This window comes from Cavia porcellus, unplaced genomic scaffold (assembly GCF_034190915.1).
Source record: "Cavia porcellus strain 051 isolate PalLab524CR breed Dunkin Hartley unplaced genomic scaffold, mCavPor4.1 scaffold_6, whole genome shotgun sequence".
Lineage (NCBI taxonomy): Eukaryota > Metazoa > Chordata > Mammalia > Rodentia > Caviidae > Cavia > Cavia porcellus.
The window spans coordinates 75,678,747-76,149,736 of NW_026947489.1; the positions used below are offsets into that span (position 1 = coordinate 75,678,747).

Genomic DNA, 470,990 nt, shown 5'->3' on the forward strand with positions numbered 1-470,990 from the left:
CAATTTCCCCTGGACACAATTGTTCATTTTCCCTTCAGATGCCATGTTAGTGGTAAGTTCTTACAAAGGTGAACAATTAGTAGTTTGGAACAAAATCATAAAGCCTTCCTTGTTAGTCATATATATGTATTTCTTAATGTCATGTCTTGCCAGACAATCAGCAAAATTCACTTGAATTGATCCCTTGAGCAGGCTGTCTACCACCTTTCTTATGGAGCCTTGGTGTCTTTCTAAGACATTCTTGTACCTGTCTAGTAATTCAATATATATGTCTTCGTGTGGAGCTGATTATGGTGAAGCTTGTTTCTATTGGTTCTTTTAAATGGGTTGTTTTGTGTTGTTATTCCATTTGACGGAGTCAATTCATCACCTCATTACCAGGACATTCTTTGTCCTGTCTATTGGAGTTACCAGTTTATTCTGCCGTAACATCATTAGCAATAAGGAACCCCATGGAGTAATATCACCTCTTTCCAGCTGCTGTGTTGTTCCCTAGTTACTGGTAGCTTTCCACAGTCTCACATCCCACTTTCCCTCTGCCAGTTTGTTTTGGTTTGAAGAAAGTGGCTGTACCTGTATTTCAACTTAAATCTGATTTTCACTTCTTTCAGCCTCTCGTATTTCTTCTCACCAAATTTCTTCCATCTGTTTCCCACATGGTGTTCATCTTTTCTCCCAGTATTTGATAGCACAGGATACTCTTTTTGTTCTTGCAGTCATAATTCATTTTCATCTCTAATGACTTCTTTCCAAGCTCCATGTTTTGTGTATGCCTCTCTTTTCCATTCTTTCTAGTGATTCCTTTTCATTTTCCTGTACGATCCTCTTGCTTGAGGCAGGTATGTTCCCACATTTGTGATAATGATAACAATCCCCTTCAGTGAGGGACAAGTATCTCTACCTCCAGGACCCTTTCTGGTCCCCACCTCTCTCTCATTGGATCTGAGGTGACTCTAATAGGAGATAGACTCGTATGGAGAATGTAAACTGGATCATGGCTCAGTGGGTCCCAAAATGAAAGACCACCTGTGCTTGTTAAAATAGGAGTTCCTGGGCCCAATGGAAACAAGTTGAATTGTAATCTCTGGAGTAATTCCTGAAACCTGGAGTGATTCTATCTCTGGGTAATTTTTATTCACCTAAAGCTGAACTGCTAGAAACTGTTACCATTTGTATCTAGATGTCCTCCCAAAGCCCCATGCTGTCATAGGTGGGACTTTTCAGAGGTAACTGGATCTAGAGTGTGTGATGCTGGAAATAATGGTATAGGATTACTGAATTAGTCCACTGGTTGGTTTGGCACAGTCCTGAACAGGATTAGGGGTGCTCCACCCTGGGTGAAGGGGTACCCACCCTAGTGATGGACAGTCTAAATTCAATACAAAGGAACAGAATCTGTCACTTATTACTTGCTGCTTGCTGACTTCTCCCTAACCTGCTATGCCATGGGCTGTTCCTCCTCTGCAATGTCCTCTCCCATGCCACTCTGCCTGTGGCCAACGATGAACTGTGAACTCCAATAAACCCTTCCTCCATTAACTATGGGAGCTGGGTATTTTGTCTTGTCAATGAGAAAAATAACTCAGACAGCACCTGTTCTGAAATATGAGAGGACTGTTCTAAATTTAAACATGATTTTCTACTAGATTCCTCCAGACCTGGAGGCCTACAGCAGGTATCATGTCTACCTCAGGAAATAGAGGTGGAAAGTTTCCTTCCCTGGGACACTACCCTTATGTGCCATAACTCTGTCTTGGGCTTGCCCTCTGGAACTTAACTCTGGTTTCCATAGACGAGACCTGCCATAGGACACAGAAGGCACTATTAAATGACTGAGGAGAGATTTCTACATGGTCCATGGCAGAAACCCACCAACTCCACATTTTGAATTCAGAGACCATCAGAGTCACTAGAATCACCCATGCAGAGAGGCACCACTGCATCAGAACCTTAATAAAAACAGCACTTCATTCCTCATTCAATATATGAGAAGAACTGGATTCATAAAGGAGGGGCACATTGACTTGTGGTTAGGTTTTTTTAAAAGAGGACAAAACAAAACAGAACAAAGCAAATCTGAAGAAAAGAATGCAAGTGACACAAGATTTCAAAGCAAGACAACAGGAGATCTGCAGTGGCTACTATAATGTCTCTTGTTTTCTTCTAAGTAGTTGTCTATATCTTCACACACAATGAATTCAAACAAAACAAAATAGTATAAAACTGATCAAAACAGAAGAATGAAAGCATTAAGGCCTTCAAAACCAGAAAATAGGAAAATCAACAATGGCTACCATCATGTCCCTTGTTCACTTCAAAATAGCTGTGCATACTTTCATATATATTGTAATTAAATAATATAAAACAGACTAAAACCACTCTAAACAAAGAATAAAAACATTACCAGACTTCACAGCATGATGATAGGAAATCAGAAATGGCTACCATGATGTCTCTTTTTCTTCCAAGTAGTTGTTCATATTATCACACATAATATAATCGATTCTCATAAATTCTTTAGGAGAAGTTCTAGGCATGTATAAGCCTCTACATGTGCACCTATCCTTTCTGCACTAGAGGAAAAAACAAAACAAATTATTAGCAAAACACAAACCTAAAAATACAAATAAATAACAATAAAAAAGAGCCCAGAACAATGACAATATAGGCTTTCAAAACAAGGTGCTAGAAACATAACAAAGGTTGTTATTTTACATAGTAATCTTCAAAAGAGTTCCTCAGATTACCAGATGTAAACATGCAAAATTGATCCTATGAATCCTATGAATGTTAACTGTTTTGTTCTAAGGACTCATATAATTAGTAGCACAATCATCTTAGCTATCTTAAGTATGTATATAAAAATTTATACATTTTTTCTTTTCCTTTCCTTTTTTTTCTCCTTTTCCCTGAGTTATTTTTCCCCTTGGAGCAGATTCTTACCCTTTTGTAGTATTTATTGAGGATTTTGTATCTTATTCATTCTCACTGTTTCTTATACTAGGGAGACAATATGAATGGTATATACATGTGAGTTTGATTTATTTCACTTATGAATATGGTCTCAAGTTGCATCCATTTACTAAAAAAGCCTCAATGTGATCCCTATTCATAGCTCAGTGGTACTCCATTGTATAAACTACTACATCTTTTTTATCCATTCCTCAGTTGATGGACATTTAGGTTGTTTCCAAGATCTGGCTATTACAAATTGTGCTGCTATAAAAATGGGTGGTGCACATATACCACTGGGATATGATGTTTTCAGTTCTTCTGTGAATATTACCAAAAGTGAAATCCTAGCTTTTTGAGGAACCTCCACACTGATTTCCACAGTGGCTGCACCAGTTTAAACTCCTACTAACAGTGCAGGAGAGTTCCTTTTCCCCCACAGCCTCTCCAGCATTTGATGGTGTGGTTTCTTTATCCTATCCATTCTTTCTGGAGTGAAATGGAATCTCAGTGTTGTTTTAATTTGCATTTCTCTAATGACCAATGATGCTGAACATTTTTTCAGTTATTTATTTGCCATTTGTATGTCTTCATCTGAGAAGTGTGTATTCATCTCAGATGCCCATGTTTGGATTGGGTCTTTGAATTTCAAGGCTTTTTTAAAAATTCTTTATATGTTCTAGATAGAAGACTTTTGTCAGAGGGACAGTTGACTAAGATTTTTTCAAAATTCACGGGTTTCCTTTTTACTCTGTTGTAGATTTCTTTTGACATGCAAAAGATGAGATCCCAGTTATTGATTCTGGGAAGTATTTCCCATGAAGTTTTATTTTTGTTCATGAATTCTATGCCTACCTTTATGTCTTCATGATTTCTATCTAATTTGTCTTCCAACAGATCTAGTGTTTCTGTTTTAATATGTAGATCTTTGATCCATTTAGATTTTAGTTTAATATATAGTGATAGGCATGGGCCTAGTTTTAGTTTTTGGCATATGGAGAGCCAGTTTTTCCAGCACCTTTTATTAAAGAGACTGTTGTTCTTCCAGTGAACATGTTTGGTCCCTTTATCAATGATAAGGTGGCTAAGTATGTTTGTAGTTGTAGTTGTATCTTTTAATCTATTTCATTGATCTTCAGGTCTGTTTTTATTCCAGTACCATGATGATTTTATTACAGTAGCTTTGTAGTATAATTTCAAGTCAGGGATTGTGATGCCTCCTTGATTGCTTAGAATTGCCTTTGCTATTCTAGGTCTTCTCTGGTTCCAGATGAATTTTAGAAGTGATTTTCCTAGATCTGTGACATATGCTAGTGGTATTTTGATTGGGATTGCATTAAATCTGTATAACAGTTTTGGGAGAATGGCCATTTTCACAGTATTTGTTCTTACTATCCATGAACAAGGGATGTCTTTCCATTTTCTGAAGTCCTCTTCAATTTCTTTTTTCAGAGTATTATAAATATCCCTGAATAGATCTTTTACTTCTTTTGTTAGATTGATCCCTAAATATTTCATTTTTTGGATGTCATTGTGAAGGGTGTGGCTTCTTTTATTTCTCTCTCAGTGAGTTTGTTGTTTGTGTACAGGAATGCTATTGATTTTTTAGTGTGGATTTTCATCCAGCTACATTACTGAATTTAGTTATTATACCTAGAAGTCTTTCAGTGGGGTTTGGGGAGTCTTTAATGAGAGTATCATGTCATCTGCAAATAATGATAATTTAACTTCTTCTTTTCCTATCCTTATTCCATTTATTTCTCTTTCTTGTCTAATTGCTCTGCTTAGTATTTGCAGTAATATATTAAATAGGAGTGGTGATAATGGGCATCCTTATTCCTGATTTTAGAGTAAAAGCTTTCAGTTTTTGACCATTTAATATGATGCTGGCTGTTGATTTGTCAGGGATGGCTTTTTTTAACTTGAGGAAAAGACCACCTATTCTGATTTTCTGTAAGTTTTTATCATGAATGAGTGTTGGACCATATCAAAAGCTTTTTCTGCACATGGAATGATCATGTGATTCTTATCTTTGGCTATATTGATATGGTGAATTGTATTTATTGATTTGCATATGTTGAGCCATCCCTGCATTCCTGGGATGAATCTCACTTGGTCACGGTATATAATGTTCCTGACGATTTGCTGCATTCTGTTTGCCAGTATTTTATTGAGAATTTTTGCATCTATGTTCATTAGGAAGATTGGACTGTAGTTCTTTTTTTTTTGGTTGGGTCTTTCTCTGGTTTTAGTATTAGTGTAATACTTGATTCCAGGAATAAATTAGGGAGAATTCCTTCCCTTTCAATTTCATTGAAGAGTTTGAGGAGTGTTGGCATTAAGTCTTCTTTGTATTTCTTGCAGAATTCAACAGTGAATCCATCAGGACCTGGGCTTTTCTTTGTTAGTAATGTTTTAATTCCATTTCCAATTTCACTAATTGAAATTGGATTATTCAGCAGTTTTACATTTTCTTGACCTAGCTTTGGTAATTCATATGCTTCTAGGAATCTGTCCACTTCTTCTATGTTATCAAACCTATGAGAGTAGAAGTTTTCAAAGCAGATGTTAATAATCTTCTGGGTCTGTAGTGATTTTTCCCTTTTTATTCCTTATTGCATGAATTTGAGCTTTCTCTTTCCTTTTTTTAATACGGTTGGCTAGGGGCTTATCAATTTTATTTATTCTTTGAAAGAACCAACTTTTTGATTCATTAATTCTTCATACTATTGTTTTAGTCTCTAGTGCATTAATTTCTGGTCTGATTTTTGTAATTTCCTCCCTTCTTTTGGCTTTAGGCTTGACTTGCTCTTATTTTTCTAGATGTTTGAGGTGTAGCATTAGGTTTTTTATTTATGTTCATTCTGTTTTCCTTATGTGGGAATTTACCACAATAAATTTTCCTCTGAGGACTGCTTTTATTTTATCCCACAGGTTTTGGTGAGTTGTATTTGTATCTTCATTTGCTTATAGATATCATTTAGTTTCTTCTTTAATTTCCTCTGTGACCCACTGATTGCTTAGAAGTATATTATTTAGTTTTCATGTGTTTGTGGAGTTTTTTTCAGTTTCTTTGGCCATTGATTTCTCGTTTCATGGCACTATGATCAGATAATATGCATGGGATAATTTCAACTCTTTTACATTTACTTAAGCATGTTCTATGGGCTAGTATATAATTTATTTTAGAGAATGTGCCATGTACTGCTGAGATGAATGTATATTCTGATGTTATTGTGTGGAAAACTTTGTATACATCCACCAAGTCCATTTGTTCACAGGTATGACTGAGTTCTGTTATTTCTTTGCTGATTTTCTGTCTAGTTAATCTGTCTCTTTGTGTCAGTGGGGTGCTAAGGTCTCCCATTATAACTACATTTTTGTTTATTTGATTTTCCATTTCTGTTAATATTTATTTTATATAGTGGGTGCTCCTGAATTTGGTGCATAGACATTTAAGATCGTTATCTCTTCCTCTTGAAGTTTTCCCCTAACTAGTATGTAGTGACCTTCTTTATCTCTTTGGATCATTCTTGGTTTTGCATTAACATTGTATGCAAACAGAATACCCCTGCTTTTGGGGCGGGAGTCCTGTTGCATGAAATATTGTTTTCCATCCTTTGACTTTCAGTCTATGAATTTCCTTTTGGATGAGTTTCTTGTATACAGCATATGGTTAGATGTTGTTTCTTAATCCATTCTACCAGTTTATTTCTGTTAATTAGTGAATTGAGGCTATTTATATTACTAGTTATAACTGATATATATTTGTTTGTGTTTGTCATGTTCTTTCTGCTGTTGGTTCTTTACCTTTCTCTTCTGTTTAATTGTTTGCCTTGCGTAGTGGTTTTTGCCTGTTGGCATTCTTGAGGTTGTAATTATTTTTATGTCTATCTAGAACATCTTTCAGTATTCTTTGCAGAGTTGGTCATGAGGTTCTTTAGCTGTCCTTTGTTGTGGAAGTATCTTATTTTTCCGTCTACTTTGAAGGACAATTTTTCAGGGTACATCAGAAGTCATTTTCCTTTAGAATCTGAAATACTTCATTCCATGTTCTTCTTGATTTCATTATTTGTGTTGAGTCAGCTGTGATTCTGATGGGCTTTCCTTTATAGGTGATCTGTCTCTTCTTTCTAACAGCTTTTAACATTCTGCTCTTATGTTGAATTTCTGGGATGTTGATTATATATCTGGATGTATTTGGTTATGGCTATTTGGAGTTCTATATGCTTCATTTATCTGTATATCAGTTTCCATTCCCATGTTTGGGAATTTTTCAGCTATTACTTCTCTAAATAGTCTTTTGATATCATTTGTGTTGTCACCTTCTTTTTCGTTCACACCTATCAATCTTATGTTGGTCTTCTTTGCATCGTCTTGCAGCTGTTGAGTCATTATTTCCTGATTCCTTCTTATCTTTAGAAGATCACGCCTTTCCTGTTTACTAGCTGAAATCTTGTCTTCTAGGTCTGAAAGTCTATCTTCACTTTCATTAAGACAGTTTTGCCAACTTTCAATGAAATTTTTGATTTCCTGAATGTCTCTTTGAATCTGTTTCATGCATTCTTTCTTATATTGTTCCCATCTTTTTTCAGTGTTCCTCAAATTTTTTAACTATGTCTTTCTTAGATGTGTTCAGCATTTCTTTCATTATATTTATCATTTCTTGTTTTATCTGGGAGATTCAATCTAACTTCTCTTACAGCTTTCTAGAGTTGTTTCTTTACTTCAGTTTCTGTCATTTCAAGAGTTTCAGGTGTATGGCTTACATTTTTCTTCTATGTCCATGTCTCCCTAGGCTTGTTTGGAATGGGCTGAAGGCTTGAGATCACATTTTGCTCTTTTGTTTTATCATTTTCCTGTATTCCCCTGGGGAAGCTGCATGCAAGGTCTCAGTTTCTTGGGTTGAGAATATCTGTCTGTACTGCAGGGAGTTTCCCCAGTCAAGGGGGAGTCATTATCCAGGCCTTACCAAGCAGCTCCCAGCCACTCAGGGTCACTGGGTGGGGCCCAAACAGGCCCTGAAGGTCCTCTAGTGGTTGGGGATGCTGGATGGGACCCTACTTGATTCAGAGTGACATGGCGAGGCTGCGCAGCAGGATGGGGATTGATGTGCAGGCTTTTGGCTTACAACACAGAGCACAAGTGGCTCCTGTACACTCAGGGTTGCTGAGTCACTTAAGGTCACTAGACCTTCAGTGATTGGGGATGCTGGGCGGGGCCCAACCAGGTTCCAAGCCATGTTCTGAGGCTGCATGGCTGGATGCAGATCACTGTTGTGATGGTTAGATTTGTGTGTCAAGTTAATGGAGCTAAAGAATGACCAGAAAACTGGTAAAACATGGTTTCTAGGTATGTCTGTAAAGATGCTTCCAAAGAACATTAGCTTTTTAATCAGTAGACTGAGTAAAGATCACCCTTACCAATGCACATGAGTGTCATCCATTCCACTGAGGATCTGAAAAGAATGAAATGTAAGAGGGCAAATTCACTTTCTGCACAAACTGCATAATGTCCATCTTCTCCTGCCCTAAGACATGCCTGGTTCTCAGGTCTTCAGACTCAGATGAGGACTTAGACCATCAGCCCACAAGTTCTCCAACCATGAGTTTGGACTACAACTACACTGAAGCCTGGATTCCCATAGGCTGCACCCACCCAACGACTGAATGTGGTAGGGGTAGTAATTTTAGCATCACTCTTGGGATATGGATGACTCCTTTGTTGGATAACTTCAGCTACAAGACTCCCCTCACTGGCCTTGCTGAATTCTTCTTAGCACAATACAGCTACCTTAGATGCCTCTGCCCCACCTTCCTTCCTCCCTCCCTCCCTCTCTCCTTCACTCAGACCTGCAAGACAAATGACAGCTTTCCAGCCTTATCTAGCTTCTTCCTCACTCTTTCTCACAAACCTTTTCCCTAAAGAATGTATCGCTCATGTCTTGATGCCTGCTTCTCAAAGTACCCTGAGTAACCAGCAGTCTCAAAAGAAGAGGTCACTTTTATCTCTCTCCTCACCACTCCAAGACTTCTGTGGAAGTGCAGAAAAGACAGAGGGAAGAGTTACAGCTTGTATCTCGATGTCCATCCAAAGCTTCATGTACTCATAGGTGCAGCTTTTTGGAGATGGCTAGATCCACACAGTGTGAAGATAGATTAAGAGTGTGTGGTAACTAAATTAGTCGTTGGTTGGTTTGACATACTTGTGGGTGTAGATGACAAGGTTGAGCGCTAGGTGTGGATGGCAGCCACCAACAGGCTTGTAGCCTGGATGGAATACAAATAAGAAAGATGGAAGTTAGGCTTTGAACTGTTCCTCCTCTGCTGTGTCCCTCTCTACCATGCTGCTTTGCCTTACAGCCAGCTGACTATGGACTGAAACCACTATAAAAATAAAGCCTTCCTCCTATAACTTGTGGTTGTTAGGTATTTTGTCCCAGCAATAAGAAAGTAACAGACAGGCAGGAAGGCATAGCTTCCAGTTGTAAAGAAAACCTGCATCAGACAGAAGTAAACAGGCAAGGTAGAATTTATTCAAAAATATTGTGATGGGGGGCGCCTGTATCCGCCTCCCCGTGTGTCTGGAGGACTGTGGATATCTCAGCAAGCAGGGGAGCATCACAGATTCCAGAGGCCCTGCGGCCTGTGGTAAGTGCTCAGTGCATTCCCCACCCAAAGCCCAGACTGGTCGGGACCCTCCAGGCTTCTGGGTGCAGTGAAGTGAATAAGTGGGTTTGAGGCATCTATATCCGCCTCCCCATTCCAGCTTCACTTGGAGAACTGTGGAGTTTCCAGCAAGTAGGCTGGCACACACTATCCCTGGAGCCCAGCCTATTTGGGACTCCTGCACCTCACCACTGGTGTGCAGAGGAAGGGCTGTGGAGGATCTGGGGCGCCTGCATCTGCCTCCCCGTGTGTCTGGAGGACTGTGGATATCTCAGCAAGCAGGGGAGCATCACAGGTTCCAGAGGCCCCACGGCCTGTGGTAAGTGCTCAGTGCACTTTACCCAAAGCCCAGACTGGTCGGGACCCTCCAGGCTTCCAAGCGCAGTGAAGTGGATAAGCGGGTTTGAGGCATCTACATCCGCCTCCCCATTCTGGCTGCACTTGGAGAACTGAGGAGCTTCGAACAAGCAGGTGGGCGCACAGTGTCCCTGAAGCCCAGCTTATCTGGAACTACGGAGTTCTAAACAGGCAGAAGAGGGCCATTGGTTCTACAAGCCCAGTGGCTTGGGGTAACTGGGTGCCAGAGTGTCAGGAGCTGTGAACATAGAAGGGAATTTCCAACAGACCCTGAGAAAGCTTTCAAATAACACTTGAAACACAGAAATACAGGAAAATGACAAAATGAAAGACCAAATTAAAACCTCAAACCTCCAGCCCATCTCAAGAAACCCTAGGAGCGATGTATACAGAAGAAAATATATGCCATTCACCTCAAATATCGGACATAATAGCCACTGAAATTAACAAGCAACTCCAGGAAGCTTTAAAGGAATTCAAACTTGAAATAATCTCCCAGATAAAAGAAGAAATGATAAAATAAATGAAAGAGATTCTGAATATATCTAAAGAAAACACAATTAAAAAATTGGAGAAACTAAACAAAAAGATAGAATCCCTAGATGAGCAATATAAGAAGCAAACAGAATACATAATGCAGAAGCACAGAGATATACAGGAAATAAAAAACTCCACTGAAAGTTGTAAAAACCACCTCAATGAAAGTGAAGATAGAATTTCAGACTTTGAAGACAGGATTGCAGTTAGTGAACAGGAAAGGAAAGATCTTTTAATAATAACAAGGAATCAGGAAACAACAATTCAACAACTGCAAGATGATGCAAAGAAAAATAACATAAGAATGATAGGGATTAATGAAAAAGAAGGAGACAACATAAAGGATGTCAAGAGGATATTTAGAGAAGTAATAGCTGAAAATTTTCCAAGCATGAGATCAGAAACCAGCATCAGGATCAGTGAAGCATATAGAACTCCAAATAGTCATAACCAAAATAAAACTACACCCAGACATATAATAATCACCATCCCAGAAATCCAACACAAGAATAGATTATTAAAAGCTGTCAGAGAGAAAAGACAGATCACTTATAAAGGAAAACCTATCAGAATTAAAACAGACTTCTCAGCACAAACAATAAAGTCAAGAAGAGCATGGAGTGAAGTATTCCAGATCCTAAAGCAAAATGATTTCCAACCTAGACTGATGTACCCTGAAAAACTATCATTCAAAATTGATGGTGAAATACGATACTTCCATGACAAAGAACAGCTGAAGAACTTCATGAACACCAAACCAACCCTGCAAAAAATATTGAAAGACAGTTTAGATACACAAAAGAAAAAACCACTAAGCAAAGCAGATAATTAAACAGAACAGAAAGATAAAGATGCAACAGCAGAGAGATAACATGTCAACAATAGACCAGCATTTAACAATAATAACCATTAATGTAAATGGTCTCAATGTACCAATCAAAAGAAACAGACTAGCAGAATGGATCAAGAAACAAAATCCAACCATATGCTGTTTACAGGAAACCCATCTAACCCAGAAGGATACTCACAGACTGAAAGTCAAAGGATGGAAAACAATACTTCATGCAGCAGGAATCCAAAAAAAAGCAGAAGTAGCCATTCTGTTTGCAGACGACGTGAACTTTAAACCAACAATGACCATAAAGGACAAAGAAGGTCACTACATACTCATTAGGGGAAAACTCCAAGAGGAAGAGATAACTATCTTAAATATATATGCACCAAACTCCAGAGCACCCAGTTATATAAAACAACTATTAACAGAAATGAAAACTCAAATTATCAGTAACACAATTGTAACAGGAGACCTTAATACACCATTGACACCAAGGGACAGATCAACCAGACAGAAAATGAGCAAAGAAATAACAGAACTGAATCACACCTGTGAACAAATGGATTTGATAGACATATACAGAATGTTCCACCAAACAACATCAGAATACACAATCTTCTCAGCAGTACATGGATCATTCTCTAAAATAGACCATATATTAGTTCACAGAACATATTTAAACAAATGCAAAAGAGCTGAAATTATCCCTTGCATGTTACCAGATCATAGCGCTCTGAAATTAGAAATTAATGATAAAAGATACTGCAAAAATCCCGCAAACACATGGAAACTGAATAACACACTCTTGAGTAATCAGTGGGTCATGGAAGAAATTAAAGAAGAAATTAAACAATACCTAAAAGAAAATGAAAATGCAGATACAACTTACCGGAATTTGTGGGATACAATGAAAGCCGTCCTCAAAGGAAAATTTATTGCACTGAGTTCCCACATCAGGAAAACAGAATGAATACAAATAAATAACTTGATGCTACACCTCAAACAGCTAGAAAAAGAAGAGCAAGTCAAGCCCAAAGCCAAAAGAAGAGAGGAAATTATAAAAATCAGAGCAGAAATCAATGCAATAGAGACTAAGAAAACACTCCAAAGAATCAACTAATCAAAGAGTTGGTTCTTTGAAAGAATAAATAAAATCGATAAGCCCCTAGCCAACCTATTTTAAAAAGTGAAGAAAAAGCTCAAATTCATGCAATAAGAAATGAAAAAGGTGGGGCTGGGGGTTTAGCTCAGCGGCATAAGCACCTGCCTTGCAAGCAGGCGGTTGTGAGTTCGATCCCCGGTACCGATAAAAATGAAAAAAGACCAAAAAAAAAGGAAATGAAAAAGGTGAAATCACTACAGACCCAATATAAATACAGAAGATCATCAACACCTATTTCGAAAACCTCTATTCTCAAAGGTTTGCTAACACAGAAGAAATAGACAGATTCTTAGAAACATATGAAGTACCAAAGCTAGATCAAGAGGATATAAAACTGTTCAATGACCCAATCTCTGTTACTGAAATTGAAAATGTAATTAAGTCCTTACCCACCAAGAAGAGCCCAGGCCCAGATGGGTTCACTGTAGAATTCTACAAGAAATACAAAGAAGACCTAATGCCGACACTCCTCAAACTATTCAATGAAATTGAAAGGAAAGCAATCCTTCCTAAGTCATTCCTGGAAGCAAATATTGCTCTAGTACCAAAACCTGAGAAAGACCCAACTAAAAAAGAGAACTATAGACCGATCTCCCTAATGAACACAGATGCAAAAATCCTCAATAAAATATTGGCAAATAGGATGCAGCAAATTATCAAGAAGATTATGCACCATGACCTAGTGGGATTCATCCCAGGAATGCAGGGATGGTTCAACATACGTAAATCAATAAATGTAATGCACCATATCAATAAAGCCAAAAGTAAGAATCACATGATCATTTCTGTACATGCAGAAAAAGCCTTCGATAAGGTCCAACATTCATTCATGATAAGAACTTTACAGAAAATTGGAATAGATGGTCTTTACTTCAATGTAATAAAAGCCATTTATGACAAACCAACAGCCAGCATCATACTCAATGGCCAAAAATTGAAAGCCTTTACTTTAAAATCAGGCACAAGACAAGGATGTCCTTTATCACCACTCCTATTTAATATAATACTGGAAGTACTAGCCAGAGGAATTAGGCAAGAGAGAGAAATAAAAGGGGTAAAGATAGGAAAAGAAGAATTGAAATTAACATTGTTTGCAGATAACATGATACTCTACATAGAAGACCCCCTAAACTTCATTGAAAGACTCTTAGATATAATAAATAAATTCAGTAATGTAGCTGGATACAAAATCAATACTCAGAAATCAATAGCATTCCTATACACGAACAACAAAATCACAGAGAGGGAAATAAGAGAAACCACACTCTTCACATTAGCAAGCAAAAAAAATGAAATATTTAGGAATTACTCTTACAAAAGAAGTGAAAGACCTATACAGGGAAAATTACAATACACTGAAAAAGAAATTGAAGATGATCTCAGAAAATGGAAAGACATCCTTTGCTCATGGATAGGAAGAACAAACATTGTGAAAATGGCCATTCTCCCAAAACTGTTATATTCAATGCAATCCCAATAAAAATACCATCAACATACCTCATAGATCTAGAGAAATCACTCCAAAAATTCATCTGGAACCAGAAGAGACCTAGAATAGCAAAGGCAATTCTAAGCAGGAAAGGCAAGGCAGGAGGCATCACAATCCCTGACTTGAAGTTATACTACAAAGCAACAGTAGTAAAATCAACATGGTATTGGAATCAAAACAGAGCCGAAAATCAATGGAATAGATTAGAAGATACAACAATAACTACAAACACACTCAACCACCTTATCTTTGATAAAGGAGCCAAGCAGGTTCACTGGAAGAACGACAGTCTCTTTAATAAATGGTGCTGGAAAAACTGGCTCTCCATTTGCCAAAAACTAAAGCTAGACCCATGTCTATCACCACGTACTAAATTAAAATCTAAATGAGTCAAAGATCTGAATATTAAAACAGAAACACTAAATCTATTGGAAGACAAATTGGGTAGAAACCTTAGAGACATAGGAGTAGGTAGAGAATTCATGAACAGGACTCAAACCGCACAGGAAATACTTCCCAGAATCAATAACTGGGACCACTTCTTATTAAAAAGTTTCTGCATGTCAAAAGAAATCTCCAGCATAGTGAAAAGAAAACCCACAAACTGGGAAAAGATTTTAGTCAACTCTCTCTCAGACAAGGGCCTCTTGTCTAAAACATATAAAGAATTAAAAAAAACTCAGACCTCCAAAATTCAAAGATCCAATCCAAAAATGGGCATCTGAGATGAATACGCAATTCTCAGATGAAGAAATGCAAATGGCAAATAAATACATGAAAAAATGCTCATCATCATTGGTCATTAGAGAAATGCAAATTAAAACCACGCTGAGATACCATCTCACTCCTGAAAGAATGGCCAGGATCAAGAAAACCAACAACAAATGCTGGAGAGGTTGTGGGGGAAAAGGAACTCTCCTGCACTGCTGGTGGGAGTGTAGACTGGTACAGCCTTTGTGGAGGTCTGTCTGGAGATTTCTCAAAAAGTTGGGATTGGAAATCCCATTTATTCCAGCTATTCCACTTCTAGGCATTTTCACAGAAGAACTGAAAGCATCATACCACAGTGATATATGTGCACCTATGTTTATAGCAGCACAATTTGTAATCGCCAGATCTTGGAAACAACCCATGTGTCCATCAACTGAGGAATGGATAAAAAAGTTGTGGTATTTCTATACAATGGAGTATTATTCAGCTATAAAGAAGGATCACATTGAGATATTTATCAATAAATGGGCGCAGCTTGAGACCATACTCATAAGTGAAATAAATCAATCTTGCATGTGTGAATACCGAAGTTTCCCTAATGTAAGTAATGATTCAAATATATAAAAATATGTGGTAATCATGATTCCCCATTATGTGGCCTTGAAGCCTTATACAGTTTTCACTCATTAATTAGAAAAGCTTTATTCTGGGCTTCTTGATATGGAAATATTTGAAGCTATAGTATATGAAGTTTTATCCAAATATTTCAAGGAAAAAGACAGACACTATGGTAACTACTATTAAGTCGGGTTATTTGGTGGTGAAGCACTAGGTTGCTGAAACAGTCATGCTATGACCTCTATTGTTATATTGTTATGTCCTGTTTTATCTCAATCTCTCCCTTATTCTTTAAAAAATTATTTAGTTATTTCTTATGTTTGTTTTAATTAAGGGGAAAAATTTTAAAAATTAGGATATATAATAGTAACTCTTTTTGATTTTCTATTAACTTGTTTTGAAGTCCTGTAATACTCACACAATCTTGTTTTGACTGATTAGACTCTGTTCCATTCTGTATGATAGTATCAAGTTTGAGGGTATAGGCAACTACTTGGAAGGCAATAAGATTCACTAAGATGCCCATTCTGGTTTGACTATTGTCTCCTTTGGAAGTCCTGTAATGTTTACAATGCCTAAGTTTTATTGGTCTTGTTCTCTACTGTTTTGTCCAACTTTATAATACCTAATGAGATAGACAATTCTTTTTAAGGAAACAAGAGACAACGTTGATAACCATTGTTGATAACCTTGTACTCTGTTCTACATCATGTGCTATGTCTATCCTTGGTTTTGACTGACAGCTTTGTTTTGCCATATTTGACTTTATTCTCTCCCCCCCCCCAAAGTAATAAGAACTAAGGAGTAATAAAACCCAAAAGGTGTAAGTTTTGTTGTAAAAAAGAGAGGGGAAAAAAAGAGCTCTAACGGATATAACAGCAAGTGTATTTAGGGGTGTTAAATAGCTGACTATATTAATGTTTTTGGATCATTGAACACAGCTGTTTGCATTCTCTCTGTTTGAATGTCCACTTTGTATTCTTTGATACTATGATTTGAGCAACTATTTCCAAGATGATAATATGTAATCTATTAACAGGTGATTTCTTACTGTTATGGTTTTTTTTTGTAGTTCTGTATTACGTGTACCCTTACACCGCTTTGTTTTGTTTTGTGTTTTTCTCTTTTTCCTCTTAAATAAAATTTAAAAAAATAAAAATAAAAATAAAGAAACCCAGTGCTAATTCTGTAACATTGTGATATAAAATCTATAAAACTATTATTCACTGTCCAGAGTGATATTAGTCTAGTCTCTTATGTTCAATTTCAGCGTACATAAAGATAAGGACAGCTACTGTGAAGAGAATGAGAGACATTATGGCAGTCACTATTGACTTCCCCAATGTCAGGTCTTGAAGACCTAAAAAGCCTTCATCATCCTGTAATGATTTGATTAGTTCTATAATGCTCAGTATGCATTCAATGTGTCTGAAGATAGGGACAACTATTTGGAAGAAAACTAAAGACGATAAGACAGACTGTGAAGATCTCCAATGGACTTACTTTGAAATCAGTGTTTCTTATAATTGTTTCCTTATGATCTGTTTTGGTATGTTTAATCTTACGCTCTTTAAGATATGGGCAATTCTTTTGAAGATAGAAAGAGGCATTATAGTAGCCATTGTTGATCACTTTATATTTTATTTTTATATCATATATTATGTCTATTCTTGTTTTAACTGACTCCATTTTGCTTTGTCACATTTGGTTTTATTCTCTTCAAACAAAATAACAGGAACTGTAAGCGTAATAAAACCTAAAATGTAATTGTTATTATAAAAAAAGAGAGAAAAAGAAAGTGCTCTAAAGATATAACTGCATGTATGTTTAAGTTGTAACCATATTAACTAGGTTACTGTTGGATCATTGAACAGAACTGTTTGCAGTCTCACTGTTTAAATGTCCACTTTGTATGCTTTAATTTTGTAACTTGAACAGCAACTTCTAAGATGACAATATGTAATCTATCAACTAGTGATTTCTTACTATGTTTTTTTGAAATTCTGTATTACTTCTACCCCTTTTTGTTTTGCTTTTTTTCTCTTTAAATAACATCCTTTATTTAAAAAAAGAAAAAATAGAAAATTCTTTGGCTAAATTTTTCCTAAGCCAGATTATTTTCACCCAATTTCCTTCGGTCTGGTCTAGAATGAAAACTAATCTGCATTGAAAATTGCTTCCCTAATTGGGTTTGGATTGAATGCTCTGGAGGAGGTTTTGCTCTGAAAGTTTATTTCCCTTCCTCAGAGGACAGGACTATATTCTGACACTCCAAATACAATCAAGTCATTCATCAGTCTTTCAGTTATAACCACAGTTATTTCTGGAAACAAACGCTGCTTTGTCTTTTCAAGAAGGCAAACTGACCCAATTTCTCTCAGCAGACACCAGAGGGCGCTAAAGATTCCACATAGGAAAGACCACTAGAAGAGAGTTCCCAGAGAGCTAAAAGCGCCTCTTGGCCATCAAATACCACCTAAAGACAGGAGCGTGGGGAATGCAGTCTTGAGCACCAAAGAGCTGGATCAACTGTGTCCTAAGTTCTTCTTGGCATCAAGCATCTGAGGTTATTTCTCCCCAGTTCTCAGTAAGATGCTCTTCAGATAGCTAGCTCGTGTCCATTTTCTCTCCCAACTGAACCATCCTCGTTCATAGATATGGGAGCAGATGGAGCACTCTACCCTGATTCCTAAAGATCATGACTCCCCAGTCTACCCATCTCCTGAGATGTCTGGTAGGCTCTGGGGAGGTCCCCACAGAACAGTGCCACCCTAGCAAATTCCAACAAATGCAGAAACACCACTAGTGGTGACACTGAGGCTTCTCTCACACTGACCATCTTTTAAGATGACAAACACCTAGAAAGCATAAACTAATTCCTAATAAGAACATTCTAGAGCCAAAAGGCGCTTAACAGAGTGTTGACTCAGACTATCTGTGCTTTGCATCTGTGCTTTACATGAGGGAGAGTGGGCCTGGGATAATAAAGTGACCACCCAAATCTAGGCAGATAAAGTCAAGGCTCAGAATCCAGCACGCATCCTACTGTTCCCTAATGTTATGGTTCTGGCTATGGAAAAGAATATGCAGCAGAACCCTGTGTGGAAGCAGGGTGCAAGTGGGGGAAAAAAGGCTGAGCAGAGGACACAGAGTAGAAATGTAAGGCTTTCACCTTCTTCAGATGCTTGCAAGGGACTGGCCCAGGGTTTCTGACCTATCTATGTTACAACTTCTCCATCCCAGTCAACTTTCCTCCAAACACAAGTAAAGCACCCATGTTCACACCAAGCCCATAGAGAGTGATCATGGGTAGAGCCTCTGCAGGAGAGGGTTGGTGGTCCAAGGCCCTGGGAACTTTTAGTACATAACCTGAGAGTGTAACTGTTCATCCCAAAGCTTGTGGATTCTTTAACACTAACTCTGGCAGGGGGCTGAATCACATTAGAGTTGGAAGCTGGAGTGTGCACTGGAAGCAAGGGAGTAACTTCAGAACCCCACCTCTGAGTTTGGAGGGCTGAGATGTGACTGAAAATCTACCTAGGGGACTTCTGGAACATGGTGGACAGATAACAGCAGCTACACAGGCTCTCTCCCAGACCCAGCTTAGAATCCAGGAATGGTGCAGAGGGAGGAATCCTAACCAAGAGGAGATATACCCTGCTGACCCAAGAATGAACTGGGCTGAGAGATACCAACTGGGAATGCAATCCTGGTGCTATAACAGGAACAGATAAAGCCTGAGTGTGGAAGCTGGAGCCCGCGCCATTGAAAGCCGCGATTTGGGTCTCCTGCCACCGCGGCTGCATCCGAATCAGCTCAGCAGGGAGAGAGACTTGCAAAAGCGCTGAGAACAGGAATTGGTGAACGGAGTTAAGAGCTGGGCAGACAGGGAGCCGTGCATCAACCTCTGGTGAGTGAGGGAAACTGGGACTCTCCCACGGTCTAGGAGGCACCAACAGAGGACATTCTGGGACTGGGCAGACTTGCTGGAACAGGGAGCTGTAGTGACTTCAGTCACATATCCCCCTCTCAAGTGGGATTGGTGAACAGTGCCTAGCCTACATGATGCTGCTGGCTGAGACCCAGTAGGCTTGCACAACCCAGATCCCAGCGCCTGAAGGTGCACCCTAGTGGTGAGGCCTTTCGGTAGGTTGACCTGGAGAGGCGGGCCCCGCATAGACTTGCCTGGTCCATAACTCCCCGGTGCACTGCAGTGGGCGGAAACACATAGCTGGCGCAATTCAGTCAGACTGTGGCTGACAGGGAAGGAAGCTGGGCCTCCTGTATATGCTTGCATATATAAGGAGCAAAGAATATGGGAAGAGGGAGCAACAAGAAAGGCTCCTCAGCCCCCAATCCTGAGAAACAGGCAATAGCAAACACGCCACCAATAGACATAAAAGGCTATCTCCAGAGCCTCATAGACGAGTTCAGGAATGAAGTTATTAATGACCTGAAGCAAGACATAAGCAGAATAGTCAAAGAAATGCTAAGCACCACCCAAAAAAAAAGCAGATGGTGGAATGGAAGAACAGAAAAAGAGGGGAGAATTATTTGATGGAGAAAACAGAGAACACGTAGAATACATGAAGCAGGTTCAAAAAGATTACCAGGAAACTAAAAACTCTATTGAAAACTGGCATAACAGCTTGAAAGAAACTAAGGACAGACTATCTGAACTGGAGGGCAGACTTGTAATATGGGAGAATGAAATGAAAAACTTCTTAAAAATAACAAAGAAACAAACAGCAATAATACAAAGACTAGAAGATGATAAGAGCATCTATAACTTAAGGATTAAGAACATAAAAGAAGAAGTAGGGACACAAACAAGTGAACTACAAAAGCTACTCACAGAAATAATCCAGGAGAATTTTCCTAATTTAGCAAAAGGTAAAGATACTCAGATGTATGAGGCATACAGGACCCCAGCTACCTACAACCCAAACAGAGCAACACCCAGGCATATAATAATAAAAATTCCAGAAATTCAATACAAGAACAGAATATTAAAAGCTGTCAGAGACAAGAAACAGACCACTTACAAGGGAACACCCATCAGAATTACAGCAGATTTCTCTGCACAAACCATCAAATCACGAAGAGCGTGGGGGGAAATAATTCAAGCTTTGAAAGATAATAATCTCCAGCCAAGATTGAGATATCCTGCACAACTGTCCCTGGAAATTGATGGAAAAACAAGGTGCTTCCAGGATAAAGAGGAACTGGGGGAATTTGCAACCACCAATTCAACTCTACAGAGAATATTGCAGGATATTCTAAAAAAAGAAAAATACAAAGAATCCAGAGATAGTGGCGGGGAGGCCACAAGGAATGGAGCAGAGAACAAAATGAAAAAGACAAACTGACAGCTACTGACAGAAAAAGAGCTCAACAGAAATGAGGCGGAGAAGATTAGATGATAGGAACAGCTATTTTGGAGAAAATGACATCTTAATAGGTAATACTGATTTAGTATCATCGTGTTTTGAAGTCTCATCTAGCTTTTGTTCTTCTGTCTCCAATGGTCTAAATAGGTTGTATCTTATTGGATTTTATTATGTACGATAGTATAAGAAAAAACCTTTTAAAGACAAGGAGATTATACAGAAACCATTGTTCATTTTCTGTTAGTCGATTCTAAATACTCTGTAATGCTGTCATTCTCTTAAATGGTTTTACATTGTTTTGATATACTTAATGCTATAGTATACGAAGTTGTACTCAAGGACCTCAAGGAAAGAAACAATATGGTAACTACTTTTGGGTTGGGATTATCTGGTGGTGAAACACTATTCTGCTTAAATGGTTATGTTTTGATCTGCGCTGTTTCGCTGTTATGCCCTCTTTTATCTCAATCTCCACTCCATTATTTACTTTTTTATTTTTATCTGTTTAATTAAAGGAAAAAAATAGCAGGATATATTATAGTAACCCACTTTGACTTTCCATTATCTCGATTTGAAGCCCTGTATTACTCTCACCATCTTGTTTTTGACTGATGTTCCCCTATTCTGTTTTGATGGATAGTATCAGTTTCGAAAGTTTTGGCATCAGCTGAGAAGATAATGAGATTCATTATAACGCCCATTCTCGTTGACTTTTATCTACTTTTGAAGACCTATAATGTCTCCAATGTTTTGGTTTTGTCGGTTTTGTTCTTTACTGTTTTGTTCAATTGTGTTATAACTAATGATATAGGCAATTCTATTAGAGATAGCGGGAGGCATTATGGTAACCATTGTTGATCACCTTGTATTATGTTTTTACATTATCTATTATGTCCACCCTTTTGACTTGACCGATTCTGTTCTGTTATGTCACATTTGGTTTTACTCTCTTCCAAAAAAGTAATAAGAACTGTGGGAGCAATGAAACCCAAAATGTGTAATAGTCATTGTACAAAAGAGAGGAAAAGAAAGTGCTCTAAACTATATAACTGCATGTATATTTAAGTGTATAAGATAGAAAATGATATCACAGAGTTTTATTGGATCATTGAACAGAACTGTTTGCAGTATCATTGTTGGAATGTCCACTTTACAAGCTTTAATTTTGTGACTTGAACAAATATTTCTAAGATGACAATATGTAATCCATTAACTAGTGATTTCCTATTGTTCATTTTTTTTCTGTAAGTCTGTATAACTTGTACCCTTTCTCTGCTTTTTTTTCTTTTCTCCTTAAATAAAAAAAGAAAGAAAATCTACCTAGCCTGACAGTTGCATAACTGTGCTTTAATATACATGCATACTTGAAGAGCAAAAGTATATACTCATTAAAATGTGTGCAAGGCAACTTAAAAGCACTTACATCTCGCTTTGGGCCACACCTCTGGCAGTGTCACATAATGGAAAGCTCCTAAGTTAGATAGGACCCAAGGCTTTCCAAGGGGTTGAGTAGCATTAAGTTGAATCCATACTACTGGCTGCTGTTAACTCTGTACTAAGATGCCTGTGAAACTCTGGCTTCTGAGGCAGAGAAGGACATGGAAATTAAGTTCTAGTTTTTGTTGTCTCAATAACCAGCTCTGTGGCTTGGGTGAATTCTCCCAGCTGCTTAGCAAAGATAACTGCATGTGCTGTATGCCACCAAGGAGCCTAAAATCTAGTGAAACAAGAGGTTGAAAAACCCAAGCACCAACCACTACAATATGTGGTATCCATATAACACAACATGCAATGTCACAAAGCTAGTGAAGGGCTGGGGCTTCATTTATATCAGGGGAGATCATTGAGCCTCAGCTTTCTCACCTGTAAAGTGAAAGGCTGAGACAAGACCATCTCTGAGGATCCTGCCAGCCCTAAATGTATCTGTGATCCAACAGAAAGCGAAGGCAAGAAATTCTCAAAGCAGTCTTCCTTAGTGTTTATCAGAGCCTTGAGATTATGCAAATGCACTCTGTATTCCTTTAAAGTTCTCTTCTATGGGACTCCAGATCTATAAAAGGAAGAAAGAAAGGAAAGGAGGGAGGGAGAGAGGTCAAAAGGAAGGGAGACAGGCAGGGAGAGAAAGGAAGGAAAGAAGGAAGGTAGGAAGGAGGTTCACAGAAGGTAGACAGATGAAAGGGTTGAGGGAAAAACTTTTTTTCTGATTTTGGGAATCATAGCAAGGGCCTTGCACGTGTCAGGCAAGTGCTTTACCATTAAGCTACAAACCCCAGCACACTTGATATTCTTAAATCTCATCTTAAAGATATATTCATGGGGCGGGGATTTAGCTCAGTGGCATAAGTGCCTGCCTAGCAAGCACAAGGTCATGAGTTCAATCCCCGGTACCAAAAAAAATAAATAAATAAAAACTATATTCATAATGTCTCTGTACCTCCTGTAGAAAAAGAGCAAACTTGTTTCACAAATGTTAAGTACAGATTTGTACTGTATGACCCCCTTAACAATTCCCCCACTCTAGCTCCCACTGTGAAGTTTTGTGTTTTCTTTATACCACTGTTATGCTTGATACATTGTGTCAACTTGAGAAGTCTCCAAGCTTAACTAAGTGACTTAGAAGCTCTACATTCTGAGATGTAGAAACACAAGCCTTTACTGCTCTAGGATGTTGTTCAATTTATCAATTTGAGAAGGTCAGATATTTAACTAAGTGACTCAGCAGAGTGCCAGGGTCCTTACTTTGTAACATCCTCAGCCTGGCCAAGAGGACAGCACCCAGATGGTGTGAATGCTTCACCCACCCAAGGGTGTAGACTTATGTTTACAACATAAAGGAGGAAAACAGGCTGCTCTTCCCTCCTTTTTGCTGTTGTTAGTTTCCTGTCTTCTGCCACCTTCAACAGTTGCCCCTGTGCCATGCCACCTGCCTTGGAGCCAGCTGATTATGGACTGAAACCTCTACAGAGTATGATCTAAAGGAATCTTTTCTTCCTTAATTTTGGGCTTCAAGTATTTTATCTCAGCAACAAGAGAAAAGTAACCAGGACAGCATCCATGCTTTTATTAAACCATAGCTATCCACCTAACAGTCTACTTACCATCCTGAGGGCTGAGACAGAAGCCTAATAACGATGAGATCCCTGCATCAGTTGGGAGAAGAGATAGCTGTTGCTCATAAATTGTGTCCAGAAGGAGTGCACGATGATGAGATAACAGAGCTCATGGACACAGACAACCCAAATGCTGAACATACCAAGCCAGCTCTACGCTGAAAACCCATCCAGTGGTGATAAGAGAAAACGAAGCAGACCAGCCGATGGCACCCGGTGGAGTGGCACCAAGTCTAGCCCAAATGACAGAGGTTACCATGTACCACCATGGAATCTGGGAAAGCAATTCAGGCAACGCCAGGGGAACCTCTGGTGCCTGGTTATTGCGATTGTAGGATTCAGAAATAGATGGTGTTCTGTGTACTGGGTACCTCTCCTTTAGCCATGGCTGCAAAATAGCCACTAGTATGGACGGGGGACCCACTCCATGCTTGAATAAGCTTATGGCAACCATTCACCCTATAGGCCAATGTGAGGGATGTGCCCAAAACAGTAAGGAAATGGCAGTCATTCCTGTACAAGGTCAGGTCCTGTGGGAACTGTGTACACAGCAGGAAATGTTTAACTTTAACATCGAGGGGGCTGATGATGAACCCTGCACTTTAGGCAAGGAGACAGCAGACCCTCCACGCTGTGTCACGGACACCCCAGACAAAGATGGGAAGGGGCAACCAGGGATGCCCACAAAGGTCACACATACATCTGAGTGGACTGATCTACAGGGAGCAAGAGTCAGTCAGGCCAAGACTGACAAAGACCTGAAGTGCTACCTCACTCAGGTAACGTTACAGATGTTAAAGTTATAGATGGCTATTTGGTGCCATGGCATTAAGGTAGTGGCAAATTCTGCATATCCCCCAGGAATATAAAGTGTATGCCTCCACTACAGGAGTACCTCTCAGGAGGTGAGATACTCCACGGACTATGGCTCTAAATAACGACAGGGGAATTTTACTTGTGAGCATGTACTGTGAAGGCAACAGTAAAAGGTCACCCAAATCGCCCCCTCTTTAACACTGCTGGAACCCTGAAGGGTTACAGTTGTGAACTAGTACCACCCGCCAGGAGGACATGATGAAATCAGCTGGGTGATCCAGGAGCTGGAGAAGGAAGGAATTATCCATCTGGTGCACAGTCCTTAAATTTTTCCCGTATGGCTCCCAACAGCTCCTGGGTTAAAAAAAAATCTCAATGGCTCCTGGGAGCTAAATATGACCACTTCCTTGCTGTACACCACTGTACACTTCTATGAAGACCTGATGGATTGCTTTAGTCAGAAGGTGAGTACTTGTCACTTTGTAGATTTGGCTAATGCTTTATTTTCTAATGACACAATCCCTGACACCCAGGACCAGTTTGCTTTTATATGGAATGGCTTTTATATGGACTTTCCCAGTGCTCCCTCGGGAATATCTGCATCTCCCCACCTTGTGTCACAGCTTAGTGGAGTCAGATTTGGCTCTGTGACCAAAGCTACTATCTTTGCAAATGTATTACTGATGATATTCTGCTTATGTGTGACTCTCTTATAGACCTTGACGCAGCTGTACCAATGCTCCTCACAAAACATGTGGTTGTGTGGTCAACAAGGACAAGCCACAAGGGCCTGGACTGACAATCAAATTCTTGGGAGGTTCTCTGGTTATCTCTGATACAGTCAGCGATAAGATCCAAGTCTATCCTTTGCCTACTGTGGTGACGCAGTTACAGACATTTTCAGGGCTGTGGAGCCACTGGACAGCTTTCATGCCACACCTGGCCCAGGTGCTATATGCTTAACAAAGAAAGGCAGCTGTTGGGGCTGGTACCAAGAAGTGGAAGCAGTCTATAAGACTGCAAAAAAAGACTGTAAAGATGGCTTAAGCCTTCCATGTCTTTGACACAGCCCAGGTGGGTGAGCTAGATGTCCATGTGACTATAGACAGTTCTGAGTGGGTGCTGTGGCATAAGTTAGGACAGTTCTGACAACTGATAGGTTTCTAGTTCCAAATATAAAAAGGGACCAAGGAAGGATATTCACTGATTTGTTTTTTATTTTTGAGACAGGGTCTCAGTATGTAGTTCAGCCTGGCTTTGAACTCACTATGTAGTCCAGGCTGGAATCAAATTCACAGCAATCCTCCCACATCCTCCCTGAGTACTATGATTACGGGCACGCACCATCACATCTGACCACAGATACAGTCTTAAGTAGATGGAGTCTCTCTGAGATGTTCCAGACAAATGAGTGGTAAGCCCCTATTCCTGAAGATACCACATACACGGATGGCTCAAACCATGGGCAGTGAGCTGCTTAGACAGTTGTGGCAGTGCAGCCCTTTACTGACATCATATGGTTTGACAGCAATAAAAAAGAGCAGCCAATGGGCCAAACTGCAAGCTGTATGGTTGGTAGCAGCACATTAGCTGTTATGGCTTGTGTCTAAATTTTCTCTGAAAGCCTCATGCAGTCACAGATGGAACTTTGCAAAGGTGGCTGAATCCAGTGTGTGAGGCTGGGACAAAGTGTGTGATGCTGGGATTAAGACTGTGTGATTACTAAATTAATCCACTGACTAGTTTGGCAAAGTTGTGGGTATGGATAATGGGAAGGCCCACCTGGGTGTGAGTGCTGTCTCCCTTAAAAGGACGTAGTCTGGATAGAATGTAAGGCACGGAAAGAGAGATGCTGCCATTGCTTGCTGCTTGCTGCTTTCAGCGGCTCCTGCCTTCTGCCTTCCACACCATGAACGGTTTTCTTCTCCTCTGTGATTCCCCTGTGCCCTGCCACCCTGCTTTGGAGCCAGCAGATTATGGCTCCAAACCTCTACAAACTGTGAGCCAAAATAAGCCTTTTTCTCCTACAACATTGGGTGTTGGCTATTGTGTCTTTGCAATGAGAAAAGCAACTAAAAGGTTAGCCACCCCATTCATAATTTGTCAGCTGAGCAATATAGATGGGACCAACTCTCATGGATCACCACACGGTACTTGAATGACCAGTGTTGCATTCCTCTCTCCCTTGGGCAAAGAATACTGAAAACTTCACCTACTGCGCCCAGCAGCTAAGAGGCTTTCAGAGCAAGGCATGAGGAAAGCAGCACAACACAGTAGTATTATCTGCTAGCTGTCTGCCCCCACCCAGGGTGCTACCCTAGGTACTAAAGCCAAAGTTACTGCTCTTGTCTTGCATACTGCCCATTCTTTTAATTATACTCAATGGACCTGAGGACTGTTGAATGAAGCGCATCAGTTACACAAAACTGCTTTGCAGAACAGGATGGCTTTGGATATTCTCAGCCTCATGAGGTGGCACTTGTGCCTTAAGTAGATTCTAAATATTGTGTGTACACACCGGATAAACATGCCACGGTTAGTCAGGCATTGGGTTCTTGGTCAGAAAAACTATATGAACATTGATGGGAGATCTCATGCAAGAATGGTGGGTGTCCTCAACTTCATAATGATGGCATTATTCTCAGATACACTGCTGAAAGGTAGTTATTAGTATTCTGCTGCTGCAGCCTACACTGTTGTTGTGGATTATGGGTACAATCCTGCACACTTCTCATCAGGAAAATCACACAGAAGATTCACACAGAGCAAAAGCCCTTTGGGGGGAGGTGAAGTGTGTGGTCAGGATACCAGAGGTAGCCAGGTTCAGGCTTTCCACCAGGGCCTTCCGCTTGTTGGAGAGTCAACATATGTTATGTAACTGGTGTGTGCACGGTAAACATGTAAACAAGTAGTCTGTATCTGTGCTACAACTTTTTGACAACTTGCCAGCTTTTATAATACCATACTTAAGAGAGACTTATCAGTGTTACTCCCCTGCTGCGGTATTAAAGGCATGTCAGAGATTCACACAGCTCTGTGACTTTTCTTCAGGCTGTCCAAATTCCAAGTGAAACTCCCCAGCCTGGAACTGTGGCACAACATTATACTTTTGATGCATTCTAGGATTCTTGTCAGTCAAATACTGTGACTAGAATGTACATTTCTCCACTTCTATCCTGATAAAAGATTCCAAAACAAGCGGCAGGTTAGAGAGAGAAGTAAAGCAGCAGTTATGTAAGAGCATCCAAAGAATTTTGTTTTACAAATTAAAATAAATTCTAGCTGGGAGTGGTGGTGCAGATTTATAATCCCCGTACTTGGAAGTCTGAAGCAGGAGGCCTGCTGCGTGTTGGAGGACAGCCTGGGCCACACAGCATGAGGACTGCTACAAGTTCAAGGCTATCATGGAATAAAGACATTTTTTTTTTCAAAAAAAAATTTTTAATGAAGTTCTTGGCAAAGCTAGCAGACTCCCAAGAAAATGTTGTGTACTAAGACAGTCATCTTTGTTCCTGAGACCTTATCTTTAATCCTAGCTCTCCTGCCACTAAAATTTCACCAATTAGGTTTAATTCCCTACATCTATAGGTGACTGATTCTTTTGTGAATCAGGTAGAACGGATAAAACTGTTTTGGAAGAAAGAACAAAGTTTGGGGAAAGCCAGACCCAGACTCTCTACATAAGTCAGCACTATTCACAGACTGTGGAGGGAGAAAACTAGACCTCACAAGGAGGTGATCCCTCCTAGAAACCAAGGCCATGCACAGGCCACTGCCAGAGTGGGGACAGCCAGGCCCAAGCCTCTCTCCATGAGCCAGCACCATTCGTGAACTGCGGAGGGAGAGAACAAGGCCTCATCAGGAAGTGATCCTCTCCTGGAAACCACATCATTTTCATTATTTTGTTGGATTGGGTTTTATTCTCCTTTGTTTTGTTTGATTATAGGCATTATGGTAACCACGGTTGATTTCATAAGGTTTTTAAGTCCTGTATCACTTATACTGGTTTATTTGGAATGGTTTTGTTCTGTTTGATTTTATTTTCTTTTGCTTTATCCTCTTTAAAAAACATAAAAGAAAGAACAAAGTGTCCCATGAATGTAAAAATCACAATTTCGGGGAAAACATCACATGACCTTCCATTCCCAAAAATAGTATTCTAGAAAAACTTAAAATATGTATGAAAACACTATGAATATGACATTAGACAATTTCATGTGTAAGCTATTTTCTCAAGAAAAGTGATTTAAAGAAAGTGAATCAATGGAGAAATTTCAAAATATACTAATATACTTGGAGGTAATTTTTACCTCTAAAGGAAAGTTTTCTTCTTAATTTTTGTTTTTGTTTTGTCTTTTGGAGACAGGGTCTCACTATGCAGTTTAGGCTGGCCTTGAGCTCCTTTTGTAGCCTAGGCTGGTCTCGAACTTGCAATGATCCTCCTGCCTCAGCCTCCCAAGTGCTAGGATTACAGGGGTGAGCCACCACACCCAGCTCTAACATGAGTTTTCTTGAGCAGCCAAGAGATAAAAATATTCAAGATCTGGAGTTAACCGTTCATCTGTTAGGTCCTCAGAAGATTGTAATGAACACGATGATGGTATAGCCTGATCCTGTTAATAATGTAGGAAATCACATTTAAATTGCTGTTCGTTGTAAACCACTCCTTTACTGCTGGGTACAGTGTTAATCATGGCATTACAGAAGACTACCCAGCAAGCAGTCAGCTGAACACGGAGCTGGCTTTCCCAGCTCACTTGTGTGGGTGCCTCTGCCCACCTTCATGGTGAAGAGAGGCAATCGTAAACTGCTTGGAGTAGGTGTGGATGAATGACCATCCTGTGTCTCAGCCTCTCATTTGCACTAGGGGCGGGGATGAGACAATTTTTTGGTTTAAAATTTTAAGTGAGAAGATGGACCCCAGACAACTCAAGCTCGAGGACCCAATTTTCAACCACTGATGCCTCCAGGGCACAGATACAGTCCACATCCACACACTGACACTGGCCTGCACATGAGGAGTCTGAGCTGCTCTGACCTTGCATTCTTTCAGGTACGACAGTCTAAAGATAACTGAAGGAACATGAGTTTTAGAACAACAATGTAACCTCAAGAATAAAAACAAAACTGAAATATTAAAAAGTAACAGACATCTCTACTTTACCCTTTCTTTTTCTGCTTATTTTTCTATATTCAGTCCCAGTTGTGACAAGGACAACTGATTCCTTTCTCCCACCTTCAAGCATCCACATTCCCTTGAAGAGATTTTTATAGCTTCTTTCCCTGAATACTATGTGTTGTAGTCAGGGGTTGCGCAGAGAACAATTAGAATCAGGACATGGAGTTTATAATATTGCTTTATGATGGTCACCCAGAGTTAACACAAGAAAGTGCAGGAAATCTATCCGCAACACCAAAGACACAGAATATTTAGTCAAGGGCCTAAATCCCATAGCAATGTCCCACATGAGTTCAGATGAAAACCCAGAGCTCATGACAATGCCTCCCACGAGTCCAACTGGAGGTCCAGAGGCCACAAGAAGGACTCACGCCAGTCTCTTTTATGGATCCGTGCTGGAAAGCCAGAAAGTCCATGCCAGCGGGGTGAAGGAGCTGTGCTGGTGGGATTAGGGTTCTATGCTGGAGCTGAGAAGTCACACAACAAAGACCAGGGCTGTCCTGAAAGGTGCCACAGCAATCCTCAGTGACACGGAGGCCCCGAGCTCCTCCAACGACAAGCACAGTAGGGTACGTGCCAGGAAGCCAGCGTGATGAGTTCATCCTGGAGACCAAGCAGCACACGGCTTCTTCTCCGGAGCCAGGAAGCAATGCTCAATGTGAGGACCACAGCTTCTCCAGGAGACCTAATGGCTCAAACAGCAACTCGTAGGAGAACCCACAATGCCTCAACAACGCCTCAGCACAACAGCTTCTCCTTCTCCACATCTCTGTTTATGCTGACATCTTTCCTCAGGTGGAATATCTACACTCAGCAGCATGGTGATTTAATTCTGCTGGCATTAAGTTGACCACCAGTTTTCAATCCATAACACTATTTTTGGCACAAAATTCCTCTCCCTGTGCACTTAAGTACAGTCTTTCTGAGAGGGTTGGATAACATGATTAAGTGCAACACTGTACTGTGCTCAGAAGAGCTCATATTTTACTATTGTGTTTTTGCATCATATCATTCCAATCTCTATCTCTATTTATTAGATGACTATGGTCCCACAAACATCTAAATACTACAGATATTAGTCTCGTAATACATAAGAATGCCTGGGTTCTACTTTATTGGGCCTTGAGCTCTCCAGGCCATATAGCCTACACTATAAGATTTCTCCATGATAATGGATGTATCCAAATTTGCTTGAAAGGCCTCACTAGGCTCTGGTTGTGCTTCTTGTTCCTGGGGGGAAAGGTGCCCAATACTTAATGATTATAACACAGTCAGAGTCACAGACATTCAGTGATATTGGAACAGCACAAAAGGGACAAAAGGTAGTATGAAAAGGGAGCTGCATATCCATTCGCTCAAGACTGGCCACGCATTAGGTCCAGTGCACAGAGTAGAGACTGTTAATTTAGCCTGGACCCAAATTGCAGCCCTGGGTCATCTATCCTTCCCAGCCATCACTCAAGAGTGATGCTTGATGAGGAACAGATTCTAAAGACCAAATCAATCACACCAGATTTTCTGCCTAAGACAAGTGATTACTATAGATGTCTCTCTCTCTTTTTTTTTTTTTTTTTTTTTTTTTGGTGGGGGGAGGCTGAATGATATCCCCATTATCCTCAGAGCAAACTATCAGGTGAAAATGCACTCTTCAATTGTAACCTGTAAATCTGTAAACTGAGGATGGTAAATACAAACTGTCTCTGGATCCTCTCAAATAGACCCAGTGAATTTATTTCTAGCCTAGAACATAATGCCAAGAAACAAACAGCAGGCACTGATGGCCTGTTTCCACTCTTAGGTAAGAAAGGCTTGATTCTTTGCCAGGTTACACCCAGGACCATGACCAGGACATAAACTTTATCTTAGTTTCTTTGAATGCAAGTATTTTAAGTAATGGACAAATTTGTGAATCTCTGAAAACCTATGCACCTAAGAAGCACTACAGGGTATAAGGGAAATGCTGCTTCCCTTGGCATTCAAATTCCCAGAAAAGGTAGGAAAAGAGAATCAAGCAAAAGAAATATGCCATGAGGCAAAAGGGTCACTGAGAGTTGGAGGCGCCTGTGCTGCTCCACAGGGACATCGAGGCCAGCCTGAACCACACAGCAAGACACAATCTCAAAATTTAGCTCAGCGGCATAAGCGCCTGCCTTGCAAGTGTGCAGTCCTGAGTTTGATCCCTGATACCAAAAAAGACAAAAAAAAAAAAAAAAAAAAAAAAAAAGCTCATAAAGCTAAAGAAAATAAAAATAAATTTTAAAAAGGAAAGAAAGAAAAGAGATGCGAGAAAATTAACACATTTTTGGGAGCTGATATAACTTGTTAGCATTCACTCAACCCAATTTCCCCAGGTGAACTTACCAGCAAAGCTTTGTGGCCCAGGCTGTCTGCCACATTTCTCACCGTGACTGTCCTGACCATAGCTGTCCACTTTCGCCCAGCTGACATCATATCCTCCTGTCTCCTCCTTCTCCCTGTGAAACTCTACACCTTGCTGCCAGCCCATTGCTTCAGGGCCCCTAGCAGGGGGCCGCAACAAGGGACCAGACCTGCAGACAGCCTCACTCTCCAAAGTCAAACTGCTCTGAGGGTGCCAAGGAAGGACTGGGAGCTCCCCACTAGCTGCCTTCTCGGCCTTTTCTTTCACCTCCGCTGCACACAAGAGGAAACAACCTTGAATGGTTACTGTGAAACTGGAAACAAAGCTGTCACCCTATCACTGTGTGACCGATGTGTGACACAGTCTGCCTCACACTGTAATAACAGTTGCCTCTGCACAGCTGCATCTTCCTTAGCTTGCCCTGTTTGGCCTGATGGGGAGGGGAAGGGAGACCTGATGACAGAACAGGAAAGGCATTCCAGTTAGTTATCCCCTACAACAGCCTTTGCTGCTGCGTTCCCGATGAACTCAGCAGAAAACTTGCAGGTGCATGCTCTTGGTGACTGAACAACAACAACAAAAAAGAACACCTGAAATTCCCAAAACTAGTACTTACCAGAATGGGTTTGATTTGAATTTGCCTAGTCTTTCTAGACCACTGAGCTCGTACTTTGGGGGTATGTCCATATATGCCTGTTTTCATTTCAAATGTGCCACACTTCTGCTAAGATCACAGTCCCAAAAAAACAGATACTGTAGTTGGATGAGTAAGGAGATCTGTAATTTAGAACACAGCCTGGGCAATTTAGTTACTTTGCAAGACCTTGTCACAAAATAAACATTGACAAGGGCAGGAGATGTAGCTCAGGGCCAGTCCCTAGTACTACCACTGCCACCGCAGCAGACATTGTATCCTTTACTCTTTTTTTTTTTTTTTTTTTTTTTTGTCTTTTTCCTTTATCGGTACCAGGGATTGAACTCACAACTGCCTGCTTACAAGGCAGGCACTCATGCCGCTGAGCTAAATCCCCAGCCCCATATCCTTTACTCTTACAAGATAAAACAGATACCAAAGAGTAACATTCATACAATATGTGACAGTGACTGTACTTTAATAAACTTTATATATCAAATAACTATACTGTGTATTTTTTAAGTAGTTTTTGTTGTGTTATTCAGACTGATCTCAAACTCATGGGCTCATGATTCTCTAACTTGAGCCTACTGAGTAGTTATGGCTCCAGGCATGCACCACTGTGCCTGGCTGTATATTGTCTTATTGTGCCTGTTAGGTAATATATGCTTGCATACATGTGTTATGTATGTGCATATGTATAAAATATAAATATTTCCCATAAGGTCTGACAATGAAAAAAAGCATTTCCCTTATGTACTCTGCAGTCAGAAAAGCCTTGTTTTTAATATGGAATTATCTCAAAGGAAAAAGGTAGGAAGATATTGCTAAGGTGTTAAAGAGTGAAATACAATGAGCGCCTGCTTTGTAAGCAGGCAGTCGTGAGTTCGATCCCTGGTACCGATAAAAATGAAAAAGACAAAAAAAAAAAAAAAAAGAGTGAAATACAAGGCTGGGGATTCATCTCAGTGGCATAAGTGCCTGTCTGACAAGTGCAAGGTCGTGAGTTTGATCCCTGGTACCAAAAAAAAAAAATTTTTTTTTAAATTTTTCTAAAGAGTGAACTACATGATATTCACTTAGGGATATCCATCAGGGGCTGTGGGTATAGCTCAGTGGAAAAGCAGTTGGTCAGCATGCATGAGGCCCTCTCAGTTTGAGCCTTACCATCATAAGAGACACAGAAAGACAAACAGACTCTATGTGTATGTGGCAGCTAACAAATGCGCTCTAAATTTCATCTGGTCTAACAAACCCATTACTTCATACTCACTTTTCCAATATAAGTGTATCTCTCCACGTTTCCTGACTTCACATTTTAAAGAAGTCTCAGATATCCCACACTGATCCTAAATTCCACAGGTTTTTTAGGTAGAAGACTTAGAGCACGGTGGACTTAAATATGTAAGTTTGTTCAAATTCCTAACAGAACTCAAAGCCCTCCCAGAACCACGCCAGGACACTCTGACCCATTCTTGGGGCTGCACTGGCTCCTGTCTGCCACCAGAGGGGGCCACACTGCAAGGTTCCTTACCTGGCAGAGCCCTGTAGAGAATTAAGTAACCCAGAACACTGCACTCCTTGCTTCAGTGACTTTGGCCAATGTACTGGCTGAGACTGTGCAACCAAGACTGGGTTAGAAGATTTCTTAAGATTTTCAATGTTTCCAAGTTCAGATTTTATAATTACAATTTTTTCTTGGGAAATTTTCAGAAATAGAAGAATCTACAATTAAAATACAGCTTCACCAGATAGAGGAGTCTGATTCCCTCAGTTGTTGTCTCAGACACAGATGGTGGTTTAGGTAAACGTTCTGTTCCTTCTCTTCCATCGGACTTCTCTGGTAACAGGCCCACCTGCATATTAATGACAGTAACTAACATTTGTGCAGATAGTCATGAGGCACCAGAACTGTGAAGAATATTCTGAGACCTTACTGAGTCCTTGACCCTGACTTGCTGGGTTAGCTGTCTGATTTCGGCAGATCAATCTGTCTTGACCTGGTATTTTTAACCACATAACAAGTGAGTCTTTTCCTCTATATACCCTATAATTTTAACATACAAACTTAATTCTTCAAAACTGTGATGTGTGGTACAGATACAACCTCCCCATCATCAATAATGTACCACTCTCTCAGCAGGATTGGAAAGCAGTGAGGTCAGCTTAATCAGCTTCTTTAAAGAGCTCTTTGGCAACAACTATCAAGAATCTTTAGGCCTGGTACCAAAAGAAAATCTTTAAGGGCTGGGGTTGTAGCTTAGTGGTAGAGTGCTTGCCTAGCATGTGGAGGACCCTGAGTCCAAACCCCAGGATGATGATGAAGAAGGAGGAGGAGGAAGAGGAGGAAGAGAAGGAGGAGGAGGAGAAGGAGGAGAAGGAGAAGGACAAGGACAAGGAGAAGGAGAAGGACAAGGAGAAGGAGGAGGAGGAGGAGGAGGAGAAAGAGAAGGAGAAGGTGGTTTAAAGTAACCAAACCTTTGGACCTAGTAACTCTGCTTCTGGGCATCTATCTTAAGGAAGTAATTCAAAATGCAGGAAAAACATTAGGTATAAGTCATTGTAACCTTGTTCCTCACAGAATATAAAAAGAAACAAACTGAAATTCAACCATGGGGGAAACCTAACAATTTCAAAATAAGTTTACAAGCTAGATCTTAGAAACAACCCAAATGCCCATCAACCAAGGAATAGATTTTAAAAAGACATGATTGTTTTATACAATGGAGTACTTTTCAGCAAAAAAAAGGAAGATAAACTGGATATTTTTTAAAGGTAAATGGATGTGAAGCTGTGCAAGTGCGTGCACTTCAGGAAGAGAAAAGTCAGCATCTCTCGAAAATCCACCATACTAGGGTTTGGGGGACCAACCAAGAAATCAACCAGCCAGGCTTTTGGCTAAGCTTTGCCAGCCATGGGTATTCCAGGGAAAGAAAACACAGCACCTCGCGTGAGCCTACCAGCGCCTGCGCTGAGAGTCACACACTTTCCACCCTCCATTCCCACCCCCGTTAGCAACTGGATGGTTTCCAGGACAGCCTGAGTTGATAACAACTGAGGTACATAATGCAACTACATGATTGTACTCTTTAGTTGGTTTTGCAGGCCTGGGGCCAGTGGTCTCAGTGTTTCTTGAGTGGGTAACAGTATGCAATATAGCAAATATGGGGGATTTCCTTCTATCTTGTCTTTGAAGTCTAATATTTGCATTGTTTTGTTTTGATCTGATTAACTGTTTTGGTTTATTCAATATTTTTATTGTTTTTATAGTGTTTTGTTTTTGGTTTGATTTTGCTAGACCTGATGGAAAGGACAACTATTGTGAAGATAAGATATACTATCATTGTTTTCCTGGTATCCTGCTCTGAAGTTTTGTCCCAATTTTGCTGCATTGTCTTGATTAGCCTTGTTCTCTCTTGTTTTGTTAAGTTTACTACCTTTAAAGTTAAAAAAAAAAAGGTAAATGGATTCAATTCAAGACCACACTCATAAAATAAATCAGACTCACACATGGAAACATCTTATTGTCTCCCTAGTGTGAGAAACTGAAAGAGTAAATAAGATCCACAGTGTACAACAGATGGTGTGAAATGCCAAGAAACCATTCAAAAGGAAAGAGAAACTGGGATGGGGAAAAGAGAAAACAAGGAAGGGAAAAGCAAAAGAATAAAAATTGAAAAATATATATCACATTACCTTGTTTTGAAATTTTTACTTCTCTTTAAAATATAAATTTTTTCTCTTTAAAATAAAATTTAAAAACCAAGTTTATAGAGTTTTTAAAAATTACATGGAATAATTTGCATCTCTCAAACAACCAATGATGTTTATCATTTTTTCATATATTTACTTGCTATTTGTATTTCTTCAATCTAAGAAGTACATAGATACCCATTTTTAGATTAGACCTTTGAAATCTGAGGGCCTGACTTTTTTCAGTTCTTTATATGTTGCATAAGTCCTCTGTCTGAAGGTCAGTTGGCTAACATTTTCCCCCATTTTGTGAGCTGTCTTTTCACTCTGCTGGTGATGATTTTTTTTTTTTTGATGTGCAAAAGCTTTTAAATAAGATGAGATCCCTGTTGTTGATTCTTTGTAGTACTTCCTGTTCAGTTTGAGTTTTTTTTTTAATTTTATTTTGAAAGTGGTAAAATACAACAGAACAAGACAGAATAAAGCCAACTAAGATCATACAGTGATATTGGTACAGAACTTCACAGCAGGTTACCGGGATAACAGTCATAGGTATCACAGTATATTTCATTATCTTTATAATAGTTGTTCTTTCAACCATGTATATCAAAATGAGATGAAATACAGAACATTTTAGAACTTATCAAAACAGAATATTGAATAGAGCAGTACCATTAATCAGAATAGAGCAAAACAGTAATAAAAATATTTGCCTTCAAAGAGATGGTAGAAGGAAGTCCCCCTTATTTGCTATGGTCAACTTCCTAGGAGACGCTCAGATTTTGGTTCCCATTTGCTAACAGAGGGGACAGGAAAAGGTGGGTAGGGGAAGTGGGATATTTGACTCTAGGCTGTGCATCAGTAGGTTCACTATTGCTTAGCAGGGAGGCAGGCTGCTTGCTTGGTTTCACAGCATCCTAAGTTCCAACATGGCGTGGATCTCAGGAGCTGCTGCTGGTTCTCCCCCTGGAAGGGCCGCAGTCTCGAAATTTGAGTTTTGTTCATGAACTCTCTGCCTACACCTATGTCTTTAAAATTTAGGGCCAGGGATATAGCTCAGCAGCACAAGTGCCTGCCTGGAAAGCACCAGGTTACAAGTTTGATCCCTAGTACAAAAAAAAGGAAAAGAAAAGATGATTTCTACCTGATTTTTTTCCAATAGATTTAATGTTTCTGTTTTAATACTTAGCTCTCTGAAGCAGAAAAAATAAGTAGGATCCAAAATGTACAACAGGTCCTGTGAAATGGGAAGAAATTGTTCAAAAGGAAAATAAAATTGGGATGGGAGAAAGAAGAAAACAAAGAAAAGGAAAAATACATACATACATTCATACATACATACAAGACAGTTAAGATAACAATATTACTAATTCCTATTAGGTTATTGAAAGAAAGGTTTGTGCCTATATTGTTTGATCAATTTTTCATGCCTATATCTTGTAATATGGGCAACTACTTTGAAGATAACAATATGCAATGAATTAACCATTGTTACTCTCCTATCCTGTTTTGAAATTTTGCATTGTTTTTTCTCTTTAAAATAAAAATTTTTAATTTTTTAAAAACTAAAAAACTGGGGCTGGGGATTTAGCTCAGTGGCATAAGCACCTGCCTTGCAAGCAGGCAGTCGTGAGTTCGATCCCTGGTACCGATAAAAACGAAAAAGACATAAATAAATAAATAAATAAATAAATAAAAATAAAAACTAAAAAACTTTTAAAATAATAAATTGATAAAATAAAAATTTTATATTAAAAATTTTTTAAATTACATGGAATAGTACATTCTCAAGGAAAGTGGAAAATCAAGATATAAAATTGCCTATGCATATAATTACTGAAATTTTATTATTTATTTTGGGGGAGGACACAGGAATTAAACTCATGCTTGCCAGGCAGGGGCTGCCCACTCAACTAAATCCCCAACCCTGTAATTTTTTTTTTTTTTTTTTTTTTTTTTTGGTACCAGGGATCAAACTCATGACCTCATGCTTGCCAGGCAGGTGCTCGTGCCACTGAGCTAAATCCCTGGCTCCCTGTAATTTTTTAAAAGGATATTAAAAAGTATAAATAAGCAGGTGGCAAAATGCTAAACTTATTTGGTGTTTTCTGTTCTTGGGCAAAGAGCATGAAGATGGACAGTTACAGGTGTTTCTTTGTCATCCCAGACCTCCAATGTCACTCCCAGCTGCTTTGTCAATGGCCTGAGTACCAAACCTTCCAATGCCAGGTAACTGTTTCTTCGCAAATCCCCCAGTCAGAGTAAAATACACTGGTCTAAATCACTGAGAAAACTTTTGTCACTAGTCTTAGTGACCAATGTGGGGAGGGTCCAGAACTGGCTTCACAGCTGTGGATTAATGTTGCCATCTGTGAACAACAACAAAAAATTGATATACCTGTCTATCTTATAAAGCATTTTAAAAGGGTAACAAGTGTTTTCAAGGCGGTGGACACAAACAAATCCTTATAATCAGCAGGAATCTAAAGTGCTATTGCCATTAGGGAAAATAATATGAAGATTCCTCAAAAAATAACAATCATCATCGTAAGTGGGGCACGGTAGTATCTATCTCTAGTCTCAGCTACTTAGGAGGCTATGGCAGCAGGACCACTTGAAGTCAGGAGACAGAAACCAGGCTGGCAACATATCAAGAACCTGTCTCAAAAAAAAAATTAAAAGCAGAACTACTACTATGATCCAGGGTGCACGCAACAGGGTACACCTAACAAAAAGCTACTTTGAGGAGACAGCTGCTCTCCCATGTTGAGTGCATCACTTTTATTCAAGATATTCAAGATATAGAATCAACTTAGGTGTCCATCAAAAACTGAATAAAGGCTGGGGATGCAGCTCAGTGGCATAAGTGCCTGCCTGGTAAGCACAAGCTTCTCACAATGATTCCCAGTGCCACAAAACACCAAACAAAACTTAGCAAAATAATCAAACAATAAATAAATAAGTAAAAGAGCTATGGATAAAATATATTTTTAAATTTTAAAAACTGAATAAAGAAACTGTGAGATAGTTTATACACAGAGAGAGAGAGAGATACACACACTGGGATACTATTTAGACATAGAAAGAATAAAATATGGGACTTTGGGACAAGACAGGATGAGCTGAAGGAAATAAGTAAGTGAAATGGCCACACACTGAAAGAGAAATACTGCATGATCTTACTTATCTGTGGAGTCGAAGAACACTAATACTGTAAAGTCGCAGAATGGTGACTATGAGGTGATGCTGAGCAGATGTGAGGTAGTGAGGGGCTGCAGAGGGGAAGGCTGGTCAAACCGTGTATAACTACAGTTCCAAAGAGTTCAACAGCTCAACAGGAATAAACTCCAGAGGCCGACTTTCAGCAAGGTGACCAGTAGTCTTGAAAAATGAAGGGGACACTCTAGCACAAAATGTTAACTGTGTGAATAGTGTGACTTTTAATTACCTAGATTTAACTACTCCACAACAAATATGTACTTCACAACATCGTGTTTTACCCAGTAAACACATACAATGTTATGACAATTGGGGAGGCTTGTTTGTTTTTTTCAGACAGGGTCTCACTATGCAGTCCAGGGGCACCTTGAACTGCAAACTATCCTCCTGCCTCAGCATCCCTGGTGCTGGGATTAAAGGTGTGTGTCACCATGCCTGGCATTATGCCAATTTTTTTAAATGTTAAAACTAAACACATTTACTGCATCTTTTTAAATTTCATATATGTAAAAAAATGTATTTTATATAAATTTAAAACCCAGTGAACACAAATACTGTCCTCTCCAGGGATTTCTGCTAATGTCAATTCATTTCATTGAACTTTCTAGAAATCACATGTCCCAAAGATAATAATGGTATTTTTCAACTTTTTTGGAGTCAGCGATGCTTTAAACCCTATATGTCTCTATGTAGCCTGGGCTATATACAGTTTAAGGCCAGATGGAGCTACATAGCTAAAGGATGTGAAAAAAAATGAAAAAAAAATTTAGAAAGAAAAAGGAAGCATGGATGGATAGATGTATGGAAGAAAGAAAGAAAAAAAGAAAGAAAGAAAGAAAGAAAGAAAGAAAGAAAGAAAGAAAGAAAGAAAGAAAGAAGAAAGAAGCAAGCAATCACACTATAAATAAATTCATTGTTACTACTTAGCTCTGCATCCAAGCCAGGTATTTACAAAACCCAAAAGGCTTAACTTAGTAATTTAAGGATCTTGATTTTGCCCTGAATTATCCCCAATCTTCCCAGCATGTACAGTTTAAAGTAGATGATTAATTGTAGTTCATGTGATTCTCAAAATACACTAGTGTTAAAGTGATGCTTAGCCTGTGAGTCCAGGCCATACCTGATTCCTTTAGCTCTTTAATTTCCAAGTCTACACCCACCTTTCAATGTTCTGAAGTTAGTCCTAGATAGACACTGACACCAGGATAGGGTTCACATCTCTGCACCCTGGGGCTCTCCATTGGCTGGGTTCTCTTTGTTCCAGTGTTCTCCTGTGACACGGGAAATGTTGTCAAAGGCATATCTGCAATCTCCTGACTGTTCACTGGTAGAAACCAGCTACCTATCAGATAAGCTCCCACTTCTTGGTGGATACCCTGTAGTCCTTATTAGCTACTTCACTGCTATCCCAATACCGTGAAAGCAGTAATAGCCACCATTCACTGCATCCCCACTGTGTGTGCCTACAGCACACCTACCCACTATGTGCTAACGTCCTCAGCTCCACCCCTCTGTCCCTACTACTTACACTGTGTTAAGCAGTTAGGCTTCCTCAGCAACACACAAGTATAGTAAAATGAGAATTTCCAGGGCTTTCCATGGCTTGATCTCCAGATTCCTTTTGGTCACCACACAGTGCACTGGTGAAACATTTGCTGTAAAGACTAGCAAGCTGCCTGAGCTTCTGGAAACACAGAGACCCTGAGCTAACCCACACTGCCTCAGCACCATTCCAGCACCAAGAGTTGCTTACCATCCCTGCCAGTTCAGGGCCTTTCTGGCCCTGACTCTGCTGGCCACTCTCCCCTGCTCACTGGCTCCACCCAAGTCACAGGAGCCATCTCTCAGTTACTCCTGCAGGTCAAGCGCATCACCACCTCAACTCTCTGCACCAGCAGCTTCTTCTGCTGCCATTCTCTGCCCACGGATCCTAGCACAACTTCTTGTGTCACTTTTTTAGGGAAGCTTCCCTTGACCACCTACTCTAAAGGAATCCTGTATCAGGGGCTTCAGAACTCTTATTTTCCATATGAATTTCCTTCATTCATCTGGTGTATTAACTATCTCCCCTTGACGGCAGTCAGTTCTCTGAGAACAGGCACCTTATCTATTGTACCACTGTATTTCCAAGTTTACACCAGGACTGTGGGAAGCCCTGTAATTGGCTGCCACCTTATATCTGCAGGCCGCACCAACTTAACTCCCTCTAGGAGTTAAGTCTGGTAGTTAAGCAGCACCTTGCCCAGCTTGTTTGGCCTATTCAGGGATTATGCTTATGAGTCTGTGTGCGGGAAATCTGAAAATTTGATTTAACCTAGAACCCTCAGTCTTGCCACTGTTGCTAAGTTACCTGCTGACATCTCAGAACCTAACTCCCTTCTCCCCCAATACCCTATATATTTGTCACTTTTTTCTTGAATAAACGAGACTTGATCGGACTTCTGTCTTGTCTCCATTCTTTGCGTCTCTTGTCCCCTTTCATCCCCACTCCCCCTCTAGAGTCTCCGTGGACTTACCAACAGGACGGGACCCAGGACCTCAATGTTTACTGTTGAATCAGTCAATATAAGACTCTCTCCAAACGTCCCTCAAGTTCCATCTTCTGAATCAAAACCACCTGGGCCTCCTCCAAACCCTTGCCCTTCTGGAAATGGATCCTCTCAGTTTAGCACCCAAAGGTTCACTGACTGCCTGAATACCTCATTTTTCCAGATTCCCTAGAAGCTAAGTCAGTACATCTTCAAAGTCCCCTGGACCAATAAGAGTCCTCAGGTCAGGTCAGGTCAGGTCAGGTCAGTGTTGACATCTGTACATGACTTTCATGAGAATCAAACAGATCATGGGGGGCTGGGGATTTAGCTCAGTGGCATAAGCGCCTGCCTTGCAAGCACGCAGTCGTGAGTTCGATCCCCAGTACCGACAAAAAGGAAAAAGACAAAAAAAAAAAAAAAAAAAAAAGAAACCAGATCATGGGCCCAGAGTGGTGGTGCACACCTGTCATCCAAGGTACTAGGAATGATGAGACAAGAGGAGTTCAGTCTGGACAACTTAGCAAGACCCTACCGCACACACACAGCAAAAATCATAGTAAAAATAACAAAGGTTGTAGATATAGCCCAGAGATAGCCAGTTATAGCTAAGTTCAATCTCCATAATAAGAATAAATAAATAAGTGTTTAAAAAACAAGGGAACTACCTAACAGTAAGTCATTTGATGAACTGGCACCTGGCATAAGAATGTATTTTGGAGGCCAGGATGGGTTTCTCAGACTTTGAGCAAATTTCCCTGAATTGTTCTTTTCTATAGCTTTTGACAGACAGCAAGGAGATTTAGAAGCCATGAAGTAGTGAAGGTACGATGGTGCATATCTATAACGTCACCACTCGTGGAGGCTACAGCAAGAGGATACGATGCTCAAGGCCAACCTCAGCAAAACAGAGTCTGGGTGAGATGTTTCAAATTTTTAAAAATTAAAATAAAAAGAGCTAAGGATGCAGCTCAGTGAGGTGTTGCTTTCAGTTTCCAGTACCACACACAGAAGAGGCCATGAATCTGTTACTAAAGTTTCATTTCTATTGCCAAATAGCTAAGATGTGACCTTGTGCACTGAAAACAGAAGGGATCTACACGCAAATATTATTTAATGTTGACATTTACTGTATTTATTCTTTTTATAACTATACATTAAACCAATACAAATCATATTAGTTTCAAGAAAATATAACGATTGCTTTGCTTGTACTGCTGGGTTTCAACCCAGAGCCTTATAAATGTTAAGTGCCACATCCTGTGCAAACAATGCGGGCACTGACAGGACAGCACAAGATTAAGAGAAGACAAAACACACAGGAAAGCTGGGACTGGCCGAGACATGGCCCTCCAATGGAGAAGTAGCGATGCCATACCAGCATCCTCATTTATACACAGAAAAAAGGGAAGCATGTGACAGTGTCGAAAGTGCAAGGTCCTGGTAACAACACAAAAAAGGAAATATTTTCAGAGTCATCTGTGCTATAATTAACAGGAAGGGACAGCAAGGCTGGACACCTGCTGATACGCAGCTAAGCTAGAGGTCAACTTGTTCACATGTGGGGGGAATGCTTCTGGCATTCCATGTTCCTGGGACCAGCTTTGCTCTAGTCCAAAGGAGTTCACAGATCTCCACCTCAGCCACAGCTCAGCTGTTCCACACAGGTAAGTAGGTGCCCTATCACAGAGCTACATTTCCAGTCCCCAGAAACGGCAACTAAGTGTTTCAGGACAGGATGTGCTTCTCAGACTTCAAGCAACTTCCCTAAATACAGGATGTTTCTCAGAATTGAAATCCTTTCCTTCATTTTCTGTCACCTTCATCTCTTACAATCCTTCCTTCTTTCTGTTAAACCCAGCTGAGGGTAGGGGACTTCTTTTCTGGCTGTCACTAAGTGATATTCATCAACTCTGCCATTATTAAAATTACACTTGCCTGAAGCTAGAGGACACCACTTGCAAGATCCAGTCCAGGTCTGAAGACTCCGTGAAGCAGCAGAAAAGGAAAACCTGCTCCAGCACTTTTACATCAAGACATGGAATGCTACTCTTAACAACGACATTCAATAAACTCACGTGCCTAAGTAGACTGTTAACAAAAATCAATGCAGCTTTGAAAGCTGGTTTGGATTCTTGGATAATCAACTGATGTCATCAGCTTTCAAAGAAGAGTAGTGTCCGGGCTGAAAATGCTTGCTGACTCACATTTCTGCCTCAAGTTCCATCCTGAGTCAACGAGCCCAAATGAGGACTTGCACCTTCTCGCCATACCTGTGTGGCTCCCATCAATCCTGGTTCCCTTCTGTCCCCACGACTGACCAGCTGCTGGCCTCAGCTCAGCTCCTTGGTGCAGTTCACTTCTGGCCTTGTCACTCTGGCCTCTTGGCTCCACTCTGTAGCCTCCCAGAGATCCTCTTCTCATGCACAACCTCAAATCCACCCTGTTCCTAAAGCCCAGAGGGATCTTTCACCACCTGGCTTGAGCCCCACCTATGCCTCTAACCAAGCACGTAACTTCTCAGCCCTCTAGGCCGGCTTCCTCATCTATAAAAGGGTAAGAATAGGCTAAGGACATACCTCGGGGCCACAGTCCTTGCTTAGCATGGACAGAGCCCAGGATTGAGCCTCAGTACTGTGTGTGTGTGTGTGTGTGTGTGTGTCTGTGATCTCTAAAGTCCCATTTTACTCTAGGAACCAAACGTCTATAAGAGCAAAAGCCAAAGAAATTGTTATGCCTTCTTTTCAACAACAGATGTCACTCCAGCACTTACCAGTATCTTGGATCCTGTCAGCTTTCCTCAAGTCTGTGGTACTGAAAACAGAAAGTATAAACCCCTTAGCTTCCACTAATCTGGAACAAATACAGTGGTAAACCCTGCTCTATATACGATTTTAAACTGTCCCTCCACTTAGATGCATCCAATCATTCAACAAACACTGAGCACCTATTTGTAATAAATACAGGTTTATTTGCCTCCTCAGCTCCTCCCTTCTCTGCTTCCTGGTTACTGTGGGTTGACCACCTTTCCTCTGCCATACCCTTCTGCCATGAGTTTATGCTTTGGAGCCAGCCAACCGTGGACTGGATGCAGTAGAAACTGTGAGCCAAATAAACCTCTCCTCCTTTACATTGCAGTTGTTGAACATTTTGTACCAGCAACGGAAAAGTGACTCTTATACCATTATACACTATTATGTACAGCATGAAGGGACACACTCACTGTGTGCAGATATAAGCAGGGGTGTGTGTACAGCCATAGTTTCCTTAATCTGGCTGCACATCAGAATCAGCGGAGGAGTTTCCTTTCTTTGATTGAAAAACAAATGTACCGTAAGGCACAGAACTCCTATCTGCAATCCCTGCCCTCAGGATGCTGGGGCAGAATGACGACAATTTTGAGATCAGCCTCAGCTACCACAGCAAGTGTGACATCAGTGTGGGTGACACAGTAAGACACTGTTCCAAAAGCCAAAATGAACAAAAAATACATAAATACAGTAAGACACTGTTCCAAAAGCCAAAATGAACAAAAGATACATACAAAAATACAAAAATACAGAAAAGAAGTCCCCTACCCTCAGCTGGGTTTAACAGAAAGAAGGAAGGATTGTAAGAGATGAAGGTGACAGAAAATGAAGGAAAGGATTTCAATTCTGAGAAACATCATGTATTTAGGGAAGTTGCTTGAAAACAAATGACAAAAAAACATTTTAAAGGCCTCCAACACCAAATGCCTAGTTTTCTTGCTTCAAAGCAATTCTGTTATCAGGTTTTGGGTTTGCTTTGTTTTCTTTGGAGGTACTGTGATGGATTGAGTGCAGGACACTGCTTACCTTAAGCAAAAGCTCTACCAGTGAGTTACAGAGCCAGCCCCTCTCACAAGTTTTTGTATCCTGCTGCAACCCACAGGGCTCTTGAGGTTTTTAGGGTGAGAATAAGGAAAAATAAGGAAGGGACAAAAGCAAAGGCTCCTTCATTGCAGGGCCTTTTATTTATTCCTTTTTAGCAACATAATGTCCATATGACACCCTGTTCTCCTAGCAACCCACTATTTGGATTGCCTTGGGGCTTGGTGTTTTTTGGGCTGAAGCACCTTCAGCTTGACCTAGGTGCCCTTTGTTCTAGGAAGGACTATACCTAGAGTGCTCTCAACAATATCCGCCTGTTACCACATAATGGGAAGAAATAAAATCCAGACTCCTGTGCCCTGAGCAATGAATTGTAAAGTGGTAAGTGACAAAGTTCAATGCCTATTCCCTCCTCTGCAAAAAAAAAAAAAGAAAAGAAGAGAAAAAGAAACATCAAACTAAATCATATTTATTAAGGTCTTGGGGAAAGGCCACATTCTTCATAAACAGAAAAAAAAAAAAAAAGACATTTACCCACACTACAGCATTCTTCCTTTCATAACATAGAGGTAACTTGCCTGTGACATTTGTGGTAACAAGAACCCCACAGTCCTTTCTGTGTTAGTGAGCTATATATCCCTAACAAACCCCTTAAGTTACATAAGGAAACAAGAAGCATAGACAATTCTTCACACACAACTCACATAACCCTTCGCTTTCACCTCACTACTAACAGCTAACTACTCAAGGTCTAATTTCTTCAAACTGCCATTGAACAGAAACCACTCAGACTACATTCCTCCCCTCTTACTAACTCAAAAAAGACAGTAAGGGGGCTGGGGGCTTAGCTCCGCGGCATAAGCGCCTGCCTTGAAAGCAGGCAGTCGTGAGTTCGATCCCCGGTACCGATAAAAAGGAAAAAGACAAAAAAAAAAGACAGTAAGAACAATCATTAATAGCATTGACAGCTGCACACAAGGGACAGTAAGTCAGCTTTATGCTCAGAAATAAACACTACAGCTCCTCCTTGTGGTTCTCGGTGATCTAAACAGTCAGAGAAGTTTCTCAAGCAACATCTACACAAATGATTCCTCAGAGTATAACCTTGCCACTACAGCTGCCACCTTTGCTTCCTCCCTGAAATGCACACATACTACCCTGATGGTCCCTACCTGTGGGGACATTGGCGCAAATAAATGCACACTTCTTTTTTTTTCTTGTCTTTTTCGGTTTTTTTATCGGTACCAGGGATCGAACTCATGACTGCCTGCTTGCAAGGCAGGCGCTTATGCCGCTGAGCTAAATCCCCAGGCCCAAATGCACATTTCTAGCTTCCCTCCAAAACGCCTTTCCCTTACCAGACCTACAAAAAAATCCATTTTCAAGCTCTTGCCTTTTGGAAAACTTACTTCACCAGGGCAGCTTCATTAACATAGTATCGCCAAACACCCAATCCCGAGCCACTTACTTATAACCAACCCCGCCCCACTTCCGCCCCGCGGTTCCAGGTTCCTGTGCGCCATGCTGACGGCCAACCTGCGCGCCGCAGCGCCAGAAACCCTCCCTCCCCCGCACGCCTCTGGTGGGACCGCTGGGCCCAGCCAGGGAGGCCCCTTGAGAAAAAAACCAAATCCCAAAGTGACTAGTAAAAGCTACCGCACAAAGCCAAAGGCTATGATATCTGTACCGATCATCCTATCCTATGGTACCGATCATCCTATCCTTCCTTTCTTTCCTTCTTTCCTTCTTTCTTCCTTTCTTTCTTCCTTTTTATTGTGATACAAGGGCTCATTATGTATGATAGGATTTTCAGCGCGGTAAAAAAGAGAATATAAAATAAAAATAGCCTTTGTTCTAAGGACTCCCAGAGAAGTCCATCACTTCCGGGGCCTGGCTATCTCTGCTGGAAACGTGGTGTGTGGGACATACTATAGTTTCCGACTGGGGTGGTGCTTAAGGTAGTATTGCTGATGTGCGGGCAGCTGATTGGGACTCTTTTCGCGCCACAGGTTAAGTTGTCATAGGAGAGGGAAAAGTGACCTCAAGTAAACATCCCCAGGTCCTGTCTCCCACTGCCCTAATATCATATCTAGGGCAAAATCCTTTCAGTGTACCCTCAACTGGCCTCAGACTCGCAGTGATTCTCCTGCCTCAGCTTCCTAGGTGCTGGGATTACAGGCATGCCCACCACACCTGGCATCTCCTATTTTTAAATAGGACCCTTGGAACAAAAGGTCAGGAATATATTCTTTTGTCCCTTCCCCTCAAGAATTTTTGCTTTTACTTTTTCGAACAAGGCATTATTCCCCTCCTTTAAGCTTGGGTGGCTTCCGATTGCTTGGGTTAAAGACAAAGCTTTTCAACATCAGTACTGGGCCCCTGCGTGCTGGGGCTCACCCCCAACTCCCTTGAGCCCTGCTATATGCTCCATGCTCACACAGACTCCCTTCTGCCCCAAGTGGCTATTTCCAGCAGGGATTCTCTCCTCAATTTAGTTTCCCATCATCATTCAGACATCTGTCCAAGTATTTCCATCTCCCTGAAACTTTCTTTAAACTTCTTCACACCCTGTGCCTGATCCAATTGTCTCCCTTACACTGCAGCCTAAGAACTGCCAAGTGTATTTCCCTAGATTCGCTGGTAGGTCCACTCTGAAAGGTAAATGAGACCATAACCCACGCAAGGACGATGGAGACAATCTGCCACAAAGAAGCAGTTTATTTGGTGCAGGGACGAGTCGCTAGCAGACAGCGAACAACCCCGAGGGTAAGAAGTCATGGGCTTACATGCCTGAAAACCACAGTGGAGGGAATGGGCGCGCAGGCCAAAACGGCCCCTCAGGAAGGAATAAGGATACATTTAGAGGTGGAGTTGTGAGTCACAGGCACTCCATCAGTCTCTGTGGTTGCTGCAGTTCTCAGAAAAGTACGCACGTGTCTTTGTGGTTGGTGCTATCCTAGTAAAAATCTGCAGGGGTGGTTGGGTTGCACTCTTCAATCCCCTCCTCCCTGGGCCGTGGAGTTCACACTCACCTGAGCAAGCCCAAGTAGAGAAGAGCAGCAAAGAGCAGTGAGAGGTGACCCTTCTCCATGGATCCCTCCTGGTAATGGACCTACGTCAGGACAGGAAGGCACTACACCTAATTACTCTTTATTCTTGGTGAAGGTACTCCTACAATGACAGACCCTGTAAGGGTCATCCTTACAATGAATGCATGCATGCTTACTGTGTGCTATGATAAAGAGAACTCTGCAGCAAAAGGTACATGTCCAGACCAAAAGGATTTGTGCTCCCTAAACTCAGGTTTCCTCTAACTGCAAAGCAATACTCTGCATATTCAAAGATATCTGGCTCTCTTTGCCTGGCTTTGTGGGAACTGGGGTAAAAGAAAGTAGGTACAAAAATGTTGATATCCTGTTCACTGCTCTTGTTAGGGGTTTAAACAATCATTCATCTCTGACTCAGGAATTTGGTGTCTTCTACCAGCATCTACCAGCTGTAGCAGGCAAATTTGGAAAGTCAATGCCAAAAAGAACATACTGCTTCCTCACAACCCTCAGCCTTCAAAGAGGACCAATGTAGCTCGGCATGCTGGCACACATCTGTAATCCCAGCACAAGGGAGGCTGAGGCAGAAGGCTCACCCCAAGTTCAAGGTCAGCCTGGGCTACATGTTAAGACACTGTCTCAAACACAAAGAGGACCAACAGCAAATTTAGGACTCAGAATGAAATCTTGGCCACTGTAGATCTAGAAGGAGAAAACTAATGAAGAATTACATGATATGTGGCTAGAACAGAAGGAGAAAGTAACAAAATCTGGGAAGGGACAGTGCTTACAAGAAGATAGTTGATTAGATGTCGGGCAAATCCAGTCAAGCAAGTGTTTATAATCTGTCAAAATCATTACACCCACAGCACATGCAGAATCTGGGGTAACTACAGTTCCTGAACCATATATGTGGGACCAATCACAGTGTTTCCACCACTGGCCAGACCGTCACACCCCCTCACTGACCAGTAAGATGTTCACAGAAAAACTGACAAAGAAGGTCAGAAAGAAGAAAGCTGAAATACACTACCCTCCTACTCTCCCAAAGGAAGAGAACAATCACCGGTGGCAAACGGCACTTATAGCAAAGTAACATGAAGGGCCTGCTTCACACTCAGAACAAGCGGTGTGCCTTCCTCATCATGTCCACATCCTATAGTTCAAAACCTTCTCTAGTAACAAAGAGATACAGAGGGTCCTTTTGTTTTTTCCTTTTTTTTTTTTTTTTTTTTGTACTAGGGATAGAACTCATGACCTTGCATTTCCCAGGCAGGTGCTTGTGCCGCTGAGCTAAATCCCTGACCCATACATAGGGTTATTAATATTACAGTTCTAGCTGTGAGCTCTCAGCCTCTGATGGGTCTACTGTAGTCAAGCACTTTGCAGTGATTGAGAGTTTGAGTCATTTTGTTTTGTTTTGTTTCTGTGTAGTGCAAGAAAGAATACCAGATCATTTGCCTCTTTCACAGTTTATATCTGATAAAATGTTGGTCAACTGACAAAATTCAAACAACTTATTTTCCCTTCTAAAGCTTCCAAACTTTAAAGCAACTTAGTTGATTAACATAGAACTTCTCAGCAGCCAGTCACTTGCTTTGTTTTATGCAGGCTTTTGTCTCCTAAAGCTGGGGAGCTGTGTTTATTCTGCAGACCTCACAAAACACTGCTTCTGTCTGTGGGGAGCAGCTGAAGCTGAAGATCAATCACATGTGCCGGGCAAGAGTAAGCCCAGCCCCAAGAACATGGGATGCCGAAGGTGAGCCAGACAAATACAATGCTCCAGCCCCTAGAACACAAGGCACCTGAAGCAAGCTAGGTAAACGACTTGTTAGGCAGCAGGTTTCACTTGACATCAACCTGCTGCATGTACAAACATGCTGCAATCCCTGAGCAGCTCTTTTCTCTAAGAGAGAACTCCATTTCACCTCAGCTTTCTGCACTTTTGCCTTCGTTTCTTCAAGGTCTTCTTCCCCCCAGGAGTTTCTCCAGAGCTGCACTGGACACTGCTCAGTGCTGAGGTCAGCTGCAGGTCACCGCAGATGGCCTCTTACCTGAATAAAGAAATCAGTCAAGTTGAAGAGACCAGGTACCCTCTGCACTGAGAGACAGAGCAGGGAATAGTGGTACACACCTATAATACCAGCGCTTGGGACACAGGCAGGAAGTTATAGGCCAGCCTCAAGTGCTATGGCAAGACCACCAACTGAAAAAATTATGTACTTCATAGCAAACAAACACTAGATTGTCTCAAAAAAAAATCTAGAGTTCTGCTTCCAAGAAGTGCCAGTTACCATCTATGAGACCAAGTCCTACAGATAATAACTGTAGTTTCTGAATAAAATGTACAGAGTAATGTAAAACCACTGAAGAGCAATAAAAACAACAACCCAAAGACTGCTATGCAGGACTTGGAAGAAAAGAATAGCTCTGATTAAGCTTTCAATTTTTGTGGCTTTTGATTTACGACTATGACCAAAACTAAGATAGAAAACACTAAAAGCCATAATTCTGGGAAAACACAGTAGCTGAAAAGCAATGGAGGGAAACCCCAGAAGGAATAAACCCCAATCCACATAGACACTCCACCCAAATATCTGGTCAAAACTTTCCACATGCACCACTGACTCCAAGCAGCAAGCTGATTACTTTAAGTACAACACTTTTACTTAAATACAACAGAGAACTCAATGTACACCAACGCTAACACCCATGGCTCTAAAGGCTGAGCATACAATAAACCTGAACCTTTTCTTGAAAGGTTAAGCAAGAGAAAAGTGCAAATTCAGTCCCCTACTGCCACAAATTATACAGCTGAGTTACCCACATTTAAGCAACAATGCACGGATCTGCATATCCAGAGTGTAATGGATAAGCCTTGCTCTGGGAAAACCACCTTCCTGATAATGGTGTCTCCCCTGTAAGGTAAGAATGAATGGACAACCTCGCGCCACACCTCACCCTCCTCACACACTCCTCACCTTCTCATGGTCACTATGCTCACACCTCTTCCACGCCTCCCCCTCCCCACACACCACACCCTGCTTCCCACCACGACCCGCAGGCCTTGGATCGGGGACACGCCCGCGAAACGCGGCTGCAGGAACCACGCACTGCAACCGGCAGCCACCCCTTGACATCTACATGTCCCCGCCTCTTGAGGTGACGCCCCGCAACGGCCAGCCTTTCGCCAGCTGCCCTTCCGGAGGTTCTGGTTTACCGCACGCCACGGCGCTGCGGGGACAGGACGGGTGGCACCGGGGCGACGCGGCGGCGGCGGGCAGCAGAGTGGGTCGTGCCAGTGCTAAACTTTAGCGTGCCCAGCAGCCCAGATCGTCCGACCCCATCCAGACCCTCAGGCCCCGAACAGCAGCAGCTCAGGGCAGCCGGCTTCACCAGGATTCACACCGGTAGCTTGCGGCACCAAGAGAGCAGCCTCTGCCGCCTGTCTGCTAACAATCCGAGAACACGTACGTGTGTGTGTGTGTGTGTGTGTGTGTCCGTAAGTTTGTGAGCCTGTACGCTGCATTGGCTGTGTTGTGATGGGGTCTGGTTATGCAGGTCAAACTGGCCAGGAACTCACTATATAACCTATGCTGGCCTCGCTCATGGCAACCCTGTTCCCTCAGCTCTCAAATGCTGGCTTTAAGGCGTGTGTTACCCGGCCTGGCTTTTTAAAAAAAAAAAAAAAAAAAAAAAAAAAAAAACTTTGTAATTTTTAATTTTAATTACTATGTGTTTGCAAGAACTTAATGATTACATTCATTGGGGGAAATTAATACATGTACACAACATATCTCAATTCTGTTTTTCTATTTCCCTTCACTTCCTCTTAAAATGTTTTTTGCCAGCAACACATTTATTTGTAAGCCCTTATCAAGTTAATTACTATAAATTAGGATTAACAAACAGGCCATAAAAGTATCAAAACTATAAAGATAACTACACTAAGTCAAGGTATGGTTTTAGATCCATTGTCCATGCTGACTTACAGTGACCCCCTCTCCTCTTTTCTCTCTCACTATCGCTCTGTCTCTGCTATTATTTTTTATTTGTTCTTTCTTCCTTTTTAGAAATAGAGACATTTCACTTTTTGCCTTATTGACTAGGTGCTTTGCACAAAACAATTCCATTTCTAGCGACTATACTACCAAACGCTTTGGTCATATTTCCCTTTTGTTCTCCCTAATTGTCTTGAAAAACCTGTTTTGTTTGCTATGTTTGGAGAATAATTTTGTTTTTTACAATAGTTACAAAAGTCACTTTAGCTTTTGTGTATGTGTGTGATTCTTTTCTTTTTATTTTTTATTTTTTTTATTTTTTTGAGACAGGGTTTCATAATGTAGTGCAGACTGAACTTGAACTCAGTTATGTAGCCCAGGGTGGCCTTGAACTCACAGCAATTCTCTTGCCTAAGCTTCCCAAATGCTAGATCTACAGGAGTGCACCACTATACCCAGCTACTAAATTCACTTTGCAAAGGACAGAAAATGTTTGAAAATTTAAAAAGGAGACAGACCTACATCTCAACTACCTGGGATACTGGAGGAGACTGGTAAATTCAAGACAAGCCTGAAACAGTAAACAAAATCCTCTTGAAATAAAATACATTAAGGAGCAGGGCATGGCAGGCCATGCCTATAAAGGGGCACTCTGAGAGGCTGAAGCAGGGTGATTCAAAATTTAAGTCCAACTTGAGCAATCTGATGAAACCCTGGTTAAAATTTAAAGGGATGAGCCGAGTGTGGTGGTGCACTTCTGTAATCTCAATACTTGGGAGGCTGAGGCACGAGAATCTTTGTGAGTTCGAGACAAGCCTGAGCTACAAAGTGAGCCCAAGGCCACCCTGAACTGCATAGCAAGATCCTGTCTCAAAAATAAATAAATATGTAAAGAGCTGGGGGAGTAGGGCTGGGAACACATGTGGTTGTTAAGTTTAAAAATTAAAACCAGCCACCCCAACTATAAAATTGTTATTACACTTTGACAGTATATGCGGTAAAATCAGGTTCCTTACACCTAAGTATTTTTTTAAAGAAGTATATTTCCTATGGTGTTTTATAACTTTCATTTGTTGTGCCACATGATGGGACACAGATAATTTCACCAATATTGCACTCTGCTCCTTCTAATTTTTTTTTTTTGCTCCTTCTAATCAGTGACCCATATATAAATACAAGCAACGTATTTTTAGCTACATATTTGCAGTTAGTGATGGTTTGATAATTTTCTACTTGTATTTTTTGTTTATTTTGCAGTTTAGGGACCTTCCTGCTTCACAGTCCTCTAAGTAGCTGGGATTACAAAAGTATACAATCACTTGCCTGGTAAGTGTAAGGTCGTGAGTTCTGCCCCCAGTACAAAAAAAAAAGTGTGCCATCCCACTCCACACTAGTCATCTCATAGAAGAGGTGCCTAAATTACTTGAGAGAATAGTGGTAATATAATTATTTTGACATAATTATTTTAATTTTTTTGAGACAAGTTTTTGCTATGTAGTCCACACTAGCCTCAAACTCATGATAGTCCTGCCTTAGCCTCTTGAGTACTAGGATTACAGGAACGTACTACACCTCTAGTTTTTACAATTCTTTAAAACTGTTTTCCCCTGATTTGTTTCCTTTTTTCAGTCTTTCAAATTCAAGATCTTCAATGTCAGAGTTCACAGTCAAAAGAATTTAAACCAAGCACAGTGGCCCATGTCTCTAATACCAGCTACTTGAGGGGTTGAAACAGGAGAATCAAAAATTTGAGGCTAGCCTGAGCAATGTAGTGAGACAGTCTGAAAAATTAAAAACAAAAACTGGGTGTAGTGGTGCACTCCTGTAATCCCAGCACTGAGGAGGCTGAGGCAAGAGGATCGTTGCAAGCGAGGCCAGCCTAAACCACACAGTGAGAACCCAATCTCAAAAAGACAAAAAATTACAAAACTAAAGAAAGGGCTGGAGCTGTACTTCAGTGGAGATGTAGTCCAATTTGTTAAAATGAGAGAGGAAGGGGGACTATACGCATAAGACTCTGAGCTTCATCCCTAGAACAGGAGAGAAAGGAGAAAGGCGAGAGAAAGGAAGACCCATGCTGAATATAAAAATAGGCAACATGAAATGGAACAAAGACTGTGATCAAAACTCCTAGAAAGTTAAAGGTTAGCAGACTGAAGGAGCTATACCATGCTGGGTGTGGTAACACAAACCTCTAATCCCAACACTCAGGGATGCTGAGGCAGGACGGTGACACAAATTCAAGATCAACCCCAGCTTTATAGTAAGTTCAGGGCCAGCCTAAAACTAAACAGACATTCTTCATTTAATGATTGAGTTATGTTTCTACAAATAGCCATCAAATGAATGAGGAATTATATACATACAGTATGTACATTACAGTATTCACAACAAAACGCTCAAAGCAAACTCCAACTTGATGACTTTGCTTTTATTTGCATAACTCTTACACAAAATACTTCAATATGCAACAACCTAAAACTACAGTACTCTGCAGTACAATCAGCAAAAATTATGGTAGTTTAACAAAGTATACTGTACTCAAAAAAAAAGATATTGAGGCTTTATAAACAAGATGCATTGAACTGTACAAAAGGAAAGACAGATAGTAAGACCCAGCAGTGTGCCTTTTTAAGTTCAAACACTAATTCCCCAGATAGGTCATTAAAGGAGGAACATCTCATTATGAGACCTTGGGTTTGAAGGGGGGCTATTCATACAGATGCTGAGTTACATCCTGAGGACCATAAAGAAAAAAGAAAAGAAAGCAAAGGAACATAATTTTAGTGTCAATACAGGAGTCTGGACTGCTTTCCACCTAAATATTATGACACAGACTGCAGTACTCATACAGAAAAACCTTAATTGTAACTATATGCATATGGTGTCAAAAATGTTCACACCTGTTGATTCAGTAGTATTTTACTTTACCTAAAGGAATTTTTAAATTTTACCTAGACAAATGGAATTCCCTTTGTGTTCATCATAGACAAATGGCAAAAAAAAATCTAATCAAAACACAAAATCTCAAAACAATAGAGAAACTGAATATTAAAAACAAATTTAAACATCATATAATAATGATTACTAACATGAAAACATGTGGAAGGGTCTAGGAATGTAGATCAGTGTCACAGCACTTTGTCAAGATTCTGTGAGGCCCTGGGTTCATTCTCCAGTGTCACAAAATGGGTAGGGAGAGTACTGAAAAGTATTGCACAGAAATGGTAAGTATTTTCAGTAATATCACTGAACTGTTTTTGCTGCATAATAAAAAGACCAAATCTAAAATGTACAGTTAAAGTTTTGAACACAGCGTTTGGCATCACATAGATTTAAGTGCAAAGTATGACTTTTACTATATTTTAGCTTTCTGGACTGGGGATTTAGCTCAGTGGCATAAGCGTCTGCCTTGCAAGCACGAGGTCATGAGTTGGATCCCTGGTACCGATTTAGCTCTCTGTACTGGAATTTAGGAATAATAATTGTTAGTAATTACTACATCGAATACATTGACAAATATAATATATAAAACCAACACACACAAAAAAAGTGACCTGAGGCAAGGTTGAGAAACAGAGCTTTTTGGTACAGGAGTGCTCCCTCCTAGACAACCAGGAAGGGCAGCACCCTTCCCATGCCTCTCAGGTTCTGCTGCCCCTGCCACCTCAAGCATTCTATTCCAATGCACACCGTGCCCCTCAGTTTGTGAGTCTCACCTCCATCTCTGAATTTCCACCCATCTCTTAGTCTCACCAGCCTCACAGAAAGATTGGTTCTCAGAAATACAACAAGGGTGCCATGTGTATGTCGTGATTTTTTTTTTTTCGTTTTCTTTTTTAATTGGCCGTCCTGGGCAAAGTTTTCAGAGTCTTATGCACACTAGGCAAGCACTCTTGCACTAAGCCAGTACTCTAGACTGAGCTACTTTCCCAATCCAATTCTGAGTACATTTTAAGTCCTGAGTTTTGTTAACAGAAATTCATAAAGCAAGCCTGGAGTGGTGACACACACTTGTCATGCTGAGACTCTGGGAGGCTGAGGCAAGACTATCAATATTCAATCCTGCCTGGCCAATGAAAAGGGACAGAGATGTAGGTCAGGGTGAAGGCCCTGGATCCATAACAAATACAAATGGAAGAGAGAAAAAGAAAAGATCATACATGTAAAGATATGACAGGTTGGAAACCCCAAAATGTTGACAGAACTGAATAATCTCTGAATGTAAATGTCCTCTCCTAGGAGAGCATGAGTAACTCCAGGGCCTCTCTTTGGATAACTTGAATGACAGGGCACCAACTCTACTGCTGCCACACCCAGCACCACAGCCCTGCATCTCTCAGGCACATCACTGTGCAACAAAGAGTCACAACACAGCAACTCTGTAAACATCTGTTGGACACCTTCATCCACACTGCCCCCGCTCACCCTGGAGATAAAGTATCTATCATCTCATCACCTCACTACCTTCCCAAATGAGCTTAACACTTTCACAGTTACCATGGTGTTCACAAATTCCAGGCCGGCCAGAGCTCTGAGGTATCCACAGCTAGGAAGAACACATCCCCCTGGAAATAGTCCAGTATTCTTTCATGGCAGTGCATATTTCAACAAATCCAAGAGTTGCCCTATAAACACAGCAGAATTCTGTGAAAATTTTCCATTATTCTGGAAGTCAACTTCTAAAATGCCTTACTAGGTTTGTGTAATTTAGTACATTTTGGTTTAATTTTTTGAGTTTAACTTTTGTAACCATCAAAGCTGATTACAAAGGACAAGAATTATCTGAATAAACACAAAAGTCTGTTACAGTTTGGGTTAGGGTTATGGTTCCAGGACCATTAATTAAACAGTGCTGCCAGACAAGCTAGGAACTAGAGACTGGCAGAATTCCCTCTGAAGTATCTCTTACAATGATCAGGTAGCCCAAGTCGTTTAACTGCTCTCATTTGCCAGCAGTAGATTATATGGTATTTTATTGCTCAGGTAATAACTGGATTCATGCTAGTAATATTAAAATTTTTAAAGTTAGTTTTGTTTAAAAATCTTCCAGTAAGTGAAATGTAACCTAGTTTTTGTACCATATCCACCAGCTTGAATTCTGCAGAGTATAATAGGACAGAGTCTAAAGAGATATTTGGTTTAGTATGCCTAAAGGATACAGCAATAATTTATGCTCAAGTGGTACCACTTTAGTATGTAAAATTAACTTGAGTTCATTTTGAGTTTAAATAGAATTCATTGAAGCATTATAGAGACCTGGTTTGTTGGTTTGTTTGTTTGTTTGTTTGTTTTGTTTTGTATTTTTACAGGGATCAAACTCACCACCTCACACTTTCTGGACTGGCACTTATACCACTGAGCTAAATCCCAAGCCTTTAGTCATTTTTTTTTCCAGTGCACACAAATATTTAGCCTTATTTCCAATATTTATTAAGCACTTCTGTGCAGTTTTCTGAAGGTTATCAACTGCAGTGATAACTTCCGTGTGTCAAAATAAGTGTCCGATTGCATGGATTTACTATGTTTCATAGTTCGTTAACCTTCTGTCTTTTGCAGTGCTCACGGTGTGCAGGGTGCAAGGAAGGCTTTGCTGTAGTGAGTCCTTTCCAGAATAGCCACTTTACTGTTTTACTGTATTGGTTGTAAAGATAAAATCTTTTTTTTTTTTCCTGGCACCAGGGATTGAACTCACAACCACATACGCTTGCAAAGCAGGCTTATGCCTGCTGAGCTAAATCCCAACCCTAAAGATACAATCTTAAAAAAAAAAAAAAAAAACTCCCCTGCATCTGAAAGTGTACCACCATCCCTTGCTTACCACAGGAATAGACTCCACTGCCTGTCTCAGTATCTTCTCTCTATATGAAAGAGATTTTTTTCAATTTCTTTTCAATTCTACTACTGATACAAAGTTAACTGTCTCCATGACTTTTATCTAAAGGCTACTTAACAACTATTAGGCTAAGCCAAAGCACAACTGTGGCTAATAAAGTTGAAGTAATGTGCCAAAACTTTAGTGCAGGACAGGTGTTGTGGAGGTGTGTTTCCATGAAGCAGTTTAAATAAACAAAGAAAGTACTACCGATGGCAGCACAAAATTTTCCGTTGTTGAACCATGGCCTGCTAGTGAGTGACTGAGCACTAAATGATACAGAAGATACTGACAAACACAGCAATGTCTCACATGGTTTCTCCTGAAGTCAGCCCTTTCATTGCGTGGTGACACTTGTAGGACTCTTCATAAACACCATGCCAGTTTACCAGAAGCAGTCTCTCTCCCTTTTTCAGCAGTTTAAGTGAGACACCTAACATCACTTTCACTAACCAATATAAAAACACGTTGAAACAAACATAAGTCTATCTGAAAAAGACCAGTAAGATTATTTTTTACAAAAATACCTCTACCACAAGTCACAACATTTTATCAAATACCAAAAGTTACTTATTACACCTACCAACATTGAAGAAAATACACACACTGCCGCACAATTTTTAACTTTCAAAAAAAAAAAAAAAACGCTAACCACAAAGAACAAGTATCAAGTGGAAAGCAGCCCTACAGTCACTAATCAGGCAACTACAAGACACTTCCTGTTGCTAATCTAGCGCACACACGTACCTAAAACTAGTCAGGTAATCACAAAGCACTCTGTCAGTAAACAGATAATCAGGGGAAGCAATTCCCCACTACCACAAATTATGCAGTTGAGTTTCCCGCATTTGGGGAAATCTACCAAGTAATCTACCGAGTAGATGGCACTCCAGACCCACAAACATGCCTAGCTCAACAACATGGATTTTTTTTTTTTGGTCTTTTTCTTTCTTTGAGGGTCTCACTGTGTGGTTCAGGCTGCCCTCGAGCTCACATTGTAGCCCAGGCTGGTCTCAAACTTGCAACAATCCTCCTGCCTCAGCTTCCTGAGTGCTGGGATTATAGGCATGAACCACCACGCCTGGCTAACACCATGGATTCCGATGCTAGAAGGAACTGAGAGGAACACCTGGTTTACACTTAGTGTAATACAGGTCAGCTGGTGTTTGTGATGCTTAAAAAAACATAGACCTATGGTGAACAAGTATTCAAAAGAAGCCCAACTGAAAAGTAGTTAAAAAATTCCAGCTACCTAGGAAGTCGTGACCAGAGGATCAAGAGATTGAGGCCAGCCTGGGAAACTTAACAAGATCCCATTTCAAAATTAAACTTCAGAAAGCCCTGAGGATACAGCTCCGCGGGACAGTGCTGGTCCAACATTTGCAAGGGTCTAGGTTCAGTCCCCAGTACTACTACCACTATTACTACTACTACTACTACTACACACACACACACACACACACACACACACACACAGAGGTGGCAAAAGATACACATTCATGTTCATAGCAGTATTGTTTTTAATCTCGTGACAGACAGAAACAACCAAATGTCCACTCACAGACTACTGGATAAACAAAATGTAGATTTGTGCTTGGCCTGAAGGCCAGTCAAAAAGTCTTGATTTAGCATGGGTCAAGATCTGGATTGGAGCCTCAGCACCACAAAGACAAAAAACAAATGTGGAAATGAGTACAATTCAGTCAAAAAAGAAAGGAAATTCTGAAACTTGCTACAGCAGCCATGAATCTTGAGGAAATTAAACCAGGTGAAACACAACAGTCACAGAATACCACACACATGGCTTGGAGAGCTCAAGCCCATAGAACATAGAACAGAGCAGTGCTTGCCACGGCCCCAGAGAAGAGCTACACTACACGTCTCAACAGAGAAAGAATGATGAGGAAGATTATATTAGGGAGCAAGTCAAAGGTGACAAACCTTAATGAAACTTAGCTGGGTAGCTATGGAGTCGACTAGTTTCCTACCACTCCACTGCTCACAAAACAAAATTGGAAGTGAGATCGGCTCCACCGGGTTTGAACAAACCCAACAGCTTCTGCTGACTGGCCACATGTCGTCTCCTTAACCCCAGAACCTGGTGGCTTTATGTAAGTCCCACCCAGAAACTACACAAGACTCATACCGTACATGATCTTACGCAAAAGACCAAGAAGCAATTATCATACTGTTAAGTCAAGCAATGTAGGCACTGAAACCACAATTTGACCTGTCCTACAAGAGTTTGCCGACCTACCAAGCTGGGAAGAAACAGGTGGCCAGAAGTACTAAGAAAGCATACTAGGCTTTCTTGCTTGGTTCTATCTTTCTTTTGAGGTGTCTCTCCCTCTCAAAAAAAGACGACCTGGGGTTGAATGGTGGCTTCAGCTCAACTAAGGTCTGGGCTCTGGTGGCCCTGCGAGGAGCATCTGAAAGGAGTGGCAATTGGTACCTTGCCCAGCGCACATCGTGGCCATCCTCAGGACTCAAGGGGCTCTGATTTGCAACCGTTCGGTACTTTTCAGCTGGGAAGAACATGCGAGGCTAAGAACTAAGAACATTCACCCAAGGGTAGGGAGGGAGGGAGCCACTTCCCCAGAGCCATCACGCTGCCCAGGCCAGGAAGCACTGGAGACACCTTGCAAACCCCCTCCCAACTGCCAGCAAGCCAATCAGAACAGAACCCCCCCGCGGGCATTTGCGAATCACTGACCTGCAGGCTCCAAGGCGCCTTCCCCACTCTGCACCTCAACAGGAAGGAGTCCAACCCAGGTCTCTCAGGAGTCAGGGAACCCAGGGCAGCACCCTGCTGGGTGGTTCCTTGCTTATTTTGCCAGCTGCTTCTCCGGTGAGGCCTGCTGTGAAACACCTAGGGTCCCAGTGGCCTCCATGCTGAAGCCTGACCTCTGGAAGTTGTGCGTGGGTGCAGGGAATGGACATTAACAGCCCTCCTCTTGGCCTGGGGGAGGTGAGAATTGACCCATAATACCCCGCGAGAACGGAAAGGCGGGAAGGCGGGCAGGCTAGAGGGACTGCTGGCTAGAAGAGTCAAGAGAGTGGAACCTTGGAAGCAGGCGGTCGTGAGTTCGATCCCCGGTACCGATAAAAACGAAAAAGACAAAAAAAAAAAAAAAAAAAAAAAAAGAGAGAGGGTGGAACCTGAGTGCATTTTGCAGTACAGATCTGTAATGCCACCGTGGAGGCCCCAACAGGAGAGCGAATTGCGGGCCAACCCTGTCTATGTAATGAGTTTGATCCCAGGCCGGTCTACACACTGTGTTTGAAACCAGCTTCCATAAAGTAATGTGTTCGAGGCACTCTAGATCACCCGGACCACGTAGTAAGGCCTTGCCTCAGAGAGACAGAAGATGTGTGGTACAGTTCAAACTTTGTTTTTCTGGACATTTCACACCTAAAACTGTTACCTGTGCTGTGTTACTTTTGTTCCCACTACACTCACTAAGGGAGAGCATTCCTATCAATGGTTGAGAAAATGTGCAGGGCTCTTGGGCCTGACTCTCCATTCACCCTTTGGTCTCCATCTTTTTACTGTACAGATGCATCCCTTCTGAGGCAGAAAAAAAACACCTGCTCCCAGACAAAACCCCCATCCCCGTCTCCACACCTTCCATCACCCAGTGCACCTGCCACCATTCAGCATCCCTCTTCCTGGGCTTCAACAAACCTTTTGCTCTCTGTTCAGTTTTTGTTTTTGCCAAACTTATGTAACTTCTTGTCCTTGCTCTGCTGTATGCTAAAAAGGTGGAATTCCGTGTAACTTTCTGTCCAATCAACTCATGGCGAAAGCTGTGTTCTTGTACCTCCTACTTGGCCATAAATCCTATAAACATCCTGCTCCCTCAGATTTGGGTGCTTGGCTCTTTGGGGAAGAATCCCAGCCAAGCCTGCCAGTGTGAATAAAGCTGTACACCTGCCTCTAAAACTCTGGGTACTGCTCAGTTTGTTGGTCTCAGTTCGTTGCAATGCTTATTAACGGGTGGTGTAAAACCCTTCTAGAAGCTGTAAACACTAGTTTTATGCGCAGTAATGCTACTAAAACACTGCCACCCACCCCATCCCAAGTGCTACTGGGCATTGAAGGCAAGGTCTTGCACTACCCTAGAGGTTTTTATCTTTTTGTTTTCAGGGCCTCAAATTTGTGATTCTCCTGTTTTGGCTCCCAAATAGCTGGTGAAGGGAAAAGGGGTCTATGGGCCAAAGTATGGACTACACAGGGAGACCCTGTCTCAAAAAAAAGGAAAGAAAAAAGGAAAAGAAAAAAGATCTGTAATATAGTTCAATGATAGAGTACCCTGGTTTCTATTTCCAGTATCACAAAAAAATTGTCTGAGAAGAGCATGGTTCTGAAAGCATTTATTAACTGTCTACTGAATATTCTGAGGGTCATCTCCTTGATGCGCTAGAGAATTTTTTTTTTTTTTTTGTAGCGGGGATTGAACTTGTGACCTCAGACTTGCCAGGCAGGCAGGCACTTGCACCAGAACTCCCAGCCCCCTTTCTTGGATTATTACTTCCAATATATAGAAGTATATAGATTATTACTTCCAATATATAGAAGTACATAGAAGATGAATTATTACTTCCAATATTTGGATGGGTGAAACTATCTCTCATCTTGAGGTTAAGTAACGTTTCATGATAATGAGGTTAGGACATAGGTGGAATCATGATTGGAAACCATATTGTTTAATTTCCCTGTACCACGATCTAACGGGATGGGCATTAAAATCCAGAAATGAAAGATTTGCATAGAACTACATATACCAAAAGAGGGAGCAGAAGTCTGTCTTCTCCTTCTCATTCTGGCTCCTGCTCTCTCCCTCTTCCCTCTCTCATAAGGAATTGAAGCCAGGGGCTTTCAACCACTGAGCTACATCACCAGCTCTTTCCAATTTTTATTTTTTCTTTTGAGACAGGGTCTCTGTATGTTATTCAGGCTGGCCTCTAACACACCGGGCACAGCTCTTGAAACTCCAGAGAGGGGAATGGTGGAGGATAAAGAAAAACAGGAGTCAAGATGCAGAAAGCTGGGGTCAGGAGGAGCCACCTCTCCCAGTGGGAGGGAAAGAACTGCCAGATGACTGCAGCCTGTTTATTTATACACTCAGGAGGTTATTGTCAGTTGAAACTTCTCTGCCTAACAACTTGTTTGCCTGTCTCACCTGGGGCACCTTGCATTCTTGGAGCTGGAACAGCTTGTTCACATGGCTCGCCTTGGGTGCTCCAGGTTCTCTGCACTGACCTTGCTTTAGCCTCCCATATGTGATCAGTCTCCAGCTTCAGCCACTCTCCACAGGCCTCAAATTTGAAATCCTCCTGTCTCAGCCTCTGAAGAGGTGAACACCACTTTTACTGTGTAATACACTGAAAAATCAGAAATCTCATTTTCTAGAGGACTGCAGATTATCTGTTGGTGGGGCCTTTGTACCCTAAGGTATACAAAAGTGACACTAGCCGTGGTAACTGTTATTGTGCACATAAGTCTTATGGCATGCCCAGATGATTCATTTAAAATGATAAAAGAGGCTTTTAAGGCTTTTTTCCCTTTTATTGCTCTGGGGATGGAAACCAGGGCCTCCTACACGCCAGGCAAGAGCACTACCACTAAACTATATCGTTAGTCCTTAGCATCGCGCTGGTTATCTAAAAATTAAAAGTAATGACGACAAACTGTTTTGTGCTAGAATTTTAAATCTCTAAACGCAATGTTGTTGTTTCTTATTTTACTTTCAGAAATGGGGATATCTAGAGAGAAAGCCTTAGACATTGCACATTACAGGATAAGAATGTCTTACAAATAGACCAAGATTTGCTGATACATCTGGTACTTTAGGCAGGAAGTAAATAGCACTGGACATTTTCCAGCAAGCTCATACTCAAGACTTCATAGTTACCTTCTATTCACCACTACATAATATGGAAATGGAGTACCCTTAATGAAAACAATTGAAATTTGTGGTGCACTGGGAATTGGAAAAACACAATCATGGTATACTAAGATGTTCCTTTCTTCGAGGTCATGAGTTTGATTCCTAGTATCAAAAAAAAAACTGTTCCTGTTTTAAAGATGGGTTTAATAATAATACATTTGTAAATAATTTTGTGTTGTGAGTTTATAGTCATAAGACAAAAAAAGGCTTTGAATTGCTCTATGACTCAATCTTACTGCTCTGTGAGTCTTAATCATATGACTCTTAAACAAGCTTCTTAATACAAATGTTTATTTTGCAATGTTTCACTGTGCTCACTAGGATAAACCGGTAGTATCCTGCTTCATTAATTCACTTCCAAGAATATATTTTAAAGTCAAAATTTTGAAAGGTTTATATATGGTAAGAAAGGGTAACATTCCCAGAACCCTGAAATCTACAGAATTTCATTATCCACTATTGTGATCCCAAATACTGAGTAATCCCTTTTGCAGTCTTCCTCACAATCCAAAAAGTAGTATTTGTAAACCCACTGAGATATTATTGGAATCCTAGCAAGTTAATTCCAATCTATCACCTCCAATGCAACCCACAGTGAGAGTAAAATCACCAAGGCATATTGGAAGATAAGGACAGCATAGGGGTCCTAAGCCTGATTCCAGTGAGGGTATGTGGACAAAGGCCCCGATCCATGGCTTCTCCCAGAATTTATCATCTTGTGAAGAAGGGGAAGGCATGAGGATGAGGGACAGTGAGGATGTCAGGAACTACTGAGTAATTAGAGCTGGCTAACCAGGTAGGGAGAAAAGCATCTTGGCAAAATACAAGGAGAATGATACGCAGAAGGATCAAGCTGCATCATTCAATTAAGGTAGCAATTGAATTGTTTTTGGAGGCTGTTGCTTCAATTTTTGATACGTAAATTTGTGCCCTGGGGACTCATATCCTCTTTATTCAAGGCTCATACCCAGTTGACATTCCTGGAGCTGACTGGCTCTGCCATCCTGCCATGCTCATATCTTAGAATAGCCCCAAAGATTACATATCAGTACTTCAGCTGGCCTTATTTGCATTGCTTAGAGCCAACTGAAGGGACACAGGATAGCACAGATTGTTCTGTACATATCAGAATATGGAAAAAAGACTCAATTTAACTAATGTTCTGCTTCAAGGAAAGGTACCCATGTAGTCTTCTACAGTCCACTACTTTAATTGTAGTTTTCCTCTTTAGATACTTCCTTAAGCCCCAAGAGACCTAGCCATCTCTATTTCCTTAGGAGTATGTTTGTGTTAGTAAAACGTTTTCACTGGTACCTAGGTGGTCCTGCCCAGCCTCTCAAATACTGGGATTATAGTTGTGTGCCATCACGCGCCCAGCCTTTACTTATTTTCTTGACAGTGTGCAATTGGCAAAAGATGTCCAAAAACCCAAATATTTTAGAGGAGTGGCAGTTGAGCTGTTTTTCATTGATAGGGAAGTTTTATAGGTGATGGCATGGTAGACCTTGCTACTACCTACATTCAGCACATTCAGCTCATAGCAGGAACACATTTGGGAGAGGGTAAATGAACAAATGGTCCTTCCCCCACCCCATATAACAAAGAAAAAATAACAATGTATTAGTGTATTATTATTACCTCTGTTACAAAATGAGAAATGCCAAAATGATCATTGTCCTTCTCTTTTTATGATTCTCTCTTTTTACTGTAGTACTTTTGGGGCAAAACCTGTGTCTGTACTTCAGTGTAGGAGCCCAAATTACCATCAAATGACCCATCAGCAGAGTAAGGGCTTCACTTGACCCCAGTTTTGTCTCTTCTTTATTTTCTCATCCTCTCAGGGCCCTTTACCCCAACAACTTCAAGAGCCACATGGGTTGCAGCATGGGATTAAGTGCAATCATGCACCCTTAATGATAGAGATACATGCTGAGAAAGGTGTTAGCTAATTTTGTCATTGTGCAAACATAAGAGAGATTCAATGGCAGTAAGTTATGAAAGAGCTTTCCTGTTTAAAATGTTTCAAAACCCAAATCTGTCAATAGTCTGCAAGGTTCCTTACACTTCTGTAAACAGGTTTGTACTAGAGGCACAAGCTATATTCAGGCTCTTACTGTTTCCAGTTTGTTCCCATATTCATTAAGTTCCACTTGCTTACAAAAGACCCCCACCTAACCTGATAATAGTATAAAAGTAAGTTCTTATATTAGTTAGGGGCTCAGACTTTGGAGTCAAATCCGTATATAGAAATCATAATAGAAAAGCTTCCAATTGTGAAGAAAGATGTTAATATCTAGGTAAGATAGGCTTACAGAACACCAATTAACTACAATGAAAAATAGAAGTTCCTTAGATGTTCAACAAAAAGACAAAATTTTTTTAATGTCTATAATTCCTGTAACAACAGCATTCAGGAGGTTGAGGCAGGCAGATCACTGTGAGCTCAAGGCTAGCCTGAACTATATAGCAAGATGCAGTCTCAAAAAATCCCTAAAAACACAAAAACCAAATGAGAGCAGAAATTCATGAAACAATCAGTGAATCAAAGAACTTGATCTTTCAAGGAAGAAACAAAATAGATAAACGCTTAGCTAAACTAAGCTTAAGAAGGAGAAACTAACTTAACTTAAACTAACTTAAGAAGGAGAAACTAACTTAAGTTAACTTAAACTAACTTAAGAAGGAGAAAAAGGACTCACATCAGGACAAAGTTGGGTGTCCCATCCGATTCGCATGCTACCTCGCCATCTAGCCCAGCTAACCCTCAGCATGCTGACCCTGGCCCTGGTATCAGCTGGCCCTCTAGTATACTATGTCTGGCTCTTCCAGCTTCACGGCTGTGAAGAAAATGGTTCAGCAGCTCCGGTGGAAACCAGGCTCAGACATGTGAAGTTTTCCCAGGCAGCTGCAGATGTAAAACGGTTCTGGCTACAGAATGCTCAGCATGATCCTCTGTTCATGGAAGCACCCTCAAGAACAAATCCCTCCAGATTGCAGAAAGTCAGTTCCTTTTTGTAGTCAAATGAATTTCTGGGAGTTCCCAGACCACTTTTAACCAACCAATGACTATTCAGAAAAAAGAAAATTGAGGTCTGTACAAAAACTTCTCCTTTCTTAACATGTGCCATAACACACGAACTTCTACTTTTGTTAGTCCTTAACATCTATTCTCCGAATTTTCTTGAATTTCTATTTCACAAGGCTATTTTATATACACTAGTGCCAGCATACAATAAAATACTTAGGAAAAAAAAGGACTCACATCAATGCAATTAGAAATGGAAAAGGTAAAACATGTTAAGATGATTGTACTAAGTCAAGCTAGGTTCTTTGGCCCACTAGTCTGGTTGTTAATCTGTATACATGATAATTAACTTTATAAGGTTTTATAAATAAATGAATCTAATGTTGGGGAAAAGGGGAATAGAGGGAAGGGAAAAAGTAATTGAAATATGTTTATGTACATGTACCATTTCCCTACAGTGAATGTAATCATTATCACTGTAAATGTGTACTAATTAAAGTTTTAAAAAAAGAAAGAAATTAAAAAGGTGAAGTCACAGTGGAAATCCAGAAGATTGTTAGTAACTACTAAGAAAAACTGTTTCCTAACAAATTAGAAAATCTTCTTTTTTTTATTCCAGGGATTGAACTCATGACACTGCACTTATCAGGCAAGCCCTTGTGCCACTGAGCTAAATCCCAAATTGGACAATCTTATAAAGAATTTCTACACATATATGGACTAACAAAACTGAACCAAGACAAAAACCCTAATCAATCCAAATAACAAGCAGTGAAATTGAAGCAGTAATAAAAAACCTACCAAGCCGGGGGAAAAAAAAAAAGGCCTGATGGATTCACTGCTGAATTCTACAGGACCTTCAGGTAGGTCATGATACCTCAAACTCTTTAATGAAACTGAAAAGAACACAGCGCTTCCAAATTCACTACGGAATCCAATATCACTCTGTTTCGAAAAGCAAGACAAGGAACCAACTAAAAACAACAAACAAAGAAAACTATAAAAATTACAGGCTTTTTAGTACCAGAACCGACAAAAAAAAAGAGAAAAAAAAAAAATTACAGGCTAATTTCATTATTGAAACAGAAACAAAAGACCTCAATAAGATACTGGCAAATAGAATGCAACAGATCATAAAAAGGATCATGCATCATGACCAAGTAGGTTTCAATATAGAAATGCAGGGGTGTTTCAAATTAATAAATATAATACCGCATAAATGGAACAACAACAAATATCACATGATCATATTAATAGACACAGAGAAAGCTTTTGACAAAATTCAACAGGTATTCAATATGGTAAAATCCCTGAAGAAAATAAGTGGAGACTGATCTTACCTCCATTTAATAAAAGCCATTCGTGGCAGACCAACGGCCAACATATTAAATGGGGACAAGCTGAAAGTTTTCCTTCCAAAATCGGGAATAAGGATGTCCACTATCACCACTATTGTTCAGTACAGTCCTTGAAACATTGACCAGCACATCAAGGCAAGACAACAAAGTAAAAGGGATATGTAAAGGAAAAGAATAAATCAAATGATCACTATTTGCAGATGACATACCAGAAATTCCACCAAAACATCCAGAATTAAAAACCAAATTTGACAATATAGCAGGATATAAAATCAACATACAAAAATCAGTAGCAGTCCTGTACACCTATAATGAGCTCACTGAGGAAACGAGTCAGAAAAACAATAACAAAACAGGCATGGTAATACATGCCTATAATCCTAGCACTCGGGATGCTGAGGCAGGAGGATTGCTGTGGAGTTCCAGGTCATCCTGGGCTATTAAATAATGAGTTCAAGGCCAGCCTGAACTGCATAGTAAAACCCTATGTCAAACAAGACAAAAATAATTCTCAATAGTATTAAGGAAAAATAAATACTTAGAAATTAACCTAACTGTTCTTTAGTCCCAGCACTTGGTAGACTAACCCAGGAGGACAGCCATAAGTTTCAGGTCAGCCTAGGCCACACAGTGAGTTAAAAAGTAGCCTGGATTACATAGGGAGACCCTGTCTCAAATAATTCTTTTAAAATACATAAATAGACATCACCTGAACCAAGGGTGATATGAAAGACCTCTACAATGTAAACTATGGAACTTTGTAAAGGAGCTTGAATAGGACATGATAAATGGAAATATATCCTCTATTCCTGAATAGGCAGTCAAAATAGCCATCTCACAAGACTGAGATACAGATTTAATGCAAAATACTAACAGCACTCTTCACAGAACTAGAAAAAACAATCCTAAAAATCATGCGGAACCAGGAGAGATCCAGAACAGCAAAAGGAATCCTGGGTAATTAGAACATAGCAGGAGGGATCAAAGTTCAGGTTTGAAGTCATATTACAAATTTACAGTGATAAAAACAGCATGATACTGACACAAAAATAGTCATGCAGACCAATGGAACATAATAAAGGGTATCGAAAAATCTCCAAGCACATTTAGCTATTTGATCTTTGACAAAAGGAACAAAATCATATGCTGGAGTAAAGAGCCTCTTTAGTAAACGGTGCTGGGAAAATTGAATAAATCAAATTAGCACCATTTGCAGAAACTCCACCAAAACACCTAGAGTTAAAAACCAAATTTGGCAATGTAGCAGGATACAAAATCAACATACAAAAATCGGTAGCAGTCCTGTCCGCCTATAATGAACTCACTGAGGAAACTGCAAGGCAGAAGAATGAAGCTAGACCTATATCTTCTCTTACCATGTACTAAAACAGAGTCAAAATGGACCAAAGACCTAATTATTATTAACACAGAAATATTTAACCTGCTCGAGGATAAGGTAGGTAAAACTCTTGAAGTCACAGGTGTAAGCAAGAATTTTCTGCTTTTTTAAAAATGTTTTTTAACTTTTGTCCACACACTAGAAAGAATTTTCTTAACCCAAGCCCAACTGCATAAGAAATAACATTGAGTATCAACAAATGGGATTATATCAAATTAAAATGACTCTCCACAGCAAAGGGGAACAACCAAAAGAGTGAACAGATAAACTACAGAATGTTGTGAAACACTTTGCGGAGAATGGAAACCTAACAAATGCAAAGCAGACATTGATTTTTTAGAAGGTGTATCTCTTGGTCTTGTAAACAATCTTTCTGGAGGAAGGGGAATGGGGATGATGCATACATACTCTTTGCTTTTGTCTTGCTATAGGCCAGGTAAAGATGCATCATACTGGCCAACAGAGAAGGGGACATATTTGGATTGTTCTGATGCTCTTACATACATTTAGAAGAACCTTAAAAGAGATTAAGAGCATCAAGTTTAGAGACAGAGTGCTTAGATTCAAATCTCAACCCTCCCACTTACTCTGTGATTTTAGCCAAATTCCTTAACCTTCATCTCCCCCTCTGTTAACCAGGAAGACAATAAAGCAGGCAATCTCATAGGGTTGCTGTGAAGATTAATTGTGAAAAGTAATTCTAAATTAAAACTTGTAGCAGCTTTATGGCTTGTGTCTAGCTGTACCCGCAAAGCCTCAGGTAGTCATAGGCTTTTTCAGAGGCGGCTGGATCTAGAGCATGTGACACTGGGATTGATTCATGCTGTAATGCTAGGCTTGAGGGCAGCAGGATTAAAGATGTGAGTGCTACTCACACTAAGTAGCCAGGATAAGGTAGAAGGCTTAGCAAGAGCTGTGGTTCTCCCTTGCTCCCTTGCTTAGTCTATTACCATGAACTGTTTCTCCGCGCCCCTCTGCCCTGGAGCCGGTCAGTTATGGACTGAAACCTTTACAAACTGTGAGCTGAATGAACCTTCCCTCTTTTAACTTTGGGTGTCAGATATTTTGTCTTAGCAAGGAGGAAAGTAACTAAGACAAGCAGAATTTCTGTTATATACTTCACACCCAGAGAACTAATTCCACCCATCGTACAAACTGGCACCAGTCATCCTTGTTTTACACCAGAAATACCTCCCAACAGCTTAGCTTGAATTGTCTTATTCACATTCTTTAGAATTGGCTTAGTAGAAAAACAGCAAAAAAAAAAAATTTCTAGGCATTTAGAACTCTTCAGGGTGAGCAATACCATGCCCATATTTGGGGTTGTGCCCTCACATCAGTATGGAAAAATAAAATTACAGCAAGACTAACATTACCACATTTTTTTCTAATTCGGTGCTTGTGACTACTGGCCATATGACAAGAGCACCAGGGCCGGTTTCTGGACTATCGGATTTATACCCTTCATCATCTTTAATTTGGGATCTTCATATATGAGTAGAAATCTTTGTCTTGGAAACTACATGCTGCTGCTTATGCAGTACTACCGAGCTAACATTTTACGGTATCTTGGTAAGCAAAGAAAAGATCTTTTCTTTGTGAAAATAATTCCTGTTGAGGGTGGTTACTTTCATAATTCTTACGCTAGAAATATTACCTTGTATCTAACCTGCATGTCCCAGTATATAGGTAATTACGTTCCTCAGGGAATCTTCCTGAAATCCCTGAACCTTAGGTTAGTTTCAGACCCTCTATACAGATGAGTTTCAGAACCTGTATAAGACTCCTCCATAGGCTACTGCCTTCCTCGGCTCTTCTCCCATTCTTGCCCTGACAGGGATCCTAACCTTTTCATAGTGTATAACAACCTTACAAACCAGGAAAATGTTCTACTCCTGGTATTACAAACTATAAACTCCACAAGGCAAGGGATCATTTTTGCTTTGTTCGCTGACATATGTCCAGGTCCTGGCAGAAAATGCAATATATTAGCTACCCGGGAAACACATTAACTGAATGACTGTTTTCTTCTTTTTTTTTTTTTGCTTTTTTCGTTTTTACCGGTACCAGGGATCGAACTCACGACTGCTTGCTTGCAAGGCAGTTGCTTATGCCGCTGAGCTAAATCCCCAGCCCCTGAATGACTGTTTTCTATTCTATGGCAATAACCGTTTCTCTTCATTAATTTTAATTTTAAAGTGTTAAAAGGCTGAAGTCGCTCAGTAGAAGAGCTCTTGCCTAGCACGAGGAGGTCCTAGTTTCTATCTCCAGAAGTACAAAAGGAAAAATACAAAGCCATCAAATACTCTTCTGCCTTCCGCAGTGAACAGCAGAGGTCTGGGCCCGTCATAGGATTAACGTGCACAGTGAGCGTGATCATACCTACTGAGATTTTCACGTACCTCAGGGTGCAACAGTGCCGCCAACAGAGACACTGCAGTGCTCCACAAAATGAGGTTTTTCATCTTTCAGTGACTTTCATAAGAAAAATGTCCAGCTCCTTCAAGAGGCTGAGGTAGGATTACTGCAAGTTGGAGGACAGCCCGGACAATTTATGAAGGCCGTGTATGGAGAGAAAGAATAAAGGGGAGAGGGCTGGAGATGTACCTCAGCGGTAGACTGGCTTCAACCCCTAGGACTGCCAAGAGATAGACACAGAGAGACACTTCTACTCCTTTTTTAGTGTCTACATGAATCCTTGCTTTCTACATTTGAAAGCCCATCCCGTTGGCTCTTGGAACAGCAAAACATTAGACCATCTAGTTCTCTGTCACGGCTCCGTTATTTCCTAACCTTGTTATCATGCATGAGAAAAAGTTATTTAATCTCGTCGAGATGAGAGATAGCTTCACTCATCTAGACACTGGACATCACTGAAGAAAAGAATTCTTTGCACATAAAAGGAGATAATCTTCAGAGCATTCAGTAGGCAGTTGTAAATGTTTTAGCAACCACATCTGCGGATAACTTTTTTGGTTTGGGGCGTGGGCGATACCCGCGCAGGAAATGGAACCTAAGTTGCTATCCTTGAGCTATTTGTTATTTTTTGTTTTGAGACACGGTCTTGATACAATGTCCAGGATGGCCTTGAAGCCTCCCCTGCTCAGCTAGCTAGGATTACAGGGGTCCCTCACCACACGTCATCCAGAAAACCAGTGAGCTGTTTCTTTTTCCTTTTTATTGGTACCGGGGATGGAACTCACGACTGCCTGCTTGCAAGGCAGGCGCTTATGCCTCTGAGCTAAATCCCCAGCCCCCCAGTGAGCTGTTTCATGATGTCACCATGACCACTGGGGCCAGCACATGGCCCTGAAGCATGAAGCTGGGGAAACAAATGCCTAGGGCTGCCAGTGCTGGCCAGTGTGCCTTGGTGGGCCACTGCAAATCCTCACCTTTGCAGAGTTCAGAGGGTCATGTCCTGATTCCTCAAAATTCTGTCTGGGAATTTCCCATCAGATGTGCATCCAGACAGGTGTGATGGTGTATGCTTGTCACTCCGACTACTTGGGAGCCTGAGGCCTTGTCTGAAAATAAAAAACCGTATAGAGGGCTGGGGATGTAGCCCGTGCGATTCCATGGGTTCAATATCCCGTGCTGTGGGATGGCCGGAAATGTACACACATCCAGACAACAGAGAGATGGAGAGCAGAGGATGGAGTACCAGGCCCAGGAGGCCAGCTCCCCATCTTCTCGCCTCTGGCCCGTTGCCTGGAAGCCTGGGAGTTGTTCATAGGCATGGTCTCCCTGGGTAGATACAGCGAGAGTGAAAAGGAACACTGGCCAGTTACTAATTTATTGGTGTGAAATGTCCAGCAAGCCATCATATGAGAATTAAGATGCATCAATACATGAAAAACGTTCAATGTCACTAGTCATTCAAGATGTACAAATGAAAACAAGGCTGAGATTCCCCCAACCCAGAGAGAATGGCTATTATCAAGAAATCACCCAATAACAAATGCTGGCGGGGGGCTGTGAGGGAAAAGGAACGGTTCTCCACTGTTGGTGGGATGTAAGATTGGTGCCATCATTCAGAGAATCCTTAAAAGCTAGGATTGGTGGTCCCATTGGACCCGGCTATTCCCCTGCTGAGTATCTTCCCAGAAGAATTAAAAACACAGTACCACAGCGATATACGTGCACCCACGTTTATAGCAACACAATTTGTAACAGCTGGATCTTGGAAACGACCCAAATGTCCATCAACCGAAGAAGGGGTAAAAAAAAGACGCGGTGTTTTTTATACAACGGAGTACTTCTCAGCCACAAAGAAGGATAAACTCAGGGCTTTCGTAGGTAAATCGACGCAACTAGAGACCCATACTCATGAGTGAAATAAATCAGGCTGGCCCGTGTAAGCATCATATTGTCTTCCTTAGTGTGAGAAGCTCAAAGAAATATCTATATACGATTGTTAAAACACTTATACTAGTAATTTCTCTTAGTTCATTGAAAACAAAGGTTTGTGCTAATATTGTTTGGACAACTCAATGTCAACATGACTACAAGTAAATAAAGATAACAGTACTCAGTGTTCAAACCATGATTACCCTCTAATTATCTTGTGCAATTTGGTTTTATTATTTTCCCTTTAAAATAAAAAAATAAAAAGCACCCTTTTCCTCACTCATATTGCGTCTCCCCCCCCCCCGGCCCCCACCTTAGCCCCTCTTCTTTTGAGAGAGGGCCTCCTTTTGTTGTCCAGGTTGACCTCGAACTCACTACATAGCTCAGCTTGCCTGGAACTCTCTGCCTTGCTCAGTCTGACTTCGAACCTGCCCTTCTGCCTCAGGCCTCAGTGCTGGGATTTCAGAGGAGCGGCCCACGGCTGACGGGGGTTCCACTCTCTTGACTCTTCTAACCAGCCAACCTCCTCGCCCGTCCCCCCACCCAAATCCCCCCTCCACCACGCGTCCCCCCCACACGCTAGGGATTGTGGGATTGTGGGCGTCAACATCCATTCCTCACACCCACGCATGCCTTCCAGCTGCCAGGGTGCAGCATGGAGGCCGCTGGGACCCTAGGTGCTTCACAACAGGCCTCACCGGAGAAGCAGCTGGCAAAGTAAGCAAGGAACCACCCAGCAGGGTGCTGCCCTGGGTTCCCTGACTCCTGAGAGACCTGGGTTGGACTCTTTCCTGTTGAGGTGCAGAGTGGGGAAGGCGCCTTGGAGCCTGCAGGTCAGTGATTCACAAATGCCCGCGGGGGGGGGTTCTGTTCTGGTTGGCTTGCTGGCAGTTGGGAGGGGGTTTGCAAGGTGTCTCCAGTGCTTCCTGGCCTGGGCAGCGTGATGGCTCTGGGGAAGTGGTTCCCTCCCTCCTTACCCTTGGGTGAATGGTCTTAGTTCTTAGCCTCGCGTGTTCTTCCCAGCTGAAAAGTACCGAACGGTTGCAAATCAGAGCCCCTTGAGTCCTGAGGATAGCCACGATGTGCGCTGGGCAGGGTAGCAATTGCCTCTCCTTTCAGATGCTCCTCGCAGGGCCACCAGAGCCCAGACCTTAGTTGAGCTGAAGCCACCATTCAACCCCAGGTTGTCTTTTTTTGAGGGGGAGAGACACCTCAAAAGAAAGATGGAACCAAGCAAGAAAGCCTAGTATGCTTTCTTAGTACTTCTGGCCACCTGTTTCTTCCCAGCTTGGTAGGTCGGCAAACTCTTGTAGGACAGCAAACTCTTGTAGGACAGGTCAAATTGTGGTTTCAGTGCCTACATTGCTTGCCTTAACAGTATGATAATTGCTTCTTGGTCTTTTGCGTAAGATCATGTACGGTATGAGTCTCGTGTAGTTTCTGGGTGGGACTCACATAAAGCCACCAGGTTCTGGGGTTAAGGAGACGACATGTGGCCAGTCAGCAGAAGCTGTTGGGTTTGTTCAAACCCGGTGGAGCCGATCACACTTCGAATTTTGTTTTGTGAGCAGTGGAGTGGTAGGAAACTAGTCGACTCCGTAGCTACCCAGCTAAGTTTCATTAAGGTTTGTCACCTTTGACTTGCTCCCTAATATAATCTCCCTCATCATTCTTTCTCTGTTGAGACGTGTAGTGTAGCTCTTCTCTCGGGCTGCGGGAAGCACCGCTGTTCTATGTTCCATGGGCTTGAGCTCTCCAAGCCATGTGTGTGGTATTCTGTGACTGTTGTGTTTCACCTGGCTTAATTTCCTCAAGATTCATGGCTGTTGTAGCAAGTTTCAGAATTTCCTTTGTCCCCCCCCCCCCCCCCCGACCATGGATCGAACTCACAACTACCTGCTTGCAAGGCAGGCGCTAGAATTTCCTTTCTTTTTATCACTGAATTGTACTCCGTTGTACTCATTTCTACATTCGTTTTTTTGTCTTTGTGGTGCTGAGGCTCCAATCCAGATCTTGACCCATGCTGAGTCAAGAGATTTTTTGACTGGCCTTCAGGCCAAGCACCAGTCCACATTTTGTTTAGCCATTGTTCTGTGGATGGGCATTTGGTTGTTTCTATCAAGAGATTGCAAACAATACTGCTATGAGCATGACAGTGTATCTTTTGCCACCTCTGTGTGTGTGTGTGTATGTGTGTGTGTATGTAGTAGTACTAGTAGTAGTAATAGTGGTAGTAGTACTGGGGATTGAACCTAGACCCTTGCAAATGTTGGACCAGCACTGTCCCGCCGAGCTGTATCCTCAGGGCTTTCTGAAGTTTAATTTTGAAATGGGATCTTGTTAAGTTTCCCAGGCTTGCATCAATCTCTTGATCCTCTGGTCTCGATTTCCTAAGTAGCTGGAATTGTAGCGTGCATCATCTCACCCAGCTGTTTAACTACTTTTTAGTTGGGCTTCTCTTGAATACTTGTTCACCATAGGTCTATGTTTTTTTAAGCATCACAAACACCAGCTGACGTGTATTACGCTTAGTGTAGACCAGGTGTTCCTCTCAGTTCCTTCTAGCATCGGAATCCATGTTGTTAGCCAGGCGTGGCTGTTCATGCCTATAATCCCAGCACTCGGGAAGCTGAGGCAGGAGGATTGTTGCAAGTTTGAGACCAGCCTGGGCTACAAAGTGGGCTCGAGGGCAGCCTGAACCACACAGTGAGACCCTCAAACAAAGAAAAAGACCAAACAAAAAAAAAAAAATCCATGTTGTTGAGCTGGCAGGAAGAGGGCACCTTGAGCTGAGGAGTTGGAGGCAAGAGGACATCCTGCCTCAACAAAACGGAAACAAAATAAAACTAAACAAAATCATAGTCTTAGCCCTACTGCTGCCTTATATGTATTCGGTTATACAGGCTGTAGCCAAATCTGTGCATTACAAGTATGTTTCCACTTTGCCGAACTTTGCTTTATGAGGTTTTCTGCTTTGGGATGATTTTCTGTATATGACCTAGTCAAATTTTGTGTTTAATTCTGCTTGGGTAACGTGCATAGAGAGTCCTATCAAACATAATTTTTTATTCGCATTTTTCAGCACGTGACTTAGATTTACATCTGAATACGTTATCTGATTTAAAAAAAAGAAAAAGGATGATTTAACCTGAGCAAGGTCAATGCGTGCACACGCACACACTTAGAAAGGAAGTGTTTTTTCCTTCTTCCTACTGGAGAGCTAATTTAGGGATCCTCGTGGAGTGATCGATCCTTTTTTCCATCTATATGAAATCGTTTGTCTTTTGTATACTTTATGTACTTCGGTCCTGCGGATCTGATATAAAACCTCTTTGTGTGGCTGTGTCTCTTTTGTTTGTCTTGTGGTAGTGGGGCTTGAACCCAGGGCGTTTGCAATGAGCTGTCTCCAGCCCTTTTTTATTTTTATTTCTTAGTTTGAGATGAGTTCTCGCTAGGTGGCTGCGTTTCGTGTTCCGGGCGTGAACTCGATACTCTTGCTGGCCCAGCCACCGAGAGTGCTGGGATTACAGAGGTGGTCCACCACATCTGTTGTTCTTTCAATATCCTACTAGCTTCAGTTTATGAATATTTGAGATACTTAGCTAGAATGGTGCTGTGTGTTTGTTCATAAAGGAGAATGATCAGTGGGATCCTGCTTGTGGCAGTAGAGTTACTCCATGAATTAAAATACTTTTCCAGTTTTTCCTTGCTAAGTGTGTTAGTATTTAATAAATATGTTTCTCTGTCTGTCTCTGTCTCTGTATCTCTGTTTCTTCCTGCCTGGTTGTGTGTCTCTGTGCATGCGTGTCCGTGCATGTGTGGTATACTACCAGATGAACCCCGGGCCTTTGCACTGAGCTACATCCCAAGCCCTTTTTGATACTGTTTGTTTTTGTTGTTGTATTTAATTTTAAAACAACATTGGAAGTCTCATTGAGTGCCCAAGCTGTGCTCAAATTTGTGATCCTCCTGCCTCAGCCTCCAGAACCCTAGGATTATGGGCATGTGCCACCGTGTCCAGCTACTTGTGTTTTTCTAATCAGAGAGATGCTGTGGCACCCTTCAAGGATAGTAAGATCTGCAGGGCATCTCTGAGGATATCAGTTTTGTTAGTGTTTTGCAACAGGGTCTTGCTAATTCAGGCTGATTGTGAACTCATTCTGCAGCCCAGGCTGGCCTCCAACTCAGGGTTGGAGGCCTCGGGTTCCTGAGTGCTGAGATTAGAGGCATGCACTAGCGTGCCCGGCTATTTTGTTTTGCTTTTTGCTTTTTGGTTCGTTGGTTGGTTGGTTGGTTGGTTGGTTTTGAGACAGGGTGTCGCTGTGTAGCCTGGACTGGCCTTAAACTCACTGAGGAGCCGAAGCCATGCTCCACCTTGTGTTGATCCTCCTGCCTCAGCCTCCCAAGTCCTGAGATTATGGGCATGTGCCACCACACCGAGCCAGTAACGTTTTTTTGCTAACCTGTTACAAGTGACAAGAGGTGGAGGACAGTCACCCTTTTTTGCCCTAAAAGGCAGACCTGTTCCATCTGTGTTATTAGTAGTAAGAAACCACTGCGTGACAGAAAACTTCCAAAACTGACATTTGGCATTTGATAACTGTTTGGTGGTAACAGTGATAGGTAGATAGGTAGGTAGGTAGGTAGGTAGGTAGGTAGGTAGATAGTCTTTGTCATTTACATGAGTAGGTCTCAACCAGATTTCAAAGTGTCTAACACTTATTTCACACAAAACAATGTTTTCTTTATAGACTGACTGTATATATATGTATGTGTATAGGCGTGTGTGTAAGAGATAATAATTTATTTCAGGGAGAAAGTATATAACCAGCGGGCTGTCAGAAGATCAGGTCTGGAATCAGGCGTGGTGGGGCATGCCTGTAACCTAGCTACTTGTGAGGCTGGGGCAGATAGATCACGAGTTCAAGGACAGCCTAGGCAGCATAGGGGGCCCCTATCACAAAGTAAAATACATAAATTAATAACAATAATAATAATAACTAAAGGGCTGTGGCTGGAATGTAGTGCCAACTCCCTGCATTCAATTGGAAAAAATAGATAAATGGATACTGAAATTAAATAAATTAAAAGCCCAAGAATTTTATGACTCGTGTGTATGGCAGATGTGTGAAGTAGCCTCTACTGCCATCACAGAATCCCTTCCCTCTTGACCCGATTTTTTTTCTTTCCCTTCAGACACCTGTATGTTCTCAGATGTTGCTTGTTAATCTTTAATAAGCTGTTTGAAAACAGCATAATTTCTTTGTATCTTAAAGATTTAAAAACCCTGTCTAATTTATTTTGGTAGAGGAGAGACTACCAGGTGAGTCCTTCCATAAAAATGAAAGACTAGGGAAACAGCGGGGTGGCTGGGGTGTGATCTTGGAGAGAGCTTTGAAATACACTGTTAAATTGGAAAGTGTAACTTTATTAGCTTAGCGGAGAGGGTGTGCTTTTATTAGCGGTGTTCTGTTAATTATGTGGGTGCAGACTATGTCAACTACTGTGTTAGCCAGTGCCTGAGACTGTATTTGTGCTGTTTGTGCGGTCTATGAAGGGTCGAGGGGGCTGGATGTGGGAGTGCAGGCACTTGGAAGGCTGAGGCAGGAGGACTGCCTGGAGTTGGAGGCTAGCCTGCCCTACATGGTGAGGCCCTGTCTAAAAAAACAAAAACAAAGCAAGCCTACAGGGACCCAGGAGTGTCTTGCAGAATGGATTCTGAGGTGGCCCTGTCCTGGATTTTAGAAACACCTGTGAAAAGGCAGCTGGGTGACCCTGTGCTTGTGGTATTGCGTAGTGGTGGGTGTGAGGTAGGCCCTGCATACAGCCTACTCTTGTTTGGGAGGGGCGACTGCGATCATGAAGGGGGTTTCCAGTGGTGAGCGTCATGTATGGCACTCCGGGTGTGGAAATGGGGACCCTGTGAGGTGTTTTGTTTTGTTTTCATTTTGTGCTGCTTTGCTTCAGTTCCTAGTTAGGATTTGGGCCAGGTGGGGGTGGCACACACTTCTGATCCTGGCCCTTTCGTCGTCCTCAATCTGGAGAACAAGCACCAGTCTTCATGGCGACGTATGTTACCTGTGGGATTTTCGGAGATCCCGTGTAGGAAGCTGGTCTTACTTTGCTGTATTAGGTTTCTGGTTGCTGGCACAAAATACCGGACGCCCACAAGTCGAGGAGGAAGTAGTTTCTCTGGCCCAGGATTAGGCGGGATCCATCCGTGGTGGGCTGGCTCCGAGCCGAGCCGAGGCGGGCGCGTCCCGCCCGGCCAGCCCTGGGGCCACGGAGCGGAAAGCCGCTCGGCAGGCTGGTTTCGCGGCGGCGGGAAGCAGGGCCCGGGGCGTGAGCACCGGACGGGGAGGTCCCGGGGGCGGGAGGACCCCTGTGGCCCGCCCTCCCGGCGCAGGCCTGCGTTTCGGCGATGCTCCAGGCGTCCCCCGGGCCCCGCGAGATTCATCCCCGTAATCCTAATGTGGGTGTTGAATTTGGTTAACTGCTGTGGTCCCCCCCACCCGCCCGTCCCCGGTCCATTTCTTAGTAATCTGCTGATCTGCTGGGTTACACGGATTTGTTTTCTAATGTTAAACCAGCGTTTAACATTCCTGGGATGCGTCCCGCAGGGTCACGATGGATGTCTAACTCTTTCGTGCTGCCGCCGGATTAAGCCGCCTGGTTTGGTTTTGTTTTGGTACCGGGGACGGAGCTGGCCACCTCGCGCTTGCCGGCCGGCGCGGTGCCGCTGAGCGATGTCCCCGGCTGTGTTGGTTGTTTTAAAAATAATTTTGTGTCTATGTCTGTGAGGCGCAACGGCCTGTACTTTTTACTTGGTGCGTCTCTGGCTTAATCGTGAGAATAACGTTAGCTTCAAAGAATAAATAGGGAACGATTCCGTCTTCTGTTCCCTCCTAGTCTGGGTGAGGTTAGTGTGGAGGGCTTTGAGCAGGAAGGTGTCACCACCTGGCTGATGGTGTCGGGCTTGGCAGGCCCCCTCTGGCGGCTGGGCTGACAGACTGAGGGAACGAGGGCCAAAGTAGAGAGGGGGGCTTGGCAGTCTCGTGGGTAGGAGCCGCCCAGAAAGGCTTATTCACAGCGGTAGCACTGAAGGTGGCAAGAGGGGAGCGGGTTCCAAGTTTATTTTTAAGGAAATAACAAGACATGCTGGTGGGTTTGGATGTGGGATTTGAGAGGAAGGAAAGGAGAAGAAGATGACCTCTAAATCCGGTGTTTTCCTCCTTTCCTACTTTTTCACTTACCGAAAAATGGAATGCAAGGAGCTGTCTTCCCTCTTTGCTTCCTCCTCTGGGTTGACTCCCATTCACAGGTAGAGGGGTCGAAGGAGTATCAACCCATGAAAGGACTGTACTCAGAACAGTGAGGAGGGTAGGTGTGGTTTCCTTAACTTTTCTCTTTTTAAAATTACAGTACCAGAGATTTCTAGTGTAAGTAAAACAGCATAATTTTGGGTGTTCCCATTTGACCATTCCAGTTGCAGCAAAAATCAATTGCAGTAGACTTCTGTCTCTCCGTACCCACCCCACTTTTTGAAGCAAATTCCGTATTCCAGCTTGAGTATTCCTTATCGGAAATGCTTGGAATAAGAAGTGTTCAGATTTGAAGGGTTTGTTTTTTGTTTTGGGGGGTTCTTTTGTATTTTGGAATATTTGCATGCACTTTATTGGTTGAACGTCCTCAACCTGAAAATCCGAAGTGTTCCAAAGTCCAAATATTTTTGTGTTATGTCAGCTCTTACATTTCGTATCTGAAAAAAAAAAAAAGATTTGATTTTTGGATAGGGATATTTCATCCTTTTTTTTTTTTTTTTTTTTTTTTGGTGCCAGGGATCGAACTCACGATCTCGCCTTTGCCAAGCAGGCACTTATGCCACTGAGCTAAATCCCTGGCCTATTTCATCCATTATTAATTCAAAGTTTTCCTCTAAAGATAAGAGCTCTTCATGGGGAGGGGGCTCATTTTCACAGCTTTAGACAGGTATAATTTAGACAGCATAACATGTACCCACTGTGTAATCCCGATGTTTTTTGGTATATTTATCTGCCAAAATCCAGTTTGAGAATATTTTCATTACCATGAAAAATCCCCCCTTGCCCATGTGCAGTCACTCCAGTTCCCATGGCCCAATGTAGCCACAGGTAACAATTATTTGCTATGTGTGTGCATGTAGTGGTTCTAGGCAGGTGTCGTGGCACAAGCCAGGAACCCTAGCTACTTTGGAGACTGAGGCAGGAGGATCAACAGTTGAAGGTAAGCCTGGCCAACCCAGTGATATCACCCTCACCTCAGTCTCAAAAACAAAACAGAGCCTGGCGTGTTGGGGTGCACCCATCATCCCAGCACTTGGGAGGCTGAGGCAGGAGGGCTGCCCTGAGTTTGAGGCCTGGCTGCATGGTGAGTTCAAGACAGCTGAGACTTTCAGGTAAAACCTGTAATACAGTAACCAAACATCCCAACCACAAAAAAAGATGTACACTGCAGGATGTGGTGGTGTGTGCTTGTAATCCTAACACTGTGGGTGACTGAGGCAGGAGGCTTGCAAGTTTGGGTTCGGCTTGGGTAATTTAGGAACTCAGTGGGACCTCGTCACAAAATGAAAAGGGCTGAGGATGTAGGTCAGTGCGGAGGTCCTAAATTCAAACCAAAGTAAACCACACATGTGATAAAACTATATATAAAAATAGAACTATCATGTGACCTGGGTGTACTACTCCTTGGTATAAATGCCTGAAGGAATTAAAGTCAGCATTTTGTAGAGATACGATGTGTTTTTGTTTGTTTGTTTGTTTTTGCCATACTGTGGGATTAAAACAAGGTCCTTCCCACGTATCTATTGTAGCCCAATGCACAGCAGATGAGATAGGGAACAAATTTAGGTATCCGTATCAGCAAATAAATGGGTAAAGAAAATGTGGTATATACATACAATAGGGTATTATCGGTAAAGAAGAATGAAATCACATCATTTGTAGAAAGTTTGATGGGACTGAAAGAAAACTCAGAAAACAGAACTCAGAAAAACAAGTGTTATTTCTCAAATAAGTAGACTCTAAAAGAGATGACATGAAAGTACAAGGTCTCACTCAGACTGTTAAGACAAGAGGAAGGGACTATATAGGTTGGTGGGGGGGGAGTGTGATCAAAGTGCTGGTGTTTTAGACAGTGGTGGTTCACACCTGTAATTCCAAGCACTTGGGAGGCTGAGGCAGGAGAATCACTGTGAGTTCCGGGTCAGCCTGGGCTACATAGGGAGACCCGGGCTCGAAAACCAGAACAAAACAGACCCCTACCCCGACCCAAACCGCAAACCAACCGAAAAATAAAAACAAGGAAAACATTTTAGATGCATATGTGGAAAATACCATATTGAAATTCAGTATTTTCGTATAGTTGAGAGGCACTATTTTTTTTTTTTTTTTTTTTTAAAGAGGCACTGTTACAAATGTTACAATTGTTGAAGCTGTGGGGAGCCCTGAAACTGATCCCAGGAGGGGGGGGGGGGGTGGAAGTCGTGAAGCAAGGCCTAGGAGAAAAGCAAGCTGCTCCAGATTAGGGTTACTAGGCAAAGCGGTGTCAGGTGACACCAACCTAGGAAATCGCATAACTAAACAGGCTGCATTGCTTAGAGTTGTTCCTTTTCCTCTTAGCTGGAGAGAGGGCTCCACCTGACCTCAGCTTTCTGTATAGTCTCATCTTTATTTCTTCATCCTGTCGCCCTAACTTTGAGAGCTAGGCAAGGATGGGACAGAATCAGTGCCCACTCTGATTATAATATAGTATATTTACTTTCTTTTTTTCTATTTCAGTAGGGGACTGAATTTATAGGGCCTTATGCATGCCAACCAAGCACTCACTGAGCTGCGAGTGCAACCTCCTTTCTTTCACTCTCTTGGGTGTGTGTCTGTGTGTGAGTGTGTGAGGCTAGAGGTTAAACCCACCATCTTTGCAACCAAACTACGTGCCAGCCCTTTTTTATTTCTTATTTCGAGACAGGATTTCGCTAAATTGCTCAGTTGCTCAGGCTGGCTTTGCATTTGATAGCCTTGTTAACGTCAGAGCACTGGGATTACAAGCATAGGTCACAATGCCAGGTTTATATAGTTCTTTCTAAAGTGGTTTGTTAGAATGCCAGTGGCAGGGCTGGGGATGTAGGTTAGTGGTAGAGCACTTGGCCTAGTGTGCACAAAGCCTTAGGTTTGAACACGATGCATGTGCGCATGCATGCAAGATAGGACTCAGTGGCATAAGCACCTGCCTGGCAAGTGCCAGGTCCTGAATGCAATTCCCGGTACCAAAAATACATACATACATACATTTTAAGAAACATGTGAAAGGTGATTACTGTTGAAGAGAGAAAGGGGAGGGACAGCTATAATAGGGTGGAGGAGGCAAAAGCCAAGTGTGTGCTCCTGAAGCAGATTACTGAGTCCAAATTAGGGTGTCACTGCGACTTACTGGGTGAGTAAGCTTGAGCAGATTAACCCCAGTGTGCCAGTTAAAGGAAGAAAAGTATTATTCAGTGATATTTGTTAAGGCACATTAAGGCTTGATTTTATTCAGGACCAGGACCATAGTGCTGGGTTTAGAGACCACTGTAATGGGGGAGACAGTTTCTTTGTAGTTGTAAATACAGTGGGGGTAAGTCAGGAATTTATTGTCAGCCGTGGGAAAGCTAGTTAAACACACGGGACAAGGGGGCGGTGACCTTACACCCGAGATAGGTGGGGAAAGGCAGGGGTGGTGGTGGTTTGTTCTGGCTAACAGGGTTCTTTGCTTCAAATTGGAGTTCAGAAGGCAGTATACGGAGAAATCCAGGAAAAGCTTCTTAATTAAGGTTTGGTCAAGCAAACGTGAATTGCAGAGCGGATCTCGGGGCCTGGAACTGTCTGGCTTAGGGGCATGGGATCCTGAAGGTGGAAAGCAGCTCCTCTCCCCGCGCGCCTCCGCGGGTCCCGCTCTTCGGCAGCTGCCCAGCTTGCACGGCCCGGCCGCCCTCCTCCTCGCAACAGACGGGGATGGTGCGGGGCGGCCGCGGAAGGTCGGTCGGCGTGGCGGGAGTGCGAGAGGAGGTAGGTCTCCTGGCGACCGAAAACTCCTCACGGCCATTTCTGCGGAGGGGGGCTGTCTCTTGTCTCTGGAAGGAAGGTCTCGGGGCACGCACGCCCAGGACTGGAAACGGGACGGGTGTGGGGGAGGAAAACAGCCCGGTAGGTGCGGCTGGGGCGAGCGCGAGCCTGAGGAGCCCGGGGTGGGGAGCCGGGCTGGGGCGGAGGGCGGCTGGCGCGCGGGCGGCGCAAGGCGGGGGAGCGGGCGGCGTTATGCAGATGAACGGTCTCGGTGCATTGTGGAAGCGCGTTCCCTGGCAGGGATCGGGGTGTGTAGCAGGTGAAGTATGCCAGTAGGTGGTGAGCCGCGGGCCCTCTTGCTGTGTTTTGGCTGTGAGCGTGTGCGCACGGGTGAGTTGTAGCGGAGTGAGGAGCGACCGGAATGTAAGAGTGAGGCGTGTGAGTTGGGGTAGTGGGGCGGGTGGGGGCTCGAGTCATACTTACCTGGCAGGGGAGATACCATGATCACGAAGGTGGTTTTCCCAGGGTGAGGCTCATCCATTGCACTCCGGATGTGCTGACCCCTGCGATTTCCCCAAATGCGGGAAACTCGACTGCATAATTTGTGGTAGTGGGGGACTGCGTTCGCGCTTTCCCCTGGCGATTTGGTTCCAAAGTTAGGCTTTTCCGCACGGCTGTTGGTTGTTTCACTTCGTTTGTCTCTTTGGTTTGTATGGCGTACTTAGTTGGTTTAGCGGGGGGGTCATGCTGAAGTCGTGGTTGGTCAGGTGAGCCCGTATAGTGTGTGTGACTTCAGGAGAAAGAGGGCTGTTATTTCCTGACTCTTGTGTGTGTGTAGAGCTGGAAGCTTTTGACGTAACTCCCACGACGCATTCCACTCGCAGGAGCCAACCTCTTGCAGGTAGAGAAGTTACTGTATGTTGACGTTTTGAACTTCCTACCTTTGTCACTTGTTTCGCGCATACACAAGGCCCTGAGGTACCACCCTCCCGCCCTACTGAAACAAACCAGTAACAAAATCAAGTAGCTGAGATTATAGGCCGGTGCCGCCCCTGGCTTCATGTTGGAAAGTTGTCTGTCATTCGCCCATGATAGTGACCTTGTTGAGGAGAACAGAACAGCAGCAACAAACCCCACTGTCTCTCCAAACATATTAAACAAAGGTTTTCCCAAGAAAAACACAGAGAACAAAAAGCAAATAACGGCCAACGTCTGTGACAGTAAATAACGGTTGATGCTAAACGGAACCCGGAGCATTAGCCAGTGATGCAGAAAGGGAAACGCAGTGCGTCCTCTATTCCTAAGAAGAAAGGACAGGTCTTCGGATTGTTAGCAAACAGGCGACGGATGCGGTTCTCTTGGCATCAGAAGATGCCGGTGTGAAGCCGGCTGCCCTGCCCTGCCCGGGCCGCGGCTGCAGTTCGGGCCGGAGGGTCGGGGAGGGGCTGGCGGATCTGGGCTGCTGGGCACGCGTTCAGCCCTCACAGAAACCTCGGCCAGCCGGTGAGCTCGGGGCGTATTAATTCGCGCCGTACGTCTTGGGAAATGGAAACAGACGGAGGATTACCCGGGTGCGGCTGCGGAGGCGGCAGCGATTCAGAGCCAGGAAAACTCACTGTGCTGCCCGCCGCCGCGGCGTCACCTCCTTCCGGGAGGGCGACGCCGGCGGAAGGCTCGTCGCCGCGGAGGGCGTCACCACAAGAGGCGGGGACATGCAGATGTCACGCAGTGGCTGCCGGTTCCAGCGCGTGGTTCCCGCAGCCGCGTATCCCGGGCGTGTCCCCGGTGCAAGGAGTGCGGGGGTCGTGGTGGGAAGCAGCGTGTGGTTTGCGGGGGAAGGCGTGGGGGAGGTGTGAGGGTAGTGACCGTGAGTAGATGAGGAGTGTGCGAGGAGGGTGAGTGTGGCACGAGGTTGCCAACTCATACTTACCTGGCAGGGGAGATACCATGATCACGAAGGTGGTTTTCCCAGGGCGAGGCTTATCCATTGCACTCCGGATGTGCTGACCCCTGCGATTTCCCCAAATGTGGGAAACTCGACTGCATAATTTGTGGTAGTGGGGGACTGCGTTCGCGCTTTCCCCTGACCTGACGGTTGCCAAAAGTAGAGCTATTTCTATTCTCTCCTGTAACTTTCCTCTTTCGTTTTACTTCTTTTTACTTTTCTATAACTGACTGTTTCTGACTGTACGCATTTCTTTTTCTCGTGGAGCGTTTCTTGTCCTACTCGGGTGCTTAGTCGCGGGTACAGTGTGATCACTACGTGTAAAGTGTGTTTCCTTTGGGAGGACTGGGAGGGGTGCTAGGGCGTTCCAGGCCAGCCTGACTGAGGCCTGGTCTCAAAAACGGAAAAACAATAGCCTCGTGCATTAAATGTTAACTTGTAGTTAGAGAGTTTCTGTAAGCTTTCAGTATGGTTGGGTTCTGTGTTTAGTCATAGATCGCGGGTACGTCCTTGTCACTCGACCGACCGACCGACCGACCGACCTCACAGTGTTTTTTGGTTTTGGTGATGCGTGAGCACCTAGGACCTACCTACCTTGCACAAACGTTCTACCACCACTGACCTGCACTCCCAGGCCTTTTAAAAACAATTCTATTTTGAATCAGCATCTCACTCAATTCCACAAGCTAGCTTTGATCATTTTATCCTACTGTGTCAGCCTCCCTGGTAGCTGGGATTACAGATGAACGCCTCTTACTAAGAAAATTACATCTGAGCTCTCAGTGATAGTCATGCCTGTAATCCCAGTGCTTTGGGAGGCTGAGGCAGGAAGGAGTCCTGTTCTTTTTTTTTTTTTTTTTAAACAGGGTTTTGCACCGACTGAGGCAAGAAGATTGAGCTAAATAGAGAGACTTTGATTCAAAGATCAAAACAAAGCAAAACAAAGAGAGAGAGGATTGGGGTTGTGTCGCAGTATGATGTTCCTCCCTTCAATCCACAGTATTTGCTGCAAGGGAGGTTGGGGGAGGGAAGGAGGATTGGGTCAGTATTGAACATACCCAGGCTTCTTCCTTCTCCTTGTTCCTTAAACAATACAGTAGAACAACGTTTTCCATTTTATTTATCTTGTGTCCCTCATTTTCAGTAATCTCGAGATAACGTATACTGGGAGGAAAAACAAAACCAAAAAATGCACCCTGGCAGGATGTAAGTAGGTTAAAGCCAATACCATGCCATTTTATACTTACATTAAATAATCACACCAACAGGTGTTTGGGCTGCTGAAGAAGGTCGAGGGAAAGGTTCAGGGAGACAGAGACATTTTGCACTGATGTCTGAATGATGAAGCGAAGCTACCTTGAGGGGAGAATCCCTGCTGGAGAGAGCCATCTGTGGACAGGCCTTTGGCCAGGGTTGGGGGGAAAGGGGGGGTGTCTGGTACGGATGTAGAGAAGCTTCGACCTTAACCCAAGCAATGGGAAGCCACCTAACTTAAAGCAGGAGGATAAGATATTATATTGTGTTTAATCACAGCGTAAGAATTCCTTGATTGGGGCTGGCAAACCACAACAGGGTATGTTCCCGGTCTTTTGCTCCCAGGATAAAATTTTAAAATGGGGGCGGGGGGTTATAAATAAAAATAAAACTAGGGCATGCGGTGCAGACGTCAAAGCCTTTGGCTTTTTTGTGGCTTTGTGTGGGGGCTACCACTGTCCCAGGTTTCATTTTTGTTTGTTTCTTCCTTTGCCCAGCGGTCCCAACAGAGGCGTGCCGGGGAGGGAGGGTTTCCGGCGCTGCGGCGCGCCGGTTGGCCGTCAGCGTGACGCGTAGCGGCGTAGAACCGCGGGGCGGAAGTGGGGCGGGGTTGGTTAGAGGTAAGCGGCTCAGGATTGGGTGTTTGGCGATACTATGTTAATGAAGCTGCCAGCCCTGAAGTAAGTTTTCCAAAAGGCAGGAGCGTTGAAAGTGGTTTTTTTGTAGGTCTGGCAAGGGAAAGGCGTTCTGGAGGGAAGCTAAAAGTGTGCATTTATGTGAGCCGCTGTCCCCACAGGTAGGAGACCATCAGCGTAATATGTGTTCGTCTCAGGGAGGAAGCAAAGGTGGAGGCGGGTTGGTTAAGGCTATACTTTCAGGGATCATTTCTATAGTATGTTACTAGAGAAGCTTCTCTGACTGTGTAGAGCACCAGAAACCACGAGGAGGAGGCGTAGTGTTCCTTCCTGAGCGTGAAGCCGGCTCTCGGCGCTGCTTCAGTGCAGCTGCCGCTTGCCATTGATGATCGTTCCTGCTATTTCCTCGGAGATAGCAGGAGGGGAGGAACACAGTCTGAGTGGCTTCTGTTTTTAACTGAGGTTTTAAAAAGAGATGCAAAGCCTTTTCTTCTTAAGGGTTACTTGAGACTGCCAATAGGCTCTATTTTGGAGGACCTTCTGTGCAGCTGAGAAGGACATGGGTGGCCCTTTTGTCCGCTCGATGTATGTATGGGTTGAGTACAATTTTACTATGGCTTATTTGATTTTTCATGGCAATTAATAATTATTTTGTAATTCGGTGCAAATTGATGGTTCTTATCTCTTACTCTTGGGTTGTTTTCTTTCCCAGCATGTAGTTAGACCATTATCTTTCCTTAATCAGTCTTGCTTTCTACATAGAATAGCCTACCCTTGCTTTTTTTCTGGCGTCTTGTTGTATGGAGGATTGTTTTCCATCCTTTGACGTTCAGTTTGTGAATTTCTTTTTGAGTTAAATGTCCCTTGTATGCATCCTATTATTGGGTCTTGCTTCTGCCAACCTGTATCTTTTCACTGATGAATTCAGATCATTAACATTGATGGTTACAACTGATACATATTGACTTACTCTTAAAGAGTCAGGGTATTTTCCTTGTTGTTGGCTCCCATATGTTTTTCTCCTCCAACTGTTTACTTCTCCTGCTAGATTCCTTTTGTTGGGGCTCATGTAGCCTTATTATCATGTAGTCCTTATTATCTCTTTTTAGAATATCCTTCAGAACATTTTTGAGAGGTGATTTGGTGGTCATAAATTTCCTCAGATAATCTTTGTCATGGAAGTATCTTATTTGTCGCTCAATTTGTGTGGGGTTGGGGGGGTACAGGGGATCAAACTCACAACCTTGGCGCTTACCAAGCAAATGCTTGAACCACAATTTTGAAAGATAGTTTTGCAGGGTACATCAATCTGAGTTGAAATTTGTTGTCCTTTAGAACTTGGGAGTACTTCACACTCCGAGCTCTCCTTGACTTAAAGAGTTTGTGCCTAGAAGTCAGTTATAATTCTGATGAGCTTTCCTTATAGGTGATTTATTTCTTTTCTCTAACACAGCTTTTAGGAGTCTATTCTTGCATTGAATTTCTGGAATCTTGACTGTGAGATGCCTGGCTGTATTTTTTTTTATCATTGTTAATTGGAGTTCTCTGTGTGACTCATTTATCTGTATGTTAAATTCTTGGCACAGAAAAAAATTTTCTGTCATGATGTCTGTGAACATTTTTTGTCATTTGTGGTATGTTGTTTGTTCACTGACTCCAATTAATATTAAATTATTGTCTCATTTAGCAGTTTCTGGATTGATTTCTCATAGTCCCTTGATATTTCTAAGGAACTTCTTTTCTTGGTTGCTAACTGTAAAGCTGTCTTCAATATCTCAGATCCAAGTCTCATTGACCTAATCTGCTTTGAATATCTTCAATGGAGTTTTTCTTCTCCTGGCTATGAGCTTGAATCTGCTTTATAGATTCAATTTCTTTCCTGTGCTGAGCTTCCACAATTTTCTTAAGCTCGTCCAATTTTTCTGTCTGTGTCTGCTCTAACATTGCTAAGCACGGTGTGTATTTTGGTAATCTCTGTACTTACCTGAGAGATTATTTCTGATTTAATTTTTTCCAGAGCCTCATTCAATTGCTTTGTTGTTTCCACTTTAGAAAGACCTAGTGGGGGGCTTTTGAATTGTCCCACTTCATTGCCCTCTGGACATGTCTTTGATGAACTGGATGTCTGAGGTTGCATTTTGCTTGTGTCTTCTCATTTTATTCCCCCCCCCCTTTTTTTGTTTGATTCCTTGAGTGATGTTTGTAAATTGCCTATGGTGGGTTACTTTATTGGTAGTATTTAGGACCCTTAGGTGATTATTATTTCTCTGAGGTATCTTCCAGTATAGCTGGTTTTGGAGTTTCGAGTCTGTTGGAAGATCTTACCTCTTCAGTTCACAGGAGATGAGAAGTTGTTGCTTGTTTGGCTTAGTCCCTGGGTCTTGTGGCACTGTGCCACTGTATTTTCTTTGACCCTTAGTTAAGCTCAATCATGGATTATCAGGGCCAACAGCTGTTTAGAACAGTTTTGTCAGTTTTAGTTATAGTGGTAACAATAGCATTGAACACAGATAGAAAACAACAAACTGAGCTAACATAATTTGCAACTTTTAACCATATGAACGAGATCTGTAATTATATAACAAAATGTAAAACAAATCAGGTAATTATATGCAGTATGTTAAGTCAGTAATGTGTCAATTTTGCCCTTGGGGTTAAAAGAGAAAGAGAGTATAAGTAAGGTTGGACAGCAAAGGGGGAATCACACCAACATGAGTCAACTGGTGCAGAAGACTGAAGGAAAAGAGAGATGGAAGAGGCAAAAGGAAAGAACAGAACAGAACCACATCCACAGAGAGCTGAGGAGCCACTTTCACACTCATAGGTAAACAGTGAAGGAGAAGGAAAACAAAAACTAACAACAACAAGAATGAAAAAGAAAAAACAGTCCACTTCCAGGATTCGCTGGTTTCACTGGTAGGTAACCTGTGGAGACAGAGTTCCAAATTGTGCTGCTGCTCTATCCCAGCAAGCCAGCAGTTGCTTTATGGGGGAATAATCTCTGCAGTGGATAATCTCTGCAGGCCTGTCCTGAGACCAGACTCATTTGGCTCACCATAGTCCAAGCAGTTTCCCCAGGTCTGCTCCCAGGTAACAGCTGCTGAAGGAAGCTGGTAGTAGTTTTGGGTTTTGGATTTATCTGGTCCATCTCCAGAATGGCTCCCAGCTCAGCTACTTGCTCCTTCCCAACAGAAGGACTGAGTCCTCTGCACTCCCTACCAGCCAGTGCAGCCCTCCACGTCCACCACGCCCCTCCACGGCCATGGCTCTGTGCAGAGGCTCCAGAGTCACCAGCTGTCACTGGCACCGTGACTGTGCATCCCCACGTTTGAACATCTCTTCTCATAATGAATCCACCTCATGGGGGAAGGTGTTGTTAGCGATCACTGCTTTCTTTGTTAACATTTTTCTTTTTACCTCCTTTTGCTTCAGTTTGCACTTCAGTTCTTCCTGGGTCCAGGGCACCCACTTCCTTCCTTCTTGTCTTCCTCACAATGCCTTACAATGTCTTACTTTTCTCTCATTGCTGGGACAAAATACCAAAAACTCAAAATTAAGGAAGAAAAGGTTTATTTGGCTTACAGTGTTTGGAGGTTTCAGTCCATAGTCAGCTGGGTCCACGGCAGGGTGGAATGGCATATTTAGATCTTTGATCCATTTCAGTTCTAGTGTAGTGCATAGTGAATGTTGTAGCTTGACATAACTGATGCCATCTTGAGCCCCACGTTTAACTAGTGCCCTGTATTTGACCCAGGAAAATGGAAAGTTACTCAGGGTATAAGTTCCATGAGAAAAGCAGAATGAGCTGTACCCACAGGAGAAAACTTAACCTGCTCAACAAAGAAGCAGGATATATGTGTCAACCAAAACTAATGTAAGATTCTAGTTAAACTGTTTTCAACACGATGTCTTTTTGTGATTCTCTCTTTTAAAAGCTCTGTAAGTTTCCAGTTTGGTGCCACTTGTTTGGACTCTAAACCAGGGTGGGTGTGTGTGTGTGTGTGTGTGTGTGTGTGTGTGTGTGTGTGTCTGTCTGTCTGTCTGTCTGTCTCTCTGTATACGAGTGTAAATTTCAAATTTATCAATTTGGCTGCTTGGATTCCTATATTGTTGTTCACAAACCCACCTCAGCGAAAGGTATGGGTCTAGCTTTAATCTTTAGAACGTGGAAAGCCAGCAGCATTTGTTAAAGAGGCTACATCTTTCTTCCAGTGACAATGTTTAGCACCATTATCAAAGATAAATTGGCTAAGTACATCTAGAGTTGTTTATGTCTTCCAATCTGTTCCACTGATTCTAGGGGTTTTTGTTTTTTGCCAGTCTCATGCTGTTTTTATCACAGTAGTTTTGTAGTATAACTTCAAGCCAGCCCCCTGCTTTGCCTTTGTTGTCCAGAATTGCCTTTGCTATTCCAGGTCTCTTGTTCTGGTTCCAAATGAATTTTAGGATTTTTTTTCTCTAATTCTGTGAGATAGGCTGTTGGAATTTTGATCAAGGATTGCACTAAACCTCTGTACCAATTTTGGAAGTATGTGTTGGGGGCTAAAAATTCACAATGGCTAATTGTGCATACTTCCCTAAGAGATAAATGAAGGCTTGAGAATGTCAGTTTCACCCTTTTGAGATTTCCCATTAACTCTTTTTTTGAGAGTCTCCCTATGCAGTTCAGGCTGGCCTTCAGCTCACTTTGTAGCCCAGGCTGGTCTTGAACTCGCAAAGATCCTCCCACCTCAGCCTCAGTGCTGGGATTACAGGTGTGAGCCACCACGCCCGGCTGTTTTCTTAGTCTCTGTTGCATTAATTTCTTTCTTTCTTTTTTTTTTTTTTTAATTTTTTTCACTTTTTTTTTTCTTTTTTCTTTTTACCGGTACCAGGGATCGAACTCACGACCGCCTGCTTGCAAGGCAGGCGCTTATGCCACTGAGCTACATCCCCAGCCCCCTGTTGCATTAATTTCTACTCTGATTTTTATAATTTCCTCCCTTCTTTTGGCTTTGGGCTTGACTTGCTCTTTTTTAGATGTTTGAGGTATAGCATCAGGTTGTTTATTTGTATTCGTTCTGTTTTCCTGATGTGGGAACTCAGAACAATAAATTTTCCTCTGAGGGCCGCTTTCATTGCATCCCACAGATTGTATTTGTATTTTTATATTTGTAAGTTGTAATTGTATTTTTGTTTGCTTGAAGGTATTGTTTAATTTCTTCTTTAATTTCCCCTGTGGCCCACTGATTGCTCAAGAGTATATTATCCAATTTCCACGTGTTTGTGGGGTTTTTGCAGTTTCTTTTATCATTAATTTCTAGTTTCATGGCACTATATGATCTGGTAACATGCATGGGATAATTTCAACTGTTTTGCATCTTTACTTAAATATGTTCTGTGTGCTAGTATATGGTCTGTTTTAGAGAATGTCCCATGTACTGCTGAGAAGAATGTATATTCTGATGTTGCTGGATGGAACACTCTGTATATGTCGATCAAGTCCATTTGTTCACAGGTGTGATTCAGTTATTTCTTTGCTGATTTCTGTCTGGTTGACCTATCCCTTGGTGTCGATGGTGTGTTAAGGTGTCCTGTTATAATTGTGTTATTTGCTTATTTGATTTTTCATTTCTGTAAATACTTGCTTTGTATAGTTGGGTGATCTGGAATTTAATGCATATATATTTAAGATTGTTATTTTCCCCTAACTAGTATGTACTGACCTTCTTTATCTCTTAGGATCATTCTTGGTTTGAAGTTCACATTGTCTGTAAACAGAATAGCTACCCCTCACTTTCTGGGGGGGGGGTCCTGTTGCATGTAGTATCGTTTTCCATCCTTTTACTTTCAGTCTGTGTGGGAAGCCGCCTATGATGGCGCCCATTTCCTGCTTCCGGGTTCTTCCCGGCCTGAACAAGCCCGCCAAATTGTCATATCTGCCCAGTTACCCGTGACGCTAGCCTATCAGCTTGTTAGGCGCGCTTCTCTGTGATTGGATACTGCTTCCCCTTATAAGAGGTTGTTCCTGCCCCCAACGGGCGGAAGAGGAACCAACGTTGAGGGTGGCGGACCTTGTTAGGTCCGGTTCGCTGTACGCAATAAACTTTGAGAGCTGATCCTGCTCGAGTCTGGCCTCCTGTCTCCCGAGGCTCAGGTCAAGTCTGTGAGTTTCCTTTTGGCTTAGATGCGTTTCCTGTAGACAGCATATGGTTGGATGTTGTTTCTCGATCCATTCTGCCAGTCTGTGTCTTTTAATTGGCGAATTGAGACCATTTACATTAATGGTTATAACTGTTATATAGTGGTTTATTGTTGACATGTTATCTTTCTGCTGTTGTGTCTTTACCTTTCCATTCTGTTTAACTGTCTGCCTTGCTTAGTGGTTTTTTCCAATACGTATCTAGAATATCTTTCAGTATTCTTTGCAGGGTTGGTTTGGTAGTCATGAAGTTCTTCAGCTGTTCTTTGTCATGCAAGTACCTTATTTTTCCAGCTTTACAGTTAGCAACCAAGAAAAGAAGTTCCTTAGAAATATCAAGGGACTATGAGAAATCAATCCAGAAACTGCTAAATGAGACAATAATTTAATATTAATTGGAGTCAGTGAACAAACAACATACCACAAATGACAAAAAATGTTCACAGACATCATGACAGAAAATTTTTTTCTGTGCCAAGAATTTAACATACAGATAAATGAGTCACACAGAGAACTCCAATTAACAATGATAAAAAAAAATACAGCCAGGCATCTCACAGTCAAGATTCCAGAAATTCAATGCAAGAATAGACTCCTAAAAGCTGTGTTAGAGAAAAGAAATAAATCACCTATAAGGAAAGCTCATCAGAATTATAACTGACTTCTAGGCACAAACTCTTTAAGTCAAGGAGAGCTCGGAGTGTGAAGTACTCCCAAGTTCTAAAGGACAACAAATTTCAACTCAGATTGATGTACCCTGCAAAACTATCTTTCAAAATTGTGGTTCAAGCATTTGCTTGGTAAGCGCCAAGGTTGTGAGTTTGATCCCCTGTACCCCCCCAACCCCACACAAATTGAGCGACAAATAAGATACTTCCATGACAAAGATTATCTGAGGAAATTTATGACCACCAAATCACCTCTCAAAAATGTTCTGAAGGATATTCTAAAAAGAGATAATAAGGACTACATGATAATAAGGCTACATGAGCCCCAACAAAAGGAATCTAGCAGGAGAAGTAAACAGTTGGAGGAGAAAAACATATGGGAGCCAACAACAAGGAAAATACCCTGACTCTTTAAGAGTAAGTCAATATGTATCAGTTGTAACCATCAATGTTAATGATCTGAATTCATCAGTGAAAAGATACAGGTTGGCAGAAGCAAGACCCAATAATAGGATGCATACAAGGGACATTTAACTCAAAAAGAAATTCACAAACTGAACGTCAAAGGATGGAAAACAATCCTCCATACAACAAGACGCCAGAAAAAAAGCAAGGGTAGGCTATTCTATGTAGAAAGCAAGACTGATTAAGGAAAGATAATGGTCTAACTACATGCTGGGAAAGAAAACAACCCAAGAGTAAGAGATAAGAACCATCAATTTGCACCGAATTACAAAGTAATTATTAATTGCCATGAAAAATCAAATAAGCCATAGTAAAATTGTACTCAACCCATACATACATCGAGCGGACAAAAGGGCCACCCATGTCCTTCTCAGCTGCACAGAAGGTCCTCCAAAATAGAGCCTATTGGCAGTCTCAAGTAACCCTTAAGAAGAAAAGGCTTTGCATCTCTTTTTAAAACCTCAGTTAAAAACAGAAGCCACTCAGACTGTGTTCCTCCCCTCCTGCTATCTCCGAGGAAATAGCAGGAACGATCATCAATGGCAAGCGGCAGCTGCACTGAAGCAGCGCCGAGAGCCGGCTTCACGCTCAGGAAGGAACACTACGCCTCCTCCTCGTGGTTTCTGGTGCTCTACACAGTCAGAGAAGCTTCTCTAGTAACATACTATAGAAATGATCCCTGAAAGTATAGCCTTAACCAACCCGCCTCCACCTTTGCTTCCTCCCTGAGACGAACACATATTACGCTGATGGTCTCCTACCTGTGGGGACAGCGGCTCACATAAATGCACACTTTTAGCTTCCCTCCAGAACGCCTTTCCCTTGCCAGACCTACAAAAAAACCACTTTCAACGCTCCTGCCTTTTGGAAAACTTACTTCAGGGCTGGCAGCTTCATTAACATAGTATCGCCAAACACCCAATCCTGAGCCGCTTACCTCTAACCAACCCCGCCCCACTTCCGCCCCGCGGTTCTACGCCGCTACGCGTCACGCTGACGGCCAACCGGCGCGCCGCAGCGCCGGAAACCCTCCCTCCCCGGCACGCCTCTGTTGGGACCGCTGGGCAAAGGAAGAAACAAACAAAAATGAAACCTGGGACAGTGGTAGCCCCCACACAAAGCCACAAAAAAGCCAAAGGCTTTGACGTCTGCACCGCATGCCCTAGTTTTATTTTTATTTATAACCCCCCGCCCCCATTTTAAAATTTTATCCTGGGAGCAAAAGACCGGGAACATACCCTGTTGTGGTTTGCCAGCCCCAATCAAGGAATTCTTACGCTGTGATTAAACACAATATAATATCTTATCCTCCTGCTTTAAGTTAGGTGGCTTCCCATTGCTTGGGTTAAGGTCGAAGCTTCTCTACATCCGTACCAGACACCCCCCCTTTCCCCCCAACCCTGGCCAAAGGCCTGTCCACAGATGGCTCTCTCCAGCAGGGATTCTCCCCTCAAGGTAGCTTCGCTTCATCATTCAGACATCAGTGCAAAATGTCTCTGTCTCCCTGAACCTTTCCCTCGACCTTCTTCAGCAGCCCAAACACCTGTTGGTGTGATTATTTAATGTAAGTATAAAATGGCATGGTATTGGCTTTAACCTACTTACATCCTGCCAGGGTGCATTTTTTGGTTTTGTTTTTCCTCCCAGTATACGTTATCTCGAGATTACTGAAAATGAGGGACACAAGATAAATAAAATGGAAAACGTTGTTCTACTGTATTGTTTAAGGAACAAGGAGAAGGAAGAAGCCTGGGTATGTTCAATACTGACCCAATCCTCCTTCCCTCCCCCAACCTCCCTTGCAGCAAATACTGTGGATTGAAGGGAGGAACATCATACTGCGACACAACCCCAATCCTCTCTCTCTTTGTTTTGCTTTGTTTTGATCTTTGAATCAAAGTCTCTCTATTTAGCTCAATCTTCTTGCCTCAGTCGGTGCAAAACCCTGTTTAAAAAAAAAAAAAAAAAGAACAGGACTCCTTCCTGCCTCAGCCTCCCAAAGCACTGGGATTACAGGCATGACTATCACTGAGAGCTCAGATGTAATTTTCTTAGTAAGAGGCGTTCATCTGTAATCCCAGCTACCAGGGAGGCTGACACAGTAGGATAAAATGATCAAAGCTAGCTTGTGGAATTGAGTGAGATGCTGATTCAAAATAGAATTGTTTTTAAAAGGCCTGGGAGTGCAGGTCAGTGGTGGTAGAACGTTTGTGCAAGGTAGGTAGGTCCTAGGTGCTCACGCATCACCAAAACCAAAAAACACTGTGAGGTCGGTCGGTCGGTCGGTCGGTCGAGTGACAAGGACGTACCCGCGATCTATGACTAAACACAGAACCCAACCATACTGAAAGCTTACAGAAACTCTCTAACTACAAGTTAACATTTAATGCACGAGGCTATTGTTTTTCCGTTTTTGAGACCAGGCCTCAGTCAGGCTGGCCTGGAACGCCCTAGCACCCCTCCCAGTCCTCCCAAAGGAAACACACTTTACACGTAGTGATCACACTGTACCCGCGACTAAGCACCCGAGTAGGACAAGAAACGCTCCACGAGAAAAAGAAATGCGTACAGTCAGAAACAGTCAGTTATAGAAAAGTAAAAAGAAGTAAAACGAAAGAGGAAAGTTACAGGAGAGAATAGAAATAGCTCTACTTTTGGCAACCGTCAGGTCAGGGGAAAGCGCGAACGCAGTCCCCCACTACCACAAATTATGCAGTCGAGTTTCCCACATTTGGGGAAATCGCAGGGGTCAGCACATCCGGAGTGCAATGGATAAGCCTCGCCCTGGGAAAACCACCTTCGTGATCATGGTATCTCCCCTGCCAGGTAAGTATGAGTTGGCAACCTCGTGCCACACTCACCCTCCTCGCACACTCCTCATCTACTCACGGTCACTACCCTCACACCTCCCCCACGCCTTCCCCCGCAAACCACACGCTGCTTCCCACCACGACCCCCGCACTCCTTGCACCGGGGACACGCCCGGGATACGCGGCTGCGGGAACCACGCGCTGGAACCGGCAGCCACTGCGTGACATCTGCATGTCCCCGCCTCTTGTGGTGACGCCCTCCGCGGCGACGAGCCTTCCGCCGGCGTCGCCCTCCCGGAAGGAGGTGACGCCGCGGCGGCGGGCAGCACAGTGAGTTTTCCTGGCTCTGAATCGCTGCCGCCTCCGCAGCCGCACCCGGGTAATCCTCCGTCTGTTTCCATTTCCCAAGACGTACGGCGCGAATTAATACGCCCCGAGCTCACCGGCTGGCCGAGGTTTCTGTGAGGGCTGAACGCGTGCCCAGCAGCCCAGATCCGCCAGCCCCTCCCCGACCCTCCGGCCCGAACTGCAGCCGCGGCCCGGGCAGGGCAGGGCAGCCGGCTTCACACCGGCATCTTCTGATGCCAAGAGAACCGCATCCGTCGCCTGTTTGCTAACAATCCGAAGACCTGTCCTTTCTTCTTAGGAATAGAGGACGCACTGCGTTTCCCTTTCTGCATCACTGGCTAATGCTCCGGGTTCCGTTTAGCATCAACCGTTATTTACTGTCACAGACGTTGGCCGTTATTTGCTTTTTGTTCTCTGTGTTTTTCTTGGGAAAACCTTTGTTTAATATGTTTGGAGAGACAGTGGGGTTTGTTGCTGCTGTTCTGTTCTCCTCAACAAGGTCACTATCATGGGCGAATGACAGACAACTTTCCAACATGAAGCCAGGGGCGGCACCGGCCTATAATCTCAGCTACTTGATTTTGTTACTGGTTTGTTTCAGTAGGGCGGGAGGGTGGTACCTCAGGGCCTTGTGTATGCGCGAAACAAGTGACAAAGGTAGGAAGTTCAAAACGTCAACATACAGTAACTTCTCTACCTGCAAGAGGTTGGCTCCTGCGAGTGGAATGCGTCGTGGGAGTTACGTCAAAAGCTTCCAGCTCTACACACACACAAGAGTCAGGAAATAACAGCCCTCTTTCTCCTGAAGTCACACACACTATACGGGCTCACCTGACCAACCACGACTTCAGCATGACCCCCCCGCTAAACCAACTAAGTACGCCATACAAACCAAAGAGACAAACGAAGTGAAACAACCAACAGCCGTGCGGAAAAGCCTAACTTTGGAACCAAATCGCCAGGGGAAAGCGCGAACGCAGTCCCCCACTACCACAAATTATGCAGTCGAGTTTCCCGCATTTGGGGAAATCGCAGGGGTCAGCACATCCGGAGTGCAATGGATGAGCCTCACCCTGGGAAAACCACCTTCGTGATCATGGTATCTCCCCTGCCAGGTAAGTATGACTCGAGCCCCCACCCGCCCCACTACCCCAACTCACACGCCTCACTCTTACATTCCGGTCGCTCCTCACTCCGCTACAACTCACCCGTGCGCACACGCTCACAGCCAAAACACAGCAAGAGGGCCCGCGGCTCACCACCTACTGGCATACTTCACCTGCTACACACCCCGATCCCTGCCAGGGAACGCGCTTCCACAATGCACCGAGACCGTTCATCTGCATAACGCCGCCCGCTCCCCCGCCTTGCGCCGCCCGCGCGCCAGCCGCCCTCCGCCCCAGCCCGGCTCCCCACCCCGGGCTCCTCAGGCTCGCGCTCGCCCCAGCCGCACCTACCGGGCTGTTTTCCTCCCCCACACCCGTCCCGTTTCCAGTCCTGGGCGTGCGTGCCCCGAGACCTTCCTTCCAGAGACAAGAGACAGCCCCCCTCCGCAGAAATGGCCGTGAGGAGTTTTCGGTCGCCAGGAGACCTACCTCCTCTCGCACTCCCGCCACGCCGACCGACCTTCCGCGGCCGCCCCGCACCATCCCCGTCTGTTGCGAGGAGGAGGGCGGCCGGGCCGTGCAAGCTGGGCAGCTGCCGAAGAGCGGGACCCGCGGAGGCGCGCGGGGAGAGGAGCTGCTTTCCACCTTCAGGATCCCATGCCCCTAAGCCAGACAGTTCCAGGCCCCGAGATCCGCTCTGCAATTCACGTTTGCTTGACCAAACCTTAATTAAGAAGCTTTTCCTGGATTTCTCCGTATACTGCCTTCTGAACTCCAATTTGAAGCAAAGAACCCTGTTAGCCAGAACAAACCACCACCACCCCTGCCTTTCCCCACCTATCTCGGGTGTAAGGTCACCGCCCCCTTGTCCCGTGTGTTTAACTAGCTTTCCCACGGCTGACAATAAATTCCTGACTTACCCCCACTGTATTTACAACTACAAAGAAACTGTCTCCCCCATTACAGTGGTCTCTAAACCCAGCACTATGGTCCTGGTCCTGAATAAAATCAAGCCTTAATGTGCCTTAACAAATATCACTGAATAATACTTTTCTTCCTTTAACTGGCACACTGGGGTTAATCTGCTCAAGCTTACTCACCCAGTAAGTCGCAGTGACACCCTAATTTGGACTCAGTAATCTGCTTCAGGAGCACACACTTGGCTTTTGCCTCCTCCACCCTATTATAGCTGTCCCTCCCCTTTCTCTCTTCAACAGTAATCACCTTTCACATGTTTCTTAAAATGTATGTATGTATGTATTTTTGGTACCGGGAATTGCATTCAGGACCTGGCACTTGCCAGGCAGGTGCTTATGCCACTGAGTCCTATCTTGCATGCATGCGCACATGCATCGTGTTCAAACCTAAGGCTTTGTGCACACTAGGCCAAGTGCTCTACCACTAACCTACATCCCCAGCCCTGCCACTGGCATTCTAACAAACCACTTTAGAAAGAACTATATAAACCTGGCATTGTGACCTATGCTTGTAATCCCAGTGCTCTGACGTTAACAAGGCTATCAAATGCAAAGCCAGCCTGAGCAACTGAGCAATTTAGCGAAATCCTGTCTCGAAATAAGAAATAAAAAAGGGCTGGCACGTAGTTTGGTTGCAAAGATGGTGGGTTTAACCTCTAGCCTCACACACTCACACACAGACACACACCCAAGAGAGTGAAAGAAAGGAGGTTGCACTCGCAGCTCAGTGAGTGCTTGGTTGGCATGCATAAGGCCCTATAAATTCAGTCCCCTACTGAAATAGAAAAAAAGAAAGTAAATATACTATATTATAATCAGAGTGGGCACTGATTCTGTCCCATCCTTGCCTAGCTCTCAAAGTTAGGGCGACAGGATGAAGAAATAAAGATGAGACTATACAGAAAGCTGAGGTCAGGTGGAGCCCTCTCTCCAGCTAAGAGGAAAAGGAACAACTCTAAGCAATGCAGCCTGTTTAGTTATGCGATTTCCTAGGTTGGTGTCACCTGACACCGCTTTGCCTAGTAACCCTAATCTGGAGCAGCTTGCTTTTCTCCTAGGCCTTGCTTCACGACTTCCACCCCCCCCCCCCCTCCTGGGATCAGTTTCAGGGCTCCCCACAGCTTCAACAATTGTAACATTTGTAACAGTGCCTCTTTAAAAAAAAAAAAAAAAAAAAATAGTGCCTCTCAACTATACGAAAATACTGAATTTCAATATGGTATTTTCCACATATGCATCTAAAATGTTTTCCTTGTTTTTATTTTTCGGTTGGTTTGCGGTTTGGGTCGGGGTAGGGGTCTGTTTTGTTCTGGTTTTCGAGCCCGGGTCTCCCTATGTAGCCCAGGCTGACCCGGAACTCACAGTGATTCTCCTGCCTCAGCCTCCCAAGTGCTTGGAATTACAGGTGTGAACCACCACTGTCTAAAACACCAGCACTTTGATCACACTCCCCCCCCACCAACCTATATAGTCCCTTCCTCTTGTCTTAACAGTCTGAGTGAGACCTTGTACTTTCATGTCATCTCTTTTAGAGTCTACTTATTTGAGAAATAACACTTGTTTTTCTGAGTTCTGTTTTCTGAGTTTTCTTTCAGTCCCATCAAACTTTCTACAAATGATGTGATTTCATTCTTCTTTACCGATAATACCCTATTGTATGTATATACCACATTTTCTTTACCCATTTATTTGCTGATACGGATACCTAAATTTGTTCCCTATCTCATCTGCTGTGCATTGGGCTACAATAGATACGTGGGAAGGACCTTGTTTTAATCCCACAGTATGGCAAAAACAAACAAACAAACAAAAACACATCGTATCTCTACAAAATGCTGACTTTAATTCCTTCAGGCATTTATACCAAGGAGTAGTACACCCAGGTCACATGATAGTTCTATTTTTATATATAGTTTTATCACATGTGTGGTTTACTTTGGTTTGAATTTAGGACCTCCGCACTGACCTACATCCTCAGCCCTTTTCATTTTGTGACGAGGTCCCACTGAGTTCCTAAATTACCCAAGCCGAACCCAAACTTGCAAGCCTCCTGCCTCAGTCACCCACAGTGTTAGGATTACAAGCACACACCACCACATCCTGCAGTGTACATCTTTTTTTGTGGTTGGGATGTTTGGTTACTGTATTACAGGTTTTACCTGAAAGTCTCAGCTGTCTTGAACTCACCATGCAGCCAGGCCTCAAACTCAGGGCAGCCCTCCTGCCTCAGCCTCCCAAGTGCTGGGATGATGGGTGCACCCCAACACGCCAGGCTCTGTTTTGTTTTTGAGACTGAGGTGAGGGTGATATCACTGGGTTGGCCAGGCTTACCTTCAACTGTTGATCCTCCTGCCTCAGTCTCCAAAGTAGCTAGGGTTCCTGGCTTGTGCCACGACACCTGCCTAGAACCACTACATGCACACACATAGCAAATAATTGTTACCTGTGGCTACATTGGGCCATGGGAACTGGAGTGACTGCACATGGGCAAGGGGGGATTTTTCATGGTAATGAAAATATTCTCAAACTGGATTTTGGCAGATAAATATACCAAAAAACATCGGGATTACACAGTGGGTACATGTTATGCTGTCTAAATTATACCTGTCTAAAGCTGTGAAAATGAGCCCCCTCCCCATGAAGAGCTCTTATCTTTAGAGGAAAACTTTGAATTAATAATGGATGAAATAGGCCAGGGATTTAGCTCAGTGGCATAAGTGCCTGCTTGGCAAAGGCGAGATCGTGAGTTCGATCCCTGGCACCAAAAAAAAAAAAAAAAAAAAAAAGGATGAAATATCCCTATCCAAAAATCAAATCTTTTTTTTTTTTTCAGATACGAAATGTAAGAGCTGACATAACACAAAAATATTTGGACTTTGGAACACTTCGGATTTTCAGGTTGAGGACGTTCAACCAATAAAGTGCATGCAAATATTCCAAAATACAAAAGAACCCCCCAAAACAAAAAACAAACCCTTCAAATCTGAACACTTCTTATTCCAAGCATTTCCGATAAGGAATACTCAAGCTGGAATACGGAATTTGCTTCAAAAAGTGGGGTGGGTACGGAGAGACAGAAGTCTACTGCAATTGATTTTTGCTGCAACTGGAATGGTCAAATGGGAACACCCAAAATTATGCTGTTTTACTTACACTAGAAATCTCTGGTACTGTAATTTTAAAAAGAGAAAAGTTAAGGAAACCACACCTACCCTCCTCACTGTTCTGAGTACAGTCCTTTCATGGGTTGATACTCCTTCGACCCCTCTACCTGTGAATGGGAGTCAACCCAGAGGAGGAAGCAAAGAGGGAAGACAGCTCCTTGCATTCCATTTTTCGGTAAGTGAAAAAGTAGGAAAGGAGGAAAACACCGGATTTAGAGGTCATCTTCTTCTCCTTTCCTTCCTCTCAAATCCCACATCCAAACCCACCAGCATGTCTTGTTATTTCCTTAAAAATAAACTTGGAACCCGCTCCCCTCTTGCCACCTTCAGTGCTACCGCTGTGAATAAGCCTTTCTGGGCGGCTCCTACCCACGAGACTGCCAAGCCCCCCTCTCTACTTTGGCCCTCGTTCCCTCAGTCTGTCAGCCCAGCCGCCAGAGGGGGCCTGCCAAGCCCGACACCATCAGCCAGGTGGTGACACCTTCCTGCTCAAAGCCCTCCACACTAACCTCACCCAGACTAGGAGGGAACAGAAGACGGAATCGTTCCCTATTTATTCTTTGAAGCTAACGTTATTCTCACGATTAAGCCAGAGACGCACCAAGTAAAAAGTACAGGCCGTTGCGCCTCACAGACATAGACACAAAATTATTTTTAAAACAACCAACACAGCCGGGGACATCGCTCAGCGGCACCGCGCCGGCCGGCAAGCGCGAGGTGGCCAGCTCCGTCCCCGGTACCAAAACAAAACCAAACCAGGCGGCTTAATCCGGCGGCAGCACGAAAGAGTTAGACATCCATCGTGACCCTGCGGGACGCATCCCAGGAATGTTAAACGCTGGTTTAACATTAGAAAACAAATCCGTGTAACCCAGCAGATCAGCAGATTACTAAGAAATGGACTGGGGACGGGCGGGTGGGGGGGACCACAGCAGTTAACCAAATTCAACACCCACATTAGGATTACGGGGATGAATCTCGCGGGGCCCGGGGGACGCCTGGAGCATCGCCGAAACGCAGGCCTGCGCCGGGAGGGCGGGCCACAGGGGTCCTCCCGCCCCCGGGACCTCCCCGTCCGGTGCTCACGCCCCGGGCCCTGCTTCCCGCCGCCGCGAAACCAGCCTGCCGAGCGGCTTTCCGCTCCGTGGCCCCAGGGCTGGCCGGGCGGGACGCGCCCGCCTCGGCTCGGCTCGGAGCCAGCCCACCACGGATGGATCCCGCCTAATCCTGGGCCAGAGAAACTACTTCCTCCTCGACTTGTGGGCGTCCGGTATTTTGTGCCAGCAACCAGAAACCTAATACAGCAAAGTAAGACCAGCTTCCTACACGGGATCTCCGAAAATCCCACAGGTAACATACGTCGCCATGAAGACTGGTGCTTGTTCTCCAGATTGAGGACGACGAAAGGGCCAGGATCAGAAGTGTGTGCCACCCCCACCTGGCCCAAATCCTAACTAGGAACTGAAGCAAAGCAGCACAAAATGAAAACAAAACAAAACACCTCACAGGGTCCCCATTTCCACACCCGGAGTGCCATACATGACGCTCACCACTGGAAACCCCCTTCATGATCGCAGTCGCCCCTCCCAAACAAGAGTAGGCTGTATGCAGGGCCTACCTCACACCCACCACTACGCAATACCACAAGCACAGGGTCACCCAGCTGCCTTTTCACAGGTGTTTCTAAAATCCAGGACAGGGCCACCTCAGAATCCATTCTGCAAGACACTCCTGGGTCCCTGTAGGCTTGCTTTGTTTTTGTTTTTTTAGACAGGGCCTCACCATGTAGGGCAGGCTAGCCTCCAACTCCAGGCAGTCCTCCTGCCTCAGCCTTCCAAGTGCCTGCACTCCCACATCCAGCCCCCTCGACCCTTCATAGACCGCACAAACAGCACAAATACAGTCTCAGGCACTGGCTAACACAGTAGTTGACATAGTCTGCACCCACATAATTAACAGAACACCGCTAATAAAAGCACACCCTCTCCGCTAAGCTAATAAAGTTACACTTTCCAATTTAACAGTGTATTTCAAAGCTCTCTCCAAGATCACACCCCAGCCACCCCGCTGTTTCCCTAGTCTTTCATTTTTATGGAAGGACTCACCTGGTAGTCTCTCCTCTACCAAAATAAATTAGACAGGGTTTTTAAATCTTTAAGATACAAAGAAATTATGCTGTTTTCAAACAGCTTATTAAAGATTAACAAGCAACATCTGAGAACATACAGGTGTCTGAAGGGAAAGAAAAAAAATCGGGTCAAGAGGGAAGGGATTCTGTGATGGCAGTAGAGGCTACTTCACACATCTGCCATACACACGAGTCATAAAATTCTTGGGCTTTTAATTTATTTAATTTCAGTATCCATTTATCTATTTTTTCCAATTGAATGCAGGGAGTTGGCACTACATTCCAGCCACAGCCCTTTAGTTATTATTATTATTGTTATTAATTTATGTATTTTACTTTGTGATAGGGGCCCCCTATGCTGCCTAGGCTGTCCTTGAACTCGTGATCTATCTGCCCCAGCCTCACAAGTAGCTAGGTTACAGGCATGCCCCACCACGCCTGATTCCAGACCTGATCTTCTGACAGCCCGCTGGTTATATACTTTCTCCCTGAAATAAATTATTATCTCTTACACACACGCCTATACACATACATATATATACAGTCAGTCTATAAAGAAAACATTGTTTTGTGTGAAATAAGTGTTAGACACTTTGAAATCTGGTTGAGACCTACTCATGTAAATGACAAAGACTATCTACCTACCTACCTACCTACCTACCTACCTACCTATCTACCTATCACTGTTACCACCAAACAGTTATCAAATGCCAAATGTCAGTTTTGGAAGTTTTCTGTCACGCAGTGGTTTCTTACTACTAATAACACAGATGGAACAGGTCTGCCTTTTAGGGCAAAAAAGGGTGACTGTCCTCCACCTCTTGTCACTTGTAACAGGTTAGCAAAAAAACGTTACTGGCTCGGTGTGGTGGCACATGCCCATAATCTCAGGACTTGGGAGGCTGAGGCAGGAGGATCAACACAAGGTGGAGCATGGCTTCGGCTCCTCAGTGAGTTTAAGGCCAGTCCAGGCTACACAGCGACACCCTGTCTCAAAACCAACCAACCAACCAACCAACCAACGAACCAAAAAGCAAAAAGCAAAACAAAATAGCCGGGCACGCTAGTGCATGCCTCTAATCTCAGCACTCAGGAACCCGAGGCCTCCAACCCTGAGTTGGAGGCCAGCCTGGGCTGCAGAATGAGTTCACAATCAGCCTGAATTAGCAAGACCCTGTTGCAAAACACTAACAAAACTGATATCCTCAGAGATGCCCTGCAGATCTTACTATCCTTGAAGGGTGCCACAGCATCTCTCTGATTAGAAAAACACAAGTAGCTGGACACGGTGGCACATGCCCATAATCCTAGGGTTCTGGAGGCTGAGGCAGGAGGATCACAAATTTGAGCACAGCTTGGGCACTCAATGAGACTTCCAATGTTGTTTTAAAATTAAATACAACAACAAAAACAAACAGTATCAAAAAGGGCTTGGGATGTAGCTCAGTGCAAAGGCCCGGGGTTCATCTGGTAGTATACCACACATGCACGGACACGCATGCACAGAGACACACAACCAGGCAGGAAGAAACAGAGATACAGAGACAGAGACAGACAGAGAAACATATTTATTAAATACTAACACACTTAGCAAGGAAAAACTGGAAAAGTATTTTAATTCATGGAGTAACTCTACTGCCACAAGCAGGATCCCACTGATCATTCTCCTTTATGAACAAACACACAGCACCATTCTAGCTAAGTATCTCAAATATTCATAAACTGAAGCTAGTAGGATATTGAAAGAACAACAGATGTGGTGGACCACCTCTGTAATCCCAGCACTCTCGGTGGCTGGGCCAGCAAGAGTATCGAGTTCACGCCCGGAACACGAAACGCAGCCACCTAGCGAGAACTCATCTCAAACTAAGAAATAAAAATAAAAAAGGGCTGGAGACAGCTCATTGCAAACGCCCTGGGTTCAAGCCCCACTACCACAAGACAAACAAAAGAGACACAGCCACACAAAGAGGTTTTATATCAGATCCGCAGGACCGAAGTACATAAAGTATACAAAAGACAAACGATTTCATATAGATGGAAAAAAGGATCGATCACTCCACGAGGATCCCTAAATTAGCTCTCCAGTAGGAAGAAGGAAAAAACACTTCCTTTCTAAGTGTGTGCGTGTGCACGCATTGACCTTGCTCAGGTTAAATCATCCTTTTTCTTTTTTTTAAATCAGATAACGTATTCAGATGTAAATCTAAGTCACGTGCTGAAAAATGCGAATAAAAAATTATGTTTGATAGGACTCTCTATGCACGTTACCCAAGCAGAATTAAACACAAAATTTGACTAGGTCATATACAGAAAATCATCCCAAAGCAGAAAACCTCATAAAGCAAAGTTCGGCAAAGTGGAAACATACTTGTAATGCACAGATTTGGCTACAGCCTGTATAACCGAATACATATAAGGCAGCAGTAGGGCTAAGACTATGATTTTGTTTAGTTTTATTTTGTTTCCGTTTTGTTGAGGCAGGATGTCCTCTTGCCTCCAACTCCTCAGCTCAAGGTGCCCTCTTCCTGCCAGCTCAACAACATGGATTTTTTTTTTTTTGTTTGGTCTTTTTCTTTGTTTGAGGGTCTCACTGTGTGGTTCAGGCTGCCCTCGAGCCCACTTTGTAGCCCAGGCTGGTCTCAAACTTGCAACAATCCTCCTGCCTCAGCTTCCCGAGTGCTGGGATTATAGGCATGAACAGCCACGCCTGGCTAACAACATGGATTCCGATGCTAGAAGGAACTGAGAGGAACACCTGGTCTACACTAAGCGTAATACACGTCAGCTGGTGTTTGTGATGCTTAAAAAAACATAGACCTATGGTGAACAAGTATTCAAGAGAAGCCCAACTAAAAAGTAGTTAAACAGCTGGGTGAGATGATGCACGCTACAATTCCAGCTACTTAGGAAATCGAGACCAGAGGATCAAGAGATTGATGCAAGCCTGGGAAACTTAACAAGATCCCATTTCAAAATTAAACTTCAGAAAGCCCTGAGGATACAGCTCGGCGGGACAGTGCTGGTCCAACATTTGCAAGGGTCTAGGTTCAATCCCCAGTACTACTACCACTATTACTACTACTAGTACTACTACATACACACACACATACACACACACACACAGAGGTGGCAAAAGATACACTGTCATGCTCATAGCAGTATTGTTTGCAATCTCTTGATAGAAACAACCAAATGCCCATCCACAGAACAATGGCTAAACAAAATGTGGACTGGTGCTTGGCCTGAAGGCCAGTCAAAAAATCTCTTGACTCAGCATGGGTCAAGATCTGGATTGGAGCCTCAGCACCACAAAGACAAAAAAACGAATGTAGAAATGAGTACAACGGAGTACAATTCAGTGATAAAAAGAAAGGAAATTCTAGCGCCTGCCTTGCAAGCAGGTAGTTGTGAGTTCGATCCATGGTCGGGGGGGGGGGGGGGACAAAGGAAATTCTGAAACTTGCTACAACAGCCATGAATCTTGAGGAAATTAAGCCAGGTGAAACACAACAGTCACAGAATACCACACACATGGCTTGGAGAGCTCAAGCCCATGGAACATAGAACAGCGGTGCTTCCCGCAGCCCGAGAGAAGAGCTACACTACACGTCTCAACAGAGAAAGAATGATGAGGGAGATTATATTAGGGAGCAAGTCAAAGGTGACAAACCTTAATGAAACTTAGCTGGGTAGCTACGGAGTCGACTAGTTTCCTACCACTCCACTGCTCACAAAACAAAATTCGAAGTGTGATCGGCTCCACCGGGTTTGAACAAACCCAACAGCTTCTGCTGACTGGCCACATGTCGTCTCCTTAACCCCAGAACCTGGTGGCTTTATGTGAGTCCCACCCAGAAACTACACGAGACTCATACCGTACATGATCTTACGCAAAAGACCAAGAAGCAATTATCATACTGTTAAGGCAAGCAATGTAGGCACTGAAACCACAATTTGACCTGTCCTACAAGAGTTTGCTGTCCTACAAGAGTTTGCCGACCTACCAAGCTGGGAAGAAACAGGTGGCCAGAAGTACTAAGAAAGCATACTAGGCTTTCTTGCTTGGTTCCATCTTTCTTTTGAGGTGTCTCTCCCCCTCAAAAAAAGACAACCTGGGGTTGAATGGTGGCTTCAGCTCAACTAAGGTCTGGGCTCTGGTGGCCCTGCGAGGAGCATCTGAAAGGAGAGGCAATTGCTACCCTGCCCAGCGCACATCGTGGCTATCCTCAGGACTCAAGGGGCTCTGATTTGCAACCGTTCGGTACTTTTCAGCTGGGAAGAACACGCGAGGCTAAGAACTAAGACCATTCACCCAAGGGTAAGGAGGGAGGGAACCACTTCCCCAGAGCCATCACGCTGCCCAGGCCAGGAAGCACTGGAGACACCTTGCAAACCCCCTCCCAACTGCCAGCAAGCCAACCAGAACAGAACCCCCCCCCGCGGGCATTTGTGAATCACTGACCTGCAGGCTCCAAGGCGCCTTCCCCACTCTGCACCTCAACAGGAAAGAGTCCAACCCAGGTCTCTCAGGAGTCAGGGAACCCAGGGCAGCACCCTGCTGGGTGGTTCCTTGCTTACTTTGCCAGCTGCTTCTCCGGTGAGGCCTGTTGTGAAGCACCTAGGGTCCCAGCGGCCTCCATGCTGCACCCTGGCAGCTGGAAGGCATGCGTGGGTGTGAGGAATGGATGTTGACGCCCACAATCCCACAATCCCTAGCGTGTGGGGGGGACGCGTGGTGGAGGGGGGATTTGGGTGGGGGGACGGGCGAGGAGGTTGGCTGGTTAGAAGAGTCAAGAGAGTGGAACCCCCGTCAGCCGTGGGCCGCTCCTCTGAAATCCCAGCACTGAGGCCTGAGGCAGAAGGGCAGGTTCGAAGTCAGACTGAGCAAGGCAGAGAGTTCCAGGCAAGCTGAGCTATGTAGTGAGTTCGAGGTCAACCTGGACAACAAAAGGAGGCCCTCTCTCAAAAGAAGAGGGGCTAAGGTGGGGGCCGGGGGGGGGGGGAGACGCAATATGAGTGAGGAAAAGGGTGCTTTTTATTTTTTTATTTTAAAGGGAAAATAATAAAACCAAATTGCACAAGATAATTAGAGGGTAATCATGGTTTGAACACTGAGTACTGTTATCTTTATTTACTTGTAGTCATGTTGACATTGAGTTGTCCAAACAATATTAGCACAAACCTTTGTTTTCAATGAACTAAGAGAAATTACTAGTATAAGTGTTTTAACAATCGTATATAGATATTTCTTTGAGCTTCTCACACTAAGGAAGACAATATGATGCTTACACGGGCCAGCCTGATTTATTTCACTCATGAGTATGGGTCTCTAGTTGCGTCGATTTACCTACGAAAGCCCTGAGTTTATCCTTCTTTGTGGCTGAGAAGTACTCCGTTGTATAAAAAACACCGCGTCTTTTTTTTACCCCTTCTTCGGTTGATGGACATTTGGGTCGTTTCCAAGATCCAGCTGTTACAAATTGTGTTGCTATAAACGTGGGTGCACGTATATCGCTGTGGTACTGTGTTTTTAATTCTTCTGGGAAGATACTCAGCAGGGGAATAGCCGGGTCCAATGGGACCACCAATCCTAGCTTTTAAGGATTCTCTGAATGATGGCACCAATCTTACATCCCACCAACAGTGGAGAACCGTTCCTTTTCCCTCACAGCCCCCCGCCAGCATTTGTTATTGGGTGATTTCTTGATAATAGCCATTCTCTCTGGGTTGGGGGAATCTCAGCCTTGTTTTCATTTGTACATCTTGAATGACTAGTGACATTGAACGTTTTTCATGTATTGATGCATCTTAATTCTCATATGATGGCTTGCTGGACATTTCACACCAATAAATTAGTAACTGGCCAGTGTTCCTTTTCACTCTCGCTGTATCTACCCAGGGAGACCATGCCTATGAACAACTCCCAGGCTTCCAGGCAACGGGCCAGAGGCGAGAAGATGGGGCACAGGGCTCCTGGGCCCAGTACTCCATCCTCTGCTCTCCATCTCTCTGTTGTCCGGAAGTGTGTACATTTCCGGCCATCCCACAGCACGGGATATTGAACCCATGGAATCTCACAGGGCTACAATCCCCAGCCCTCTATAAGGTTTTTTATTTTCAGACAAGGCCTCAGGCTCCCAAGTAGTCGGAGTGACAAGCATACACCATCACACCTGTCTGGATGCACATCTGATGGGAAATTCCCAGACAGAATTTTGAGGAATCAGGACATGACCCTCTGAACTCTGCAAAGGTGAGGATTTGCAGTAGCCCACCAAGGCACACTGGCCAGCACTGGCAGCCCTAGGCATTTGTTTCCCCAGCTTCATGCTTCAGGGCCATGTGCTGGCCCCAGTGGTCATGGTGACATCATGAAACAGCTCACTGGGGGGCTGGGGATTTAGCTCAGAGGCATAAGCGCCTGCCTTGCAAGCAAGCAGTCGTGAGTTCCATCCCCGGTACCAATAAAAAGGAAAAAGAAACAGCTCACTGGTTTTCTGGATGACGTGTGGTGAGGGACCCCTGTAATCCTAGCTAGCTGAGCAGGGGAGGCTTCAAGGCCATCCTGGACATTGTATCAAGACCGTGTCTCAAAACAAAAAATAACAAATAGCTCAAGGATAGCAACTTAGGTTCCATTTCCTGCGCGGGTATCGCCCACGCCCCAAACCAAAAAAGTTATCCGCAGATGTGGTTGCTAAAACATTTACAACTGCCTACTGAATGCTCTGAAGATTATCTCCTTTTATGTGCAAAGAATTCTTTTCTTCAGTGATGTCCAGTGTCTAGATGAGTGAAGCTATCTCTCATCTCGACGAGATTAAATAACTTTTTCTCATGCATGATAACAAGGTTAGGAAATAACGGAGCCGTGACAGAGAACTAGATGGTCTAATGTTTTGCTGTTCCAAGAGCCAACGGGATGGGCTTTCAAATGTAGAAAGCAAGGATTCATGTAGACACTAAAAAAGGAGTAGAAGTGTCTCTCTGTGTCTATCTCTTGGCAGTCCTAGGGGTTGAAGCCAGTCTACCGCTGAGGTACATCTCCAGCCCTCTCCCCTTTATTCTTTCTCTCCATACACGGCCTTCATAAATTGTCCGGGCTGTCCTCCAACTTGCAGTAATCCTACCTCAGCCTCTTGAAGGAGCTGGACATTTTTCTTATGAAAGTCACTGAAAGATGAAAAACCTCATTTTGTGGAGCACTGCAGTGTCTCTGTTGGCGGCACTGTTGCACCCTGAGGTACGTGAAAATCTCAGTAGGTATGATCACGCTCACTGTGCACGTTAATCCTATGACGGGCCCAGACCTCTGCTGTTCACTGCGGAAGGCAGAAGAGTATTTGATGGCTTTGTATTTTTCCTTTTGTACTTCTGGAGATAGAAACTAGGACCTCCTCGTGCTAGGCAAGAGCTCTTCTACTGAGCGACTTCAGCCTTTTAACACTTTAAAATTAAAATTAATGAAGAGAAACGGTTATTGCCATAGAATAGAAAACAGTCATTCAGGGGCTGGGGATTTAGCTCAGCGGCATAAGCAACTGCCTTGCAAGCAAGCAGTCGTGAGTTCGATCCCTGGTACCGGTAAAAACGAAAAAAGCAAAAAGAAGAAAACAGTCATTCAGTTAATGTGTTTCCCGGGTAGCTAATATATTGCATTTTCTGCCAGGACCTGGACATATGTCAGCGAACAAAGCAAAAATGATCCCTTGCCTTGTGGAGTTTATAGTTTGTAATACCAGGAGTAGAACATTTTCCTGGTTTGTAAGGTTGTTATACACTATGAAAAGGTTAGGATCCCTGTCAGGGCAAGAATGGGAGAAGAGCCGAGGAAGGCAGTAGCCTATGGAGGAGTCTTATACAGGTTCTGAAACTCATCTGTATAGAGGGTCTGAAACTAACCTAAGGTTCAGGGATTTCAGGAAGATTCCCTGAGGAACGTAATTACCTATATACTGGGACATGCAGGTTAGATACAAGGTAATATTTCTAGCGTAAGAATTATGAAAGTAACCACCCTCAACAGGAATTATTTTCACAAAGAAAAGATCTTTTCTTTGCTTACCAAGATACCGTAAAATGTTAGCTCGGTAGTACTGCATAAGCAGCAGCATGTAGTTTCCAAGACAAAGATTTCTACTCATATATGAAGATCCCAAATTAAAGATGATGAAGGGTATAAATCCGATAGTCCAGAAACCGGCCCTGGTGCTCTTGTCATATGGCCAGTAGTCACAAGCACCGAATTAGAAAAAAATGTGGTAATGTTAGTCTTGCTGTAATTTTATTTTTCCATACTGATGTGAGGGCACAACCCCAAATACGGGCATGGTATTGCTCACCCTGAAGAGTTCTAAATGCCTAGAATTTTATTTATTTATTTTTTGCTGTTTTTCTACTAAGCCAATTCTAAAGAATGTGAATAAGACAATTCAAGCTAAGCTGTTGGGAGGTATTTCTGGTGTAAAACAAGGACGACTGGTGACAGTTTGTATGATGGGTGGAATTAGTTCTCTGGGTGTGAAGTATATAACAGAAATTCTGCTTGTCTTAGTTACTTTCCTCCTTGCTAAGACAAAATATCTGACACCCAAAGTTAAAAGAGGGAAGGTTCATTTAGCTCACAGTTTTTAAAGGTTTCAGTCCATAACTGACCGGCTCCAGGGCAGAGGGGTGCGGAGAAACAGTTCATGGTAATAGACCAAGCAAGGGAGCAAGGGAGAACCACAGCTCTTGCTGAGCCTTCTACCTTATCCTGGCTACTTAGTGTGAGTAGCACTCACATCTTTAATCCCACTGCCCTCAAGCCTAGCATTACAGCATGAATCAATCCCAGTGTCACATGCTCTAGATCCAGCCGCCTCTGAAAAAGCCTATGACTACCTGAGGCTTTGCGGGTACAGCTAGACACAAGCCATAAAGCTGCTACAAGTTTTAATTTAGAATTACTTTTCACAATTAATCTTCACAGCAACCCTATGAGATTGCCTGCTTTATTGTCTTCCTGGTTAACAGAGGAGGAGATGAAGTTTTCCTGGAATTTGGCTAAAATCACAGAGTAAGTGGGAGGATTGAGATTTGAATCTAAGCACTCTGTCTCTAAACTTGATGCTCTTAATCTCTTTTAAGGTTCTTCTAAATGTATGTAAGAGCATCAGAACAATCCAAATATGTCCCCTTCTCTGTTGGCCAGTGTGATGCATCTTTACCTGGCCTATAGCAAGACAAAGGCAAAGAGTATGTATGCATCATCCCCATTCCCCTTCCTCTAGAAAGATTGTTTACAAGACCAAGAGATACACCTTCTAAAAAATCAATGTCTGCTTTGCATTTGTTAGGTTTCCATTCTCCGCAAAGTGTTTCACAACATTCTGTAGTTTATCTGTTCACTCTCTTGGTTGTTCCCCTTTGCTGTGGAGAGTCATTTTAATTTGATATAATCCCATTTGTTGATACTCAATGTTATTTCTTATGCAGTTGGGCTTGGGTTAAGAAAATTCTTTCTAGTGTGTGGACAAAAGTTAAAAAACATTTTAAAAAAGCAGAAAATTCTTGCTTACACCTGTGACTTCAAGAGTTTTTACCTACCTTATCCTCCAGCAGGTTAAATATGTCTGTGTTAATAATAATTAGGCCTTTGGTCCATTTTGACTCTGTTTTAGTACATGGTAAGAGAAGATATAGGTCTAGCTTCATTCTTCTGCCTTGCAGTTTCCTCAGTGAGTTCATTATAGGCGGACAGGACTGCTACCGATTTTTGTATGTTGATTTTATATCCTGCTATATTGTCAAATTTGGTTTTTAATTCTGGATGTTTTGGTGGAATTTCTGGTATCGTGTCATCTGCAAATAGTGATCATTTGATTTATTCTTTTCCTTTACATATCCTTTTACTTTGTTGTCTTGCCTTGATGTGCTGGTCAATGTTTCAAGGACTGTACTGAACAATAGTGGTGATAGTGGACATCTGTATTCCCGATTTTGGAAGGAAAACTTTCAGCTTGGGGACAGCTTGTCCCCATTTAATATGTTGGCCGTTGGTTTGCCACAAATGGCTCTTATTAAATGGAGGTAAGATCAGTCTCCACTTATTTTCTTCAGGGATTTTACCATATTGAATACCTGTTGAATTTTGTCAAAAGCTTTCTCTGTGTCTATTAATATGATCATGTGATATTGTTGTTGTTCCATTTATGCGGTATTATATTTATTAATTTGAAACACCCCTGCATTTCTATGTTGAAACCTACTTGGTCATGATGCATGATCCTTTTTATGATCTGTTGCATTCTATTTGCCAGTATCTTATTGAGGTCTTTTGTTTCTATTTCAATAATGAAATTAGCCTGTAATTTTTATAGTTTTGTTTGTTTGTTGTTTTTAGTTGGTTCCTTGTCTTGCTTTTCGAAACAGAGTGATCCTGGATTTCGTAGTGAATTTGGAAGCGCTGTGTTCTTTTCAGTTTCATTAAAGAGTTTGAGGTATCATGACCTACCTGAAGGTCCTGTAGAATTCAGCAATGAATCCATCAGGCCCTTTTTTTTTTTTTTTTTTCCCAGCTTGGTAGGTTTTTTATTTCTGCTTGAATTTCATTGCTTGTTATTTGGATTGATCAGGGTTTTTGTCTTGGTTCAGTTTTGTTAGTCCATATATGTGTAGAAATTCTTTGTAAGATTGTCCAATTTGGGATTTAGCTCAGTGGCACAAGGGCTTGCCTGATAAGTGCAGTGTCATGAGTTCAATCCCTGGAATAAAGAAAAGAAGATTCTCTAATTTGTTAGAAAACAGTTTTTCTTAGTAGTTACTAACAATCTTCTGGATTTCCACTGTGACTTCACTTTTTTAATTTCTTTCTTTTTTTTTAACTTTAATTAGTACACATTTACAGTGATAATGATTACATTCACTGTAGGGAAATGGTACATGTACATAAACATATTTCAATTACTTTTTCCCTTCCCTCTATTCCCCTTTTCCCCAACATTAGATTCATTTATTTATAAAACCTTATAAAGTTAATTATCATGTATACAGATTAACAACCAGACTAGTGGGCCAAAGAACCTAGCTTGACTTAGTACAATCATCTTAACATGTTTTACCTTTTCCATTTCTAATTGCATTGATGTGAGTCCTTTTTTTTCCTAAGTATTTTATTGTATGCTGGCACTAGTGTATATAAAATAGCCTTGTGAAATAGAAATTCAAGAAAATTCGGAGAATAGATGTTAAGGACTAACAAAAGTAGAAGTTCGTGTGTTATGGCACATGTTAAGAAAGGAGAAGTTTTTGTACAGACCTCAATTTTCTTTTTTCTGAATAGTCATTGGTTGGTTAAAAGTGGTCTGGGAACTCCCAGAAATTCATTTGACTACAAAAAGGAACTGACTTTCTGCAGTCTGGAGGGATTTGTTCTTGAGGGTGCTTCCATGAACAGAAGATCATGCTGAGCATTCTGCAGGCAGAACCGTTTTACATCTGCAGCTGCCTGGGAAAACTTCACATGTCTGAGCCTGGTTTCCACCGGAGCTGCTGAACCATTTTCTTCACAGCCGTGAAGCTGGAAGAGCCAGACATAGTATACTAGAGGGCCAGCTGATACCAGGGCCAGGGTCAGCATGCTGAGGGTTAGCTGGGCTAGATGGCGAGGTAGCATGCGAATTGGATGGGACACCCAACTTTGTCCTGATGTGAGTCCTTTTTCTCCTTCTTAGGTTAGTTAAGTTAGTTTAAGTTAACTTAAGTTAGTTTCTCCTTCTTAAGCTTAGTTTAGCTAAGCGTTTATCTATTTTGTTTCTTCCTTGAAAGAACAAGTTCTTTGATTCACTGATTGTTTCATGAATTTCTGCTCTCATTTGGTTTTTGTGTTTTAAGGGATTTTTTGAGACAGCATCTTGCTACATAGTTCAGGCTAGCCTTGAACTCACAGTGATCTGCCTGCCTCAACCTCCTGAATGCTATTGTTACAGGAATTATAGACATTAAAAAAAATTTTGTCTTTTTGTTGAACATCTAAGGAACTTCTATTTTTCATTGTAGTTAATTGATGTTCTGTAAGCCTATCTTACCTAGATATTAATATCTTTCTTCAAAATTGGAAACTTTTCTATTATGATTTCTGTATACGGATTTGACTCCAAAGTCTGAGCCCCTAACTAATATAAGAACTTACTTTTATACTATTATCAGGTAGGGTGGGGGTCTTTTGTAAGCCAGTGGAACTTAATGAATATGGGAACAAACTGGAAACAGTAAGAGCCTGCATATAGCTTGTGCCTCTAGTACAAACCTGTTTACAGAAGTGTAAGGAACCTTGCAGACTATTGACATATTTGGGTTTTGAAACATTTTAAACAGGAAAGCTCTTTCATAACTTACTGCCATTGAATCTCTCTTATGTTTGCACAATGACAAAATTAGCTAACACCTTTCTCAGCATATATCTCCATCATTAAGGGTGCATGATTGCACTTAATGCCATGCTGCAACCCATGTGGCTCTTGAAGTTGTTGGGGTAAAGGGCCCTGAGAGGATGAGAAAATAAAGAAGAGACAAAGCTGGGGTCAAGTGAAGCCCTTACTCTGCTGATGGGTAATTTGATGGTAATTTGGGCTCCTACACTGAAGTACAGACACAGGTTTTGCCCCAAAAGTACTACAGTAAAAAGTGAGAATCATAAAAAGAGAAGGACAATGATCATTTTGGCATTTCTCATTTTGTAACAGAGGTAAAATAATAATACACTAATACGTTGTTATTTTTTCTTTGTTATATGGGGGGTGAAAAGGACCATTTGTTCATTTACCCTCTCCCAAATGTGTTCCTGGTGTCTCAAAAGAAAAAATAAAAATTGGAAAGGGCTGGTGATGTAGGTCAGTCGTTGAAAGCCCCTGGCTTCAATTCCTTATGAGAGATGGAAGAGGGAGAGAGCAGGAGCCAGAATAAGAAGGAGAAGACAGACTTCTGCTCCCTCTTTTGGTATCTGTAGTCCCATGCAAATCTTTCATTTCTGGATTTTAATGCCCATCCCGTTAGATCTTGGTACAGGAAAATTAAACAATATGGTTTCCAATCATGATTCCAACTATGTCCTAACCTCATTATCATGAAACGTTACTTAACCTCAAGATGAGAGACAGTTTCACCCATCCAAATATTGGAAGTAATAATTCATCTTCTGTGTACTTCTATATATTGGAAGTAATAATCTATATACTTCTATATATTGGAATAATCCAAGAAAGGGGGCTGGGAGTTCTGGCGCAAGTGCCTGCCTGCCTGGCAAGTCTGAGGTCACAAGTTCAATCCCCGCTACAAAAAAAAAAAAAAAAAATTGTCTTGCACATCAAGGAGATGACCCTCAGAATATTCAGTAGACAGTTAATAAATGCTTTCAGAACCATGCTCTTCTCAGACAATTTTTTTGTGATACTTGAAATAGAAACCAGGGTACTCTATCATTGAACTATGTTACAGATCTTCTTTCTTTTCCTTCTTTCTTTCCTTTTTTTTTTGAGACAGGGTCTCCCTGTGTATTCCATACTTTGGCCCATAGACCCCTTTTCCCTTCACCAGCTATTTGGGAGCCAAAACAGGAGAATCACAAATTTGAGGCCCTGAAAACAAAAAGATAAAAACCTTTAGGGTAGTGCAAGACCTTGCCTTCAATGCCCAGTAGCACTTGGGATGGGGTGGTGGCAGTGTTTTAGTAGCATTACTGTGCATAAAACTAGTGTTTACAGCTTCTAGAAGGGGTTTACACCACCCGTTAATAAGCATTGCAACAAACTGAGACCAACAAACTGAGCAGTACCCAGAGTCTTAGAGGCAGGTGTACAGCTTTATTCACACTGGCATGCTTGGCTGGGATTCTTCCCCAAAGAGCCAAGCACCCAAATCTGAGGGAGCAGGATGTTTATAGGATTTATGGCCAAGTAGGAGGTACAAGAACACAGCTTTCGCCATGAGTTGATTGGACAGAAAGTTACACGGAATTCCACCTTTTTAGCATACAGCAGAGCAAGGACAAGAAGTTACATAAGTTTGGCAAAAACAAAAACTGAACAGAGAGGAAAAGATTTGTTGAAGGCCAGAAAGAGGGATGCTGAATGGTGGCAGGTGCACTGGGTGATGGAAGGTGTGGGGACGGGGATGGGGGTTCTGTCTGGGAGCAGGTGTTTTTTTCTGCCTCAGAAGGGATGCATCTGTACAGTAAAAAGATGGAGACCAAAGGGTGAATGGAGAGTCAGGCCTAAGAGCCCTGCATATTTTCTCAACCATTGATAGGAATGCTCTCCCTTAGTGAGTGTAGTGGGAACAAAAGTAACACAGCACAGGTAAAAGTTTTAGGTGTGAAATGTCCAGAAAAACAAAGTTTGAACTGTACCACACACCTTCTGTCTCTCTGAGGCAAGGCCTTACTACGTGGTCCGGGTGATCTAGAGTGCCTCGAACACACTACTTTTTGGAAGCTGGTTTCAAACACAGTGTGTAGACCGGACTGGGATCAAACTCATTATGTAGACAGGGTTGGCCCGCAATTCGCTCTCCTGTTGGGGCCCCGCGGTGGCATTACAGATCTGTACTGCAAAGTGCACTCAGGTTCCACTCTCCTTTTTTTTTTTTTTTTTTTTTTTTTTTTTTGTCTTTTTCGTTTTTATCGGTACCGGGGATCGAACTCATGACTGCCTGCTTGCAAGACAGGGGCTTATGCCGCTGAGCGAAATCTCCAGCCCCGATCTTCCTTTTTTTTATGAGGCTGAATTGTGGCTTGGCAAGCTGATATCATAGGTTAATTGTTTACTTAGGGCTGCATTAGTTTCAACGGTGCCAAAAAGGCACTTGGCTGCCTGTACAAGGCGGTCGACAAAATCAGAGAATGGTTCTTCTGGCTTTTGTCTAATTTGGGTGAGGGAGAAGGTTACATCACCCCTGGAGGGAAGTTTCCTCCAAGCCCTCGTAGCGGCCGCGTTAACTTGTGCAAAGAGGCTGGGATCATATCTCATTTGGGCCTCTTTGGTGTTAAAATCCCCAGTTCCCGTTAATATGGGAAGGGTCCAGGGGTTTTGTCTAGCAGCATTATCTCTAGCAATATTTTCACATTGCTCCATTAATTCAGACTTCCAGAGTAAATAATTGCCCCCAGAGAGAATAGCTTTGGCTAAATCCCTCCATTCATCTGGAATGATCCAACCTTGGGTCATAGAATCTAAAACAGCAAGAGTGAAAGCAGCTGTAGGGCCTTTTTGGGCAACGGCTGTCTTTAATTCTTTTAAAGCTGCCACATGGGTCCTAATGACTTGTGGAGATAGCAGCGCAGCGCCATCTTGTACCTTGGAGAGGTACGTTTGGTGGAAGTGAGGCAGGCGCCATTTTAGAAGCTGGCACCATCTTAGGGGTGGCATCTAAATTGCTCATTTGTAAACTTTGGAGTTGCAGAATGAGTCTTTGTTTTTCTTGTTCTAATTGGTCCTGTTGTTGCAAGTCATGAATCTCTGACTCTAAGTCGAGAAGTGCAGTAGAGGGGCCAGACAGTTTGGGTGTCTTATCATAGTGAAGGGGTGGTTTTATGGAAACGGGGGCTATGATAGGGTCCAAATGATGTGCTAATTGTTTCCAATCGATCTCTTATAAAGGAGCGAGGTTGGGATATAAAGAGTTGTGGTGGGCCTCAGGTGGTAGGGGCTCAGATGGCGGCGGGCCACTATCTTGGGGCTTTTTTTAACATATCATTTGACTCATTGGGGGGGGGGCAAGGAGGTTTAGACTCGTCTCCTGAAGGGAGCGATGTTGGCGAAGTGGAAGCGCGTAAGGCGGCTTCACCTTGGGTGATTGTTTTATCAATTTGAGGGTCTCGCCAGCACTGTGTAAGTAGGTCTGAGATTAGGTTCCACTAGGCAAAGGCTGTAACCGGGACATTTTCAAGGCCAAAGACCTGATAGTAATCTTTTAATGCATCTCCTACTCTTTCCCATCTTTTTGCATCAATAGAGCCCTCTAAAGGAAACCAAGGGCAAACCTTAGGAATAAATTGAAAGTACTGCAATAAATCTTTTTCTTTAGCCTTTATCCCTCTTGTCTTTAAAGCTTTACTTAAACTTGACACAAAGCACTTATGATTACTTAATGCCTGACCCATGCCACAAAAAAAGGGAAAGGATAGCCATCCACTTACCATGACTCTAGTGGCACGGAAGGCTCCCGCGTAGCGTTGGTCACAAAACTTGTAGTTTCACTTTTACGCACGTGTCTCAGGACGGCTCCCTCATTGAGCCCTTCATACCAGGAGCCCCAAACGGGTGCCACTTGACCCGGCCCACGGGTCAATCTGGATCCGAGGGGCAGTTTCCTGGTGAAGGAACGGGGATTGACAGATGCAGGGTAGGAGACAGAGAGATGGAGACAAGTCGAGGAAGTCCAATCAAGCCTCATTTATTGATAAAGTGGTCGCTGCTTTTATAGGGCAGGGGGCGGGCTAGTGGGACAGGAAGAGGCTGTGGGGTGATCTCTGATGGGTCATTGTCACGTCTGTGTATGTGACGTAAATAGGAGAGGATTATGGTTAATGTAGGTGCATTATGTGCCCATATGGGGTAGAGGTGGGAAGACAGCAGTGGGGCACTCGCCCCACTCCCTACATATTTCCATGACCATTGTTTAGTGTACCAGCTGAATACAGAGCCGTGGTATTTATAAGCTTTGCCCCCTCCCGGTCGAAAAGACTGCTAAAAACATCACCCCTTATCCCCTCCCCCCTGCTGATGTCCTTTGTAGTACGTTAATACTCCCAGTCTCTACTGTCTCATTGCTTTCTGTGAGAGCTGTTGGAACTCTGGCTTCTTGGGTTGGGGGTGCCACGGCTTGGAGGCTGCACCACTCCAGGGGAAACCCGTGACCCCTCACCCTACCGGTGACTGCTGGGTGCAAGAGTAAGGGTTTACAATAGAAACAATTGTTTGACCTCAGTTAGTCACTATTATTTTTCTTTTACCATGATTGCATTAAGGAGTAAATTTCATTATAAACTCATATCCCACAACTGACTTTCAAGGAACAGGAACCAAAAACATAACCTGAAAAAATGTGCTTGAGGCACGTAAAGCTTCTACCCTGCTTGCGGTCAGCTGTGCAGCTGTGAGCTGAGCTCTGTTTTGTCCTGACAGGTCCTACCCTGAGGTCGGTGTCCGCGTCAACCCCTGATGTCTCCAAGTGGGCCTGCCCCACCAGTCAGGGACCTGTCACTACACTGTCTGCACACTTTTCTAAGGCTTCCCTCTGCAAACCTAAGCACACTAACTTTTAAAAGAGCTTTCTGAATCAATTTTACTGATTTGTTTCCTGACCTAAGAGCAAGCCTAGAAAATAACTTAAAGCTAATCAGATAGTGAGCTGATTCCAAACTTTGGCCATAAGATGCTCAAAGCCTTGCAATCATTTCTGGGCTATAAAAAATATACTAAAAAAGAAAAACAAAACCTAACATACTGCTTTTAGTTTTTGCTTCAGAGGCTTATTTTCGTGTCAAAAGGGAAGGGTGAGAATCTTTCCCATCTGATCTCTAATGACACTTTTTTTTTTTTGATACCGGGGACCGAACACAAGCTCCTGCTTGCCAGGCAGGAGCTTATACACTGAGCTAAATCCCTGGCCCAGGAGGTGTTTTTTGTAAACAAAAGAAGTTTATGTTTCTTTGCAACTCACAGTGAACCCTCCACCTGCACAGGGTGCTATTTTCTGTTGCTTTCCCCGTGGCACTTGATGGGGATGCCAGGTGTGGAGAACGAAGGTCTCCAATGTTTCTTCTGCTTTTGGTTTTTCTGAGTGTTTAAAAGGAGATCTAAGCTGGATGTGGTGGCACACACCTGTAATCCCAGCTCGGGAAGCTGAGGCAGGAGTGACTTCAAGGCCAGCCTACGCTATCTAAAAAGATATTTCTGATCCAAAACACTTGAGCACACTAGTATAAACCACCCATTTAAATGTTAAGGTTAGGCTCCAGGAGAAGCTGGGATTATACAAGGCCCCTTGAGCTACTGTGACACTCTCCTTTACCTTCCTTCAATTCAGGATGACCTTGGGGAGCCCATAGCCCGGCCTCGCAGCTCCCTCGGTGTGAGATGAACATACCCTGAGGCAACTTCTTGTGCTTCCTTATAGAAAATGCCAAACCAATGGATTACGTGGTGCCTTCTTGAGAACCTCCTTGGACCACCCTTGACTAAGGGTGGATTTGGACATCCTGTCACAAATAGCCTCTAACCCCTTCCCCATGCTCTGGGGAGGGCTCTTCCCCTACCTAGCACCCTTCCTGGGGCCCCTAGCTGCCTTGTTGCTTCTCCTCTCTGTGGGTCCTTGTAATTTTCAGAGGATTACGGTGCTCATTAATAACTGGATAGACACGTTTATGGCAAAGCCCATTCAGGTACACTATCACCAGCTGGAGATGGCAGATCAACAAACCTACCGGGAAAGAATTCCCACGAGTGGCCCATATGATGATGTGGCCTAACTGCCCTGAGACAATGGACAGACAGCCAGAGATGGGCAACTAGGACATACATGCCACACCACCGGTCGCCTAAGACAGGCACAGGGCCAACTGCTGTCCTGCAAGCCCATGATGGGTAAGGCCCGGTTGGGTTCATGTAAAGAGGTCCTTGACCTAAGAAAGGCGCTGTCCTCACAAGGCCTACCATACTCCTTATTAAAAGATATAGAACGGGAAGAGATGTAGGGAGTGGTGCCACTGCCCCGCTGCTATCTCCCCGCCTGTCCCTCAGATGACCCATCAGAGATCACCCCATAGCCTCTTCCTGTCCCACTGACCCGCCCCTGCCCTATGAAAGCAGCAACCACTTTATCAATAAATGAGGCTTGATCGAACTTCGACTTGTCTCCGTCTCTCTGTCTCCTACTCTGCATCTGTCAATCCCCGTTCCTTCACCAGGAAACTGCCCCCTGGTTCTGGATTGACCCATGGGCTGAGTCAGAAATATGTGTTCCTAAACTATTTCCAGGGGAAACAGTCATTTTTATGACATTCTGAATTATTTTATACATATCTATGCTATATTAACTAAAACACAGGGATCATTATTGCACATTTCAAAGTTGGAATGTCACTCTAGCTTAAGAGGCAATTTTTATAGAGGAAGATGAGACTTCTGTATTGTTTGGCTTGAAAATGTACACCGCTCAAGGCAGCTTAGTAATAAAATCCTTTTGAAATGAACTGGGCCTCCAAAACCAATAAAAACCTTGGGCCTCTGATTAGTGGGGCCATTATGCACTCTGCCTCAGAGCTTGGGCAGGTTCTCGGCTGCTTTGTGGCGAGGCTGGGGCCTCTTTGGGCTCCGAGAGCAGGGGCTCCCCTGCGGCAGGTGGCGGTGGGTAGTCCTGGGGCCCGGCGGGTGGTGGTGGCATTCGAGGAGCAGGAATGATCGGGCCTCGAGGCCTGAATGGCACAGGTCCCGGCAAGAACTCACGGGGGTGCAGCGGCAGGTCGCAGCGTCTGGGCAGGATGCCGGGCGCGTATTCCCTTAAGCCCAGTGGTGGGCCCATGCATGAGACTGGAAAGCAAGGGGGACACGCGGACATGTCCTGAGGAGCAGCCCAAGTCTGCTCAAAGCATTTCCCTTCCCCTGAGCCAGGAAGCTGAGTGATGCATTGGACTTTACAGATAAAGTTTTACGGCTCAACTACAGCCTGACCCTCCCTTCTCCCACTGCCACACGCCCATGGTGGCCCGGGTGACCACCCCGGTGGGACTGGCATTTCGGCTCTGCGGGAAGGACCCTTCTGGTCTGAGCAGCTGTCCAGAGGCTGCACTGGGCTCAGAGTGCTGGACCTCGTGCTGCGAGTCTGCAGGGCTGCAGCTGCCAATCAGGACAGGAGAGGAGAGGACAGGGCAGGCGGTGGTGCCAGTCCAAGTGTCCTACCGTACCGAATGTCAGCGGTCGCGGCGGAGGCATCGGCCGAGGCCTGAAAGTCCCACAGAGCCTTGGTTGTGGCGGAGGCCCATAGACCACCGGGCGCGGCATGGGGCGTCCCAGGAACGGGGGCCCTGGATAGGCTGGGAGCCCTTTCGCAGCCATGCTCACCTGCAAACAGAAGCAAGCCCAGTTCTGAGCTCAGCAGTGACACTGGGTGCCCATCCCGAGAGGAGTCAAGGGATCCCGGCCCCTGTCAGCCCCTATGTGAGCAGCACGCCACGCGGCGAGCACGCTGTCCCCACTCTCGTGTGGAGAGATGAGCTCCAGAGGGGCCAGTGGGCGCTGCACCAGCTCGCTCACTCCTGCCAGCATGAGCGCAGCCCTGGGCATGACAGGGGCAACGCAAGGGTTCCCAGGGTCCCGGGGGTCTCGGGAGAACAGGGAGCTGCCTCGGCCAGTGACACTGCACAGGGAGGGCCTGGTGGAGGCGCCTGTGCCTGCGCTGACCAGAAGGCAGGCCAGAGACCTCTGACCTTCACAGGTGGGCCCCGTTCGTTGGGAAGGCTGCTGAGGCGGCAGCGTCAGGACCAAGGCGGCACAGCAGCCTGGGCCGCCCGGGACCCGGTTCATGGGTCCCTGAACTAGTGTCCCACTCCCACCAGAGCACCAGAGCCGACACCCACCTCATTCTGATCATTCCAAGGGGTCTGCCTAGCACAGACCCCGAGGACCCTCACAGCTGCTCCCCAAGAAAACAAGAACAAGCGAGTGTGGACACACACACACCGGTCATCCTGGCACTCGGGAGGCTGAGGCGGGAGGACTGCTAGGGAACTGGAGGTCAGCTCTGGGTACTGTGAGGTCAAGGCTAGTTTGAGCTGCATAAGGAAACTCTGACTCAAAACAAGTAACAAGCAAAAGACACAAGGCACGGGCTGCCCAGGGTGTGAGGCGTGCTTTGCCCCAGCACTCAGCACGTGCCCCGGGCCCCAAGCCATAGCGAAGTCCCGAGTCAGATGGTGACAGCTGAGTCAGCCGGGGGTCTCTACGCCCAGGCCCGCTGAAGAACAGAGAGGAAACCGAGGGTGCGTGGAGTGCCTTGGGCGCGGCTCCCAGGCTCACCTTGCCGTCGTCCATGCCCTTTGCCAGGGAGGAGCCGCGGGAGTCGCTGTAGGCCACAGGCCCGGGGCCGGGATCTGGGGGCAGAGAAGGCACTCAGAGGACTCTCCCAGGACCAGGACGAGAAGGGGCCGTGTGCACTGTCAGAAGAGCCCCCGGGGACGCTCGGGGACGCGGCAGAGCCCTGTCCACTGGCCCTGGAGGGAGCTGAGGCTCGGCCGGCTCCGACCGGGCTGCTGCAAGGCCCGTGGGAGGCGCGAGGCCACAGATCCCTTGCAAGGGAGCCAGCCTCGCCCGGCTCACTGGGCAGGGGTCAAGGGGGCGGGGGGGGGGGGCTCGAAGGCGGCCTCTGCGCCTGCGCAGGATCAACCAGGCCAGCGCTTGGTGGACCTGGAGAGCTGGGAAGGCTGCGCCGCAGCAGCCCCAGCCAGAGGCGGAGACGGCTTTGGGTCCCAGGCTGTGGAGGAGGAAAACAGGGACGCGGAAGACCGAGCCCGCACCCAGCGGCCACGAGCTTTGGTAGCAGCGTGCGAAACAAGCAACACGCGGAACCGCTGAGCTCAGGAGCGGCCCCTGGCGGTCCGGTGAAGAAAGTGCACACACACGTTGAGCACTGTGCAGAGAGGGAGAGGGTGACACCGCGGGCCCCCACCATGCCGAGGCCGGAGGCGGCTGGGAGTGACGAGGCGGGCGCCGGCTCCCAAGACCCTGCTCTCCCACTGCAATCGGGGTGGGCCCGCACACGGCCCAGGGCTAAGTGAAAACCTCGAGCCCGGAGTACCCGGGCTCTGTACCAGAGCTCAGGGAACCGTGCCCAGGGCAGGTGGCACAGTGCCCCTGAGTCTGGGCCTTGAGGCCCCGGAGAGACTCATCTGAGTGGGCTCTCGGGATGTTGCGGCCTGCGAAGTTCAGGCTTGCAGAGGGCTGCCTTGTGGGAGGGAAGGAGGGAAGAGGAGAGTTTAAGGCCCGCCTAGGCTACAAAGTGAGTTCACAGCCAGCCTGAACTACATAACAAAACCCAGTCTCAAAAAGAAAAAACCAAAACAAAACAACACACAAAAAAAAAGTGTTTCTGGGGGAATAGAAAAATCTCATGTGCAGAATTTCTCAATATTTATGACAATCCAGGCTCAAGGTGTGACCCTAACCCACCGTTCTTTTAACTGCAGGTTGTGTGTCATGACTTCCTGCCAAAGAGCATGGTGCACAAAGGACTGAAAATGGGCAACTTACCAGCTCTGTGCTGAGCAAAGGACCAGGCCACACAGGAGGCGGGAAGCATGAACACTCTCCTCACTACATTTCCACTTAGCGGATTTTAAAACTATTCAAAAGGCACAGAGTCTACTGTGAAATAAAACCAGTTTACACAGACTCCTCAACTGGACCAGTTTCTTAGTGACTGTGTGTTCTGGAGGACTCAGCTATGAAATTATCCAAGTTTCAGGATCAAAACACTTCCCGTGCCTATAAAAAGGTCCTACTGGGTTAGTACTAAAAATCCCACAAAATGGGTACAGGCATGTTCACTTCTGTTATTCTGAATCTTAAGGAGTTAACAGCATGGAAACAATTCAGATAATTTATGAAATAGCTAAAAGTACAACTGTAGTAACACACAGCAGCAGAACTCACCAAATCCTGATTTTGCACATTTCGTTTCCTCTCAGATTTGAATATAACACCAAGAGTTTTGGCAATACCCGTCAGAAATTTATTTCTTTCTTCAAGTACCTCGATTTCAGCCTACAAGAAAAGATATTAAAAATAACAATACGCATTAATGCCTGCTTCTGTTTTTAGACTATAATCCCAAAAAGAGAAGGACTTTTACCTTGTATTTAATTGTTTGGTGAGAATTTTTTTCCTTGGTCTTCAGAATAAGCTTCTTCGATTCTGCGATCTATGTAAAAAACACATTCAGAATTAAGTAACAGAAGTCACTGTGCTACTAAAACAAACCTTGTTCCAAGGAAGCGAGCAGAGCGTTCACTTTACATGATGGTGTGTAAGATCTGGAGGGCTCAGGGGAAATGATCAAGCGAGAACATAGGCCTTCAAAATACCGTAATAACTGAGCTACACCACAGACATGCTAGAGGAGGGGCCGTGAAACAGGTTCTACCTTCTGTTTATAACTTGACACTTTTGGGACAAGTTTTGCATTGTCCTTTGTGGTATTCTTCACCTTCTCAGCCATCTGCTGTTCAGTGACTAAAAAGAGGAAAAGCCAGGTTATTAGGAGCACTAAATGGAACTGAGCAGCAAGGACTTGTGTGAGGCTCCGTGAGAGACAGAGCTTCGCACAGCTACCTGCCTTTCCAGAAAGACCAGCAACAGTGCACAGGACACTGTTAAACTATAGTAACACTTGTTTTGATGAAATAGCAATTTACTGCAAAGGCAGGAGATACAGTAAAATGTTACATAGTTGGAGAGGCTCACTTCACAAAAGGTACTTGTTCTCTGACAACGGAATCACTTCAAATGAATGTCATTTGCAAGGAGAAACAGCAACTTCAGGCTACTGATCTACACTGCTGTCTCTCAAGCTCCTGTGCTGATAAACCTATAGGGGCCGAGGTGTCCCTAGCACAGACACACTGTCCTCTCTCCACACCTGTGTGGTCCAGCCACGCTCGGTCTGCTCCATGTAAGCAGTCACCCCTCTGCCCCCACATCTCCTACCTCAGCCAGTACCATCATCCTCCCCGTTATACCATGGTTAGTAGCAACAGTAAAATGTGGAGCAGTTAGTAAGTCAAATCAGACACCAAAGTCACTGTCTCTCCTAGCCTGCCTAAAAAAGTCCTCCCAAACACCAACAGGAAGAGATTTACCTTGGTATATTCTCTCCTTCACCTAGAAGAGAGAGAATTAACTTTGATGTCAAACATTTGATTAAAAGAAATACATAGTTCCTAACACAAGTCAGGATCATAACCAAATGAAAATTTAGCAACTGTTTAGTTCAGGATAAATCCATACAATTAAAAATGTATTATAAATAGCCTCTGATACAGAGAACAGTAAGGAATGTGTCTTACTTCACAGCTACACACAGGTTTATGTGCCAGTACCAAGGGAACACCAAGCTTATGAGATGAGCCTTTGTCTTCAACAGTGAAATGCTTGTTTTTATAAGATGCACATTATTACTTACTCAGAATTACTTGACAATCCCGAACAGCAAGCATGCAGTCTAGAAATGGTGACCATATGGAAGACTGGTGAGCGAGATTACCAGCATAATCTTTGCACTAAGATACGCCTGTCACTCACTGGAAGATACCTCAGAAACCCTATTTCAAGTGATCTATTTGTGCAATTAAGAAATAATCTAATACACCTCATCATCTGATTTCCCCAGACCACAAAAACAGTAATAAATCTAAGCAGAAGGGAAGACATCAGAAGAACACAGAGAAATGACAGCTAACGGCTTCCAGGAAGAGCACAGACCCAGTTCTTCCTTCCAGTGACTTCTGGAGTCATAAATCCTAAACTGTAACTAATTAAATACCACAGCAGCGATCACTGCACTTCTCTGTAATACAGACTCTGTCTTCTCCTTCCGAGTGCTATAGGACAGCAGAGCACAGTGGCCACGGGGTTGTAGGGGGGACGACTGTCCTCTCCAGGATGAGGGGTAGTGCCTCAGAGCCACTGGACCTCAGGGAGTGGGAGGAAGTGAGCCCAGGTGCAGGGTGTGAAGCTGCAGGGCTGAGCCTGAGAGCCCTGCTGGGAAGCAGCTGCAGGGGAGCAAAAGGAGAGGAGCAGGGGAAACAGCACGTTTTCACCCACACACACTCCTGCTTACCCTTCCAGGTGTTCTTTCATGCAAGAAGCTGTTCAGTGAGATTCTAGAAGTCCTCACAGGAATCTTTAATAACGTGCTTTTTGGGGGTTGTTTTTGGTATCAGGGATAGGGCCTTCACAATGAACTACATTCTCAGCCTTCCCATTAATTCTTGAGACAGGCTCTTGGTAAGTGACCAAGTTGCCCAGGCTGGGCTTAAACTTGCGCTTCTCCTGCCTCAGCCTCCCGCTCCACCAGGGCTGCAGGAATACACGCACCACTATGCCTGATCTTGCCTCGACATTTCTACCATCTTACGGTATTTCTTGCCCTGTATGTTTCTACAACACAGTTTATCAACACCTCATGGTCCGTTTCCACTTTTCCCACTTCACATTAAATTGTGAACACCTTCTTTGCACCCTGCCTTTGAAATACACACAGCAGTCTAATTATTCTGTTCTGTGGATATAAATAAGATGAAACATGATATTGCCTAATATAGATCATTTAAGTCTTGCCAAGTTATTACTCTATTAAATAGTATTTCATCTAACACCTTTGTATAAAATCTTAACATATAATTTATTTCTTTAAGATCATGTACTGATATTATCATACCATATGAAAACAATTTATATTTCTTATCCTGTTTTGTATCCCATTTTAAAGGCTTGTGATATATAGAATTATTAAATGGCTTTTTAGGATGGCTGTATGAGTCCCCAACTCTACTAACAAGTGGATATGCTTAGCTTGCTCTTAAGTCCTTGCCAATACCAAGATTACATTAAATTATTTCAGAAAACTAGCTTGAATTATAACTACTGATTTGTTTATGTAAATAACCGAAAGGGCCAATGATAATAGAATGCTCGATGTATTCAGAAGTCAAAGACCAAGTCAATTCACTCACAGCAAGGACCGTCCTCCAGAAGAAAATGGCCAACAAAACGATTCCCAAACAGGCAGTAAACAACACAGGCTTCCGGGGGAGCCCATAAAAGTCAGGCCCGGGCTGAACATGCTCAGGCAAGGTAGCAACCAGCTGAAAAGGGCGGGCACAAATAATGGAAACCTTAACAGAACTGGCAGAGCAATCACAAAGGATCATCACAGATACTCTCAATCTCCTCTCAATAGTCTAAACCAACTTCCAGGTGCCCTGATGAAACTGCCGGAAAGGGGATACAGGCAGGCTCGCGTTCTTGTCCGGTATGTGGAGTCTCTAAAACTTAGGGAGTGAGCTGAGCCTATTTCCCAGTTGGCAACAGGCCCTCCTTCATCGCTAGCGGTGTCTCACACATGGCCAGAATGTGTCCGGATCATGGTTAGGTGAGCTGTTTTCTATTACTGCACACACGCGTGCGCGCAAACACACACACACACACACACACACACACACACACACACACACACACACGTTGTAAATACATGATAGAAACCATCGGTTTATGCCGCTGCAAACAAAACGACTATGACAATGATCGCCACAAATCAGGCATCACTCCTCCAGGACGCTGTGTCTCAATTCGCTGCACCCTTAGGCTGCACACACAGGTGGCAGCGTGAACGCGGCTCCCAAGGCGATCGCTGCCTTCGCCCCAGGCCGCTTCCTCGGGACAATCCGCCCCTCTGCCGTCCACACCGCGCTCCTGCCTGCTGGTAAAGTACGGTTCTTCCGAGGGGACCCGCAGCCCGGCTCCCACCGGCGGGCGACCCGCGCCCCTCGCCCGGCCCTGGTTCCCGGCCTCAGCCTCAGCAGCCGGTCTACCAGGGCCGCGTACAGCACCTGCAGAGGCTGCAGCAGCTTGGCAAAGCCCCGGGACACGGTGACCCCGAGCCCAGTGGCTGACACCGCGTCCATCGCAAAGGACCGCTCCCTGCGGACCGGCCGGAAGGGCCGGACCAGCAGTGGCAAGCACTGTCCTTTCCAGAGGCGGCAGGGGGCGGGACTGCACAGCTACACCCTCCCCTTCTAGCTGAGCTATGAGCCCTTAACACACGGTCTCCAGCGCAATGGGGCCGCGTGCCAGCAGAGAGGGGCGGGGCCAAACCTGGGCACCGCGTGGGGCCGGGGGAGCGCCCAATGAGCGAGGGAGGCCGGGGGCTGGAGCGCCCAATGAGCGAGGCCGGGGGCGGGGTCCCGTGGCCGCGGAGCAACGCCCGGCGGGTAGCCGCGATAAGGGCACGAGGCTCCCGCGCCTTTACCGCTGGACCTGGGCGCCTGGCCTCGCGCGCGCAGCTCTGTGGCTGCGGGCCTGGCTGGCACCTTCGCCGGGTTGGGCGGGGCCACGCGTCAAAGTTCAGGATACAGACCCCTGGCGCGAGGGGTCACCTCAGAGCTGGGCAGCTGCCGGGCTCCAGCGCACTGCTGCTGGTCGCGTGGCAGGTGGCGGGCATCATAGGTGACCGAGCCTCCCCGCGGTATTCACAGTGTGGATTAAAAGGATCAGCAACTGGGTACTGGGGATTTAGCTCAGTGGCATAAGCACCTGCCTTGCAAGCAGGCAGTCTGAGTTTGATCCCCGGTACCGATAAAAAGAAAAAAGACAAAAAAAAAAAAAAAAAAAAAAAAAAAAAGGATCAGCAACTGATGGCAGAAACAAACGCCTATGTCAAAAAAAGCGTTGGGTGATTTTTTTTTCTATGTACTCAACAGGTCTTTCCTGATTATGACTCAAAAGTCAAGAAGCAAAAAGGGAAAACACTGTAAATCTGACTACTTAACACAAAACAGAAAGAAAACGTGGAAACGAAATTTTGTAAATTTTGTAAGTAGAGGAGGCATTGAAGGGAAGTAGGGGAATGAGAAAGAAAACAGTACCATGTATAGGTACAAATCCTCACTAATGATCCGAAATGTACCAATAAAATCTAATTGAAGTGAAAAAAAAAAAAGCTCCTTCAGCCCCTGCCTACAGAAACAAAACACACAGAGAACAAGCTCGTGAGGCTCAGAAAAGATGTGTAAGTAGCTGGGCCACGTGAACACACGCTGCATGGCTCCTAACTGCACAAACCCGCGCTGAGATGGCCAAGCCCTGCACAATACTGGAGAGAGATGGGGTGGGGGCGCTCTCCCACCGTGCCTCGCTGTATGGAATGACAAGAGCCCTATATGACCGCTGCCAACCTTGCCTGGACCCGCCTCCAGATTTTCCTATGGACCCAATCTCTCTTTCTCCGTGGTGCTGGAGATAAAATCCAGCGCCTTGCACATGCGATGCAAGCTCTCTACCACCAAACCACACCTTGCGCCCAACAATCCCAACTTCTGAAAACGTATTTCAAAGACAGAATACAAAACACAGAAGTTGGAAAGATATATTCACGAAACTTTGTAATTCCACAATTATGTGTAACAACCAAAGACTGGAAACAAAATGTCTATTAATAGAACAGCTATTGAATAAGTATGCTATGAATAAAGAAGATAATTGTATATTCTGCTATGTATATAAAAAACAAAGTTACTACCTCTAACTTTCATTTAGATCTTCCCTGATTTTATTCATATATACTCATGTTGTCTCATTTAGATCTTCCCTGATTTTATTCATATATACTCATGTTGTCTGAAAATACAGATTAAAGTTTGCATCTTCCAATCTGGATAAATTTTCTTTCCTCGGTGCACCCCTCACCAGTGGTGAATTGCTGTAGTAAGAATGGACATCTTGTTTGGTTTTTGATCTTGGGGAAAAGCACCCAATCATTCACCACTAATCCTGAGGTTAGCTGTAAGATGGTATCAGAAGCTGGTTTATATTCCTTTCTATTCTTAGTTTGTTGAACGTTTTGTGTGGCAGTACTTGGGACTGAGCCTAGGGCTGTATACGCGCTAGGCAAGCCCTTTAGCACTGAGCTGGAACCCCAGGCCTTTTTTTGTTTGTTTGTTTTTTGTAGACAAAGTGCCTAGGTTGGCCTTGAATTTACAGTCCTCCTGCTTCAGCCTCCCCAGCTTCTTGGGTAGCTAAGATTACTGGCATGCACCACCATGCTTGACAAAAATGTGTTTGTTTGGTTTTGGTGTCTCCTGAGTTCAACATATAGATTATGTTTTTAAAGTTTACCAGGGTCTGGGGATATAGCTCAGTAGCATTGCACCTGCCTGGGAAGTACAATTCCCAGTTCCAAAACAAAACAAAAAATATAAAGTTTCAATTCCCAGTTCCAAAACAAAACAAAAAATATAAAGTTTATCAGTTTGGTGAGTTACCCATTAATTTTCAAATTTTAAAGGAACTTTGTTTTTTTTTTTTTTTCTTTCGTACCAGGGACCAAACTCATGACCTTGTACTTGCTAGGCCGGCACTTGCGCAGCTGAGCTAAATCCCTGGCCCTGAACTTTGCATTCTTGAGATAACTCCATCTATTGTGATAGGGACACCCAATTCCTGAGATTCCCCAAATGTTACAATGTGTCTCTTTTTGATGTACTGTTGGATTTAACTTGTTGAGTTTCATAGAAAAATTTTGTAACTATGTTTAAAGGATCGGTGAAAGGAGAACTTTCAGAAGCCAGGAAATGTGAAGAGTTTACCTGGAAATAAATAAAACACTCCATGTCCTCCCTGTTTGAATCAGTTTTAGGAAACACTGGGAACTTCAGACAGTAAATCAGTATTTCTACAGAAAGTGGCAGAGAATTTGTACAGAAATTCTACAGAAAGTGGCAGAATTTCTGAGAAAGTTCTACATTCAGGCCACCCTGAATGTAGAGAGCTGGCTATTTCAGGAAAAGCTGTACTAGCCTTGTTGTTATCGGGGTGGTGTCACCCTTTCACCTAGAGATAGTGTGTGAGCCTTAGAAGCCTTATTCTCATGTCACTGCTTATGAACATAACTAACATCCAAAAGATTAAAAAAAAAAAGATGAAAAGAAAAAGACAAGAGAACCAGGAAACTCCTTAAAAACTTCGAAGAGCATGCCATCGTGGTAGTGTTGATGTCTTATCTTTAATGCTGGTGTCTGCCCGCATCATGATATTGTCATGTACCACTTAATAAGAAATGAACCCTGGACAACTGTGCAGGGGGCACCTTGGAAGGGCGAGACCCTGGTGCACAGAGCTTTGCGGGAGCCACAGCCCCTAGGTCATGTGCAGGTATAGCATGGGATCGCCATGTACCACAGGTGGTCACAAACATCCTCACTCAGACAAGATGCAGGCAAATTGCACAGTGATGGTTTTCAGGTGCATGTAATCCTGGAGAGCACCACTGCTGTGTGTCCAAAGTGTCACTGAGTAGTGTGAACCTATAAATAATTCTGTTGCCATCAGTGAAGGCTGGAATTGACAAGGCGTTATGTAGCTCATGTCTTGATGTCCCTGCAGAGCCTCACGAGGTCACAGGTGGGGCTTTTCAGAGGTGGCTGGGACTACAGTGTGTGGTGCTGGGTCCAGTATGAGGACCAAAACAGGCTGAACCTGTGCTTTAAAGAGAGAGACTTTGTGCCCAGGGAAGACCACGTCACCAACCTGCAGGCGGCTATCTGGAGCAGCAGGAAGGTCGTGTGCCTCATGAGCAGGCACTTCCTCTGCGACGGGTGGTGCCTAGAGGCCTTCAGCTATGCCCAGGACAGGTGCATGTCAGACCTCCAGCGTGTGCTCATCGTGGTGGTGGTGGGGTCCCTGTCTGCATACGAGCTGATGAGACATGCAGCCATCTGAGGCTTTGTGCAGAAGCAGCAGTACTTGAAGTGGCCTCAGGACCTCCAGGATGTGGGCTGGTTTCTCAATAAACTCTCTCAGCGCGTACTAAAGACAGAGAAGGGAAAGCAGGAAGACGGTGACATTCAGCTGCAAACTGTGGCCTCCGTGTCATAGGGGAAAGGGCGGCTCCCAGCAAGCCCTGAGTGTGCCGAGTTGCCCCTTGGGAGTCCTTTCAGGGTCTCCTTTCTGCTGTGAAGAGCACATCTGCCTTTTGATTTTCCTGCCCCCAAATGGGAAAGAACATGCTGGAAAGCTGTGAACCACTAGCCATTGACTTCCTCTCAGGCCCGGTGTGGCCTTTCTGTCATGCTGTGTGGACAGCCAGCCTCCTGGTGTGGCAGGGATATCTTGAGAGAAGTGATAGATGGCACCATGCTCCCCTGGGGCTCTGTTCCAGAGTGGGCTGCACAGTGATTCCGAGTCCTTGTGCTCTGCAAACCAACCCTAAACAGGAAACAAATAGGAGAGGTGTGCTTCCTTCTCCGCCATAGGGACAATGGCCTGTGGCATCCTCACACTCTGTCTCAGGGATCACTGGGGTGCCTGGGCCATTACAGTGCCTAAAGCTGCTGCGGGACTCACCTGGGCCCAGGGCATTCAAGCCCCAATGGCCACACACACCAGAGCTTTCTGCACCATCGAGATTGGGGCTTTTTACTCCTAAAAGGGACCTATATGTATTTGCATTCCAATCCTTTTTTATGCTTGTTAATACAGGCTTTTTTTTTTTTCATTAAGAAAACATAAACCAAAGATGTGTTTGTGATTACCCTGCACCCGCATCCAGAGTCTCTTGCAGAGCTGGCAGCCTGGAGGAGAGAGCAGGCCAGCGGGGCCCATCGTCCCTATGGCGGGCGGGGTCAAGAGGCTATGTCATAGACGTGCACACACACAATGCACACTCAGCACAATTTGCATACAACACATTGCACACGTGTCACACCGGGCCACACACATCACACCACACACTCTACACACACCGCGCCCATTCCACACCACACTGCATACCACACACACTGCTCACAAAGCACACTACACACACACACACACACATCACACACATTCCTCAGTGCCCCACCCTTACACACACTTCCCACACACTGCTCTCATACATACCTGCACAGACGGAACACACTTAGACAAACAGCACACTCTATGCACATTCCACACAACATGGCACACACACATGCACAGCTTTACACAACCCACTCTGTGCATGCATCCCACACAGCCCCGTGAACACAGGCAACACCATCCCATACCCCAGACCTGCTATCCACCCACCCCGCATGCACACATGGTACACACCTACCACTCACCACACTCAGCCATGCCCATAGCGCGCCCTGTACACTCCCAACACCCCACAGATGGGGAGGCTGTACTGCGCTCTTATGGACCAGCCTTGTGGTCAACCCCAGGTGACAGTCCTGGGAAGGCCACTGCCCTTCCCAGCACCTGCAGCCCAGCAGCCTGTGCTACCCTAATGGCCTAGAGGCCTTTGCATTCCATTTCGAGGGCCAGAGCTGTACAGCAAGCTCCCCGCATGCACGCCAAGCCCTGCAGGGCTCTGCTGTCCTTGTGCCCATGGCCACATGAGCAGATGCAGCGGTCCCAGGAGCATGGGGCAGGGACAATGCCCTGTGTCTGGGGACAGTGGCACATGCAGGTTGAGAGGCGGTGGTGCTGTGTGTCTCTGGGGCATGTGAATCCTGCCCCGTCCACCCGAACCCATCATGGCCTCACACTCAGAACTAGAGTTGTGCACAAGGTCGCGGTGGGGCAGAGCCCACCTAGGCCTGAACAGGAAACCAGGATCCACCCTGCCTGTTCAGCACCCCAGGGCTTGCACAGATCGAGGGATGAGTACTGTCTGGACCTTGGGAAGGATGCCGTCTTCCAGCAGGGCCTGGGCAGGTGGGAGGGAGGGCAACCTGTGCAGCAAGGGTTCCTGGGAGTCGAGAATCCAGCCTCCCATGTGCACAAGTGCCTTCTGGCTGGCCCGCTGTGTGTGCCAGGTGTCCGGTACCCCTCTAGGGAGAGGGGACCGCTTTTTCAGAAGGGGCCTCTCCATGCTCAGAGTTCCTCCTTCATCCACACCACATGCCCACTACCCATGGCAGCTCCTCTGCTAGAGACACCGAGAGATGCTTCCAAGGGCTCCAGCACAGCACGCTTGGCCCCAGGCCATTGGTCACTAATAGAGAAACCAGTCAGTGACCCAAGAGATGGTATCCAGCCCTGCCTGAAAGGAGCTCCAGCACAGAACTGGGCCCGATCCATGGGGTCACTGTCCCACATCCCACCTGCCGTGAGCCAGCCACACAGCCTGGTGCTGGAGGGGGCCAGTGAATTCCCAGTGGGATGCTGGTGCGTGGACTCTGCCCCGACTGACCGTGCATACCGCTGGCTCTGGCAGTGGCTCCTGACTGTTGCCTTGCCACTCAGATCTGACTGCTGGCCTCCTCCCTCAGCCACACCATCACTTCAAGCCAGCAGCCCTATACACCATGCCTGGAAGGGCGGCTGCCTTGCTCACCTCGGCCACCTCAAGCGGCCATGAGGTCTCCTGGCTGGCTCCCAGGATGGAGCAGATTGAACAGTCTTTGCTTACCACCTACTTACTATGTGCTGTATGTTGGAGAGGAAGAATCAGCACTCCCTCCCGCACCTGCCAGGCGATATCTAGCACCAACGCTTGCCCCTCGAGAAGTGGGGCCTGAGGCTGAGCTCTGCCCACATAGCTCCTGGCACTGTCCCCAAGCTTCAGGGACCCCTGAGGGCCACATGCCCCACTGCCCAGGCCATCCAGACAGGAAACTCCTCCACCGTGTATAGGCTTCGGTCCCCACTGCTCGCTCCCCAGAAGCCGGGTTAAAGTGCACTGAGCCGGCCTTGCCGGGGTCTGACAGCAAGCTCCTTGTCCTGAGGCTGAGATCTGGGAAGGGGACCCTCACGGCCATCATGGGGGCCCCAGGGTCCTTCCTGCTAGGCACTGTGACCCGCCTCAGCCTGATGGCCACAGTGTGAAGGTGGAGCCGTGTCTCTCCCTGACACATTGGCCTGCCCTGCACCCTGCGGGCCTCCACAGCATGGAGCAGTCAGTGGCTGACTGAGAGCTTTAAGAAAATGCAGAAGGTTAATTAAGGGAGAACAGCTTTCAATGATGGAGATGGAGACTAGGGTAAGAGGATTCTGTTAATCAGCAGCACCGTCCTGGGCTCAGTAAGTGTTTTTAACTCAATTACTTCTAATTCTCTATTGATTAACTCAGCAGAGAATTTTATAATTAACTTGTTCCAAGAAGTAATTCCAGACAAAGCCTAAGCCAAAACACAAGGCAAATCTGAGGGGCAGTGCACAGATCCATGTGGCCAAGCCCAGGTGGGGCACAAAGGGGAGGGGCACAGCAGGGGAGGGTCACTGCCAAGAGGCTGTCCCCCAACCCCAGCCTGGTCCAGTTGAGCAGGAAATGCATCTGGGAGGAGGCATCAGAGAACAGGGCCAGTGCTGGGGACATGTAGGGACAGCTGGGAGGCCAGCAGGGTCTGCACAGTACAGGTCCAGGCTGTAGCTCTAGGTGCAAGGCCTGCTCCTACAGTGCGACCTGGGAGACCACCCAGGGCTCCAAGCAATTTCACCCAAGCTGGCCTCGCTGAGGTTGCAGGGGAATGGGTGGCCCAGGAGACCAACAGGGTGGGAAGAAGTGACCCACCCAGACCTTCAGCTGTGAGGACAGACGGAGGAAGGTCCCTGTCCGATCCAGAAAGGGACAGAGCACACAGCCATCTCTAGGCGTCCTCTGTGACTCTGCTCCACTTTTCTAGGCTCTGCCCTTGTGTGGTCAAGCTCTGGGGACCCCAGGCTAAGTCCTCCAACTTTCATGGGTGATGTGCAGTCTGTCCCATTGCCACGTGGTGCTAGGGACAAGCCCTACTGGACCTGATGGAGTGGACTGCTGCACAGCGCGTGGCCAGACACGGTGTCTCCATCCTCCCGGTGCGTCGGCAGGCCTGAGCTGTCCACCCCTTCTTGGGCACTGGCAGCACAGGGGACAGAGCTTTGGCACGACTGAGTGGTAGCTGACTCGGCACTCAAGGTCAGCTCAACCCCGGCCATCACAGAGAAGGAGGCGCGGGCTGGCAGGAGCCCCAGAACACGGAGTGGCTACAGGCTGGTCCCAGTCTGGCTCTGGCTTCCCCAGCTGTGATAAGGTCATTGGCCTTCCCTCCCTTTGTTCTCACTTTCTCTAGGACGCTAATGCCCGCCTGGCCAAGCCCTGTGCTACTGGGCTCTCCCAGGGTCATGGCTGCTTTGCCCCACACGAGAGAAACGCTGGCTCGCTGGGCACTGCCAGCCAGAGTTACCGAACGTGAGGCCAGTCATCTGCACTGCTGCCCACCCTGTGCCCGGGGCCGAGAGAAGGAGGCTGAGCGGCCGTAGTCATCGAGGCCTAGATTCCACAAAGGATTCATCACGTGACACCAAGTGACTGCACACAAAGTCAGCAGACAGAGGGCCCTGTGGGAAAGCAACCATCTCTACATGGGCAACAGAGCATTTTAAAAAAGGAAAAATATGTAAAGTTACTTACAGTATCACTGCAAACCATCAGATATCAGGAACAAGTCTGACAGAAATCCAAAGCCACTACTGGAGGAAACGGCAAGGCCTAAAAAATGACAGTGGTGTTGACTGTGTTTGTAAATTGAAAGGCTTAACACACCTAAGACGTCCTGAGCCCAGAGCCAGAGAGGCCATGAAATCAGTCAGAATTGGAGCAGGCTCTTCACACCTTTGAAAGCTGATTTTGTGGCTTACACAGCTAAACCATAAAGGATAAACCAGGAATATTTTGAAGATGGCACCAGCTACCAAATTCTAAGGCACAGCAGTCAGTGTCACCACCACAGAAGTTGGGAGAATTTGTTGCCCTTGCTGCTCCTGCTGCTGCTAGAGGAGTTGCAGTCGACATGCAGACCACAGCGTGGCATCTGGTGCAGAATTCAGTCACCCCATGAGAGGTGATGGGGGATCAGGGAGAGTGGGTGTCCAGTTTCCATCAGAGCAAGGTGGCCCAGAGCTGCTGAGGGAGGGACACTGAGGTAAAGGAGGCAGGGCTTGGGGCACAGCGTGGACAAGGACGTGTATGGCCCTGGAGGACGCCCAGTCCCAGCTGTGGGAAGTCATCTCCCCCAGCCGGGTTCCATTCAGCTCCACACAGCACCCTCTCCCTATCTCTGTCCCCATATCAGAAGGGAACTGGAAGACTGATGTCCTGGAGCCCACCCCATGTGCTAGGTCTAGAGCCGCCAGACTGTGCCTGCTCTCAGCCTGCTGTGGGGTGCAACTTGGCCTGCACTCCTGCAGCCTCACCTGTATCTTGCTCATCTCTGGACATGGAGGTGGCTCTGAGGTCTGCATCTGAGACACCCTCCTGCATGCCACAGGCCCCAGCCCTCTGCTCTGAGGGATCTGCTACAAGGGAAGGATGTCCTCAGGGCCTTACATCAGAGCCACTCCCCCCATATGGCAGCTCGCAGGGTCACAGTGTTTGTGAGCCCGGGGATGCGGTGCTGAGGGTGGGGCAGCTGCTTGGCCAGCAGCCCAGGGACAGCCAGGAGGGGCCCCAGTGCCAGCAGAGAGGGCAGGGAACTTTAGAGGGTTCCGGTGTAGGGGCGATTTTGATTTGAGATCTGGTGATAAATTTACCCTAACCACAGGCTCTGAGAAAGAGCCCGCAAGAGACAGCTCAGCCTCGAGAACTGAAATGAAGCTCTGTCGCCTGGTCCAGTGGACCTCTCCTGAGCCGGTCAGTCCATGTGCCTGTGTTTGTGTCTGTGTAGCTGTCTCCATCGTCTCTACTTGTGGCTCTCTGTCCTACTCTCTCTCTGTCTCCCCCAGATTCAGAGTTACTGCCCCGTGCCAGCCAGGACCACTGACCCAGACCCTGGACCAAAACCACCCTTGCTCTCGGTAAGCTTACCGAGTATCGGACATGACTGTCCCTTCTGCGTTAGAATATAAAAATCTCTCCAGGGTTCTAAAAAATGCCTAGCCTTGTGGCCATCTGACCTATGAAAACCCAGTTGGGCTAGAACCGCACAATTGGGAAATGCAGAAAGGACCCCAATTTAGGTCCAAGTGCGCCTCTGGCTCCAGGCAGAGTCTGCACATGCAAATAGGTGAGAGCACTGTAAAGGTATGTGCCAGTTCATCTGTGCACTGCCTGCCTCGGCCCAAACCACGAAACCCCGGGAGCGTTAATGTGGATGCAGTTTGCTCCTGGATCCCAGATGAAGGGGCCTGTTAACACGAGGGTGACTCCTAGCACATACACTGGGAAACCACGTCTCAGTTACCACAACTGAACCAAAACCAAGATAGCAAGGAAACAAGAGAAATGGAAAGTGGAAATTCCAGGGCCTTACAATGTTAAGTCTGGTTCCGTGCTGCAGGAGGGCAGAAAAAGAGGTGGAGTCGAAACGTAAACTTCTAGACTTTCTTAAACAGAAACACTCAGTGACTGTCCACTCCACTCAAGCAACGGGTGGCTCACAGCAAGTGGAAAGGGCCAGTAGGAGAGCGCCCATCCCTGTGCCTGGAGATTGCGCCCACTTAGAAGAACACACACTGCTCTAGCTGAAGACCGTGTGTATTAGAGTGTTCTTATTAACAAGCTCTCCCCATCCGGTTCTGAATATGCCACACCAGCAGGCATGGCAGCGGCGGGGCATGGTGGCTGGTGGTCCACGGAGCTGAGCCTCTCTCTCACAGCTCTGCCACAGCTCTGCAGACAGCCAGGGCCAGGCCGTGACCTGCCTCCCCCAGGAGATGGTTAAACTGAAGTTCTGGCTCGCTGTGATTGACATGCATCAAGCCTGGGATCATGCCAGCCTGTGACAAGCTCCGCGCTGCTCTTCTCTCCACACTGTCACTCTGATGCTGCAGATTGGAGACTCTGCTTCCGCTCCCAGAACCGCCCTCCCTGAGCCCCACTTCCCTGTCTCAGTGGAGACCCATTTGGTTACTCTCAGCATCGCAGTGTGCTGGCCTTTTAGAGCTAGCAGCCTTGTAGGCCAGTGGTGACTGCCTGGCCACCCAGGTGTTGGAGCCCAGTATGCCACCTGTGCTGGTCTTGCCTGGGTCCTCTGGGGCCTGCAAGCCCAGAGGAGGCTGCAGTTCTCCTAGGCGAGGAGTTCTGTGTTCCTGGTGGCTTTCTACAGCCCTGCAGGTAGGGACAGGTGTGGGGGTGCGGGTGTGGGCGGTGGTGCATGAAGCCCTCAGGGGCCGGCTGTGTGGCCTGCAGAGGCACCACCCCATTCTGGATCTGGGTGAAGCCACCTGTGGCAGGGACAATTGGCTGCAGGAGCAGTTGGCAGGAGCGTGAGCTGCAAGTGAGGAGTTTGTAGGTGTTCAGACAACGACACTGCTGGTTGAGGGAGAAGAAGGGGCATGTGGGGTGTGGCTCAGGGCAGGGTGGGAGCAGGGCGGCCCTGGAGTCAGCCCTGGAGCACAGGCCATGCTCCCCAGAGCAGGCTGTGTGCCGGGACACCCCCACCCCCCCACCCCCACTGGGCTGCCCAGCAGCTCAGCACAGAGGTAGGTCTCCTCTTGCATGGTCTTGTCTGAGGCCGCACAGCTGCAGGAGGCCAGTGGTTCCATCTCATAGAACTCACGTTCCTCTTCCAATTTCTGGACCTGGGGATCTAGAAGGTATGCATATGCAGGGTGGGCTTTGCTTAGGCCCTGGTCACCGGGCCCGGGAGCTTCTGAGGCAGAGGGATCTGCCCACAGGAGCCCTGCGCCCTGAGGCACCGGCACATACACTGGAAGAAGAAGGTGGCAAAGGCCCAGCTGACACACACGACAAGCATCATGAAGGTGCCCAGCTGCGTGTAGGCCAGCACAGTGGATGGCGTCATCATGGCCCCAGCCCCGCCCTTGGTCAGGGCGGCCAAGGCGATGGCTGAGCCCATGTGGCTCAGAGAAAAGATCACCTTTGCCCTCTTGGTCAGGGCCTGGAGCCAGGTGGTACGCAACCCCATAGTGGACGGCGAAGTCTACAGACAGCCCCACGGCCACAGAGATAGTGACAGTCTCCAGGACATTTAGTTCCCAGCCCAGCAGGACCAGGGAGCCCACGGTGACAAAGATGGTGCCTGCAATGGAGATGATGGTGTACAGACTGATGACAGCGTTCTGCATGGTCAGCAGCATCATGCTGAAGGCTACTGCCACAGACAGCCCCATGGCTATGAGTGTGCTCTCCGAGAGGCTGTCCTGGAGGTCGTAGAACTCGAGGTTGCTCACAAACCAGCCATTGCCGAGGCCCTCAGGTGCAGAGCGCAGCTCCCGGGAGATCCACGAGTCCACGTCGCTGTAGAACTGGTGCATCTTCTCATAGGCCAGCATGAAGAGGTGAGTGCTCGGGAACTCTAGCACCACAGCCCGATTGGTGTCGCTGACGTCAAAGCGCGGCCCTGGCATCCTGCCATCCAGGTGGTAGCCCGTGCTCCTCTCCAGCTCCATGATGGCCCTCTTGATGCACAGCTTGAAGACCTCCTACTTGTAGGGGAAGCTCCCGTGACTGCAGCATGGGTACAGGGCAGGCTCGTCGCAGTCCTAGTTCTCCATCTACTGCCTGAAGGTCTCGATAAAGCAGCTGGTGAAGTCCTGCTCGTCCGTCTGGTGGAAGAAGATCGGGCTCCTCAGCTTCTGGCAGAAGTGCAGGACCCAGGCCTGGGACGCAGGGCTGGCGATGTTGAAGCTGTTGTCCAGTGTCAGTCTGCCCTTGCTCTTGAGGTTCAGCGGGTTGCCATTGTCCTCAGGGGACACGCCCCAGACCACGCTGATGGGCATGTGGAGCTCCTCACCGTGGTGCACCCGCTCGAACATGAACAGCTTCCTGTACTAGGCGTCTTAGTGCTCAAAGGGGTGTGAGGCTCAGAAAGCCTGGAACTCAGACAGCTCCAGGGAGGGCCGCTTCATCTTGGGGTTCACACACATGATGTAGGCGCCACCTACCATCAGCGCGAGGAACCACAAGAGCCCCAGGTAGGGGAACTTAAAGACATTGTAGGCCAGCACTTTCTCAAAGAAAATCCGGGAGGCCTCGGAGATGGCCAGGAGCAGCCTGTGGCACATCCGGGAGGCCTCTGCCCAGCAGCTCTTGTCCTCGTACTGGGCTGCTGGAGCTTCCGGAAGCAGCTGAAGATGTTGAGCAGGTAGCGCTCGTGCAGTACCACCACAGCGTGGAGCCAGGTGACCATGAGGATGCAATTCACCAGGAAGGCGGTGCCCGCGTACACACCGAAGCACCTGAAGGCTGTGATCTTGCTGACGGCGGTGGTGAAGCTGGTGTTAAACACGAAGAGGGCAGCGTGCTGCAGGGTGGCGCTCACTGTCTCCACAGCCTCAGCACGGGGCTTGTCGCACTTGGTGTAGGCCCACATATCACAGAGCACGAATGCACCATCGGCCCAGATGCTGACCAGAATGGTAAGTACAGTGAGGTTCATGAAAGGAAAAAACTCGAAGCTGAGCATGACACGGTAGACAAAATAGGAGACGATCAAGGAGCTGCTGATGGCAAACATGGTCATCAGCATGATAAACATGGACTTGGTGTAGACACACATGACCAGCAGGACAAGCCCCATGCACAGTATTCATCAGAAGGTAGTCCTGAAACAAGCTATGTTTGATGCCCAGTGAGGAGGGCTCTAAGTTACTCCAGTCTGAACTACAAACCAGTGTGTGGAGTGAGACACAAGTGTGAAGCAGGGGCAGCCAGTGCAAGTTTGGAGGATAAAATTAACACCTGCGTGGCACAGAAGCCTTTTCAAGCCCTTGCGACAGGCAGTGAAGCCTATGTAGCACAGAAATAAGAAAGCAACTGTCCCAGTCCCTTTTGTTATCGGCATGAGCTTTTCAGTGGCCCAGGTACATTATCTCCACCAACACAGCCGGAGACAAAGGTGCTGCTCCCAGAAATGGCTGAGGGCTTTTTTCTGTTTCTGAAACCCAGGTTAAGCCCTGGGAAGGTTAAGCCCCCCTGGGGCAGTGATGAATGTCCTCTGAGGGAGCCAAAGGCCCCTGTTATCCTTTCACCATGCAAGGACACACAGGTGGTCCCCTCTGGAGGAAACAGCACCACAGACCCCACCCCACAGGCCCTGATATCAGATCTGCCAACACCCAAACTCACAGCGATACATTTGTTGGGTAAAAACCCCTGTGACTACAGCTCCATCCTAGATACACATTGACCCCAGGACTATCCAAAGCACCAATATCAGTACACACCAAGGTTGAGACTAAATTTTTCCCCTGAAATTTGGGTAGAAAGTGGAAAGATTTTTAAATTAAAACATTATTATCTGATTTTAAATGACATTACTAACAATAAATAGGTGCTTAATTATTTTTCTAAATTCTTAGAAAAGTTTTCAGGCTGGCTGAAAGCCCCTCTTGGAGCCCCCTGGTAACCAGGAGACAGTGCAATGGGACTCAGTTTGCACTGTACCCCACGGGAACACCCTCAGTGGAGAGGGTTTCCCTTCCTGGGCTGTTTTTGCCTGGAAAGTAAAACGTCATTTTTGGATCTTGCTGAATGACTAGAAGTTTGAATGCCCGCCCCAACTGCCGGGAAATAACAGGCCTGATGCAGCTTGAGCTAGGAGACACAGAAAAGGAAGGTGGGAACGCAGGGTGCACTATATTGGTGTTTGTCCCAAGAGGGCTGGCCTCAGCTCCCCAGGGCTCTCACCTGGGCAGACACCAGGCCAGCTGGGAAGCGATGGCCAAGCACATCACCTGATCTGTCTAAAGATTTCAGGTGTTTTACATACCCTGGAGTTTACACTGCACATGGATTTAATGGCAGGCAAATACCACAGTGTCTCCCCTCCTGTCGAGGTAAAGTATCGTTCACCTGTGATAACAAAAAAGAAAAGAAAAAGTTATCAGTCACTGATTCTTAAGACACAGACCTCAAGAACAATTGCAGTAGGACTACATGGCAATTCATTAGCAGTAGCAATTCTGCCTTTCATAAATTCCCGGAGAAACTTTACACAGAAGCAACACTATGCATCGCCTTAGCATGAAGCCTCTGTCTGTCGGGAACACCCAGAGCCACAGTACACACTCACAACTCCATCTCTGATCAAAGTTAAGGAGGAAGAAAGATGCATAACAATTTTCAACAGGAGATGAACTGAAATGCCTCCCTCTTAAACTCCCCAACATGTCCCACTATGTTGTACAAAACGGAAGAGTGACACACTAGGGCGATGAGGGCGAACCTTCCAGAGCTTTCAGTGATACAAACAGCCTGCTGCCACCCTCCAGGCCGGGTTCACCACCACTGCATGGTGTCTTGAGAACAGATGGTCAGCATGCGCTCCCTGGCCGAGAGGGAAGACGGGACGTGATCAACATGAAAGCAGTGAAGCTGGAGTCCGGCCGCGCACAGTGCTGGCCCGGCCAGTGTCACGGGTGCACTGTGTATGTTCTGAGTGTGTCTACACCCCTAGTGCAAGAGAACCTGAAGCTAATGCCCCAGAGCCCAGGCTGTTGCACTTGGTGGTGGGGCATGGGAAGCACCAGGAAGAGCGCGGTGTCTGGGCCCTGATGTGGCCGAGCCAGGCCCTGTTACTGCAGTCAACAGTCGGGTAGGAACATTCTAGGCAGTCAGACAGGGCTGAGCTCCTGTGAGTCAATGTAAAGATAAGACTCGTCACAACTGTGGCCAATGCACATCCGTGGAAGGCCAGGTCTCTGGACAAAGACCAGGCGTGCGGTAAGCGATGACACTCAGTCTAAGAAAGTCCAGATAGGCATCAGTCACTTCAGTGTGTGACAGCAGCCCAGACTCACTGCTTCCTAAAAATGTCTTTGTTGTTTCTCTGTTACGTGCTCTGTGACTTGTTCCACCACTGGATCAGTGTTACGTAGGTAGCTCCACTTATAATCTTACTGGTTGATCACAGCTGTACCCACTTGGTGCCCATTGATTGTGCTATGTAAAGCTTTCCCTGAGAATCGGGGCCCTCACCAACCCACTTGGGGTCCTCCTGCCTCTCCAGGCTGGCTGGGTCTCTCCCCCTGGATAAACATTTCCTACTCTTAACCTCCACTGTTGCTTAGAATTCATTCTTCAGTTTCGAAGACACAAGCTCAGTGTGTCAGATGTCTAGCAGGTTGGGAGGTACAGTATTCCCTCAGGTCATTTAGAGGCCTTGTGTCATTTCCTCCACACTGTCAGGATCTGGTGACTGAACACAACTGTAACTTCGTCGAGCTGCTTCTTCCTCTGTAAAAGGCTAACAGCAACAACCGTTTCGCCCAATATGAGAATCAGAGGACACGATGGAAAATGTGTGCTCAATAAGACTGCTCCTGCCTCAGTCATTAAAAAGGTAATATTCAGCAGGGGGAACAAAGTGACTGTATGTTACTATACTGTGCTAATCAAATAAGCTGGTAAAATCATGAGCAAAGTTTATCATGAAATGTTCCACTCACGATCATGACATTTTCTTTATTGAGCTCATCTTCGCCAAATCACTACCATCCTTGGCAGACCATGTGGAGAGCCAAGTCAGCCTGCTGGAAACAAATGCCTCTTTCACAGAGAACTGACCCCCGGCTGGGTCACAGAAGAACCTGTCACCTTGGGTCGAGGGTGGGTGCTGACTGCTGACACACACCAGGCTGTACTTCACCAACTTGCTAAGCTTCTTCCTGGTTGACAGAGCAGCCAACAGATGGTGGCAAAGCAAGAACAGAAAGTTCGGGCTACCTCAGGGCGACAAGTGTGGGGCAGTACAGCCACCAAGCCCCGAGCTGTTCAGCGACTGACAGCAACCTGGGAGGGTCAGTGTAAGCAGCCAACATCTGCCTCCTCACTTCAGAAAAGAAAAGACGCCCCCTTTCATCCTACAGCACAGCCTTAAAACACCAAGGTAAGCAATTTGGGGAAAATGACTTTCAGTGGCATATTTTATATTTGCCTTTTGTGTTCATGCAGCATTTAAAGAAGAATTCATTAAGCAATATTTATATCGATTATATAAAAATACACCATCATTACCTTCTGGCTTGCTCGTTAGCATATTTAAAAGGGTAATTTGCCAGCATTGCTTTGTATCCGGTGTTTCTGACCATGTTATTCCATGTGACCAGTCTCTGGCTTATTGTTGTCCCTCTTGGTTCGAAACCCTAGGCAGAATGTCACAGGTTCCCATCAGCACACTGCATTCCAGACTGAGTGCACTCACGGTGACATAAAGATCACCTGTTCACTGTGACAACACAGGCGAGGTGCAGGTCTCGGAGCAGGAAGAACACTTACTAGATGGTCACTTTCCTAGCTGCTGCCCTGCATTCAGGGGGCACTTATTTTTATCTCCTAAACACAGGTAGTGTCACAGTGTTTCACAAAGTGTAGCACGACTCTCGGCCACTTTTTCTCACACTTCCAACCCAGGGGACATTTACCTAAAAACAGACCACTGTTAGCAACAGTGAAATTCCTGCAGCTCCTTTTGGGAGGAAAACACATTCGGTCTCAGAGCTTTATGGAAATATTTTTATATGGTATGTGGGTTCTGCAGTATATATTGCTTTTTAGCTTAACCACAGGGACAGAGAAGCAAAATACCCAGAGTTTTGAGGGTGAGTAGGTTCCTTGACCTTTTTTCTTTAGTTACTGCAATATTTGTTTATAAAAGACTCTTATACCCCTTACCACTTAAGAAGCTGAGAATACACATTCACACGTCTTTATATTACAAAAAGAGCCCCATACTTACCCAAGGCTGGAGGCGGTTTCAAAAGAAATGGAATACTAAACAAGAGACTGTGACCTGCGTCACAATACTCTGCTCACGGTGGCAGCGGCAGCTAAAGAGAACACATCTGCTCTGCAGGCCGGGTCTCCTTACCAGCAGCGGATCCAAGAAGTCTGGCAGCTCTGGCACCAACACGCCCACCAGGGCGCAGACCACTATGAGCAGCGTGCACAGGCCCAGACTACCACCGGCCAGTCGGCTAGCAGGGCCGCGTAGCTGCAAGCAGAGAGCACAGGACGCCACTCAGGCAGTGTAGGGTTTGTGTCGCCCATGAGCACCACTTTTCATTCCTCACAAGCTAGACTTGGCACAGGTGCTCATCAGTGTATGAGTTGATGGAGTTCTGCACACACCCACGCAGGCACACACACACATGCACACGAGCACACCACAGGCACACACATAGGCACACACACATGGCTGATACACACGGGCACACATAACTGTTAAGGAAATTACAAGATCATTTTCATTTCTAGTGATAAAGCAGCAGTGATCATACATCACTGGCCATTGAGAGTCAGAATGTCCACACAAGGCTGAGTAATAGACTGAGTCCCACAAGGGTAGGGACGCTGGTCCACTCAAGTTAGCACGGTGACAGGGCCTTGCAGGAAGTACTCAGTAGATGTTTCCAAGGAAGTGACACTCGCGGGTACTGACCACCTGTCCACCGGGTGTTGCACTCTGGTCCAGCCTCTGTCTCACCTCCGGAACTTTGTCCACTGCCGAGCCTGCTGGGGTCCCTACCGCTCAATGCACCCCACACTTCCCGTGCCACCGTGCCCTGGCCATGCCTCCTCATCTGCACATTTCCAGGCCTTCACAGGAGCATGGTGCCCCTCGGAAGCAGACGAAGCCTCAAAATGCATTCGGCTCCTTGAATCTTTCTTTTTCTTTTACTTTTATTAGCACATGTTAGCAGCCTAAGGGTCACACCCCTCTGGGGAGAGGCACACACAGAGAACACAGTCCTCCTAGGCCACCTCTTAATTCCCTTCCCATTTGCAAAAAGAAACCCCAGTGAACCTTCTCTCAAATTCTCAGTGGAGCCAGCCCTGCTGGCTGCTGTGATGTCCATTTCTGGTTCATTTCAAGTAGGTTTCTTACTCAGAAATTTGTCAGTTACTTCTGCAAAACCATGCAGTTGCCTATAAAGCTGGTGGTTCTCAATGTGTGAAAAAGCCACTCTGTCTCTAAGAACAGACTGCTGGTTTGTTCACACTCTCTTCTCTTCGTGGGTCTTGCTTTGTGGGATATTTACTTCTAATTAAAGTTCTAATGAGGGAATGAAATAGAACAGAGTTGCGCTGGGGCTCCAGACTCTTTTCTCAGCTGTTCCTGCCCCGCAATATCACAGGCCATGTGGGCAACGTAGCTTACTCTCCCCAGAGTGCTGCTGCCCCCACCCACCCTGAGCTGGTCTGTGCTGTGTCCACTTCTGGGAGAGGGATAGGAGAAGGCTACAGTCCGGCTGTGCTCTCTAGGAGCCACAGCCTCCAGGAGCGAGGAACTCCGAAACATGTCTGCGCCCCCAGTTCGCAGTTAGAGACTCTTAGACCCACAAGCAGCGCATTTCTAGGCAAATCACACCCACAGAACCCTGAGCTGAACTCTGTTCACTTGACTGCAAATTCTGGATCTAAACTTGGGTAGGCAAGCTGGTTGTGGTGGAGTATGCCAGTAATCCCTGCAGCCTGGGAGCCTGAGGCAGGGGATTCCCAAACTCCTGCCCAGCCCAGCAACTGAGCAAGTTCAGACCTGGTCTCAAGATACAAAGTAAACAGGGCTGGGGGGTGGAGCTCAGTGCAAAAGACCTGGGTTCAATTCCTGGTATCACATACACACACAACCTCATTAAGGAGAAATTATTCCAGACATGTCAGAATCACTAACAGAGTGACCCACCGTGCTGAAAACATGACTCTCCGATGCTGCCTATGCTGTTGAGCTTGCAGAACTCACCGGTGGCTGTCTCCCCCTCCACCAAGCAGGAAGTAAGGCAAAGCAGCAGGCTTGGAAGCAATAAAAGCCTCTGCTTCAATAGTGCGTCTGAGACTTTGTGCCCATGGCTTCAGATTTTCAAGTCCTTTACATCTTAGACCTTTAAAATATCAGCCCAGGGAGACAGAGATGGCTTTGGGCTTATAAGATTAGTCATTACATGTTGCTGAAATGCACCCACTATCATTCAAATGAACCAGATTCATTTTTACCCACAAACCTCTTATCAACAGAGGGCGCTGGGTCCCCAATTGCTTAGTTTTCATAGTCTGGTTTAATTTACCCTTATCATGAGCTTTTTTTTTTGTGCACAGCAGCTCTGAACTCCTCTTTCAGTAACTGCCCCTCTTCCTCTTGAACATGTGTTCAATTTTGCAGCCCTGTTCTGCACCCTGTCCTGCATGCGCTAGCCTTCAGGGGGGCAAGCCTGCTGCTCATGCACGGCTGTGTCACTGCGGCAGGTGCTACAGGGTGCGGGGGAGCCAGCCCCCAGGCAGCCACTCACACAGCCCACCTAGGCACACATGCTGCCCTTCCCCTACCTACGCAGCCATCAGCCCAGCCAGGGAGCTACGGAGAGAACAGGCTCACGTCACTGTGAGATGCAGACAGTGGCCACAACATCAAGGTGAACAGCTCCTAAGAATGCCACGGCCTGTGCTCACGAGCATGTGAATCTGAGCTGAGGAAACCCCATGTGCATGCTGGCCCAGTCATGGCAGCTGTGTGGGGTGGGTGCTATGGGAGGTCCCTCAGACACACACAATTCTCAGCCACCTTCTCATTGGGTTTCTCTGGATATAGGTCAGAAATAACGGTTCAAGCAAACAAACTCAGGGTCTCGCAGGGCCAGCACACAGTCAAATGACATTAGAGGTGCCTGTCACAAACGGGCTGTTTTTGTCACAGGAACACCCCATAGCACTTTCTTAGCTTACATGCTCTCCCCTCACTCTCTGTCATATTTCTGAAAGCACTTCTCCCCTCCCCTCTGAGCAGAGCCAAGCTCGCAGATTGCGCATGCTCTGATCCTGCAGTGATGACCATTCTCCTGTCATCCCGACCCTAACCCTGGTAGCCTACCCTTTGTTCCCCAAGTCATCTGCAGGCAAGCAGCCTTAGCTTCCACCTTCTACTGGAGCAATACTTAGCTCCTGTAGTTATCCTTCCCTTCCTAAAAGCCCTTTGCCTTCATTTTAATCCTTCTGTTTCTCTCAGTACTCCTCCTGATTCCTTCTGTCCTTGAAGGGTAGGCATTTCAACATGCTATTAATCACAGTGTTTCCTGTGGCATCACGAACTCAAGAATAAAAGAATGACTAACGTTCAAGAAATTTCACACACAAAGAATAGGGTCCAGAACTCTCATTCCTTAATCTATTCATCCAGCAATTAGCGTGAAGTAACAAGGATGCAAGGCATTATGGGAATACAAAATGGCAGACACAGGCCCTGCCTACAAGGAACCCAGACTGTCACACAACTATCTATATAACAAGTCAAGACAGAGGTGCTCATAGAGTCAAAGACAAGATATTTTGTGACTAAGAGATTACTAATGGCTAAGATAGAAAAGGAAACCAACAGACTTTTTTGAAAAACTTACAGGTACATATACCAAAGAGAAGAAATTAGGAATTCTAAAAAATGCCAACCTAGAAACGAAGGGGAAAACAATTAAAAATCTTCAAAATGCAAAAATTTAGTCTATTGAGAAAGCCCTTATGTCTAAAGAACTGAAATTCCTTTACTTAATACTACATATTTACTTGTATTTTCCCTTTATCTTTTTTCACTTTCGACAAGAGTAGGAGGGAAATCTTAATAAATAAAATGTGGTAACAGTGCAGTGGAAGAAGGAAATTCAAATGGAAACCTTAAAGACATTAAGCTAAATGACACAAAGCATCACAAAAGGATAAAACTGCCACTCCTGCACAGGAAGGGCGAGAATTATGAAACGCGGTGGGACTGCAGTCACCAGGGCTGTGGGAGTGGGAATGGCAGTCACTGTATGGGTTCAGAGTTTCGGCTTCACCCGAGGCGAGGCCCTCTTCTGGGCAAACCAGCATCCTGCCAGTGACCACTGTACAGCCCAAGGCATGTGAGGCCACAGGGCCGCACACTTAGAAACACTTGACACGCAATTTGCAGGTGGTATTTTACCAAAATTTAACAATAAATGTTATTTTAAATGGAAGAAGCATTTATTAATGGAGTCTATTTTATTCTACCACAATTAAAAGAGAAGCATTATTTTTCATGGAAGACCTGTTTAAATGGAAGAAGAAACTTATGCAGCAATGTTGCTGTGAAAGGTAACTCTCTTGAGGCACACTCGGCACACCTGAGCTTCTTTGGCAACTAAATTTCAAGGGTCCCTTGGGCTTTCTGAAGTGTAAGGTCACTGCATCTGATCTGACTCACAATCGTGTAACTGTGCCTAATGAGACAATGCTCTTTGTTTTTTCAGGAAACTCTTATCCATTCAGTGCTTTCTCTACAGAAAGATAAACCTGGTCCCTTTCCACACCTCCCTCGTAGCAGGGATGCACCCACCACGTGGGCGGCCAGAGGAGGGACTGCGAGTCTCCTTGGCAGAACAGCACCTCTGCCCTCACACAGGGAGAGACCAACACAGCTGATGATGAGCCGCAAACAGCTTGGAGGCTAAACACCTACCCTGAGATCCACCACCACTTCTGGAGATCAGCGATTCTTCCAGCAGTTATCTCAGGACTATTTTCCCTTTATAGAAACAGGGACCAGGAAGGTGGAAAGAGCAGCAGCTGCGGGCGAGACACTAAAAGGGCACACACACGCCAGTGAGCTTACTCTGGTAAAGTGACCCAAAGTGCCTTACCTTTTGGTTAGCTTGAAAGGTCTGGGTGTGCTGGAAAAAAGCAAAGAGAAATGATCAGAAGCCAAGCGGGATGCCATTAGCAGAAGGTTCACATGTGGACTGAACATTTACTTCTCCATTCTCTTCTGCAGATCCTGGGAAGACTAAAGAGGCAGGTGATCTACTCACGCCGTGTTAAACACGTATGGCCTCGGCATTGGTCATGTACAACAGAAGGTGCTCACGTGGCCCTCCCAGCCTCCATCTCTCTGGGACCAGGGCTGCCAGAGACACTGCCATCTCCCTATACTTCCCATCCACGGTGCTCCTTACTTAGTAAAGGTCTCCCAACACGGTTTGCTCTTTAATTAAAAAGGACAGCAATACTTTCTGGTACCACAAACATCTATTCTCTCTGTCTCTGTCTTGTGGAGGATGAGGAGTCACTTTGAGGCTCTGGCCCCTTCGTGACCTGCAGTAAATAATAGCCCCCGGTATGTGGGACAGAGACGGGGCGGGAATGCCTGGTCCCAGTGGGGAAAATATTCCTTTCTCTGAACCCATGCTGTGTGACTTGGCTTTGTTTGCAGAGTCATGAGGAAGTGGCCGACCACCATTGTGACACTAAAGAACAAACAGAACTATAAACATTCTTGGGCTAATGGAGTTCCTCCTGGGTTAGTGGGGCAAGAAGAACTGGTTATGCTTGTTTGCTTAACTTAGATAGTTTAGATAAACATTGTAGTTTGTCACAAAGAATGCTTTTTCAAGATAATCGTCTGTGCTCTGTAGTTGATCTGGTTCACTATATAAGAGCCTAAAAATAAAGCACAGCGTGCAGTTGCAATTGCCGTGTCTCTCTGCTGTTTCTCTTCTTCGCGCTGCACCTCCCGTGTCCCGATTTGGTGTGTGTGTGCCTCTTCCCCGGGGTCCCGAGTGCACTAGACACTCGCGACACTGTCTCTGTCTCATTTTGTTTTATTTGGAGGCAGCGTCTCACTACGTAGTGCCGCCTGGCCTTGAACTTGCTCATGCAGTCCAGGCTGGCCTCAAACTGATGGGTATTCTCCTGCCTCAGACTCCAGAGTACTGAGATTACAAACTTGTGTTACCTACCATGCCTGGCTCTACTCTTTTTTTAAGATACCAGTGGATCTCCAAAGTAAGTTAGTTTCTTTCTTTCTTTCTTTCTTTCTTTCTTTCTTTCTTTCTTTCTTTCTTTCTTATTCTTTCTTTGAAACAGGGTCTTACTGTGTAGTTCAGGCTGGCCTTGAACTCACGCACAATATAGTCCAGGTAGGCTCGAATTCACAGTGATAATCCTCCAGGCTCAGCTTCTGAGTGCCAGAAGTACAGGCATTGCCACCATGCCTGGCTTCAAGCTTCAATTTCCTTCATATCCCATTTGAACAAGTGTGAGCTTGCATTTGAGTCTTGTTGTCCTTGTCTCCTGTCCTCCCTACCCTGCCACTCAGATACACAGGACAAGCTTGCTAAAGGGACTCCATGCTCAGTCACAGCTTCTAAACTCTGCATTCTCAACCAATCAGTTTCCTATTTACAGGGACGTGCTAAGCTTTCCATGAAAGTGGTGAGAAAACAAAATCCACTGCTCATCCTCATCAGGCCAGTTGGCATTGTCCTGGACTGGCCTGCAGAGCTGGGAGCTTTGGGCCCTTGCACGGCTGCAACCCTTCCTTTCCAGTTCTGGGATGGGCGTCAGTGTGCTGTGTGCAGCCTGCAGCTCTGCGGTCTTCTCCTAAGCCACACACCAAAGAGGGCTGCAGATGTAAAATGACACCCGCAAAAATTTTTTTTGAAAGTACACTTCTCTTTCACCGAAAGGTTATTTATCTTACGACATAATTGGCCTAGTTTTTAGTGAAAAATACAATTTCTCAGTTTTAATTCCCATCTGGTACTTATGAGCTACAAATGAAAACATAAACAAAAGATCTTTGGAAGGTTTCCACAATTTTTGAAAGTGCAAAGGGGTTGTGAGATGAAAAGGCTTAAGAACCTGTTCACTTCTGCAAACAGCAGACATACACAGGATGCCCGCACTGCGCACGCTCTCCCAACCCAGCCTCATCCAGGCGGTACCACACAGGGAGGAACACAGCAGGCACAAACACCTGTCCGCCACTCTTAATAGCTTGGGCTCAATGCTGACATTTCTGGAAGACCTGAAGTTCTTTCTTATTTTTCTTTTCCATTTACATCTCTCATGAAGCTACATACTGTATATTTACGATTTTTGTCTCCACATCTCCCAAAGCCTCATGTACTCGAAGGTGGGGCTCCAGGAGGGGACTGGATCACGGGTGCCATGCTCATCACCGCAGTGGCCCTGCCGAGTTTGCAGCTAAGTGTAATGCTGGGAGGTGGCGCTCGGTGGGAGGAGGTGGTCACTGTGGCATGGCCTGGAAGGCTCCATCTCCCTTGTCCCCGGCCCCTCTGATGTACCGCCTGCCCTGAGCTAGGGAACTATGGCTGAAGACTCTACAAACTGTGAATCAAAATAAGTTTCCTGCTTTAGTTTGTATGCACTGGGTATTGTGTCTCAGCAAAGTAACCATCACATTACTCATTCTTAAAAAATGTATCTGCCTGCTGGTACAGCTGTCAATGAGACACAGGGTCCTCGTCTTCTCTGAGGGTCCTCTGCACAGCGTGATGCGGTACACTGTAACACAGGTGCACAGTACTACACCTCAGCCTTTATTTACCTGCCCTCGGGATACACTCTGAGCTCTTGACAGCCCTGAGAACTGAGGAGGCAACCAAGCTAGAGTCTGTGAACCCGGAAGCGTGTGAGAGAACACAGCACAGGTATTCTCCACCCCAGCCCCACACTGAGCGCTGCCTTCGGGGTCACTGCAGAACAGGGCGGGCACTAGAGCCTGAGAGGCCAAGTTTGCCTCTCGACATCTGGATATGGCTGTGTGCAAAGCCAAGAGGAAGTGAACCTACAGGGACAGTCACAAAGTGGTCACCTCCTACACAGGACAGAAGCTGCTTCCTTTGGGGAGACACATACCTCAGTCTGGGTATCTGTAAGAAGAATGTGAAGGAACTTGTGCTTTCATATCAAGAAGGGTCTCAGCACCCCTACACAACACCCCCAGAATGCACTGTATGTATAGTATATGTCAAAACTTATCATTTTTAAAAAGGCACTAAATACACAAAGGGGAGCCATCCTTGTGTTCACACTTCCATAACTTAGCATAACACATGGTTCTTTGTAAAGGTCAATCTGTGTTTGTCGGATTAAAGTATCAAACAAAAGTAAATTTAGTTCTGTTCTCTGTCTCTGTCCTTTTACTGTTTGTCTCTTTCTCTCTCTCTCTCTGTCTCTCTTTCTCTCTCTGTCTGTCTGTCTCTCTCTCTCTCTCTCACACACACACACACACACACACACACACACACACACACACACACACTGTAACTTCAGCCCATTCCTGTCAAGCTAAAGTCCTTCATATTTTACTAAACTTTTCAATTTGTGTTATTGCTCACAAATTCTATAGTAGAAATTCTCTTCTCCAAGGCCACAGCACAAAGGTTACTCAGTAAGGTTAATGAGAGCAAGAACCTTTCTTGTGAAAAGAGCTCTCTGTCTTCCTCCCCTGTGGAGGGGGAACTCAAAGACCACTGGCCGCAGTCTTTTCTCAGGTCAGCAGGCACGCTGTGGCCTTAGCCTGTACTGGAGGACACCTGCCAGACCGGAAGAGCCCTGACCAGAGCCACCTGCACTCTCGGTCCCCCACCCCTTTCATGTGGGGCTCATTTCTCCTGTGTCTAATTTGACAGAGACTTTTGGGCAACAATTTACCATTGCCAAATTTTCCTAAGGCTGAGACTTTTTTTCATGAAACAGCTTTCTTCGAATACCTACGTAGGGGTAGATTATTGAAATATTTTAGCTGGACCATGGAAGCACACAGACGGGCAGGGGCAGAACCCACAGTCCTGGTTTGCACGGGGTGGATGGGGAGAGGGCAAGCAGATGCAGGTTGGGGTCTCCTGCCCTGGGGCCATGGGCCACAGCAGCACAGAGGGGCAGAACACACACTGCCCACACCATAAAAATGTCTATTCCTGAGCAAACCATGAAACACATTTGCTTTTTTGGATAAGTCCACCAAGATACCCCAAACACCTATATTCTCATATCAATTACATTGAGAGGGGGTCTTGCTCTGTAGACCAAGCTGGCCTTTAACTTTCTATCTGGCCCAGTCTGGCCTCTAACTCATGATTTTTCTGCCGCAGCCTCCTGAGAGCTGATACAGGTGTGCATACCATCCACAGTGATTTTTAAGAAAATAGTATTATTGAGATACAGTCCCATATCATACAACTCATCCATTTAAAGTGCACATTTAAATGGCTCTCAGTACTTTCACAGAGCTGTGTGACCAAGCACTAAATGACTTTGCTGTCTAAATTGGAGGATGAAGGTATTAGTGAGCTATAAGGAAAAAGTTTTCTGTCCAGCGAGGCAGAATAAGGCCTGGAACAAAAAAGCTGCTGGTTCACATATAACCTGACATTTTTCACTTCCTGATTTCCAGTTATGCAGCCGAAACAGCACCTCCTGGATTTCCAGGAAAAGTTAGGAGCTTTGCTATATTCAGATGTAAAATGCCTTCGGAGCTCCACTCTAGACTATCTAATTAGGTATTTGCAAAACACCGAGATTTTGTCATGTGTATTTTGGGCTGTAAGATATAGGAACCTTCTTCTCCCTCCTCCTCGCCAGACTTTCTAAAGCTGTAAACACCATGGCTCTGACCTGCTTCCCTCCCCAGAGACAGCAGGACTATGGACTCATCACATTCTTTCTGCCTGAGCACAGAATTCATCTTACATTACATTTGAGACTAACAGGAGAGACTGTTAACATGGGTTGGAAAAGAAAAACTGAGGTTACTACAAAGATACCTCCTGGGCAAATACCTGATCCCTTTGAAGTTTCCACACTCACAGACCTGACAGCAGAGGCTGCAGGTTAACACAGGAAGGCGCTGTGGTTTGTGGTGTAGCCTGCTTGCATCCCACCTCTGTGTCTCTTCCCAGAAAGCATCTTCGAGAGCGGTCAAGCAAGGGAATCACCCCTGTTCTCTTGCACAAGTGGTCCCCTCTGCATGCAAGACCCTTGGGATCCGTTCCTTTTCATATCTAACCGGAACTACTGCATGGTGACATTCACTCACTTCCGATTCTTGTGTAAACCAAGCAACCACCCTAACACCTGCTGGAGGGAGCTCTCTTTTTCCTGGGTTCACTCACCTTCAGTGCCACACAGCTGCCCAGCAACCACGTATCAGGCGAGCAGCATCCACCCGCGTGGAGCCCTTCCTATGGCCTGAGGGAAGACAGGGTTCATGCGTTTGGAGCCGGGCCCACACAGCTCCCCAGGTCCAGCAGCTGGTGCCCTGTTGCTCCTTCCCTCCCATATAACCAAGCATTTCTGTGTGTAAGTGGGTGACAGTGACATTATTTTAGGGTTAAGAATCATTTTAGGGCTAAGAATAAAACGCTTATAAACTCAAGTACTCAGGATTAGTGGCGGGAGTGCAGGGTGATGGTCAGGCGGGAGGAGATTGTGCCTCTTGGATGGAGAGAAGGCAGGGAAAGAGCAGAGGGACCAACATCACAGGCCAGAGCAGAGGCAAGGGGAAATTTTAAAAAGAGCAATAGAATAAAAGCAGTATAGGAGGAGAAAAGTTAACGAGAAACCTGGGGGAAAGGTGGGAAAACCACAAGTGGCCTGTGTCTTTCCTTCCCTCATTTTCTGGTCTCTTTTAAGAATTGCTGGGACAAGAAAAGGAGACTACAGGATGAAGGAAAGGAGAATAATGCGACATGAGCATCCCCACTGTCTGGAGCATCCCTCCTCAGCAGCCGCAGAACCAATAGTACAACTTACAGAGGGATCACATCACTCTGTAAATTCCAACTAGCTTTTCCTAACATCTAGCAAAATCAAACCCATGAAAACTGGCTCTGTATATTTGTGAACAACTAAAATGCTAGGACAGAAATGTACCTTGAGCTTTACGTTGGTAAACCTGAACTTGAGCACGCAATGCTTCACGGGGCCTGTCTTGGCCACAATGGCAGCACTGGCCATACCATACTGCCCCTTGCCACAGAGGAGGCCGCTCCAAAGGTAATGACTTCAGCTCAGGGTGGGTACTTTAGAAGGCAGTTTCCAAAAAAAAAAAAAAGAAGCACTCTTTGATGAGTGTGCTTTAAAATATGTCCAACAAAACAAAGCCATTCTTCTGCTGCTTCCATGAATCATTACTGGCACACTTCGGTTCCACGGTGAAGATGAAACAGATACCCTGAGATGAGGGAGGCTTGTCTCCGGTCTGTTCTTCACGCACCAGAGCGGGATGTTTATGGTCTGTGTCAAGTGAGCTGCAGGCTGACGATAACCACAGACACCTGTGCAATGTTTCCTGAATGCTTACAAGATGTGGCTCGAAAGTGTGGGTCACTCTGAGTCTAGGAACAACTGCACAGTCCTGCCTGTGATGTGAAGGGAACCAGGGGGCGGGAGAGCTGGCCCTGGGGCCTGAAGGTCAGACAGCGCCTGGTGAATACCAAGCACTTCACAAATGTTAAAAAGAAATGGAGCATGAGTCCAGTGAAAGCTGAGTGTGGAGAACTTGCTTTAGGCGTATTCTGAGTGTGCAGTGCAGCCTGAGTGCTGAGAGTGAGTTGATGCCGGTGCCACATACACTGCTGCACTCCCCAAAGACAAAGGCACTCCTGTTCTTCCTCTGGAATGGGCAACTGAGCACCACGTAAGAAGCAACTCAGAAGACTCTCGGGGGATACACTGCGCTGCTCCTTTGCTCTAAGCCCTGTGAGGATGCCACATCTACTCTACAAGATTCAAAGGGCACCTGCTGTTGGCTGAGCAGGGAATGAAATCTGATGAGGGCAGGGATGCAGCCAGCAGCAGGCCACTTGCTAGTGTGTGCAAGGCCCCGGGTTCAACTCAGTTCCAGGAGCCTCATCAGAGCAGAGGCTCAGAGCTACAGGGAACCCACAGTTGTCCCTGTACCCTTCCCTGAGCCAGGGGGAGACGGCCTAAATTTCAAAGCTATGCTTTTCCCTGAGCCAGGGGGAGACGGCCTAAGTTTCAAAGCTATGCTTTTCCCTGGCCACAGTGTGGCAGAGGGAAGCAGTGCAGTGATGCATGCCTTGGGCCTGTGACCCAGGAAGGACGGCTGGGCAGAGCTGGGAGCTTGTCCTGCATAGGAAACAGGCACAGGACACTCGCCCAGGTGCTATGAATAAGAGGACTCAGGGGCTGGGCTGCTTTCTCACCACTGTCCCCCACAGGAGGGAACACCTGGGATTAATGACAAAGTGAAAAAGAAGTAAATGCAAGTGTAGAAATGTCCTTTAAACCCCAGAGGAGGCGATGGTAAGTTGATAGACCTGTTTACTCCCGAAGGACTGATAGTTCTGGGAAAAGTAATCGAGAACAAGCTGAACTTTGTATGTTTAATTCTTCAAGGGTCTGTGTGCCCACATTAGTCACACAATAGAAGAAGGCAAGGAAGTTTTTAAATGGCAACTGTGTTATGTATTCATTCATGCATGTGTGACTGACGTATCTGAACACTTCCCTCAGTGATGCAGAACTGGGCCGGTGGGGGAGCTCCACAGCTCTTAACCCTAACCATGTGGAGATGAAGGGCGACAGTATACCATTAATGCATTGTCAGTGGACTTAAAGCAGAACACATGGAATACTGTGGAGTCCAGGTGATGCCAGGTAACCTGACCATTGCAGGGGTCTCCTGGGCAGCCTGCCCTCCTTCCCCGCCCCTCCCCCCCTTCTCCTCCCCAGGTCTGGGTTGAGCATCTTGGAACGGAGCCCACAGTCAGCCTGAGCCACTGGCTTGGATGGGCTGCCAAGAACTCGAGACAATAGATGACAGAGGAAGCATTCGCAACTCACAGGCACGAAGCAGACAAGCTGCTGGTGGGAGAGGCGGCCTTGAAGCACAGCCTTCCTTGACCTCAGAAGCAGAACTGGAGCCACAGCCTGGGAAAAAGCAGCTTTCAGATGGGTGGGCAACCAGGACGCAGGGAAGGAGGCAAATCCTGTGTCTCAGCCCAGGCACTGGAGAACAGACAAGAAGGGCCTGGGGGCATGGCAGGCGGTGAGGAGCAGGTATTCCCAGGGAGCAGGACACCCAACAAAGAGCTGCCAAGCAAGAGTGGCAGGAAGAAGACATCCTTTGGGAGGCCATGTGCAGGAGGAAGGAGGCGGGAACACGAAGAGAGAAAGCTCGGCTTGGCCATGGCAGCAGGGCCCTAGATGCCCAAGGAAGACGGAAAGCAGAGGGGACTCTGATCTCCTGTTAGTGACTTAGAAAGCCTCTGAGAACCTCACAGATACACGAATCAAAATTACAAGCATCTATTCTAAATATGTACACTTTTATAAATGAAAGCTTGATGACATTTTAGGTACACATTCCATGAATACAGCAGTTCCATATTCACTGCAGGATGATGTTTATAGGTAATGATACATTTTAAGGACAATTAGAAATGCCTAAAAGATGCTTGATGTAGCTAGGCTTCATGTATGAATTAGAAACAATATAGCTGCAACACCTCCTGAAGTGAAGTCACTGATGGCCTGGATTACAGCACAAAGAGGCTGTCGAAAACATTAGTTTTAGGGGCTGAGGATTTAGCTCAACGGCATAAGAGCCTGCTTTGCAAGCAGGCAGTTCGATCCCCAGTGAAAAGATTAGTCTGCAAGTGCAATTCACACTAACAACTCACAATATATTTCCTTATTTCATTAAGATAAGAAAAACTCACAAATGTTGCTTCCATTCAAAACTGTATGAATCGCATACATAAAAACTAAAGCCCTTTTGAATTTCCAATGCAAACTATACAAGTTATATAAATAAGAATTTTTGTTTTAATTATAAATCTCAGAGAAGGCATTTTTGAAAGTATGTTGAAATTATGTCTACAATCCAATCTCAAATATACTAATTTATTAATAGGAAGATCACAGTTAGGCCAAACATCAAAAGTATAAACACATCATAACTCCCAAATTTACCAATTATCTTCTAATGCAACACTTGCTTATTTCCAACTTTTAGGATGTCAACATTTGACTCAGCATAATAAATTTCACTGCTCAAAAGTATGAGAAATATATTTAATCTTATAATCCACAGTTTGGATTATTTTGCTCTTACAAAATTACCAAGAATTGTACAAGGCTGCATTTAGAAGGTTAAAAGTCACATCTTCTATTAAAAGAAAGAAATCTCCGGTGCAGAGTTTAAAGAATAGGGAGAATCCACTGTATCCACATGGATTCTGGCTGCAAAAGTGGTATCTGGTAGCTGTCCTGATGTCTTCATCCTGGGCGCAGCGGGCAGGCCCTCCTCCCTTGAGCTGGAAACTCCTGGGGAGCCTTCAGGACCCACAATGGCGTAGCAGACACCCCTCCCCTCTCGCTGAGCTCTCCCATATCACCCTGTAATTTGAACATTAAACTCGGGGTGCTGGGGCCAAGCCTGAGGTGTGAGTGTGTGCCAAAGCCTGAGCTCCCATCTTGGACGTTTTGTCATTTTCCTATATTTCTGTGTTTCAAGTGTTATTTGAAAGCTTCCTCAGGATCTGTTGAAAATCCCCTTCTATGTTTGCAGCTACTGAGACTCTGGCACCACACTACCCCAAGCCATTGGGCCTGCAGAACCAGTGGCCCTCCTCTGCCTGCTCAGAACTCCGCAGTTCCAGACAAGCTGGGCCTCAGGAACACTGTGCGCCCACCTGCCCCTTGGAAGCTCCACAGTTCTTCAATCGCAGCCGGGTTAGGGTACTCACCACAGGCCGCGGTGCCTCAGGAACCTGTGATCCCTCCCTGCTTGCAGAGATATCCACAGTCCTCCAGACACACGGAGAGGCCGATGCAGACTCCCCAGATCCGCCCAGCCCCTCCCCTGCACACCGATGGCTAGGCGCGGCAGCGAAACAGGCTGGGCTCCGGGGATAGTGTGGGCCCGCCCACCCATCGGAAAATTAGTAATTTATCAATAGAAATATTCTAAAGAATAAGCATGGGCATGGCTCATTCATGGTTACACACCTTTATGACAAAAAATGTGTTATGCTCCTTAAAAAAAAACTAATGAGAGAATCAAGATGATATAGAGGTCAGTGACAGCAAAGTTCAGACCCACAGAGATTCAGAATCCAGACACTGGAAAATAAAAACATGCAGAAAGAAAACAAGGGAGAAGTGCACTACCTGGAAAGAAGAAGGAATTAATGGGAGAATTAAAAACTACAGAGAAGTTTGACAAATGAATCACAATGCAGAGAAGAAAAGATGCTCATGGGGAGCACAGCCTGGCTCTGCAGAATCAAAGGAACACTGGGGGCTCCAGCGAGAAACAGCAGGAGTGAACTGGGTCTGTGAGGCCATGAAGAGCTGCGGGAACAGTGTGGGTTTACTGAGGGAGCTTCTCCACACAGCAGCCACAGCTGCACAGGTGCCTACTGTACTGCCAGAGTGCATGGTCAGGCACCATTCTGGGAAAGGACTGTGAATCTGAACGTGGGACTCAGAACTGCCAAGTGATGGCTTCACTTCACGGTTCCCAGTGTTGCCTTCCCACAGTGACTGGGTGAGTACGGCCACGAGAAGCAGCTGCAGACAGGGAGTAGTCTGGAAAGAGACCACCGGAGGGTTCTGAGCTCGGGCTAGAAAGGATATGAGCCCCACCGCCACACCAGGAGACCAAGCCTGGCCTCAGTTGTGCTGTGAAAGTGCTGGCATGGGATACTTGAGCCCTTGTCTAGTGGCCTGTACTCAGCATACATCTGGGGTCCAACTGGCTTCCTTATCTACTGGCTACAATTGGGACACTCTTGGCTTGGACACTGCAACAGCATAGGGGTAAACAAGGGCCCTGTGGGATAAGAGGCCCCTTACAAACCTTCAGACTAAAGGCTGGTGGGAGAAAACCCCGAATTGCTGGACCTCAAAACTGTGGATCTAGGAAAAAATCACTCACTAAAAAATAGAAGAGAAAAAACTTTTTTGGTTTTGAAGTGTCTTTCTTCCCTTTCCTCTTTTATCTTCACTGTTTTATTGGGATTTTGTCCTTTTTTCATGCTTTTTCCTTTATTTCTTTTAGTGTCTTCTTATATTTATTCTGCATATTCTTTCTTCCCTTCTTTTCTCCTTTGTCTTTTATCTTGTTTTCTCTTTTTTTTTTCTGTTGCCTTTCATTCTATAAATCTCCTTGTACTTCTTAACAGGATCTTTTGTCACACTACTCTCTCCTCCTCACTTCCCACTGGTTAATTTTCTTATGTTTCTTCTTGATTTCTTCAATTCCAAACTCTTATTCTTTAATAGTATTACCAGGAAGCCTCATTTATTCATTTAATTATTTATTTTTGGTGCTGGGAAGCAAACTCAGGCCAGACAGGTGCTGTACCCCTGAGTCATATCCCTGGCCCCCACTAAGCTTTATTAAACTTTAGATAGTTGACACTATGTTAGTATTGTTGGATTCTTTTCTATCAATAGTGAAGGTACAGTTGCTGCACTTATCACAGTACATATTTGCTATATGTCAACGTCTGGGTGTCTTACTAGTTTTACTATAAATGTGGGTTTCTTTTCTATTTCAGTTGAGAGTGGTACATTATTATTTCTTATGGCATGTCAATATCCAGTTTGTTTTGGACAGTATTACTGTGGCTGATCTGCTTGATATCACATAATTGTTGCTATTAATGGGTTTTCTCTGTACGTCAACACCTGCATCACCTCTGTGACAATAATACTGCCGTCCATTCCTGGTGAAGTGAATGTTGGGCCAACTGCACTGTATCCGCCCCTCTCAAATCAACAGAGGTCCCTGGATCTTGAAACAAAGGCAGAAGTCTGTAATTAGTCTGTAATTAGTCATAATTAGCCTGAATGTATACTGAAAAGCAGATAAACTACAGAGATATCCAAACTAGCAACAAAGCCTTTCCACTGTAAGTACCCACAAACCTACCACAAAATGAAACAAACAGAAAAACTATAGAAACATGAGAAGACAAGGCAACAAAATGCCTCCTCAAGCTTCCAACACCCCCAAAGCCAATCCTGGGGGCATCAAAGGGGAAAGAAAGTAAAAGCTACACATCTGAATTATTTGCAAGGGTAACGGAGGAGACTGAAAAATAGTACAGTAAAGTGTTCACTAGGATCACTGATGAGATAATGGAAGTACTAAAATAATCAGGGAGCTTATGAGACACTAATAAAAAGCTAACTGAGCTCAACAAAATGATACAAAACACGAATGGCCAGTTTACTAAAGAATCAGAGTCCACGAAAAGGTTCCAAACAGAAATCTAGGAGAGTAAAAGTTACATTGAAGGTGTGGGCTGCTGGAGTAACCACTGTGAAGGCAGAATTTCAGAATTACAATGTAGGGATGCTTTCAAAGACCAGTTACTCGGAGACACCTTCAAAAACAAGAGAACAGGAAAAATGGCTCCAATAGCTGTTAGATGACACCAAGAAGACTTGGATTAACTGGAATAAGGGAGGAAAAACAGGAGATGGCACACAGGCCTAAGAAACCTGTCCACAGAAATAATAGCAGAAACTTGCCAAATATAGGGAAAGAATTAAACAGATAGATAAGTGAGACATGAAGAATCCCAAATAGCTATGACCAAAAGAGAATCTCTCCACATCACATTAGTCAAAATACCTGACAGGGACAGAATCTTAAAGGCTGCTAGACAAAAGCAACAAAAGACTTACAAAGGTAAACACCTCAGAATTACAGCAGACTTCTCGACAGGAACATTAAAGGCCAAGAGAGCTTAGAATGAAGTGTTTCAGTCCCTAAAACATAACAGCTTCCAACACACATACTTACATGCCCTGAAAAGTTTTCCTTTGAAATTGATGGAGAAATAAAGTATTTCCATGAGAAAGAGCATCTCAATAAATTCACGGCCATAAATCTGACAGGAATGATATCCTAGAAAGAAACAATGAAACCAGCAATGCCAAAAACTTTTACACAATGAATATGCCAGGCAGGGTGAACAGCTAACATGCTCCTGCCATCTTCAAGGCCCAGTGGCACATGCATATTTGGGCAGCTTGAACCACCGGTGGGACATAGGCACGAGCATATCTTTGGGCAATTTGTACCAATGGTGTTACAAACGGACACAATCACTTTCATCAGTCTTTTTATTAATAAAAAGCATTTAAAATTAGCTTATCAATAATTCTCTAAATTTTAATGTGGAAATCTTACAAGTACACCATTGCTGATATATATAATAATATGCATTTAAAACTGTTGTACCAGAAATTAGCTGTATAATTTTTTATGATATTTTAATGTTTTCCTTAAGGAACTGTAATATGATGCATCTGGTCTGCTAAATCAATTCCTTTCTTTGCATTACTGTAATCAAGACCCCTTGAGAAGTGGTACAACCTGCCTGATGGGAAAGTCATGCATGTGCCACTGATAGTTTAACCCAGCAGGAATTACCACATTCAAGTCAGAGCTGCCTGGTAGGGAGACATATAAATTACAGCCCCAACATGAATATATGAAAGGATAGAGGGAAAGAATGAGAGGAGAGGGAGAGGGAGACAGAGACAGAGACAGAGAGAAAGCGAGTGTGCAACAGGAAAACGAAACAATGACAGGGATAACTCAGCACCTTTCAGTGATAATGCGCAACACGAATGGTCTCAATTCCCCAATCGAAAGACACAGATTGGCAGAATGGCTCAAGAAACAAAACTCCACCATATGCCATATACTATATTTAATGCAAAAAATTTTTCATAGGTGTAAAAAAAAAAGAAAGGATGGGAAACAATATTCCACACAAGAACACAAAACAAAGCAGAATACCTATCCTAATTTCAGACAATGTGGATTTCAGGTCAAAACTGATCAGAAGAGGCAAAGGTTACGACATATTAGTTAAGGGAACAACTCAACAGGAAGAGATAACAATTATAAACATATATGCACTAAATACTGCTTCTAAAACAAACACTACTTTACATAAGAAAATCAGTTAAACACAACAATAAGGGAGACCTCAATACCCCACAGATAGATCAACTGTATAAAAAAATCAACAAAGAAATACAAGATTTGAACAAACAGATTTGATAGGAATCTCCTCAAAACCACACAATACACATTCTTCTTAGGATCACATGAGACTTTCTCCAAAACAGACTCCATACTAACCCACAAAGCATGCTGAAATAAATGCAAAAGAATCAAAATTATCCTAGGTAAATTGTCAGACCACAGTGCAATGAAATGAAGTCAATAGCAAAAAAGAAACCACAGAAATGGTACAACTGCAAAGAAAAAAAAAAAGAAATTGTACAACTGCATGGAAAACAAACAATCTCTTAAGTAAACAAAGAGTCACAGAAGAAATCAAAGAAGAAATTAGTTCACAGAATTAAACAATAATGCCACAAACATACCAAACGTATGGGACATAGTGAAAGCAGTCCTAAGAGGGAAGTTTATACCTGTGAATGCACATAACAGAAAAACACAGCAAGCCCAAACCTGATAACCTGATATACCTCAAGATTCTAGAAAAACAATCCCAATACCAAGCTAGTACAAAACCAAAATTATAAATATCAGAGCAGAATTAATGAAATTAGACTAGAAAAAAACAGAAAGAATCAGTGGATCTAACAGCTGGTTCTTTAAAAGTATAAATAAAATAGACAAAATCCTGGCTAATCTTAGTCACCCCAAAATGTTTTTTTAAAAGAAAGCAAAAGACTCAAACAAATGCATTAGAAATGGAAAAAACTAACATCACAGCAGACTCTCTAAAATCCAAAAGATCACTAGTAACTACTTTGAGAACCTGTACTCTAGTAAAACAGAGAATTTGGAAGAAATAGATAGAATCCTAGGTATTTACAAACTACCAAAATTGAATCAAGAATGTATACAAATCCTGAATAACCCAATACCAGGCAATTGAGACTGGCAAAGTAACAAAAAAAAAAAAAATTACCACCTAAAAAAAGCCTAAGACCTGATCTTTAGAGAAGATGCAAAGCCGATACTCCTCAAACTCTTTTGTGATACTCCTCAAACTCTTTCGTGAAAGTGAAAGGGATGCAGCGTTCCTGAAGTCATTCCTGGAAGCTAGCATCATCCTGATTCTAAAACCAGACAAGGACCCAAAGAAAAATGGAGAATTATAGTCCAATCTGCTTAATGAATACTGACACACAAATCCTCAGCAAGATATTGGCAGTCAACGATTCAACAAAAAGATCACAGATCAAGGCCAAGAAGGAATACAGGGATGATTCAACATGTGAAAGTCCATAAATGTAAAACACCACATTAACAGAAGACAGGACAAAACCCACATGATCATTGCAGATGCAGAAAAGTCTCTGACAAAATCCAGTATCCATTCATGACAAAAACCCTGAAGAATATAGGTATAGAGAGCCCTTTTCTCCTTCTGATAAAAGTCATTTATGCAAACCAATTAATGGAGAGAAGTTGAAAGCTTTCCTTCTAAAGTCAGCAACAAGACAAAGATGTCGAATGTCACACTGCTGGTCAATACAGTTCTTGAAACATTTATCAGGGCAACCAGGCAAAAAAAGGGAATAAAAGGGACATGACATGTACAGAAAGAAAAAAGTCAAACAAACATTATCTGCAAATGACACAGTTCTCTACATAGGAGACCCAAAAGATTCTACTAAGGCTCTTAGAATTAATAACCAATTCAGTAGCATAACAGGATATAAAATCAACACACAAAAATCAATAGTGTTCTTATACAACAATAATAAACTCACTGAGAAAGAAATCAGAGCGAAATAGTATCTTTCATAAGAGCATCAAGAAAAACTAAATATTTAGGAACTAACCTAACCAAGGAGCTAAGAGACCTCTACTACAGCAACTACAGTTGAAAAAGATCAAAGAGGACATCAGGAAATGGGAAGATATCCTTTGTTCCTGGAGAGGCAGAACCAACAGAGAAACAAAATGGCCGTTTCCAAAACTGGCACAGATTTAATGCAATTCGACAGAGTTCGTAACCTGCCTTGGAGCCACCAGATAATGGACTAAATCTCTACAAACGGAGCTAAATAAACCCATCCTCCTTTAACCATGTGTCAGGTATTTTGTCTTAGCAATGAAAAAAGCAACTAAGACAAATCCCAAATCAAAATGCCAACAAAATTCCTCACAGAACTACAGAAAAGAATACTAAAATTCATATGGAACCAGAAGAGACCTAGGATAGCAAAAGAAGTCCTAGGCAACAAGAGCAAAGAGGAGGCACCACTGTCCTTGGCTTCAAGTTATACTGCAATGCTACAGTGATAAAAATAAAGGTGGTACTGCCAAAAAGCAGACATGGGATCAACGGAACAGAACAGAGTTTGCACAAAGAACTCGAGGCACACTCAGCCACCTGATCTTTGACAAGGGGCAAAATCTTATGCTGGTGGAAACACACAATCTTTAACAAATGGCCCTGGGAACATTGGTTATCCACATAAAGAAGACTGAACCTAGACCTGCATCTCTCACCATGCACTAAACTAAAATAAAAATGTATCAAAGATCTAAATACTACAACACAAACAATCTGACGGAAGATAAAACAGGTAAAGCTTGCAGACTCATGTGTAGGCAACAACAAATAATACCAAGAACCAACTAACAGGATTACATCACATCAGATTAAAAAGTTTCTGCACAGCAAAACAATCAGCAGAGCAAAGAGACAACCTACAGAACAGGGGAAAATACTGTGAGGTGTTCATCAGAACTTAACTCTCCACAGTATGTACATATTACAGTCCAAACAGGGTACTAATATCCAGAACACAGAAAAAACTAAAAAACTAGACTTCCCAAAGTAAAAGATCCAACAAAAATAGGCAACTGAAATGTATAGTTATTTCTCAGAAGTAAATGTCTAATAAACATATGAAAAAATGTTCAACATCACTGACCATTAGAACAGTGCAAGTTAAACCACGCAAATTTCATCTCACTCCAGAAAGAATGGCCATCATCAAGAAATCAGAGACTGTGGCCCTTCCAGGGGGAGAACCACCAGCAGCTCCTGAGATCTGCGCCATGTTGGAACTTAGGATCCTGGGAAACCAAGCAAGCACCTCACCTCCCTGGTAAGTGGCTGCAGTGGGGCAGACCATGGCCCCTCCAGGGGGAGAACCACCATTGTCTTCTGAGATCCACACCACATTGGAACTTATGAAGCTGGGAAACCAAGCAACCAGCCTGTCTCCCTGCTAAGCAATAGTGAACCTTCTGGTACACGGCCTAGAGTTAAACATCCCGCTTCTACCCTGACCAGCGCAACTCCCCAATGAGACAGGAGACGCTCTTGTGGGCGACAGTTAACTGCTGGTTTATTTACGCGGGCTCTGGTTTATATATTTGGCCGTGACCAATCACAGGCTGCCACGAGGAAGCAGGGCGGGAATGGGACGCAGGCTCTGGCTACTATATCCAGCTGTGGCCAATCAGGAGTTGCCACAGAGTACGGAGTGAGCACAAAGTACGCACGGGTTGGCTAATTTAAAGAGGGACGTAGCACATTGCAGAAGCTGGCGTGGTCCTTAGTCCCGGGTCGGGTATGGTATGTTGAGCGCCTGTGCCCAACATCTCCCCCTTTCTTTATAACTGACGCAGGGTCTCCAGAGGTCGGTGCCCCTCGTGAGGTGTCACGCTGCAGTCATGACAGTGCCTCACTACTCGTTGGTGCTCTTTTGGAGGGGGCGGGAGTATTGTTTTATGAGCCCAACCCGTGTGCTCATCGACTTGGAGACCGGGGTGTCTCCTGGCCAAGGACGACACCCCCTGCGATGCTTTGCTCCACACCTGCGTCACAGCATGGCGAGCCATGCTGCCGGGCTTTGACCAGATTCCATGATCAGCAATGCTTGTTTGATACTTTGTCCCTATTCCTTTGTCTGCAAATACGACAGACCAGAAGTAGACTGCCGAATGCGGCAAGTGTAGTCATAGTAGCCAGAGCCCCTGTTCCTGCCCATTCCTTTATGAAAGCCAATTGGAGAGTTGGCCCGAGCTGGATCACAGGAAACTCGTCTGAGTCCGCCATAACTGGAATCGGTACGAACTGGAGTACCTGCATAACAGCTGAAAGTGTACTGTTATCCCAACATTGTAACATATAACAGGTTGCGGTGGAGCAATTTAGAAAAGTCATATTTGTGGTGTTTATGGTGGCCAGGGAGAATCCCCATAATATCTCCTGGGAGTATCCATCCAGGGGGTCACAGGTGGTAAACTGGAGGACCCTTGCCCAGATAGGGGTGCAGAAGGATCCCTGGGGCCTCCGAGCTGGCGCGCCCTTAATCGCAGCGGGCTCGACTTGGGCCCCCTGCAAGATGCAGGTCAGGAGGTAGAGCCCTAGGTCTTATACGGGGCGGCCCTGGGATCCCGTACTCGCTTTCATTGACCCATTTACTCTGAGAAATCATGCGTTGCAGCTCATTTATGGCCTCAGAGTAGGGCCCTCTCGACTGCGTGTGTGTGACTTCCCCTCTTTCGGTGGTGTCTGCATCCGCCATTTTGTATACTTCTTCTTCCTCCCCCTCATTATCTGAGGAGTCCTCTGTTTCTGGGTTGGGTGGGGTCACCTCCCCTGCGGCACTGGGCTCGCGAGATTGCTCGCGGGAGGATTCTGCCTGATGGTAACCAAGCGCCATGGCGCCAGCCCTTACATGGTCACGACAAGAGGCGTCTGCGAGACAGCTTCTCACCACTGCCCAAAGGGGTCTGACTCCTGGCTCCAGGAGGCCATTTTCTGCTGCAAAGTCAAGATCTCTTCCTAATTTATCCCAGCTGGGGATGGTAATGGACCCCGTGGGACCAAACCAAGGTGCTACCTTATCGACCTGATCGAGGAAGTTTTGAATTTGTTCTCGTTTCATTTGTAATCCCTTTTCTCTCAGTAAGTCGCCCAAAGCGACCGACAGTGGCTGAGTAGCGGTGTTACCCATGTTAACCGGAATTTCAAGAGTTTCTTTTTATTTTTTTCTTTTTCCTTTTTTTTTGTTTTGTTTTGTTTTTTTTGTTTTAAACAGGGACAGCTTAGTCCCCGCGCCCCTTTACGGCGCCCCCAAAACCGGCCTCTTTACGGCCCCCAGAACTCTCTTTACGAGTTCCTGACCCTTGCGACGCGTCCGCCCAATAGCCCCCGCCATCCGGCCCTGTTGCGTAGCACCCGCTACCAACATTGAGCAGTTTACCTGTCAGCCCCTGCCCGCCGAGTAGCCCCCGCTATCGGTGCTTGACGGTTTTACCTGTTAACGTCTCTGTTCCGTCGGAGATTCGTTCCCCGTACTGTCAGAGAGAGGGTCTCAGCGCTCCGGGAGAGAGGGTCTCAGCGCTCGTCTCAGCGCTCCCCGTACAGGCCACCAGTTGACCGGCGCAGCTCCCCAATGACACAGGAGACGCTCTTGTGGGCGACAGTTAACTGCTGGTTTATTTACGCGGGCTCTGGTTTATATATTTGGCCGTGACCAATCACAGGCTGCCACAAGGAAGCAGGGCGGGAATGGGACGCAGGCTCTGGCTACTATATCCAGCTGTGGCCAATCAGGAGTTGCCACAGAGTACGGAGTGAGCACGAAGTGCGCACAGGTTGGCTAATTTAAAGAGGGACGTAGTGCATTGCAGAAGCTGGCGTGGTCCTTAGTCCCAGGTGGGGTATGGTATGTTGAGCACCTGCGCCCAACACTACCCCTTTTCACTTGTGCCCCCTCGTTAGAAAATGGGAACCAGAAATCTTGAGCATCTCCTGGGAGGATGACCACAGCAAATAAGGGGGATTTCCTTCTAACATCTCTTTGAAGGCAAATATTTTTATTACTGTTTTGCTCTATTCTGATTAATGGTACTGCTCTATTCAATATTCTGTTTTGACAAGTTCTATAATGTTTTGTATTTCATTTTATTTTGATATATGTGATTGAAAGAACAACTATTGTAAAGATAACGAAATATACTGTGATACCTATTACTATTTTAAAAAAAAGTAGTAAGGATAAGAAAAAAAGCCGGTATATCATCAAGTGAAAAAAAGCAGTGTAGGACTGATATGTAATATGATATCATCTGTGCTTAAATTTTATATGGTTCCAAACTATGGAAAAGATAAGCACCAAAATAGGAACATGACATTAAACAATTATGATTAGGTTAAGTGATAATTTTCCTCTTTTAGCTTTTCTTTAGCTTCCAAGTTTTCTATGAGTATGATTTTCTTTTATAACCAAGAATAAAACAGCAATTCCATTTGAACCAAATATAGCTTCATTGACTGTTGAGCCTCAATTTAGATCTCCTTAAGTTGACTTGCTGGTATGAAGTTCTATTTTAATATTAAGCAAAGGACACCTTTAGGCATATTCTGTCTCTGGGTGGCACAGGATGATGAATCAGATACTTAATGCAGGGTTCAAGAATTGTATATGTTTAGGAACAGAGTAACATTTTAATATGAAAACTAGAGAATCCATCTTTTCTGCACTAAATTCAGTAGTGCTTAGAGTAGACTCTGTATTTGCATGTCTCTACCACTGCAGTCCTAGGCAAAAGCTCCTGACAGCTACTGCATCATCACCACCACCGGCACCCCTATATATGGCCTCAGGCTAGAGAAACCACAAAAGGGAACCCTTAGCAGGGTCCCTGGGCAGGCACAGCCCCAGCTCCCACTCCTCATGTCTGCCGGGCTTTGGGCTTCGGGCTTCATGGATCTCCAACACTCAGCCTCTTCTCTCTCTCCTTTTACCTCACTCTGCTTCCTCCCCCAGTTAGCAGGCAGATGGAAAGGAAGAATATCTAGCCCCTCTGCATGCATGCACTCTAACCTTCAGGGCCTGTAAGACAGGTATTTCAATCCCCATTGTACAGACAGGAAAACGACACTCAAAAATGTTGGCATCTTGCTGAGGGGCATACAGCCAGCAGAGAAGCCCTCGCTCCTTAAAGAACAGTCTACCACCTTCCCTGCCCTGCTTTCCCCACGCTCCAGCCTCTCTGATCTTCAACAATCTCTTTTCCCAGGAGGTGCTGCCTTAATGGCTCCGGGAGGAATTAGTCCAGGGAAAGGGAACTAAAGACCAGGTTCATCTCTGGGTGGGTGAGATTGCCAAGGAGGAGGCCACCCCCTCTCAGAGAAGCCCTGTGGCTGTCCCCGCACAGGAAATACATAAGGTATTCAAGGGTGAGCTGGAGAACCAGAGTGGATGCCAAGACTGGGAGAGCAGAGGCCTCAGGGTCCTTGTGCAGAACTGTGCCCGCCCCCATGCACTCCCTGCCTGGGCCACTCCATGGCTGTGGCTCTTGCAGGCCATTAAGACAGGCATCTGCTCTGGGCTGGGGTCTCCTGGAACTCAGACTAGGAGGCATGGTGGGGTGCCAGGGAAGGCTTCCTGGAGGAGCACACATCTGGGAAGCGGAAGGCCTGGGCAGCAGTGGCTGGGCTTGGGGCTGACTGTTCCCCACGAGGCCTGTCCTGCTAAGCAAGGGACCATGGAGCGGCCTGAGTCCTCAGAGCTGGGCAGCAGGCTCGGGAACCTGTGTGAGAGCTGCCCTGAGGCTCCCTGTACACTACTAGAAGGAGTCTCAGGTCAGGCACTGCCACCAACACTCAGGGCGAAGCTCCTGTCCTAGTACTGAGTTTGGGGGTGCAAGGTTTCAAGGGAGGGGGCCTCCCCAAAGTGTGGGTGTCCCTAAGCCCCAAGGAGGCCATTAGGAGTGCCTCTTTTTTCTTTCTCCTGCTGCCCCAGTCTTCCCTCTCTTTGCCTTTCGGTGTCCCTGCGTTGGTCGCCCGCCCTAGCTGGCTCCACGCGTGCTGTGGAGAGGACGTTGGGGACCCGCGCGGCGGAGCGGTGCCGGTAGACTGTGCTTTTCGGAGCAGCAAGGAGCCTGGCAGAATGGAGTCGCGATGCACCGAGGAGTGAGTAGGAATCCGGGTCCTGACTCGCACAAGCTGTGTGGCCCGGAGTAAGTAATCCAGCCTTTGGGGCGGGGCTCAGCCTCCTCCTCGGAGTTGAATGTTAGCAACCTGGGAAGCCGCTGAGCGCTCCGAAAACGACAGGTGCTGACAAAGGGAGGACGGGGCCTCCAGGTGCTGGGACCGAGCCCCCAGGCCGGATGGCGGGAGCGGGCGCGGGCCCGGGTCTCCAAATCGCGACTCCTCCCGGGAGGGCGGGGCCTGGGGCGGCTCCGGATTTCGGGGCCCTCGCTGAGCTCGGCGGCGGCGCGGCGCCCCCGCTCCCGGCTCGGCGGGGAGAGGGGCGCGCGCGGTCACGCGGAGGGAAACTGAGTCCGCAGGGGGGCGGTCGTGCGCGGCGTGGGCGGCCCCACGCGGGAGGCGCGCGGCTCCTTTTGTCTCCGCGTCCCCGCCGCCGCCGCCCCTCCCCCGCCCCGGCGCCGCAGCTGACACCAAGCGGTCGCGCGTGGCACACCCGGGCGGCGGCGGCGGCGGGCGCGGCGATGGCGGTGGCGGCGCGGCGCGGGCGGCGGCGGACGCGGCGCGCGGCGCGGGGCTCGCGGTAGCTGCGGGCCCGGCGCGGATGGCGGGCGGCGCGGGCTGGGCGGGCGCCCCCGCGGCTCTGCTGCGCTCCGTGCGCCGCCTGCGCGAGGTGTTCGAGGTGTGCGGCCGCGACCCCGACGGCTTCCTGCGCATGGAGCGCATCGCGGCGCTCGGACTGCGCTTCGGCCGCGGCGAGGAGGTAAGGCGGCCGCGCCGCGTCCCCTCCCCCGCCACCCTTCCGGGAGGGATCGGCCCTGCGGACCCCGTCCCTCCCTGCCCCGAGGCCGTGGGCGATGAACTCCGGGTGTTCCCGCCCGCGCGTACCCGGCCTCTCCACGCCGTGCCCCGTGTGGCCCGCGTTATGCGTCCCTGCCCCCTGCGCTTCCTGGCGGTGCGGCGCCCTCCGAGCGGTCTGCAGATCCCCTCGAGGGCCGGGGCTGGGAGCTGTCAGATGGACCCAGTCACCACCGCACCCAGTAGAGACCAAGACGCAGGCGTGTTGTGTGTGCCCCGCTGGGGTTTTGTACCTCCTGTCACGTAACAAGTGGGAGGGGATGGTGACCCCTGCTGGTGCCCCTGAGCCAGACCGGGGGAATCCCTGAGGGCGGTAGGTGGAAGGGAGTGAGACAGTTGTCAGGTTTGAAGACTTGGGTCCCTGTCCTAGGAAGTGTGTGCTGCGGTTCCCCTTGGCTGCTTGCTCAGAGGCATTTGCTGCTACCACTTTAAAGAGCTGTCACAGCTGAGGGCAGCCAAAGGAGCCAGGAGACTAAATGTAACATGGTGTCCTGGGTGGGATCCTGGAGCAAGAAAAGGAGGAAATTAGTTTAAAATGCAAGAAATTCAAATCAAGTATGCACCTGAGTCAATTATATATACATATGGTTTTCCTCTAATTTAGTGACCTAGGAATCAAAAGGAGAAAGACAATACAGTGTGATGAGAATGTTCCTTGTAAGGAACGCAGAGCTTGGAAGGGACCCCACTGTCCTGACTCTGGGAGCTGTACCATGCCAAGGGCGTAAAGCGCCCTGAGCCACGCTGGCTTCTGACATCGGCTGTTTTTCTAACTGCTCTAGCTCTTTCCCTTCTCCTCCACAAAGTGGGGGGTAAGAATAGCCCCATTCCTTGGTGCTTGGCTGAGTTAAGCCTGGAAGGGCTTCACCGAATGGCTTCACAGACAGAACGCACAGAATTGCTCCTGCTCGTGCTGTTATTTCTGAAACACTCAGACAGCGTGTTTGGCAGGCTGCTCTGGGCTAGGGAGTTGCTGGGGATTAAGATTGAGAACTGGGACAATCCCTGGTGTTTGCAGCCTTCCCTCCTCGCCCACTCTGATCTGTCAGCCTCTCTTCTCCCTTTCAACTGTGGCAAAATGGAAGACACTAAAACAGCCAGAAAGGCTGGTGTGTTGCTCAGGGCTGGAACATGAGCTCAGCATGCCGCTGGCCCTGGGTTCAATCCCCAACCTCAGAAAATCAGTCAGTCAATCAATCTGTCAATCAGTTGGAGATACCTTGGTCCACTCCTCCTTGTTATATATTCATCTTCTCTTTCTGGGTTGAAGACCATCCTGCTTTCTAGAAAATAGGAAACCAAGTACTCGCAGGTCTCTGTCATGATTAACACAGTGCCCTTTCCCCTGAGTCACAAGGCTGTCTTTCCTACTCAGAATAGAGTGGTTCTGTGGCTTCCAAAATAGGGTGTCATTTAGGGGAGTAACCAGCTTCAGCTAACCTGAACCCGGCCCATAATTTCTCCCTCTTTTGCAGCTTTTCCTGGACATGGCTGGAAGCAACCAGGCAGTATGCTTCCTTGTTTACATGGAGAGCAGGTGACACAAGGTCTCCCCTTGGGCGCCCGAGCTCCTGCTCCTCAAGATTGCTGACAGCTATTAGGAAACACCGATGCCACTTGGCTGAAGCCTGGGTGTTTGGCCCAGCAAAGGGATGGGCTGCTGTAATGAACAGAGAGCCAGCCCAAGTCAGAAGCCAGCCCGGCAGCCTTCGGAGATACAGGAACTTCTGGAGAAGGAGAACCCAGAGGTACAGCTGGATTCTGCTCAGAAGGGGCAGAGATTGGATGCTAAAGAAGAGAGGACTGTGTCCCCCACATCTGTGGCCAGCGGAGAAAGCAGGGAAGGCAGAGGCCAGACCAGCTGCTCTCCTAGGGGGGAGAAGACCCAGGCAGCCACACCAAGTATGCAAATAGAGAAGGGGCTGGGAAGACACCTCAGGGCTGTGACACTTGGTAAGAGGAGGCTGATTCTGGCCACCAAGCCCATCCTGAGGCAGAGTGTAAGAAAGGTCTGTAGAGAACATGCCCTCTCCTTGTCTCCACCCTACAGAGACCCAGTACAGAATGGCGGTGCTGGCCAAACAGAAGGAAAGCCCAGGGCCTGGCAGAAAAGCAGATGTGCCCGTGACCTGCTGGGGAGAGTGGAGCAAAAATGGGCACACAGAGACGTTCTCATGCCTGCGTTTCCACCTCTCCGCATTCCTGTGCTCACGGGCTTGCAGGTCATCGTGGGGGCCCAGAAAAGGCAGCATTCTTTTGGGGCAGAGGGTGAGCCTGAGGCACCATGCTCTGGGGACCTGGATTGGGGGACAGGGCCAATCCTGGCTGGGAGCCCAGCGCTCCGGGGTCCCTCAGACCCGTGATGGGGGGGGAGGGGGACTTGTGTCTCCTCAGACAGCTTCCATGCAGCCTGAGGCCACCTGGCCAAACCTCACTAAATGACAGTGTATTCCCAAGGCCCTGGGGTCCAGAGCAGGAGGAGGTGCCAGGGTTGGGGGGACTGGGGGGGGTAGGGTGTGGACTGCCTTCTTTGTTGGGATTTGAATGGGGGACACACTGGCCCACTTTGGGGGAGTTCAGGCCTTCATCAAGAGGTACTCTCAGAGGGGGTTCCGTGGGTGGAGAACATTGAAGCATCCATGAGCTCTCTTGGAGTGTATGGCTTGTGGAATGACACTTTTTTTTCTTTTTCTTTTTTTCTGTGTGTGTGTGTGTGTGTGTGTGTGTGTGTGTGTGTGTGTGTACTAAGGACTGAATTCAGGATTTTCACATCCCCAGGCCCCTTATAAAGTTTTAATGTGAGACAGAGTCTCACTAAGTCCCTAAGTTGCCCAGGCTGGGCTCAGGCTGTGTTTCTCCTGCCTCGGCCTCCTGGAGTGCTGGAATACAGGTGTGAGCCTCCTATCCAGCTGCTCTCCCACCTTTCCGCATGAGTGCTGAAGGGCACAGGGTCACCGGGCTAGGCAGGCAGAGCAGCCTGCAGACCCAGCCCGGGTCAGAGGCCAGAAACTTTCACCAGCACCAGAAGGGAAATGGAAGAGGCCGCCAAGTAGAAGGAGCTGCACAGGGGGAGGAGCACTGGGCCTGGGCTGGTGGCAGGGGGTGCTGGCCATGATCCTGGGACCGGGGAGGGTGGTGCTGAGAAGCTCCTCCTCCTTCAGGTCAGAGCTCCACCATCCGAGGAGTTCCATGCCAGCTCGGAGGTGCAGAGTCAGGCCCCCGAGTGCTTGTGCCCCGCAGCTTGGTGCAGGCAGGAGTACAGGTGTTCTGGGGCCCATTCATGTGGATCTGCGGCCCTGGAGTGTGTGGGGAATTCCTCCCCTCCTCTGCTGAGCATCCCACCAGGCTGGGGGCACACGGGGCACTGGCACCTGGCTGGAGCTGAACAGAGGCAGACCTGGGGCTGGAGGGAGGGGACACATCCACTGGCCTGGAAGCAGTGTGATCGGGCTGAGCTCACCAGCCTCCTTGCTCAGCCCCGAATTTTTATAGACTGCTTTTATCATCGGCTCTCCAGCTGAACGTTTTTTATTCCATTTACCTTGTTTGTTCCCACTCTGTGCCAGCCCTTTTGCAGATACTGGGTGATGGGACCTGGAGCTTACATGCTGGTGAGGGCAGGAGGCTTGACAGGAAAAGAGTAAACCCGACGTAGTAAATGAGCATTGCCTGCTCAGGGTGATGTCGCGTGTGGTCATTTAAGCAGGACCCAGTGACTTTTTGGTATTGGTGGGGCTCCCCAGGACCCAGGAAGGAGTGAGGGCTACCCACCGGGCAGAGCAGAGCAGGCCAGCAGGCAGAGCCGCAGCAGGGAAGAAGCTGAGGGGGGTTCTGTAGGTGCTCCCAGAGGGTGTGGGCTCTTGGTCTGAGTAAGGTGGCCCCCAGGGAGCCACCAGCTGACTGAGGCCTGGCTGCTATGAGGCGACAGCAGGCCTGGGGGGAGAAGGAGACCATGGCAGGACTGATGCTGGTGGCATGCAGCAGGGGATGGCAGTGGGGCAGTGGCTGAGTTTTGCAAACAGAAGTGAATAGAAGCAGAAAAGAGGTCAGGAAAGAATCTGGAGACAGGTTTCTGTCTGCTGGTGGGGAAGACCGAACAGGGCTGGAATAAGGACCCAGCGATGCTGAGATGCCCACCTGACCTCCAAATGCAGATAAAGAGCCAGGGGAACAAAGTCCAAGGCCCAGGCCTCCACCCCACTCTTCCTCACTGACTTTTGCTCCTGCTCCTCTTTTTCTGCCCTAATGCTGTGTCTCACTGCCCATTAGAGAAGTTTACACAAGGAGAAGCCCTGAACCTGAATCAGGTGTCATTTAGCCCCTGCAGCGCTGAGGTTCAGGGACGCTGCCGGGTTGCCTTGGGCATCTTGCTTGGAGAATGTCGCCCTCGTCTTTCTGGGATGCTGCTGTCCACCTGCCAGCCATTGCCTGAGAGCCACCCTGCGCCTGCTCCCTGGGCGGCCCAGAGCCTGCTGAAGCTGTCATTGCTTGGATGTGCTGGTCTTCTGACCGCTGGCTGTCCCTAGTGGATCTTGTTGGGGTTTCATCCAGGGGCTGTTGGTACCCACCCACCCCTTTCTGTTTCCCACTTCCAACGTATTGTGATTCCCCCCAGGAACCACAGCTTAGAGTCACCAATTCCCTGCAACCTATCATGCTTAGGGACATAACTTTTGTGCTTTTGAGGACACAGGGAGCAGGGCATCCTAGAACCCAAAAGTTTGTATCCCAGTGAGCCCTCAGGGCAGCAGTCCTCCATGTAGCCATAGCCAAACTATAGATACAGAGACCCCTGGTCTTTACACCCAAGACTTCGATTCCAGCCCATCTCACTTGCTGACCACTTACAGGCACAGAGCTCAGAGAAGACCACCAGCTTCTCCCAGGAGCCTTTACCAATTGCATACAGGCCTTTGGGAGCACTGTCTTAGCCCAGGGCCAGCGGCTGGACAAGATAGACAGAGGCCTGGTTTGCACCAAAACAAAATCTGAAAGAGACCTTCCAGCCACTGCTTGTGTCATTTCAGAATAGCCCTGCAAGAGACAGGGACTTCCTGCACCCCCGGCAAGTGCATTCTACATTGATGAGGCTCTGGTGGAGCTCTCTTTCACATGAGGAGCTGAGGTCTGTCTGCTCAAGCTGCATCTGTTCATCCTGCCCACTCTCCCTCCCTACTTCCCAGCTGCCATGATGTGAGCAGCTCTTCCTCCGCCACACCCCTCTGAGCTGTTGATTCCTACCTTGGACCCAGTTAGACATGGACTAGAAATTCTCAACTGCAGACCAAATAAACCTCTCCTCCTTTAAGGTGTTGGTGTTGGGTATTTTGTCCCAGCATAGAGGAAAGCAGATGAGGCGGTGTCCGTTTATGTACCCATTTATCCATTCATCTAGATGCTTGCCATCCCTCTGCCCAGTCGTACGTCCAGCTCTCCACCTGCTTGTCTCTCCACCCAGCCACCCGGCCACCCACCTGCCTGTCCTCCCACCTGCCCACTGAGGATCTGCGCACCCATCCTCATCCATTTTCAGCCTCTTCCCCAGCCTGTGCCTCTGTCCCCTCAGCCACCCAACATCTGCCCTTCACTGCCTGCCATACATGAGGCACAGGCACAGACCCAAGGGCAGTGATGGCATTTTCACAGGGTGCTAAGTGGCTCTGTGCTGTGAAGGTATGGGAAGAGAAGGGCAAGTGAGCGCCCCGGCTGGAAACCACCCCCCCCCCCAGCACATGTCTGCCCTCTTTGAGATGAACTATTTTTATAATTTCACACTTCCCATATGGGCTGTTGGTTCCGGCAAGGACAGAGACCTTCCTGAAAGCAGTGACAGTGCAGATTATTTTTAAAGGTGCAGTTGTGAAGGATGGACTTCAGTTTGCTTAGCTATAAAATAGAAATCGTAACCTTTATCTCTGGGACTGCTTAGAGGACCGGAAATGAGATAGATATGCAAGACCGTGTCTGTTGCATTTTTTCCTTAGCTCCCCCACTCTGGGATCCTGCAGACATCCCTGCTGCCTCCAGTCCCAGGAGCATCCCCTGGGCCATCCTGTGGCTGGGACCTTCCAGGCACAGGGCCTTTCTGCTGCCCCTGGGGACATCTATGAACAGAAAGCAAGAGGGAAAGCGAGGAGCCGTCCCCTCCCTCACCTGCCGCTGCCTTCGTGTCCCCCACTTCCTTTCATCCTTTTCACCCCGGAGGGTCTGACAGGTGAGGCGGCTTGTGCTGGGGTCCCCCAGACAGTGGAGGAGCTATGATTTGAAACTGGCCTGTCTGGGTCAAAAGCTGTGTGCTAAGCTGCCTGCATTTGGGGAGCCCAGGCACTTTGAAAGTCAGAGAGGCAGAGAAAGCTCAAGACAGAGGCTTCTTCTGTCTCCCTGAGCCTTGGTGGTGCTGGGGAAACGGGCACCGCCTCCGCGGAAGGCACCAAGGGCCTGCAGGACCCGAGTGGAGCTGAGGGGGCGCCTGGGAGCTCACCTGCATTCTGCCTCTCTACTTCCTGTTCGGATAGTGGTTAAGTAGGCCCAGGAGTCGCTCGCAATTCTTGGCTGCTCTGTTCTGTAATCCTGGGCGGGCCAGGCTGTGTGGCGCTGGGGTCGAACACACTGATTATTCTCTGACAACCTGGCCTGTCCACCGGAGCTCTGACCACATCCTCCAGCTGCTGCACCTCCCCTGGCCCCACTGCCAGTCTTTCCAGCCACAGGCCCTGTGGCCACGGTGGGCACCAGCAACCTTTTACTGTCTGTGCCATGCTCCCCTCTGCCTTCTTCAACACCCCAGTTCAGGCCAGGCTGGCTGTCATGTTGGGAACTGGGGTTCTACCTCAGGTTCAGGTTTGAGACCCAGCCCCAGAATCTAATTTTCTGAAGTTACTGAGCATCTCTGTGCCTCAGTCCCCTCATCTGTAAAGTGGGGGTGATGCGGGTGGTATGTGTAAAGCCCTCACTGCCCCACCTGAAGCACAGGAAGTGCTATAAGCCAGTGTGACCACGAGCACAATCTGGCTTTCTGGATACGCTCACCATGCATCACAGATTTGCCATTTCCTTTTGGGGGAAAACACTGAAAATCCCTCCTTTAGCAAGTCTGAAGTATACACTACCTATTATTGCCTCCTGTCACCTTGCTGTGCAGGCAGTCACCAGGCCTGCGGGACAGGGACAGTCGGTGGCTTTGAGCAGCTCCCCCAGCTTCTGGGAAGCGCTTTCCACTCTGGGATGGAGATCAGCAACACACCTGTGGGCAGCGCAGGCCAGTCTCGTCCAGGTGTCCCTTGGAGCATGAGGACAGGGAGTCCCCTGTGCTCAGGGAAGGGCCGTCCTGGCCAGAGGTGACACTGGGGCTCAGGCTGGAATGGGGTCCTGCTCAAGCTGGAACGCTCTGCCATTGAGCTGCACCCCAGGCCCCTCGTCCCCTCACCCCTCACAGTGGACACACATTCTTATTTCTCCAGTGTGTTATAATCTATTTCATTATCTGTTCCAATGCTCAAAGGTATTTTGTTTTGTTTCAGTGGAATGTGGCAGGAGGGAAGGACGGGTGCCCTTGAGGACCTGCCCCCTGGCAGGAGGGACGGCAGGGAGGCAGGGAGAGACTGACCAGGCCAGAAGCAGGGCCAGCTAAGCAGAGGGGCCAGGCAGCTCTGGGGAGCTGGAAATGAGCCCATCAGCAAGAAGCCTGGAGGATGGGGCAGGACGGGTGGGGCAGCTTCCTGGCCTCTGCAGAATTTCACTGGAGCCCTGTGATTCTTGCCTAGGTAACTGGGTCAGGTCGTGGGCCCTTAGTTGGTACAGGGGTAACCACTGGCTCTAGATGTCCTCATGCATGGTGAGCCCACAGTTCAGAGGCCTGCCCTTACTCAGAAAGTCTCTATTTCAAAACAAAAACTGCCAAACATTATTGTCGATGTAGAAATTTCAGCTGGGCACAGTGGTGCATCCCTATAATCCCAGTACTCAGGAGGCTGAAGCAGGAGGATCACCTCAAGTTGGAGGCCAGCCTACATAGTGAGTTCAAGGCCAGCCTAAACTCCAATAGGAGACCTTGTCTCAAAAAAAAAAAAAAAAAAAAAAAAAGGAGGAAAAAAAGAAAAAAGATATTTAGATTCCTTGTAGGAAAAGAAAGCTAACTGGCCCTGAACGAGATTTCTGTGGCTTACCGTCCACATCTTGCCCTTGACAGTGTTCACCATGTGGCTATGATCAGTGAGAGCTGTTGGGCCTCTGTCCACCTACTACTGTTTCCGGTGTGAGAATCTCAGGCCCCAGGACTGTCCCCAACCCTCACCCCAGTCACTGCTCCCATTTAGGGTTCCCTCTGCCCACAAACTCAGCCCACCTGGCAGGGTCCTGGGGCAGGTGCTCAGTCCTGGCTCCCAGTGGATTCTGCAGGGCCCACTGCTGAGCTGGTGCATGCAGAGTGGACCCCATGGGAAGCCCCTGCTGGTGGAAAGGTGAGGGTGTGTGGAGCTGGAGTCAGAGGTGGAGAGAGGAGTCTGGACAGCCCCCGCCAGGCTGAACCTCGCTCAGGGCCCTCTCTCCCCTGGACCCACTCCCTGTCCCTTGGCCTCTGCTCCCAGCCTAGGTACCAGCAGAGCACTGGCCTCTGGTGTGTGTGTGTCTCAGAATCACTGACCTTTGGGGTCCAGCCCCCTTTTCTGGCATCATCTGGACTGTCCTCTGTGTCTCCCACCCTCCTGAGGCCTGAGCATGCCTGTTTCTCCTTATCCCTGGTCAATGTGAAGAGTACTCTGCATTCATTTAATAGGCCTGAGGTGGTATTTCAAACCATTTTTGTCTTCAAGGTACTGGGATTGAACCCAGGTCTTTTGCACTAAACCACATCCCCAGTCCTTTAATTTTTGAGACAGGACCTCAGTAAGTCACTAAATTACCCAGGCTGGGTTTAAACTTGTGATCCTCCTACCTCAGTTTCCCAGAGTGCTAGGTTTATAGGTTTGCATACCTGGCTTATGTATTTATTTTGCAGTGCTATGGAGACTACATTTTTTTTCTGTGTTGCTCTTTACTCCTTGTTGGTAGGTTGAGTTTTGGTCCTGGGGATCAACCGTGCATACTAACAATGTGCTCCGCCACTGAGCTACATGCCAGGCCCCTCATCCCCTCTCTGTGGACTCATGGATTCCTGTTTCTCCAGTGTGTCATAATCTATTTCATTATTTGTTTCCATGCTCAAGGGTATTTGTGTTTTGTTTCAATAACACCTTTCTCTATTTTCCCTATATTTTATTAGTTAATTTTAAAAGATACTGAGTTTTATATTGGCATTTGATTTTTTAAAAATTTGTTTAATTTTTGTTTTTTTGAGACAGGGTCTCACTGGGCAGTTCAGGCTGGCCTTGAGCTCACTTTAGAGCCCAGGCTGGTCTCAAACTTGTAAGGATACTCCTGCTTCAGCCTCCTGAGTGCTGGGATTACAAGTGTGCATCACCACGCCTGGCTAATATTTTTACAAATTTTAATGGTCTAAATTAATGTTTCATATTTAGTGTGTTTTGTTACTACTAAGGTTAAAGTACTTTTCCATTGATTTTTTTTTCCTAGCTACATGTCACTAAGAATATAAGAATCTAACTGAGTTTTGTAAATTGACCTCTGTCTCACTGCTGCCACAGTGGGGATCTTGTCAGGACACGCCCAAAAGGAGCACTAAGATCAAGGGTTTATTGAAAGCAAAAGAACCCTCCATAAGGAGAAGAGTTCACAGTCCTGAGGAGGTTTGATGTTGAAGAATTTAGACATTAGGGTAGAGTCAGGTATGGCAGTGCACCCCTATAGACACAGAACTCAGGAGGCTGAGCAGGAGGGTTGCTGTGAGTTTAAGGCCAGCCTGGGCTACATTGTGAGTCCAAGGCCTGTCTGAACTACATAGTAAAACACTGTCTCAAAAATCAGTAAACAAAGCGGGCATGGTGGCTCACACCTGTAATCCCAGCACTCAGGAGGCTGAGGCAGGAGGATCCTTGCGAGTTCGAGACCAGCCTGCACTACAAAGTGAGCTCAAGGCCTGCCCAAACTGCATAGAGACCCTGTCTTTTTTTTTTTTTTTTTTTTTTTTTTACCGGTACCGGGAATTGAACTCACAACCGCCTGCTTGCAAGGCAGGTGCTTATGCTACTGAGCTAAATCCCCAGCCCCCGAGACCCTGTCTTAAAAAAAAAAAAAGACAAAAAAAAATCAGTAAACAAAATAAACATGAGGATTTGAGGCAGAACTGAGAGATTGGTCTGGGACTTTACTCTTACTGATGAGCAGGGACTCTGTCAGTTATTTGGGTGATGCATTTTTTCACTAACCCTTGGAGTGGTGCCCAAAGCCCATGGTGGGGTGGGGATGGGGAGCTTGCAACTGCCTTGCTAATGTTAGGCATGGCAAGTGGGTCCAGGTTTGGCTAAAGGTGGCTGAAGACACTGTGTGCACCTCTATAGACTGTGTGTGAGCTGGGTTAGCTGGTGACTTTCTCTTTTTGTATTTAAACCTGAATATCTTGGATCTGGGTTAAAGTTTAACTCAGAGAGCGAATGCAGCCCACCAGCCTTTCCCTACCTGCCTTTACCTACCGTGAGAGACATAATCCTCATCAGTCACTCTGAGATGCCAGGGGACTGCAGGTCTCTTCTGAAACTGCTTCCGGCAGAGAGGGACACTGTTCCCGCCTACAGATTGTGGAACTCTCACCCTGACTGACCTAAGGGTTGGTGCACCAGTGTGTAGGATTTGATAATATGGGGTGTAGTTTGGGTAATAGGGAAGTAGCGGGGAGCCTTCTTAAGGTCCAAGGCGGAGAACCAACCAATGGAGTCTCCTGGAATCTGGGAAAGAATTGTGCAGTGTTTGGATCTGCCGCTAGAGGGTGGGGTAGAGTTACTGCCTCGGTGAGGAGCCGGAGGTCTTCCACACCCAGGCTTTGACCTCCGGGAGAATGCGGATGTTGCAGGGAGACTGAGAAAGTCCAAGAAGCCCACATTTAGGAAATCCGTCTGCGAGGCTGCAGACTTGTATGTGCTGTTCTTTGACAGGATATTATTGTCTTCAGGGGGGAAATCGGCTGGGATCTTCTAGCTTTAACTATGAGTGGTGCTGATTTTGCACTTCTGGGGATTCTGTGGTGCCAGGCAGCAGGATCTACGTGTGACTAAGCCATCTAGGGAGCTTTTACACAGTCTCAAAAGGCAGAACTCGCTTTCACCTCTGCCAGTATTGAAGAGCAGCCCCTACTTTTAATAAGTCTCCTCCCATAGGGGAGTAGGGTGTCATGGGACAATTAAGAATTCCTGGTTAAACGCTTGATCTTCCAGGTGGCAGGTCAAAGCAGGAGTAAAGAAACTGCCTGAGGTTTCCTTCCTCCACAATGACGGCTCCAGACTTACAGGAGAGTTTGGTTAAAACATGTAAGCTGCCCCCATAAATGAGGAAACAGGTTTGCTCACCTATGATGCCCATGGCTCCCCAGAGTTCATTGGAGGTGATGGAGATGTTTTCAGACTGGACACTGCAGACTGCCCCAGGCTCCCTCAGTGCTGTCCACACTGAGTTCCCTTTAGAGTTTTGGTTGGTTGCATCCCTCTCTGGGGACTGGAGCATTGATCCTCCAATTGCCTAAGTGAAAAGCAGCATCTCGACCTACTGGGTTAGGCCAGTGTGTTCCGATTGAACCGTCTCAAGCCCAGGGACCAGTCTTCTTATGTTTAAAGCCAGAGCCTTGAGCCGGGAATTTAACTCAGCAACATAAGTGCCTGGCAAGCACAAGGTCATGAATTCATGAGTTCAATCCCTGGTACCAAAAGAAAAAAAGAAAAAGCCAGAGCCTTGTTCTTGCCCCAAGTTTTATCTTTGGACAGCTTGGGCTTTGGGTCTGGCTAATTGCAACAAATACCAGTTTTGCCTGCCTCTGATTTTGGCTCCTCTCTCCCTTTTCCTCTTCTAGATCCCAGTTGTTGAAAACAGAAAAGGTCATAGCCAGCTCTTGGACCAATCTCTGGGTCCCATTTGTAACTTTGTAGCTTCTACTAAACATGGGGTGAAGTAACTTATGTAATGTTGTCCCTCATGTGAGAGCCCTTCCCTCCTATGAGGGAATCATGTTTTAAAAAGCGTCCTCTAGCCAGCTCTGAAGGATGGCTGGGTTTTTTTGTGGGGTTTTTTGTTTTTTGTGGTACCAGGGATCGAACTCATGACCACACACTTGCAAGGAAGGCGCTTATGCCGCTGAGCTAAATCCCCAGCCCCATGGCTGGGTTTTCTTTTTCTTGGACAACCTCTCTGATTCTTCTCATTTACTTGGTTTTGCGCTGCTCGTTCTTTGTGTCTGTGACAAGGGCTGGATGATTTTGGCCCTTTGCATCCTTCCTCCCACTGTATTGTAACCCCCGTTGGGCTCCAAGGCAGGCACTGTGCCCTTGCTTGGGCTGATTTCTCTCTGCACTGTTAGCAAATACTTCACTGTCGCGGCACTGGGCTGTTTCTAATAGTCTTTGTTTCTCAGTTGGGGTGCAGCAGGTGGCTGAAACAAATTTACATCATGCCAAAACAGAACAACAGCCGAGGATAAAGTCTGAAACTGTTCTGTGCACCTAGAAGAATCGTCAGAAAATTAGCCTGAGTGCTCCTTGTATTGTTGGGTATCTGCAGCTGAAAAGGAGACTGAGACAATTCCTTCCACTGCGGGATCTCTCCCAAAAGCAGGCCAGGTTGTGAACTGGGAGATAAGAGGCTACAGTCAGTGGGGTTTGAGGCTATCTTTGAAGGAGAAGGCTGAGGGCTTTAGGTTTCTCTGGGGAGCTGGCTGCAGATGAGGTTTCTGAGTGACTTGTGGAAAGTGGTACCAGTACACTGACCTTGAGACTATAAGGCAAAGTTGAGAGAGTCACCCTTGGTACCCTGAGAGACATGTGATGGACTAAGAGGAGATCCTCAGTAAAATCACTCTCTGGCTCAGGAATTATCTTACTTTTCTCTTGCTGGGACAACATACCCAACACCCAAAAGTCAAGAAGGAAAGAATTTGTCCCCTTACCTCCCGGGTCACTTCCCAATATAATGTTAGCAGATCCCAATACAATGTTAGTGAACAGAGAATTGATCGGGACACTGAAAAGGAACAGCAAGATCAAAGATTTCCTAAAAGCCAGAGTATACGCCCCGGGGTAGCAATGCCCACTGAGGAGACCTCCGGCCCTGAGGAGATCCAGGTTGAGGATGTGAATGCTACCCACCCTGGATAAAATTTAGGGGGTAGAAAGGACTCTAGTCATCCCTTGTTGGTTTCTTACCTTCTGTCTAGAACTGTTTCTCTTCTGCATTGCCTGTCTGCCATGCCATCTTGCCTTGGATGGACAGCCCATTATGGACTGAAATCTTTACAAACTATGAGCTAAATAAGTATCTCTTCCTCTAACTTTGGGTGTCAGGTATTTTATCTCAGCAACAAAAAAAGTAACTAAAACAGTACCTAACCTAATTCCCCTCCCCAAAAAAAACCCTATTATTGCACAATTTCACATGGCACTGTGTTTTAGGAACAGGTATGTTGTATTTCATAAAAAAACTGACCACACATATAAAAAAATTAGCGTATGGTCAAATTGCAACATCAGCTGCTACTATTGATATTATTATTATCTAACCTCTAGTGAAGAAGACTTGTCATTTTTGCAAAGCTCTTTGCCAATTATAAATTCATCTATATCCTCATGCTCTATGCGTGAATTATATTACATTATTATATTTACAAGAATGTAAACCATGAGAAGGTCCATAGTTTTCCCAAGATCACAAAACCCAGCCTTGACAGATACCTAAAAATCTATTTCTTGCCTTCAAACTTGTTAAGAAAAAATATATAGGTATTAATTCTGAATCTGCATCCAAACCGGGTACAACAACATGGATGAAAGACCAGGACCAGGAGAGTCAAAGCAGGAAGAGAGCGTATTTTAGTCATGAAAGAATTGAATTAGGAATGTGAGGAAGAAGGGGGTCAGAAAAAGAAAATTACAGAATGGAGACCAATTAGTGAATACAAAGAGTCTCACACTCATGTCTACAAAAGCTAAACAAGTAACAGGAAGGAGTAAAGTGCTTCAGAGGTGAATGAGAGGGAGTAGCAGGGACTGTGATATACTCAGGTCTCACCCAAAGGGACAGACTCCAGTGAGCTCAGTCCAACTCATGCTTGAGGAAATTTAGCATCTAATTATCTTTCTGAGCACAGAAAATTGAAGGGGGGGGGGGGGTTTTTTACCAGGGATTGAACTCTCGACCTTGTGCTTGCCAGGCAGGTGCTTATACCACTGAGCTAAATCCCCAGCCCAAAATTGAAATTTTTATGTGAAATTTCTAAGTGTTTTTTTTTTTCAAGTTGTGAGTTCTTTAAACATTGATGGTTTGTTATAAACTCTTTAAATGCTGCTCAAGCCAAGGTAGCAGTTGCAGGTCAGCTAATACGCAACCTTTAGTACACTGAAAGGTGATTCCCCCAACCTACAGCCCCATGCAAAGAAGTCTTAACACTGATGGACACAAAATATGTTATTTAATGTCAATTTCTGCAAAGACACATTTAAGCAACAAAATATACATTTGTCAACCTTTTAGAATTTGTTTTATACATTAACAAATACAGTGTGCTACCATAGCAATAAATTAAATATACACTATTTACATTACATAGGCAGTCAGGGTCTACGATTCACCTCCTCACTAAGAGGAAGAAGGAAAAGTCATCGTCACAGGGATCACTTCCAAGCTACACTTCTTGGGTTCTATCACACAGGAATCTCTTCACACAGAGACAGTAGCACTCCCCCAGCTGGAGTGTTAGAAGGTAACACCCACGACAAGGGAGAGTTGGCACACATGCTAACGAGGAGGAAGAGGAGTTTCACCCGTCTAAGCAGAAATGTCACAAAATCAAAAAGGATGGCAATGAGGTTCCAGCCTGTCAACCAAGCACCCTCTCCCCTGGGCTGGGAAGGCAAAGGACAGAGCTCTACCTGCCAGCCTCTCACCAGACAGGGCTCTGCTGTCCTCCACCCTCGGGGACTTGTCTTCTTCCCAAGGGAGCACTTGGCCCTCTGAAAGGAGAGGGATGTGAGGTTGGATGGAAAGGGACTAATGGCAAAGAGGCTTGGAAGAAAAATGCCCCTCAGTGCCTCTCACCAGACTACAAGAACAGCACAGCAAACTTCAGTGACCAATCCTTGCCTTTGACAAGGGGGCAGCTGGAGACTGGGGTAGGAACCATGAGGTCCTCAGTATGGCAGACGGGCCTGGTCCCTGCCATCCCTTTGAGCCATAAGATCTACTTGAGCCCCCTTCTACTCCCCAGCAACAGACCAGTCTCTATTGACTAAGATACACTGGAAAAGGTAGTGTTTGAGCTGGCACCTTCATGGGTCAGGATAAGGAAAGTGAAAAGGTTACATCCCACTTTGATTATCCACCTTCATTTTAGAATCAGGAAGAGGCTGGGGGTAAAGCTCTGTGGTAGAGGCCTTGCCTAGCATGCATGAGGCCCTGAGTTCCTTCCCCAGAACCAGAAAGGAGTGGAGGAGAATCAGGGTAAAATGAATAGTTTCTTTTTACCACCTTCCATTGTAATTTAGAACAAGGAGGCCAATCGTCTACCGCACCTTTGCCCTGACCTCTGCCCCTGAGGAACTAAGGGGTAATTTGTCAGAAATCCCTTCCCTCCCTGTTTTCTTTGTTTAAGTTGCAACCCAAATCCAGGACCTTTGGTGACCAATCTAAAAGAGCCCCCACCCTCTCTGGAAAACGGCACAGCCTGAGGTCCCACGACCACGAGGCCCCTGCTAATGAGGGAGGAACTCGGGCCCAGGAAATGAAGTCACTGGCTCTACCAACTAAGCAGCTGGTGCAGAAGAAAAAGCCTTGGGTTCCAGCCCAAGTCGTGCCACTAGCTAGCTGTGTGACCTCAAGCAAGTTCTTTTTTCTCACTGGAGCTAAGGTTTTATATCTAGACAACAACAGGCAAGAGGAGAGACACTAAAATAAGCCAGAAGGTCTGGGCATCAGGATGATGCTCACAAAACTGAATATGTTCCAGGAAACACTGCTTGACATTCATTACCAAGACGGAAACTCTGGCTAAGACCTGGCACCTCAAGCTTTTCTGAATCTGCTTTTAAACATCGATGGAGCTGGAGGCATCTGGGTGCCCCATTGTGCCTGGAAAGTGGCCTCAGGGGCAGAGACATGAACCTCTCGAGAAGGTCACATTGGAAATGCCCCAGATATAATTATGAGCACCATCTATGCAGGCCTGAGCCCTATGACTAAGTGCAGCAATCAAAGGAAAGATATTTTGGATCAGAGTATGGGGGTTGAAGCCCTCTAGGAATGTGAGATGCTGCCCACAGCCCAGAAGAATGAAGGGACAAAGGACCTCACCCTCATTCTCCTCCCTGTCAGCATGGGGACCCCAGGCAGGCTGGCAGTGCACACACGGAAACCACAGGATGGATTTGCTAGAGATGGTGAGGCATGACCCAGAGAAAGGGGGCATATCAGGTCCTGTCTTGAGCACCCCAACAGCAAACCAAGAGTGCAGACCACACCCCAGGTCTGCGCCTCTGTGGGGCACATTTGTGCCTCCCGGTTCCTCTGGACACACTCTGCCATCCTGCCCACTGGCCTAGAGGTGCTACCAGGAGGTGGGGGCCGCACAGAGAGCGGCCAGAGCAGCGGCAACAGGAAAATATGACACTCCCCAGCATGAGACAGCATGAGAACAACTGGGAAGGCCCAGAGGACACCAGACCTTTAACGCAACAGCACAAGCACCGACCATCTCTACACGCTGGCTTCTCAGAGCCACTAGTGAGCCAGAACCCGGTAAGAATTTTCAAAGAAAATACAGCTTGACCTTTTAAGTTACTTCAGAAACCCAGCCGACAGAACACTGCCAGAACAGCAGGCCCGAATCCAGCAACGGGTGCCACTACACTGACATTTAATAAAAGCTAAGCAGATATTATGTTGACCTTCTAACTAGATAAATCTGACCAAACTGGTACTCTATGTAAGCACATTTCTCAAACGGAGTGACAGGAGGGGTGCCCCCACCCCGGGCTGAAAGTAGGATCCAATATAAGAATGGCAAACAATCACAACAGTGTCCCATAGAGGAAAAAAAAAAAAAAAAGGCAAACAAAATATCAAGTTTGCCCTACTCGCAAAAGCAATGGAGAAATGGTTAGAATATAAGTCCAAAAAAACATGTCCCATTTCTAAGCTTTGGCTTGCTAGTCCAGACCCAGAACAGAGACAAGCATTTGACTGGGAATCTTGTCATCTGTTCATGGAAGCAGGGAGTCCGGCCTGCAGCACCCCAGAAGCCCTGCCCCAAAGATACCTATGTACTTGAGGCTGGAAAGCCTCCAGAGATCTGCTGGTAAGACTCTGTGTTTTACTTGGCAGACACCCCACCCTAAGCCAGGAACAGAAACGCCCTGCAGACTTGGACAGGCAACTGGCTCATCATCCCGGAGAAGGTGGCACTGGTAAGGGGTGCAGGTGGCGTGCAGGGTCTGAACCACAGCCAGATGGTGCCCGGCTTGCAAGAGTCCTACTGATGTGACAGCCGCCTACAGGCCTGCAGTTGGAGAGGGAAGTGAAGGGCCAGAGGATCATGCCCCAGACAGTCAAAGGGCACAGAAGTGAGTCGTGGCCCCCAAGGCAGCCCTGCCCACTTCCCAGCAAAGCGCAGACACTTGATAGGGGACATCATGTCCCTCCCCACATGCCTAAGTTCAACCCCAACACATTGGCCTGACTAGAACCTGCCAGGCCATCCCCCTTCGTTCCTTTTCCCTCTTCGATAAATGAGTGGTTTACCATTTATGTCTTCCCTGAACCTCTACAAACCTGAGACCCGGATCCGCGCAGCGCCCGGCTGAGCCCCTGGGCCCTGAGGTTATTGAGCAGTGACCCCTCCCAGCACTGGCTCATTCATTTTCCCTGAATTCCTTCTTGCTCCTGACTTCCCACTCCTTCACAGGAAACAATATCTGCCTGAAGGGGAGTGACTTCCCGGGGCTTCTCCACAGCTAGGATAACCAGAACCTGCCTGAAATTAACCAGGATGGAAAGTTCCAGTTAGTTGGGGAAGTGAGCAGCAATGGTCTCCGACACACCAGCTCTGTCTAGAGCCTCCATCTGTGAGAGTCTGGCTCCGGGTACGCAGACAGCGGAATGGAGCAGCCCACAGCCTGGGCCGACAGATGGGTCTAAAGTACTCAGCACAGAGCAGGAAGATGTTTCAGAGCTCCAGAGGAACAGGATCAAAGGAGCTGTTTCTATCAGGACAGCCTGGAGGACGCTACAGATTTTGGTTCTGGGGACGCAGCCCCTGCACCTCGGCTCCACACACGGGTGGTGGTAAACCTCCTTCCTACCCTGCCCAGGAGGGCACTGCATGTGAGCAAGGACCGATGGGGCCACCTTATTATCTGCTGTCACCTTTCCTCCCCACCCACCACTCTCTGCCTCTGAAGCAGACAAGCTCCCCCATCTCTGGCTGAGCCCCAGTACCTACAGCCCCCTGATCCCCAACTGTCTTTCCTGCAGACAAAACAAGTGGGCAGATGATCCACACAGACACCACGAGGGTCAGGAGCAGAATCGCCTCCGGGAAAAAGTCTTGTCCAGAGATGAAGGTATGTTGGCAAAGGACCCAGCAGGACTGTCACTAGGTTAGGACACAGGACAGACAGCTGGTCTGGTGGGCCTGTGACGATCAGAGTAGTGGACGGCACCCCCAAGCTGCTGGAATAAGAGCCTTCTGCCAGACAGAGTCGGGGCTTCCCTGGAAGAGAAGGGAAGGGGACAATGAGCAAAGAAAGGGGGAAACACACTCGAGACTAAGGGCTGGGCACACAGTGACTACACTCAGATGAGAACGCCAAACACAAGGAAGTCCAGCTTCACTCACATGGTCCCAGAAGTTGGGCATAAGCAACACCTGGGCAAACAGAGGCACACAAAGTCCATGACGGACGGTGGAGGTGAATGCAGACATCCCATTTTCTCTTGTTTTTTCATAACCCATTTCACATAAAGTGAGCTCAGCCATACCCTTCCCCTTGGACCTGACTGGGAGTCCCAGACCACTGGGAGTCCCAGACAGGGAGAGTTGGTGGGATGAGGGGGGAGTCAGACAGTCCTAACTTCATGAGCAGTTTTGGCCATAATAGCAAGTGGACTCGTCCTGTCCTGCTGGAACCACAAGCCCCCTGGGTGGAGGCCAGGAGCAGAGGCCTCCCTGGGGCTGCTCTTACAGTCCTGGGGGCAGGGGTACACTTTGGCATGTAGGAGGGCACAGTTCAGCCTACAGCCTTGATCAAAGACACAAGAAGGGAGGGAAAGAGAAGGAGGTGGGCCCTGGGCTGCCTCTCCTGCCTGCTGGAACCAGGGTCACCCAGTGAGGGGAGACCTATACATAACGAGCCTCCCCAATCCCACAGGAAATACTCTCTGTCACACCCACAGCATCAGCCCTTTTTTCCCCCACAGACCTGGGGAGGCTTCAGGGGACCCCTCCCCCAGTTGGCAGGGTCTCTCTGGCCATTCTCAGGTCAAAAGGCCCCTGATATCATGCTCTCCCTTGATGATCACCCCAGGACAAGCACTCACTCACCTTGGACAGGAGAAGAATTCTTCATTCACATTAATGACCCTGTTTCGGGAAATAGCTGTATGAGTTTTAAATGCTCAGACAATAATCTGCTTGATACTCAGCTTCCCTGCACTCAATTCTCAACAATCTGGTGACCTCAAGAAAGCTCAGGGAGCTACAAAATCATGACTCACAGGTGGGCACAGCTGTGCCCAATGGTGTAGCTGTGATGCACTCAGAGTGCCAAAGCCAGCAGGTCAGCCCCTGGCAGGTATCTCCACCACACAGGGACAGAAAGCATCACCCCCAGATCTGTCAGAGCTGTCTTCTCGCTGCCTCCTTCAGGGGACCCCCGTGTGATATCTGAGATGTGCTCCCCTTGCAGCCTTCAGGAAAGCATCTTGGCTCAGGAAGAGCCTGGAGTGAGGAGCTGCCCACACCTGGTGGTCCTTACCCCACTGGAACTGGCATGGCTGAGCTTGTCAAAGCGGAATTTCAGGTTTGATCTCGGGGAATTTCTGCTTTTGGCATCTAAAAAAAAGAAGAATGCCTGTGAAAAGGAGGTGAATCATCCTAGCTGAATAGAGTGGTGGCAAGAAGGGGATTCCACCTCTCCTCAAGGCATGTTAACCTAGATTAGCAATGTCTTACGACATTGGCTGCTAAACACAGGTCATTTTAAAAAATTAAACTTATAGGCTTATAAGTAGATAGGTTATATTCAAAGAAGATAATGAATACTCAAAATTCACTTTCTCATTATTTACTAAGTTTACTTTTGTGTGTGTGTGTGCTGTGCCAGGGATCAAACTCACGAGCTCCCACTTGCCAGGCAGGCACTTACACCACTGAGCTAAATCCTCAGCCCCAAGTTTACTATTATTATATGTTCTCTTCTGTTTGCAGTATCCATATGGCAAAAATACCCTATGAGAGTGGCTGTGTATCTGTTGCCAGGAGTGACATCAGCTACTATAGGAGTATTTATACCACAAAAACTGTCCAGTCCTACAAATCAGAGCTTGACTTATAATCTGTGTCTAGACTTAAGAAACTATGGAGAAAATAATAATGTGGGTTAAACTTTAAAATTACTGTGTAGCACCGTATGATGCTGTATACCTGTAATCCTAAGGAGGCTGGAGCAGAAGGATCACAAGTTCAAGCCCACTCTGGGCAATTCAGCACCTTTGCAAGACCTTAGGGGGTAGCTCAGAACAAAGAGTCTAGGTTTGATCCCCCTTACTACACAAAAATTAAAACAAAATTTAAAAAGTGTTGTAACTGCAGCCATTACATTGTGAACAACATCAAGAAACAGTAAATATTCCAGTATTTGCAAAACATCCTCCAACTCAGCAAAGAAGTTGCTCACGTCACCCACACAGGAATAAAGCTCTTAGTAGAAAATATTCACTTTTATAAGTTACATTAAGCAACATTCACATCAGAACCACATCATGACCTACAACCTTAAGCTGGCTATGGTACAAAAGTTAAGAGAAATATCAACGGAAGTGTCTTGTGAAAATCAACTGGATGTATGGGATTTACAATGAAGAATATTGTTTTTTATCATTAAGCTGCTTTAGATTCATTACATTAGTAAAATTTACAGTAAGTGTGTGTATACATGTGGGTATACAGCAGAGGGAGCCCTTTTTATCACAAGAAGTATTTTACTGATTTATTATATACTACCTTTGCAGTACATGAAGTTTACATATATCTTGGAGAATGGGTACATGCTCATAATATGGCTTATTTCTGTTTTTTAGAATCCCCTTCCCGCCCACCTCTCTCTCTCTCTATCCTCTTTCCTCATTTTCAATCATTATTATTTTTACTCATGTACATAAAACACAGTATTTACATTCATTGAGACTATTAGGTTCCTGTACACGGCATGACTTAATCTACTTACTTCCCCTTCCCCCCACCAGCACCCTCGTTCTCCTGGACTGCTCATTTGCAAAAGATCTACCCCACCTCCTACCCATCCCTTATTATGCTCTTTGTTTATACTTTGCCTTGCTCAAATGAAAGATACCATACAGTATTTAAGCTCGCGTATCTGGTTTATTTTACTCAACTCTGTATTTTCCAACAAAGCTTTGTAAATGGGGAGAGGAGGAAAGGTTTAAGGAGGGTAAAAGAATGCACAAAATAAAAAAGCTATATCAGTGTTTCTTTGATGAATATGATCATTGTGCATATCTAAAATGTATCAATAAAATCAAATCTTTAAAAAATTATATTTTACAGATGTTTTTGCTCCAGTACCATGCCATTTTTATCTCTGTTGCTTTGTAGTATAGCTTGAAGTCAGGCATTATGATGCTTTCTACTTTGCTCTTGTTGCCCAAGGTTACTTTTGCTATTTTAGATAGTTTTCTCTAGATCTGTGAAGCATGCTGTTCGTGTTCTGACTGAGACTGCATTGGATCTGTATAACATTCTGGAGGACATGGCCATTTGGACAATATTGGTTTCATCTATCCAGAAACAGGGAATATATTTCCATTTTCTGATGTCCTCTTCAGTAAAGGATCCCACTGTTAAGGCTTTACTACTGTACTCCTGGCAGGAGGGCCACTGGTCCTTTGAACTCCCATGGGTGAGGGAATCTATAGCTCAGTTCAGTCTTCCTTGAGACTACTGACGAATACCCTTGGTGCTTCAAACCACAAGGCTTTCCCCCAGCACAAGCACCTCCCTGAGTGACCCAGGAAGCTCAGATGTGAAATAATCAATGGTTGGGCCTCCAAGATTAGGGAAGCTTCTTATGTCAGGCCCTCCCAGGCCACCTGCCACTCCTCCCACTCCTCCATTTGCCTCTCCCCAGACTCAGCTTATCTCCCCAAACCCACCCTGACCCTGTGAGTACTTAGTGCGGCACACATGAGCCTAGAGGCAGAAAGCAACCCCCACAGCTAAATCCTACATGGAGGTAAGGGGTACATGAGAAGCCACATCACCAGGGGATGCACAGTGCACACTGGGAAAGAGTTACCAGATTTGTCCCAGGCTCTTTTCTGCCCTGAGTAACCTTAAGCAAGTCACAGACTTTACTTCTCCCTTTACTCAAAACTTTATCTTGTTACTCATTCAGCTCCACATAGGAGCTAGGTTTGGTTACAGATTCTTGCATTCATTTCATCAATATTTAGTTAAGCCTTGTTTTTAAGAATCAAGAAATGGTGCAACTATCCTATTTTGCAGATGAGGAAACTGAGGCTCAAAGAGGTGGGCTTTTCAGTGACATGACCAGGATTACAGTCTAGCTCCAGAGCTCCCCAGCCACAGGGAACTGACTGAGAGGGCTCCACTCTCTGGGAAGCCCCACCACAAAGGATCTTCTGCTTTTGATCATGCTCTTCCTCTATCCTCCCTCTGACACTGCTCACCCTGTTCACAAACATCCCTTCACTGTGAGATTCTCAGAAGCAATCTGGCTGAAAGCCTTCTAATGGCCCATTGGCCCTATGGGTACCATTCAGACTGGAGTTTCTCATCCTATCCCATTTGGGGCCAGATAATTTGTTGTGGATTAAAGGGTAGACATTGTTTAACAGCATCTTTAAACTCTTTACCCCTAGATACCAGGAGGAGCCCCCTTCTGCAATCATGAAAAATAAAACATGGCCAGAGGTGCCTGGAGAACAAGATTGTCCCAAAGCAGAACTGCTGATCATGCTATTGTTTAATTCCAATTATTTAGCACAGGTTAATAGTTGTGCATCTCATAAGGATAAGCTCAGTCAATCTTCATACAGCCAACCCTAGGAGGTGAAAACTATTAGTGCTCTCCCTTCATTTTTTGGCTGGGAGAAACTGAGGTGCAGAAAGGCTTGGTAATAAACTATGCATGAGCAGCTGGGGTGCATGCCTGTAATCCTGGCACTCTAGGAAGCTGAGGCAGGAGGATCACAAAATTTGAGCCCAGCCAGGGCAACTTAGCAAGAGCCTGTCTCAACATAAAAAATAAAAAGAGCTGAAGATGTAACTCAGTGCAAAGGCCCTGGGTTCAATCCATAGGAGAGGAGAGGGGAGGAGAGGAGAGAAGAGGAGAGGAGAGGAGAGGAGAGGAGAGGAGAGGAGAGGAGAGGAGAGGAGAGGAGAGGAGGAGAGGCGAGGAAAGGAGAGAGGGGAAGGGAAAAGGAGACAGTAGAAAGGGAAAGGGAAGGCTCCATAACTTGCCAGTGTCACACTGTGAGTGGCAGATCTAGGGTTAGGATGTGGACTCCAGAGTCCTGCACCTGTCCCTTGCTATGCCAGGTTCCTCAAGGGCACAGCCACAGCTTTGATTTCTCAGCACCTACAGTGCCGCTTCAAGGGATGGTGCTACCAATTCTGCCCAACTGTAAGAACCTCAGAACCCCAAAAGGCCCAGCCTCCTCAACACAACTACAAAGCCCAGTAGGGTCTTACTCCTTGACACCCTCTCCCATGATGCCAGCTACCCAGACCAAACCAGCTCCCGATGCTCTCCCTCCCTGCCAGTGCCCACTCACCCTTCCAAACCTAGCACACAGTGGCTGAAATGGGCTTGCTCACCTGCAGGGGGCACCTTTTTACTTCAGAATCTTCAAACCTAAAGACCCTCCTGTGAGGCTCCTACCACAGTTATCACAGGGGGCTCCTGGGACCCCGCCCCACGGCCCCTCCAGCCTCTCTTCCCGCACTGGCCAATCCTGAACCGTGGGAGGTCACGAGCACTCAACCCTTCCTTCCCTCCAGTCCTCCCACATGCTGTTCCTTTTTGTCCTTGTATTGTCAGGGACATCACCATGACAGAGGGGTCTGCACGGTTGATGGCAGGAAGTCAGCACAGAGCTTTCTAATGGCACAATTCCGATTTCCCCCCTACATGATCTCCATTACAGTTCTCTGTTGTCTGAGCCTCAGTCTGCCTGCGTGTAGGATAAAGACACAAACACAGGTCTCTTGCAGTTGATGGGTGAATCAAACCAGCTAACAGTGCCTCAGGGCCCGGTGTCTCTCAGGAGGAGTGGGAACTGGTCAGTTCAGCAGGCCAGGACACCTGCTCCATGAGCAAAACCCAAGGCCCATCCTCCCAACCGTAACTCACACACCGCCAGATGCCACCGACCTGTGGGGCTCCGGCTCATGATGATGGGGGTGGCGGCTGCCCCCATGCCCGGGCTCTCACTGCTCGAGGACTGGCTATAGAAAAACACATCCTGCTTGAAAGGCGAGGTTGTGGACGGCTGGCTGCTCTGGGGAGAGAGACCGGAGGAGTGAGGCCAGCACACTTTCAATGGCCCAAAGGCTTCCTGTGCCTAGGCAGGCTGAAAGTCCCCAAGCCAAGGGTGACCACCGTCCCCGCTCCCACACTCGGATCTGTGCCTTCCTTCCTGCTGCCTCAGCCCTGGCTTCAACCTCTGCCCCTCCAGGAAGGGACACCAGCTCCTTCCTTCCCCAGCCAGGATCCCAATGGCAAGGACACAGCCCAGCCTGGCCCTGATCCTCTACTGCTGCTGTTATGTCACTCCAGGGGGAGCCCTCATGCCTGCTCCCAGAGGGAGGTGACAGCTGCCTGGGCCACCTCTTGTTTCTGTGCCTCCCTTTCATCCCCACAGACAGAAGCCTTTGCCCACATTGCTATTTTAATGCTCGCAGTATAGCCAACTGGGTGCCAAGTGCACTGCCCGAGTGGGACAGGCACACTTACCCCACTGTCACAGTCCTCCATGGCCTCACCCTCCCCTGCAGTGCTGCTGAAGCTGCTGGTGCTGGAGGAGGAGCGGGAGATGTTGGCCCGGCCATTCTCCTTCAACTTTATGAAGGGCCTGCAGGGAAGGGGAAGAGGGGCAAGCCTGGGTCCCTCGCCACCGAGACCTCCCTCAGCTCCAGCCTCCCCAGACCAAGAGCAGGACAGCCCAGGCCAGACCTACGCCTGCCCACGGTGGCTCCCTGTGCCCTGCCAGCCAGCCTCTGTGCTCCAGAGAGTTTCAGAGGCAAGAGGCAGTCACTCTCAGCTCGTCTGGAGGCAGAACAAACATTCCAGGCTCCAAATGGCCGTAGCCAGTCCTTCCCTCCCCTTGCTTCCTGGCTGTCTTACTTTTCTTTGTTGGGACAGATTTCTGGAGAGCTGGGATTGGATGAGGTCTCAGACTTTATCTCCTGAGAAGAGTGTGCGCCATCCGGGGTTTTGGGGGTACTGGATGCACTGTCACTGAGGAAAGAAGAATAAGGAATGAGACTGTGGGGAGAGCCCCACACTCCTGGTCCATCTGCAGGCCTGAGACAGAGCTTTGACTATAGGACCCATGTACCCCCATCTGAGGCACAGCTGCTCAGACTTCTTTTCCCCACACCAGCTCCTGAAACTATAGTAGAGAACAGGACTTTGTGCTCCCTATAGCAAGGACCTGTCTAGGTTCAAGGGTGGAGAATTCAGAATTATCCACTGGAGCCCTGGAATGATGATATTTAGCCCAAGTTTCCCCTGCCTCCAAGTTGGCTGCCCCACCTGGGTCAAGAGAGGACCCCACAGAGAATGGCAAGTGTTCCCACAGGGAGCAGGTGGCTCTGCTCAGCAGATGGCCCAACACACAGAGATTCCTGTAAGGCTCCAGGAAGTCTGCCTGCACTGTGACTCTGGAGACACCCTACATATAAACTAGAATATGAGTCCCCTGGATCCATATGGCAAGGTGGCTCCAGCTGAGTCAAAGGCTGCTCTTAGCATGAAAGTCCAAGAGTTCCCTTCTCTTGCAGTTCACCAAAGACCATCTATCCTGTGCCCCTTGTTAGGGACATGGCAACTCTCTCTTCAGGGCACTTTTCTAAGTAATAGCATTGTTAAGATAAAATATATACACCACACATCTCACTCATTTAAAATGGGCAATTAGGTGGTTTCTAGTATATTTACAGAAGTGTGAAACCACCACCATAATCTAATTTTAGAACATTTTTAGACCTCCTAGAAAAAACTCTGGCCCCATCTGTAAATACTGCCCATCCCTCTTCCCCTTCACCCCCGGCAACCACTGACCTATTTTCTGTCTCTATGGATTTGCCTGTCTAGACATTTTACAGAAACGGAGTCACACACTGTCATGGTCTTTATATCTGGCTTCTTTCACTAGCATAATATTTTCAAAGTTCTCCTATGTTGCAGCGTACATTACTACTTTAGTCCTTTTTATTGCAAAGTAATATTTCATTTTATGGACAAACCGTATTTTATTGATCTAGTAATCAAGCAACAGACACTTGCATGTCCCAATTCAAGGCTTTTATGAGTGGTGATACAATGGATATGTGCATCAATTATGCTAAAGTCAGAGCTAATGGAACTTGTCCTCATAGCTTCAGAGACCCTGCCTTCTGCACCCTCTCCTTCTCTTTCCCTTCCCAACATCTTCACCAGTTCTCTGTCCTCTACTTGTGCTTGCCTGCGAGGCTCCACATGCCCTCTCTGGGGTGATCGTATTCATTGGTTCATCTCTCTTTAATTAGCACTTATACCCCGCTGCTGCCCAACTCCGTTTCTCCAGCCCAGAGCTCTGTTCAGAACTCAAGAGCTGGATATCTCTAGTGCTGGGTGGTCCATGAGACTGCCACACACTGGTTCCAACAGACCACTGGTCTTTCTCTATAATATATGGCCCACGTGCCCTAGCTGAGGGGATGGGACTACCACCCAGGGCCACAGGCAGACAACCTGCAAGACCATCCAGGTGTCTTCCTTCTCCCCACAGGACGGTAAGCTGGAGGGCTGGAGTGTGTTTGGAGCAGCTCTTGCTGAACACTAAGCAGCCGAGCATAGGACAGGCACTCCGTAAATGTTGTTTGCTGAATTAAACAGCAAATGGGCTATAAAATGGGCTCAACAATGAAAGATCAGAAAGACGCTTAGCAAGAATAAGTACATTATAATATGAGAATAAAGCACATTATGAGAGTTACTAAAAATATATGTATTTGTCTAGAATATTCTAGAAGTCCAGAAAATCAATTAACTCTGCTTGGTAGGGTCAGGGAAAGCTTCCATAGGATGGGTCTTTGAGATCTGAGGGCGCAGCTCAGTGGAATGGTTATTGCCTAACGTGCACAAAGACCTGGGTTCGATCCCCAGTACTGCAAAAAATAGACATCTGAGTGAGCATTTTAAAAGAAGACAAAGAAAGACAAGAACCTAACACCATTTCTAGCCTAGGTCAAAAGGTTGCAAGAACAGCTTTGGAGCTCCATGTAAAGAAGGGTCCAGACTGGGCTCAGAGATTAAAGAGCTGACGATCAGGTCATGCAGGTAAGATGCAGGTTAAAGGTCACCTCCTGAAAACAAGCCAAGCTCTCCCCAGGGGTAGCTACCTGACTCCTGTCAAGGTGCAGAGGGCCAACAGACTCCCAGCTGGGCTGGAGTAGGGGCCCAGGCATTTACCATCGTGTCCGGCTGTCCCCCTGGCCTTCAGAGCCTGTGTGCAGGCGGGGGAAGAGCCCGGACCGCCGCTTGATGGGGCTTCTTGACTGGTTCTTCACGGTTGCCACTGCCACTGGAGGCTGCCAATGAAACCACCAAAGTGAACGCACACACCCCGCACCCAGGCCTCCTTCCCTTCTCCCTCTACAGCCACGGATGGCCCCTTTCTACAGGAGACCTCAGAAAACACCAACACAGTTAAGAAGGGGGGGAGGGATCTATGCAACAGGAGGTGAGACTCTGAGACTCTAGCTACCGGCAGGCTCTTCTGACCTATTAAAGCCAAGTCCTTGGCCCTAGGTAATGATCCAACAATGGCCACATTCTTGGGGGCCCAGGGAGTCAGGGCCACCATGTGGGAGGCCCACATGTCATGAAGGTCACGATGATTCAGGGGTCACAGACTGGGAACCACAAAGCTAGAGAGACCTTGGGGTGGTCTGGTTCAACCTTTCATTTCACCAGTGAGGAAGCTGAGGCCCAGAGAGGGGAGGTGACTTTGTTAAGGTCAGTGAGCAAATCACTGACAGAACAAGGGTGAGAACCCAGGGCTCCTGACACTCCATCCACTGCTCACGAACAGTGAGCCCAGGCAGGACTCACAATTATGACATGGAGCAAGAGTCATACAGTTCAGGTCCACATGTACAATAGGCAGTGCACAGAAGCCAAGGTTTCTGCTTCGAACAGCTACCTGGCCTCACAGGTGCACAGCGGAGTGCAGAAAGTCTGAGGAAGAGGAGGTGAGAGCCTGAGCCAATCTGTAAGCCACCAGGATTCTAACATAAGCCCAGTTCCTGCCTGCCATTCATGTGCAGCACAACCATAAACAGATGGCAAAACTCTCTGGGCCTCAGTCTCCTCATCTGCAGAATGGAAATAAATGCCTTGCTCTGTTCATATTACGAATCTTACCAAGGTAATAGGTATAAAAATATTTGGCAAATTAAAGCAGTTGTTCAAGACCATTTATAACAAGAATCATTAGTATCACAGAAGTCTGCTCTGCTCTTTAAAAGAAGATGAAAAGGAATTCTAGTCTACACAAGTCCAGGGCCATTTCTTTGTCCATTTATAAATGGATCAGCTATGTGGTTCTCTCATCTGTCCAGGATCTAGTGTAAGTCAATCGGGCCAAATTCATAGGCCCACACGGCTTCTCTCTTTGGGAACTGTACACACAGTGATGAAGAAAACAAATTTCAAGCAGGCAGACCTACACGCAAATCCTAGCTATTCGGCTTAGCTGCGAGACATTTGGCAAGGTACTTAATGTCTCTAGCACTTGCCTCAGGCAGCTGGGACAGGGATTAGGCTGGTGAACTACAAACTGAGGTGGCTACTGCTATCATTACTAATAACAAAGAAAGGGCATCCTGCTCCCACTCACAAGTCTGAAAGCCCTGGGCAGGAGAATGCACCCCATACCATTTTGCAGGGTTGGAGACTGGGTTGTCAAGGAAGGTCACAGGACAAGTGCGTTTCTCTTGCAAGCGAACCCCAGGTACTACTTGAGACAGGTTCTAAAGACCATTATCAGAAGGCAGAAGATGGGCTGTCCTCAGGCCCCAACTTCTCACTTTGTCTGTCACCCCGCTGGCCCCTAAACAGGTTTGCTGGTGACCCTTCCCTGCCCCACGATAGCCCAGGCTCTGCGACACTCACCGAGAAGGTAGTTTTGGTGACTTCCATGCTGTTGTGAACAATGCCCCCGCTGAGGCTGCCAGGGATGCCCCCACCGTGCAGCTTCCTCTGGCCTCCCACCATGGTCTCCATGGAGTGGCTGCGCACACGGATGGCCCTCTGCAGAGAGAAGTGAGGGGTGCAGAGGCCCTGTGAGTCAGCGCCTGGTACCCAAGGAGGACCTTGTTTTTGGCATGTGTGCATTCATTCATGCACGTGTGCACACATTTACACACACATGTAACAAGCACACAGTCACACAGATCCATGCCACCATCATGGTTTATGCAATTTTCCCATATTCTACCCCATCCTCTGTTGCGGCCGTACAGCAGGGGGAGCTGAAGGGCTCACGCCCCAGTTGCCTGTAAGGTGGGCCGACCTATAGGTGAGGGAAGTGAGACCCACACTGGTCCAGCTCTCAGCTTCCTCCTCTGTAAAGGGGAGTCACACGTTCCACCAGGATCAAGGTAGGCATTAAATAATCAGGCTGTGGACTCCATGTTGACTCTCTTCCCAGAAAACCAAACTTCTCTTCAGACACCTCTCCTGGGCCTCTTCTGCTGGCATCCTGGAGTGCATTTAGTGCACCCAGGTCTAGCACTCGTGCATGGTGAAAACTGGGTGAGGAGTTCCTGCTCATCCATGCTTCAACTCTGCATCAAGCCCTCCCTGTGGTTGCAGGGGCTAAAGACACACTTCCATTCCAAGCTGTGGTCTGCATGGCTGCTAAAGAGGAAATGTGTGCTCAGACTGGGCGCAGGTGCAGTATCAGGCTACATGGAGCCATGCACCCACATCGGACCACCACAGAGTGAGGGGCAAGCTAGAAAACAGTGAAGTGCTCATGAGAGGACTACCAGAATGGGCAAATTAGCCACAGTGCATGAGAAGAAAGCTAAACCACAATATCACTGACCCCACAATGGGAACGGACCAGGGGTGACAGCCACACCCCAGACTGGTTTATAAGGTGACACAACTCTGCACAGGACCACGGGAGAGTGGCTTTGGTGCTGCAGAGCTCAGCTCCCCTAAGGGAGGGTCTCCTGCCACATGAAGTCTGGATCCCCACATGCATGATGTGCTCTGTTGAATTCTAGCATCCGAGGAGGAGGAGGAGGTTCTCTCCAGTGACTCCCAAATTCTATCACCACTCCTTAGTCATTTGGTTACTTAATAATAGAGTCAATGGCCATGTAACTTAGCAGTCAAATGCACAAAAGCCTTAGGGTTGCACTGCCAAGATTTAAACCTACCTAGGCTCTGGGTTTCTGTCACCCACTAGCTGGGTACTCTGGTAAGGGTACTTAGTTTCTCTGAGATGTATCTGTGAAATGGGATGGAGGATGTTTTCACCATGGGACTGTCGTGAGAATGCATATGATGCTTTTAGGAGAGAGACCAGTGCACTGCAAGATCTAATAAATTTGGGTCTTCTTCCTATTAATAACAAGCATTTGTTATGTGCTTCTCCTGTGTCCAGCTCCATACCAGGAACCAGAACTTCAGACCAGAGGCCAAAGGAGTATGAGATATGGTCCCACCTCCAAGGAGCACAGAAGATAACAGTCCTAAAATTGGAGCAATGATACAAGGCTCAGGGCCTCTGGGGGATGCTCTATCTGTGTTAATTACTTGTTCAGGGCTCCCAAGAGAAGGACTTCTAGACCCAAATATTACTAATGGATCCTCTGCCACAGGCTTTCCTTGCGGGCAGAACTAGCCTGGTCCCCTCCATGGGACACAGGAAGAAGTCACAAGCAGTCTAAAGTTGTCACTTAATATAGCCTCTGCTCAGTGGGACATGAGGGAATGTCTGCCGGGGCCTTTGGGAAAAAACACTTCCTCCATGACTCCCAAAACAGTTACACCTAAATCCTCAGTTACACCTAAATCCGGGCCACTCCAGGGGAGGATACTGACCAAGGGAGGGAAGGAGGGAAAAGAAGATGGAGCCCATGACCAACTGAACCACAGGATCCCTGTGTCTTCTCATCCCAGGAGCTATTGGGCTTTCCTTACTGTGGTGAGGGGAAGGATTCTCAAGACCCTGACATGAAGGACTGAGCCATGGACTGTGCCCTTCCTTCTGGACTTAGACCCTGCACACATCTGGTGTACCAGCTGACAGATATCTCAAAATAAAGAACAAAGCCCTTCCCTCCTTCAGCATCCAAGGCAGAGCTCAGTTTCTGGAAAATTGGCCCCAGCAAAACAACATAAACACTGCTCCTAACCCAAGTCTCCAGGGACCTTTCAGGGCCAGGAATGCTCCCACCTTGGAAACAAACAACCTGCCTGCCCTCCTCCCCTGACAAGAAAGGCAGAACTGGGAAGACCATCTGCAAAATGACAGTACCTGAAAGGAGATATGGAAAATGAGACATGAAGCCCACCTACCACATACCCTGATGTCACCTGGGCTCTCTTGTCTGAGTCAAATATTCCCCTAGAAGACATCATCTCTCTCCTTTCTTCATCACAGAAGAGACTAGGATCCATTTCCAATGCTGATTTTTATGCCCTATCTACTTATTCCACACAACACCTAGCAACAGAATTCCAATATCAACCCCATTCAATTCCTGCTACCTCCAAAGCATCCTAAAGTCACACACCCTCTGAAAAAGTGAGGGCCAGACAATGTGGCAATGCCCTGATGTGCCCTTGAACAGCTCCGTCAGGCTCAGCATCTTTATATTTCTTTGGTGTCTCATGTGTTGCCACCACCACTATCATCAGAAGTGACATTTCAAACGAATATTTGCTTTTTCTTGTTTGCAGTTCTAGGAATAGAACCCAGACCACTCAGTCACAGCCCAACCCCAAACCCATCACTTGTTTTTGACAAATCCCTCACTGTCTCTGTCCCAGAAAGGACTCAATGGGCATAATAAATCCTGAGAATTGGTATCTGGTCTGGTAAGCTTCACAGACTGATCTTATTAAACCCTTACAACGGTGAGGTAGAGAAGATAGATCAGTAAAGGTTTCAAAAGTTAAGTAAATAATGTTCAAAGGCCACAAAGCAGGTCAGAGATGGAGGGTGGCCTAGCAGCCAGGAGCCTGGGCTTCAGATGAAAGGGTTCCTGAATTCCCCAAAAATGGTTCAGATTGAAAATATAATTCAACCCTTGGGCGAATTAATGCTGACTGGAAATCAGGAAGCTACAAGGACTCTCCTGCAGAAACCTCGGAGGCTGATGTCAGGGAGGCCTCTCTTCAAACGCCCCTGGTTCTGCTGTTAGAGTCAGCAAGGTAAATGTGAGGAGACAGTGGGGAATTCTGGGAGTGAGCATGATGGCGGTCTGGGGTTGAGGAAAACAGGAAAAGGCTGAACCTAGTCCTCTTAGTGGTCGGCAGGTGAACCTCTGCAGTTTGTACAGTGTGGGGATGGTCCCTGGAGAAGGTGCATGAGGGTGACAGGACACAGTGTGTATCCAACACCTGGCACGAGACCTTCTCACTTAGGGTCAGTACTCCAACCCCAATCTTAGGGAGAGAGCTCTAAAACTCATACTTGATGTGGCTAAAACTGCCCGGTTTCACATCTCCATCTGATGGCGACATCAGAAGCACTGGCAGTTGTGCCAGGAACAAGAAGAGAATGAATAGTAATGGTGACATCAAAGAAAGACAGGAGAGAAGATTGGCTTCAGGGGTCTGCGGTGGCCACAGGAACCGTCCTCAGTCCCTGATCTCTCCCTGGAAATTCGCATCTGTCCTCATTCAGGGATAGAATGCTCAATGCCTTCAGGTGGCTGACAGGGGACTTTTTTCTGTGCACCAAGCTCAAATCTCTCTTAAATTTCTAGACCTCTTGAGCCAACCTAGTCTGTTATTCTGTATGACTGTCCCAGGCTGTCCTCAGACTCCACTTTCCTTTTAGCTTACTGTCTCTGGCCCCAGCGGCCTCCCTCCATCACCATCATCTCCCAGTCCTTAGCACACCCTCCTGCCTGCTTCTGAACAAGCGTTCTCTCGAGGGTGTGAGAGCAGGGAGATGGCACTGCTTTCCCATTACCTGCATACGTCGCTTCATCTCCCCCCCCCCCAAGTTTGAGCACAGTACCACAAAGGGAGTAATTCTCTTCCTATCCAACCACACTACTCATCTCCTTACAAGTGGGTCTCTGAGTTACCTCAATTTAACAAACTCAACTAACAGGAGAAAATTCAAGATGAACATCAAAGGGGACATGCCTATCGGAATCAGGCAAGGGAGGCAAGTGACAAAGATGTGAATCTGCTGCCTGCTGAGATGCTCCAACCTGGGAAAACTGCAGTCCAGCACTGTAACAGGACAAATACGAGACAGAGCTAAGGGGTGTCCTCACACACACACCATGGTTCTAAGCCATGAGCTGAGCAGCGCAAAATGCAAGGCCTGAACTATCAGTCCAACCCGAAAGGCAGTGGGGACATTCTAGAACCTCAACTTCCTGTCTTCGGAGAAAACAGGAAAAGAGGGAGCAAAGATGCCACATGTTAGGGATGCTGCCCAGTCTGCTGGGCTCGGTCCACCATCACAGGAACTCTCGGGCTGCCTCTACCTGCTAGGAGTGGCTGTGGCCTCACCCGCCACTAGGGGTCAGGTCAGGCCAACACATTAACTGTCATTGGCTCTCAAAGGCTGGGAAAAATTATCCAGCTTACTGTGGCCCATTTTGTCTTCCCTTGCCCTTGTCCTTGTCCTCCGTACTCACACCACATGGATATATCATGTATTGTCACTTCTTCATCAGAAACCAATAAAACCTCGGAGAACAGCTTGCACGGGCTGAGTACGGTCTTTCAGAACAATAGCCAAGGGTTCAGTAAGTTTCAAAGATGAGCGATTTACAACTCCTTCATAAAGAAAACCCTCAAGATGTCCATAGACCCCACACACATGCACACACACGCACACACACACCTACACACACGCACACACGCACACACCATGGGCTCCACCTGCAATGCTGACTTTGCGCTCTGTACACTTAGTCCATACAGACATCTTTTAATTGTGAGTCCTCATGACAAAAGTTTAGCCTTTTTCATTGGAAATCTCTATTTTTAAAATTATCATCTAAATGAAAATGTAAACTTTAAAGGTGTTGGCAGAACCAGCAGGTTCCTGAGAATCCCTCCAAGCGGCTCATTCTGAAACTCAGGTCTAGACACGGGCAAACCAACAGGTCCATGTCTTCTGCAGGAAAACCTCTGCACTCCTGTGGAACTGAAGTGAACGTGAGGAAGTGCACCAGACAGCACGAGGCGCCAGAGAGCACAAGTAAGGGCCACAGAGAGCCTGCTGCTTGGGATACAAAGGTTAACAAGCCTCTAGGAAGGGGAAGGGTAGTCTCGGAAGAAGAGAAGACCAGGATGGCTGTGATGGCTTTCAGCCCTGAGGATTTCTATGATATGGCCAGCTGCCTGGGAGACAAGGCCTTTGACAGGAAGGAGATTACAAACACAAGTCTTCTTCCTAGAATCCTATCAGGCACCACTCCAAGAGGAGTCCTGTGGTGTCTGGGTGAACTCTACGAGGAATGCCAGTAACTCTAACACCATAACAAGATGTCCATGAATGAAACACAAAACTAGAGGTGGCTTCCTTAGCCGAGCCAGGGGCCAGCCTGCCCCCAGCTCGGGCCTCTCCATGTAGGAGACATGAAAGCAGAATTGACAGAGACAAGGTAGAAGAATACACGTTCCCCAGCTGGGAGGAGAAAAGGCCAATCACAATCACTATAGCTCTGATGACTTACTCTGTGTGACTGACCATAACGGCCCCATCACCCCTCGAAGCATGACCTTGGAGGCTGGTGTGTCAGCCAAATGGAGGGACAGGTCTGTCTTCAACCCACAGTTGTGAGGATTTAGCGTTGAAAAGAAGAATTCCTTGGATTATTGGATTATTGAATTCCTTGGATGAGTCATGAGAAAGCCTCAAGCAACTCCTCTCTAGGAAATCCCTTTAGGAGTCAGATACTCCCAGTCAAACACAGATCAACTGCCACTCCTTCCAGAGACAGGGATGGGGCAAAATGCTTTTAGGCCACTGCCCTTTAGACCTGCCACTTATAGCTAGTGGCTGGATTATCTAATTCACTGGACATCATAGACAGCTAACAAGCTTCTCACAGTTATGAAATATTTGAAACCTGAAAAAACCATTGTTAATTCCAAAATACCAAATGAAACATGCAAAACTCAAAGCAATAAGTACCTTATTAAATGTGTACAAAGATCATTGCATTAGCTAGTCAGCTGTGGTTCAACTCTGGTAGCTTCATACAAATTACATTTGCTATGGGATGTGGGCATGTTGACATGCTTGATATGAGGTGGGGTGGAGCCTCCGGAAAAATCCAAAGCCTTGGAGCCCTCTAAGTGAACCTATTTACCTGCCTCCCCTAGACCCAAACCCTTTTCCTATTGCCGGGTCTCCTATTTACTTCTCTCCTACCTGGGCTATCCTCCCACTTCCTTTTTTCCATCATCCCTCTTGTATTTTGAGCCCCTAAAGATTTCTCTTATTTCACCCTGGTTGCCACTGTCCATAAGGCCTAGAACAGATGCCCCAAGAATCTCCCACCAGCCTGGACAAGCAGCTCCCCACTCTTAGCCTCGAAAGGAATCTTTAGCAGCTGGCTCCAAGGAGGCCAGCAGAGCCATGCCCTGCTCTCAGTCCTCACCCAAGCAATGAGGGACTGGCCCCAGCCTGCCTGGGCCCAGGCCAATGTGGTGGAATCTTAACTGGCTCGGAAACTGGGAGGGAGTATCACGTAGCTGTTAAGAGCACAAGCTCTGGAATCTGAGAGACCTGAATTCAACTCTATCTCCAGGGTGACTAGGGACAAATTATTTAGACTGTTTGAGTTTTAGTAGCCTCCCATGTAAAACTATGCCCATAATCATTAAAAGCAAGACTGAATTATTATGCCAACAGTAGTATACCCGTGATAACAGCCTTCCCTCTAGGGCACTGAGAGATTTAAAATAGGAAATGGGTAAGATCACACTTTATACAATAACAACTAACATTTTGGGGCATTCAGGGCCTTGCAGGCAATATGCACTTCTCAGGCATTGCTTCAGTGAATTCTCTGTGACAGAGGGCAAATTTATCATACCAGCGTCATTAGCAAAAATACTGTAGCTTAGAGACTTTAAAGACCTTGCCCAGGGCCATGCAGAGCTGGGATTTGAAAACAGGATATCTAATCCTAACTCTATTAGCAATGGGCCCACGTGGTAACTTGATTAACCACTCTGTGAAGGGCAATTCAGAGAACTTCGAGCTAAGAATCAGCAAACCTGGATTTGAAACAAGGCTCTACCTCTGAGGCATAAGGTCTTGAGAAGTCCTGTGGCCTCTTTCAGCCTGTTCCTGCATGTGTCAGTGGAAATAACAAGAAATAACCACCCAGCCAACTGCCAGATTCAAATCAGATGCTGCATGTATGTACCATGTGGACCAATAAGCACTCAGCCAGCACGTGACAAACATTCTCTGCCACGCCAGTTCTGTCATTGCCCATTCCTCTCATGAATCCTTCAGGGACAGGAAGCTCACTGCATTTTTCTTTTTGGTCCCTTTGCAAAGCCCAAAAGGACTTTCTGGTGACTCTATCCCATCCTCCCAGCCAGGTCTCCAGGAAACTGGGAGGGAGTATCACGGAGCTGTAAAGCTACTTTCCAGGTGGGACGGATTATTGCATCACTCCAGACGAGCTTCTGAGGACTCCCAAGCTGTGTCCCTGTCCCTGCCACCCAGCCAGGAGCTCCTCAGCAGAGAAGGAGGCAGGTGACATCAGTGACACATTGGTCCCTCTCTCGCTGGTGCCCGCCCCTGCTTGTAAGAGTTCTGGGCCAGAAGAAGGGAGGTAAAGGATGCTGTCAGCTGCCCACCCTCTTGTGCTTCTGACCACCCTGCCTCCACCGAACACCTGGGGTGTCCCCCCTAGTCCCGGCTCATATGATTGCCTTGAACCAGTGACCTGGGATCTCGGGAGCTCAGGACACCTCCTTTCTTTGTCCCACCTCTCTCTGCCACAGAAGCTCCCCGTCACCACCACATCCATACCTTAAAAGATTCCAGGAAGCCCCCGTGGCCCCCATTCTCAAACTTGTCCTCCTCAGGGCCCAGCCCTAGCATGGCCTGCGTGTGCATGTGCAGCTCATCATGGAGATTGTCCAGGAGGGCGGCCCTGGTACGGTCCTGGGGGAAGAGGGCACAGGGACAGGAGGTAATGCTGACAGCATGATGCATCTCCTCACAGCCTGAGGGCCGCTATTCCGCTACCATATCCCTGCCACAGTGCAGACCCGGAGCCAGCCCACACTTCATGTAGATGCTACTGTAAATGCAAATGCTCTATGCTCAGCCCTCTGCTCCCACTCCTCTGCTCCTCCTCCCTGAGCTGTCCCCCAACTCACACTTTTTTGCCCTGGGCAGGGACACCCTTTCCCCCCATTCTCTGCTCAAACTCCACCTTCTCAGCTTTTACAGCCAGATGTCTGCCCAAGGCCATGCATGCAACACCAGGGGGTGCTATTCACATGGACCAACAAGAGCCATTTACAGCATCCGGGCCTTGGCAGGTCCCAGAGAAGTAGGTGCTAACAGAATTGTCTCCCAGCCACCTCCAGGTCACCAGAGCCCAAGCCAAAGATCCAGGAGTGGTCCTGAAATTCCGCTTGTCCCCACCCTTATCCTCAAGAGCCCATCATATCTAAACCATGTCCTTGCGTAAGCCACCACCATTTCTCTCAGGCACCTGTTCGCTGCTTCCAACTGGCCACTCTTCCTGCAGTTTCCTCCCTTCCACCTGTCCTTTCCACCGCTGAGTAATCCCGCCAGCATGAAAATCAAACAGCCTTGCCCAAGAACTTTATAGCACCAATAACCTTCAACACACAGGCCTTCTTGATCTGCACCAACTGCCATCTGCAGCTGAGTCTCCACCGCTCCAGTCCCCTGTGAACTTCTATCGGGTCACCTCAGACCCTTAGGAGCTCCCTCATGGAGGCATGCTCTGATTCCAACCGGCCTCTACTCATGCTATTACCATGCCTGGAATAGGTGTCCCCAGTCTTTCTTCCTAAAAACTGCACTAGACATCAAGCTTCAGCAACTCAAAAGCCATCCCTCCCAAGAAGCCTTCCCTGAACACACTACCAGTCTCTCCCTCCCAGTAAAAGCAGACCCTACGCTCTGAGCAGTGCTGGCTCCATCACAGTTCAGAGCTGGAAAGCCTGCATTTACAGTGAGGCCCCCTCCACTGTCCTGGGAACTCTACTACCTCACTTATCCTTGTACCCTAGGGAACAGAACAAAGCCTGGCACACAGGGGTACTCAAAGAATTGTTGGTAAATCGTTAGCTAGACCTGGAGACTAGATGGGAGTTTCCATAAGCAGAGAGAATTCTCACTATTGACACAGGGAGAGTTTAGAGGGGCAAAGTCCTACCCTCAACAAATCCCAAGGTGAGACCCTGCCCAAGGGAGGCTGGGTAGACAGGCCTGGAAGAAGACCCAGAGCACCCACGCTCTCACCTCCAGCTTGGCAAACTTGTCTGACTTGCAGCAAGCATTCTCAGCGTTGGTGAGCTTGGTGAGCAGAAACTCCCTGAACTCCGGGCCCTGCAACAGACGAGATGGCCCAGAACTCTCACACCCTCCACTGCTGCCAGGAAGGCCTCAGTCACAGCAACAGGAGGGCAGAACAGGAGGTCTGGGCACAGCCTTTGCCATTTGGTTATTTCTAGCTCAGGCCAGGCCACTCTGCTAACGTGCCAGCATGGAACCAAGCTTCCCGAGTCCCGGGAAATCACTCCTTCATGGTGGCATCTCCATGACTGGAGAAAGTGCTTGCCCAAGGCTCCAGAGAGGGACATGGCATTTAACCCTTTCTCTAGCCAGAAGGCAATCCAGTGCCAAACACCCCTCCATGAGGCCCTCTGTTGGGCCAGCCTGGCAGCAGGAAGAGAAGTAGAGAGCCAGAGTAAAGAGATGCCCCTCCCCTAAATCTGCAAAAGGGCCACCCTCATGTTCCCAGCCCAAATATGGAAGCCTCCTGTCTTAGGAGAGGAGCAGAAGTCTCTTACCTTCTGGAAAACAGGGGGGTTGGGCAGCGGGGGACCAAAGGCAGGCACATCTTCTCTCGCAGTGACAGAGACCTGAACAAAACAGTCACATGCAGGTCAGAAGGAAAGAGCCACTCTTACAGCAAATCTATTCACCCCGACCTCCTTCCCAAAATACAAGTAAAATGCCCCCGTGAGCACTGCCAGCACAGGCCCTGCACACTACTCCCAGAAGTAAGGCTGGATGGTGGGGGGCCATCTGCATCCTCTGCTCTGCCTGTCTGGAGCCCAGAAGCATTTAGGCAAGATGGCAAGGAGCAGCCAGAACCTGATGATAACACAGTGCAAGTGCCCAGGGCAGAGTTACTTTATTACCTCATGCGATTGTTACTTCAATCCCATGAGAAGCCATGAGATTACGATCATCCCTTTCTTACTGATGTGGAAACAGATGCCCAGAGACAGGGACTGAGCCCCTCAAAGCCATGCAGGTAATTAGCCGAGAAGACCGGAGAGTGCTGACCTCTCCTATTGCAGCTGAGGTTCTTTCCCTGCTGACTCCTGAACCTGGCCACACATCAGACTTGATTCGATGTTTAAAAAGTAAATACTGACTGCAGGGGAAACTGGTGCCTCCGAGCTTCTGTACAGCCAGGGGACCATTGTTCAGGGGCCTTATCCCAGATACAGGTTGGCCAATCTGGCTCGGGTTTGACTTACAGAGATCCAGGTCTGGACTAGGGTTGAGGCCCGTGGGGGGCACCCAGGAGGGGGCCAGCATGACCAAACTGAGAGGTCACAGCCTCAAGTGCTCCACACAGGGGTCACCCAGGCCAGGAGCAGCCCCACACCTCACCTCCTCTCTGCATGGAGGTGCCCTGTTTCATCCACTCCCAGGCTAGGTGGCTGCAAGGTTCTCAGGAGGCTGCCGGCTCCCCGCTCCCAGCAGCTGCTGAGGTGATGGGCCCTGGCCTGCTGCCAGCCTCCCTGGCTTGTGAAGTGGGGCAATGCAGAGAGCCTGCCAGACCGGGTGAGCAGGCAGCCCCTCGGAGCAGAGCCAAAGAAGGCCCCGACAGGGTCCAGAGGGGAGGGTGCAGGGGAGTGGGTTAATACAGCCTTTCTCTCCCCAAGCTCAAGGCTGTCCACACGGTGCAAATTGCAGTGCCCCAACTCAGGAAATGGGGTGTGTTGGCTGATGTGATTTCTGGCTGAGCGCCAGCTGCTGAAAACAGTTCCCTACCACCACCCACTGTGCACTGAGGCCCATGGCAAGATTCCACCCATGGAGCCAGAACTGGGCACAGGGTAGGCTGCACAGAGCCAGTGACCGCAGGCACCTTGGGACACCTGGGACCAAGGAGCAAAATGCGCCCTGCTGTTTCCTACACCCTCTTCCTTCTGAGGCCTGTATTATAGTGATCTGTGTGACAGGGTGCAGGCGCACTCTGAAATCCACCTAGGTCTTCGGGCCAGACTAGGCCTCTGCAGCAGCTCATCAGAAATGCAAGGGCCCCCTGGCCAACTCCTCCCTGGTGACATTCATTCATCTTTTATCCACCTCCTCCCCTGCCCCACACTGTTCCAAAGAGGCAGCCAGACCTTTGTTCCTTCCTCTGGGGGATGCTCGGGTTGCTTCAGCAAGCAGAAGTTGCCTGAACACAGCCCCCTACCTTCCTGTTTCTAAATCCAGCAAGGGCCCTGAGGGAGTGCTGGCAGCAGGTGCTCTGAAGAAGAGCATCCCCATGGCTGGAAAGCAGAAGGAACTTGGACGTGGGGCCATGAGGATGCGCCCAGGATGTGGGAACCTGAATGCTAGAAACCCAACCAAGTTCCCAAGCCCAGGCATGGCCTATCATGTTAGAGGGCCAGGGAGGGCTGTCCAACCAAGTAAGTCCTGGTAGGAAGTGGGAGAGCCCTCCCCCTGAATCCTCCTCCTGAATCCTTGGCAGACCCTCAGGAACAGGGCAGGGTGACACCCCAAGATGGGGAAGGAGGAGTTCTAACAATGGACAAACTGGAATTTTCTTCTAATCAGGCCAGATGGGGACTAAATCCCTGAGAAAAAAATCTAAAGAACATCTCCTGCATGCCTGGGTTTGTGCAGATAGTCTCCTACCTGCTCTGATGGTACTACAGGAAGACCTGGGCAGAAATTCCAGTTCCACAGCCCCCAGCTCTGTGGCCTCAGTCCTTACATGACCTAAGCTTTCAACTCAGTGTTCTCCCTGTAACAGCAGGGCTCTCCAGGCTGTCTGGATTCAAGAAGATTGCGCTTGTAACACAGTGCCTGGCTCAAGCAAGGGTAAAACCCATTACCCAGTGCTTTTAACTTTCCCTGCTGCTCTGTACTTTAAAGGGCACCTAAGACGCAGCACGGCCCTCAAACCACTTCACAATCCACACCCACATACACACATGCTCTGTCTCAACTCTTCCTTCCCCCCAGCAAGATGTCAGGCTGGAAAGCACTCACGGGTAATCCAGGCCAGCTTCCTCATTTCACACAGACAGAAACTGGGGCCCTGAGAGGGAAGGAATTGGCCCAGGGTCACAGAAGGTCAGAGGTAGGCTAGGACCAGGCCGCCTAGGGCCCATTACTAGATTCCACCCCCATCCTTCTTTCCTGCTGTTCACTGACCTTGCTCAGCCCTGGGGAAATCCCAGCCTGAAGGGGTCAGCTAAGGTCCTATTTCACTAGGATCCCTGAGGGATTTGAGCAGATTCTTCTCAGTCTCCAAATCACCTAGGGTACTGCTGGGGTGAGGCATTTTGGGGATGCCTTTGAAGATTGATCTCCCACCCTGCCCTCTGCCTCTCTGACCTAATCTCCCTGGTGCTTGTCTGACAGGTGGCATGCAAGGCCAAGATCCAGTGTCCTGAGGACGCAGCCCTGCTCTGCTGCTCCTTGGCACTTCTTCAAGGACAGTGCTTTGCCCTAGGTTCCAGATTTTGGCTTGGTAGATTTTCAGCATCAAAATATAAGTGAGTAGTGTTTTTTGGAGCACCACTATTTCTCTAAATGGGTGCAGCCCTCTGCTATACTTCTGGGAAAGCGCAAAACCCAGGTAGGTAAGATCCATTTCATCTAAGGAACATAAAGCAAATACTAAACGTACACAAGAACCCTCATTCTATCGGCAAATGAGCCAAGCAGACAACTGCATGGCATGGTCTGAGAGTCCTGCTATCACCCCACTTTACTTCAGGGTTCTTTCTTGGTGGTAGAATACTCTTTCCTGTGGAGGGTGAGGGTTGAGGGAGCTTTTTTTGTTTTTGAGACAAGGTCTCACTATATAGTCCAGGCTGGCCTCAAACTCACGGCAATCCTCCTGCCTCAGCTTCCCAAGTGCTGGGATGACAGGCATGCACTGGCACTCTCAGCTCCTGTATATACTGTGAAAAGAATAAGGTAACTATTTGTGCTGCCCAGTGGCTGGCTCCTCTGTCCCTTGTCTAGGGTCAGCAAGGGTGTATAGGGTCAATTCCGCATGCCCACTTCCTTCTTGCCCAGCCTGAGGTATATATAGAACACGGGAGGCAATGAATAAAGAAACAGGCCACTTCCACAAACAAGTCAACCGAACAACCATGAATGGCCACTTCAGTCCAATTCAGTGACCCCTAAAACAGTTCAACGCCAGAGGGACACAAAGGTTTGTGTGCAAAGAAATCAGCTCACCTCAACAAGAGGGATTTGCTGGTATATTCTTTATTTTTCAAATCTCACATTTAAAACGATATGAATTTTGCACTGAAAACATGTAAGTTTGTACTTATGGAAGGGTAAGATAACCAAACAATACCAAAATGAGTATTAGAAAGCAGCCATGAAGTAGTATTGTTTAGAAAATGCCAGGAATCAGCCTAGACCCAAGTTATTACCCAAGAAGTATCTCCAGGCTTGTCTCTCATTAACAATAACAGGTTCATTTATCTTCTAAAATCATAGAGCAGTGGTCCCCAAAGTTTATGGACCAGGAAGCCCTTTGAGAATTTAACTCTGACCTCTCTACCCAGGAAACACAAAGAAATACAAAAATTCAGCATTTGGTACTTATCCGTAAGGGTCCAGAGACTACCTAGTACTTACCTTACAAATCCTGCCTTAGTTTATCTCCCTCGGCTCCCTGTCTCTAGAGCCACAGAGACATGGAAAAACTGCTGCCCCAGAGTGCAGGGCCACCCCTCGTGGAAAAGAGGACGGGACGGTTAGGGCACAGGCATCAGGAGCAGGCTAGGGGCACTGCAGGACAGGAGCTGCCCCGGCGCTGGCTCATGGAACTAACGAGGACTGGAGTCCACCTGCAGAGCACTTCCGTGCAAACTATCTAGCTCATCTACGCATACCCCCCACTTCCATTTCTTTCAAACAGAAGCACCTGTATTATTATACATGTTAATGGGGTTCTGCGGGCTACGTCCACACATGTGTACCACATGCCCTGAGTGAATCCAACCTCCTTTTATCCCACACTCTTCCCGGTCTTTACTAATCACTATTCTCCATTCTGATCAGTTTTTTCCCACATTATCTTAAGACGAAAAACTGAGCCTCACTGGTCAGGACGGTGACACAGGCCTTGCATTCCTGATCCACTGAGGTCTTCACATAGAGATTGTTCCTCTGTTCGGAACAGCTAGACCAGAGGGCTTGTCTGGGGCCAGGGTCTACCAGGCCTCCTTCCTCTCTTTGGACCATAATCACTCCCCTTTTTCTTCCCTTTGTTTCCTCCTACCTTTCTTCCTCTCTTCTTTTCCTGACTTTGCTCTCCATTCTCTCTTCTTTCTCTCCTACTAATGCCTTAGCCTAGCAAATGTCATTATCAGATTCCAATTTCAGTACTCAGAACTTCTAGACCCTCGAGCCAGATGCTACCAAGCCTGGAGGCAGCAAAACAGACAAGACGACCTTGGAAGACGCTTTTCACCAAGAGTTTAGCTCCAAATCCCAGGAACCTGACAACTCACCAGAATGCCAATTCTGTTAATTACTAGTGTTCTTTGCTACCTCACAAGGTGGGGACAGTATCTAGGTCTACAACTTCCTCCTACGTGACCTTCTCCTTACCTTGTAGGATGGAATCTCTGTGCCTGGGCTCTCAACCTGCACAACTATGTAGGCATGTAAGAAATTGGAGGCGATCATATCTGGGACAAATGGGGTGTTTTCTTCTTGGAAGATGATGGCCACAATGTCATTCCCGATGTGTCTCTTTCGCTGTAGCTGAACAAAAAGTATTCTATTATTACAAGCCAGTTAGGAACATCCTGGAAACAGAAAAGATCCACACAGGAAATCTATTATTTTACCTTTGAATATAAACCCTAGAACTCTGAGACCTAGGTCTCCAGAGAGCTGCTTATTGCAACCCTTAGAAGCCACCAAGAAGGGGAAAAATGGAGACGATTCCCCCAGCAGCTACTAGTGAGCACACATTACTGAGTTCAACAGTGGGAGAGCCCTGACTCAGGACCTGCGGAGGAGATTTAAAAGGTGAACTGGATCTTCCCCTGAGAGAGCCTCTAATCAGTCTGGGAGGAACACAAACACAAGCAGTCACCTGAGAGCACTGTCAAAGCTGCCAGCCAGCAAGTGCTAAGCCAGTGGCTATCCATGAACCACCCGGCAGCTCTGGGGACAGAAAAGGGGGGCAAAATCAGAGCAACTGAGAAGGCTTCCCGGAGGAGGCTACTGAAGTCTAATGAAAATATGGATGAGCAGGGGTGAGGTTAGGCAGTGGGTTATTCTATGAGGGGACAGGAGAGCCGAGCTTAGAAAGGATCATATCACTTGCCTGGAGAAGACAGTTTGAAGAGGGGAGTCCCACCTCAACTCACTATCCCAAGCAGTGCCAGGGGCTTTTGCACATAATTTCAGCCACCAAGCAACTACTGTGTGTAGGGAATCCCATGATTCTAGTCACAGCTATGATTTTAAACATTAAAGCCCTCTGGTACATCAGGTCCTGGTGGGTTCCTGCCTGTGCATTTGTTCCTTTACTAAGCACCTACTGCAAGCAGCCCTGGGTTTGGCCTTTTGGTGCTGAGTGTCTCATACACTGAGCATCTGCTGTGGAGTAAGCACCATGCTGGGCACTGTACGAGGATTCTCTGGCTTAATGCACACAAATCCCCCTGTTTCTTAGGAAGACAAAGCAAATGTTTATTCAGCCCCTGCCAAGAGCTGAGCTCTGTGCCAACGTATACTTCCCAATTAACACCAGGTCAGGCTGAAGTGGCCGCCCTGACAGAACAAGCCATGTGCTGGGGCAGCAGGTAAGGGGACAGCAAGATGACACAGACTAAAGATGAGACGCTGACAGAAAATTCACTTTGGACTACAAGAGGAATCCTGCTCCAGTTTGTTTCTAAGACATTCAAGAGTTATGTGAGAGCCAAGTTATAATCTTGTTTTTGCCAATCTTCTTTTATTCTAAGAAACCAGTCACTATATGTACAGGTTTTTGCCCCTGCTCCCTCTCCCATCTCCTGTTCAGAAACAAACAGGTCAGAGTTTGGGTAAAGGCCATCCGCCCCTCTTGTTTTCCCAGAGGTAAGAAAGGGGCAAAACACAGGGTGAGGCAGAGAGAGTTACAGCTACCAGGATCAGCTGTGCATTTCAGAAGGGCCTGGCCCTCCCCAGAGGTGCACATGATGTGAGCTGGAGAACAGCAAAAATGGGGAAAAGCAAAAATGCTGGAGATAAGGTCTTGCACGGGGTCCTCAGTCACAGACAGGCTCGACTCCTGCTGACAGCCAGGTACTGGGAGAGATGAGGCTGTGACCAACTGCCTGGGAAGGGGTGGATGGGATTCTCCTGCAGTAAGAGCATCACACCACTTGAGCAGTAGAGTAGGGCAAAATGACTAGTGGCCTGGCCAGGAAATAGCTAACATGTAAGAACCAGCCACATGTCATCCATCAATTGTGGAAGCTCTATATTCAGAAACTTGTGACAGGCATTGACACAAGTGCTGATAAACCCATGACACAGATAAGAAAAATGGTGCCACAAGGTAACCAGTTTGCCCGGAGTCACACAGCCCTAAATGGTCAGTGCCTGTAAGTGCCCATCCATAGGCCCCCCCATGTCCCCTGACCATCACCCTATGTGCTCATGACGCTCACATATGATCCCAGCTCAGCCCCAAGCTAACTGGGAAATGGCAAGGAGGCTTTTATTCTTTTGGTGTTGAGGATGGAACCAGAAGCTTCATGCATGCCAAGCAAGTATTCTACCACAGACCCTTCCCTAGCCCTCAAGGACATCTTTTAACTGCTCACTCTGGGCTGCAGCTTCCAGGAGTTAAGATGGGAATAAACCAGAGTCCTGCGCAGTTCCCACTCCATCCTGCAATGGGCTGCTGCACCTGCCACGCCCCAAGCTCCCGAAACACCCCCAACCAGGTTACCTGCTGGGCATCACCCTCAGTGAAGGGCAGCTTTGTGGAGACGTGAAACATGATCTCCCGGTCCCGAAATGTCGTGTACACTGACTCCACCCCTGTCTGTCCATGGGTCACATCAAGGCCTCCTCGGAAACTGGACAGGAGCAGGAAGAGAGAGAGTGAGGTGAAGTGGCCAACGTGGTCCCACCTTCTTTAAGGAGGTGCAGCAGGCAGGTGGAAGAGCTGAGAGAGGAGAATGCGAGTCCGCGAAATCAGGGAGATGAGCTCTGAGTAGTCCAGACCCAGTGCCCTGAAGCTGACATCTAAAAGTCAAAGGCAGAATCTCTACTTCAAGCCTCAGCTGTGTCCCCTGCATACTACCAGCCATGTCGCTTTCCAGACAGCTGCTAGTGACCTCCTAGGCTGGACACAGGCTTTTTACTCTCTGCAAGGCCATGTCCGAGTCATGAGTCCAGAGCCAGAGCAACCAGTCACCCTGCCAGACACCTGGGGAACCCCACAGTGGGATCTGGGAGCAGCAGGGACCTAGCTAGTCCCTGATGTGGAAACCTAACGGTAGCAGCACCGAGGTGGGGGTATCGAGGTAGGTGCCGTCTCACAGGCAGGAAATAAAAGCATGAAGGAACTGGACAAGGCCTCCAGGATCTGTCCTTTCTGCCTTTATAGAAACACAGCTCCAGACAACATTCTTCAGCAAGGCTGAGAGAAGGCAGGCGCAAATTCCTTCCAGAAAATGAAATAAATCAGCGTGGTGTCACACACCCATAATCCCAGCTATTTCAGGAAGCAAGAGCAGAAGCATGACAGGTTTGAGGCCAGTCTGTGCAACTTAGTGAGATCCTGTTTCAAAATCAAACATAAAAAGGGCTGGGGATACAGCACGGCATTAGAGCACTTGCCTAGCAAACACGAGGCCCTAGATCCAATCCCCAGTACTGCAAAAAAAAGAAATGATGTAAGATGGACCTTGGATGTCAGAATATTCAAAGTACACTCCGCCCAGCACGGCACAAAGGACACTGGATGGGCAGCCAGGCATTGTGGTTCTACACCTGCTCATGGCTCTGGGACCTTGGTTGTAGCCCTTAAGTTCTCTTGGCTTTGGTATCCTTTCTCTATAGTATACAAGGACAGGATTACATAAACTCTGGGTTGAATGTACAGTATTTTATCTATTCAAACATCCGCATTTTTCACATTTTAACATCACCCAATCAGAATGCATCTTAGAAATGATGGCATCTTGACGTCAATGGAAGACAATAAACTGAGAACAATCACAACGACAAAGACCAATGTGTGACACTAGCATAAATGCACTTCACACATTATCTATCTTAAATTTCTAGCAGTCTTTTTGGGTTCGGTGTTATCTTTTACCTCCTTTTTTTACAGATGAGAACATGGAGGCTGGCTGAGGTAAAGTCACCAGTCCAAAACTGTCAGTAAGCAGCAGGGCAGGGATTTTAACCCAGGTGCCACAAACTCTAGACAGCAGTGGGGATTTGGAAGAGTGGAGAGGATGGAGCAGGAGGGAAAAGAGGAAAGGACAAGGAAGCAGAAGAGAAGGAAGCAGATGGGTAACACGATTACCGCATGCCTACTGCAGACCAGGCAACTGGGGAAGATACTTTTATCTCTTTCATAGTACTGGACACTGAACCCGAAGCCTTCACACTGAGCTATTTCCCATATGCTCCAGCCTCTCTGGTACAAGGTCTCACTCACTAAGTCACCCAGGTTGGGCTCAAATTTTCCATCCTCTTGCCTTAGCCTTCTGGAGCACAGGGATTACAGGCATGTAGTATCATGCCCAGCTGGGTTGGGTACTTTTACACATAATGCTAACTCCTGTTATACGGGCTCCCAAAGTTGGGAAGGAGAGAGGGTGGGAGCTCCAGGGAGGGCATTACTTGATCTGAAGTTAAATCAAGAGCCAAGGTTTTACAAGCAATCACTCCAATATTCCCTCATTTTCTCCACTCTTTTTTTCCTCCAGTGCTGGAGCTCAAAATGGCCCCAATATTCTATCTTTCTGTCCACTTAAGGAAAAACAGACTGTTGCATGAATTCCTGCCAATGGGGTTATCATATTTACATGCGCTCTTAATTACCCATTCCTTGTATATTATCTAAATTAGGTCATTTCCTCCCAAACTACACAAGGCTGTCTTTTGCCTGGCAGGTAAGTGGTAGAGAAGGTAGATTCATTTCACTCTCAGTCTGAGCCAAATGTAATTAGGAAGGCAAATCTCAGGAGGAGAAATCTCATCATGAGTCTGGAGGCCAAATGTCAATGTCTTCCAGACAACCTGCCATGCAGGATTATCCCCTGGGCCACTGATTCTTCAGGAATGCTGGCCAGGAAGTGCTGATCAAACATTGAAAAATAGTCCCATATTCCATGTATGTGATTTTAACTTTCACAAGCCCTGCTTGAGGAATGAGCTGCCTGCCACTGGCCCTTGCTCTAGGGTCTCTGCCCCTTGACTAAAACTCACCCTTTAAAGTCCTGCAGTGTGATCGTGTCCCCCAACAGGTCCAAGAACTCCTTGAAAGCTGGGCTCTCCTCATTGTTCCAAAACAGCTCCTCCTCTAGGGTCTGAAAGAGAAACAGGAATGGTGCAGGAGTTAATACACACCTTCTTGGTGCCAGGGAAAGAAACTGGGTTGTCCAGATACGGTCCTTTTCTTCCTTTTTCCCTGTCTCCCAGTCCATTTACCATAGCTGTCCTCACCTGGAAGACTCAGATGAATCACTCAACACAGCGGGGTCCTAAGAGCTAGTGGAAGAGGTGTAATTGAGCAAAAGGCAGGGCAAAAGACACAGCTGAAGCAAAGTGGTCTCAAAGACTTAATGTCAGAAATGTAATCCACAAATGAAAAATTGACAGACTTCCAACAAATGAAAAGTTGATAATGTTGTAGTCAGAGCTTGCAAGGAGAATGAACCATACAAGACACATAATTTATTGTATTATTTATAGTGGTCACCCAAAGGGCAAATACAAAGAAAGTACAGGAAATCTGTCCACACACTAAAGACCTAGAGAATCCTGCTGAGGGCCTGGGCTTCATGGCAATATCCTGTATGAATTCAGCTGAAGACTTACAGCCCATCACAATGCCTCCCACGAGTCCAACTGGAGGCTGAGAGTCCACAAATCTGTTTCACAGATCTGCGCTGGGAAGGCCTAAGGTCAGTGGTAGAAGCTAAAAAGCCTGAGCCAGCAGGATGAAGGATCTGTGCCAGTAGGCTGAGGGTTCTGTACTGGAGCCATGAAGCAATGCTCAAAGTAAGAACCAGAGCTCCCCTCAAAACTACCACAACCATCCTCAGCAACAATGAGGTTTCAAAGCTCCTCCGACAGTGAGAACAAAGAAGCCAGAGTGACAAGATTTTTCTAGAGATTGAGCAGCACACCATCTTCCCCTCTGGAGCCAGGAAGCAATGCCCAAAACATAAGGAACAGAGCTCCTCTACAGTGAACCACATCCATTTTCAGCAACAATAGGTTCAGGGCTCTTTTAACAAGGAGAACAGCCCAGTTCATATCAGGAAAGAAGCTCAACAAGCTCCTCTAGGAGAACTCACAGCAACAGGAGAACCAACAGCACCACAAAGAACCAACAGACCACGGGGAACCTACTTCTTCCTCTCCAGTTCTTTTTATCCTGGCAACAGTCCTCAGGCAGTCATGCATATTCAGTACCACGCTGATTCAGTTCACTTGGATGCCACAAGCTGACCACCAATTACCAATCCACCACAGACAGTAAACATGAAACATCACTTCACACCCACTAGGACGGTCACAATAAAAAGAAAGACAATAGCAAGTGTTGGTGAGAAGGTGGAGAACCCTTATACATGGCTTATGGGTATATAAAAATGGTACAGCTACTTTGGAAAACAGTCTGTCAGTTCCTTAAAAGGCTAAAAAAGGGTTTCCACGGGACCCAGAAATTCTACATTTAGGTATATACCACGGAGAAATTAAAACAACTGCCCACACAAAAATCTGCACATGAATGTTATTAGCAGCACTACGCATAACAGCCGCAAAGCAAAGCCAAAATGTCTGTCAATTGGTGAACAGATTTTAAAAACGTGATATATTCACACAATGGGAATCTTGACCATGAATAAGGAATGAAATACTGATACATGCTACAACATGGATGAACTCCAAAAAGAGTTTGTTAACTAAAAGAAGCCCAAAACAGAAGATCCTATATCATATGATTGCATTCATAAGAGGAGAATAAGCAAAGCTATATAGAGAGAAAGCAGATGAGTAGTTACCGGAGCTAAAAAGAATGGGGTTGGAGAAACTGCTGCAGGGTTCTTTGGGGAGTGATGAAAATGTTGTGGAATTTCACAGTATTGTTGTACCTCTGTGTGATTTCACTACAAACCATTTTATGGATAAATAATTCACTTACTATTGAAAATCTCATGGTATGAGAACGACAGATACTTCAATAAAGCAATTATTTAAAAATTTACAACACAACAGCAAGGAAAAAATTTAATTAGGATATGGTCAAAAGACATGAACAGATATTTTACCTCACAGGATATACAGATGGCAAATAACCACAGGAAAAGATGTTCAACACCATCTTCCATTTAAAAAATGCAAATTAAAACCATAATGAGATATCACTACAGACCTAGCAGAATTGCTAAAATTAAAAAAGTAGTGGCAACCCCAAATCTGGCAAGGATGTGCAGAAACTGGGTCACTCTTAAACTGATGCTGGGAATAACCACTCAAGAAAAGATTTTGGTAATTTCTTACAAAACTAAACATATAATTACCATAGAACCAGCATCTGTATTCCTACACACTAATCCCAGAGAAATACACTTATGTCCAAGTAAAACCAAATCCTACATACAAATGCTCCTAATAGGTTTATTAATAATAGCTTAAAACTGGAAACAGCCCAGATGTCTTTCAATGAATAAATGGTTAAACAAACTGGCACAGCCACATCATGGAATACTACTCAGCAATAAAAAGTAACCAGAGATGCAAATACAGATGAATCCTTTAAGCAGAAAAAAAAAAACCTCAGAAGATTATATATTATGCAACAAGTCCATTTATGTAACATTCTGAAACAAAGTCTTCTGAAGCTGGAAAACAGATTAAAAGTTTGCTAGGGGCTGAGGCCTGGAGGGAAGAAGGGAGAACAGGCAGCAGATGGGGAGGTTATAAAAGGAAAATACAAGAGAGTCTTGTGGTGACGGAATTCTCCTTTCTTGATTATGGAACTTACACATGGCTAAAATGGCATCTATGAAATGTACACTGTAAACTGAGGAAATCCAGGTATCTGAGGATTGTATCTCAATATCCTGAGTGTGTTACAGTTTTGTAAGACACGGCCTTGGGGAAGGGAAGTAGGTAAAAGGTAACTGAACTCTCTCTATTATTCCTTACAGCCACAAATGAATCTACAAATATCTAGAACTAGCAAGTTTAACAATTGAAACAGAAAGGTAAGCTGAGGACAGTAGCAAGCTGTGCAAACAGTAGTAGACTTAAACACTGACCAGGCTGCCTGATCATCAAGCCCTGCCCACCGCAGCAGGATCTGTGATAGTTGAAGGCTCTACAAGCACAGGAATACTCTGCAAAGGTCCACAGACTGAAATGATTGGCTGCACACAGCAATATTCCAGTTTGTCCAATCACAAAAAAGGACCACATCTCCAATAAGAGACTCTTTAAAAGGCTCCTCACGCCTGCTTTTCTGTTTATTTATTTTTCCTTCCCGTGCTAGAGACTGAACCCACAGCCTCCCTTGTGCTAAAAGGACACTCTTCTGCGAAGATACATTCACAACCCCACTTATGACTGCTCTGTAACAAGACCTCAGCCTTGGAACCTTCCACAAGCAACAAAGTCTAGCAGAGTTCAGTAACTTTAGTTTGGTTTTTAATAAATTTTTCTAGTTTTAGAATTACCTTCATTTTGTGGTGAGTGATACAGCTGAAGCAGAGATTGAGAATTTCTTTTAAAAATAAATGCACTAGGGTCTATGGGAGGGAGGTCAGTGAGGAAGTACACACAAAGCCCTAGTTTCCATCACCAGTGAAGTAAACTAAACTAATTAGCTAAATAAACAATGTATCTTTTTAAAAACGTTTATAAATAAAGTACTCAGTAGTTAATAGTATAGGTGTGACAAAAAGTTGCTACCAGTGCCCTATGGTGGAGTGAGTATTATGACACAGATCTTGAAAGTTGAGTATGGATGTCTAAAATTCAGAAAACACTGCTTCTTGGGGTCTGCACCAAGTCTGGAGTGCTTGCTGTCTGTTTTTATACACATTTATTGGAGCTCAGCCAGGCCAACTTATTTACATATTGCCTGTGACTGCTTTTGCACTACAAGGTTATAACAATGCCCACAAAGTCTAAAAAAATCTACCATCTGGCCCTTTACAGAGGAAGTTCACTGACCCCTGATCCTCAGTGTGCCATGAAGTCCACAGCAAGTCATAGCCCGTTGGTAAATTTCACAAGCAATTCTAGCCAAGCACCCTGTTTGCCCCAGATCATGAGGGGTAAGTGTGGAACTGCTACAGCTAGCAAGCAATCTCTGTCTCCCCTCGGAAGACAATCCAGTGCACGTTCTGAAGTGTGCAGCTCTCTTCCAGGATTCACACTCTGCCTGAAATCATTGGCACTGTCGTTATTTTTATACAGCCTTAGATCTGACCATGCATTCGGGGAGAGGGTCTAGGTCATCACTATACCCCGCCACAGTGCTTCACCCAGTACACGACAAACTGGAGAGAGAGGCACAGTGAGGCTTATTTATATACAAAGTCCAGCATAGGACTTTTATGCAACAAATGTTCTTATTAAATGTCCTCCCAGCTGCAGGCTTGCAAAACAACAATTTGCTCAGTTTTTTAAAAGAAGAATTTTATCTTCCTGGCTTTTCCCCCCACAGCAACATTGGGTACACAAACAATACACAGATTCCTTCTTAGACGTGGATGGCTAATACTCCATAATTATAACTTTGCTGGAACACTAGATTGTAATCGCCTTATAAGATCTGTTTCGGTACATTTCACAAGCGAAGAACTTCAATTAGGAGGGGTTATATTAGCCGAGCTGTACAAAATCAAAATGCAATATGTGAAAATAATTAGAGTAACTACCTGAGTAATCTCCTTTAAATTATAAGATTCACCCAGTGTTGGCTTTAGATCCTAAACTCTTCACATAATTAGAGTGTTTTTCAGCGAACGCGTGTCCTTTATGGTCTAAGGAAAGCAGCAATTATCTAGCCAAGACAGACACTGTCATGCAGGAAGAAAACAGATAATTTTGCACAACACGATTGACCTGTCATTAGCAGAGTAAAGATTTCCATTCATTTGTTAATTCACGTTAACAACCGAGTGTATTTATACAAAGTCGCAAGGCAGGCTATTGGATGACACAAAAATGAAATGAGTGTGGAAAGTCTTCTCATAGCATCTGCGTGTGTTCAGCTGAGCACTCTGCTAGGATGTTAGTGCTCACAGGGGAAAAGAGCTCGGAAGACAAGTGCACAGGCAAACCAATACGGTAAACAGTGTGTCTAACCAGGTTATAAAGAGGTGGTCACTCTGGGATTCTTAAAAGCCTTGAAGAGGGTGCTATGTAACCAACACTTCCTCCCTAAGACATCTGCTCACAGAACATCTTGCCAGACAAATATCTCATAGAACTACACTTTAAAAAATATTGTTTTGGTTTTTTATATATTTTATTATTTTATTAGTACATGTTTGCAGTACATAATGTTTACATCGTTATTAGGAGCAGGTAAATGTACTTCACAAATCTTAATTCTTTTCGTTCCCCTTTCCTTCCCAACCTTGCAACTTCCCTCCATTTCTAGATCTCCTTCCCTGTTTTCTGTTGCCTATCTTTCACTGTGCTTTTTAAATTATTTGTACTTTGAGCTTTTCATATTAAGCGAAGTCATGTGATACTTAAGCTTGTGCGTAATTTATTTCACACATTATGGTCTCAAGACATTAGAGTCTATTTCCAGAAAAATGACTCAAATTAATCATTTTTAAGTGGTATTTTTTAAGTGCTCCACTGTGTATAAATACCACGTTTTCTTTGTCCATTCATTGTTGTTGGACATATGTGCCACTTCCAAGATTTAGCCATTAAAAGTTGTACTGCTATCACCATGTTCTCATGCATCACTGTGGTATGATGTCTCCTTTGGGAAGATAATAAGAAAGGAAACAGAAGGGTCGAATGGAATTTCTGATTTTCTTTCTTTCTTTTTTTTTGAGGAATCTCCATACTGATTTCCACAGTGGTTGTACAAGTTTACATTCCCACCAACGCAGAAGACTAATCAGCATTTGTGATTGCCTGACTTTTTTATGGCAACCATTCTTCCTGGAGTAAGATGTCCCATTTCTCTGCTGGCTAGAGATGTTGAGCATTTTTCATGCATTTATGGGTCACCTGTACTTCTAAGAAGTGTTTATTCATTTCAGTTGCCCATTTTTTGAATGGGTCTTTAATTTTATGTGGTCTGATTCTTTTGAATTCTTTGTATATTCTAGGTATTAGTCCTCTGTTACAAGAATAGCTAGTAAAAATTTTTGTCATTGTGTAAATTGTCTCTTCCTTCTATTGACTGTTTCCTTTGCTATGCAGAAGCTTTTTCATTTAATTCCGTTTGCTGATTCTTAATGCTATTTCTTGTGCAACTGGAGTTCTATTTAAAAAGTTCTTTCCTGTGCCTATGCCTTCAGGAGTTTTACCTATTTCCCAGAAAATTGTTTCTGTTTTAATATTTATGTCTTTAACCCATTTTATTTTGGTACATAGTGATAGAGATGGATATGGATCCAATCTTCTGCATGTGTGTCACCAGCTTCCCCAGCACTATCTGCTAAAGAGACTATCTTTACTGCAGCATATGCTTTTGCCTCTTTTGTCAACTCTAGATGACTTCACGTGCTGAGGGCTGTTTCTCCATCTTCTATCCAGATCCACTGATCCGGGTCTGTTTCTGTGCCAGTAACATGCTGTTTTCAATCACTGTCACTCTGCAGTACAACTGGAAATCTGGGATTGTGACCCTGCTTCCTGCTCTGTTTTTGTTGCCCACGGTTGCTTTTGCTGTTCTGCATCCCTTCTGATTTCATATAAATTTTAGCACAGTTTTTCTAGTTCTATGAGTATTGCTGTTATTTTCATTGGGATTGCATTAAACTACATCTCAGTTTTGGTCGTTTGGCCATCTTAATTTTGGTTCTGCCTATTCAGGCATAGGGGAGAGATTTTCATTTTCTAATGTCCTCTCTTTGATCTGTTTTTTTTTTTTCAGAGTTCTGTAGTTTTGTTATAGATGTCTTTCACTCCTTGGTTAGGTCAATTCCTATGTACTTCATTTTTCTTGATGCTACTGTGGATAGTACCGTTTTCCTAATTTCTTTCTCTGTGAGTTCATTATTGGTATACAGGAATGCTATTGATTTTTGTGAGGTTTTGATTTTATTGCTATTTTGCTGAATTTGTTCCTGATTCTACGAATCTTTTGGTAGAGTCTTCTGGGTCTTCCATATAAAGGATTGTGTCATCTACACATAATGATAATGTGGCTTCTTTCTTTCCTACACACATTATTTTGGCTGGCTAACTCCAAGGCTTAATTCTTAAGAGTACTACAAGAGATAGAGGAGGGAAGCTATGATGTGCTGGTAAATTCTTTAACAAATGGCTCTAACAACTGGCTCTATAAGGCAGGAAACAGAAGCTGGAGTTGGCCAATTTTCAGAGGATAAATACATCTATGCTGATTTCAAGCCACTACCATGATGTCAGTGAATGCCGAGTTAGGGAGATGCACCCAGCTGGCTCCAGCACCTTGCTCAAGTTTGGGGAGAAGAAGGTGACTCCTGTCTGGAGAATGAGAGAATTAAAAAGTAGCCTATCCTAATCTGATCCCTCGACTTCATTTGATTTTTCTACTGACTTATTTAGATAAATATAAAATGAGACAACCAGGAAGAACTAGATTTCACTAGGATAACCAGGAATAATCAGACTTTACAGTTTAAAAACTACACCACAATTTAAAGGATTTGCAGCCTCTTCTGTAAGAAGTAGCCTTTCCTGAAGATCAAACCACCCCAGTCCAATGCATGTTTCCATGCAACAGCAGTATTTAGATTGTTTTAAGAATACATTCAGACTCCTGCACTTAGGACAGAAGGATAAGGAGTCCTCAGGGAGAAACCACAGGAGCCAGTGACCAATATGGACCCATGGTGCTTACCTGCCTGGCTTTCTGATAGATGACCCCAAATTTGAATGTGTTGTTGACGTCATGCTCATCATAGGACACAATCATTTGGGAGGCCTAGAAAATATAAGGGAGAGAAACAATCAAGATTGCTATTCATCTGGAGGCAAGTAGACAAGCAAATGGAAAAGGAAGCACCCACTCGGACACAGAGTATGTTCCCCATTAGAGACTTCTACACATACGAGGGAAAGAAAGAGACCGGACACAACCCAAAGGTTAGCTAGCTGGCAACACTGGCGCTTCCTCCAACAGTAACCACATCCTGGCGTCATCCATTCTGTTCCCATCCAAATGTTCCAGCCACAGCTTGAGCACACACAGAGTCCGGCAGGACTCGGGAACTACCTTTACCCCAGTATTTTATCTATCATGTAAAAGGCAAAGCCAGGGCCCCAAAACCAGCCAGCAAGTCTAGCTCTGCTCTGGGTCTAACTCTTCTCAGAAGTGTAAATGTGAGTAGGTCACTGCTCCCATCCAGACTTAATGCCTTTATCCACAAAACAAACCAGTCTCTAAAGAGGGGCACACCTACCTAAGATAAGATAAGCAAAGAGAGATAAGAAACCTGACCGTTGTTTGTATCTAATTTTCCACTTCTGCCTCAAAGTTGATGTATGGGGTAGAAAAAAAATAAGTAAATTCTAGCTCTGAATTCTATGTGTGTTGAAAACCCAATGAGATCAGTCATGTAAAGTACCAAGCACAGAACAACTACCATCATCATTGCCATCATCATCATCATCATCATCATCATCATGATCGTCATCATGTCTGAACCTCCAGAAAGTCAGAGCTGACCAGCTTTAGGTGCTGCTAGGATCCTTCTGCAATAAGAAGGAGGGACCTAACCACGTGTTATGCTGGCAAAGAACAAACCAGGCGTAACTTGTTGGCTAGAATATGAGGCCCAGGTTAGCTCACTACTCACTGCAATAGTTCTGTCCTCAGCTGCCTGTGGGAATGGACACCTCTCAGCATCCCCAGCAGGAGCCCTTCACTCCTGCCTGGGATGAGTCCAAGGGGAAGATCAGCTGCCCTGCCAGGAAGAGGGACCGGGCCATGGAGACCATCCAAGTAACATCCTAAACTCTGCAAATTTCTAAAACACACACACACACACACACACACACACACACACACACACACACACCCCTCAGCCAGATTAACATCCCAAATGGCCTTCAACAGTTATAGATGTTTTCAGATAGAGAAAACATGAACATACAGTTGCTCTTCCATTACTAACAGGGCTGAAGGTTTTCCAAGTGACAGAACCACGTAGATGGTTCTCACAGTAAACAGGATCTGACGGCAACAACAAAAAAACACCAAACGTGTAGTTCAGTTAGGTCTTTATGCTGGGATTTTAATGTGCGGTTCAACTTCAGTAATTCAGCTTTAATTATAAAAAGAGGTCAGTCTGAGTGATAAGAAATACTCAGTGATGTGCAGCATATCATTGGTAGTGTCTCCAGCACTAAAATGGCTAAAACACAGCATCTGGGGGAAGGATTTTTCAGGAGATGCCTCTGCTACTTAGTGGAGGGACAGAGAGATGCTTTTGAGTGTCCAGTCATGGACATTTAAGGCATTTATTCCAAGGCCTCTGGATGTTTTACCAGGATGGGGGTCTCCCTTCCCTGCCAGACTCATGCCACATGGCTCCTGCCAGAGCCACGTTAGAGCTGAACTTGGGGGAGGGACACAGCCAGCCCCAGCAAGTCTCCACTGCCACAGCACTGGCCACAGCGGGCTCCCAGAGGCAAAGCCCCACTCCGGTCTTCTCCCTCTGGCCGCTGCTGGCTCAGGAAGCAGCACTCAGTTCACAGATCTTTTCCTATGGACAATTTCAAGTGATTTTCCGTCCCAGGAAATTTAAGTGCCGTCATGTCATGATCGTTCTTGAGGGTGTTTGTTGTTCTGTTTCACTACTATTGTGCTTCTTGCAACTCACACCTCTACATCAGAATTGGAGTCAAGATCAGGCCAATGCTAAGAAAATCTTAGCAGAGAACCAGCTGGTTTATTAACTAAGGCCAGCCAGGGTTTTTAAGGCCCCATAGCTGAGGTAACATGGGCAAAGGAGAGCAGAAATCCAGTCTTTTAGTTTTTAGTCTGTGTCCACCCTCAGTGTCCCATCCCTCCATGATGGCAGAGTGGACCTGCACCAACTCCCAGGGGCAGGGAGAATGGTGCTCCGCCCCAGCACAGGCCTCAGGGAAGTTCAGTTTTGGTGAGGTAAAAAAAGCTATCAAGCTGCTGCCCTCTGCTACCCTCACAGCAAGCTGGAGACCTACTCAGGTAAGGTGGAGACCCAGGCACGCTGAGGATGGATTCTCAGTGGACCATTTTGTGAAGGAAGGGCAGAGAGAGCCCAGGAAACCCCACTAGAATAGACAGAACTCCCCATAGAGCAAGCCATGGGAGTACAAATCCATGCCAAGCTGCAGAGCTGTGGATAAAAGGCAAAGCAACAAGAAGGTTCTCACCTTAGGGTAGAGTACAGGGTTGAATTTCAGCCCCACAGCATCATCACAGAAGGCCTAAGTGGGAGAGAAACACACAGTTCAGGGGCCAAACCTGTGGAACACATCGGATTCCTGTGCCCATCAGGGTAAGACAGGACTCCGGGACTGAATTCTAATGTGCGCCCATACTAGTTAACTAATCTTCCTAGAGCTCCCTGATAAAGTGAGGGTAGGGGCCTGAGGCTTATCTCCATTCTGATCATAAACAATACCCAAAGGTCACGCCCTCCCAACTCCCACCAAAGGTGTCTGCACAAATTCTGTTAGTATGCTCAATCCAGAGATCCAACTCAACTCAGCTGACCACCTCTCTTTGCTGATTCGGTTCCCAAGTTCTTTGTTCTCAAAGCAGAGACATGGGCCCTTCTGCCCAAAAGGCCCAGGACAACTCCTTACTCGAAGCATTGCTGGGTCTGGATCATCCCTCACCCTGTCCTCAGCTGTGAAAGCTCCCCTGGCCACTCCTTCCACCCTTCCTCTGAAATCCTTCGGCATTCAGCATGGCCAGCCCAGCTTCCAGCTTCTCTTTTGTCCAAAACTAGCTGTGAACTATCTGGGACTGCAACCAGGCAGCAAGGATGAGGTGAGGAGGGGAAGGGAAAGCAGAAACGGCTGCCAACAGCCCCCAGTCTCACCCACGAGGTCAACAGTGATAGAAAACAATGGCCTTCTCCAAGGGCAGGGCCTGCACCCCAGCCCAGAGACCAGCTCAGGTGACCAAAGAGGCCACCTTCTCTCAGGGGTGCAAGTTTACCTTGGCGATCTGAGGGACGCTGGGCAGCTTGCTCAGTCCAGCCAAGGGGATCCGCTCATGCACTGTTTTCAGTTTGGACCTAAGTGTGGACAAGGGTGAGACGAAGCGATCCGTAAGAAACAAAGTCAGTGAGGACGCAGGCTGAGGTCACGCCACACAGGGTTGTCCTGCTTCAAGTCTCCCCAGGAGCAGATCGGCCTGTATTCACCAAGCTCGTGTGTGAAGCACCACACTCAATCACACAAAACAGAATCCCCTGGGTACCCCAGAGTGGGTGGATATTTAAAGTAGAGGCCTGGAAGAGTCATCTGCCTCTGAAATCTGCGAAGTACAGGGAGCCACCTTCAAGGTCACTATTATTTTTTTATTGTTTGTGAATTCTGTTATATTCTTCCTGAAAACTGGGCCTACCTCATATATACTTATATATCTATATATATGGATTTGGACATGTAAATGAACTGTTACGAAAAGATAAATCTAATATTTGAAAATCAGGATTTACTCAAAATATAAATGGGATCAAGTCTGCTTTATAAAGATTTTCACCTAAATTTAGCCTGTTCCCCTGATTTACTTAGCACATTATGAAAACGTTGAATTTTCATGAATGCTTTTCTGTGTCTGCTGAGATAATCATACGGTTTTAAATCTGTTAACCTGGTAAGTTCCATTTCTGTTGAGCCATCTTTTCATTCTATGGGTAAAACCCCACTTGTTTATGTTATTTTTAATGTTCTGCTGGAAAACTAATAGTTCATTTATAGTTTCACATCTATGTCTAAAAGAAACACTGGCCTACTGGTTGGGTTTTTTTTTTTTTTTTTTTTGCCTTGTACTTCTCATGCCAGTTTTTGATAGTATGGTGTCATTCCAGCCATACAAAATTGTGGGATAGCTTCCTGTCCTCTAAAATAGTTTACACGACACAGGGATTTTCTATTCCTTAAACATTTACTAAACCTCATCTCTGACATCTCTGGGGCTGTCGTTTATTTTCTGTCTTGGTTTGTTTGACAGTTAGTACTGGCCCTGAATCCTGTTCTTCCCATTGAACTACCACAACTGTTTTGCACTTTGGGGCGGGGTCTCCCTAAACTCCAGGCTTGCCTTGAACTTGTGATCCTCTTGCCTCCGCCCCTTCAGCAGCTGTGATTTACCAGCATGGATGCCTGCTCCCAGTCCGCTGGTTTTTTGTTTTATGTTTTAATAGGAAGAAACTTTACAGTTCTTTAGTGGTGAATGTTTAAGTTTCCTACTTATTGAATCACTTTTGTTCATTTGTTTTTCGATAAAAATGATATCAAATGCATTCAATCGAAGTTGGTTTTGGTTTTCTCTCTGGATTCGTTCGTAGTGTGTCCTCTCCTTTACTGCTTAAAACTATTTGTGCCTTTTCAGTTTTCCTAAAAGAAAGGGAAAAGACTATATATGCATGTGTATGTAAATATATGCAAGATAGATAACTATACTAATAATCTGTTAGGTCACCAAAAGAACAGTTTGTATTCATTGTTTGATCATTTATTATGCCTAAATCTTGTAATCTGAACAACTACTTTGAAAATAACAATATGTAATATATTAACTAGTGCTTATTACTTACTGTTTTGCTTTGAAATTCTGTATCATTTTTATTGTTTAAATAAACGAAGTAGTAAAAAAAAACTACTCTCATCTTTTCAGTTTCCCTAATTACTTCTTAGCTAGAGGTTTGGTTATTTTATTAGCTGTTTCAAAGAGATAGCTTGTGGTTTTGCTGATCATCTCTACTCTTCTACTCTTTATTTTTACTTTCACTTGCTTTTTTCATTTTTTTTATAAATTTCCTTTCACTTCCTTCAGGTTTCTTTCTTCTGCTCTTTTTCTGTCTTCCCAGCTTGCATGCACATGCATTTAATCTTTCTTCTTTTTTACAAATGTATTTAGAACCATGCATCTCTCTGTAAGTACCACTTTTCCTGCATCCCACACACTTTGATGGGTAATGTTTTTACTGTCATTTAGTTCTAAATATTTTGTCAGTTCTTTTGTGGTCTTCTCTTTAGCCTGAGTTGTTTAGAAAGGGCTCTTAAATTCTAATATGAAGCTTTAATATGAAATTTGTTTCCTTCAATACTACAATTGTAGACTTGTAAGTTAGTTGGCTTATAATCTATATGATACTATTTGAAATTTGTTGACTTAATGCATGGACCTTTTATTTACTTACTTTTAATATTGCATATGTGGGCTTTTTTTTTTTTTGCTGAGAGTAGGAATATATTACAAGATCAAATTTATTTGTTGTACTGTTCAAATCTTCTCTATCCTTGCAATTTTTAGACTGCCTGACCCATTATTTTCTGAAAGACGTTAAAATTTTCTACTGTATCAGGAGATTGGTCTACTCCCCCACCCCACCACTGCTGCCGCTGCTGCTGCTGTTCTGAATATTAAACCCAGAGCACCACAAATGCTAGGCAAGTATTCCATCACTGGACCTCACCCCTGGGTCTTTTCTGTGTTTCATTTTGAGACAGAGTCTCGCTGAACTGCCCGGGCTATCTCGTAATCCTCCTGCCTCACACCGGCTAGGACTGTAGCTGGGATGACAGGTGTGTACCACCATGCCCAGTAGCTTCTCCCTCTATCTATGTCAGTTTTTGCTTTTCAAATTTAAGGTTGTGTTTCTACATGCCTGTCTGTGACTGTCAGGCCTCGGTGGACTGTCCTCTCTATCATCGAGGCTGAGGCTTTTGAGAGGGCTCAACAAAAGACATCTTTCTCTAGCAAGATCCAAACTAAACCATAACAAAGACTAAGGCAGCGGGAGTCAAAACGACCCTTCATTACTGATAAAGACTACATGAGAACACATCAGTTATTACAAATATGAAATAAGTCTTCCTCACTAAACTCCAGAATTTGAAATGTTACCCACCCAGTCACAGGCAGTGAAAGTCTTAGGCAGGTGCAAGACTATGCCTGCGGGGGCGAGCCAGGAGAAAGGTCCATGAGAAACAGGAGGACAGAATGTGGCTACATAGCACCTTCCCAAGTTAGGAGGGAGTGCTTCCTTTATCCCAAAAGCTTTTTTTCCTAGACTCCTACTTTGTTTAATTTTGCCTTCAGCATGGATCTCATAAGCAGAATATAGGTGCACTTTTAATTTAATTTGATAGTTTGACTTTTAGTAGGCTAATCTATAACTATTGCAACTACTAACATGCTTGAAATTATTTCTAATCTATCATTTTATATTTTACATTTTATATTCTCTGTGCGTTTTTCCCCCTTTTTTCCCTCCCCATCCCCTTTCCTGCCTTCAGCTGAATAAAGTTGTGGGGTTTTGGGATTATCTGTGTGTTTGTTTTTTGAAGAGGGTCTTGCTCTATAGTTCAGGGAGGCCTTGAACTCACTAAGTAGCCCAGGCTGGCCTCAAACTCATGGTGATCCTCCTGCCTCTGCCTTCCACGTACTAGGATTATAGGCGTGCCCCACCATATCCATCTAACTTTTTTAGGTATTTCTGGTTTTGTTTTATTATTCTCTTTTTATCTCTCTCCTAGTTTGGGAGCTACAGATTATATTTCTGAATCTTCCAATATACGTATATATATTTTTTTCAACAAACCTTAAAATCGTTCTCTCTGTCCTGGGGTGGGAAGATAAAACAATTAAGTATTGTTTACTTACTGAATTCTTCCCTTCTACTGTCCTTGCTACTTTTGTTTATAATTTTATTTCAGGCCTTCTTTAAAACATGCCAAAAGTTACTTATTTTTCTAGTCACTATATATTACTGTATTTCATCTATCTATGTATTATTGTATTTATCTCTCTCTTGCCACTCTTTAACCCCATCTTTTCCTGTGGATTCTCTTTTTTCCCTTTATAGTTCTTCCAGGGAAAGTGAAAGGGTGGCACATTCTCTTTATGTTTGAAAACAGGGTCTTTGCTGATAGTTTTCCCAGGTAACAAATCTTAGGAGTGTTTTCTTCTCCTTCTCCTTCTCCTTCTTTCTTCTTCTTCTTTCCTTTCTTTCTTTTTTGCCTGCTTTCAAAGTTTAAAGACCCCGCTGTCCCACTGACTCCTACCCTATTACAACATGGGTGCGTGTGCTCTCAGGCTTGTCACTGTCTCAGAGCTGGTCGGTCCTTTTCCTGGAGTAGCTTACTATGCTTTTAAATTTTGAGTTTTGATGCTCCACTACGACCTGTCTAGAAGTAGTGTTTTGTTTTGAAATTGGGTTCAACAGCAAGTTGTGTACCTTACTCATTTCTAAATTATTCTCAGCTATTTCCTCTGGGTATTTGTTCTCTAATCTCTCTCTCCTCCTCTTCTGGAACTCTAAGACAAATGCTGAGACTTCCCAGTCTATTATCCATGTATCTTATCTTCCTTTTCATACACTTAATCTCTTTATCTGTGTGTGTTCCGGATGAATTCCTTGGGACTGTCTTCTGATTTACAAATTCACTCTTTGCACAGACTAGACTTTACCCTACGTGTCACTTCAACCACTATTTTTTATTTCTAATAATTCTAATTGTTTGCCTTAAATATTCATGTGGTTTTGATTCACATCTCAGTATTACAATCTATCTCCCATTTCTTAAATGCTGCTCATTCTGAGTCTCCTTAGGATTTGAAGTATATTTAAGTCATTTTGAAAGCATAATATCATCAGCAGTTAATCTAACTCATTTGCTGACATTTGGGCTGTCTTTCTTAAGTCAGTATTCCCCAGGTGTTTGGAATATTCCACCCACTGTTCTCTATTCTCAGCAAGAGCCACTCTGGTTCCACTCTCCTGATCTGCACAGCTCTGGAGGTGCCATTCACTAAAGCATTTAGCTTCTGGTGGCCTGGATCGGCCCCTGCTCATCACAGCACCTCTAAGCCATTTTCCTCATTCTATCTGCTATCCTGCAGATCTGATCACAACTCTACTACAGACCTGCACACAGCTCCAATGCTCGTTCCACACTCAGCCTGTTTTGAACTTGTTTCCGTTTCCCCTCCCCAACAATGTTTTGTATTGCTCTCCCCAGCCTATGACGATCCACATCCACAAGATGGTAGATCTAACAAAAGGAATAGGAATATTCCTAAAGCATCCAGGCATGGTGCTGTACACCTGTAGTCTCAGCACGCAGGAGGCTGAGGTAGAAAGATCATTGCAAGTTTGAGACCTGTCTGGGCTACAAAGTGAGCTCAAGGCCAGCCTGAACTGCATAACAAGACCCTGTCTCAAAAAGATCAAAAACAAGTTATTAAATCTACTTGTTACCTATGAGATTTTTTTAAAACAGAAATTTCAAATAACAACCTAATTTAAAAAAGGAGCAAAGCTTATCAACAGACAGTTCACAACAAATCAATACAAGTGGTACTTAAATACATGAAGAAATGTATCCACACAGTGCATAGATTCTGTCTGGCAACTCTCATGGCACACACAAAGATTATAATGCTCTTCTCAGATTTTAGGCTGGAGATCTGGTTGTTACACCTTAGGGACATCAAGCAAATAACCCAGAAGTCTGTAGGAAGAAACTGGGACAACAGTTATGCCAACAAGTGAGTTTCTTCTCTAGATGAGTTCTTCTTTGTTTTTGGCAAAGTTGCTAAGCCGAAGAGCTATCTGTGATGTCTGGTTTCCAATCAGGCCTGGCAATCATTTCAAGCACACGATGTGACTAGCCAGCTTCCTAGCTGGTATATGGCCCGCCTCTCTCTGCCCCCTACCCACTGGCTTTCTTCGAAGCAGAGCCACATTTTAACCTGCCTTTGGGGTCCCCAAGATGCTTATTTCAAGGCTGTTGACTCAAAACAACAAAAGCAATTCTATATGAAAAGATCTGACCGTGCAGGGCTCCCTCTCACTCCTAAAGTGTGTGAGATCCTTCTGGAACCTCCAATTTCCCACTTCCCATTACTCTAATTTCTAAGGGAAAGGAACTGAAGTTCAGCACAGTTTCACCTGCATTTGGGTCCTAACTGTTTCATAGAGTACATGTTTAAAAAGCCACCAAAGTGTGTGTGTCATTTTCTCTCGCTTTCAATCTTCAGGCAGCATTTTAGTAGAACAGCATTAGGGAAGGAGCACAGACCCCTGCATTCACCTGTCACCCTGGTGCTCCCATGCAATCTTGGTCTCATTTTTATTAAGAAAGGAAGCGATTCTCTGCACAAGGGTCATCTAACCAGAACTCCTATTCAGAGACAAGATTCGGGCATTAACTCCTCAGACAACTGTCTCTAGTTATTTACTTGACTCTTCCATGCCTCGCAAATGCTGTCCACCTGGGTGAACCTCTCTAAAGACAGCTGCTTCCTTCTAGGTAAGCAGCCAACCACAGCAGGATGTGGCTGAGGGGCTGTTCAAACCACACTCCTCCTCCTACTCCTCCTACTACTCACAAAGCAAGGTTACACATTCTTATTCCTTCCCACAGTTATTAATTTCCACAAATATGGACTGGGATCTTGACAGGTTGACAGCAGGACCAGCCAGCCCTTAGCTTTCCTGCCTTCTTGCCCCCAACACCCCTCGGCAGGGACAGGAATAGACTCCTTTGGGATTCCATAGCACCCTGATCAGAAAACCAGTAATGTTCGTGATGAATATTACAATTCTGTTTGTCTCTCTTGCTAACTGTACTATAAGCCTTTAGGGAACAGGAACTGGACCTTGATCATTACTGTACCTCCGGACCCCCAATTCCTGAAACCAAGGAAGTTTTACAGAGTGTGTTAACTGAACCAAAGAGAATCAGTACCAGTTTCTGACCTTAAAGAGCTCATACTCCAGAGTGCAATGTCCTGGCTTCTGCCTCAAACAAGGGCTTCTGTGGTGAACAATGCTCCCACTTCAGGAACCCGTAATGCACAATGAACACCTTGGGGCTCACCACAGGAACCCTCCCCAGAACATGGACCTGTTGTCTCAGCTTGAGCCACCCCCGTTCTACCTTTCCATCACAGTCCCTCATAACAAAAAGAGGCAGGTAGGGGTCTGTTCTAGGTGACACTGAGAATCACACGTGGGTTTTCAAGCCTGGCAACTTTACCTGCAGCTCCAGGATTCCAGCAGGCTGGCCCCTCCAACTCAGCCAGACCAGACCAGTCAGACAGGGCATTTCTGGCCCTCCCCATGAAGTCCCACCTGGAAACGGCATGGCTTGGACCAGTGCAGCAGTCCCACCTGAGAATGATCCGCAGGTACTCAATCCCCTCCACTTCCTCGCACTTGATGGACAGGATCAAGTTTCCCAGGCTGCTGCCAGTACAGTAAAAATTTAGATGATCCTAGAAATAGAAATCAGATATGAATTGAGCCTCAAGGAATGTTCCCCCAAAGCACCACTTAACCAAGAGGGAGAAGCCCCACAGAAATGAGGGGCAAAGGATGTTACTGCTGCAGCAGCTATTTGATGATGATGATGATGATGATGATGATGATGATGATGATGATGATGACAATGTCAAGACATGTCAGGTACTGTGCTGTGGGCTTAATCCATTATCTTCTCTAATCCTAACCAAGACTACGTGGAATCAGAGTGGGGCCCTGGAATCCGCATGTTAGATTCCATGTAGTTCAGTGGTTTGGGTTGCAGCCTCCATGATACGAGACTATAAAAAGCACAAAGCTGACTTAGGCTAAAAGTTTTCAGAATCTGCCCTGAAGACCTGGGGGGATCCTAGCAATTCTGAAGAAGAGATCATAAGAGGCGTGATCAAAAACACAGTGAATGTAGTTTTTTTTGTCATTTGTGTGTTTTACAATAAAAGACACATTGCCATTCATCCCTCTCAGGATACTCCCTCTCCCTACGAATATACTCTTCCTATCATTTTTCCACTTCCTGAAGTAGTTCTGGAACTCGTCTTGTGTAAGTGCCTTTAGTTGTGCTCTTCGGGCTGCCTCCATGTCCTGAGTCAATTCACAATTTTCACTTTCACAGTCATTTTGAGTTTGGGGAAGAGCCCGAAGTTGCATGGTGCCACACCTGGTGAATAAGATGGATGAGGACTCATGGTCTATTTTTACAAATCTGTCTTTCCATCAGATGGCACAAGATAGCAGCATGCGCTGTATTTTAGATCACACCTTGTGCACATATTCAAGAAAAAGAACTTCCAGAACTGCTTTAGAAAGTTGTGAGGACAATGGAATTACTGTGCTCAAAGAGAAGGAAAGTATTTTGAGAAGTATTAATGGCAATGTGAGCCAGGCATGGTGGTGCACACCTGTAGTTCCAGCACTCCAGAGGCAGAGGCAGGAAAGTCACTGTGAGTTTGAGGCCAGTTTGGGCTACATAGTGAGAACCTGTCCTTAAAAAAAAAAAAAATAATGAATTATTTTAGAATTCAGCGGGCATTTTGACCACACCTCATATTTAAAGAAATGTAAACTTGTCTCTTTGAAGCAATCAGAGGCTCCAGTCCATGTGCTACTCAGGTGATCTATCTGGTGAGATCACGAGACACGGTTAGCCAATATACAGATTGAAATAGAGGTTTCCAAAGTATAAGGATATATTTTTCTTTAACAGTTAAAAGTTCACTCCAACCTCCTTCACTGCCAAACGCTCCCCTCCTGTCATCTTCCACAGCACCTGCTGGAGAGGTCCCCACAAGGGCCCTTCTCAGGGGCTCTATACTGCCTCTGCCCAGCCCCAGTACACTGCCAGTCCAACTTCTCCAAGTAAGAGGGGCAGGCAGCAAGGAAGTGGACAGCCCTGAGAAGGCAGAAATAACAGAGGGGGCACCATGGACAAGATCCCCTGGGACACTTCCCCTCCAGTGGCTCTTTTCTCCCTAGGGCCCTGGGCCTCACCTTCCCCAGGAAGTGTCTGCGGTAGGCTCTGGCCTCACCCTTGCACTCAAGCTTGTAGCCAAATGTGTTGGGGCTGAGCCCGTCCTCTTCCTCCTCCTCACAGATGCTGCTGCCCAGTGAGGTCGGTGTGCCCACGTTCTCTGGGTCCTCAATCCAGTAGCCACCAAACTGGGGAAGGATGATCAGAGGGTATGGGCCCCCCTTCTCCACAACCTGGAAGTATAGGAGGGGTCTTATGTTGCAGCTGCCTTGGGACCATAGGAAATAGAGGGAACTAGTGGTGTATCCACCCCTACTTTGCTCCTAGGAGAGGAGCCTGGTATCTGAGATCAAAGGTGGTGATGCGAATTTCTAATTTGAACCCTCCTCCCCGAACCTCCAGCTTCACTGGCTGACCCTGGGGCCCAGGGCTGCAAGGCCTGGATGGGCACCGCCAATTCAAACATAGACAATCTCAGGTCACGAAAGCCAAGATGGAAAGAGGCCTCAGGCCTGAGTCCCATGCCCAAGATTCTCCTCCATGCAGATCTGAGGAAAAACCATCATCTCCCCAGGGATGGGACACAGATCAGGCTGCAGTGCAGCAGAGGGCTCCTACCTCATCAATGCTCGGGTACGGAATATAGTCATCCTGTAAGACAAAGCAGACAGCACCACCATTAACCTCAGGGGTCCCATAAAGCCAGATTACTATCTCCAAGTCCCTCTTCTGGATCTGGGGAGGAATGTGTTTGGGGACCTGTATAAGCCTGTACAAAGACTTTGGGGGAGGCATACGAGCTTGAAGAACAGCCTAGAATTGTTCCAGGCTCTGACATGTGAGCTATACTGAGCTCCTCTCCAAACTGACAGAACTTGACTGCAAACCCAGGAGACGCAACCTATGAGGGTCCTGACCTTGTCTCCCCATGGTGAGACCAGCCTGTGCACTAGGGTGCTAAACAGGAAGCTGTAGTCTCACTCAGCAGCCCTCTCCAAGTAACTGAGCTACCCTCCAAGTGATAAGCTACACTCTGGGGCCCTGGAAATGGAACTTGGAGGTGAGCACTGATGGCATCTGGCAGCCCTGAGCCCAGCAGGTGCAGGTACAGAACGGAGTGGGGAGGAGCCGGCCAAGTCACCATCCTTGGGTCTCCCCAAAGACCTCCACCCCAGTCTACTCTGAAGCTACTCAAAGGTGCTGAGCCAGGGCCCACTTGCCATCCACCAGGCACAAGTCTAATGAGGGCACAGTCCTTGGGCTGAAGTTAGGCAGATGAGGCAGATGAGGCAGATGAGCCCAGCATGTTCACTGCTTCTTCCCCAACTCCTCCCATCCAGGTACCCTCCCCAGGTCCACCTGGTCACACCTCAGCCACCCAGCCCACCTTGTTCTTCTGGGGTCCTGGCCTCTGCTCTTCAAGCTTGATCCCCTGTGGAAACAAGATAAGAGGATCCATGGAAGCAAAGGTCTCAAAAGAGTGGGCCCCTAGTGGAGACCCTGAGCACCCGGCCCCTCTGGAGTTAGTGATGAGCCCAGCATGACAACTGGCAGATGCCAGGCCTTCACACTTCCCATGCCCTGTTGCTGCCAATCCTCACAGCAGCCCCAAATGAGGCATCAAGAAAGCTGGGTTAAGAACATAGACCAAGTTATTAACCTGAACTGTGCACTAGAACCACAGGAAAAGATCATCTCCTTTCTGAGATTACTAAACATGTAGGAAATCACTAAGTCTGGGGAGTATGAAGAAAGCATAGAATAGGAACCAAGAGATGAAAGGAGAGGTTCCTGCTAGGCATGGTGGCAAATGCATGTAATCCCAGGACTTGGGAAGCTGAGGCAGAAAGATCATTGCAAGTTTGAGAGCAGCCTGGGCTACATAGTGAATTCAAGGCTGGTCTGAATTACATGGCAAGACTCTGGTTCAAAGAGAGAGGGTAGGGGAGACTGAGACTCCTTACAAACAAAAACCAGAGGTTTGGTCTTCCTGTGAACCAGGGTCCACCTGGGGAACAGGAAGAGACTCAGCAAGAAGATGAACCACACCTTCCCATCAGCTAGCAGCCAGCCAAAACGTGGGCTGGGAAATCAGAAGAGCCCATAAACAACGGCTGATTCATGAGACTCAAGCAGAGATGACAGCAACTGAGGTGAAAGGAATAGCTTGACACTTGTATTGTTTGACCCACTTTGCAGGTCTGGGCATCTATTTGGAAGGTGGCCGTGTGCATTGTGGCAACTCTGGGGGATTCCCTTGTCTTGTTTTTGAAATCCCATGTTTTGTTCTGATGTACTATTTTATTTATTCCTTATCTGGTAACCTGAGCAACTATTTTGAAGATAACAATATGTAGTATAACAACCAATGTTAAATTTCTATCATCTTGTTTCCAAAACCTATAGCAGCTATTGTTGTTGTTGTTGTTGTTTTGCAGGTTTATTTGCTTCTTGATTTTTTTGTTTTTTCTTTTTTCTCGTTAAAATCAACAAGAACGGAAAGGCAGGAAAATGGTGCAGTGGCTGGCAACAACAACTCGGCCTCTCCAAGATTTGGAATCCAGACACTGGAAAATAATAACTTGGGGAAGAAAAAGAGAGTCAATTCCTGGGAATCAGGAAGGCTCTGACAGGAAAATTGAAGCACACAGAGGAACTGAGGAGACAGAACACAATGTGGAGATGAGAAGGGACCATCTCGCTTTCTCCCCAGCTTCCAGCGCACAGTTCTGGCAGGAGAGAGACCAAATCTACAGAGACAAAATGAAATCCGGGACTCCAGAAGGCTTCAGGAAGAGATGCGGTGGTGAAACACACTGGTGGGGGTTGGAAGCTGCAGGTAGAGCATGGGACTCTGCTCCCATGTGAGCCCTTTGACAGGCAACAGCTGATAAGCGAGCCCAACACAAGTTCCCACCATATCTCTGGAGAAAGTGCTTGGTTGGTCACCACTCCAGGGAAGGGTTGACTCTCTGAACCTACAGTTCAGAGTGGTAATGGGACACCTTCTTTAGGGCTCCCAGTGTGACATTCTCAGTGACTAAAAGAGTCACCAGAGACAGCCGTGGTCAGGGAGCAATGGCCACACAGGAAAAAACACTCTAAGGGGTTTGAGCTGGAGGACTCAGGCCTGCACTGACATTCAGAGACCAGACTCAGTTTGAGTCACTCTCAATTTGAAAGTCACGGCACTGGTTCCCTCATCCCTAATCATGCAACCTGCTGGTACCTGCACCAGCGTGGAGCTGGATTCTCACTGCCTCCCTTATCTACCAGGGCGAACAGAAACACAGCTTGTTTGGACACTGCCCCAGAACTGTAGATCCTGGAAGAAAATCACATGTTCAAAATCACAGTGAAATTTGTTTCATTTTCAGGAAATGTGTACCTGGTTTCCTGGCATCTTTTTGTTTTATGTTGTTTTGGCTTCTTTTTTTTTTTCCTTTACTTTTTTCTTCTTTCCTTTTCTCCTTTCTTCTTCGTAAGTTTATTGGAACTTAGAGAATTTTCCTTTGTCCTTCTGCCTTGCTTTTTGTCTCTTTTTCTTGCTTTTTTCCCCTTATTTTTCTCTTTTCCCTTTTTTTCTCTCTTATTTTTGCCTGCCATATAATTTCTTTCTTTCTTTTTGTTTTATCATTTATTTCTCATCAGTTTTTTCTCTTCCCTATCTGTGGATATCCTTCTGCTCCATGATGCACTCCTTCTACTGCTTCTCTTTCCTCCTCCACATTATAACCACAAGCTTTATTAATCTTTGGGTAGCTATTTGGCTCTATGAAGTTGTGGCTGAATTCTGTTCCACCACTGGCGGAACAACCTAGTGGCTATGTTTGACATATGTTAACTGTAAATCAATCCCTGGGTTGTCATGAAGTTGAGGATTTCTTCTCTAGGGTAAAGGTTCATGTGCATGGGTGTTTTTTTTTTTTTAACTCTACCCTTATATTTTATTAAAAGGGCAAACACCATGAATTAACCCAGCTGCTTACTTGAGTTAAAAAAGTAATACAACTCCATATGAAAATAAGAAACTGTCAATAACATCTCAATGGTAATAATGCAATATTCAAGGCATGCAAGCATCGTAAGAGCAACAAACACTTGTACAAAACCACAAATATCCTAATACCTTTAAAAGCCACATTTTTCTTCAGAATCATTCATGAAAAAGGTTCTCAAGTCCGAATTAACAGCTCCATTAGTCAAGCATCAGGAAGCTGTATTACAGTTACTTCACGTACGAAGAGACATCTTTTCACCAGTCATTTTCCTTTAATGTCTGTGTTTGGAATTGTACAGGCTCTTGCTTGTCTACACTATCCCTCATCATTCTTCAGATCATGAAAACTGAATCTTCCGAACACTAGAAATCCATTGATAGGATGTTGTATAAACAGTAACATTTTGTAGTCACCCATCTGCAGTCAAACCAGTTGGTAACTGGTTAGTGAGGGCCTCTTCCATGTGCTCCTCACTGAGTCCATCCATTACTGGGCCACTCCTCCAATTTCCTTCTCTCTTTCACAGCCTCTCTAAACTTCAGAAGAAGGTACGACTTCAGGGGTTCCTCATAGCTGCTGAAGCTTAGGGTGGACATGGCAAAGAGAATGCATTATCCTTTGATTGTCTTTCACTTCTCCTGGTAGCACCCCTCACTGGCCTCAGCTGTTACAAAGCCTGTGAACTCACATATTCCTGAGCATAATTTTTGGTAATTTTTGCAATCTTTCTTATTTGAAGTATAGCATTTTTCATTACCTTACACACTTGCAAGTGGATATTTGGTTCTCTGAAACTTTCTTTGAACCATTTGTGTCTTTATGATCATCCATGCTTCCCTCAGTATTATCATGAGGCTATATCATATCATGACTTCTTCCAGTGTGTCCTGCAAGAATTTCTAGTTGAAAAGTAGACTGTTGTTATCCACTGTCATGAAATACTGTCAGAATTGTGCTGTCAGTGGTGCTCAGAAACAACTGTCTAAATCAGGTGTGTTGGCACACTCCTGTAATCCCGGCACACTCCTGTAATCCTAGCACTCAGGAGGCTGAGATAGGAAGATCGTTGCACATTCAAGACCAACCTGGGCTATTACGTGAACCCAAGGCCAGCCTGAACTGCATAGTGAGACCCTTTCTCAAAAAGACAAAAAAAAAAAAAAAAAAAAAAAGCCTAAAAAGGTGTTCGATTTTGGCCCATTGTCATCCTTCAGCAAAGCCCTATGTTGTCTCCCATCCCCAAAATGCAGCAAACAGCTATGAAAGAACCAGGCCAAAACAAAGCCCCTCTTCCAGCACTCAGCCTCCCTTCCCTCTGCGACACACCACTCTCTTGGCATGACACCCTCCCTCTGCAACAGCCTCCCTCTGTGCATACATGCAGCACAGCCCCACTCCGGCCCCACCCAACACAGTGCAGCTTCCCCATGTGGCTGGTTTCTACGGTGTGTTGATATCCAGTGTGTCTTGGATGATACTACTGTAGTTGATTTGCTTACTATTGCCAGGGTTGCATAATTGTTGCTATTTGTCTACAAGCCAACACTCAGATTGCCTTTGTGACATTAGCATAATAGAATACATGTCCAAAGAACTGAGTGTCAGGCTGGTTACACTGTATTGGCCCCTCCCAAATTAACCTTGGTGGTAAGATCTTGGGGCTGAGGCAAAGGACTATACTTAGCCATGACCAAAGTACGTCACTGAAAAGTGATTAAAGAGGTTTCTACAACAAAATCTTTATAGTATGAGTATCCACAAGCCTCATCAAAAAATAAAAATAAAACAAGCAAAAACCATGAGAACACAAGGCAACAAAATGCTTCTGAAACCCTCAAAGCTCCCAAGCCAACTGGGAGATACCAAAGGGAAGAACAGCTTATGCCACACACCAGAATTACTCAAAAGGAAAATAGAAGAAATTAGAAAACAGATCAAAGAGAAACAAGGGGATCACAGAAAATATAACTAGACAGATAAAGAAAGTAATAACCAAAATGACCCAGGGGCTTTCAGAAGACACTAATAAAAAGCTAGCTGAGCTAAACAAAATGATACAAAACATAAATGATCAGCTTGCCAAAGAATTAATCTAAGAAAAGGTTTCAATCAGAAGTCCAGGAGATTAAAAATTATATCGAAAGTACAAGCAACAGAACTGACAGATGGGAAGTCAAATTTTCAGAACTAGAAGACGTCAAAGACCAACTATTTAGAGACAAGAGAATATGGAAAATGGAATAGCTGCAGGATGACACAAAGAAGACTAAGAGCAACTAGAATAAGTGAAAACTCAGAAAACACAAATGGCATAAAAAACCTCTTCACAGAAATAAGGCAGAAAAAGTCCCAAATACAAAGAAATAGATACACATATCGGTAAAGTATACAGAACCCCAATAGCCACAACTGAAAGAATTTCTCCACATCACATGATATTTGAAGTACTAGAAGGCCATCACAGGGACAAAATCTTAAAAGCTGTTAGCGAAAGGCGACAAATCACATATAAAGGCAAATCCATTAAGATTACAAAATAGTTCTTTACAAAAATCTTTACAAAAAAGGCCAGGAGGGCTTGTAGTGAAATGGTCCAAGCCCTGAAAGATAACAACTTCTACCCCTGACTTCTGTGTCCTGCAAAACTCTCCTTCAATGTTGATGGTGAAATAAGGTATTCCTACTATAAGGAGCAACCCAAGAAGTTCACAACCACCAAACCAGCATTACAAAAAATTCTCAAGAATATCCTACAAAGAGACAAGCCAACACCACCAATAAGTCAAAAAGAGTGAATACACTTGGCAATATCAGCAACTAAACAAAAGTAAAAAATAAGGAAATCAGCAACAGGAAAATAAAAGAGTAACAAGAATGCGTCAATATCTCTCAGTAATAATTCTTTCTCAGTGTGAATGGTCTCAATTCCTCAATCAAAAGACATGGATTGGCAGAATGAACAAAGAAATAAAACCCAACAACATGCAATATACAAGAAACATGTTTCATTCAAAAAGAAATTCTCAGATTAAAAATAAGAGTATAGAAAACAATATTCCATGCAATGGGAACCTAGAAAAAAGCAGGAGTAGCTATCCTAATTTCAGACAAAGTAGATTTCAAGCCAAAATTGATCAGAAGAGACAAAGATCACTACACATTGGTTAAGGGAATTATTCAATAGGAAGATATATTAGTTATATACACACCAAGTGTCAGTGTGCCCAACTTCATAAAACAAACACTGATAGAAATGAAAAATCAGGTAAACACAAATATAACCGTAATGGGTACCCTCAATACCCCACTGTCACAAATGGAAATGTCAACCAGACAGAAAATAGCTTTGAACCAAACCTTCAAAGAAATGAATGTAATAGGTATCTACAGAGTGTTGAATCCGACCACAACAGATACACACTCTTTTCCACAGCATATGGAATGTTCTCAAAAGGGGACAAAATACTATCCTGTAAGGCATGCTTATGTAAATGAGAAAGAACTAAAATGATACCGTGGATATTATCAGATCATAGTGCAATGAAGCTACAAATCAATGACAAAAAAAACTACACAGAAATTATACCAACACACAGAAATCAAATAATATCTTCTTGAATAATCAATGGGTCACAGATGAAATTAAGGAAGAAATTAGACAGCTCCCATAATCAAAGGATGCCAGTAAAACTTACTAGACCCTATAGGACACAATGAAAGCAGTCCTAAGAGAAATGTTATAGCAGAGAATTCCCACATCAGAAAAACAAAGCAAGTTCAATAACCTAGTAATGTACTTCAAGGTCCTAGAAAAACAAATAAATAAAAAGTCCAAATCTAAAGCTAGCATGAGAAAAAATTATCAAGATCAGACCACTATTAATGAAACTGAGACTAAAAAAAATACAGAAAATCAACACCCCAAACTAAAAAAAATACAGAGAATCAATGGCACCAAACTAAAAAAAAATATAGAGAATCAATGCACCAAAGAGTTGATTGTTGAAATAGACAAACCTTTATCAAAATGAGGGGGAAAAAGACCCAAATTCATGGAATTAGAAATGCAAAAGGCAAAAATCACAATGGATTTTGCTGAAATTCAGAAGATCTTTGGTAACTACTCTGAGAACCTGTACTTTAATAATGAAACTGAAAAGGTGATTTAACAAAAAAAATCAACTAAGAAAAGCCCAGATCCTGATGAATTCTACAAGAATTTTAGGGACAATCTGACACTGACACTTCTCACACTACACTCTTCAATGAAATAGAAAGGGAAGTAGTACTTCCAAAGTAATTATCCAAAATCAGAGAAAGACTCAATCTATTTAGTGAACTCTTTAATGAACATAGATGCAAAAACCTCTGTAACAAAAATATCTTAACAAACACTTAGCAGAAATCTTCAATAAGATACTGGCAAACAAAATTCAGCAAATCATTACAAGGATCACATACCATGACCAAGTAGGATTTATTCCAAGGATTCAGGGATAATTTGACATATGCAAATCAATAAATGTAGTATACCACATAAATAGAAGCAAAGACAAAAAAAACAAATGATCATCTCAATAGATGCAGAAAAAGCATTTGACAAATTTCAACATACAGTGCAGAAAAAAAACTTCAAAAATATGTGTAGATCTTTATCTGACAAAAACCATCTATAACAAATCAATGGCCAACATCAGACTAAATGGAGCGAAGCTAAAAGCTTTCCTTCTACAATCAGGAACAAGACAAGGACATCCACTGTCAATATTCCTGTTAATATAATTCTCGAAACATTAGCCAGAGCAATCAGGCAAAAGAAAGAAATAAAAGACATATATAAAGACAACAAAGAAATTAAATAATCATTATTTGTAGATAACATGATCCTCTACCCAAAAAATGCCACCAAAGACTCCAAGAATAACTAAATTCAGCTATGTAGCAAGATATAAAACGAAGACATACACACATATTATTCCTGTACTCACCTAATGAACTTACTGAGAAAGAATTTAGGAAACCAGTATCATTAACAGCACCAAAAAGAAAACTACTTAAGAATTAGCCTAACCAAAGAAGTGAAAAACCTCCACAATGAAAATTACAATACTTTTTTAAATGAGATAAAAGAAGACACCAGAAAATAGGAAGATATCCCCTATTCCTGGATAGGCAGAACCAGTATAGTCAAGATGGCTATACTTTCAAAACTGTTATCCAGATTTAACCCATCCCAATCAAAGTAACAACAGCACTGCTCACAGAACTAGAGAAGGCAATTCTAAAATTCATATAGAATCAGAAGAGATCTAGCGCAGCAAAACAGCAAAAGCAATTCTGGACAACAAGGGCAAGGCAAAGGGCATCACAATTCCCCACTTTAAGCTATACTACAAAGCTACCATGATAAAAAAAAAAAGCAGCATAGTATTAGCAAAAAACAGACTTATGGACCAAGGGAACAGAATATACGATACAGAAACAATTTCAGGGACACTCAGCTGTCTTATTTTTGACAAAGGAGCCAAATACTTTTGCTGGAAGAAAGGTAGCTCTTTAATAAATGGTTCTGGGAAAACTGGCTATCCATATGCCAGACATTAAACCTGTACCTCTTACCATGCTCTGAACCAAAATTAAAATGGATCAAAGAAATATATAATAAAATGGAAACACTAAATCCACTGGAAACAAAACAGGTAAAACTCTTGAAGATATAGATATGACAAAGACTTTCTGAACAGAACCCTGGTTGTTCAATAAATAATATTAAAAATCAACAAATGAATCACATGAAACTAAAAAGCTTCTGCATAGCAAAAGAAACCACCAGAGTGAAGAGATAACTTAATAGAAAAGGAAAAACATTTTGCCAGCTACTCCTCAAAGGACTAATATCTGTAATATATAAAGAACTCAAAAAATTAGGTCCCCAAAGTTTAAAGATTCAATCAAAAATGGGAATCTGAAATGAACAGATGAAGAAGTACATATGGCCAATAAACATATGAGAAAATGTTTAGTATCAGTAGCCATTAGAAAAATGCAAATTAAAACAACACTCAGATTCCATCTCACTCCAGCAAGAATGGCCAGAATCAAGATACCAAACAATAACAAATGCTAAAGAGGCTGCAGGAAAAAAGGAACCCTTCTTCACTGTTGGTGACAGTGTAATTTGGTACAACCACTATGGAAATCATTATGGAGACAAAACCTAAAAACAGAAATTCCATTTGACCCAGCCTCCTAGTTATCTTCCCAAAAGAGTTCAAGACATCAAATTACAGTGATAAATGCACATCCATGTTTATAGCAGCCCAATTCATAACACCTAAATTTTGCAAGCAGCTTATATATTCTCCAACAGATGAATGGATAAAGAAAATGTGATATTTATACACAATGGAGTTTTACTGTGCCATCCAGAAAGGCAGACTTAAGTAACTTATAAGAAAGTAGGTATCCTTGAGAACAAAACGTTAAGTGAAACAAAACAATCACACAAGCTTAAATATCACATGTTTTCTCTTATATGAGAAACCCAATATGTAAATAAAGTACAAAATAAAAGAGAACAGGAAAAAAAAAGAGAAAATTACTGTAGTCCAGTATGGCCAGTGTATCTAAAAGTGAATCTTGATCAGACATAACCACCATCATGTTTTATATGGTTTTTGGCCCATCAGTCTGACTGTTAATCTGTGTTTCTGATCGTTAACTTGATAAAGATATAAAGTAAATAAACCTGATGCTGGCAAAAAGAAAAAAACCTTCAAAAATGGGGTGAAAGGAAGGGTGAAAAAAGAATTGGGAGGTACTATGTACATGTACCGACTCCCCACAATGAAAGTATGTACGGTAAGCCTGTACTAATAAAAATTAATTTTTAAATATTTTTATAAAAAGCATGGACCAAAGCCAATCACACAGATTCAGATCCCAGCACCTCCATGTAAGACTGTTGACCCTGGGCAAGTCACAGAAACCTCCCTGAGAGTCTGTGTTCTCACCTTCACCACCGTGGTAAAGGTTAAAGGTTAATAGTGGGTTAAGCCTGCAGAACACTGGTAAACCTAAGGGTTATCATCCCAGCTCTGAGGTGTTACCATCTTAGAGCTTAAACACATTCCTCGGGCCATGGGGCCAGCAGTGGGCATGGAAATGGAAACCCACGGCTGCTGGTGTCAGAGGCAGCACTCTGGCACTTGTGCATGCAATCCGAGTCCCTCCTAGATGGCAGCCCTGTGGGTAACAGGCAGGAGGTCTGGTCTGCCCCTCATTGAGCTACAGGCTTGCTATTCACAACCCATGGAGTCTCTGCTACAGCATTTATAAAATAAGGATCAGACCAGCACCCTCATCTCACAGATGCAAGAAGTACTTCAAGAATTAAGTGCAAGGACTAGGACTGGATTGAAGGGGTTCACCTGCATGATCTGGAAAATTCACATTCAGGAGCAGTGTTTTGTCCAGCAGTCCTATGACTGGGTTCTGACCTAACTGGACTGTGTGAGAGGGGAATACCTACTGCCCCAAAAGTGAGTAAATCAAGTGAGGCTATATGCTGCTGCAGCAAACTAGGAGAAACAGTTCCCCGCCAGAGACCGGAGACTCCAGAAACAGTCTTTGCCTGATCAGAACGTAAGGGACTGGAAACCTCCAAAGTGAGCTCTTTCTGTGGCCTCCTTTGAAGTTCACAGCACCTTTCACCAACCAGGAAACTGAGGCTACAGTGGAAGTTGTGTACCTAAGGTCACACAGTTACTGAGTGACAGGGCCTGGATTTGAAGCCGGGTCACCTTCCTGTCCAGTGAATAAATACACCCCACCGTCCCTAGACACCAGGGCTCCGGCCAACTGGACAGATGTAGATGCAGCTCCCTCAGACTCCTCTGGGCTGAGTCACCCTGCAGCATTGTTCAGGAGGGTGTGGGAGGGCCCTTCCCACCAGACAGGTGCTCTACACACACAGCCAGAAAACACCTGGGTGGCCCTGCAGACCCTGTTCGGGTTGGCAAACAGGGCGGGTGGGGATGGGAGAGTGATGTCAAGAGTATGTTTTGTTTGTCCTGCATTAGTCATCCCTGTCTGGGAACAGTCCCTGGAACAGGAAAGCAAATCACCTGGGCCCCTGGTCACTCCACTGATTCCCCTACAACACAGCTACTGCCCCAAGCTAGGGACCCTCACCCCTCTGCATATTACCCTTTCTAATACATAATATTACTATTTCCAAAGTATGTTCACCCAGCCTCTTGGTTTCACAGTGGTTGTGGCCTTCTTCAAATTCTTAGATTCTCATGTGGGAAAGGGGTCCTGGATTCTCATTTCAGCTCATTGCAATTAGACAGTGACCTAATGGCTCTGTGGCTCAGTTTCCACACCTGCAAGGTACAGCAAAGCAGAGTCCATGGCCAGGACAGACCTGGCCATACTGTGCAGCACTCCATCACCATCTGTTCACCAGTATAAGTTTTATATCAATGGAATTGCTAGAAAGTATGGGCTCTCCAAGGATGGCACCCAGTGGGCACCTGATGGTCTTACACACTGCAAGCTTAGCTTCCAGTCCCAACTGGGAGGAAGCAGCAAACTACCGTGGATATTAGACATCACGGAGATCCAGAGTGAGAATAAAAAGGTATGCTCTAGGGAAGCAAAGAGCTAAAAAGACAAGCCAGCAGCCTTGAAAACAGACCAGCGTGAGGCCAGTTAAGCAGGGTTGAACTGTGCTCTCACACAGAAAACCCTTTGCAGGGAGGCAAGAGACTCAGCTGGGGGTGAACAGGGATGATGCATCATGGGAGCAACCAGGAAGAAGGCAGGGCGAGCTGCCAATCTGCCCACCAGTTTGCCAGGCTGGTGGGGTCCTAGGCTTAAGAGAAAATCCTAGGTTTGCTCCAAGAAGTTGAGTGCTTAATTAAACCCTGTCTCCCACCACTCACACAGTGTGGATGCCAGTCCCTTTTACAACTTGGCTATAAGTTCCCTAAACACATATAAAATCAGTTTGCAATCCACACTGCTGGGCACACAGAAGAATCTTAACAATTCACTCTGGTGATGTCACAACTTTTAACATCTTTCCCTCCAACAGTCTCTCTCACCCTGCCTCACCCTAGGAGACCTGGCAAGTCCACCTGCAGCTCAGGGTAGCACAGGGTACTATTCCTGCCCCTCTTCCAGGAGCCTGCAGACTCTATTAAAGAATCTTTCCCCTCCACTTAGGGTAAAAAGTTCTATAACACAACGACTAGAGCCTCTGGCTTGGACACCTCTTACTAGCACAGACCCTTGAGGGCTTCATTTAATAGCTCAGGCTTCAGTTTCCTCACCTACGATCTGGAGACAGTGACATAGTACAATTGTATCTGAGCACCTGGTCAGGATGAAAGAACGCCTGTCAATCTCTGAGTTCAAGGAGTGTCTGAACTGCGTGTCAGGATCAGCTTCATTCCACTTTCCTTACTCCTGTCAATGAAACCTGGACCTGTACTAATTTTCAAAGGAACAGTTCTCACTGGTGAGCCCTGACCTCAGTTGCACTGGTTCTAGGATCCCCAACAATTCAAAATCCACAAATACTCAGGTCCCTTTTATAAAATGGTGTATTACACAGAACTTACACACATCCTCCTATATACTGTAATTTAAATAATCTCTAGATTGCTAGTGATACTGTTATGGATTAAAAACTGGTGATCATCTTAACACCAGCTGAATTAAATCAGCATGGTACTGATCTTAGACATTCCACCTGAGGAAAGTTGCCAGCATAAATAGAGCCTTGGAGAAGAAGAGCGAGGCATTGTGGGTTTTTCCAAGTGTTGCTGCTTTGAACTGTTGGCTCTCCTGGAGGAGCTCGTCATAAGCAGCTTCCCCAATGTGAGTTCGACCATCGTTATCAGAGGTACTCAGGACCTTGTTGCTGAGAATGGCGGTGGTTCACTTTGGGGGAGCTCAGTCCTTACATGGAGCATCACTTCCTGGCTCCGGAGGGGAAGACGTGTGCCATCTAATCTCCAGAACAAACTCGTCATGTTACTTTCTGGCACATACTCAACTGTTCCTGTCATCTGAGGAGCTGGGGATCTCCGTGTCGCTAAGGATGGCTGTGGTACTTTTCAGCGCAGCTCTGGTTCTTATTTTGAGTGTGACTCCTTGGCTCCAGTGTAGAACCCTCAAACTACCAGCACAGCTCCTTCACCCCACAGGCATAGACTCTCTAGCTTCCACCACTGACTTTAGGGCCTTCCCTGCGCGGATCTGTAAAACAGACTGGCGTGAGTCCTTCTCATGGGCTCTAGATCTCCAATTGGACTCATGGAAGGCACTGTCACAGGCTCTAGGTTTTCATCTGGACTCATGCAGGACACTGCTGTGGGATCCAGGCCCTTGGCTAAATAATCTATGTCTTTAGTGTTGTGGACAGATTTCCTGCACTTTCTGTGTTTAACTCTGGGTGACCATCATAAAATAATATTATAAATTCTGTGTCTTGATTCTAATTGTCCTCTGCACAACCCCTGACTACAACAGATACCTAATACAATGTAAATGTCATGTAAATATTTGTTATACTGTATTGTTTAGGAAAGCATGACAAGAAAAAAATCTGCACATGATCAATACAGACACTGCTGTTCCCCTGAATTGTTTTCACCATGACTAGTTTAACATGAAGATTTAAAACCTGAAGATATAGACTACGATTGTTAAGGACCTGTAAATCCACACTCGGCGAGGTGCCTACCTTATGTGTTTTCTCATTTCATCCTAACCACCATGGCAGTGCGTCCTCCATTCTTAGTTATTTATACAGGTCTGGAAACTTGGGCTTTATGCAGGTAAGGAAGTTGGGCTAGTAAGTGTCCGGCACAGGATTTGAACTTGGGTCCACTTCCCATACTGCAGATTTGCCTCCCTGACACAAGAGCACTCTCCTCAGATGGGACTTGCTTTTTTAAGCTTTGTTTCCGACCAGTTCCAGGAACAATGGCCCTTTTCATGCCCTCCCCATAGGGGTGGCATTTCTGGCATCCCGAGCCAGTCCTTGTCCACCTCCCTCTACCCTCCTCCCCACCTCCTAGTCAGAAGCTTCCAAAGTGTTCTATTTCACTCAACAGCAACACGGCCTCAGAGTTTCCAGGATGAAAGGCCTCTCCCTTCAAAGCACCTGCGGCGTTGAGCCCCCATATTGAGCTGGGATGCTTCCCCACTCTGGGGGTACTCACCTGCATTTTCTCCAGCATCTCGAAGAACTCCGCAGACTGAAAGACACAAAGGGGGAAGGGAGAGAAACTGTGTCAGCCAGGAAGTCAGAGAAAGCCTCCAGCTCACTGTCTGGAAGCACAGCCAGGGCCTTCCCCAGGGATGAAATTCATTTGGGTCAAGAGAGGAGATAATCTGATTCTGCCTTCACAGAGCTGGAGGGCCAGAACACCCCATACAACAGAAGAAAAATAACACAAGCCTGGGCTGGCAAGGGGCCCAGGGGAGGGCAGCCACTCAGTCTTGGCAAGTAGGGGCATAGGGACCCAAAGAAAAGCCAAGGTTCCCCAAAACACTTGCTGAGACTCAGTCTTCAGCAGGATTCAAGTCTGGGATGTTTTCAACCTAGCAGGAGGAACAAGATGTCCAACACAAGTAGTTTTCTAATATCTGTGGCAGCATAGACTTCACTTAGTAGGGGACAGAGAAAGCCAAAAAGCACTGAGCTACTCTAACTAGGGCAGCCAAGGGGCCTCAAGCTCCAGCCCTCACCCCCAGGCACCTGGATGGATTATTTTTAAAATCTCAAACTGCATCTGTCCAAACCTTAACCTACTTTGGTGCCTCCCTTGTAAACTCTAGCTAGAGGGGAAAAAGGAAGTACAGTGGACAGCTGAGGATCAGACAGCTCTGCCCAAACGAAGGAGAGACAGCGATCCCACAAAAGACTCCACTTCCCACTCCATGAATGTATGGGCTCGACAGACTGGACCAGAAATAGGCTGGGAGGGGAACATAGTTGACCAGGAGTAGGCTTGGGGCACCAGCATGCTTGACTAGAAGGAGCCAAGTCCTTAGACCCCAAACCTATCCTTCCCACTTGCTGTAGGTACCAAAGCACCAGCCACACTGAATAGTATTAGCAACTCCAGGATCCAGCCATAAAGAGTTTATACAAATCAGTAAAGATAAAAAGAGGACATGGAGATGAAAGAATCAACATTATAAATACACAGACCTCTGATCCAGCAATTACCCTTCAAGCACTCTGTACTCTAACACATTTACATACGTATACAATAGAATTAAAATGTTTACTGCTGCATTCCAGTACTTGTAATAATAAAAAATGGCAACAAATGCAAATCTATAGCAAATTGGTTAGAGTAAGCTACACTGACAGAATAAAATACAAGTACAGGCGCCTCATTTCTCTGAGCACCCTCCACTCCTGACTGTGTTCTGTATAACCCTTCTCTAAAACTCCTTCTTGTGTCTCTTTGAAAAAAAAATACAAATACTGTAACAACTATAGATCAATAAATTAGATGAAATGGACAAATTCCTAGAAAATTATAAGTTATCAAAACTGACTCAGAAAGAAGTAGAAAAATATAAAAAGTCATGTAAAAAATAAAAGAGATTGAATTAGTGCAAAAAACTACCCACAAAGAAAAGTTCAGATTCAGATGCTTTCAACTGTAAATTGTCCCTAAATATTTTTTTTATTGGTACCAGTGATGGAACTGCCCTAATATTTAAAAGCTAATTAATACTAAATAATCCCTCATACTCTCCATTAAGATAGTGGAAAGTCAACACACAGATTAGGAAAAACTGTTTTCAAACCATGTATCTGAAAAGACTTGTATCTGTAATATATCTAGAACTCTAATCACTCGATTTTTAAAAGAAAACAATATTAAAGTAGGCAACAATGTGAATAAACATTTCCCCCAAAGACGACATGCAAATGACAATAAACACAGGAAAATACACCCATAGCGTTAAACATCAGGAAATACAAAGCAAAGTAACAGTGAGATTCCACACATAGCACTAAGATGACTATAATCAAAACACAGAAAAGTTAGCATGACAAGATGTAGAGAAATTGAAACATTGGTACATTACTGGTAGTAATAAAAAAAAAAAACCCAGTCACAGTAGAAAATGATTTTGCAGTTTCTCAAAAAGTTAAAGAGTTAACACATGATACAGAAATTCTATCCCTATGTATCCAAAAGAACTAAAAACAGACACTGAATACTTATGGCTGAATGTTCATAGCAGCATCGCTTGTATTTGTCAAAGGTGAAAACAATGCAAATGCCCCTCGGCTACTGATTGGATAAAGGACATGCAGTATATCCATACAATGGAGTAATATTCAGCCATAAAAAGAAATGGAACGCTGATACATGTGACAACACGGATGAGCTGCAAAAACATACTAAGTGAAAGAAAGCAGGCAGCGACTAAACAAATATTAACAAAGAAGCATCAGAGTTGAACCAAACTTTTAAACAAAGCGACTTAATATATATAGAATACATTCTTTTCAGCAGCACATGGTACTTTCTCTGAAATAGATAATATGCTAGCTAATAAAGCTTGCTTAAGTTAAGTACAAAAGTGAAATTTTACCACGCATATTATCATATCACTGTGAACTGAAACTAGGAATCCATAGTAAAAGAAACCACAGAAACTATGCAAATACACATTTAAATAATCAATGTGACACAGATGAAATTAAGAAGTTAGTTCCTACCTGAACCTATATAACACAATGAAAGCAGTTCTACGTGGAAAGTTTATAGCTGTGAATGGCTACACTAGAAAAACAGAATAAACCCAATTAAATCACTTAATAATGCATCTCAAGGGCCTAGAAAAACAAGAACAATGCAAATTCAGGGTTAGTATAAGAAAGGAAGTTATAAAGATCACAGCAGAAGTCAATGAAATGGAGATCTGAAAAACAATAAAAGACTCAATGCATCAAAGACCTTGTTATTTGAAAGTATAAACAAATTAGACAAACCATTAGTGAATCTTACCAAAAAAAGGAAAATAAAACCACAAATCAAGGCATTAGAAACAAAAAGGGTGATAGTACAATAGACACATCAAAGTTCAGAAAATTATTAGCAACTATTTCATAAATCTATATGCAAAAATTTGGAAAACTCAAAAACATGAAGAGGTTCCTATATATATGTGAACTACCAAAACTGAACCAAGAAGACGTAAAAATCTTGAACAATCCAATAATAGGCAATGAAATTGAAGCAGTAATTTAAAAAAGATGACTACCAACTAAGAAAAGCTCTGGACTTGATAGATTCACTGCTGAATTCTGTAAGAATTTCAGGAAGATCTAACACCAATATTACTCAAACTCTGGAATAAAATGGAAAGGAAAAGAATATTTCCAAAGTCATTACTGGAAGTTAGCATTATCCTGATCTCCAAACCAGACAAGGGATGCAACCAACAAAGAGAACTACAGGTTAATTTCTCTAATAAACATAGATGCAAAAGTCCTTAACAAGGTACTGGCAAACAGAATGCAACAAATCACCAAAAACATCATACACCATGATGAACCAAGCTTCATCCCAGGGGTACAAGGACAGTTCAACATACACAAATAAATGCAATTCATCACATAAACAGAAGCAAAGACAAAAATCATATGATCATCTCAAAGATGCAGTTAGATTTTTGACAAAATCCAACACCCATTTATAATTTTAAAAAAAAACTGAAGAAAATAGGTTCAGAAGGACCTTACCTCAAATCTGATAAAAGCCACTTATGGCAAAGCAACAATCTATTTCATATAAAATGGGGGAAAACTGAAAGCTTTCTTTCGAAAATCAAGAACAATGCAAAAATGTTCACTGTTACCACTTTTGTTCAACATAGCCCTCAAAACATTAGCCACAGCAATCAGACAAGAAAAAATAAAAGGGATATGTATAGAAAGGATAAAGCACCAGTATTGTCATTTGCAGATGACACAATCCTCTATTTACAAGACCCCAAAAAAACTCTACCAAAAGACTCCTAGACTTAAACAAATTCAGCAATGTACCAGGATACAAAATTAACACATAAAAATCCCACAGTGTTCCCATACATTAATAATGAACTCACTGAGAAAGAAATTAGGAAAACAAAACGATTCAAAGCAGTATCAAGAAAATTAAGTACTTAGGAATTAACCTAACCGAGGAAGAAAAAGCCCTCTACAATGAAAAATACATCACTCCAAAAAAGAAAGTTGAAGAGGACATCAGAAAATGGAATGGCATCCCCTGTTCCTCAACGGGCCAAACAGATATAATCAAATGGCTATACTTCCAAAACTGATGTACAGATTCAATACAAGTCCAATTAACGTACCAACAGCATTTCTCACAGATCTAAAGAAGGTAAGTCTATAATTCATATGGAACCTTAGGGGACTTTGAAAACAAAAGCAACTCTGAGTAATAAAATCAAAAAGAGAGACATCAAAATCCCAGATTTGAAGTTATACTACAAAACTACTGTGATTAAAACAGCATGTTTCTGGCCAAAAAAAAAAAAAAAGAAAAGAAAAGAAAAGAAAAAATGAAACGCGTGTGGATCAATGGAACATGATAAAGAAAGCAGAAATAATTCCAGGTACATTCAGCTATCTGATCTTTGACAAATGGCCCAAAAACATTCCTCTTTAATAAGGAAAACTAGATATTCATGCAGAAGTTTGAGTCTAGATCCATGTATCTCATCACATACTAAACTAAAATCAAAATGGATCCAAATGTAAATGTGAAAACAAAAACAATTACTGAATAACAAAACAGGTAAAATTGTTGAAGACACAGGTGTATGTCATAAGAAATAATAACAACAACAATCAACAAATGGAGCCATATCAAATTAAAAACCTTCTTCACAGCAAAGGAAACAACCAACAGCAAAAAGACATTCTACATAATGGGTATAAAAACTTCCAACTATTCTTCAGACACAGGACTAACATGTACAATATATAAAGATCTCAAAAAATTAGAAATAAAAGACCCAATCAAAAGATGGGCAACAGAAACAAATAGATACTTCTCCAAAGAACAAGTACAAATGGCCAACAAATACAGGAAAAAATGTTCAACATCACTGACCATTAGAGAACTTCAAATTAAAGCTACCTTGAGATACTCTTAACCCAGAAACAATGGCTATCATCAAAAAATCAAATAATAAGCACTAGCATTTCTATCTTTAGTTTTTGTACAATTTCCATGATAATTTTCATAAAAGAAATTCCGTTTGACTCAGTTGTCCTCCTTCTAGGTATCTTCCCAAAGAGTTAAATTCATCGTATTACAGGGATATATGTATACTCATGTTTATGGCAGCACAATTGGCAACAGATAGATCTTACGATGTATGTCCATCAACAGATAAATGGACAAAGAACATATGGTGGAATATACTCTATATACACAATGGAATATACTCTACTGCCATAAGTAATAAACAAGACATTCACAGACAAATAGATACAATTCGGGAACATAACATTAAGGGAAATAAGCTTAAATATCACATGGTTCCCCTAACATGAGAAACTGAATATGTGCCTATGTGTGTACAGGGTGGGGAGGACACAAAATAGAAGCCATATAAATAGGGAATAGGGAGAAGTTCAAATAATTCCCCCAAATTATCTATTTCATTGTTCCAAAAGTATTTTAAGACAAATGCTAATTTGTTTCATTTATAATATTTTCTTTGTTCACTGAAAAGAAAGTTTTGTCTACTTATTTATTTCATCATTGTAAAAGAGAGTCTTGTTTTTGGTTTTTAGGTTTTGGTTTTGGTGTCAGTTTTGGTTGGTTTTTTGAGACAGGGTTCACTATGCAGTTCATGTTGACTTTGAACTCACTTTGTAGCAGGTGTCACTGAGGTGACAATCATCCTCCCTCAGCCTCCCACGTGCTGGAATTACAGGCATGCACTACCACACCCAGAGTTATTTTTCATCTTGGATTTGCACTCTGAGGAACATTCTGGCCACTTTTCTAATATCATGATACACTCTAATTATTTTTTATGTTTTCCGAAAATAAAAAGAAAGCTTTGAATATCTGCTTTATTAATGTCTTGTATCACATCGAAATAAAAACATAACATGTCCAGAACTGGCAAATGCATAGAAAAGAAAGTGAGTGGGTACTTAGAGTTGAGTTGGGAAATTGGAGGATCACAGCTAAAAGGTACTGGGTTTCTTATTGAGCTGATGAAAATGTTCTAAAGTTGACCATGATGACAATCGCACAACTCTGGATATGCCAAAACTCTCTAATTTGTACATTTTTAAATAGGTGTTATTTTCATATGTGAATCACTGCAATAGAGGCTATTCAGAAAAACTATGCAGCCATTTAGAATGAAAGCAACAGACCTGTGTTGCCAGACAAGTGTATAAGAGGGGAGAAGCAAATCAGAAAACATCACACTGAGCATGAGTCTGCCTTTATGAAGGCAATCTTAAAAATGAAATGTAAAGTACCTACATGTATGCATATGAATGCAAATATAATGATCTGGAAAAATACACCTAAACCAGTAAAATGTTACATGTCAAGATGGGAGGATGGGAGAACATGGCAGACAGATAGCAGCAGCTACGGAGGCTCTCTGAAAGACCCAGCTTAGAATCCAGGAACGGTGTGAGGAATCCTAAGCAAGAGAGGAGATATGCCCTGCTGACCCAAGAATGAACGGAGCTGAGAGAAACCAACTGAGAATGCAATCCTGGTGCTATAACAGGAACAGATAAAGCCTCAGCATGGAAGCTGGAGCCCACGCCATTGGAAACCGGGATTTGAATTTCCTGCCACCATGGCTGCGTCTGAATTGGCTCGGCAGGGAGAGAGACGCACAAAAGCTCTGAGAATGGGAATCGGTGAACGGAGTTGACAGCGGAATGGGCGGGAAGCCGTGCATTGACCTGCGGTGAGTGAGAGAAACTGGGACTCTTCCACGGTCTAGGAGACTCCAACAGAGGACATTCTGGGACTGGGCAGACTGGCTGGAACGGGGTGCTGTATGGACTTCAGTCACATACCCCCCTCTCAAGCGGGATTGGTGAGCAGTGCCTAGCTTACGTGACGCTGCTGGCTGAGACCCAGTAGGCTAGCACAGCCTAGGTCCCAGCGCCTGAAGGTGACCTGGAGGGGCGGGCCCCACATAGGCTACCCAGTTCTTAACTCCCTGATGTGCTGTGGTGGGCGGGAACACCTAGCCAGCACAATTGAGTCAGACTGTGGCCAACAGGGAAGGAAGCTGGGCCTCCTATATATGCTTGCATATATAAGGAACAAAGAATATGGGAAGAGGCAGCAACAAGAAAGGCCCCTCAGCCCCCAATCCTGAGAAACAGGCAATAGCAGACACCGCACCAATAGACATAAAGCACTATCTCCAGAGCCTCATAGACGAGTTCAGCAATGAAGTTATTAATGACCTGAAGCTAGACATAAGCAGAATAGAGAAATGCTAAACATCACCCAAGAAAAAACAGGTGGTGGAATGGAAGAACAGAAAAAGAGGGGAGAATTGTTTGATGGAGAAAATAGAGAAAGCATAGAATATGTGAAGCAGGTTCAAAGAGATTACCAGGAAACTAAAAACTCTATCAAAAGCTGGCATAACAGCTTGAAAGAAAATAAAGATAGATTATCTGAACTGGAGGCCAGATTTGTAATGTGGGAGCATAAAATGAAAAACTTCTTAAAAATAACAAAGAAACAAACAGCAATAATACAAAGACTAGAAGATGATAAGAGGATCTATAACTTAAGAATTAAGAACATAAAAGAAGAAGTAGGGACACAAACAAATGAACTACAAAAGCTACTCACAGAAATAATCCAGGAGAATTTTCCTAAATTAGCAAAAGGTAAAGATACTCAGATGTATGAGGCATACAGGACCCCAGCCACCTACAACCCAAACAGAGCTACACCCAGGCATATAATAATCAAAATTCCAGAAATCCAATACAAGAACAGAATATTAAAAGCTGTCAGAGACAAGAAACAGATCACTTACAAGGGAAAACCCATCAGAATTACAGCAGATTTCTTGGCACAAACCATCAAATCACGAAGAGCGTGGGGGGAAATAATTCAAGCTTTGAAAGATAATAACCTCCAGCCAAGATTGATATATCCTGCACAACTATCCCTGGAAATTGATGGAAAAACAAGGTGCTTCCAGGATAAAGAGGAACTAGGAGAATATGCAACCACCAGTTCAGCTCTACAGAGAATACTGCAGGATATTCTAAAAAAGAAAAATACGAAGAATCCAGAAATAGTGGCAGAGAGGCCACAATGAATGGAGCAGAAAACAAAACAAAGAAGACAAACTGATAACTAATGACAGAAAAAGAGCTCATCAGAAATGAGGCAGAGAAGACTGGGTGATAGGAACAGCTATTTTGGAGAAAATGACGTCATAATAGGTAATGCTGATTTACTATCATCTTGTTTTGAAGACTCACCAAGCTTTTGCTCTTCTGTCTCCATTGGTCTTAGCATGTTGTATCTTATTGGAATTTATTATATGTGATAGTTTAAACAAAAACTTTTATAGACAAGGAGATTATACAGAAACCATTGTTCATTTTCTGTTAGTTGATTCTAAATACCCTGTAATACTGTCATTCTCTTGAATGGTTTTACATTGTTTTGATATATTTGATGCTACAGTAAATGAAGTTATACTCAAAGATTTCAAGGAAAGAGACGATATGGTAACTACTTTTACGTCGGGATTATCTTGTGGTGAAACACTATTTTGCTTAAATGGTTATGTTTTGATCTGCGCTGTTTTGTTGTTATGCCCTCTTCTATTTCAATTTCTATTTTATTATTTACTTTTTTATTTTTATCCTTTTAATTAAGGGAAAAATAAATAAAAAATAGTAGGATATATTATAGTAACCCACTTTGATTTATTATTAACTTGATTTGAAGCCCTGTATTGCTCTCACCATCTTGTTTTGACTGATGTTCCTCTATTCTGTTTTGCTTGATAGTACCAGGTTCGAAAGTATAGGCAACAGCTGTGAAGATAGTGGGATTCATTATGACGCCCATTCTGGTTGACTATTATCTACTTTTTAAGACCTGTAATGTCTCCAATGTTTTGGTTTTGTTCTTTACTGTTTTGTTCAATTTTATTATAACTGATGATATAGGCAATTCTATTAGAGATAGCGGGAGGCATTATGGTAACCATTGTTGATCACCTTGTATTCTGTTTTTACATTATTATGTCCACCCTTTTGATTTGACTGACTCTGTTCTGTTATGTCACATTTGGTTTTACTCTCTTCCAAAAAAAGTAATAAGAACTGTGGGAGCAATAAAACCCAAAATGTGTAATTGTCATTGTACAAAAGAGAGGAACGTGCTCTAAACAATATAACTGCATGTATATTTAAGTGTATAAGATAGACAATGATATTACGGAGTTTTGTTGGATCATTGAACAGAACTGTTTGGTCTCACTGTTTGAATGTCTACTATATAAGCTTTAATTTTGTCACTTGAACAAATATTTCCAAGATGACAATATGTAATCCATTAACTAGTGATTTTGTTTATTTTTTTTCTGAAATTCTGTATAACTTGTGCCCTTTTTCTGCTTTTTTTTCTTTTTCTCCTTAAATAAAATTAAAAAAAAAAGATGGGAGGATGAAAGTGATTGAGGGAAGTTGTGTGTGGGTTTTGTTTTTTGTTTTTTTTTGCCTTGAACTCACAGTGATACTCCTGCCTCATTCTCCCAAGTGCTGGAGTTATAGGCGTGTGCCACCATGCCTGGCTCATACTTTATATGTGACTTACTTTAAGACATGCAAATCAACATTATTCACATAATTATACTTTAAATAAGGTTTTTCAAAGAAAACAGGAAAATGTCAAAGGACATGAGCAAACTGTTAGAGGAGAAACATGAAATGACCAATAAGCACACAGAAACATGAACAACCTCCTCTTCATTAGGAAAATGACACAATAAATAATAAGATAAAATCCTTCATCTATCAAATTGCCCGATGCTGGAATAATGTAGGGGTCACAGAGGTAGGCTGATGCATACTTGCTACAACCTTTCTAAGAAACAATTTGGCATTATGTGTACAAAGTCTTGAAAATATTCACGTCTTTCTGTCCAATAAACCTGCTCCAGGGAATCTACCCTAAAAAGCAATATTTAAGCAACAGCACAAGAACACACATACATGATGTTTGTCCCAGCACTGTTTATGAGCAAAAAAATTGGAAATAGAGCACCCACCAATGAGGGAAGCAATCAACAAAGCATGAGAATATGTCTACAATGAAACACCACAGGAAGAAATCTGTGTTAATTACTCTAGCACAAAGATTCACAGTGTATCCTTAGTGAGAAAAATATGGCTGGGAACAAGATGATCCTATTTTTTCAATTAAACATGAAGAGATGATTGTGTATGTGTGTATGGGTCTGATTATGAGTATGCATACCACACTGCCAAAGAAAAACATCTTGAAAGATGGATATATGCCAAAATGAGATATCAGTTAAGGATATTTCTTTTTTGTTTTGCTTTTCAGCGTTTTTATAATCTGCTTTATGTATTTAATTCACATTTCGAAGACTTTCACAAACAACCGGAGACTCTGCAGCTCTTTCTTTGCTTTCCCCACCCCCAGCTCCAGGTCCTTCCCATAACTTCCTAACAGAGTGACCAGGGACATGGACACTGCCTGCAGAGTCAGCAGAAAGCCCCTGGATTCAGGCCAATTCATTCTCAGATGGCTCCTTGGCTCTGCGTGTGGCAGGCTAAGATACTCTCCTGAATCACCCCCAAACCCAGCTCAATCTGGTACACACAGACCAACTGCCATCAAAAAATTCTCTAGTTGTATTCTTTGACAGTCTCCTTCGACCAATCAATCAACTCAAATGATTAAGCACCTTTAAGGCATGGCCAGGATGCTGGTAGCACTAGGCAAGGGCAAATTTCCAAAATATTTGCTCTTAATTATGAGACAACACTGCCCAGGGTTATGTTACAGATTACAGACACCCATGCCACTGTCATTCAGAGGAGGCGTAGCTTGAATAATTTCTGTGGCAAGAATTCATGGGCAACTTAGTTGCACACCTCTGGCTCAGGGTTTCTCTGTGTGGCTGCAGTCAAAATTTTATCTGGCCTTTGACTGGTTTAGAGCCTCCACATCCAAATGGGCACACTCACATAGATATTGGCCAACCAAGACAGCCAACAACTTTCCACTGGCTGCTCCAGTATCCTCAAAACACGGCAGCTAACTTCCCCCAGAATCAGCAATCCCAGAGAGAAGGCACACAGGAAGCTATAGTACCTTTGATGAGCTAATCTGGAAGCACACACTCTCGTCTCCACTTTACCCTATTTATTAGAAGCAAATACCCAAATCCAGCCCAGCCTCAAAGGGAGGAGGAATGGTTTCCACCTCTTGAAAAGAGAACTACTGAAAACCAGGTGGATACTTCTTAAAGCCACATATCAAGAAGGCTTCTCAAAAGACACGCGATCTCAGGCAGACCTTCAAGGAAAAAGAAATCACTTGACAGAGAACAGAGAGGACACAGTACCCAAGCACTGGCAGCTGTGTAGGCAAAGGTGGAAAAGGAAAGTATTTGATTTTAATGATGCAACACTGACAAATGATGAGTGGACCGTCCAGCTAGACAGAGGCCTCTGAGTAAGACACCCACAAGATCAGTCAAGAAAAAACTGGGCTCCAGGCCCTGAGAGATCCTGAATGCCAGAACTCAGGCTTAATGTGCAAGGCAGAACGAAGCTACTTTAGCTTTCATGCAGTAGAAAAACACGAGGCTGTGGAGTCCAGGGTTAGAGCCCAGATCTAGGGAGTGAGCTGTCTGCTGCTGCCCAGCTGTGTGGTGTGAAACATGTTAATGATTTCTCTTATTTCTTTTCTCAATCTCCTCATCAAAAACTGAATCAAAGCACCCCTGAGGCTGGGGATTCTTATACGGATGAAATGAGAATGCCCACCTAGTGTCTGGTCCACAGCAAATATTCAGGAAACAGACGGCTACTAGAAGGAACTATTAGAAAGCTCACTCTGGAGGCACGTTGGGCCCTGAAGCTTTAGGATACTTCACTTCTCTTGACTTCATTGCTCTTCCCAGAGACAGTGTGTTCGGGTGACTTAAAAATGATGTCTGTTTCCAAACTGAAGATGTTCGGAGGCCTCGGGGGTGGCTTGGGAGGAAAGAATGGCTATGATTCACCTGGAGCAGAAATCAGCCAGCAGCAAGCGGCTTCAGCAGGCGTGGCCCACGTTTTGGTGACTCGCTGAACTTTCCAGTGGGATCATTCCAACCTTGGCAAAAGCACGTCTCCTTTTCCACCCTGAAGCAGGTGACTCAGGCCAGCCTGGAACGGCAGCTACAGCTATTCAGATCCACCCTTGTCCACACATCCTGAGAACTCTTCGAACACCGAGGGCCCTCAGCAGACACTCGGCCAACACTCACGATTCACTGGCAAAAGTGTGCTAAACCTTCGGGACAGACTGAACGCCCGGCCAGAGCATTCTTAGGAAGAGGATCTCCTTCCATCAGGAAGGCAGCCACCAGATTGTCCCAGAGGAATGTCATTAGGGCTCCTCAATAGCAGAGTCAGCTCAGCTGTCTAATTTATTATTAGTAACAGCCGTTGCCACCCAAACCAGAGTGGCGGCCAGCATTTCCCCTCTGGGCTCTGCCTTAACAACTACTCAAGTAGGCCGTGAAATAATCACAGAGCCAGCTCAGCCAAGGAAGGCACAGGCGGGGCCCTGGCATTTGGGAGGGGTTCAATCCCTGTCCTCTCCATCTCCCGATTTAGAAACCACCTGGTCTTCCCTCTGGAGGGCAAAGCGAGTCCTTGGGAAGAGAATGTGGAAGGGGCCAGAGGCAGTGAAAACAGCAGAACAGGCATGAACAGCAACTGCAGGGAGCTCCTTAGGTTTGGGAAATCTCTGGACCAGTCTTTCTGTTTGATGGCTTTGGTGTCAGTCTATTGTCCAGTCGGTGAGGTAAAAGCAATAGAAGACACATGGCATTTGTGCGAGACACCTGTCCCTTGGTCCTGGGACTAATCCCAGGACCCTCCACAGACACCAAATTCTGTAGATGTTCAAATCCTTTATATAAAATGATGTAATATTTGCATATAATCTACCTATATCTTCCCCAGTACTTTAAATCATCACTACATTATATACATTGCCTACTATGAAAATGTTTGTCATATTGTTTTGTTTAAGTCACAATGAGAAGAACACAGATCTGTATGTTTGTAATACAGACACAATTTTTTATTCAAATACTTTCAATCCAAGGTTGGTTGAGTCCACAGATGCAGCACCCATGAATGCAGAGGGAAGATGGTACAGGAGGGCCATGGTAGCCCATCTCACCACCGTGCTCTTCCCATGAGCAGAAGCACCCTTGCCTGCTTTCCTGGTTCACACAGATGTGGATTTTCCCTCCAACAACAGCCACCTGTTCTCTCCTTCTTACTGCATTCCAGCTCGTGGGACACCTTCCATCACACTCCCCTTTTCTCCTCCTTCTCTCTCACCACACTTGGATGCTGTCTAAGCATCCAGCACCTTGGAACAGGGCTGATCACAGCCCAGTACCAGGCTAGAGGTGCTGGAACCACATATGCTAGCATGTGTACATCCTGGCCACACATGCTCGATTTCCAGTAACAACTGCCTCATTCTCCCTGCCTACCTCAGTCCAATGCTCTGGGGGCTGAGACGCTTCAACAGAAACAAGAAAACTCACAAGGACAAAGAAGAAAGTGTTTTCTACCCACAGGGGTCTTGGGAAAATAAGGTAAAGGTACAGGTTGCACGGTGCTAAGGGAAGAAGAAAACCAGGGACATAGCAAGAATCTGGTCCTCACAGACCAGAAGACATAAACATAAAATAATAAAAAGACATTTGGAGAATTTTATAAAGAGGTTTATTCTAGAGAAGCCAGACTGCTAGAGCTCATACCCTGTTAGAAGCCATAGCAGATGCTCCCCACAACTGCCTGGCCATTGAGTCCACCACACTCCCAACTCTGCTAATGCTTAAAGAGCTCCCACTTGCAGGTTGGGCAAGATGACAAACAGGGCCACTGGCCCAGCTGCCCAGGCCTACAGGAAATGCCAGAGCCATCTGCACCAAGACCACACAAGGCAGTTCACCAAAGTAGAAGGTCCTAGAGCTAGGGCTCTTGACTTATGACATTCACTGCTGTCTTCCTGAGCCTAGAAGTGCCTGGCACACAGTAAGCACCAAAAAAATATTTCCTGCATGAGCGACTGGCTACATTACTAAGAAAGACTGAAGCACATAGTAGAAAGTGAGTGTTAGGCCTGGTAATGGCCAGGGCTGTTTCCTTGAGATAAGTAAAATCAGTGCTGGACAGTCCAGGGTTCTTGCTAGTAAGACCTATCTGCTCTCTGACCACAGGCTGCACCCTCAGTCTGGACAGCCAACCTTATCCCTGGCAGGTGGTTCCTTCAATGATAGGTTCCCTCTACCATCACCACCAAACCGCCTGCATACTTCTTTCCTTTCTTTCACCGTCCCTCCTACCAACTGGGCAGCTCCTCTGCTCACGTGGGGCCAGGAGCCTACAGTGACTCTCTATTTCCTATCACAGTGAAAAGGCAACAGAATCACCAGAAACACTTGCTTATCCACTGCTTTCTCGGCCCTGCCCCTAACACTTCTTATTCTTGGCCAGATAATTTACATTTCTAACAAGTTCCTTCCCATGTAACTACACTGAGAATAACAATTATGGAATTAATTGTGTTTAATGCAGATGGTTTGTGAAAGGGACCATCTCTGAGCACAGATCCTGGAGCAGAGATGAAGCAAGGTAGGGAAGAGTGGGAAAATGACTGAGGTTTTATAGGACACCTTAAAAATTAGGCAGATGCATCAAAATCTCTAAGATAAAATATGCAGATGCAATGACTGCAGGTGCCAGGCAGGCAATGAAAGATTAAAAAGATTAAAAAGTGTGCATAGTGGTGCACACTTGTATTCTGAGCACTTAGGGAGACTGAGGCAAAAGGATCTGAAATTTTTTTTTTGTCTTTTTTGTTTTTATTGGTACCAGGGATCAAACTCACGACTGCCTGCTTGCAAGGCAGGTGCTTATGCCGCTGAGCTAAATCCCCAGCCCCAGGATCTGAAATTTGACCTCAGTCTAAATAACTTAATGTGTTAGCAAGACCCTATCTCAAAAAAAATGATGCTACCTCAAGATTTAAAAAAATTCAAAGCACTCTGCAAAAACCCTGAATCAGGCCTTCATAGGCAAATGGAGACAACTTGAGACTATCCTCATCAGTGAAATAAATAAGAATTATATTTATAAATATCACATTATGTCTCTAGTGTAAAAAGTAATAATGTAGGAGTCACATAACCCAAAATGTGTAATTGCTATTGTAAAAAAGAGAAGAAAAGAAAGTGCTCTAAAGGACATAACTGCATATATGTTTAAGTGTGTAGGATTGATAATCGTATTACTAAGTTTTTATTGTATCATTGAACAGAATTGTTTGCAGTCTTGCTGTTTGAATGTCCACTTTGTATGCTTCACTTTTGTAACTTGAACAACTATTTCTAAAAGGACAATATGTAATTTATCAACTAGTGATTTCTTACTGTTTTTTTTTTTTTTTTTTTTTTTGGTACCAGAGATTGAACTCACAACCTCGGGCTTGCAAGGCAGGCACTTATGCCACTGAGCTAAATCCTCGGCCCTACTGTTTATTTTTTTGAAATTATGTATTATTTCTACTCTTTTTCTGTTTTGTTTTTTTCTTTTTTTCTCTTTAAATAAAAAAAGTAAATAAAATTTTTAAAGACCCTGAATCAATCCTCAGCATGTATTAAAAAAAAAAGAGTAAGGTCATTAGAAATAAAGAGATCAAATTAGTAATTAAGAGGCCCCAACCAAGAAAGACCAGGACCAAATGGCTTCACAGTGAATTCTATAAGGCATTTTAAAATATTTAATAAAGAATTAACATTCATTCCCGGGTTTCGGCACCAAAAAAAAAAAAAAAAAAAAAAAAAAAGAATTAACAACAATACTCTAAACCTTGCAAAAAATAGAAGAGGAAGGAACACTTTTAGCCAATTCTGTGAGGCCTACATTACCAAGCCATATAAAGGAACCACAAGAAAACTACAGACCAAAATCCCTTATGGGCCCAGAACTAAAAATCTTCATGGTACCAGCAAATCAACAGCATGTTATTATATACCACAACCAAGTAGGATTCAGCACAGGAATATAAGCTTGGTTCACCATGAGAAAATGACATAAAATATCACAATAATAGAACAAAGAGGAGGGGACCCACATGAGGATCTCAACTGACGCAGAAGCACATGCCAAAATCCAGTACCTTTTTGTGATAAAAGCATGAAACACTAGTATAAAAGAGAACTTCCTTGAAATGATAAGGGCATTGTTTAAAAGTCCATACCTAACAGTATCCTCAATGGTAAAAGTCTTTAAGCTTTCTAAAATTAGGAACAAAATAAAGATGTCTACAATCACCATCCTGTTCAATATGGTGAAAGTTACAGCCAGAGTAAAGAAATAAGAAACAGCCATAATGTAAAGAAAGAAGTAAAACTGTCTCTATTTTTCGATGATATAATCCTATATAAACTACCCTGAACTGAAAAGAAAAGACCAGCTACTAACACTAGTAAATGAAGAAAAAAAGTCACCAAAACAACAGAATATAAAAACCAGCTGTCAGCTGGGTAGTGGATTGGTAACTGGTGGTCAACTTAAATAGCAGCTGAACTGAATCAGGATAGTACTGAGCGTGGATGGCCCACCTGAGGACTGCTGCCAGCATAATGGAGACCTGGAGAGGGAGAGTGTTGTGGGTTCTCCTAAGTGTTGCTGATATGAATTCAGCTGTTATCATCAGAGGACCTTAGGACTTTGGTGCTGAGAATGGCTGTGGTTCACTTTGGAGGAGCTCTGGTTCTTTGATCATCGCTTCCTGGCTCTGGCGAAGAAGATTTGTGCTGTTCAGTTTCTAGGAGAAGCTTGTCACTCTGGCTTTCTGATATGAATTTGGCTATTCTCATTGTCAGAGGAGCCTGGGACCTCACTGTCACTGAGGATGGCTATGGTACTTTTGGGGGGAGCCCTGGTCCTTTATTTTGAGTGTTGCTTCTCGGCTCCAGTATAGAACCCTCAGCTGCTGGCACAGCTTCTTCACCCTGCTGGCAAAGACTTTCTAGCTTCCACCACTGACCTTAGGCCTTCCCAGCACAGATCCATGAGAAAGACTTGCATGAATCACTGTCATGGGCTCTAGGTTTTCAGCTGAACTCATGCAGGTTATTGCCATACGATCCAAGCAGTTGGGTTTTCTAGGTCTTTAGTGTTGTGGACAGATTTCCTGCACTTTCTCTATATTTGACTCCTGAATGACCATTTAAATAATACTATAAATTATATGTCCTGTATGTAATTATTCTCTTTGCAAGCCCTGATTACAACAAACTATATCTCTACACAAAAGCAGTGAATATTTCGAAAAAGAAAGCAAGAAAATAATTCTATTTATAATAGAACAAAAATACCAGGAACAAAATTAACCAAAAGACTTACACACTGAAAATTACAAAATATTACTAAAAGAAATCAAAGACAACATAAATGAAATGATTTCCCATGTGCATGGATGACTTAGTATTGTTAAGACAGTAACACCACACAAAGTGACATACATATTTAATACAATCCCTGTTAGAATATTAGCTAGATTTGTTTTGTAGCAATTGGAAGGCTAACTCTAAATTTTATGTGGCAATTCAAGTAACCCAAAATAACGAAACATTCTTGTAAACAAATAAAAACATTGAAGGACTTGTATGTTCCAATTGCAAAACTTACTACAAAACAACAGTAATCAAAACGTGGCCAAGGACAGACATATGAAATACAACCGAGAGCCAAAAATAAACCCACACACTAATAGTCGATTGATTTTTGACAAGCATCCTGTGACAGTCCATCAGTTGTTTCAGCAAACAGTACTAAAAAAACTGAGTATCTATGTCCAAAGAAATAAAGTAGGCTGTTTTGGTTTTATCTTTTTAATGTGTAAGTGACTTCAATATTGTTTCTCATCCTGGCTGTACAAAAGCATAATCATTTCATTTCTATAAAACATCAAAGACAGAAAACAAAGTAGTAGTTGCTAGGGGTGGAGGTGGAGGAGAGAGAGAGTGGGAAGCAACTGTTAATGAGGTTTCATTTGGGAATGATGAAAATAAAATATTTTGGAACTAGACAGAGGTAGTGGTTATACAACACTGTGAATCTACTACATAGCACTGAATTTTTACTGTAAAACAATTAGTTTTATGTTATATAAACTGCACTTCAATTAAAAATAAAAAGGGGAGGAGTAAGACAATGTTAAATGCCCAAAAGGTCCAGCCACTGCTTATCTCTATGTCACCAAGTAGAAGGCAAGCTCACTGGACCGGAGCTTTTAAGATAAACTAGAAATCCAGGTTTTAGGTGAGCTCTCTCAATTTTTATGTGTTGATAATCAAGTTACTGTTCATCAACTCAGTGTGAAAAATCTCTGCATGGACCAAACACAGTAAATCCATAAGCCAAATCAGCCCGTGAGGCACAAATGCCAAGCTCTGCTCTGGATACCAAGGAGCCACTGAATATTCCTGAGTTGGAACGAAGCCCTAAGGTACCCTCTTCTGTGGGACCCCACGATGTGCAGGCACTGGGCATTGAATCAGGTACTTTACAAATTCCACTCCCTGAACCTCAAAAGCACCCCAAGCAAGAAGATCAGACAGTGGACAGCTTAGAGTGCTTAAGCAGCTTGCCCAGAGTGAACACATTTAGTGAAGACACAACTAGATTCAAATCCAGGCCTATCGAGGTTTGCTAGCCTCTCACAGAATGCTCATTAATTCTTCCTCTCCCTCAAAATATCTTCCTCTACCGCAGCCAGCCTCATCAGCTCAGTGAACAGTACCATATCCATCCATCCCAAGCTCAGAACAAAGCTTTAAGAGTTCTCATCCATTTCTCCGTCCTCAACCCCCCACATTGAATCCTCCCGTAAGTCTACGTTGAGATGGATCCCAGGTGTGACTGTGTCACCCCTCCACACCTCCAGCATCTCATCTTCCATTGCAGAATCATTTAACAGCCTCCTCCCCCAGCTCCCTGCACTCCCACTGCCCCCTCTCTCATCAGCCCCCCACATAACAGCCACATAGTCTTTTCTGGAAGATCAATCTAGTAACGTCAGTCCCCAGTTTTTGTTTTTGTTTTGTTGTTGTTATTGTTTGTGGGGTTTTGTTAGTATCGGGAATCAAACTCAGGACCTTGTGCTTGCTGGGCAGGCACTTATGTTGCTGAGCTGTGTCCCTAGCTCAGTCCCCAGTTTGAAAGCCACTACTATGTGCCCCTCCCAAGGTCCAGACAGGTCAGGCCACCTCTGTGTGATAACAGAGTCCTCAGTCTCATGCTGCCCTACTTGGAGTCCACAGTGGCCCAGCCTTGGTACAGCCCCAAAACTAAGTGTCCGCTGTCACTCTCCATGTTCACCCCTAAAATCCCATCCTCAGTTCCTTGAAGCAAAGAGATAACACAGCCAAAGAGATGGAGAAAAGGCAAGAAGACAGCCAATCCTAGCCAGTGGCAGGAGGGCATGGGAATGAGGGTGCCCAGCAGTTCTAAGCACGCAATGGCAGTCGAGGCTCCAGGGCCTACCAGAGCCGGAACAGGGTGAATCCAGGGACAATCTGGCTGAACGCCACAAGACATGGCTCTGTCTCTCACTCCCCCAACTGCCACACTAACTACAATCTGTGACTCTGTGACAAGCAAGATACAGTTCCCTGCCAGGGCTACAACACAAAGAAGAGAAGCACTAGACCCACAGGGCCAACCTGCCAGCTCTGCGCGTCCAGGCCAAGTGACAGCCCGGCAGAACAGTCCCACTCCCTCACGCTCTCGGAAGTCCCTCCTGCAGTAGGACCTTCAGCTGGCAGTAGTCTCCTTGGGCCCTGGCATAGGGTCGTGAAGTTTATCAGAGGAACACACAGGTGAGTTCCGACCAGTTCTACACCAGGCGCCGCACCTCAAACCTGGCCAAGAGAGAAGGCCTGGTCCCGGAGTCTGTCCCCCGTCTTCCCAGTCCCCCACCACCCTACACACGGACTGCCCCTGTCCCTGAGCTCTACTCCTCCTTCCCCTGAGTGACAGGTGGCGTCCATGCCTCATGTAGGCAAACAACAACTCAGGGCTCCCTGCCAGGTCCCAGAGGGAGCGCTCCATGCCACAGTCCCTCCAGGTGGCAGGGCGTGGACAGGCACTCCTCCAAGCCTGGGGACACTCACCAAAATGTTCTTTAAGAAATCCATCATCTTCCACCAGTGTCTGCCCCTGGGAGTCAGGGGCCCTGTCCGCTTTAGCACTGCTGCCTCGGTGGCTGCTACCAGCAGTGGCAGCGGTGGCAGCGGTGGCCGCGGCTGCTGACGTTGGACAACTTCCTTAAGATCAAACAAGGAACTACAGGATTTGGGTGTCCGCCCGGAGCTGTTAGTCCACATTGACTAGTCCTGACCTTTGACCCCTCCTCTGCCAGGGTTGTTTTTCTGAGGAGTCAGGCAGGTACAGCTGCCATACATCGTGTGTCATAAGGACAAGGGGACCTCCCAAGGGAGAGGCACTGTGCCAGCAAGTGAGAGGAAACCCAGCTGAGGCCTTGGAAAGTCAAAGATGAGAGAGGGAGCCCTTTTTTCCTATCCCTGCTTTGAAAGAGCTCATCAGCATGCTCGTCTGGGAATCTAGGCCAAAAGCAGGGTAGAGACAAAGAGGTGCCAACGACGGTGCTAAGCCTTAGAGAAGGCTCATATGTGGTATGTTGTGGGGATCCAAGGCAGGCCCTACCTGGTTGGGGCCTCAATGTTCCCATCTGTGAAGTGGGAAGACCTATATGCAAGAGAAATAAAAACAAAGTAAAAGACCAGGTGCCTGCTTCTTTAAAGGCATCTGGCCCACCTAGAACCACCTACCAAGTCGAAGGTACGAAGACAAAGCTAGAGGGATGAAGATATAACAGTACGAAGACAATTCCTTCTTGCAAGGTGTTTGTGGAAAGGGAAGCAGAGGTACAAGGAACCGTTTCAAGAGTAACCTGTGTTTTTATTTTTACTCCACTGGTTGTATTACTATTCTATTTTGTTTGATTTGGGTTGTTTTGGCGGGGGGTGTTGTTTTGTTTTTCACCTTAGTGCTGAGACTGACTCCAGGACCTTTGCCCTGAGCTACATCCCCAGTCCATTTTATTTACTTCGAGTGAGGGTCTCATTAGGCCACTAAGTTGCTCAGGCTTGCCTCAAACTTGTAAAATTCCTGCCTCGGCCTCCAAGAGTACTGGGACTACAGCATATATTACCATGCCCATTTTACTGCTTTAAAAATAGATATTAATGTCTTTTAAAAAAGAGAGAGAGAAATCCTCATGCCCTTTGGTTTTCCCATGAGAAACGTTAAAAATAAATAAGGCAAATGGCTTGGAGAGACTCATACTGCATCTATGGCTCAGGGCCAGGGGTGCCCAAGTGCTATGCTGTGGGGAGGACCGGGCCCTCCTCAGAGACTCTTCCCACCGCTAATAAACACATCATCTTACATACCCATTCAGGGCCCTCTAGCCCCTGGCCCACGTGCAGAGGAAATCAACGTGCCCAGCTTGGAAGGAAAGGCATGAATTTTTAAATTCCTCAAGAAAGTAGTAGAAACAGCTTGGGATTTAGTGTGTGCCAGACAAGCCTTTAACTCATGCGTCTGCTGCCAACAGGCTATGTGAACTGGTTACTCAGCCTCAGCCTCGGCTTCGGACCTGGGAAACAGGGAAATATGGCCCACCTGCAAAGCACTGAGTTGCACAACAGAATGTGATGATGTACAGTCTATTCCAAGGTGAGTACAAAATGCCCTCCATAAGTGGAACGGTGATGATCACTGATCTTTCCAGCTCTGAGCATGCTCTTACACCCTCATTCCCAAGGCAGTGAGGAAAGAGCCCACCCATAAAACCAGTGTCTCTTTCCCTGCTCCTGCCCAACCAGCTGCCAAACACAGCCCACCTCCTCTCTCCAGCCCTGCCAGGCTGTGCCTGCTTCAAAAGCCCTGCTAGCATCCCATGGGAGAGTCAGGAAATGTCCCCAGGGGCTGAGGGAGGGCACAGCTCCATCCAGAAAGCCTTGGCACTGGTCCATCCCCAGGGCTTGAAACAACACTGGAGGTCAGAGGAGTGGGGAAGAAAGAGGCAGAGTGCTAGACAGGAGCTGTGCCTCTTTCTCATCTGGGAGAGAAAACCCTGGATGCAAGGAAGGCCAGCAGTGTCCCTTCCAGCTCCCAAAATTCTGGCATAAAAAGCATTGTAGGAGAAGCAATGAGGCAAAGCTCCCAGGCCTCCCTGTCATTACTGACCACAGGTACCCAGTATAGGACTCCGCATCCTTCATCCCCCCAGGCCCTATCACACTTGCTTCCAGCTGTCTCCATCCCAGTGCACAAGCCTTTCAGCAGAAGCCTCCCCTCCACCCTCCCTGCCAGGCCCACTCCTGCAGCCCCAGCCCCAGGAACGCAGCCAGACCCCCTCTGCAGGAAGGACACACTGCATCCACAACTCCGCGCATCCCCCTTGGCCGCAGCTACCCTGTGACCCAAGCCTCCTCCTCTGCACAAGAGAAAAGCATTGAAGAGGCAGTGAGGAAAGTGAGTGATGGAGAACTAACTTCCTGGCCTCCCACGTGCTAGGCGCGGTAAGAGCTTGGGATCCAGGGGAGACACCCTCAGTCCTCTCCTCCCAAGCCTGAATGAATGCCCAGAGGAGTGGGCACAGGCTGCAGTGCAAAAAAGGGGGCCAGGGAGAACTTCTGCGAGAGAGTTTTTGTCCCCATTTTGCAGTTAAAGTGGGTACAAAACATGCTTTCTCTTCAAAAATATTCAGGTCCAGGATGCATTCCCACTATGCCTCATTTGCCCCTCATGACAATCCAGCTTCAGCTCAGAGAAGTTAACTGGCCTGTTGATAGCACAGCCAAGGACTGTAGGTGAGAGATGGGTGAAGCTGAGGGATGGAAAGGAAGAGGGCAGAAAGGTAAGAGAGAAGGTATTTGTCTGTGTCCAACTCTGAGAGCAGGCAGGAGACTCCTGGCTGGCTGAGGCGGCCCTCAGCCCCTGCAGCATCCTGAGCAGAGGCCACAGCACGATCCCATTGAGAGTCCCTTCAGGGACAGGGGAACAGTAAGGGCAGCAAAACAAGTAAGAAACATAGGCCAGGGAGACAAGTGGCCACTCTGTGAGGCAAAACTGGCCACTGCCCATGGAGATGGAAGGAGACTGGGGTCTGAGAACACTTCCCCTCGTCGGGTTGGCTTCCTACAGCTCTGGATGGGGGCCCTCTTCCTTCTCTACCAGAAGCTGCATCATTGGTTGGTGATAAACACCCTTGTCCAGATGAGACCCGCAGCAGCGGCCTTTCGTCTCCTGCTGTAACCCAAGACAAAGAGCACCAGCCTGTGGGTCCAACACTGGCATGCAATCACAGCCTGGCCTCTGCCCGCTGTGTGACCTCAGGCTTCACCACTCCATTTGTGAAACTGCAATAATGCCCCAGGTGTTTCTGAAGATGAAATGAGATGACAGATGTGAATGTGCCTAACACGGGGAATGGCAGTTGATCAATCAGTGTCTGCCAGTTCTGTATCTGCTGAATTCATAGAATTCATTTCATGATGAGGACAGGGACTGACATTTATCGAGCCCTCATTATTGGTACCAGAACCTCTATGAAATACTGCATATGTGTTCCTGCATCTAAGCCTCGTGAGTATAGCTGGCACTCTTGGGCCCATTCTACAGCTGGAGAAACTGAGGCTAAGAGTTAAATAATTAGGCTAACAGGCAATGATGCAAATCACTGGTTGCCCTCCAGGCTCTAGGTTTTGAACCACCATCTAATGCTGGCTAGGTGGGCTGCTGGACCAGGCTGGTGACCCAGAACAGGAAGCTTGGGGCTGAATCCCACCCCTACCAAGCCTTTCTGAGGTCCGAGCCACCACTTGACTTCGTTTGGGAACACCATATATTTTATTTTATGATAACAGCTAGGGTACCTAATCTTCTAGCAGGCAGAAGTTACACATACCAAGACTTCATCAAATCTAAAACAACTCCATTGTGAAGCTCACATTATTTTATGTACCACGAATAAAGCAAAGCAATTTTACAAAACACAAATTGTGGCACAGAACTGCTTGTGAGATGCTCCTGATTTCAGAGCTGTTAAGACAGAACGTTGTAGAAGCAATGAACTATAGTATCAGAAACTCCATAAATTATATGCACTCAATAATTATTCAGATGCTCAGTAATTATTTCTTGGGGTAGTAGAAAGAACACCAAACTTGAAATCGTAAGACTGAGGCTGTGTCTTACCAGCTGGTAAAAGGGTGAGCTTCACTTATTTCTCTAAGCCTCAATTTCTTGTCTGTAAAGTGAGAAAATAATTCTCTTGCAGGGTGCTGTGAAAATCAGAAGAGTTCAAGACAGTGCTTTTTTTTGTAAGCAACTCTAAAGCACCATACTGACCTAAAGTGTAAACAGGAAGCAAATAAACAGAGACGATGGATGCTGTTTCAATTTGGATATGGTTTGTGTGTCTCCTGAGGGTTTGTGTGTTGAAATTTGATTCCACTGTGAGCTATTGAGAATGTGGAAACTTAATCTAACCACGGTGTTCAGAGTTGAACAGGATTAATAAGGTCATCATGGTGGAAGCCTCATGATTGAATACTGGTGGCTTTATAAGAAGGAAACCAGAAGAGATGTATGTGTTTCCTGTCTCTCACATATGACGCCCATTTTCACCTTGGTCTCTCCTGGCAAAGATGCACGCCCTTCACCTTGAGCTTCCAGAACCATGAGCCAAAGTAAACCTCTTTTTTTCCTTCAGTTACCTAGCCTCAGATATTTTGTTACGGTAATGAAAATCAGATTAGCATAGATACCATCATTCACCATGAGCAGGTGCTTGCAAGGGCACTGTACAAGCCAGGCTGCCTTGTGGCAATCAATGCCATTTTTCATGGCATTGAAACTGGGCCTCCAGCTTTCCAGCTGCCCAGCTGCCCAGTGTTGGCTCAGGTAGAAAGTCTACACCATGGAGTCTCCAAGCCAGGCTTTGTGGTGTCAGTCAGCAGGGCCCTTGGTCTTGATCCAGTCTATGGCTGAATCTTCCAGTCTTTCTGACAAGCTGGGATTCAGCTGCAGGCCTGAGCCTCCCAGTGGGAGAATGAGAAAAACAACTCTGCAAATCTCATCAGGTTATTTGAGACAAAACCTGCAGGCCTGGGACAGGGTGAACCAGGGGATTCCACAGCTAAACAAAGCTTGGCTGGGGAGGAGGGAGCTGGTTTGGCTCTGATCTCTCTAGTGACCATAGTTTCACCCGTCTTCTGTGACTGTGTCTCTCCCCTGAAGAAGGGGAAAAAGAGGCCCTGAGGTTTGAGCCAAGAATGGTACTGGTATCCCAGAAAAAAAAAAAAATCTCTGCTTCCTTTCTAGCTTCTTCACCTTGGGAAAAGATAAAGAGTCATGGACTTTGTCCAAGCTGGCCCTGATGGGTAGGTGCCTGGCTGTGTCAGGCATGACTCCCTCCCTCGTCACTCCATGGTTGTCTCTGCTCCCCAGGGCAAGTTCCTGCATAAACCAAGGCACCTTCCAACTTCTTCACCAGCTCACATTACTGTACTTCCTTCCTCTCTCCCTTTCCCCTCCCCACCCTCCTGCCCACTTTCTCGCTGGCTCTTTGAGAATGTAAGAGCAGCCACTGTGCTGTACACTTGGACTCCAGCTCTGGAACTGGGCAGCCAAGGCTTTATGAGCCCTGCCCTGGCCTCTCCCTTTTCCCCTCCACAGCCAATGTGGAAACCAACCACTATGGATTGTGGGGCCAATCAGGTGCCTTCTCCAGCCCCAGCCTGGGCTGTGTCTGTGGGAAGAAGGACCTTAAGATACTTTTGAATTTGTCCATCAGCAAACTCATCACAGGCCACATGTGGAGCCTGTAATGAAGCTTTAAGTCTCTGTCGCCCTTTCTGTCTTGGAAACTGTCCCCTGCTAGAACCACCACCCCCATTCTCCCATTTCTCCAAACAGAGTCCAGCAAATCTCAGGAAACTGTGAACTCAGCCAGGGAAGATGTCCAGGTCCTACCAGTAATTTGGCTGTGGCCCACAGCTCAGTTCACAGTCCACAACATGAAGATTCAACTCATTACCCAGGCTGCTTGGAGAAGGATGCTTCCTGAAGTAGGAAGCATCACATACTGTTATGGTTTGTGTTTAGGTGCCCCCTAATTCTCATACAGTCATGGAGGTGGCTCAATCTAACATTTATGATTGGTTCATTGTCCACCACTGGTACTGGCAGTGAGTGCTACACCAGCCCAGGAGCAAGGAGACAACATAAAACATAAGAGAGAAAAGAAGGCATGCTTTTTCCCTTTTTACCCTGATCATTCTTGCCTCTTGTGGCCACCATGAACGGTTGCCCCTGTGCCATGCCACCCTGCCTTGGAGCCAGCTGAGTATGGACTAAAACCTCCAAAAACTGTAAACTACATAAAACTTTCCTTCTCTACTTTAAGGTGTCAGGTATTTCGTCTCAGAAAAAAGAAACCAAGACAAAGTCTTGGTTTTGTCCAGGAGTGGGTATCAGGAATGGGTCAATGCTGTGACTATACCTGATCCTGATCATATGGTTTAAGAACCTTTGGGAATGGCTTGTGGAAAGAGTTTTTAGAAGTTCAGAGATGTCACTTAAAGACATAGAACTTTAACAGCTTAGGTTGTTCTGCATGGGAGATTCTGGCTAGAGCTCAGAAAACCAAAAAACCAGTAAAGACCAGGTTTGGGAGGTTTGTGCCAGGAAGGTCTGCATTGGTTGTTGGACTCCAGACAATGTGCATCATGGCTTGACAAAAAGTTTGACTACATTTCACTCATGCACAGAGACTTTGCCTGAGACTGAGATTAAGGATGACAGATTAATTAATCTGACATAAAAATTTCTAGGCAGTCAAATGTTGAGCCGGTGGCATGGCTATTGTTGGAGGCTGTTAGCCAGATTTATGTTGAAAATCAAGAACAAAGAGCCCAGTAGGATAACTTAAAACATTGAGAGTCTGGCCAGGAAGCTGTGGACTGTAAAGACAGAGCTGAGATCTTGACTGTTGAGAAGAAACAGAAAAATAAAAAAGATGTCCTAGGGGCATCACAAGAACAGGCAACAGGTCTCCACCCTTAAGGCAGCCTCAAAACTACAAAAGTAAAAGACTTTGCTTGGAGGAAAAAGCTACAGAGTGCCATGCTCCAAGTATGGCAGCAGAGGCCACTTGAGTTTCCAAAGTAGAGGCAGCCACACTAGGTTCCAAAATGGTGGCAACATAAAAAATATGTTCCTCACAAACAAATTCAGAGAGCTCAGTGATCCAGGCCCTCAACTGCTACAGCCAAGAGAGAGAAAAGCCTGGCTACTGCTCCAGCTGACAACAGACTGTGGCAGTATCCACATGGCACTGGTTTTAGGCACCAAAAAAATGCATGAGTTCTGAGGTTTAAAAGGCTCCCTCCCAGATTTCAGAAGGCTTGGGAGGTCAGGCAGTGTGCCCAAAAGAGAGCAGTATGTAAGCTGTGAGTGTCAAACCAAAGGTACGGACTTCCGGGAGAACGTGGCGGACAGACAGCAGCAGCTATGGAGGCTCTCTGAAAGACCGAGCTTAGAATTCAGGAATGGTGTTGAGTGAGGAATCATAAGCAAGTGGAGATATGCCCTGCTGACCCAAGAATAAACTGGGCTGAGAGAAAGCAATGGGGAATGCAATCCTGGTGCTCTAACAGGAACAGAAAAGCCTCAATGGAAAGCTGGAGCCCGCGCCATTGGAAGGTGCGATTTGGGTTTCCCGCCGCCACCGCTGCTGCGTCTACATCCGCTCGGCAGGGAGAGAGACGAGCGAAAGCTCTGAGAACGGGAATTGGTGAATGGAGTTGAAAGCAGGACGGGCAGGGAGCCATGCATTGACCTGCAGTGACTGAGAGAAACTGGGACTCTTCCACGGTCTAGGAGACTCCAACAGAGGACATTCTGGGACCAGGCAGACTTGCGGGAACAGGGCGCTGCAGTGACTTCAGTCACATATCCCCCTCTCAAGCGGGATTGGTGAGCAGTGCCTAGACTACGTGACGCTGCTGGCTGAGACCCAGTAGGCTAACACAACCCAGGTCCCAGCTCCTGAAGCTGGATTGACCTGGAGGGGCGGGCTGCCCATAGGCTGCCTGGTCTGCAACTTCCTGGTGCGCTGCAGTGGGCGGGAACACCTAGCCGGCACAATTCAATCAGACTGTGGCCAACAGGGAAGGAAGCTGGGCCTCCTATATATGCTTGCATATATAAGCAACAAAGAATATGGGAAGAGGCAGCAACAAGAAAGGCTCCTCGGCCCCCAATCCTGAGAAAGAGGCAATAGCAGACACCGCACCAATAGATATAAAACACTATCTCCAGAGCCTCATAGACAAGTTCAGGAATAAAGTTATTAATGACCTGAAGCTAGACATAAGCAGAATAGTTAGAGAAATGCTAAGCACCACCCAAGAAAAAACAGATGGTGGAATGGAAGAACAGAAAAAGAGGGGAGAATTGTTTGATGGAGAAAATAGAGAAAGCATAGAATACGTGAAGCAGGTTCAAAGAGATTACCAGGAAATTGAAAACTGGTATAACAGCTTAAAAGAAACTAAGGACAGATTATCTGAATTGGAGGCCAGATTTGTAATATGGGAGAATGAAATGAAAAACTTCTTAAAAATAACAAAGAAACAAACAGCAATAATACAAAGACTAGAAGATGATAAGAGGATCTGTAACTTAAAAATTAAGAACATAAAAGAAGAAGTAGGGACACAAACAAATGAACTACAAAAGCTACTCACAGAAATAATCCAGGAGAATTTTCCCAATTTAGCAAAAGGTAAAGATACTCAGTTGTATGAAGCATACAGGACCCCAGCCACCTACAACCCAAACAGAGCTACACCCAGGCATATAATAATTAAAATTCCAGAAATCCAATACAAGAACAGAATATTAAAAGCCATCAGAGACAAGAAACAGATCACTTACAAGGGAACACCCATCAGAATTACAGCAGATTTCTCAGCACAAACCATCAAATCACGAAGAGCGTGGGGGGAAATAATTCAAGCTTTGAAAGATAATAATCTCCAGCCAAGATTGATATATCCTGCACAACTATCCCTGGAAATTGATGGAAAAACAAGGTGCTTCCAGGATAAAGAGGAACTAGGGGAATATGCAACCACCAGTTCAACTCTACAGAGAATACTGCAGGATATTCTAAAAAAGAAAAATATGAAGAATCCAGAAATAGTGGCAGAGAGGCCACAATGAATGGAGCAGAAAACAAAATGAAGAAGACAAACTGACAATTAAGGACAAAAAAAGGGCTCAACAGAAATGAGGCAGAGAAGATTGGATGATGGGAACAGCTATTTTGGAGAAAATGATGTCTTAATAGGTAATGCTGATTTAGTATCATCTTGTTTTGAAGTCTCATCAAGCTTTTGTTCTTCTGTCTCCATTGGTCTAAACAGGTTGTATCTTATTGGATTTTATTATGTATGATAGTATAAGCAAAAATTTTTATAGACAAGGAGATTAAATAGAAACCATTGTTCATTTTCTGTTAGTTGATTCTAAATACCCTGTAATACTATCATTCTCTTAAATGGTTTTACATTGTTTTGATATATTTGATGCTACAGTATACAAAATTATACTCAAAGATTTCAAGGAAAGAGACGATATGGTAACTACTTTTATGTCGGGATTATCTTGTAGTGAAACACTATTTTGCTTAAATGGTTATGTTTTGATCTGCGCTGTTTTGCTGTTATGCCCTCTTTTATCTCAATAACCATTTTATTATTTATTTTTATTTTTATCCTTTTAATTAAGGGAAAAATAAATTTAAAATAGCAGGATATATTATAGTAACCCACTTTGACTTTCCATTATCTTGATTTAAAGCCCTGTATTGCTCTCACCATCTTGTTTTGACTGATGTCTCTCTATTCTGTTTTGCTTGATAGTACCTGGTTCAAAAGTTTAGGCAACAGCTGTGAAGATAGTGGGATTCATTATGACACCCATTCTCATTGACTATTATCTACTTTTGAAGACCTATAATGTCTCCAATGTTTTGGTTTTGTTGGTTTTGTTCTTTACTGTTTTGTTCAATTTTATTATAACTGATGATATAGGCAATTCTATTAGAGATAGCAGGAGGCATTATGGTAACCATTGTTGATCACCCTGTATTATGCTTTTACATTATCTATTATGTCCACCCTTTTGATTTGACTGTTTCTGTTCTGTTATGTCACATTTGGTTCTACTCTCTTCCAAAAAAGTAATAAGAACTGTGGGAGCAACAAAACCCAAAATGTGTAATTGTCATTGTACAAAAGAGAGGAAAAGAAAGTGCTCTAAACGATATAATGGCATATATATTTAAGTGTATAAGATAGATAATGATATTACTGAGTTTTGTTGGATCATTGAACAGAACTGTTTGCAGTCTCACTGTTGGAATGTCCACTTTATAAGCTTTAATTTTGTAACTTGAACAATTATTTCTAAGATGACAATATGTAATCCATTAACTAGTGATTTCCTACTGTTTATTTTTTTCTGTAAATCTGTATAACTTGTACCCTTTCTCTGCTTTTTTTCTTTTTCTCCTTAAATAAAATTAAAAACAAAACAAAACAAAACAAAAAAAACCAAAGGTACAATGGAAAACGCAGAAATTTGATAAAGCCAGGAGTGTGGCTCATCTTTAAAAAGCTACAAGGACTAAACAGAACAGGTCTAAGAGAAAAGCCATGAGAGCTAAAACCACCAAAAATTCCATGAGGGTATAGTCACCAAGCCCTTTGGAGCTCACAACCAGATTATTTCAGATGCCAAGCGTGGAACTCCCAGACTTAATGTTTGCCCTGCTAGATTTTGGACTTGTTTTGGTTGCAATCCTTTGTATCCCATTTGTACCTTTATAAATGGTAATGTTTATTTTGTACCATTATGTCAAAAGTGTTTGCCTTTGTTTTCATTTGTACAGGGGATTCCAGCTATGAGTTTGCCTTAGATCTCAGAGGACTCTTGGGGCCGTCTTTTTCAGCAACACTGAACCTGTTAGGACTATGGCAACTCTTAGAGATGGACTAAATATCTTTTACATAAAAGACATATGTAAGTCTTTGGACAGCCAGGGACAAAATGTTATGGTTTGTGTTTAAATGGCCTTTCAAGCCTCATACAGTCATGGAGGCAGCGGAATCTAACATTTGTGATTGGTTCACTGTCTACCACTGGGATTGGTGGTATGAATGCTACACTGCCCAGGAGCAAAGAGACAACACACAATATAAGAGAGAAAAGGAGGCATGCTTTTTCCCTTTTACCCTGTTCGTTCTTGCTTGTGGCCATCATGAACGGTTGCCCCTGTGCCATGCCACCCTGCCTTGGAGCCAGCTAAGTATGGACTAGAACCTCCAAAAACTGTAATCTAAATAAACCTTTCCTCTCCTAATTTTTGGCATCACGTATTTTGTCTCAACAATGACAAAAAATTAACCAAGACACATACCAAGGCATACCACATATACTCAGAAGCTTTCTGACTGGCCTCTCCTTTCTCTGTGCCTTGAGTCTCCATGCTCATTAAGGAATACACATCTGGCCACCTCTCTTACCCTCCATTAGGGCCAGACTTGTGCCCTGGCATTCATGTGCTCATCACCAGCCTGCTGCTGATGGCCCAGTATTTTGCTGCTCCCAGTACTCTTTTTGCCTTGAAGCCTTACACTCTCTGCTTCAAAGTAAAGGAGAAAAACAAAGTACTCCAGCCCCCTCCGGCCCACACCAGCAGCAAATGTAGGTTTAAAGATTAGCTAAACCAGAATTTAAGTGATCTGGGCTCATCTTACTAACACCTTCCTGCACCTGACCCCATAGATTACTAGGATTTCACTGGAGCTTGTGCCTTACCAAACACACAGTAGGTACTCATCAAATGTTCTGGGCCCAGGACTGAACAAATCAACATATACTTTGGTGCTATGGGGCTGGCTCCTCAAACAATGGTGATCCTGCAAAAGAGGTCATGAGAAACCGATAATTGGAAAGGTTCATGCTTCTGATAGGACTAAGAGAGATCTCACCTGAATCATCCCAGTCCTAACCTCCTGTAAAAGACTCCAATGTTTACCTCATCATGGGAGGATAAGAAGAAAGTTGAGGAGCTCCAGTGTCCCGAGTTGCTGACAGTGTCATCTCAGGTTAACCTCCAAGAAGGGAGAATGTATGCAAACTGCATGTGCCTTTCCTTCTCCATTCCCTAGTTAATGATTAGTTAAATAGGTGCTCAGTCCTTAGCCCCAACAGCCTAATTATAAATGTACAAGTGTACGGGGATTTTGATGCTAAATAGTTCTCTTTTCCACAAACCATATGCCAAATAACACAATTATCCCACCTCCTTTTGTCAGCTGGGGCTGATGAATGGGGCACAGAGCAAATGAAGACCCTGAAAAGGTTTACAGGAGGGACACTAGGCTGCCCACCCCAGCCCCAGCTGCCCTGGTTGAAGAAATTATTCAGCTGCAAATAACATTCACAACAAAGAGAGATTCCCACAATATGCACCCCCAAACAGACACCCAGAATACAGGGATTATACAACAAAAGACCACCCAAAAGTTGTGCACTCACGCTCACCTCCCACCGTCACACACAATAAATACCCACTGTCTGTTCCTCCTGAGGTTTATGGGGCCTGAAGGTGAGGGCTGTTAACCAGCTGCACACGCTCTCCTGCAACACACAGTGATCATTTGCTGTTGCCTCCAATTTGCCTGTCCAGACATCTGCTCTGCAAACGCAGGCAACAAGGAGAGCGCAAAGCTAAGAGACACAGCCCTTTTCCTCCTGATGCAATTCCTTTTCTATGAAAGAGATCAATGCACCAGTGCACATGATTGAAGCTGTGCTGGCACATGGCCCCTAGAGTCAGCACCGCCTTGTAGATCTGGGACTAAGGCTAACAGCTAGGTCAGGATGAGACTGCACACAGGCCTACAAAGTAGGGAGCACGGGACGGATGCACCACACAGGCCTCCCATTCTGATGACAATGCGTGGACCCCATTCAGGCCTAATCTGCAGGGGTCCTAGGTGGTGACACAGTGGTCTGGCCTGGTCCTGGAAGCCTGATCCCCTTGGTCTGCCCAACTGGCACAGTGGGACACTGATGGGCTTGCCACTCCTCCAGACTCCCCCAGCCATGGGCTACCACCTGGCATGGATGGTGTCTGCCACAAGAGGGCCTACTGAGCCAGGAGAAAGCACAGGACCCAGCTGGGGCAGCCGGAGCTCCGATCACCTCGAGGACATGCGGTGCCAAGCTGATTGCAAAGTACATCCATTCATAAAGACCTCTAGCCTCTTACAGTCCCACATACACATCTAGGGTCCTCCCAGCTCCCCCATGAGGTGACATGCCTGGACCCATGGTGCAGACCCATTTTCACTAAATCAGGGGGTCTTTTCGCCACATGGCTGTCCATAGGAATGGTGAGGTAGCACTCTGGGAATGACCAGCCTAAAAAGACCAGCAGGCAAATGAAATCATGGTCCTGCTCCCCCCAGGCCTGAAAGTCACCATGCATCTGCTGGAGAAGCAGTCATGATTTGGTGATTCTAGCAGAACCACGCCCACCAGGCTCTCACTCTCAGAAGCATCCCTCCTGGAACATCTGGCAGTCCGAGTTAACTCCCTCTGGGAAGCAGGCCGCCTGCATGTAAAGGGAGCCATCAATCATGGGCCATTCACTAGCATGAGAGAGCACGCCTGGCCTTGAAGGTGGGCAGCCCTATTCGGCTGATGCAAATGGAGTATCAGACTTTGGGAGCGTAGCCACCCCACTCACCTCTGTCCAGTGCTGCATACTCTGAGTGACAAGGTCTCTCTGCCTCCTTTAATAATCAATCTAGTCCCTGAGTTACCTGCTCAGTGATCACCTCCTCCATGCTACCAAACCCAAGAAGCACTTCGGCCCTCAACACCTCTCAACACCTCAACTCCTTCCTTCTCATGGTGATTTTCTGGGTTTTCACAACAGCCTGGCTCTCCTGGTATCCTTCAGCCCTCCCTGAAGCTCCACTTCCTCCGTGTGACCACTAAAGGCCAGAGATCCCCACACTCAACTGGGCCCTCCTCTCATCTCTGTCCACCATCTAATACCGTCTCTAAGCTAATTCCCCAAAAAGGATAACTCCAACCATGACCTCTCCCTGGATCACCAAATTAGCATCTCCCAATGGATATTTGATGTTTCTACTTATTTACCTCACGAGTATATCAATCTTGGTGTGTCTCCATCTCAGAAAAATGGGGGAAAATCCACCACTCAAGCCAAGTCCAGGATGAGCAGACATCTAGATGCCTCCCTCTCCCTCGATTCTCATATCCAATCCATCAGCTCACCCTGTAGCTTCATATTCCACAATATTCCCTTAATCGTCCACTTCCTGCAATCCTCCTTCAACAGCCAGGTCCGAGGCCCCTCCACTTCCTGCCCAGACTCCACATCTGCTCATCTGCTGCCCACCTGATGTGAATCACAGGAGTCGCCAATTAAAATCCCAACCCCCTGCTGAACTGCACATATCAGGTGCACTCTGCCTCTGTATCTTCCACTCACTCAGGCCACTGTGCGGCCATGCAGGGCTCCCTTCTGCTCTTCGCAGCACAGGCTCTTCCCTGCCCTGATACCTTGCACTTCTTTTCCAGGTCCAGGCCCACACCCCATCCATCACACAACCCTTCCTCCTCATCCGTCAGGCTTTAGCTTCCCTGTCCCCCGTGGAAGGCTATTTCTTCCTTCTGCAGACACTAATTTCCTGAATAGCACCCTTGAAAGTCATGAGCACCCTAACACCATGCTGAGTCTCACCTCACTCCATCATAAGCTGGAGTCATCTGACTGCTGCTCCTTCACAGTTCCTCTCTCTCACTAAAGATAAGCTCCATGAGGGCAGGAACTGTGTCTGCCAGGTACCCCAGTGTATCCCTAGACCCTCCACAGAGCCTAATCCAAATGGGGAACTCAGCAGGTAGAGACAAAGTGAGTGAAGAGACAGTCCTAGCACTCCTGGACTAAGATGCTCTGTGCAAGACAGCAAACCACACAAGCTCCCAAGAGAAGAGTACAGGGAAGGTTCTTCCACAGGGAGGCTTCCAAGTTGCGTCTTAAGTAAGATTTGGAAAGAATGAGGGATGCTATGAGTTAGGTGTGAGAGGAGAATCCTGTGCTACAAGAGTTGCAGGCATGAAGTCCATGAGGGACAGCAGCCAACAGGACCAGCTTGAGGCCATCCATGCTGTCTTAAGTGACCCCTCCCAGGAATGGCCTCACCAGGACACCTTCCCATCAAGTCCCCCAAGAGATGCCCCAGGTAGCCATGTGCCATCTCCAGCTAGGATAAGACTTCCCTGCCTTCCCACCCACCTCCCTCAGCTCCACCAGCTGCTAGGACCCCTGCTCTATGTCAGTAAGAAATGAGGCTGTCCGGGACCTAGCTACGCCATGCTCAGCATCCCACAGGAAGTCTTTGGGATTCAACCAGCTTTGTGAGTTTGCCTTTAGGAGGACAAGGGCTCGCCTATGAAGCACCGATCTGTGAATTAGAAAATGGGACTTCTCTAGAGGGATCAATTAGAAAAGGTGTCCTCAAGGGGCAGGCTTGGCTGGATTTTATGTCTCACTCCACCTGTGCCGGGTGCCCAGAGTTCACAGGGGCACACAGTTCACAGGGCTGGATAAGAATCTGGATGAGACACTTCTGAAGCCCCCTGCCCTTGAAGTTCCACCCAGCTGAGAGATCAGAGCAGCCCCAGGGTATCTCAGGAGTCTGCCTAGAGTATCTGGGTGACATTCCTCAGGGGACCAAGGCTGAGACTGACCAGCCCCATCTCACCCCTCAACAGCTGATGGCCAATTCCCAGAAGAAACCATCTGGGTCAGAGCCCCACGCACATAGATGGAGGAGAATTAGAGATTACCAGCGGGCTGGAAGGCCCTGCAGATGTTTGCTAGGCAGTGACATTGAATTTTAAACATGTGTGCCTGTTTACTCTCCCTGCCAGAGCCTACTCGTAGCCAGGCAACACTATCTGACCTGGGGGAACAAGAGGGGGACTTTCCATGCCAGGCAGGTCACCTGGGGAGGGTTATCTCAGTACAGCTATTCTGAGCAGAATAAAGTTCTGTCTCCGCTCCCATGTCTTCCCACCCTCACCCCTGATGACCTCAAACCTGCACTCTCCACCACAAATGCCCATTCTGATGGGAAGCAGCAGAGTGATCCAGGTCCTTGAGATGGAAATAGTGGACTCATGAGAACAAGACAGGAGCACACTGCAGGGATTAGGTGTCATGATAGACCTTGTGGGCAGCTTTGCTGCTTCCCTGCTGGCCAAACTGAGAGCCAGCAGACTGAAACTGCATCAGCAAAGATTTAGGTTAGATCAGAGAAGATGACAATTTGTGACTGGAGGCAAGCAATGACACTGTGTCATATTCCTTCAAAAACAGATTGGACAAGTCCAAATAGGGACCTGGCAAATAAAACTCAAATTATGTCTTGGTGAGTTTTTTGTTTTGTTTTTTCATTACCTTTCCACCAGAATGGAGGACCTACAAATTACTTGCTGACAGGTTCAAAAATCAAAGTTACGTCTCAACTCTATGTGTGGCTTTTTCTGCAGGAAAAAACTTAAGAACATTTAACAGGCCTCATAGCCCCCAGCCTTGAGAGCAGGGGGAAGACACTGGAAATCATATAATTAGCCACTGGCTCGCAAAGCAACATCAAAATGAGGCGGGTGGAGAATGAGTCACACAGCCACAGGATCCCACCGAAAGACCTACTGTGTGCTGGGCACTCTAGAATTTCCTCTAGGAAACAGGTTAAGATGACAATTTACAGATATGGAACCCAGGACTACTACACAAGGCCCAGGCTCTCCCACTGAACCATGAAGGAGACCTGACCTTTTGACAGTCTGAACAATGACCCACCTGTGCACAGGTGGGGTTATGTAACAAAGGGATTAAAGCTACAGAGAGAATTAATGTTAGAACAAGGTGAGCTGGGAATGGGAGCATAGCTGGGTCCAAAGTATTTAAGAGTTTATAATCAGAAGGATGACACAGATGTGAAACAGAGATGGCAGCACGGAAAGAACTTGGTCCAGTGGTGCTGGCTATAAAGATAGGAATGGAGCCAAGCAAGGCACACAGGTAGCTTCCTACAAGCTGGAAAAGGTAAGAAATCTATTCTCCCCTAGAACTGTTAAAGGAAACGCAGCTTTGCCAATACCTTGATTTTAAGCTAATGAGGTCCATTTCAGATTTCTGATCTCCAGAAACATAAGATGATGTATCTGTGTTGCCTTAAGCCCCATATTCATGGTCATTTGTTACAGCAGCCATAAAAACTAGCAGAAACCGCCTACAGGTACAAGTCCACTCTGGCCTCATGAGGCGGGAGAAACTGTACCACTCTGGCTTATGGCAATGAATTAGTAAGCCTCAACTCCTCAAAACTGAAACATCCTATGATATGTAGTCACGGTCTGTCTCTCCTTCAATTTGGGCTGAGGTATAGCTCAGTGGTAGAGCACTTTCCTAGCATGCATGACGCCCTTGGTTCAATAGCCAATACTACAAATGAATTTTTCTTAAAACATTTCTTTCAAGCTAGGCATTGTGACACACGCTTGCAATCCTAGCATTCAGGAGCCACGGCAGGTGGATCAGCAAAAGTTCAAGATCAGCCTAGGTTACACAGTAAGTTCGAGGCCAGCCTGAAGTGTGTAGTGAGACCTTGTCTTATATAAATGTTAATTAATAGCAGCTTTTCTTTACTCTTTTTTTTATAACTATCTTGAAGTTCTGAATTATTCCTTGAAAAACCAGGTATAAACTGCGGCCCTCCCCCATGCCGAGGATATAGGCAGAAAGGAGCCCTAACAGGTCCAGATCACACTGTGCCCACAGGACTTGGGACTTCCCACCAAGGGCTCAAGCTATTCTCTCTAAGCAAGCCAGGCTGTCAGTCCAGGCACCTGGATTTCTGGCTCCCACCTCTGCCACCAGCACGAACTTCAGGTGCCTTTGGGTTCTGGATATCTAAACCGACCTGGCTCTCCTGTGACAAGATTCCTAAACCTGACCCAGCCCCAGCACTTCCTGGACCCACTACAGGCTTTATAGACTAACCATTGTGTTCCTCAAAACTGCTCAAGGCTCCTGACCTCTTCCCTGCCTTGCTGTCCTGGTGTTTGAGGCGGCTTACGCTTAAGCTCTGAGGCCTGGAAGTTTCCCCCAGTAATCCCAGAATCAATCTCCTCTTGGAGAAACAACTGAAGGGACTAAGGACTTCCTGCGGTTTTAGTTTATCTGGGTCTCCTTGGGTTAAACATGCAAGCAGGCACCACTGGACCACACAGTCGGGTCTATTATCATCTTGTGTCACTTTCAGTGGGCAGCTACTGTGGTTCTTCCTCCTCACAGCCATTATACCTGCATATCATAGAGATTTTATCTTCCCAGTTTGACCAGAAGTCACCAAGCAGGAGGCCCAATATAAACCTTCCACAGCTGTCGCTTCCTGTCTCCCATGGCCCAGGTCTACTGGCCATGCATGTAGCACACACCGGAGGGGGTACCCTAGGACAGCTCTGAACCCCGTCTGGACATCCACAGTGAAATGATACCAGGCAGCCACGAGGGATCTGACCTGATTCTCAGGACCATTCTGATACGCCATCCTGGTTACCTTAGAGGATGGCCCCCAGCAGGGTCAGCCCCCAGGATATGACAGCTCGAGAAACAAGCAGCAGGCACCAGACTAAAGGGAGCCCATGCCCGTAGATAGAAAGATGGGCTTCTAAACACCATCGCGTCGGCCAAATAACACCTGTCTGGGGACAAATTCGCCTCAGGCCTACCAATCCATGCACACTGATGATGCAAATCTGACTCCTCCCTGTCACCTTTTTAATCCCTTTTCTCTCCTTCTCCACCACCCTGGCCTCTCCTCTTTTCCTCTACTTTCTTCCCCTTCTCATCTCTCCTTGCCTCTTCTGCTCCCCCTTCATCCAGCTCATTTCCTTTCTCCCTAATTCCTTCTCTGCCACCAGGCAGTTCAGCCCCTGCGTCTGCCTTCTCATGGATAGCCAGCCAGGCACCATAGGAACACCTGACATTTCAGAAACTTCTTGGTCTCACTGCCAAATCAAATCGGCTCTGCCTGCGTCATAGCTCACACACCCAGCTGGCTCCTGAGACTGGTTCAGCTTGGTTTGCATGTTACTGGGTCTGGCTCTGAAGACTCCTTCCATGTATTTGGACAGGCCGGCCCTTCTGAGAACAGCAACTCCCCTCCAGGAGTGCACCCTCCAAGCGCCAACGCTCAGCCAGCACCATCTTCCCTCCAAAACCACCCAGTTCTTGTACGTCAAAGCAGGGTCCAATCACAACATACAGAGTTGAAATATTTTCTTCTTAAATTACCTCTGCCCTTGATGATTTAATTCCTGATTATAATCATTTCTCTCACCTTTAAAAATTCATAGGGCAGGGATATAGCTCAGCAGCACAGCACTGGCCTGGCAAGTGTGAGGTCATGAGTTCAAGTCCCAGTACCCCCAAAAGAATTTTGTCTACAAAAAAACTCATAAAAATTAATACATCTTTTAGACAGGAAACATCTCTCTAAACTACAGCAGCAATTTCCTTCTGAGCTGTTTGGGATTTCCACTCCCTCCCCATTAGTTAAATGTAAGGAAAATCAAACTGAACTCTGTTATTACCAAAAAGCACAAACAGATGGTCCCATTTATGTATGCCTCTGTGTGTACAATGCCAAGATGCCTGTGTGCTAAGCAAATACTAAGAATGAATATTCTTGCATTTCAGGATTATTAGGGTTTGGGGGGGGTCTTGGGGGGATATTTTGTTTTGTGGTCCTGGAGATTGAAATCTCCCACTGATCTATACCCAGAGTCCATTTTTTATTTTTTTTATTTTAGACAAAGTTTCACTATGTTGCCCAACGTGGCTCCAACTTGCAATCCTCCTGCCTCAGCCTTCCAGACTGCTGGGATTACAGGTGTGTGCCACCATGCCTGGCTTAGTTGTTTAATAATGTACTTTTTTGCACTTTATAATGGCTTAAGCTTTTAATAATAAGCATATATAATTATTAAAACTAGCTTCTTAGGAGGGTTTTGTCTTGGGTTTTGGTTTTTGTTGACTTGTGAAAAAAAGAGACCTTATAAAAATTCTCTAAGAAAATCTGGGCATCCTTGTTCATCACCAGTTCTCAAGGTAGATCAATGGAAGAAGACTGTCAGTCACCTATGGTGAGCATTTATTAAGCATCTCCTGTGGACTCCTTGCACACGGGCTCCTGTGGTGATGAGGAGGGGAAAGACTTGCTCCAATCTGTCTACGTGAGCTGCAGCTTCACTGGGCTAGATTCTCCTGGCCCAGCAATGCCCTCCTCACACCACACCTTTGTAGTCAAATTTCACATTCAGCTAGACAAGGGTGGAGCAGGTGCAGGCAGGGTTCTGGGATTCAAGGGAGGGCATCCCAGACTTTGCAGAAGGTTAAATGTTAGCACCTGGGAGATATGTCCTATGAATGTGATCTTACCTGGAAAATAGGTCTTGGCACATGCCAGGGTTTGAATGCATGTGTCTTCCCAAATTCACCCATCAGAATTTAAACACTGAGGTAATAGTCCTGCAAGGTAAAAGCTTTGAGAGAAGGGAACTAATTAGGTCCCTTTGCTTGGCCACCACGTAAGCATACAACTACCAAGCACTAGGAAGCAGCTTCTGCAACTGTGAGAAATAAATTTCTAATGCTTATAAATTACTCAGGCTACAACATCTCATTATTGAAGCACCAGGAACTGAGATAGTAGATATAATTAAGATAAGAATCTGAAGATGAGATCATCATCTGGGCTTACCCAAGAGGGCTGTACAGCCAATGACCACTGTCCTTAGGAGAGACACATGAACTAGTGGCACCCAGGGAGACAAGAGGCCATGTAGAAATGGAGGCAGAGCACAGCCATGCGGGCCTGAGCCAAAGGCACACCTGGAAGCCTCAGAAGCTGGAAGAAGCAAGCCAGGACTCTCCTCTAGAGCTTTTGGTGAGAGCAAGGCACTTCAGACAACTGGATCTCAGCCCTCCAGCTTCCAGAACCATGGAAGAATAAATCTCTGTTGTTTTAAGCTACCAAGTTTGTGATAGCCTTAGAAACAAACACACAGCCCAAGGCTGGAACCCTCCTGTCACATTGCACCAAGAGCAAGGAGTCTGCCAGGGAGCCAGTGGAACAGTCAACAGGAGAGAGACCTACAGAAGGACTTACGGGGGCTCAGGACTCCACAAGTGACATACTTCAGGAGCAAACACAGAGCCCATCATCCACTGGTCGCCAACGCCCCAGATACTTGGTTTAAGAATCAGGTAAATGACATTTGTGTGCAGGGTTGGGGTTGGACAGAGAATCAGGCCATACCCCAAGATCATCTGGTCTCAGGGAAGTGTCTACAGTGGCTGGAAGAAAGAAGCAGGCTTGTCACTGAAGCCACTTCCTATTTTAGTCCTAATAATAACCACTAGCATTCATAGGCACCTACACAGACTACCTATATGGTGCCTAATCTTTGATGAACCCATGGCTCTTAAATCCTCACAAAACCCCTCTGCGGTGAGCTCAGTTCTATAAATGAAGCAGCTGAGGCTCAAAGAACATTAAGAACATTACTGAACTGCACAAGGTCTCACAGCTGGTTATTAAAAAGCAGGACCTGGCACAAGTCACCGGGGAAGGAGAATGTGAAATAAGCAGGAATGTCAGAGTACCAGGTGCTAAGTTCTGGGTGAGGACAGCTGGTCCGGCCTCCAAAGGCGATGGGTGTAACTAGCCCAGAAACATCATAAGGAGATGCTCTGAAGGCCACGTGCTCCATCAGCATCTTTTGAACATAAGTGAGGTAGCTGAGACCCAGCCTTGACTGACAGGTAGCAAGATGAGAAGGGCACCCTAAGAAAGAGGCCTGAGAGAAAAAGAGCCTGCACCGAAGCATCTTCACAGTCCTGCTGCTCAGGACTGCTTCACCAGTCCTGCCTCCTGCCTCCCAGTGTTCCCCACAAGGTCAAAGTCTACCCCAGACAGGGCTCATTTTAATATTACTTCTAGCCAAAAGGAATTAGGAAGGATGCTTTTGGTGACATCATAAAATATGTTCCAAGACCAACCTCAGAACTCTCAATGCCTTGAATTATCCAAGCCTCTCCACTGTCCAATCCCAGAAACCTTCAGGAGAATGCTAGCCTTGCAGGTTCCTGCTGTCATGGAGACCACCTGGTTTGTGATTCCCGTTTAGGTCAGGGCTGCTGGACTCAGCAAAACTTTGGAGCACAATCCAGAACAGGACTCTCCGCAAAGTCATCATCCCCCAGTTTCCTGGACCAAATCCTTGTTTGGGTTTTTTTTCTATCACTTTCGTTGTCATCCACATTGATCAGGCAGGGTTTGCATCTGACACACAGTCACATGTAGGACCACTCCCACAAAATGCAATTTAGTTCTTGTTCATTCCACATGGTCAGACCTCTCCACTGTGGGCAAAAGGCAAGGCAGAAACCCAGAAATTCTATGGAAAAACTACAATAACAACAGGAAAATTGTGATGTACTTCCAGACTTTCTAAGCATTGCTGTCTTAGAATGAAGTTTTTTAGAAGAATAATAATGACATATTCATGTAGCAAGTATTACATGCCTTTATCCTAGATAAAAGCACACTATCTCAAGTAACCTTCACTACAAGCACATGAGGGAGAAACTCTTATTATTCCTATTCTGCAAACAGGGAGGCACAGAGAAGTTACACAGCTAAGCGGTTAAGTTACACCGAGTAGCTAGTTACAGTGGCTACAGAAATCCTGTCCTTCTCTATACATCTTCATCTCTTTGAAGAAGCTCTTCACAGAGACCCAGCCCAGGACAAAGGACAGGAGTAGCCTTCAGGGCATGCAAGATCCTGTGGCCAGGATGAAGGAAAGAGAGATGAGCTGGAAAATCAAAGAAGAGAAGAAGGCTCAGAGGGAGAATTCTGGAGCCCAGTACCCTGTTCCTCCCACCCAGAGGAGAAAAAGAACAAGTCCCAGACAGCATGAATAGAAAGCCCAAGGACTACGGCATGAGCCTCCATTAGCAATTTCTAGGAAGGAGGGCTTCCCTCTGGGACATGAAATAGGACCCCAGAGACACTTGGGGACAGGTGAGGAACTCCTGTGAGCTGGCAGCTCTGGGTTCCCCAGAGAGCAGCTCTAACTATCCATTCTCAAGGACAAGGATCATGACCTTCAATCTCATCACAACCAGTTACAGAGGCCTCCTCTGTTAGACGCTCCTTGACTGACTTACCCTGTTACTCCCCAACTTCACTCTTCAGGTGGCCACTGCCCATCACACAGGTGGAAAGACTGGAAGCCAGCGAAACCAAACAGCTTGCTCAGAAGATCCATATAGAGTGGAGCAGTGGCTGCCACTCCACAGGCTTCAGAGCACACAGACAGAACCGAGTCCCAATCCTGGCTCTGCCACTCACTAGCTGTGGGACCTTGAGCAAACAACTTAACCTCTTGTGACAATTTCCCTCATACATGCCAAAAGTAATCAATCTCCAATGGCAATTCCACGTGACTGTCAGGAGGATGTCTATGGTGCTTTGTTGGACAGGAGGCTGAAACCAGGCCTAAGTTCTTAGGATCATTACTAATATCAGTCACAGGGGGGCATATGGTGGCATGATGGCACAAGGGTCACATATTTTCTGTTCCTAGTCCAAAGAAACACTACACAAATACATGGATGTACATCTATAGCCAGCAGGGTTTTTTACTAGAACACCAAATCAATTCAGTGCGGAAAGAAATAATGCTGGAACAACAGGATATCCATACAAGAATAAATGGACCTGTACCCTTGCACCATATCATACACAATTAAATTGAGATCATTCTCAATCAGTTCAACAGCATTAGTCATGAGAAAAACACAAATTAAAACTCCAGTGCGATACCAACACACACCCACTTGAGTGGTTAAAAGTAGAAAGATGAACAATGGTGGCAACGTGGAGCAGCCAGAGCTCTCATGCCATTATTGGTGAAAACATAAACTGGTACAAACATGAGCAAATAGTTGGACACTGTCATATAAAGTTAAACATTCACTTATTCTTTGATGGAGTAATTTTACTCCTAGAAAATGAAAACACATGTACAAACCAAACAAAACTTGTTCCAGAATGCTCACAGCTTTGGTTATTCCTTACAGCCCTAACTGGAAACAATCTGAATGTCTCTTGATAGGAAAACAAGCAAATTAGGTACAATTTCATACAATGAAATAATATTACTCTGCAGTAACTACTACTCCGAAAAACTACTGAGACATTCAGCTGCGTGTGCAAATATCACACATACTACCCTGCCCTGGACACAAGGGAGTACACTGTACATGATTCCATTGGAACTAAGTTCTAGAACAGGCAAACTAATTTATGGTAAAAGCAAATCAGAACACTGGTTGCTTCTAGAAGGGGTAGATGGCACCAACTAGGAAGGGACATGAAAGAACTTTCTTTTGTTTTTGTTTTTGTTTTTTTTTTTGTCTTTTTCTTTTTCATCGATACCAGGGATCGAACTCACGACTGCCTGCTTGCAAGGCAGGCACTTATGCCGCTGAGCTAAATCCCCAGCCCCGAAAGAACTTTCTTGAGTACTAGAAATTTCCTGTATCCTGGCTCGGTGTGGCGGCACACACCTGTTATCCCAGCACTCAGGAGGCTGAGGCAGGGAAACTGGTGCAAATCTGAAGCCAGCCTGGGCTACAAAATTGTCTCAAAAAGACCAAATATATATATGTGTGTGTGTGTGTGTGTGTGTGTGTGTGTGTGTGTGTGTGTGTGTCTTGTATCTTGATCAGGATGTAGAGAGCACTAATGTGTCCATTAATGAAAGTTTATAGTTTTAATTTAGATATTTACATGTATGTAAATTTTTTAAATCCAGTTGTACCTAAAGTAATTTTCAAAAAATACAAGGTAGTAATAGGTCTTAACATGTGAACAAAATCAGAAAAAATGTACCCACACGCGGTACACACCTGAGGAGGGAGGGTTACACAGGTAAGTACACACACATCCTCACCCTCAGGAGACAAATGAGTCCTTCCTCGTGTCTGCTGTGGTCCTACAAGAAATCAAAGGGCTTCTGGGAAGCGGCTCCTGAGGGAATAACATGTGTCTCAGCCACATCTGAAACAGGTGACATAAATGGCAGGAACTACACAACCCCAACAGCACATTCCTCCAAGAGAAGTGTGGGGAACAAATACCTATTCTCTCCAGACCCTTCCAGGGCTCACTTGAAGAGGGGACACCAGGTCTCTCTGCTGATATCCTGGGCCCTTCCACCCAGCCCAACAATCCCTCCCCAAATGTCTTTCAACACCCTTCCTACAAATGCACACCCATTTCTGTCCCCTGTCCAATATCTCCACGGGAGCCACTTCCCTGACACCCTTTGATTTCTCATAGGCCTATGGGTGGAGAGCCTAATATGGCTCCTTGATTTAAGGCAGACCGAAACAGGAACTTATTTAGCTACTGAGAGCAGGGACGCACCCTGGAGGCTCATCTTGTCCACATACAATTGGTAGCTATGTTGGGGGCTGACCCTCTCTTAATCAGTCCTGATGGACAGGGACAGAAGAGTGGGGATAGGAACTAGGATCAAGGAAAAGAGACAGATTTGATCCAGAGCTGTGCTACAAGCTGGAAAAGGAGAAACTGTGGGCAGGGAGGAGCACAGCACAGCTCTGCCACAGGGATGACGGAGGCAAAGAGGAGGTCTCTGGACCTCCACATCCTTCCCAGGCACATGAAGCTGGCACACGTGCTTCACTTTTCTCTGAGAGATTCTGGAGGCATCAGCTGGCCACGGTGGGCAAAGCACAGACTTTCTGCTCTTCCTTATGGGGGAACTCCAAGCCTCCATAGCCCTCTTCTGGAAAGGAGAAGGCCTGACAAGTTACCTTTGCAAAAAGAGAGAAAAAGTCACCTTCCAGTCAGCCCAGAATTGCTGGAGCTCCAGGGACATGTGTGATGGTTCAGATCAAGGGCAAACCCCAGTCCCAGCATGAAGTCAGCATCCATGAAGGGCCCACATTCAGGAGAATCCAGGGAGGCACGCGCAGCTCCTCTTCTCAGAGCCCAGAAGGGCTGGGTCTGTAGTCGTAAGGAGTTAGCCCAGTCCCCACACTTCCATGGGGCTCCCACTGACAGCCCCCCTAGCCTGCCTCCCTGCTCCTCTCCACCCACTGAGAAGCCACATTCACAGTGAGCCTCATCACATGCTGAACCATATGGTTTCCTGTGCTCAGTGAAGGCCCTCTGTAGACAGCAAGCTTTCTGAGGGTCAAGAACAGAGCTTGACTGGATGTCTCACAGGACCCAGCACCAGGCTGGGCACATGACTGCTCTCCTGAGTGCCTGCTCAATTATTTAGATGTGAAAACTGGTGCAATAAAATATGTGGTTCTGGAAACAATCCATCACATCCTGGGAAAACAGCCCCCAGCCCCTCTCTCAGCCCACCCTGCCCCATCCACAGTTTGAGATCTGCTGGGAACTGGGCTCCCATTCAGCCCATCTGCTCAGTATCATTTTGGTTGCTTTTTCTCAGCTTCTTATTAGGGAAAAAAAATCTCCTTGAAAACCACAAACAGCAAATAGGTGGGGGAGGGTATGCAAAGGTGGATTGCACTAGGCATGTTGGCAGGAGCAAGGGATGAGGAGATTCTCAGGTGCAGGCAGCACTGCTCCTGTGGACAGAAGCAACTGGAAGGGCTGTCCCTGAATGGAAGGAGTGGGATGAGATCTTAGCCTTTCACTTACTCTACTGATTACAGAAGAGTGCAACTAACTTCCCTGGGTCATTGAGTGAGCCATTTTCTACTTGTGGGACTCTGGTTTATCCGTAAGGGAAGTACCTTACCCATCTCCGACATTCTGACTCCCAAACTAACTAACAAAAGGTGTATCTACCACCCCACCCTGAGTCTGCATTGCCAAGGAAACCAATTCCCTCACTGCCCAGATGCTCAGGGGACAGAGAAGCAATTCATGAACAAGAGCTGGAGGAGAGAGGAAAAAAATAAGAGAGTGTATGTGTGGCTGACCTCCATCCCAGCGTGTCTCAGGCCTCAATGTACAAAAATAACCTGGACATTCTAGAGGGATCAACAAAACATAGGCCTGACCCCATTCTCGCAGACTGGGGAGACTGTGTCTGCTGGAATATAAGGGTCAGGCAAAACTAACCGTTTGGAGGATGAGCACCAGAACAAGCTCGCCCAGCCTGGATATCCTGTGCAGTACACAAACATCTCCCAGGCCCCCACCCCACACCAAGACCTGGTGCCTCAAAGACTGGGACCTGAGTTCTACGCAGGGAAAGAATCAGACAACCAGCAGAGAGGAGCTGCAATATTATTTGGCAAGTGTGGTCACAAAGTGCCACTCCTCTGTGGTGGGCAGGTGGATGCGAGGTGAGGAATGTGGTTTTAAATCCCTGATGAGCCGTTATTTTTTGCACAAAGGGAAAAAAATGCCCCAGCCACAGACAGACTCCTAACCACAGCTACAGGCTGTGGGGCCACAGAATAAACCCAAATGACAGCAACAGAGAGGCTCTTAATTCAGAAACAACTGACAGACTCACCCCAACACCAACCATGAAAGGGTTCAGACCCAGACAGAATCCTTAGGGACATTTGTCCTGTTCCCAGGTCCAACCTTGCCCTTGGGGCCTGGACAGAAATCTCACTGGCAAGGAAATTCCTGAGCTACATTCAGAGAATAAAAGGACAGCATATGTGGGGCAAAGGATGCCTTTTGAAACTTGTGCCTGCTGATCTACTCCAGGCTTGTCTAAGGCCGGCCAGCCCCAGATATGACTAGAGCAGACCACAGCAGACTACTTACTGGTCATCCCTACCCTGCGTCCTCTTGGACTCTCTGCTTCCTCCTTTCAATATGTCTGCACACTTAGGTCTCCCTGCCTCCCAAGGTCTGTCCACCCCACTCACTCCCACGCATGTGGCAGCCGCTGTCATCCTGTCCTTTCCGAGACTGGTCTCAATTACATCCCAGCAACTTCCAGCCCACTCTGCCAGCAGCTCCTGTGCCATCTATAACCTGCTTGGTCTCTCTGCAGCCACTCCTCCCGCTGCCCTTCCCTCTCTGTGAAATGCTAGATCCAGCTTCTTACGAAGAGGCCCCAGCACTGGCCTTTCCCCGAGAGAGCACCTCACAGGGCCAGCCCAGGAACCTCTGGGTTTTTCCTTCACCCTCTCCCTGGAGAACTTCAGTTCCCTTCTCCAGGAGAACCACTCCCAGAGCCCGACCCTCCCTCTGAGCTGCTCCCAAATACCCAGCTGCTCTCCACGTGCCTGCTCCTGTCTAGGGCATGTTCAACTTGGTGTTTACACTGAGACCCTCCTCCTCCCTCTGGAGCCACTCTTATCTCAGAAAATGGTTGTGCCGAGCCCTGTTGCTCCAAAACTGGGGCCACTCTTTCCTTTGTTCTCCTCAAATCCTCTTACATCACCAATCTACCACCCGTGAAATCTGGGATCAGACTACTGCCCAATAACCCTGTTGGCACACTGAGTAAGGCCCTATCCTCTCCCCCAAGTTCATGCAGTGGCCTCCGTGCATCTGCTAGGTTCTACTCTGTTCCTCCCATAGATTCTTCTCACAGCCTCTAGGGTGATTGTTCAAAAAGTCCCATCATCAGGCTAGGGATGTATTTCAGTGGTACGCGTGCTTGCTTTGCAAGTCAAGGTCATTAGTTCAATTCCCAATACCAAAGTCCCATCTCTTCATCTCTGGCAAAATCCTCAGTGATCTCAGTGCCCTTAATTAGGAAAAACTCCAGAATCTTTAGCAAAACTTCCAAGTGTCTGCTTGATCTGGTCCCTACCTACAGACCCAGCTTCTTGATCTCTAACTTAAGATGCTCTGGCTATTCTGATACCTTTTGCCCGCCACCTTTATACCACTGAGCTAAATCCCTGGCTCCTGTGCTTTTCTTTTCTGACTCCATCTTTGTCTAAGTCTTACGCAGCTCTCAGGACTCAGTTTAAATGCCACTCTCTCTCAAAGAAATCCCACCTGTCCTTCTCCAAGAGTAGGATAAAGCACCCTCAGGCCCCAGTGTTTTTTGTCACTGAGCTACACATGGCTTCTCCTTTGAACATGCACCAAACTAAACTGCATGCCTTGTTCTTGTTATATTTTCAACTTTTGGCTCCTAGGGAGACTATCAGCTCCAAGAGAGCAGGAAACCACAATATCTTGTTCTATCAGAGGCCACCAGCACCCAGCCCTGGGCCTATCACATCATTATCACCAGAAATAGAAAGTATTGCTCCTGCCTACCCTGTACTGCATCCTTTCTTCTCAAGAGTAGTAAGTGTTTCAACTTTCCCTAAAGTCTCCCCTACTCCCTTACTCTCATTTTTTATAATTTAGGTCATGAGACTCAGGCCTGGCCAATCACAACCTTTCATCTCTCTGGCCACAGTGATTAATTTAGAGATATACACACAACCAGTGATGCTCCTCCCAGGGACTTTCGTGAGAAGTACGGAGGAAAAGATTCTTTTCTATCTGTGGAGTTAACCAGTAGGAACAGCTGTCACCATCCTGCTACCACAGGGACAAAGAATAAAAGCCGCATAAAATATACAGGGGAAGAAGCAGATTTCCTGGATGCAACTCTGCCTGTCACCTAGACTTGCTGTTGGGAAGGCAAAGATTCTCGTAATGAAGGGCAAGCAGATCATTGAAGATTTTGTCAGATGGGACCCAGTAAGTTATGTTTCTGTCATGTGCAACTAAAAGTTCTGACTCATACAACATTCAAATAAATATTGGGTGCTGAATGAATTAAACCAGTGAGTAAAGCCTGCAAAGAGGACTGAGACTCCTCCGAGGTTTTCAAGCTCTCCCTTCAAATTCCCACCATCTATCAGCATCAACAAGCTTCTCGCACCCCGGTGGAGACCACAGGCCACAACTCAGCATGAAAACCTGCTCACAGCTTCACCCTGCACACATGAACAACCAACTGGGTCAGAGGTCAGCACTGGAGCCAGACTAGGGAAGGTGGCCTGGCTTTCAGGGCCTTCAGGTGCCCCACCAAGAGGACAGTAGAGCTGTCCTCCGTCAGCACTGCACCTTGTCCTGCCCTCTGGTCACTGCTGAACACCAAACCCAACCAGGGCAGGCTCTGCTGTCTTTGCAAATAATCCCTCTTGGCAAATGTCACATGGCTCTGAAAGGCGAGCATCCAACGTGGGGTGATTTCAACTTGACATAGATTCATCCACGGAAGAGAAAGAATAATATGCAGGATCAGGAAAAAGATGCCTAATTATTTCCCTCTGAGTCACCTCAAAGCAGAGCCCTGGGACAGAGATGAGGCTGGCCTACATGTCCCTTTAGATGACTCAGGAAGCAGGTGACTTCTTCAGGGCCAGTCCTCACCCAGCAAGGTATAAACAGGAGAAAGGATACATGGAAGCTCAGGCAGGAAAAATGGCTGACTGAAAGTCCCCTCTGAGAGCCAGAACAGGGCTATGTGGTCATCCTGCCCAGGGGACGGACAGGTGAAAGAGGACAGGTATGGTGGGGGAAATGACTGTCTCCTTTTGAGGAAGAGGAGCGTCCTATGCCCCCTGGGATAGGATCCCTAGGAAACAGGCTGAATAAAGCACTGATAGGAAAAGAACCACTGGTCCCCCCAGAGCCTCCAGGGTAACGCTCTCACAGGGATTGGGGTAGCAGGGCTGTCCCAGCCAGTCAGAGGCAGGCAGACCACCTTGAAAGTGATCATCAAGTTCCAGGAAGGCCCACCCCCAGCCCCAGGCAATCGTGGGCAGCAGCCCCTTGTCCTTTTCTGGTCTGGTCCTTTGCTCCCAAACCTCATTGCTCCTACCACTCCACTCAGCCACAGTCTGTCCCCAGTGCCACTCGACACAGACACTCCTGAGTCTCAATCACACTTTCCTCCTGCACTGGCAAACTTAATTAGCCCCTGCCTCTGGAGTGTCAGGCCTTTACATCCCCCACTGGGACAGAGGCAGCTGGGCCTGGAGCCAAAATGACAGCAAGGCCTCGAGACTTTCCCTCACATGCCCTCCCTCTCTCCCACAAATTGACCGTTGGCCTCTTACCTTCATGGTGGGGGGCGCAGTGAGAGGAGGGGACAGCGGCTGGTCTGGGAGGGTTACATCTGAGCTGTTGGCCAGCTCCTGCTTCCTGTGAAGAGACCAAAGAACAGAGAAACAGTGAGCAAGAGGCTGCCTGTGCCTTTCCTGTCTGCTCTAAGGGTAGATGGGCTTGGGAAAACAGCTTAATACACCATGCAAAAAGCTAGAGCAGACTACAATTCTTTACTGACATATACCAGCATCTACAACACTGCTATTCTAAGGGTAGTCCCTGGGCCACCAGCATCCTTTGGGAACTTTTCAGAAATGCAACTTCTTAGGTGCATGCCAGAATCTCTATAGAGGTGAAGCCCAAAAATCTGTTAGAAAGCACTACAGGAAACTCTAGTGCACCTGAAATCTCAGAACCGTGAGTCTAAAGAGACACAAGACTGGGTTAAGAAGGGAAGAGAAGGCGTTAGAGGTCAACATGTGGAATGTGTTTTCTCTTGGGCCTCTCTGACCACACACACACAGAGAGAGACAGACACACAGACACAGAGACACAGAGAGACTGATACTGAGATGCCAGAGGTACCTGCTATGTGAGCTGCAGGTAAAACTTATTTTAGTCCACATGGGCTAGGACCTGGGAGAGGGATCTAAACCAGAGTTGTGTCACCATGGCAACATGATTGTGACAAGTTTGTCACACTCACACTCCCCACTTCCCATCTGGTCCTTTCACTGGAGACCAGGGAGAGCTTGTTTGCTGTCCCATCATCAGGCAGACTGTTCCAAGTGGGAAAAGGCTCCAGAGTGAGTTATGCAGGAGGGCCAGCTGGCCAGAACCTGGGGAATCCCCAACACAGGGACACTGGGATGTGCCTGGATAAAGTCCAAGAGGGAACAGGAGGGCAGGGATAACGGTACTGAGAACCCACAAAGACCAGACTAAGCTGTTGAAGCTCCCTGGCTGTATAAGAGCCCCACCTGAAAGCAGCCAGGAGCGTCAGCCTGACACCTGTGTCCCACTTAACCGATCAAAGAACACCACCCCCCACTGCCACCTGGAGGGAATGCTTTTGTACCTATTTCCAGCTCACCTCCTGCAAGTGGGGGTGCCAATTCCAACCCAAGCCTTCTTTGTAAGAGAAGCCCACATTCCCTACAGAGCTCAGCCCCCCAGCTTCTCAAAGGCCTAGGCTTGGCCCCAAGGCCCAGACACCATCCTGTCCTGCTCCGCTCAGCCGTGGGGCAGGCCTTGTCTAACATCTCTTGAGGAACCAGGCTGTGCTACCCTGGTCCAGTAACCCTGCTGCCCTGACAGCCAGCTACTCTCTCTGCCCTCTAAGCAGCCAAACAAGGAGCTGGGGGCACATCTGGCTTAGCACAGAACCCAAACATCTCTGTAATCGCTACTCCGGACACCACCAGCTCCCGTCCTGCAACCCTCTCTGTCTTTATGCCCAATTCTTCCTGGACCTTGGTGACACAATGTGTGACAGCTGCAAGGAGGGGCTCCCTTAGGTGCTGATCCAGACTGTTAATGAGCACAGGAAGCAACAGGGCCAAGACTCAGTATGTGCACACATGCACACTCGCGTGCACACAAACAGGGATGGGCCTCCTTCCCCAACCTCTCAGCTAGGACCAGAGCAGATGTGATTACTGCCCACAGTCTGTGAGTTCTGGAAAAAGTGTTTCCTGGGCTAAGCCCCTCTCCCATGACAGCTTGTTTCCAGCATCCAGGTCTCATCCCTAGGGAGCAGAGAGAACCACTAAGTGGGCACACAAGGAAGTTTCCAGTCAGAACAATTTCCCAAATGATACCTAGGAGCAGAAACAAACCCCCCTAGCTAATAGACTCCTATTAGCCCCAGAACTGTGTTCAGGACTCGGGAGATGAAGTCCAGGTAGGCAGAAGGCACAGCTACTACCCTTAAAAAGATCAGAAATCAGTACACACACATTAGCCTCGGCTGCAAATCAGAAGTCACCTTGCCTTGGTATATACACAGCTTTGGGTAACAGCTAATATAGGGGCCCACGTTGCACCACCTACTGCCCCTCCCCCATTTAAGAACTGAGCACCTTATAAGAATAAAAGATGACCACGTAAAGACACAGATAAATGGGGAGCTCCATGTGGCCATGGAGGTAGAAGTTAGAGTGATGTCGCTGAAATCAGGACAGGACAGGAATGCCAAGGATTGCTAGAAGAGACAAGGAAGGATGTTTCCCAGAAGCTTCATTGAGCACACAGCCCCTCTTGATCTTGAACTTCTGGCCTCCAGGTCTGTGGCTTTAACCTCCGTCGTTTTAGCACTTGGTAATGGCAGCCCCAGGAAAGCCATACACAGCCCAGGCCTTGGCCTTGTGACTGGAGAATCAAAAACAAGATGAAATCCCTGATTCTGCATCCCCACTCTGATCCGCTGTTCTTGACCTTGTCCTGCCCCAGCCCTCACCAGAATGACATGTACATGTGAACCACCCTGTCCCCAGGACAACCAGATCTGGCCCAGCTACCACCTGGTACACAGATAAGAAAAAGAAAAAAAAAAAAAAAAGATAAAGATAGAATAAGCTGGAATGCTCTATGTAATTCCAGTCCTTTCTTTCCCACCCAGGCAAAATATCACATATGAGTAGGTCAAAGTAATGTGGTTACACCAAGGGATAACCTCCAGTCTGCTTTCATTTATCATAAGCAAAGTGACAACTTTCTTGTGAGTCACAGTAATCTTGCCATGTTCCATGGCCCAAAGTCAACAAAGCCATAAAGTGCTGTAAGACACAAGGCCCCAGACCCACCTAGAGGCCACAGGGACCCATAAGAAGAGGAGGTGTTGGTGTTGAAGACAACCTGGAAGGAAGGGAAAAGGAAGGAGAAGGCAGAGGAGAAAGAAAGACCACACACTCGGCAGGAAAAGGGAGGGCAGCTGAACGGGAAAGTCCAAAGAGCCTCGTCCACCTCGGTCTCAGACACGCTACCCACTCAGTATTTCTGCTGCCCAGAGCTGCAAATCACTGAGGTCTCCTAACTCTGAGAATCTGTCCCTTAAAGCATGAGGGATGCCAGGACAGAAGGGAGAGCCCCCAGGGAGTCCAGGTGTGCCCCAGCCAGCTTCGGCCAAATGCAGCCCTAGCAGGGAAAGGATCGAAGGACCTTGGAGTGGAAGACAGCTCACCTAGACAGGACTGGTTGACCAGACGGGGCTGGGCAGATCACGGGAGTGGTCCTGTGATAGCACCAGACCTCCAGGGTCACTGCCTCCACCTTCAGATGGCTCTACCCCAGGCTCTCCACTGTCTACCACCATTTGCAAATTCCTCTGCAGTACTGACACTAGGAACCACAAGATTCCTGGGTTTGGGGTCTGCTCCACCTGCCACTCTGCTGTGAGACCTTGGTTAAGTTACCTCATGTCTCTTTGTCTCAGTTCCTTCACCTGAAAAGAGGTGGACAACAATATTCTGAGGAATTAAAAGTAATGGCTGTGAAAAAAAACAAAGTCCTATGACACTGCAGACTGTGATAATCCTATGACATAAAATAGTGATGTGGTCTCCACGTGGAGACAGAAAAGTCAAGGCGCAGAGCTGTTTAAGGATCTTAGAAAACATTTCTGGCATCTCAAATAAGCACCGTTTCTAGCCCTGGGGATTTACTCTTAGGACCATAAAACCTCTAGTTAATCATCAACAGCAGAAAAAATACCCACCTAGCAGCAGATGGCTTTGGGGCAGATGGTGTAAAGCCTCTCTCTCAAAGAATTCTGGGAAACCTGCAAATTCCACTTTTCTGCATCTCTCACCACCCCACTGCCCCAACCACGCACAGCTCTCGCCACCCAAGCAGCCAAACTAGAAGCATAAAGACAGCTGAATGCTGTAAAGAGCTTCTCAGGGAAAAAGTGAGAAATGTGAGTCATAATAGCTGAAAGGTGGAAACAACACAAACACCCATCCACCTACAAAGGCAGTCATTCCTACAATGGAATATTACTCAGTCATAAAAAGAGATGAAGTCATCATACATGCTACAACACAGATGAACCTTGAAAACACACAAGTGAAAAACAATGGGCACAAAGGGCCACATATTATAGGATTTCATGTCTATGAAAAGTTCAAAATGAAAAGTCCAGAAATAAAATGTAACTTACTGGTTGCTAAGAGCCTGAGGGGGAAAGAGGGACTACCTGCTATTAGAGACAAGAGTTTCTTTTTGAGGTGATAAAAATATTCTGGAACTGGACTGTGCTGATGGTTGCACAACTCTGCAAGAATATTAAAACCTACTCAATTATATAAATATTCACTTTATATTTCATTATATTATAGAAGGATGGATTTTATGAGATACAAATTATATCTCAATTTTTGAAAAAGGAACAACAACACGTGGTCAAATGGACTCCACCTGTCATTCTTGCCCCAAGGGCCTGAGTGATGGACATTCTTGCTTGTGACCATGACAGTGAAGGCTCACAATGCTGAGCAGGGCTTCCTGTCCACCCCACCCAGAGGAAAGCCACACTTCTCTGCCCCACACCCAGCAGTGGAGGAGTGGTGGGGGCTGAGGGTTAGCGCCTAAGGAAGTCCTCCTGGCCATCTATGGAGTCCTAAGACCCAACAGTAGGATCATGTGGCCCACACACCAGCAGTTCCGGGGGCATCCTGATGGCTGAGAAACGACACTCAAGATCATCCGTCCACACTGGCAAGACAGTCAGGAGCAAGGGGCCAGCTCTGGCCCGGGGAGGCAGGCAATGCCTATAGTAGTTCAGAAGCATGGTTTTAGTGTCTAAGGACCAGACTTGAATTCCAGCATCACTCCAATCAGCTATGTGCTCAAGTTATCTCACCTCTCTGTTCTTCATCTGCAAAATGGAATAATACCACCCTCCTCGTCATTTTGAAAAAAGTGTTTTGAATAAGACTGCAAAACACCAAGCACAGTGCCTGGGTGTTACAGCAGAAATGCAATACATGGCTGCCGCTACTGTGGTGGTGGCCGTTGTTGCCAGGGCTTCAGTTAAACCAACTGGACAACACAGGTATGTTGAGGAAAAGCTGAAGCAGAAAGCCAACCAGAAGGCAGGAATGTATTCAACTCAGGGGTACTTGATGCCCCACACATTCTGAACCCTAAGTCTAGGAGGTGGAAACATGAAAGTTCACAGCTGCATGGGGCCACTCAGTCCTGGGTGTGTGGCATAATTCCAAGTCCCATGAGGAGAGACACAGAAGGCAGAGCGTTTATGTCAGCACTGCTCTGCCTAGGCTGAGAGTGGAGGGGGAGAAAGTTGTACCAGGCTGGCAGAACGGGGGGGCCAGGGATGTAGGGGGCTCAGTACTCCAGAGTGGAGGTTCTGGCAGGTAGAGTGAGTACTTTGATGGGCACTCGAGAAAGAGTGCTAGTCCCCTGTCGGTACTTGGTGTCCTGTCCCACTCTGTGCACTCTTAAAGGACCCCAGATATTTAAAACACAATGCTGGACCGTGAGGATTCAAAATTTCCCAAAATGGCAACTCCCACCCCAATTCAATCCCAGGGTTCATGGATGCTGAGCCAAACAGCTCCTGGGAGAAACCATTAGATGCTACCCAATCGCCTAATTATCCAGACAAGGACACTGAGGCCCAGAGAGTCACAGAAGTTGCCAGAAATTATGCCTTCCTCCTCTTCACCAGAGAAGTGGTTTCCAAATCACCCCAGCCAAGTGCACAGGAAGTGAGCACCGATGGGTCCGGAAGAATTCATCGGGAAACGTAACTCATTTATAGATAGACACTTGTAATGCAACTATTGAGTGCTGGGGCTACATGGGGAGGTTCAAGGGGTCTACAGGTCCTCTCAGGGAGGACACAGATGACAGACACCCGAGCCACAGAGCAAGAGGCCCCACGGCCATGCGGCAGGTGTGCCCAGTGCACCGCGTGGGGCTTTGCTGCAGTCCATGCCCAGAACAAGAAGACTCCACCACACATAGGGACGTAGGTAGGCCCAGACAAGGCGCTGCAGCTACAGCTGCATTCCCCTTGGGTACATTAGGTGCAGATGGCACCACGCTTTCCTCAAGGAATCTAGAGCCCTAGACCAGGGCAACACAAGGGCAAGCCACCACTCCTTTATTTGGAAAATAAGCCCCTGACAAACAAGCAATTTTTAAAGCTGACTAATGCTTCACAGTTCACATATGAGCAGCTGGTAACTGACTCCAGATGTTCGGGGTAGGCCCAGGGTCACAGTCAGAAAATGCAGGAAGCAGACCTCATTCCAGAGACCTCCCGCTCCAAATCCATTGCTCTTTCCCATCAGCATGAGAAAACCAGCTCAACCTGGTCCACTGTGGGGTGTGAGGACAGGACTTCAGCCACTGCCTTCTCTCTTCTACACTTGAGTTCTCGGAGACCCAGGGTGCGCTGTGTCTCAGCACAGGCACTGGCAACTGACTTACAGGCACTGGAGACTATGACCTTCTCCAGGCAAGACGGTGAAATGCAGAAACCCTCATCAAGGCACCACATACCATATGAAGGACCCATTTTCCAGACATTAATTGTGGGGTGCAGGCAAAAGAGAACAGAATAAAGTGCCATGGGACACAGGGAAGAGAAGCATGGGCCTCCATGGAGGTTGGTTCATGTATCCCAGAGGAAATACCAGCTGCTCTAGACCCAAAGGGAAAGGCCAGGAGAAGCTGCAAGGGAAAGCACAGAGGGCACACAGGGGCAAAGCAAATGGCATGGTGCTATAGAAAGACAGTATCTCTGAGACTCAAGAAGCAGGTACCCAGCGCATGTCAGGTCCTTAAAGGGCAAATGCCAGCGGACTGTCCCTAGGAGCTTCTTATGTCCAAGAGACTGCCTGAAGTGATGTACATACTCTCATTCACTTCTCACCATGCTCCTTTGCAGGAAATATTACTGACACTGTTTTACAGATGGGAAAATGAAGCTCAGAGACACTAAGTAATTTGTGCAAAGTCCTATAATGTCTCTTACGCAAAGTCTCTGCCTGGCTTAGACCCATCCAGTCTGGCTCCAAAAACATGACCTGGACTACTATGCCACACTACCTCTGAAGAACAAAAGGCATCCGATCGAGGGCCTTCCAGATCCCACCACTTCCGAGTGGGGTGTGTGGAGTACATCCCATTGGCACCCAAGGCAGTCGGGTCGTCTTGAAGCAGGAGACAAACAGGATTCCAAACAAAGCCACTCAGACACAGAGTAGGAGAAAAGGCCAACTTTAATCCATCAATGTCTCAGCAAGAGACTAACATCTCCATGAGAGCCCAGAACAAGCCTTTGTCTCTCCTTTTATATTGTTTCTTCTCTATGAGGCGATTTTTCATTGGGAATCAGCACAAAGCGAAGTTACAGAAGCAAGAGCTGTGGTTAAGGGGGTGGACAGTGGTCAAGGGAGAAGGGAGAGCCAGGAGTTGTGACAAACTTTCCACATCTGCTCCGTTCCAGTGACATGACCATGTAGATGCCCCTGTACAGCCAGGGTCATAACCATCAGTTTCCTCGGGGAGCTTAGCTACTCAGATATCCTACAGCAGCCCAGTTTCACCCCAGGAGGTAGCTCCCCTTTTATTTCCCTCTTCGAGGCTGTGTTGCAGAGCCTCCCCCTTTCTATCAGCGTTGCCGCTTGTACTCCGTCTGACCAATATCCATGTTTACATAGTCGTCCATAGACTGATATCCCTTACCCCACAAAATGCGGGAGGTTATTTTCTGATCTATAGTAGTTTCTATCATGGACTTCACAACCCACCTTGCCACTGGAAACAGACAAAGGATAATCAGGCAGATGCTCATGACAGCAATGAATCCTCCCACCATGGCTTTGAAGCCACCGAAAGTTGAAAACCATCCTTCAAACATTTCTCCCGGGCTCCATCCTTTCTGGATCTGGACTGGTTCTAGGGATAACTCCTGAATCCTCTTAGTGATTTCTTTTATAACCCGTCCTTGATCATCTATCTGAAGGCAACAACTGGTTAAATTGAACTTTCCACAAACTCCTCCTTCTTTAGCTAGTAGGTAATCTAGTGCTAATCGATTTTGATATACTGCATTTTGAATATTTGTCTGTTGGTTAGCTAAGGGATTCAGTGCATAAGCACTTTCATTGGCTGTGATTTCTAGTGCATCTTGCAGTCTAATTATTCTGTTTAACATATAAATGGAAGTTCGATATCCCCACACCCCATCCTCGGCCCAAGTGGCTGGGCCGTAGTATTGAGTTATTCTCTCTGGTGTCCATTCACCATCTTCCCAATTACCTCTAGTTACACTTCTTTTCTCACTGAAGTGAGCAGAGGTAGGATAGCCCAATAATTCCCCTTGGTACAAGGGCAGAAGGAAAAAAGATGGTTTGATAGTGCCCAAGATGCAACTTCCTGCCCAGTTTGCTGGGAGCTGAGCATAGGCTCTGTTCCCACATATCCAATACAGCCCCTTAGGAGCTGCCCAATGGACAGAGGCCGTTACGTTTCTCCATGCTGGCCTCAAGTCCGGAAATTGAACTAACGGGTTGACTTCAGGTTCTTCTCCCCACCATTCTGTTCTTCCTTTGGCCTCATTAAAGAATCTCTGTCCCAGGCAAGTCAGGTCTCCTACCTGGTCTTGGAATCTTTCCCCTTTTCGGGTGAGGCATCGTCTCCCAATGAGGTTAGTCTTGAGGATCCATGGGTTGCTTCCCTTTATAGATGGCTGTGTGCTCTTACCATGTATTTCCAATTGGAGGGCTTTCTGATCGGCTGGGTCCCATTCTCTGGCTTCCCAGGGCCATTGGTCTCCCACCAAGGTTCCCCCACACACATAGCACGAGGTGATATTCAGGGAATGTGCTATGCTCTCTGCTAGTTCCATAAAGAGGTTTTGGCTCACAGAGGGGATCTGTGGCAGGGGTTGAATCACTTCTGTATAAGAGGAATGAAAAACCTGGAGGCTAGAAGTAGCTGGAGTGTAAGTACGTCTTTTGATACGAACCACCGTCCCCGGGTCAAGACCCCGACCATCAATCCTAAGCCCGAAATCTTTGCCTTCTTCCCATTCTGGGTCCTGGGGGTCTGGAATATCAAAAGTGACTGGATTGCATGTCCCAAGGGTGCAGGAGGGTGGAGGTGTTAATCTTTTTAGGGAAGATCCTTTTTGCCAGGTAGCTTGTCCTACACATGACCAATATACACACCCAAATTCACCTATGCCACTGCACCAATCCCCTTTCCAGGGACACATATATTTTTCATTATTGCTATAGTCTCTCTCCCATCCTAGGCCTCCACACCCTACAAGAGGAAATTTAGCTTCTCCTCCAGTAGGGGAATATAGCTTATTCGCCTCATTGGCAGAATTAATGGCCGCACAGGCATCAAAATATAGGGTTACTGGGTCTCCAGGCTTTGCCCTCACAGTTCTGTTTATCAAGGGTCCAAGCAACTTGCCCCCCTCTTCCCACTTTGTCCCCCGTGGAGACACAGCTCGAAGTTCAAACTCCCATTTGGTTTCCATTTCTGGATTGAAGCAGAGAGGTGGGATACCACTCATAGGCTTACAGATCTTATAAACAGTTAGGTTATGGGTACAGGTCCCAATAATTTCTCCAACACAATTATAGTAAGTGTGAAAGAGCAAAACAGTCCTGACAGAGTTCCCTATTCTAGTGACATGCAGGCAAAGGTCACAATTATTAGTTGTCACTATGGTCACTGCCTCCACAAATGCTGCCCTTGGCATGTAAAAGATAAAGATACCTAGTACAGACAGCTGATACCAGCAAAACATCTTACCCACAAAAGGAAAATGAGAACTAGCTGACACCTTTTGTCTCATTTTGAATTGGCGGGAGCAGTTTTAGTATGGGCTAGGGAAAGAGCAAGGTTAGAGACCCAAGTGCAGTTAGAAACTAGGGGTGACAGTTCATTACAAACAGTTCAAAGGAAGGCATTCTCCCAAGAATGGGGTCCTCAGGCTTCTGCCGTGCGTAGACTAGTCAGCCTCCGGTGTGACTAGAGCAGGGCTGTTGTCTCTCAGTGATGTTCCCAAGGTCGTGGTTGGCGTCCTGCGGCCTGATGAGGGTCTCCTCCAAGTCAGGACGACTCTGGTGTCACAGCGGCGATCCCTGGAGCAGCTCCACTCTAGAGTTGCCTCCCTTTTCACCCGACTGTGGTGGATCCATGTGGGGATTCCCGCCACTCAGACTGCCAGGGGGGTAGTCAAAACGACTGTTAGTAGCCCCTTCCACCTCAGCCTGAGGTTCTCCTGACGTCAATGTTTACCCAGACTGAGTCTCCAGGAAGGAAGAGGTATAAGCAGCTAAAAATGCTAATGAGGCCTCTATCTATCTAATGTCCAAGCATTAACTTTTGGGGGACCTTTCCCAGCTTAGTTGTTTTTCTTGGGAAGATTCCTCCACTACTCTTATTGAGTGAGCAATTCCTCTGTGATGGGAGGAGGTCTGGCATATAAAATCTCGTAAGGGGAACAGCCTGTGTATTTATGAAAGGTGCATTGTGTACAGAGGATCACAATGGGCAAGGCTGGGACCCAGGTGAGTCCTGTCTCTTGGCAAAGTTTTCCTAGCCTTGTCTTTAGGATCCTATTCATTCTCTTTATTATTCCCAAGTTCTTGGGCCAATCGACCACATGCAGATTCCAATTAATTCCCAATGATTGCACCACCCCTTGGACCACCGATGCTGTGAAGGCAGGTCCACTGTCAGACCCCTTGCTCAAAGGGAGATCATAACAGGAATGATCTCCTATAGAAGCTGTCACGTCACTTCTTGGGCTTTTTCAGTATGGCAAGGGAAAGTGTCTACGCAGTTGAAATAGGTGTAGATCATGACCAGGAGTAGTAGAAACCTCATTTAGGTAGTTGTGTGAAATCAACTTGAATATCTTCAAATGGTAGTGACTCCACTTTCTGGACCCCTGTTAGGGTCCCTAGGCCAACTTTGAGGTTGCACTGGGTGCAGTATCACAGCCCCAAATGACCTGTTTTGTCAAAGCAATCATCCAGGGGGTACAGAAGTACCAGTCAAGCAGAATTTCCAGTTGTTCTCTCCCCAGATGGGTAGTCTTGTGAACCATCTGTACCAGCCAGGGCCCCAAGTGGGCAGGCACCACCACTCGGCCATCTGGGAACCAATACCATTCATCTGGTTCTTGAGTTCCTTTTCCCTTGTTCCATCCTTTGAACCTCTTCTGGCTCCCAGGGAACTGTGGCAAGCAATACAGTGTCTGTTCTCATAATGGCAGCCTTCGCCTCACGGTCAAGCCTTGTCATTGCTCAACTACTCCTTAGATTTCCCTTTCTGTGCCTTCTGCAATGGACAACGGCAACTTCCTTAGGAGCTCAAACTGCCTCCAAGAGTTAAAGAATACCCTGGGGGAACCTGACTTCTTCGCCCCCTGTCAGAAGCGTCCCTCTTTCTCTATCTAGGGTCTCACATACATGTCAAGTTAGGAAGACATATTTAGAATTGGTGTAGATACTTAGCATTTTTCCTTTTCCTAACTCCAGTGCTTGCATTAAGAGGGATTAATCCTGCCCACTCTGCCAAGATTCCCTCTGGCAACAGTTGGGATTCTACGATCTCTGTTAGGGTAACAACCATGTAGCCAACCAACCTCTTGCCTTCCTCATTCATGTGGCTGCTTTCACCACAAAAGGCTCTAAGTCAAGCTGCTGAAGGGGCTGGTCATGTAAGTACAGTTGGCTGGAGTACACCTGTTTTCGATGGTCTCTTCACAATCATGTAAGTGTCCTTAATGTTGAGAGACAGGGTGGCAGGATGCAAGTTTTGGAAACTTTGACTCTGATGCAAGGATTTCCACAGAGCAAACTCTGGTAAGCCAGCAGTGGCCTTCAGCATTCATAAGCATGATCACTGCATGTGGAATGCGCACTCACAAATATGATCAGCTTGTCAGCCTCCTTGGTCAGGAGAGCAGTTGCAGCAAGAGCCCTCAAGCAAGGAGGCCAACCCTGGGCTACCCCATCCAGCTGTTGTGACAACAGTCTAAGGATCTGGACTAGCTCCCTGATGGCTGTCCTCTTCTGCTTGGCCAAAGGTAAAAGGCTTGCTTAGGTCAGGGGGCCTATTGCTGGCACCTCTTTAAGTTTTTCCTTCAGGGCCTTGAAGGCAGTTTGCTAGTCTTTTTCCCAATTCAAAGGTTCTTTCTCCCCCGCTTTTGTAGGTTTATAGAGGGGTTTTGCCAAAATAGTACAGTTGAGGATCCATTTTCTGCAGAAGCCTGAGGCTTCCAAGAACTCCCACAACCGTCTTAGGGTCTTGGGCTTGGGCACATTTTGTGTAACTGCCTTCAGGCAGTCCCCAACCTCTACTCTCCCTTGTCTATATGACTTCCAGGTATCTGACCTCCATGCAGGACAACTGTGCTTTTTTCTAGGATATCTTATATCCCTTCAGGCACAGGTGTCTGAGAAGCTCCTCCATGCCTTTCTTTTTTATTTCTTCTTCTTCTTCTTCTTCTTTTTTTTTTTTTTTTTTTTTTTTGTACCAGGTATTGAATTCATGACCTTGCACTCGCCAGGCAGGCACTTACACCACTGAGCTAAATCTCTGCCCCTTCCATGCCTTTCCTGCATCTTCTTGGGTTTTATGTCCTAGGGCTAGGTCATCAACATACTACAACCAAGTGCATCCCAGAGTCTTGTAGGGAACAGAGGTATTGTTCCAAGGACTCCCCAAAACTGGTCAGAGAGTTCTTAAAACCTTGTTGCAGCCAAATTCAGGGGAGTTGGCCACGTTGTCCAGGGTCCCACTGAAAAGCATACAGAGGCTGGCTTCTCTGAGGCTAAGCATATATAGAAGACATCTTCCAAATCTAGCCAGGTAAATCACTCTACTGACGGTGGCGACAGTCCTTGTAGAGTGTAAGGAGTTCGAATAGTTAGAATAGTGGGGTGCACAGTCACTGTGGCCTCATTCGTCTCTCGGAAATCTTGGACTGGGCAATCATCTCCGGTGTCTGCCTTTCTGACTAGAGGGAAATGTGTGGCCCAGGATGACTGGCCGGGAACACATACCCCATAGGTTTGTATCTCTCTTAAGCATGGCTGAATTCCCCACTGTACTTTTGGAGAGATCAGATATTGATGCTGAACATCCGGTTTGAGTTCTATCTTGACTGGGGACTGACCTACGACCAGGCCGGACAGGCTGTCTTCCGCCCAGACTTGAGGTCATTGTCCAAGCAACTTCCTGTCACCCTCAGGGTCCTTTTGGACCAGGCTGTGCTGAAGCCTCTATTCCTCCTCCAAGGGAGAGTCAAGGTCAAGATCAGCCACAGCAGTGACTGAAATCAATTTTTACCTTTACCTTGGCCAAAAAATCTCTCCCTAAGAGGAGAACTGAACAATCTGTAAAAGAACTGACACATCACTTGGTGGCTTTCTACCTTATAAAGCCACAGGTGCAAAGTGTTTAAGCTTCAGATCGCCCCACAGCCCCTCTGATACCAACAGTCCATCAATTTAGAGGCCTGGCAGGCAACATCACAATGGAGTAGTCTGCCCCTGAGTCTATGAGGAATCTTATTGGCTTGTCCTCCATCTTCACATAATCCATGAGACCCGGCGGGGATTAGGAACCCAGACCCTCTCAAGTGCTCAAAAAGAGAGTTTCTTCCTCCTGTAAAAGCAGTGCTGGTCACCTCCAGGACCTTGGCCCGCTCAGTCATTTTTCTCTTGAGCTTTGGGCATTCATGGTTGTAATGGTCCTTTTGCTTGCAATAGGTACACTGTTCTTTCTCAAGGGGTGGACGTGGCTTGTGGGTACAGTTCCCTTCCCTCTTTTGGTTTCCTTTCTGTACCTGGAGTCTCTGTCCAGGATTGTGGCCAGGAGGTTGGCCTTTTTCTTTATCTGTTGTTCAGCCTCCCTTCATTCCTCCACATCTCATTTGACACCTTGTTGGAGACTTCAAGAAGTTGGGCCATATTCTATCTGTGAAGGCTTCCAGCTTTTGAAGCTTTTGACAAATATCCCTAGCACTCTGACTCAAAAAGGCTGATCATCCTCTGGTTTTTGGGGACCTCTAAGTCAAAGGGCGTGTAGATGTCCTGGCAGGAGTACGCTTGGCCTCTCATCTGGACTCTGGAATGTGTCTCCTAGGTCGGAAGTACTGGTCACCTTTTGGTCTCCACATCATAGCCCTTGTAAGAGCAGTGCAGTACTCCATCAGCTGTTTCATCTTTTCAAGGACACTGGAATCCCAGTCTAGGTCCTCCGCAGAGAACTGCTGTCTAGCATAAGCACTTGGATCGAGGGTGCCTGCAGAGGATTTTCTCCCAACCACATAGTAGCAATGGCCAGAACACCCTGGTGATCCTTGGTGCTGAAAAGAGCAATCAGAAGCTGGCAGCAGTCAGGCCAAGTCGGGCTATGAGTCTGGAAAATGAACTGGAGCAAGTCAACGAATGCTTGTGGCTTCTCAGTATATGAGGGAGTCAGAAGCGGTGAAGGCTTATAAATGAAGGTGGGTTGCTCCAGGGGCCTAGAACCATCTGTGTGGACCACAGGAGGCTCCCTCAATACTTTCTAGAGAGGGAGCTAGAGTCCCAGGTCAGGGGAGCTACCGCCAGGAGATGTCCTCATTATGGATGCAGCAGTGCATCACTCCTAGTGATGGGAACTTGGGGCCAAATCGCAAGCCCAACTGGGTGTGCAGTGGAGTGAGGACACAAGACATCCCAGAGGATGGTGGTAGGGGTAGATGGGGAAAAGATTCTGGCTCTTCCTGACAGGTCACTGTCTGGTGATGGGGCCTTAGGGCTGGATGACAGCAGTGTTAAAAGTATCTGGCTTCAACCCTGGGCCAGTATTCCCTCCATGAGGGTGACTGCTCTAGAAGAGGACCCTCTGAGTCACCTGAGAGAATAAGTGGTGTTCCTTTAGGGGGCCGTATATTTGAGCAGACCACAGAGGCAACCAGAACTTGGGAACAGGGTTTCCTCAACCAGTGAGGAAAGGGGGACAAATAACTAGCTGCAACTAGAGACTGATCTGGGTGTCCAGGGTCTTCTGCAACAACTAGCCAAAGGGCCAGGGCCCTTTCCAATGTGCCTGGGCCTCAAAGGATGGCCATTCCACCCCATGGGAGTTTACCTGGAGTAACTTTCTGCCCATATTCTCCACTCCATCCCTCTTGTAATTGAATGGACTTGCTCTGACTCCCTCCCATGGCTCCCACCACCCACAGAGAAAGACTACAGAAACTGCTTTGCCTTTTACCAGCCAGTCTCCTCAAAGAGATTTTTTGGGCCTTGGAGCACTGGCAGGCCAGTGATTCTCACTGTCACTGCAGTGCTACCCTAAGCCATATGAGGATGGCCCCAGCACTGCAGCGCTGGACCACCCCACCTGGCTTTGGCCCTATGCACCCAAACTGGAGTTCCAAGTGACACATCCACTGCATTCACACACGTTTCACAAGACTTCCGTCCACCAGCGGCAGCCTACAGTGTTCTGGTTTCACCTCATCCCATCAGCGGCCAGTCAGGGAACACAAGAGGATGATCAGTGCTCTCTGGAGATGCTTCTCAGATCTCCTTCCATGCTGCAGATTGTTTCAGATCCCTTTCTAAGTCGGGGAAGCCTGTCCTTACCATGACTCAGACATCTGCCAAATGCCATTTGGTCCTCTCCGTGTACGCCCTCCTCGGACAAGCAGCAGAGGCCCTCAGCCAGCCAAGCGGGGAATCCTCCATACAACAGGAAATGCTCGTCCAAACATGCACGGCAGGAGTTCCCCATCGGGCCAGGCAAGCTCCCTGTTCCGTCCGTGGGGAGGCAATCTGCCACAGGCGGCTGTGTCAGATCCCCATGTCCTCAGCCAGGGAACAAATGAAGCAGGAGACAAATGGGATCCCAAACAAAGCCACTCAGACACGGAGTAGGAGAAAAGGGCAACTAACCTGTCAACATCTCAGCAAGGAACTAACCGTCTTCTCCACAGCCCTGAACAAAGCTTTGTCTCCACTTTTATAGACTTCTCTATAAGGTAAGGAATTGAGGAAGTGAGGTTACAGAAGTAGAGCAGGGATGAACAGTGATCAAGGGAGAAGGGAGAGCAAGGAGTTGTGACAGAACTTTCCAAGACTGCTATGCTCCACCGACGTTACATTGTAGGTGCACCTGTACAGAGCCAGGGTCCTAATCAATTTCCTCAGAGAGCTTAGCTATTCAGTTATCCCACAGTGGCCCAGTTTCACCCCAAGAGATGGCTTCCTCTCTCAGTCTGCATTATAAGTGTCATTCTGGTCTTTTACAGTGATTTATTCATAGCGGGTTGCCACCCTGATTTTCCTTTTATGGTAGCAGCATAAAGTTGCCTTCTAGGACAAATCCATCAAAGTAAAATCAAACCAAAGGCACATATTAAGCAACTCACACAGGTAGCCCACAAACAGGACAGAATAAGCAAGGAGGGCTAAGGATGGCTAACGTGGGCAAGAAAGCATCAAGTGACCCGAACTCTGTCCAGGGCAGGACCTGGCTAGAGTGCACGGCTGTGTGGTGGACTCCAGGGCAACAGAGAGGAGAGGGAAAGGACCAATTAGCCGGAGGTGAGTAAAGGAATGAAATGGGAGAGGTTCTATAGGCTTATGGTTACAGAATTGAGAAGAACAGACCAGACTCCTGAAATATTTAAGGGGCAAAATTATAAGAGCTTGGCCCCTGGAGGTGAAAAAGGAAGGCACCTGCTTATACCAAAACCCACCAGTTTCAGCAAACTGAGAGATGGATGCTTCAGCCACAACACAGACCAAGGAGAAGAACTGGGTTTGCCAGAGGCAGATAAGGCACCATTTCCTGACAGGGAACTAGGATCCCCAGGGCACACAAGTTGGGGAAAAAGAACCAGGCCCGGGGCTGGGGGTTTAGCTCAGCGGCATAAGCACCTGCCTTGCAAGCAGGCGGTCGTGAGTTCGATCCCTGGTACCAATAAAAATGAAAAAGACGAAAAAAAAAAAAAAAAAAAAAGAACCAGGCTTACCCAGAAAGACAGATGTAATGATCAGAGAGGGAGGCTGAGGCCAGGAGAAGAGAGTGGGGCTTCAGGGAACTTACAAAGTTAGGAGGCAAAAAGGGACAGAGGGACAGGCAAGTGCTAAAGGTTAGGTGACATCACCTGCTAAGCAGAGCCCGGCTTCCCAAGCGCCAAGGAACCCCTAACCCGCTGGCCCGTGCCCCTCTTATGCTGCATAGCGTCCTTGGGAAACTGCCTGCTGAGTGGCTTTGTTCACATGGTCAGCGGTTCTGCCCAGCGGCTCCCTGGCTCAGTGGAGGGAGCCACATCATGGTCAGGGCAAAGGAAGCCAGCTCACAAGGTGACAGACAACTTCAGAATCAAGCCCGAAGGCACAGGGTCACACAGACACAGAACAGCCGCATCATCACAGCCTGTGGGTTCATCTTAACCTGGATGGTGAGGGCGTGAGTGCTCATTTTATGATTCACTGAGTCTGGGTGTGTGACATTTATCACAATAAAACATCATTTTTAAGTAGTAAAAACATCCTTTAGGAAACAGAGACAGAGGCATTAAATTTGTTGAGACTTCCACGATGAGTATGTTAGACTGATCACCAGGATTTGTTCCACATCTTCTGAAGCCCTTTAAATAATATCAAAGGGAACTGATAGGACAATGTATAGAGGGAAACTCATCCTATGGGAGATCACAAAATAGGCAACAGAAAAACAGATGGTAACTGCCCTGCAGAGTGATGAATGCTGCAGTCCACGTGTCCACCCAGAAGGAGGCAGCTGAAAAGAGGCCGCTCCCAGGCTCTACACCCAAGATCCAGGACCAAAGCTGGGGGAGGAAGAGCTCATACTTAAGATGCCGAGCCTCTGGACGCTCCCCATTACTTCTCCACCAGTCAAATAATGTCCTCAACTTCCACCACTATGAGAAACTGAAAACTCTGTGAGAAAAGGTAAAAGCTGGGCTCTTCTAAAGAAAAGCACTGCTTGCTCACTGACCACCATCCACTGTGTGGAAGACCCCAGGCAACAAGCCAGCCCACTCAAACAGAGCTCTGAATCTACTGCCGAGCATCTCACACTTCAGTACCGGGAAAAAAGAAGGCCAGACATTTAAGAGAGAAGAGAGAATGCACAAAAAGAACTTGAAAGAAACAGACAATGAAGGGACCAATGGAAACTTTAAAAAAAAAAACACTATAATTAATATCCTCGGAGAGAGAAGATTTTGTAGCCTAGATACAAGAGAAAATGTCATTAAAATAGAATGGTCAGTATACAAGAAAGAGATCTCAGAAATCAGAAATATGACTGGAAGACTAAGTTGAGGAAGTTTTCCCAAAAGTAGAACAAAAGAAGATACAGAAAATATCAGCAGACTCAACATCTGCCCATACAAGTTTCAGGAAGAGGTAACAGACAAAAGGAAGGGTGAATATACCAAATATTCAAAGTTGGCCTCCAGATATCTAACTATTGATTTCCTCATGTGGTCACTATAAGCTGACCCTGTGACTTAGCACTGACCAAAGCAATGGGCCAGAAATAACATTATTTAACTCCTATAACCAAGTCACAGAACCTCTTGCAGCTGCCACTGGATCTGTAGGAACATTTGAGCAAGGGAAAGCAAGCCAGCATTGAAAACTCTGACACCACCATGGAGTGGCTTTCCACATGGAGAGACACATCCAGCCAACTCCCAGATGTTCCACATATCATGATCCCTGCACATGAAGAAACTAGTTGGACATTTCAGGACCAGCAGATGCCATGAGGAGAAGAATTGAGAACCAAGCCACAGACAAGGCCCTTAACACATGACCCGAGTGGAATATGCCAGCAATCTCCAGCCACCTGGACCATCCAAGATGCAGTCCCAGAAACTGACAGCAGAGACAGGCGCCCCTCTTCAATGTTTGCTGGCTGAATTCCTAAATGTCAGAATTTGAGCACAATAAAATGATGATTGTTTCACCATAACAGAAGAAGTTTATCAAAGAAACAGGACATGAGCATTTCCCAGGACAGTAGGCCCTGAGTCAACCCACCAAGTACCCTGTACCATGAATGACAGACATCCACCCAAACATTCAGCAATTTCAGAATGCATAGGCACCTGAAAACCCCCAACAACTCTTCTAATGATGCACACAGTCACAAGCAAGAATGAGAATAAAGACTTGGGGGTTTAGCCCAGCAGCACCTGCCTAGTCAGGGCAACATCGTGAGTTTGATCCCCAGTATGGAAAAAAAAAAAAAAAAAAAGGAATGAGAATAGGCGACATGAGAATAAATATAAATATACACGATACAAAACAGGACACGCATCTGTTATCAGCAGACTTCTCCACAGCAACTCTAAAATCTAGCTTGCGGGCTGGGGATTTAGCTCAGCAGCATAAGCACCTGCCTTGCAAGCAGGCAGTCGTGAGTTCGATCCCTGGTACCGATAAAAAAACAAAAAAGACAAAAAAAAAAGGGAACAATTCTGTGCATTTGGGGCTGGGGATTTAGCTCAGCGGCATAAGCACCTGCCTTGCAAGCAGGCAGTCGTGAGTTTGATCCCCAGTACCGATAAAAAGGAAAAAGACCAAAAAAAAAACCTATATAAAGCAGGCAGTCGTGAGTTCGATCCCCAGTACCAATAAAAAAGAAAAAGACAAAAAAAAATCTAGTTTGCAATGATGTAACACCTTTCAATCAGTCTCAAATTTTATACCCAGGCATATTATCAATGGGTTTGGGAGTAGAATAAAGATATTCTAAAATATGCAGGAGCTCAAAAAATTTTACCGTTTTCCATCCTTCGTTGGCAGGCTACTATTGAAAGGAAAACATCGGTTCCAGGATGAAAAATTCTGGAAGTGAGGTCTCCCGGTAGAAAGAACCAAACAGACAGGATATCTAACATATGCAAGCTGGGGGGGGGGGGGGCGCTGTTAGAGGAATTACGGTAGAATAACTCACAATAATAAAAAATAAAGATGGGTACATAGAAAACTATGCTATGTTGAAAATCTGGAAACATGAGTTAATCATTAACTCCAGAGAAAATGGAAAGTTATATAAGAAAGGAAACACAATAATACCATGCTCCGTGACTCAATAATAAACAATATTTACACAGTCCTGGTAAGTAAACACTGACTATTGAATTGAACTAAACATGGTGCCAGTGAGAGGAGGACATACTAAGGGTCTCATGTCTTTGGCTGAATTCCTGGTAAACCCAAGGAGAGGGAGGACCATGCATACAGGCTGTGCTAAACTACGCGTGCTAAGAAATCTCACAGCCGTCTCTGAGCACCGGGAATCACTCTTCTGAAAGGCTGCCTGGTCACCCTGCTAAGCAATCGCTGCACTACACATAATGCTTCATCTCTCAACTCTGCTCCATTCTCAGTAAATTATCAGTCAGTGACATACCGGATCAAGGGCTTTCATCATCCATTCAAAATAAATGACAATCTCGGCGGGGACGGATGCAAGCATTTCAAGGTAGACCTGTCTGGCGCAGTCCACTGATAATGTTATTCCCTATCTGCGAAAGTTCCAAACCCTGCGGATGCCCAAAAGACAAATGCTTGGAGCACTTTCCTGACACTGAGACAGTCACGTAGCTCACCCCAGTTCTTGCTTGTGACTATGTGCATCACTAGAAGACGAATGTCAAGGGCAAGAGCTTTCACGTAGAGCCGAACAGCTGGCCACGGCTGACCCAGCCCCCAAGAACCAGGCCTGCAGCCTCTCTCAGCAACATGCCCTCAGCCACCATCGGGCAGTCAAAATCAATAACGTCAAACCTCTGCCTTTTCCCAGCGCTGGCTTCTTTCTCAAGGACATCAGGAAAGGAAGGATAAGATAATCACCGGGAGGCTAGCACTGTGGTTTACACCCGTAATACTCTAAGCACTCTGAGAGGCTGAGACAGGAGGATCACAAGTTGAAGCCTCACCTAGGCAATTTAGCAACTTAGTGAAACCTTGTCGCAAAATTTTAAAAGCAAGTGTAAAAGAGCTGTGGATGTAGCTCAGTGTGAAGGCTCTGGGTTCAATCCCCAGTACGCCAAAAATAAAAAGGTAAGTGTAAGAGGCACACAGGAAGCTGATCATGACCTCTGTGGTACTCTGGGGCTGAAGAGTTCAACAAAGGAATCTGGCAGGCAGGCGCACTAGGGATAAGCATGATCTCTAGGTGATGGGCAGAAACCCACTTCTCTGGCCAGGGCCACCTCCTGACCAAGAAGGAGCACAGGCCCCTGTCTCACCTCTGGCTGTCCACCTTGACCACCTCTATCCTGTCCACCTTGTCCACTGGCTGCCTGACACTGAATTGACTGGCAAAAAATAAATAAATGGGAGTTTAATACTAATATTTACTTAATACTATGCCAAACTCTTTATGTATATTATTTCACTTAATTTTGCAACAACCTTAGGAGATAAGAATTATTCTCCCATTTTATAGCTCAAAAAACCAAGGCTCAGAGAGGTTAGGTGACTTGCAGAAGATCCTACAGTAAGTAAGTGGCAGAGGCAGGAGTCTAAGGGAGCCTGGAGGGTGAGCTCCGGAAGGCTTTCCTCTGCCCTGGTCTGCTGAGGCACTGGGGTCACCATGTCTTGACAAATCTGAGGTGCAAAAGCAATGCTGCTTGGAGAAACAATTGAGACAAAAAAGTTATTTTTGCCATTGTCTAAATGCCCTCAAAAAAAAATCCTTTCAAATCCAAAAAACCCATTCTTGGATTGTTTCAAAGGACATCTCTGAGTAAGAAACCACGATCCTATTTAAAATTTTGACATTTTCATTGTAAATATTAATACATACTCACTGAGGGAAAAACTCAAAACTCCAGAGGCATCTGACAAAGTGGCCTGGGTGTAGGGATGGGCACTGCCACATCTGCCTTCTGTTCTTCTGAAGCAGCGAATCAAACCAGAGCACAGGCCCCAGGGAGCAGACCAGCACCTGCCACAGGGAATCAGTGCTGACGTTCGGCCTCCCTGCTGAATCATTTCCAGCTGCCCTGGTCACTTAAGTGACAAGATGATGCATCCACATCAGTAATGCTGAGAGGAGCCGTCCATGGACCCAGGATTATTCTCCCTGGGGGGCCTAGAGTCGGCCTGAGCAAGCAGCTGGAGTCGCTGGGGATTCAGGATGCTGCCAGGGCCTGTCTTACCCTCCCAGATGCACTGCCTGCCTCAGTTTGAAAGACCGAATGATGAGAGGAAGTGGCCAACCAGAAAATCCTCCAAGCCAATAGGCACCACTTGAGCCCACCTGAATGAAACATAGCGCAACTGGTGGTGCAGAACCAAGAGGTGCAGTCAAAGGGAAAGAGCCAGAGCCTCTTCCTGCTGGAGAAGCCTGCTCATGGCTTGAAGAGTCAGTGGAACCTAACTTGCCATTCCTGGTCTCCAACACCCCCCCTGCATGAAACCTGGCTCTTGTGAAAATGTGGTGACTGAAGAGCTTGGCATCTCTGTGGGTCGGCACCCCACAAGGAAGTGTGATATGAACCTTCTGTATGTGTTCATTTGCAGAGCAGGCTGTGACCACAAAGAAGGCAGGCACTGCCTCATTCATACTCATAAATGGAGATGTAGCTCATAGACGTAGCTCAATAATAGCTAATGTGCTTAGCCTGTGTGGGCCCTGGATTCGATCCCCAGGACCCAAAAGGAAAGCACAGTATTTGTATATAACCTACCCACATCCTCTATATACTTTAAATCACCCCTACTTCACTTATAATGCCAAATATAATGTAAATACCATGTAAATAGTGATTATGTGGTTTAAGAAATAATAAATGAGAAAGGAAAACTCTATATGCAGCCAGTACAATTTGTTTTCAAATGTCTTCAATCTGCAACTGGTTGAAGCCAAGGATGCAGGACCCACAGAGTACCAAGGGCATAACAATTTGTAGTGACTATGTTTATGAGCACCTTCTCCACTGACTAGCTTTGTGAGGATGACCAGGAAAAGGGGGAGGCTTGGCAAAGGCCAGATGACTGGCTAAATGAACATCAGCTAGCCTACAGAAGAGCTGGACCTTGAACTCAAGACTAGTGTGTAGGGAGTGAACAGGTGGCCGAAGGAAGCAAAAATAAATGGCAGATGGCTGCAGCCCCTCTAATCTTTCCCTCCCCTGTATTCATTCAGCTCCACAGCACGGCATGAAATTCATCAAATCTAGTGTTTTCTACTCCATCAAGGTGCTACCAAATAAAAGTGGTCCCCACTTGCAATGTAAATTACAAGCTTTCAGAATGCATCCGTTACACCTCCAGGGGTCCTAACAACCAGCTCCTAACCTTCTGAGCAAGGCATACATCCACGCTCCCTGGAGAGAAGAGAGTAAGCAGAGATGACACTGGACAGGAACACACAGTCCACTTGGGCCAGAGGGAGACCCAGCATCCTATTCTTACTGTCAGTGACTGGCTTCCAGTTCCCTGTCCTGATCTCTGAACCAGAGAGGAAGCAGACAGCAGAGAAAAGGGGCCCCCCTCCCAGCTATCACAGTCGTAAGGTGAGGCCCCAGGCCACACAGCAGCCATCCTAGGATTCTACACCAAATGCCCCACTGCCAGCGCCAAAGGGAGGCAACATCTTTACTCTGCTCCAAGCTACAGATCATGGAGCAGATAAATAAGACTTGTGAAATTTGTTTTGTTTTTTCAATGTATAGAACAGAGGTGGTGGAGAGGAAACCAGAGGAGAGGACAGAAAACGAAAGCAGATAGAGAATTTGGATAAGGCAGGAGGAGGAAGACATGAAGATTTGGGAAGCTTTTAGATTGAAGCTCCCCATCAAGGCCAAAATCTATCATGTAAAGGCTGCCAGCTGGAGAAGGTCCAGCAAAGGCCAGTGGGAGGACCATCATGAGAACCATGTAGAGGTTCTGGCTAGGTCTTTGCGGTTCCTTCTGGAATCCTGCTGGAAGGGTCAAGAATAGAGGAAAGCCCTAAGTGCTCCCTGGGCATCCCCTGGAAAGAGCTGCGGAGAGAACATGCAGTGAAGGGCTTGGAAAAGGTCCCTCAGCTGCCAGTTCAGCCTTGGCCCAGTTAAGAGTCAAACTCTTAATTAAGGCTGTAAGACTCCAACCCCCAAGGCCATAAGATTGCCACCCAAGAGGCTTTTTTCTCCAGGTCCTGGCCCTGCCCATATGGTGTCCAAGTCTCAAAACTTTGAAATGAAGTAAACACAAGATTTTCATGAGAGTGTAGTTCAGTGGTAGGGTGCCTGCCCTGTATGCCTCGATGCCTGGGTTCAACTCCAGCACAGGAAAAAAAAAAAAATGGGTAGGATACAGATGATACTTACAGGCTGCTCCAATGCATACCCAGCCCTTAATGTGCCCCTGTGCCAAGTAACTCTACAGAGTTCTTAGGAAGACAGCTGCCCGTGATTTCTGCTCACCTCCCATCCCCAAGACCAAGCTAGCCACTAGGACATGACATGGAACAGCTCATGCCTGAACCCTGACTTCCCTCACACAAGGTGCTCAGTCCTCACCACCTCTTTACTCTGATCTCTCCACCACATTGTGATTGTCACTCCATTATCTCTCACCTGGACAAAGGCAACCGCAACCTACCCAGCTCCATCTCTTGCACCCTCTTGCACCTCTTCAACCCATCCTCCGGTTAAGAGGCCAGTGACAAGCCTAACATGGAAAGCTGACTAGACCCTCTAGATGGCTGTAACAGAAAACAAGCAGAAAATCCCAGGTGTTCCTAAGGATGGCAAAATACTGGGACGCATATACGTGGTTGTGGGATGCAAAATGGCGTAGTATCTTTGGAAATCAACTTGGCAGCACCTCAAAAAGCTAAACAGAGTTACCATGTGACCTAGAGATTCTACTCCAAAAGTACTGAAAACAGGTATTCAAACAAAAATGTGTACACAAATGTTTACAGCAACACTATTCACAATAGCCAAAGACAGAAGCAACCCAAATGTCCACAAACGTGTGGCACAGCTCACACAGAGGGTATTACTCAGCATAAGAAAGAATAAAGTACTGACACGTGGTACTACAACACGGAGGAGCCCTGAAAATATCAGTCCAAGTCAAAGAAGTCAGACACAAAAGCACACATCATGAATCCATTTACAATGCAATGCCCAAAACAGGCAAATCCAGAGAGACAGAAAGTAGATGGTGGCTTCTAGGGGCAGGAGGGAGAGCGGAAGGAGGTGAGTGCAGATGACACAGTGTTTCTGCTGAAGGCTGATGAAGTTCTGGATGAGAGCAGCAGCGATGGCTGCAGAACACTGCAGGACACTTAACACCACTGCACTGTGCACTTCGTAATGGCTGAGACAGTAACTGCACGTGTAGTTTATCAGAATAAACAAGACAGGAAAGTGGACAATAAATGTGAAACAGATTCTGTCGTTTTCTTCCCAGTGGCTCCTACCACCCTTAAGACCAAACACAACTCTTTGAAGGGTCATCAGGGCCTCCTGTCCCCATGGCCCTTCCAGATTCCTCTCCCACCCCTCCCACATCCTCTCTCCACCTGCCCAACACGGCAGTTCCTCCAAGGGCTGCCTCTCCTCATGTCAGGGCCTTAGCACACGCCTCTCCTCACCCATGCAGCCACCACACTCCACTCTCTGCCCCCTGGGTCCTGTTCTGCACCTAAATGTCCCTTCCTCCTGATGCCATGGCCTGGTGTCCCTTCTGGACCAGGGATTTTGTGTTTTCTGCTACCTCAGCCCCTCTGGCTCCTCAGTACCCACCCAGCCTCGAGGACCTCACAGTGTCACAGAGGATACAGTCAGATGACTACACTGTCCCCACAGCTTACCTTCAGGCTCACGAGGAGAAGGTGAATGAGCCTTGAAAACATTAAGTCAAAGAAGTCAGACACAAAAGCACACATAACATGACTCCCAGGCAAATCTACAAAGTTGGAAAGTGGTGGCTTCTAGGAGCAGGAGGGTGGAGTAGGGGAGTGGCAAGGGGAAGGTGAATGGACGAAAGACAAGCTTGACTGCACAGATGCCAGTGGGGTTCGGACCAAGACAAATTGGCAGGGACTGATCTGAACAGAAGAAGAGAGCTCAAGCCAAGGAGAAAGACCAGGGAAGAAGCAAAGCCCTTCCGTGTAAGACGGGCCTGGGGGGGAGGCCAGTCCCAGTGCATCAAGCAGAGAAGGGAAGGACAGGCAAGGTCAGAGCCACCTGATTGTGCCCTCTCTACAGAGATGATTATTAGAACCCTGCTGGGCCCCAACCATCACCAGCCTCTGGGCTCGGTGTTACATACATCGTTTTATGGATCCTCACTACCACTCTGTAAAGAGGTCACTATTATTCCCCACCAAACAGATGAGAAAACTGAAGCCAGGAGAGAGGAGAAGCCTTGTCCAACATCACCCAGCAACCAAGTGGCTAAGTGGGATCTGCACCACTGCCTGCTGCCTGAGTGCACAGTGGAGGAAAATGCTCCAGCACAGGCCCATCCCCAAAGACCGCTCTGCCTCCTCCCTGCCAGCCCCGAGCTGCCTGACTCCCCTCGCCAGCTCCCTTCCTCGGACAGACTCCTGCACATTTGCTCACTAGGCTGCTGAACCGGCAGGACCCAGCCCAGTGCTCAATGAGCCAGGGAAGAAACCACCTGCCACACGTCCCTCTGAGTATCCTGCCTTGATAATGGAGCTTTCATACCACTGACACAGCTTAAGGAGAGAAGCAGCGCCCTGACCACCCACCCTCACCCTCTCTCAAGGCTGCACTCCCAACCCTAGGAAGACTCCCAGTTTTCTACCTCCAGCTCAGGACTCTTCACTGAGCTTCAAAGATTGCTGCCAGCTGGACTCTCCCTGCTTGGGATCTCAGAGACACCTCCAATCCAGCACGTCTTACAGTGACCTCTTCATTGCCTCCATCCTGTTCCTCTTCCCAGGTTCTCCTCCCCATTTAAAAGGCACGGAGCATTCCTTCTTCGTGCCTTAGCCGGGACATCCAGCCCCTTCCCCTCAGGGAGTGTCCCCAGGCCAGCAGCACGTGCATCACCGGGAATAGACTCCAGTCTGCCCCACCCCAAGACCCACTTAAGTGTGCATCTCAGTAAGATGCCCAGGGGACTTGTGTGCATGTGAAAGTCTGAGAAGTAGGGTTCTCGTGACTGCCTGTATTTCTCTGAGGCCCACCAACATCCCTCCATCATCATCTCCAAGCTGCAGGCATCCTCCGAGCCCATCTCCATAATCCTACTCTTGTCCCATTCAAAAATCTTCTCCCCCAGGAGTTTGAGTGACCCTCTAAAATGTCAGTAGGATCACAAGTCCCCAACACAAGGCCTTGAAGTGGCTTCCTGTCACCCTCACCGTGAAGACCAAATGTTTTGCTTTCATTCACAGCAATCTTTTTTTTTTCTTTTTCCTTTTTTTTTTTTTTTTGTCTTTTTCGTTTTTATTGGTACCAGGGATCAAACTCACGACTGCCTGCTTGCAAGGCAGGCGCTTATGCCGCTGAGCTAAATCCCCAGCCCCTAGCAATCTTATTGAGCCTTTTCTATGTGGAGTGAAAATAGTGAACGAAATAGCCCAAACCTCTGGTGTCATGGAGCTTATACCCTAGTGGGGAAGAGTGATAATAATACCTAATCAGGCATGTCAGGTATTACGATATCTGAGGTGCGTCAAGTGGTGATAAATTTATAAAGAAAAATAAAACAGAGAAAAGTCTGCAAATTTAAATAGTGAATGGTTGTGGAAGACCTTGTTAAGATGACATCTGAGCAAAATCCTACAGGAAATGAGGGACAAAACTAAGAGGAAGAGCTTTGCAAAGGTGAAAAGGGGCTAAAGGAAGAACCTTTATTGATCAAGGAATAGCAGTGACACCAGTGTGAGGAGCTGATGCCCGGCATGGTAGCACGCACCTGTAATCCAGCATTCAGGAGGCTGAGACAGGAGGATCACCATGAGTTCAAGGTAAGCCTGGGTTACTTCTGTGAATTCAAAGCCAGCATGCACTACAGAGCAAGAACCTGTCTCAAAAAAACTGGAAAAAAACGTACAGGACTTGAGGGCAGAAAGCTCCAGCAGGCAGATCACTTAAAGCCCACAGACCTCATAAGAACTTTGGATCTTATGGGGGCACAAGAAGCCATGGGAAGGGCAGGTTATAAGCAGAGCAGAGACACCATTTGACCTGTGATTTTTAAGGGACCATTCTGCCTTGGTCACTGAGAACAGACTGTAAGGGGACAAGGCGCGGCTGCAGAGAGGCTGGCCCCAGAGAAACAGATGATGGACCACAGCAGAACTGGTAAGGTACACTATGAAGGTACAGCCGCTAGAATTTGGTGACAGAGTGACGTGGGGAATAAGGGAAATACTGAGAAGTCAAAGATATGTTCAAGAATTTTGACCTACGCAACTGAGACGAGGATGGCCCAAGGACAAGTTTGGTGGGCCAAGTTGGAGATCAGGAATTCCACCTCGGACATGTTCTGCTTGCAAAGGAAACCAAGGAGGAGAATTACAGAACCTACCAGGGGGTCGGGGAGACCAGTGAGAGCAGCTGTCACAGCAAATGAAGAAAAGCTTTCAATAAGGGGGAGCAGGGAGTTGTGTCGGATACACCAGCTGTGGGCAGAAGGCAACCAATGGCTTAGAAAGGGGAGCAACGGTGGGAAGCAAAGCTAGGATTTCACAGAGTTCTGGTGGGAAGAAAAGAAGAGAGAGCTACAGCTGGGCGCAGGGCTGCAGGAGGGCTGGGACGTCCTGCGTTTTCAGCAGCTGGGTGTTGTCAGCGTGCACTGTCTCATTCCTGGCGTCATCTTCAGTGTGGGATCTCAACGTTGGCTCACTTTCCCTCACCCTGACCCTCGTCTTCCTTTCTTCTGCCTACACCACCTCTTTCCCTTTCCCTAAAAGATCATTCTTACGCACGTACAATGAATACTTTCTCAAAATAACAGGGCAAGAAGGGCCCTTCTGAGATTTCCAAGGCCATGGGCAAGGATGTTAGGATCTTAGCTCTCCCAGGAAAAGATCAGCTTTCCCCAGATCGGAGTTACGAATTTTTCTGAAATTTCAACCATTCTTCCCTTTGGTCATGAATGCTTTTGGTCTTCCAGGGTCTCAATTTAAATGCAAATGTGCGGTGACCCAGAGGGGAGAAGAGCTTGGGTGCTGTGGGCACCATCACCACTGTGATCATCACAGGTCTTCCAGACCAGGCAGGCCCCAGTTGCGGGACCTCCGCCACCACCACTGCATGACACCAAAAGACCTAAGGATGCTCATGTCCTTTATATAATATGGCACAGTATGCACACTCCTGCGTACTTTAAGGAGCTCAGCTAAGCTCTTTACTTTTCATTTCGTCTTCTGAATTCAGTTCTTTTTATTGTCCACATTTACAAATAAGAAAACTGATTCTCTTTCCATAGGCTAGGAAACAGGAAAGGCAGGATCTGAATCAAGGCAATCCGGCTCAAGGGCTCCCACACTCCATGTTTCCTAGGTTTCTTCTTTTTTGGCCTACTGATTTTTTTTAACTTTTTTAAAATTATGATAAAATATACATAATATAAAATTTACCATCTTAATTATTTTAAAGTATACAATTCAGTGTTATTAACCATATTCAAAATGTTATACAAATATCACTATTATCTAACTCCAGAACTTTTCATGCCCCCAAAGGAAACTGATCTGTTGATTTCAAAACAAATAATGCATTCCTTTGTTTCAAAAGTCAAAGAGAGCTGGAGGTGGTGGCACACCCCTGTAATCCCAGCACCTGGGAGACTGAGGCAGGAGGAATATCATGAGTTCAAGGCCAGCCTGGGCTACACAGTGAGTAGAAAGCCAGCTTGAACCACATAGCAAGACAGAAATCAAAGAGTATTAATAATTCAAATCCAGAGCTTGTACAAGGAAGGAAATTATAAAGATCACAGAAATCAATAAAATGGAAATTTTAAAAAACAATGCAAAGAATCAATGAATTAAAGACCTTCTTCTTTGAAAGAATAAACAAAACAGACAAATCCTTATAGCCAATTTTGCCAAAAAAGGAAAGACACAAATAAATGCAATTAGAAATAAAAGAGGTGAAATCACAACAGACGCATCCAAAATCCCGAAAATTACTAGCCACTACTTCACAAACCAGTATGCCAAAAACTTGGAAAATTCAGAAAAAATGGAGAGAGTCCTACATACACATGAATTACCAAAACTGAACCAAGAAGACTTAAAAATCTTACCCAGTAACAGACAATGAAACTGGAGCAGTGCTATGATCGCATCTGGATGTCTCCCAGTGCCTCATGTGGCCTCAGATGGGAGCTCCAGAGGTGGCTGGATTAGGTGAGTGAACTCGGAGTAAGGGTATGATACTGGGATTAAAGGTGCATGATTACTAAATTGGCCCACTCCTTGGTTTAGCATAGTTCTGGGTATGGATGGCACCACCCAAAGGGCTCAATGGAATAAAAGGAGTCAGGTTTGCTACTGCTGGGGCTTCTGCTATTTCACTTGCTGCCTTCTACCTGACCTGCTATGTCACAGACTGCTTCTCCTCTTTAATGCCCCTCTGCAATGCCATCCTGCCTGGGAGCCAGCTGCCTGTGGACTAAAACTTCTACAAACTGTGAGCTGAAATAAGCTTTTGTTCTTGAACTTGTGGGTGTTGGATATTTTGTCTCAGCAATGAGCAAAGTAACTAAGACAAGGTTTAAAAACCTACCAACTAAGAAAAGTTCAGGACCTGATGGATCCTACAGCCAAATTCTACAAGAACTTCAAGGAAATTCTAACACCAGTGCTCTTCAAACCCTTTAATGAAATCAAAAGGGGAGGGATACTTCCAAAATCATTCTCAGAAGCTCACATTATCCCAGTCCCTAAATGAGACAAGATCCAACCAAAAAAAAGAGAGCTACAGGCCACTCTCTCTAATGAACACAGGTGCAAAAATCCTTAACAAGATATTGACAAACCAATGCAGCACATCATCAAAAAGATCACACACCATCGCCAACCAAGTAGGGTTCTTCCCAGGAATGCAAGAATGGTTCAACATTCACAAATCAGTAGGTATAATGCGGTGCATAAAAAAGCAAGGAGGACCCTGGGAAACCAAGCAAGCAGCTCCCCTCCCTGGTAAGTGGCTGTGGTGTGGCAGACTGTGGCCCTTTCAGGGGGAGAACCACCAGCGGCTCCTGAGATCTGCACCATGTTGGAACTTAGGACCCTGGGAAACCAAGCAAGCAGCCTGCCTCCCTGCTAAGCAGTAGTGAACCTACTGGTGCACAGCCTAAAGTCAAGCATCCCACTTCCCCTACCCCACGTCCCCTGTCCCCCCGTTAGCAAATGGGCACCAGAAATCTGAGCATCTCCTGGGAGGTTGACCATAACAAATAAGGGGGATTTCTTTCTACCATCAAAAATGAAGGCAAATATTTTATTACTGTTTTGCTTTATTCTGTCTGATTAATGGTACTGCTCTATTCAATATTCTGTTTTGGTAAGTTCTATAATGTTCTGTATTTCATTTTATTTTGATATACACGATTGAAAGAACAACTATTGTAAAGTTAATGAAATATACTGAGACCTATTACTGTTATGCCAGCAACCTGCTGTGAAGTTCTGTACCAATTTCACTACACAGTCTCAGTTTGCTTTACTCTTCTATCTTGTTCTGTTATATTTTACTACTTTCAAAATAAAAAAATAAAGCAAGGCCAAAAATCACATGACCATCTCAATAGATGCAGAAAAAGCCTTTGACAAAACCCAACATCTAGTCATAATAAAAACTCTGAAGAAAATAGGTACAAAAATATGTCTTAATTTGATGAAAGCCATTTAGGACAAACCTCTTTCCAACATCATATTAACTGGGGGGAAAATCTGAAAGCTTTCCCTCTAAAAACAGGAACAAGATAAGCACATCCACTGTCACTGTTCTGTTCAAAACAGTCCTTGAAATACTAGCCAGAGTAATTAGGAAAGGGAAATAAATAAAAGGGGTACATATCAGAAAGTCAAAATATCATTATTTGTAGATGACATGATCCACTATTTACAAGACCCAAAATTTTCCTTCAAAAGACTCCTAGAATAACCAAATCCAGCAATATAGCAAGATACAAAAGAAACACACAAAAATCAATAGAGCTTCTGTATACTAATAGCGAACTCGCTGAAAAAGAAATCAGCCCCAAAAAAGACCCACTAATGACATCAAGAAAAATTAAATACTTAAGAATCAGAAAATGCAAAGATATTCCCTATTCATATATAGGAGAACAAATATAATCCAAACAGCTACGCTTCCCAAACTGACATACAGATTTAATGCAATCCCAATCAAAATATCAACAGCTATATTCACAGATGTAAAGAAAACCATCCTAAAATTCATATGGAACCAGAAGAGACTGCGAATAGCAAAAGCAATCCAAGGCAGCAAAAGCCAAGCTGGTGACATCACAGTCCCAGACTCAAAGTTATATCACAAAGCTGTGGTAACAAAACACCACAATAGTGGCACAAAACAAGCACGAGGATCAATGGAACAATATAAAAGCAGAAACAATCTCAGGCACATTCACCTTTTTAATCTTTGACAAGAGGTCCAAAATAATACACTGGAAGAAAGACAGCCTCTTTCACAAATGGTAGTGAGAAAACTGCATATCCACGCAGAGATTGAGTCCAGGTCCACGTATCTCACCACATACTAAACTAAAATCAACATGGATCTAAAATCTAGATGTTAAAATAGAAATATCTACTCTGCTGGAAAATAAAGTAAGTAAAACTCTTCAAGATGTAAAGAAAGACTTCCTGAACAGAAACTCCAATGGCACAAAAAATAATAATGAACATCAACAAATGGAATCATATCAAATTAAAAAGCTTCTGTATAACAAAAATCACCTCACTCAGCCACACTTTTTTTTTTTGAATGCATATAAACCGGGCATGGTGGCTCATGACTGTAATCCCTGCACTCAGGAGGCGAACACAGGATGATCATTGCAAATTCGAGACCAGCCTGGGATACAAAGTGAGCTCAAGGCCAGCCTGAACTGCATAGTGAGATGCTGTCTCAAAAAGACAAAAAAAATTAAAATCATAATATCACAGACACGAGCATACCGATGTTTATAGCAGCACACTGTGTAACAGCTGCATTTTGGAAACAGTGTATGTGTCCATCCACAGGTGAAATGCATAAGGAAATACGTTATTTATACACACTACAGTACTATTCTGCCATCAAGAAACCGGAGGCATCTGTAGCTAAATAGATGCAATTCTAGCACATAATGTTTAGACAGTCAGCTTAAATATCACATGGTTTCTCTTATATGAGAAACTCAAAAACAAAATAAATAAATGAAAATTTACAAAAATAAATATATATATGAATGTCAGATAAATAGCAGGTAGGGAAAAGCTCAAATAATTCCCCAAATTACTTATCCTGCTGTTTCAGAAATATTGTAATATATAATTTGCTTCATTTATACCACTAGCATCTCTCATTCACTGAAAATTTGTGCTATTACCTGTTTGTTTCTTCTTTGTAACTCTGTCTGTGATTTATACTCTGAGTAACTACTTTGAAGATGATACACAGTGTATTGTTATTCTCATTTCATTATGAAATTTTGTTTTTATTTTTTCATAAAATTAAATAAAGGAAGAATGCAGGAGAACCAAAAGAAGCCAAAGACTATTAGAAAGCTAATTTTGCCACTCGCGGTGGTGAATGCTTGTACTCCCAGCACTAGGGAGGCTGAGGCAGGAGGATCCTTGTGAGTTGCAGGCCAGCATGGACTACAAAATGAATTCAAGGCCAGCCTAAACTGCACAGTGAAACCCTGTCTCAAAAAGAAAAAAATCTTGTCCTATCCTTGTTCCACTGTTTAGTTTCCACTTGACCCACAAAAATTTTTTTTCACACCCTTATGAATTTTCTCCGGACGGACAGTGGTCCCTCTGAACCTGTGAGACTCTGGTTCCAGTACCCTCCCCAATACCACCACACACCAAAAGACCTGAGGGTGGACAGGCTGGGGTGTAGCTCAGTGGTACAATGCTTGCCTAGAATGCACAAGGCTTTGAGTTCAAACTCAGCACCTCAAAAAACAAAAATCTAAGGATGCTAAAGTCCCTCATATCAAATGGCATAGTATTTTCACAAGTCATCTCTAAGTTACTAATAATACCCAGTACAATGTAAATGCTCTATCAAAATTATTATACTGTATTTTTTAGGAAATAATGATAAGGGAAATATTCAGTACAGATGGAATTTTTTTCCATATATTTCAATCAACAGTTGGTTGAATTCACAAACGCTGAGCCCACAGATACGGAAGGCTGACTGTACCTGTTAACAAAAGGATGAAGTTCTATTTTCCGGGTATTTTCACGTGAAAAGCAGCATATGTACATTCTATTCAGCATCTCACTTTCATTAGCTGAAATATCTGGGTAGCCACTTTCTCAGTACAGACAGTTTCACCACTCTTCGCTTAAGTAAAGTAGTAAGTGGTTCGTGGCTTCAGTGTGAAATAGTTTAGGCAATGCTCCCTACCGACAGGGATTTGCTCTTCCCAGTGTTTTACTCTGCCCAGTAATACCACAGTGAGCGACCCAGTATGCATCACTCCCTGTATGCGGAGATAGGCCTGAGGCAGACGGTGGCTGGGGCCATCCGCTTGTACAGCTTGTGGGATTATCTCAGCCAAACCCCTGTGCAATTGGTGTGAGGTGCAGGTCCACACGCTCACCTAACACACTGGGCCAGCTCCCTATGGCTGAAAGCAAGGCCAGGCAGCTCTGTCTGGGTTCTGCCTTCCCAGCTCACCTTCATCCCTTTGCCTGGTCATCAAGCCCCTCGCCTCTACTTCAGGGAACTGCTCCTCTCCCAGGGATAAGCACTCTTATCATCAAAATGCCAAACCTGGCCACCAGAAAGAGCCCCTGCCACATGCCGGGTCAATCTCTACTCCCCACTCGTCCCCTGGATACAGGGATTGGCTCAAGATGGACAGAGGGTACCAGCCAGTCAATACTCTTCCGTGGGATCCGTCTAACTGGAGGTATGGAAAGCAGTTTTCTTTCCTCCCTGTAGAAAAGGGGGTTAAAACAAAATTCCCCCCATTTCATTTGGCTAATTCAAGGTGGGCTTTCTGTCACTTGCCATCAAAAATCCTGGCTAATACACTGTATATAACTATAATCCCAATTTGGTTATAATATACAGAAACAGATGTGGGTGTCAGTGCACTGTGTGGGAGGATGTGTGTTTGGATAGAAAAAAAGAGACCAAAAGAAAACACATTAAATGTTAATAGCGGGTGTGGTGGCTCATGCCTGGCATCCCTGCTACTCAAGAAGCTGAGGCAGGACTATGAGTCTAAGCCCAGCCTGGGCAAATTAATGAGACCCTGTCTCTAAATTAAATGTTAATAGTGATTATCTCTGCAGTCCCTCCCCCAACCTGGGACTCCAGATGATTTTTACTTTACTCTTTGTACTTTTCTATATTTTCCACATTTTCTGCAAGGAACATGGATTTTTAAAATACTTCACATAAAAAATAAATAAAAACTAAAATATTACACAGATTTCTTTAAAAACTCAGATTGCCAAGCAGCAGCCCAGAGGAAGGCTCTGAGCATCCGTGGTAGTCACAACCATGCAGGTGCCCACCAGAGATTGTACTGCACAGCTGGCACCCGCTAGGACAGCTGCTGCTGACTCTGGACTGGCAGGTCACTGAGAGCATCTAGTTTGTGGTCACTAAACCCTAGCCCTTCGCTCACGTGGCCCAAACTCCTCTCTCCATACTTCCTCTCAGGCCCCTTTCTAACCCCACTAACACCCATCACCGCCCCATCAGCCTCCTCTGAGGGCCCCACAAGGCACTGACAATTCGCTGTCCATTAGCTGCTCCTGCAGCAGAAGGAAACTGTCAGGATGAACAGAGAGCTCCCTAGAGGAGGCCCAGAGCCACTGCACCTGCTCCTGAGCCTGTCCTCACGGGGCTGGGAACACATGGCCACTGGGGGAGGGCGCAGGGGAACAGGGATAAGAGAAGCCTCCAGGGACCTTTAACTTCAGAACAAAGACTATTAGGAGTGGGAGGACTGCGTCTTCCCATTGTCCCCAAGGCACGCTGGCTCCAATCTTGGCATCTCAGAGTTCACAGTCACCAGGCTGGGGCTGCTCTCTCCCCCAGATGTCTATGTTAGATACATCATGGTTCCGAAGAAAACATGTGGGTTGTTGATTTTTTTACTACCATTTTTAAGTGGCAGTCACACCACTGTGTGACCATCATTAACCAGGACAAAAACTTTAACTCATTCCAAACAGAAGCCGCATTTAATAATTTTCCTCTCCCCATCTCCCAGTAAGTTCTACTGTCTTCCTCTATGAATCTACCTCTTTAAGAGACCTCATACAAGTGTGCTGCAGACTGAAGGACTGTGTCCCACCGAAACCCCCAAGTTCATAGGTTGAAATGCTGACCAACAATGAGATGGCATTAGGAGGCAGGGTCTCTGGGAGGCCATTAGGTCAAGAGGACTGTGGATCAGTTTCCTTACAAAAGAGGCCCCATAGCTTCCCTTCCTTCTTCTAACCATTTAAGGACACAGCCAGAAGACGGTGGCCTGTGAACAAGGAAGTGGCCTCCCCAGACATATCAGCCCCCTTGATCTTGGAATGTCCAGCCTCCAGCGAGGAAGAAACGATGTTTGTCATCTAAGCATCCAGTCTGTAGTACTTCATTCCAGCAGCCCAATCAGAGTAACACACAGTGGAGGACATGGCCTTTCCCGCCTGGCTTATCTCAGTCGCCATAAGGTCCTCGAGGTTTGCCCATGTCGCAGCGTAATTTCATTCCATTTTATGGCTGAATAATATTCCCCTGTAAGGACACACCATGTTTTGCTGATCCATTCACTGCAGAAGGGTACTTGGACTGCTTCCACTTTGGGGTGCAGTGAACGATGCTGCTATGATCATTGTCATCCAACTATCTGTTTGAGTTCCTGCTCTCAGTTCTCTGCGTACAGACCTAGGTGCGGAATTCCTGAATATAATTTTTGTTTACATGAATGATTCATTAAAGAACAAGCGAAAAGCATTTATTAGTTCTAAGCCAATCTCATAGAAAAGAAAGCCTCAGGCCATAGTTTGAGCACCATATACGTGCTGTATTATATAAGGTGCTACCTCCCTGGGTTTTTCCATGAGGTTTCAGGGTGCCCCTCTGCCCTTCTGCAGAGTCATATTTTTATTCCCTAGGTTTGTGTGCATCTCCACTCTGCACCGCCCCACCCCCGCCAGCATTTTGACTTCCACAGGGCCTGGCCCTGAAGCAAGGCAATAGATCACAGTCAGCCCAGCTCTCTGCCAGGGCCCTATAACTAACACCATCCAGGCCAGATGACTAGGAGGAGTGGAAATCCAGACGTCCTGGGTTGAAGGACAACTGTGTCACATCATTAAAAAAGGATGGGAAAGGGCTGGCAATGCAGCTCAGAGGTACAGTGTTTGCCTAACATATATGAGGTCCTGGGTTCAAACCTCAGCATCAGAGAGAGAGATGGAGAACCAACAGAGTGAAGATCGACCCTGAGGGAAGGGGCAGGGAATAGCTCAGTGGTGATGAAGCACCTGCCTGGCAAGCACCAGATCCTGAGCTGGATTCCCGGTACCCCACCATGAAAATCCTGAGGGAGGTCAGACTGTCCTTTTAGATAAAGGCAATCAGCCACAAGTCTGACAGCCTCAGTAAGCATATGAACCAAAGGAAAGGGAGCCCAATGAGTGTGTTTATGATAAAGGTTAGAGAATCCAACCTGCTGCATCAGCAGAGAAGAAAGAAGGCTTTAACCAGAAGAGGCAGAAAGAGACACCTTGAATCTGGGAGAGGACCAGCAGCTGTGCCACCAGCCACGTTGACAAGACCAAGCCAAAACCAAGACCAACTAAACCATCAAGGCCAGCAGAGTGAATTGCAAAATTCCCATAGGTGATAATTTCTCTGACACATGATTCTTAATAGATGGAGAGGCATTTGGTAACTTATGTGCTATGCATGGTGTAGCTTGCAGATTTGTGGTCAGCTATTGGTTTTTGCCTGCATAGCTTCCAACCCTGATCTTCTGGGAGCCACATTTCCTTAGGTGAAGCAACCCTCCTATGTACACCTTCAGCCAAGCAACTCTATTCCCAGGGCCAGGCGTGAGCACAAAACCCAGACACGGTTAATAGGATACCCTACCCTCTGGCCAGAGCTCAGAATGGGGGTATGCCCCATTATGTCCAGCATGATCTGGGACTTTTGCTAACACTCCTGAGAACCAGATTCAGCCTTACTGTTGGTGTTGAGAAACACAGAACGTAAGTCTAGAACAGACACTGTCTGTCTGGGTGAGTTACCTGTCTGAAGATGAAGTCAATCCAAAAGGAAGTAGAGGCTTCCAGTGGGGAGAGAAAAACCAGTCTCCGAGGACACCATTCAAGACTGTGATTCAGACATGCCTGAATGCGTCCCCCTTGGACTATCTAGACACCTAAACCAAAACATTTCTTTGAACAGGGGCCTGCTCCTTGCAACCAGAAGATTCCTAATTCAGATAAATTATGAATCAGAATCAGAAGTGCAGCCACACTGGGAATACCACCAGTCACCCTCTAAAAAAAAAAAAGACCACTTGGCCTCGAACTTCTGCTTAACAGAACTGCAATTAGACAAATGTTATAGATCTGTATTACAGATTGCTTCAGCTCTAGTATGTAAACTGGGGTACCAAACTGTCACTTGAGTTGAAAACCAAAGAAACTGCCCACAACTAGCCTACTCCTCTTTCTTTGGTATTCAATACCAACCCCAAGAAGGCCTCAACCACCTTGAGAGTCTCATTGTCCACATTTTCAGAAGGAAATTCACACCTGCCTCAAATCCAGATTATTGTGTTCCCTGCTTCTCCTGCCTCCGTTCCCCCACTTAACTGTTAATGAGAACGCACTGCCTCAAGTCATCTTTCCCTCAGAAATCCAGTGCCACCACCAACTGCACACAGCCTGTTATGGACCTGCAGGTGCCTACACTCCTCTCCTCCAGCCCCTGGCTCTCCTGCCTTGGGTTCACACAGCGAGGCTGGTCTCTCCCTCTGAAGTTCTCCCGCTGGGGCACACTGCCTGGTACACACCAGCCTATCACAGATGTGGATGGGGAAACTGAACAAGGCATACATGAACATTTGGAACAACCCCACTTACATAAACACAAGACTGCTGCCTGCATTTATATCCATGGAAGGGAAAGGGCAAGGCTGCAGAGGGTGCTGAGAACACTTCCCAGAAAGGGAGGTGAGGGACAGAGGAACTGAGATATGGAAGTCAGGTGTTTCCGTTCTCACCACTTGCGCCACAGCCCAAGTCCTATCTCCAAGTGGCCACTAGCTATCAGCCACTGGACTTCGTTGACATCATACTTGATGCACTTTTGGTTTTTTGTTTGGTTGTTTGTTTTGGTACTGGGGATCGAACTCAGGACCTTGGGCTTGCCAAGCAGGCACTCACACTGCTGAGCTAAACTCTCAGTCCTTTAAAGCACTTTTGGCACAGCCTGTTTCAGCTACCTCTTAATTTACACAGTTTCTACCTTTGCATGTTAGGTTAAATCCCATTAAAATGAATGCCCTATGAAAGTACAGAGAAATGAGAATTGGGGGCTGGGGATTTAGCTCAGCGGCATAAGCGCCTGCCTTGCAAGCAGGCAGTCGTGAGTTCGATCCCCGGTACCATAAAAAGGAAAAAGTCCAAAAAAAAAAAAGAGAGAAATGAGAATTTCCAATGCACAAGGATGGCAACCTGAGAAGCCAAGACACCTTCCAGCTTGAAAGGACACACCCCTCCTAAGTGGAGGCTGTACTACTCCCAGTTCAGACCAAGAATTCAGAAGGACAGATGCCCAGGGGCACTTGTCCCATCTGAAGTTCTGCCCTCCATCCAGTTTCCTCCCAGCTACATTAAATTCCTTTCAAAGATAGCGAAAGCCAAGCACAGACAGGTTGGCCTCTCAGTCAGTGTCACCGCATACCAGGGAGGCGAAAAGATAGAATCTGACATCTGACACACTGAGTATGCCACCGTTTCTGAACTGTGGCTTTCGTGAAATGAAGGAAGCGAGATTTCAGTGCCAGCCCCGTGTACATCTGGAGGGGCTGCACCCACACCCTTGCCCACAGCCCCGCTCTCAATACAGTAACGCTCAGCCTCCTGAAATTTCAGTCCCTTTATTTCAGGACTTTTCAGAAGGGGAAGGAGAACACTCAAAGGCAAATCCACAGGTGCCGATCTGCAGGGATGCAGCAAGGCTGCTGAGTCTCCTCAGCTGAATCACAACTAACCGGCCCCCAACCAAGGAGCATGCAGGATTGGGCCACAACCCCAAGCCTCTGTGTTCAGAGTTACACCCAAAGTTCCCCCAACCTGTGGGACCCCTGCCTCCCACACAGTACATGTCATCCATGGGAACTGGGACAGATGGCACAAGTGAGGCACGGATGTGGCCACGTATGGGGAGGTCACAGTTAACAAGTGGCTGGCGTTCACAGTACAGTAAGGGAAAACAGGCCCTCTCAATATTCCCAGATTTCTCAAGAAGAGACTGGTACCCAGATCCATAATACGGAACCTTCCAGTTTAAAAATATCCACTGAAGAGGGCAAAGAAAAGTATGTGGGCCAGCACTCCGAGATGCTGAGGCAGAAAGACTTCCTCCAGCTTGGGGACAGTCTGGACTACACAGTGAGTTCAAATCAGCCTGAGGGCATAATGAGATCCTGTCTCAGAACAAAACAAAATGCCAGGCATAGTGGCGCCGGCCTGTAATCCTGGGAGGCTGAGGCAGGAAGATCGCTGTGAGTTCAAGGCCAGCCTGGGATACAAAGTGAGTTCAAGGTCAGCCTGAACTGCATAGAGAGACCCTGTCTCAAAAAGACAAAAATAAGAAAAGACAAAACAAAACAATGTGGGCAATCTGAAGATTCCCCAGCTTCCAATCTCTACCGCATCTTCCCTCATTCAGGGACAGGACATTGTGGGGCTGTAGGACATGACAGTGAAAAATGAGGGGAGAACCTCACTTCCACACCTGTAGATTCCACACCTACTAGACAGGGCTCAGGCCCTGTCCTTAAATTACACGTGAGCACCATGGCTCCCTCGGGGAGCTGTTACAATTCGTCCCACCCTGAAAGGAAGTACTTGCGATCATAACTTGGCCTATATAGTGTTCCCTGTGATTGGGAAAGATCTTTACATTAAAAGTAGAAAAAGGCAGAGGAAGCGGAAAGGAGGAGGGTAGGGGGCTCTAACCAACAGGCTTGTTCCCTCCTGCCTTCTGAGACACAAAGTAAGCCTGAGGCTGGCAGGGCCAGCTGTCTCAGGACACACATGGGACTGACTGTCTCCAGGGACGTTCCCAGCTCCTGGAGGGCTCCAGGAAGGACTTGGCTTGGGTGCCAGCCTGCATGAAGCAAAGTGTTCACAACTATAAGCTTAAAAGCAAGTGACAATTTTTCAGTCCACCCTGGATCCAACAGCACTGCATAATCAAAGCATTGGCCCCAGGTTCCCACTAAGTGTGTCTGGAAGGAGACAAGAAGGTCAAACCCAGTTCAGTCATGCCTAGAAACTACTTTAGGTTCTCTGACACCATTTCCTTCAAGGCTGGACCAGGCCTACCCACTCCGAAACATCTATGAAGGCTGCCCTGGTTACCACCAACATGCACTTAGAGGGAACTCCAGATGGTGAGCTGGCCTTGACTTTAACTGTACTGGACTATGGTGAGCCGGGCAGGAGCCTGCTGGGGCCTGAAAGATTCTATATTTTAATCTAGATGGTATCTATGACAAATACCTAGGAGAAAATTCATGGAGCTGTAATCTTAAAATGCGCACACTCACTATACTCGTTATATTTCAATACATTGATAGCAGCAGCATGCATACATGCATGAAGTAATTACCACAAGCTACATGCTGCACAACTTCCTGTCTCAGGTATTCTGAACCATGTAATAGTTAAGAGCACAGAACTAAGTTAAAGTTCTGCTGTTCAAATAGGCAAAGGCCTAGGCTCAGTGCCAGAGCACTTGCCTAGCAAATGCTGAGCCCAGGTCTCCTCTCCACGAGCCCTAAAACCAGGAAGGGGTCAGGGATGAGCAGCAAGGCCCTGGGTCGGATCCCCACCATTGCAGAAAGCATTAATTAACTAGTAGAATGAAGACACACAGGCACGAAAGCCCTAAGCACAGGACCTAGAAAACAGCAACGTTCGCTGTGGACTTGTTGCCACCACCACTCAGCCCTACTGGGCTCATTTTAACCCGAAAATGGGCCCTTCCTTCCACAGCACCTCCCAAAGCTCAGGCATGTTCACACTGTCTTCCTAACTTTCCCCAAATCTTAGTGCCGCCTATTACTTCTCTTAACACTTTTCTTTAAATTGACTTGCAATTTTTGACTTAAACAAATATGCTTTTTTAAAGTGTTATGTAACTGTCATGCATGAAAAACCAGCATCCCTTGCCAGGATTCGTTTTTTAAAATAGCTATTAAAATTAAAAAAAAAAAAAAAACACTTGTCCACCTGAAATCATCTTGCCCACCTCATTTATTTTTTTATGGATTAGGTAAGCAAGAAAATCGTTTGCTAGCAGTGGGGGAGGTGGGAGATGAGGGGGAGGCAGGAGGTGCAAGGGAGAAGGGGGTCTGTCATTCCACTTTAAATGACCGAGAGACTTCCTGGGCCCTCCGGCAGCCCCCGTGTACACAGAAGTGGTTTTCGCTGGTTGAACTGAACAGGCCTGGCAAGCCCTTTATTTGGCAATATACTGGTAAGCAGCCATCTGTGCACCAGGCAGGCTCCAAATAGATAAAACTACATTTAGGAAAAAAATAGACCCTGGCTAATGGCGACTGTTCACTAATTCTGACAACCACCGGCCCCCTCTTTGGCACAAATGATAGTAACCTGCTTCTGCCTGGCAGGCAGCACCCCCACAACTCAAGACCTGGGGACCCAGAGCCAAGCACAAGCCTGGTGCCCAGCTCCAGCTTCCCAACAGCAAAGCTGCACTCAGCTCCTCCTCTCTGTGAGCCTCAAAACCATGTGGAGGCCAGGAAGGGCTCAGAGGATGAACCATAGAACTATATGGATGCCTATGATCATTTGCTTTTTTTCTCAAAAACCGCAAGGAAGGAAAGGGACAGTCCCCAGCCTCAGCCGAGGAAAGGGCACCTTGGAACCTGCACCAGAGAACGCTGCAGTACTATGAGGACAGTGAGGGCGGGAGGAGAGCCTCTAAATCTAGAGTCTCTCCTTCATCCTGGGCAGGGCGGGGACAAAGGCCAAGTCCCTGATCTCAGCTCGTGTTCTAGGGAAAGGAAAAGAGAACAAGCCACTTATTACAAACTGGAAAACATAAGTCAATGACAAAGTGCCATGAAGGAAATAAAAGGAAAAGCAATTTGGTGAAAACCCTAAATGATAAAGCAGTCACTGGAATAAACTGCTTAGACTGGATAATCAGGGGAGTCCTTTTGGAGAAGAGGATATCTGAATTATGAGTCCAGCGATGAGGAAGCACCTGCCAGTTAAGTCACTGTTGACAGCAGGTGCAAAGAGCCTGGGGCAGGGACGTACAAGGCATGTTCTAGGAGCAGAAGTAAAAGGATCACAGTGAATGAGGCGTGAATTGGTAGAACAGAAGGTCACTGGATTTCAAGTGAAATGGAAAGCTTTCTTCAGGAGAAAAGCTTACCTTTATTCAAGTTTTTAGAACTCCAGTCTGGTCACCATACAAATGAATAAAGACAACTAGAATCAAGGTTATCAAACAGGAGATTAAAACATTGACCCACAGGAAATCAGATAAACTCAATTAAGTTTCACATTCTGTCCCTTAAATTCCCAGGCTCCAACTCCTCAGACTCTAGGGGAGGTTAACAATGTGAAGCTAGTTAAAGGGAGACATTTGCTCTTTAAAGCAAGGACAGCCAACTGGGTGGCATTCAAACATCAGACAGGAGAGAGAGCAGACAGGCCCTTCAGAAAGAGCGAGGCCAGGCCACCTCCTAGGAAGATAAGGTGCCATCTGTTCTGGGGCCAGGAGTGGGTCAGCTCCAAACCTGTGCCCATTGGGGTCTGGATCTCTGGGACTCCAGGGCAGGACTCCTGGAAAACCTGCAGGCTCAGACCTCACCTCCAGCCACCCACAGGCTGTCTCCAAAGGCAGAACACAAGTCTCCTCCCTGACACCAGAGTCACCAAGATGAAAAGGAAGGGGGGGATCAAATCCAAATCCGATGATGTCTCTAGAACTATCATGGTACGGGTAGCACCAGGAACAGCAGAACCTGGTAAACACCACTAAGAGGTGAATGCAGAAACCCCCCCGGATAAACCACCCAGGGCTGGGGCTGCAGTGCTATGGGAGAGTGCTCCCCGGCACGTCCCAGGCCAGTGGTGGCAGAACCATGGCACACTGCCTCAGAGAGCTGTTCATTATCACTGAAAGCTCTAAAAGGTTCACCATCCCCCTCCCAGGCCCTTCACTCTATGCCCAGCACCACCACAAATTAGAGAAGAGGACAATCAAGTTTCTTCAATAAATAAACTGCAAGGCAAAAGAAAAAACAGAGTCGCAGAAAGAAATTTTACAGATTCAGAGATGTACAACAATCATATCTCGTTTGAACACTGACTCACAGAAATTTGAAAACTTTTATGAGACATTGGGGAAGAAATTAGACACTGACTAAATATGACATTAAGACATCACTGTTAATTTGGAGGAGTATGACAATTTTGTTTAAAGAATTCTTAAGATACAAACCAAAATATTTAAGAACAAAGTGCTAATGTCTGGGATGTACATCAAAATAATTTTGTGGGTGTGTGGGATGGTAAATAAATGCAACGGTCCAAGCATGGCATCACAGGGCTGTAATACTAGCATTCTGGAAGGTGAAGGCCGTCAGTCACAAGTTCAAGCCCAGTTCAAGCAACCTGATGACTCAGCAAGGCCCTGCCTCAAAATTAAAACTGTAAAAAGGGATGAAGAAAGCCAGGGTTCAATCCCTAGTAAAACCTCCCCTCCAAAAACCGGGGAGGGGACAAGCCTGGTCACGAGCTGAGGAGGCTGAAACTGAGTATCATTCTGTAGTACTCTCCGTACCCTTGTATGCTTGAGAACTGTCATAGTAAACAAGATTTTGTAAAAACTAGGGATGGGTTTTCTCTAAGAACCCACACAAGAAGAGCCCATGAGCCACCACACCACACAGTAAAAGAACCACACTCAGTAAAAGTACACTTCTCCCCTTAGCCTGGCAGCAAGCATCTGCTGAATGATGAGTGAATCCGTATTTTCCTCCTCATAAACCCCACAGCAGGACTGCCCCAAAATAACCACCCCTGTATCAGGTGGGTTTCTTCTCCCTTTATAATAAACTGACCTCCAGTTCAGTGTCACCAGAAGGCCATACTGGCTTCATGAACCACATCTTCCAGAACAGATACCTTCTGATTATGGTCCTCTGCCTTCCTCCTTCAGCCAGCCTGTCTGTTTTCTCACCATGGGGGCAAAGCTGTCCATCGCCCCCTTCTGTCCCTATGGAGAGGCTGCTCTGGAGCTCGCCCTCACCTGTCCCATCCAGAAACAAACAGGCTCTTCAGCCAGCCTAATGGCTCACACCTATAATCCTAACACTTGGGAGGCTGAGGCAGGAGGATTGTTGCGAGTTCAAGACCAGCCTAGGCTACAAAGTGAGCTCAAGGCCAGCCTGAACTGCATAGTGAGACCCCGTCTCAAAAAGACAAAAAGACCCCCCCCCAAAAAAAAACAAAACAAAAAAAACCAAGTTCTTCTCAGTCAAAGCATGTTAAGGGAACTCTCTATCTCCAGGGAGATGCCATCCCACCGTCTCCTCAAAATCGTGTACAAACCAAGCTCTCTCAGACACCACACTGGAGATGCTCAGAAAGAGGCAGAACCTCCAGGCTGCCCCACAATTACAGCAAGGAACTGTCAAAGTCAAAGCTGATTACCACTGCACCCATTTCTGCAACAGCAAAACTGAGGCTGCAGCTTTGAGCACAACTCTGGGGACCTATCAAGAAGAGTGTCTGAGAGTCTCCTTGTTCGGGGCCTACAGCCATACTTGTCTCATCATCCTCCCTGGCATACCTACTTGCCCCTAATATGCAATCTTTCCAAGTGGTTCAGAGAGAAAAAGATTAGGTAAGGACCACTAGGACCATTTCAACCCTGAAGGCAAAGAGCCAAGAGTGTTATCCATTCCAGGCTGTCAGAGGTGCTAGGAAGATCAATGGATGAATCAAGCCTTCTGGAAGGAGGGGGAGAGGCCTGAGTCAGAGCTGACCCTGTGATGAGAGAGGAGGAAGGAAGAACTCAGCAAACTCAACACTCAGCACACAGTTTGGGGAAGGCTTAAGAGAGGCTGGCAGCTGCAGCCTGATCCAGGCCCCCTGGCCAGCCAGCACCCGTGGAGTAAGGGTCAATGGCGTGCACTGTGCTGATTTCAGATGCTTAAAGACAAAGAAACCCCAGATTACAGCAACGGAAGCAAAGGTCATTTAAACACTAAAAGGAAGCCAGTATCTCTCTCTACTTGGGAGGTTAAACCCACAGCCAGCGCCATCAGCATGGCTGGAGCAACGGAAGACTCAGATGGAGACAAGCACCACCAACGTCTGCCTGCATTGCAGGGAAGAGCACAGCACAGCAAAGAAGACAAGGTCCTATGAGCCTGGGGCATCCTGGGCTCAGCCAAGTCCCGCTTCCCCTGTCCAGCTCTTCCTATGCCTTACTGCCCCCCCCCAGACTCTCTCTCCCCAGGCCCAGGCCACCTGCCCATATACTTGGCCCATGTATGGCTGGTCTTGAACATTACTGGCAAAGCTGTCACCACCAGATACCTTTCCTTAATTACAAGGGGCACCAGGCCAGCAAAGAGAGGATGGGAGCAGTTCTGATCAAACCCTCTCCATCTTCATGCAACACTCTTGACCTTGCATCTTCACCCATTATTGCACTTGAGCCTCACAAGCCCTCTGGTCCCTGAAGAAACTGATACTTGGGGAGTGTAAATCTGTATTATCTTATCATAGTCAACATATGAGCCAGGCCTCAAAGTTTCAGCTTCTTCCGGTGAAGGGCATTTCCACCCCACCACATTCCATCATCAGAGTCAGGAGCTGGTCTGATGCATCTGTCCTTCCCATGAAGCACATTTTCCTTTGTGTTCTCCAAAAACAGGCCAAGGATGTCTCAAACCAGTCATTCCACACATCTTCTGACTCTAAAGGGCCAGTGTGTTTATCCCCACTCTACAGATTAGATGTTGAATGGCAGGGAACAGAAGGAATGAAAGTCCAGGGACAAATGGGGCCCAATCTGGAGCAGCAGGCTCCACAGTTCAATGGGAGGTTTCTTCTGCTAGGCACTTGTGTCTCCAACATCAGCCATTCCAAGACCACCTGCAGGATTTCTGCCATATTCAGGACCACTGGCAGTTTTACTATTTCTATTCAATAGACTCCTTCTTGTGATTGTATACACTTCAAGTGATGCTTTATATGACTGCCACAAATTTAAAAAATCAGTATCACTAGCCATAACGAGAAGGAACGCCTAAAAATAAAACAGTACAAAAACAAAATGATCTCCATTCTAGGCAAACACCCTCTCCCATTTAAAGAACCTGGTCAAACAACTGCTCTCTCTGTTACACAAGGAAAACTAGCAAGTGTTAAAAAAAAAATCTAAAAAGTGTTAAAAGGCCAGACACCAACCTGAAACTTTCTGCTTGAAGAAATCACGAGCACTGGCAGAGAATGCAAAAAGGAAGAACTTTCTCACTGGGTGACTCAACGTTATTTCATACTTAACAGCCTTAAGTTATTTCACTACAGTTTCATCCCAGGCTGTGGGAAACGTCTTATTAGACTGCATCTTGTGAAGAGGGGACCAGAGATGGAGAAAATCCGCCACAAGGACAGCTCATTCCATCTTCTCAAAATCCGTCTGTTTACTGCCCACCACCCACCTCACTAAGCAGCCAGCTTCTGAGCAAGCCAGGGGCTGCCGGTCACCATCCAGGTTTCTGGCTTCAGTGCTCTTGTCTTAGCCCTTGTCTTACAGACAGTGCAGGGGTCAACACTGCAACAGGGCTACAGAGATTAGGGTCCTGCAGGACCACCTAAAGTTTCAGCAGTTCCACGGGATCTTATGTCCCTCGGGCCTTGACAAGCTTTGTCGTATCCCCTAGCAGAAAAGGGAGGCTTGCTTGCATGAGCAGCTTTCTGGGGTCCGGTGGAATCATCCTGCAGCTGAAGTTCAGAAAGCTGCTCCAGTACTTCCTTTCTGCACCCCAGCTCCACACTTCCCACCCTACAAGTCGCCCAAAGTGTCTCTGAAATAGCCCAAGAAAACATCTTCAACACCCAAGAACGAACAGTTAGGTCCAGGAACCCGAGAAAGACCAAAACCAAAGAGGAAACTCAAACACACAGGCACGGTGGGGGGCGCCCTGCCTTCGGGCACCGAACGCGGAGCAAATGAAGCTCGGCCAGGCGACACCTCGCGGGCCCAGCCAAGTTGCAGAGAAGCAAATAGCAACACCCGCACGCTGAGTCGCTCGGGCTGGGCCAAGGGCTGGATCAATGCTACCCGCGCCGCAGGCTTTCAAGACGAGCGCAGCCCTGGGCAAACGCGAGGTCTGGGGGCGAAGGGTGAATCCCGACGCCGATGCCCCGCCTAGGCGCCCTCGGACCAGCCGGCGTCTCAGACGAAGCTCCGAACTCGCTCCCGCGACCCACCTGGCGAGGCGCCTTTCTCCACCCAGCACTAAACCTCATGCCGGTTGGAAAAGTCCACCCCAAAGAAAACTGGGGTTCAACACGAGAGCGGAGGAGAGAGGAGGGGCGCTGCCAGTTTTACCTTTTCTCTTTATTCTGTTTTCGGGATTTGTGCAGGAGTCCGATGAGCACCACGGCAGCGCGGATCCCCGCCTTTCGGCAATGCATCCTCTCGGCGGGCTGGGACATGGCGAGGCCGCCGGCGGTGCCCAGCCGCGCCCTCGCCCGCCGCGCGTCCCCGCCGCCCCGGCTCCGCGCGCTCCGCGCCGCCCGCGCCCCGGCCCCGGCCCCGGCCCCGGCCGCCCGCCTCGCATGGGCCCCGCCCCGCCTAGGTGCGCCCCGGGGGTCAGGTGACCGGGCGCTCACTTCCTGGCGACCTTCAGCGTCTCCTCGGGGCCGGCGGAGCGGCCGGCGTCCGCCCCCCTGGCGCGAGCATTTCAAAGGCTCATGCGGGCGCGGCTCGAGGCCGGGCTGCCCGGCTCCCGCCGCCGCCCCGGGGACCGCGCCCGGCCCCGCCCCGCACCCCGGCCCGCCGGCGGAGGGAGGCGCCTGGGCTCGGTGCGCGCGCTCCCCCTCTACGCGCGGCGCCTGGTCCCCTTCCCGGGCCCTCGCGCCCCGCGCCCGCCGGCCTGGACTCTGTCCCCACACCGAGGCGGCTGACGCGCTGCGAGCCCGGCCCGCCGGGTTACTTCCCGATGCTGTCACCGTCTTTAAAGCACTGGGAGAACACACATGCACCGGGAGGAAACGCGCGTCCTCCCACAGCTGAAGCTGCCCCCGCGCGCCGCACGGCCGCACGGCCGCGGGCCTCCCCCACCCCGGGATCTGGCTGCCGGAGGCTCGAGGGGGCTCCTGGGCCGGGCGGGGCTGAGGGCGCTTTGGGTGGCAGAGATGCTGCCACCTCCTGCCGCTCCCCACCCAGCGTCCGGGAAAGGTTGGTGGTGACAGAGAGGAGTGGCGACTGGGGTCACCTCCTGTGCAAGTCGGAGTCCTGGAAGTTTGCCCATACAAGGTCAGCAGTCAACTTCACAGACACCTCTCCACTGTGGAGACCAGGGTGCCAGGGAGACGAGCGCCGGGCTTCCCCCCCCCCCCCCCCCCCCCGTACTCCGGGTGCAGACTCCATCTTCGGAATGCTAGAGCGCAAGGTCAGGCATGCAGGCTCCCAGGGCAAGGGCCTGGACAGCGTAGGACCTCGCTCACAAGTTCCCCTCTGCCACTTCCATTTGCTGCCAGGCCTCCCAGACCCTGCCACCACTGAGGCATAACCAACCGCCCCCCACCCCCACCCCAGGGGAAAGGAACCTGGCAGGGGGCTGGAGGGAATTAAAACAAGCCAATTAGTCCATCTTTGGAAATGGTCCTGTTGGGGCCAAAGAGGTCCCCTAGGCAATTTGCCTTGTTTTTACACAGGCTCCAGTTCAAGCAAACAGAAAATCCTGGCAGGGAAGAGGACCCTGCTGGAGCAGGGAAGGGGCTGCAAATGAATTCCAGGGCCTGAGGCTGCAGCCCTGTTCTCCAATAATCCCAGCTTCTTGGTAGCAATGGAGCTGAGGTGGGGAGGAGGGAGTCCCAGAGAGGTTCCAAAGTGCACCTGGTCTATTTATGAAGCATCCATTAGCAATGGCCTTGAGCCCTCCTGAGCTGCCTGGGTGGTGGGGGATCACAGATATAACCATGCACATCTATTTATAACCAGACTGGAGTGGCCAAGAATGGCAGCTAAGATGGCTGCAAAACTACCACCAGAAATCGCTTCAGAATGGTTGGGAAAAGAATAGAGAAGTGTCCTGAGTGGGAAAGAGGAAAGCACCCCAGCACATGGTCCAGCTCCCAGGATCGCACAGGATCTGTCTGTTAGTGGATGGGCAACTTCAGCGGCATGGCAGGGCTAGCGATGGATCACTGGCCATATGGCAGCATGGATATATTTTAGCCACACACCAAGGAAGGCCACATCCCACTGGACAGCCTGTCTCACTCACCAGCAGTGAGCCCATACACACACACAAACACACATACACACTCATCCCAGTTCAGGTCAAGTGCACAACCACAGTGGGGCAAAGAGCGTGGAAATGAAGGTGTGAAGTCTCCCCATAAAGCAGATGCCAGGATCCATTCCTGTTCAGGCTCTCTCAGCTCCCACCCAACCTCAATGTGGCTGAAAACACAAAGCTATCTCCAAAGGACCGTCATCTCTCAGACCTTGATTCCGGAGACCCTAAAAGGGCGAGTGTTTCCTGAGTGTGGGACAGCTCTTCCTTCTACTCACCCCACAGCCTTCCACCACTAGGGAAAACACAGGATTCTCCTGCTGGACTCCAGCTCCAGCCGCCATAGCCTATCACACCCACTCCCCAGAGAGGAAACACCAAAATTCAAGGGAAGTTGTCAACTGCCGGGACTGAAATGCCCAGCTACTCTAGGCTAGGACTACCCACTCCACCAGACACTTACAATTTGTCCAGCTTTGTGCAAGAGACTGAGAGGGGAGAGATGGAAGACCACCCTTGCCCAGGACAAACAGGCTAACCACACTGCAAACAATATCGTTTCCAGCTAGTGTGTGCAGAGTAGCCCCATGGCTCCCCAAATTAGACCTTTTCCATGCAAGCGTCATGATTTTGGGCCTTAATGTCATAATGCTCAATTATTGACTTATTATTATTTTATTTTCATTAAATCAACTCACTTTTTTACTTAATTAATGGTAAAAGAAACCATCATCACCACCTTAAATGAAAACTTGTGCTCATTTGCTATCGATACCCTAAAAACAAACACAGATGTATTAAACTCTACCTCAGCACTCCTCCCTGCCAAAAGCTCTGAGCCCAAAGCACCTGGCTTAGAAAAGAAAACAGACACAAGTGTGAGGTGCTAGTGAGACACTTGTCCCACACTAAGACACTGTCCTTGAAGAAATACAGCTTGGAAGAGAACCGACACAGTTCTTACACGGGTGACTTGAAAGGGTTCTAAGGCCACCATGTCATGGGCAATTTGGGATGGACAGAGACAGGTACATGGGCCACAGGAAGCAAGGTCAGTAAAGACCTCAGTGCTCAGAGAAGTGGTGTCCTTTCAGGCTGTACCCCACCTCATAGCTTATCACCTTTCCCAACCCCAAGAGCCCACAGACCTAAGAACAAAATGCCAGGCAGCTGCCAGCCTGGGTCTCTGCCCCAAAGCAGGGGAAACCCAAAGGCTTGTGGGGCCTGGTGGGAATGGAGGGCAGGGATGGGAAAGTTAATCATGAACAGAGAGCGGACAGCTGCAGAGCCCACTCCTAAGGAGCCAGTGGGCTGAGACAGACACGCATGCTTGGTCTTGAAGAAAGGGCCCTTCTGTGCCTGGGAACCCACTCCAAGAGGCACATCCATGTGGAGCCTGGAGTCAGCCCTGCTGCCAGCACCCTGCTTCCAGAGAAAGCCTGCAGCGTGGCTCTCTCCCTGCACCACCCGACCTTGAACTGTGGGTGCTCCACCACTGCTCTGCAGCAAGATGCAGCCATTCTTAGGATTAGAACTGGGGCGGCCATGGGGCTGGGATTGGGCTGGAAAGGGAGGGAGGGAGGGAGGGTAGCATCTCTGGTGAATCAGATGTCTTCAGGGCTTCCCCTCTTTCTCTGAAGGGTCCTCAGCCATTCCCTGGACCATGTAACTGTAGGTTTAATGCAAGAGTTATAAATATACAACCTTAGATAGAACGATCCAGCATCCCTATCCCCATTCTACCTTTGGAGGCAAATATATACACACACCTGCTGGAGGAAATAATTCAGAAGCACCCCTCAGACCTGACACTTTCTCACACCTGCGCTATAAAGGCCAGACTGACATTCATTCTTGTCAGGTACACTGGCGCCCCCTTCTGGCCTACAGCACAATTGAGCCTGGAAGACTCCCATAAGGGAATGAGTGGAAGGAGAGAGAGAGGCAAGGATTTAAAAGTCATTTGAAAGGGGAAGCAGTTTCTGTTGTGAAAAGAGAAAACTGTAGGAAGAGTTTGCCAATACCCTAACAGCTCCCAACATCCCTGCCCAGAGCTCAGCTAGAAACAGGCCCATCTCACTGAGGGTCAGGACATGGGGTCAGGACATCCCTCCCACCCCGGGGCAGTGTTGGAAAGCCTCAAAGATAAGCCTTAAAGTCTCAGCTCAATCCTGCTGCCCCACAGCCACACATTTACTAGTTAGAGGCTCTGACAATAAACTGACCCTGTTTGTGAAAACAGATCTTGGTGACTTGTGTGGCATTTCTAAGCTCCAGGGAAAAGAAACCAAATCAAGGAAAGCCCAGATCACACTCAACAGTGAGCATCCAGTTCTTGGGCTGCACATCCTCTGGTACCCAGGATCACAAAAAGAACCCTGCAAGAAATGATATTGATCAGAACTTTGCTGATTTCCCATTCAGGGAAGCGAGGAGTTCTTCATGTATTGCTTTGGTTAATGAAGGTAATTAAAATCTCTCCATCTGTCCTCCTCCCCACCTCCATGGTTCATTTATGAATTTTTTTGTTAAATTTTAAGCTGCATGACTATAATGTTCCCCGCATGAGAAACATTTAGAAAGATTCTCCTAAGGATGAAATTTCTGATAAACATGAGGCACCTTTTGCACAGGGGCTGTCCAGATCACCAGAAAATCAGGAGCTCAGGTGGACAGCTCCTTCTCACCTCCAGGGTCCCCTATCCTCCACTTCCCTGATAGCAAACCTCCCAGCTTCTGCCAAAAGCACTTCCAACACTAGGGTTTCTGGGACTGAGTGGAGAGTCGAGAAGGAAGCTGTCTTTCCATATTAGCAACATTGCTTAGCAACACATCCTCCAAAGCAAGAACCAGCAGACTCTCCAAAAACCTATTCAGTTTGGCTGTACAAAGAACAGAGTGGTTTCTCATACTTGTATTATTTATATTCTCTTTTATATGCCCCGTAATGTGGTCTGTGCCTGGCTTCTTTGGGAAATGACAAAATATACTTATGTGAGATTTCCAGATAACTAAGCTTTGAGTAGCCGAACTTTGCACATGCCTGCTCACGAGCTTGCTGTTATTGTAATGACCTTGGTTAGAAATTTCCTTAGAATATCTTACACAGTGTCTTTTCTTTTCAAAGACAGGTTTTAGCGTAAATTTTCCAGGGTAACTCAGAACCATTATTATCAATATCAACTACTATAGTGAGCTAAAATGCAGTTATAAACTGCCAAGCTACTGAACTGAGAGACCCTGCATTTAAGGGCCTCAGAGAGCTGTAATACAAAACATTGCAGTGAGGAAACAAAACCACAAACCCCAGATAAAGGAGCCTGAGTTAAAATTCCACTCTATTTTTTTACTATGTAGCCTCAGGCTAAGAATTAACCTCTTTGTGCCTCAGTCTCTTCCTCTGTAAAAAGGGGATAACAAAGGTGCCACCCTCCTAGGGTTAGCATTGTGAAAGGCTTCTTGCCCCCCAGTACTAGAAACAGAATCCAAGGACACTCTACTATGGGGCTATATCCCCAACCCTTTTTATTTATATTTGAGAATGCTCGTGCTAAAGTGCCCAGGGCTGGTCTCAAGCTTACAATCTTCCTGCCTCTGCCTCTTCAGTAGCTGAGATTACAGGTGTGTGCCACCATGCCCAGATAGTTGCAAGGATTAAATAACCATACATCGTTCACATAAAGATTTGTATAAGAATGTGCACTATAGGGGTTGGAGATTTAGCTCAGCGGCATAAGCGCCTCCTTGGAAGCAGGCAGTCGTGAGTTCGATCCCCGGTACCGATAAAAAGAAAAAAAAAAAAAAAAAGAATGTGCACAATAGTTTTACTTGAAATATCCACAATCTGCAGTACATTTACAAACCGTGGTACATCTACCCAGTGGGATACTATTCACCATAAAAAGGAATAAAACACTGATATATGTAATATCATGGGTGGATTCAAAAACATTACGCTGAGTAAAAGAAGTTAGATCTAAAACATACCTCCTGCATGATTCCATTTACAAGAAAATTTGTAACAATCTAAGGTACAAAAGAATTAGAACAGTGGCTACCTCTAGTCTTAGATTTTTTTGGGTTATTGCTGGCTAGGTGGAAATATTCTGCTTCAGGATGGAGTAAAGGGTACATTTGGTCAAAATGTAGAATTAAAATTTGTGCATTTCGATGCATGTAAATTTTACTTTAAAAGAGCTGAAACTAATAATAAGAGAACCAATAATTATACGGTGGGAATGTGCAATGGTAAAGGGATGGATGAAACAAGGGCGGCAGAATGGTGGGGATTGCTGAAGCTGGGCACAGGGAATTTATTTCACTATTTATGTGCTGGGGAATTTCTACAATAAAAAAATAAAGAAAATGTTCATAGAGGGAGTAAAATGGTTAATAGTGGCTATCTCAGGAATTAGTATTGTTATTTTGTATGTATTTTTCTTCCACTTACAAATTTTATGTAAAGATTATGTATTAATTTTGCAAATTAAAAAAATTAGAGGGGCTAGGGCTTAATGGTAGAGCACTAGCCTAGCGTGCAACATGGCCCTGGGTCTGGTGTCCAGCATAAAAACAAATAAAATAAAAAGAAAAATACTGCCAGATGTGGCAGCACACGCCTATAATCCCAGCAGCTAGGAGGCTGAGCCAGGAGTTCAAGGCCAGCCCGAGCTACAAAGCAAGGACCCGTCTCACAAAAAAATAAAACCTTAATGAAGCTATCAGGTGAGAATGTGTGTGACTCACCCATACTTTGCTGGATCTTTGTGCTCTGGTGACAGCCGTGGCTGTCCCAATGGGGAACACAAAAAACCTAGTTTGGCAAAAATAAGGGGTGAGCACCTAAAGGGTTTCTGACCCCTAATGCAAAGCCTGTCTTTGGCTCCTCTTTTTTCTCTCTTGACTCGTGTATATTTGCAGAAAGCAAGAGCCTTTGGATAGACTGTGGTGCTGCTATGTATGTGGGTACACTTGTGTTCCCCACAGTCTGAGCTAGGTTGGGGGGCTGCCGTGGGTTAGCAGTACAGTGCCTGTGCAGGAATGGGGGTGCCAGGCAGTAGGAAAGCCAAGACTCGATGACCAGGAGCCACTGGACACCTGTATTTCTGCCACAAACCAATCACCGTGTACAGTGCACACACCGCTGGGAATAACTAGCTCACATGCCTGGTCGACTTGAAAATTCACAGGCTGTGCCCCAGCTACCTGATTCCTGGTAAATTCTCATTTATTTCCCTTTTGTCTGAACTACTCTCTTCGATCTGGCCCCTGAAGAACTCTGGACTGGCTACTCTCATCCAGAGGGAAACCACCACTATTGATCAAAGCCTTTCTGCTTAGCCAGCACAAGAGCCTCAGACTGTAACTCATTGATGTGTTAATAGATCTTTCCCACTCTGACTTGAAGTCCTTTTAGCCTAAAAGACAAACACAAAGCTTATCTTCAGTGTTGACACAGAGCTTGGTTGAGCCCAACGGAGCCCTGAGCCCTGGGAGCCCACAGAGCCCTGGGCCTCCTTTGGAACAGCTGCAAATCTACAAATTGCTGGTTTCCTCTCCGCCTCCCTTCCCATGCTGGGCAAGTTCTTTCAGGCCTCTGGCTTGCATCCTGCTTGCTGTAGTCTAAGCTCTCTTTTTTTGTGAGCAACTCCCTCCCATCCTTAGTTCCCTTATCTCAACCGTCCTAGGCTCAGTCACTCATTGGGTGTCACTGCCAGGGTCAGGGGCTCTGCAGAAGAATAAATACCCCACCCCCAAATAGGTCTGTTTATTTAACTTGTTTATGTAGTTACCAGGAATTAAACTCAGGACCTTATGCTTGCAGGCAGGCGGTTTTATGCCGCTCAGCTATATCTGCTGAGCTCTATCCCTGGCCCCCAAACAGGTTTCTTGGGCACATTTCAAGTTGGTTATTTAGAGAGACTGCAGACCTCCACAGACACAGGGGTGGCTCTGAAAAGCTGTTCTTTTGTAAAAAGAAATTTACATCTGTCCACACTGGTAAATAGCAGATGCTGTAGACAGCTGTAACTTTCTGCCTAGTAAGGTACCTCTGAGGTGGGATAAAGAAATAAAGATAGGTAGAAAAGAGACAAGGAAAATTGTAATGTTAAAATTGTACTTTTTAATTAAAACTATAGTTAAACTTTTTAATTAAAACTATAACTAACAGTGCAAACCTATAATCTCAGCACTCAGGAGGCTGAGACAGGAGAATTGCTGTCAGTTGTTCAAGGCCAGCCTGAACCACCAAGCAAGACCTTGTCTCCAAAAAAGAAGTGCAGCTTCAGGACACAAACCCAGGCAAAATTCCTAAGGGCCTCAATACGCTGAGCCTGCAAGTGGGGCTCTGGGCCTGTGCCCTGTAACTGTACAGTGTACTTTCTCCTACCAAACCCCACCCTCAGGAAGCACACAGTCGAGAAGACAGCAGACCTCTGCTTCAGAGCACAGGCAAACAGCCAACAAGCAAACTCAACAGCTACCAGAATATACATCCTAGGTAACCCACCTAAGGAACACCCCAGGTCCTCATAAATGTACCCAGTTAGAAGCCACAGCTCTCTCACTCTTAAGCGCCACGTTCTATTTCTTTAAGTTAGTTTGTAAAATTCTGCCTAATGAATCTCTGTCTGCCTCTGACTGATGAAGCCTGAAAATCCTTTTCTGTAATGGAAACCAGGGATCCTGCAACCTGCTGGGGTAACTCAAAGTTCCCCGTCTGCACTTTGGGGACCCCTCGGCCCTATCCAGTGACATTTCCACAGCAAGAAGAGACTGGGGCTCTGACTCCTGGCCCAGCAGAGATGACCACAGGTGACCACAGGTGGCTGTTACCTGGGAGACTTCATCTGCACCACAGGTCAAGCCCTGCTCAGGTCTCAGCCTCTCCCAGCCGCCAGCTCCCGCTGGCCCAGCCCCTTTGTTAGTAAACTCTCCCTAAGAGCTTTGGCCACCTTGCTCTACATGGCCTGTGTGTGTGTGTGTGTGTGTGTGTGTGTGTGTGTGTGTGTGTGCATGTGAGTGTGTTGCCTCTCCTGTGCTGTCCATTGTCAGTTTACTTAATAGACTGAAATCATCAAATGTACTCTTTTCCCTCAACGCTAGAAAAAAAAAGTACACTTAAAGCCTTCCTATAGTTAGCCACATGGGTCACAAACAATGGGCCATGGACAATGACTAAAGGACCACGGTTTGCCCCACATTTCCCTCCTTTGGTGTTGGGAGCCGCGGCCGAGCCCAGTCGCCTTACTTGGCGGACGTGAGGCCTGTAAAAAAGAGCAAAGCCTGAGCTAGATTACCCCTCCCATCGAGTGAGCCAAGTTGGCGCCTGCTTCCTGCCCCCTGATTGCCCTGGCGACTTAAACAACCCGCTCTGTAAGATAGTCTGCCTAACAACAACTGATGTTAGCCAATCAGCCCGCATCGCGCGCTTTGAACTGATTGGCCACTGTTACCCTATAAAAGTGAGTGCCTCTCCCGCCACGAGAGAGAAGCACAGAGAGATAGAGGAAGTCCACCGGTGAGAAAGGACTGGTGGCAGAGCAGAGGCCTCGCGCGGCCCACGCGGAGACAAATAAAGACAAGGTTGCACACCGTCAGAATTTGTCGTGTGTTCTTCCTGCCGGCCGGGAGCGACACCGACATCTGGTGGCCCGTACGGGGAACTGATCACTCCCCTCGGTGGTGTGCAACGCTCCAGCGCGGTGCTGCCGGACAGGTGAGTAGGGGATAAACCTGGGCTCTGGGTGGCGCGCACCTACAGGGCTTTTAGACTCCCCTCAGGCTCACGCGTAGGTGACGGGTTCTCTAAGTCACACGCGGTGAGTAACAGCCCTCGGAGGTTAAGGATGGGTAATTTACCGAGCACGGAGGCACGGCCCTTGGTAAAGGACCTTAAAAAACTTTTAAAATCTAGAGACCTCAGGGTAGGTCAAAAAACACTGGAACTATTCATAGTGGAGGTAGATAGGGTGGCTCCCTGGTTTTTACCCACAGGGCATTTAAACCTGCCGTCATGGGAGAAGTTAGGCGGGGACCTCGCCTCGGCGGAATTGGGAGGCGATATTTCGCCGGCTATTCGCCCCTTGTGGGAAATGATACATGCGTGTCTTGAAGGGGACGGGAAGGGGTTCCCGTCGGCAGTTAGAGACGCGGAAATCATGGACGCACACAAGGCTTTTGAGCAGGCAAAATCGGAATGCTCTCGGGAGGGGTCTGTCCAGGGGGAGAAGATCCAGGGAGAGATAGAGAACACTCAAGCTCTGGAGTCCTCCGACTCAGATAGCGAGGAGGAACTAGAAGGTGGGGCAGGAAGCCGAGAGGCCCGAAACCCCTATGCCGAGTTGCGCCGCGAATTGTGTGCGTGCGCCGCCCGAGAAAAGCAAAGAGAGGAGAAAGGACCCCCGAGCGCCCCCTGGCGGGGAGGAGATAGAGAGCCATCCGCTCCGCCCTGGAGTTCATTTCCAAAAGCGGTTCCCCACCGAGAGGCCGCTACAGGGGACCCCCCCTTCTCTCAGCCGGCACAGGAAGTGATGCCCCGTTCCACTCTGTCGCGACCGCCATCCTATGACGTCGCGCCGCGGGGCGGACGGTATTTTCATGGGCGGCTATGGAGGGGTGAACGATGGTTCGGAGGGGATCCACCGATGCAAGGAATAGATTACGGTCCTTATGGAGTATATCCTGTGCAAATGGCCCCAGGCCAAGGGCGCAATGTTTGGGAACCCTTTGAGATAAAGCAGATCAGAGAGCTTAAGAGTGCTGTCACTTCCTTCGGTCCTACTGCACCCTATACCATAGCTATGCTAGAAAACTTGTCTTCTGGGCCGCTCACCCCAGCGGACTGGACCCAGTTGGCAAAAGCATGTCTACCCTCAGGCAGCTACTTAGACTGGCGAGCATGGTACGCAGAGTTCTCTGCCGAGCAGGCTGAAAAAAACGCCGGTCGAGGAAACAGGGGCTGGGGATTTAGCTCAGCGGCATAAGCGCCTGCCTTGTAAGCAGGCAATCGCGAGTTCGATCCCTGGTACCGATAAAAAATAAATAAATAAAAAATAAAAAAAAATAAAAATAAAAAACAAAAAGGGGGAGTAAGCCAAGGCCTGCCTCCAAAGGCGCGGTTATCTATGGCATTATTCACATACAATTTTTTAAACTTAAACAGTGAAAATTGCTCCCCAGCTATGGCACATTGTACCCCATCCCCAAAAAATAAAGGATGGGTTAGATGGAAAGATGTCCTGACGGGACAATGGATGGGCCCGGATCCGGTGGTTAGCTGGAACCGAGGCGCGGTTTGTGTCTTTCCGCAGGGACCGGGACGAGAACCACTGTGGGTCCCAGAGAGGTTGACGCGTGCGACAAGTCCCTCGACTAAAGATCAGGCCTGTTCCACCAGAGGCCAACCGCAGACCCAACAACAAGATGAGCCCTAAAAGAACTGCAGGACAATCCCTTTTGGGGAGCCTGGAATGGCTTGCTCCCCTATGTTTTACCATTGTTAGGTCCCCTGTGCTCCTTGCTTCTGCTTTTGCTTGTAGGGCCATTCTTGCTCCGATGGGTTACATCATTTATTAATGGGCGCCTTGCGGCGGCCCGGCGTCAAGTACGCCTGGTTGCCCATGCGGCCCTGGCAGCAGCCCGTGATGGGCACAATGACCCCCAGGCTTATGCTTGGCTCGCTCGACTGGCCTACGACCGGGTCTAGATGTGGCGGGTCTTCCGCACTCCTTCCCTATTGACACCACACAGCAGGGTGGGTGAGTCAATGACGGGTAAGAGCGTGCCTCCCCAGCACGACTCAACCTAAGCCAGTCCCTACCCCATACTGCACGAAAGCCGCTGGATTACTAGAATCTGCCCAGATCTAGATGTCTCTCCGAGGGGATCGCACGGAGGGGCATGAGTGCATGCCTATGTGCATCCAGGTTCCGTCCAGTTCACTCCTGGCCCTAAAAAAAGGACGAGGGTCTCAAGGCCTTGGCGGACCCAGGGACGGCCGACCAGGGTCCAAGCCAAGGGCCTACGGTGGGCCTCAACACAGGGCATAAGCCTCTGCACTCAATCCAGGGCGGGCTGCAATGCATACATTAATTCAAAATAAATAAAATAGGGGGAGATGTTGGGAGCCGCGGCCGAGCCCAGTCGCCTTACTTGGCGGACGTGAGGCCTGTAAAAAAGAGCAAAGCCTGAGCTAGATTACCCCTCCCATCGAGTGAGCCAAGTTGGCGCCTGCTTCCTGCCCCCTGATTGCCCTGGCGACTTAAACAACCCGCTCTGTAAGATAGTCTGCCTAACAACAACTGATGTTAGCCAATCAGCCCGCATCGCGCGCTTTAAACTGATTGGCCACTGTTACCCTATAAAAGTGAGTGCCTCTCCCGCCACGAGAGAGAAGCACAGAGAGATAGAGGAAGTCCACCGGTGAGAAAGGACTGGTGGCAGAGCAGAGGCCTCGCGCGGCCCACGCGGAGACAAATAAAGACAAGGTTGCACACCGTCAGAATTTGTCGTGTGTTCTTCCTGCCGGCCGGGAGCGACACCGACACTTTGGAATACACTTCATCAGTTTAAAGAGCACGGGGCACTGGGCTGGGTGACATGCCGTGTGCACACCATCCTTCAAGCACTTTTTGACCAAGCATGTGGGGAAGGGTGTTCCAGACAGGCTCCAGCCAGGGCCACCAAAAAAGCCCACGTCAGCACGAAAACTGTGCTCTCCGTGGCGCTGGGAAAGAAAAGCTTTTCCTCTTGAAGTCAAATAGAAAAAATAAAGATAGGTAGAAAAGAAACAAGGAAAAATCACAATTTTAAGACTGTACTTTTAAGAAAAACTGCAGTTTGGGGACACAAAAGTTTCTCAAGTCTTTTTCTCTTCTAGGAAACTCCAAAAAACTTTTTTCCTAAGGGTTTTAAATAATAAGTAAACCTGTAAATTGGGCCCTGGGTCCCTGCTTTTCACGTGGAAATTGCACTTACTCCCATCCTCAAGGAAGCTCACTCCCAAGTGGTTTCAAACCCAGTTTGCATCCCAACACAGCACATTGTAACATTCCAGACAGGCAACCTGAAGGACAATAGGACAGCATATTCTAGCTCAGCCATCTGGAAGATACACAGAAAACCACAGAAATACACCCAGTTCCAGCCCAGACCGCATCTCACTCCCCACACACCTGCACCACCTCCTGAGTGTGCACTTGTTTCTACTAAATAAATCTTTTCTGTGGCTGCTCCTGATGAGGAAATTCTGTTTCTATGACTGGAGTTGGGAACTTACTCTGTGGGTGCAGTGATTTGAGCTCCTCACTTCTTCATTGGGGATCCCCCTTGGACTGTAGCCTGTGACACCACCAAAGTAGTCTCACCTCTACCACTCGCCTCAAAAGGTAGTAGAATACAAGAAAATAAGTGTTGATGGGATAATTCATTGTGAGTGTAATGCAAGTGTACGTGTGTTTTGTTTTGGATTTGATTTATTGTTTTGGTTTGTTGCTTTGTTTGTTGTGGCCCTGGAGACTGAATCCACTGAGTTCAACTAAGTTACAGCCTCATTCTTTATTATATTGAGACAGAGTCTCACTAAATTGCCTGAGCTGAGATTGAACTGACAATCCTCCTGCCTCAGCTTCCCAGCTGGGATCCTCAACAGGAATCACAGGCATGCACGACCACACCCACTTGTGTATGTACACACATGTGTGTGTTTTAAGAGACAGAGTCTCACTACACTGCCCAGACTGGTCTCAAACTCCTGAGCCCAAGTGATCCTCCTGCTCTGTTCTCCAGAGCAGCTGGGAGTACAGGCACTGCCCGCTGCCACTTGCTGGCTTCCCATGGGGAAATTTAACAAGTGCTCTCTCAGCTGGACCTGCCCCCAAAAGAATGTCACCTTCCCACAGAGGCTTTCCTCCACCACTCATCCAATGGAGATCCCCTTGGTCATTCCCAAGACCCTGGTTTATTTCCTTCCTGTCAATTATTCTAGCTCAAGGATTTTGTTTTTTAATTTAAAACCGGTTTGCTTGATTGCTGTCTGTTTGCCCCTGTGAAATGAAAATTCTACAGGGATACACAACATGCTGGAGACACAGACTATAACGGCAGGGGCCACTACCACTCCCCGCCCATCCCTCACTCAGGACTGTCTTACCTCTCTGCTCCCAAAAAATATTGGAGAAGGACAGAAAGAAGGAGGGGGAAAGAAGAAGGGGAGTGAGAGAAAGGACAGCAATGTCCTCCCAACCACTGGCATCTAAGTCTCCTTTGCCCAGAGAAAATGCCCCAGTCTTTCAACATGAAAGAGTTGGATTGGCCAGAGGGAAGGGAAGGCACAGCACTGTCGACCCAAGGATGGGGACCCACCCTCCACCCTCTCACAGGGTGTAAAAAAACCCAATGGAGTGTCTAAAACGATGCTTATGTTTTTTAAAAGTCACATGAGAACCATCTACATGGCAGCTGGCACTCACAAATATCTTTTAGAGCGCCCATAGGCAACCACACTTAACCCTGGGCTGGGAAAATCCACCAAAAATAGTGTATTCTGTGCCAACCCTACAGAGTGATGTCAAGCCATAATTTTAAAATAATCTCTCAGGGCTGGGGATATGGCAAGTGTGAAGTTATGAGTTCAATCCCCAGTACCCATGAAGTCTGTAGCCAAACAGAAGTCTGAGGCTGTAGCTTAATGCCAGAGCCCTTGCCTAGTATACACAAGGCCCGGGGTTCAACCTCCCCCATGCTGGACAGGAAGAAAGCAAGCAAGAAAGAAAAAAAAGAAGAGAAAAGAAAAAAGGGAGAAGAGAGAACGGAAAAAAGAAAAAGAGGATAAGGATGAGAGGAAGGGAGAGAGGGAGGAAAGGAGGCAGGCAGGCAGGCAGGCAGGCAGGCAGGAAGGAAGGAAGGAAGGAAGAAAGGAATGAGGAAGGGATAAAGACTACAACTTGTTTCATGCCCCAGGGTTGGGAGGCCTCATTCCTTCCTCGTCCCCAAGCTTGCTGATATCACCCCTCACTAGCTAGCGACATGGCCAGGTCTCTTCTCCTCCATCACCGAAACGGGAGGGTTACTGAGTCTGCCTCTCACCGAGCACTCAATTAAGTGGCAGAGTGCTTGCCTCTCCTGCGTGAGGCCCCAGATTCAATCCCTACTACCCAAAGTAACATAAAATACATAAATACAAAATTAAATACAACGCTCTGCTTGGGGAGAATAAAGAATAACTGAACAGTGCAGGCAGCTTTCTTTCCTTCCACCTTAGCAGTGAGTCCTAGTCAATGTCCGTGGTGATGTTGGCTGTGTGTACCTTTGATACGATGGAAAAAACAACACTGTACCTGTGTGATCTTGCTCCCGCAAACCCACAATCCCAGGCTAATCATGGAGAAAACAGCAAATAAGTGCCAGTGAGGGACATGATCCAATAGGCCAGACCTCCGCTGCCCAGAACTGCCAAGGTCATCAAAAACAATCAAACTCTGAGAAACTGCCACAGCCAGGGGGAAGCCAAGGACACAGGATGAGTAAGTGTGATGCCGAGTCCTGGGTGGGACCTTGGCGCAGAAGCAGGACATTACGGAAAAATGAAGAAAATCTGAGTAAGTATGGGTTCCAGTTTATAACACAGCAGTATCAGTTCGTTACTTGTAGCAATGTACCGGACTAATGTAAGCAGTAGGAGAGGTGGGTGATACGAGAATTCCCCGTACAATCGCCTTAATTTTTCTGTAAATCGAAAACTGTCTTCTAAAAATCAAGTCTACTAAAAAGAACAATTACGAAAATTAATGTTATTAATCTCTAGCTAACCAGACAGTGTTGCCAGCCCAAGACCTGAGGCTGGGAACAAACCTCTGCACTAAGAGGGGTGATTATGTAAATGTTATAGAGGTGTTAAAGACCTACTGGCACCTCACTGAGCCTTCTCCATGAGGGAGAGAACCCAGGGCTGGGATGTGGCTCAGTGGCAGAGCTTTTGCCTGGCAGTCACAAGGCCCTGAGTTTGAGCCCCAGCACCTACCTCAAACATCCCCAGGAGCCCACAGACCACTGCAGGTCTCTCTCCCTCCTGTCCCAGGAGCAACCCAGCTGAGTAAAAGGAGACCTGCAAGGTCGCTCCTCTGTGCAGGATCACAGCACTGTGAAGAGGTGACCTTACACCCAGACATAAATGGTCTGACTCCTATGATACTGACGCCCACAGAATCCTAAGTGAAGAGGACTGAGGACCTCAGGAGAGGACATGGCCAGAGATTCAATGCTGCTCACCGACAGAGCAGAGCCTACTTTCTGTCTGTTCAGTACCCACCCAGGCCCCTTCTGGCTGACACCTTGACTGTCCCCTTGCGGAGCCCTCTGATGGCCCTGTTGGTTCCTGTGGTTGAGGTGGAGTTGTCTCTCTCTCAACCTGAGTTCAGCAAGTACAGCAGGCACACCTGACTAATCTATGTATTCTATTCCAGGCCACCAAGATGGGCACACAAGTAGAGTGAACTGTTACTGGCATCAGAAAGAAACTCGGTAACACCCAGCTGAAGTTTCCAAAGTTGCAGCCAGAGCTGTGGGTGGCTGCCTCGGAATGTGAGAGACGCCTGTGAAGTGAATGCAAGGAGGAAGTAGAGCCAGGAAACAGGGACACATACACTGTCCCATCAGAGCATGTGACCCTGGATCCAGCCATTCCTGAAGCCAAATTTCTTCTGCTTATTAGTGAAAAGAGCTAAATATTTTCTTGGATTTCATTTTTCCTTCAGATATTCTTTTTACCCCCTTAAGCCAATTTGAGCTTGGCTTCCATTATAATAACCCAATTGACCTATATATCAGACCTCTATGTTACACAGAAGGGAGCACATGAAAGAGAAAAATTACAGCTTTAGGCAAATAAGAAAGCCACATCCTTGCCCACCCAATGGAAGCATCTCCCAAAAAAGAGTCATGGTGAAGCCTACCCAGGAGAAGACCCCAGAGTTGCCTTCCCAACCCCAAACACAACTAGATGCACCAACTTAGCCCACAGTGACAGGCTTGGAGTCAGAGAGGGCACAGTCCCCCAACTCCACCAGAGGGGAAGGCAAGGATAGCACAAATCTGTCCCCATGAACAGAGCAGGGATTTCTCTCTTTCTCTTCGCACACAGGCCACTCATCTCTCTTGCATAAAACCAACTGTTCAAGGAAAACATTTAAAATTTTTTAGAAAGTCCAAAATGTGGGACATTTTATAAAACAACTTTGCCAGATCTACCTGCTGCTCTGTTTCAAGAAATGAGCCATGTGACCACCAAGAGTCATGAGTGGCCTAATGCAGTCAGTACGTTAGGACTGCAATCTAATATGCAGTCCATATTCCAACCTGAAAACAATTAGAGACATTGGGATAAGGCCCCTACCTTAGATTATATTTTGAAATTAACATGATTTCTGTGTGTCTGGAGCTGTGAATCAAGCCCAAGATCATGTAAACTAGGTTAAGTGTTCCACTACCACACACCACACCCCCAACCCATGAATTTCCTTGTGCTAACAGAATGGCAGTTATTTCTGAGAATCACATTATTTGAGGGAGACACTTGCTGAAATATTTAGGCATGATGTGTTGTGGTGTCCACAACTTCCTTTCCTTATTTTACTGCTCTCCTATAGAGGAAGATTGGAGAGCTGTGGCAAAAAGTCAAACCGAGGGAATCCAGGTGATCCCCTAGGTGCTCATGATATGATCCTTCTATGTTTTGTGCAAGTTGACAATTTTCGAAAACAAAAAGGGTTTTCTTAAAGCTTCTTATTAGCCAGGTATGGTGGCACTCACCCATAATCTGAGCACTTTGGGAGGATTTCAAGTTTGAGCCCAGCCTGGGCAATTTAGCAAAAATTTGTCTCAAAACAACAATAAAAAAATTGGTTAGAAGTGTAGCTCATTGTAAAGGCCCCGTTTTCAACAGCCAGCACAAGGAAAGAAGGAAGGAAGGAAGGAAAGAAGGGAAGAAGGCAGGGAGGGAAGAAAGAAAGGAAAGGAAGGGAAGGAGGGAGAGAGGAAGGGAGGAGGCCTGGAAGGCCGGCCCATTATTGAACTGAGATTCTGCTTCAGTGGTAGAAGACTTGCCTAGCACATGAAGGACCCAGGTTCAATCCCCAGCACCATACACACACCAAATCCCCATCATCTGCCCTCAAATCGGTACTTACATGTGTGCACGTGTGCAAGATCATCATGTACATAGACACACACATGCACGCACACGTTCTGCAACACAGCAGGTGGGCATGCAAAGCACACCAGCCAGGAAGAAGCAGAACCAGCTGCTAGCCCGGATCTGTCTTCTCACGACCAGTACATCCCTTCCCCAGTCTGGCTTCTCAGCCAGAAAATGAGGGCTGGGGCATCTATAGACATAGATGCTATACATGAGTTTCCTGGATGGGGAAGGATCGAGGTGGACAGTGAAAGGGTTAACAACTGAAGGTCATTTCTCAGACAGCAGCGAGTGTACATGACAGAAGCCATCTCTGAGGTCAGACCTCGCCCACCCGACTCAACTACCTGATTCTAGGCCTGCCAGAGTCCCAGTTCTCAGGACATGACCCGAGCTTGAGACAGGCAGGTCATCCCCTGGGACAGGCCAGCACAGAGCTGGCCAGCTTTGCTGGATGTGCAAAGGAAATGCACTTGGGCTCTGCACTGTGGGCACTCAGCTTGGGGCACTTAGGGCAGAACTTGTGTTAGGAATTATGGTGAATTGGCGGGGGGCGGGGGGGATTATGGTGAACTGCTCATGGTGGCAACCCAAGCACTCTGAGAGGCTGAGGGGTCAAGATGGACCCCAGCCTGAGCAACTCAGCAACGTAGGGAGCCCCTGTCTCAAAATTAAAAACTTAAAAAGGGCCAGGGGATGTAGTTCAGTGTGAAGAACCCTGGGCTGCCAAATAAATAAACAAACAAACAAACAGAGATGTAGCTCAGTGTGAATCCTGAGTACTAAAGATGGGCAGGGGGAGGGGACTGTGACAGGATGAAAAGGCAGGGTCAGCCCCTCGGAAGCTGACTAGGTAAGTATGGTCAGTCCCACAACCAACTCACCAGCCACTGCTGACCAGTAAAGCTCTCTAGATGCCCAGGGCTTCTGAAAAAGATGAGGCTTATCCTCAGCCACAGAGCATCCTGCAAAGATCCCAGCAGCACACAGCAAGAGAAGTACAGATGGCATGAAGTCAGGGAAATAAAATCATGACAGAGACAGGACATTCTGCCCAGTGAGCAATGGGTACATTCTTACTAGTGGTGGGCACAGAACTTGGGGGCAATTTAGCAGTATCTCCAAATGTGATACTAGGTGCAAGGGTGAGAAAATACTAGAAACAACCATGCAGAGGAGAAACAGGTAAGAAGGCTATGGTCTCTCCCTAAACTGGATGCAGGTCAGTGGTTAGAAATAGGGAGCTAAGTTAGTATGTACAGGAACCTATGGCTGCTTAACATGCATAAGAAAAATAATTTTTTAAATAGCTAGAAAAACATGCATCAAACTCTGAACTAGTTACTCTAGGGGGGAGAGAAAGGAATGGACACTACTGGCCATAGGAGATCTTATCTTTAATGTTCTGATTCTTTTGAAGAAAAAATATTTTTATTCTATTTTGTTTATTCAGAAACAAGGTCTTCACCATCTTGCCCAGTCTGATTTCTAAGTCATTAGGTCATGTGATCTTCATGCCTCAGCTTACCAAATGTCTAGGATTACAATTGCAAGCTACCAAACCCAGCTGGAAAAATATTTGTATGTTACTTGTATAAAGTCACTATTACTGCCCCCATTTTACAGATGAAAAGCACAGAAAGTTTAAACCAGTGGTGGCAAACCTATGGCATACACAGACTGTTTGTATCAATGAAAGCTCTAGAAGGTTCACCATCACCGGTTCAAACAATGTTCCCAGGGTCCTGTGGTAAGGGGAGGAGCTTGTCTCCCAGTAGGAGGTTTTAAGAGACTCAACTCTTACCTATAGTCAACCATAATGTGTCAGACACTTTAAAAGCTTCTAAAGTGGGTAGATCTCACATTAAATGTTCTTCACAAGAAAATGAAATACATATATGCTATGGTTTGTGTCCAGATGACCCCCAAAGCCTCATGCAGTCAGAGAGACAGGATCTAGAATCTGTGAAGGATTCATTGTCCCATGCCGGGGTTATGGGTATGACCTACATACAATGTAAGGGACAGAAAGAGTCTTCTCTCTTCCCTCCTCCCTTTTTGTTCTTGGTGCTTTTGCTGTCTTCTGCTGCCATGAACTGTTGCCCCTCTGCCACACACCCCTGCCTTGGAGCCAGCTGGGTATGGACTGAAAACTCCACAAACTGTGAGCTAAATAAACCTTTCCTTTCTTCATTTTGGAAGTCAGGTATTTTGTTTCAGCAATGAGAGAAAAGCAACTAAGATGATATGTTTCTTGACTTAAGATGGGGTTATATCCCAGTAAACTGAAAATGAAATAAACTATTCAATAAATATTGAAAATATCATAAACTGAAAATGCATCGAATACACCCAATGTACTGCACATCCTACCTTAGCAAGCACACAGAGTGTTGGTTATTTCCCCAAGATCACAGGGCTCACAGGGACCTTCAGTTCACTACCAGAGAATATCATAGGGCATAAGGGTAGCATAGGAAAAGATTAAAATTCAAAATTCATTCATTCATTCATGGTACTTTATATTGAACCTGAGCCTTTTGTACTAAGCTACATCTCCAGTCACTTTTTAGGAAAAAAAGAATCTTTTTATTGAGATAGTTTTTGCTAAATTACTAAATTGCCCCAACTAGGCTTGAACTTATGATTCTCCCAGCTCAGTCTCTGAGAGTGCTGGAGTTACAGGTATGCACCACTGTGCCCAGCTCAAAACTCAAAGTATAATTTCTGCTGAATATGTGTTGCTTTTATACCACCATAAAGTTAAAAAATCTCTTTTAAAGTCAAACTGCCATAAATGGGAGATCACGTATACCACAAACTTTTAAAGTAAAAAGTAAGGTAACAAAATAAAGTAACAAAGCTCCAGAGATCAAAGCCAAGGCCTCACTCAACTGCAGCCGTACCCCTGATGAATGACAGCCATGAGGACTAAACTGGCCTCTGGCCAGGTCAGTATCTACCAACATATAACCCAGCGTGCAGAGATAGTAGAACATAAGCCCTTGGGTTCAGTCCCCCACACACACATACACACCCCAAAAGTCAAAATGCACAGGGGAGGACATAAGCGTGATCTCTGCCAACTAAAATGACCCTCTCACATTAGTGTCTGCTGAGTTCTCAGGCTGCTCGATGCCATCCATTTGCCCAGTCAGTACTCCCTCTTGGTTCAAGTCCTGGCTGCCACTGCCAGAGACAACGAGAAGCCAGGGCTGCTTGCTAGAGGTTCAGGAGGAGAACTGAGCGTGACATCAGGAGGTGAGTCAGGAGTCTTGCCGGACAGGCCCACGAACATTCCCTGCTGTTGGGGTTACTATTCGAGTCCTGGCCTTTCAGGTAGAATTAAATCCACCAGGAAGAGGGACAGACACTGAGTTAATAAAGAAAAAGTCCCTTTCTCACTGGCCTAGCATGCACCACAAGGCCATGAGTTCAATACTTAGCACCAAAAAGAGAAAGGAAGAAAAGAAAAAGAGAGAGAGAGAGAGAGAAAGACAGACACTCTTTCCAACTCTAATTCACCACGCCCTCAGCTGAGCTGCATTAGGAAAACAAGTAATTATCTTTAAGACAAGAGAAGCTTCCCTATGGAACCATGAGAGAGGAAGGAGCAAAGTTCCAATGAGCAAGACGGTAAAACAAACGGAGAGGGAAAGATATCCAGAAATAGGGAGGAGGAGAGCAAAGAAACACCGAAAACAAGGCCCTGTAAGAAGAGTAGAAATCAAGAAACCAAGACATCCTCTGCTGCTCAGCCAGGGCCTCCACACTGGTCAGTCCCCCAGAGTGTGGACCTAGGATGAGCTCAGGCCCCCAGGTACAAACCTAGGATTTAGGGCACTTCAAGTCCATCTGCCCTCCTGGCCTCCAAGAGAGGACATGTGGGGCCAACAGTGCCATCTGCTGGCCACAGAGAGAACTGTTAGTGTTCCCAGCCGCCATCACCAGGGCAGCCTCCCCGCCTTCACCCCACCATCTCTGCCACCCCTGCTCCCACTCATGTGGACACGCTGTTTCCACTGCCTAGGGTGATTTTCCCACAGACACCCTCACACCCAGCTTCTCTGCATTCTTGTCCTCTCCAGTGTGAGTTTTTGTCTTTTTTTTTCCAGACAAGGTTTCACTATGCAGTTCAGGCTGATCTTAAAGTCACTTTGTAGCCCAGGCTGGCCTCAAACGCACAGCCATCCTCGTGCTCAGCCTCCTGAGTGCTAGAATTACAGATGGGTGCCGCCACACTCAGATCAAATGTGACTTCTATGGAGAAGTTGTTCCTGACCAGCCTCCTGAAGAATCCCCCCTGCACTACCCCATCTCCACCCTCATTTTTATTTCCTTCCCAGGTCTGGAGATTATCTGAAACCACCTTTTTGTTTTCTTCTCATCTTCCTTGCACCACTAAAATACACCACAAAGCCACACAGGGGCTTGGACTCGCCCACGTCCCTACGACTCAGACTCAGACAGGTCTGGCAATGAGCACTGTTAGATGAATGACTTGCTATTCATGCTGCTGAGCTCTCCTGAGCTCAAGAATCCAACTTCAAACTACACAGGGATGACCCACATCCCCTGGCACTCACCACAGTGAAAGACAATGCCATCTCCTTCCTCTGCAGACGAGGTTTCCTTCCACATGACCCACAGGACTACCTCGGAGATCCCCAGAGGGTGAGACCCTAGTTACATGAGCTTTCTCTTGCTGCCCAACTGAACCAGGGCCTGAGGATTCCTCCCTCACGAAACCCAAGCATGCCCACCTGGCCCCAGCATGCCTTGCAGTTCATTCCCAGCTCTCCTCAGCAACACAGCACCAGGTCCTTGCTCCCTAATCCATCCTCACAGCTTCCGAAGTTACCTCCCAAGTCACCAAGAAGGCAGCTGGCTCCCACCCCACTCTTCCAGGATACCTGTCCCCTCTCAGCACCCCTCAGCACCTGCCTCTGTGCTGTCTCCTGCTAGATCTTCACGGTTTCCGATGCCTCGTGCTCCCTGTTCCTCAAACAGTTCAGTACACTTCCCCAGCCAGGCTGCACCCGTCATCTCCTTGTTCTCAAATGTCCCCTCATCTCTCTGCTCCTAGGGGTTTCCTTTCCACCTTCCAGTGCCACCTTCACCAGGAAGCCTGCCTTGATTCCACTAGGAAAAGTTCCCAGGACTTCCCTTCTCCGTGGGCACTACAGCACATTTTGTGGGTGGCTACCTGTCTCCTCCATAGGTTTCCAGTCCACTGGGTGCAAAACCAGACCCCATTCCCACCTGGCCACTCTGTGTTTACTAACAGTAACAGTCATGGGCACAGACTGCCGACCATCACGCTAAATCCTGTTGACATTTTAGGTCATTTGCTCCTTCCTGGTCCCTGTGAGGTGCCACTCAGCATTCTCGCTTTCCAGACAGGGAAACCGGCTCAGAGAGGTTCAGGGCTTTGCCCCAGGTGACCTGAATAGTGAATGGCAGAGCCCGGACTCAACAAAGAGAACTCAGCACATAAAGCAGCAACTGCCTTAAAGTAGGAGCTCTATGAATATTCATTAGGCCAAGAACCGGCTTCATTTCTCCTGCTCTGACCTCAGTGCTGACAGCTCAAAGGCTTGAATGCCGGTGTTCTTGCTTTCTCTGTTCCAGTTCTGACTCACTTATAACAGCAAAACTTGTTCTCCCTTTCTCTCTCTCTCTTCCTGTTCAAACTGTGGATTAAAAATGTCCCTGCAAAATGACAGGTGCAAAATGCCTTGGATCAGCCTATGTTTAAAAAGGAAGGTGGCACACACCTGTGATATCAACCATCCAGGAAGCTGAGACAGGAGAATTGCCAAGTTCAAGGCCAGTCTGGATGACTAGCAAGGTTCTGTCTCAAAATAAAATTTAGGGGCTGAGGATGTAGCTCAGTGGTAGAGCACCTGCCTAGCATGCACCAGACCCTGAGGTTTCCCCTCTCCCAGCATCACAAAAAAAAAATCATAAAATAAGTAAATAACCAAAAGGGAAGGTGGCAGGCATGACAAGCTTTTGGTGAAACTGGATGCCGTGCTGGGCGTGCCTCAAGGTGTTCCCTACACAAGCCTGAGCGTCTCCACCTACCTGCCTGCCCCTCTTCCTCGCCTCTGGTCAAGCCTGTTTATTTCTGCTCAGCCAATAAAATGGACAAACGATACCCTATTTCCTGTTCAATTTTGTTGTTTCCCCATTCTGTCTTCTCAGAAATTGCTCCATAATGTTTTTGCACCCTTCCCAACTGCTGCGCTGCTTACAGGGCCCCCTCACTTGCCCTGATCCTCTGAGTACATGAGCTGAGAGCCCCAGCCAGCTGACCTAGGGAGGACTGTACAGGGCATGGCCACTGAGATGGACCAGATCCGTGTGCCCCCAGACTGCCTCCCCCACAGAGACCACAGTACACACTTGGCAGACTAAGACTGAATTGTGAGACACAAAGGAAAGGAAAAAAGCAAAATGGTTTCAATTGAATTAGAACCCTAACAGTTTTTCTTTCCAGGCACTTACAAATCCCCAAACTCACCATGAGGCAGCGTGTGCAGACATCACTAGGGCCCCCTAACAGAAGTCCCAGTCCACTTCAAGGAACTGGGGCAAGGGTGGACAACAAAACCAGTAGGATATCAGGGGACACATCCTCTCTGAACACAGCCTTCCCAGACTCTAGACTAAAAACGGACATGGTCCCAAGGAAAAGTGGGGCCCACATAACTCCAAGCAGATAGGACTTGGACCACGGCGCCTGGAAATTCTAAGGTCAAGTGTAAAGAAAATGTCAGAGGTCAGGTTCTGGGAAACCACCGGTCCCCTATTTGTGTACCACATACTCTGCTTCCAGCACATTACATTTACAGCATTTTATATTTTACCTAGGGATTTTCCATACATCTGTGATTCACTCCTTCCCCAGGAAAGCAGCAATCACCCCCTTGGTTTTATCACCCCCTCAAAAAGGCACCTAGTCTCAGAGGGACCAGCAGCCTTGATATATATGCCCATGCAAGCGGAGAGCACGCCCCTGACCGTCCATGTCTCAGAACTTGTCTGAGCATGATCACCTGACCTGATCAGTGACCAAGATCAATGTGGCAGAAGGAGATGCCCTGGACACAGAGAATCCCGGGGAATCATCCCAGCTCCTCCTCATACCAGCCAGATCACTGCACCCCGCCCCCCACCCTTGGCCTTGGTTTCCTACATTTTCAAACGGGAGGAACAAGAGCAGCCACCTCCCAGGCCTAGTGAGAATGGAATAAGGAAACAAGCGTCAGGGAATTGCAGCTGGTTTTATCACTGACATAACTGAGGGTGGCACTGACCATGTTCTGTTTCCGAGAGTGAATGTGATTCTATGTGTATGCCCTTGAGTAACCCTGTGAGCCCATTTCTCAGAGCAGGTACCTGAGTGTGTGTGTGTGTGTGTGCGCGCGTGTGTGTGCGTGCAGACACCAGGGTCCATGACATATTACATGTGAACTGGATGTCAGGCACAGGATTAGAGACCTCTTCAGAGGGCCTGCTCCTGTCTGCTGCCCAAGGATGCAGAGACTGTGTGTGAGCTCCCAGCTGCCAGACACCAGCGTGTGGACACCTCCTTGGCACCACCTAGTGGCACTGGATTTGTGCAGCTCAGACACCTGGTCTTGGAAGATTATGACATTTCTGTAGGAGGTGACAAGTCACAGACTGGAGCAAACCTCTGGGCTCGTCCTGCCCTGAAGGTACTCCCGGGGAGTCTGGCTTTCAGTCTTAACCAGAATGGTCCAACGGAAGCTTCCATGATTATAGCTATGCTCTGCATCCACTCTGCCCAATACAGCAGCCACTGACTGTATGTGATTACTGAGCATTTGAAGTGTGGCCACACCGATGAAATGAATTTTTAATTGTACTTAATTAATTTAAACTGCCACTGATGATCAGTGGCTGACATACTGGACAGCATTATTTTAAGACTGATTAGTGGAGCTGGGAGTGGTGGTGCACGTCTGTAATCTCAGCACTCAGGAGGCTGAAGCAAGGAAATCATTGCAAGTTTGAGACCAGCCTGGGCTACAAAGTGAGCTCAAAGCCAGCCTGAACTGCATAGTGAAATTCTGTCTCCAAAAGAAAAGAAAAAAAAAGATTAGTTGAGTTCTAGATCTCAGTTATGTCTCAAGCTAAATGGACTGACCTCTAGACCACTCAGTTAGGAACTAAGACGCCCTCTTTTTACTTACACTGGTTTGAACTGGGTTCTGGCCACTTCCACAAAGTGTCCATCAGACAATGACCAATGGACCAATCAGATCCTCTTTCAAAGCTTATGCAAATGTGAAACTCAAAGAAGGAAGTAGGGGACAATGGACACTTGCTGCTAAGGAGCAAGAAGGACCTGGCCACTGGGGCTGCCACCAGGTCCCAAGCTGTGTACCATTTTTTAGAATGACACCCCAATTCTGGAAGAACAGGGATTCAACCTGACCAAAAGCTACTAAGGACATTCCTGTGCCTCTTTCATATAAGCACAAGCACAGAATTGAAACAAGCAGTTCAGTTCCCAGATTAATAGTTACCTGACCTTAAGCAAGGACAACCTCTGAAATCCTCATTTCTCCATCTACGAAATAGGAATGGGAGCAAATGTCTCATGAAGATGGGTGAGGGTCAAGATGGTACACATAAAAGCACTTCACATCCACTCAGTTGCAGAGTAAGCACTTCATGTTTACCAAAATCATTATTATTCTCAGTTTTCATCATCTAAACAAATCCTGATTAATGTAATAATTATCCATGTCACCCAGATGCCATGCTGTGGAATACTTCTTTTCTCCCTTCTTTCCGAATCAGACTGGCCTCCACATTTTGTAAGCCCTACCTTGTAGCATCTTGCAGCCATCTGTCTGCTTTCACCCCACACTTAAAGCCATTTTCATCTCCCTCTTGAGTAGTTGCTGGCCGACGTCCATTTCACTTAACAGGGTTCCACTGAGTCACCCCAGCAGCCATGGTGACGTTCCTAAAAGACTCTCACAGAGTTGCTCTACAGCCCTACACCGAGCCTCCAGCCGATGATTCAAACTTATCCTTTATGGCTGAATAGTGGTTGAGTCATTTGTAGGAAAATAGATCTTGAAACCATAATGCTAGGTGAAGTAAATTAGACACAGAAGATTAAATATCACATGATTTATCTAACATGGGAGAGCCAAAATAAAAATAATTTTAAAGAGTAAAGTTAAAGAGCTGTGGTAGGAAATAAGGAGGTAGACTGGGGAGATGCAAAGGAGATCTGGGAAAGGAGGGAGAAAAGAGGACAGGAGGGGAAAGAAGGAGGAAAATTATCAAAATGTGATGTGGGTGTGCACTAATTTCTCGAAATGGCTTGTGTCTAGATGCACCCCAAAGCTTAATGCTGTCATAGGTGGGGTTTTTTCAGAGGTGGGTGGATCTACAGTGTGTGATCAATTCATGGTGCAATGCTGGGATTAGAGTGTGTGATTAATAAATCAGTCCACTGATTGGCTTGGCACAGCCCTAATCCCAGTAGCCTAGATAGAGTATGAAGCAGGCAGACAGATGCTATAAAGCCCCGTCTCGTGCTTTGCTACATTCTGCCTGTCACGAATGTTTCTCCTCTGCAAGGCCAGTCTGCCACACCACCTGCCACAGAACCAGATGATTATGGATTGAAAGCTCTACAAACTGTGAGCCAAATAAACCTTTCCTCCCTTAACTTATGGGTATTGGGTGCTTTGTCTCAGCAACGAGAAAAGTAACTAAGACAGTAATTATTATGTATCATGAACATATACTAATAAGAAAAATCACATATCATCTAAAAAGGAAACAAAACCCTCCAAACATCTTACCCCAGCTCAGCAAGTGAAACACTCCAAAACCTGACCTGCAAGGCCCACCACAACCCAGTCCCCTCTCTTTGGACCTGATTCTCTCTCCTCAGACTCTAGCTTTACTCTCTGTGACCTGGACACTCCTTCCTCTCTTCATCTCTGATTCAGCAATAGACCAAACAAACCCAGAAATATACCTTAGGACATGTAAGAATTTAGTAGGGTAAGGAGGAAATGTATTAAAGTCTACTTTGAAACAACTGGATAATTATTTGGAAAACAATAAAATTATAATTTCATCTCAAATTAAACTCCAGATGAATTAAATAATTAAATGCAAAATATAACCTCAGCATAGTTGCATGTGCCTGTAATCCCAGCACTCTGAGGGACTGAGACAGGCCTAGGTAATTTAGCTACTTGGTAAGATCATGTTTGAAAGTGAAAAAAAAAAAGAGGGCTGGGAGTAGAGGGCTGGGAATTTAGCTTAGTGGTACAAGCACCTGGCATGTGCAAGGTTATGAGTTTGATCCCCAGTACAAAAAAAAAAAAAGAAAGAAGGCTGGAGATGCAGCTCAGTATGAAGGCCTTGGACTAAATCCCTAGTACTGGGGGAAGGGGTAAAAAATAAAATTTTGGGGGGCTGGGGATTTAGCTCAGCGGCATAAGCACCTGCCTTGCAAGCAGGCAGTTGTGAGTACCGATCCCCAGTACCGATAAAAAGGAAAAAGACAAAAATAAAAATTAAAAAAAAAAATAAAAATTTTAAGGATAAAGTACATGGGTAATCATTAACTTTCTGTATGGAGAAGGACTTTCCTAAGCACAAAAGTAATAAAGTCACAAATGAAAAACAATTGATAGGTTTTACCTCCTAAAAATGTAAAACTTTTGCCCCAAAAAATGAGTCAAATGAATAGCCAAAGAGCAAACAGAATGACTTTTTCAGTTACTTTTCTTAAGTAAATCCATGTTACTTTTCTCACTGTTGAGACAACACTCAAAGTTAAAAGAGGAAAGATATATTTAGCTCACAGTTTGTAGAGGTTTCATCCATAGCTAGCTGGCTCTAGGCAGGGTGGCTTGGCACGGGGGCATCACGGAGGAGAACAATCCATGGAATGGCAAGGCAGAAGGCAGCAAACACCAAGCAGCAGTGAAACAGCAAAACAGGCCAGGCACAGTGGCACGCTCCTGTAATCCCAGCACTCGGGAGGCTGAGGCAGGTGGATTGTTGGCATTCAAGACCAGCCTGGGCTACAAAGTGAGCCAAAGGCCAGCCTGAACCACACTGTGAGACTCTGTCTCAAAAAGACAAAGAAAGAAAGAAAGAAAGAAAGAAAGAAAGAAAGAAAGAAAGAAAGAGAGAGAGAGAGAGAGAAAGAGAGGGGGGGAGAGAGAGAGAGAGAGAGAGAGAGAGAGAGAGAGAGAGAAAGCAAAACACCAAAGCAGCAGCCTACCTGTCCCTTCCAAACTACCCACCTTTTTGTGGTGCCAACTGCACCCAGGGTGAAGCATCCCTTATCCCAACATCATACTCTAATCCTAGCATTACATCTTTAATCCCAGCATCGCACACCCTAACCCAGCCACTTTCGAAAGTCCTATGACGTATGAGGCTTTGTGGGGACATCTAGACACAAGCCATGACAAAGAGTATTTGCAAATAGGAATATGAACAATCAAAGGTTGTTCTTCGACACAGAAAAGGCTCTAACAAATCAACAAGAAAAAGACAACCAAAAATGGGCAATAGTCATTAAGACATTTTTGGAAGGAAAGAAGGAAGCAGGGGAAGAAGGAAAGAGAAAGAAGAGAAAATAGGGCCTGGATGTAACTTGATGGCAAAGTAATTGCCTAGCATGCACAATGTTCCCGGATCACTTCCCAGGACTAGGAAGGAAAAAAAAAAGTTAGCCACAGCTGGGGCTGGGGATTTAGCTCAGTAGCATAAGTGCCTGCCTTGCAAATGTGGCCATGAGTTCAATCCCTGGTACCGATAAAAAAAAGAAAGAGACAAAAAAAAATTTTTAAAAAGTTAGCCACAGCTAAGTAAAGGAAACAATCCGCAACATATATACTTAAGGTCTTATTCTATATTACTTAATAGTCATAAATTGAAAACAATCTTAATATCTAAAATTAAATCAAGAGTTAAATAAATTATGGAACATCATAATGATATATAATAGTATGTGGCACTTTAAATCACATATTTAAAGAATACTTAATGTTGGACTGAGGGTGTACCTCAGTGATAGAGTGTACCTATCAAGCCTTGGATTCAGTTCCCATTATATACACACACACACACACACACACACACACTCCATGTAATGTCGAAAAAAATATCATTATAATATTAAGTTTTGAAAAGAAGTTAAAGTGGAGTAGAGTGGCACACACCTGTAATCCCCAGTACTCAAGAGACTTAGGTAAAGCCATCACAAATTCAAAGCCAGCCTGGGCAACTTGGCAAAATCCTGTCTTAAAATAAAAAAATAAACAGGTCTGAGGATGTAGCTCAGTAGTAAAATGTTCCAGGTTCTATCACGAGTACCACAACAATAAAAATAGAGGCAAGTTAAGAAACAAACACTGTGAAGAAACCCATTAAAATGATAGCACTTTGGGTGGTGGGACCTGGGTTATTTTTATTTCTCATCCCAGCATTGGTACATGTTTTCTAAAACCTCTACAGTGAGCATGTACTATTTTCATTATGGGGCAAAATGCTATTTTTATAAGGAGGGGAAATAATTGTACTAATATGTTTAGTACATTTGCTATCCAGCTCAGAAAAAAAAGGGAATACAGAATATTCTCCCAGACCTGAAGAGAGCGACTCAAAGGAGGAACCAACGTGGTACCTTGCTGCTCAAGCCACAAGATTTTCTTTCACTTATTCAGAATTATATTAATGCTTGTAGTATAAATAAAATAAAACAAAATGTACTTTTGTGAGTCAAACCGATGTAAACATTAAAATCACAGGCAGTGGGGAATGTGACTCCTGGGCTCTCCCTACCCCTGGGAGGGGGAGGAGGGATGTACAGGGAAAAACCTCTCTTGGGGGCTATCTGGTGACACTTCACATAGCTGCAGCCCTGCAGCTTCACCCCAGGTCAGTCCCCTCAGGATCTCTCACAAGTACGCAGCGAATAGCAACCAACACACACGGTGCACACTACCTGCACTGTTCTAAGCACTGGCCTTGTATAGGCCTAAGTAGCCCCCAAATGCTACAAGGTGATTTAGGGTTTATCATTAATCTCACTCCTCAGGTACAAAAACTGAGAGACATAGAGACATTAAATAACCTACTTGAGAACTTGAGGCTGGTAAGTAACAAAGTCAAGGTCTGAACCCAGATAGTTTGGAACCAGAACACCATGTCAAACAAATTCAAAGAAGTCCATACAGTCATCCCTCAGCATCTTGAAAGAATTAGTTCCAGAATTCCCCACACATCAAAATCAGGACATTCATGTATCGTGTATAAAATGGCATAAAATTTGCATGAAACTTATGCATACCTTCCCATCCATGTGTTTGTTTGTTTGTCTGTTTGTCTGGACAGGATCTCCCTATGCAGTTCTGACTGGGCTGGCCTTGAACTCACTTTGTAGCCCTGACTGACCTGGAAATTGCAGCAACCCTCTCGCCTCAGTCTACAAAGTGCTGGGCTTACAGGTGTGCACCAGCATGCTCAGCTTCCTCCCATATAATTTAAATCATCTCTAAGTTACTCAGTAATTAATACAATTTAAACATAGGCAACAATGTATCACTTAGGCAATAAGGACAAGCAAAAAAGTGTGTGTACATTCTGTACAGGCACAATATCTCAAAAAAGATTTTTTTCTATCTGAGGTTGGTGTTGATGCGGAACCTGATGATACAGAGGGCCAAGCATACAAACCAAAACTGTAGTATTTCTAGCTACCTGTGTATAGATGTGAAAGTACTAGTAATATGGACTAAGAGAAAATATCAGGCTTTTTCATAGTTGCTATCTCTATGAATGGAAGAAATAGGGGAATAGGGAAAAGGAAAGGTAGTTACAGAAACTTAACATTATCTGTGATTTTTTTTAAAATCTCAAAAAGTTAAACACAGTATTACCACTCCTATTAATTGCTTCCCATCACTGAAACAAAACACTTGGCACCCACAATTTAAGAGGAGAGGATTATTTTGGCTCAGGATTTCAGAGGGTTCAGTTCACAGTCTGCTGGTTCCAAAGCAGACACGTGGTAGAAGGACATAGTAAAGGAAAACTGCTCTATCCATGGCTGCCAGAAAGCAGGGAAAGAAGGGCAAGCCCAGGGCAGGAGATATGCCACCCTAAGGCATGCCCTCAGTAACACACTGCTTCCAACTAAGTCCCACATTTAGCTGTGAACTGATCAGTGGATCAAGCCACCGATGAGTATAGCACCCCATAATCCTGTTACAGGCAGCTGAGTTAGTTAGAAATATCATAGGGAGTCAGACAGGGCTGGGCCCTCAAAGGGGCCAGAGCAGGATCATATACCTTGCAACATTGGAGGAGACAAACACTTCTGCTCAGGGCCAGATCTCAAGACAATAGGCAAAATAAATGCAACCACACCCTAAGTATAAACATCAGAAACTGATATTCTAAATAGGTACGGATCACCTTGAGGAAGCCAGAAGTCACCATCCCAGCCCCCTACAGGAAGAGTCACTGCTCTTTACAGCCACTTGCTAGGTGACTCACTTCCCCATTTGTCCCTGATTTAACCAATTTTACCTGACAATTTTATTGGTTGACCACTGTTCTGTCCCACCTCATGCCTGTCTGCCTTTCGAGTTCCCATCTTTTCCCCATCTTGAACCATTTCACCTCATGGCTTTGCTCTATGAAAGTCTCTAGAAAAGACAGAGTCCTTGGCAACCCACCCAGGACCCCGTCTGTCTCTCTCCCAGACAGAAGCTTGCTTTCTTTCAATGAATCTATTCTTCTCTTAACCTCTGTTGTTCCTAAAATTCATTCTTCGATTTTAGAGAACATGAACTCACATCAGACATCTAGGAGGTTGAGTTTTGTTCCCCTGTATCAATCCAATCACCTTCCAAGAGATCTATCTCCAAACACATGAGATTCAGGGGATATTCTAGATCTAAACTATAACATTCCATCTTTGAACTCTCATTATGTAAAATATATTTAGTTCTAAGAATCAAAAAGTCTTAACAGTTTTAGCATCGTTGAAAAGTCCAAGTCTAAATTCTCCTCTAAGACTCAAAGAAAACTCATCTGTGAGCCCCTGTAAAAATCAAACAGAAAGTTTAATACTTCCAACATACAATGATGGGACAAGAACTCTCATTCCAAAAGAGTGAAATGGGGAGAACAAACATAAAATCCTACAGCTCTGTGTTCAGCACCCAAAGCAAATTGTAGTGAAACGAGCAGCTCCAAACCCCCATGGCCTTGCTGGATGCAGCCACGTGGCCTCCCTCTTGGGCTAGCTCCACATGTTGGTTACAGTTTTCCAGAGTAAACATTCCATATTCCTGATATCTCCAGCTTCCTAGTGCCTCCACTCTACCTGGGGCTTCATTCTTAAAGATTCAAGCATCACGCTTTCAAGGATGTCCAGCAAGCACTGAGACCCTATCATACATTTTTACTCTGGCTCCCATGTCTTCTTCTGAAAGCAAAGTGGAAGCCTTAATGATGCCATGACTCTTGCATTCTGCATAATTAAAAAACATGCACCCCATGGAGGGTCTCAAGATTTGCAGCCAGCTGGTGCCTAGATAGTTGTACCCTGAGAAGCACTTCCCTTGGCAGCCCTGAATGAGCAGGATCCCCGGAGGCACTTCCTAAAGCAAAGTCTGTCAAAGGAGTTTTCCCTTTTACACAATTGAGCTTTCCAAAAGGTAGGACTGGACTATTTCCTGAGCTACCCTCGACATCTTTCCTACTGTTCTGATGCAAGGGTACTTGGCTTCTTTTAAATGCTAATATTTTCAGGAACCACATTCTCATTGGCCACCAACTTTACTTGTGCTTCCTATTTGGCCAAGCTTTGTTTACAAGTTTTCTGCCTTACCTTCTGTCCTTGATTTCCACCACAAATATGGCTGAAAGCATTCAACAGTACCCATACCACAATCTCAATGTTGGGCTTTTTGAAATTTCTTCCCCCAGATAGTCCACTACCTTTAAACTCAGCCTTGCACGAACTTGTAGGACATGAACAAAACATAGATAAATTCTTTGTCAGAGTGAAACATGCCTGTCTTCCAGTCCAGTTTCCAATAGTTCTCATTTCCAACCAAAAGTCCATGAGTCTTGCCTGTTTACATTCCATTACTATTCCCGTCTTCTGAGCTTCAACCAGAATCACCCAGCTAGCTCAGCTTGCAGCATCCTAGGGTTTCTTTAGCCCACATCTCCAACACTTCCCAAAAGCTTTGCGTAAACCTGTTCCAAAGGCTTCTAAACCACACAGTCAGGTACAATCACAACACAATTTCACTTCTCCAATGCAGCACGCAGTTTTCTGAATTAGTCAACTTTCCCATCACAGACACACAATGTTCAACACCCATGATATTAAAAAAAAATGGGGTGTTTTTTGCTAAACAAAATGTAAATAGGCACAATGGGCTATTATTCAGTCTTCAAAAGGAAGAAATCCTAATACATGCTACAACATGCATGAATCTTGAAGATATTATGGTAAGTGAAATAAGCCAGATACAAAAGCACAAATGCTGTATGATTTCACTTATATGAAGACCAGAGAGCAATCAAATTCATAGAAACAGAAAACAGAATGGTGATTGCCAGGGGTCAAGAAAAGGGGGAATGGAGGGATAGTGCTTAATGAGTATAGAGTTTTAGTTTGGGATAATGAAAAGGTTCTGGATAAAAAGTTCTTGCCCTAGTGTAAGTTACTGTGCAATTATGGCGGTGGTCTAACATGGCAGAAGGCCAAAGCAGTAATGCTTACCACTTCCTCCTTCTTCTTCAGCCCTAATTGCAGCTCCCTTTCCTGTTTGTGCACACAGAGAATTCTGATCAGTTTCTCACACATCAATGTCCACACCATGTGCCACTTCTGATCAGAGGTCACATAACCCTCTGCCTCTCTGTATCCAGTCAAAGGAGACAGTCTAACTGCCACGAGTTGTGTGTTCCTTTCCACGTCCTCAATAAACCTGTTCTTATCATTGTGTACTTTTTGCTTCTCTATTGCACCAGAAAACTCTAATATTTTGGTGCCATGACTCAGATGGCAGAGCATGTTAGCCCCTGGGAGTCACTCCCAGTTCGAGCTCCCCTGCCTATGAACCACCTTTCCTTCCTCCAGGACCTGTTTATTTGCCACCACTAATCCATATGCAACACCAACCCTCCTCATTCATCACAGGTGAGCTGATGTCTGAAGTTTTCTGTTTCTGTTCCTAAAACTCACAAGCTTGCATCAGAAAACCTATCCATTGCCATCTCTGGACAGAGATAGCAGTTTTCATGTTCCTTGAGCAGACAGCCCAAGACAAAACTGTTACCCTCTTGTTCTCTGGGACCCTGTCCCATACTCTCAGTGATGGCCAATGAGAATGGGTGTTGGGACCATCCATGTCACACTTTTGAAACAGATGACGACTTCTTTTCATAGGTGTGACCCAGGATGGCTTCCACATTCCTTGCGGGGAAGCGGGGAGCTGAAGCTCTTACATCCTGAGGCGGAGTTGTTCTCTCAGCTCACTTATAATTCAGTCATGGGGACCACTTCCTGTCCCCTGAAAAACACACCTCTGAGGTGCCTGGTCCATAACCTTGGTGCTCTTGGCCTCAAGAAGGCTATAAAAACCAAAAAGCAGGTATTTTATTTATACTTTTGTCACAGTGGCAGAAAGGTGGCAGAAACCCCTCATTTTAGGCCTTTTTCGCTTTGAGGACACGTCCTTCTCTCTCTGTCTTGTATAATGGCCCAAATTCTTCTGGCTTGCTCTGCTCCACCAGGATCTCTCCCTTCCTCCCCACCAGACCCCTTAGATGATGCGCCTCCTGTCTTTACTTCCCCTTCCTCATATCACCAAATCAAAACCCTACAGCTTTCTCAGCCAGAGGTTTCTTTTTTTTTTTTTGTCTTTTTCCTTTTTATTGATACCTGGGATCGAACTCACGACTGCCTGCTTGCAAGGCAGGTGCTTATGCCGCTGAGCTAAAACTCCAGCCCCTCAGCCAGAGGTTTCTGAGCCCTCTGCATCATCCTCTCCCGCTTCCTCACCCCCAGTTGCCTCTAATTTTTCCCTTACTTTCTCCCGCCATGTCTCAGATTTCTTGATCCCCTCCACCTGCACCATCTGTCCCGTTGGATGGTTCTTCTTTGTCCCCTGCTCCTGTATGGCCATTTCCCTGCCAGCTCACTATACTTGGTCTTGCATATTTCAGCCACCTAGCAGGCCACATGGTATCTGACCACCATCTTGCAATCTTATACCACATGGTCTTCAGCAGACATATTGCTGAAGCTCACATGGAAGACAACCACCATTTGAGGTCCTCTGCCATGTGACTGTGCACCACCATCTTGTAACCAGTCACAGGGTAAATGGCCACCATCTTGTGGTCCTTCATCATGGGATCAGCAGCCATCTTGTTGCAGGTCACAAGATGACCACTCACCATCTTGTGCTCCCAGACTATGTAACTGGCAGCAGCCATCTTGTTGTAGGTCTCATGGTAACCAGTCGCCATTTTATGCTTCCCTGTCACATGGTAATGAGTGGTCATCTTGTGGTTGATCACCCAGTAACTGCCCACAAATGTCTGCATATGGCTGACTGCTTGGTGGCCATCCATACCTCCTACTCCACAGCCTTTGGGAACAGGCTGGTCCTAAGGGACTAGTTCATTTTCATGTTTCTTTTGTCCTCACTGACCTATCTCAGAGTAACCATACATTAGGTTCCTTTCTGCTATTCTTATTTCAAGAGATCTCTATTAATTAATCTGTGAAAACATTTGTACTAGTCTATTTATTATAGTTTGAATTGGCCAAATATACTTGAGTGCACTATGATTTTGTAAGATGTTTGTCAGTCTGTGTATCTGTGTTGTCTGTTTGTCTAGTCTGTTTATACTGTGCAGTTTATAGTCTAGTCTTTTTATACTGTCCATGTTTGTCCATTTGTTTACTCTGGAAACACTTATTCTTTTATTTTAGCTCAAAATCTTTTCCCCTTAATTTTTTTTGCATTTTCAGATCATTTAATCAAGGTTTATTTGGGTTATTGATTTAAAATACATGCTTCCACCTAGGTTGCCAGCTGGTCAAAATGATGCTAAAATTGATTAAACAAAATCCCTTGGGGTGAGAAGAGATTGGACAAGACTTAAATTGATGGATAAGAAAGAGGCTGCCTGGTGACTTTAACCATTCTTATTCATTAATTGGAGGCCCCAATAATTTCCATGCCCTAATGGGAGACATCCCAACTAAAGTTCATATGACTAAGACAATTCATTGTTGCTGATCTTATGATATATTCACATCTTCAAATATAAAATTGGGATTGTTTATGATGATAAATACTTTCTTTCAGATCCAGATAAATATTTTCTTTCAGATTGAAGCTTTTCTTGTGCTCCAGCCAGGAGATTCAAATCAAACCAACATGAGGCCACCAGTCAAATGATTTAAACAAAAATTTATGCAATGTGTATGTTATACTTAGAGATGCTTAAATATTGAGCAGTACAAACAATGTCACAAATTTCTTCAATGCTCAAATGTTAAAACACACATGGTTAATAAAAAAATAGCTGTTCCATTTAATGTTCTATGTTAAGCTTACTGCCTCTACTGCACTGTACTGTTATCAATCTTTTTTTCTGGACAACTAAAATTTAGAGATAATTATAAATTCCTTTTAGAATTCTTTTACTAGGATCCACCATATCTTTTCCAGAAAAACGTTATGTGAAGCATATTGAGGCCATAATTATCTATACTCAACTGGCTTTAAATTACACTGCAGCTGATCTCTCTCCTAAAGTACAAAGGCAAAATTAATAAAACAGGCCATCCTCCAAAATCGGATGGCATCAGACACTCTAACAGCATAGGAGATACTTATACAATTGTAAAACCTAAATGTGTATATGACAAATCAAAGACATGTCAGTTTCTAAAATTCCCTGGATCTTATCCTTATCCTTCTTTTGGGAAGCCATTACTAAAACTATACTCATGAATATCCTGGTAATTCTATTATTTGGCTCCTGCATACTTAATTGGTTCTTTGCCTTGTCTCCTCTTTGCATGGGCCTACCCAAGATGAAAATGCCTGCTACCTACTGAGGGCCACCAGTTAAAAGCTCTGCAAAGTATCCCTAACTGCCATTCAACAACTTCAACCCCCTTCAGCCTTAAAAAGCCAGATTGGTCTCTGCCCATCACCCCTCATGGCAGTTTGGGTTACTTCTTCAGAGGAAAAATGCTACAGGCAGCTGAGTCAGTTAAAAATATTACAGGCAGTCAGATAGGGCTAGGGCCTCAAAGGAGCCAACACAGAGGACCAGATGTCTTGTGACCTTGGAGGAAACAGATAACCTCCCGCTGTGGGCCAGATCCCAAGACAAAAGGCTAAACTTGGCCCTCAAACCCCAGAGTGAGACCTTCTTAATATGGCTTTTCATGTTTTCAAAAACAGAAATAAAACTCAGAAGAAGGAAAAATAGCAATCTGATCTTTTAACAGTGGTACTTGGGCTGGGGATTTAGCTCAGCGGCATAAGTGCCTACCTTGCAAGCAGGCAGTCATGAGTTCGATCCCTGGTACTGATTAAAACAAACAAAAAAGTTTCCCTTCCAACAGTGGTACTTGGAGCTCCAAGACAGGTAAACTGAGACAAGGTGGAACTACCTGAGCCCCTCCCAGACCATGCTCCAAGTGTGACAAAAAAGGACGCTGGGCAAGAGAATGCCCCCTCTGCAATCTTAAGGGTCACTGGAAGAGCGACTGTCCTAGCTGCCAGAGAGTGGGTAAGCCATCCTCTAACTCCTTGCCCTCACAGGAGATCTCATCACCACCAGATTCATTGCTGACTGATCTACTTGGACTTGCTGCTGAAGACTCGGGGCTCGGGACTCACAGCCCCCATTAAGGTGTCCTTCTCAGAGCCTTTAAGTCTCACTGGAGGTCTCAGGTAAGACATTCTCTGTACTTGTGAACATAGAGGCCACATACAGTGTTCTTCCTGAGTTTTCAGGCTGTTATATTAAATCCTCAGTCTCTGTAGATGGTGTTGACAGCCAATCTACACAGCCTTTAAAACAGGGTCCATTCCATACAGGCTCCAAACTCTCTTCTTTACCCATAGATTCCTAGTAATTCCAACATGTCCCCCACCCCTTTTAGGTGGAGATCTTCCCCAAAAGCTTAACTTCTCCTTTATCTTCTCCCTCCCTACAGCTCTCATTCTCCAAACACACTCACAGTGTGTTGCAAAGCCATCCCCTCCTCTCCCTTCTTCTCTGGTGGACCCCAGAGTTTGGGACAACCCCAACCCCACCCATGCTACCCATGGCATGCCTATTTTAATTCATCTCAAGGATCCCTCAGTTTTTCCTTGTGTTCCCCAATATTTATAGCTCCCAAACATTTATGGGGACGTAAACCTATAATCAAGCATCTTTTAGACAATAGTTTTCTTAAACCTACCCATTCACCCTATAATATTCCCATTCTCCTGGTACTTAAGCCTGATGGGTCCTATCGTCTGATATAAGACCTAAGCATAATCAGTGACACTGTTACCCAAATTCACCCAGTGGTGCCAAACCCTTATCCATGCTCTTTCATATCTCTCCCTCCACCACTCACTTCAGAATCCTGGATCTTAAAGATGGCTTTTTTTACCATCTCCCTACACCTTGATTGTCAGGATTTCTTCCCAGACACACTCAGGTTTCAACAACTTACACCCGTCATCACTATCAACCTCTCCTCAGGGACACATCCTACTCATCAATTTCGCAGACACACCCCTGGTCTGGCAGAAGTGTGTCCAGTGTGGCTGGCAGATAAGATTTTACACACATTCCCTGCCACAAAATTTGCAAGTATCTTCTTATCTTTGTCTGTACTTTCTCAGGATGGATAGAAGTCTTTCCCACAATCAGAGAGACTGCTGATAGAGTTACTAAAGTCCCGTTACAAGAAATAATTCCAAAGTTTGGTCTACCTCACAGTATCCAGTCAGATAATAGTCCATCCTTTATTTCTCAGATCCCTTAACAAGACTACAACCAAAGTGGAGTGGCCCTACCTGGTCTTCCTCGGAACTCGAACAGCAGTCAAGGTCACTGGACTGCCATCCTAGTTTCATGTCACTTAAGCTAAGCAGTGCCCTCCTAACCCTAACCACCCAGACTCTGCACATCCTGAGAGGTCATCACATCTCCTATCTCCCGTCTCCATCTCACCAAGGCCCCACAGCCACACTTTTCAGGCCAGATCATGTTTTGTTACCCTATTTGGTTCCTAATCCCTTACACAAGACCCTCTTCCTGGGCCTAGGATCTCTTCTCACTTGTAGTGATACAGCCACAGCCCTCCCCGCCCTTGGTTTGTAATTCCTCAAACATGATTCGACTGTCAGGCTTTACATTTCTCATCCTTCCCATTCTCTCCAGCTCAACCGCTGGACCAAGGACAAATCCTTCCTACACTTTTACTTTTGCCTTTTCAGATGGGAGAATAATGGCCTTCCATCACTTCACCCCTCCCAACACCAAGCTCATTTTTCAGATTCTTCCTCACCGTGGCCCTGATGGAACGACACATTCGGATCAAGGGCACCTTTCCTTCTACCTCTCCTAGGTCCTTTAATTATGATAGTGACCTGCCTCCTTGTTGGGAGCCGCAGCCCCGAGCCCGGTCGCCTTACTTGGCGGACGTGAGGCCTGTAGGAAAGAGCAAAGCCTGAGCTAGATTACCCCTCCCATCGAGTGTGCTAAGATGGCGCTTATCTCCTGCTTCCTGCTTGGTAAACAACCCGCCCTGTAAGATCTCCTGCTTCCTGCTTGGTAAACAACCCGCCCTGTAAGATCTCCTGCTTCACAACCCGCCCTGTAAGATAGTCTGCCTAGCAACAACTGATGTTAGCCAATCAGCCCGCATCGCGCGCTTTGAACTGATTGGCCACTGTAACCCTATAAAAGTGAGTGCCTCTCCCGCCACGAAAAAAGAAGCAGAAGAAGCACGCAAGGAGCCGCGGAGAGCGGACCGGTAGAGGCTTCGGGACAGACTGTAGGAAGAAGCACGCAAGGAGCCGCGGAGAGCGGACCGGTAGAGGCTTTGGGACAGACTGTAGGGAGAAGCACGCAAGGAGCCGCGGGGAGCGGACCAACAGAGGCTTCGGCCGGGAGGATTCCCGGGGCAGGCTGTACGGAGAAGGAAAATAAAAGAAAAGGTTGTCCACTGCCAGACTTTGTTGTGTGTCCTTCCTGCCGGCCGGGAGTGACACCGACATCTGGTGGCCCGTACGGGGAGCTGATCACCCCCGAGACGTGGCAGTGGACAACGCTCCAACGCAGAGCTGCAAGACAGGTGAGTAGAGGATAAACCTGGGCCCTGGGTGGCGCGCACCTACAGGGTTTGTAGACTCCTCTCAGGCTCACGCGTAAGTGGCGGATTCCTTGGGCCTCACGCGGTGAGTAACATATTAAAAAATGGGAAACATGCTAGGTAGCGGCACTAAGAGTGAGGGTGGTTGCGGGGAAAGCTCTCAAGAGCTTACAAAAGTACGCAGGGTATTTGAGCAGGCCCAGTCAGGGAGCTCCCGAGAGGGGTCCGTCAAGGGGAACAAGGATGCTAAGGAGGAAGACGGGGCTCAAGCCTCGGAGTCGTCTGACTCCGAGGACGAGGGAAGGTTGAATGGTGAGGAGGCCAAAGAGACCAGCTGTCAGGGGCCTAAGTCGCTTGATGGGGAGACGCAAGGCTCTTTCGCTGCGTTGCACCGCGAATTGCGCTCCGCTCAGCTAGGCTTACGAAAAAGCAGAGAGCTTCTGAGCGCCCCCTGGCAGGGGAGGGAGACAGAACCTTCTGCTCCGCCCTGGAACTCGTTCCCGGAAGCGGTCCCTCGCCGCGAGGCCGCCGCATGGGAACTCCCCCCTCTTCCGTCAGTACAGGAAATAACGCACAGGCCGCCATTTTCTGTTCAGCCACGGCCGCCATCTTACGATGCTCCACCACCGGCGGGACGTTATTTCCACAGACAGCTGTGGCATGGGGGTCGTGTGTCTAATGAAGACCACCCGTTCCCAGGGATAGATAGCGGCCCCTATGGGATATATCCTGTACAGATGGCCATGGGTCAGGGACGTAATGTGTGGGAACCCTTTGAAATAAAGCAGATTAGAGAACTTAAAAATGCAGTTACAACCTTTGGGCCGACTGCGCCTTACACCATTGCCATGCTGGAGAACCTGTCTTCTGGGCCCCTCACCCCCGCGGACTGGACTCAGCTGGCAAAGGCGTGTCTGCCCTCGGGTAGTTACCTGGATTGGCGAGCCTGGTACGCCGAGTTCGCTGCCGAACAGGCGGAAAGAAACGCTAACCGAGGGAACCGGGGATGGAATAGAGACATGCTTATGGGGGAAGGCCAACACGCTGATGATCAGACTCAGTTCCCTGGTGCAGTTTATGAGCAGATCAATACCATTGGGCTTCGCGCCTGGAAGCAGGTGAGTGGTGCCGGAACGGCATCCTTGTGCCTTTCTAAAATAGTCCAGGGCACAACAGAGCCATTCGTTGATTTTGTGGCTCGGATGCAAGATGCCGCCGATAAGATCTTTTCCGATAGGGAAGTGGCTCAACCGCTGGTTAGGCAGTTGATTTTCGAACAATGCACAAAGGAATGTAAGGCAGCAATAGCCCCACATAAGAATAAGGATCTTAACGCCTGGATCAGAATATGCAGAGAAATAGGGGGGCCGCTTTCTAATTCGGGAGTTGCAGCTCTTCTGGCTGCGGCAGTGCAACAAAGGGGACCTCGCGGGCCTAGAGAGGAACATAAAGCCAAGGGGTGCTTCAGCTGCGGGGACCCAGGACACATTAAACGCAACTGCCCAAATAGTGCAGACGCCAAGCCTCGCCTTAAAAATGGAGGATCGTATAACGTCTGTGGGCGATGCAGAAAGGGTCCACATAAGGCAGAGGATTGCAGGTCAGTTTATGACGCTCAGGGAAATCGTATTTGTGGCCGAGATGTTAACGAGCCAAAAAACGGCCAGAGGGGGCCCTCCTCGCCGGCGGGCCCCCACCCCCGAGACAGGACAACACAGGGTGGCAGCCTTCTCCCAGAGCAGATGCACGAGATATCGTGCGACTATGTGACTCCTGTGCCACATACAAACCTGCCATACCGATGGGAGTAAACCCTCGAGGTTTGATCCCTGGTGATGTTTGGCAGATGGACATCACACATATACAGGAATTTGGGACTCTTAAATATGTTCATGTTTCCACAGACACCTGTTCTCACGTCATATTTGCAACAGCAGAAACAGGTGAAAAAGTGTCTAATGTGATCAATCATTGCCTGGCGGCTTGGGCCGCATGGGGCAAACCAAAAATATTAAAAACTGATAATAGACCAGCCTATATAGGCAAAGCCTTCAATGAGTTCTACAAAATGATGGAGGTTCAATTAAAACATGGTATCCCATACAATCCCCAAGGTCAAAAAATCATTGAGAGGGCTCATAAAAGCCTCAAAAAATTTTTACAAAAACAAAAAGGGGGAGTAGGCCAAGGCCTGGCCCCAAAGGCACGATTATCCATGGCACTATTCACACACAATTTTTTAAATTTAAACAATAATAGCCGCTCACCAGCTATGGAGCATTCTAGTCCATCTCCTAGCAATAAGGGATGGGTAAAATGGAAAGATGTCCTAACAGGACAATGGATGGGCCCGGATCCGGTAATCAGCTGGAACCGAGGCGCGGTTTGTGTTTTCCCACAGGAACCGGGACGAGAACCACTGTGGGTACCGGAGAGACTGACACGGGCAACAAAGCCCTCGACTGAAGATCAGACCTGCCCTACCGGAGATCCATCACAGACCAACCAACAAGATGAATAGAAATAGCGGTAGCCCAAAATGGACAAAAAGATCCTCAGACATATGCATGGCTCGCTCGCCTAGCCTACGACCGAGTCTAGGGGCGGTGAGCTTCCCACACTCCTCCTCTAAAAAATTATGACATAGCTGGGTAGGAGAGTCAATGACGGGTAAGAGCGTACTCCCCTGGTGCGACTCAACCTAAGCCAGGCCCTACCCCATCCTGCACGTAAGCCGCTGGACTGTTAGATGCTGCCCAGGTCTAAATTTCTCTCCGAGGGGATTTCTTTACGGAGAGGAAATGAGTGCAAGCTTGTGTGCATCCAGGTTCCGTCCAGTTTGTGCCTGGCCCTAGAAAAAGGACGAGGGCCTCCGGGCCTTGGCAGACCATGGGACGGCTGACCAGGGTCTAAGCCAAGGACCTACGGTGGGCCTACGCATAGGGCATAAGCCTCTGCACCCAGTCCAGGAAGGGCTACGATGCGCACATTCATAAAAAATAAAAAAGGGGGAGATGTTGGGAGCCGCAGCCCCGAGCCCGGTCGCCTTACTTGGCGGACGTGAGGCCTGTAGGAAAGAGCAAAGCCTGAGCTAGATTACCCCTCCCATCGAGTGTGCTAAGATGGCGCTTATCTCCTGCTTCCTGCTTGGTAAACAACCCGCCCTGTAAGATCTCCTGCTTCCTGCTTGGTAAACAACCCGCCCTGTAAGATCTCCTGCTTCACAACCTTCCCTGTAAGATAGTCTGCCTAGCAACAACTGATGTTAGCCAATCAGCCCGCATCGCGCGCTTTGAACTGATTGGCCACTGTAACCCTATAAAAGTGAGTGCCTCTCCCGCCATGAAAAAAGAAGCAGAAGAAGCATGCAAGGAGCCGCGGAGAGCGGACCGGTAGAGGCTTCGGGACAGACTGTAGGAAGAAGCACGCAAGGAGCCGCGGAGAGCGGACCGGTAGAGGCTTTGGGACAGACTGTAGGGAGAAGCACGCAAGGAGCCGCGGGGAGCGGACCAACAGAGGCTTCGGCCGGGAGGATTCCCGGGGCAGGCTGTACGGAGAAGGAAAATAAAAGAAAAGGTTGTCCACTGCCAGACTTTGTTGTGTGTCCTTCCTGCCGGACGGGAGTGACACCGACACCTCCTCATAGCATCTTGTCTTTTTATTTCTCCAATCTCAGATGTGAGTGTTCACCTACAAGCAACTCCCTGTCCTGGCTGAAACACCTGGTACCAGCTTCTTCCTGGGCACCAACTGTCATCCTGTCAACCCTCCTAAACCCCAACGCAGGGACCCCGTCCAGCAGGAAGTAGTAAGAGAGAGTCTTCACCCTTTTCCTAGCCATACAAAGACAAGAATGAGAGGTTCTTGCCCTAGTACAAATTACTGTACAATTATGGTAGTGGTCTAACATGGCAGAAGGCCAAAGCAGTAATGCTTACCACTTTCTCCTTCTTCTTGAGCCCTAATTGCTCCTTTTCCTGTTTGTGTACATAGAGAACTCCAATTAGATCCTCACATGTCATCAATGCCTGCCCCACTTCTGATCAGAGGTCACATAGCCCTCTGCCTCTCTGTATCCAGTCAAGGAGACAGCCCAGCCACTCTGGTTGTGTACTCCTTTCCACGTCCTCAATAAACCTGTCCTTATCTTTTTGTACTTTTTGCTTCTCTATTGCACCAGGAAATTCTAACACTAGATATGGACCGTCATTATGGTTGATTTTCTATTATGTACATTTTATCACAATTTTTAAAAGATTTGATGAAAAAGAGATAAAAGGTTAACAGCTGTCAGCTGGAGGTGTATGTCAGTGGAAAAGCACTTACTGTCTAGCAAGTTCAAGGCCATGGGTTTCAACACCAGCACCATATACACATACAGAAAAATGAACAATTACTGATTTTGGATCTCAAGTACCCAGAGGTTTGCTTTATCATTATTCTCTTTAAAAACTGGTATAAAGAGCCTCAGCAGGGACAAGGAGAAAGAGGAAACAAGACCCTCAGCAGAGAGGAGGTCCCTGGAAGCTAGAAACCAGCTCAGGCTTTTCTATCTCTTCTCTCCTCCTCCTCGTCCTCCTTTCTGTTTGCTGCATAGCGGTTTCCATGGAAACATGGGGCACCTTGGGCTCCCAGAGCTCAGCCCAGGTGCTGCTAACTCCAGGAATAATATCAGTGTGTGAGTAAGTGTGTGAGTAAAAGAGAAGCCCTGACCATCAAGGTCTGTGTACACACTTGTCTGCCCTTGTTTCCATGTCTCTCCGGGAACTGTTTCTCTCATGTGTGCACGCATCTGTCCTCAGGAGGCAGACGGGTCTGGATGCACATCACTTCTGAATGGAATTTACCTGCACAGATACACATGAGTTCACTGGCAGGCACTGGGGATACCATCAGCCCAGGACTATCACAGTAGCATCAGGATACTGCAGCAGGTAGCACTCACCACACATAAGCTGCTAGGCTGTGCTACACGCTTGTCCTGCATCGTCTCTTTTAAAATATTTTACAAAAATAGTACCCTGGTATAGATGCCACTCGTCCTCCCAGGTAAAGAAACTGGGGCATAGAGAGGCGGTGTGGCTTGTCCAAGGTCATCAGGGCACATACAACCAACTGGTGAATCTTCACTGTGGGAAAGAGTGCTTTAAATAGACTAGTTCCCAGCAGCTGCAGCAGAGTGCACCAGAAGCACCACCTCTGGCTTTTACACACACAGGTTTCCTGGGCCCCACCCAGGCCTGATCGAGCAGAATCCCTCTGGTGGGGCCCCAGAAGCAGTATTTTAAGCCAGACCCACAGACAGGTTTGCAAAACCGCAGGACAGGCAGTCATGAATTCAGCCAGCTGGCAACACTGAACAGTCATGGGAGGGTGGGGACAGGGGTTGCCTTCCCGAGTCCTGCTCCCGAGCTCAGAAATGGGCCTGGGGAAATCCCTAGCTCGAAGACCCTCAATTCCAAAGAGCATCTCCTAGCAGCAAAGTACCAAGAAAGGATATCGGCTCCAATTACACACCTCCCCCAGAGCAAGGTCGTAAAAGTCAGTCATGTGGCTTTTGTGGCCTCCCAGGCACGGATTTCCGCCCACCCCACCCTCTCGGAATGAGTTGGGCTTGGGGTGGAGGGTTCATGCTGCGGTAACCTGCTGGTTCACAGATCAACCAGAAATAGGGAGGGGACAGCCACCTCACCTAAGTGACAAACAGCATGGGACACTCAGAGGCTCCCACATGCTCAGATCTCCCACAGGGTAGAACACAGAGGAAGCACATCTAAGCTGGGGCTGGAAGGAAGAGCAGCATGGAGAGAGAGAAGGCATCTCATGCAGGCAGAGCAGCACAGCTAAGGACCACAGTGCCGGGCGACAGAAGCAAGGCCGGCCTCCCTGCTGGAGCTAAAGGTGAAAAGGTGGCTCAGTGGCAAGAACACAAAACAAAACAACTAGAAACTGGCTGAGCCCAGAAAGGTTAAATAACTTGCCTTATGTTGATTGGGTTTTAAACAGAGACTGTCTGACTCCACAGCTCACAAAGTCACCACTAAGATGCCACTGGCTTGTTGCTAAACTTTTCTTCTGGGCATATTTGAGAATGCTATAAAGGACCTTAGTTGGGTATGGTGGCAAAGGCCTATAATGTCAGCCTTTGGAGGATGAGGCAGGGAACTCACCAGTTCAACCCTAGTCTGGGCAATTTAGCAATTTAGCAAGACCCTGCCTCAAAATTTTAAAAAGTTTTTTTTAAAATCTGGGGATGTGGCTCCATGCAAAAGCTCTAGCTTCAGGTCCCAGAATCAATCACACATACACAAAAGATGGTAGGGCACTGCCCCGAAAGGTCAGCGACGCCTGGAGACACCTTTCATTATTGCAACTAAGGGATGAGCTGCTGGCATCTGGTGGGTAGAGGCCAGAGATGCTGGTAAACATCTCACAATGCACAGGACAACATAGAATCATCCAGCCCCAAATGACCAACAGACTCTCGCCACCCAGAGCCCACGTGACCCATAAAAGACCATCACACTTGCTTGTCCCTTCAGACCATGCTTCCCAAACTCTACGGCACACTGGAATCACCTGGGCATCTTTAGAAAATAAAGATGCTGAGTCCCACCCAGACATCCAGTTTCCTTGGGTCGAGGTACAACCTGAGCATCCAAATTTTTAAAAGCCTCCGTCCACCAGGTTATGCACTAAAGCACAAGAAAGTTTGGAGACCACTGCCTTGGGGAAAAGATCAGAGATTAAAGTGTTCACTTTGGGCCCAAAGACACTGGATATTCATGGCATTAGGAGAAGCCCTTGGGGCTACACACAACCTGGACTACCAGCCCCACACTGGCAGGCCCCATCCCAGCATCCTGGGAGCAACAAGGCCAGGTACAATCAGCACTAGTGATGTCTGCTGTGGATCAGGCTCCTAGGAACAGGAGCCTGCTTGAGAGATGACAAATTAGTTAGAGCCGGCAGAAGCTGGAGGAGGAGGTTAATTAGGGGGCCTCTGTCACTGTCTGGAGCAGGAGATAATGGGCCTGAACCAGGAGGCAGAGGACCAGCCCCTCCCTGCCATGACTCAGAGGCTTCCAACCCAGTGACAGAGGAAAAACTGGATCTAAAAGAGAGAAAAGGTTAATTGAGAGGGGATGCAGACTGAGAACAGAACGGGAAAGCAGCAGACAGTGACTGCGGGCCATGTGAGCCATGGGGGGAAGAGTAACCTGGGGAGAAGGATTTGGGAGTCAGCTACAGAGAAAGATGCGCTGGGACCTACAGGGGATGGTGTGTCCAAGCAGAGGTAGCACATGTGTGACCCCGTGGACTGACTTTGATCTAAAGATAGGCCACCAGTGTAGTTTGTTAGATTACTGAGTTAGTTAGCAAGACTTTGCCTAAAACTCCAGCTCTCCAGTGGCTCTCATAAAGTAGACAACTGGGTGAGATGGGGCAGCCCTCAGCCCTGTTGGGTTATTCCAGACAAGGCACAGGCTCGCCATTGCCCAGGCCCCTCTTCCCAAGATCAGATCCCTGTGGATGCCCGGCTCTGTCTTCAGGAAAAAGAGACGAGGTCTTCAGTGGGAAAGCTGCAAAGACAGGGGAGCTGGTAGAGGAGGAGGAGGACACTGAGGCTAGCACATCTCACAGGGAGCTCACCCTTCACATCCACCACCTCCCTGCTATGTCTCAGCTCACTGACCCCTGCTGAGGAGGACCCTCTCCCTGTCCATCTGCAAGTCTGTGGGGGCCCCCCCAGTTACCCAGAAAACCTGAATCTTCCAACAAAGGTCAGCCCAAGCCCTGAGGAATATCACACACAACTGAAGAGTCCAAAAAAGCAGACCCAGGGCACAAGGCCCACTTTCCATTGTCCCAGTGATCCCCAGGAAAAAGGAGAGTCAGCCTTGTTTAAGAGTGGGCTTGAAGGGGTCACGGGATAGGGCTGGACTAAGCAATGTTAGTTATAGAAATTCCACATGACTAAGAAAACAATAGGTAATCTATTAACTAGCGATTTCCTACTGTTTGTTTTCTGAAATTCTGTATAACTTGTACCCTTTTTCTATTTTTTTTTCTTTTTCTCCTTAAATTAAAAAAAAAAAAGAAATTCCACATGAAAATAATGGTCAGCTATATTGCAATATAATAGGCATCTCTGGAAGGTAATGAGCTCCCTGTTACCACAGGTAACCAACCTCAAGCTGAGTGAGCAGTTTCAAGGACACAGGAGACTCACATAGTGGCTAATTAGAGTCAAGAACTCCAGAGATCTGGGAATCTGTCCTGAAGGTTCCCAGCCCCTCTCCCGAACTCCCCAGGAAATCCGTCAGGGATTAGGCTTCAGATTCTGCCCCTCAGGGAAGGAAGGTCTCGATGGTCCAGATAAAACAAAGAGCACACACTCCCATGCTTCCCTTGGCCCTCACCAGGACTATAGCCCACGCCAGACACAGTCGCCCTGCCCCATAACCTCAGGCCCACTCAGAGGCAGAGGGAGCAGCTGGGCTGAGACAGGGTGTCCAAATTCCCTCTTGACACGGCTCCCCTCACAGGAGAAGGGGCACGGGCACCACCCACCTCAGACACCATCACTGCTCTGGGTGGCCCTGAGTGCTGCCCAGGCCCCGTCCTTTAGCAGTTGTGGAGGGACATCACACAAGTCCAGAGCGCGTGGACAAGAATGCACAGCCTGGGACGTCAAGGCTCTCCCCAAAGCCCAGGACCAGCAATGTTTCCCTGCCCCCGATGAGAGGGCCAGAGTAGACCAGCCTCCTCTTCCACAGGACTCTGAGCCTCCCCCAGACCTGGGCAAGGCTCTGAGCCTGGGAGATCTGAAGGAAGCTCAAGGCATGGGCAGAGATCAGGGACCCACAAGACCAGGAGCTGAGCTAGATGAGGGAGTCCATCCCCAGGACAGTTGGGCCTGGGCTGCTGGGCCACAGGCTGCTCCATTCTTGTACCCTCCTGCACCCTGCCTTTTCCCCCACAGGAACACAGTCAGCCCATCCCACTCTGTGTCCAGAGCTCCATGGCCCTGTGGAAAGCCCTCACAGGGCTCCAGGAATCAGCAGAGCCACTCCTGCCCCATCACCCCCTCCCCATCTCAGCAGAGCCCAATCCCTAGGCCCTTCTCTGCCAGCTGCTCCCTTCCTGCCAATTAGCAGCCACCCACCAGGCCTGGTCAAGTCCCAGGCAGCTGTTTGTCCACCCAGATATCAGAACACAGACTCACCATGGTTTCCTGGGCATGGTGGATTAGGCCAGGATTAGGCCAGGAGCACACGGGTCCCTGGAGTTACAGACCTTGCTGTCTGGCGAATGGCACCTCCAGGTGCGTTCCCAGTGTCTGGCAATGAAATCAGGCCACAGCCCAATTGCCAGCTAAGCACCCGCCTGCCTCGCTTCTCCCTGTAGCCACTCACGCCCCAGACTCCAGATCCCAAAACAGACATGTTCGTGGTTACCATAGGAACTTGCTAAAACCAAAAAAGGCACCACACAAGCACCCACATGAGCCCTCAAAGCTCATGTCCACCTGCACGGGTGAGTGCACACATGCACCTATCCACACTCACACGCACCAGTGCTGCTCCCAGGCTCAGGCTACAATGGCACAGGCATGCTGTCCTGACCTCCTTGGAGCACATCCTCAGTGAGGGTTCCCTGCCTGCCCGTGCACCTGCTACCAGTCACCAGGCAGCAGGACTCCCCCTGCCAGCCTGCCAAAGGCACTCTAGGAACTGCACAGTCAGCTCCACAGCTGTGCCTGCAGAGCCAGGGAGAGGGGACTGCCCACCACCAACCACCCGAAGACTGGCTCCCCCTCCCCTCCAGACTCACTCCTCACCTCTGTCCCTTTCCGCCCCTGTGTAAACTTCAGAATCCAAGACAGCCCACACTGGGGAGAGTGGAAAGTGGAGGAAAGTTTACATTTGGAGCTAACTCCCTCCTTGTCTCCCATTAAACTGCCCAACTCCCAAGTTCCCCATCTCTATGAATGGGACCGGCATCCACCAGGGCCCACTCATCCACTCTTCCCAGCCCCACTGCCCTATCCTGTCCTCCCTACATCCTCTCTGGCCCCTGCAAAGACTGAAGTCTGACTATTCATCCCCTTGGCCAAAAGCCCATCAAGCAACCCAGTCCCCCACCCAACCCAACTACTGCTCCAGGACATGTCACCCCCCACCTGAGCTGCCTTCACGTAGGGTATGCAGTGGCTGCTGTCTGGAGCACCTCTCTCCTCCGGCTGACCGTCCATATACATGGAGGCCACTCAGGTTTCCAGGAGGAGATGGCATCTTAGCACTTGTCAAGATTCCACAGCAACCGTCATCTGTGTGTCTGTCTCTTTCTGGGGCCGGAAGTTGTCATGGCAGAGACTTTTTCACTTGTGCCCTCACCTCTCCCCCAGCCCATGGCCTGGCACTGGACTTGGGGTGTAGGTAAACGCTAGTTGAACTGACTCAGGCTTCTCTCCTCAATACATCCAGCTCCTTATGTCCTTGGAAACCCCAGCAAACTCTCAACAGATGCCTTAAATGTGTAGGAGAAGGGCTGACTAAAATGAGTCAATCCCAAAATGTTCTAGAACATCTTTGTGGTGACTCGAGGATTCTTGTAATATGCAGTAAACAAAGAGCTGGTGGCCAGTGGTGGTGAAGTGAATGGATGGCCAAGCCCTCGACTCATGTATAAAAAGAGCCACTGAGTTGGAATCAAGGGATGGTGGGAGACAGAGGAGTAAGCTTTCGGAAAGGAAGGTCAGGAAGCTAGAGACAACGTCCTGTGCCAGGCACCTGGGCTGTGAATCTGCACTGTCCCCCTTGGATGAGAACGTGGCCGGCCAGCTTAAAGAGAATCAAAGGAGGCACGTGTGCAAAACACTTCTCAGGTTGGTGACGGACCCCTGCATTAAAAGGCTGTGCAGAGCAAGAAATAAAGCTTCCTAGAGTTTGCAAACCCTGTCCTGCGTGGACAACATCTCCAGCTGCTCCCTTCAGGGATGTGAGAGGGCAAGAGGAGCTACACTGAAACACAGCGCCTGCTCCTGTCCTGCGTGCTGGGCGGCCATCTTGTTTGTAACAGGATTCTGAGTTCTCAGCCAGATAAAATGGAAACAGCACACAGTTCTCTTCTGCCCAGACCACAGCACGACTAAAACGCCAGCCAGGCTGTTGGCTCCTCCAGGCCTCTCCACCCTCCCTGGGAAAAACATCTGAGGGCCCAGTCACCACTTGGCCATATTCCACACTTTCTTGCAAACCATACCGCCATTCACAGGGACCAAGAGTGGGGGCCATCAGTTTGAAAGCTGGACTTTCTCCTGCAAGGCGATGGGTGCTAGGCCCTGTCTTACAGGAGTGTGAGGGATGCTGTGTCCCCAGCAGCAGAGACAGGCATGAGTCCTCTGCAAGCTGATTCGGTCTCAGTGCGCAGTCTCTGCACATGATGGTGACCTCAGGTGACTGGGGCCATGCACCAGTCAGACAGACCCACACACGCATGCACACGCATAGACACACATATGCACACACCTCCTTCTTAACAAACAAGCAGGGGCTCTGAGGAGAAAGCACAGGAAGAAATCTGAGGATCCAGCTCAGGTCCTCACCCTTTGGACGCTACTCCAGGGACACCCACAAGAAAGCCCCAGTCAGTATTGTGCTGGGCCCCGGAGAGCCAGAAATGGAGTACACAGAACCTCTTATCTCCATGACTTTGTACACTCATGCGCTCACTTACTCAGCAGTGAGAACCTACCACCACCAAGGTCTGGAGAAATAACCTGGACAAGTGACATAAGCCATGCACAGAAACTAGACTCTTAAAGCTAGAAGAAAGCAGGTATCTCCTGGGTCTTATTCTCCCATTTTAGAGCTGGGGAAACTGAGACCTAGATCACTTAAGAATTCGCCCAATTGTTAGCCTGGAGCTATAACCTAGACTATCAGCCCACACTTCAAAACCTCTTTCTCCTGTGTGGTTCTGCGACCACCTTCCCTTTCCAGGTCCCTGTGTGATCCCATGGTCCCTGTCCCCCACTGTAGTTAAGTAAGTCCTGGCCTCAGAGGCATCACAGGTTCCTTTCAACCCTCACTTCCAGCAGGAAGATGAACCCCAGGAGGCTACTGTTGTAAAACAGATGTATACAGACCCTGCACTCACGGTGCCTGGAACACATCAAGTAAAAAGACCAGGAAAGCAGGTGGAAGACAGTGAGAAACAACCAGGTCCACCCTGAACAGAATGAAGTACAGACCTGGTTCAAAGCCCAGCTTCACGGCTTATTTGCTGGTGACCTTGAACACGTTTCCTAATGTCTCCAAATCTGTGTTTTCTCTCAAATGCAGAAATCCATGGTGCCTGCTCCCCGAGGAGACTGCAAAGCCTCAGTCAGGAAAGCAGCACAATGAAATCTCAGCAGTCTCAGTGAGTGCCTAACACTGGGTCCAAACCTCCTCTCTCCAGCTGCATATCTGAGGGATGCCTCCAACAGCCACGTGGCTGACTGTCTTCATGGCAAGAGCCAGGTCACTGGAGGGGACCAAGGCAATCAGGGAACACAGGCCACTACCCACAAATACCTTCTGCTCAGCAGAGAACTCAGGGCTGAATGTCTCCCCCAGCAGAGGCAGAGGGACAGAGCCCTCCTGGTGTGCGTTCGGCTGCCTAGGGGACCTGTCAGTGAGCAAAAGCGCATCTAGGCATCTGGGCAGAATTCTACCAGAGCTACTGCCCAAGGTGGGGAGAGGGAGGCAGAAGCTGACTTCCTTAGTCCCCAGGGCATGGGGGCAGCTGCACGTAACCAGTTACAGTGACTTCCAGCCATGACCCATCCTTCTACCCTGAGAACTAACCCTTCCCACATAAAGAGCAGCCACAGGTACCATGGTTTATTCATAAGACCCCATTTCTCCAGCTGCACTGACGGACTAGCGGCACAGCTAATGGGGACTGAGCCGGTCAGACTGGTATTTCTCCCTGCCTCGCTGTCTCTGTCTCTGCCTCTCTGTCTCTGTCTCTCTCTGTCTCTCTGTCTCTCTGCATCTCTGTCTCTCTCTGCCTCTCTGTCTCTGTCTCCCTGCTTCTCTGTCTCTGTCTCTGCCTCTCTGTCTCTCTGTCTGTGTGTCTCTGCATCTCTGTCTCTCTCTCTCTGTCTCCCTGCCTCTCTGTCTCTCTCTGTCTCTCTGTCTCTCTGCATCTCTGTCTCTCTCTGCCTCTCTGTCTGTCTTTCTCTCTCTCTCTCTCACACACACACACACACACACACACACACACACACACACACTAGGGATTGAACCCAGAACCTCCAGCATATTTGGCAAGCATTCTATCACTAAGTTTATATTTTTTCTTTTAAGTTTTGTTGAGACATAACATATACACAGCATGATCAAAAACCGTGGTGAACATTTACACTTAAAAACTATTGCAGTGAATGACACACCCCACTAATCCTTGCTTCCCACCCACTTATCTCCCCATTCCTGCCACCGTCTGAAGTAGCTCTGGAAGTGCTCTTTCATGAGTGTGTTCCATTTGCTGCCACAGCTGCCTCCCACGTTGAACTGACTCCAAACATTCACCTCCCGTGGTCACTGTGACTTCGAGGAGCCACAGGCGCACAGCGCCAGGCCCAGTGGGTGAGGGCACACACCACAACGGTTTTAGGAGCTGCTTTCTGTTGGATGGCTCTTGGTGGCAACATCCACCATAATCTTGATCATGCCCTGTAAAGACACTCGTGGAGGTGCTTCCAAAGCTGCTTCAGAAAGGACAAAGACAGTCCCACTCAGGGGGTGTCCTAAGGGAGGTTGATAGCAATGTGTCTTTCACTGTAATCATTTTTTAAACATTTACCACGTCTTCTGATTACACTGGAAGTTAGTTACTCCATGGTCTGTAGTAAATCACAAGGTTCTGGGGCCATTACAGCTGCCTGTCATCGTCATACTGCCTGGTTCCAGAATGTTTTCTCTTTTTGTTTTAAAGCAAAACAGAAAAAAGAATGGAAATGATACAGGAATTAATGCTAGTTAATATAGTGCATATTTTTGTGTTTGAAGTTGTTGTTCAGGTTACAAACTCCAGGCACAACAGTGATGTCAAACAGTGACAGCACTAACGGTGCTTTCTGCTGCACTAACAGAGATGAGCAGTGATCGATCTAGAAGATATATACACACTCACACTCGTATGTGTTTACTGACATACATAGATAGAGTCTTTTCCTTTCTTCCTTTTTTCCTTTCCCTTATCCTGGTTGTTCTGTCCTTTTGAGCACTTTTTTCCCCTTTCATTATTATAATATCTACTGTATATTTAGAATCTTATTATTCTTTCAGGTTTTTATTTTTTATTATTTTTTATGCCAGGGAGACACTATGATATTTATAAATGTCAGTTTAGGGGCTGGGGATTTACTCAGCGGCATAAGCACCTGCCTTGCAAGCAGGCAGTCGTGAGTTCCATCCCCGGTACCAGAAAAAAGAAAAAAAAATGTAAAAAAAGTCAGTTTAATTTATTTCACTTATAAGGATAGTCTCAAGTTGCCTCCATTTGCCTATGAAAGCCTCAAGCTCATCCTTTTTATAGCCAAGTAGTATTCCATTGTATAACAATATCACATCTTTTTTATCTATTCTGTGATTGATAAGCATTTTGGTTGTTTCGAAGATTTTTTTTTTTTGTCTTGTTCCTTTTTATTGGTACCGGGGATCGAACTCACGACTGCCTGCTTGCAAGACAGGCACTTACGCCACTGAGCTAAATCCCCAGCCCCTGTTTCCAAGATTTAGCTATTATACATTGTGCTGCTATAACAGAACATTTTCTATACTCCAAAAAAAAACCCTGTGTCTTTGAGTTCCCTCCCCTGACCCCTCTCCCAACAAACACCCAAGCCTAGGGAAACTACCTAGTCTACTTTGTCCCTGGGGATTTGCCTGTTCTAGACATTTAACATAATCATATAATATGTTATTTTTAGTGCTTACATTCTTTCATGTAGAATGTCTTCAAGTTTCATCCACATTACAGGATGTATATATCAAGACTTCTTTTCCAAATAATATTCCAGGGGCTGGGGATATAGCTCAGTGGCATAAGCACCTGCCAAGCAAGTGCAAGGTTCTGATTTCGATCCCTGACATTAAAAAACCCAAATAATACTCCACTTATAGATATATCACACTTGGCCTATTGACTCATCTGTTAATAGACATTTGGGTTGTTTCCACTTTGGGTTATTATTAATAATGCTGCTATGAATGTTTGTGTACAACTTTTTTTGTGAACAAAGTTTGTGAAACATATGTTTGAAAGCATACCATTTCATGTATCTTGGTTATTTACCCAAGAATAGGACTGCTGGTCTATGGTGATTCTATGTTCTAAGCTTCTGAGGAACAGTCAGGCTGTTTTCTAAAACGGTTACACTGCTGTACATTCCCATCAGCAAACTACAAGGTCTCTGAATGCTCATCATGCTCTGAATGCTCTGAATGCTCAACCTCCTACTTTTGTTTTGTTTTGTTTTGTTTTGTTTTGTTTCCCCAGTACTAAGAATTAAACCCAGGGTCTGCGCACTGAACTATTCTCATCCCTTTTTTATTTTTTAATTTAAGGCAAGGTCTTACAAAGTCATTAAATTGCCAGATGGAGCTCAAGCCTGCAATCCCCCCGCCTCAGCCTCCCAGAGTGCTGAGATAACATGTGTGTACCACCATGCCCAGCTACCAACACTGTTTATTATCTGTCCATTTTATCACAGCCGTTCCAGGGATCATGAAGTAATAACTAATGGGGTCCTCATTTACATTTCTTCTGTGATTAATGATGCTGAACATCTTTCCATATGATTATTGCCCTGTGCATGTCTCCTTTGCAGAAATGTCTGCTCATAAACTTTGTCCTTTTTTTTATGATGCTGAGGATCAAACCCCAGACCTCACACAAGCAAGCACTCTACTATTGAGCTAAACTCCAGCCTCTTTACCCATTTTTAATTGTTAGTTGTCTTTATATTATTGAGTTGTAAGAGGTCTTTATACATTTTAAATATGAGCCAGATAAAGGGCTTAGAAATATTGTATTTGTTCTGTGGATTGTCTTTTTACTTTCTTGACAGTGTCTTTTGCAGCAAGACTTTAATTTTGATGAAGTTAATTTTTTTTTTTTTGAGATAAGGTCCCACGATGCAGTTCGTGCTGGGCTTGAGCTGACTGTGTAGCCCACACCAGCCTCCAACTCCACATGGATCCTCCTGCCTCGGCATCCTGCACGGTGCGTCTAAGATTCTCATCATCACGCCCAGCTCTACTTTTTATTGTTATTGCTTAGGTTTCTGATGTCTTTGGTGTCTTTTAAAATAAATTTCTGCCTTATCCAAAGCCACAAAGATTTACAACCATTTTCTTCTAATAGTTTTAGAATTGTAGCTGTAACACTAGATCTGTGATCCATTTTGAGATATCTGTTCCACATGGTATAAGACAAGAACCCAGTTTTATTCTTTTGTGCATGGATAGCATGTTGTCCCTGCAGTATCTGTGAAAAGACTGTTTTTCTCCAGTGAACTGCCTTTTCACCCTTGCTGAAAAGCATTTGAACATAAATGTGAAGGTTTATTTCTGACCTGAATTCTACTCTATTGCTCTATACATCTATCTTTTGCCAAAACCACACCATCTGTAGCTTTGTAATAAATTTTGAAGCTAGAAATATAGGCTTCCAACTTGCTCTTCTTTTTCAAGATTATCTTTGAATTTCCATATGAATTTTAAGATTTGATTTACTAAGCTCTGTAAAGAAGCTACTGAGATTTTTTTTTCCTAAGACAAGGTCTCATTATATAGTTCAGGCTGGCCTTGAACTCACTTTGTGGCCCAGCACAGCCATGAACTCATGAAGATCCTCCTGCCTCAGTCTCCAGTGCTGGGATTGCAGGTGTGTGTCACCACACCTGGTTTGTTACTGAGATTTTGATGGAATAGGATGTATAGTTCCTAGCCCAACCTCTCCCGAGCTCTATTTCTACTCCCCCTCTGAATTCCCTGAGGCAACCTGAGATCTTTTCTAAAAATCCCATCTTTTCTTAACCAAATTATACCAAGTTTATATTTTTTACAATAAAAAATCTTAAAATTCAGCCGTTGACTGTACCCTGTACATATTTCTTTTTCAGGTTACAAATATTATATTTACCAGCTAAAACAAGCAGGCCCTCATAAAAGCTTGTGCATTTAAATTAGATAGCCCAAGACAGACCCAAAAGAAATACTTCTCCCACTCCAAATCCCTTAGCAACTCTGCTTTATACTTCACATCTCATTCGATATGCAGATACACTCTGGAAGCTCTCAAAAGACCAAACATTGTGCTCATTAAACAAAGGACATGAAAACAGAAGCCCAAAGAAGCTCAGTGTCTCACCCAGGGCAACTCACCCTGAATCCGGGCTACAATGATGCACACACCATGCCAGTCCAGACATGGGGGGCCCCGGTCCTGCTCCAGCTTGAGGTACTTTGGAAGACACCTTCCAGCAGTCTTCCTGGACTCCTACCTGGCACCCCTAAAAGCTGAAAGCTCTCAAAGGGAAGAAAATTTTTTCCTCTATCCAAGGAGTGCTTACTGATCACTCTCTCATTTCCAAGAGAAACATACCAGAGTGGGGAGCATCTTATTCTGATCTCCTTATATGCCAACCCTCAAGCCCTGCTGTGCCTAACCCAGGGACCTGGAACCAGGGGAGATACAGTCCATGCTGTAACTTTTTTTGTTGTGGTGGTCTTTTTGAGACAGGGTCTCACTATGCAGTTCAGGCTGGCCTTGAACTCACTTTGTAGCCCAGGCTGGCCTCGAACTCACAGCAGTCCTCCTACTGGAATTACAGGTGCACACCACCACACCCAGTCAGTGCTGACAGCTTACTGGGAAACCTTTCAGAGGAGATGGAGTGGAGAAGCTGCTTCTGAAAAAGGACAACTCGCTGAGAGAATTTTTTCAAGGCAGGGCAGGGGTTGAATCCAGGACCTCACACGTACTAGGCACGCGCTCTACCACTGTGTTACACCTCAGTCCCTGGAGGAATTTTTATGCATGAGCTAATTCACTTACATGTGGTAGAAGAATAGTTTTGAGCTAGCAGCCGATGCTGGTTTCCTCCTTTCTAACTCATTCAGATGGAACAGATAGTATTAAGTTCTCCCCAGAGGAGACAAACATGACAAAGCAGAAAGCAGCAGAGATAACGGCCTCTCAGAGAGGCAGAGACGCCATCTACCCTCTGGAATATGTCATCGTGAGCAAGACAAGAAGGAAGCAGGTGGGTCCACTGGACCCAGGAAAAATGGAGACAGTGTAGAGAGAAACTCCAACAAAGAAGGAGGTAGCTGGAGCATCATCTCCCTGAGATGGGACTCAGCCTGAGAGAAGCAGTTCAAACCTGTGGAACCACAGTGATGGCTGGCGACCCCAGAGGCCTCTGCAGAGAGACGCGGTAGTGGAGGGGGCCAGTAGACACGAGGGACGGCACTGGCTGGTGGTGAGTGTAGAGGACTTAGCCCTCCCACAGGAGGGAGCAATTAGCCGGGATCATCTTGGAGAGGGGCTGGCTGAGCCCAGAACCCAGAACTGCTGCCAACTCCATCTAGAAGCTCCCAGCTGGACCAATCCCACGGAAATTGTTAGGATGGTGGCGACCCCAGTGAGTCTGGTCTTGGGGCAGGTCTGGTGAGATTATTCATTACCCCACCAGAAAGCCACTGATCACTTCCGGGATCTATGCAAGCCACAGACCAGGACTCTGTCTCTACACACTGTCTACTAGTGAAACCAGAGAACCCTGGAATGGACTTTGTCTTTCTTTTCTCTACTTTTCTTCCTTCTCTCTTTCTCTTTCATTGTTTGATCTTGTTGTTATATGAGTGTGAGGGTGGTTCCTAGTCTCTTTGTGGTTGTAGTTCAATTCTGTTCCTCCTTCCTTCTCTTCTCTCTTTTCCTCCAGTCTCCGCACCAGTTTCCCAAAGTTGGTGTGATCCCTCTTTGTCCTCCACCCTTGCTTCTAAGCCCTTCTTCTTCTTCTTCGGCTTCTCTGTTTTCTCCTTTTAATCCATTTTAAATCCTAACCCCTAAGAGAAAAGTTGACTTGTATACCGCATATAATTTTCCGGCTTGTTTTAGATTTTGTTGCATAACCACAAATCTAGTTCATTCAGTTAAAAGTGGAAAATTAAGGGTTAGCTCAGGTTGTCATTTTCTCAGATGTGTTTGATGCCACTACAGCCATAACTATTCCAAACAGCTGTTGCTCCTGGTATTTCACGACTGAGACTAAGTGTCACAGAAAACACTGTGGCACAGAGCCAGAGAACCACAGACTGGGCCAAACAAGCAACAACTTCTCATCTCCAACAAACTGAAGACATAAGATCCTCCAACAGACTCAAGCCCAAAATTCAGCTACACCTGGAAGATACCTCAGAGATGTAATAACCACCTAGGGATCCTAAATCTAGCAATAAAGCAACCCACTATAGGCAATTTACAAGTATCACCTCAAGAATTAAACTAAAAACAGACAGAAAAAATAAAAGATACTTAAACCAAATGCAATCCCAGACATCAAGTTCACCAAAGGCAAATCCAGGAGGCAATGAGTGAGTGGGACAATCTGAAAGCCTCTCACTTGGCCTCCCTGAAGTGGTAACAGCAAAGCAACTGAAAAAATGAAGTCAGAAATAATGTCTCAGATAAAGACCATGCTTAGTGATGCCAGAGCAGATTCAGACAAAAAAAATAAGTGAGCTGAAGAAAATTATGGGAGCTCAGCATAGGAAAGAAATAGAATCCATCAAGCAGATTCAAGCAACCAGCTGATTCTGAGGACAGGCTGAGTTGATAGCAACTGAGGTACAAAAACAACTAAATGTTTACACTGTTTGGTTGACTTTGTGGGCGTGGAGTCAGAAGGCTGAGCATCTATTAGGATAATAACAGTATGCAACATAGCAAATATGGGAGGCTTCTTTCTGTTTTGTTTTTGAAATTCAATATTGTTCTCACGGTTTTATTTTGTCCTGATTTATTATTTTATTTTATCCAATGTTCTCTTTTGATTGGTTTTATTCTGTTTGGTACTATTTGATTTTACTATGTCTGATGGAATGGACAACTATTTTGAAGAGAACAAGATGTATTATGGTAGCCACTGTTGATTTCCTATTATCCTGTTTTGAGTTCTGTACCACTATCACTGTTTTGTTTTGATTGGCTTAATTCTGTTTTATTTTGAGAGATTTTATTCTCTTTAAAATAAAAAAAAAATTCTACAGCAAGGCATGTCACAGTCAAGATCCCAGAAATTCAGCACAAGAACAGAATATTAAAAGTTGTTAGGGAAAAGAAATAGATCAACTATAAACGAAAGCCCACCAGAATCACAGCAGACTTCTCAGCACCAATTCTCAAGTCAAGGACAGCCTGGAGTGAAATAATCCAAGCTCTGAAGGAAAACAGCTTTTAACCCAGATTGATGTACCCCGCAAAACTGTCTTTCAAAGCTGATGGAGAATAAGACACTTTCGTGACAAAGAACATCTGAGGAAATTTATAACCACCAAACCAGCACTCCAAAATGTTCTAGGGACATTCTAGAGAGTGATAATGAGGACTATAGTTCCATGAACCCCCAAGAGAAGGAATCCAGGCAAGGAAAACAATTAGAGAGTGGGGGGAAGAAAGGGGAGACAACAACAGTAAAATAACATGACAAGGATAAGTCAATACATATTACCTATACACATCAATGTTAATGGCCTCAACTCGCCAATCAAAAGAGACTGGCAGAATGGATCAAAAAGCAAGATCCAACAATATGCTGCATTCAAGAAACACATTTAATTCAAAAAGAAATTCAGAGACTGAAAATCAAAGGATGGTAAGTTCCACCCAAGGGAAGGACACAGATCGAAGGCTTTTTTAAAACTTTGGTGAAGTCTCAAAAGAAAAAGAATTAGGATGCAGACACAATGGTTTGCTATAAACCTAGATGGAAGAGGAATGCAGCTGGGGAGAGCAGGGAAGGCAGAGGTCTTGGAGAGAGATGTGACTGCTTGGGGCTTCTCCAAACAGACCAGCAGACAAGTGGCAACTAAGATAGACCCTTCCCAGGTCCAAGACTTCAGGCATGGAAGCCTCAGAGGGTCCTAGCCACACTGCCCAGAATGATGCGGTCGTGTAGAAAATTACTCATGACCTGCTGAGCCCACACACACTCTCCAGGTTGTTCTCTGAGGTTCTAGAACCATGTGACATAATTTTTCAAGCAGATGAGAAATGTCAGGGAGACCATTTAATAGAACTGCAATTTCACATTATGGTGACAGAAAATCAATTACCTTTCTTTCTGCTAAGTCACATCCCTGATGTTCATTACCAACATGCTGGTTCCCTCTGCTCCCACTCCCACCTCTGCCTTTCTCTGGACAGCCAGAAATCAAAATCCCTATCCAGGGATCCCACCCTAGCCCAGCAAGCCGAGCTGAAATCTGACAGTACGATCCCCTCAACTGTGCTCTTCAGGATATGAAACAGCTCCAGCCTACCATCATCTCTGGTCTCTAGAGAAAAACAAGCAACTACTTACTTGACTTTCAGACCCGCCAGCATGGTCTTGTCGATCCTGCCAAGAGAAAAGCCAAGGCCTAAGTCAATGCGGTGCTGACAGCTCCCACCCAGCACCTGATGGGGAGGGGTCCCTGGGCCAGCCCATCCCTCCATCCTGGCAGCCCCTGCTGGGGATGGCAACTACATGGTCAGCTTCTCCTCTAGCCCCTGAAGAGAGGACAGAATTCTGAGAGGGCTGGGTCACCATACCTGTATGAGATGGGTGCTGCTAACTCTACCATTTTAGAAATGAGTGAAGTTCAACTCAGAATGGTGAAACCAGAGGCCCAGTCTCATTTCACTGCAGGTATCTGACTGGACCCAGGAGTCTTAAGCATTTTGCACGTAGCCTCCCCCCTTATTACTGCTACCCAACAGGAAGACTCTGCAAAGCCCATCTGCATCCACCATGGGCAGAAGACAACACATCAAGGTTTCCTGGCCTTCAGCTTTGGGAAGACCCAGCACCCCATCTGTAGGCACCCTCCTGTCCATTAGACAGGGACACCCCACTCCTGGGACAGAACCCAACAGTAGGCTCCAGAGAGAACAGCAGGTGGGTTTCACCAGGCAAGGTGCCCAGAACAGGGAAGATCACGTTTGCCACAGACTGTCCCAGCAGCCGCTCCTGTGCCTAGCCCCGCCCACCCAGCTGGCACAGGAGGCAGCGCCATGAGCTTCTGTTTTTACTCCCACAGATGCCAGCACTCATGGCTGTAAAGGGAGGGTCCTCCCGCTCCAGAGACAGAGAGGGGCCATGTGCCCACTGTTGGAGTCTTCTCTGGTTTTAAGGTCATAACCACCAATGTCACCACCCCATCACCATCTCCGAGTCTCCACCATCTTGTCACCAACACCAGCATTTGTCATTCATACTATCAGAGTCACCGTCACTATACTAGTGTCCCCACCATGTATGTTACATCACCATCAGTGTCACTATCACTGCAGTGTACATCACTAAATGTCACTACTGTCATGTTGCCATCATTATCAATGTCACTGCCTGAGTCGCCATCATCTGTATCACCACCACCAGCATCCACACCACTACTGATGCCACTAAAATGACCACCAGCTCCAGGATGCTCAAAATTCCTTCAGACACTCAACCAGCTGGCTCCACTCTGCCTCAAGCTCCCCATCACAGGCTGCAGGGCCAGCAAGAAGAGGAGAAGACAGAGCTGACCAGCTCTGGTCAGCACTGGGCCCTGAGTTAGGACCATGAGCCTCTCCCTCTGAGTAGGCTCCCAGAAACCTCCGCTCTCAGTTCCCAGCAGTGAACCAAGCCACACCACAGGTGCCGTCCCAAATCCCTACCAGTTTCTTCTCCAAACTTCATCACGGACCCGTCCCTAGGGCGCCCACTCCTGACCCCCCAGGGACTCACCTAGGCATCACCCCACCCCCTTGGGAGGCAGGCTTCTCTCTTCTTCCATTCAATCCACCTTATCACCAGGTCTGACCAGGTATAAGAGCCCCACATTCTTCCAAAACACTTGTAACCAGAGCTATCTACCTGTCTCCTTAATATATCACCCTTCACCTTACATTTTCTCAAGGTATGTCTTTTAATTCATATAGCAGCCCTCTACCATGAGGAAGGCTGAAACATGGGGAAACTGAGATCCACAGAGAGGAAGTACACTGTTGGAGTTCCTCAGTGTCAAGGTGGAGCCAACACCAGACCCTGGACTCCTTGTACGAGTGCATCCTCCTGCCCTCTGTCTCATCCACCCAACCTCCCTGCACAGGGTGCAGGCCCCAGTCACCCTTCCCCAAGCCCCCTTCCAGCAGCCTGTCCACAAAGGTTCCCCCAATGGGGAGGGAGCCCTCCAGAGGGCAGGGCCTGTGGTTTGGACAGTAGAGATACAGCGAGGCCAACCTTTTTAGGAAGCCAAATCGCCAGGCTCCTCCCTCCCTTGGCCCATGCCACACACTCCCACCATCTCACCCATCCTGTCACCCATGGCTACCCAGCTAGCAACCAGCAGAGCTTTTAAAACACCACCCCGGAGATCGTCTTCCGTGACTAGTAAGACCCAGGGTGCAGGAATCTAATTTAGTCCTAACCATCTGTGATATCCCCTCCCAGCTAACAGCCATCCCCAGAGGGTGCCACACTGCAGTCCTACAGCCCATACCAGAAGGCCCTACCACCCCCTAGACCCCACTTGCCTGCTGCATGCAAAACATCTCACTTAGTCTACAAGCATCTCCTGAGCACATGTGCTGGCCAAGTGTCCAAGAGACCAGTGAGTAAGACAGAGCAGGCCCTGCCCTTCAGGAACCCAGTGTGGTGAACTGTGATTAGCACATGCTTGACACACTAGATCTCTTCCCCTACCTTTCCCTTTGCCTCCATGGCAGCCCTAAGTGGCTACATTTACATCATCCCTTTGCCTGGTCATGTTCAAACTACGGTTCCACTTTGTCCAAGGACCCTAAAATAGTGGGTTTCGGGGCTGGGGATTTAGCTCAGCGGCATTAGCACCTGCCTTGCAAGCAGGTGGTCATGAGTTTAAAAAAAAACAGTGGGTCTCAATGCACAGCACTGCTTTCTGCGGGGATAAATCCAGACTAAGACCTGAGCCTTGCAGAGGGAGCTTTCTGATGGCAGCCTTTCTGTGCACTCTACAATTCACACAGAAAGGAGGATCCAGGAGGACAATCCCACTCCTTGGGTCCTGCCCTGTAAGAATCTCAACCCAGCCTCACACATCCATTCAGGGGCTAGAAGCAGCAGACTGTGTGACTCAAATGCAAACCCACCAGCAGGGAAGCTGCCCTGAGCTCCAGCATCAGGAAAGGTCGTGAGCAGTCATAGCCACCACACACCACCCCAACATCATCTCACCCTCCTATCCCATCTGCCAAACATGGGTGCCATAATCCCTTCCTGCTGGAGGGTGATGGTGAAGTGCCTTCAAACAGGGGAAGCCTGCCCACATATGGGAGTAGTTGGCCAGAAGAACAGAGCCCAGCCCTCCTGCGCCTCCCTCCTCCCTTGCTCTTCAAGCCACCCGTCTTTGGCCCACCATCTTCCCCACCAGAACACCCCAGTCACCCTCCCCTAGAACCCTCCTCTAGTTTGAAAACCCCCCAGGCCCAGATGCTGAAAGGAAACTGATAACAAAAACCACCAGCCTCTGTTCCTCAGCTGAGGAGAAGCTGTCAGCATCTGGTAAGCAAAGACAAGACTTTGACCTCAGTCTCCCCACTTTCAGACTCTAGGGAAGGAGAGAGCATCTCCTCTGTCCTAACAGAAGTTCTAGGGTGACCTAGAAGTTCCGGCAGGAGGCTGGATGCAGACCCAGTTGCTCAGGTGAGACAGAGAGGGTGGGGCAAGGAGGGTGGCAAACTTTGGAGACAGACTTGCCCCTCCTCTCACAGTTCACCCCCGCCAGAGGAGGCCACCTACAGGTCCCCTCTGTGACCCCATGGGGTCACAATAACAGCACAGACAGCAGCACACACTGGTGCCTGAACTCATGGTGCAGGCAGGCGCCTGTCCTGAAATAGAATACACACATGGTCCCACACAAGGGCACCTCCACCCTGCCAGGCACATGCTTCATGCATCGTCACACAGACCGGCAGCTGCAGTCACACATGCACACCTGCACGTGCGTGCATGGGTTCACGCATGAACACACACGTACTCACATATAATCACAGGCATGCATGCACACATACAAGAACATGCTGACACAGGGTCACGCATTCAATTACAGTCATACACCCACACTGGCAGCTATCTCCAACCTCTGTCAGATTGTACCCTGGGACAGGGAAGAGATGCTTGCAGTTTCTGATCCCCCACTTGGATCTTCCATGTCTATCTGAGAATGTCCCCTGCAGACCCAGGACTCAGGCACAACCTGAGTCCCTCTGTCCTCATAGGCAGCAAAGACACTCAACAAAGCTCCACCTCCAAGTACACTCCCAACTTTTCAACCTCCCTTTCATCTGCTACCCACCATCCGAAGCCCCCAAAGGAGACGCTGCGCTTCCTGCCAAACATGGTGGTGGCCACAGGGCACCAGAACCCAGTGATGTCTCCAGGGCTGTTAGCAAGAGAGCCGTGGAGCAGCAATCCGAAGGGCCACAGTGTAGGGCGAGCTACCAGGCGTGGCACCTCACTCCACGCCTGCCCTCAACCCCAGCTTCCTGTGGGTGTGGCTGCATGGCCAGGAGGTGTGTCCTGCACTCTGGGAGGCACTAAAGCAGCCAGGGAGGTCACAAAGGGCAGCTTCCCCACGCCCAGAGGAACCCACAGCTCCGGAAGGGGTTCAGCTGGCAGATTGCACCACACAGCCCTGGCTTCTCAGAACCCACAGAAGGCTGACAGATTCTCACAGCTCTGCCTGGGAAGTGGGGAGAGAGCCAGCTGGGAGCCCCAGGACCCCTTAGGACTGAGGCCCTTCAGGCCACTCCCTGGGGCTGCCTGAGAGGAACCTCTGACCACCGCTTCATGATGCTGCACACTCCAGATACTCCAGCCACACGTGTGCACATAAGTATACAGGCACACGAATGGGCACCAGGGCACATGGACATGCACACATGAGCACACGCACATTTGTACATATATGCCCAGGGTGCACAAGCTCACATGGGTCAGACATCTGACACAGCATGCATCTCCTCATACTCACCAGCACGCTCTTGTTTACTTACAAGTGCCCATACAAACTCATGCATAAGTACAGATGCAGACCAGTGCCCACACACATGCATCAGACTGCACTCATGCCTGTGAGGTGCCTTCACATGTATACACACACATGTACAGGACACAGACACTACAGCAGGTACAGGGCAGGTGGACACTGCCTGGCACCAGGCCCCTACTCAGCCCCTAGTGCAGAGGGGAAATACACGTGCTGTAGCATGCTATAGCTGCTGCCTTTGGTCGGTCTCTCTCTCTCTCTCTCTCTCTCTCTCTCTCTCTCTCTCTCTCTGTCTTTCTCTCTCTCTCTCTCTCTCTCTCTCTCTCTCTCTCTCTCTCTCTCTCTCTCTCTCTTTTTCTGTCCCACCTTCTCTGCTACAGGAATCAGAGGCTCTGTGCTGAGGTGCCCGATGGCAGGCCCAGGTCATGGACAAAGGACACAAGAATTTCTATGTTCATGACTCCCCTCAAAGCAGTAGACATTGCAGGTGTTCGAGTGGCACCCTGGGGAAACTGGGGGAGCAGCTTCAGAGCCTGACACTGGCTAGGAGGGAGAGCCAGCTCTCTTCTGCAAAGCAGCAGGTGCCTTGCAGGAACCCAAAGGTCTTCAGCTGAGGCTGCAGCTCCACCTACCCCCACCCCCAGTCCCAGGAAAGGAAGCATAAGAAGGGTCACTGCCTGGAGCTCTGCAAACTGGACATCCACTGCTGAAAGCCAGCAGTGCATCCGTCCCCCACTGTACCCATCCTGCACCCAAAAGATGCCAGGCAGGGCTCATGAGCACCTCCATTCTGCCTGCACTACCTCCCTTTGGCCTCCACTGGAGAGAAATGTGGGAAGGAAACACCTCTGCACTCAGTTCACCACCGGGCACAGGTGGTTACTGACTAGGCTTGACCAACCTGGGCACTCACTCTTGGCCCAGGGACAGGCTCAGAAGACCTCAGCATGCAAATACGGCTGCTCAGACATCGCCCCTTTGCTCCTCCAGCTAAAGCACAGGACCCCAGTGGAGGGCAGAAAAGAAGGCAGCAAAATGAAGCCAAGACCCAGGAAGGTAGGAAAGAGGACAGACAGACAGACAGTAGACATAAGAAAGGTCAAGTTTGAAAGGTATCTTACGAGCTCCCCAATCCAGCTGAGCTGGAAGCCAGTCCAACCCTTGGATACCTAGGAACCAACCTCCCTCTCCCTGTCTCTCTCTGTCTCTCTGCCTCTGTCTCTCTCTGTCTCTGTCTCTGTCTCTCTGTCTTTCGGTCTCGGTCTCTCTCTCTGTCTCTCTTTCTGTCTCTGTCTCTCTGTCTCTGTCTCTTTCCACCCTCCCCCAGCCCCTGTCTCATCCTGGACAAGAAGAAGAGCTTCATAAATGAGAGTGAAGCTGAGGGTGAACAGCCCACCTGGCTGCTTCCTCCCTCCACCAGCTCCGGGACCTCCTCCAGGCCAAGGGCTATGCTGGCGTAGAGACATCAGAGTGAACCAAACACAGCTGATGGCTTGGCCAGCATTGCTGGGGTGGCTGTCACATGGGTGAATCCCTTCTGCAAATGACTTTCCATTTCACCAATTAGAGAAGCTGGGGTCAGCCCATCTCTGGAGTCCTATCTGAGAGAAAGAGGTGTGGCAATGGACCGCCGGGCTGAGGCGCACCCCACCACCCACGTCAATGCTGTGAGCACTGCCCACCACACTATGCCCACTCCGGGGCCAGAGGGGCCGACAGGTGCTCTGGACAGGGCCTCACAGTCTGTGGAGACACCTGCAGCATGAAGCCCTCTAGACCAAGTGTTCTTAAGAGTCAGGGCTTGGCCTGGTCCCAAACATCCAAAAGCCAGCAAGGCAGCCTGCCGGCCAGAATGAAACACCTTTCAAGTCCTGAGCTGCTGCCACCTGAGGCTGGTTGCACCACCTGGGATTCTGGACATTCGGGCACCTGACCAGAACCAGCCTGGACTTCGGTGCCACTGAGCTCTAGCTTGGAGAGGCCCTTTCTCCCCAGGATGAGCCTCTGGAGAAGGAAAGGGAGGCCCCACATGGCCTTCTGTTCTCTCTGAGCCATGGAGGAAAGGACAGCCGTGCTAAGCCTCCTTCACTCTCCCTTGCTTGGCTCTCAGTCTCCAAAGTTTTGAAGCTGTGTGATCTCAAGCAAGTTGTTGAACCTATCCCGGCCTCAGTTTTCTCCTCTGTGGCATGGGGAAGCTGCCACCATCCTCACAAGGTTCTAGGTGAACAGAAACACTTTGTACAAGGCCCCACACATCCCAGGGAGCCACTACCCCTGCTGTCTGCTGTGATTCTGGACCCCTTACTTTAACCTCTTGCTACTTCCTCTATGGGGAGTGGGCAGCCAGGGGGCCTTCGGCTCTCCGGGAAGGCCTCAGGGCTATTAGAAAAGGGAAGCACTCTGTGAGGCCGACCAGCTTCCCTTCCCCTCTCATGCACAGTCCAGCTTCCTCTCAGACCTTGCTGACTGGGCAGCCAGGCTGCTGGCACAAATAGCCTGGGGCAGCCCCATTTCTATGAATTCACCATGGGCCAGTGCCAAGCCAACCACCTAGCTCATTTCAATCACACAGGCACCCTTGAGGTGGTACCACTGTTATCCCCAGGTTACAGACGGGATCACTGAGGCTCAGAGAGGTTAAGGAACTCCATAACATTCACCCAGTTCAATGGCAACAGAACTAAGTTGGTTCTCTGCGTGATGATCTGCACGGATAAGTGAAAGTCACATCAGCAAAGCTGCCCCATTCATTCTGAAACCTACAGAAATGCATAATCCATGCAATGCCCATTATGCAGATGAACAAACTAAGACCCTGAAAGTGCAGTATGGCTCAGCCGTAAGGAGAGAACAATGATAAAGTGGGCCAGAGATATGTCAAATCCTCCCAACATCTGGCCAGACAGGTTCTTCTCCTGAGATTGCTTTTCATCCCTTCTCAGAGCCTCCTTTGAGTCACAAAGTCAGCATCTCTGGCTGAGCCTGTGGGTTCCCTGGAAGACCAGCCAGGACCCAAATCCAAGACAAAGCTCCAGAGAGCCTACTGTCCTATGAGCTTTTGAGCTAGACAGAGGCACAGTGCTAACTGAGAAAAGCAGACCAAGGGTTCTGTCAACTGCCACACCTGCATTGTGTCTTCAGGGCCGGGAACAGGAAGGACAGCGGGGACAGAAAGGACAAAGCAGCTTCCACCGCTCAGGCAGCTCAGACCCCACAGCCACTGGTGAGAGCTGAAAGATGAGACAAACTTCTTCACCAGGCTCAGAAAAGAGGCAGCTACAGGAAGTTTAGGAGAGACAGGCCCCTAGAAAAGCAGGCGCTTGGCCGGCCAGCCTCAACTGCCCCATCCAGACAGCAGCAGACAGCAGCAGAGGAGCTCGGCTCTCCTCCCAGTACCACTCAGAGCAGGTCACCTCTTCTTTAAGGCTTCAGTCTACCATTAAAAATTCAGCAACAGAGGACCTACATTGGCCTCTGCTTCCTTTGTAAGTCAGGGGAAGATATGGACAAAGCCAGAAACAACAGATTTTGGGGAAAATGGTGGACACTGGACAGTGGACACTGATCTCTGGGGAAACTGTGGGCATGCACAGCACCAATCCCACATCACACAGGAATCCATGCCTTGGTCTCAAGATAAAGCAACATTCGGCATCTGCAGAGTGATTTCCAGCCCACAGATCACTTCCTGTGTGCCCCATCTCGGGGGCCAGACTGAATTTCCCATTGCACAAGCTCTGAACAGCAAGATGATGAAAATAATAATAATAATTGCAAGACTGCTTGTGAAAACTGGGTTCCAAGAGCAGGACCCAGACACACCACGATTGCACAGTTCCCTCTTATCTCCTAAGAGCAGGCAAGCTGTCAATCAGAGAGTTATGACAATGTAGGGCTATGGGCTGAAGAAGCAACAAAATTTACCACAATGAAAAATTTTAAGTAACAAACATAAAGTGTCATGTTTACCCAGCTAATGGTAAAGGTTTAACATAAAACCTTGAGCCAGGCGTGGTGGTGCACATCTGTAACCGTAGCGTTCAGGAGGCTGAGGCAGGAGGACTACTGTGAGCTAAAGGCCAGCTTGGGCTATATAAAGAAGTTCAAGGCCAGCATAAACTATACGGTGAGATCTTGTCTCAAAAAATAATAATAATGATACGAGGGTATAAAGAAACAAGCAAATCACAAAGTATGCAACATCTAATGTATTATAATTTATTTTATGTGAACTTGATGATGTCTACTTGACTAAGAGATGCCCACTAAACTGGTAAAACATAATATCTGGAGTGTCCAATAGCGTCCCAGCAGAGGTTACCATTTGAAGTGGCAGACTACACGGGTGGACATTGTTCAATCTGTTGAAGGCCTGCATAGGGCGAATAAATGTGTAAAGGGCAAATTCACTCTCTGTTTGAGTGGAGGCATCCTTCTTCCCCTGCCCTCCATATCCCCACTCCTGGCTCAGCTCTCACAACGTGGACTGAACAATACCACCAGCTCTCTGGGTCTCTGGCTAGCAGATGGCAGATCCTAGAACCTCCAACTGCCATAATTACATGCGCCAAACCCTCATAAGAAATCTATTTTTATATACACACATAAAGAGAGATGAAGATAAGAGATCTATCTCCTATTTGCTCTGTTCCTATGAAGAACCTTGGGTCATACAATCTAACAAAATTTTGAGTACATTTCAGCATCTATAGGCTGAGACAAAAGGATCACAAGTTCAAGACCAGCCTGCACTACACAGTGAGTTCAAGACCAGTCTGGGGCCACACAGCAACAGCCTGTCTCAAAGAAAAAAATAAAAAGGAACAAATGAAAGAAGAAAAATTAACAGTCCATATCTTGTGCTAACAATTTTGAGAAATTTTTCACAGGTTAAGTCTCAGGGGTTGACAAGATCTGTGCATATAAATGTCAACAACAGCATTGTTTGTAATGAAAATACAGTAAATAACCTATAAGACCAACATCACAGCATCGTGAAATAAGCATACAACAGAATAGTATGTAGCCATGAAGAATGATGTAGAACATACAAACTCAATATAGAAAGATATTCTAAAATTTCAAATGGAGAAAAAAGACTTAGAAGAGCTCATATAGTATGATTTCCCTTCAGTTTAAGTGAATGTGTAAATTTATGGGTGCATGGGCAGTCTCTGAGAGCAACTGCCCTTGGCTAGCAGCCTCTAGGAGCTAGAGGGAATGAGTGTTTCACTGTATGTCCTTCTGTGCCACAAAATCATGAACATGCTATAATTTGAAGAAAAAAAAATGTTAATTAAGGTTTTTAAAAAGAAGCTACAAACCGGGTGTGGTGGCACACTCCGGTAATCCCAGCACTGAGGAGGCTGAGGCAGGAGGACCATTGCAAGTCTGAGACCAGCCTGGGCTACAAAGTGAGCTCAAGGCCAGCCTGAACAGCATAGGGAGACCCTGTCTCAAAAAGACAAAAAAGAAAGGCTACAGTTGGTTACTTCTCTAAAACCTTAAACTAAGGGCTGGAGGTTTAACTCAACGGCATAAGCATCTGCTTGCCAAGTGCAACATCATGAATTCAATCCCCAGTACCAAAAAAAAAAAAAAAAAAAAAAGAACTAGAACCTTAAACTAAAAGTTTCAAGCCCAAGAACACTGACCCCTTTCCTAGTTCTTCCGCCCCCTCTGTCCTAAAAAGAAGGCTGTCTTCACTCAGTGAAAACAAGGATCTCTCACCATCTGCTTCCAGATGGTTCTGTCATCCAGTCTGCTTTTAAACTAAGAGTTTGTGTTTCAGTCGTAAGTAAGATAACTTAAAAGAGACCAGAATATAACTTTGCTGGGAGGAATCTGACAACATGATTTAGAGTCCTTTAAAAATGTGTCTGCCAAGCCAGGCGTGGTGGTACATACGTGTAATGGCAGCCACCCAGCAGGCTGGGCCAGGAGGATCACTTGAGCTCAGAAGTTAGAGATCAGCTTTGCTAGCTGGGCACAGGGGTGCACATCTGTGATCCCGGGAGGCTAAAGCCAAAAGATCACTGTGAGTTTGAGGCCATTTTGGGTTACCAGTGAGTTCAAGACCAGCCTAAGCTATATAGTGAGACCCTGTCTCAAAAAAAAAAGAAAAAAAGTTAGAGATCAGCTTTGGAAACAGACTTCATCTCTAAAACCAACCAAAAAAACTACCTAAGAGGCCTCCAGAATATAAACCATGATCTCTGTTTTTTAATCTGGGTGCTGAGTTTATATAAATGTATCAAGTATACAGAAATTCATCAACCTGGACACTTAAAATATGTGTACCGTTCTGCAGGCAAGTTATATTTGATAAAAGGTTTTTAAAAATATGTATGCCTTTGGACATAGCAATTTCATTTCCAATTCAGTCAATCCCAAGAGGGAAACTGTACTTTCCTGGTCTCTACCACAATATGGTCAAAACTGTGAAACAGTGGGAACCTAAATATCCAGTCTCAGAGGGCAGGCTAAAGGGTTAGTGTACTAGCAGCAGACTACGTCAGCCAATTCACACTAGAATACTGCATATGTAATGACATGGGAAAATAGTGACAGCTGGTTTCAGAGTGGGAACAAGCTAAATAAATCAGGTGCCCAGGTCAAAGTGTTCAGGAGGTGGGATTATGGGTCATCATCTTTTATATCACTTACTAAACGTTCTGAAATAAGCAAACCACTGGACATGGTGGCACATGCCTGTAATCCCAGCACTCAGGAGGCTGAGGCAGGAGTATCACCAGGAGTTCAAGGCGACCTGGGTGACATAATGAGATTGAGGCCAGTGTAAACTACAGAGTGGGACCCTGTCAAGATGAGAGAAAGAAAGAAAAGAAAAGAAAAGAAAAGAAAAGAAAAGAAAAGAAAAGAAAAGAAAGAAGAAAGAGAGAGAGAGAAAGGAAATTAAATAAGCAAACCTTATTTTGTAATTAGAAAAAATGATACTCTTTAAAATAATGGCAAATAAAAGAAAGCATAATGAGACAAGAACGGGAACAAACAGGTTTTCGAAGGCACTGGGGCTCAGTGGTTCAACACATGGTTAACACTGTGAGGCTCATAAAGCAGGACAAACTGGAGACTTTTATAGGTGAATGGATGCAACTTGAGACCACACACATAGGTGAAATAAATAAGACACACATGTGCAAACACCATACTATCTCACTAGTGTGAGAAGCTGAAAGAAACGTGTGTGTGTGTGTGTGTGCATGTAAAAAATAGAACACTTACACTACTGATTTCTCTGAGTTCACTGAGGGGAAAGATTGGTGCTGATACCATTGTTTGGACAACTGAATGTAGATGTCTTGTTCTCTGGGTGAATGATTTGGGGATGGCAGCGCGCAGGGTATGTGCCATTGCTGCCCCGATTGAAATGTTTTGAAATTTTAACTTTTTTTCTCTTTGAAATAAAATGGATTTGGAGGAGGGGACCCTGTGAGGCTCCAGGTTCATCCATCAATCAATGCTTAAAAACATACTGGGTATAAGAACTCTCTGGAATTCAAACATGCATTCAAGCCCAAGCTCCACCACTACCAGTGGTGTGGACTTGGGCAGAGCTTGCAGCCTGTCTGTCCCAGACGCTCCATCCGTAAGGCTGGGATAATGATATTCCCCGCTTCAGCAGGCTGTTGGAGGGGAAAGGAGTTAACACAGGCTAAACTGTCAGAGCATGCCTGATCTGTAAGGTGTTAGTTATGTGACTACTAAAACTCTGGTGTGAAAGCAGGCTACCATTCCCAGATGTTTTGGGGTTTTTTTTGGGGGGGAGGGTACCAGAAATTCAACTCAGGGCCTCACATTTGCCAGGCAGGCACTGTGCCACTTAGCTAAATCCCCAGCTTCCTCTGCTGATTTTCATTCTATAAGAAGCACTGAACTGAAATACACTGAGATTTGCATTATCATTGGTGGCCCCATAGTTATCCAAAGGAAGGCTTGGGCACTAGGGACTGCCAGCATGGGTTCTCACTAAAGATCCTAAGGGAAGCTCTTTGCCCACCCACCATCTGCTCAGCCCATTCAGCTAGGTCACTCCCAACCCTCCCTGACTGTAGAGCATCCTGGTACTCCCCTCACCAGGTTGGGCCAGGAGGCGGGAACAAGTGCCCTCTACAGGCAAGTGTGGGTAGTGCAAGGGAGAGCCTTGTCTCTTTCTAAACCGGCAGCCATGTTGCCTCTGGTGGAAGAGATTGGGTAAATCATGTTTCCTAACGTTGAGATAAGCAACAACCGCCTGATGTCAGAACATATGGATTCCTGCCCCAGTTCTGACGCTCAGTGGCTGTGGGATGCCACTGAAACTCCCTCCATCATGGATTTTTCATCTATAACTTCAGTCATTTCTTGAGAGCCTCCCATGAACCAGAAAGGTAACAGTTTTTATTTTGCTTAATGCTTACCACAACTATATTTGCTTTCCTAGTGAGGAAGTGGTGCCTCAGAGAGGTTGAAACTTCCCCAAGGCCACAGGGCTGGTGGGTGGCAGTGGCAGAATTCAAACTCAGCCTCTGCTTTCAACCCTCTTGTTTTTCTTATAGAGAAAGCTCATGGTAGAAAGGGCCCCAAATAAAGGTGCTGTTGGATATGAGACACTGCCCAGTGGGCTGGAGCAAACCCCAAGACTCTCCCTAGACCCCTAACCAATACCCAGCAGAGGAGCAGCCCCGTGGGACATGGTGGCACACACCTGTAATCCCAGCATTTAGGAGGCTTAGATAAGAGGACCACCACAAGCTCAAGGCCAACCTGAAGTGGACAGTAAGACCCTGTCTGTAAAAAAAAAAGGAATAGCCCCAACCTGGGCCAGGAGGAACAAATCATAAGGTTCTTCCCAAAGGCCTGGCAAGCTGGACCCAGGATCATGTCTCTGGCTGATGAAGAGACTCACATAAAGGCAGGCATCAGGCACAGGAGACACAAAGAGCTTCCCCAGACCCTTAATAAAAGGGCTGTCGCTGTACCCAGCGTATTAAAGCCTCACTCATCTATTTCCTTGGATAAAGATGGGGCCACTAGAGGATGGGGCACTGGGGGTAGACCCAGAGCATTTTGGCTAGAGCCTCAGCCTTACAGAATCTCCATCAATAATCCTAACCCCCTACCCCTTTGGAAGAAGAAGGGCTGACTTGGAATAAGACAAAAAACAGACAGAAAGGTCTTTCCTATTAAGTTCCCTTTCTCTCCCCCATGACAGCCCTCCCCCTGTCCTGGGAGGGCTCTGCACACATTACAGGAGGGTCCCCTGGACTGAGGACAATGGGTGGGGAATAAGGGAAAGACCTGTAGTCTGGAGAAAATCTGGACCAAAGCCTTACCTGTGGTCAGGCAGATCCATGGATGAAGTTGTACTTGTCAGTAAAGGAACAGCCTGATAAGGTACACAGATGAGGAAACCACAGCCTGGAGAAAACTAATTTGCTCAAGGTCATGCTCCCAGTAATTGGCTGCAACAGGCTGTATTTTCCAATGATGGCCACCTGTCCCCTACTCCCCATCCCACACGCTCTTCTTATCCTGTAATGCTGACACCCCTCCATCAAGAGAAGGGTTTGTGTTTCCTCCATCTGAATCTGGGGCTCTGTGAGTTTGACAGACGTGAAGCTGCCTCACTCCCAGGTGAAAAGAAGCTGGCTTTCTTCCTTGGCACACCTGCCCATAGCCCAGCCACTATGCACACAGGAGAGCACATGGAAAGGCCACGTGGAGAAGAATAGAGAAGCCAAAATAACAGCTAGCAGCATCTGCCAGCCATGAGCAACCAAGCTTTCATGGCCTTGAGCTACCTGGATAACTCTTGAGTAGACAAGGTATACCTCACCCCTGCCAAACCCTGCCCAAACTACACATCCACATCAGTTTCTGGATGGGTTATTATCCAGCACTAGGTAGCACCAAAAGTGGCAAAACCAGAATATGAACCAAGAAATCTGGCTCTAGGGCCTGATATCCTGGATATCCTGCAGTGAGCCCTGCTATGCAATGGACAGCACAGAGAAATCAACTAGGCTAGGGCTTGAGTCTGGAGTCAAAGAAATCTTCAATCATTAATTCATATATTCACCAAGTGTTTATTGTGTCTGTACTGGGTTCCAAGCTCCCCACTAACTCTGAGGATATTTAGGTGAGTAGGCAGACACATCCCTGCTTCAGAGTAGTGGTAAGGAGATAGAAGATAAAAGAGGGAAAATTTTAGGCAGGTATCTACCACAGGCAGTTATGATCCAAAGGGAGCCAGATGGTTGGGGAGCCCTGCCTTACTGTGGGGCTTCTGTTGTTTTGTTTTGATTTTTGTTATTAGTTTTGTTTTGCTTTTTGACATAGAATCTTACCATGCAGTTCACGCTGACCTTGAACTTACTATGTAGCCCAAGCTAGCCTTGACCTTCCTAGCGATCCTGCTGTCTTAGCGTGGTATTATAGTTGTGTACCACACCTGGCAGGAACTCTCTTTAGTGGTATAATCTGGAACAGCTTCTCTGAAGGCAAGACAGCCAAGGATAACTAGAGAGAAGGTGGACATGGTAGCACACACCGGTAATCACAGCTACTCAAGAAGCTGAGGCAGGGGATTGAGCCCAACCTGGGCAATTTAGAGACCTAATGAAACCCTGTCTCAAAATAAGAAGAGATCTGGATATGTAGCTCAATGTATAAAAGCCCCAGATTTAATCCTCAGCACGGAAGAAGAAGAAGAGGAGGAGGAGGAGGAAGAAAAAAAGAGGAGGAGGAAGAGAAGGAGGGGGAAGAGGAGGAGGAGAGGAGGGGGAAAAGGAAGAAGAAAAAGCAAAAAAGAAAAAAAAATCCCTACCTCAGCTCACCTTCTGGTTCCATCACTAACTAGTTGTGGACTTTGTGGAAGGGCCCTCCACTTACGCATAAAATAACAAAGAACCCACCTTTTAGGATTATTTTCCTTACAGGCACCGACTCTGTGGGGAAGTAAAAGAGCCAATCCAGGTACAGTATGTGGTCCAGAGCCCGGCCAGGAAGAGCTGCATAAATATCAATGATAATACTTCAAGTTTTGCTGAGGCCAAGACTCCCAGGGGGATACTCCAAGCCCCAGAGGCCTCTCAGCACCACCACCACCACCACCCCATCAGACACTGTACTACCAAGGGAAGGATATGTAGAGCCGGAGCCAGGGAGCCTTCCCCTGGGCACCAGTGTCCAATCCACTAGGGTAGATCATGTGGACAGGAGCAGGCACGCACACTTCTTCCCCGAAGCATGCCAACACGCAGGCCACTTCTGCCCTCCCCCGGAACCCCCCCCCTCCCGACACATCTCAACCCAGGGCTCATGTGCAACCCACTAAGAGCTCAGAACTGGGCTAGAGGTTGGACTGGTTATCATTCCCCAGGCCCCAGCCCAAAGGCAATGGATACACACACAGCCAGAGGGAGAGAAGTAGCTTCCTCAAAGCAGAAGGAGGGACAGGGTAAGACATCCTGAAGAGAGGGCAGCACTGGGTGTGACAAGAGGCACAGGGGGCCAGGACCCCTGCTGGGATAAAGTGTCACTTGCCATCGCACACCCTTCAGAACCCTGGAGAGCACCCGGCAGGCGGCCCACAGGCACACCCCCGCACAAACTATCCAGGAACAAGTCCAGAGCACAACAGTGCACACAGAGATGTGCTCAGAAGGAACCACACAGAGCCACGCCGAGAGGAAGAGGCAGCCGCTGCAACGGGGCCTCCAGGCCATATGTGTGCGAAACAGATGTGTGCACACACACAGGTACACCTCAGCCCACCTGCCTTCCCCACCTGCTCTCTCTCATTCCTGGCCACCTGACCAGCAGGGCTCTGGCTAAGCCAGTGTCCTCCAAGTTCTGACCCACGCTGCCATCTGTTGTCCCAGACCTGGCAGGGCCCAGCCAGCAGGTCCATTGTGATCCTAGATTTGAACAATTTGCAGTCCTAGATTTGAACTAGGAGACTGCATGCCAAACAATCTGGCCTTGAGATAAGACCCAAGTTCATAGCCAAATCTGAGCAGGGCAAGGGCTCTGCCTGACCTCCATTTCTTGCTTTGTGGCCCCAACTGCCTCAGAAGCCCCTCTGACGGCTTCATGTTGTGAGCAGATAGACAGGAATCCCTTTATCCCATCTGGAAGCCCTGAAGAGCTGTGGCAAACAGAGAAAAACAAAAACACCAAACACATAAAGTGCATCACAGAAGGATGCAGTCAGACCTGAGGAGCACTTCGTGGTTGAGACACACTGAAGCTCTTAAATAGGTAACAAACGCTCCATACGATGCCCTCTTCAGCTGGGCGTGCTGCTGCACACCTGTAATCCTAGCACTTGGGAGGCTGAGGTAGGAGAATCAGGAGTGTGAGGCCAGCCTGAGTTCAAGGCCAACCTCAACTACATAACAAGACCCTGTTTTTTAAAATATCCTCTTTAAGGAGGTGAGGATTTAGCTCAGAGGCATAAGCACCTGCCTGGCAAGCATGACTTTGAGCGTTCAATCCCCATTACCAAAAAAAAAAAAAAAAGAAAAAAAGAAAAAAATCCTTTTTAAAAGGGTAGTAGAGTGGCATTGCTATTTTTATGTTTTACTAAACTTACTAAGAACAAAAGCCAGCTGCAAAGGTCAAAATAGTGTTTAAATGTGCAAAACAGATAAGGTAAGACACTGGCTTCCACATCTCCTCAGCCTTGGCAAAGTGTGACCTTGCCTGCAGGCAGAGGGATGAACACAGTGACCTCTGAATGCCAGCCTGAAGCACACTGTGTGGACGCTGTCCCTACTGTGTGACTTCTCCCAGGGGGGGTAACATGCTGCTCAGAGAAGGGAGAGGGTAGGCAGGCGAGGGCCACCTGCTGCCACGGCAACGGCCTTGGTTAGAGCACACCCATCTCTTCCCCTGTTGCTGCTCCTGACAGGACCTAAGTGTTTGCAGATGGCACTGCCCCAGTCAAAACAGGTGGCAACCCAGGAGGGGCAGGTGGTCACAATGTAAGCATGGCAATGAGGGGGCTCGTGGGTGCTGAATCCTGAAATAGGACCCCTGCTCTGATTATGCCCTTGGGCTCCCAAACTAACCTTTAACTGCTCCTTCTCATCCCTTCCCCACCCACTGGACACCTCTAATCTGGGGTGCCCCCAGGCCTGGTTCCTCCATCACCATTGGCCACCTCCTGCCAGCCCACGCTCCTCTCCTTTCCTGCTTTGCTTTTTCTCTAGCCCTCCTCCACCTCTCTGCCCTGTCCTCCCTACTAACCACGGCCCAGACAAGTGCCTACGACCATCTGCCCACTACAAACGCCAGCATCCACCCTCCCTCCACTCCTTCAAATACCTGCTTCCAAGCTGCCTGCTGCCCTCGTCCTCCTCTGCCCACTGCTGGGCTCCCATATCCAGTGTCCTCCAGGGGAAGGACAGCCTAGGGACAAGGCATTACTGTCTCCAATTCACCAACTGGGGAACCATCTACAGAGGCGATCTGGGAAACTGGGCCAAAGCCCCAGAGCAACTGACCAGCTCAAGTCTGGCCTTGAATGGCAGATTCCACAACCAGGAGGGGTCTTGAGAGGTCACCTTACCCCACCCAGTCTTCTCCTCTACCCAAACCAATAAATGTCTCCACCACCAAAACCTGCTTCCTCCCAGTTACATGAAACACCATTCCCTGAATACCCACCCATGGTTATGTTAAAAAACTAAGATATTTATTAATATCTAACACTCCCAACACCCAGATAGGGAAATTGAGGCTTGGAGTAGTTAGGTGACTTGCCCAAAGTTGTGCAGAGTGTTGGACACCTCATTGTACCATTCTCAGCCCCACTTCCTACCCCAGCCACTTTGGCAGTGAACAGTCCTCTGGGCAGCATCTTAGAGATCCAACATGGCGGTGCTCCACACAGCCCACACCAAGGCCTACTTGGAGGATGTGGTACAGGGGCCCACAGGAAGCCATCTGACACACACAGCAGCCTGGAAGTACATGGGAGTTAGTGTCCATGCGGCCACCTTTGTCCAGTGGGGGCCACACTAATGGATAATAAAAATATTGCTCCTTGTTTTGTTTTTCTCCCCTATGTACCTTTGCTTGCCCAAATCGCTTCCCAAATAAACCGCTCGGTGTGAGCCTTTCTCCGCAGGGAATACACGATGGCACACAGTGAGTGGGTAATGAAGCTGGACTCACACCCAAGTCTGAATGACCTCATGCCAACCCACTGCCACACACCTTCCCCACCATCCCTTCTAGGGCAGCTTTCCCTCTAGGTTCAAGTCATCCTGAGCCTCTGTGCTGCCACACTTGATCAGACAGGGCGACAGGAAAGCAACAGGAGAGGGCTGTGAGGTGTCTGCCAGGGGAGGATCTGGTTCTCCGGGACTAAGGCCACCTCCTGCCAAACTATCTCAATTCCCTAGGCTGAGCAGGGGCCCAGCTGAAGGTGCCCCGGCCGGAACCAAGTGCAGCAGCTGTTTTGTCCCACAAGCATCAACCATAAAGGGTCTTCAGCTCCAGGCCCCCATCCAGCTCCTCAACCACCTTCTCAACATCTGACAAAGGTGCTTCCTGAAGCCTGAGCAGAGACCAGAAAGCCATCCCCAGCCCTGGACTCAGGCAGCCAGCACCTTTCCTTTTAGGCAAAGGTACAGCCTCCCTCAACTCCTGCCAAAGTCCTAAAGGTGATCCCAGACTTTCCTGAGGGGACGCCTCAACCAGGACCTCACAGGCCCTGAGTCACTGCCAGCCTCCAGGCCCCAACAGCTGTGCAATCTGTTTACTCCTGAAGGTGGCAGGGAGACTGGGGGAGGGGAGGGCCCTCTCCATAGGAAACTGAGGCCTATGAGGTTCAAGGGCTGCTCCAGGGTCACCCGCAGGAAAGGGAAAAAAAAAAAAAAAGCCCAGGGTTACCTGGCCCCAAACAACTTCATTATTTCCAATGAGGCCCACTTAGCAGAGATAGATCCCCGAATTCAGAGCCCAAACCCCATTTGCTCCTAAACATCCTTCGGGTTTGTTAAGAAGGATACCCCTCAACCAGCTTCTAGCTCTAGACACACAGCATCTGGTGGTGGCAGAGCCACAGTGCAGTTTATACAGACTCCAGGACTCCCTGAACTGCTGTCCTGGACCCCCACCCAGGGCTGGCACGGTTGCACTCACCACCAAAGGCCTCTGGAAATGAGCACCAGGCTGGTCCATGCAAAGCTGGCAGCCAGCACCCCCACGCACACACATCACAGCTCCTCTGCCTGCGGCAGGAACAGGTTGGAGTGAGGATGGGCTGGGGTTTACCGTCTTTAGGGGTGGGGAGGGCAGGCCCACCTCTCCTAGCTGCAGGGTCCTCCAGGACTTCCTGGCTTTTTTCCTTCCACTACCTTCTGTAAACACCCACGTCTGCCCTCCGTCGCGGTCAGCTTCTCAGCAGCGCCGCGCCAGGGGCTGGTCAGCGACTCACTCAGGCGCTCGCACACGCATCCGGGTGGATGTGAGTGCCGGCCCCACCCGTCAGGGATTCCTGAGGACAGGTACCCCACCTCCCAAACACAACTCAGTACCTTGAATGGCTTGGTCTGTGAAGTCCTGCACGGAGCTCACTCGAGCCATAGGTGCTGGGTGTCGCTTTGCAATACACGCATTCACACCCACAACACAGACTCCAGCGCCGCGCTCAGTCACACCCAGGACTCGCGCGCTGATCCCGGCTGGCTATGCCATTATAACCCAGCCGGGGCGCCACTGACCTTCGCACTACCCGAGTGGACAAAATGTCAGCAGTCAGTCCGGGCGGCTCAGCCCGCCAGCGCGAGGGGAGCGCAGCGTCACCCCGGCTCCATCCGGACCGAGCCCCTCCTTCCCGGCGCCGGGGATCCCTCGCTGCCCGCCCAGCCGCGTGCGCCGTCACCACGGCGCGCACACACGCACACCGGCCCCGCGCGCAGAGCGCACAAAGCTGCGCCCGCTCGCTCACCTGGCAGGCGCGCCCCAGCCTCGGGGCTGCGCACACGCACACCCCGGGGCCTCCTACCGTGACCACCGGGTCAGCGCCCGGGTCCCGGAGCCCGCCGCGGTCACCCAGCTCCAGGAGAGGGGGGCGGGGCGCAGGGGGCGCGGTGCGGACCGTGTTGACGCCCACGGGCCGCGGCGGCTCCTCGGAACAAAGGCGCGGGGCGGGGCCGCGACACCCAGAGGACCCCAGGGACGTGGGAGGAAGACGCCCACCTGCCCCAGCGGTTCTTGGAGGATGGGACCTGAGGCGCTGAGGAAGGAAAGATTTGTGGTTCCTGGGCTGTGGAGGAAAACACTCCGGGACTCTCTGCGGGAGGAGGAACTAGGAATGAGGCTTGGGCAAAACCCCGGGAACCGCCCTGTTTTGGACTTGGCAGTCTGGAGCTTTTGTTCCTTTGCTCCACAGATTCCCTTCCGAGCTTCTGTCAAACCAGGGATGCACTTTAAGGAATGAACAGGGTTCTAGCCAACCTTTAGGATGGTTCTCTCCCTCTGTAACTTCCGTGGAAGGCAGACGACTGTGGCTTGTACAAGTCCATAGATAGAAAGCTCACTCCCTCAGGGAACAGCCCTCAGGCAGCTCTAGGCGCTGAACAGTCCTTCCTTTAACTGCACAGAAACTTCCCTCCCTTCTGCAGGCCACTGCCCCAGTGTGCTGGACATAGTGGCTTTCTGGCTTTCTGCTTCTAGACCGTACCTGAGGCCTTGCACTTCCCACGCCCCCTGCAGGAAAAGCCTTAGCCTGCATGGCCTGTGCTTCAGGCCCTCTGTTCAGCCCTCACACTAGCACCCTCTCCATATGACTGCTGTCTTGTACCCCCAGGATTCTGGTCAGCTGTCATTACCCCAGAGAGTACTTCTACCTCTTCCAAAGTCTACACACATCCGCTAGTTGCTCATTATCACGATGCTATGTTCTAGTTTGTTCAGGAGTCTGGTCATCTTGGGAAACTCTTGTCTCAGTGTTTACATGCTGGTGTGTCTGTCTCTCCCAGTAGAGTGTGTGTCCTGTGCAGGCAAAATCCTTCTCTGCCTTGAGGGTCACTGACTCAGACAGAGGAAGGCCACAGTGGGCAGCTGTGGAGGGAAGGAGGGAAGGAAGAAAAGAAGGGAAGATACGTAAGAGAGGCAGACAGGCAGAGGTGGACAGCCCAAAGTCTGAGTCCTTTCAGCAGCCAGACCCTGAAATACAAACTGCCCAGCCATTCTTGGGTGTTCAGTCACTGCTCCCTGAATATGTGGACAGAAAAGACTTTGTCTTGAGTCTGAGCCTCAGAGCAGCGGAGTCTTTCCTGGACCCTCCCCTGAGCCCTTCAACCCCCATGATTCAAGGATTTTCTTTGGTAAGCACCTAAAGCATAGGGCCATTGCCAGACAGGGTAGCACACAGCTGTAAGGCAAGCATTGGAGAGGGTGAGGCAGATGCTCATGAGCTGACGGTCAGCCTGAACTCCATAATGAAAACCTGGAGAGGAGGAGCAAGAGGAAGGAAGGAAGAAAGGAAAGGAAAGGACTCAGGTTCTCAGGGAATTACTCTATGCTGATGATCTCCCACCTTTTCCCAACCATCTCTTCCCAAACAAGCTCTGCAGCTCAACAAGGACTGATGCTGGTAATGGTGCATAGATGGCACCTTTTCCCTCTTGGTAGAAACAAATTGTCTTCCCTGTTCAGTAGAAACAAATTATCTCCCCATCTCCCACCCTCAGTGCACACCTGCTTCCCTGAGACACACTCTGAATAAGTGGTTGCATGCATTGCCACTTCCTAGCTGTCACTTAACCTCTGTGTCTGTTTCATCATCTGAAAAACAGAGGAAACAATGGTACCTACATCACAGCATTGTTATGAAGATTAAACCAATTTATTCCTCTGAAGCCTTTACAACATGGCATAACAGCTACTAAAAAAAGTCACTGTTTTATCATAAAAACAAGTGGTTGCTAAGCTATGATAGACTCCTCTTCAAGTCCCCTGGGATGTAACCTTCCAAAGGATGAAATGTGAAGTTATTCCCATCCTGTTTTATGACTGCTTTCCGACTCCAGGGACTCAGTTTGGCTCCTGCAACTCTGAAACGCACACTTGTTCTCTGGCTCAAAAAACACACCATCTCCATTAGCCTCTGACCACTTGTACAGGCAGGAGGTCTCTCCTTTCCTCTGTCACCCTGCTATTACCTGGGGCAGTTTTAGAGTACCCACTTCAGTCTTAGGGCATGTCTCCTACAGCTTGCCTACAAGTTCAGAGCCAGCATTACACAATGTGCCATTCTTTTGGTGACTATTTAATGAGCTCCTTCCTTGGGCTAGGATCTGAGCTGGGGCATGGAAGAGAATGCATGGAAGAATCCCTGTCCTGGGGAGTTTACAATCCAGCTGGAGACAGCACAGATAATGAACAAATAGGCCAAGAAGAGAATGGCAGGCAGTGGTGAGACTTTGAAGGAAAAGAAAGAAGGAGAGAAAAGCTTCCTATGTCAGCTGGTAATTGGCCTGCAGCAGGGCTCTGCAGGTGGCCTGAACTAAATCAGATTGGGCCCCCTTCATGTATGCATCTCACTCCCAGAGCAGCCACACTGGCTTTTCTCCTTCCCTGCAAGCAGTCATTTGGAGTTGCATTTTTTGAATGCTTCTCTATGCTCAGGCCTCAAGTTCATGGAGTTTTTCTGTCTTTTCTCTACACTATTTGAAATCCACTTTCTGGAGTCTGGGGCATTTCACTAAATACGAAGAATCTCCAGGTGACTGAGTCACCTCTCCCCGGGTTTGTGCCCTATGTACATCTTCATTCAACTAATTCTCCATTGATCAGAACCAGCTGCAGGGCAGCTGTCACGTTTCTGCTTTGCATACCTTCCAAAAGTGTCAAAGAGACAAGAGCAAGCAGATGCATTGTGCTCAACTGTGAAGAACTCTTGGCCAGAGCAGGCAGAGGTGAGTCTTAGCCTTAGAGCTAAGTCTTATTCTGGGGGCAGTCTGAGGAGCCTGGGTAAGAGTGTGTGCTCCCCAAGTCACATCCCTTTCCTTCTCTGAGACAATCACTCTTGCAAAGAAAGACTAGCTCATTCTTGGCTGTGTTGGTTCTGCCAACTTAGAAGCTGCTTGGGATCTAAGGACATAGCTCAGTGGTAGAGAACTTGCCTAGCAAGTGTGAGGTGCTGGGTTCAATCCCTAGCACCACCACCACTTCCAAAAAAAGAAAGAAAGAAAGAAACAAAGAAAGAAAGAAAGAAAGAAAGAAAGAAAGAAAGAAAGAGCTAGAAGTTGCAATAAAGAGGTTTTGATGATGAATGATAATGAGTGTCAGGGTTTGTAACTAGATGCCCCCCTAAAGTCTCATGCACACATAGACATAGATATGGATTTTGGGAGGTGATTGACTCATGAGGCATGATACTCATCAATGGATTTGTCCACTGAATTTTTTTGTTTTGTTTTTTGTTGTTTGCTTTTTGGGTTTTTTGTTTTTTGTTTTTTGTTTTTTGTCTTTTGGAGACAGGGTTTCTCTATGCAGTCAAGGCTGGCCTCCAACTCACTTTTGTACCCCAGATTGGCCTCAAATTGCAGCAAGCCTCCTGTCTCAGCCTCCTGAGCACTGGGATTAGAGGCATACAGGTATACACCATCACTCCTGGCTAGTCTACTGATGAGTTTTTAACTAAATGTGATTTAGGAGATGAAATCTGGTCAGAAGAGGTGGGTCATTGGGGATACGGCTTGATCTATCCCTTCTTCACTTCTCCCTTGATATCCCCATATCCCTTCTCTCTCTCTCTCTCTCTCTCTCTCTCTCTCTCTCTCTCTCTGTCTCTCTATCTGCTTCCTTCTGTCATTCATGAGTTTTTTTCTGTCATTCATGAGTTTTTTCTCCTCTGCCATGCTCCTCTACCATACTGCCCTGCCTTGGAGCCAGCCAACGATGGACTAAAACCTCTGCAAACTGCAGACCAAAATAAATCTTTCACTAGGGATTTAGCTCAGTGGCATAAGTGCCTTCCTAGTAAGTGCAAAGTTATGAGTTCAATTCCTAGTACCAAAAAATAAATAAATAAATAATATCTTTCCTCCTTTAAATTGTGGATGTCTCCATGACAAGGAATGTAATTAAGACAGAGAGAGTTAGAAAAACAATCAGACCACAGTCAGGTCTGGCCAGGGCCTTGGAAAGGGGCATGGAAGCAGCGGATTACCCAGGATGCCTCTGTCAACACTGTAACACTGGTCACACCTGTCCACAGGGGTGGGGGAAGGGACAGGAAAGTCTAGGAGCCAGCACCTAAGTCTCATACTGTATCCTAGCTCCCACCTCCTAGGCCCCCATCCAGACTCTGGATCCCAGCTGGATTCTGGCTGTGGAGCAGGAGACAGACAAACAAAAGAGGCTTGACTCAACCGGCTCACACTGAGGGCTGCCCAGCAAATCTGCCAGCCACCCTCCCTCTTAGAGAACTGTCTGAGAGCAGTGTCAAACACCTGCCATCCCAGCTTTTTGAGGGGCTGAGGCAAAAAGAAGTTAAGTTCAAGCACAATTTTGGGCAACAAAGAGAGATGCTGTCTCAAAATAAACAGGACTGAGGACGTAACTCAGTGCTCCCACCCTTGGGTTCAGTTCTCAACCTGATCTCCAGGAATCAGCTGATCTCCAGGCCTAAGAAGTCTCACGCACCATTCACTGGAGTCCTGATCTCCCCATAGAAGGCAAGGAGCACATGTTCAAACCTGCTTGACAGCGGAGACAGCAGAAGCTGTGAGTTGCCTCCAGTTTCACAGTGCACTCCAGACCCAGATGGATGCCCGGACTGAGGAACTCTTCCCAGGACCTGGGAGCCTCTCTCCCATCTCTAAGAGCAAACTTTCTCATGCTGGGTATACAGACCAGTGTGGTGTGGGCTGGCTGTGTAGGCACCAGCTGGTAGGGAGAGGGTTCACCCAGGCCAAAGAATGGGGGAAACACAAGAGGACACTTTACCTGGAGGGGGCCTCAAGGTCTGCTCGGCTGAGGATGCGGTGCTGCTGTGGGCTGTAGAGCCACTGAAAGGCTGTGAGCGTCCTCTCCTCGATTCGGAAGCGTCCCTCCTGCACATACCTGTGGGAAGGACAGGAGAGAGTAAGGAGAGAGTGGGGCTGTGTGGAGTCCCTGTGGGGAGCCACGCTCATCTGTTGGCAATGGATAGTCAGGGGTTACACCTATCTGCAGATATCCCTGCCTCCTGCTTGTTGACCAGAAAGCCCTGTTTGCAGATAGCCACATTAAAATGCCCTGGAGAGGAGACAGCCACGGGGAGCACATTTCAACCCAACAGACAGAAAATTGATTTAAAAGTTACTTGTCTGAAGTTGAAAGGGGTTACTTACAAAGGGTGAGTTCCCTGTCAGTGGAAGTATGTAAGCAGAGGACAGGCAGGAGATTCAAACCTCAGACAGGGTTAATCCTACAAGCTCCCCTACAAGGCTAAACCAGTGGGCTTCCTCACCTCCCAGCAGGAAGGCTGCCCTGGAGTAGGTTCAGCAGGAAGCAGACTCCCAGGGTTCTTTACAGGGCCTCCGCTGCCCTGCAAAGGATAGGGGATGCTGGGCTGGGCACCATGAACAAAAAGGAGGGTGGTTGAGCTGGCCGTGGTGGCACACGACTGTGATCCCAGTGCTCAGGAGGCACAGGCAGAAGGATCACAGTGAGTTCGAAGCCAGTCTGGACTACATACAGTAGTTACTTCAAGACCAGCCTGGCCTAGCTAGTGAGACTGTTTTAGAAAGAAAGGCTGATAAAACCATGAATCCATTCATTAATTCAACATTTATCAAGTATTCATGATATGCAAAAAAGACAGTCTCTGCCCTTATGGAGCTTCCAGTCCTGTGGAGAGAGCAACCATGCAATAATCACATGAACAAACATATCACTTTTTTTTTTTTTTTTTTTTTTTTTGTCTTTTCAAGACAGGGTTTCACTATCCAGTTCAGGCTGGCCTTGCAACTCACTTTGTAGCCTAGACTGGCCTTGAACTCACAGTAATCTCCCTGCCTCAGCCTCCTGAGTATTGGGATTACAAGCGTGTACCACCATGCCCAGCAAATATATCATTACCATGCACTCTCCAACGAAACACCAAAAAAAAAAAAGAACTCAAAAAAACTACAGGCACGCTCTTCCATTACCATTGGATGTTTCAAAGGCACCCCCTCCTGAGGACCTGCAACACCTGTCTGCATTTCTCCTTTACCCCAGTGACTCCCCCCCTTGAAGGATGACTCCCCTCTTGTTTCCGGTGTAGACCAGGTGGTCTGTGGACTACTCATAAGAGCCAAAGACTGGGACTGACTCAAGCACTCAGCGGCCCTAGAATTCGATCCCCAGTACCAATAAAAAAGAAAAAGACAAAAAAAAAAAAAAATTCGGGTACATCTGCACAATAAAACTGTATGAAGTCACAAGAAGTGTTTTAAAGATTCCCTAGGTGGGGCTGGGGATACAGCTCAGCAACACAGTGCTTGCTAAGGTCCAGACTTCAATTCCAGGAAGCAAAAAAAAAATGTTCCTAGGTGCTACCATTGCAGGATCTCTGAGATACTTAGATTAGAGAAAAAATCAAGTGTAGTAATTGATGTGAAAAGGAAGGAAGGAAAGTAGGAATTCATATTTGCTTGTCTCTACATATACAAATTCTGACAAGAGAAGTAATAGAAATCATATTCTGGGTGGGGGAAAAGAAAACAGAGTGGGTCAGAGCACGGAGAAGCGATCTTTCCATAATTTAACTTCTCATATATGGGGGGGTACAAGGTGAGTACAATGCATGGGAAAAGAAATTGTCAGCTGGCTCTCTGTTGCCCAGTGGGACACACATGACTCACTGGGGGACAGTTCCCAGCAGCCCTCCCTGGGAGAGACAGGTGAAACCAGGCCAGAAGGAATGTCTTAGTTTAGGCAGCTATAACAATATCATGACCTGGGTGGCCTAAATGACAGAAATCTATTTCTCACAGTTCTGAAGGCAATGGTCACGATTAAGGTATCAGAGTCAGCTGAGGGACCTCTTCCTGGTTTACAGAGGACATTTTCTCACTGGCAGGGGAAATCATAGCTCATAAGGGCACTAATCCCATCACAAAAGGCCCACCCTCAATCGTTAACCACCACAGCAGGGGTTGAGATTTCAATCTCTGAATTTAGTGGCCCAGACTCCACCTGTGATAAAGACTTTCCAGGTGAAAGGAGTCACAGTAGAAGTGCCCAGCACAGTAGAAGGACCCGCCTGGGCAAAGCCCCAGAGTCAGGAGGCAACTTTCAGGTTGCAAAGGAAGGCAGGGGTGCCGGGAGCAGAGGGCTTCCACTGCTCTGGTGTGCTGTCTCCCTTCAGTCTCCTCCAACCCACTGAGGGCATTTCAGGAGATCACCCAGGCTGTACGGAAGGCAGCGCAGGCATCCAGGTTAGATGCTCTCGAAGGGGTCCAGGTGGGACGGCCTAGAAAGCAGGACAGTGCTGGAGATAAAAAGAAGAAGGGTTCCAAGGAAGCCAAGGAGACAGTGGGTGGCAGGATCTGGCCCCAGGCAGACAGCAGGGTTGTTCTTCAGTTTCTTAGATTCACCACCGAGTGATACAGTCTCACCATCTCTGCGGGGAAGCTGACCACACTACTAAACTGGCATCTCCCAAAGAGGGGAACCAAGTGGCTTTAGTCCCTTTTGAAGATGGATCATGTGACTATGTTTTTAGAAAGTAACTTTCTTAAAAACTTTAAATTTCTTCTGGTCATAAAGTCCTCAATTGTTAGGGCCTGAAAAAAATCCCAAGAAGTCATTCATCTGGTCTGACCGTTTTATGTACAGATAAGGACACAAAACTCAGAATGGGCACAGGGCCACACCTAAGGCTGCCCTCCTGCACCAGGCATACACAGGCCCCTCTTCCGGGGCTACCTGCAGTCTGAGCACCACCACCACTCCCCACCACTCAGCCCTGCCACCCCCTGCCCCCGCCATGAGGAAGACACTACCTTGCCCCAAACCTCTCCCATTGGCCTCCCTGCGTCCTCCCCTCCCTCCCTTGTGCAGGTGGAAGGGTGTGTCCAGCACTCCAGAAAGGGGCTCGCTGGCTTTGCCCACACTCTAATCTGGATTCAGACTGTGGTAATGGTTACCCTTCCCCACCCGAGTCTCAGATTCCTTATCTGTCAAAGACAAGGAAAGCGGTTGGGGATATAGCTCAGAACCACAGTGCCTGCCAGGCAAGCGAAAGGTTGTAAGTTCGATCCCCAGCACCAAAAAAAAAAAAAAGATAAGGAAAGTAGCAATGCAAAGTAGCAATGCCCACCTGGAAGGCCTCCTGCAAGGACTGAAGGTGACATTGCGCAGAAGTCCCTGTCATGGGCTCATCAGCACTGTCCCCTCTGCCCTGCTCTCAGCCCCCTCCATCTCCCTGCCTTATGTGCTTATGACAGTTCAGCACCACCAGCCCTCTTTCCTAACCCTCACTTCACCCCTGAAAAAGTGACCAACCGGTTACACAGATGAGGAAGCAAAGGCTTGGGGAAGAAGTGAGCTTGCCCAGGGCCACATGTGCAGGAGCCAGCAGAGGCCAGGTGTCCCTTGTACCCTCAGCCCCTGCCTGCCATCCAGTTTCCTCCTCACTACACATCTTTGGGCCCTGCTGTAGCAGCCCTGCTTCCCAACACAGACCCTGTCAGCATCTCCCTGCCCCTGTGTCAGTGGCCTCTCAATGTGGATGGAATACTGTGCACACCACTCACCTCAGGTGGCCAGTCCTTCCCCACTTGGTTCTGTTCTTGCCCTTCCCACCATTGCATACCACCCCCTCGTCACTCACACACACACAGACCGTGTTCCAGGACCATTTGTCCTTCGACCTCTTTTTACGTTAGAGCCTTTGGCCAGGCTGCTCCTGTGTGAACTGCTCTCCCTTGGTCTCTACCCTAAATCTGCCCACTCCGTGCCTCCCGTGCAAACCACACGGCCTCAGACTCCGTCCCTAGTCTCCCAGGCAGAATCCAAGCCAACACTAAGATTCCTAGGACGCCTTGCTCAACCCTGAGCACAGTGCTGTGATCTCTCTGGTCCCTGGATGTAAGTTATTTATGTGTCTGTCTGTCAGTCTGCCCACTGGTGTGCAAAGATCAGCCACGATTTGGCTCGGAGATGCCTGTGACATCCTCACGCAACCCTCTGCTCTTCCAAGACAGCCTGCAGTAAAAATCACTGCAGCTACAGCCAGAGCTAATCACAGTCCCAGGACTGCACCACCCCAGATGACCTCCACCAAGGAATTCAGTCTGCTAACTTGGTCAGCATGTTTGCTGAGTTGGGTCACAGTGAACGTAAGGAAACAAACTACCTGCCCCAAATAGCTTTCCTAATAACCTGTCTGGATCTGAAATTCCACTGAATAGGACACTGAAGGAGTTAAAAGCTCTGCACAGGGTGGGAGGAGGGAGCACGGGGCATCTAATCTAGGAGCCCTCTACCGCTGAGGTACATACCCAGCCTTTTAAATTCTTCTGATTCTTTTAATTTTGAGACATCTCTTTAAGTTGCCCATGTAGGATGTGAATTTCAGATCCTCTTGCCTTAGCCTCCCTAAATGCTGGGATTCTAGGCATGCGCCACTATGCGTGGTGCAGGACTACCACGTGAAACTTCATCAGCCACTGAAACTTCAGCAAAAACTAGTTTCTCAGGCAAGAGTAAGAGTCAATGTTTAGGTGCTCTGTATGATCTGAATGTTTGTGTCCAGCCTCCCCAAATTCCTATGTTGAGATCCCAACCCCAAAGTCATGGTATTAGGAGGTAAGAACTTATGAGGGGAGATTAAGTCATAAAATCTGAGTCCTCGTGAACAGGATTAGTAACCTTACAAAAGAGATTCTAGGGGGCTGGGGATTTAGCTCAGCGGCATAAGTGCCTGCGTTGCAAGCAGGCGGTCGTGAGTTCAATCCCTGGTACCAATAAAAATTAAAAAATAAAAAATAAGACAGGATGAAAGGTAGAGGAGTCGCTCAAATATCAGCCACCAGGTTCTGCAGATCAGATGACATTCCAGGAAGAGGCAGTCCATCACCAAAGACAGCACTTTCCAGGCTAGGCTTGTGCTTTCAGGTAAACACGGGAAGGTCAGGAAGGCACAGGCTTCTCTCTAACTGATGAAGACACAGACTTCCCCAGGTGGGGAAGTAATTTGGCCCGGGTCTCAGAACTCGTAAGTTACAGAGCCAGCGTTTCTTGCTGGGCGAGGGTACAATCTCCAAAAGACAAAAAGGTTTATCCAAAAAGTGCACAATAAAAGCAGCAAATAGCTATGATGGCAGCAGTTATTCTGAGCTATGCCATGAAAAGTCTGTGCAGTGTCCAGCAGAATTTCCCTGACTTTCTTCCAAGAAGTCACTTAGAAGCTGGTGCTACTCCATGCAGAGCCTGGCAGGTGTTCCAGGATTGAGCCATGCCTGAAGCCATTACTCCCAGGACAATCATTAAAATAAACCAATACCTTTTTTGGTTTGTCAATTTGCTCTTTGCAGGGCTGGGGATTTAGCGCAGCGGCATAAGCGCCTGCCTTGCAAGCAGGCAGTCGTGAGTTCGATCCCCAGTACCGATAAAAAGGAAAAAGACAAAAAAAAAAAAAAAAAAGCTAAAAAATTTGCTCTTTGCTTTGCCACTTGGGTACCAAGATTTCTTTGCCTTGCAAACAAAAAATTTTTAAATATATGTTTTTAAATTCTGAAGTAGTGGAGATTGAATGTACAGATTTTACACTGAGCTACATCCTCAGCCTTCTTTTTCTTTTTTTATATTGAGATGTGGTCCAGCTAAATCAATAAGTTATCCACACTGGGCTTGAACTTGTAATCTTCCTGCCATGCTGCCCAGAGTTCTAGGATTACTGACATGTACCACTATGCTGAGAGCTCTTAGAAAACACTTATGGCAACCAGGCATGGTGGTATACACCACTAATCCCAGAACTCAAGAGGCTGAGGCAGGAGGGTGGCAAATTTGAGGCTAGCCTGGACAATTTAGTGAGCTTTGTTTCAAGATAAAAAGTAAAAACGACCTAGGATTATGGCTCAGTGGTAAGATGCTCCTAGGTTTGGTGTCCAAAGGAAATAAATTAAATGATTCTCATTTTTCAAAATATAAACTCTGGCTTGGCTTTCAAGTCCTATTGCCACCTACCTGACACTACTCTGAAGTCCTGTTTTAGGCTCCTTTCCTACACAAGTAATCCCCAGCCTGTTGTTTCAAACAAATTCTCCACTTTCCAGCAGGCAATGTCCTCTCTACCTTGGAATGTCCCCTTCCACCTCCCTCTCTACCTGCCAAAATACTATCCTTCCAGAAGGTTTTAAAATACATCAGAATGTGATAGTACGTGCCTGTATTCCCAGAACTTGGAGGCTGAGGCAGGAGAATTGCCATGTTTTCAAGGCCAGCCTGGCCTCCATAGTGACTTTAAGACCAGCCTAGACTACACAGTGAGACCCTATCTCAAAACACTGAATAAATAAATCAGAAATACACAGATGCATAGAAGCACACACTCAAATTTGGACAAATAGTTGCAGTATTAAAACCAATGAATGAACCATGAGGTGTTATGCTTTGGATTCAAAATCCCCCTAAAGTCCATACATTAAGGGATGGTCCTTAATGCAGTAATGTTCAGCACAGGGCTTTGCAGATGTGATGGGGTCATTAGGGTTCTAACTTCCTCAGTGGGTTGATGGGTTCGCATTTGGAGTTTTTTGTTTTGTTTTGTTTTGTTTGTTTGGGTTTTTTTTTTTTTTTTTTTTTTTTTGTCTTTCTTGAGACAGGGTCTCACTATGCAGTTCAGGCTGGCCTTGAGCTCACTTTGTAGCCCAGGCTGGTCTCGAACTCGCAACGATCCTTCTACCTCAGCCTCCTGAGTGCCGGGATTACAGGCGTGAGCCACCACGCCCAGCTGATGAGACCATGATAGAAATTCAGGACACAGGACCTAGTTCCAGGGAAGAGATCCTCAGTATCTAAATAATGTCCTCGGCTGGGGATTTAGCTCAGTGGTATAAGCACCTGCCCTGGCAAGCACAAGGTTATGAGTTCGATCCTTGGTATCCTTGGTACAAAAAAAAAAAAAGTCTCCAAAATAAAAGCCACCAGGCATGGTGGCTCACGCCTCTAATCCTAGCACTCAGGAGGCTGAGGCAGGAGGATCATTGTGAGTTCGAGACCAGCCTAGGCTACAAAGTGAGCACAAGGCCAGCCTGAACTGGAAGGAAGGAAGGAAGGAAAGAAAGATGTGAACAACAAAATAAGAAGTTTTGTGTTTTAATGCAAAGTTTAAAATAAATATCCATGAACAAGGAGAACAGTGTTGAAGTCACACTTCGCAATTTCAAAAGTGACTAACAGCTCTTAAGAAAGTGTGGTGTGGGGCTGGAGATTTAGCTCAGCGGCATAGGCCCCTGCCTTGCAAGCAGGCAGTCATGAGTTCGATTTTATATATATATAAAAGAAAGTGTGGTGCAGGTGTAAGGACAGGCATATTCATCAATGGAGTTAAACTGACAGCCCTGCTCTTTTCATCTCTTTGCTTTCCTCTGTTCTTGGTTTATTCCTTGTAGAAATGGAGCTTCAAAATAGAGCTTCCCTTTCTCAATATTCCCTAATATCCCTAATCTCAAGCCAAGTGATTTCTAACAAAAGTATGAAGACAAATCAATGGGAAAAAAACACTTTCAATAAACGATCCAGGAACATTAGAATAGCCACATGTAAAAGCTAAAGTTGGGCCCCTCTTACACATCATATAGAACATTAACTTTAAAAGATCAAAAACTTTGCCAAGTGTGATATTGCATGCATATAATCCCAATACTTGGGAGGCTAAGGCAGGAAGATCACTGTGAGTTCGAGGCCAGCCTGGGCTACATAGTGAGTTCAAAGCCAGGCTGGAGTACATAGCAAGAACTTGCCTTAAAAACAAAACAAAATGAGCTGGGTGTGGTGGCTCACGCCTGTAATCCCAGCATTCGGGAGGCTGAGGCAGGAGGATCCTTGCAAGTTCGAGACCAGCCTGGGCTACAAAGTGAGTTCAAGGCCATCCTGAACTACATAGCGAGACCCTGTCTCAGAAAGATTAAAAAAAAAAAAAAAAAAAAAAAAAAGGTAAATAAATTGTAGTCTAAGCCAACAATGGGATCCTCTTGCTACCAGTAAAAAGAATGTTTCCAGAGCATTCTGGACTCCCTTCCAGCTACTCATATCCACTGTTCTCCATCCTCTTTATCTTGGACTCCAACCCCGAAATTAGAAATGGCAGAGCCCAACACCGGCCCTCAGACACACTAAAAATGACAAAAAGGAAAAAAATCACACATATTAACAATAATTTGATCATTCTAAGGAAATTCTAATTTAGTTGGCAGTACTTAGCAACGAGCCTAGAACACAGTCCAAAAGCAGATGGCTATTCTAAAAGGGTGAGTGTCAGTTATATTCCTTGCTCAGTGACTATTTCCAACTCTCTTCCCACTCAAAATTCTAGTTTTAGGTGGAGTTGACCCAGCCTCAACTCCCAGGTAAGTATGTGATCCAATCTGGCCAATCAAAATTCTACCCACCCCTGGCAACAGTGATTGGCTCAAGAATGGGCATGTGACCCAGGTCAGGCCAATAAGCTGCCATCCTGAGAGTTAATTTGGAGTAAGTACGTTTTGGTTGGTTGGTTGGTGAGTTGGTTTTGGTTGGCTGGTATTGGTTGGTTGGTTGAGCTAGAGTCTTGCTATGTAGTCCAGGCTGGTCTTGAACTCATGGCCAACCTCCTGTCTCAGCCTTCCTAGTGCACTTGTATGCATTTTTTTTTTTTTTTTTTTTTTTGTTTCACTATGCAGTTTGGCCTGACCTTGAGCTCACTTTGTAGCCCAGGCCTGAACTCACAACAATCCTCCTGCCTCAGCCTCCTGAGCGCTAGGATTACAGGTGTGAGCCACCATGCCTGGTTTATATGCATTTAAAAAAAAAATGTATGGCTGAATGAGGTGACTCACACCTGTAAGCCCAGCACTCCAGAGGCTGAGGCAGGAGGATCACTGTGAGTTCAAGGCCAGCCTGGGCTACAAGGTGAGTTAAAGGCCAGTCTGAACTGCATAGTGAAATCCTGTCTCTAAAAGACAAAAAAAAAAGAAACAGAAGTATAAACCAGGCATGACAGCACACACCTATAATATCAACTCTGTCTGGGAAGCTGGAGCAGAAAAACAGCAAATTTCAGGCAGTCTGTGCTACATAAAAGTTCAAAGCTCAGGTTCAGTTTGAACTACACAGTGAGATGCTGTCTTGAAAAAAAAAAGAAAGGAAAAAATAAAATATTCTCTTTCAAGCTAACTGACCACGTAGGTCCTCAAATCACATCTTCAAGAGCTTCTCAAAAAATCAGTTTTTACCTTAAAAGGAGTGGCCCAAAACCAGGACACTAAGAACAATTCTTGTATCATCTGGTCCAACCCCCAATCCAGCTGGACAGTGCCAGAGGCCAGGGATGGTGTGCATCAGCATCAGAGCAGGTCAAGTCCTCTTCCAGCTTAAGAGAACTGACCTGGGAAGTGCTGGGGACCTAGAATGGTGAGGAAGAGGGGACTGTGTAACTGCTTGCTTACCAACTCTTCAACCAGATTAATTCTACCTTTCCTTGATTTATAGATTGGGCTTTTCCTTGAGGAGTGGTTCTGCTACTAACTAATAAACCTGGAAATAAAGTGCCTCCCCCCGATACACTAGGTGTCTCTAACAGTCTGAACTTGGATGCACGGCCAGCCTGGGGTAGTGGAATAGTCCAAGAATAAGAAGCAAAACACCAGAAGAGTTAAGCCCTTGAGCAAACCCTGACTCTCCTAGCTGTTTGCTGTGTGACCCTGGTTAATCGTGACCCACAGTCTCCTCATTTGTAAAATGAGAGTGCTAATATCTTCCTCTGAGAGTTACTTTTAAGTGTAATTGAGTCAAAGCCAGAATCCAGCAAGGATCATGACTGCAGAGGCATCTGAAGTGCTTAGGAAGCCCGGCGTAGCTGAGATGGACATTATCACCATTATTAGCGTTCTGGCTACAGAAAGCACCTGGTGAGATGTGTCCAGAACCCTGTCTCAGACATGGCCCCTGACCCTAATGCGGTGGGATGATTTAGAATGACCTGGGGGTGGGGGCAGATACTCTTCTTTGGATCTCGGGGTTTTCCCAAAGAGGCGGTGGGCTGAGCAGGCTGACACACACACACACACACACACACACACACACACACACACACACGCAGAAGTCGGACACCTAGACACAGGGAACATGGGTTCCAGGGACCAGCCCAGGTGACTGCTGCAAACCGGCTCAGCCTGCAGTCTGGTAACCTGACACCGGCAGGCTCTGATTCCCCAACTCGGCTTGGGCTGTGGCGGGGGACGGGGACCCAGCCCGCCAACCTCCTGTCTCAGAATCCCCTCCTCTTCGCGTTTAGCCCTAGGCGGACTTCTCGGGATCCTGATCCCCGAAACTCGCCCCCCAGGGTCCCTGCGTAGGTTAGCTGGGCATGTCTTTGAACATAGGAGTTGGAGCAGTGGGAACCAGGTCTACTCTGCTGCTCCAAGAGGAAGAAAAAAGGGACCTAACCAGAGGACCGCCACTCCACATTGCACACCCGGGAAAGCTGAGGCGCGGTGAGGCGAGGGGAGCCCCTCCTGTGTGCCTGTGGGAGAAGACCGGGATCCTTCCAAAGCCTGGAGTCGTAGACAGGGTCACGGGTCCCAGCGCTTCTCTCTGCGGAGAGCCGCAAAGTCCGGCGCAGGGGCGCAGGGGCGCAGGGGCGCAGGGGGTTCCGATCCGGCAGCCAGCAGCCTCTCCGCTTGGGAAGTAAGTTTGAGCCAACGCCCCGCTCCTCCCCGCCCGGCCAGCCCCGGGGTGCCCACTCACCAGCGCACCAGCTGCCAGCGCTTCTCGCCCGGCGCCCGGCGGCTCGCCATGCCGGCCCGGCCGCTCCCTGCCTCTGCGGGCCGCTCGGTGGAGGCGGGTCAGGCTGCCGCAGGACCGGGGCGGAGGGCGAGCTCGCTGCGCTGCGGGCGGGGCCGGCGTGAGGCGGCTGGAGCCGAGCCCGGGCAGTGTGGAGGGCTCCGCGCTCATTCCCGGCGCAGCCGCGGCCCCGCCTCTCGAGCCAGCCGGGCTGGGTCACCGCGCTCCTCCGCGGATGCACGCGGGACGCCTGCTGGTTACCTTCGCTTCCTTCTCTCCCGCGAAAGTAGCCAAGCCACCCCTAAAAAACGGATTTCTTTGGCCCTAGGCGGACTTCTCGGGATCCTGATTAGGGAAGGAGTTTAGGGAAGGACATTAGGGAAGGAGTTAAGTTCTCCGCATTGTAATGAGAAGGAAATTTGATTTGCTGAGTGACAAAGTGATTCATTTAATCCTCCTGTGCTGTACTCCCTTTCCAACATGTGTTCTATCTAAACAGAAAATTGTGCTTAAAAAAAAGTAAGCTACTCTAAACTGCTAAAATCGAAGCTCTACAAATGCTAAAGTAGCGCAAAATGACAGTAATTAAAACGGTAGGATTTTGCTAAATGTGGTTACATAGGCCTGAAACTCCAGCACCAAGGGAGGCGGAGGCTCAATCTAGGCTAGCCTGGGATACTTAGTAAGAGCTGTGTCTCAAAGAAACCAAAAAGCAAACGAAAGCTGTGTAACATTGGCCTAGCACTTTGCCCAGCCTTATGACCAGCTCCACCCTGGGTCAGTCTCCAATCCATCGGGATTCCATCTTTACTGGGTGGGGACAGAAACCAGCCTGGCTGGCAGTCTCACAGGCACGTGCATTCCAAGCCTGGTGTGAAGGGGCTGAGCTACAAATGCTTATAAATACAGAGGTTGCTCCACGTTGTCTTGTGCGTTCCCAATCCACCTGCCTCAACAACAAACAACCCATTCTTCGAAAGCAGAAACTATGCAGAGGAACACACCCAGCTGCCAGTCTGAGATCCGGGGAATTTACCTCCTCTAGCCTGTGGGCACGTGTCCAGGAGCGCTGGAAGTTTCCAGAGGAGTGGGCTGGGATAGCGATCAGTGGTAAAGAATTTGCCTAACACTTGTCAAACATGGGTTTATTCCCCAGTGCATGAGCACACAACTATGTTGAGTAAGACATGTGTGCCTGTAATTCCAGCATCTGGAGGCTGAGACAGGAGGATCACTGTGAATTTGAGGCCAAACTGTGCTACGTAGTAAGTTCAAGGCCAACCTGAAATACATTTGTCTTTTAAAAAATTTCCAAGGGAATCTTGACTGACCTCTGTCACTCTGTCCCTTGGTGCCCTCCTAGTGTTCAATAAAAACCAAGATTACAAAGCTGGGTGTGGCGATATGTGCCTGCAAAGCCAAGTCTCTGAGCAGCTGAAACAGGAGACAGGAGGACTACTGTAGTCCAGAAGTCTAAGGCCAGGCTGGGAAATATAAAAATAGCATGACTACATAAAAACCAAAGGATCCCCTCCTAGACTCCCACTGTATCTCAACTTGAAAGAACAGGAAGAACTGGGGAAGAAGAATGTAACCAACACAGAGGCACTCTGCAGGGGTAAGGGGGTCAGAGACACAGACAAGGTGGGCTTGCAGCTCACCTTTCAATGTCCCTTTTCCCGTGTGCGTGTGTGTGTGTGTGTGTGTGTGTGTGTGTGTGTGTGTGTGTGGTGGTGGTGGTGGTACTGTGGATCAAACTCCTACATCTCCAGTTGTTTTTATTTTATTTATTTTCGGGGGAGAGTCTTGTGAAGTCACCAAATTGCCACTCAGGGCTCAGACTTGTAATCCTCCTGCCTCAGCCTCCCAGAGTATGGAATCACAAGCCCATACCACCATACCTGGCAGATTTTTGTTTTGTGAAGCGTGAGCATGTTTATTTTTGTAAGACTTTTTTAGAAATATGTGGGTGATATGTTTATCATTCTATATTAGCTGAATGCTGAGATTATGGGCTCTTCGTCTTTTTAGTGGAAATTTAAAATCACTTTATAAAATAATACTGTATTTGAAGCACATAAAAGACAAAAACCCTTAGGCAGGAGGATTGCCATGAGTTTTAGGCCAGTCTGGCCTACATAGTGAGTTCAAGGCCAGCCTGGACTACAAAATGAAGCCCTGTCTCAATAAAAAAGACATAAAACAAACATAGGAAATTATCTCCAAGAGGTTACAGGAATTATGACTACACAGGAACATGAAAAAAATTAAAATATAGCATGTTTGAGAAGACTCAGTATGCATCATGTACTTGAAAATATTAGAAGATATTACACAAAGATGGTAACACTGGTTGTGTTCGACCAGTAGGGACACAGATACGTCTTTGTTACTATCTGTCCCAGCCTTTCTAGGTATAATTCTACTACTTCTCTAATATGAGAAACTATAACACTAAGCAGAATTGGATTATTTAGTGGTACATTCAAGGAAACATGTGGAGCACAAAGCTAATATAAAATCAGAAGAAAATAAAGGAAAAAATGACCATAATGACACCAAATTATCAAAGATTAGGGAAACCAGTAACCTTAGATGGTGGAAACTGATCCAAAATGGAACGATTTCAGGCACAGACAACAGGACCTCTTAGGATCCTTTAAGTGACACCTGTCCCGTAAACTCCACAGCCCCCTTCCCTACCTGGAGAAGTATTGGGCAGAGTTGAAGTGCTATGACTGATGCCCAACTGGGACTCTCCAGAGTTTACATGAGATTGCATGCATAAAGTGTTAAACCGGAAATAATAGTTACTTCTGAAGAAAGTATATATACCTTTTTATATACCTTTACTTTGTTACAAGTTTAACTTTGAAATAGAAAGAAGAGGGCTGGAATATGGCTTATTGGGGGGCCACTTCCAAAGCATGTTGAGAACTTGCGTTCAAGACCCTGCACGCACACACAAAAATGAAAAATATAAAACAACATTTAACAACTCATCTGGCATGCAAAAAGCACTTAATCCTGATTATCAGCATCATCATCTCCAGTGTTCCATTTCCTAATATCCCTCTGCAGCTCTCCACAACCTCACTTACAGGGGATGCAGTCACGTTTCTTCAGTGTTACACCGTGGGTCTCCAAAATGGTTCCTAAGCCTCACCAAGGAGGCAGCCCTAAATCCACTGACCATCACTCCAGCTCCCAGCACTGCCTTTACGTTTAGATTTCTCGGCTCTGCTGGCTGTCACTTTCAAGTAAGTGTCCCTCAGCTGCTCTCTACATGTCACCTGTTTTTTCACATAAATTTTCCCAGCCAAACATGTTGTAAGTTTCCAGAGGGCAATCCTAGAGGGTTTCATGTCCAGCCAAGAGCTAGGTCAGGAGCAGGACTCCGCAAGCACTTCTTAGGACAAAAGGACAAAACTAGAGTCCCCCAAAGCCAGGTCACCTCCCAGTCAGTTGTCTGGAGCTGTATGCTTTAGTTAGTGAGAAACCAGAGTCCCAGGATTCATTTTGCACCTTGGTACAGGTGAAAGAGAAACACATCTGAATTTTTTTTGGGGGGGTGCATTACTAGGGATTGAATACAAGGCTTTCATACTGAGATATAGCCTCTGGCTTTTTCTATTTTTTATTTAAAACAAGGTGTGGCTAAATGGCTAAATTACTTAGGCTGGATTTGAATTCCTCCTGCCGCATCCTCTCATTGGTGCTGGAATTATAGGCATGTGCCACCATGCCCAGCCCACATTTGGTTTTTTTGTTTGTTTGCTTGTTTTTGTCTTTTTGAGGCAGGATCTCACAATGCAGTTCAGGCTAGGCTGGAGTTCACTTTTTAACCAGTTTAACCCAGGCTGGTCTCGAACTTGCAACAATCCTCCTGCTTCAGTCTCTTGAGTCCTGGGATTACAGGCATATGATACCACCCCTGGCTACATTTGGCCTTGGTCATAATATACACTTCACACACACACACCCTTCACTTGCACCTCATGACACTTTTGCAAGGGTCCTGTTGACCCTGTGGATGCTATTCTTCCCTTTATACTGAGGAGGAAGTAGAACTCAAATAGGCTGCAACTTGCTCTGAATTATGCACCTAGTAAGGGATCAGAGCCCAGAATTTCAGGTGCACTCATAGCACCTGTCTTGTGAAGATATTAAAACTACCTTTCATCATTCTTACCGATAGCTCATAGCATCAGGAGGACACAGATGTTTCATCAGAACCCATAGCCCTGCTGGAGATCTCCAGACACAGGGCCAGAGAGTTACACGCCCAAGAACACTGTCCTTTAGGAAGAACAGAAAGGAACCAGGAAGCAGGAGGAGGCTGGCCCTTCTGCTCTCCCGAGATTTTTGTCAGACAGGATGAAGAGCAGATAAGACACCCACAGTGCAGCTAGCAGTTAGAACCTTACAGGTGGGATTCAGAGGATTTTAAGCAGAACACAACCTTCGCCACCTCTCACACCATGCAAGGTAGTCACTCTTTGAGGCTTAGAATCTGCCATAAGCAACTAAAGCTTTTACTCCTTGACACCCAAGTCCAGTAAAACTTCAGAAATTTACTGGGAAAAGAAGGAGGAAAGGGACCACAGAGAGGAGGAGGAGGCCAGTGAGGGCTGTCAGTTTCTAAGTCCCCTTCTCAAGGCCCTATAAGCAGATTCCTTGGTCTCCCAGCTCTCTCAGCTCTAGGAACAAAGATAAAAGACTTCTCTGGAAATTTAGCCTAGCAAACAAGGTCAGGGAGTATTTGGCTGGCACCAGAGTGGGAAAAGTCAGTCCCACACTTTGCTCTGAGTCTCTTCAGCCCCTTCCTCCACTCTCTCAAGGGAGGGATGGAAGTGTGCTACCCAGAGGGAAAAGCACTACCACGGAGCCACCTGCCACTCACCTAGTGCATCTGGTCCCCTGAGATCAGCCATCATGAGCATGACCACCTAAGGAGACTAAGTATTGTCCTAAGCACTTTATGTGTATTGACTCATTTAATTTTCAGGATAACCCAAAGATGTTACGAACTTACACAGCCTCTCACGATCCCCATTTTACAGATAAAGATACCAAGGCCCAAAAAGGAGAAAGATGTGGATGGAGCCAGAATTATAAACCCAACAGTGGGACTCTGGAAGGGAAGAGAAACCTTTAGACTGTGCTCAAAAGCATGTCAACACCAGTTCCGTGGACTTGTTCTGGAACTTACAAAGGCTCTTTCTTTGGTTCTTGGAACCTCCAGACAGGGGAACTGGAGTGTTTGATCAACTGGGCCAGAGGTAATGTGACGCACCCAAGGTCACGCAGCCAGGAAGAGGCCCGGGGCAGATGTGGTC

At 46.2% G+C, this 470,990-nt stretch overlaps 3 protein-coding genes, 2 long non-coding RNA genes, 7 other non-coding genes and 4 pseudogenes across 23 annotated transcripts; 6 read left to right on the plus strand and 10 right to left on the minus strand.

Annotated features, from left to right (window-relative positions):
* Positions 1-29,984: 29,984 nt before the first annotated feature.
* On the minus strand, positions 29,985-47,587 carry LOC111756746 (uncharacterized). Its single transcript, XR_002791155.2, has 5 exons — positions 47,539-47,587; positions 45,052-45,092; positions 40,911-41,021; positions 32,186-34,694; positions 29,985-30,509 (listed from the first exon to the last, which is right to left on the minus strand). It is a non-coding gene; the product is annotated as an uncharacterized LOC111756746 (long non-coding RNA).
* On the minus strand, positions 47,005-47,236 carry LOC111756821 (small nucleolar RNA U3; annotated as a pseudogene).
* Positions 47,588-51,944: 4,357 nt separating the features above from the next.
* Positions 51,945-52,109, minus strand: LOC111756809 (U1 spliceosomal RNA). Its single transcript, XR_002791224.2, has one exon. It is a non-coding gene; the product is annotated as a U1 spliceosomal RNA (small nuclear RNA).
* Positions 52,110-67,815: 15,706 nt separating this feature from the next.
* Positions 67,816-68,021, plus strand: LOC100734158 (guanine nucleotide-binding protein G(I)/G(S)/G(O) subunit gamma-5-like; annotated as a pseudogene).
* An 18,664-nt stretch (positions 68,022-86,685) lies between these two features.
* On the plus strand, positions 86,686-86,849 carry LOC111756802 (U1 spliceosomal RNA). The gene has a single exon (XR_002791216.1). It is a non-coding gene; the product is annotated as a U1 spliceosomal RNA (small nuclear RNA).
* A 1,283-nt stretch (positions 86,850-88,132) lies between these two features.
* LOC111756797 (U1 spliceosomal RNA) lies at positions 88,133-88,296 on the plus strand. The gene has a single exon (XR_002791212.1). It is a non-coding gene; the product is annotated as a U1 spliceosomal RNA (small nuclear RNA).
* Positions 88,297-90,271: 1,975 nt separating this feature from the next.
* Positions 90,272-90,489, plus strand: LOC111756816 (small nucleolar RNA U3). The gene has a single exon (XR_002791228.1). It is a non-coding gene; the product is annotated as a small nucleolar RNA U3 (small nucleolar RNA).
* A 7,346-nt stretch (positions 90,490-97,835) lies between these two features.
* LOC134476602 (small nucleolar RNA U3) lies at positions 97,836-98,053 on the minus strand. The gene has a single exon (XR_010048448.1). It is a non-coding gene; the product is annotated as a small nucleolar RNA U3 (small nucleolar RNA).
* Positions 98,054-100,028: 1,975 nt separating this feature from the next.
* LOC134476611 (U1 spliceosomal RNA) lies at positions 100,029-100,192 on the minus strand. Its single transcript, XR_010048455.1, has one exon. It is a non-coding gene; the product is annotated as a U1 spliceosomal RNA (small nuclear RNA).
* A 1,283-nt stretch (positions 100,193-101,475) lies between these two features.
* Positions 101,476-101,639, minus strand: LOC134476612 (U1 spliceosomal RNA). Its single transcript, XR_010048456.1, has one exon. It is a non-coding gene; the product is annotated as a U1 spliceosomal RNA (small nuclear RNA).
* Positions 101,640-126,742: 25,103 nt separating this feature from the next.
* LOC106027638 (transport and Golgi organization protein 1 homolog) lies at positions 126,743-130,711 on the minus strand. 2 transcript variants are annotated; one of them, XM_023564957.2, is made up of 4 exons: positions 130,580-130,711; positions 128,948-129,021; positions 127,837-127,993; positions 126,743-127,462 (listed from the first exon to the last, which is right to left on the minus strand). In XM_023564957.2, exons 2-4 carry the CDS (start codon positions 128,960-128,962, stop codon positions 127,176-127,178), a joined length of 459 nt encoding a protein of 152 aa, XP_023420725.1. In that variant the 5' UTR covers positions 128,963-129,021; positions 130,580-130,711; the 3' UTR covers positions 126,743-127,175. The 2 variants fall into 2 exon arrangements, with proteins under 2 accessions (XP_023420725.1, XP_013007518.1); XM_013152064.3 differs by lacking the exon at positions 130,580-130,711 and having other exon boundaries at positions 128,948-129,499.
* A 13,404-nt stretch (positions 130,712-144,115) lies between these two features.
* LOC111756759 (protein dispatched homolog 1-like) lies at positions 144,116-163,310 on the minus strand (annotated as a pseudogene).
* A 16,059-nt stretch (positions 163,311-179,369) lies between these two features.
* On the plus strand, positions 179,370-202,069 carry LOC101788093 (rab11 family-interacting protein 4-like). 3 transcript variants are annotated; one of them, XR_010048201.1, is made up of 4 exons: positions 179,863-180,056; positions 181,627-182,104; positions 182,202-182,419; positions 186,136-202,069. XR_010048201.1 is itself a non-coding variant. In XM_063251053.1 (3 exons), the coding sequence occupies exons 1-2, from the start codon at positions 179,898-179,900 to the stop codon at positions 181,690-181,692; spliced, it is 225 nt and encodes a 74-aa protein (XP_063107123.1). In that variant the 5' UTR covers positions 179,854-179,897; the 3' UTR covers positions 181,693-182,104; positions 182,202-185,459. The 3 variants fall into 3 exon arrangements, 1 of the variants encoding a protein (XP_063107123.1); XR_010048202.1 differs by lacking the exons at positions 179,863-180,056; positions 186,136-202,069 and adding an exon at positions 179,370-179,419 and having other exon boundaries at positions 182,202-185,459; XM_063251053.1 differs by lacking the exon at positions 186,136-202,069 and having other exon boundaries at positions 179,854-180,056; positions 182,202-185,459.
* Positions 194,693-465,680, minus strand: Rap1gap2 (RAP1 GTPase activating protein 2). 9 transcript variants are annotated; one of them, XM_063251041.1, is made up of 26 exons: positions 465,616-465,680; positions 454,639-454,755; positions 428,973-429,008; positions 316,665-316,749; positions 265,131-265,166; positions 251,280-251,324; positions 250,511-250,543; positions 249,913-250,125; positions 248,275-248,378; positions 241,083-241,161; positions 240,290-240,343; positions 237,771-237,854; positions 229,943-230,043; positions 227,445-227,574; positions 225,101-225,256; positions 220,054-220,125; positions 219,503-219,589; positions 218,030-218,164; positions 209,935-210,072; positions 208,231-208,349; positions 205,900-206,013; positions 205,510-205,627; positions 204,928-205,054; positions 200,255-200,345; positions 199,836-199,874; positions 194,693-199,004 (listed from the first exon to the last, which is right to left on the minus strand). In XM_063251041.1, exons 1-26 carry the CDS (start codon positions 465,663-465,665, stop codon positions 198,893-198,895), a joined length of 2,475 nt encoding a protein of 824 aa, XP_063107111.1. In that variant the 5' UTR covers positions 465,666-465,680; the 3' UTR covers positions 194,693-198,892. The 9 variants fall into 9 exon arrangements, with proteins under 9 accessions (XP_063107111.1, XP_063107119.1, XP_063107115.1 ...); XM_063251049.1 differs by lacking the exons at positions 454,639-454,755; positions 465,616-465,680 and adding an exon at positions 449,403-449,594; XM_063251045.1 differs by lacking the exons at positions 454,639-454,755; positions 465,616-465,680 and adding an exon at positions 449,217-449,336.
* Positions 251,333-265,115, minus strand: LOC134476497 (nuclear transcription factor Y subunit beta-like; annotated as a pseudogene).
* LOC134476499 (uncharacterized) lies at positions 406,614-410,913 on the plus strand. The gene is made up of 2 exons (XR_010048204.1): positions 406,614-407,305; positions 409,725-410,913. It is a non-coding gene; the product is annotated as an uncharacterized LOC134476499 (long non-coding RNA).
* Positions 465,681-470,990: the final 5,310 nt, after the last annotated feature.

Excerpts from the sequence above, each read along its gene's own strand:
- LOC106027638 (XM_023564957.2), bottom strand. Across the intron at positions 127,463-127,836 it reads GCCGCGACCGCTGACATTCG|TCTCATGCATGGGCCCACCA; the intron begins GTACGGTAGGAC and ends CTTGCTTTCCAG.
- LOC101788093 (XM_063251053.1), top strand. The coding sequence starts at position 179,898 with ATGGCGGGCGGCGCGGGCTGGGCGGGCGCCCCCGCGGCTCTGCTGCGC. Across the intron at positions 180,057-181,626 it reads GCTTCGGCCGCGGCGAGGAG|CTTTTCCTGGACATGGCTGG; the intron begins GTAAGGCGGCCG and ends CCTCTTTTGCAG.
- Rap1gap2 (XM_063251041.1), bottom strand. The coding sequence starts at position 465,665 with ATGGCGAGCCGCCGGGCGCCGGGCGAGAAGCGCTGGCAGCTGGTGCGC. Across the intron at positions 251,325-265,130 it reads AGATGCTGGAGAAAATGCAG|GGGATCAAGCTTGAAGAGCA; the intron begins GTGAGTACCCCC and ends TTGTTTCCACAG. Across the intron at positions 250,544-251,279 it reads CAGGACCCCAGAAGAACAAG|GATGACTATATTCCGTACCC; the intron begins GTGGGCTGGGTG and ends TTTGTCTTACAG.